Source organism: Falco biarmicus, chromosome 8 (genome assembly GCF_023638135.1).
Source record: "Falco biarmicus isolate bFalBia1 chromosome 8, bFalBia1.pri, whole genome shotgun sequence".
Taxonomy (NCBI): domain Eukaryota; kingdom Metazoa; phylum Chordata; class Aves; order Falconiformes; family Falconidae; genus Falco; species Falco biarmicus.
In genome coordinates this window covers 46433443-47000820 of record NC_079295.1, presented here as the reverse complement: position 1 = coordinate 47000820, position 567378 = coordinate 46433443, and the positions used below count along the sequence as shown (strand labels likewise).

The 567378-nt window shown below is 47.6% G+C and overlaps 13 protein-coding genes, 4 long non-coding RNA genes and 1 other non-coding gene across 52 annotated transcripts; 9 read left to right on the top strand and 9 right to left on the bottom strand.

Annotated features, from left to right (window-relative positions):
- Positions 1 to 2947: 2947 nt before the first annotated feature.
- Positions 2948 to 125836, top strand: CTNNA1 (catenin alpha 1). Of its 2 annotated transcripts, XM_056348510.1 has the most exons (18): positions 2948 to 3096; positions 19231 to 19337; positions 21611 to 21806; positions 28547 to 28713; positions 29490 to 29609; positions 31640 to 31906; positions 34566 to 34769; positions 73381 to 73461; positions 74223 to 74375; positions 91570 to 91662; positions 102985 to 103141; positions 108479 to 108679; positions 109754 to 109905; positions 112745 to 112855; positions 114355 to 114536; positions 115291 to 115396; positions 121916 to 122050; positions 124634 to 125836. In XM_056348510.1, exons 2-18 carry the CDS (start codon positions 19233 to 19235, stop codon positions 124919 to 124921), a joined length of 2718 nt encoding a protein of 905 aa, XP_056204485.1. In that variant the 5' UTR covers positions 2948 to 3096; positions 19231 to 19232; the 3' UTR covers positions 124922 to 125836. The 2 variants fall into 2 exon arrangements, with proteins under 2 accessions (XP_056204485.1, XP_056204486.1); XM_056348511.1 differs by lacking the exons at positions 2948 to 3096; positions 19231 to 19337; positions 21611 to 21806; ... (2 more) ...; positions 31640 to 31906; positions 34566 to 34769 and adding an exon at positions 66264 to 66378.
- LRRTM2 (leucine rich repeat transmembrane neuronal 2) lies at positions 62652 to 65409 on the bottom strand. Of its 2 annotated transcripts, none has more exons than XM_056348512.1 (2): positions 64851 to 65409; positions 62652 to 64515 (listed from the first exon to the last, which is right to left on the bottom strand). In XM_056348512.1, exons 1-2 carry the CDS (start codon positions 64852 to 64854, stop codon positions 62969 to 62971), a joined length of 1551 nt encoding a protein of 516 aa, XP_056204487.1. In that variant the 5' UTR covers positions 64855 to 65409; the 3' UTR covers positions 62652 to 62968. The 2 variants fall into 2 exon arrangements, with proteins under 2 accessions (XP_056204487.1, XP_056204488.1); XM_056348513.1 differs by having other exon boundaries at positions 62652 to 64087; positions 64851 to 65408.
- Positions 66284 to 67412, bottom strand: LOC130153556 (uncharacterized). The gene is made up of 3 exons (XR_008823456.1): positions 67216 to 67412; positions 66718 to 66861; positions 66284 to 66371 (listed from the first exon to the last, which is right to left on the bottom strand). It is a non-coding gene; the product is annotated as an uncharacterized LOC130153556 (long non-coding RNA).
- A 6975-nt stretch (positions 125837 to 132811) lies between the features above and the next one.
- Positions 132812 to 230186, bottom strand: SIL1 (SIL1 nucleotide exchange factor). 8 transcript variants are annotated; one of them, XM_056349283.1, is made up of 12 exons: positions 229996 to 230086; positions 229175 to 229304; positions 225796 to 225964; positions 207415 to 207529; positions 204234 to 204369; positions 177392 to 177512; positions 176049 to 176136; positions 173064 to 173255; positions 168187 to 168308; positions 137758 to 137854; positions 135355 to 135519; positions 132812 to 133276 (listed from the first exon to the last, which is right to left on the bottom strand). In XM_056349283.1, exons 4-12 carry the CDS (start codon positions 207517 to 207519, stop codon positions 132926 to 132928), a joined length of 1377 nt encoding a protein of 458 aa, XP_056205258.1. In that variant the 5' UTR covers positions 207520 to 207529; positions 225796 to 225964; positions 229175 to 229304; positions 229996 to 230086; the 3' UTR covers positions 132812 to 132925. The 8 variants fall into 8 exon arrangements, with proteins under 8 accessions (XP_056205258.1, XP_056205262.1, XP_056205261.1 ...); XM_056349287.1 differs by lacking the exon at positions 229996 to 230086 and adding an exon at positions 210247 to 210346 and having other exon boundaries at positions 229175 to 229689; XM_056349286.1 differs by lacking the exons at positions 229175 to 229304; positions 229996 to 230086 and adding an exon at positions 230125 to 230186.
- A 14497-nt stretch (positions 230187 to 244683) lies between these two features.
- On the top strand, positions 244684 to 246419 carry LOC130154495 (uncharacterized). Its single transcript, XR_008823764.1, has 2 exons — positions 244684 to 244833; positions 245183 to 246419. It is a non-coding gene; the product is annotated as an uncharacterized LOC130154495 (long non-coding RNA).
- LOC130154506 (small nucleolar RNA SNORA74) lies at positions 245714 to 245917 on the top strand. The gene has a single exon (XR_008823769.1). It is a non-coding gene; the product is annotated as a small nucleolar RNA SNORA74 (small nucleolar RNA).
- Positions 246420 to 249598: 3179 nt separating the features above from the next.
- Positions 249599 to 276375, top strand: MATR3 (matrin 3). 10 transcript variants are annotated; one of them, XM_056350628.1, is made up of 17 exons: positions 249762 to 250020; positions 251373 to 251479; positions 252812 to 252879; positions 258018 to 259091; positions 263542 to 263603; positions 264124 to 264165; positions 264440 to 264543; positions 265558 to 265610; positions 266036 to 266161; positions 266790 to 266915; positions 267099 to 267269; positions 268536 to 268667; positions 269789 to 269832; positions 270313 to 270703; positions 272371 to 272764; positions 273366 to 273487; positions 275113 to 276375. In XM_056350628.1, exons 4-17 carry the CDS (start codon positions 258201 to 258203, stop codon positions 275161 to 275163), a joined length of 2709 nt encoding a protein of 902 aa, XP_056206603.1. In that variant the 5' UTR covers positions 249762 to 250020; positions 251373 to 251479; positions 252812 to 252879; positions 258018 to 258200; the 3' UTR covers positions 275164 to 276375. The 10 variants fall into 10 exon arrangements, with proteins under 10 accessions (XP_056206609.1, XP_056206606.1, XP_056206607.1 ...); XM_056350631.1 differs by lacking the exons at positions 249762 to 250020; positions 251373 to 251479; positions 252812 to 252879 and adding an exon at positions 249662 to 249676; XM_056350626.1 differs by lacking the exons at positions 251373 to 251479; positions 252812 to 252879.
- A 3343-nt stretch (positions 276376 to 279718) lies between these two features.
- Positions 279719 to 289271, top strand: PAIP2 (poly(A) binding protein interacting protein 2). Its single transcript, XM_056349489.1, has 4 exons — positions 279719 to 279882; positions 284165 to 284324; positions 286732 to 286911; positions 288176 to 289271. Exons 2-4 carry the CDS (start codon positions 284187 to 284189, stop codon positions 288239 to 288241), a joined length of 384 nt encoding a protein of 127 aa, XP_056205464.1. The 5' UTR covers positions 279719 to 279882; positions 284165 to 284186; the 3' UTR covers positions 288242 to 289271.
- A 1990-nt stretch (positions 289272 to 291261) lies between these two features.
- SLC23A1 (solute carrier family 23 member 1) lies at positions 291262 to 295920 on the bottom strand. Of its 7 annotated transcripts, XM_056350189.1 has the most exons (15): positions 295711 to 295920; positions 295160 to 295226; positions 294847 to 294991; positions 294586 to 294743; positions 294418 to 294506; positions 294270 to 294337; positions 294004 to 294185; positions 293785 to 293905; positions 293517 to 293673; positions 293210 to 293357; positions 292979 to 293084; positions 292772 to 292901; positions 292376 to 292519; positions 292125 to 292220; positions 291262 to 291969 (listed from the first exon to the last, which is right to left on the bottom strand). In XM_056350189.1, the coding sequence occupies exons 1-15, from the start codon at positions 295907 to 295909 to the stop codon at positions 291719 to 291721; spliced, it is 2061 nt and encodes a 686-aa protein (XP_056206164.1). In that variant the 5' UTR covers positions 295910 to 295920; the 3' UTR covers positions 291262 to 291718. The 7 variants fall into 7 exon arrangements, 6 of the variants coding, with proteins under 6 accessions (XP_056206164.1, XP_056206163.1, XP_056206166.1 ...); XM_056350188.1 differs by having other exon boundaries at positions 292772 to 293046; XM_056350191.1 differs by having other exon boundaries at positions 292772 to 293046; positions 294847 to 294948; positions 295160 to 295231; positions 295711 to 295892.
- On the bottom strand, positions 295904 to 297341 carry MZB1 (marginal zone B and B1 cell specific protein). Its single transcript, XM_056350194.1, has 4 exons — positions 297104 to 297341; positions 296747 to 296853; positions 296482 to 296586; positions 295904 to 296383 (listed from the first exon to the last, which is right to left on the bottom strand). The coding sequence occupies exons 1-4, from the start codon at positions 297290 to 297292 to the stop codon at positions 296206 to 296208; spliced, it is 579 nt and encodes a 192-aa protein (XP_056206169.1). The 5' UTR covers positions 297293 to 297341; the 3' UTR covers positions 295904 to 296205.
- A 494-nt stretch (positions 297342 to 297835) lies between these two features.
- On the bottom strand, positions 297836 to 302496 carry PROB1 (proline rich basic protein 1). The gene has a single exon (XM_056350533.1). The coding sequence runs from the start codon at positions 302476 to 302478 to the stop codon at positions 298384 to 298386; it is 4095 nt and encodes a 1364-aa protein (XP_056206508.1). The 5' UTR covers positions 302479 to 302496; the 3' UTR covers positions 297836 to 298383.
- A 5590-nt stretch (positions 302497 to 308086) lies between these two features.
- DNAJC18 (DnaJ heat shock protein family (Hsp40) member C18) lies at positions 308087 to 321954 on the bottom strand. Of its 5 annotated transcripts, XR_008823381.1 has the most exons (8): positions 321797 to 321954; positions 321514 to 321659; positions 320128 to 320313; positions 316916 to 317028; positions 315465 to 315574; positions 313287 to 313459; positions 311869 to 312007; positions 308913 to 309130 (listed from the first exon to the last, which is right to left on the bottom strand). XR_008823381.1 is itself a non-coding variant. In XM_056348217.1 (7 exons), the coding sequence occupies exons 1-7, from the start codon at positions 321832 to 321834 to the stop codon at positions 308416 to 308418; spliced, it is 915 nt and encodes a 304-aa protein (XP_056204192.1). In that variant the 5' UTR covers positions 321835 to 321954; the 3' UTR covers positions 308087 to 308415. The 5 variants fall into 5 exon arrangements, 4 of the variants coding, with proteins under 4 accessions (XP_056204192.1, XP_056204195.1, XP_056204194.1 ...); XM_056348217.1 differs by lacking the exons at positions 308913 to 309130; positions 311869 to 312007 and adding an exon at positions 308087 to 308564; XM_056348220.1 differs by lacking the exons at positions 308913 to 309130; positions 311869 to 312007; positions 321797 to 321954 and adding exons at positions 308087 to 308564; positions 321343 to 321418 and having other exon boundaries at positions 321514 to 321652.
- Positions 321955 to 322086: 132 nt separating this feature from the next.
- Positions 322087 to 349357, top strand: SMIM33 (small integral membrane protein 33). 2 transcript variants are annotated; one of them, XM_056348224.1, is made up of 3 exons: positions 322087 to 323757; positions 345644 to 345847; positions 347282 to 349357. In XM_056348224.1, the coding sequence occupies exons 2-3, from the start codon at positions 345723 to 345725 to the stop codon at positions 347718 to 347720; spliced, it is 564 nt and encodes a 187-aa protein (XP_056204199.1). In that variant the 5' UTR covers positions 322087 to 323757; positions 345644 to 345722; the 3' UTR covers positions 347721 to 349357. The 2 variants fall into 2 exon arrangements, with proteins under 2 accessions (XP_056204199.1, XP_056204200.1); XM_056348225.1 differs by lacking the exons at positions 322087 to 323757; positions 345644 to 345847 and adding an exon at positions 345856 to 346794.
- ECSCR (endothelial cell surface expressed chemotaxis and apoptosis regulator) lies at positions 323751 to 344338 on the bottom strand. Of its 2 annotated transcripts, XM_056348222.1 has the most exons (11): positions 344206 to 344338; positions 333721 to 333762; positions 333123 to 333173; positions 331878 to 331994; positions 331330 to 331377; positions 329421 to 329468; positions 328724 to 328822; positions 327371 to 327469; positions 326735 to 326771; positions 325252 to 325351; positions 323751 to 324716 (listed from the first exon to the last, which is right to left on the bottom strand). In XM_056348222.1, exons 1-11 carry the CDS (start codon positions 344261 to 344263, stop codon positions 324708 to 324710), a joined length of 708 nt encoding a protein of 235 aa, XP_056204197.1. In that variant the 5' UTR covers positions 344264 to 344338; the 3' UTR covers positions 323751 to 324707. The 2 variants fall into 2 exon arrangements, with proteins under 2 accessions (XP_056204197.1, XP_056204196.1); XM_056348221.1 differs by lacking the exon at positions 323751 to 324716 and having other exon boundaries at positions 324725 to 325351.
- A 5551-nt stretch (positions 349358 to 354908) lies between the features above and the next one.
- Positions 354909 to 365070, top strand: PCDH12 (protocadherin 12). 2 transcript variants are annotated; one of them, XM_056347961.1, is made up of 5 exons: positions 354909 to 357100; positions 357665 to 358010; positions 358550 to 358644; positions 359588 to 359739; positions 364238 to 365070. In XM_056347961.1, exons 1-5 carry the CDS (start codon positions 355104 to 355106, stop codon positions 364600 to 364602), a joined length of 2955 nt encoding a protein of 984 aa, XP_056203936.1. In that variant the 5' UTR covers positions 354909 to 355103; the 3' UTR covers positions 364603 to 365070. The 2 variants fall into 2 exon arrangements, with proteins under 2 accessions (XP_056203936.1, XP_056203935.1); XM_056347960.1 differs by having other exon boundaries at positions 354909 to 358010.
- On the bottom strand, positions 362135 to 384780 carry DELE1 (DAP3 binding cell death enhancer 1). Of its 3 annotated transcripts, none has more exons than XM_056347962.1 (12): positions 384645 to 384780; positions 384407 to 384518; positions 384071 to 384191; positions 383569 to 383712; positions 376975 to 377030; positions 375268 to 375361; positions 374420 to 374562; positions 373503 to 373661; positions 372496 to 372588; positions 368902 to 369058; positions 368389 to 368647; positions 362135 to 364614 (listed from the first exon to the last, which is right to left on the bottom strand). In XM_056347962.1, exons 1-11 carry the CDS (start codon positions 384749 to 384751, stop codon positions 368397 to 368399), a joined length of 1437 nt encoding a protein of 478 aa, XP_056203937.1. In that variant the 5' UTR covers positions 384752 to 384780; the 3' UTR covers positions 362135 to 364614; positions 368389 to 368396. The 3 variants fall into 3 exon arrangements, with proteins under 3 accessions (XP_056203937.1, XP_056203939.1, XP_056203938.1); XM_056347963.1 differs by lacking the exon at positions 362135 to 364614 and adding an exon at positions 365211 to 365716; XM_056347964.1 differs by lacking the exon at positions 383569 to 383712.
- A 7761-nt stretch (positions 384781 to 392541) lies between these two features.
- Positions 392542 to 430154, top strand: LOC130153357 (uncharacterized). Of its 2 annotated transcripts, XR_008823344.1 has the most exons (10): positions 392542 to 392682; positions 394967 to 395071; positions 395466 to 395590; positions 399534 to 399632; positions 403722 to 403844; positions 416442 to 416562; positions 417650 to 420020; positions 420687 to 420755; positions 420973 to 426358; positions 427513 to 430154. It is a non-coding gene; the product is annotated as an uncharacterized LOC130153357 (long non-coding RNA). The 2 variants fall into 2 exon arrangements; XR_008823343.1 differs by lacking the exons at positions 392542 to 392682; positions 394967 to 395071; positions 395466 to 395590 and adding an exon at positions 397024 to 397125 and having other exon boundaries at positions 417650 to 426358.
- LOC130153358 (uncharacterized) lies at positions 403852 to 416434 on the top strand. Its single transcript, XR_008823345.1, has 3 exons — positions 403852 to 411979; positions 414820 to 414992; positions 415190 to 416434. It is a non-coding gene; the product is annotated as an uncharacterized LOC130153358 (long non-coding RNA).
- Positions 430155 to 567378: the final 137224 nt, after the last annotated feature.

The window sequence follows — 567378 nt, the reverse complement described above, 5'->3', positions numbered from 1 at the left end:
CATGCATGAGATGATGTTTGTGCCAGACCCTCAGTTTTGTCACTTTGCTACGTCACTGGCTTCACCAGTGCCACCAGTCTTCAGGGGATGCTGCATTTTGGGGTGATCCCCATAGCAAAGCTGACCCAGCTGTGGGGTCCCTACCCTGCTGCTGGCCCCTCACTGGTAGACCAGGGACAGGCACCTCACAGCAGAGGTGACAAGGCTGCACCCTGCAGCTTCTCCTCTGCAGTGAGCACAGCTGGTGGCACAGTACGGCTGTCCTGGAGCTGTCCTCACTGCACAGCATGGCATCAGCTTGCAGATAGCCTCAACCCTCTGGTACTGGGACCTTGAGACTCTTTTATCGTATTTTTAGTTCTTCCTCTTTCAAATGGTCAACTGCTGTCCTTTCAGCTTCTCCTGCAGCAACTTCCACCTGTTGTTGCACCGCTCTACACTTCTGCTACCCTTCCTCATTCCTTTTACTTCCTTCCTTCTCTCATTCCCTCTTAATTCCCCCATTACCATCTCCTGCCCCCAGCAGTCCTTTCTTTGCTCTCCTCACTTCTGTTTCAACACTTGCTTCTCACAAATAACAAAACTAAACTACTCTTTTAAAAACACACAAAGATCAAACACATGTTTTGAAACATGCACAAATGGACACAGGAAGCAACTACTTCATTTCAGCAATGTCACAGGAAAAGAAAATTCAGTTCCAGGTGAAGCATATAATTTGGACCCCACATATGCTGGGACTAGCAGACAGTGTAGTTACACCAGGTGCTATATGAACAAGACCCTTCCTTGCTTGGCATACAAACCTGCCCCAGGATTTAACAGCAAAAGGGCAGCTTTCCAGCTGTGACTACGCCCAAATGGGTGTCTTCAAGTGGCACCACTCAGGGATCGCCCTTGTGCACACATCTGACTAATGTGAATGTGCTGCCAGGAGTGCGCAATCACCAACCACGTTCTGCTCTGACGTGCTAAACCTTGAATTTCCCTAACAGAGACGAGACTGAAAGCATTTGTTTATTTTACATACTTAACAACCTACCTGCAGTATCACTGCGACAACCTCTTGTCGCCTCTCCTCTCCTCTGGCTTTCACCTAGCGAAAAGGGGCAAAAGAAATATTTTAATAAACCCAGGAAAATGGGATTACAAAACCACAAACACTGTTAAAAGGAAGATTTGGGGTCAAGCAGAAAACTTCCAGCTCATTTCAGAAAATGGATTAGAATTCAAGCTGGCGGTACAGCCTGATGCTGTCTTGATGGTATTTACTGGATGGGAAGTGTTAGCTATTGTTCCTGGGTGCTCATCTAAACAACACCCTGCATTTTAGTCTTGTTGACAGAGCCTGCCACCTTGTTCCAGAGAGAGCTGTTAATTAAGAGACAAAGTCCAATCTCAACCTAGCTGGCTCTACTTCTACATAATTTTATTTTTTGTTCGCTGAGTCTTTTAACTTGCTCCACAAACCAACAGAGCTGCCAGCTGATCGACTTTTCCCTCTGCTTTTCAGTGGCACGGTGCAGATGTGTGATTCTCCACAACTCCAGGCCTTCTACCTTTGAGTTTGTAGTTTTAAAAGGTTTGGTTTTTTAAAAAATCTAACATTTTGTCCTGAAAGGATGTGAGATGTGCAGAACTGCCGAATGTGGAAGCCACCACAGGAGGCCAAGACATGATATTAAAAGGAGTAATGAAAGAAAGCAAGCTATTGAAGTGTAAACTCAATTTTACTGAGAGTATGCTACAGATCAGAAATGAGTAGTTTGAATCCTTGGTGCAACTGACACCAAAATATTAATGGTTTGGTACAAGCAGGAAATGCAAAGAGCTTTAAACCCCCTGTTTTCTCTGGGTTTCCAGAGAACAGCCTGTTTGCTAGGGCACTGAAGACCCTATATTGTTTCAATAATGTGTATCTCAGTCAGTATCATAATTATGGGTCTCGCTTTCTTTCTATTAACTTCACTCACCGACAAGGTTGGACTCTTGATCCCTATTTTCTTTCTGGATTGTAAAACAACAGCACTCTGTTTCTTTCCTTGTCTTGGATCCCTTTCTTGGATTAAACCTGCAGAAAGGAAAAATGCAATCGAAACCATTGCAAGACACCGTCTGTCTTCATCCAGGAAGGGCCTGTAGGAGTATGGCAAAACTCGGAAACACGGCTGTACTCGTGCCATTGAACCGGGGCCTGGAGGAAAGCCACTGTCCCGTGCCATGGTGTACCTCTGCCGGGACACTGTCCTGGGGGCCAGCCCAGGGAATCCGCACAGATGCCCATCTCCCCTGGCTAAATGTATTCAATTGGTTTTACAACCCAGTACAAGTGTAAGTTCTGTAAGAGACATCTGTATTAAAAAACACCTCAAAACAGACCATGGAAAATCCCAGTGTGATTTGTCGTAGGATAAAAACGGTCAGCCCCAGACAAGGGCCAGCTGAGGCTCCTCAGAAAGCTCTGGAGCAGTGAGGGCTCCCAGACAGCTGTCCCCAGGCCCCGGGCTGGCCCTGTGGGTGCTGTGCCCCCAGGCCACCCGCCCTGCCGAGGGCTCAGCACGCCGCGCCCTGGGATCGCCCCCCATGCCCGTGTTGTTAGAGGCTTCTGCATGCGAACGAGCCTTTTCCTAAAGGCACCGGCTCCGGAGAAAGTTAAGATGATTAGGCTTTGAAAACCGAACACCAATTCACAAAACGCAAGAGGCACCGAGCTGTATTTTTCCAAACGTCTCCAGCCGCCATGCCGCACCGCCCCGCTCCCCGGCGGGACAGGGCCAGGCTGGGACCTGGCACACCGGCCCTGCCCCAGGACAGGCCGCCCGGCGCGGCCCGGGAGCCCGGGGCCAGGGGAAGCCGCCCCGTTGGCCTGAGGGACGCGGGCCCGGGCGAGCTCCGGCCGCCCCAGCCCTCACCTGCCGGCGGGCGGCGCCGGGAAGGGCGCGGGGGCGGCGCGGCGGGCGGTGCCGGGAAGAGCGGCCGGGCCGGGCCGGGCAGCGCGGGGCGGGGAGGCGCCGGAAGAGCCCATTTCCTCAGCGGGACGGGAGCGGCGCCGGGAGAGACCGAGACAAAGCGGCCGGGGGCCGGACTGAGGCGGCGGTGAGGCGATCCCCTGCGCCCCGGCGGAGTTGCGGGGTGTTCGGACGGGCCCCGCCGCCCCGTCTGTCCCACTTGGAAACTTTTGTGCGGGGCGGCGGGCCGGGCCCGGCCGGGCGGCGGCTCCCCGTGAGGGGCGGCGGGGGCCGGGGCGGGCGGGGAGCGCGGCGGAGCGGGCGGAGGGGAGCGGGCCGCGCCGCCCGTGGGGCGTGGGCCTGGGCCCGGGCCCGGGCCTGGGCCGGCCGCGCTCGGAGGCCGCGCTGGGCCGGGGTGGCGGGGCGCGGCGGGGAGCAGGCCGTGCTGTGGGTTGTGAGCGCCGTGTCCCGGAGGAAAGGCGCCGGGCCAGCCCGTTCCCGGAGAAGTTTCGGTGGCAGCGGGGCTGTGTGGCGAGGCCCCGCCCCGCGCAGCCGGGCACAGCCCGGCGGGGCCGCCCCGGCGCCGCTCTCCGGCGGTGGGCCCGGGCAGGGCGGCTGCGGGCAGGGCTGCCTGGCGGCACGGAGCCGCTTCTGGCCCCGCCGCCCCCTTTCGCCCCCCACCCGAGGGTCTCCCGGCGCGGCTGGACGAGCATCTTCTCTGCCGCCGAGTTGCTGTCCCAGGACACGGAACCCAGCCCCTTGCTGGGAACACCCCCTCGCCTTAGCTTGGCTTGGCCACGATTTTTGACACCCGCCTCTAATCTGCCAGTAGGCAGCGAGGCGGGAGCTGCTTGTTTGCGGACAAGAAGTTTCGTGCCGCATCTTCCAGCCGAAAAGCAGCGAGAGCGTTCGGCCCCCAGCTGGGGCCCGGCCCTGCCCCTGCCCCCCGCCTGGGCTCGCCGTGCCCGCCGCCTTTCAGGGCTTTATTCGTCGCTCGAGCTGGCTCACACACGTGTGAGCATCTTGCTGGCTGAAAGTTTGAGAAGGAGGCGTGTGGCGCACTCCTGTGCAGCGCAGAAGTGATGTGATGGAGGCGCGCTGCCCTGCCCGCCCGTGGGCCGCCGGCCCTGCGCAGCCCTGCCCGGGAGGCCGGTGGCCCTGTGGCGGGGGGCAGCGGTCCCTGGCGGGGCTGCGAGCCCCCGCGGGCCGGGCCTCGCTCCGGCTTTCCAGCCCCGACTGGAGGCATGTCTGGGTTGTCTGTATTGAACTAGTCTGGGAGCTCTTTGCTGCTGCTGCTCCCCTTCCCCCCCCCCCCCCCCCCCCCCCTTTTGTCTTTTGTGTTTTTGAGCTGGGGGTTGTGTGAAAGGTATTCCCGGTGCCTGGGTTGCTCGTTTCCTGCGGTTTTCCTGCGCTGGGAGTGGGGAAGCGGGGGGAGGTGGGAGAGGCTCCGTTGGCTGCACCCCTGTGCCCGTGCGTACCCTCCGTCCTGCCGCCTGCTCAGGCTTCCAGCGCTTCCAAGCCCAGCTGGGGGGGTCAGCTGCCGGGTTGGTCTGTAGGCAGGTTTGTGTTTAAAGGGAGGTGGAAGCCCAGCTTATGTTATGTGCGGCCTTTTAGGCACCCTCTGGTCTGTCTTGGGGCACTAAGGCTGTGTTAAGTGTTTACTAGGACTTGTTTCTCCCTGTCCAATTGAAACTTTTTGTTTGAAAAGGGCGTAATTTTTATGTTGGGTCACTAACCTTTTTATTTACAGACAATCAGTTTTTAAAACATCAGTGAGGTTTTTTTGATGTTTCTCACGAGAAACAGACAAAAGTTTGTTAGGTTTTGTGTTAAGAATGCTTTACCCTAACCCTTTCCATAATAAACAACATGCCTTCAGTCTTTGGTCTTTTTTTCAGCTAGCTCTATTAATAGGCCTCTGCATCGGGGATTAAAAGTTTACACAAGGTGGCAGGGGGGAGCACAGCGGGCAGAGATTAGAAATCCTGCACCCAAACTGATGATTTAAAATACCAGTGTAAATATTTATCACATAATAAATTTTCAAGCTTTGTGAAACATTGGCATTTCTGTGCTGACATGTATAATGGCAGGCATTAATGTGCAGCTTCTTTGTAGGGCTTCCATTGGTCTGATAAAGTTAACTGAAAGATGTAATAGAAAAATAATTTGTGTTTTTTCAGCAGCATGAATATCTTCATTCTGCAGCTGTAAGATTGAGAAACTGATTTGCAAAGGAATCCACATTAGTAGAAATGTTCATGAGCTGGAAATATACTTCAGTGGGACTTCAGCCCTGCCTTGAAATTACATCTACTGTTACTTGATTTCTAAATTACCTTTCTTATGCAGAGAATTAGTTAGGCTTACAAAAATATTTAGCAGCAAAACCAATCTACTCATCATAGGTGGATAGTAAGGCTAGAGTGAGGACCTACATGACTGTGATATTTCTGTTAAAGGGCTCTCTGTACTCAGTTTTACTGGCTTCTCTTGGCTCTGCTGGACAGTAAAGAAAACATGATGAATAGAAGAGGACTGAGTACTATTTTGTTAGGACAGTGCCATATTGAGACTGTCATCCAACATGATGATGAATGCCTGTTGTTTTCTACTATCGTGCCTTAACTGGAAATCACTCAAAACTCTTGTGCTGTGGAACTTCAATGTATGTAACCTTGAGAATGTGGATCCTTTACTACTCTGGGAATTCACCCTTATTTAGTTTTATAACTAATCTGGAATAGCTCCATTCAATGAGTTTATAGCTCATGCGTTGGTTAAACAGCATTGCAGCTTTAGAGAAAGTGCAGATGTTTGATAATTACTACTTTTTAACTCCATGCTATTTTCATCTAGCATATGAGACTTAAAATAGAGTCTACCCGCAAAATTGTATACCAGCACCCTTACTGAAGGAGCTGTGCTGAGAAGACAAGTGTTGAAAGTGACCTGCTGTGCTGCAAGGCAGAACTGGGTGCAGATAGGTGTATTGAAGTAAAGGAGTCGCAGGAGTAATGCAGTCACTGCGACCCCTAAGTGGGATCTCTCTCCTTGAATGACTGAGACTTGTTAGCGTTCCGTCAGGGTGAGAATGGGTGTTATCTCTGGTTTCTGGTATGCAGTAGGATAGTATAGAGTGTTCTGTTGGCAAATCTGATACTTAAATATGATTTGTAATTCCTCCTTGGCTATTGTATTTGAAAAGCCAGCTACCTTTTCACTAAACATGATTACATAGTTTTGTTTGTTAATCCCAGATGTACTACAGAAGACATCTGCTAGTCCTTTGACATGTGTTTATAAATCGTTCTGGTGAATCGGAGCAACCTTTTTTCACTATGCTTTGTAAAGTGAAAGAAATTATTAAATGTGCAGATCTAAACTAACACAGTTTGCAAAGGGAAATTTTCCCTGAATCTATTGGCATTCCATTCTGTTATACTTTCTCTAATGTACAGGACAGCTACTCGATGGATCATTTAGACTCCTGAGAGTCTCTCTTGAAAGGCTTTAAGTTCAGGCATCTGTGGGTGGAAACGGCCAATGTGAGGCTGGCTATAGCTGAAGGGGTAGCAGTTACCAAGGTAGGGAGCGGAACAGTGCTGAGAACCAAGCTGGGTGCCGGTTGGTTCCCCAGTAGATATGTTTTAATACATTGAATGACACAAGGAGCGAGGAGTGTTTATGTACGTTACAGTCTAAGAGCGAGTTAAACTCCTGTAGCGTTTCCAAGGCAGCGAGGGGGCTGAGAGCAGATAAGCTGGGGAACTAGCAGCAGTGTGGGCAGGTAGGATTTCGCTGTTGATAGTATGAGGTACAACTTAAGCTTGTGGTGTGCTTTTTTTTTTTCCCAAACAACGCCCAGTTTTCCTAGCTGTCTGTGCCCTGTTATGGAATAGATCTGCATATGACTGTATGTTTAAGAATTTCTGCGTGGAGCTGATGTTTGGGAGCAGATGAGACATTAGAGGAAGTTAGGGTAGAAGAGGCTGTAAACCCATGGGTGTACGCTGTTCTGGGATAGCCTTTATTAGCTACTTTAAGACACTGAAACTAGTGAGCTTGTGGATAGCTGATGAAGGATCGGGAGAAAAAAATTAGTTTTTTCTTTACCTGGAGATTAACTGAAAGAAAAGAGGAGAGACTGCAGGCTGGACGATTCTGTCATTGCTGTTGTTCAGCATAAGATCAAGAGAATGTTTAGGTAAATTTGCTTCTTTTCAGTTAGCATTAATTCTTATTGACTTGGTATCAGGAGCATGCGGCCTTGATGGCATGTGTGGTTTGGTGTTGCTTCCCCACCCCTCCCCAGTCAACTGCCTTTCCTATTCCCCAAAGGGTTCAGAGAGTTTTCATTCACTGGTTTATTCTGGGTACTTTTATAGGTGGTATCTCTGCAGATCTAAGGCTCTAAGGGGGAGATTCTTCATTCCATATCTTTTTCTAGGTGGTATGAACTCAGCAGAGAAGATCCACTTAAACAAACAGTCTATGCAAGGAATGTAGCTTTACATAGCTGAAAAAGTCAGTTTAATTTTTCATGTAAATGCAGCTGAGCTCTATGCCTATAAAATGGTGTTTAACCTGCGTAACACCAAGCAGGTCAGTATTCATCTTTGCAAAGTGCTTTTGAGATCTTAATCTGAATCTGTAGATGGGTAAATGGTTTTTTAATTGACTAGGATAACGAATTCAGAAACAGCGAAGGACAGAACTGATAGTATGCTGAGAATCAAGAAGGTGGAAGTGGGTGTTCCTCTGTGTGAACACAACAACCAAGATGTACAAGTTGCCTGTTCTTTACCCACTTTCTTGCAATTGTGTCCTTGTAATGTTACTTGTAGAGGAAATTTCCTTTAGTATGACCTAAAGACCTAGTAAGTCTTGTTGCTCACGAACTTGGATAACCAGTGATAGACTGTGGACATGTATGCAAGTGACAAGTATCATAAAACTTCACATACAATTTACCGTAAGGTTCATTTCAGCCAGTACCTGATGTTCAGATGTTTGAGTCTAAACATTTTTAAACTGAAGTTATTTATTCATTTAAAGGATGAGAAGTTGAACGGTGAACTGGAAGTTGTGCACAGGCGTCTTGATGCAATCTGATTACTATAGCTGAGTTCCATCCAGCTTAATGTCCCGTCTCCATGATCCTCATCATGAGGTTTTGGTTGTACTAGTCCCATCAACTTCTTGTTAGCCTTGTCTGAGGCCCTAAATTACAAGCCCTTCACCTGGCCTTGGCCAAGCTGGCTGTTAACAGCAACAGAAGGCGGGAATAAGACAGGAACTCTGAGGTCATTTCCACTCCCCCTGCTTGTCACACTGTTGAGCAGTATCCTCTGTCTCCTTTGATGCCTTTGAGGAGTGATGGGTGCTGCTAGGTGGTGTCTGGTGTTCCCCTCTGATTCTCTGGTCATAATTCCTGACCCTAGCCACCTTTCTTTTTATTGACCCCCACAATCGTTTGGCTTCCCTTCCCTGTATCCTCCCCGCTCTTTTTGCTTGGGTGATGGCAGTGTATAAAGCCATCCCTAAAAGGGGACCCCAAAAACAGGCAAGCAATAAAACCATGAGAAAAGGGCAAATAAGTAGCATTGCTTCTCTGAGGTGCTTTACCAATCTTCTGCAGCGCAGGAGCTTCCTGAGCCAGGGGTTCAAACTCGGGCTGACTTCTGATCCACAAATTTGTCCAGAGGCTCTTGTGGCCGGTACCCAGTGCTGGCAGGAGTACGGCTCGGCTTCTGGTGCTGGTGGGCTTGTCTGCTGGTACAGACTGTCTGTACCTTCGTTGTATTCAATAGGCTCAGTTCAATGACTTAATTTCTTTCACGTTTAGAAACCTTTCTGAGAGTTGAATGGCTTCTTATAAGCTACAAGTGAAATGAAAGATACATGTTTTTTTGAGAGTAAAAAGCAAGAATCTGGTCTGGCTGAATGAAAAGCTCTAGAGCAGTTTAGATTTCTGTACAAAGTATTCCTTTGTAGTTTCTGCCACTTCCACTTTTTGGAAGATGGGTTTAATCGCAAACTACTGCTGTTACAGCTGGACATATTTCCTAGCTAACATTAAACAATGCATCCTGAAAGTTGGAAATGTGGGGGCAAGGCTTTTAGGAAAGTGGGCATGGAACTTTTCCACTGCTGGTGGAGTCCTCAATCATAATACCTTTATTTTGTACTGGTACAGTGAAGAGTGCAACATGATTGTGTGGGTTGGTTTTTTTCCCCCTCTCCTGGGGTTACTGGGGTTAGGGACAGAAAATAACAGTATAAGATGCAGTAAACAGTAGCAGCCTCCCCCACGCCCCAAACGCTAGAATGTTTGTAGCAAACCAGAATAGTGCTGATTAATTGTGCAGGGTTAAAAGCTTATAACCTAAAGAAAATGTTAACTTCCGGTCTATATGCATCAGTATTGTAGCATCAGGTATTTTAAGATGTTTTACTTAGTTTGCAGAATTGGTTAAGACAATTTGATTATGTTTAACAGCATATTATCCTAGGCTAGGGAAAAGTCAATGGTTATCAGTGAAAGAGGTGGTGTTCAGCAGAACCAGAGGCAAAGCACTGGTGCAGAGTCAATTGAATGGGATTTCTTAGCTCATCTGTTTTTTGTTCAGTAGCTTTGTCTTGTTTCCTGTTACTGGGGGTGAGGAGAAGGGGTGGAGGGAGAAAATGTGTCTTTAATCAGATGTATGTTCGTTTCCACTCAGTAAATGGCAGTGTTAAAGTCCTTTCCCCCCCACCCCCAGCAAGACCAGCCAAGCAATGACTCTTTCCTTTCAAACCTTACGGTTCCTTCCTGTTGCTTTTATGAAATTTGGGTGGGTCAGTGACTTTTTTTTTTTTAAACAAAAGTTGCTTTAATTGGTTATCCATATGCTAAGGCAGTGACTGGAAAGGATTGCTGTTGAGGTGGATTGTTACCTCTGATTCTCATGCATCACTGTGCACCCTTAGCACGTTTGTACTTGACAGAAGGAGGTTATGGCTTTGCAGGTAGCTCTGGTAAGCATCCAAAAATTAATTGCACCAGCATGTTTTTATTATTACTTGCTTTGTTCTTCTGGAGAAGCTGCAAAGTTCTTGCCCGTCAGTGCCCTCAGTGTTCTCAGTGTCTGCAGCCTTGTTGACACATTGCAGGGAGAGGAGATGATATGTGTTAGAGCATCCTACCCTACCTATTCTTCCAGATAATTGCAGTCATTTAAAAGATGCTCAACTCATCGAAATAATGCTTGTGCATTGCATTCATGTTCGCTCTTCTTCTGGGGTTTGTTTTTGATTTCCCCCTGCCTTCCCCTTCTTAACTTGCAGCATATGTGGGTGGAGCTGCAAGTCGAGAGTTGTCTGGGGGTGTACAGTGATGGTGCAATTCTTCTTCCAGCAGGGTTAATTTGTTGCTTGTAGGTAAGAGATGTTGCTGAAGGCTGCCATGAGCATAAAGTGAAATTGTAGGCCTTATCACCTGTGGGTTTTGTGACTTTTTTCTTTAAAAAATAATTGCTTTGTAATTTTTAGATAAGACTGACAAGAGTGTTCCTGAATCAAAGTGAAGGACTGAAAAAGGAATTCTAAATGACTTTTCCTAGAAACTTTAGAAAACATTTTACTTTGAAGAATCTTTACATTCATGTTCTGCTTTGTTTCAGAGGGTGCTCTTCTTTTAGTAGCTCTTGCAAATGGAGAAAAGTATGGAAAACTTCTTTCACTCATGTAACACTATGGGTTTTTGTTACGTAGTCTTTAGTTGCTACTATGCTGGGGATGTAGTTGAGAAAGAATGTGGTATTTAGTCTCTTGTTAGTACAAGACTGTCCATTTCCTCCATGTTTAAGCAAATTGTCTCATCAAACCTCTAATTATAGGAGTCTCTCTCTCTCTTTTTTTTTTTTTTCCAAAACATGTATGTCAGCTCAAACTACTCCAGTATGTGTATGCGTCTGACTGTTTTAAAATTGTTAATGAAGGTCTAGATTTAGATGATGTGGTCAGCTAAAAGCGCAGAAGGGTATTGCATAACGTATCAATTTAGGAATGAAAATGTGGTTTGAGTGGGGTCAGATTCTGGTTATTTCTGACTTTGTAGCTTAAATGGCACTTTTTATTGCAGTTTGAGTGCTGAAGAAGATCAGAACAAAAATTCCCAGGTTTTCTTTTCCTTTTATTGCCAGCCATCAGTGTTTTTTTGCAAGCTAAGCAAGAATTAATTTTGCAGCACTGGCAAATTCTTGTGCCAACTGATAAAGTAGGCTAATTTATAAAAAAACTTCCTCTTATTTGAGGATTACTTGTGGCAAAAATTAATTTGTTAAAAGGTTACCCTTTCTTGCATTCATTGCTAACTTAAGGTTGGTAATTGAAATCTGTGCTAGTGTAGTTTGGGATTTGAAGAGCTGTGCTCTGTAGCCACAGCCTAGTTATTTTATCTTCATTGATTCTGTATCCCTGGAGTCTGAAATGCCATACTGTGGTTCTGAGAGTGGCAGTAAGCTGTTCTTTCATTCTCAGTGATTTTAGGAAGCTTCACACAGTTTTCCACTTCAAGGGTGGGAAGAGATACTGTGAGGTTGGAAGGGCTCTCAGTTGAATCAAAGTGGTCCAGCTCTTTGGCACTCTAATATCCCCTCTCCAGGCCAAGTCCCCTTGTTTTGTTTGAAAGTGCTAACTGTTAAGCTGTAGGCTTAAATGTGGGAAATGTGGCTGTGAGAGGGCTGGGGTTTGGGACTTTGAAGTTACCATTGCTGCAGGGATAAGATCATGAAAGATGTTGCTGTTTCCTTAAAATGCAGATGTGTTGCCCTTCTGCATGGCCAGAGTGTCTCAGTCCTGATCCAAAAAGCAGGCAGCTAAAATACAGCAGTTACAAATCTAGTGATGATTTGTTTCTGATTAGTTATCTTTCATGATGTTAGTATTGCAGGTCTTCAGCATAAAATGCACCGTTGTTATTGTGAAGACAGAATTAATGGTTTAATAGTAATAGATTGCCATTCGTGAAATGCTTTTCTCCCTTTCCCAAATATAAAGTTTTGCAGCTAGAATGTTAAAAGTAATCTTAATTACATAGGAGGTTCTTTTAGAAAATGCACGTGTCTTCTAAAGCAGTATCTTGATACCCTGTCAGGTTTTTTTAAGTAGTTGGAATCCTGCTTGAGTTTTGGAAACTGAAAACTGTGCAGAAATAAATTGGATGCTTGTCGGGATGTACTGGGATATCTATCTGGACAATTAAATAGGTATAAGCATGAGTTCGGTTCTTGCATTCTTTTAGGATGTCATTCATGAACTGGAGCTTCGTGTGACTTAAGTCAATCACGAATTGCCTGTGCTTGCTGTGATTTTGCTTGCCATGCACCTCCTTTCTAGCTCCTCTGATGCAAAACAATCCTGGCAAAAATAAAATGATCAGAGCCTAACACTTTACATAACTGAAGGCAAGAGGCTTTTGTTAGCACTGGTGTCTCCAAAAAACAGTTTATTTGTACCTGTGAAATCACTGCTGTGGTCCCAGGAACACCATGATGAAGCCACTTGTGCAGAGCGTGCCTTCCATTCTCTCGGTGATAGTAGACCAGAATGAAGGCGTGATAACCTGTTACAGAGTGCATTCCTGATTTTGGAATGAAAATAAGTTACTTGAATCCACAGTACTATAGCAATTGGGAAGCTGTTCGGTGATGGCACGTACTGCTTTGAAAAGTGTGTTGCATCCTAAAGTGGTGATATGCCCCATGCCTGCTTTCATGTGATGGTGCGTGGCATTGGGTGGGTTGTGCTTCCCAGAGGGGAAAAGTTGACAGGCTGGCTGTGGCATGCTGCTGGCTTCGGTAACAGGGCAGCAGGCAGGAGATAACAGCTGTGTAGAAGAGAAAACAGAGTTATAAACATCATTGATTTTTTGGTAGGGATGTTGTATTAGGTTGCGTCTCAACCCAGTAGCAAGGTCTAAAGATTTGCTAAACAAATGGAGAAGTAGAGAAGCATTTGTTTATTACTGACTGTGTAAGGCTTTCTGATAAGCAGGTTCAGATGCCTCTCTACAGCCCTTTTCCAGTAGAGCAACAGAGAGAAAAACATAAAAGACGGATTATGAAAGCTGGATCTGGAATGGTACTGGTGAGAAATAGGCTTATCTGAACCAGAATTTCTTCTTTTTGCTTGGCTGGTACCTGTAGTCTGTCGAAAAATGTGTAGCCAAGTTGAATATACTCAAATGGCAGAAATGTTCTGATAATCAAAAAACATAGTCAGTGCAACATCTAAGTTTGTATTAATATTTCAGATTGTGAAACTCTGATAGTAAGGATTTCTAGGGAGGTAGTACCTTCATGGCATTTATGGTGGAGGAGAAGATTTGGTAGCTGAACAGATGAAGTTTAAGATTGAAGGCTATGTTAGAAGAGGATGACTCTCTGTTTTCAGTTGCATATACTTGGTGTTAAATACAAACAGCTTAAACCTCCTGTAAATCCTCCTTGAAAAGCATTGCATATCCCAAATGTCCTTGACTAGCTCTTCAGTGCTGAGAGGAGTATTGCTTTATTTGTGGAATCAGACAGAAAAATTCATTGGAAGACACTGAAGGGAAAGAGAAAAGAATGAATTTTTTTTCTGGATGCTCTTAGTTATATGGACAACAGTTTTGAACTGTCAGCGGGGCATGATGAAACCCCTGCATGTAAGCTGGGTTTAATATGAGGTGTGTCTTAACCCTCTTGAAACCAAAAATGTTCAGAAGATTTGTGTTAATGGTGTATGTTAGATACCCCACTCCCAGAGATCTTTATCTACTGTCTTGTTATCTACGTTCAGCAGGGGTAAAGGATCCCTGCTGGTTGTCAGATGGGTTAGGTGCTTAAGTAACAAACCAAACAAATCCAAAAGGATTCCCTTAGGAACGGGGAAACTGGTTCATTTTTTGGCTGGAAGATGAAGCTAGGTCATTGTGTTGTGAATTCCACCATGTTCTGTCCCCATGATTTCAGTCCTGGATTAAGGGCTGTTCTCATTACATTGCACAGAATATCCAAAGACAATCTGAAAGTGTGGTAGAGGACAGGACTATCCTTCAAAATGCCTGTGACTGCTTAAAGAAATGTGAGAGAAAGAAGCTGCAAAATAATGTAATCAAGTACATATTACTGTGCCTGGGCACAATCAGCTGCACAAAATGGGGAACAACTAGGTGTTAGCAGAAAGGGCGTTCAGATGGAGAATGGCCTCCCAAGTATAGGATTTTCTTGTACCGTGTTGGTTTGTTAGGTTTTCTGGGTAGCATAGCGCTTGAATTCAGCAGGTGGGCTATTGTACTTGGCCCAGGTTAGCCCACCGCTGTGCTAGGGAGACCACTGGTTGAATACAGTCTTCCCTAAGAATAAAACAAGAGAGAATGCTGAGTGTAGTCAAAAGCTTTTAAAAAGTAGCCTGTCAGTATAGTTAAAATTTGAAGGCTGATAGAAGATGGCATGTTATAAAATACTCTTCAGGTAGCACAAGGCGGTGGGACTTAAGTTTCAGCGCAGAAGATGGGCAGTTAGATCTTCCGCTGTGTAACCAGAAGAGATTTGCTTTGGTCCAGAGGCTGGGGGGGCTGCAGGATCTCTTGGGACAGATCAAGGTGAAAACACCAGCTCAGTAGTGCCTGAGTACAGCCAGCGCTGCCTTTGGGTGTGCGTGGGAGTGCAGCCTGGAAAAACAGGACCATGAGCACCAGGCCTTTCTGTCATCCTGTTGGTGTGCAGAGCTCGCTGTGAGATAGTGCTCCTTCGTGCTGCTTTTTGAAAAGCCTCGAGTGCCTTCAGGAGCTTCTGCAAAGAAGCTGCGGAGCTGCATTCCTGTGCTTGCCAAAGTTTAGAAAATATTTGCATGCCAGTATTCTGGAAGTAGGTATCTGAAGTAATGCTTAAAACCTTGAACTACCAGTTTTTGAAAACACTACAACCTTCAGTTGTGGCTTTTGGAAAGAGCACTGTATGCATGTTGTCTTCAGTGTGTCCAGGGCAGGCCAGCTCATTGAGCGCGGTGTGTAAATGCGTCCCCAGCAGTTTAACACGCTTCTGCTTGGGTCTGTGCCCTCGCCTCTCCGCAGCAAGGCTGGGACCTGCCCTGGGGCGCAGGAGCTCATCTTGGTGCTGCTGCAGTCCCATCCACTTCCCTGTGCAGTCCCACCTCCTCCTTCAGGGCAGTAAGCTGGCAAGGTGATGCTCACAGTTACCGCCTTAACTCTGAGCATTTGTGCTCCTTCAGGTGGCTCACCGCGCCGGGTGGGTGCCTGTTTGAGGCAGGTTTGTGGTGGAGGAAGGAGCAGTAGGACTGTAGCAACGTTTGCTTGAAGTAGTGTGGATCGGAACGGAAACCTGTTCCTAATTTTAGCTGTTGATGAGATCTTGATTCTTTGCAGAAAGCAGGGGCTGGTTGCCCTGGGATAGCTCTGCTTGCAGAGCTGCTTGTTGGCTGGAGCAGGAGCTCTGAAAGGGGCTTTAAACTCCTGTTCTTCCCCCACCCCTCATGTCCTTGCAAATGCACTAAATCCCTGTAAGATATAATTGCATTATTCTTGAACCATCTACTACGATAATGAGCACCATCATGATCTGTGTAATAACCTGAAGGGTTTACAGTTAGCATGCTGGGCTGTGAGCATGGTTTAAGGTTAGAGCTTCATGTGTCTGAATATTAGGTGTGCTGGGAGAGCATTGCCGCTCTGCAGCGGCCCTGCTTGATGCTCTGTTTTCAGTGACACCTGGTTCAACTCTTATGTGACATCCAACTTCCGGCTGTGTTGCCACTTGAATGGCTTTGCCAGGGATGCCAGGTGACGTAGCCATCTCTCCTCTTGCCACCACCAGTTCCACTCGCAGTGGTATCTGTGATGGCACAGTGAACCAGATGGGGATCTCTGCCCACCCTGCAAAAATGGCTTTCCCTCCAGCCAAATCAGTTCTTCCCCATCTGGTTAATCGCTCAACCGTGGGGAAAGCTGTGCCAGTACAGGGGGGTGTGATGTGAAGACAGGAATGAGTTCCTAGAGGGGTGTGGGAGGATGAACATTGGGTTTTAAGTAGCTTTCTTGCTGCTACAGGCTGGGCAACTGCAACTCCTTGTGCAGTGGTGTCTTTCTATATATTCCAGCACTTGAGATTCAGTGTCACTCACTCTTCCGTTGTGTGGTCTGTGCTCTTTGTCCTTGAAATTCCTGCTTCGAGTGCATACCCTGCTGTCTGTACTGTCCTTGGTGGGCCTGTGGCATGAAGAACCTGTTTCTGTCATCCCAGCTGTCTGAAACCAGTGCTAGATGTTTGTGGTTGGGTCTCTGTTCCAGAGGACATCCTCTTTCTTTATCAGATGTTAAGTTACTGCAGTTGCTCTGGCTCTCAGAGCCAACAATTAACCACTCTGCTACAATATCCTCAGACTTGGTTTACTACCTGTTACGGTATCTGAATTCAATGAGGCAAGAGCTTGAGTAAGGGACATTCCAGAGAATTGGAGGGTTCTTCTGGCAGGAGTGCAGCCCTACTTTAACGTGGCCCAGGCTCCAGTTGTCCTTTTCTCCCCTAAACCCATCCCATTCACACGTGCATTAGAAAGCTATAGCCTGTTCCTGTGTTCTTCACAAGTATTTAATTGAATAAACGTATTTACTGCAATGTACAAATGATATGCAAGTCATTGCTGCCAAACAGTGTATTTGATATCGAGCTATGTTTTTAAGATAAATTTCAATAACTTTAGTAATAAGGAGTTTTATAGACCATTACTTTTGGCCAATTTGTGAACTATCATAGTAACGTGTTTTCAGATGAATTGCCTTCATTATCCTACTAATACAATTAACGTATCTTTTCATAGTTACCTTGTCCTGCACTTTGTTTCTGCAAGAGGCATAACAGCATTAAATACATAGAAAAAGCCTTTACCTAGAAACCTAATGGGCTTTCCAGAGCCCTGGATATGTTTCTCAGAAACCATAAAGACTTTCAGTGTATTTTTCTTGGCCTCTTACGTAGGAAGCGTTCACACTGAGCTAACTGGGAGTGAATAAAACAGTGAAATTCCTTGTTGAGGGCAGGATGTTGCCAGGGGGTGAAGGGCATTTCGCAGCTTGCCCTGTTCGAGTGCCTGGGCCGTGGTGCAAGCCAGTGCAGAGCTGGACCAGTAAAAGAAAAAATGTGATTGGGAGAGAAGGTTAGTGAGTTCACCAGACACAGTGAGAAGGGTCAGAGGTAGAGGGAGGGTGAGCAGGAGGACGTGGCCATCCTCCACCCCGCTGCAGTCTGCTCACTGTGGAGCTGCAGCCTGGCCTGCCTTCTGCTGTGGGAGCTGGGTCCTTTCATCTTCATTGTTAAGCTTTTTGATTTTTAACTGCTCAGAACTATTATAGGTATGTTAGCATGGATCAGTGTCTTCCTAGCTTCTCTCTCTTTTTTTTTTTTTATTTTATTTTTTTTTCCAGCTTTCGGCTTTTTAAGTTTTCTTTTTCTCCAGCAGTGTGGACTTGGAATGTGGGCATAAGTGGAAAGCTGAATGCAGGTTAGGTGAATGTTCCTGCTTTGCACCTTGCAAACTTGCACTTAAGTGTCTGAGAATGTGTAGGCTTTTCAGGGCAAGGATAGGTTTTCCGTAGTGTAGCGAGTACTTAACCTGTTGTACTGTCTGTGCTGTGGGCGAGCCCATGTAATGTCTCGGGGTCAACCTGACACAAAGGTGCTGTTGACTGAAGCTGGGTGCTGCTAAGCCCTGGTTCTGTACGTGTGCTCAGGCTGAGCTTCTCCAGCGCCTGAGAGATTCTGTTCTTCAATGGAAACAAGCAGCCATGTCTGTGCTGTTTCTGCATGTTTAACTGTTGGTGTCGGTATAAAACGGTTGGTTGTTGGTATGTGTCATAAACATTGCTGGTTACCAAAATTAGTATCTTGCCTCCTGCTTCATAAAAATAATGAGACTTTGTGCTTGTCTGGCAGTTTGGGGACATCTGCTGCTGCCAGAGCAATCTGTCTGCTGAGATGCTGTGCAGACAATGCCCTGTCCACAGTAAGATTTAAAAATATTGGCTAATAAGCTTTAAACCAACTTCAGCAGCTTAGGAAAAGGGGTGAAAGGAGACTTTGGAAATGTATTTATCTTCCTGACTTTTTTAAAAACAAAGAGTTACAAATGTGTGTTTATTCTAATCTTGAATTTTGAGGGCAACCCAAAGCCAGGAAAAGCAGGGATTTATTAAAGCTGAAGTGGTATGAACTGGTTTTATGGACCTGTAAATACTTTAAATCTTTAAATAATTTTTTTACTGAAGTTATGGTTCTGATTATTCCTTTGTGCTGTACAGCATCGCAGTGTTAATGTGGTGATCTGTTTTAGTTCATTATTTTTATTGGTTTTTTTTAGACTACTGGTTTCAAAGGCAGAGCTATTTTAGTAGTTTCACTAAACTTTTCCCATAACCATATTTGCCGTTCCGTTGGGATGTTGATATAAATCTGTAACGGGAAGGAACGACTCAGTGACAGCTTTTAACAGGCCTCTTCATGCAAATCTGCTTTTCCCTCCTATGTAAATGTTAAGGGGAAGTGTGGTAGATACATAAGCTGTTAAATATGAACCAGCTGGATTTTCTGGCTTTATAAGGCTTATATTCACTATTTTACCTTTGTACTTCCAAACGGTGAATTGGATGAACGGTAGGTTGAATGAGTTCATTTAGACCCTGACTTCTGGTTAGACAAAGCATTGGGGGTAGTGACTCGTGGTGGAGCTGGGAAGCCTGGCAGCTTTCTGGTGCTGTTGAAGGCAAGGTGTTCCCTTCTGCTTCTCCAAGACCTTGGGCTGGCTCAAAGCTGGTCTGGGAGCACGGGACAGCCGGCCCTGGAGGCAGGCAGCAGAAGTCGGGAAAGGATTATTTGCTTAGCCTCCAGCTTCCAGTGCCCCCATTGCCTGTGGGGTCTTTTTTCATTGCTTGTGAACCACTGATGAGCTGACCAAAATCGCCTGTCTTGTTGCTTTGATAAAGTATTATGGCTTTTAAATAGGTTTTGTTTTTATTTTCTAGCTAAAACGTACAGGTAATATCTGTATATTGGCATAACAAGCCATTTTTTTAAACTATCACCAGTTGAACCAAAACTGGTATTTCTGGAGACAGGTATAACCTTACCTTATGCCAGATGGGCATGTTGTGTGTTTAATAACAGCCTTCATTTTAATTTATTTTTAAAATACAGCATTAATAATAAAAAAGAATGGTATTAATGTAGCTCTTTTCTTCTAGAAATGACTGCTGTTACTGCAGGCAACGTTAACTTCAAATGGGACCCCAAAAGCTTGGAGATAAGAACGCTGGCGGTTGAAAGACTACTTGAACCTCTTGTTACACAGGTAGGGAAAAAAAAAAAAAGGGTGGGGAAGGGGCAAAAGAACCTTCCATAAGGATGATTACCTGTTTTGATGTATTAATTCAATTAAGTGACTTTGAAAGCTTAAATCCCAAAAGTAAAACCGCTACAAAACTAAGGATGGAAAAGAATGTACAAGTGATTTCTTTGTTCAGTTTTATTGTAGGAGTTACTGAGCATGAGTCTAGAAAGACGCTGCTCCTTCAGTGCCTGATAAGACACAGTATTTCAATTAAAGTGCAGAGATGTGTGTTAGTAACTAATGTTGTGTTGTTGCTGTGCTGTTTCTCACCTGTGTTCTGGGTGGCATGCTGCTTATTTGTTGAGTCTTTAAAAAGCTGTGCTATGTATCATATAGAAACTGGTATTTGGGAATGACAGAAGTCCCTTGCAATGAAGCCATTAGCACTTGCCAGAAGTAGGGTCTCATAAATTTGGTTGGTTTTGGTTTGGGTTTTGGTGTGTGTGTTCTTTTCTTTGAGATTACCTGTGTTTAGTGTTCCCTTTGGAAGGAGTTTCAGGTAAATGGTGAAGTGTGTGGTGAGCAATGTTTGCAACCTGTCTAGAACAGCCTTGTGTTGTAAATAGATTGCTGTCCCCTCCTAACAGAGTTTGGCCCAAGGTGTATGCATTTGTTACTGTTTCAGTGTATCTTTTACAAGATACGTGTGCTTTGTTTTAATTGCTGGCTATGCTTTATGCTGACTTTGTGAATAAAAGCTTATTTCTGCATGGTGTGTATTGCCAGTGAAATGCACTGAAGAATGTAGGAAACCTAGAGCAAGTCTTGTAATGTAAGCTACGCCTATTGGGTATTTTGAAGATTCTTGGAAGAGACTTTCTAGGATGTCTGGAAGAGGAGGTGCACTGGAGACAGTTAACTCATCTTTTTTAGCATTTGTTTTGTGCAATATGAAATTTTTAAAATGTCAGCATGAACTGGGCACAACTGCTGCCAAGCACAAACTGCAACGATCAAGCTCTGTTTCCAGTGTTATCATCCCTTTAATCACCAAGCTGCTGTGTGTACCTGCCATTTGTTTCCTCCAGATATTCAGATGGGCAGCTGATACTCTGTTAGATAGCTTTTAGCTGGAGTTACTGGTGGAGTTTTCCCTTAAGGGAAATTGTCCTAATTTGGCAAACTTGTTTATAGGACCTTTTTGTCCAAGTTCAGTGTCTAACTTATTCCTCAAGAAGCACGATAGGCTGTACTGGCAATCCCAAGTTTTGTGAGTGATGTGACTGGCAAAATACAGAGAGGAAAGTAGAGTAAGTTGCCTTGTTGCAACTTGTTCTATTTGTAGTACGTGGTAAACTGAGACTACCCAATACAAATGTTCCCCATTAACTGGCAGCTGTATTCCCAGCTGATGGCTTTCCCTCTCTGAATCAGCTTACTGAGAAGATGGATTCATCTCTGAGGGCCTTTATGTCAGCAGTCCTTGGGCTTTCTAGAGTAGTAATATTTTTAGTATTGTATTTTAATGCCCTTCTGAAGCAGCTTTGTATGCATTTTCCTAGACTTAACAAAAAGAAGAGGGGGATACAAAAGGCAAATGGGAAAGTGTGCGTGGATTTTGACATTTGTCTGCATTTGATTGAAGAAGATGGATCCTGATCCTAAGCTAACGGAGTATTTGGTGGTCATCTGGCTGCTTGTGACGAGCTCCTAGCAGGGTTTTAGTCTAAAACATGAAACTTAGAAATATTTGTTGATTGCAGGAGGATTGTGAGCGTTCAGTTTTGGTTGTTTTGGGGAAATAAAGAGCTTCCATTGGCTGTAGTGCCTTTTTTGACTGAAAAGATACTGTGTTGCTAGATTTCTGTACATAATGGTTTCAACCTTTTTTGGGGTCTTATGCCTGGAGAGCTATTCCAAACTAATTATCCCCAGCTTGGTTTCTTTTTATGTGGTGCCAGATAGCTCTGGCCTGTTACTGAGATTGCAGTTTATCAAAAATACGAATAGATCTCGATTCTTAAAATCAAATTTTCAGGTTTGCTGCTGATAAGAAAAATCTCCAAGCAGTTTAGCTGAATTAATAATGCTCATCTAAGAAATCAAGAAGCATGATAGTGTTTAAGGAGACGTGAAAACCACTTGTTCATGAGTTTAACCTTTGGAGCTGGCAGTAGTGCAAGCATTAGCAATATGCTGTTTAGAAAAAAACCACATGGCCTTGCTGTCAAATTGATAAACTTCTGATTTCTTTCATGTTTTCTGGTTTTTTTCCCCTCCATCTATGCCTTTAGGTGACAACATTGGTTAACACTAGCAACAAAGGACCCTCTAATAAAAAACGAGGGCGTTCTAAAAAGGCCCATGTTTTGGCTGCTTCAGTTGAACAAGCAACAGAGAATTTCCTGGAGAAAGGAGACAAAATTGCAAAAGAGAGCCAGTTCCTTAAGGAGGAGCTGGTAGCAGCTGTGGAAGATGTTCGTAAGCAAGGTAAGAGCTATATATCTGATAGCTTCTAAAATTATGGGTTTTCAGAGTAAGTAGAACTGTTCCCATTTCCCTTTTGCTGTTATTTCAAATGACTCTGTGCCTCTCTGCTTGCATAGATTCTTGGCTTGTCTTGTTGGCTTCTTTGAGGAATGATATGAACTGTGTGGATCTGGAAATCTGATGTCCCAAGTAAAGACTGGGAAGAGGAGAAGGGCTGATTCTATGAAGAGCCCCTCCCCCACTGCCCGTGTTATGGAACTACATCTCAAATATGTCAATAACTTCTTCAATATTTGAATGTATACAAAACAGCATTGTAGGAGGAAGAGCTGAGTGTTGACTTGACAGAGCTGGGTGTCTCAAATATGCAAAATGTAAACTAACAAACAGAATGTGAAGACCTTGACTAAATATTCCAGGCTTCCTCCCCCACATCTAGTGTTGATTTTTATAATTTTCTGTTTTACTTTCTTGGAGAAGACCTGCAAGAAAAGCCTATGGAGCTGGATTACTGTAAAATATGCACTAGTAAATATTGTTGCTCATAAATCATCTATCATTCTTCCAGTCATGAGCCTTTCTATGCTTCAGTGAAACCCAGTCAACTGGTCTTAATGGTGACGGCTGCTGCTGCTGCTGCAAAAAAAGAAAACTCATTAGCATTAATTACTTATTTGTAGCTGAAGTTGCACAGTGATGAAGTATTAGTTGAAAATGGTTCTAAGTTCTGGATGAGCCTGGTTGATGGACCAAAGAAAGATCAATGCAAGAAGGCTGCAATATAAGGGGCTAATTGAATTGGCTTAATTTAACAACAACAAACAACAGCAAAAGAGACCCCTTTGTCTTGAAGCCTTTAATTCCTTGTGCTTGCTTGATTGCTGCTCGGAACTGAGAGTCAGAGCTCATCTGTGAGTACCTTCAAATGCCTCTTAGTAATACTAGTGAGCGAGGGAGCTGTACCCGGTCTGCAGGATTGAGAAGTTCCATTAGCTGAATTTGTAGTTGTGTGTACAGTGGTAAGCTGGTAGGAAGGAGAGACAGATATAAAAGCCTTCAGTATGACCCTTTCACTTGTTTCTTGACCCCTGCTTGATTTTGAGACTACACATAGATTTGATGCCAAAACCTTGCTCTGCTGATCTGTGACAGAGGAGGTGGAGTTCCTAGCGGAGAGGTGCTGGAGTGAAATAACTTCCCACCTTTATGTCATTTCACTTCTTCCTCCCTTTTTACTGTTTGCAGCTTGCATGAAATCTGGTGCATAGAGAGGATCGCGGTATCTGGTTTTTTCTGAAGCTGAGTGGGTGATGATTAGGCTTGAGTGATCTGCCTGAGTACAAGTGGTGCCCACCACTGTTTGTGGGGATGCAGCCGCAGTGTGTCTGGGTTGCTGGGGCAGCACGACTGGGGATAAAAGCCTGTGCCCAGTCGTGGTGCCTGTGTTCAGTCAGGTTTAGCAGAGCAACTTTCTGTAAGGAAATTAAAAACGAAAAAAACCCTTGAGGAAATCGGAAGTAAATGGTGAAAAATGAGGTAGAACAGAGGGAAGGCTTATTGCTGCCAACACCCGGGGACGATTGCAGTTCAGTAGTGCTAAAAACAGCAAGGAGATACAGACTCTCAATGTACATGTTTGTATACAGTCTGTGTGCTTCAGAAGTGTTTCCAGTATGGTGGTAGACCAGTTGAATTCATGAACTGGAAAAATGAGGGAAGTGTAACGCCAAGCCTGTGTGTGTGCTTAGCAAAACTTCCAGCTGTTAGTGCCTTTATCTGCCTTTTGCAATGGAGTTGCAGAAGCAGGGAGGGGGATCTGAGTGACGGTCAGCAGTAGGGTGATCCTCAACTGGCAGCATCCGCATGTCTGATGGCAGCAGTGAGATTATGGATGCGTAGCACAATTTATCTTCAGCAGAAGACAGGAAAATAGAATTAATAATGCCTCTGTTTAGAGCAGGGAGCAGTTTAGTTACCATAATAAAAAAAGATGAATGAATGTAGACAGAGGTTATGAAGATGATTAGGACAATAGATAACTTGTCTCATCAGAGAAAATTAAATTTTTTTTTTTAGCCTAGCAAGAAGATGATTGAGAGGGTACACAGTTTTAGTGAGCATGCTTGTTCATAAAATCCCATTTGTTGGGGGTAAAAACAAAGAAGTGAAAAGAGCTATTTAGAATGAAGGATAGTATGGATACATACTAAATCAATATAAGTGGATCTTCAAAGTCTTCCTGATTTTTTTACAATGGAAGAATAAATTACAACTTGCTTTAAATATTAAACAAGTTCATGAAATATCCTAAAGCAAGATTTCTGGCCTTTTAAAGCTTTGGACTTTTGACTTACTCTAGTGAAACTTCTTCAAATAAAACTTTGGACAGAATAGCGGAGACAAAGCACAGAAGTGTTTTTCGGAATACATCTTGCAGTGGTTGTAGAAAAGACTTAGTACTGCGAAAATGTCTGATGTGAACGTCTTAGATTTCAGCGTTCCTTACAGTGTGTGTTACATTTAATTTCTGACATTGAAGTTTTGCTGGGTAATAGAAGGGGCGATACTGGTCTTGCCCAGTCTTTATTCCCCCCACTATAATTACCTTCTTATGAAGTATGAAGACTGTACGTTGAAATGGTCAGCTCTTCTGGTGCTGTTGGGAGGTGGTTTAGAACTGAAGCGGTTTCTTACCCAGGTGCTTGGCACTGAGGCAGGCTGAAAACTTTGGGGTCAAGAAGGAAATTCCTTTCAGGTCAGGCTGACCAGGCTGTTCCCGTTTCCCTGGAGTACTGATGACCATAGCTCACCGCCTCTGTGTATCTGTATGCTAGGTGAGGATCCAGGGTATCAGCTACGCTCTTACTGCTGTGTTTCTTCCTATGGTAATTGTACATAGAAGACCAAAAATTGAAGTTTGAAATTAAAAAGCTTAAGCCTGTGCATAGGGTTTGAGGCAAGAGAATAGATTTATGGTCTTGTGAATCCTGTGGACTTTGATCATGATTCATGGTTGCAAATGCAGGGGAGTGAACCTGCCAATTCAGCGTGAGGTCTCCCCACCCTGTGTTTCCAAGTGAAGCTTTCTCCAGAACTGAACAGGGAGGCAAACTGTGAAAGGGTAAAACATTGTTTATTGTTTTTTCAACTGTACTTCACACGAGATACATGGCGTAAGGATTTCCAAGGAACAGAAGGAAGCCAGCTGCAGAATAATTTCACGTTGAACACCACATTCTTCTTGGAAAATCCCAACTTTTAAATTCTGTTGTGACCAGTTAGCTTAATTTCTTGGAAGGATGTAAAGAGTTCTCAGTTGTTTTCCTGCAAGAAGCACGTTTGAGGAGTGTACCACTTGTATTAGAAGTAATCTTCCAGTGAAGGACTCGAGATTTTTTTGAAAAGCCATAACCAAAGAGAGCTCTGAGATGGCTCATGGCAAACAGTAGGAATATTGTAAGCAGTATATGGATTTAATTGAAGACAAGATCAACAGAAGCTTTTGTTGTTTTATGTATAGACTCCTACATTTATAGGGCAAAAGGAGATACAGGGCCTTGTCCTTTATGGTAGAAAGCAAGGGCAGCCGGTTGTGATGATCTGGTGGACACTGAAGGTGGCATGAGAGGCAAGATAGGGCTTCAGTATCCAGAAGAGTAGAAACTCTTGATTTCACACTTCAGTGGGGAATAGGGAATCTCTAGGGAACTGTGGTAAGGGTGTTCTGAGCAGGTAGAGAGCTATGGCCTGGTGGCACTCTTTGTATTTGTAATGCTGCTGGCAAAGCAGCCCGGAGACAGGCTTTGTATTGGAAGATGCTGAAGGGTACAAGGTTATTCTAGCTTGGGGGGAAAAAAGCATCGATGCCTCTGTGTGTCCTAGGTCTTCCCTGCCTTGGCTTGCCTGTCTTCTCTACTGCTTTCCCGTTCCTTCAGTGTTCATATCAAGAAAGCCTTCTCTGTCATGGTCATCGTGTACCGTGCTGCTGAGGAGGATTAATAGTGCTGTCTGAATGTGCTGTCAGGCCCTGTGGGCATGGTGGGAATGAGACTAGAAAATGGTAATTTTCTTTTGATGGACTAAAATCTTACTATTTCTGAAATGGGCTTTGTTCCATTAGATTTAATTGAATTCTTAGTGCTTTATTGACAAGATCATAGTATGGCTACTGTTGCCTCTTCTGTTCTCGACTCTGTTTTATTATCTTCCCCTTGTAATATCTAGTGAAAATCTACGGCTATATTGGAAAAACAGATTACTCATATAAGAATTTGTACCAGCTGTATAATCTGAGCCTGTCTGACTCTTCTGCAGTGTATTTCTTTAACTCTTGAAATCCTGCTCTCAAACTTGCTGTGTTACCTATGGTTCAGATTTGAAAATAAGATTATGCTGGATCCAACTTGAACCACTAATGTGCAACATAATGCATTAACTGCATATTTAGGCCAGGGCAGAGTTCCCCTTTGAATCTAGCAAAAAAACCCTACCCCTTGTTGCTTTTTCTTTGTAAAAAAAGTCTGAAAGCCAGCTTGCTTTAATTTGCAAGGAAAAAAAAAATATATATGCAACAACTTTAAATATAATCTTCCTTTAATTCTGGGAAGCTGGTTATTTTTTGACACCCTGACAAGCTGTTTGAAATTCACTAAATCTTTTAAAGTCTCCCTTTAAAGTAAAAAGGAATAGCATTTTATTTCAGGACTGGCTTCTAAGATTGCAATTTAAGAGATGAGTAGAGGATAATTATGGTTTTTAGACTTGCTAGCAGTTTCTGGGCTTCAGATGAAGTGAGTGGCCAACTCTCTTAAGTTATTTTAAATGGAAAATAAAACAACATTCTTCTCTTTTGGGAGTTGGAAATGTGGGAATTTTGCATATAAGTAAATCAAGGAGGAAATATTTGGTAGTGAATTTTGGTTCTGGCATGTATCCTTAAATCCTGATATTGTTCATGGATTTCATACTTGTGGTGGTGATATTAATTTCGCTATTATTAGCTTCTTCCAGAAGGAATAAAGGGTTGTCGGCTATGTAGGGGTTTTATAATCACATGGCTGGTTGCAGTTTCTCAGCATTGGAGATGTCTTTCACCCATCTGGAAGTCTGAGGCTTTTAACACTTGTTAAAATAATGAGTTATGTTTCTCAACAAGTTGAGTAAAGGATAGCTTTTGATTGATATTTATAGGTGGTCTGTACTTGGACAGAAGCTTTCATATGTCGCAGTACTGCAGTAGCATATTTTTTATCTTGAGATGTTGTATTATTTAAGATGATGGAAGGGTGTTACATAGGAGGGAGCATTTGAACAAAATTGAATATTTTGTTGAAGTTGCTTGGACAGGCTGGCAGCTGTGTTTGGGCTGTATTTAGCTATGAAGGTGTGGAGTGCTTGGATGCTAGAAGCTCTTCCAGGGCAAGATATTGATTGCTTAATGGTAAGTATGTGGATGGTTAACCCCAGGCTCTCCAGTTGTAGGTATTCTTGAGTAGTTAAAATAATAGTGTGTATATATATATAAAAGTTGTTAAAATTGAAACATCCCCTATACTGGGGATATGCTGCACTGGTTGCCTAGCTGTGGGAGCAGGCAGGCATGCCAGCGGCAGGATGATGATGCTCCATCATCTTAAGATTTTAGTGCAAATCTTGCTACTTGTTTGGTAGTGGGCATGATGGGAATCACTGTCAGCTTTCACTGGTGAAGCACTATTCATGGTTCTCTTCTTATTGCAGATGTGCTGGTTTTGTCTGGCATCTGGCCATACGGATGCTTTTTCATACAGGTTCGGGAAGCCTCTGACACAGCAGTTGGTTATAGCACAGTTTGTCTGCTTTCTGGCCACCTCCAGCTGCCTGCAAATCTTTGGCCTTGAGTACCTAGCATTTTCTGAACTAAATCCTAGCTGTTCACCAAATGTTTCTGAAATGCAAAGAGATCCAAGAATAATAATGTGGATTCCAAAACTTACTGCTATGTAGGAACCGTGGTACTAGAAGCAAAATGCTGCCTCAGAAAGGGGGGGAGATAGCCCAAATTTACTCCTGTGACTATATGCAGACATTACTTTTGTGCTTTCCAAATGCCTTCTGGAGGAATTTCTCTAGCTGTGTAAAATGCCTTTTGCTTTTCATAGTTAACCAATTGCATTGTTACCATCTGAAACCCAAATTCTTTCCTCCTGCACCAGATGCAGACCCACAGGCTATGAAATGTTGAAGCATTTTACTAAGCGGTGCCTTGCTTTGAATGCAAACCAGGGCATATCCAGCCAGGTCATCGCTCCGAGTTGTTTACAGTCCCATGGGCTGTGGCGTTTCCTTGTGTGTTTACAGTACTTTCTGCTGCTTAGTGCTTAACTCCTACACGCACACAAATCAAAGCTTTTGCTGAAGCTTTGAAAGCATTGTAGTTTGTGAAATAACTGCAGTCCTGCATGTAATAGCGAAGGCATGCTGAATTCGCTTCTCTAGAGGATTCTGGCACGTTAAAACACCTGTACAGTTGGAAGTAAGGACCAAAGCGTTATTTCCCAGCACTTTTTCCCTGCACAAGCCCCTATACCCCGATACCGTGTGATAACCGTATTTAAGGGTAGCTATATGCAATCTTGATTGCGGGCTGTGTTTAAGCAAACACGTTTTGTTTTCGAGACTTAGATTGGCTTGCCCGGGAATCCTTACAGCCCCTTAAGAAATGCTGTGTGATGTTAAAGTCATCTTCTCCCCTTGTGCAGGTGACTTGATGAAGAGCGCTTCAGGAGAGTTTGCAGATGACCCCTGCTCCTCTGTGAAACGAGGAAACATGGTCCGTGCGGCACGTGCCCTCCTTTCTGCTGTTACTCGACTGCTGATTTTGGCTGACATGGCAGATGTCTACAAGCTGCTCGTTCAACTTAAAGTAGTAAGTGTAGTTCTTTCTGCGGTTTCACTTTGCTGTGCCTGGCACACCGGGCATGCTCTGTCAAGTGGGTTGTTTCACACATGTGTGCTGACCCTGGTGTATGCACTGTCAGCAGCTCACTTCTGGAGCAGGGAGGCTTTTAGGGGTTTTCCTGACATGTGCAATGGGTATTTTGTCACTTGTTTTTACACTCGATGTCAGTAGTTTTTGACATTGTGTTGCACTTCATTCTGGACTTCTAGTATTGAAGCTAAATGTGCTATCGTCTGCAACTGCAGGTGATAACCGGCTTTTTCATCTTAAAGAAATAATTTGGCTTTTTTATAACAAGTACTCCCTTGTAGCTACTAGGGATGAGTAGCCTTGGTAGACTAAATAAAATGAATGTGGAGATTTGAGGAAGCCTTTTCTTCCCACAAGCAAAAGTGTGGGTGGGTGGTTTGTTCAGAATCTGAAATGAAATGAGGTTTGATACTGGGCCTGCTTTTGCATCAGGGCTTTGAGGACTCTCCTCATGCCCTTCAATGGCTACTGCCAGGGCCCTGGGCTCCTTCATACTTTTCAAATGTGTGCACTTGGCTGTCTCTAGTAGCTGGTGACTATGAAGCAGTAGCTAAGCCTTGAGTAGTACTAACCTTTGAAGTATCTCTCCCCAGAAGAGAAAAGGGGGGAGAGAAAGATTGCTTTCTCTTGGCTGCTGTGAAGTACGTTCTGAATTACTTCCTCAACTGTGGACTGTATTACCTGGAAAAATATGTGATTATATATTCTTTTAGGTGGAAGAAGGTATCTTGAAACTAAGAAATGCTGGCACAGAGCAGGATTTGGGTATCCAGTACAAAGCCCTCAAACCAGAAGTTGACAAGCTTAACATAATGGCAGCCAAAAGACAACAGGTATAGTGATGTCTTTCTTCTGTACGTTGTTCCTTCTTTTTCTTTTTCAAAATAATAAGGCAGCCCTGCTGCTCTTAGGCAGTACCTGTTGCTGCTAATATATTTTTTTTTACTGTATTTTTATTGCCAAGTACTTTGTACTCAGCTGTGTTTAGGACATTTGAGCTTGCCTGTAAGCAGAAAGTCTGCTCAGCTGTAGTGTAGTGCTTCTGATGGAATTTGTTCTAGTAGCATTTGTTTATGTTAATGCTTTAGTACCTCAATGAAATGCTGCTTCCCAACCCTTGCACTTCCCATTTTGAAGCAGTGCAGGTGTGGGTAAGAGAACTGAGATGTCACTCGGTGCCTGATGCACGCTAGACCACACTGCCTCTGTAGTTCACACGTATGGACTGATGTGTGCGGTTAAACAGGGAGCAAAGCCATGGCTGGGCACAGAATTAAAACCCTTTCCAAGAAAGTGAGTGAGGATACTGATTAGTCTTGCACTGAAATGCCCATTTGAGGAGGGGTTTAAAATCCTGTTTGTTATGTGTATGTTCTGTGTTTGGATAGCTTGTGTTTAAATTATGTGTAAAATTTGTTCTGTTCAACAGCACTGTTGTGACTCATTCTTGTGTAGGTAAGTTTTCAAAAGGAAGCAGGAGTGTGGGCAGTCCCATTTATCAGAAATACCATAGTTTTGTAGAGCATTTTTTGTTTGTTTGTTCTGCTGATAGGTACAAATCAAAACTGCTTACACACCTCCTGACACTGCTTGCTTTTTTTGCATAGATTCTTCTTTGAAAAAACATTGGGTACAGTCTAAAATGGATTGCCAGTTGGTTATGTATCTGAAATCTGATTGCAGTAAATGGAAGTACGGTTGTGATGGCAATGCAATAAATGTTCTTAAACTGCTTTGTGATGGATTGTTTCACGCTATGGGAAGTGGCTATACTAAATCTGTAAATCTGTAAGCCTGCTTGGAGTGCCCTCCCTGCTTAGTGTGTATCTTAAAGGTTGCATATTATCCATTCATTTTGAAGAGTCTGTCAGATATTTTTTTTCCCATTTTTCTCAGTAAGGCAGTCTTAATTTTCATCACTTCTTCATTAGATTTAAGAGGTAACTTGAAATTTACGATGCTGCTAATAACTGTGTTCATTCTTCCTTTTATAAACTTACGGCTTGTGCTGGACTCAGAAGCTTTATCTAATCATACTGCTTCTATTCCATAATGGAGGTGATAGTGCTTTAGAGAATTGTACCAGTGAGTGTTGGGGAAAAGACATATGGACTTGCTCGCTAATCTTAAATTAGTGGTAATTACAGTCATTGGATTAATTTCGTCTCATTGGAAGTGAACAAGAAGTTGAATGAGATGATATACTTGTTCTTCTAAAATTAAGTACCTTAGTCTCTTGAGGAAAGTAAACTCCATCTTCAAGGTGTGATTAAAGAAAACAGTCTGGTTGTGAGTCTAGGAGTTTAAATTAAAGAGGATCTTGCTTCTCATGTGCAAGAGCAGGAAGTATTGCAGAGCAAGCTTCTTGTTAATTTGATAGTTAAAAATTAGCTTGGTCCTTAGTTTATCTAAAAATGTAAGGTATTTCATTTTGAGGATTTAAGTTTCTTTTGTGGTTTTTTTTTTTTTCAGATGTAAACTGGAGGGAGTGGGGAGAAAAATCTGTGCTCACAGCTTCTGTATCTTCCTGAATTACAGGTTTTACCAGCTTCCGAAATGCTAGTCCTGTACTGTGGAGAAGAGCACAAATCCAACCTCAGATTTTTGAATTGCAGAGTTGTGGATTGCCCTACAGTACTTATCTTTATTTTTTTTTTTTTTGTCTTTTATAAAATTGTTGTGTTTTGACATTAATTGAGCCCTTAAGAATAAGGGTACTCAATCAGAAGACAGATTTGAGCATACTAGGCAAAGAACCTGCCTGTCTTTTGAAAATCCCAGCAGCCAATGTATGGATGTTAAGTGTGAGGAATATTCTCAAATGCTTTTTTTTTTTTTTTTTTTTTTTTAATTTTCCTAATAGGAATTGAAAGATGTGGGTCACCGTGATCAAATGGCAGCAGCCAGAGGAATTCTGCAGAAGAACGTTCCCATTCTTTATACGGCGTCCCAGGCCTGTCTGCAGCACCCTGATGTAGCTGCTTACAAAGCTAACAGGGACTTGATCTACAAACAGCTTCAGCAGGCAGTGACGGGCATCTCAAATGCAGCTCAGGCAACTGCATCAGATGATGCTGCCCAGCAGCAGGGTGGAGGTGGAGAGCTGGCTTATGCTCTGAACAACTTTGATGTAAGTTTTGAACCCTTTATGTTAACAAAAAAAAAAAAAAGTAACTTCAGCTTTTGTGTTTGTTCACCTGATTTACTAGCAACAGCTTGGTTTTATTCATATTGCCTGAAAGATCATTTTCTACTGAAATACAGCAAGTCCCTGGTAAAGTAGGCTTTAATTTTTTTAAAAAGTGTTTTTCCGAACTAGGATTGATGGAATATAGAAAGTTACATATGTGGTTCTTGTTGATTGAAGGCTGTCAAGTTAAACTAGCTCTGAAATAGCAGTTAGCCTACTGCTATGTTAGATGTAAGCCCTTGGTTTATTTGAAATTGATTATTTCATAATATATTTATGTAATGCATTCTTGTAGATGACAGAAGTGACTTATTAAAAGTGAATAATGTATTTGGAATTGCCCAAACTGCCTATTGAGAGGAACTTGAAGTGGGAAGCTTAATATGATCTTTGGTTAGGGATGAAGTCATTTCACACTGATGTGTTGTACTGATCTGTCATATTCTTTATCTTGCATTCAGTAAGTTGCTGAGGATAGCCATGCATTTTTACTGAGAACACTTCCCTTTTGAAGCCAGTGTTCTGTGTGTACCACTGATTCAGCCTCTGAATTTTAAACACCTTGGCACTAACTTACCTCTAAAACTTTATTTAATATTGCAAAGCTATCATTCAAAAGGTGTTTAATACATTTTGGTTTTGCCAGATATTGCTCACCTTCTCCTTTTTGCTCTTACCACTCCTGTTCCTCCCCTACTTTCTCTGCCAGGTTTCTTCTACCAGGATAAAGTACTAGTTGAGTTCTCGCGGTGCCCAGTGTGAAGCCTTTCAATGTGATCCCTTAGGTAACAAGAGGATGTCATGGTTGTCTTAATCTTTGTGACTACGATTTCAGCTTCAAATCAGCTTCTCTTGAGTTCCGTTATTTGTATATTCAGCTACATAGACCTTAAGAGCGTGCCCCAGGTCAGCACCCGAGGGATTGCAGGTTTGAGCAGGTATCTGGGAAGGGAAGGCAGGTCCTCTAACAGTACACAGTGTTAAGGACTGACTGGGGTACGCAGGACTGAAGAAACAATTCAGTTCAGGTTCATGGATTGGCTTATCTAGCTCAAACCATTTAATGTGATTTCTGATATATGGCCATATTTTACTATATGAACCCTCTAATATATGGCCGGAGACTTGAGTGCTGCGGTTCACATGGAGCTTTTAAGCTTTTAGTTCCGCTTTGTGAGGCTCTCTAATAGCAGCAGGGCTCATTCAGCAGGCCAGCTTCAATGCATGTTGTGTGCAATAGCTTTGTCGTCTCATTCCTGCCAAAGGAGACTGACAAAACAAATGTGTTCAGGTCTTGGCAGATGTTATCCCTGCACTTCATTTCCTGTTAATGTTTGAGTATTCTTGTGCTCTTGTAATAGAGGTTTTGCACACAAATGCCCCCAAATACTCCAACGTGTTTTACCGTGATGGCAAAATATTAAATGACTACCAGAAGATAACAAGATAATTATTATTTCTGGTTCTGATGGTGCAGTTCTGGAGTTGTAGCATACTACTATTGTATTATTTGAACAGCTGAAAGTTTCAGGAAAAATGAGGAGCATGTTGGAGAACACATGCCATGTTCTAATCCTACTGTGAAGGCTGCGTGGTTACTCTGTAGGGAGACAAAATGTGCTGGCTGGCAGAAGAAGTAGTGGTGGTGACATTGCTGTTGAGGTTAGCTGGCACATGAACTGACTGCGAAAATTTCCATTTCAAAAAATTTGGGGCTTCTTCTTACAGAGTCAGCAATGTCCTCCCCTCCCACCTCCATAGTGGGAAGAAAACCCACCCAAACCCGAAACAAACTATCAAACCTTGAAATAGCTGAATAATTTTTCCTTAATAAATTGCAAACCTGTTTAAATAAATCACCTGAAAGTACTTATAAAGTGATAAATACTACCCTGTGGCTTCCTGGTGAACTTGTAGGGGTGGTGGTGCAGGACCCCTTGTGTCAGTAGTGCTGTTTCAGCCTTAAGTCTCAGTATGAGCTGTGCTTACTAATACTTTGTCAAGATAAACCTGTGATGGTTTTCTGCCATGAAGAAATTGATTTCTGTGCTGTTTGAAACATTCGTGTTGATGTTTCACATTAAGAATTTTTGAAAATGCTGTTGTATTTACCTACATAGCGGTGAAGAGAAGAAAGACTGGATAAATGAGGACAACAGATCACTATGTATGTAGGGCTAATTTTGGATGTTTGTTTTCCTTGTGGTTTCTTTTGTTCATGATGGGATAATTATATCTGACAAGTTAACTAGCGAAGGCCTGTCCAGATTGACATGTAGTTAAGAAGAGTTCTGTATTTTGAACCTTATTTGTGCTGGCACATTTGATTTTTGCCATTCATGTAACAAGGCTTCCTGTGGCCAAGTTTTGTTTAGCTGTCAAAGCAGCACAAGAAATGACTAGCAATGTAATCTGCTGGGGAACCTTTTAGTAATTTTACAAAACTACTCATGAAAATCATCCTTGGTGCCAAAATTGTGTGGTGTTTGCCTTTTATGTGTGATCAGGGGTTTGCTGTAAATGTTTGTTGTCTTGATGACTTAACCAGTACTTTACTGCTTGGTCTGATTACTAATTTCTAAAACTTTTATTTTACTAGAAACAAATTATCGTGGATCCATCGACCTTCAGTGAAGAACGTTTTAGGCCTTCCCTGGAAGAGCGCCTGGAGAGCATCATTAGCGGAGCAGCCCTGATGGCTGATTCATCCTGCACACGTGATGACCGACGGGAACGTATAGTTGCCGAGTGTAATGCAGTGCGACAGGCCTTGCAGGATCTACTTTCAGAATACATGGGGAATGTGAGTATCTTCCGTTCCGTTTTAGGTTGTGTGGTTTTTAACTCAGTGTGATAATCTAAAATGTGGAATTGAAGCTGTGTGTCTTGAAGCTGGTTTGTTCAGTTCCTGAACAGAAATTGAGCAGTAACCAGTAGGCCTGAAAGGTTGGTCAAGAGGCAGGTTCAAATATACCTAAATTGTCAATGATACTTACCTTAAAATTGATCTCTAGTCTTCTTACAGGCAACTATTGTCACCACAGTGTTAACCCTTCAGCACTGTTTTTATTTAATGACTGTTAATACTGGTTTGCATAGAAATTCAACTTGTATGGAAAAAGTAGTGCAACTTCACTTCTGTTGAAGCTCGAGAAGCTTAACTGTCATCTCTTTAACTACAGGCATAGATTCTCAGAGTAGAGTTTCATTACTGTTGCTACTCAGTTTGAGTAGAGGTGATGTATGAACTTAAATATTTAGTAAGAAATCCTGAGAACAGTGTGGTGTAAATATTGGACTCCGAGCATTTCCCCCCCCCCCCCCCCCCCCCCAGTGTTTAGGCATTTAACATCCACACAGTATTTGAAGCCTAAGAATGTTTCTATGGTTGGAGTGTCATGTCATGCGGATAAGATACCCTCAAATGCAGAAGCATGATATAATGCTGGACTTCTCTGCCCTCTGTTGCCTCTGTGTTCTTATCCCAGTGGGTTTTAATCTGAATAGCTCTCACTGTGTTGAGAGGTTAGGTTGGGATATCATAGGATTTAGACCGTATCTAGTCTTTAAACTTAAGTACTGCTGAAGTTGATTTCAGAAATAAAGTTGCAGAAATAGCAACAACTTAAGCAAACCACATGGCTTGTTGCACTGTCACAAGTAAAATTGGCTGAAAAAATCTTAATGGGATGAAGAGAAATCTTTATTTATGCTTTTTGGCGTGTTTAAGGTGAAACTTGGTTCAAATACCTTTTTTCTAGACAGTAGAATTTATTGAGGAGCACTACTGTGGTGGGTACCTTACCTTCAGATTTTTAGGTGAAAACTATGTCAGCGTAGAGTAGAACTGGTCCAAAGGCTGCCATGTGCAGATTAGGGTTGTATAGTTTGGAGAACAGGTGCTGTGTGTGGTAGAGAGTAAGTAAAACAAGGATTTCTGTTTACCAAAGACAAGGACAAAGTAATTGAACAAAACTGAAAGCCAAGCCTTATATAGCCTGTGGGCTGAGCTAGGTACTTCATGTAGTCTGCCTTTAATTGCTTGTGAAAGTAGCTTGTGCTCAGCATTGACATTATATAGAACTTAAAGACAGCAGCTGGGAAGCAAACCGCTAAGTTGTGTCATTTAAAATTCTTTTCAGAGCAGGGTGTTTTATTAGTATGATGCATCTGTAATAATTTCCTGAACGAATGTGCTGCTGGACTAGATGAAGCCCTGTCGGCATGATTCAGAATAAAACATCCACCAAATGCTAATTAAAAATGTGGAAGATGGAAATGCTCGGTCTTGCACATAAGAGTTGGTATAATTTCTCTCACTGGAAGTTGGTCACTACTACCTGTGTAGGGTTGCAGAGCTTTGACTTCCTTTCGCAGAAATGCCTGTCCTCCTCCCTGGCTGTGTACTGTTGCCTCTGATATGCAAGGTAAAGTCATCATGCTGAGATAGAAAGAATGCATTCTCTCTTTTATCTCTCTTAACACATTGTGAAATTAGTGGAGCATACTGAATTTTTTAAAGTCACTGCTATGTTATGATTGTAGACAGTGTAGTTGGGGAAATGAGATTAGAAATTCAGTGAAATGGAGTGGAAAAAGCAATTGATAAATTATGGTGAAAATGTGGGATGGTGTGTAAAAAATCCATACTGTAAACCCCTCAATGATTAAGCTGAAGAATGAATAATAGTTGGGAATCTAAATGGTGAAAAAGGTTTGATACATCTACAGGAAGAGCTGGGGATGTGCTGACTTACAGTAGTGGTAGAGGAAATGTGTATGTATGATGTACCCACGGCTCCAGTATGCAGCCGACTCCTCTTACGCTTTTCTTCAGCCTCCCTTTGAAGAAGGAAATGAATTGGGCATTAAATCTGTTAATTGCACGGCACTTGCAGTGCATCATAAATCCTATGTGAATGCTAGAATAAGAGGTATTTATTGGCTGAGTGTAAAAATTCAGAGAGAAAATTGAATGAGGAACACACTGGAAAGGTTGAAGCACAGGAATGTCTTGAGGCAGATTCCCTTTTAGTTTTAAATGTCTTCTGTTTTAGTGACTTCCTCTAGCTTTTGGGGATTCCTTTCAGATTTCTGGCAATAAAAGCACAATTTTCTTGATAGCGTACAACTTAAAAAGTGTAGTGTTTGGACCCACAGTTTAACTGTTTCTCTGGGCTTGTCCCCAAGGGTCTGAGCCTACAAGCATTACAGGCTGTGTTACAGTGTGTGGCAGGAGTTTCTGTCTGAGTAACAGTTGTCAGTAATAAACTGAATTGTAGGATCGCTTGACCCCTGCTGCATCTGCTGGCGTGGTGATGAAGCCTGTGGTTATGACCCTAGAAGAAATGCAAGATTTGCTTGTTAGTAGTTTGCTACAGAAATTTGTTTCCCTTTTCTTAGATTGGTGTGTGTTTTGCTTCCTTTTCCATCTAGCACAACTGTCTTGCCATTTTCAAGAGTAGTCCAACTTGGTCAGACTAAATCTTGTACATCGGGGCCTGGTATCCTGTCTTGGCAGCGGTCAGTAGTGGATCCTACAAGAGAGGGGACAATAACGAGAGGTGTGTAGCTTTACTTGCCCACAGTATCCCCCAGCTGCCAGCAGTCTGCATTTCAGATACTTCCAGAGCTAGCATTGCTGACTGCATTTCATGGCTCTTGATGGACTTTCCCCCAATTGAATTAATTTCCCCCAACGAATCTGTATTGCTTCTTTCTAAACCCTTATAAATTTACAGCATAATCTTCATTAGCAAGGACTTCTCCTGCTTAAATAGGTGCTGTGTGAAGAAACATCTTTTGCTTTGAAGCAGAACAACCTTCTGCCTGTTTTGTTGGACATTTCTTGCATCTCCTTTAGGAAAAGACGCTGAGCAGGTACTCAGTGCTCCTCCTTTATGCCAGTTACGTTGTTTCAGAGCCATATCATGTAGGAGACATTGGTTTTATCTTCCCTAGAATGAAATGTCCTGTTTTTATTAGGTGCTTGTCATAAACAAGATATGCAACATCACCTTTCAGCGTTGGCTGTGCCTTCACTATCAAACAGCGTGGTGGATTAGGACGGGATTTGTAGAGTGAATTAGGACTGTATGCCTGTGCTTATCTGCATTTTGTGGACACTTGGATCAGCTGATTTTAGTCTGGTCCTGTGGAGTGGGTGCTCGTTGGCATTTGCTGCGGGTAGTGGCTGTCTCCTTGTTTAGATTCACTCAGAGGATCCAGCTCATGTGGCCCAGGAAGGCTCAGAGATGCAAAGTGCAGCGCACAAAGTGGCGGTGACGGGGAGGTGAGTTTCAGAAGTGCAGTTCTAACCTGAGCCGAAATGCTGATGTGGGCACATTCTGCAATCTCGTCTTGCACCTTGTCTGGATTTTCAGATTCCCTTTGGGGAATTCATATTTCCTTTTGGGGGACCAGAAGTGCACCTGCCGTTCAGGATTCAGGCAGTGTCACGGTATGTTCTGGAGGTGTTCTTTAGTCTGTACTGACAGTGTCTAACACTCGATTTGCTTTCTGATAGCTGCTGAGCACTGAGGTGGTACCTCAGTGAAATGGCTACCTGTGGTGGGTTTGCATGGCAAGGTTTTGGTAGTGGGGAGGCTACAGGGTTGGCTTCTGTGAGAAGGTGCTAGAAGCTTTCCCCATGCCTGATGGAGCCAATGCCACTGGCTCCAAGGCAGACCCACTGCTGGTGAAGGCTGAGTTAATCAGCGACGGTGGTAGCACCTCTGTGATAGCATATTAAGAAGGAGGGGGGGTCTGCACCAGTGGGGGAGAGGGATGAGAGTGTGTGAGAGCAACAGCTCTGCAGACAGCCAGGTCCGTGCAGGAGGAGGGGAGGAGGCGCGCCAGGCAGCAGAGTAGAGATTCCCCAGCAGCCCATGGGTAAGACCATGGAGAGGCAGGCTGTCCCCCTCAGCCCATGGAGGTGAACGGTGGAGCAGATCCCCACCCGGAGCCCGGAGAGGGCCCCATGCCAGAGCAGGTGGGAGCCCGAAGTGGGCTGTGACCTGAGGGAGGCCCACGCTAAAACAGGTCTGCTGGCAGGGCTGGTGACCCTGTGGGGGACCCGCGCTGGAGCAGCCTGTGAAGATCTGCAACCCATGGGAAGGACCCATGCTGGAGCAGTTCATGGAGAGCTGACTCCCATGGGAGGGACCCCACGCTGGAGCAGGGGAGGAACGGGGGGAGGAAGGAGCGACGGAAACTGTAGTGCACTGACTGTAACCCCCACTCCCCGTCCCCCTGCGCTGCTTGCGGGGGAGGTAGAGAAACGGGAAATTAAGTGAAGCCCAGGAAGAAGGGAGGAGTAGGGGGATTTTTCTGATTTGAATGGTAATAAATGAAACTAGTTTTTCCCAAGTCAAGTCTGTTTTGCCTGTGACAGTAATTGCTGAGTGATGTCCCTGTCCTTATCTTGACCCATGAGCCTTTTTTTATTTTTTTTCTCTCCCCTGTCCAGTTGAGGAGGGGGGTGATAGAGTGGTTTTGGTGGGCACCAGCATCCAACCAGGGTCAAACCACCTCACTACCATCAAGATTTAGATTCTGAGTCATAGTGGTAGGAGTCTGTTCCTGTGAATGTTAAGTTAGATGGTCTTTTTGCTTGTGCATCACTTACTACTTACGTCCACTGAACTTCAACTGCCATTTTATTACCCAGCCTCTTGGTTTATAAGCCACATTCCTTAAAATGCCAGCTGTTCAGCCCTTAATTGTAGCATCTGATTCTTTAGCTTTTTCCCCTCATCTTCAGCTTCGCCTGGGGAGAGCTGGTTTCCATTATGGCTTTTGCTCACTTCTCACAATTCCAACAGAAAATAGTTTTCCCTTTTAAACTTGCATTGCAGATCCCTCCTGGATTGAAATAGCAAATACAAATGTTTGTATGCATTTGGGTTTTATTACTTGGAGTAAACTTGATTCTTACTGCTAGTGCTGAATGGCAGAGCAAGAATGGGAAGGCCTAAAAAAATTCATTATTTGTTCTGACTGGCATTATGAAAGCGGAGTAGTCCAAGGTCTTGGATCTGAGATCAGCTGTCTGGAATACAATAAATTGACCACATCAGTTGTAGCAGTGTTTGTAATATAAATAATTGCTGGCAAGATCCAGATCTTTGTGTGATCTGTTGCAGTCGGGCATTCTTGGTGTGTGTTTTATTAATTAAATGAAAAAAAAAATAAAATTCAAAGCATATTTGAGTTTAGTTGGACATTGATACCAGACTTAGACAAGGGAAGAGGGCAGAACAAAGCATCTTCTTGAATGGTGTTCAAGATTAAAGGTACACCAATGAAGAAGTTAACAAGAAAGAGAGGATCCCGAGTGCAGCAATATAACGAAACACACAGCTACAGTCTTTTTGTCTAACTCCGTAATCTTGTATGGGTAGATGTTGACCGGTTGCAGTTTGCTCCAAGTAAAAATTGTGAAGCAGAATATTTTTTGACACTACTGCCAGTTTATCCCAGCGATGCGTTTGCCTTAGCAGCTGGTGCGATACCTCTCCCAGTGTACAGAGCAAGTACAATTCTTGTCAGCGTCTCTGCTTTTCTGTACTACTCGGCTCTGCCTCAGATTTATATGTGTAGTTTTCATTGCAGTTACATTATCTAAATGACTTAAAGCAAATGCATAAAAAAGAGCAGTGGGCTGATAGAGCTAAAATATTTCTGCATTTCTGAGAAGCTGATAAGTAGAATGGAGAGGTAAGAAAATGTCTACAGACACATAAATCCACAGACTTTAAGTCGTGACAGGATATGTGCTGTCTGCTGTAACTCTCCATGGGTGGTGTTAGTGCAGAACTTGGGCAGCTTGCCTTGATTTTAGTTCCTGTGTTAAATATGGTAAACGTTAGGAGATAGTGGTTTTTGAGTTTTAGGTTTAGCAGGTTAGAAAGTGCAGGCCATCTGCTGCAAACTTAGCCAGAAGTTTCCAGTCTGCTCTCAGTTTGACTACATTGAACTTGATAACATCAGTTATAGGATTGATGTGTAAGGCTGAAAATAAAAGCTTCCTTAAGCTTTTGACAGTCCATTTTTATTGCTTGATGGAAGTGCCCTGAGGGATGGGGACAGTTCTGCTTCTTTCCATAAACACTGTTTCAGAGCTGTTCAGCAGCAGTGATCAGAGGTGTCCGGTTCTATTTAATATGCACAGAAATGTGCAGAGAGCTCTCATTTTAAGTCTATTCTGTACCCCATCAATTTCTAATGCATATAGCAACCCTTTCATACACACACCAGTAACTCGGACATATAGTAGCATAAACTTTGTCAGAAATTCTAGTTTGGCTAGCGTGGAATACGAACCCAGGGCCCCATTGTGTACAACATGCTCTTGTACAATAAAATCCCTTGTTACTACATTTGGAAACGATAAATCATGTTACATAAAGTAGCTTGACAGGCCCTATTTCAATGGGAATTTTAATGCTTTCATATTAACATTCTGACTGTGTCCTTGACTGTCTGGATTGCATTAGAGGTGCTTGGCAGCAAATGGAGAAAAACCATTGGGGGCTGGTTTTGGAGCAGGCGTTCCAGGCACAGATTACTTCAGCTGATTTCTACCACCGCACACCCCCCTGCCCCCCCTAGTTTCCATCGTCTGTTTGGCCTCAAGTGGTTGAGTACCATAGCTGCCTGTTTTTGGGTGTGGGGTTGTATTTAATGTTATATTTTAATCTAATTTACAGTCATATAGCACAACTTGGAGGTGAGGTGAATGAACCCCAGCTTGCTGCACTATGCTGCCTAGTGAGGGCCCTTGCAAGCTGGCCAGTGTGGTTGGGTGGTGAGGATGTCTGAAGTAGGTCTCAATACTTCTGGTTTTAGACTTGCTGGTCTTGTAACGTATTAGATGCTTGGTTTGCACCCCATTTCTGTGTTTAGTGTGCTTATGGAAACGTACCACTCCAAGTACTGTTTTCCTTCATCTTAATTGCGCTATTTTGCTTTTGTTCCCTAAGCTTCTGTGAGCAACTCTGATGCTTGAAAATGAATGGGCAAGAAAGTGCCCAGCTTATCTCTTCAGTATATTTTGGGAGAAATAATTGTCTTCGGAACTACTAGCAAATACTACTTCTACTCCTGACACACTTATGATTTACAGAATGGAGGTGTGTTCTCATTATGATTTTGGATCAACATTATTAATAGGCACAGCTTTGTATTCCATCAAGGATCCAAGTTTGGAAATGAACAAGTGTGAATCTTCACAGGACTGTAAAATTTATTTACAGCAAGTATCTCTATATTTGAAAGGGCTCTTGCATAGCCCTTTTAATGAAAGCAACTATTTCTGTGGAAATAGATGTGAATTACAATGGCAGACTGATCTGTATTTATGATAAAGATGCTGATAAAAATTCTGCCTTGAGATAATGTACACTTTCTTTTTTAATACTGTTTCTGCCAGTTTAAGATGCTTGGATGCTGACGTGACGGACATGGTTTGAAAGCCTAGATGGATTTTCCTGTCATGGACTTCACTGCTCAGTGAAGAGAGCTATGCTGTTATGCTGAGCACTAATTTCCATAGACATTATCAGTTTGACAAAGATGCTGTTTTTAAAACAAAACATTTCTGAAGTGATACAGTTTTGAAATTTAATGCTTACAGGCTGACATGAAGTATGCTGAATTATTTACTCTGAGTGAAGCCTGATAAAGTTGATGAGAATTTCATACTGCATCAGGCATTTTCAGGCCACAGAAATGAGCTTCCAGGTTGCTTACCCAGCATCATCCTGGTCTGGGATTTAGCATGGGGTACATTTTCAGAAGACATTTTGGAAACTTCTATTTCTTAGGAAGTAATACAAGGGCCTGTAGAAATAAACAGAAGCCAGCTCATGCAAAGCTTTGAGCCTTCTGAGCTTTGGGTTTTAAAGCTCTTCAGAGCTCCCTCATCCCAGCAGTTACTATGAGCTTATCCTGATGCACATGTGGAATTGCTGGTTTAGAGATCCCAAACGCTGCTGAGGTGGGGGTGCTCAGCCTCAGAGGGGAGGGAGGGCAGCACACCTGAGCTGTGGTTGATTGTGGTGGCTGGTGGTAAAGGTCAGCGCAGCCAGCTCTGCTGAGGCTTTCAGTTCACTTACACAAGTGGCACAACTTAAAAGCCCTCAATACTTTTCAGGCCCAAGGCAGTGTTTGTGCTATGCAGTGAAAATGTATTTCTTAAAAAGAAGCATATGGCTGGCTTAATGCCAACTTAAGGAAACCCAACGGAGTCCAATACTCACACCTGAAGTCTAGTTCCAGCACAAGCTTAGCAGTCTGAAACCTTAAATCATTGCTCTTCTCTATCTACTACCTTCAGCTTTTGCTGCTTGTTTGGTGCAAAATTGCTAGTAATAACTCTTAACTTGAATAGATTTGACAGTAGCTGGGACTTAGTTTAGACAGTCTTGTACAGCAGTGCTCAACCTTGCAGGCTTTCCACACTTTTCAGCATTTTTGTTGTAGACTCTTCACATATGTAAAAGAAGGAAGGTTGCTGCCCTCACTTACAATGCTTACTCCGTTTGTGTGTGCAGCAGAATTGCAGTCTAATGCTATCTCTGAACTTGAGAATTGAGGCCTCTGGGTACCTTGTGTGGCAGTGAAGGCTTCCGTCCCACCTGATCCCTTCTTGCCTTCCCCACCCCTTTAGGTCTGTATTGATGAAGCATCTGTATTTCCTTTCTTGTTAGACACATGTCTATCTCCAGTGTTAACACATATCTAGTATCTTACAATGTAATATTAGAACTCCAGACCTTTCTCAATCTGTTGACCAAATCAATTGACCAAATAACATTTAAGATTGGTAGAAGGAAGACCTGAAATAATAAGGTGTGTACCCTTGTTTGCAATGCAGTGGTTGTTATTTGGCAGCGTTTTACTTTAGTTGAGCTGTAAACCATTTTACATAAATACGCTGTAATGCTATGCATGGATCCTACTTTAAAATTCTGTGTTTTGTGGCAATTCATTTGAATTCTACCATTTTGTAGGAAAATATTTGAACTTTATCTGCCTATGTAAAATTAAATACATAATCACTGCTAAGGAAGCTCCATTTGGTGATACTTGAGTACTCCCTGAAAGCCAAAATTGAGTATAGATGGAACAGAGCACATAAGTTTGCACAGTGACTGCTGATCTGTGGATAAACAGTGTTTCAGCCTCCAGCAGGATCATGTTCTCAGTATGCAGAGGTATTGCACAACTGGGCTTTTGAATTTCTCTTGTTGAAGGAAAGGGATGAGGGAATTAGTGTGAAGTTGGAATACTGTAGTTCTTGTGATATAACAGAATACTTGCACCTCAAGTCCTGGACTTCCTTTTTTTTTTTTTTTTTTTTTTTCTTTAGCTGTGATCTAATACAGACCTTGGATTAAGTTCCTATCTTTCTTTCTATTTTGCTTTCCAGTATCTTTTTGCCCCTTTTATAGATCCTGATACAAGCAGTAGAGGTCTTGATGGGTACCCAGAATTTCTATTCTAGATGTGGTTTTAACATCTAGACTGTGCTCTTTGCCGAAGCTGTTTTACCCTGTGTAAGAAAGCTGATGTCCTGGAGCTTTAGACCTACTTTGTCCCAGAAAGTCAACTGAATCAATACAGAATAATTAGCATTTGTGGCTTATCCAAGTAGTGTTAGCCCCCTTGAATGTAAATAGAGGCAGAAGGGTGACTTAATCCTTCTCATGTCTGAGGAAAGGATGAGGGTTAAGCTGTGTCTTGGAAAACTGTTGAAAGAGGAGGAAATTTTGGCTTCCTCCTGGTCTACACAGGAACACATTTCTTCAGCAGGAGGGACAGGAGTTGGAGGCAAATGGGAAGAGGAGAAACAGAGCAGAGACAATTTGTATGTCAGGGTTAAAAATCTTCTGCTCAAAGCTATTTGAAAAGACTTACCGCATGACTTTGGAGACTGTACTCAGAAATTATTCTTGCTGAATTGGCACTCTAAAAGAGTAGTTTCTTTACAATAACAGCAACAAACCTATGGGCTCACAGGCCAAGAGCTGCCTTGCAAAGGTGTGCTAAAAGATGCTTTTTCTTCAGTGCCAATTAAAAAAAGTTTTCCCTGGGCATCAGGCCACAAGGGGGAAAACTAGGGCATTTGCAAAAGTAGCAGTAGTCAGTGAAAAGGCAAAGTCACATGAGCGTGCTTCCACAAATAATTATGCCTTTTGTAAACTGGGTGTATTTTTCGTCAACGTATGTATGTTTCAGACTGAACGCAAATGTTGCGTGATGTGCAGCCATTCATGGATTATTGACTCATGCTGCATATATGTTAACCTCAGACTGTCAAGAAATAATGTTGTTGCCATTCATTGGGTGCTCTACCGCTGCCATATGCGGCCAGAAAAAAACAAACATTGCTTCTCGGCTCAGGATCTTTTCTGTATGCCTGAGGTGCTGTCATCTGTGGTTTACTGAATATGATAACTTGAATTGACATTATCGGTTACTTTGTGAAACCTGCGGAAAGAACTTGGAAAATAAAGCCTGGTAGCTCTTTGGAGGCAGGGGAGGCTTTGCGAAACAAAAGACTCTTGGTTTAGAAACCGTTTCACTTCGTAGGTGCGGTGTCTGAGAGCTAAGTACCTCTACCTAGCGAAGGAAAGGAGGGTGATGGGGGAGTGTGCAGTGGAAAAACTGGGGAGGGCTGAGGTACGGTTCTTGTGGGTGACACGAGTTAGTTTGGGGGCTGCTGACCAGTTGACCAGCTCTGCTGGGCTCAGGTGTCCTTGGTGGGGGGTTCTCTGGCCACTCAGCCCTTTCTGCTTCTTGCCTGCTCCAGACTTTCCTTCTAGCTTGTCTTGCATCTGCTGCGGTCTAGGGAATATATTTTAGTCTCATGTGGACTCCTTTTTTTCTTTTTTTTTAAAAAAAGTACCTTTTATGGCCTTGTCTTCAGTTGATTGAATTTCAGTCCAAGGTTCCCACCTACAAGCGAGGTGGGTACTGTTTTGTTTTGAGTTTTAATATCATGACAGATTAAGATTTGTCCATGCAGTGTGAGGCTGCACATAGGGGCAGTTTGGAGGAGTCAGGGCATTGATTATCTTAAACTAGTCAAGACTTCAAATAATTCTGATACTGTTAAATTTCTTTATGTTGTCTTGGTGTATGAATGTAGTTGCATAATTTTTCTCAAAATTAGAAGAAATGCACACAAATATTAAGGAATACTGGAGACACAGATATCTTCTGTGACTTCAAGACAGCCCTCATCACCTACTTGAGACTTTTTTGAAGTTTCTTTTCTTTCCTGGTATCAGCCTGTGGTCATTTGTGTTGACAGATTTCAGGTTCATTCCAGATATTAATTAGCATCATGGGTTTATGATGCTTTTAAAAAAATCCTGTTTCCCGAGCAGGAAGATAATCCTGGGACTTGTTTGTAGCACACATCATCTGTCCTGTGCCTAGTGTTGGAAGGTCTTGATGGATGTTTCTCCTGTTCAAGCTTCCCAGCAGTTTAATTACAGCTGTGGCTGGCAGTGGTGGCCCAAGTTATATACCTCCATTACACACCATCCCCATGAGTTTTTAACTTAGTACTGTGCATTGCTTTTAGGTATGCATTAGTTTTATTCAAAACAACTAAACCTTAGCAATTAATGCTACTTGTGTAGAGGTTGAGCAGCTGGCCATGTTACATCGCTAAGGTGGTTTCTGTGTCCATGGCTTCAGTTTTATTTTCCTTTTTCAGAGGATTCATCTGTGTGTCTTCCTGCCTCACCTGTCAGCTTCTTGAACTGAATAGGGAAAAATCTGTAACGTGGCTTGCTTACTCTTCTCTGCTATGCCTTTGAATTTCTCCTTTGAGAACTGTCTCTATTGAGTCATTTTGGGGGAAGAAGGTGACATGGGAGCTCTAATGTCAAGTACAAAATAGGACTGCAGCTATATCATTTGATATTGTTCCCCTTAAATGCCAAATTGTGAATTTCCTTAGAGGCAGAATGAGCTTTTGGGCACTTCTCCAGGAGTCAAAGAATCCCAATTCTAGAGGTCACTGGACTGAAAAAAGCCAAGAAAATGAGAAGATAATGCAGAAATAACTGAAACGTTTAAAAAAGAAAGCCGAAAACCCTTCTGTCTTGACCCCTTTGGAGCTAACAGCCTACAAGATGGTCACCTTTCTTCCTATGGGATCTTTTAATTAAGGAGGGCAGTCATTGCAAACTTAAAAGTTTATGTTCTTGTGTTGCCAGAGCTGGTTTGAAACAGGCTTGGTTCTGTTGTAGCTGTGGGCGGGATTGCTGCCCAGTCTTGCCCTGGGTATGGTGGTCTCTTACTGGCCTCCCACTTCTGTTGTCTTACACGGCTTTTCGCATCCCGAAAGGCTGCTTCTGTGTATGCATATGCTGTGGGACTCTACTATGGGAACTGCGACTGAAATGAATGAGGAGATCCTATGAGGAATATGTGTGTAGAGAAAAAGGTAGTAATTAAGCAGCAAATCTTCATGTCCTGATACTCCCCCATACACTATCATGAAGACTTACTCATAGAGAACGTAGAACTGGCTCTTTGGTGACAGGTGCTCAAATCTCCAATTTTCAGTTTTATAGTGCTGTGGAAAAATCTCTTCCCCCCACCCTACCAAAACAAACAAACCCAAAAAGCAAGCAAACAAAAAAATCATGCGTGCTCTCAACTGGAGTATAAGAATTTATATAGTCCTGCTCTTTCAGAAACAAGTACACAGGGAACTTGTATCCCCTGGGAGTATTCCTGGTGTCATTTCCAGCAGATGGATTAATTTATTTTATGTATTTTGTAAACTTGCTCTATGACTTTGGTTATATTACCTACTTCTGGAGCAGTGCCTATGTAAAGGGAAGGGTGCTTTCAGAACTAGACTTCAGTGAAGTATATATTCAGTTAAAGCTTATTTCTTGGTGTAAAACTGAATTTAACCAGCTGGATTTTTCGGATCACTGTCAGCTTAAGTACATGCAATTTCCCTGGTTTTTTTTTTTTCTGCCAGATTGTACAGTTCTGTACATTAATTCTGTTTGTTTTGAATAGCTGCTGCTTTATCATTTATCTAATGCTAATTTAAGTCATATATCTAATGATTTCTTTACAAGTAGAGGCTGATACCATAAAGATGCAAAATACTTCTGCATCCTGTAGCTCTCTGCTTTGCTTTACTTCCTTTTTCTGAACACTTACTGTTGGTGATGCTACCTTCCCGCTCCACCTCAGATGTGCTGACTGTTCCTAAATGGCTTATTTCCTTTGACATTCGTTTTCTTTTGAAGAAGGGCAGCCACTTTGTATGTGTCGGGCTTGTGCTAGAATTTTAAATACTTTAATGCATTTTCATTATCTGCAAGGGTGGCTGGCTAATTAGTTAGCTTAGTAAATAATGGCTTGATAGTGTCTCTGTAAAGGATGACGTTATGCATGCCATGGTTTTAGTGCCTTTTTAATCCTGCACGGTTCCTTGGCGAGTCACTTGCTTTAGGTAAATGGAGGTGTGTGAATGAGGTCGCTGGCTTTCTTCAACCCCAACTGGTAGTGTCAACCTCTCGGGCAGTGAGAGTGTTCTTGTTTGAAGCAATTTTGTCTTCTGTGGAGGCAAGTGAAGTTACCAAGGTGCACCTGTGGGATGGAGAGGAGATACTTCTGCATTTTAGTGCTGGTAAGGCTAGAGGTGCTCCATAGCTAGCCCTTCAACAGATAGTCAGCTTTTGATGCTATTTCCAGTTTTTAATACCTTCTGCTTCCTGTTGAAGGCAACTTCATATCTAGTTTTCTTGTTGCTATAATTGCAGGTTAAGGCTGCTGAATCCCTTCCTACAGGAAATGCATACGGATCCGTCACAAACTAGAGCTATTTGTATTTCTAATAATGAGTAAAGGATACATTAATTCTAGCTTTGAATGTCTTATGACTGTATTGGTAGGATTGTTTTATTATCTGTTTCTGAGCTGTCTTGCCAGGAGTTCGGTGGCTTTATTCCCAGATTTATAATGCATTCTCTTCCTCTTGGAAAGGGCATATGCTGTCTTGGCTCACTCTTTTTTAATTTGAGTTTGCAGGGGTCTGTGTTGTTCCAATTTTAGTTGTTCTATTTCTAAAGCCTTTCACATGCATGTAAAATATGATAAAAACTAAAATATTTGAAGGCTCTTACAATTACAGTGGGTGTAAACTTCAGCCTGCTTTTCATATTTCTGGATATATCTATTAGTTCATGTAATTTGCAAAGGAAAAACTTGAGATATTCTTTAGATAAGGTTACTAATTAACATCAAAATGAAAAATCAAGCCTGTAAAGGCGGCTCCACAGTAGCGGATTACTCACCAGCCCCAGCAGCTGTCTCATGGCTCCTGCAGAAGTGTTTTGTCCCTCTGATTTGGTATTCTGAGACATTCCCCCATCCATCCTGCTACTCCCATCTACCCAGCCACACTGAAAGTGAGATGAATTGACCTGTAGCCAAGCTTAACTAGTTGTCATTCAACAAAATAGCTTGTGAGGAAACAGCTGTAAGTATTGACAAAATATTGTGCTGCCCTCCTTGAGCTCCGTCGTTGTCATTCAGGGGCAGCCTGGATCAGACCTCACCTGGTTGCACAGCAGTTGGGGGTGATGCAGTGTCATCTTCACCTGCACGCTGCATGAAGAAACACTGTAGGCTTGAATTAGAGCTTTTATCAGCAATTACGACCCACCTCTAGGGTCTGTGTAGACCCATGTTACCAGGCTGCGGAGGCTGTTTGTTGCAGGATGGTGCTGTCTTGCTGCTTTTCCATTGCACATTTTCTTCTGCTCTCTGCTGGGTTGGGTGGGAGCCAGGGCTCGGGGCTATGGCCAGGAGGAGCCCTGGCAGCCCTTGTGCCGTGGAGGCACAGCTGGCTACAGAAGAGCAGCCTGTCCCTGGGCTGCTGGAGTCCTGAGCCCCAGCCCTGGCAAGTACCCTGCCTGCTCACGGCGGGGAGGGAAGAGAAGAAGAATACAAGCTTGCAAACTCCTGAAGAAGTAGGATGGCAGACCCACTGCAAAATAACCTCTTTACAGTTGAAGTTGTGTAAAATAGAGCCTAGACACTCTCCTGCCTCCCATCGGTTGACTAGGCATGAGCTGCCATCTGATGGAGGCCTCTGGGGAGGAGGTGTGGGTGGGGACCTGGCAAACTTCACCGCGTGCAAGTTAGAGCCCTTCAGCGTCGTGGTGGCTCTGAGCTCAACTAGAAAACACGTTCAAGGTAACAAGAAGCACAAACCTTTTACCTGAAGTCTTCTGCAAACTATGTTTGCTTTGTTAATGGTGGGTCCAAGTCTGGCTTGTAAGGTCCTAACTTTGCCCCAATATCACGATTTAATGGAAACTATGAAAACTCAGTTCAATAAAATCTCTGTTTTAGCATATGATGTATTGTCACCAGGATTAGTTTCCTTTTGAGTTCTTAAGAAAAAAAAAAAGTCTGTTGTTGCAGGATGATTTCCTGACACCCTGGCACTTTTCTGCCATTACTTTATCTGTATGAATAGATACTTTTGCCTCATAGTAGTGGAAATGTTTTTCAGAGGTATAGAACTTTTGTGCTCTATATCATAAAACCTGTGCTGTTAACTTCTTTAGATGTAAGCCTTAGGAGAACACCAGTAGCTCCATTACCTGGTCGTGGCACAAAAGCAGTACAAAATGCTTGAGAATCTGTTGTTTTCCAGGCCAGACAGACACCTCTCTTCATCTCTTCCCCTCCTCCCCCACATCATAGGTGAAAAGAATAGTAAAAAAAACCCAATTACTTTGTGCTGTTGCACAAAAATACCACTTTCCCCCCCCCAAGGAATAACACATTGATACACTAGACAGTAATCTTAAAGGTTTGGTTTCACCATTGCTTAAAAGAGGACTTTCTCAGTTTGTGTTGCCTGTGAAGGTATTTGAATGAAGTAGCTGGTTACCCCTGCGGCTGGAGCAGAAGGGTTGTGTGGATGCATATATACAAGTTAGTAACTGGGTTCTGCATGGGCTGGGGTTCAAATTTATCATTTCATATGGTGGAGTTTCGATTGTCCTTAAGAAGTGAACTGCTTACAAACCAGCCCCAGCATTTTCCACTGCTTTCGGCATTGCCCTCAAGTGGGAATTCTGGAGCAAGTTACAGGGATTTGGAATGGGTTTTAGCCTGGGGCAGTCCTGAAGATTTTGGTCAGCTGCCATTTAGAGGTAAAAGATGTTATGAAATGCGTAGGAAGAGTAACTTGTATGTTCTCCTGATTTTTCCTTTTTTGTTAGGGAACAGACTCTGCAAGAGTGAAGTTGCAAATTATAGCTATCACATGAGGAAGTAAAGCTTTTGGAAGATTTTTTTTCTGTTAATGAAGAGACTGGAAATATGTTACTAATTTGAAATATCTGTTCCAAAGGCATAGAATGCTTTTGATAACACACTGGTAAAACAGGCCTTTCCTGATTACAACTGCATTACATTTAAAAAAGAAAAAAAAAAAACCCAAACCACTTGTCAAAACAGAAATCGAGCTGTGTAATGGCCTTGGTAGAAGCTGTTTTAAGATTCACAAAGTTGTTCTCTTTTCTGTTTAACATTGGTGTGCGGGTTTTTTTCTTCCTGGCTCAGATCACTGAAACTGTTCATGTTCTTTATCATATTTTTCACCTTGTTTCTGTAAGCAATCTGTATCAAAAATGTGGACTTGTCATTTAGTCCTAATCCTGTCAGTAGCTTAAAACATTTCTCTTGCACAAACAAATGTAGGGAATAGTATATACTATTTATTTAAAAAAACAAAACAACCAACCACCCAGGATAAGCGTTAGTATTGTTTTTAGCATAGTTTACCCAATTGAATCAGTTCATGGCAACTGAGCAATACTTAGACTGGCTGGAGGTTTAGCCCCCAGGAGATACCCAAACTGCAAGACAGATGACCAGCAGCTAGTGATGGGTGAAAAGCTCAGTTAAGTAGTCAGCACACAATGTTAATAGACATAGGTTAGGGTAGGATGATGTGGTCAAAGCCAATGTACTTTTAGTACTAGACTTCTCTGTTATTATGTTAACCAATTAACGTTATCTTCATCTAAGATAATACCTATATCCTTGAAACTGTCTCTGTTGCAGCGAATCTCATCTGCAGAGGCCCAAACCCTTCTTGACACTGATTTTTAGAAGTTTTTCTGCCTTCCATAGGTAAACTTCCCCATTAGTGGTTTCTTTTGAGATATACTTTTGATTTCTAAATACTTCTTTCAGTTAGTACCCCAGGATCACTGGTTGCATACATTTCATATTGTTTCAGGTGGATTTACTGTGTTACATACCTGTTTTGTTTTTTTTAATTCATTGCCTATGTGTGCATAATCGATGTTTTGGAAGAATGGGATGGTTGGGTTGTCTTGTTATTTATGTAACCTCATCTTTTTTTGAGTGGTTTCCTTGTATTTTCATGGTTCCTGGTGGGTATCTGATGGTCAGTTTGTACAGACTAATTTTGGTTCTTGACTGTTACAGCACAGGTTGAACTCCAGCAGAGTCGCAGTTAACAGAATATGCTGCAATGTAGCTAGGTTTGCATAAACATTTGAAATGGTTTTTTAAAGCTGATGATCACTTATTAATTTGCTTGATGAAGATTACTATTTTTGAATAAATGGACACTAAAAGTAGATGTTGAAGTTCCTATCTTGATGATGCAGCTTTACTGTGGCATATTCAAATGATCCAGTGCCCACTAAGAAGCAGCAAGCCGTCTGCAGTCTAGTAGCATCGGCTCATTTGAATGTAGTATAAAACTTTTTCATGTGTCTCTAGATGCTCTCATTGGCATGCTTTGTCAAGTTAATTGTTGTCCATAGACAGTTGTAGATATGAAGGGGTAATATCCCTGAAATTTATCTGTGTGGTGTGCTGGAATCGTTCTCCACTGTCAGTGCTTTCATTTGTCCGCTGTGTTTTATGGTGTTAGTCACGGGCAGGTCCTGGAGTAGTCTTGAGCTGCAGTAGAGGAGGGTGCTGAGCACTTCCACATTCCAGGTCTCTGTGTAATGTTACTGCTTCTGTGCAAGTGCTTTTTGCACGAGAACCTCGCTGTGTGTGGGGCGGTGTTTGCTGTCCTGGTCCCTGCTGGTAAGGGTACATCCCTGCAGCATGGGCAGCATGGGAACAGGAGCTTTGAGTTCATTTCATAAACACTTCTCAGATTTGGAACAAAGTGGTGGTTTTCTCAGAGTTTCAGGTTTCTCAACAAATATCTGTATCACTGACAAATCCAAAACATGGAGTGGAAGAGGCATTGCAACTTGTTCAGCAGTTCCCAGCACTGAAGGTGTTTTGAAGTTGCACACGTGATCTGTAAATACCTGAAATGCCTTAGTCCCGATTTCATTGTTACGTTATGTTACGCTGTGCATATGTGGGTGTTTAACTATTTTAACTATAGGCAGCAGATGTCCCTTATCCAAAGGACTGACTTATTTTAGCTGGTCTGGAGACTTGCTCTCTACTCAGGGTGGCAGAGAGTAATACCTGGCAAAAGCTCATTACACATGGGACATTGCGCATGCTACTTTGTAGTTTCAGTAAAGGATGTATATACGGCTCCTAAAACTGTCACCATAGTCTATAGTAACTTGTCAAAGGTATCTGTTATATTTGTTTTGCTCAAGAGTGTAGTGTCATGTTGAAGAAGTAGTACCTGCCAAAGCTTAACTGTATTTTTTTTTTCTGTAGTTCAATATAATTGTCTAATCTTAGCCTTTTCTGAAGTTTCTGGTGTCTTAGGACTGGATGTTAATTGCAGGCAAAAGGCATCTGTCATGTAGTCAGAGCTCTCCCATTTCTAAGTTTCACAGCTGCCATGGTGCTAATAGGTGTCCCAGAGCTAAACTGCTCATCCATAGAGAATAATAAAACTAGAGATGGCTTTGCCTTCCTGCTCTGTGGCTTTTAAATTTCTGAAAGCTTGAACCCTAAAGATAGACGCTTGATACCTATACAGCTTTCAGCTGTCATTAGGAGTTGCCAAACCTGGCTGCCTGTGCTCTGGGTCTGCCTTGCAGTGGTCTCCTGTTCCCCTGGGTGCCGAGCTTGGTGTTCGTCCGACCTGGAAGCAGTGATACAGCTATCTGCATCTTCAGGGCTATCTGGAAAGATTGAGGAAGAATTCCTTAATGTTTAAATTATTCAACCAGAATTTCAAGCATGGAGTTAATCCTAAGTCTCTGTAGGCCAACAGATGTTGCTGTTCTTTTGGGGATGGCATGCTTCAGGGCTAGACTCAATCAATAAGTAGTTCCACGTCTTTACTGAAGCATGTTGTCTTGTCCTGAGGACAACATAGATGATGCTTTTGCTCTCTAAATGAGAGCTATATGGTTAGACCTGGGGGCTTGCAGGATGGCCTGCTGTGTGGTTTTCCCGACTTAGTAGTTTGCTCCTGGCTCGCACCCCTTGAGAGGTGTGTGCTGAGGGTGTTTGCTGTGCAACTCCCTTCTGGGTCAGGTGAGTCGGATTGGGTAGTTAAAATTTGACTTGGTCCAAGCAGAGATTAACAAGGCTTCTGGAAGTCTCTGCAGTGAGGAGAATGCGTATGTACGTTCCCCTTGTTAGAGATGGAAACTCACTTGTCTGTGTCCCTGTCCCCCTTCCCATGTTCTCACTGCTAGCAGATTGCATCATTATTAGCTTTAGTAAGAGCTTTATTAATTTCACAGGCTTTTTTCTTCTCTGAAAGATTAAAACCTTAAGGTGGTATCAGGGTTGAAGCAGTCTATTTGAGGGCAGAAATTGATAGTCCCAGCTAACAGCACATGGCTTTTGAAGCAGAGGTTCTGGGTACGTGATGGATTATTTAGGAGTTAAAGGGAAGAGAGCAAATGAGAGCAAGAATACTTGCTGTAGGCTGAGCTGGATTCCGCATTAACACTCTTCTCGATATTTTTAGCTCTTTGCAAACATATAAGTAAAACTACTCTTTGCAGTAAGCTTTTGTGCACTATTTTGTACACTTCATAAAGGATATTTCAAGAATTTTTGTAGGTGTACAGTTGAGAGGTATCATGGAAGGACCTTTCTACTTGAAATGCATTTCTTGTATCTAGTGCTGTCTCTAATCTCATGCAGTCTCGCAAAATCGGTTCTACCTATTAAATATGCAGTAAAGCTGTTCTGTTTGGTAGAAGATTGTATGTTTAAACAGCAGAAGTCCTCGTTGCTCCTGCATTTAGAGATAAAAATTCAACTGCAACAACACTACCTTCAGATCAGAACCATGAGAATGGATTTTTCAGATTTATTCTCCTGATTATAATACAGAAAATTAATTGCTTTTGACTGTAAAGAATTAGGACCCATTCATTATTTAAGAACTTTCTTGATGGATGAACCTTTTCCACTTACTTCAAGACTTTTCATGAAATAAGGCTGCTTTTTTAAACTAGTATAAATGCACCTATATCAAGCAAAAATGCACTGCACACTCTTTAGGAGTAAGGATTGGTGGAAAAGAAAACCAGTACTTTCGCTGTGTCTAGTCTGCTTGAGTATTCAACATACCCCTGTTTTCTCCCAGCAGGCTCTACTACTTGTAAGTTACTTGAACAGCATTTAAAATAAATACTCTATTTTTAAAAAGGAAGACTTCCTAGTTTCTTAAAATGTCCTAGTAGCAGAAAATACCACTTTAGTTTTGCTTGTGTGTATACTGGAAGTGTTTTTGTTACATACTGGGGAGAAGAGCTTGTATTTAACCAAAGATATAATCCCCTCTGGTCACCATTCAGCTCCTAGCTGCTGGTTTTTATGCTGCCAGTTCAGAAGGTCTCAAATGATTTTTGTCTATATTTAAGTTTTTGTTCTTGCTCTTTTAGCAGACTAAGAATGAAGAAAAGGTCAAATTTCTTAGACCTTGTTGATTAAAACAGAATCTGCAGAACTAAAATAACATTTTAGTTACCTCTCAGCCCAGAAACATTTGCTGAATGCCCTTAGTAGCCAAATCTCTTTAATCATGCATCACAGAAATAAACATGAAATTTTGTTAATGGGGCAATTGTAGTCTTGTGTTTTGGTTTTTGCTTGCTTGGTTTTGTTTAGTTGTTTTTTTTTGTTTGCTTTTTGTTTTGTAGAATCATAGGATAGTTTGGGGTGGAAAGGACCTTTTAAAGGTCATCTAGTCCAACGCCCCTGCAATAGGGACATCTTCAACTAGATCAGGTAGCTCAGAGCCCTGTCCAACCTGACCCTGAATGTTTCCAGGAATGGGGCATCTGCCACCTCTCTGGGCAACCCGAGCCAGTGTTTCACCACCCTCATTGTAAAAATCTTCCGAAATAACTCCTAGAGCACACTGTTCCTGATGTTGAATATGATGGAGCTTTAATTCATTATAGAACAATTCTTTTCCTAGTGTCTTTGTGGTAATGAAATTGTTGAATAGGTAATGATGACTTCCTAAAGCTTTTTTTTCTTAAGAACAGATTACAGTAAATATTAACATCAGGGTTTTATGGTGGATGAGCACTTGGACTGAATTCTGTCCCTTAGCCTGTGCACTCACCGGAGGAGGGAGTTGGCGCTTTCCCAGATGTGCTGCAGTTTTCAATTTGCTTGTGCAGCCCTCTCTGGTCAGATTCTTGAGTCTCAATTTTTTTTGCAGTTGTCTTAATACATCCTACATTTAAAAGCCAGTTGCTAGGGATGTTGACATTTCCTTGTTACTAATTGGATTTAAAGGTTTTGCATGCCATATTCAGAATACCATTTTTTTTCCTCTTATGTATCTTACCTTTGTGAAAACAACTAGGTTTGCATTTGAGATGCTGTTTATCTTAAAATTAGTCTTCTTGGGGGTTTAAGAAATTAGATTTCTGTGCTTCTTCGAAGTATTAGAAGGAATTGAGAGGCAGTTAGCTGACTGACATTTAAAACCCTTGAGAACTTGTGCCAGACAAACCTTTTGCAAAAAAGTAAATGCAGCTAAGGCTTAGCTACCAAAATTACTTTAGCTGGCAGTTCGGTGCATGTAATCATCTTGGAACATCCCAAAACTTGTTCTTTTGTTCGGCTGTTGTATCAAGGCTTTTGGTTTGTGTCTGTGAACTTGTCACTTCTCTAAATCAGAAATCTTTCTCATGTTATTGAAGCACTGTGGTTTTGAACGGTACGTTCATTGTGGTAGCCCGTATAAAGAACATTTCTTGTACAGGGGATGTATTTCTGACACTTTCTAGATGGCTGTAATTCAGAGATGAAGTGATGTCTTGCTAGTTTGACATATCTATAAAAGGATATGGATTATTTGTCCTTGCTAAATTCTTGGCGAGGTGGTCCTATTGGAAATGCCATGCTCCTGGCTGGCAGCATGACAAGCGTGGTCACGGTGGTCTACCGGGTGACCCAAGGGGGACAGCCAGGGTTAGAGCCAGGTCTTGGCAGCCCTGCAGGCAGCCTCTGGGGGGGTCACACTGGGGCTTGTGCCAGCATGCTGGAGAGGTGATGCTGCCTGTGCTGCTGCTGATGCAGGTACTCAACAGGGGTTCAGTCTCAAGGGCCAAGAGTTTATTTGGCTTTGGTTTGGTTGTCACTCTCTCATCTTGCTTACACAAGACATCTCTTTGACTAGCAAAAACGTGGTTTGGGAAGAACCCATGCAGACCAGGTCATTTACTGTAGCATGACAGAAAGTGCTGTATTTGATGTGGTTATGGCAAATGGGCTGGCAAACCTGACTTGTCTGCTTTGGATAGTGGATGTAGGCTGGCCTTAATGTGTTGTGAAATAATGAGCTTTTGACACCTCTGTTTGAAAAGGGAGGAAGAAAGAGGCAAATCCAGTTTTACAGTATACACAATTTTAATAACAAAAATTTTCTGTACACTGCACTTCATTTTACTCCATTACTTACACCCCCTCCCACCAGAAGTTGGCTCTTTAAACGTAATTTAAATACAATGCATCTAGAACTCCTTTTAATCTCTGGTTGCTAAGCTGGTAGAATAGTTCACTTACTAATGTTTACATTAATAAAAAGAAAAATGGGGTGGGTTTTGTTTGCTTTTTGTTGTTGTTGTGTTTTGTTTTGGTTTTTGGTTTTTTTTTTTTTTTTTTTTTTAACAAAGGAGCAGTTGAAGAATAGCAGGTGTAGCTTTTCAGTGCTTATGCCAGAGGTGCACAGGCTGCATGGTGTTTTGCCCTTAGCACAAGCTTTGCCCCATCTGAGGCTTGATTATAGCCATCAAAGCTTCTGTTACCTTTCCCTAGATACTTCTCAAAAGGTTTTTTATGCAAGATGTGAAATGCTCCATTTCCAGCTGACTCTGAAATGATCTTAAAGCATCTTGCTATTGTGATGGCTTAAAAATCAAAAGCCCAGCACCAGTTTTAGGATATCGGACCCTTTGCAATGGAGAAAAATGTGGGGGAGGGAGGAGCTGCTGCTGTGCAGCTGCCTTTGATTTTTGTTGTTCCTCACTTGTTCCTTTTTTGGGGGAGGAGGAGAAATACTATATCGCTCTCTGAACTTTTAATTTTTATGGAAAACTCTATAAGAAAGATGAAATTCAGCTTTTGGGTAGATTTCATAGGTCTGAACAGATGGATTTTGATAGCTGCGCAGATCACAAAATTAAATCAACTTTATTTTCATTAAAGTAGTATAGAAATTAACTTAGACACATTAAAAAATGAGTCTGTTGCAGATTTCTGGTTTAAAGCCACAGGATATTTCTGATTTTTAATGTTAGCAGTAGGCACTGTCTTCTAAGGGGGGTAATGGGACATAAGCTCAGATGCTTAGATTTGCATGCAGGCTAAGCTTATTGCTGAAAAATCAGATAATTTCTGCTTGGGGGAAAAAGCAAACAAACATTGATACAGCATTATTAATTATATTTCTGTCTGCTAGGAAATGGGAGCTCTGTGCAGAGGAACACTTCAGCTGGAGACTAAACGCTAACCCATTTTACTCTTCATCGAGTAATTTTTAGTTGTGTGCATTTAAATGATGATCTAATGCAGAGCGACTAACGAGAAGGGAACTAAAAGCATAAATTCAGACCCATTCCAGTATGATGACTCAAAAATTGAACTTGTACTGCTGGGTTTGCATTTCACTGACATGAGGGTGGGGACAAGGAAAAGCTGGCTGGAGATCAGGGAGGCTAGAGGAGATCTTTGGATGGGATGAGGATCTCGAGAGAAGTAGAAGAAATTTTCATTTCCAGAAGGCCGTGAGCACTTGCATGAGGCGGTGCCTAGAGGTGGTGAAGCACCTATAATGCCATTTAGTACCTGTAGAAACCGAGGCTGTGCAACAGAGATGGTATTTGGGGAGAGCAAGTTAACAGCCTCTTGTCATCAGCCAGTGCTCATGCTGAAATACAATTAATTTAAACCAAATTGTCATGGTTCTTTTTTCATAAACAAAATAAATCGGAGACTGCTGAGTAATGCACTTATTACAATACCCTCCTTGCCTGGAAGCAGTCACAAGCAATTGAGAATGGAAGACAGTAACTTCACACACACACACACACACACACACACAAAAAAAACCCACGCAGACCAACCACACGAGAAAAAAACTGCAAGAATTAACAGCCTCTGGTTGTGTCCTTGTGTGGAGTGATGGCTTTTCCTGCCATTTGCTGTCCCTCCTAAGGGAATTTAAGTTGACTTCACTGCCAGTGTTTGACATTCTGCGAGTTTTATGATACCTGTTACCCTAAATGTAATGTTTGTGGAATTGCTTTGCTTATGCCTGGAACCTGGCAACAAATGCTTTTGGAAATGGCAGATATAAACCATGGCATTTTGGAGATGGGCTGTGTATTAGTGTGTAGTACAGACTCAAAGGAAAATTGAACGGTGCTGTGCTAGGCTGTGTCTGCTGGCCTCCTGCTTTCCTGTCTGCAAGCCAAAGCAGCACTGGGACCAGTGGAAACTGGGGATGCTGGTGCGGGAGAGACGTTAGGTGCCTGGGTGTGTTTGCTTTGAGAGACACTGGAACGGTGCTGTAATGCTTGGAAGATTGGCGTGAGTGGCTAGGATGGAGAGGAGGATTAAATCCAGCATTGCTGGAACATCTGTCTTTACTCTTCTTGGCATAATTATAAGCTAATAAGGATGAAGTGGGTTTCTGCACAGAGCTGGGGTGTTAGGAAAGCACCTCCTTGGGAGGAACCTCAGCACTTCAGTCAAGCAGCCACTTCTTGTTACCATGTGGAAGACTGACGTGGTACCTTTTGAACTGCCTCACAGCAAGGGGTTCTGGCTGGGTGTGGAGGAGAAAGGTGGAATTCCTTCTTGCAAATGCAGCTGAGGATGTCAGAGTTTCAGTATTGATACCTGATGGTTGATGGTAGTGTAGTCAGACTATTTGGCTGCCAGTGTAATTAACGAGTTCAGTTATAACTTTCTCTGCTGGTACCCTGCAGCTGTACATGAAAACCATTCCAAAAGTGTCTGCTTTCCAGTTCCCCCGGTGCAGACCATCATGTTGGTTAACGCGAGGTAAGGGAAGGTGCACAGTCAGGGGCAGGTCGCTGCTGAGGAAGCGATGCACGCTCACCTGCCCAGAGCAGGGCAAAAGCCTGGATGTCAGGGAAGTGCTGCGAGCACTTACTCATGGTAAGGAATGAAGCAAGTCTTTCTACAAGCAGCTAAATATCCTTGGATACCAATACATTTTTGTACTTATCAGCTTAGGTCTGGCTTTCTGGCTCGTGTGGGATTTCATCAAACAGAATTTTTGCTCTTTGTCCACCTGCCCCACAGGTTTTATCGTATTCAGTTAAAAGCAGTAATTGATTTCCTAGAATAGGTGTAAATCGGCTCACTGTAGTATAAACAGAAGTGTTCAAAGGTGTATCTATAGAAAACCATTAGGCTTCACTGAATCTTTTCCATTAAAGTACAGAGTCACAGGAAGTAAACAAAATATTTGTTTTATAATAAGGGCACTGCATGTAAAAATAAAATGATGCAAATTAATATCTTCAAAACCAGTAATTGAAAAATCTTTATGTAAAATCTTAACAGAAGTCACTTAGCTTGCTGTAATTGCCTTGGACGAATTCATTCCACAATAAAACATCAAACTGTTGTATAATTGCACCCTAAATAGCTCACTAAGTGGTAATACAGATATATAAAAGCAGAGTGAAATAGCTAACAGATTTTTATGCAGTGATTTTTTTTCTGTTTAAAAAGTTTGCAGAATAGTTTAGTACAACACAATTAGCATACTGTAATTACTGATTTGTTCAAGGTATGTCAACACTGTGAGGAATTTCTTCATCGGTGTGTGCTGGTAATTGTTTAACACTGCAGCATTGGACACAACACATTTTTTTTTTTAAGTTATACAGACATGTATATATATATATTTATATTAAAAAAATGTTCCATCCCTCCGGTCCTTTTAGCTTTGGTTAGAATGTTTACAATATTTGAGCAGTTGACTTAAAAATAATGTAATCCTTTGCAGACCCCCCCACCCCCCACCCCCGTGGCATCCGAGTACCACCATCGCTGCATAGTTCTGCAAATATTTACATATAATTTCATAATATAGTATAAATAGCAATATGGTACTTCTGGCTAAAGAAATCAAATTACTCCTTAAGAATGAGGGGTGTGTGTGTATATATTTATAGGTGATTCTTTTAAACAGCGTACTAGTTTAGATTCTGTCCCATGTCAAGTAAGAAATGAAACATTTTTCAGTGAACTATTCTATAAACTAATTACATTATCCAAACTTAACAAGAAGGTGTACGTTGCTTTTTTTAAAAAATGGTAATTACCTTGAATTTTGGAAGAGGAGGACAAATGAGAGCTTATATTACAGGGGCTAATTCTGTCTCCAGAGAAACCAGTGGAGTTAGTGCATGAAAATAGCTTCCAGGCGAGAGGAAGCCTCAGCTGGGGGGAGGCAGCGGGGGGACAAAGAGAGGCTTCTTCCTTCCTTCCTTCCCTCTTCTCCTTAACCTCCCGGCTGATATTTACTTTTAATTAAGAAAAACTTGCATTAAGGTTATTTACACATGAAAAGGTGTTGAAATGCTGTTTGTTCCTAGTCGTAAGTTATTAGTCTGAATTCATGAAAAGCATTGTCAAGTCAAATCAGAGAGCTGATAAGAATTGAATGCGCTTAATATTATAGAATTGATCCCGTCATACTAAGCCTTCCTAAATAAGCTACACTGCCTACTTTGTAAGCACCTGGAGAGTTGTCCTGCGAATTTGTGACTGTCCTGCTAATTTGTGACCGTGTGAACTGCTCCTTTCTGTATCTGTTGTGATCTTTAGCCAGGTCTGTTTAAGCAAGCCAAACTATGAATGTGCAGATAGGAAAATTGTATTTAAACTAAATTCCCTGGTTCCCAATGCACTTTAAATCCCCACCTGGACCTTTGTTGCTCTTTCTGCATTATTATTTTTTTGTTTGTTTGTTTCCCCTCCCCTTTTTTACTGGAATGAAATTACCAGAGGAGGAAGATCTTCCTCCACGGCTGCCTTTAAAGTGAATGGAGCCAGCTGGAGTGTTTGGGATCCTACAGCTGCAGTGGAACAAACGGAGCGTATGTCCCCCCGCAGATCTCTGTGCAGATATCCAGCATCCTTCCCCTCAGACTGTTCTCATTAGAAAAAGTAGAATATGGAGACTCGGGTATAAATGTTTACACACAGTCATATAATTACATAACATGAAACATTTTACATAGTTTGAGGTGAGCATCTCTTTAGACTTTTAAACATTAGGAGTGCAAGTTTAATGTAATCATTGCTTCTTTAACACTGAAAATATTATGGATTTATTTTTTAAAAAAACTTAAAAATACGGCACCACTCCATAAACAATGTTTCCATTAAGTAGCTTGGAAAATTAGGCTTTATGTCAACATTTGTAAAAATTAGAATCTGATGTAGGTCCCCTACAATTTTAAAATAGGTTACTTATCTGATTTAATTTTTGATGGCATGTAGGTATTATACTTCACATTCTTTATATGGCAGCTGCTGACACTTGCACTGTCCGTAGCCATTAATGATGATGAAGGGTCCTTCGTGGGTGGGTTCATATTCGTTATAGGGTCCTTGGTCTGATATATTTGCCATATGCAGCCGTGTTTGGGATCGGAGCTGCCTGTGGTTTTGGATCATTGAGCACTGCCTAATTCTTCGTAATGTGGGAGGGCAGCACTTCCTGGAGATGAACACTATAAAAATGATAAAAAAGAAAGAAAACAATAAAGCCATTGTTCCTGTAATTACCCTCTGAGTGAAGATGGCATTGTTTGGCTCAGGGAAATGTTCTTCGGTGGTAACGACCATGCCTGCCGTAGTTGGAATCTCTTTGTCTCCCATATGGAAATGAGAAGAGCTTATTCTTTTTGTGTACTCGGTAGTTGGAGCTGTGTATGTCGTAGCCACGGGCGTAACAACAGTCGATAAATTCCAGCAAAGCTGAAAACCATACACTGCATCCAGAATGTCCTCTCCCTGGGTGTGGTCGGGGCTATGGCAGAGGATGGAGTGCTCCCACCGACCTTGGAAGCCACTCAACCATGTGGCCAAGGCGCAGATCTTTGGGCTGCATTCCCACAGATTGCCGGAGAGGCCCACGGTGGTGAGGGCTGTCAGGGAACTTAGGATCTTGGAATCCAGAGTGGTGAGCTTGTTGTTATCCATTAGGAGGGTTTTAAGGTTAGGCATAGTTTCAAAGACGGTTAGGTCAATGGCTTTGATCTCGTTTCCAGTCAAATCGAGCTTTTCTAAGGTGCCCCAGGTCCACTCCATCCCACATGTCAAGTTGCTAATTTTGTTCCACTGCAAGAAGAGGGTGTGCAGGCTGCTCAGCCGGAGGAAGTGAGCAAAATTAATCTTTGTCAGCTGGTTGTGCTCTAGGTGAAGCTCCCTCAGCTTGATTAATCCCGCAAATCCATTGCGAGCCAAACTTCGCAAGCGGTTTGTGCTCAAATCCAGGAACTCCAGGCTACGACAGTCCCAGAACAGGCGGACCGGGATGGTCCGCAGAGAGTTGGATCGCAAGTGCAAGGTCTGTAGCTTGCGAAGGCCGTAGAAGAGCTCGGGGTGCAGAGAGGATAACTGATTAAAAGAGAGGTCCAAATTCTGCAGGTTAAGCAGTTGGCTAAAAGTTGTGTTTGGCAAATGAAAGATTTTGTTGGAACTTAAGACTAATTCCTTAAGTTTATACAGTCCTTGAAAAGAATCTTCTCTGACTGTTGCAATTTGATTATGATCTAAGTGAAGCCAAGTAAGTTGACTGAAGCTTGCAAATTGATCCCTTTCAAGTTCAGAAATATAATTGTGCCTCAGTGACAAACCTAGCGAGCCCTTTTCAGTGGTGTTTGGCACTGAGTGAAACCCCTGAGAGTCACAGTAAAAGAGCAGCTTCTCACAGCGACATTTTGGTGGACAAGCCATGCCCAAGGCAGGCAGCATTTTTAAAACCATACTCATTGCATATAGTGCTGCCAGCATACGAGCCCCTAATGGCCACTTGAAATGTAAGCCTGCAGAATATAATTTAGGAAAACAACAAGATAGGATAGCCTTATCAGTACACTTTGAACATCACGATGGAAGATTTCACTGCAGATAACATTGCCATGCATTTCCGACAAGCTAATTCTAAATGCAAGAAACAACTTACTACGAAAAACAGAATACTTGGTTATTACACTTAGGATGAGTCTTTATCTCTATTACGGAGCATTACAGTGTCACAATTGGAAAACATTTTTTTCATAAGGTTCAGTGCAGAAAAATTTGCTTTAGCATCTAACGGCTCCTTTAAAGCATAGCCGGTCATTCATTATACAAGGTATATAGAAACGCAGGAACTTACCCATTCTTTTGAGTACATTGGAGGTTGCATTCAGTCGTAGTTTTAGACTCAACACGGTGAGTCTGTAAAAGGCTCTAATGTAAGATAGCCTTTGAATAATTTACTGGGTTTAGTGTCCTTTGATATTAGTGCAAAATTGAATCCACGATGCTCTCCTGGAATATTCCTTTTGAAATCACTGGCTTGATCTCCTCTGACAGGTCTGCAATTTTTAAATCAACTCTTAAGACAAGTTTTCGTCCTCTGTGGCTGCTCAGCTGTTTAATTGAAGCTCACGTTTTCTTTTTCCGCAGCTGTGGCTTCCTTTAGTCCTAACTTGTTGATGGCAGATGGGTGGCTTATTGCTGAGAGAAGCTCCTGTAGTAGCATGAGTGCATTTACTGAAAAGCTTTTCAGGGAAGCGGTACAAGAATGGATTTGCTTATGCGCTGTGACCACACAGGGCTGTATATAGGCTGACGTCACCTGGTGACATTCCTTTTGTTTGGGTTTTCCAGAAGCTTTGCTGTTTTAAAGCATTGTGGTGCATACTGTGATCGTGTTAAAGACCACTGATGGGGGGGGGGGGGGGGATGGGATGGGGGGGGAAATCAACGGTAGGAGTCCTTCGTCCCCACGATAGGATTAGGAAAGACTTGCACCACCCCGCTCCCCCCTCCTGCATCTGTGCTGGCTGTATTCCGCTGGCATTAAAAGCAGCGCAGAGCTGCGGTTGGAAGTGCCTTAGTGCTGGCTGCTGCCAGTTTTCTGTTAAATATTGCTGCATAAAAGGAACTTTCAGGTGCAGAATGTGCACAGTTTGAATAGAGGGTGCCAGTTAGCACCAGCTTTTCACAGGGGTGAGAGGGCTTTGGCAGCTTAAAGCTATGCCTAACAACTGTGTGTGGCTGTGGTCCCTGCAAAAGTGGTAAAGGGAGAGAGCAGTCATTTGGATGAAGGCGGTGTGTCAGAAGGTACAGCGCCCAGCCAGGGAGCAAAGGACAGGAGCAAATGTTTCAAGCGATGAGAAATTTCTGGAAAAAGCAAAGCTTGCGCTAGGGCACAGGAAAAATTTAATTGGAAGCCAGCTTGACAGCATGCAGTTATGAAACTAGAGAATCTTCCCCCCCCTCCTGCCCCCCAGACGGTGGCTTTTCTGCTTGCTTTTTGCTGGGACTGGAGTGCAGAGGGGATGTTGTGAGGTTGGCATTTACAGTCGGGGCTCGGAGCTCTTTGAGGGCTTCCTTGTGGTCACCGCTTACACTCTGGTGTGTAACCTGCAAAAGGGGGGACACTACTGCCATTAGCATCTCACTGCTGGGCAGGTCCATAACAATTACCCTGTGTGTTTTAGAGTTGCAGAAATCTGCGTTTGCAGAAACCGTGACCCTGCAAAGCTGCCCACGCGGTTACAGCCAGGCCGGTCTTTGGCTGGAGCAGGCACGCACAGTGAGGAGGAGGCAAATATGCTGTCATGGCTGCTTGTTTTAAAGGTTCATTGCCCTTTTATCTGGAGCAAACTCTTCTCCAGGACAGCTGGTTCTGAAAGGTAAATGAACAGACTTGATTTAATTTTTACTTTTTTAGGATTTTTGCATGCATATGCAGGAAGGCCTTCGGCACAGCTGCTCTGGCCTTGACTTGGTGTGGATGGGGGGGGTGCTAGCTTCCTGCTCCAAGCAACTTGGATGAGCTTTTCTATTTTCACCTTAAGATATAAAGCAGTAATGTAGTAGAAGGCACTTGAAAATGTTTGCTCTGTAGTGGTGAGGTATCAGTTAGGACTTCAAGATACGGGATGAGCTGAGAATAACAAGCTTCCCATGCTGATGGAAGAAGTTGATGAATTGTGTCAAAAGAAGGTTTTAAAATAAAAATGACCATTTACCTTTGTCAGTAAGCTTGGGTTCCTTAGAGGTACTTGTTTTTCTGCCTGCTTCTCCCTTTGCTGTCCCATGGCATAATTGTAATGCTGACTGGTACTTCCTCTCTGTGGTGGGCTGTCGCATCCAGAGCACACTGAAGGGAAGCACTAAGTGGGAAGTAAAGGGATAGGAAAGGTGAACTCTGAAAACAAACAAAAAGAAAACTTCAAGCCCACCCAAAAAACCCAAAGCAAAACAAAACACCCCAACCCATTAGGAAAGTAACTATCTCTCACGGTAAAACAATTAGGAAATGCTAGATGAATTTCTCAAGTTGTTCTGCTACTGTAAATATTTTCACATTTGCTCTAGAGTGAAAGAAATACATGCAAAGAAATTACATAAACCTGTTTAAAGAGTTTCTTCATGTTTAATGTTCACTGTACAAGAAGTACAGAAGCTGAAATCCAGCCTTAGCTGTCAGTTGCCAGCTGTCTGATGGATCTACCGTGCCGAGGTACCTGTGGTTGCGCTTCTCATAGCAGCTCATCTGGTGCAAAGTCTTGAATTGTTGATTTGAATTTTAATAACATCTAAACACAGCAACGTAACATTTAAAAACAACATTCCAAAGGGTGTAATTAATAAAATGACAATGGCTATAAGGTCAAATGTTACACCTCTCCTGTGCTACGTCATTTGACTATTACCAGGAGGCTGAAATCGGGTGTCTTTTCAAAACGTTTTGCTTTTTGCATCAGTATCTGTTGGTAGGTTCCTCCCACATTAAGGTTGTGTTATTTGGCACAGAGTTAAGAGTTAATGTTCAAACACGGTAAGTTGCTTCCTTTCTAAAGCTCTCCGTTCTTTGGCCCGTAACCAAACAAGGGCTATTTAGCACCTTGCCAGCAAGTTCCCTGTTTGGGAAACTGTTAACACGAACTTTATGGGCGCTTTTCTTAGCGAAACATGTTTTTATGTGCACTTGTCATGAAATAACAGATATTACTGAAAGCAAATGTCTGATTTTCTTAAGTCTGGAACTCTGCAGTAATATTCACATTGTTCCTTGAGAGCTGCCTGGGGTTCAGGGCGTAATAGGCTGGGAGTAAACCCCAGCTGCTGGCAAAACTGATGCAATTGCCTTTCTCCCAATACTGGAAACCCACTTGCATGACGAGGAAAACCATGTACAAGTGCTATCTGGGGACTTCTGCCAGAACGGGTGCTTTGAAGAAACAGCCTGAATAGTCATGTGCAACATGAAGAGGGAAAATGGCATGTCTGCCCCAGGAATAAGCTTGCTAGGACCAAATAACCCTTTTGGGAGCTTCTCCCTTACCCCATGTCCGGAGAAGCAGCAGCAGCAGCAGCAGAACTGGTTTTCCTGCTAAACCCACGTGCTGGAAAAGTAGAATTGCACCCTTAGGCTAGCGTTGTCATTTAGTTAGGCTGACATCTTGTGGAAGCCTTCCTAGTGTATTAAGAACAACAAATAAGCTAATCTTACTTGATGTAGATGTGGGCTGCAGGACTTTCTGTGCTGTGGGGTTGGAGGATGGCAAGCCCTGGAGTTGCAGGCGAGGACGGGGCACCTGGGATTTGCAGCCCCATGTGTGGCACCGTGCAAACAGACAGCTCACCCTTCTCCCTGAAGAAATGATAGCGTTAATTTTTGCTGGACGTTAACCTGTTGAGGATCGCAGGCCTATTTGCTGCTTTTTTTGCTGAAAGATGGTCTTAGTGCTGCATCGGTAAGTCTGTGAGGCAAAGGAGATGAGCAGACGTGTGGCTGTAGCATTTCTGTGCATGTGTGATCACTTGGATGTGCCACCATGGAGCTGGATTAGCAGTGAGCCTCGAGACACGTCAGGAGAAGGCATGTCCAAGGTGATCGATCCATCATCAACAGATGTGTCCAGCTCTTCAGGCTAGCTGCAGGCTACCTTTGGGCGAGGGTGGTGGGAGGGATGGGGCAGGGCACTGTAGGTTGGGTGTCACTGCCTTCCTAGGAGCGAAAGACACACGTATGCTGTGGCATAGCGTGGTGGCTGTCACCTCCCGTCTGGCAGCTCTCTGAACCTGGCACTGGTCCCACATTTTAATTCCCCTTTGTACCAGGATGAGTGCAGGAGCCAGCCTTGCCCTCTCTGTGGGTGCCGAGGGCAGCGTGGGGCCGGCAGCCTGGCGGTGGGGAGGGGGGGGGTCGGGTGGGAGCAGTGAGGCATGGCAAGCTCTGCGGGAGGGGGAGTGCAGGCATCTTTGTTTTGATGCAAGTCCTTGCTGAACCCTAGGTGATTCCATGCGGCCCTTGTGCTTTGCTGAGCTATGGGCTTGCTGTGGGAGACTTTTCCTGCAGCCCAGCGGTGTGCAGTCCTGCTTCCTCAACCAGCAGACCTGGGATATGAAAGCACTGCTGAAATTCATGTGTGGCATACCTGGCTGCTTACCCTTCCTGGTCTTGACTCAGCAGTACTGTATCTGGCATTTGTTTGCAGCCCTAATGCCATGGTAAGGGAGGGGTGTGGACAGTTAGCCTAACTGCATGTCTACAAAGGATATGTGTCAAGGCAGAAATGAAGCATGTGAGAAACTGAATCTGAGCATTAAATCTCCTGCCTCCCCACGAAGCACGGCTCAGTGGTGGTGCGCTGACATACAACTGCCTTTGCCACTGCTTGCCCAGAGGAAGCTATGCCAAGCATTCATTTTTCACTTGTTAAATCACCATCATTAGCCACGATGCTGCCTGTTGTACAAGCAGCACAGAAGACAATTCACAGATAACCTGAAGCAAACAGTCTTTTTTAGGTGGCACATCTGGCTTACATCTGGGTGCTGATTTGGGGAGCAGGGATGCTGGGCTCTGCAGGGGTTTGTATGCTGTGAGGGCTGGGGCCGGGTAGGAGGAGGCACACTTTCTCTCAGTAGCTCTGTGGTCTGAGCTTAACCTAAACTGATGATGAACCATTGAGACTAACAATGAAAGTTTTTGATATTTGGCTCTAAAAACACACCGTTGAGTAACTCACTGTAATATGTATGCTGTTGATCCTAGTGGCTTTAAGACAACATTCATGCACCACCCCCACCCCCCTGCTCTTGTTACCTTTATAAATCAGTTTGGGTTAGATTTTAACGTCAGTAGCTGCAGGAAAAGCTTGGTTCAGTTTGGGTATTTTTTTGTTTTGTTTTGTTTTAATTTAGATGGCAAGCCTACAAAGGGAATGCTTTGTGACAGAGACGGTGATTCCACTTGCCTCCCTGTATACAAATCCCCTTTCTTTGCTTTAAGCCATCAAAATAAACCCTAGTGGGGATTGCTGTGTGAGCTGGAACAGCAAGGATGCGACAGTGACTGCCTGTATTGCTTTTCAAGCAGAGTAGCAACGGTAGTGGGAAGAGCAGAGATTACGGGGCGGGTGGGGATGAGTAATTTTTAACACCAATTCAAGTCTCTTTGATAAAGATCTGATTTGATTTAAAGTAAATTTGCTTGGTGGCTAAATTTATTGTCCATGATACTGGACACAGCTGTGGTATCATACTGCAAAATGACTGACATGGTCAACATGATCCTATTAAATCTACTGAATCTATTAGCTGCTTACTGACTGCAGAGCTTGTGATTCTCCTAGAAGAGTTTTGTGCTGAATATCTAAAAATCCTATTAGTAATATGAATATTCAGGCTTTGCTATTGTGAGTCTTTCTAATCGCATGGATAAAAGAAGCTGATGGTTGGCGTGTGTTGTGCTGCTGGGTCATTAGTTGGCTTCTCAGTGAGAGTTTACACTACAGACAAGGAACAGTTTTTTAATAGTGAGGGTAGTTGGTTACTGGAACAAATTACCCAGAGGTAGTAAACTGTCACTTGGAGCCGTTAAAACATGATCTATTACTTGAGAGAGAGAGAGACTAGCTCAAATGGGACTTGTTGAGCTGTAGAGTGGAACCGGTGGGTAAAATTCATGGAGCGAGAGGAGTCTGGACAAAGCGACTGTTGTGGTCAAGGGTGATCTTCAAGACTTTTATGTGCCTGGAGGGTTCGTGCAGCCACAGGCTGTACAACTCTTCATGTACTCCAACGACCACTGTCCTACCAGCTGCCTCCACTTGGCCCAATGGGGCATAGTTACTCCCACAGTTCATGTTTTATGTTTCATTTTATGCAAAAAAGGTCAAGAAACGTCATACGGGTAAAACTTGACATCCTTGTCTCTGGGCCAGGACCTTGGTTAGAACTGGCTGTGATGATTTAAGATGTTAATAACAACAGAATCTCTGTAGCCACAGAGGTGCAGGCATCCACCATGTTTGTCCTGTTCAGCCCCACTGCACCAGCACTAACGAAGGAGCTGGATTAGTAGCTATATGCACTAAAATTCTTAAATTACCGCAGCTAAGTTAGCAGGGCATTTTGTGTTGTGACCTTCAGAAGGAAATTCTGTTAATACTTTTGACAAGCTTCTATAGTAGAATTTCTGAATGCCAACAAGGTGGAAACAAACTGGTGCTGCCTTGTTAAAATCTAATGGGTTTAGATTATACAGCTCTTTCTGTGCTAATGTGTGGTGTAGCGTAATAGGAACGGATCAGCAGTATGAAATCAGTGCTGTTAGGCGCTCACGCGTGCGTGCATGCTTTTCAGGGCATTTTACATAGGGCTGGCTGTGGTCTGGTCTCATGAACTGAGTGTCCATTAGTGGAAGCCATCTCCTGGGTTTCCTCTCATCCTAAAGGTGTCTGGCCCTCATGCACCAAGACTGTTCGGGGCTGTGAAGCCAGGGACAGCAAAGTGGAAGCGATGGGTGGACTCGCTTCAAAAGCGTGCTCCTGCTTCGCGCTAAAGTGGTAGTGTAGGGGCACCCAGGGAGAAGTAAAATGGCACTTCCTGGAATAGCTGAATGTTTGACTTTCTACATAATACATGAGTATATATCTTGGATCCAAAGATATTCTTGGGGAAAAAAAAAAAAAGTGTGTGGGATGGGGGTGCCCTGTGTTCAGTGAGGTAGTCACGTTGCAGTAGGTAAACTGGTGTGAAAACATCAGAAAGAGCAAGCGGCTGCAATTGCAGGTTTATCTCTTGGAGCAGGCTTTTTTGTTAGTTGAAGCAGTGCCAACTGGCAGGTTTCAGATTTTGGGGTGCCTTGCCTGCTGCGAGGAGCCAGCTGCCCTCCTTGGGGTGCAGGCAGCACCCACCACCAGCAGCAAACCCGGAGTGGCAGCTTGGAACAAAGCAACCTCAGAGCGAGCTGAACGGGGTCTTCCTAGCCTAACTGTATTTTGGTTTCATATCCACCAAGCATGGATGGGGACAGCAAACTGTTCAATAAATAAGTAGCAGTAATCTCCACTTTATTTAGAGACTTCAGCTTTGATTTTAGAATGTGGAGTGAAGAACAGACTACTGCCAGGTCTGCTGAAGGCTGTGGTGTAGTCGGAACGAGCTCCTGGTTTTAATTTCAGTCACACTTCAGTTATCTTTTGTGATAAGAATCGAATGACTTGATCAGGGAGGTGAAAAATCTTCAATAATTGCTTAAACTACAATGACATTGCAACATCTTAATTTCCCCTCCTCACCCCCAATTTTGTTTAATTTTTATTTCTGCTGTAAAGCGGACTACTTGTTTTAGATTCAGGGCTGCTCATCCAGGTATTTCAAACACGCCTGTCACCTGGAGAATTGATAACTGCCATAGCAGCACTAAAGTGAGGGTGAATGGTTTTTCTTCTCAACAGGGTAATTGTATTGATCGTGGCTTTGAACTTCAGAAATTGTATTGTAGTTGCATAAAGTGTGTTTCAAAACTCTAATATTAAGCTCTATTATACAGAAAAATCTCCCAGCAAAACCAGACCACCACCATTGTTTTATCTGACACTCCCAATTTGATACAAATTAGGGTATTTTTGACCCAGCCCCTGCTTAAAAAGAGAGAAGCTGCCACTGCTTCTTGGCCCCTTGTCCTGTCTTTAACAACAGGGCTAATGCAAAAGTTGCTGGTTTGAACCTTGGCGAAAGCCAGCTCTCGGCAGGTGGGCCTGGATACTTGAAACATTGGATTTCATGTGTGACAAATGTATTATAAGGATTTTACCTTTAAGGTAATTGATTTTTGGCTCAAGAGCAGTCTTTTGCCTTGGGTGTGAAGGCGTGTGGGGGAGCAGTGTTGCATCGGATGCGCAACCCTGTGGGCTGTGTGCACTGCTCGGACCTGCAGATTGAAGGCAGCGTGAGATGTTGGCGTGTGGTCCGCTGGCCTTGGGCGATCCCTGTAGCTGAGCCTGTAGAAGGCTGAGGGTTGATGCAGTGCCAGCTGTCGGGCGTTTGACAGAGACGGCAGAAAAGAGGAATCTAAAATTAGAAGTTGAATGTGGTCTCCAGCTGATCAGGAGTAAAAAAGATTGCTAGATTTATGAAACCATTCGTTTCTCCTGAAAGCAAGCCGAAGAGCGCTAAAGGTAAAACCTTAAGGTGTCAGGTGTTACTGGACTGCTCAAACCAGCCAGAGTTTTATCAAGGAGGTGGAGACTTTACCTCTAGTGTGTGTAATCACTTTAAAAAATATAAATAAATAAAGAAGCTGACAATGTACTTGAAATGAATAATGCTTTTTTTTAAATTTTTTACTTTGAGACCCTGCATATCTGTTTACTTCTTTGTCTCTTGTTTTTCAGGCTGGACGCAAAGAAAGAAGTGATGCACTGAACTCTGCAATTGATAAAATGACCAAGAAGACCAGAGACTTGCGCAGACAAGTAATTAATATATAAAGTTGATACTTGTTGAGACAAATGAGTGCATTTCTGCATGTTTGCCCTCTTGGAGATGTTATCTGTTGATTTGTTTCTAGTGGGCTTGCCTGCATGTGTTTAATAAATTAAAAGCTGGAAACTTCCAGTGCCTGGTTCACAGGGAAGCACGGGGTGGAAATGTAATCCCCCGTTAACTGTGTAATAAAGATGTGGGATTCTTAATCATCCTTGTGGCAAGAGAGATTTAAAAAAAACCCAACTCTCACTTACGGATTTTGAACATAATCAGGTACATTTTATAATTCCGGTGGTATTCATCTCTGAGAGCCTGTTTTCTTTGTATTTGTGTAATATGAATCTCTGGTTGGTTTTTAAAGCAATACATTCCTCTTTTCAACTAAGTGTGACTATGGTTCAAGTTTGTTGAAAAATGTTTTTATTCTAGTAGAAAAATTAAAAAGTTAAATCAGCATGTTGTTTAACCAGCTGAGGGAAAGCAGCAAAGTTATTCATACAAAACCAATATGAGCTGCTAAATCAATATTTGTGGCCAAACTGGTGACTTGCACTTACATAACTAATCCATTTTTTTAAGGAGATTTAATTTAAATTGAAGCAAAAAGTGTATAGACAGGACTTAGTGCAGGGGAAGCCTTGGTCATACAATGGAAAAAAGATCAATGACAAAGTACTTCAAGCTTTACATGTTAATACAGTAAAAGAAAGCCACTGAAAAATAACTCATTCTTTTATTTTTATTTTAGCTCCGCAAAGCTGTTATGGACCATGTCTCAGACTCTTTTCTGGAAACAAATGTTCCACTTTTAGTATTGATTGAAGCTGCCAAGAATGGAAATGAAAAAGAAGTTAAAGAATATGCCCAGGTTTTCCGTGAACATGCCAACAAATTGATTGAGGTAAGATGGTACAACTTAAAATTAAATTATCACTAGTTCAATTAAGGCGAAACTAGGCAAAACACATTTTTCAATTCTCTTGAAACAAATGGCAAGTTCGGTTAAATTTGCTTTTTAAATTTTGTTTGAATGAATTTCAATACATTAAATTTAATACTTAAATAATTAAAAAGGTAAGCTTGTCAAAAAAGCAGCAGCTACTGTTACATAGCCCATGTAGGTTTAGATCTTATGTGAACATACACTGTTATCTTTACTTGATCTGTTAATTGGAGATGGTGATACAGAATAAGGCAGACTATGGCATGACTGTCCTGCTGTATAATTTGGCCTATTGTTTGAAGCCCGGAAGTTTTTGCTTTTCAGTAAAATGCCACTGAATATAAACAGGCCTTTTACGTGAAGACTGTTAGAATGAAAGCCTTCTTGTGTGTGTAAAGAACAAACAATGGACAAACAAAAAACTTGCAATAACAGCAAAACTGTTCCCTGCCACCTTTTTCTAATAAAAACCCAAAGGCTCTCGGACTGGTGTTACTGAAGACTAAAGCTAATCTGTGGGAAGATCAGCTTAAATGGGACTGACCTGTGGTAACTAAAATGCATTAAAGGTCATTAGTCTGCTATTAAAGGTAATCGATTTCACCGGGTAAGTTCATAGCCTGTATTCATGACTACACCTCAGTAACCTTGTCCTCTTGCTATAGTTTTTGCATGAGAGTTTTGTGCTTGTTGATTCTAAATGGCAAGGGACAAACATAGGTGTTGAAGAAATGTGCCACTAGGAATAAACTTCAGAAACCCTCCTGTGTGCTTCATTGTGCTTTGAGGCATCAGCTGGCTCATGTGCTTAAACTTCAGCAGCGACCTGGGAACAGTCAGATACTGGCTGATGTATTTTTGCTCTCTTAGTATCACTGTGTTTGATAATCGAGCCCGTGCGTCTCCTAGGCTCATCGGGAATGCTTTCACACAATTCAACAGATTTAAAATATTGAAGAGTAAGACTTATTGAACATCAGTAAAACTATTTTCTGACTCTTGCTCAGTATATTTTCCTCACTTTTTTCAAAGGCTTAGGGGCTTGGAGTGCAGTGAGCAACTGCCCTGTGGTCTGGGGTGCATCAAGCTAGTCCAGCTCTTCAGAGTGGCTGTCCAAGCAACGAAAAATCTTTAATTCTTTGAAGATACCATTTCTTCACTTTTGCCCTGCTGCATTTCAGCATAAATGCAACCTTCATACAGTTTAAAAGTTATTTTATTCTCAATTTTAAGTAACTAATGTTGTTCAACAAAACAGCAGGCGGAAGGCAGTGCTGCTGTGCCTAGCCTTGGCAGCAGGATACTGCTGTTCCGTGTGCAGTGGTGGGAACGGTGTGAAGCAGGTTTTGTCTAAAGTCTTCTTTCTTCATGTTGCAAGCCCAGTTTTATCTAGAAAATGATTTTTAGGGCTTGTGTATGGGAGAACTTGGCTGGCATAACAATAGCAGTGCCTATTCTGCCATAGTTCTGCCACCTCTTCAGTGCATGCCTGGTGTCCGCACACTGAGTTTGTCGGTGTAATTACAAAGGAATAATTTGTCTGCTTCATCCACGAACTTTCTTCCCACCCTAGCTAGGTGAGCTCTTACTCCCTGCTCCTTCAGAAAACATATGCTGTCTGAAAAGCAGTGGGTGGCTGTCCTCACTGGCATGTAAGAGTGCTTTTTACTGACCTTACCTTGTGTGCAAAATGCCAAGCTGCAAATGCATTTTACAGAACCTCTGTTTAGCCAAACAGCCTTGTCTTTCAAGAAGGACTATTCCCCTGAAAGTATGCATTCAACAGTACTTCTGACTGGCATCAAAAGGTTCTGCTAAAATGATATGCTGCTGCAACAACTTTTGGAAGGCTTGCTTATTGCTTTTGCTGTCTAAAATGTAACTATAGCTATAGAGTAGCATGATCTAGATGGCTCATAAACCTCTTCCATGAATGCAGATGGATTAATATGTACGCTTAGCTTTGACAGAAGGGGAATAGTACTCCTGCAGAGCCCTTGTCTCGAGGGGATGGAGAGCCACTGTGGAGTCATATGCGATGTCTTCCTTCACAGTAAATTTGACAGGTCAGGGTGGGTTGTACTTATAATGTCTCAGTGTGTCTCTGCCAGAATGGAGAAGGATGTTTGCAGGTTCCCATATGATTCTGCTCTTGGGCAGAAAGCTCGACTGCAGGTATCTGGAGAAACAATAAAAGATTGTGTAAGAGCAGAACAGAAGATGTTCCACTTGGTGAGATAAGTGATTGCTTTTGCTTGTTTTCAGGGGAAGATAAGTGTGCTGGGGAGTTTATCCTAACTACCCTCAGAAATACTGCTGAGCGTCTCAAAACATCAAATGTGACAAAACAGCTGCAGTGCAGAATGGAGCTGTGTTGTGTACCACACCGTGATTAACAGGCTCCTGTGTATTAGGTGTAGAAGAGAACGTGTCCTTTCCTTTAATGCTAAGTGATGGGAAGAAGCGTACATGAAAGACCTGCTCTGCACTAGGTAACTTGGAAGATCCCTATTAGAATTAGTGAGAGGTTTTACATCTTAGATTTTAGTACTCCTTTGTCCTGTGACCTGGAGGACTCAGTGCTGCTTTCCTGGTGAACCAGCCACTAGAGGGGACTGCAGTTGAGAGAGATATATATATAGATATATAGATATATATATATATATATGTGTGTGTGTGTGTGTATATACACACACTAAAAACTGTTGCAGGTGTTGGTGAGACAGGAGGAGTGGCAGTGTTGGTTCTGCATGGGGAGTTCTTGACCTGCAGTGCAGAGGTATTTACAGGCCCTCCAAGTAGCTGTAAAGAGATGCAAGATTTGGGTAATTTGGTTTTGAAATGTTCCATTCTTGGCAACAGAGCCCTCTCTGCTTTGTGGTTCCTAAAGTTCAGGCAGCCACTTTTGACCAAAAGGTGCAATAACCACAAAATTATAGTTTGCCTGCTGGGTCTGTATCTTCTAGAGAAACCATACCAAAGCCGTGTCCAAAAGGGCTTCCATCTGATTTGTTTCTTATGTAGCAAAATACTAACCCCCTTATCCTGCCTTTTGTAAACTGAGTAACTGTAAAATACTAAAATGAGACCTGTCTCAGTTGAACAGTATGTTTCAAAGATAGCTTTCAAAATTGCTCTGTACTAGCAGTCCATTAACTAGTTAGCACTCTGCCTGAATTTTGTTAAAGGAGTTTAATTCTGGAATTGAGAAGTTAATTTAAATACCACACACGAGAATAACAGAAGAGGCAGCATTTCAGGAAACAGTGTAAGAAAAAGTGAAATGCATTTGTGAACTACGAAAGTTGTCTTGATTTGCGGATTGTGAAGTACTTACTTGTGTCCGATGGTTTTCACAATGCTGGATGAAGTAGCCTTGGCTCTCCAACCTGTAATTTGCTCTTGAGGAAGGAAAGCTTGCCATCCTTAGATTTAATGTTCCTCCCTAGAAGAAACCAGACTGTCCTGCAACTTGGTGCTCGTTTGTAATGATGTCACTTAGCACCATGCTGACTTCTTGTTCGTGCCAGTCTCTGAAGTGTGCTTCTGCACAACTTGCCTTTGTGCTGCTCCCTGTAGTTATTGCAGTGGCGCTCCTGGCTATTTGCTGAAAAGTGAAAAAGCCGTCAATGTTAAGAAACTTTCGCTGCAGTATTGAATGCTTTAGAAAAATAAAAATGAGGTTTGTCAATTTGTCACTGTTTATACTGCATGGTTTTAATGGAGGAGTTTTTTCAGACCCGAAGAAATTAGGTACTTAAAAGGTAGATAAGCACAGCGTCCAGGTTAAAATCTTCCAGGAGCTGTTGTCTTGCTGAAGAGTATTTTGGGAAGGGCGAGTTTGTAATTCCTTAAAACCAGCAATTAATCTTAACCTTATTCTGGAACCCAGTACCCCTGTGTCAAATGTTTTTTCTGAACTTAAATTTTACTTTTAAGTCTCTTTCTCAGAGAAACTTTGGTAAGACCAGGGAGGTAAAAAAATCTCGATGACGTTTCATAAACATCTTTTTTTTCCCCCAATTGCTTTAATTTATATGAAAATACTGATCTGTGCCTTTTTTTAATGGACTGGGTTGTATCTTGCATATGGAGAGATGATTTTCTCATCTTCAGTGAAAACCCACGAACAGATGCAGACTGCAAATTTATTTGCTTGGAAAGAATCACATTTGGGCACTTGTGACTCCGTAAGCTATCTGTAGCCACTCACGCTGACATTTTTGCCTTCTGTTGCCCTAACTGTCTAGCCCTACGTCCTGAGTAATTCTTCAGACTTCAGTCTAAAAATGCCACTCTCCAAAAGCCCAAAGCCTTGCACATTTGCAACACTTTTATTGCAATTGATCCTGGTTTCCCCATCCTTGCAGCCTAAATATTCTTCAAAGAGTCTTAACAGCTGCAAGTTTTTTACATGTGAAAGGCTTTTAAAAAACCTGAAATGGGTAAAACATAGCTTGGCTTTAAAATAATAGCTAGCTTTTGGACTTCAGACACAGCAAATGCTTTGAAAAAATTGAGGCTTGCCTAGCCCCTGGGCACAGCTAGTTACTTTTGTTATAAAGGTATGCACTTCGTGTTTGTGCATCTCATATATTTATTTAAAACAAAGGATGGATTGAAGTGTCTAGCAGATCTAGAAATATATCTGGTCTCACAAGATTATCCTTTGTGTCTTAGTCACCTGATTTCCAAAGTTTGTATATACAATGTTTATAAAACTAGCCTCTTTGGTGGTGGGAGCGGACTGTCTTTGCTTATTCTTTAAATATTCTTTCTTCATGCTTGCCATCAAAGGTATGTATCAGTACTGAAAGACAGAGGTGATGTATCTTGGCTGAAAAGTGCAGACAAGCATAGCACTTGACACCTAAATCAAATACTGACTTGGAATGTTTTTCTGAACTTTGGGTATATTAATCTCTCAAAACTTGGCATTTTCTGGGCTGGGGTCATTATTAGTCATTACTGTGGTAGCTGTGCACCTATTTTTCCTGCTCAGTAAGCTAATATACTGGGGGGGTGGGGAAATCTGCAAACTCAAGTTTGTCTTTTACTTGCTTTTATTTTTTAAGGTAATTGTGTATTACAAGGGAAATGTCCTTGCACTATGATGTGGAGGAGAGGCAGAGTTAGTCCAACTCGAGACAAATTTCCCATTTTAGGATGGAGAGCAAAATGTCTCTTCCAAATAACAAGAACGTTTTTTGCAATTTGTCTATAGATAACCTTGGCAGCAGTATAAAACAAATGTCTTCACTAAATGACCACTATAGCTCTAATGTGCCTTCTAAAGTCTTGACATTTTTCAAGAACCGATGCACTTTCCTTGTAAGTTCATTTTATTAGTCAACTGATTAATAAATAAATTAAATTCTACTCATAGAAGATGCTTTCCTTGCATTCACAGTCAGTAAAGTAGGAAAGCCTCAGCAGAAGAAGTAGTTCTTCCATTTTCAGACAAAACTGGATGTACAAATTTAATGCATCATACATAAGTAAAGGCAAGTGACCTTTTAATAGGATAACTCTTGTTCTTGTAAGGTTATTTTTTTTTGAGACCAATCTAATGCTACACCAACTTATGTACAAAGGGGTCTGAAGAACACTGGTAGAGATTAAAAATCACGTTAGAAGAGGACAGGGTAATCTTTCCATCCAGATTTCATTGTAAATATACATGGGAGAAGCAAGGTGATCAGTAATCTGACAGCGAAACTGATGGGATAGATGAAGTGATAGAAGATTAATTCAAACCCTTGCATATTTGGACAGCAATTGAGGTGTTTGGGGATGTTCTTGGTCTTCAAACACTTGGGCCAAGGGGGATATGAAGGGTGTAGAAGTTGGAGGTGAATGAGGTTAGGGTTTGGAAAACTATGTTAATGTGCTTTTACCCCACTAGCAACAGCCCTGTATTTACTCTGTTCTTTTTTTCCTTTGGAAACAGATAGAAGCATTTGGGGAAGGGGAAATCTGTAGAAGAGGCTGGGAAGTATAAGCACACTTGATTATGGGTGCTGTTGACATGATGTCTTCAGAAGTAGATTGAAAAAAAACAACAAACCAACAGAGTCCTGGCCTATTTTATTTTCCAGATATTTCTGTCTTAATTCCAAACAGCATTTTTAAGTAGCTTTTTGGGTACAGCTTTTATAGATGTGGCACAAAATGTTTTAATTCTTGTTATATTACTAAAAGCCTCAATGCATGTCTGGATTTTCATCATCTTAGTCATTTGCAATATTGGAATATTAGTCATGTAGTGTCATCAAGGAGTTGACTGAAGTGTATAGTAAGTTCCTCTTACTATTTTATTGCTTTCTTCAAGAGCATAATGTACTTATTACCATTAAACTTGCCATGAACAGTTGTCTGAATCACCAAAACCTGGTTTAAACAACTAATAATAGATACCAAATTGGAAGCCTTTAGTAGGATCATAATGCAGCATGCGCTGAGTGATAAGCAAAATGAGATAGGAAAGAATTATAATTTCATAGAATCATAGCATGATTTGGGTCAGAAGGGACCTTGAAGATACCTAGTTCCAACCCCCCTGCCACGAGCAGGGACACCTACCAGCCCAGGTTGCTCAGAGCCCCAGTCAGTCTGACTTTGAGCACTGGCAGGGATGGGGCACCCACAGCTGCTCTGGGCAGCCAGGGCCAGTGCCTCACTGCCCTCTTAGTGAAGAATTTCTTCCTAATACCTAATCTAAATCTCCTCTCTTTCAGTTTAAAGCCATTCCCCCTTGTCCTGTCACCACAGGCCCTTATAAAAACCCCCTCTCCAGCTTTCCTGTTGGCCCCTTCAGGCTGCTATAAGGTCTCCCTGGAGCCTCCTCTTCTCCAGGCTGAACAACCCCAACTCTCTCAGCCTGTCTTCCTTTCTATTTTGATAAACATAGAGGCTTTTTTGGTTAAGGATAATTATTCAGGTACTGTCCAAATACCACTACTAGAAACGCTTTTATTTTAAAGAAAAACATTTGTGTTGCTAAGAAGCATCTAAGGAATTTGCTTTGAAAGTTTTAGCTTAAGATAAGATCTACATTACATACCAGTGGTGTGATTTCTGTCATGGTAGTTCAGATTGACTTGTGTAACTAATGTGTTTTGTGCTTATAACATTTTATCACTTTAGCTTGTTTGTCTGAGGAAGGAATAGTTCCTGTGCCAATAGTTACATCTGCTGCTACAGCTGCATCGGAGGGGCACGGTGCCCACGTAGCACACTGGTATTCCTTTACCAGCTCTGCTCTGTCAGGTCTATGGAAAGGATAATCTGCCAGTCTGAAATAGAGGTATTCCTGTACTGCTAGCACTTTACTACTGTGGATATGCTTTATGCTATAGATGTGTTAGTTCTCTTCAAACACCTCGTCCCCTTCTTTGACTGGAAAGCTTTCCTGTTGGCAAGAGAGAAGTGCTTTTCCCTTCTGTGTTTGCTGCTTAGTAAATGGAGCCCAGTTTGGTTTGTCATGAGGCACAAACTCCGGGTTTGTCCAACTGTGTGAAAAATTTCCCTTTTTCATGACACCTTGAGAACATGTGGGGTTACACTCTGTTGGAGAAAGACATTTCCTCCTGGAAGGAGCTTGCCAGCGTTGAACTGAGCTTTCGCAGGACAGCTATATCTAGAATGGCACCAGGTGGCTAGGGAGGTAGCTGGAGACAGCTTGTTTAGGTTGAGAGTCAAATGCAAAGCTATGTTCCTTAACCAGTTTTTTAGACACAGATAACGGCTTGAAAGGTGCAAGTTTTGAGATTTGATCCCAAAAGAAAGGTGATTACACAGGAAAATATTAAGCAGTTGCCTCAATATTACGGGGAGCAGAAAGTACACCATATGTTGTCTCTGACCCCCTTCCTTTCGGTCAGTTGCCAGCCTGTTGAAATAAAAAACCCTAAAACCCCTGTTTGACCTTGTCTAAAACTTTTGAATCAAAAATGAAACCATTTTGCTTGCCAGTTTTGTTCAATCTAGCTGAAATTTCCCCTCCATGTGTTTATAACCAGACCTGAAATTAAAAGTTGCAGAGCTCTGGAAATAGCAGTTAGCTCAATTTTAGTCCGTTGTTCCCCTCAGTGCTCTATGTCTGGATTTTTTACTGCATGTAGCTTGTTTTATTTAAAGACTTTTACTATTTTAAGTTAATATATTGGGATTCTGTTGCCCATAACAAACTCTTGCAAGGTACCTTCTGTGGAGCTGCTGCCACTTGCGAGTACTTAAGTCTTACAAAAATCACAGAGTAGTTGTCAGTGTGAGTCCCAGTAACTTGCTCCAGAGTCCCTATGGACCTGAAGTCCTCCTGCCATCTCTCCATGCATTAAAGAAGTGAAACTGTTTTGTGTAATTCATAATTAGTTATGGCTCTGCAAAACTGGTGAGTTTATAAGGTTATGGCTATAATGCAGACTTCTCCCTCATGCAGTACCTATTAAGACTGGACGTTAAAATGTTCACATTTGTCTTGAATATTGAGGGTAGTGTACAAGTGAATTAATAAATGTATGGACTTACTGAATAATAAAAGCCTTTTCTGAAGAGGGATGGAAATTACATAATTGACACATCTCTTCTGAGAGTCCTCAGTTGCTACTTCGTTTTGCCAGAACAGTTGTTTCTGCAGATAAATTAATTTAATGGGCTTTGACCATCATGAAGTGAATCTGGACTGTCTTCTTAATATGGAGAAGGAAGAATTAAATGTGCTGTATTTGAATTTTGTCAGAATATCAGATACACTTTTCTTTAGCAGGTTCTCAAGAGGAAAATGTTGAATGGCTGCCTGTCCATTGTCTTCCCCCCCCCCCCTCCCCCTTTAGAATAGGTGATTTCAAGCTGCTTAAAAGTGGGGATTTGCATTCCCAGAGAAACTGTAAAATGAAAAGCAAAAAATAGAACAAGAAGCTGAAGTTTGGAAGTTTAATCAGAAATTAAAATGCTAGGAACACCTTTGAAAAGCTTTGTTTCCATGTTGTGGAAATTCCCAAAGCATCTGTGTGTATAAATGGATATGGTTTTGTTGTTTTTGCATAAGGGTTTGTGAGCATCAGTTATGAGAGGATACTGGTTAAACTAAAAAGTTTTTTCAATGGTAAGACAGTCTGAAAACTCTTCTGCAATGGTATTTTTATGACTGCAATTTCAAATGAGAGTAGTCAGGCTCTTAGGATTCAATTAGAGTATGTTTGTCTCCTGCATAGCAATATATAATCCTTATTTATAACAATGCTGCATGACAGAGGTAGCTCTGACAATTTTAAATTATGCAACAATAAACACATTACAGAGCCTCTTTGGATTACACCACTGCTGGATGATTGCATCCAGCACCCATTTAGGAGGCCTTTCTGTGTACTTCCTGAAGATGATGTCCTAAAAACATGACCTGTAAACAAGGAGGAAAAACTTGGTGTTGCTTCTCTGAAGTCAGTGCAGGTGTATGAAGCAAAAACTTTTAATACAAACTTTCAGTGTTATCCTTTGAAATCCTTGAAAAAGATTTAATGGGTTAGAGATTATAGTTCCTTTTTTCTCTTGCGTTCTTTGTCTCTTATTGAAAAAGCAATTTTTCAATCCTTTGATAAACAGCTTGATGTAAAGTAACCCCTCTACCTAAACTACGATGTCAGTGCAAAGAGAAAGTTTAACAAGCGCAAAGCCGTAGCAGTATTTCTTGATAATTTTCAACAGTGTAATTTAAGAAGCTTAGCAATGACTCTGAACTTGTGTAGTTGAGGCTGCTATAGTCTTTGAATTGCTGGGAGACATGGCTGCTTAGTCATTATCTGAACAAGTTTCAAGTTTTTTTTAAAAAATAAATTGAAAATGTATTTCAGGTGAAAAAGGTAAAAACTGCCTATTGTCAGAGAAGGCAGTTGTCGGCAACAGCTGACAACACAAACATAGGTTGACAAATTGCCACTAATGAAGGAAAAAAACTGCTTTAGAAATGTCAAGATTTTTTCTTGATTTAAAATTAGTAAATTCTGAAGAAACAAAATAATTGGAATTTGAGATGGAATCACTCTGTGACAGATGGCACAATATTTTTTTTTAATATTGGAACTATACTTTCCTACTAATAACGTATTCCCAATTGACCTTTTGCACTGAATCAGTGCCTTCCTCTAGAAGGAACCAGTTAAGTAATGCCTCCTCCAAAGGCATAAAATCATTCAAGTTGGAAAAGACCTTTAAGATCATAGAGTCCAATCATTATCTTAGCACCGCCAAGTCCATCACTAAGCCATGTCTCTAAGCACCACATCCATATGCCTTTTAAACACCTCCAGGGCTGGTGACTCCACTACCTCCCTGGACAAGCCTGTTCCGGTGCTTGACAACCCTTTCTGTGAAGAAGTTTTTCCTAATATTAAATTTAAACCTCCCTTGGTGCAACTTGAGGCCATTTCTTCTCATCTTACTGCTTGTTACTGGGGTGAGGAATCTGACACCCCCCCCGCCTACAGCCCCTGTCAGGCAGCTGTGGGGAGCGATAAGGTCCCCCCGGAGCCTTCTCCAGACTAACCCCCCCAGTTCCCCCCGCCGCCCCTCCCAGCACTTGTGCCCCAGCCCCTTCCCCAGCCCCGTGCCTGGCTCTGGACACGCTCCAGCCCCTCCATGTCCCTCTGGCCGTGAGGGGCCCAAACCCGAACCCAGGGTTCAAGGGGCCAGCGGGATGTGACTCCATTCCCCACCGCTCTCCGGCCCGGCCGCCCAGCCAGCTTTGACCCCAGCGCAGAGCCCCCCGGGCAGCCATGAGCAGCCGGTGGCTGCAGGAGAGGCTGTGGGAGACGGTGTCAGAGGCTTCACTAAGGCCCAGGACACACCAGCCACAGCCTCTCCCTCGCCCACCAGGCCGGGCAGCTGCTCATAGCAGGAGATCGGGGCTGTCAGGCAGGGCCTGATCCCCTGGGTGTCCTGCACGTGCCGTGTGATGGTGCTCGGGATGATCTGCTCCATCACCTTCCCGGCACCGAGGTCGGGCTGACAGGGCTCTGGTTCCCTGGATCCTCCTTCCTGCCCCTCTTGTAGACGGGCGGCATGGTGTCTCCCCCCAGCCTGCCGGCACCTCCCCAGTCTGCCGGGACTGTTGGTAAATGATGGAAACGGCTTGGCGAGCTCCTCTGCCGGCTCCCTCAGTGCCCCCGGGTAGATCCCACCCGGCCCCACAGACTCGCGCGTGTCCAAGCAGAGCAGCAGGTCACTGGCCGTTTCCTCCTGGCCTGGGGGGGCTTCATTCTGCTCCTCGTCCCTGTCCCCCAGCTCCGGGGCTGGGTGCTGAGGGAAGCTGCTCTTACTGTTAAAGGCTGAGGCAAAGGGATGGCTGAGTACCTCAGCCTTTGTGGCAGTGTTCCTTGCCGTATCCAGTAGAGGGTACAGATTATTCATTCTTGGCCCTCCTTTTGCTTCTGATGTATTTGTAAGAAACATTTTTTGTTATCTTTTACGGCAGTGGCCAGCCTGAGTTCTAGCTGGGCTTTCCCCCCCCAGTCTTCACCCTGCAGACCCTCGTGACACCCTTGCAGCCCTCCCGAGCTGCCTGCCCCTTCTTCCAAAGATCATGAACTCTCCTTTTGTCCCCCAGTTCCAGCCAAAGCTCTCGGTTCATCCAGGCCGTCTGCCCCGCTGCTGGGCTTTCAGCTCATGGGCACAGCCCACTCCTGAGCCTTGAAGTTTCCGTTCTTGAAGAATGTCCAGCCTTCCTGAACACCTTGGCCCCTCAGGACTGTCTCCCAAGGGACTCTGTCCACCAGACACCTAAACAGGCCAAAGTCTGCCCTCAGGGAGGCCAAGGCAGAAGTTCTACTGACCCCCCTCCTTCTCCAAGAAGCAAAAACTTTTACTGTTTTGTGATCCTGGCCTCCAGCCTTCACATCACCCCCAAGTCCTTCTCTGTTCACAAACAACGGGTCCAGTGGGCGTCTTCCCCAGCCAGCTCATTCACCAGCCGTGTTGGGCAGTTCTCTTCCACACACTGCAGGAACCTCCCAGACTGTCCCCTCTCTGCTGTGCTGTATTTCCAGCAGACATCTGGTAAGTTGGGTGCCCCCTGAGAACAAGGGCTAGCGACTGTGAGTCTTCTCCCGGCTGCTTATGGAGTGTTTCATCTGCCTCTTCATCCTCGTTGGGTGGTCTACAACAGACTCCCACCACGCTATCTGCCTTGTTTGCCTTCCCACCAATTCTTACCCATAATCACTCAACCCTGTAGTCACCATCATTAAGCTCTAGGCAATCAAAAGGCTCTCTAAGATACAGGGCTACCCACCGCCTCTCCTTCCTTGTCTATCCCTTCCAAAGAGTTTGTAGCCATCCATTGCAGCCCTCCACTTGTGCGAGTCATCCCACCATGTTTCTGTGATGGCAACCACGTCACAGTTTTCCTGCTGCGCAACGGCTTCCAGCTCCTCCTGTTTGATGCCCATTGTGTGTGCATTGGCATAGATGCACTTTGGTTGGGCTATTGATCCTGCCACCTTTTTGAGGGGAGAAGCCCTAATTCCTACTTGACCATTCTCAGGTGCTTCTGTGGTTTCTGACACATCAATAACCCTTGTGTCTTTGCTGCTGCATGGATCTCCATCCTCTGCCTCTGCTGAGACAGCAGACCAAAGGACACCTTGCTAGCACACCATCCGTCAAACACTGGCATGCTGCTCCTAATCTTATCTCTAGTGGGCCTGGTTTTATCCCTTTTCCCCTTCAAATCTAGTCTAAAGCTCTTTTGGTGAGCTCTGCTAACTCCTGGACAAAGATCGGGTTCTCCCTTTGAGACAGCTGTACCCCATCTGTCACCAGCAGGCCTGACGCTGTGTAGACAGACCCATGAACAAACCCCTCAAAATTCTGCCAATGAGACCAGGCTCAGAGCCACGTACCTGCTTTTCCTGTTTCTTGCCTCATTGTTCCCTGCAACTGGAAGGACGGAGGAGAACATTGCTCGTGCTTCTGATCTCTTAACTAGTTGTCCCAAGGCTCTGAAGTTTGTCGGCTCCCTAAGGGCTTCTTTTATGCACGCGGTGGGCTTGGCCGCTGTTGGTCCTGGCCCTGCCCAACTCCTGCCAGCTGGTGTCGTGCGGGGTTCGGGCTCCCAGACCAGTGGGTCTCTTGCCTCCCCCTGAGGTTCCCCCGGTTTGGGAAACCCCTGTGCACCACACCGGAGCGCTGCCCTGCCAATCCTGCCGGCACCAGAGCCGCTCAAGTCATCTCATCTTGCAGTACTCCGATATCATTGTTCATACCAGTCACATCTGAGTTGCAAAAACTGATCAGCACACAAAACCCACTTTCCCGATGAGTTTGTCCAGATTGAGTTTTACTTGACACCAGTTCATTAGTTCAGTTTATAGAAATGGTTGTGTCTGTGCAGTTCTCGCTAGTGCTCAGTGCATTTGTCACCGGGGGTAAAGTTAATCTCCTTCATCTAAATGTGGGCAGCTGCTTTGGGTCTGTCCTGCCTTTTGGGATACACGAAGCCATCTCTGGGACATGGTTGTATGCTCTGTGAACTAAGAGAGCCTTGATACTGCGGCAGAAGGATGCTTTTAAATTCGGTCTGTCAGTGCTGCAAGAGGTATCTCTGAACCGCGTCAGTCTAGTTTCTCTAGTCCATCTTCATTCCCAATGTATTTTTAACTTTTTTCAAGAGATTGCTCATTATCGCTGATTACATTATTTGCTATTTTTTTGTCTCCTTTGATGCCTGTGCCAGTAGTGCTTATGTAAAGGGACTTGATGATACTGAATGGTAAGAATGAACAAATGCAGCGGGAATTCAATTGCTATTTTGCTGTCAAGCACAAGTGTTCTTTCTAAATCAAGTCTGACCACTTACTGTGTCAGTCAGCTATGTTGTTGGAGCCATGGAGAAACTGTTTCATTTACGTTTGATTTAAGGGGAATTTTTGTTTGCTTGAGGTGCTCTGTTTTATTTGGAAGTTTTAGAGATGTATGATTTCCAAGTGCTCTGCATGCTTTAAAACAAATTTGGCTGTAGTTGATCTTCATCTCAGCTGCAAAAATCCCATGTATTATGTGTACCTGTCAAATAACTGGCCAGCAGTACCCTATCCTCCCTACAGACAGGGAGTTTGAAGTTATTTGTCAAGTATCACACCCGAGTTATTGATGATGGGTTCTTTTCAGGTACTTTTAAAATTAAATTTCTTAAATATACAACCATCCACCTCAGCTGGTACATGCAATTTTAGAATTCATGATGTAGAGCACCTGGTAATTAATGACAGTTTAGAATATCTCATTGTAACATCATTTACAACTTGATTAATTAGTTGATACAGCTCTTCTTAAATTTCAGATTTTAAGAGGTTTTTGAGTGTTTTCCAATAGTTTGACTGAGTCTTCCCATGGGTGCAGTAATGTGTTTCTGTGAATTTACAGCCATGTCTGCCAGTATTCTGAAGTCCTCTCTGCTGCCACCACATCTCTGCTTTGCTCTGACGTTCAACAAATAGTTTACTGGGAAGTTTGTGTGCTAATCTGGCAGAGAAAGTAATCCGCCAAAGCGAATAGCTTTCTTTTGGACAAGCATGCTGAAATGAAGTGTTGAGATTTGGAGACGCAGCAGTAGGACGGGCTGCGGCAGCCAACAGTTGGATTGTCTTAAACTGCCAAAGACCCTCAGTCAGGGAAGCACACACACTTCTTTCATAAAGGTTGGCAGTCCCAGTCGGGCAGTTTCTAAAGAAGAATTGCCATCAGTGAGGTATTCAGAAGAAAAATGACTGTTCAAAAATGACTGTGCAAAAAAGCAAAATTTCATTGTACCATGGTGGGGACACTCAATTATAAACTTCTTTGCCTCTCTGTATTCAGACAGAGCGGGGTTTCTGTGTGCTTGATTCATCACACTTGGCTTGAGAGAGAGCACAACATCTCCAGATATCGGAGAGGCTGATTTTGTAGTGCTTCAATGTCGCTTTTATTCAGCCCCTACTCAATAGAGCTTTGTGTTCTTCTTTCTCCTAGAGATTGTAACTGCTGCTGTGGAGGCAGAAACGATGTGGAAATATGGACCATAAAAAATATTGGCAAACTGGTGTTTCTCAAAAATATAACCCATGCTTAAAACAACAGCAAAATCTTTATTTGACTTTTAAATCATGGCATCTTATTGTCTTTTGATTTTTTTGAGCCTCTAAACAAAAGCGTAATATACTACAGCTTACTGTGAACTAGGAATTTAAGACATGGCAAATCTACAGGGAAAAAAACCCTGTGTTCAAAATAAAATCCCTTTCTGATAGGGCATTACAGAGAGTACAGCTGTTTGGTGGTGCGGTGCAGACAGGAGCTGTGCTGGAGACTAGCAAATGCTGTAACAGAAAGAAGGGAGAAAAGAGCCTTGGCTAGGCTGAGTGCAAGCTGCACAGCCTTGCAACGAGCTGAAGACTTACTGCAACTCCACCTCTTAGTATGTAGGTCTTTTCTACAAAGATTAGTGGAAAAGAAAGTTGAGGAGTGGGACACTACTGTTCCTGAAAGCTGGCAGAGTTTTCTATGTCTTGTTGATGCTGCACAGTCTTTCTCTCAACTTCAGTTTGTTTTCATCCAAATATATGCTGTTGCATCTGTTTACTTGGTTTTTCAGTGTTGGGAACACACCTATCTTCTCAACAGTGCACTGGGTTTTATCCTTTATAACTTGATTTGGAACTGGAGGGAGGAAGAAGCTGTGTGCTTTGCAATGGGAATTTGCTTTTTGGTCCCAAAATTAATAATGGGGTTGGTGAAAACCACAGTTTGAGTATATTGGCATGTGGTTGACAGTTTGTGGGACAGTAATGTATTCTGTGTGGGAACATCTGTCGTAGGGAATGGCTTGGGGAGGGGGAAAGCATGTGATATAGCTGCAGATGCTACTTCAAAATGACTTGTATATGAATGCACAGGATAGTTTAATTAAAGGGACAATGGAATTTCCCCAGCTTATAGAGAAAAGTTGATGGAGAAATCTGGTTCAGTGGTGTTACTGAGCATCTCCTGGCTTGTGATAATGCTTGTACTGAGGGGTTTTGCAGGTTGCTCTGTCTCTGAAAGGACAGTACTGAGTGTTCATCTCAGTTCACTTCGTGCTATTTTTACAGCTTTCTGTGTTCGAATGGCTCAGAATAACATGCTTGTCATTCACCTGTCAACTAAGAAATGTAACTTACTTCAGACTTCCTTCCCCTGAGAGTAGCTCCGATATGAGGAATATCTTCAATTACCAGAAAATTCTGTGCTGTCCCTTTCCTGTGTGCTCTTAAAAGACAGGTGTTTTCAAAAGATCCTCTGTTTCAAGATGACCTAGTTAAGGATGCTTCTGTGCAGCAGGTCAAGGTTTTTGAGTAAAGTTTTTAGCATCACGAGATGCTATTCAAATTCTGGAGAACTGTGGATGCATTTTCAAGATCGCTGTACCAGCGAATGGAGGGCTGGAGGAACACCTGCCTGATACTGCAGGTTTTGAGTAGATAAAAAGCACATCAAGATGTTTAAGCCACATTTAAGCCACATTTAAGCCAATGCATTCAAATACCGGTGTCCTGTTGCAGAGGTGTGCTCTGTGCAACACCGGCAAAGTGTTTTGAGCTTTGCAACACCTGTGCACTGCTTGCATAGGTGAATTGCTTGATGAGCTTCCCAAGTTCTTTTGGGTTGACATGCAGTAGGATATAGGAGTGTTTCAAGCAAAAGGGAGCATCCCTATGCTTATACAAATTGGAACACTTCATCCTCACATGCATGGGAGCTGGATTGTTTTTTTTAATTGTGTGGTTGCTGCTGTTTCACTGGAGTGGGAATGGGCTTTTTAACTGTAACTTCAAGTGCTGCCAGTGATGCTCTGTATGTTTTACTGGAGAGAACTTAACCGAATCAGTGGTAACAATGATCTGTCTGTCCGGTTTGAATAACTATGAATTTCTGATCTGATGTGTTAAGACTTTATGGCTAGAGAAAGAACAGATGTCGTTAGTGGTTTCAAAATTGGTTGGAATTGAATGAAAGTGGACACTTTGTATTTCATGATGGGTTACCCTTCACTGTTGCGGGTGGGCAAGAAATTTCCTACAGAGGGAAGTAAAACCCAGTTCTAACAGTTTTGTTTTGTTTCCTCCCACCTCTGACACAGGTTGCCAACTTGGCCTGTTCCATCTCGAACAATGAAGAAGGTGTGAAATTGGTTCGCATGTCAGCCAGCCAACTTGAAGCTCTGTGTCCCCAGGTAATGAGGAGCCTAAGAAGAAAAGACATACTGTAATAAGCTGGGTAACTGGTCCTGCTTAGAGCATGTTCTGGCCTTTTTGTGGCTGTCTATGGATTTGCTGCAGAACTTGGCTTTTTCCTTAATGCATGTAGAAAAGGAAGTGCAGTGTAGCATCAAGACTTAGAAACTTTAAAATATGTGACAGAGTAATTAGTGATACAAATGGATCTTTTTTACATAATAGCTCTAATTTCATTTGGCCAGGATATTCGAGTAACGTGCAGGAACCTTCAGTGGTTATCTGTGCACATTCATGTTTCAGGAAGATGTCTTGTGAAGATGCTACCACTGCTCCTGTGCAGGCTGTGAGATGAATTATATTATTTTTTGCCGAGTAGAATATAAATATGCCAAAAAATTTTCATGATACTAGGATCAGAGGAAGCTGGCTATGCATGAAGTGTTTGAACCTGGCTGAGACTACCTTTTAGTTAATAACTTTTTAATGGAAACAAGGAAATCATGTATGTGTAAGCACTAGACTATCCTCTTCCATTTTGACAGCCCTGGTTTTTTAATTGTTAATAACTAGATACTTGGATGAACCCCTGAAGACTACAGTGCACTGCCAATTATTGTAATATACATCTTCTAAAGCAACAGGAAATTAAGATCTGAAACATCTAAGCAAGCTGTTGTTGGTGATGGGGAGCTAACGGAAAGTATGTACTCAAAAAAATTGGTCAAATGGCAGTTTATGAAATTAAAGTGTGTCATCTCAGGATTATTTGGAATTCATTCAGGTTTTCCCACATATATATTGGTCCTTTCAAAACCAGTCAAAATGAAGAGAGATACAGGTATGTTCACCTGTACCTGCCTCAGCAGGAGGGGAATTTTAAGGGAACAGGTGAAGATAGCATGGAGAGCAGGACTGGTTTAGGTTTTCTGTTACTTTTAAGTAACAGTGCTATTAAATAGGTGAAGATAGGCATCTAAACATAAAACATTAAATATTATCTAGGAGGTCTTTTGTCATCCAGGGGTGGACTTCTGTGGTTCCCACACCAGCATCAGACCCTGGGTCTGGTGCATCAGCTATATTGGCTGTGAAGTTCTTTGCCTCCCACATCTGGGGCGAGTGGTGTGTATAGCTTGTTAAAACCAAAGGTCAATTTTTACAGTTGGAACAAAGCATGTGGAAAAAGCTTTTAAAAATACACCTTATCTAGTATAAGGGCTTGCTTGTCTCTAAAGTAGCTGACTAGGCTGGATGTGAATTTATTTATTTTTTTTTAGTTCTCTCCAAGAATATGGGTATCTAATGCATGTTGTTCCAAACAAATGCTGATGCTTTTGAAAATAATCATCTTAAGAAAGTGAGGTTTGTTTTTCTTTGAATCTAATGTTTCTGATAGTTGTCCAAGTCTGACGGGGGGTTATTTTCCCCTTTGCATTGCTCAAATTGTGTGTATTTCAGATTCTTCTATCTTTGCTTTTCCAACAACTGCCTCCTAATATAAATATACTCCTTTCTAAAATAAACACCACGATAGTCAACATGAAATAATTAACAAACTGTAGTCACCAAACTGCAGTCACATCTACTGAACTGCAGCCGTTAACCTTAGACTTCAGGGATTAAGGATAATATATTTAACACACATTGGAAGCTTTGATTATCTATAAATGGACAAGGGCTATAACCAATGGATTTTGGCTTTACAAAGGTCACATATCTGAACTTCCAAGCCTGCAGTTCAGATGCTCTTCTGCACAGTCTTGCTTTAATTTCAGGGGCGTCACCAGGAGATTAGTAAATGACACTATAGATGTTCATAGAACTTGAAGGAGTGCTTTTATATTACATTACATGTACTCTGGTTGATTCTTTAATGCTCTAAGAGTATTTAAACATGTTGTGAATCCTGAGAGATAATTAGGGGCACTTACCTAAACTGTTTTACAAATGGCATCTGTGTTTTCTCCTAACAGTACAGAAGTTTCTTTTATGCCAGTCTAAGTGATGCAGCACCCTTCTCAACTGCGTTACTGAATGGTCACCAAACTTCGATTATTCTGTATAATCCCTAATTGCTTCTAGATATAAAGAACAGCCTAGTGGGATTTTATTTCCTTCTTTAGGCAATTATCTGTTTATTTTGCAGTTTATTCCTAATGAGAGTCACAGCTGCTTCTTGAATCCTTTTAGGTGGCTCTGCTGAGCAAACATGTGAATTAGGCATAAAATACAGATCAAACCCAACATTATACGCTTTTTTTCTTGCCTTTTTTTTTTTCCGGCTTTGATGGTATTTTTCCAGGAAGATGCTCAATTTGGAATGAGTCAAGTCAATAAGTAATTACAATAGTGTCTGAAACTCAAGTGGATGTATCAGTATGACAGAGAAATACGATGTATGGAATTTAATTCAAGGTATTGCTGTGGTTGAAAGGACGAAAGTGAAATTTAATGCACTTGAGTCCCAGGTAACCTTAAATAGCTTAGCTGAGTAGAAGCCATTCAGGGAGTAGGGAACTCCTGGTTAAAGAATGATTTCTGCAGAAATCAATCTGTAGAGTTAATTATAAAAGCTGTATCTCAAATAGAGCAGTTACTCAGTCCCTTGCCATAACTAGACTTTTTGAGCTGGCAGCAGAAGTAAGGAACATGCAACACTTCAAGCTGGTTAGGGAAAACTTGGAAGTTTTGTTGGAGTGGACAAGAAGTCAGTCATTGCTGGTGTCACATAGAGGTTCAGATGTTCTCAGGTTTAAAATTTAATTATTTGAGGAAAAAGAAGATGCAGAAAATTTTTCATGTGAAAAGCCTCTACAAAAGCAAGCAATTAAATTTGCTTAGTGTGGCTGTGTTACTGGAAATCAGCTCTTCCTCAAGAGTAACATCATCCTTCCTGTTTGTAAGTCCCTAGCCAATTAACGCAGAAATTATTGTGAAGTTGAAGACTTAATGTGATATTTAGAGCTCCCTTTTGATGGTGCAGAAGGAACTGTTAGGAAGAGCTGTGCATGCTCCATAGTGCGGCTCCATAGCAGGGTGACTTGTGTTGGTCTGGGTTTACAGGGGAGGAATAAGGCAGCATTAGGGGGGTCTCTGCTGCTTTCTTCATAAAGCCTTGACTTACAAGCCTGCCCAGATTCTGTTTTTTGAGGGCACATGCTGCTGAAAGTCTGCACATCAAAGTGAAACAACTTTGTCCAGCATCTCACAGGAGTTACCTGCAGTTCTGCAGCTTCATGCCTTGCTAGGTGGTGGGGAGACAAGCCAGTCTATGGTGGCTTAAGATGAAGGAAAAAAAGTCTTCCATCACTACAGTTGAAATGTTTAAAAAAAAAAAAAAGAATGAAAGCTGAAGATGTCTTTCATAATGAAAATGGAAAAGTACTGCTGTGAAATGCTTGGAATAGTTGCCTGTGCTTCCACTTGCTTTGCAGAGCGCTGGGGGAGGTTTTCTTTGCCTTGCTAAACACAGAGCTTGCCAATGGTAAATTAGCGAGAGATGTTGTTTATCTCGACTCGAAAACCTGGATCCTTACTCGGAACTGTCTTCTGAGTTCTGTTTCCAAGACGTACTTGCTTTGGGAGCTTGCAAAAGCTGTTTTGTAACAGCATTTTGCATTAAAGATGTCTGAGAAGAGAGTTTAACCATAGGAATGTTTCTGATCATACAAGCTGTAGGTGTTTAGAAAGCAACAGTGAAAATGCCCCAGTACAGCTCTTGAAAGGAAAGAGTATTGCTCCAGCCTTTTGATGTGACAGTCTGCTGTCACTTGCAGCTGCTTTTACCAGTCATATGTTGACTTTCTCATTCTTTAAAGCCTCCTGAAGTTATAGACTTCTAACCAAATTGCAGTCAGGCTGAGAGTTTTTTGAAAATAATTGTGGATTAGAATTTCCATCAGGTTGGGTGTTCGCTTCTGCCAGCAAAAGCTGGAGCCCCTTGCCCTTGAGACTGATCATCTTCTGGGAAGCAGGTTGCAGGAGCGGGGTAACCTGCACTTCCTTGGGGAGGGCATGCAGGACCTGCTCTCTCAACTTTAAGGCAGGGCTTGCTCTGAGCCAGGGCTGGTTACCTTCCTCCTCTGCTGCCCAAATCGCTCATCCCTCATGAGAAACATAGGGAGGGCACCGGGCAGCTTCTCTGCCTGTCCTCTCCTTGCTCCCTCTAAATCTACCATAGCACAAACAGCGTGTTTAGTTGCCCCCTGAACAGTAAAGTGAGTGTTGCCTGTCCACTATAATCCAGATAATTCTTGGATTAAATTCATTTTTAAAATAAAAATAAATTGACATAATATTAACATCATATTTAATAATTGCTGTTCCACATCCTTACATTCCAATTTTGAAATGCTTGAAAAGCAATTTGCTGCTTATAGATCTCTGATGAGGCAGGTGGTTACATACGCTGATCACACCTACTGACACAAACAGAAAAAATACCAAAGCATAAGGAAACCCACGTAGAGGTTCCAAATAGCACAAAAACTTAAGGTGCAGCATCATAGAGAAACAAAAAACCCCTCCAATCCCCCCCTCCAAATCAACCAAACCCAAATGTGACCAGCAGACTTTCCTCTTTGAGTTCCCAGTTACTGTCAGCAACCTGGTGGCTGCTGGAGAAGAAGGTAACCTGATTTTTCTTGCGGTAAAGACTTAACATTGAACAAGTGGCCCTTTTTTTCTTCTCTTTGAAAGACTGTCAAATCTTTTGAATGTCCTAACTAGCAGTTCTATCTCCAGACTCTTTAATGACAGGTGCTTGAAGCATTTTATTGGCATTGACTAGAAATACTTGTATTAAAACCTTAACACATGGGTTGCAGCTTTGTGTCATGCAGGCTTGCTGTGAAGAAGAGCCAGCACAGGACGGGAGTGGCCATCAAAGAAACTATTAGAACCTCAAGCAGTTACTGATGCATAAAAAGAAGCAAAGTTAGGAGAAAGGGATTCAGTTCTGTAGAACAAGGTATGTTAGTGTGTAAGGACCCTATGTTTTCTTCAGAGGTGCAGTATTTACTGCGGAGTGCCATAGCAGAAAAGCTTCCAGAAAAGACAGAGTCCCTGAAACCCCCAAAGCTTCAGCACTTGAAGTCAGTGAAATGCAAAATGAGGGAACAAAAATGGGCACCAAAACAAATGGCAGCAAAATTCTTGCAGCTTCTACATTGACTGGTACAATAGTATCAGTCCTCAGCTACAAATGAAAATACTTTTTCCATGTATGGGGAAGTTGATAGGATAATTATCTGTACACAATATGAAAACAGTAAATACTTCGACAGTATGTTGTTATTTAACCCCAGCCAGCAACCAAGCCCCACACAGCCGCTCGCTCGCTCCCCCCACAGCGGGATGGGGGAGAGAATCAGAATAGTAAAAGTGAGAAAACGTGTGGGTTGAGATAAAGACAGCTTAATAGATAAGGCAAAAGCTGTGCGCACAAGCAAAGCAAAATAAGGAGTTTGTTCATGACTCCCCCTCAGCAGGCAGGTGCTCAGCCATCCCCAGGCCAGCAGGGCTCCATCACACGTAGGTCGTAGGTCGCTTGGGAAGACAAATACCATCATTCCATTTCCCCCCATTCCTCCTCCTTCCCCCAGCTTTATATGCTGACCATGATGCCATACGGTGTGGAATAGCCCTTGGGTCAGCTGGGGTCAGCTGTCCCGGCTGCGCCCCCTCCCAGCTCCTGCTGCCCCGCCCCCCCCCCCCCCTCGCTGCTGGGGTGGCTGTGGGGAGCAGAAGCAGCTTTGGCTCTGTGTGAGCGCTGCTCAGCGCTAAGACACCCCTGTGCTAACAGCGCTGTTCCCAGCACAGATCCCGAACACAGCCCCATACTAGCTACTGTGAAGAAAATTAACTCTGCCCCAGCCAAAACCAGCACACAGTAGTGTATGCTGAACTGGAAAAGGTCATGTTATTCCAGTAAAAGTGTGTATTTGTGGGTCATTATAGCACTGTAACAACAAGAGTAAGTATCTCTGCAGAGATGCCTGCGGTCACTCTCTGCGTAACTCGCAAGAAAGGAAAGTGCTCAAAAGTACCTTTTATACATCGGAACAAAGTATTGGAAATCAAAGCAAACTTTTCCTTCTTTTGGTGCATCAGCCTCCGTACACTTGCTGGTCACTGCCATTATAGCTAGCGAAAGTGCAAAAAAATCTTCTGTATGTTTTGCTTCCAGGCATTTCAGCTCATCAGAGTTTGCAGAGTGCTTTTTGCTGTATTGAACTACATAGAGGGTTAGCACACGTAGACATGTGGATGCAAACCTGGGGTTGGATGTAACTGGAAGCGACTGAAATGTCCTGCTTATGAACCTTTTCTTCCACTCAGAACAAAATGCAATTAGGAGTGAGGAAGGAGACGTGAGTAGGGTGAACACTGGAAGTAACTTTGACATCTGGCGTATGTAAAATTAAATTATGAGCAGCTTCTTACAAACTGCCAATAAGCAAGCTATGCTTTCTTTAGTACAGAAAAATACAGGCATTAAAATCCATGTGGGCAAGGAGAGAGTCCTGGCTGGGCTCAGCTGCTGTGGTGGCTTTGGTGGTAAGGTCATGAATCCATTTGTTGACCATTTGAAAAGCTGTGATCTGAGAATCGTATTTTTGCTTCTGCCTTACAGCTAGCCCTCTGTATCACAGGAGCGCTCTGTCAGCAGGAATAAAACAGAGCAAATAAGGGGCAGTGTGTGGTGCAATTACCACTTTTGGCGGGTTGAATAAGAGACTTCTTCCACTCAGCTTTGCACGGAGGTTGCTTTAAAAGGCAAAGCTGAGATCACTGCTTCTGCCCTTGCTCACTCTTGGATCTTCTTTCCAAAGCAAACTTGATCCTGTGGTGTGCTTGACGAGCGCCCTTTCACATACTCCAGAATAAAACTGGTTTTCACATCACAGCTGGGGCTTGGTTTGTGTGTGTCCCTTTTTCCTCTGCCCCTGAGATGATAGCTGATGGATGGCTTCTTGGTTTATTAGCTTTTTTTTTCTTTTTTTTTTTCCTTTTAAACAAATACAAAGTATCCTGGATTTGAAGGCCATGGAGCTACTTTCCAACTCATTACCCAGATGTCATAAGGAAGCTGGTAAATCAAGATCTTTATTTAAAAACAAAAACCAAGTGAGTTATTTAGGAATCACAGATGTTTTGGTTGTAAAGAAAAGTTGTATAGTGAAGAGAGAAGACTGGATGTTTGTTTTTGAAACTGAAAAAAACCTTGTTGTAGCACAGTAGCATCTGAAAACCAATGCTACAGGGAGCAGGGCGAAGTTAAACCAGCTGCAGAAAGAACAGTCTCCTGTGAAGAGCAAAAAGTCCTATCAAAAAGATGGAGACAAAAAATATAAAGTGCTTACAGCCACTGAAATGGAGAGTTACGTGGCTTACAGACGTGTGCACTGAGACTATGTTAAGGTACGACAGGTAGGGTTTGCAATGCAAAATAAGTAGGTGATAGTTTTCTTCCCTCAAGTGATGTTTCTTCCTTGGGCCATGGCAGCCAAATTTTCAAAACTGTTCTTCGTGGGAACACCACCACGTAGGAGAGCTTTCTTCTAGCCTCTGTTGGTCTTTCAGATGGGGTGCTGTAAAGGTGAGGCTGGAAGCCATCATAAATTAAGCCTAAAAAAATTAATTCTGGGTGACCCAGTGGCTTTAATTTGCCCACAAGTATATCTAAGATTAAGGTGTTTTCTGTCCTGGACTAGCTAGCTGTGCTGTTTAAGAGAGCTTCTGGGCAAAGCAGCCACAGTCCTGTAACCCAGGCAGAAGTCACTCCTCAGGGAACCTGGGAGAGTCCTGTCCTGCAAAGGTACAAATATATAAATCCAGTCTGACACCTTTAGTTTCAATAGGGAAAATAAGTGAAAAAAAGCAGCAGCTTCTTCCCATGAAAGATATGAAAAGGAGATTTGAGGTACAGATTGAGACATCAATTGCAAGTCTTTTGAATCCTAAGCCTCTCCGATCTTGGGGCGTGCATTGCCAAGTCCTGGCTGCTGCTGCAGGAAGCTGCGAGGTGGAGGAGAGCAACTCCAAGTAACTCGCTAGAATCATGTTATCGAGCGTTGGGCTGTCTGACTTGAACACTGCAATTGCTACATGAAACAAAGCACCGATAAAAATAGTGTGGTTTCTTGCCATGCTTCATTTCCTTCTGGATAGTCTCAAAATGTCCCTGTTTGATTCTTTTCTTTGTACAACTTCAGTGAGTCATTGTGATCACAGTGCTTTGGCAGCATTTGGAAAAGCTCTGAAATACAGATTATTTCCCTGAAATTGCCAAATGTTTTACATGGAAGCAGCTGCATTTCAGGTAGTCTGGGCATCTTCATGCTATTTTTGAACTCTATATATTTATCTTCATATCTCTTTCTCCTTCCTGTAAGTTACTCATATTTTAAATTAATTTCCCAATGCTTCATGGTTTTTTTGAAAAGCAATAGTGTACTTTAATCAGTCCCTTCTCCCTCCTCCTCCAAGTGTTCATTTTTAGATAATAAAGGAATCATGGTCCTGCTGCATGCACAGACTATTTAAGATCCAGCATCCTTGTCCTTTTCCCATGTCTGTCTAAGCATCTGTTGGCAAATAAATCAGTCACTCTGTACTGGATACCAGGCATCATGTAAGAGAATATTGACTCGAACCGGTAATTTGCAGGGTTTTGTTGGTAATCCCTGGCACATTACCTCAAGCAGACATGTGAGACATGTCCGGGATAACTTGTCCACATAAATGCTGAGCTGTACATAGAGTGACGGGTTTTATCACCCCTGCTAAAACTGAATGTTGTGACCACTTTGCACGTGGAGATGGAGTATGTGCTGCAAAAAGGACTCCTGGGCTGTATCTGCTGTCTTGAATTTCTTCCTGAGCACACACATCCCTGTATGGGTTTCCTAAGCTGTAGTTTTTTGTCTTTAGCTCCACAGTGATAGTTGATAGCCTTCAATTTCCCCACCATGTTGTCCTCATCTCTGGCCCTGCTGGCTGCTTTCCAAATGCAAGACATGTCTGCTTGTAAGGGAGATTGTATAAAACTTGGACATTTTTTTTGAAATATATTTGCCTTGGCCATGTGTTTTTGCTGTTGTAATGTATGCAAGAATTTCCTTTTCTCAGTTGGACAAGCTGCCTGTTAGGAGGATGATGGTGCATCTTGTGCCTCATGCATTTGGATTTGGTGACAACACCCTGTTTGAGTTTCTTGAGCACTTGCAGAGCCCTGTATTTATGACACCTCTTCCATTATGTGTGAAAAGTTGCTTAATGTGGGCATCTGGGGTTGGATTGTGCTGTTGACAAAGATTAATTGTTCAGACAGATGCTACTGTCCAGACATACATCACACAGGTACACAGGCCATATGTTCCATCAGCGTTAATGCTGACCTGTCTCAGTGCTTAAGAGGTTGTTTTCCTATCTGATATTAGCCAAGGCAGCTAGAAGAGAGCAGGAGACAATTGTCCTGACCCATGGTATCACCATCTTCAGTGTCTCAGTAGTTATGGCTACGAGCAGGATAAGATCTAAAAGCAGATTTCTGGAGTGTTGTCTGTTTACCCTTTTTGTGTCCAGGACATTTGTTTTTTGGATTCACCTTCATAATACTTAGGATATATAGATTTTGATTGATAGGTGGATAATTCATTACATCCATCAGACTGGGGCAAGAAATGGTGGTGACTAGACTTCAGAATCAGGGCTCTTGAGCAGAGGACAGGTTTCCCTTTCTAAAACCTCTCTTTAAAAATTTTAAACACCATTTTCTTGAGTGTTGCAAGGCTCTTTTGGGGGCTTTTGGGACTTCAGAACCATGATCTTAGAGGGCATGCCTGCCCAGGTGAGCCGCCCAGGTTCAGTGGCGGGTTTGAGGAAGGGGAAGCAGCAGAGGGTCCCACGCTCTTTGTGAAGGATGGGGTAGCTGTCATTATTGCCAGGGTTCAAAGGTGTGTTTCATCCCTGCAGGTCTCCTAAACAGATTGCCTCTCTTGCCAAATTGTTTCTTGCATTTGTCTGTGTTATCAAACCCGTTGAGCTCGTTTCAATTTGACCGGGACTTGCAGCCTCCACCTCCAGAGGCAGGACAGTAGCATGGAGAGCAGTACAGCATTTCTGTGGATTTTCCTCAGTCACTGCTAATTTCTAGCATTTCTTGAGTGAATCAGCCTCCTTCTCCTGCCTGATTCATTCAGTGCCATCATGATATGTTTGACATCACCATCATTTCCATGTTTAGTGAGTTATATATATTTTTTAAATGCTTTGTGACACTTTTAAATGAAGCAGGTAGAGAAAATAGATTTTGGAAAACCAGGAACATCTGGTGCTTGCATGTTGTGCTCAGCAACTTTGTGGAATTGATATGGTCCTAAAGTAGAGAAGAAAAATTATACATTGAACTTGTAAGTTAATTAACTCTGACTCTCAGGTACTTGAAAACAAGGTTAGGATTGTCATGTCAGTCTGGATGTGGATGGTTTCTCACGCCTGGCGTGTTTCCAGGTCATTCTGCTGGAGCATAGTGCAGCAAAACAGGAGCAGGCTTCTGAGAGATTGCTTTCTTCCCACACCCACAGAGGCTGTTTTGGTCCTTCAGCTGACCAGTTAGTAGATACAACATAAACTTTGTTACCCAGCAGTATGCGTAGCATTTTTTCTACTTGAAAAAAAAAGGATCTGGAGTGAATTACAGTCTTCAGGTTTGAAGAAAATTAGTAGGGGGGTGTTCAGGGGGATCATCAGAGAGTATCCTCTCCTGCTCCATGGCTAATCTGGCTGTTTCACAACCGTAACAGAAATTTTAAGGTATGATAACGATTATTTGCAAGGTACAGAGTAAAGCTTTAAGGAAAAGAAGATAAATACAAACATTATTTTTAATTTTGTATTTGCATATTGTTTCTACTTCAGACTGTGTAAGATTAATCTTTTTTTGACCTTTTTTCTCAGGTTCTGGCAAGTAGCATAGGAAATGCAGCCTCCAGTGTACTAAATGTCATCCTGTCTAAAATACTTAACAACACAACCTGCGCTCAGAAAGCAACACCTTTTTAACATGAGCTGTTAAAGAAAGGTGAAGCTAGCTCTTGTGAATGTTTTCACTTGTAAAAACTAACCATAATAAATGTGGAAGCAGGTATGAGCTGGATGTGAGAGCAACAGGATAAAACACTTCTTTATTTAAACATCAAAATCCTGAAAACTTATTAAACTTGCATTGTTTACTTTTGAGTTCACTGGATAAACACAGGGAAACTAATTGTTTCATTAAGGCTATATTTTAAAAATCCTGAGGTGTTTTATAGGTCATTAATGCTGCACTGGCTCTGGCTGCTAAACCCCAAAGCAAGCTGGCTCAGGAAAACATGGATCTCTTCAAAGAGCAATGGGAGAAGCAAGTCCGTGTGCTGACGGATGCTGTTGATGACATCACTTCCATTGATGACTTCCTGGCTGTATCAGGTAAGGAGGGGGTTGATCTCAGAAATAATTGTTGTTGCAACTGAGCTTATTCCTGGAAACAGGTGGTTTCTACATGTATTCCAGAGTCCTCTCGGGTTTTTGGAAGGGATGGTGTTGGTACACTTTACCTGGTAAGCGTCATCTTCTGCTGAGCAAGGTGTGAACATAGAGCAGGAGATCTTGGCACGAGGAGAAGACACTTTACGTCTCAAGAGTTGTAATTGCTAGCTGAACTACCAACAAATTGCCATCTAGCTACTGTAGACAAACCCCACCAGTAACATTGGGGGAAATAGAATATGTTTATGTTGAAGTTACAAATTAGCAAAAAAGACAATCTCTTAATTCACCATAGACTCTTGATATGTAAATAAAAATGAATAGCAAACCATCATCCTACAAGTTCCTTAAAATAAAACTGTTCATATAGAAAATGTTCTGTGAATATTTTTAACAGCTTTATTGAAGTTTTCGAAAAAGATTAGATCATTATAATAGATTAATAATTCCATTTGGCAAAGTGCTTGCCAAGATAATATTTTTTATCAGCGTCGTTGATAAAGACCCACTATTAGCTGCTGTGACCTAGAAATAAGTGGGCATTTTTATTTTCACATCCTCTAATTCAGCTGTAGTCAGAGGACATGGTGGTATAACCACTTGAATTGTGTCTGCAATAGCATTCACAAATTACTGCTACAAACTGAGGGTCTGATTGTCCTGGTGCAAACAGGCTTGGGCATCTTGAGTGACCTAAAAACTCCTGTTGTAAAGAGATTTCACAGGAAGATGTGTGGAGTGAGAAGTACCAGGTGAACATAGCTAGAAAACGTTGATGAAAAATTTAGGGTCCTGAATTAAAAGACCATTTCCTTTTTTTTTTTTTTATTAAAAGAGAAAAAGGAAAAAAAAAACCCAGAAAGTAGTGTTTATGTGATGAGTCACCTGTATTATTATACATGTTGTATTGTGGTTCCCTGGGTTCTGAATAAAAATTTTCTTTGCAGTGAGTTAGCATAAACTTACTAAGCAATTGAATGTCCTAGTTCTTTGTGTCTGTCTGCATGCTCGCGCTGCAGCAGTAGTTGAAATTGCACAGCTGTGAGGAGCCTATTTCTGGGGAAATATATTTAGAGGGAATTGTGTGCAGAAGTTCATGGCTCCACTTAGAGTTTGCCCACAAGTGTACAAAACATTTTAAAGAGAAAAAGCTGTCAGTTGGTGAAAACAGTCTGGATAAAGCTGCCTTGCTGTATTTCACTTACAGGTGTGGCTCAAAATGGGTCAAGCCACTGGAACAGAATGGGCTGCATCCTTGTGTAGGTCATTCGAGGACATGGGTACTCTGCTTTTGAGGGCACAGGTTATGATGTTGGCCCACTGCTGAGGCGCTCTGAAGAGTTTGAAGGACTTGGCAATAATCAGGGAACGCTTCTTTTCTGGGGCGATAGCAGGCTGACTTGGGAGAGAGTTCACCTTGAGTGTCTGCTTGCCACCCAAAACGATGCCATGGAAGTGCTGTAGTTTGGGCCTACTTCAGATGCTCAAGTGCATTCGGCAGTTACTTGTACGTGCTTCGTTATCGAAGAGATGTTAGAAAAATATTAAAGCAATAAATACTGTTTTAAATATTATTTGTTTGAACATTGATAAATGTTTTCCATATAAATGCCACAACTCCCAATTCGTCTGCTAAAAGTCTAAATGTCTCTTAGGATAAAATCATGACGGGCATGATTTATACCAGGTTCCATTTGGGGTTATTAGGATGTTTGTGGCATTTTGTATCAGTTACTAACTGGGATGTAAGCAGAATTTAAAAGAGTTCATGTGAGTCTATATGTGTGTGTGTATACCTAACCCCCCCCCCACCATTCCTACAACCCATCATGAAGTATATACTTCATTGTTCAGCCTATGCTACAGAATTTTATCAATTATCCACAAGTGAAGGCTTGATGAAAGAGATGTTGGTTTAGATAACAGCAGAATATCATGGAAGAAGGTACTTAAACGCACAGCATTGCAGATAAGCTTGCAGGTTACAGTATTTTATGAAGGACATAGCACAAGAAGCGCCTTTTGAGTTAGGACAACGGTCTGGCTAATTGTCAGGGCGTAGGAGATTTATAGAAGGGGAGTCCTGTGGCCTAGAGATCTTTCCTGTATGCTCCCAACCATGAGTGATTTGCAGCTCAGGGAGCTCCAGCATCAGAGGTGATATCTACTGAACAGTCCTTGACAGATTTTCCTCACTTAAGTTGTGTTGTGTTAGTTGTTCTTTCAACCAGTATAAACCACTGGCATCTCCATCATCCTGTGCAGAATTCACAGCTTAACTGTGCTCTGTGTGAAGAAGCTCCTCGTTTTTGCAGTGTTGTCTGTTTGCTTTGTTGGATGCCCCTAGTTGTAGTAGGAGATGGTGAAAGAGAGTTTTTTCCCTACTCACTTTCTTCATGCTGTAAATGTACAGACTTCTGCCGTACGCTTAGTCAGTCATCTCTTTCTTAACTGCAGAGTCTTTGCCTGTTGCATTATTCCCCGTATCAAAGCTCTTCTGTACCTTCTGTAATTCTTAACCCTCTTGTCAGTACCTTCCCTAAGCACTCTGGGTATGTTTGTGTGCCCACTACCTCTGTTCTTTGGAGCGGTTGCTGATAGCACCATGTAATTGTCAAATTCAGTGTTCTGAAATTACCTGGATCTCCTTTGAAACCCTCAAAAAAATCATTCCATTTGCTGCCTTCTGTTACTCTGCCACTGACAGAGGTTTATGCAAGAGGCTGCCCATCACAATGGAGCTATTTTGTCTTAAGAGCCTCCAGATGAATATTTCTTGGGCCCAATGATTGTCCTTCTTCATTACAAGATGAATACTATTTTTACAAGTGTATGAACACTCCAGTATTTGTTCCATAACCATGTCTACTGACACTGCTGCTCGACCTGGTTCCTCCAGTGTCCCTTGTCAAGACAGGGTCCAGCATGGAAATTGTTCTAAGACCTTCCATAGGGGACACAGCAGAGAAGCAGTTATATTTATGCGTCTGTGGCTTTATCTCCTGACTGTTGCTCTTAGGTTTTGGTCTCCTGCAGCCCCCAGACTCCCTTGCAGACTTCTTGGGATGTTCGGAAAAGGATTTCTTAATCCCTTTAATGGGGAGGTAGGGGGAGGTGGAAGCTGTTTGGTGGGGGTGGATTGAGGATTGACAGTCAGGAGGGACTTTTAATTCTGTTAGCTTTCCACGGTTTTGTGTATTTCATTGTTTGCTCTAAAAATAATTTTCATTGGAAAAATGCCTTTCCTCTTACCTTGTTGCCAAACCATACCATTTTTTCCCTATCGTCATTTCGGTAGGACGAGATGCCTTTGCCATTGCCTTTGTTATATTCTGTGTTATATTCTGTTGCTGTGAGATTTTTCTCCTGCTCAGCAACAGGAGGGTTGTTAGCTTTGATGCAGGACGGCATTGTCACATCCCCGAAGGTGCTGGTGGTGAACCTCTGTGTCAGCATTTCTTGGGCTCTGCCACCCCGGCCTCGGCAGATGGCATTTTGTGCCAGACACTTGTGGTCCATATGCCTGTAGGACAGGTAGCAGTGTGTGTATGTACAAGCACACAGAAGTGTCAAATCTTATTTGTTATCATCCAACGGGAGAGTATAACCAGAGTGGATGCACCTGACAGTCCTGTACTTCCCCAGGGCCCCTTGCAGACTGCCCTGTGGGGGGGTTCTCTTTCCCTGGAAGTGTCTTTCTGGCCACTTCACATCTGCAAAAGACGCTAAATGATCAGCAGGCATTTAAATATTCATCTTCATTTTGTCCATGCCTTTTATTAAAGTTCCTATAATCCAAAGAGGCTTTTAAATGGTCTGTGGCTTAATTTATTCATTAAGGAATTCAAGCAATAAACAGTCTGTGTTTTGGACTGGCGCCGATGCTTTTTCTTTTTACTGTTGTGACTTGCAGGGATGTCTGTCTCTTGCTTTAAATACCGAAACTCTGTGTGCATCTTGCTGCAGCTCTTGTACCTTGGCTGCCTGCTCACTGACTTGTCACATCACTAATGAACCTGCACTTCTCTCTCTTAGGGCCACATTCTGCCCTCAGCTGAACTGGTTCAGGCCGAGTTGCTTCAGAGGTATTTCACAAGTGTATGTTTTGTCCAGGTTGCTTACAGGAGTCTGAAGTATTGCACCTGGCTCTGTTAATTTTATGTAAATTAAGCGTAACATTTCCAGCAGCAGTCCTTTCAGCCAGTTTATACAAATCCTCTATCAGTCAACTCTATGTGCTTCTCATCTCTACAAACTTTTGCAAAATGCCTCTTTTACTACCTGCACAGGGAATAAAAGCCACTTCAGTGGCACGGATTGGCAGTGTAGCATGATTAAGTCAATGGTAAGTAATTCTGGAAACTATTTTAAGTGACAGAGCAGAAATGTTTCCAAGTTGGTTTCTTACCAAGCAGCCCAAATGCTGATATTGGATGGCAGCATCAAAGCAGTAGTACTGATACATTAAAGAGGTCTCTAACAGAGTTTAGAGGACCTTTAGGGTAGCTTTCCCCAAAAGAGGATCCCAACCTCTTTAGGCATCTTTAGAAATCTCTTAGGAGGTGGTTTTAGTCATTTTTGGCTTCTTGGACTTGATAAATGGGCAAAGATATCCCTGTATAAAAAGAGAACATATATTCTGAAAGTAAATTGCAAACAGAGGTCTTGGCTTTATTTTTTGTTTTCTTAAAAGGCAATGAGTACTCCGTCGCTGGAACGCTTTCTGCATAAATCACTGCATATGTTATGTGTCTTAAATTTCAATGGAGGGCTAACAGTTTAATATGCTTTGATGGTATGTGTGTGGTTGTAGGAAAACACTGTGTAGGAAGCTAGAGACGTGCAACAAGTGCCCAGTGCATGAGAGCGTGGAGTGGATGAGGTGTGGTGCTGGGGAACGTGCCTGCCGCCCCACGCAGGGCAGTGATGGGGGAGGGGTTCGCAAGCACGTGGAGTAAGGGCTTTGGCAGGCCAGGGGAGGAATGTGGAAAGAAACAGTTTAAGGGAGAATTCAACTGAACTCAGCTTTTCTGTTGGTAAAACCAAATACAAACGGGCTCAGGAAGCATGGATGCCAGTAGGTGGATGGACTGATATTTTTTTGGACACCCAGTTTGGAAGGGCAGCTGTTTGCTGGTTGTAGCGAGTTTAACAATTAATGCTTCACAGCATCTTGCTGGGGGTTTTATAGAGCAGGTCGCAAACTGAGAAATTGCAATGCTGATGACTGCAACAGAGAAGATATGACCATCTAAATCCTCCTCCTTTTACCACCAGAGAATCATATTTTAGAAGATGTAAACAAATGTGTCATTGCTCTCCAAGAAAAAGATGTTGATGGTTTAGACCGCACAGCTGGTGCAATTCGAGGGCGTGCTGCTAGAGTCATTCATGTTGTCACTTCTGAAATGGATAACTACGAACCTGGGGTCTACACTGAGAAGGTGTTGGAAGCAACGAAGTTACTGTCCAACACAGGTAAGAGTCGGTTACTCCCAAGATCTCTGGATTCATCCTGCTTGCAAGTGCACGGGCAGCCGGATACTAATGTACCCGTGAAATCTATTAAAGACTCCATTTACATACTATAATGAAAATTAGTGGGAGTTATTTGCAGAGCTGTGGCAAAATGAGAAATGTAATTTTGCTGTGTTGACTGGCTTAAAACTCAGCAGTGCGCAAGGTCTCCCTGGATGTGCTTGCTGTCATTGACTGAGCCGTAGAAAGCTAAAACACCAGGGAGTGAGTCCCAAACCGTGAGTCAGGGCTTGAAAGTTATGCTGATTGTCTTGCAGTGCTGTACCAGGCTCTGCAAGTGTTCAAGATCCAGAAAGAAGGTTTCTGCCACATTGGCCCAGTAGAATAAATTTTGGGTAATAATTTAGGGCAAATTTTCTAAAATGTCTTTGTAACTATTAAAGAAACATAGTAGGTTGAAGTCTCCCATGCCTAAACAATTGGGGGTGGTGTCTCCTGTGAACTGGCTGGTAGCATCCATACAGGGTAAGGTTGCCTCACTGAATCCTGTGCCAACCATTAGTTGTTGGTTTTGCTTTAATTACTTTAATGAAGATTCGTGGGTGACACTGAAGGAATTAACAGATTGTAAGTGGTTCTGTGATGTTCTTCCTGGAGTGCAGTGAGTCAATGAAGTACAGCAGTGCAACCTGCCCTCTTCCAGTGCCTCGTTAAACTTGAGTTTCATAGTGGTAGTATTGTATTTTTTCCAAAAAATATGTACATCTGCAGGGAACATTAAACAAATGCTTAATATTTTATCCCATAGTTTCTCACTGCTTCCCCAGGTGTTTTCTCCTTGTCCACTAGAAGGGTGTGATCAACTTCTCATTTCAAGGTAAACAGAAATGGAAGTGGACTAAGGCTGGAGCTATGGTACTGCTGTCCTTCTACAAGTGTTTTGAATTTAAACGGAACCGCTGCACCGCTTCCAGCGATGGTTAACAACCAGGCACACGCATATCTTTTACAGGAGTGTCCAGCAGAAAGTGGCATTGGGTGGGGACTGACTGTTATTTTGTGTTCTTAATTCAGTTATGCCACGCTTTACTGAGCAAGTAGAAGCTGCTGTGGAAGCACTGAGTTCAGACCCTGCCCAGCCAATGGATGAAAATGAATTTATCGATGCTTCGCGACTGGTGTATGATGGAATACGAGATATCAGGAAGGCCGTACTGATGATCCGGGTGAGCATAACTTACTTCAGAGAGCTTTCTGGTTTTCTGCTCGCTTTCCCCCACCTTTATTGAACTGACAGGCATCAGTTTTACTGAGAGCAGGCAGCATAAGACTTTCATTTAGCTCATATTAATGTTCAGAGTCTTAAAAACTGCTAATCACTCTGTGGAGTACTCCAGAAGTACATTTTGATTCAAATTCATTAAACAGATCTGAGCATCAGTGATAGCCAAAGTTGTAATGCTAAATACCCTTCACGCATCTTTTGTAATATGTTAATGCCTTGCTTGTTAATGTGCTAAAATCAGTGACCTTTGATTTAACAACAGTGAGTGGATTCATAACTGTAGATGCTTTTTGAGGGTTTGAGAGCTTAGAGATAAAACCTGATGGCTCTTTATTAAGTACATTTTGAGAATTAATGCTAGTTAGTCAAAAACAGGTTTAGAGGAGTTCAGTCTGTAGTTCCCAGAGCGTGTAATTTCTTAATTGGCTAACCTTGGTAAACAGGGACCAGTTCACAGAGGCTTTGTCTCTTCGGTGCTTGCGTGTTTCAGGTGCGGTGAGTGTGACTTGGAAGTCAGGCAGCGTTAGGTTGGTAGGAGGTGTGCAGGGAAGATGCAAAAGGGCTCCTGCATTTGATTGAAGGGTTGCAGAAAAGAAAGTTCTGGTTGAGGCTGACCTATGGGCATATTTCTTGAATCTTAGCATGGTGAAAATGGGCAGGAGCCAGACACAGCAAAAACAAATGTAGAGGTTTTATTCCTTTTTTTCTTTTTTCCTTGTACTCCTCTGACTCAAATGTAAATGCCTTGCAGAGAAACTGTCTTCATCTTTCAGAATGGTAACCATGGCAGATGCATTTTAGTGATAAGTAAATTAAGGACATACAGCCCCAGAATATCTGTGATTATAGTAACCATTGCAATAGTATCTTCCATGTTTGCTGCTTAAAGCAAAGAGTCAGATGGAAAATCAGAAGAAAAGCTGACAACCACATATGTGCTCTCTGTATAATTTTTTTTCAAACTTAAGCTCAGCATTTATAGACAACCAATGTTAGATGAAGATATCAATGCTTTCCTGCTATGCAGACAAACTAATTTGATTCACCCCCTGCTGAAGTCCTTTTTATTCAGAACATGAAGGCATGACTGCCAATTCCACGTCGTTAGTAATTAGCTGAGCTGGCGATGCCAGGAATCCTGACGTTTCCCCTTGCGCCGCGTCTCTGATGTCAGGGTGCCACGGCTTTATTGCAGCTGCCAGTAGCTAACGGCAGCTCGCTGGTGACACATCGGTGACCTATAAAAGTTAAAATGTTAGTATTTGTTGTCCAGAGGGCTGTAAGGTGTAGAATGTATTTAGGATAAGAGAGCCATGCAAATGGCGATACCAGGCCACCACTTCTCCAGGGCTCTGTCTCAAACTGGACCGCAGGAGTAACCATGCTCGCAGGGGGATGCTGCTAAGCTCAGCTGGGGTAAACGGGCTGAGTCACTTGAAACTTTGTCCAGTGACACTTGTTCTTTACAGGAACCAGAAGGAAAAGTCACTCAAAACACCTAATCTTTCGGTTTTATGCCATGTTTTCAAAATGAAAATTTTACTCTGTCTTTACTGTGGTGAAGTAAAGCTTTATCTCGCACCACGCCCAGAAGACTTTTTGCCCTTGATGACAGGTTGAAAGGCAGAATTACACTTTGTATCCCCCAGGTTGGATGAGATTTGGGATGGGTGAGCAGAGAAGGGGCCTTGAGAATCATCAACAGTTTCTAAAGATGCAGCTGAGCTGTTTTGTTTTGTTTTGTTTTTTAATTTTTAAATATTGATACACTGAGCTACTTCTTAGTATATGTCCTTATGCTGATTTTGTGGATATATTCTGTTCTTCAAAGCATGGAGAAAAGATGGTGGCTGAAATACCCTAGGTCTTGATTGTCAGCATGCTCACCTTTGCTTTTTGGCAACTGTTTTGCATATCCATCTCTATTTTAGCTGTATCACAAGATGTGTCTACTGGAAAACAAGTTTGTAAAATTCAAATCGGAGCAAAGAAATCTGAAGAGCAGTAACTTTATTTGCATCTTATCTGTTAATCACGATTTATTGCATTTATCAGTCAAGTTCTTTGTTGATCCAGCTCTGCAAAATTGTTATGAAGTGCCACTCTAGGCAAAGAAGTAGTATTTTGACAAACATGCTGTTTAAACTTGATAAGCTTTATAAAAAGTTTGCCAGCTATAGACTGGCAGTAGCAAAAATAAATTGTAGGCACACAGGAACTAGGTCAGATGTGTTTAGCCTACAGCATAAAAGCTGGCCCTTACTAGCTAAAAATTTTCAGCTTTTCCTGGGGGATAAGAATAAATTTCGATATATCTTATCTGTTGTTAATTTAGTCGATGCTTTGATTCATAATTGTGCTAAAGACAACGTCTGTGGTTTTGAACCAGGCCTTAAAGCTGTGTGTAATTTTAGCTTCAGAATCTTGAGTGAGGCTTTTACACTTAACCAAGTTGCAAAAATACTGTTCGTTTTGCAAAAACTTTTTTTTCCTGTGTTTCAAATCCTGAGTGCATTAGTGTCCTAACAAATCGCAGATTTTTAGTTACTGGTATGTAATTTTGGTGATCCCTATGGTGTTTAACATGAGCACTCAAGCATGTATAATCACATGTGTTCATACGCTGAATACAGTCCCTTTGTTTGCCTTTTTGTTGAAAACATTGAATAATTTTTACCTTCGCTGATTTCCATTCTCCCTGCTTGAAAAACAGTGTTCTTGGTGATTTTTAGAGCCGTGAAATCTGTTGTTTGACTCTGGCTGAATAACTGTTTCCTCAGACTCCTGAAGAGTTGGATGATTCTGACTTTGAGACCGAGGATTTTGATGTCCGAAGCAGAACAAGTATTCAGACTGAAGATGATCAGCTCATCGCTGGACAAAGTGCAAGGGTAAGGAAGAAATCTAAGTGTTATAAAACTGTGACCTGCCTTCAAGAAACAGTTCAACTTGCTTTGAAAATCCAGGTTGAATATTTTTGGGGTGGTGGTGAAAATGCTGGATCAGAAAACTGGCACTCTTCGTTTCCAGTCTGCTTCTGAAAAGGAGGTTAAATGAAGTGCAGCATGTTGATCTGATGGACGTGAGAGGCGCCTGCGTTTGGGTTTGGATGTTCAGAAAGATCAAAACGCTTTTAATACCAATAAACTACTTTATACTTCGACATGGCAGATGTGGTAGGCAATGCCATTTATTTGGTGAGCCTCTGCAGGGAGATACACAGCAAATCATTCTGTTGTCCTAATGTGATTTTCAACAGGCAAATACTGAGTTTGTGGGCAGGAGTGTTTTCTCCTGCATGTGTTGGTGAGTGTGTTTGGCCGCTGAGCATTTATCAAGACAATGTTGAGAGGAGCTCAAAAATGAATTCATTTAGACTAACCGCATTTCCTATGACTGTTAAAAATGAAAGCATTGATAGGCAATATATAATCGTTAATAGGTGAAAACTTAAAATCAGTACATTGAAGGAAAACCAGGCCTTACCTGTTGTTTTTATTTGACATGTCCCCTTCTGGATCAATAACAATTTACACCCTTGGGAAAGTGCCATGGAAGACTTTTTGTAAAGGTTCTTCTAGCCTGAAACTAAGCAAGGAGTAGCTAGGCCTGATTTATCAAACTCCTGCCACATTGGTTTGGAATTATACTAACTGAGAGTATTTTATATGCTTTCCTTCCTTGTACAAGCACTCTCTCTTCTTGTATCCCTCTCCCTCCTTTTATTTAAATGCAGACATTTCTAATTTACCTTTTAGCACAGCTGCTGCCAGAGCCTTTTCTGTACTGAAGCTCCTTTTCACCTGCTCCTGGAGACATGAATGCTCCCACTATTTATGAAGGCAAGGGCATTAAGTCTCATCCAGGCTGTAAACCTAGTCTAATAGATTTTATTCAGGAGTAAGCACATGCTTTTTATTTTCACTTTTTCCTCAATATGCATGTTTCAAAATAGTACATCTACCTTTTTACAGGAAAGAGACTCATAATATTTATTCTGTGCATTGCAACACTGAAAGATAACCAAATGGAAGTTCCTTTCAAAACCCTTAAATTTTATAGAAAAGTCAATCCCCCACACACCCACCCATGCAGTTTTTCTTTGAGGGAGGGTAATACGTGGCAAACTTGTTTGGATTCTTAACAGTTTTATCATGCAAATGCCTGAATTTCAGGTGTCGATTTGTCTTTCTGCGAACTGTTTCTTAAGAAAGAGCATAAACTTTGATTCAGAATGGAAGGAAATGGTTCTGTAAAGCCTCTGGGTAGAGGATTGCTATTAAAGTTTTATCCCCATCTACGTGACTTAAATTGGTTATTAGTGAAATGTTCCAAAAAGCCTTCTACAAGTGGTGGCATAAGGCGATGTGCAAAAAACTCTCTCTTTCAGGCTATCATGGCTCAGCTCCCTCAAGAGCAAAAAGCTAAGATTGCTGAGCAAGTTGCAAGCTTCCAGGAAGAAAAGAGTAAATTGGATGCTGAAGTATCAAAATGGGATGACAGCGGTAATGATATAATTGTTCTGGCAAAACAAATGTGTATGATTATGATGGAAATGACAGACTTCACCAGGTGAGTCTTTATAATTTGAGCACACAACACCTTCTCTCAGAACTGACTGGGATGCTGATCTTTCAATGAAACGTTTTGCAAGTACTCTTAAGAGTCTTACTTCTTATAATTTCCTTTAAATGTTACCCTATTAAAGCCTGTGTATTAACTTGGGAGATGCATTACTATGCAGTGACTGGATGGTAATAACCGTTTAAATTGATCACAGCAGTTATTGCCTGTCTTTCCTTCTTTCTTTCTTAAGAGTGATTCTTGTCCCAAGGAATATATATATCTATATTTGCTCAGCTCTTTACAACATTAAATTCTATGGGCTTCTCGATATTGCTATACTGCAGAAATAGTTCCTAGCGCACTTATTTGCAAAAGAAGGAGAGGGGTTTTGATGCCTTTTGAAATTCATTTACCGGATTTTATATAACACTATTTTTTAAACTTGATGTTGCATTCCATGAAAATTGCAAATCTGTCTTTTAAAACGTTATCTCTTATCATTAGATTGCTAAAACCAGTAAAATTTAAGATTTTTTTATGCCTAGATTTATTCTAAATATGGGGAGGGGCTGGAAGGGTGAAACTCTCTTGAAAAGGAAGGTGCTGTAATGGCTGCACCTGCCTATTTCTGTGCGACCTTATTCGTGCAGTTTGTGTGAGGAATCACTTCCAGTACTGTATGGAACAGAATGAGAAAAGCAATATATAGTTCGCTTTTCTGGTTTTCTGGTGCTAGAAGGTAAATGGTTCTGTTTTGCAGAGGTAAAGGTCCACTGAAAAATACGTCAGATGTGATTAGTGCAGCCAAGAAGATTGCAGAGGCTGGGTCAAGGATGGACAAGCTGGGACGGACTATTGCTGACCACGTAAGTCACAATTCATTTTCATAAGCCTCCAGCACAAATGAGCAATAGGGGATCTTTTAGTACTGCAGACATGATGAACAGAAGAAAATGTGTTTAGTTTTGAGGTTTCAGGGGGTTTTAACTGATTTTCCAGATCTGCTGCTGGGAAATTCTACCCTTTTCTTTCTAGCTGCTCTCCTGCCACCCTGAGCGGTGTAAGCAGCTGAATACGCCCAGCAGTAGCATTAGCAGCTCCTTGGCTTCAGTCAAGCACCGACCATTTTAAGGTAGCAATATGCCAACACTGCTTCATGTCACGTAGTATCTAGGCCAGTTTCTCTGACAGAACAGGACTGAAACTGAATTCGTGTCACTTCTGTCACGCTCAGAATATACCCAGTGCTTTCCAAAGCAACGATGAGGCTGCGCAGGCAACACCATAATTATTGCATATGGCCTATTGTATAACCTTTAATATTATTTTTGAGGCAGCTTTTTATTATTAACAATTTTCAAATGCCCCATAGACAAACTCTGTTGGTTTTTTTTTTTTGTTGTCTGGTCAGAGCTGATGAAGACTTTGAGCAAGGCACATAGTGACCCGATTTTTTGCAGTGTTGTCCCAGGCTGTTTTAAATGTTGTTGTGCTATATGTCCAAAAGTTTTTGAAAAGAATTCTTCTAGGATTGAACAAGTATGGGCAGCTCACGGGTTTTATGCAATGCATCTGCCTGTCCTGAGCCGCTTCAGAAACTGGGTTGGGCCAAGCAAAAAAGCCTTTGGTCTCGGTCCACACCCAAATTGCAGGGAAACATCAGCATTAGTAATAATATTCTGCCTTCCAGAGAGACCCTGAAATGCAGGTAGGTTAAGTCTGAGATCATGGACTAAACTTGATTTTGTACAGCTGTCACTTGCTTGTAAATCCTCTGAATCTAAATTCATAGTGCAAGGTTTTAAATAAAACGGTGTCACTTTGGAAGTAAATCTTTGTAATGCAGGTCTCTCTTTAAATGTTGCATCCAGAGGATGTTGTCTTCACCCTAATTTATTAATGATGCAGTGAGAAATGATCAATGGGGAGATGAAGTTGAAAAGCGTTTTTTAAAATGGGTCTCCTTGCTGTAGCATTTTGACAGCCATATTTCTGGAGGAACCAGGTGTGCTCCTGCTGTAGGTAAATGAAGCAAGGAGCAGTTTGTGTTATAGATCTCGGGGGATCTTGGACTGAAGGTTTACAATGCTTTTTTTTTTTTTTTTTTTTTTTTAATTCACTTGTTTTATGCAACCTCAATATATGGTTTTCTGCACCAAGGTATTTCAAAATGTAGAAGAAAACTAAATGGCTCCTTTTAGTAGAAGTAATGTCCTTAAAAATGTAAAAGATTAAGCACATGTTTGAAGATAAATATGAGCAGGACTGTACAGTTAGTCATTTTGACAAGAATATAGCTTTTTTTCCCGACTCCATACTCTGCTAATACTTTCAGCTTGCATATTTCATTAGATATGCTTACATACTCTTTAGAAACTTGTTAATGTAGAACTACCTGACAGTTACAGAGGACATACAATGCAACCATTTCAGCGGAGCACTAATGCCTTCCTGTGCCTAATACGGGCTTTTAACAAATGGATGGGTTTTATGTCCTGTTTGCCATGTGACACCGGGTGAATCATGACCCCCTGTGTTAGTGTGTCAGGAACTCCTAACTCCTGCCATCAGGCAGTTTTACAGCACATTTCCTTTGAAACTATAAAAGCTATTATCCAAGGTATTTCACGTCTGTTGAAAAGTGTCTAGCCATCAGCCAGCAGATTTTCCCAAAGGTGTTCCATCTTTCGCTCAGAGCGGCATTCTGCTTGTTTTCGATGGGGGAATGAATACGAAGCAGTTGTGAGCACGACAAAAATGAAAGTTGTTTGCAACAAGATTCTGATTCTCCACGTTATTTTTTTTTCAGTGTTGAAGTACTTACAAAGCAAAAGAAAAATTCTGTTGCTTTTTTTCTTTGATGGTGTTGGGAGGTAGAGGTTATATCAGTGTCTGATCATTAAATCGAAAGGAGCCGGGGGCAAGCTTAGGGGTTGCGCTGTTTGCCATGGAGATGCTCCAGCAGCCTCTTGCTGTCGAGACAGTCACCGCTGCGGAGGTTGGTCCAGGGATGTGCTCCAGGCACGGGCTGGTGGCTGTCCTGGGTAAGAGCTGCTGGCACGCATTGCCACCCGCCCGTCCTGCCGCGGTAACTGCTTCACCTGAATGCCTGCTTGCAGCTTCTCTAACCACACAGCGCCAAGCCCAGCTGTTACATAGGGCTGGTGGGGGCACTTGATTGTGAATTCTTGTTACAACAGTGTTCATACCCTAAACTGGAGATACAGCGGGAGGAAGAGAAGTCTCTGGTTGCTTGCTTACACCTACTAGACAGGTGGGGAGGGGGGCTGTGTGCTTGTCTTAATCAGCACACGCTGCAGGAGAGCTCTTCTGTTTTCCCCTGCCCCTTTTCTTTGCAAAAAGGGAGAAAAAGGTGATTCTGCTGCTCCACAGGCTCAGCTGGGGTGGTAGGAAGTGAATGTGCATGTGTGTTTGCTCTGTCCTGGATGGATCCTGGATTTGACTTGGAGCACCCAGCTTAGCTTTAGCCAACAACCACCAGTGAGGCTGTGGCAGCATCTCATTTTGGGGGGTTTGGGGAGGTGGGGTGTCCCCCAACACCCATTTGTTTCTCTCTGCAGAGCAGCTATCTGCTGTGACTGCATTGTGGAATCCTCCCCAGCTAGCTCTGCAGATGGGTGTTTTTGTGGCTGTTGTAGGTTAATACAATAATGTAATCTTTCTTAATCAGTGTTGAAATTGTTGCCTTTTGGGTTTTTTTGTTTTTACCTGAGTGTTCCCGTGTAGGAAAGGACAGGGCTTATAGAGGCATCTGCAGTGCCTTTTGTTGCTGTTCTTTTTTATCTTGTGTTTTATCTCTATTTAAACATCATCTGTCTTTGAACTTAATTCTCTATTCTGCTCATAGAAATAGCATACACAGTATAGGATGTGGTTTTCCAACTCACATCATATTGATATATTTAACCAAATAATGTTTCCTGTTCCACTCCTTCCCCCACTAACGTTTTGCTGCCTTCTTCAGCCATTGGTAAACATGCGGCAGCTTCTTTCCTTCAGAGTGTCTTTCCTTAAATGGTTTCCATAAACTCACAACCCATAAAGTACCTTGAATTGTTTAGCGGTCCTTCTGACGTGCTGTATTGTGCATTTGTCAACATTCAATTCAATCTGCCTCTGTGCTGCTCGTTTGCTTTGTTAGATGAGCTGTTTGGGAGATGGAGAGCATTTTCCAAAACAGTAATTTCAGCTTTTCATTAGCTCTTTGGCCGATGCTATTTGTGGACTTTCTCTAAAACATCTTGTGCTGCTGACTAATATTGATTAGCTTAAAAAATTAACCTGCAAGCTTTGCTGCTTCATTATTCACAGTTTTCACTTTACTGATGGAAGCAACGTGCCTGCGTAAGAGTTGCAGATACTTCAGGTGTTTCATTACTTTCCTTGGGACTAAGAAGGTGATTTCTGTTAGTTTATGGCCACACTGGGTCAGATGCCCATAAAGCCATCCAGATCTCCGCCGCCTGTGCTACACATCCTGATGTGTTTGTCCCAGCTTGCCAAAATTCCTGTTGTGGTGCATTGTGTGTACGTGCATGTGCTGCCTTCGCTCACAGCTCAGCAGCCTGCCATACAGAGGCATCTCTATACGCAACATATAGTACAGCTGTTTTCTCTCTGCTGTACTGAAATGCCCCGTTGGCTTAGAAAACCCACTTGTTCTGGCCCTGGAAAAAACAAATGTATTTAGTAGCTGCGCTCACCACCCTTTCAGAGCTGAATGTCTGTCATGGCAGATCAGTTACTGTTGTGGGAAGCAAATGCTCCATGTAAATGTGACCTCCGGTTTGCACACCGCTGCTTGTGCGAGGCAGCGATCTGTTCTGGTGAAGTCTCCTTTTGTGCCTTTTATATAAGGGAGAATTCGGTTCTTGCTTCCATCTTGCAGCTAAGGAGAGAAGATCTGCAGTGAGAGTTGGGGCTCAGACTCTGCTGCTGACACCCAGGAGGGGATTTTGACTTTGCCCTGAAAGGAGAGGAGAGGCTGTGTTGCTGTAAGCAAGAAACCTGAGCTTGAGTGAAGCACAAAATAGTAAAATGGTGCCACATTTGAGATTATTCTTCCAGTCATACCATTGTGAATTTTCATTTGATGGTCCCTTGTACAGAGTGAGGGTACTAGATGAAATGGGATTTTGCTGTGAACAGGGGTGTGTGGAGAAGAGCTCTTGCAGACTGTAGATCTCTGAATCTGGTCGGTCAAAAGAGCAAGCAGGTGCTGGGCGAAGAGAAGCAAATGCTGCTTAGAGCAAGGCTCTTCTCTCCTTCTCATGTCTAACGCTGGTGAATCATTGTGGCCACTCATGGCTTCTTTGGGGTTTTGGTGCTTGTCTGGAGGCTTCTCCAGGATGAGCAGCTGGGTGGACACTAACCACAGCCACTAACGCGCTGCCTGGCGGGGAAAAGCGGAGGGTGGTGTGCCCTGCTTGCCTTCAAGCTGGGCTGGGGGGCCAGGGAAAAGCATTTAGATCTTGTATGAGTGTGTGTGCCTATGGGGGGCTGGAAAGCCTGCATGTAATGACCAGGAATTGTGTGCCGAGACCCTGGATGCTGGAGATTTATGAGTTTCTGGATGGGGTGCAGGTGTCTAGGAAGGATGGTGACCACTGCAGGGTCTGCCTTCAGCTCTGTCCCTGGTCAATGCCGGTTGGATTCCTGACCTGCCGGTACTGTGCTAAGAGGTGAAATAATGCTGAGTACAGTGCTGCCTGCCTTAGAGCAGAAAACTTAAGAATCATTGTCAGTCTGATGCTGGTTTTGCCCAGGAGGCCTGGGAATGCTCAGGGGGAAGATAATGCACAAAGTGGCCATTTCGGAGGAGGAGATCGCACGGGAGCGCGCAGTGTGGTACCGCTGGTCATGCTTGCTCTGGGGCTCAGGCCAGGGTTTATGCGAGTGTGTTTGACACAATGCAATGTAAAGCACACGGACATTGAAGACATAGGTGTTCTGTAACGTAACACCCTGCTCTAAACTTCCCGCTTTGGTCGGAAAGGTACACCCGTCAGCATGGTGTCCTCACCGGCGGGCACCAAGCCATGGCCTGCTGGGCTGTCATATCCCCTGCGTCCCTATTGCACTGGCTTCTGCCATCATGAAAATACCCAGACTGGTTGAAAAATCCGTCGTCTTGGGCACTGCTTGCAGCACCGCCAGCAGTGTCTGCAGGTCCGGGCCCGCCTGAGTATTTACCCAGTCGTGAGTTGTGTATTGCCCCGCGCTGGGGTGCAGGCAGCTGTAGGTGCCCCGCTGGTGCTGCACGCACAGGGCAGGAGCGTGCCACGCATGCCCTTGGGTTTATTCAGCAGCAGCGTGAGAGTCTGGTGGGCAGAGTGTTCGTGGGGGCAGTGCGTGCCAGCTGCTTTATTCACTAGCCCTCACACAGCCAAGCGTGCCAGTAGATCTGAGATGGCCTGTTAGTCTTGGGAGAAGCAACGCTGGCCACCGTGCTCACTGCCATTTCTAAAGATGCTGCAGGACTGGCATGGGTAGTAAAAGGCTTCCCATAGCCTTTTTGTCTTATGCTTGCGGATCCCGTTTGGACTGTGGCTGCCCCTCAGCAGGGCTCCTCTTGTTTTGAAATCCAGTGTGAGGCTGGCTCATTAATCATCTCACCACTTGGCTCTGCAAAGCAAGGGATGGCCCTTCGTTTCTGTCCGAGAAAACAGCTTTCTGAACTGCACTGCAGTCTCTGGTACCTACGTAGTCTTTCAATTGCAAAGCTGAAAAAGTTACTTTTATCTTACGGATGAGTGCCTCAGCAAGCACTTAAAAATTTTATTTCATGCCTGGTGAGGAATCTAGTTTCCACACTGCTAAGAGATGGGAGCAGAAGTCAGGAAAATACCTGCTTTGCTGGATATAATTGACTAACTGTTGGGTTTATCACTTCCTAGCTTAAGACTGAGAATTGAGGCTGGATTTGCTAACATCTGCTAGTTCCAACCTGAGATCTTGGATGTAAATTCATTGCTGCCGTGTCCTGTACCATGTGGAGGAAGGACCTTCTATAGTTAACACACCTGCTCTGGAAAAGTTAGGTAGCTGTCGTCCTCCTCCTCCTCTTCCTCTTCCTCACAGGGAGCTCAAGGACAGCCGTGCAGCTAAAAGGAGCCCCAGTGATTTTGTCCAGCAGCTGCCCCTGTGTGCTGATAGCCTGTGTTTATTGCTTCTGTTTTTTTATATGTATTTAGTGATGCCCATGGATTGCTCAGTTGTCTTTAGAAGACCAAAGCTCACCAGAAAGGGGAATGATCTCTGGAGCATATTCACTATTAGAGAATGGAGTTGTCTGGTTTCTCCCTAAATGTTTTCTGTTCCGGTTTTCCTGATGGCAAGGTAAAACTTCACCTTTGTTTTTCCAGTGTCCCGATTCTGCGTGCAAGCAGGACCTCCTGGCCTACCTGCAGCGCATCGCGCTGTATTGCCACCAGCTGAATATCTGCAGCAAAGTGAAGGCTGAAGTTCAAAACCTCGGAGGGGAGCTGGTTGTGTCTGGGGTAGGTTTGAGCTACGACATGTCCAGTTCGTGCAGTTTTTCTTCCAGGGGTAACAATTATTCCAAGCTAAGCTTTTTTACACTAAACGTTTGTATAGAATATAGACAAGAGAATTTCAGAGCATTCAGTCAAAGTTTTAATGTATGCAGAGTTTATAATGCTGCCTGTGCTGCCACGTTGTTCTTGGAGGAAACGCTTACTGTTTGAAAGGGGGAGAACACAGACTTCACTTTTCCTTACTCACTAGTGGGTTTAGGCAGATTCACTTTACCTTTGTGCAACCTACTGTTTTTTCCAGACTGATTTTCACTTTTGGTGAGGTTAAAGCACTTTAAGCAGCATAGCTAAACCTACCGCGTGTCTCTGCACAGCCTTGGAACACGCTGGGATCCTGCGATGCTCCGGAGGTGTCGGTGTTCCAGAATGGCTGTGCCCTGGAGAGCGCAGGGGTTTAGCGGCTGCTCTGGTTGATGGCAGCTGAAAGCTGCCGTAGGCCAGCCAGCCTGCTTCCTTATTCTAGCCATTACTTAGGAAATAATTTTTTCACTGTAGTTCATGAAATGCTTCCTCCCAAGAGGAATCTGTCTGACAGATTTGCAGGGAGGGAAGTGTAGCTAAATTTTTAATTTCTTTGGGCACAGGTATGCTTGATCACTGGTACTTTTGCCCATCTATGTCATGACTGAGGTAGCAGGTTTGAAGAAGGGATGGAAGTGGCTGATAGTCCAGTATTGCTCTCTGAATCCTTAAAAGCAAATGGAAAAAAACTTCCCATCCTCTGCCATTTAGATATTTCAAGTACTTAAACGTATTAGGACATCTTTTTCCTCTGCAGACAAGCTGGAATTGTAGAAGTGCTTCAGGCCAGTAGTAGCTGAGGGAGGTCTGCAGCAACCTGCTGCAAAAGCAGTGGTGGTGGTGGGCCTTTGCAGGGGAGGTGGGCTTCGCCGCTGCACCTCCTGCTGCTGCCCGTCCCACAGGCTCGGATTTCCAGCACAGTGGAGCCGAGTGATGGGATGTAATGAAACACATTGCTGTGCTGCTCTGCTGCATGCCTGGCGTCCTGTTAGCTGGCAGGCTGAAGGCATCGTGCTGTCAAAGGAGTAGATGTGTCATTATGCCATAATATGCACTCCAGGGTTTTACTGCAGTTGTTCGCTGTCTTCAGAATTTACATACCCTTCTGCCATAAATTAGTTATATGAACAGGCTGGCATCTGTAGTCTAGTCTCCTGGTTTTATCTGTTCACGAGTCTGTCCACTGGGGCTAAATATTGCCGGCAGCAGTGTTAAACTTCTATCAGATTATCAAATGAAGACCTCTGCCAGGCCAGGGACTTAACCTGTCTAAAAGTAAAATTCTTCTCGGTGTTCCCCATCCGTACACCAGAGAAATTTTGTGGCAGCAGAGCTATAATCAAGGCAGTAAGAGCTTGCACCCTAAGAAATCTGACAATTCATTTAGAAAAATGCCTCCTTGCTTTCATTGCATTTAACACAATTCTTCCTGCTGTGAAAATCCATGGAAACAGTCAAAGGCAATGGAAGTGCTTTCCAGCATGACGACTGGGGTGAGGAACGCAGGACACTGGTTTGCTGGAGGGCACAGATCTGACCTGCCGTTGTGGTGCTGGAAGCACAGTGTGATGGGAAGGAAGGTCGTAAGAAAAGTGCCGTAAGAAAAGCGACCATCCCCCTGCTCAACTTGGCTGGCTCAGCTTGAGCTGCTAGGCAAGCCACGGCCTCAAGTTTTCCCCAAAACCTTCCTGTAATGTTTGCAATGCGGGAATTTAAGTGTGCAGAGGCAGCTGCGCTCTTGTGTAAGCCGAGCAGAGGTGCTGAAACCCTGCCCCAGACCAAAACCCTGCCCCAGACCAAAACCCTGCCCCAGACCAAAACCCTGCCCCAGACCAAAACCCTGCCCCAGACCATTCGGCGTCCACCAGCCGCAGGTCCCCCTGGGAGCAGGGCACTGGCACCCGGAGAAGTGGGGTCCCAGCTGAGGTGACCTCAGTGGTCATCCCCTCTCTCTTCCACCCTGCCCTGTTTGTGGCTCTTCATCTCTGCCGTGTGCTAAAGCTTCAGCAAAGGCATTTTTTCCCCTCATTTTAATGCTCTTGTAAATCAAGAACCACCTGGGAAAGGGCTCCAGGCCTGTCTGAAGATGCAGTCGCGTTCCTTCCTTTCCAATACAACTTAATATTCTAGGGCGATTTAAATATTTATTATCAGTGATTAAGATATTACTACGGCTTTATTGATTTCATTAGAGAATAAGCTACTGTTAAAGCCTAGTCACAAAAGCAAACAGCAGAATACAAATCTTTTCAGTTGTCATTAATATGGAAAAGGCAGAGATCACGGGCAAACCTCGCGCTTTTAGTTTTGATGGCACAAGCCAGGTTTTTACTCCTTCATGCCCAAAGAAAAATACCACCTCAAATTTGGAACCTCAGATTTCAAAAGAAACCCCAGAAAAATCAAATTTTGAGTGCTTTTACGCCCCAAGACTGTCATTTTTGTGGAATACTGTATTTGTGTGGGTTTTACGGCGTGTAACGCATACACGTTACCGTTTGGCAGGTGGACAGTGCCATGTCTCTTATCCAAGCAGCCAAGAACCTGATGAATGCGGTGGTGCAAACCGTGAAGGCTTCCTACGTGGCATCAACCAAGTACCAGAAGTCCCAGGGGATGGCTTCGCTCAATCTGCCCGCCGTCTCTTGGAAGATGAAGGCTCCAGAGAAGAAACCCCTGGTCAAGAGGGAGAAGCAAGATGAAACCCAAACTAAAATCAAGCGGGCGTCCCAGAAGAAACACGTTAACCCGGTGCAGGCTCTCAGTGAATTCAAGGCAATGGAGAGTATTTAAAGAGAGGTCTTTGCCTTGGTTATTTTTTTCTCTAGCCCACTACTGCTACTTCCAGAACTCTACTTCTAATATTCTAAGGATTTTTCAAAAGTGTACTATTCCTCAAAATGTATTTACTTAATATAATTTTGATAACTTTGTTTAGATTACATGGGGAAATACTCAAATTTATACATCCTATCAATATAGCTTCAGCCTGCGGAAGTGTGTTAATTTAGATTGCTTTTAGATTTCAGGGATGTATTTCTAGCTGAAAATTGTTTTGTATAATCTTGCTTTAAATAAAATATTCTATAACCAAAGAGGATTTTACAGTAACACTAACGGTTAACACTAATAGTTGAATCATGCTATGCAGAGACTGCAGTTTTTCATGGTGATCAAGAGAGGAAAACTAGATTGTTTTACTCAAAAAAAAAATTAATTAAAGTATTGTATGGATTAGTGTATTCCTGCTGTTGGGGCGGAGAGGGAACAAGCTCTGTATGCTCAAAGGATGTGAAAATGCAGCAAGCTGTGTGACCACAGCTGGAAAATATCTGGAAAAACTGTATAGCCTTGCCTGGGCTGGGTTTTGCTGGGGGTCACGGAGGGAGGGGGAGTGTTTGTTGATGCGCTTATTGGTTACGTGATGCTGCTTTTCCTGGGCTGTGCTAGAGCTGTGTGCCTGACGGCTCATTCCCACGCGTGCCCGGCGTACCAGCACCCACAGGTGGCTTTGCCACCGGCCTTTTCGCGGGAGGGGGGAGTTTCACACGCATCTCTGCTGGGGGAGCACCCAGAGTAAATCCAGTAAAACATACAATCATGGAGGCGGCTGATTACTTCTGTATGACACCGGACGGGAATTTTAATGCCTGGTTACAAATTACTAATGTATTTTGCTGCGGGACACTAATAAAGTTGCTTTTACCAGCTGGTGTATTGTGGTGCTGTGAATGGAGCGGGCTCCCAGCCCGCCCCTGCTCCCCCTCCCCGGCATTCAGATGCAAATCAGCTTTGTACTCATTTCTCATAATTGCTCTGCATCCCGCCTTGGGCTTCCAAAGGCACCCAGGAAATAATGTTTGCTCAGGCTGCAATTTAGACTATACATTATTTGTGATAACTATAGCTACAAGGTATAATTTTGCTGTCTTATTTAAATTTTATGAATTTCAGTGTGTTTTACATGTACCAATAAAGTCCAGTATTCAAGAAGAGGCACTTGTGCAGGTCAAAGTTGCGTTCGCTGTTTCTGTAAAGCATCCATTAAAATGGAAAGCAGCCTGTTCTGTAGTTAATGTTTTAAACTGCATCTAAATTTTAGAGCCGAGCCTTGGCAGCATTACGTTATAATTTTATCTTGATCAGCTTATAATTTACTATATCAAGGTTATTGCTGTCATGTTACCAAAATGCTGATCAGAATTAAGCTAAATAGTTCGTGGGATATTTTTGCCAAATATATTATGTTTTCAAGCATTTTAGCCTCTTGAGTACAGATAATAAACAGCTGAATTATCTGCTAGTTTTCATATGCCTTTAACGTCTCAGCAGGCATCTGCTTGGAGGGTAAGCTGACTTGCTCCTTCCACGGACATTCAAGGGTTAACGAAACAGATAAACTAGATCTTGTTTTGTAAATAATAACTGTTTTTATAAGTATGATTTTTTTTCTCTTGATATTAATGTGATTGTCTTAAAGGCTACATTCCCTGGGCTATCCAGTGGCTCTCTTCAAAATACATACATTACTTCCCCCAAAACGCAATCTATTAGGGAGCTTTAAAACACAACCCATATATTAAAATGTACAGAAATATTTATATGCTTTTAAATCAATGCTTTATGTGCTTTTAAATCAATGTTAGTTTATTTTATGCCACAGACTTCGAGCATCAAGTTGGCAGCAAATTAAAATACTGGTTCCACCTGATGAAAGCTGGTTGGAGCACCCAGCTGGGAAGCAGGAGGCCGGAGGGGGAGGCAGCAGGGCGCAGCTCACCCCCCTCTTCCTCACCCGAGGGGTGCCCCTGCTCCGAGAGCTGCGCGGGGCGCATCGAGGTAAACCATTAATGTCTGTCACTGATTTAATTGCTCTGTTTGGGAATGCATCAGCAGTGGCTGGGGGGAAAGCAAATCCCTGCCTCCCCCAGAGCACAGCGGGGATTTCGTGTCGCGAAGCCCCAGTGCAGTGGCTGTGCGGCGGTGAAACGAGTGGTTATTGGTACCTGCGCTGCTGCTGCTCACCGGCTCGAGCCTGCTCTGCGCGCAGGTGCGAGGGACGCTGCCGTGGCGCGAGCTGCTCTGGAGGCTGGGCGAGCTCCGCGTTGCCTCTTCACGAATGGCTCCATGGGTTGAGCTGGTGACCTCGGTTAAGTGGGCAGAGAGCCCTGCTGCGGGGGAGGGGGTGGCAGCGGTGGGCGTCGGGGATGGACGGGGCTTTTTCAGTCCCTGCGCGTGGAAAGGGGCCGGACCCAGGCCCCTGCGAGCGGGTGACTCGGCAGTTGGGTGCCAACACGCTGACCCTGGCGTGTCAGAATTTCAGCCTTAAACCCACGTGGAAGTGGCAGCAGCACTGCAGGCAGCGGCGCTGCACAGCGAGGGGGTCCGGGCGCAAGCGAAACTGTAACTTTATTAGAGAGCCAATTGAAAAGAATTACAGTAATTACTGCCTGATGTAATTAAGCGCTGGGGAAGGGTTTGTGCAGTTGGTCTCTGCTGCGGCGGCTGGAGGGGAATGCTTTCTCCTACCAGGAGGGAGCAAACAGAACCGTGTTGGGTTGTAAAAGCCGCGCGGGTGCCAGGTGGGGAGGGTCTCCAGTGCACTCCGCCATGGGTGCGGCGATCACCTCGCCCCTTCCCTGCGGCTCTGCGCCGCTCTCCAGCTAACGGGAGAAGAAATCACGGGGCTCTGGGCGCTGGGGACGGAGGGGACACACAGCACCTCTGGGCAGTGAGGGGCTGTGGGACCTCCCTGTCCACCGGCGTTCGTGGGCGGGAGCCAGGCACGGCTGCCCCCCATCGCCCCCCGCAACACACCGAAGTATCCGTTGAACAGGGAAGATTTGGGGGTTTGCAGCACCGGGTGAGGCCGTGCCCGAGCCCAGCCGCCCTCTGGCCCGTCCCGGGAGCAGGGACCTGTCTCAGGAAGATGAACCCACAGAGTCTTCTGAGGTGTATTAGTGAAACCACGCCAAGGCCCCAGGAGATTGTCTTATTGTACATTTCAAGTGCTCTTAATTCAGTTCAGCAGTGAATCAAGCCACGTTGAATTTATGCTGCTTTAATTGCGTGTGAAGGCTTCTGTGCCGAGGTTTGATGCTGTTCAACGGCTGCCTTTTCCTCGCCGTGCTCTCCCTTTGCTCGGACCAGCCTCGCCGCTGCCAGGCTGGGAGCCCAGCCCCAGGTGGGCGGTGGGCTGGGGGCTCTCCTGGCTGGCGGGGGGATCCCACTGGGTGGGACGGGATGGGTGCGGAGAGGGGAGCGAACCGCCCTACACTGCACGTTCCAACAGGACGGCAGCAGCAAGCGCGGGTGCTGGGTTCGAAATAAACCGAGGCAGCCAAGCTTCAAATACGCAATTACACAGGAGGGCAGAGCATGGTGGGGGGGGCATGTGGGTTCAAAACCCCCAACAAATGGGTGGGAAAAGGAAAAATCCATTAAGGCACATCAGATGCTCCAGCGCGGAAGGCTCAGGACTCCCCTGTGGTGCAGATTGTGGAGGCTGGCGGGCAGCCCAGGGAAGCACAGCGGTGGTCTCTGTTCTGAGCCCCCTCCCTGCCCGCTGCGCGCCGCGATCTGGGGCTGGGGAGCTCGGGCTGAGCCGGCACAGCCCTCCCGGCGCTGCTGCGGCTGCAAGGGGAAACAACGCTGCTGCTGGCCTGGCCCTGTGCGCCGCCAGCCCAGCCAGGCTGCTGGCAGGGGGACCCGGCTACCTCCAAAATCAAGGATGGAAGCGCCTATCCCAGCCCCTCTGCCCCAGACCCACAGAGGCGCACGGTGCAGCGAACCCTACTTGGGGTCCCCAGCTGCCCCAGGGCCCCTCCAGTCCCTGCTTGCTCCACACAGACTGTGGTCCCGGTGCAGGGGGGCTGCTGGGGGGGCGAAGGTGCTGTGCCACACTGGGAGGCTGCAGGAGTGTGGGGCAGTGGGATGTCAGTGGCCGGAGCGGGATGCACCCGCATCGCCCCGCGCCCCTGCTCCCTGTGCCGCCAGCAGCAGCCCTGGCAGTGCGGCCACACGTGGCAGCCGGGGCACGACGGGCTGGTCCTGGCCCCCATCCTGCCCACGGCCCCCGGGGCAGGCAGTGGGGCTCAGCCCCTCACTACCCCAGGCTGCGGACCAGCAACGCCACTTGGGGACCTGTCACTAGCAGGGACACCAGCCTGGGCCAGCAGGTACGGCGGGGGGAGTCAGCCCAGCGCCCACCTGTGCTTCTCCATCACCCTCCAGGGACAGGCAGGGCAGGGGGGCAGGGCAGGGGGGCAGGGCCGGGGGTAGGCTGCCCCTCTCGGGCTGCAGCCGCCAGGACCGAGCCTTGGCCGTGGCTGCCCGCCGTGCCCTCCGTGCCCTCCGAGGCCCTGTGGCTGCCACTGCCCTGGCTGCGCACCTGTCACCCCACGGGGACAGAGCCCACAGCTGGGGTGCGGGGCCCCACGGAGCCCTGTGCCCATCCCCGTGGTGTCCGGGCTCTGGAGGGAGGAAGGGCTTTGCTCAGGGGGGCTGTGGGGGTACAGCGGGGGGTGGCCCCGCAGCCCGGCCCAGGAGTGGAGTCACCTGCTGCCGCAGGGGGGGGGTCAGAGCCTGCACAAATGTCAAACAGGGTGCTGAGGATTTCCAGGTAATTTGAGGTAATTTGTTGTATTCAACGGCCGAGGGGAGCTGTGCTGGGAGTGGGCAGTGCCTGGCAGCTTCACCCCCTGCCGGGACCCCCCCAGGCACAGGGACCCCAGCCCGGAGGAGACAAGGGCCAGGGGGGAAGAGCGAGGGCTCGGGGCGAGAGCCGAAAGGCCTCCAGCAGCCAGAGCCCCCGCCACGAAGGCCCTGCCAGGGCACCAACCGCCGGCACGGGTAACGAACCAGCAGCGCACTGGGGGGGTTACGGGGCGCAATCCCACCTCCCCCCCAGATGCAACTGCTTCCCCCAACACCTCGCCCAGGGGCACAGGGCTGCAGCAAATGCCAGCGCTGGTGCAGAGGGGTCGGGGGGTCCCACCGGGGGTGTGTGTCAGGGGGGTCCCAGCCCGGAGCCTGGAGCCCTGTGGTGGGGAGGCCGCAGGGCTGGGACACAGCTGCTGGCTGCAAAGGTCGCGGAGCATCAGCCTTGGCCAAGGACCTCAAAAAGCCTTTGCAGACGAGCGACCCCAGCTTCCGAAGGGCTTGGGATACACGTTGCCAGGAGTTACGGCTGCGGGTTTGTCGGGGGTTTTGCTCCCCTTTAATATCATGCAGTTCCTCAGCTGCATCACCGAGTGGGGGCTGGACAGGCAGGGAGCCAGCTGGGTGGCTGCTGCTGGTGGTCTTCTCCCTGCCCAGCCTTAAAGAGGCGTTAGACCTCCCCGACCCTGCTAAATCCAGCTGTGAAACAGTGACAGGGCCAGGGAAATCCCTCTGCTGATACCCCAGCTCTGCTCCCTGGCTGTTGCCATTATAGATTTTTACTTCTTTTTTTAGTCCACAAAGCAAAATCCTGGCAGGACCGGCTGGGAAATGCATCTCAGAAAAAAATAAAAATAAAAAAAATATCATTTCTAATCCCAGAAAAACAGCCTGAACCAAAACTCAGAAAGGACAAAAAAAAAAAAAAAATAATCGATATTTATAATTAGCCCCACTACTTAACAGTGACAACTGACATGCTGTAAACAGTAGCCAGAAATATTTTAGCATCAGGAAAGGCTAACAGCCTTGAAACAGCCTGATCGATCGCCTGCCAGGCTGTGCTGGCTGCAGGGGGTCCCTGTCTGGGGCAGCAGCAGCGGATGGGGGGTGAATCCCAGCCCCTCATAAAGCCCCCGGTCGGGGCTGGGGGACACCAGCCCCCGCGTTCGTTACTCATGTGGTTTCTGCCCCTGTGCAACGCTGGTGCTGCAGCAGCCCCTGGGTCCCATTAAGCTGGTGGCGAGAGCAGCGGTGATTGAAATACCTGTTATTGCTAGAAAGCAAGTCTGAAAGCGAACACAGGAATTACAAATAATCGTCTCGGCAGGGCGCTGGGAGCAGGGCATGCTCGGCCTGATCTGGCGGCAGCGGGGCCAGGGCGGCTGCAGCGGCGCGCTGCGGCCAAAAGCTGGGCATCCCGGTGCTGGGGCGTCCCGGTGCTGGGCTGTCCTGGTGCTGGGCTGTCCTGGTGCTGGGCTATCCCGGTGCTGGGGCATCCCCGTGCTGGGCTGTCCTGGTGCTGGGGCGTCCCCGTTCTGGGCTGTCCTGGTGCTGGGGCGTCCCGGTGCTGGGGCGTCCCAACGCGCACTCTGCCATCGCCTCTCGTGCTGCTGGGCAAAGCCGCAGGGATAAAGCTGCTGCCCCCACAAAAGGCACCTCAAAGAGGGGTCGGCAGGAAAACGGCTTGAACTGCCCAAGCCAGTGGTCGGCACCCGGCTGCCACCACACTCCAGTTCTATCGGGATCCTGCTACAGGAAAATGACCGCTGCAGGGTGGGGGCGAGAAAAGTGTCACCCCCAAGCCGCCGTGCCGTGCTGCTGAGTCTGTTGCAGACCCCAAATCTCTCTCCTCTCCCCTCCCCTCGCCTCTCCCTACAAAACAGTTCAGAACAAGGAGAGGATTTTCACTGCAATTAAACAGACAAAATGACAAAATTCAGTTTCTCGTTTCTATAATCTTCTTTGCTGATGGCGGGGGAGGCAACACTCATCTCCAGGCCAGGGGCTGGGCAGCACTTTGATTTCTTCCTCTCCTGAGAAAGGACAACATGGGGACACAGAGCCAGCTCAACAGGGACAGGGCAGAACATCTTCCCCAACCGCCCATCCAGCACGGGGACCTGCAAGGACACCGCTGGGGGAACAGGGCATGAGCCCGGAGGAAAGGGAAGCAGAAGATGCAACCGAAAGGGCTGTGTGAAGGGAGACGGCCGCCCCGGCAAGGGGAGCCTGCTGGACGTCGGGGACGAACACGCCTTGGCTGGCCACCCCCAACCCCAGAGATCACCCTGGAGGCCATCTCCAAAGACACGAAGGCGGCAAGCAGACAAGCTCAATGGTCTGTTGTAGGGCGAAGTGAGCTTCACCCGCTGGCTACACCCTGTGCTGGAAGGAGCGGTTCCACGGCTGTACCACAACCGGGCTTGGGTACACGTGTGAACCCCCAGCCCCTGGGACGTGGCTGCCCCCGAGCAGGGAGAGCTGCTGGCCCCTGTGCAGGCAGGGTGGCACAGCCAGGCTTCCTGGCGGCGCTCACAGCCACACCGGCTTGACCAGGGACAGTCCTGCTCCGAGGGAAGGCTGGAGACCCCCGGAGAGCCCACCCCTCCAAGCAACATTCCAAGGAAACACCACTCAGCTCTCCTGTACAAGCACAAAGCAATCCGAAGGCAAACGGTGCTGCCTGAGTGCCGAGATGGATTATACAGAAGAAAATAAAAGATCACAGACACCGTGGGTCATCGCCAGGCAAGAACAAAGGCAGATCCGAGCTGCGCGAACAAACGCTCCCCTCCGCGCAGCAGAGGCCAGTCCTGCATCCCTCTGCCCTTCCCACCCCGAATAATCCTGCAGACGGACCGAGAACACGCGTAAGGTACCAGGGTTGGAGGCAATGCCAGCTGGGACTCTACCTCGTTCCCCGTAAGGTATATATCTCTATTTTCCCAGCAGTACCCCATGCAAAAGATCTACCCCAACCACTTGTCTTTTAATAACAAAGCTGTTGTCACACTCGCCCAGTGGTGGCATCTCATTTACTCCCGCAGTTTATTCAGAAATGTGTTCGCACTGGTGCATCGAAACTCACACTGTTACCCTGAATCATCTGGGACTGAACCGCACCTACAGCTCTCTTCATCTTAACTCCTGAATGATGGTATTTACAGAGCCAAGCAGTTCCTTGAAATAGCCATCTTTGTCCCCTTCCCTCTGCTCCTCCGCTGCCAGCTCCTCGTACTCGCTGCGCAGGAGGCTGAGGGTGGTGCTGAGTGCCTGGTCCCCACGGTAGCGGTCCTTGCAGAAGGCCATCAGCACGCTGACCATCTTGAGGACCTTCTCCCGAGTGTCGTGCTCCGGCATGGCCAGCAGGTTGGAAACGACCACGCACCAGTCCTGCTCCACCACCGCCGGGACCAGCTTGACTTGCCTGTACTGCTGGATTTTCTCCTCCGTCTGCTCTCCGTGCTGGGAGTCCTCAAGCAGCATCTGTGGCAAGTGGTGGGACAGGGATTAATGCCCCTAAGAGGCAGCGGCTGCCGCAGGAGAGGAAGCCACACACCCGAACACCTGCCTCGGGAGTGACTTACAACAGAAAACCAAGACAAGGTTTGGTCCCGGTTCCCTGTGTGTCCCTGGTCGCCCACCCTGGAAAACTCCCGGTGCCCGGGGGTTCAGCACCACGTGGCCCTGGAAGCAGAACTTCCAGATGAAGACAGTTCAGCAGAAGACCCTGTAAAGTCTCTGCGTCTGCTGCTTCAGGCTGCTGGGCAGGCTCCCGCAGCACCTAGCACACCTCACTGCCAGCCTTTGCGCTGCTCCTGGGGGACCGATGGAGACCCCCGCCTGCTCCAGCCACGGGCAGACCTGACTCTTCCAGCCCAGCCCAGAAGACCCCAAACACCGCAGCCCTGCCGTCAGGGTGCCCAGAGCAGCACGGTGGGGGCAGGTGGGGCTGCCAGCCCCTCCCAGCCGGAGACCTGCCCCGACAGCGCCGGGGGGAGGCAGGGACACGTCCCACCCCCACGACCCGGGCACCCTTTGGGGCTTGGGTGGCCGAGTGGCTGTGGGTAGCATGAAGTTCCCCAAACAGGCTCCATTGCCCCAGTGGATCCGCCTGGCTTGGCTGGTGGCCCCCTGTAATAATTATTATGTCTTCACTTCCCTAATTACTTTTGCATAGCGCAGGGCTGCTCCCTGGCAGGGAGATGAGGGCTTCTGCTGGGTGGCGAGCAGAAATGCAGCCCTGGGGGAGGAGAGGGCAGGCAGCGTGCCCAGGAGCTGCCACGAGACCCGGCTGACCCTGTCCCCGGGGGCCACCTGCACCCCCGAGGGTGCCCGTAGGATTTTCTGTGACCCATTCACCACCTTGGAAGGGACCCCGGGTGGCCGGCGGCTCGGTCCCATGGATTTACGGGAAGGACCCAGTGGGGACGAGGAGGGACAACGCCAAGGAGACCCCCCCCCTCTCCCAGTGCCCCGAGAGAGCTGCTGGCTAACCCCCTGCCGGCCGCGCAGGACTTGGGGTGAAAAGGAAAGAAGACGGCAAAAGAAGCCACTCGGAGCCCCAGCAACCCCCGCTCCAGCACGGAGAGCTGCCGAGGACAAGGCCAGAGGACGTTCAAGCCAAGCCATGGCCATCAGCCAGCCCAAACCTGCCCCCGGCTCCACCAGCCCTGCGCCCCGCGGGCACCCCGGCTCCCCCATCTCCTCCACGAGGAGCTGGCATTGGTACACGGCATTCCCAGTCCGAAAGACAGGGAAAAACCATTATTTGAACATAAACCTGAGGACGTGCCAGGCCTGCGGCCGGGGAGCGGATGGGGCTGCTGTAAAACCTGCAGCGGGACGGGCAGAAGCGGTGCAGGTGAGATGCCCCCGTGGGCACCCTCCCCCCGCAGGCACGAGGATGGACCGCGGCACGTTGGAGCCAGCACCTGGTGAGGTTTGAGACCCACTAAAATGATTTGCACCTTTACAAAGTCTCCTGGAAAACAGCTGTTTTAAAACGCAGGCATCGCTCCGCGGTGCCTGAAACCCAAGTATTACAGCAGTAATAATCTGCAGGGCAAACTGGCTATAAACTGAGTGAAAGTGGATTTAATTTCCATTCTCTGGAGTAAGAGAAACACACAGACTAAACAGCGAGCGATGGCAAGGAAAGACAGGTTTTAAACTTACATTTACAGTGGTAATCCACGGTATTTGGAAATAAAACACTTAAGGTTGTGGGCCGGGCTCCAGCGAGGGACGGGCAGGCAGGCGAGGGGCAGGGGGCAGCTGGCGGCTGGACGCCAAGCCCAGCTCACCGCAGGCTGCTCCTTGTCTGTGTCCCTGCCGTTCTGTTATTTAAACACCCCCGGGTGGAAACGGTGGCAGCAGTTTAATGAAAAATAAAGGTTTAAGCCCACGCTGGGCTCTCCCAGGCGCTCGTGCCCCGCAGGCTGGGGGAAACTCATCTCGACGGCACAGACCAGCACGGATGCTCGTGCGGCTCCTGTGGTGTGGGGAGGGGGTGGAGGTGGGGAGTGCCTGGCTGGGTCCCGACCCCCCCCCCGGCTCCTCACCTTCTCCACGATGAGGTCGTAGAGGAGCGTGACCACACGGACATGGAGGGTCTCCATCCCCTTCTGCCTGAAGAGGCTCCTGAGGACCTGGAGGCCGCCCAGCTTGAGGAACTGCTGCTGGGCGTAGGGGAAGTGTCTCAGCATGGAGGACAGCGCGAAGAGAGCCTGGCAGGGAGAGAGCTCCATCAGCAACGTGGCTGCAGCCGCCACATTTGGCACAACCTCTCTTCATGGCGCCCACGGGGACAGGAGAAACACTCTCCAGCCCATCTGTGCACAGCTCAAAGCTCTCCTTGCAGAGGGGCATCCCCGGGAGCTCCATTTTCTCCTGAGCCCAGCTCTCCCTGGTGCTGTGAGGCTGCCCAAACTTGGGTGACTTTCACCCGAACTCCAACCCAGACCGTCATGGCGTGTGCTAGAATGACAGCCCCTGCAGCCAGCACCCCAACAGACCCAACGCCACCATTTCTCCATGTGGTTTGCCCCTGCCGGTCCGTGGCACAGAGCCCAGCTACAGGCTAAGGACGAGGTGAAGGAGGGATCCAGCACCGCTCAGCAGAGCCTGATCCCCTTGAGATGATCTGGACACCCGGGGAACGTCCTCTCCCTTGCACCCACGTGGCCAGAGGACAACACCATGATGTTTCCCAGGACACAGCCCCAAAACAGGGCTCTGTCATGGTGCAGCACCACGCACCGCGAGCAAGAGACACCAGCCCACCCGCCCCTGCCTCCTGGGCCTTGAGCGGCACAGGGTTAAAACCAGGAAGCAATGAGGGGCCAGCAGCTGACTCTTACACTCTTACACTCATCTGGTTCTGACACCCGTGGTTTGCAGAGGGGACGGGCTGATGCCGCCCGCAGGCAGTGGGACGGGGATGCTCATCCGGGCGCCCGCCAGCGAGCAGAGCCGGCCCCTCCGCACCGAGGTGGACTGCGCATCCCCGGTCCCCACGGACGGATCGGAGCTGACAGCCACGTCTTCCCCGGTCCCATTTGTTTCTATTTTCCATCTTCTGAGCTGCCGCTGGTGAATCGGAGAATGTTTGTCTCCTGTTTCAACCACAGGCCAAAGGATGGGGGAGGGAAGAGATGCACTTTTGGCCCTGCTGCTGCGCACTGCTGCAAGCACTGGGGCAGAAAACCCACCGGAGCGGGAGCCGTGGGCTGCTGCTCTGTGAGGGAAGGGGCTGGGGCACCAGCCCGTTCTTGGGATCCTGGCTGTAGGAGACTGTATGCAGCACGGGAACTGGAAATTAAAAGCCTCTATCCTGGAAAAAGGGGTTCAGCCCTTGGAGGTTTTTGTAAGGCCACATGTAAATGTGGACAATCCTGAGCTCTTCTCCAGGGGCTACCAGCGGGACGTGTTCAGGCTGGAAAGAACGGTCCCGCACCCAACACCCAGGGGTGCAAGCGATGCTGGTAAAGGCCTCTGCACACCCAGCTATCCCCCCCACCCCAAAACGAGCTCCGGACTGAGCCATGGGCACTCCTGGGAGGAGCTTCTGAGCACGGAGCATCCTGCAGTGCACCTCTCCAGCCAGGACCTCCTCACACCCCCGGCCAAAAGCAAAGGGGCTCCCCAGCCTCTCCCACGCCTCTCCCTCACTGCAGCACTCCTACCATGGACTGGATGAGAACATGTTTGCAGGGGCTAGTTACAACACCGGCAGCACACAGCTGTTTGCGGAACAGCAGGTGCATGGAAGATGAATGAAAGAGCTGGTGGCTTCCTTGCCCTGCCAAACCCCCTCTTGCAGGAGGTCACCGTGTTAAAACAGCGGGGCTGGGCTTTTGGGAGCAGATAGATAATTTTACAGCCCGTAAACAGAGGTGGCATCACATGCTGAAGAGAGGGTAATGAGATCTCATGCTCCAGGGAGTACGGCGAGGAGGGCAGGAGGGAGTCGGTGAGGAAGCCCCCACCCCGATGGACAGCACTGCACATTTGGCTGGGGGCTCTCGGCGCTGCTCGCCTTGCTCCAGAGCAACCGCCAAAGGCAGGACACGGGGCTGGCTCCAGCAATTAGCTCCTTCCAGACGTCAGCTCCCATGTTAGGCTCTGATCGCTACGCCTGCCATGGGGACCCTCACCTTTCCTCCCAGAGCAGCCGCAGCATCGAGTCCTGTCCCCACAGGGCTGGCAGAGCTGCCGCGCGTGCTGCTGCTGGCAGTGGGGGTGAGACCCACGGTGCCGGGGGGCCAGTAGGCACTGGCCAGCTGGGGCTGCTGGGGGTGGTCCAGCACCCAGGGCCACCCTCCCGCACCCCTGGAGAGTAAAACCCACCCAGCATGGGGGGACAGCGTAGCATCCCACACGATGCCAGCGATGTCCCAAAGTGCTCTTACAGCAAGTTCAGCACAAAACCAGCTTTACCCAGTGGTGCATCCCTGCTTGCTCACCTTTTTCTTGACAGCCAGGGGTTGTTCCGTAGCCAGAATAACCAGGAGCTTCTGCAGCGCGCCCCCCTCGATTGCTTCTATCTGCACTTTGGGGTTGCTGCAGGCACAAAGCAAAAGGCAGGTCAGCAACAGTGTGAGGCACGGCAGGGTGGGACAGACCCCAGGTGCCGCAGCAGACACGAACGAGGGTCGATCCATCCCGATCCCAGAGCAACCCCTACCCCAGCTCCCAGCGGCCGCAGCCTGCGGTTACGGAGAAGGCGCGAAGCCCTGCGGGCCACCTCGCACGCAGTGGATGACTGGTGCAACCCCAAATGATGGCAACAGGGCTGGGGAAGGGCACGCAGGGCCACCCGGGCCACCCCGCCACGTGCCCACATCCCACCCATCTCCCCGTGTTTCCCCCACAGCTATCAACCCTCCCGCTTCACACCGCACCTATTCCTGGACAGCCTTTTATATTGCAGTTCCTGCGTTCCCCCTCCCACACTCCTGGCTTGCCGTTAATGTACTGATTTATTTAAATGCTCCTGTGCTCCAGCTCACCTGGAGGAAGGTCCTGCTTGTCCCTAGTACCTCTGAATCACAAATTACGGCTGATCCCACCACCCACACGTCTCTCGCACCGAGCGCTTCTCTCCAAGGACTACAAAATGGCTAAATCCATCCTCCCGTCTCAAGAGCCAGGCTAGAGTTTCAGCTCCGGATGCAAGCAGCTGCCCCAGGTGCAGGCAGGCAAAGACAAGCCGTGCTTGCTGGCTGCACCACTCCCCGGTACCAGCACTTTGCCACCCCACTTCTAGTACATCCTTGAAGGTGGTGTGGAGGTCAGATGCTACAGGGTCCCTCTTCAGCGGGGCTTTCACGGTTGGAGCACAACGTACCAGCTGTCTGCATCCCTGATCCCAGGTTTCTTGCGCTCCAAGGAAGAGCTCCAGCATTTCAGCCTTTGCTCAACTTTGAAGCAGCAACTGCACTGCAGCCAGACAAAGGTCATGGATCCCTGCTACAGCAAAACACCCACGGCTCTTACCGCTACCAGAAAGCTGTTGGAGCAGTCAGTACCGAGCATCATCCAAGAAATAAGAGAGGCAGAGGCAGACAGGGTCATACAAAAACAAAAGCAGAAGACAAATGGACTTGGGCAGGGAGCAGCTTTGAATTAAACCTGTGGCTCCCAGAAATACAGCAGAACACTAAGCTCATCTGCCTCAGCCAAGGTGCCAGCAGCCTCTCCAGCCCGCCCTGCCCATCCAGGCTTTGCTTCTCACACCACAAAGAGTCATCCACAGCTCAGAGGTGGCAGGTGGGGTGTGCAGGTTCCTGACTGCAATTACCAGCTCAATCTCAAGGCAGGAAAAGGAGGTTCCTCATCCACTTGGTACTACCGCCTACTCGTCTCACCTACTTGCATCCTACTGCAGCAGGCACCTAGGCAGAGCCACACGCAGGCACCCTGCTGAGGAGGGGGACACCTATAACCTGCCCAGACAGGACAGGAAGGAGAAAGAACAAACCCAGGAGCTTCGGGATCCTCCTGCAGAAGACATTTTCACAGCACACTCTGCAGACCTCCATGCGCTGCCACTGCAGCAGCCCCAGCAGCCCTGGGAGCAAACCAGCTTCTAGTAGCACCTGGGTCCAGGTGGGACCTGATGCACGTACCAAGACGTGCCAATCCCCCAGCCCCACCATGTGACGCAGCAGCGTCCTCCTGCAGGAGCAGGATGTGCTTTTCCACCTCTACATGGTGGGAAACGGCCCACGTGGCCAACCCCCTCCCCCTGCAGAGCAGCGGTGGCATCCCTGGTGGCCTAGCCTGGGTCTGGCTTTGGAGTCAGGAGTCAACACGGGCAACCAGCCCCAGCCCCAAAACCTTCAGCTGCCCCCAGGCAGCCCCTGGAGCCGGATGCCTACTGCTGCTGCCCTCATCTCCAGCCATACCCCAGTCACACAGGCAGCCACGGCCCCTCCAGCACAGGGACAGTCCTGCAGCCCCGCAGCATCGTGGCACCCATCCAGCCTTAGCGACCCCTCCCAGGGCAAAGATGGGAAGACTACAGCACTGGGATGGAGGACAAACAGCACCCAGAGCACCCAGGGGTTGGCTGGAGACCTGTTTGACATACGCTAGCAGGTGCAAAGGTCCTAAGCATGACCCTCACCTCCAAAGAGCGAGAGATAAGGAATATCTGCCCTACAGAAGTGAACAAATCCTGCATCTCCCATCAGTTCAGATGGATGTATAAGCCAGACATAGCCACGGCTTATGATTAGACTCCTTCGGGAGCCTGGAGACGCAATACGTAGAATGCAGTAAGGAAATGCAGCAGTAAGAAGAAAAACACCTCCCAAGGTCGCAGAAGGTGCCCTCAGCAGTGAGCTGGGCATGGCTGGTGCTCGAGCTGGGATGGCTGAGCATGGCCATGCTCACTAGAACAGCATGAAACCTTCTCCTGCAGAGGCTGCCCAACATGAGCAGAGCCATCAGGGCTGTGATCCAGAGCCCTACGCACCCCCAAGCCCCAGCTAGCTGCTACAGGAGATGCACAGCCAGAGCACTGCTGCTGTGATGACCGCTGCAAACCAGGCAGGAGGGGCATGAAGAAGGTTTCTTCAGCTCTGTTTTTCCAGCTATGACAGCTTTGGTCTCTGGCTTTGTCTGTGTACAGTTGGGTTGGGCTTGTTTCTGCTTCAAGCATTTCTAGGGGAAGGCGCAGCGCAGAGGCTCGGCTGTGCCCAGCGCATCACCAGCCCCACTGTCAGGCACGTTTTCAGCACTGGGGCTCCAGGCCGGTGTGAATGAGAGGTGATGAAATCCCAGCTGCATTTCCAGGCCCCAAGGAAGAGTCAGCAACTGACACTCAGAAAATACAACTTCTGATCTGAAAACTCAACCAAATTTCACAGGCATGTCACTCCGGCCAAGGAAGAGCAGAGTCAGTGCAGAGCAAGCCGGCAGGCAGGCAGGCCCTGCTCCTGGGCATAGCTGCGCCGAGAGGAGACCCCCGTGCTGCAGACCTCAGAGAGCCATTCAAGGAACACATTAAGTCTGGGACATCCAAGCTCTTTTGCCACGTCCATCTGAAATAAATAATAAAAGCTCTTCCAGCAAGGGACGCAAGTTAAAAACTGGTATGCCTTTTAATGCTTGGCTGGTCAGCTGGAGCATTAGATCTAATTAAATCTCTGAACCATGGAGCTTCTGCCAAGGAGCACCTCTAGAGGTTAGGAAGCCTTCCTGGATGGTAGGTGTGCTGCTCTGCTGCATGTCTCTCAATGTTTCTGTTGTTTAACGTCTCTACTATCAATAGTCCAGGCTTCATGCTAACAAAAAAGCTCATTTAAAGGTTTGGAAAACTCAGCAGAGATCTGTACAAATTACACTGCCAAGCCCAGGGAAAAGCAGCCTGAACAAAACAAATATAAGACAGACTGTGGAGCGCTCGCATGGGAAATTCAACCTGTGCTGATCTGCTAATGGATAAGGGGATGGTGGCACAGACAACAAAATTCGCTGAAATGGAACTCTGAGGCCGGGACAGGGATGGAATACAGCCTGCAACGACACCCCGTGATGCTGCAGTGATGGCAGAGATCGGGGCGCACTCAGTGGATGAGATTAACCAGCCTCAAACCCGAGTGAGGAAGAGCCACAGGTCTATGGGGACCCGACACAAGCGCCATGCTCAGGCTCAAGCAGCTTCCCAAGTGAGACCCCCATGTGCTAAACAGCCCCAGTTTGCCCTGGGAAGACCGACCCCCCCTGCGGGGTGACACCACATCCCCTCCAGATGTGGCTCTCACTGCACACCTGAGGTCCTGGGGCCTCCCAGCCATGCTGCCCATGCCTCTTACATCTCTCTCTCACGCTGTTCCTGAGGAGTAGAAAACAAGGCTGAGTCCAGGCTCATCGTGACTGATCCGATCCATGCAAGAAGCTGCCTGGGTGCTGGGCCAGGCAGTTAACAGGCACACTGCTGGTGTTCATGCTGGCCAAGATGCGCTGAGCAGGGGTGAAGAGCTCGGGGAGACCAGCAGGAATCTCTAGTGCCCACAGATGCCCACACCATCATCACCTCCGAGCACTCCTGAGAAAGCTTTGGTCCCTGCAAGGTGGGCTTTGGTCTTCAGCAGAAGTTCCTGAGCTTCTTGAGACATGGGCCATCCATCCCAGATCATGAGGAACCTCTGAACGCTTCTGGGCATGGGCCACCAGACCCTCTTGATAGGGATCCTGGGGATGATACCCTCTTTCCCAGGGCGCAGGGTATGGTCTGTGCTCTGCTCTCCAGTCCCAGCTCAGGCTGATCCTCCCCCCGACTCACGATGTCCTGCTGCCTGCAGACCCCCTTGCTTCTCCCCGCGCCCCTCAGCCAGGCTCCCCCAGGAGTGATGGGGCTGCCATCCATGCCCTCGCAAGCACTCTGCAGCGCTTACGACGCGCCTTTTTGACCACAAGACAAACAACATCCAGGTTTCCCACTGTCACCTCCTTCTGAAGCTCCTGAAGCTGTGACACTGCCGAGCACAGATTTACTGTGCCATTTCATCAGCACGTTTCCCTCTCGGGGGCTGGAGGAGGGTGATTATGCCCTTTGATGGAGAGGGGAAAAAACAAAAGCAGGGGAGGGAAAGCCAAGAGAAAATCTCCATCTAAGCCTGCCTGCTGCAGCTTGCAACGGCAGAAGGAACCACTCCATTTTCTGCCAGTTTATATTTCATTGCGTTGGAGTTACAACTTCCCATAAGGGGCCAGAAATTATTACAGTCAAGGCTTGTTTGCCAGAACACCACAAGCCTCAACAGTGCATGGCGAGAGAAGCAAAAGTAATAAAAACAAGGGCTGAGGCACTGTGATCAGCACTACCGGAGCAAAATTGCAATGAAGCTGCCGCGGCACCCCGGTGCCGGGTAGCAGGTCCTGCCTTGGGTGGGTGGTGAAGGCACCATCAGGCAGAGATGGGACCCAGCACCTTCCACAAGCTGCCAGCTCAAGATGTTTGCATCCTTCTTCCTTTTTTTCTTCCATTAAAGCTCTTTGTGGAAGCAGCAAGACCTTAGGACGGGGATGACAGGACAGGGATGACACCAGAGGACCTGCCAGCACGATGGAGGCTCCTGGAGGAGCCGTGGTCTCACACGCTGGGATCAGAGCCCTCCAGCCTCCCGCGCGGTCCCCACGCACTGCAATCGCCCCACACCGTGCAGGTGGGCTATTAGGGACCCACTGGTGCGACAGCTGCCCCTGCTCCCTGGACACTGTCTTCGGTGTGCCAAGGAGCAGCACCAGCTCGGGGAACGCCGCTGTTGCTCCTGAAAATCCAACATGCGCTTCCCTACCATTTCACCAGCAAATTCATTACACAGAACCAGCTCCCGTTTTGCTGAAGAAGGCATTTTTTAACGAGTACTGTCCGTTAAGCGATACCCTTACCCTGCTCCTCCTAGCGTGACCCTAAGTACATGTGCACAAATTTTGGAGAGACTTTCCAAAGTTTTTCCAGACTGCACACACGAGGGGCGTGGGAAGACTGAAAAGCAGCAACACAGCCCTGAGGCAAGAGTGGCTCTTGAGTTAGGTGGGAACATGCAATATGACAGCAAAATTAGATTTAAATTTAAAAAAAGGAAAAGGAAAGCCAAGTGGTGTGGAGGGACCTGGGGACTGGGAAGCACAGAGCAGGGCAGGCAGGCAAACGCCCTTGTCTCTACTGCTCTGGCAAGGACACACACAGGATATTTATTCCTTGGCCTGCTGCTTGTAGAAACCACACGAGACCCTAGGAAAAAAAAAAAAAGGGTCACCTCCTTACTCTGAGCATCCTGCTGAAGCCAGGCAAAGACCAAGAAGGGGTGCGAATGGGGGAGGGCATTGGAGGGGATGCTCCTGCCTGGCAGAGCAGGGTGCTGAGCACAACGCTTCACCTGCCCCGGCTGCAGCATGTCGCGCGGCACCGGCACACACCTGCTGTGGTGGCTGCCGGTGCTGAGCTGCACCAGCACCCTCCCCAGGGTGCCAGGAGGGACGTGGAGAGCTCATGCTCTGATGAAAGCCCGGTGAGATGGTGAAAAGGCAGGATAATCACCAGGCTAGACAGGACTTAATGGGTCTTTTCTCTCATCAGAACCAGTGGTCTGCGATGCTGCGTGGGAAATCAAAGCCAGGGATCAAAGACTGTAAGTCTGTGAAACAACCTAAAAAATTTAGTGTAGTCTATTTAGCTTGTGCTATAACCTGAGGATCAGAAACAGGCAGCAAGGCAGCATGGCTTACCTTGCCCTTCCCAGTTTTCACTCCAAAATCTGTTAACAAAGAAAACGAGAGTGCACCGATGCTTTGCTCGCAGGAGAGTTAAGTGGCACCGAAACGTGCCTGCAAGGGCACTACAGCTCCAAGCCCTCCTGGCCCCTCGTGCCCCTCAAGCCGTCACACCTGGGTAAGAACGTGAATGGCAATGGAAAAGGTTGTTTTGGTAAGTCCTGCAAACCAGTACAAGCAGGGTCACACGTGAAAAGGCCGACTTTTTCACAGGCCTCTGTATCTGGATTTCTGACAGCTCTTGTAAGTATATGTACGTTAAAATTACTTGACAAATAATAGAGAGAGAGATAAAACTGATGGTTACAACGTCAACGTTTAAAGGCTCGACTGGAATTCAGTAATTCCAGCCTGAGCTAGAGCTGTAAATCTGAGACTCTGAATAAGGGCAGAAGAAAGAGGCGGGATGATCAGCAGCTTGTTAGTACTTGCACGACTGAATTTTAGATTGCAGGTTTAAGAAGAAAAAAAAAAAAGCAAGAAAAAAAAGCATTAAAATAGGCCAAGTGAGAAGTGACACATGGGGAGCGTTCAAAGCACTGGCTATAGCAGGAACTATCCCCATGGAAAATAACTGCGGAGCAGCTGAAGCGGGCCCAGCTGGCTCCAAATCCACTGCTTCCCAGGTACACGCACACCGGATGGCTACATCCCCTTCCAAACTTTGTTCTTAAGAGGAGGACAACTGGGACGACTCAACGCGAACAATTCCGCAGCCCCCTCGCCCTCTGAAACCGCCACGCTGGCTCTGCCGGGACAACAGCAAAGGGGGCTTAAGTGCAGGGTGAACCTCTCACACCGACACGTGCTGAGCACAGAGGCTCCCCATTATCGCCGAGCTATCGGAAAGGACGTTTGCATGCGCAATATGAGATGCGGAGTGTAATAATAAAATAACTCCAACAGGGCTGCCTGCAACCGTTCAGAGCTGGAGGAGGAGGGCGAAGCACAGGCACCCGCAACGCCCCCAGCGAGGTCCGCGTGCGGCAGAACCGGCCCAGAAAGCCTCTTCGCCAAGCACCAGGTCTGAGCTTGGAGTTGATCACAAAGACCTTCAGAGCTACGACTTAAGGAGATTAAAAACCACACAGAAAAATGGAGCCTTAAGTAGCTATGCCGATCAAAATACAGCGAAGAAGAAAGCAGGGGTGAGGGGGTAAAATCTGACAAAAGAAAAACGAGGTTTCAATAGGCAACACAATACAACAATTTCATATGAAAGATGTGAGGCATAAAAGAGATGTTAGATGTTCAAAAGCACAGAATATAGGAGAGATATAAAAAAAAAATCCCTGAGAAGATGAAAATCTCCACTTCAATGCAATGCTGCCTTCTCACTTTCTACCAAGCCAGGCGCTCATCACAGTAGTGGGGGAGCAGCAGCATCCCTGCGAGAGCAACACGTCTCAACGTGACATAATGGATTACCTAGATGCAAGTATGTTTTTTAATGAGCAATTAGGTTATTGAGTATTTGTTGCTAAGAAGAGAACAGAAGCAGAGAATAAGTTAGCGCTGAGTACGTGATTCTGTGATTTTGATGGGCTAATGTGACACTGGGACCCAGGGAGCATGAGTCACCCCAGGGACAGGGAACGGTGTGGCAGGCTGCCTGGGAGAAGCTGGGGGAACCCTGGCTCGCTATCGACCTGCGGCCCTGGCTCTGGCCAGGGAGAACTGAGCTTCTCAGGAGCCTGCAACCTCCCTGCTGAAAGCACGGGGTGTGATACCCCCTCACAGACAACCCCAAGTCCCTGGGGGGGCAGTGGCACCAGGTTTAACTGGGGAAAAGCCTGCTCTCAGACACAGGAGGCAAGCGGGAATTACCCAGCGTGAGTTTCTGGCCCTTTGCAGGCACAATGGCTTCGGGCTGGAGCGCAGAGCGGAGCCACTCGTCACGGCACGGCCGGGGTCAAGAGCCATGGTGAGGGGACCTGCCCCCCCGGAGGCCAGACGGCGCAGGGCTGGGGCGGCTAATGCTTTGGAAGAAGAAAAAAAGCCACCAAAAAACATCAGACAAGCAGCAGTGCTGTAACGTACCATAACAGATGGATAATTAGATTTATACAAAGAGCTGTAAAAGTAAGTAATTAAATAAAAATACAGAATAGTGAATTTACTGCAGCAAGACACCTTGCAGGGGTGCAGAAAGCCCCCGCAGCCAGAGCTGGTGGCCCAGCCGCTGGGGAGCGGGCGGCGCGGCCAGGGCGCTCATCGGAGTCAGCCAAAGCAAGGGATCTCCCGGAGCACCACGGCTGCGCGAGGAGCGATGCACGCCCAGGGACCCTGCCAGGGCGCAGCGAAGCCCCTCTTCATCCTCACCCCTGCGGAGCGCAGCGGCAGAGTGCACACCAGCTCTGAACAATAAAACCTTCGCTGCCATAACAAAATAACTGCGCCAGACTGCGCCGCTGAACGCACACAAACAAAGCAGCGACAGGCTGTATTTCTATCTGAAGGGGAACAGGTCCCATGAAACAGGCTGGAGGTCGCAGACAGTGACAACGCCAGCCCAGGCACGCGTGAGGCTCCTGAGGACACCCCCAAAGCCCCTCTCTTCTCCTGACCCTTGGCTCCGGGCTGTATTCTGGTGCCAGTGCATACATCCCAGCTGCGCCAACCCCCGTGCCGAGGCCAGGGACCAGCCGCTCTGCTTGAGGGGGGCTGCGCACCTCGGTGTCCCACCGACCCAGCCCAGTGGAGGGGTGCAGCTTCCAAGAGCCTCAGATGCCAGCTCAGCTTCCACAAATCAAACACCCACGTTTAATCAAAGACCCATACATTACTTTATGATCAAAAAGCAAAGGGGTTTGGATTCTCGGGGCTACTGCCAGCACGGAGCCGGAGGAGCCTTTCAGAGGAAGGGTACGAAGCGGCGCCACCGAGGCCAGTAGCCCGTCTTCTCCATTCTGCTGGTGAGGGATGCGCCCGGGCAGCCGCTCGTGGTGGGGGTTTGTCAGCCCGCTGTGATTTAAGGGCTGGACGAGGTGACTCATGCCCCATCTGCAGCAATCAAGGGAACCGGGTGAGCTCTCTTCCAGCACAACGTGTTGAATGACTGATCTTTCCAGGTAGGTATGAGCAAGTGCTCCATGGCGCATGGAGAAGGACATCACAGGAACTCCCCCCAGCGCTCAATCACCCAAACCGATGCTTTATTTTGAGGCGTAAATCAACCTTATGCCTGTATGTGCCATGCTTACAAAACACTCCCTATGCATTTCTGAAAGCCTGTTATTTTACCATAGGTCAAATGCATATCAGTGCCTAAGGACGGGGCCTGTCTCACCGGAGGCCGCGTTAATAAACAGCAAGCAATTCTCTACAAGTGCAAGCAGAACTCATTTATTTCCATGCCATTTTAGCCATAGCCCACAAAAATTGTGTTGTATTTCCTTTAAAAAAATCACAACACGGCAAGGAACAAGAACAATATTGCAGGATTAATACCACGTCCCCGAGCTCATCCAGTGTTTTTCATCACAGGGGCTTCAAAGCACCCCTGATTTATAGACAGGGAAACTGAAGCGCTCCCAGGAGCATAAGCAGCCGCTCCAGGGTGCGAGTGTGAGTGCTGGGCTCCCGCCTCCCCGCTCCTCCCCTTCTTCACACTCCTCCTCTCTGCACGCCTCCAGCCTCCTGGCTCCAAAACGGAACTGGCCCAGGATGGGGGCAAACGCAGGAACACCCAAGGCCCCACCGTCCTGTTTGCTGCTGCCGCAAGACCCCCCAGCTGACCCCTCTGCGGCCGTAACCCACAGCGGGGCAGCTCCGCACAGAAGCATCCCCGCGAGGTCTGCCACACCGTGCTGCGCATGATTCAAGGCATGCGGAGTTACTCAAGAATTCCAACAAAACCCATTCACACGCCTTAGGTAACAGGAAATCACGCCTTAGGTAACAGGAAATCACTGCAAAAAGCTGTCGGAGAGCGCGGCAAGAAGAAAGCCTTAGTGCTCCCCGCCAGGCTGCTAACACTGCAGCTTGCGTTCTCCAGCGGCAGCGAGTACCTACATAACACATCCCACTAATAATCTCCAGAGACGGTAAAAGGTGGCCTGAGGCTAAGACCTTCGACCGTTACTCGCTTCATTTGTTTACTTGCTCATTTGAGCTGATTTTTCTTTAAGACGAGTGCTAATAATATTTAAAAAAAAAAAAAGAAAAAGGCAAAAAAGCGCCTTTGCCTGGCGTATCCCTGTTGGGAATGCCAGCGGAGCGCAGGCACTCTCCAGCTCTTCCACGAGACACAAAGCGAAGTGTGAGAACAGGCACTTCACTCCTCTCCCTTCCAGCAGCATCTCTGCAATGCACTGTCCTATTTTAACCCTGCCATCTGTTTCACAACTCCCTGCGTTCCTCCCGTAGCCGAGCAAGGCAGTGCCTTACATCAAGCAAATCTTTCTATCATCTCCCAACCCGTTTCGCTCACGGACGTGCCCTGGAGCACACCGGGGTGCCACACCGAAGGTATTGCTCCTAAACAACCGATCCACCCATCACTTATGAGCCTCATCTCAACCCACCCTGCTTCTCCACTGGCAAGGGAAGATGCTGGATCACAGGGAGAATCACACCCACCGCAATGTCATGCTTTAAACTCCGGCTGTTGAGTCCCACAGGGTTTAACATTGCTATTAGGATCATTTTAGGCAAGAAAAGTAGATTTGTTTCACTGAGTCATGATTCAAAAACGAGACTTTGCTCCATTTACAAAAGCAAATCACCATCTTGCAAATGCCAAGCACAGATTTCAGCTCCAAAAACGAAGCCTGGGGAATGCTTCCAGCCAGAGAGAGAATGGAAAACCTGCATCTGCAAAAGCTGGGAAACCTTTTTTTTATTTATCTGGTTTTGATAAACAGAAAGCATGACCTGTGGAACACCAGCTCCTGCAGAAATCTAATGAACTCATTCTGCATCATGCAACTTAATCACCCATTAATAGAGGGGAGAGCGACAGCAGGAGTGCTGCCACGGGACTAGGGACTGCGATGCTGCAACACAACCCACAGACGATTCAAGCCAGTTCCTGGGTGGGAAGCCCTGGAGGAAAGCTTGCGAGTCACAGAAAGCACCAGCAATTCTTTCTGCTTTCTGATTCATCCCTACTCAAACACCCACATGCCACAGCAGAGGAGGCTGGAACCGCTACATTTAGGATGACATTTAAAAATCAAGGTTGTACTGCTGATGGTCATTAAAAATCCAACAGCATTTTTCAGAAACAAGTGGGTACTCGCAGTAGTGTCCCTGCCAAGTATCAGCACAGCAGTAGTTTTTCTAGCAACTTCAGTTAAAAGATAAAGGAAAATTGCACCCACCTATAATTACTGTTATTACTGTTGTTGTTTTTTAAACATTCGCTATATACCTTTATATTTTCTAAATACAAAATAAGATGGAAACATTTCCCCAAACCTTTCTAAGTGTCAGATTCATCTGGCTCAACATTAAACACCTAAAATTAAGACATCTAGCTCAGCCAAGCTGCCTGGGCTCCCTCAGTAACATGTTCCAGCCCATGGTCTGCGCATCCCTGGAGACCCAGCCACTGCTTCTCTACTTCCACAGGACTTGCCCAGGCTAATCCAGAGAAACAAGCCTACAGTCCCGGGCTTTCAAGTCACTCTGAAAGGGGCTGCATCTATTCTGAAAAGTGTCTGAGGAATTCGTGGTCGCCAGCAGCAAGCAGAAATTATAATTTGCCCCATGGGAGATGGGGCTGCCTTTGACTGCTGTCTGATGTTGGGATGATTTGCCTTTTGGAGGAGTCTCTCTCCTGGCTGGAGATGGAGCCTGGATATTGCCTGAGGTGGATGCTCACGTAGGGAGACTGAAGCTAAGTGATGTGGATCCCACCTTGAGAGACAGGGTGAAGGAAGCACCTACGAACACCTGAATCAAGCTGTCAAGGAGTTAAAATGACCGAGCTAGCTAATAAAATATGGTAATAATGCAATTCATTCATGTGCAAATATATATATATAAGTAACAAAGCTGTGGCAGGTACCACGGCTAAACTGGATGCTCGGAAAGGGCTAGAGCAAGGAGAGGGAGCACTTCCAGAAGGGAACACTTTGCACAAAAGATGCCATATAATACGAATTATGCAAGAAGAAGGGAATTCCAGCAGTGTGTCCTACCTCCCAGACAGATGGAGAGAATGGATACCTTGACAAAGAAAGCTGACATGCAAATTAAGTTTTAATGACCCTGAAGGCAAAAAGAAAAAGCCCTCATCTGCTGCGGTGGAGCAGGGAGCCAACAGACAGACTTAGCCTGGCAATGAAACAGTTAGGGAAAAGCCAGAAAGATCTTGAGATGAACACTGTCTCTGTGATGGAGAGCAGTGATCCGGGCATCAGAGGTGGGCTCTACAAGGCAGGAGATAAAGGATTAATCATTGCCAGGGCAGCAGAAAGCTCCGAGAACTGAGACATGTTGCAGACGATGAGATTCCTGGATTCAGAAACAGCTTGAATACGAAGGGTGAAGGAGGACACGGGGTTCAATTTATTCAACGCTCTGGAACTGCGGAAAGACATACACTACACAAATGTTAGTTGTGATGATCACTTCCCACTGCTAGACTTCGTTAAGAAAGGATGGGAAGGTGACACAACCAGAAGTTCACACATGTGCTGTGAAGGCACAGGAGGAGAGAAGACGTGGCAGTAATTATCGGGACGTAAAACCCCAGTTGGTCGCAGCCTAGTAAACAAATCTGGGCCTGCGCTCACATCTGCCTTGCGCCAAGGAGAGAGGGAAGCTGCTGCCCAGTGGGTCTGCTGAGGGCACAGACCTTGCTGCCAGGTGCTCTGCCTGCCCTGGGGGTGATGGAGTGCTGCATCTGCCCTCAGAAGCGGTAGATGCTTAAGGAAATCACCGCAGGAACCGATGGTCCCGAACTGATGCCTCCGGCCCAGTCGGACACTGGTGAACCCACATGGGAGCGCCCTGCACTGAGCTGGCACAGAGCATCTCCTTGCCAGAGTCCATCAGCTCAGCACACAGCAGCCAGGCTGATTTTGGGCCGTCTGCCCAACGGAGGGTGCCACGGCCTCCAGCTGAGTACACAAACCCTACAAGATGAGAAACTGCCTGCTCGGCGCTGGTGACTAACGACACAAGTGCATCACCCTCCCTCGGCCATCCCCTGGCGTGTGAAGCGCTGGCTCCTTCCCAAGCGGAGCTGCTCTTACCTCCCACAGACAATATCCACTACTGATTTGTGATGATGAGATCAGCATCCACAAACCTCCTGCCTTCCCTCCTTACTCACATCCCTCCCTTCCTGCTCTCCCCAGCAGCAAGGACACCAGCTTGCCACTGGTGCAGGAAGGATCAGTGCAGCTCTTCCTCTTCCCTCGCCGTCTGGGCTGGCTCTTCACCTTACCCCACCGGCACCCCCAGCAGCACCAGCACAGCCAGGCGACGCAGAGTCCAGCTCAACAGGTACCGTGGGTGATGTGACCCACCGAAACAGCGGTCTGGAAACCATCACCCCATGGAGAATCAGCCACCACACTGATCTGCCTCCTCCCCACTCTTCTTCTGCCTATGGTGCAGAAGCAAGAAAAAACGCTCAGTTTGATCTCTGCTGATCAATACGAAATTCAGCAATGGATGGCACCCATCCTTCTCCCCAAGGGGGGCTCACAGGCCGGTAAGAACTGGAGACAAACCAACTGCCATGCTGGGAAATAGGACTTGAACAGGCTTTGTTTAAATCCATCTTGCAGAACCTTCACATTGAGCTCAAATTCTCTCTCTTCCACACGCGTTCCCTGTGAATTCCCCAAACACAGCATGAATCTTCTACAACACTTGCTATGGGATGATTCTGGGCAAGTTCCTGCCCCTCAAATGCTCATCCAAGTTTGTGTCCTTCACGCCGCGCTGTGACAGCACATGCCGCATAATGCTACGGACAACCCGGGTCCACGCATTTATGGCAACGGACCCCGTGCCTCACGGCACAGCTCCGGGCACCCACAGCTGCCTGCGGACACGTTACTCATTCTTAAAAACGGCCTCAAAGCTACTTTGGTTCTGCTTCTGCTTGTAGATCAGGGGCTTACATATGTAATTGGCCTAACCGTAAGAGCAAACAACAGCAGTGGTAGCACAGTGCCAGCAATTATTCATGCCTATAATAAACGCCTGTAAAATTGAAAGCCAGCCTTTAGAAATCTGGCTCCTCACTGCACATATGAAACAACAAAATCTCATTTGCAGGGCTTGGCCAGTGGAGTTTTTCATTTTTGGGGAGAGATTGAGGGGAGTAAGGATTTATTTTTTCTTTTTCATTCTCTAAAAACGCCACTCATGCCTACGTTTAGCTCATGGATTATTCTGGCTACATTTCAGAGCTCTGGAACAAACCCCGTGACAGGCGCGGAGGACAAACCACCCTGCGTACGCAGAGAGCAGGTCTCTGGGAAGGAGCACAGCTGATCCCCGTCCCTCGGCACACAGGGACCAGGGAAGTGTTTACAGCCAGCCCTTCTGCCCTGCCTTCATCCTGAGCCAGCAGCGAGCCTGCGGGTGAGCTGTCATCCCTGGAGGTGACATACAACTGCCGGTCCCACCACTTCCAGGCAAAAAACCACGCGGCGCTATTCCGTGCAAGAGCAGAGATGCTGACCTGGTGTCTTGGGCAGGTCCTGCCAGTCGAGGATGGCACCCGCGCTGATAAATCACTCCGCTGGGTCGAGCCGCGAGCAGCACAGCGCCTCTCTGCCCTCCTCAAGCCACCATGGCTACATCTCCTGCAGCAGGGCCACGTGGCCGCCCAAGGACCCGCCGGGTGAACAGCATGATGAGATCATTTCTGCCACGCACATCTCTCACCCACACCACCAGAGCAACCCCTATAAAACTCTTCCAGCACATTGCTGAAAATCAGTATGGTCTTCCTTGATGGCAAAGACCCCACTGACACAGAAGTTGACCTGCTGGGTGGCCCTCATGAGCCCAGCAGACACCAGCCTGCTGAGATACTATCAATTTTAGCCCTTGGATTGCTTTAACACCTTTCAACCTTGCTAATTGTTAGCGCAGTGAGCAAACAGAGCGAGGACAGAGTGGCTGTCAGGGAGCAGACCTGCAGCCGGAGGTGCTGGAAGGCCCCACGCAGCTGCGGGTGATGGGCAGCACCCCTTCACACAGCAAAGGGGCACGTTGGCCACACCAGGGCTTCCCCTTGGTCCCTGCTGAGTGAGGGACACACTCACCTACACCAGATCCTACACATGCCCGTCCACGCACCCCCCACACCCCCCAGCACCCTGCTGGCCCCGCACCCCTCCAGTGCCACGCCAGCCCTTTGCTCCCTCAGGACATCATCCTCCTCCTCCTCTTCCAGCAGCAACTTGGAGCACGATGGTAGCAGGGGTCTTTGACGTGCTTCGGACCTCCAAGGTTAGGAGGTGTGAGGTACTGACAGGTTTCCCTAACCACGTATCAACCGGTTTACACGCTCCCTTGGCACTTCTGGCTGTTTTTCTCCTGCTGCAAGTAGTGGCTGAGCATGAATGGGAAGAGCTGCGCTCTGTAAGGAGTGCTCTCCCTCTCTCCACTATCCGTGCAAAGCTTCCCTCTTCAGAAATTTCCTGTGACTACCAAGTTTTATTATCTTCTGAAAGAAACTGCATTCAACAGAGTTCAGAAGGGACCTTTTGGCCTAATCCCCACTAGAAAACCTGCCAAACTGATCCTCCTGTCTCACAATTAACAGTGACAGAGACTTCGTGGTACGGGGCGATGCGGTGCTGCTATGACAACAGGAATGGAAACTCGTTAAGGGTCTCATCAAGAGGGATAACAAGCAATCATGGCTCACAGAGAAGGCAGAAATCAATGGGAGCTGTTGGTATCCCAACGTTTTGCTGGACTGGGCCGGGTGCTGGGGGAGCTTGGGAAGGTTGACTGGCATCGTCACCGCACAGTCACCGCCAGCACAGCTTCTGAGGACAGGCAGATTCCTGGGGAGTAGAAATGAATATTCATGAAGGAACTCAGTTTGGGAGAGGAAATGAATCAAGTGTGACAAATGCTGCCTATTAGGAAAAGAGGGTGGCGTCTATTTTTAGTGGAGTTAAGCAAACATTAAGGCTCACTCTCTAAGAACTCCAAATAATACCACTCGCTGGCTCTGCCTCTCCATCGCCAGATAAGAATCTGGCAGCACGTTGCCACCAGCCAAAACTCGCTCGCCTGAACAGAAGTTTTCCGATTTAGCCCCCGTATGTGTTTTATAAAAATAAAAGTTTTAATCTCTAATCTGCATAGGAAGATGTGACGGTTTTCACCAGGATTTATTTCCCCCCCCCTCTCCAGAATCATAAGGCTTGAAGAAACCTTTTTAAGACGGAAGAAAATGCTGCATTCAAATCTCCTAAAAGAGCACTCACGCAGAGCTGTAATCACTTCAGATGCACAGAATTATCAGGAGGAGAAAATTCATCTCACTTAGAATCAAGACCCAATTTGAGGCAGAAAGGAAGAGGCTTGGTTTGCTGTCGTGCCAAGCACTCAGACTTTTCACTGAAGTCAAAGAAGCTACAGCTGCTCCGAGCCATTGAAAATCATGCCCAGAATCTCTAGCGAAACTTGTTTGCAGCGATGGCAGCAGGCTGATAAGGATGTTGACTATTCCAAATAGGCCCACGTTATTTTATATTTTTAGAGATGCTTAGCCTGCCTATTATTATTATTATTAAGCAGAGGTGGAGTATTTACTGCCTTCTTCTCGGGAATCTGTAAAAATGCTGCCTTTCAGCAGGCTCCTTTTCTCTGCTGGTGAACATCAAAGTGTTTCCTTCTACTTTTCAGGCTTAAAAATCATCCAATTAAATAAGACAACGGAGAGAGAAAACATTGCTTAATAAAAAATGCCCACAAAGCGATCGGAGAGGCCTTGATCCCCTAACCGAAGGTGCCCCCGAGCCGGGAGTAAGGCCGGAGCGTTTGGAGAGGTCCTGCCAGGGCTGTGCTAACAGCGAGCACTCAGCAGAGCCCTGGGCAGGAGGAGAGCAGGAGCCAGGGCTGAGGACTCTGCAGCACGCTGCTGCACGCACCCTGCCCGCAGTGCCAAAGCCCCATTTCTCACCCAACTCGGCCGCCTGCATCGCCACGTGGCTTCTGCCACCTGCCCAGCTTCAACCACGGCCTCAGAGGTGGCGTACGCATCAGCAGCTCTGAAATTAGATACGTCAAGTATTTATGAGCGATACCCATCTCCAGCAGCAGTCAGGCCGGGCAAGGACCAACAGCAGCAGACACAGTCTTTCCCAGAGCAGCCAGACCCCGGGAGATCGCACGTGGCTTTGGGATCAGAGGTGGCGTCTGCTCTGAGGCTTCCACCCCAGCCCTTCCCTCCTGACCAAGTGTCCCCGATTCCCCTCAGCTTTCAGGTTATGAGCTCCCCTTTCACTGGGAGAGGAAGATGCCCACCATTAACGAGGCGTGACTCGTTACTGGGTGCACTGGGGCAGCCTGCATCCCCAGCACGCAGGCGTGGCTGGGTGCCCACCGGGAGAGCAGCCAGCACGCAGAGCTCGCCAGACATCACCTCCTTGGTGCTTTACGGTGTCATTTGGTAGCACAGTCAGGCCTGTTGTCCAACGCTGCGTCAGAGAGCACATCTCTGTCCCTCACTGCACTGGCCCTCGGCAACTGTTGCCATGGTTATTATATTTGAGTGCTTTTCATCAAGAAGATGCTGCAACTGCTGAATTGTCTCTTGCAAGAGTTATTTAGGAATAACTAGTTAGTAAGTAGGAATAATGGGTTCAGGCTGCCCACAGAAGCCAGCGATCCCAATTATTTTTGCTTTGATCCTGCCTTCTTTCTGGTCTCTGCCAGGTTCAGGTTTAAAGTGGGGGTTAGAGATAAGCAGAAGAGAAGGAACGCTTCCTGAAGGGAAACGCACTTGGCTGTGCCAGATTAAAGGTCTCCATACAAAGCCTCTGCTTTTCAATCAATTGTAAATAGGCTATAACAAGGCACAGCAATCAACCAGGAAACATATATCCTCACCTGTCGGGTTCAGGGGGAGAAATGAGATCTATTTTCCAGTTCCATCACATTAATTGTTAATCAAGATATTACGGGCACGGCCCAAAATCCATTCATCAGTCCAGGGGAGTAACTGACGTCCCCGGGCTCTCCTCCCACCGGTGCGGGCTCACCCTGCAGCGAGTGCGGGGATCCTGGCAGGCGCCAGCCCACGGCTCCACCGGGGGTGCCGGCACTTCGCATCAAGAGGCGGCTGCGTTTCAGACCCGCTTTCAGCATCACAAAGTGAATGAATAAAGCCTGCTCTGGAAAGCCAAGGCCGTTTTGTTTAGCGCTCATTTAAAGCTCTGAAGAGTGACTGGGTAATGATGGAGCCGGTTTCCCCCCCGCAGATTGGGTCCCACAGCGCAGTCCGTTAGGCTTTTAATGACATAAATGCCTTTTTCTGCTCTGCGTTATCCCTGGCACAGGTTTTGGGTAGGGAGGTACATACCACAGGACCTGAAGAACAGTGCAGCTGAAGGAGAGGCACGTGGAGCCTGCTGCAGCCTGCACACCCACCGGCACCAGCATCTCCCAAATCCCAGCCTGTTACAGCAGAAGGAGCTGCCCAAGGCACCAGGACCCTTCCCATGGGGGGATCCAAAAGAGGGAGGAAGACCTCAGCTTCATGACCAGGAATGAGCCCAGAGGCAAGAAAAATGTATTAGACACAAGCCAAGCAAACATGCCGTGGGGACACCCAGCAGAGCCGCAGCACTGGGTTTTAAAAGGGTAGCGGTAGCAACTGGTAGGGACGCCCGAGTTCCTGCTAGGGGACCGAGGCACCAAAACCGGAGGCAGCAGCCCGTGGCTGAACTCACCTCCCTGTACCAGCGAGGCAGCACGTGGCCAGCAGAGCTGCAGCCCCCTCCCCAGCGCCCCAACAAGCACACCACCACGCCGCTCGGCGACCACCCATGAGCGATGAGCTCTTTCTTGCAAATAGACTGTGGTTTTGAGACAGCCACATGCTAAAGACAAAGAACTGGATTTGGATGATGTGATGCCCAGAGAGATCGTGATTCAACCTTTCCCGAGTTACCAAAAGAGACAGAAGACAACTTCACTTATTCTAGCCAAAATAGCTGGATTTAAAAAAATTAAATTTGTCAGTTCATTAGTGTGTAACATAAGAATGAAAAATGCATTTCTAATTCCTGATCCACTAATCCACTATCCGCTGATCTGCAATCCCCAGAGTGCCCGGGGAAAGAAAAGAAAATCCACAGAAGCCTTATAGTATTTCTCTAAGATTTCCTGGCCAGGCCCTCTGCAGAAAGAGCTCAGACTACAGAGCCTTCCTCCCTTCGCAAAATACACCCCAGCAAACTTGCTGCCATGCTTGGGGGTACCAGGGATAATAAAAAAATCAAATAGCATGTGTCCCACTAAGTTAACAACAGAAGTTTTGTGATGTGCTGGGCATGTGCTTCACGTGTTTGCTCAGCTCCCCATGGATCTGCAGTATCAGCCCATTTGCAGCAGCCCTCCCGCTCATTAGGACAATTTGCAAGGTCCAAGTCAGGTTCTTAACTTGGAAGTGCTGCTACTGCACTGCAGGAAGGGGTGCTGGCACCTGTGAAAAGACTGTCCTGGCTGGACCTAGGAGATCTGTACCTTCATCCCAGCTGATGTGCACCTGAAGACACCGCTCCCCATCCATTTTGCCCCAGGAAGATCAGTTCAACGTACCCCTGCTCTCAGGTGTGCAGGGAGCGCAGACCTGCCAAGCACACTCACAGCCACTCTGCACACCTTAAACCGTGAGCTCCATAGGCAACATCAGCTTCCTAGACCAAATCCTTCCTTATGTTCTTTTAGACCCCTGGGCCTCATTCTGCCGGCTGAGGTGGAGGCATCCACAACCCCCCTTTGGCAAGCGTGCCCCATGTCAGCACCGTCCCGTGCACAGAAGGAAGATCAACCGTAAGCACTGAGCCATGGGGTGGGAAATTGGGCCACCTCCTGGGGCTGCCACCTTCGCACCTCACCACCCACTTTGTGTCCTCTCCAAACAGATGCGCTGGCACAACTCCATAACTGACCTGGTTTTACCTTTCCAAAGCAGTTTTGCATTCACTTGCTGCTCCTCCACAGCTCCACAGCTGCTCAGAACTTGCTGACCATGCAAGCGTGGCCGTAAAGCTGAGCTTTACTGAGCTGTAAAGCCAGTTTGTGCAGGGAGGGCTTGCTCCCAAAACATGATGTAGAGATCTCCTTTCTGCCACATCTTTTCTTCTTCCTTTCCAGGAGATACGTTAGAAATGCTGTAAAGGTTTGCGGCTACAGACTCCAGAAACATCCACTGACGCCAATGCCCGTGCAGATTAACACCACCTGGTATTTCTCCACTACTCCCTTTTGAGGGGCAGGTCCACCCTCCGTGTCCCACCGGCAAGGATGTGAAACCACAGCCCCCAGGGAAATGGCTCAGGTCACACGTGAAGCAGGAGCCCAGAGCAGAGCCTGGATTCACTGCCCTCCCCCAGTGCCACTTCCACACCTCCACATTCCCGTTCCCAAGTTTTTCAGAGCATGCCTCAAAAAATTCCCCTCCTCCCAGCTCTGCTCTCCATCACAGCAGTCACACAAGAGCCATCGTGCACAGCTGCGGGAAGCTCGAGGCCAGAAATAGCAGCTCATTACTGAAGCACGTCATCACACGGCAAGGACCCCGATGTGCCCTGCAACCCCCTCCCCATCACCCCACCCCACTGCCACCGCTGCACCAGCCAGCCCTCCCCAGGCCCTCCCCCAGCAGCAGGTCCCCCCACCCCAAGGGGACAACCCAGGGCTGGCTCTACCAAGTGACACCTGTACTTCTCCACTGCGCTCCTCAGCCTGCGCTCACGGAGATTCATGCTGGCTGAATTGATCTCCAGCTGCTGACAGGGTAGGACCAAGCCCTGACTCCATTCCACTCTCGAAGGTTTCAATTAATCATAAAGCCAATTCCATTTTGGGCTCCATCTGTCTTTATTCCTTCAGGGACTAATAATGCCTCACCGTGTGTTTTCACACACTAGCTGAACTGAAATTAAGACAGATTTCAATATGAAGTGCCTGAGAGGAAAACACATTTTTAAAAAAGAAAATTTCAGAGTTGTTACCATTCTCAGCTTGGAAAAAGATCTTGTTAAGTAAAAGCAGCAGGGTATTAATTTGGAAAACAACTCAGGTGAATTCCTGCTCATTGCCAAGACATGCAAACACACTAAAATCATATTTATGGGCTTTTATGACAGAGTACGTACGGAAATGTAACACAACCTGCTTCCAGAGGCAGGTAAGGAGCAAGCAGAGGGAGATCAGAAACACTCATGTGTGCAGCGCCAACCAAAGGGATTCTGGCAGCAGACACCCTGCCGCACCAGGCACGGACCAGAATCCAGAAACCCTTTCCATCCCTCTCTGCTGGACTAGCAGACACAGATAAAAAAACCCAACAACTCTCGTGGTTCATCAGGTATGGCATGTTTTAGCTGCTTAAGGAAACCTCATCTGGATGTTACCATACCGTCACCACCCCAGGCTTTTTGTTCCTACCTCTGCAAAATCCAGCCACAGGGGCTTCCCAACCAGCCAGGCTGGCATGTCCACTTTAATAAGGCCATTCCTATGTTGATCTGGTGGTTTATACAAAGCAACAGCCCTAATTATCGATCTCAGCAGATGGAGCTAAGGATTAACGACCTGTCCCTCAAAACAGCCACCGCAGGGCTGTGCCCATCATCTCCCAGCTGTCGGTCCAGCAGCACCAATGCATTCGCTCACTCCTCACCCATGCAAAGATGCGGTCCCACCTGGGTGACAGCAGAGACTGGTGCAGGCAGGGATGCTCAAAGCACAGGCCAGCTCCAGGGCGATTAACAGGAGGGAACAGGTACGGCTGGGCAACAGGAGAGAATAACTGAGAGAGTCACAAATGTGGAGAGAAGCAGCGTGACAGGCCATTTGCCATGACCCACATATTGCCTGGGCTCCAGCTAACATCGTCTGACTGCGGGAAGAGTCCTTTCTCTCTCCCACCCCCTACTTTCAGGGCATTCAGAAAAAAAAGGAGAGACAGTCTGGAAAGGATGGCTGCAAGAAATTATACGATGCACTCCGCGTTAAATTCATAAGAGACAAAACCAGAGAGAATCTGTGAGAATGGAAGTGCGCTGGAGGGGCAGCTAGGCACTTCTGATGGAAGCGAAAACTCAATCCTTTGATGGTTGCCTTCTGGAACTGGCTGCAGTACCTTGGAAACTCATTAAATGCAGCAGAAAGGACAAGTGACGTACATCTATTGATGCTCTGAGCAGCAAATTAGTTTTCAAATCTATTCAGGTCTCACACAGTGGCGTCAAGGGGCTAAGACTCGGTGGGAAGCGGCTGCTACAGTGTTTCTCCAACTTGCACGATGACTTCAAGCTGCCTCACGGGGAAGGGGGCTGCCCACTGGTCCAGCTCCCCAGGGGTGTCTCGTGGCCACAGACAGCTGCCATGACCACAGGGCCTGGAGTGCTGCACAGCTTCTCCGACAGCAGAGCCAGTGAGTCATCCCCTTCCAAGATGCCAGGCAGCTCCAAGGGCTCTGGCGGACATCTCCTTGTAAGCAGAAATAAGATCATTTAAAATAAGAGAGATCAAAATCCAGCTCAGAAGAAGACACAGAATGTCAGCACCTGAGGGAAGAGCAAGTAGTCAACAGCGATGATGAGTTTCTTCAGAAAGAGATCATTTCCAGTAAGCCATTGATTTCTGTCCCCCCGGAGCATCACCCCGTTCAGACACCTGGAGAGCTCTGATGGGGCTGAGGCCGGCACCGATCTGCTGGAAGATCCCGGGAACTGTCTTCATGGATGAACAATCAACCATTTCGATGAATCTTAAAGCCATGAATAGCCAGATGAGGAAAAACTTACCAGAACACTGTATCAGGAGAACAGGTAGGCTAGAAGATGCCAACCTGGGAAGAAGGTCCCTTGTTGGGACTTGATCGCTCATCAGTCAGGACAGACAAGGGCCAGTCCTAGATGCCACGGAAGCCCGCAGCTGCTGGCTGGTGTTATTTTGCCTCCTACGCAAGCTCTGAGCCTGGCAGCTCTGCCCGCCTCTCCTCGGCACCAGGGGAAGAGTGGCGGAGCAAGAGGGTCAGCAAGTCAACAGGGCTACAGCCAGAGATGGCCCGGAGGTGCTAGGGCAGCCCCCCAGGACCCCCCCGAACGCCAGGCTCTGCCACCACCGCTCCGACCACAGACCTGGCTGGATGTGCCTCTGCACGCTGGCACCGTACAGCCATCAGCAATTAAACCCAACAGAAGCTGCAATTAGGAAAGGGGCAGGAGGGTGCACGCAGCAGGACCCACAAAGGACGAGACGGGATCTGGAGCCTCCTATACAAGCTCAGACAATAGTCGTAATCGTAATCGCTGGGTCAGTTCTGTCCACCCCAAACCCTGCTGGGAGCAGGTATGTAATTGAGGCTGGATCCTGCATTTCCTGCTCTCATTGTTCATCTTCCTCCCATTCTTTGCTTCTTTGTTCTATTCAATGCACTTTTTCAAACTCCTTTCTGAAACACATTAGCAACGGGCTGTTACAGCCTCCTGTATGCCGTGATTAAAGAGTAGACGCAGATGCCTCCTCTTTGTGGAGCGTTTGGCACCTATTACTTGGAGGGAATGCAGGAGAACGGATGACATGGGAAAGTCACAGCAGGTCATGAAAATAATGTAGGTGGTTAGGCAGGAAAATCTTTGAAGGTTGTGAAGCCATTAGCCGAGAGCACAGGCTGTAGTAAAAAGGATAAACAGAGAACAGAGACGATGAATAAATAGTGGCTGAAGAGACAAGGGAATACACGTCGCGTCCAGTGATGAAACCAGGTCTACACTGAGAAACAGCAAGTTTGGGCTGGTTTTTTATGCAGAATGTGATTAGGTAACCGGTCTGAATGCATGTTTTAAATGGAAACCACCACAATAACCAAAATGCTTTAGCAGAGCGCATTCACTAAACAAGAAGAGACGACCCATGTGTTTTGTATAATGCACAACCCGGCCGCGATGAGGTTCTCCTGCAGGTTGTGTCACCAGACCCTTGCTAAAGAGCAGGTGCTGCCAACTCCACTGGGGCAGCTTCCTGGTGCTCCCGACCCCGCCGCGTCCTCAGGCAGCGCTGGCCCTTCTGCGAGGCTGTGGTTTCAGGGCAGGCCACCTCGGGCAGGGCTAACCACAGGGGACCGGTGGGACGCTGCACAGCTCTGGGAGCGCTCACACCTCTCTGTGAAGGACACACATGGGAGGGACCACCTACAGAGCTGAGGCTGAGCCCCGTGATAACGGAAAAAATGCAACAGTACTCCATGCTGGGGGGGGGGTGGGGGAGGGAACCATGCTGCTGGAGGGTGATGTGAGGCTAAACACACCAAGTTCAGCAATATGCGTCTTCGCTGCTCAACCTCTTTGTCCTCCTCTTTGCACCACCAGCTCAACACAGCCCCCCTGGATGGGGTAACTCACCTCCAGAGTTTCCACATTTTACAGGAGTGACAACATCCTCAGCTGAAAACCAGTCCCACAGGGTGAGGCTGAGATGGCCACCCCACCTTGTCCACTCTTTAGCAATCGCAGCCACCTGAGAAAAACACCCCTGCCACGGGACGAGCACCCAGCCCTGTGCTGCTGCACCCTGCCACCTTCCAGGCACCAGCATTTCAGAAAGCAAAACCAGGAGCAAACTTGGATTCTAGATTTTTCTTGCAGGGTCTGCTCTCCCTGTCTTCCTGAGAGCACAAGGATGGAAGTTTACTGTTTAATTGTTAATTACACTTTCTTGTTAGATTTCAGATGCTGAAAAATGTTTAGGGATTTCTTTTTCTGTGTAATTAACCATGATGAAACAGAGTTTTATACTGCACTGCAGTTTTTGTTAAGGTTATTCATAATGGGGAAAGGCTAAATAGGTTGAGTTCATTATCATTATAGAAAAAAAAACTGAGGTGACCCAATCAAATTAATTTAAAATTAAGTGCAGTGAAGCTGATAACTCCACACAAGTCAGGAGTTCAAATAAAAATAGAAGGGACAATCTACAAAGGAAGAAATTACAAGCGGGCAGGGAGTTGAGCTGGAATTACTGCAATGGGAAGGTGGCAAACACATGGCACTGGCAAACAGGGCCACTGGAAAAAACAGTGAAAAGGCATAAAGAGACTGGCAAAGATTGTAGGATGTAAAAGGAGAAGCTGGAGGAGGAAGGGACGAACATGAAGATGGATTTAAAATAAATGGGTAGGGACAGTGCTTGTTAAGCTAACTAGATTTATTTCTCTGCCCAGAAATTCTTATGTCCTTACAAGACAGTAGCAAAGCAAGGTCTTTAATTTTACTTTTCCTGGGTTTATTGCTTGGGCCTTAGTGTTATTTAACAGCAGTGAGTGTCAACCAGTTCCATTGTGAAGCTGGACTTAATTCAGAATCATTAAATCTGGTGGAAGCTTTTTCCTCCTGACAAGGCATCCTGAAGATGCTGGTGCTTCTCTAACGAAACATGGCAAGCCACGCACCCTAGGAGAACGGGCACGACCGAAACACTGATGGATAGAGCAGGGACAGGGAGACAGCATTCCCCTCTCCCTCCTCCCAGAGAAGATGAGGAAGCATCGTGATGCCCGGCCGGTTTTGGTTCTGCCGAGCGCTACTCAGACACCCCAGCAGGGCACTGCGCAGGGAGGCAACGCAGCCCATCGCTCTGGGCTCTTTTTTTTAGGCTTATCTTGAAAAGCAGACATGTGTTTTATGCCTCTTTTTGCTTTGCCAAAGTGGCAGGAGCTCTAAACAAGCCTCAGAGTCAGGTAACATGAATAATAGTGATCAGATGTTCACGATGCACGTTGGCGTAGTTTAAGGGGTTTTATCTCCTGGGAACTGGTTAAGACAAGCAATACCCTGATGCGAGCCACCTCTAGAAAACTCCTAAGCACTGCTAGATGACGGTGCTTGAGTTACCTGTGATGAGTTCAGTGCCAAGTCTTTACCAAGTCCTGTATCATTTGTTTCATCACTCAGGGCCAGAAGCGGGAGCAGCGAAGATGCTGTTGTTGGAAGAGGCTGTTCTGGGCGCTGCCCACTGGATGTATGGCAAATGTAAGCTCAGACCCTCAGTTTGACATCCCGTCCCCAGCTCCCCAGTTTGAACAGCACATGGGTTCCTAAAGGACTGGCTGAAACGGCACAGATCTGTCAAGGCAGCTGCACAAGCGACTTTCCTCCAGACTCCCTACCTTGGCCATGCTGAAAGCCCATGTTCTGCACTTTCTGCCCTCCCCCCATGAAATACAAATGGCTTCTCTTTGCCTTGGAGGACCCATGGCTTAGCTTCTCTCCATCCTCACCTCTAATTCACCCCTAAGCATACGGGCAGCATTTGGGAAAAAAGCTTCGAGAATGCATTCAACATAAATTATTATTCCCCTTTTAAACGGATTATAAAAATCCTTTTATTACAAAATATTAAAATGTTCAAATTATTGGTGTGGAAAAACGTTTCCTGGAGGTAAAGTTTTTAAAAATTGAGGTTTTAATTACAAGCATAATCCTTTCTGGCTAACATTTCCAGTCTTGTGAAACAACTAGATACAAACTGCACGGAGGCCTGGCTGTGCTACGAACAAAGGAAGATGCTGCCTGTAAATAGCTTAGAGGACATCAGAAGACACTTCTCTCATCAGCAATCTTTTTTAGCTTAATATAGCTCCTCTTTGCATAAAACATTGACATTTTTGCAATGTTTGGACCCAATGGTGCGAATGCTGATTGTCATCCGAAGATACTAGAGTGTACCTTCAAAAATATGCAAGAACATTTTACAGACAGTAGTTTTACTTGCCTTCAAAACACTGTATCTTAATATTTCATACTTATATATATTTAAATGTTAGTACCACCGGCTGAATGCTAACATGCTTTTATGCTAATGCAATCACTGAAAATCCAGATAATGTTGTGTATTGGCATATACGGTTAGTGAATTATGGATACCTAAATGTACAATCCCACATGCCTAGCAACTATTTTTGTTAGTGCATTTAACTTTTATTTGCAATCAGAGCACTTGAGAATTGTTCAAATCAAGTTTACTTTTGCAAACTGCTGAATGGAAAACATTTTGTTAAAGGTTTAAAAACAGTAAGACTGTGATGAGGTTTTAGAGTCGCAATAAGGGCACCGCTCAGAAAACTCTACCAGATGGAACAATGTTTGATCTGGTCACACGCTCGGCGATTAAAACCCAAATGCCTAAAGTGAAGGGCATGTAAGAGAAACAAGAGATTAAATCTTGATTTCTTCCATATCAGGTCACCCTCTTCTATGGCAGAGGCCCACAGAGAGGGGCAGGTGGGTGCCGGGAGGACACCATCCGTGCAGGCAGCACCCTGGCAGCGAGACCCTGGGACCCCTCGCCTCGAGGACCGAACTCCACTGCGCTAAGGCTGCTCTCAGGACCAGCGTAAGCCATATAAATACAGGCGGTATCAGGCAGGAAAAATCCTGAGCTGCCCTGGCTGTGCGCCTTCTCCTCCTACTGCCTTTGCTGACCCAACGCCTCGGCCAGCCACCTGGCCCGTTGGCTCAAGATGCTGATCCATTTGAAAACCCTTTTATCCCAAATCCTATTTCAGCACAGCCAGACCCCTGAGCCGGGTGCCGGACAGACAGTGCGCAGGCAAGACCTGGGTGATGCAGCTGGCTGCACCATGCCTTACCTGCTTCACTGCCTGACCAGAGTTAAGGGCAATGCAAATGTGGGGAAGACCTGGATATCTGTAAGAGCTAAAAAGTCCTGGATGTGACCCAGGCATGTCTGGGACTGCTCGGTGTCCAGTGGTTCTCTCCTGCCTACAGACAATGCCGACTGCCCTCTCCAGGTTCAGCTGTTCCAGGAGTTGATGACCTCCCGGCTGGGCTGAGGAGCTGCTATCATCATGCCCCGACGTTCCTCTGGGAAGGTTTGCCCAGCTTGGAACTGCTGGCCTGAGCCAACCTGGCTGCAGGGACCTGGGAGGCGGCCACAGACCCATTTGGTAAGCAGCAGACCATTGCCTACTGCCCAGGCAGGGCTCAGCATCCACCGCGGGATCTGGTACCAGCCCCAGGCACACAAGGACGGATCAGATCATGCCCCTACAGCCCAGTGAGCTGTGGCACCTCTGGGAATTTCCTGGAAAGTCCTCCCACCTAACTGAGGCCCCTAGGAACACCCACGAGTGAAGGAAATAAACAACAACCCCTCAGAAAAACTCAACATATCAGAAAATGCTTAGCATGAAGTACTCAAAATGCCCCTGGCAGTTTAAATGGAGCATGGAGTAAGCTGAGCAAATGTATGAATAAACAAATTAAGCAGATAGCACAAAGCAGACGAGTTGGCACGTAGGTGTCTATTGAGAAAGTTTAAGCACAGCAAGGGGAAAAAAGCAAACCCAAAACCCAGGCATAATATTCCTCACATTTCGGAACTGAGCTCTCAGACAATACATCATCTAAACCACTCGAAATTACCATCTGTCAGAATGTCCTTTAAAGAAAAAAAGGTCTGAAAGTTTCCAAAGCAGTATTTTAATATTGTCATATCAGAAAAGAAATTGTTTCTGTCCAAAGAAAGGCATTTCAATTAGCTGAGGAATACTATGCAAAAACATTAGTTTTGTGGCCACTGCTACACGCTCATATCACGAGACAATGAATTTCCTGAGTCTTGATCATGTCAGGTTAGCTAAATCAGGGAAGACGCAATTTAATAGCCCCCATCATTTTGCAAGTTACCTGCAAATGCTTCCAGACCCTCTGAATGGTTTTCTCTTTATGGAACGTATAATGAGGAGTCTAGATGCTATTAAAGAACCTAAGGAAATAATTACAATATTGTTTCAAACATTAAGATAGGCCATAATATGAAGAGCGGGTCTGTGTTTCTGATGTGAAGAGTGTATCTTACTGTGATCAGTAAGTCAAGCTGTTTCAGACTATAAACTAGGTCCTCTCCTGGTGTAAATCTGGGTACCTGCTGCTGTCCATGAGGTCACGTTACTTCACACATGCTGAGGACCAACTCCATTGGATACAAGATTGGAAAAGAAATGCAGTTTTGTAGACTATATATTAGACCAAGTGATAAATAATTTATAATGGTAGAGAAGGTGACCGTATCTTTAAGCATAGAAATATGCAGATATAACAGCCCTGACTGTCAATCTTCACTCCACACTTCTGACCCTGATCCATCCAATGCATTTCTAAAGCCTCTGCACCTGCAGATGTGCAACACACACACCACAAAACCCCAAAACCCACAAAACCAAACGGGCCCCAATAACCGCTGGGACCCACAGGGTACCACCTGCAGCACCACACGCTACGCCCCGGCACGAGGCAGACGGGGCTCCTCCAGGCAGCAGCCACCTTCCAATGAACCACCAACACCCTTCAGACCAGTCTCCTCCTGGCTCAGCCTGCCGACCCTGTTCCGAACCCCACGACTAATCGACACCCCTTCGGTGTCAGGTGCACATGTCCGTGGGGCTAACCCCCCTCCAAAGACAACACACAGGAGCTGCTGTATTTCTGAAATGAGCACCTCGCTATCCCAAAGCAGCCAAGGAGGAAGGTGCTCCCTGGGGTGCTCATAACCGCATCACCCCCCAGACCTTCCCCCAGAGAGGGCTGCCAAGGGGAGAAGAGGGGAAGTGGAGTTATTCCCCTTGGACTCTGCAAAAACGAGGAGCCCAGGCAAATCAAGAAACAATCGCAGCTTCCACACCAAATTACTTCTGGCTAAGTCTAACGAGCAGAACAAGGATGCCCTGAGGAGAAGACCAGGGTAAGTGGTGCTGCAAGGAAAGGGCTAGGCAGGGGATAAGGCAATTTGGTGTGTCACAGGACAAAAGAATTTTCCAGTTCCTGCTATTTTAAATCAAGAGAGATGATGAGAAGCACAGAGCCCGTCTGGTCTCCCAAGCGTCACCTTGCCACCCAAGGCGGGACAGAGCTCACCCTGACAGCGCAGCTCCCAGTACGAAGGCAGCGTGCTCCTTCAGCGTGGCCTCGGTGCTGTTCAGCCCATCGATCACCAGCCGGAGCCCACCCATGGAGAGGAAATCCTTGGCGTTGTCCACCTGGGAGAGAGCAGGTCCCCATCAGTATGAGACCCCCAGCGAGATGCTGCTTAACACCTCTTGGAGAACACCTTGCTTCAGGAAGCACAGCACCTCTTCCCTCCTGCTCTGAGTTTTACAAGCAATTAAAAATCAAGAGGGAATGACTATGGCTTGAATTCCGTACAATGCTGCCTGCGAGCAGTGCATGTCCTGGCTGCAGAAGCACTGACAGGGGGCTATTATCACATGCAGAAGGCATTGCTAAAAACCCAAATACTTTGATAAGCTATCAAAACTATTCTCAACACGTATTGCAGTAATTCAGGTAATGCCAAAAACTTGGTAGGTCTAATGATGTAAAAACAACCCAGTTCTTCTCTCTCTCACCTGAGCAAGCCTCTCCTGGGAACCCAGGGAATTGTATGTTTTGCAAATGTAATTAATTAATTGACGCTCTAATTGTAGCACCAGGAGGTAGGGATGTTTAAGAGCCTGTCAGCAGCAGCGGTACATGGGCAGCATCACCTCTGCTCGCAGAGAGGAGCATGGGCGGTCCTGGGCATTCTGCACGAGTACCGTCAACAACCTCACGTGGACATGGAAACAAAAAGCCAGTCATCCTTGCTCGGAAGGGTCAGCCAGGGGCTTCCCCTCGGGGCAGCCTGAGCGATGATTTTTCTAAAGCAGACAATACTGGACTAACTACCAGTAGGGAAAAGTTTAAACATTAGTGGGGATTCATCACTCCACAACTTCAACCAGACTTGGAGCTGACCAGGCACAATCACAGCGGGCATCTGTTCTCGGAGAGGAGGAAAGAAAAGGGCTCCGAGTGGCTCACAAACAACACTTAGAGAAACAGCGCAAAGTGCTTCAAGGACAAAATTTGGTCCAAAGTCAAATCAATGCATTTTGGTTCTCAAGGATTTTTTTTTCCAGTTTAAAAGGGAATCTGATGGACGCTCAGAACTGTGTGTGCAAAAAGATCGCATTTAGAATTTTAACATTTCTCCTCCCTGAAAGACAGGTAGACAACAGCATACATTGGCCAACAGCATACATAAACCCAAGTTACTGGCTGGGCAAACCAACCTCCCCGACTTCAGCCAGCAGACCACGCTGCTGGGGTGGGACAGGACAAGCACCACAAGGCATTCGGGGTACACCGGGCTCGCGCACCATGCTGCAGTGTGAACGCTCCTTTACTCAACAATGACTTCATGCTTAGCGTTATATTTATCTTAACCATGTGCCTTCACCAAAATTGGCCGTTAAATTGGATATTTTAGGTACCCAAGAGAATGAAGAAGCTACTTAGCTTTATGTCCTACAGGTATGTCTTTACCAAAGCAGGACCTGGGGAGCTACAGCTCGTCTCTTCTCCCCAGCGGGACAATACCCACCGCTTGCTGTCCCTCTGCAAAACTGGTGACAGAAAGCCGATCTCTGCAGGGCTGCTGGGGCTGATTCAGGATTTGTAGCAGCTTTTGTATCCTTTCAGATCCTAGTCTTTTAACTGTCCCTATAAACTGGTCCTGCCAGACCTCTTACTTTTCTGCTGGCCCATCTTTGTCTACAAAGAAATCTATGCAGCAACCCAATTTCAGCTGCCAGTGGGTCCTTTTATTGCTCAGCCTCTGTAAAAACTCGGAGGCTGTTTTAACGTCTGGAATTGGACATTGACTTCTGCTCAAGAAGGAATGCATAGACAGGCAGAAGTTTGCATCCAGCATCAGTCGTGGTAAAACCAGCCGTCACTGTAAGCTCAGCCCCAGCATCAGCGAGACACCTCAGCTGCAGAATATAAATTGTGCTGTAAAGCTTATTCTGAAGTTGTTCAGGTTTTTATTAACTGGAGTCTGTTGTGGGAGCTCCTTCCCTCACTCACTAGTTTAAAACCAACAAAATTCCCCAAACTCAACAACGTAAAGGTATTAACCTCTCTGGGGAGTGGAGGATGCTGTGAGGCAGCAGCTCGTGCCTTGTTTCAGTCCACTGAAATCAGGACAGAAGAAAGCCAAAGATCAAAAGAGCTCCTGAGTAACGTACGCAGGCAGCGTGGGAGACGAGAGGGATGGGAGAAGAGCAAACATGACAGCAGTTATTCAGGGAGCAGCTTTCAATCGGAGGAGAAAGAAAATGGGGAGGGAAGGTGGGAGAGAAAATGTTAGAAAATGAGAGCAAGGAAGAGCAGCATGTCAACCGTATGCAACAGAGAGGAAATTAGCAGTGAGAAATGGTGTAGCATGTCAGAGGAGGGGAGAGAGAAAGATAAGGAGAGTAAGTAATTGAGAAAAAGAGCCTGCAACGTATGAGAAGGGGTCTTGGCTCTGCATGCTGCTGTGCAAGCACCATTAATTCTGTTTATAAATGAGTTATGCTCTGGCCTCTTCATATTTGCATTTGGGTTTTATGCATTACAGATAACCTAGCAAGCCAAACCTTCCTGCTCTTTCTCCAAGACGGGCTCCCAAACATGCCAAGTTGAATCCTGACTGATGAGAAGTAAACCAGAGTTGGCAACCAAAAGCTGAGCAAACACAGAGCCCTTCAGCTGACCCTTCAATGGCAGGAGAAAGCACCTCTGCCCCAGCTCAGCACTGGCCACAGTTTCCCCTCTGCTCCCTGGCAGCCAGCTCAGAGGCACGTGCTGCTTCACGTCCCAGAGCTCTGGGATGCTCATGACCACGCCATGGAGCAGAGAGCATCCTTTGCCTTCAGCCCCTACAGGGCATGGCATTTTCCACTTGACAGGGCATTCTGTGCCCTGGACAGAGCAGCAGGACAGCCAGGAGCCAAATAATTATCAAAAGCCATGGCACATTACCATTCAGATGGGGGCTGGGAGAAGAAGGAGCAGCAGACCCATCACCGGCCCCACACGTCGGTGCAGGGTGCCCTGGGCCACCCACCCCTCCGAGGACCCCTGTCCTCCAGCGGCACGGCTGTGGCTCGCCGCAGAGGACTCCCAACAAGTTCAGCCCTTCCAGGGTTATGCGGCACAAGCGTATTTGGCTGCTATTCAGTAATTACATTAAGCCAGTGCTGCTAAAGTCAGTACCAAGCAGAGATAATGCTCTGGACGCATTCAACTGGCTGGAAGAAGAAAGAGGAGGAAAAGCCATGCTGGCTTAGAGACAAGTCATATTTCTTATCAGCTTCCTGCCTGATGAGAAGGTGCTGCCCAGCCATCTGCCCTGACAGCGCAGGCACAGAGCGACATTGTGATCGATGCACAAAGGAGCCCTCTGTACGCCCTGCCAGCCCCCTGCCATTTCCCCCCTGCTGACCCCTTTGATGCTGGATGTGGTTCCCTTTGATGCTCCAGTCCCTGCCCCGGGAGCGGGGACCGCTTCCCACTCCTCTCGCCTTTCTGAAAGGGTTTGCCCCATCCCGGGCTGCAAGCAGGTGGGATTTTATGCTGGAAAAGTCCAGACCGTTAAGCTGGAATCCAAAGCACCCCAGGGTGTTTTGGGCTGCTTTTTAGCATGCTGGCCTGATGCTCTGGCACCCTTAACCAGACAGAATTAGCCCTGAGTATAAATACGAAGCTCTTTGGGTGCCCATTGTTCACACATATTCTCTGAGTCAGACAGATGCCGTCACTGAAACAAAAGCATTGAGAACAAACAGCAAGGAAGCCTCTGCATGCGTATGACAGAGATGTAGTGTGGAAATTCAAGACAAAGAGCCCTGGAAATAACACTTCCATTAGCTTGTGCATGGACTGCCTCTCTCTGCAGCACACTCCTCCAACTACCTTCCCCCAAAATACCACGTTTGGTTTTAAGAAGTGTCATTCCAGTGAAAGGTCTCACACTGGCATCTCCCAAGAGCTGTCCCATCCACTCTCTGAAATGACAAAGTCACTGAGGGTGACAGTGGAAACTCTCCCAGTCCATTCCAGACTTCCCCAGTCGCTGGGGAGGGAGCAGCCCGGCCCTTTGCCACAAGGCAGAGCACAGCCTGATGCCCAGACACGCACCCACGCCGCTGCAGTGTGGGAAGGCACCAAGCACCCGGAGGAGAGCGGTGTGCCCGCAGCCTGCAACCCACAGGAGGTAGAAATGTGCGAGCTGAAAGCAGAGCAAGGGAGATCAGAGGGAGGGGTGGGGAAAGCGTGAGCATAAACCTGAGGAAGCGAGATTTCAGGAAATATATTTAACCTCACACAGAGCCGACTGGCATGGCTCAGCTGAGGCTCAGCAACTTGCCATTTGCCTGAGCCTTCAGTCACGGTCGCCACCAGCCCAGCTGTGAGAGAGGCTCTACACGCCACTTGCTACACACTCCCAGACATAACAGAGGCATTTGGGTGGCTGTTGTCTTCACTGGTACGAAGACGTTCTCTGCAAACTGGTGCAAGGACACCTACCCGCAACCACAGAGGCTTTCCGTGGAAGGAGCAAGAAAATAATTATTTTCTTAGCAGCCACCACTCCACCTACCCAAAAATGGCAGATAAAATCCCATTTCATAACATATAAGCATATAAAAGAAGAAAAAGGAAGGGCAAGAAAAAAAGCCTGAGAACAGACGACAAATCCGGCAACATTAACCCCTAGGAAACTGCCCACTACTGGCACGAGCAATGATTTATTCAAACCTGGATACAAAATAAGCCTGCAATAGCGCCCTGCTGTCTGTTATTATCCCAGGATTATGATAATTAAGCAATATGTATTACCTGATACCAGTAAGAAAAATAAAACCACATTTATGACACCGTATCCCCTGGATTTTACACAGTAGTTACTAATGCATTTCTGTTACCTGGTGAACATAATATTCAAGATCATAAAGTGCCGCTACTTTTTCATTCAGTGTGGAGGCAGAGCTGTTGAATTTGCTGATTAATTTAACCATAATTTCATAATCCGTTTCCATCTTCACATTCAGCTTTTCAAACTCCTCCTTCAGCTGCTCTATGGGCCGGAACTTCTTCCTCACCTCTTCCTCGTGGGCCTTGAAAGAAGGAGGAGGAAACCAGACATGAAGGCAGGTGACACAGACAGCCAAGAAAGACACAGAAAGACACCCCCACCCCAGATTTACATGGGGACCCTGGCTGTCTGTGCAAATGGGTGTACTGCTGTGCATCAGAGACGCAGGGACAGTTCTGAGTGGTCCTGGTGAGAAGCCCACGAACCGAGTTCTCTGTAAGATACCTGCCTCGGGTACCAGCAAGCACCTCCCAAGCCCGTACCTAGGGCTTTTTCTATGTCCTACACACCTTCCAAAACAATGTAAAGCCCAGAGGCAGGCAGCACTGCTGTTCTCTGTTCACCTGCAAGTGGATCTTCTCAAGACCTGACTGCAAACGGCCCTCAGCAGCCCCCCAGTCTCACAGCTGACCCTGCTTGCAGCCAGAGATGGGGCTGGAGTCCTCCAGGGGTCCCATCCAGCCTGAACTGCCCAGTGACCCCATGCCAGTGACATCAAGGAGATCTCGGATGCACACAAAGATGCTTCCATCATCCCGATCACTTAATGCATTTCAGGATGGCCTTCTCCCTCAGGGACACGTATGCACTCTGTTGGGGACAGAAGCTGTCAGAAGTGAAGCGGGAGGACCAGCCATCAGATGGGGACAGCTGAAGCACCACAGGGCTTGGCCAGGAGATAGCTCATCCTGCAGCACAGCTTGTCTCCCTCGTACAAACAGCACCCCTAGGGCCGTGATGAACCAAGAGAGCTGCAGAAAGGTGAGCAGTGAGAAGGAAAAGGCTCTGCCAGAGATCTAAGAGAGCCCCAGAGCCAGCAGGGAGCAATTCTTCAGCATCAGCATTGGTGGCATTGGGACAGGCAGGGACAGAGCCTGCTGTGGCAGAAGATGGAGGAAACAGAGTCCAGATTCAAGATGGGCTGCCCCAAGAGCAGGAGAAGACAAGAAAGCCCCTTTTGAAAGGGATTCTGTTACAAACATTACCGACACACGTTTTTATACAGGAGGAACCCCCAACTAGAGGGTCTGCACATGCAGCACTCCCCCTGCAAGCACCGCCCTGCTCCTCCACGTGTGAACACAAGCCCAGGGCTGGAGCCGTCAGAGAAAAAAATAATTGAGCAATGGAAATGAAAGCTCTGACGATCTAATGGCAGCCGTACAATTGGTGCTAATGACTACTGGCCTAATTACTATAGGTACTACATGGTAACACAGGATGCCATCCGCACCCCAACCACACAGAACTGCTTTTGCAGGAGCGTAGATGCGAGTGCGCTTGGTGTAACTCAGTTTACTTTGACACAGTTACTTCAAGGATGAATTTGCTCCCTGCCGCAGTGATTTTAAATGGAGTACTTTAGGTCCATTAGACGTAGCTGTTCTTAGCCCAGTTCCTGGGACAATACTTATTCTAACAGTTCTTTTTTGAAATACGGCTTATTTCAGATAATAGAGTATCACTAATTTTTGCATTTAAATGACATTCCTTCAAGAAGTCCTGCTCTCAGTAATACTGGCTGCTACGTAAATAATCTTACAGAAAAAGAAATAACACCCTTGTGCCAGATATGAAAAAGAAAAAAAAAAAAAAAAAGCCTTTCTATGACTCCAAGTCTTTAAAGCCTTGATTCCTACCTCAGTTTTCCTTCAACTGAGACAACGTCAAGGCAGCAGAAGCTAGGGGCTAAGAAGATACTGATGAGTGGAAGTGGGAAAAAGGGCTGCCATCCACCTGAGGAGTTGTGTGTCATCCCACCAGTGTCACAGCAGTGGCAGGGGACCAGCTCCAGCCCTGGAGAGGGCTCAGAGTAGCACTTCAGTTTTGTTTTGCTTTGGGTCATGCATTACTTGTAACTAAACAGGAAACCTAGAAATTATATAAGGAAACTTCAACCTGTGCTTCATCACATCCATTTGGGTTTCACTACACAGGGCACAAGTTGGAAACCTAAACCAAGGAGGACAGTGAACAGCAATTCCTTTACCAACACCGTCACGCTGTGATCTAGTCTGCTCGGGGGCCTGCAGGCACCTCTGCGAACCAAGTGGCAGCTGAATAAATAAATACATCTTAACAGCAGATAAAAATACATCCAAACAACAAAAAGGAAATCAACCCACAGGTCCACACAAGTGTGTGCAAGTAGCATCTCTGCATTATTAATTCAGGTCTAATCACACCGGTATCAGAGAACGTAGGGGAGCAGCATCACACTGGAGAGCCTACTGACCATACCTGCTTTGGGTTCCCAGGAGAGATCTCATGGCTTCGCTTGAGTGTTGGCACACCAAGGACAGCAGTAAGAAATTGGGGTCTGCATGGCTCATGAGGACGGTTGTGTGGACACTGTGCCTGGTTTGCTACCTGAGATCTCACTCGAGTAAAGACCAGAAAGCAGCAGCATCTGATGGCTGATCTGGGGCCAAACTGCTGATCCCAGCCCACTGTCCCTCAACAGCCCACGGGATAATTGTTACCAAAAAACCCCGGAACTGAGAATATATGTAAGTACTTAAAAGCAGCTTGCAATACAAGGCCTTTAAGTTTGAAATTATTAACGTGGACCTGAACAGAAGTCTTCCCTTCTCACAGAAAAACAGGATTAGCACAAAAAGGGGTGAGAGTTGCCCAGGGAACCACATCACTAACAGGCTCACAGAGGTATTGTAGGTCCATATTCACCAAAAGGTTAGTCTGCACAGTATTTTCCCCAGCAACTACTTTAACCATCACATTTCTGAGATGCATAACATAGGGTATTCACATCCATGTACTGTACACTTCTTTGGAAACAAGGAACTCCCCTTACCTTCCTTTCTGCCTTCTCACTTTCCTTCAGTTTAGCCAATGCCTTCTTCAGCTCCTGGGATGTGAATGAATTTGAGTCAACATCCACCCTGCCCAGCAACAAAACAAAACATGTCAGAAGCAAACAATTGTATCTCTAATATTTTCACTGTGATACACTAGCAACGGATACTGTCAGGAGGAAAGGACCCAAGAGCACTATGTTTCCATGCACTTCACTTAAAACACACAAAACCCCTCCATGCTCAAGAAGGTATTAGTCCAAGTGCTACGTATTGTGCATGGTTTGCAGACACTTCACCCTGACAGTCAAAAAAGGTTCCGTAATCTGCACACTGACCCAAAATCTCAAGTCGTAACACAATAAAAATAGCCGATTAATTTATACCTCTGAATTTCACATTGCAACACAGAAAAGCAGGAAGTGTTTCAGAGGAAAAATGAAAAAGTGCCACTGTGCCACTAAATCATTGCTAAGGACTTGCAAGCTTTAACATGGAGATTTACAGCTGAAGTTCTGATGATCGTCACACACAAAGTTAGGGCAAGGGTAAACGCAAGCAGAAATTACATGGAAGTGCTAAAAAAAAAATATGTTGTGCTGCTCTTTACACCTATCTCATTGGTTCAGAGAGTGTTTATCTGGGCCACACACACTCTTGCACAGAAAAAAGGAAAGCCAACTGTTGAGGCATCGTGAAGCTAAAGAGCCTCTCCATGCGCTGAACAGGAGTAACTGGGGGAGCGAGGGAAGCAGTGATAAATCCCACACACTTTAGGAAAAGAAAGTTTCCCATAGTAACTAAACCTGTCTTTGTTAGGAGGGTGCCAACGGGAAAGTCAGCACCAGTGAAACTTTTAAAACAACTTTTGAAATGTGGGTGCAGGGAAGGCTGTCTGATCCAAGGAGAACGCCAGCAGTAACTGATGTGTAAATGAATGCTGCGAGCCCGCTGACTGTACAGAGCTAAAAACACTGTATCTGGATCAGGTCAACACAATCAAAGCCCCTCACAACTGCTCCGATGGTTTCAGCTTAGAAAGTAGTTTCAGGCTGATTGCTGCAGATGTTTCAAAGGACTGCTGTCATTCAAAGGCGGCACATTGCAAATTTAGTTTCGGTGTCACGGCATGAGAAGCCATGAAGGTGTCTGAATGTGCACTCAGGGCACTGCTACCGCCATCCCAAAGGGATCACAAAGCACAGGTTCTCAGCACTGCTGAACTCTTAAACCAGCAATTAAGTCTCAGGAAGAACCAGCAAGGAAGTGAACCGGGGAACCCGGCCTCAATAAAAGACATGAACCCCGCAGCCCACCCACCTGATGCTTTGCACCACCATACCTTTTTCTTCTTCTCTCTTCTCTCGTGTCACGTTTTCCATTTTCACTATCTGGGAGCTTGGCTTCTCTGTCTCCCGTCTGCAGATTCAATCGTACGTGTGACCCTGCAGGAACGGCTTGACCTGCAAACCAAGGTCGGGTTATTCCAGAGCACGTGCATTAGCCCAGCTCTGCACGGAGGCAGGAGCTGACAGCACATGCTCCTGCCTACGCCAGGGAGAGAACAGCCTTGTCCCGCAAGGGAACAGCAGCCGGCCAGCCCCTCTGCCCTCCATCAGCAGCCCTCAGACACAAGGGCTGTTCTAACCTCGCAGAAATGCCACCCCAACTCACCGCCCGCCTCTCCGTGCCGCGGCGCAGGAGGGACCCCGAGCCCAGCGCAGCACCGGCTCCCTCCTCCCTGCCGAGGCCACCTGGGGAGCAGTAAAACCCACATCAGGAGCGGATTTGGGGGCTGTTTGGGAAAAGGGGAATCGGATGCTGATGGGGGTAGACAACATAAAATACAGCTGCCCAAGTGAAATCAAAGCGTACAGACAGGTACGCCGGATATGAAGCACACCAAGGCGAGGCTGTGTCGGTTTGGAAATACTCTGTTAAAAAGAATATATGATCACTACTATCTGCCAACAAAAAATACACAGAATACATTAAGGTTTGGTTTTAAATGCAGAAAAGATGGGAAATTCAGAGTGTTTTTTCTTGGTCATAATTCACCACAAACACATCACAATGGGCAGCCACAGCACCGGCATGGAGAGGTGGCAATATCTGGCTGCTGTTTCTCGATGTCACTCCCCCTTCTTTTAATGCAGGAAATCTGCCTGCTTAGGAGAGCAAGGCTGCAGCTGCAGGAATGCAGAGATCTCAGCTGCACACAGACAGACAGACAGACCCCACTGCTCAGGCTACACTATTGATGAGGTCTCCCTATTCAGCCTTTCCTTTATCTGCTTCCTTTTACCTACAAGGATGCCTCAGATAAAACAGCACACCACACAGGAGACAGGTAGCATCTCCCACCAAAGGGAAGTGAAGACAAGGATAATTAATTTGTACAATAAATACACGTACTCAAAGACAAAATGCTCTAGTCTAGGGAACAACCAGATTGATCCCTCCCTCTTCAAGACCAAAGAGGCATTTCACTGATCAAAGGACCTGGTGCTTCCTACATAAGACCAGGATGTTTGTCATAATTCAGACAAAAACATTTCAAAGCCTAAAGCCATCCAGCAGGTATAAGTGCATTTAGAAAGATCAGGAAAATCCATTTGGGAGGATTTCACATTAAAACAGGGTGCATTTCTGATAGCTCCTCTTTCTCTTCACCATCTCCTGTCCCTAGGGAGTTGCATTGGTTGGATATATGAGGGGACAGATGTGATTATCTTCCCCCACCTTAAACTATGCAAGGACAGGCTAGACACGCCACCCCCGCACGTGGCACACTCTCCTCCGACGGCCCCAGACCTCCTCCTGCTCCTTTACTTGTGAATCGCAGCAGCTTTAATCTGTGTGTCTATCTAGAGGAGCATCTTCCCACTCTGAAAAGGTGGGCTTTGCAGGAACTCGCTGTGATAGCTGAGCTGTCCCCGTCACAGCGATGCAGGCAATGCAGCTGGGACACACCGGTCAAAAAGGAGCTTGCAGGATGTCCGCAAAAAGGACCACGCTGCACCACCTCTCCCAATTTCAGGAGACACTGAGGCAGGGGTCAGAAAAAAGCAATAATTATCAAACGGCACTGTGTGCCGAACACAGAGATGCACGAGGATGTCCTCCTCCTCCACCAGCACGAACACCGCTCAGGGGCAAAGGTGAGGGGCAAGCGGGGTCCTTGCCCTCCCAAAGCCAGCGCCTTTCCTCGCCGGGTCACAGGCACCGGGGCAGCCCAGGTTACAGCCACAGCACTCACTGAAGCGACTCCTGAGTTGTCAGACACAGCCAGAAATAAATGTCCCCGTTAGAAGAGTACAGTATATTCCGACTGTCGTGCTCCCGGTTCATCTGGCCACGTTAGTTCACTCGGTTGCCAGCAGAGAGGAACAAGGCTGGTGGGCTTTGCTTGAAAGAAGCATCAAAAGGGAAAGTACGGGAGCAGCCTGCAGAAGGGCTGAGCGGCTCCCGTGTGATCAGCCCTCCCAGTTACTATTTTCAGCAAGCAGTAAACAAACGAAAACATGAACCCCACCATGCACGAGCTCACAAACCCAGCGCAACCAAATTCAGGAGGTTGCCATCAGAGAAGACACAAACCTCTCCTTGTTTCTGTTTCTTCGCGCTTTGCTAAATGAGATGTGACTGAGACCATCCAACCCCAGAGCGAAGTCCCAGCCTCGATGTATTTAAGCGCCTTTTGTTGCTACAGGGATTTCTTCTCGCTATTGCGCACAGCAGCACAGGTTCATGCCGCAGCAGGACAAACATACTGCTTTGTTAAATAAATCAAGACACACAGCTCTCTCTTCGGCAAAAAGATTGGCGTAGTCACTTAAAAATATTCCAGACGTTTGAGACAGGATGAGGTCTTCAGTCTTGTTTAGCTTGGGGTATTTTGAAGTATTATTCATAAAGAGTGTTTGAGGGTGGGTTGACTTGAATAATGTGATTAAAATTGCCGATTCAAATGAGCAAGCTGGAAATCCTGAATTTTAATCATGTTTCACTATGTAGCTTCTAGACACTTCCCTTAAAAACAGCTGATTCTTTTTGATTCCTATAATTTGATACTATTCAACAACTGGGAGCACACACCGGAGCGATACATATGTAAGCAATTACACAGCTTCACGTGCTGTTTAATACAGAATCATACTCTTAATAGCCTTTTTCCTAAAATAATTGGTTTTTCACTTACTGTTTGTATTAAGTTGCATTTGGGAAAAGAAACAATTTAAAAATATAAAAACAAGTTTATATTTAAGCAATTTTTGACTTTTTTTCTCTTTGATACATTAAAACAACAAAAAAAAGATTATGTCTATCCAAGCAGGTATGCATTGCATGTCTGTGCTAGTGAATGAAGCTGAATGGTCTCACTTTCCAGAGATCTCCAAATCCTACAAGTACTAGATCTCATCCTGTCCTACTCCCTTGCTCCCTATAAAGGGAAAGAAGAGTTTCCATTTTTATTAATTCCCCACCCCCAAATCAACTACTAGTAGAAATAGCTGCGAAAACCCCTCCGTGAACCCGCAGAAAAGGCTATAGCTGTCGGAGGAGGAAGCAGCAAACTCCTTCCCCCACAACTGCTTTGTATTATTTACTACTTTAAAAATATCCCCTACGTGGGGTTTTTTAAACCACAACTAAAATTATTTGAATACACGTTACTGCATCAGCTTGGGTTGACGGATCCAAGGGAAAGCCAGGGGGTTTAAGCAGACGACCCAGTGTCCCTGTCAGGGATGCGCCACCCGCCTGCCCTCAGTCCCTCAGCCCTCCACCTCACAGCCAGAATGATAGCATCCACCAGGTGAAATACTCCCAGGGGATAAAAAACCCCTTGCCGCCGCACAAATGACAAGGTATTTATTGGAAATAAATGTCAAAGCAAAACGACAGCATTTATTCTCCGAGCAGGAGACACTGATCCTGTGGCAAGGCGCTGCTGGGACGGCGTTACTGCTGTTCTGGATTAATCCCTTTATCAGCCGCGGAAGCGCCAGGCCAGGCTTTGCTCTCCCACGGGAGCTGGACCACGACCGCTTGGACTCCCACTGCTCCCCGGACAGACCGGCACTGTGCCTGGGCGCTCCACCGCTCCAGCAGCCGCAGCCTAAAAACTCCTGGACTTTTGGAGGTCCTGCAAGTGCATTAGCATTCATCTTATTTGGATGTCTTCTGCCTGTCCTGAAAGTTGCTTAAAGTGATGCCAAGGGAGAATTTAATTTATAGCCCTATTCTTTTAATCTTGGTCAGCCAGATTTTTTCAGACATCCGTTTATTTCTTCTTATAATATATTAGATGGAGTTACAGCACTGGAGTTGGCTTCAAGGCAGCAAGTCACTTGCAGGGGTTCTGCTGACATTTATAAACTGATGCTATTTCTCTCTTGTGTTTTATGTTATCAGCTAAACCTGTCGACTTAAATTATTGCCTTGTAACCAAATCACAGTTATCTGTTATTCTGTTATGTGTATGTTTCTGAAGCTCTATACCTATATCAAGCTTCGCAGAGGTTGAAAACAAGATGATAAATAAATAAACAAATGGAAAACAGAACACACTTCTACCACACTCACAACTAAGGCAAGAATCAGGTGCATTAATATACAGGATAGCTAAAAGCAGAAGGCTGCGGTGCTGAATATACATGACGTAGCAATACCCAAGTAACCTCATCTCTCTTTTTCTAGGCCAACCCAACGACCAACTGTGCTTCCTCACAAAATAAGCAAGGTCTCTTTCTACCCTGTTCCTTCCCAGTACATATCCCCCCTTTAGTGCTGGCCACAAGCGGTTTTGCATTTCTGTGTGGGGACAAGGCTGAGCCCCAAGTCATTACACAGCAACAGGCAGGCATTAAAAATAAACAGGTAAGTTTAACATCATACATAGACATACAAATCCCATATCGAGATGGTGCAGTAACTCACTGTGCTCCTGGCAGCAGCTTCTCCATCCCTTACCCACCCCTTGGACTCTTGAGCCGCCACCCATTGACCTGCTCAGCAAGAGAAGCCCACAAGGGACACGAGGCTCTCCCCATCCAGAAACACCTTCTGGCACCCATTTTCCCCTACGGCAGAAAAATGCCCCCCTGGGAAGGCATCTGCAAGCAGAAAAAAGGGCGATCCTGCTCACCAGACAGATCCCCTGGTTTCTCCCCAAGTGAGTATCCTTATTTGCCATTGCAAAAAAAAAGAAAAACCAAAACCAACAACCAACACCAACCCCCCCAAAACTCCAAACAAATCTATTAAAAACATGAAAACAAGCCACAGTTGTGAGTCAGTAACTGGCTCTGCAGTTCTCAGAAATCACCTCGCTATCACAGCAAGCATCAGGTAACATCTACCTTTCTTTACTCTTTGTTTCTTTTGTCACAGGGGAGTGAGGGGACAGGGACTTTCTCTCTAACACAGGCAACAAAAGAATCTGTGAATCAATACATGAATGTTCCCAGCAAAACAAACCAGCAGTGCTGCAATATTAAAAATAATAAGGCTGTATAAGACCGACAGAGCATCCACAAAAAGTTATCTGATGGCACCATACCTACTCCTTTAATAAAATAATGATTAAAAGAACCCAAAAAACCAAAACAATACATGGAGACAAATCCCAGGAAGCAGTGGAGCTCCACTCTGCCGCATCACAGGCACCACGAGCCACCAGTGCCACAGGTGGCTCAATGGGAGAGGCTGGGGCAACACATGCTGGGGACACACAGGGGGACCCAGCTGCGCTGGCACCTGCTCATGGTGCCACCCTGCCGCGGGTGGGCCTGGGGAGAGACGGGGGTGTCACGCAGCACGGTGCTCCAGCTGCACAAAGATGCTGCCTGTTTCTCAGGCTGAACGCTGGGCTCTGAGGAGCAGGGAGGAGCCAGCCCTGGTCTGAAGGGGCTCAGTGCGTGCTCTGACCCCCAAAGTCACCGCGCAGCGCCGTCGAGCAAGGAAGCAGCAAAGCCTGGCTGCTTTTTTTGGGTTTGGTTGGTTTTTTTAAGGGTGAGTCATATGGCTCCTTGGATTGCTTGTTATTTCAAAACAGAACATTTTTACATACAAAAGGAAGGGAAGATGTGTAGAAGACACAGGTCAGGAAGAGCCGGGTTACTGATGGAGGCGGGAGCCCAGAGCCCGAATTTCATTTTGCCACTTCCCTGCTCACCCATCTACAGCCCCTTGCATTAGTTCACTTTCTGGCACTCACCACTCCTCCCAATTAAGTGCCATCGGAAAAGGTCATTAATATGCTACATACCACCTCTTCCAGATAGCCAGCGGCGAGGTTTAACGGCATCAGGCCTGGAAGCTTCTCCCAGCAGCCACCCCAGCATTGCCCAGCATTTCTCCTGTACCCCGCCAGGGGCAGGGGGGCTCAGGCACCTGCACCCCCATGTCAGGCAGACACTCCTACGACGTGAATCGCTTTACAAAGCCACTTCATGTGATCTCTTTCTTCCATTAGTTCTGTACTTCTCCCGGGAAACCACAGGTGCCTGCTGAGCACAGCTCATCCCGGGAGAAGCACCACCCTGGTCACTGCCCCCGGCTTCTTGGGTCCACACCGTCAGTGGCAGCAGGGGCTCTAATTACCTACTGTAATTACTTATAGAGAAAACCCTTTTATAATCACTCTAGTCTGCCATGTTCCTCAAGCACATGCCTGTCGCATCCACAGGGGATGGGATGCCAGACAAACCCCTGCCGTGACCCCCCACAGCCCTTCGCACCATGCAACCGCTCCTGGGGCAGAGGGGCTGCCTCTGCCTGCTAATGAGAAGTCCTGGCAGCCTCAGGCTGGTTTTATCACCGTTATTTTGTCTTATCATTGCACCCCAATACAAAGATCCTGCTGTGCAAAGGGCTGACAAGGATAAAGAGACGTCCTTCCCTTCCTGGGATTACAAAGGAAAGGATGAGAGAGGAGTTTTATCCTTACGGCGGCATGAGAAACAGCTCAGGCGGCTGCTCAGGAGTGGCCCAGTCCCCAAGCCACAGACACAGCTCTCAGCCCCAGCTCGCACCAGTGTCTTCCAGAGACTCCTGAATGTGATAAATTCTTGAGAGACTGAACGAACAGTTAAAAAAATCTTCAACAAAATCAAGGATGCTTCATGTAAGACAATTCAGTTGGTTAGTTTATCTAACAAATCTTTTATATAATACACCAAGCTATGCTAATAAATATCCTGCAATCCAATCTGTCAAAATGATGTCTAAATACATCTCCAATTCCAATTTTGTTCCATGCTGCAGCAGAGCAGGGACAGGAGCCACCTGAAATGCTTTCAAGCTCGCCAAGTACGAATCTTGTTATTTCAAAACAGAACATTTTTACATGCAAAAGGAAGGGAAGATGTGTAGAAGACACAGGTCAGGAAGAGCCAGGTTACTGATGGAGGCGGGAGCCCAGAGCCCGAATTTCATTTTGCCACTTCCCTGCTCACCCATCTACAGCCCCTTGCGTTAGTTCACTTTCTGGCACTCACCACTCCTCCCAATTAAGTGGTGAGTACAAGTACAATCGCCAAGTTCCCCGTTCCACACCCAGCGCTGCTGCTGGCAGCAAAGCCATCCCTGGGAAAACCCCAAAAACACTGCACTGAGACATCCCAACACAAAGTGCCACCATCCCTGCTCCTGCCCAGGCTCCCCATGTGTCTCAAAGAAGCAGCACTGCTTTCTGCTGGGCTTGAACCCTACCAAACAGGGTACAGAGAAAGGGCCATTTCTATTCCAGTTTCTTATTAAGTAAGAAAGGAGCTACTTACTGGTGCTCGCTGGGTTACTGTTTTCCTATGGCCAGTGCCACAGAGACCGTTGTGTGGACTCGGGGTGCCAAGGGCTCCTCACAACCAGAATTACAGGGAGACACGGGCCTGCAGCCAACCTCGGGAGAACTTTCTTTCTTGCATCCTATTTCTCAATGCCAACTGCTTGCTGGCTGCAGCAATAACCATGCCTTTAAACACCATCCATCAGGCCTACAGCTCAAACATTTGTTTATCTGAAAAGGGTTTTAGAGCCTCTTTTGTCCTAGTGCTCAGAGGTCTTCTCTGTAATTTGTTTCCCTCGGCAGATATAATAAAAACATTTTTTAAATGATGCCAGAATCAAATCCCTCTTTCCACAATCTGATCTGCAGCTAGCAGAGAACAAAGGCTTGCAAGGATGGGGCTTTCCGGTAAGTAATGTTTGGGTAGGCATGTGACAGCATCCGTTACATTTGGACACTCAGCTGGACAACCACTTACGACTGCCAATTTAAACTGATCCAGTGCTCTCCCATGGCACCAGTATTTATGTTCTCTCAATTGATCAGCAAGCGCCAGGGGCCATGAGCCCAGCCATCCAAACCAGCGCACCCCGTGAGCAGCGGGCTCCAGCTCCCGACGCCTCCTGCCAGACCCCTGCTGCCTGCATTCGGCTTCGCCGCTGGCTCTGGCAGCGGGGGCGGAAGGGGAGGGAGAGGCAGGGAAACCCAGCGGTGGCAGGGACCAACCCTGGCTGACACTGCCAGAGCAGGACCATTTAACTCACGCCCACCATCGCTGGCAGCCAAAAAGATTATTCTGCCCACGTAGCGTCGCCTCGTGCAGGGGCATGCACAGAGCCGAGCTAGCTGTGCCTGAAATCCCACCCAGCCTCGACCCTCCCGCAGCGGGACAATCGCCGAGGACGAGGCAGCCGGCTGGCACGGGCAGGGCAGGCACGGACCTCCCGCAAGGTGTCTGCCGCTTTCCGGGATGCTCCGAGACAGTACGCCGTGGGAGCGAGGGCGGATGCTAGCGAGGTGCCTGGGGAGGAAGGCTCTTGGGGAAGGAGCGGCGGGAGGGCTCGGGAGAGGACATATGGTGCCTCTCTGATGGGAGTCGCTGCTGTAGCATCTGCTGATATAGCTTCTGCTGCTGCCAACACAGAAAAGCTTCATATGGCAAAGAGCTCCTCGCAACAAGTGCTTCTGCCCTTCCACCCCACTCTCTGCAAAGGCTTCTCACTCACTTGCACTGCAACAGCAGAGAATACACCAGGAAAAAAAAATAGCACGGAAGGAAGAGGAAGGGTTGCCCTTTCGGAAAATTGGCAAAAACACAACGTTTTCACTTCCTAAGCAAATCCTCATCCCCAGCTTCAAGCCACCCATTTCTTATGCATTGCCACACACCCTTGGTTAGACACGATGTGCGCACTTAGTGATCCAATACAAAGCACGCAATTTATTTTCTTTTCTGATATTGGGCTCAAGTCTGTGAACTGTAGTAGTTTAGAGAGTTTAATCCCACGAAGGTCTGGACAGCAGCAGAAATGCAAAGATCAAAGGTGTCCAGCCACACTGATTATTTCAGCTACCAAATGGCGTGCCAGGCTGCAGGGACACTGCAGCGCCCTTTCTCTCACAATGCCACCAAGTCGACATCCAAGAGAAACGTTAATTACAAAAGCCAGTTTTAATCCTTCTCCAACTCACTAAATTATTTAACCCCAATCCTATGCTACCTCATAATGTCACTGCAACCTATTCAATAACTACCGTCCCAAAGGTGTATTTGTTATACTAGAAAGGCCATCTCGGAAGCTGAAAGCTTATCTACGTTCAGAGAAGACCAAAGCAGAACGCTGGCAGCAAAGGACAAGCTGGATGACCAGGAGAACTGAGAACCTGACAAAAGGAACTGAGGATGATATTTATCCTGCCAAATTTTAAGGCATCTGATACCTTTCTGAGACAGGTACCATTCACTTCTTTACTGTGACAGAAATTAGCACCTCCAGAGCATCACCAAGCACAGCTGCCTTCCACATCTGTCGCTCTCAGAGAGCCTCTCCCTCTCTGCAGTGACTGTTGAGGTGGTCACGACAGATGAAAATCAGGGCAGAGAAAACCACCCCAAAAAACCCAGCAATGCAGAGGCATGGGAAGGACGCAACTGCTCTCTAGGGAGGGACAATCCACCAGGACCAGTGCCAGTGTGAGAACCAGGAGGTCTAAGCTGGCCATGCTTAATCCATGGTTGGAAACAAGAAGCTGATGACTAAGACTGTCCAACAGGAGTAAAAAGGGGCAAAAAAAGGACACAATTTTCAAGAGGAAGCCTAGGAAGCTCAGGAAAGGGTCTTCAGGACCAGGTCTCAGTTCCTGTCTTCAGATTCCGTGTTTATAACTCAATCAAGGCTGAAACTGAAAAGATAAGACACAACAGAGAAAAACCAAACTCCTTTCTCCCAGCTCCAGCTATCACCGGGAGTGTTTCAGGACACGCTGCGCTGCTGGCAAGGCGTGCAGCTTATTGACTCTGACTGCATCACTACTCGACGCGTGTCTGCTGGCTTATCTCTCACTTTCACACCAGCGGCCACAGTAACATCCTGGCACCACTGTTTCCCGAACCCACAGCATCCCCCAGAGCCAAGGGAGCCCAGGTCCACCGACGGTTGGACAACACTTTCCTGGTTCAGCGCTGGAAGGTGCCCGATCTGAACCGCCTGGCTGCGAGACCAGCAGAACGTATTGGAGAAACCCGTCTGCCAGCTACGCTGCCAAGCTATAGTGAGAACGAATTTGAATAATAAAAGCTGGAATAAGAAGATGCCTTGGAGAGAGCACTGGTATAGTGCTTTCCGAAGCTTCAATTTAAAGCCTTGTTTCTAAAGCTAATGCAGTCGTAAGGGACATTAGCCTCATTTTTGTCAAGAGAACTTGTCAACACAGCAGTATTTAAGATAAGACACTAAGGACTCGTTTCATTTTGCAGACAGATCACCAGGAAAGAAAGTAGTTGTGCCACACTTGCTTCACAGGAAAATAAATTTACATTCTCCCTGGGCCTAATCACGGGATGCTGTTTTATAACACCGCCCATGCGAGCAGCCTGATGTTTTATCAGCGTGCACACTGCAGCAGAGATGGGATCCAAATCCACCGTGGGGCTAGTGCGGGACCCCGCAGGGAGGTGCCTGAGGCAGGCCACCGCTGGCGACAGGCACCCAGGGACACGGAGCCTGCCATCTCCCATCCACACACAACAGGCAAAACATCTGGCCCAGCTCCTGAAGGGTCAGGTCCTCCTACCGATAGTGCTCACCAGCTGAGCCACGACCAGTGGACTGTGATTTGAGGGCTAAGGGGAGAAAACCGATGGTAGAAATAGAGAATTGGCTTTGCCTCCTCAGCAGTACGAGCAGGAGATTGAAATGGAACTGGGCTGGCCTGGGTGTTAGAGATGCGCCACGGGCGAGTCAGCGGAAAGGGAAGAAAAGAGGCTATACCCTGCATCATTAGAACGAAAAAAACCAAACCCCAAATCAAACAAAACTACAAAAGCTATATTTGCATGATCCCCCTTCCATCTCACCTTGCTTTAAGAAATCAAAACGTTCCCAGGAGCCCGGGTGCGTAACACTGGCACAGCTTCACACCTGCCCACGTGCCAGCCCCAGAGCTGTGTTTGCAACAAGTCCAACATAACAAGGCTGGTGCCCGGGCCTAAAGGCTACTCCGAGACTTGCAGCTTCCTCAGCAAAAAGCTGAAAATGCCCTTTTATTTGCAGTTGTCACTCAGAAGTAACAGCAGTATAACCTTGTCCCCAGCTTTGGAACAGAACCAGCTTGCAGAGGAAGCACAACCCTGGGCTGCAGGCTCGAGGGCAGGAGGGTGGCTCAGCTCTGCTACGGATTCTGCACTTGCAGAAGAACTAAATCATTACAACGGCCAGAAACGTCCCTCGGGAAGGAAATCCTCTCAAAGATAAATCAATAACTCAGTGTAATTTTAGCATGCAGCCAGAAGAATTTACATTGCCAGGAAGGCTGAGAGCTCTGCCACAGAGACAGAGCCACAGCATCATCAAACGGCCCTGCAGCGGACCCCTACCCAAGACCTCAGGCTCTAGGTATTCACGGCAAAGGCAGGAGCCCAGGCTGTGCCATGCCGGGACCTCTACGGACCCAAAATGAAACGGCAGCAGCAGGAACATGGTAGGACAAAACTCCCTTGAGACAAACCTTCCTGTCCCCGGCTGTCCCAGCTGCCCTCCTCTGCAGCGGAGTGGCGGTTCTCCGCAGGCACGGCAGCACTGCAAACGCTCCCAGACCTTGCAGGGCAAGAGGTGTGTGAGTACAGAGCGCGAGCCAGAACGAGCACAGGAGTACGGGGGAGCGCCACAGCCTTCACCCCCTGCCCAGACTTACAGGGGTTCCACCAGCCAAACCACCCCCAAAAAAGGCAACACAGATATGCGGCAGCACTCAGTGATTAACGAGACTGCAATTTACGTAATTATATTAATGCATAGTACACTTGGACCGATAAGTTCAAGGAAACTAATGACACTTTACAGCACAGTTCAACACTGAGCAGTAACTCTAGCAAAAAGAAAAAAAAAGGCCCCTAATTATTCAGTAGTTGTTCTCCTCCCAGATTCTCAGGGTCAGCCTGGAGGAGAAGGTGGCCTGAATTATATTTTCGTTTCCAGAACATCAACAGAATTGCTAACTAAGTTCCAGCAGCAAGGTCGAAGCCTGCCCACAGTGATGCACGCCATCCCCCTCCTGGCTGCCGGCTCCAGCACACAGAGGCACCACTGCACCCCAGATCTCAGGCTGCCCGTGTCCTCTGCAAACGTGTTCAAAACACCCGCACTCTTGTGCTGCTCCTCCAGAGACACAGGACCAGTGCCTCTGCCATCTTTTTGCTTTGGTGCCCAGCATGGATGGATAAAGTACAACTAATTCTTTAGAAGCTAAAATTGGCCTTCACGAAGCACGAACGGTGTGTTTTACGTGTCAAGGAGTTGACCCTCACTGAAGATAAACTTGACGAGCAAAGACCCCAACCCCCCTGCAGCAATTCACTGTACACCCAGGCCACCTACACGGTGCATATTGTTGCAACCAAAGCACCCAGCAGACGTGGAGCAAAGGGCTTGGAAGGAGCCTGCCTGCAGGCGGGTGTTCAACAGCAATGCCCATACCTGCCTGGAGAGCTCTGCAGCGGGACTGCTCATCACCCCGCTTCACAGAGCTCGAGGCACATGCAAACCCTCCCTACGCAGGCGGCTGCTGTTGCCGCTCTTTCTCCTTTGTGCTTTTAGGACCTGCCACATGCACACAGACGTGCGGTCCCCTGTCCTCCCGCACGCGCCCTTCCCCTGCCGCAGCCCGCCTGCAGTAACTGATGCATTTTGGAGCCTCTGTGCTGGTCACAGCCATGTCACTCCTCACACCCTCCTCCGATCCCAACAAGCTCTCAAACAGATGTGCCCATGCTCCACCAACGCTGATGGGCTCCAAGAGCCTGTAGCTGCAAATCCAGCTTTACAGCAGCTACAGATGCGCTCTATGTTTCCATATTATTTCATCGAGACTTGGACTTTGTGCTTCTGAAATGCCAAGATCTGCTAGCAGAGCTGATCCAAGGGGTGAAGCCACAGCTCGTGCCAGTGCTGCTCCAAAGATGAAGATGCTTTATGACCACCCCAAACAAAACCAGGACAACCTGTTACGTTCCTACAATGCTGAACACAAAGATGCCCAAGAAGTCAGGGCAGAACAACTCTGCCACGACAACACAAAAGAGGAGACCCCACAAGCCCACCACCATGCCTGATACAAAACCAAAATTAAAACCAAAATCAGATGAATGGTCACAAGTTTAGTGTCTCAGGATCGCACCCATGGGCCACGAGCCAGCAAAGCTCTTCTGGTAGCTTCCACGCTCAGAAGCGGCATCCTTCAAGAGGGAACATGCAAAAAGGCAGCTCAGTGATGATGGGTAAGACACACACAAAGTAATCCGTCACATGCCTCTCTGTGTGCACCCAAATGTCCTGCAACACAATTAGAAATCAATAGCAAGACACAGAAACCCTCAACCACACAGCGAAATGTAAAGAACGCTTGTAATATTGATTTTAAAAGTGCTTCAGAGAAGACAGTTGTGAAGGAGTCTGAGAAAGCAAAGCAAAATGCCGGAATTAAAGCCTTTTTTCCTCAAAAAGACATTAATAATGGATTTTCAATGCAAGAAGAAAAACTGAAACCCACACCAGATTCTCCTGGTAATAACAGCTTTCTGCAAAGCCCAACTATTAATGTAGCAGGGACGTCCATCAATCAAGCACAGAGAAAGTACTTTGAGAGCTAAAAAAGGAGCAAGCAAACATCTGCTTTTGGCAACTTAAATTTTGCCCTTAAGCACAAGGAATGTAATAAATTATCAGAAGATTGGGCTTGAACTCATTTTCTTCCATCCTGGAGAGCTAAAGGCTGAGGACAGGGGTAAAGGTACACAAACACACCACCGCTGTGATTTATGCTTGACAAAAATGGAAGAAACAAGGACAGTTTCATTTGTAGACTGAGGAACTCTCGAAAAACACCAGTGTCATTCTCAACACCAACAAGGCAGTGAGCTCCCAACTGCGAATGCGTGGCAACACCTGCAGCGAGGTGACAAGTGAACCATCCTTGCAGCCTGCAGCTTTAGCAACCACCTTTCTGCCGTTACGGGAGTTCTTGTGAACCCTTCTGTACTTTCAGCCAGCCTTAGCCTGTCCAAGGGTGTTCACACACTGGAGCGGTGCCAGGGTGGGGGGACAAGATGTGCAAACTTGCTCCGAGAGTCGCATCCCTCCTCCCTACAGCTCTTTGCGTTGCCGCACGCTGCCCATGGGCGGCTGCGGTGCTTGAGGCAGGGCACCGGTGCCTGCATTTCGCAGTGCTCTCGGCAAGCAGCACTTCACATTTTGGGTCCGTCCATGCAGACGAGCACTGACATGGGTGTTAGCAGCAAACCTGAGAAAAGCTGGATTTACACCAAAAAACCCAGCTGCCAAAGAAAGTAATTGGGGTGTCTTTATGCCTCCAGTATTTCCTCTCTTTTAAAACACAGTAGGTCAAAACAAGTGCTGGAGATAATGAACAGAATTTACTGATTCAACCAGAAGAAGCTGCAGGCATCACTGCAACTAAGTCTTAATAAATTCTGAAGAGTGACACTATAAAATGACATTATGGTAGTCTGTATTTATTGCCTCCCCATGCTTTCTGTATCCAAGGTGCCACGTTACGCTTAATAACAGTTTTTCTCCCCAGCTGCCAGTGTTGCAAATCCTACCTGACGAGCTGCCGGTTGGGGTTAAGCCCCCCAAATACACACATCTTCACCGCTGCAGAGCTTTGCACTCACAAGGGTAAGCGATTAATTGATTAATTAATTGAACCAGCAGTGCCCAGGCGATGCATAGGGGGGTACAGGCTGCCTCCTCACCTCAGGGGTGCTGGCTCACAGGGCTCGCTGCTTTGTCCCAGCTCCACCAGCAGAAGTGATGCAGACAAGGAGCAGCCATTGGTGCAAGGCACCGTTGCGCACCGCCAGGTTTCCGAGCAGAAGCATGCTGAGGACGGGCAAACTTCGCTGCCGCGCCTGGAGCACTGCCAGGCGGCACGGTGGCCTGCGCTGGCTGGGCAGCCCCACCAGCAATGTCCTGCCCGGGCTCACAGCAAGCTCTGTGCAAGGCGTCAGGAGGTCCACACGTAAAACCATGGTGGACCAGAGCTCCTCTGCTTCCTCATGCCAGAACAGAAGGAAACCTCCCTGTTCAGGGTTCCCAGCTCCGCTACCACTGCAACATGTGCTTCGGTGACTCCATATCTGGCCTTTAGACCATGCATACAATCCTTCTCCAGTGTGGTCTTCATCAAGTGTCCTGGTTTACCTGTCTGTGCAGTATTCCTAAGCCTGCAAGAAAATCCCCTTTGCACTCAGGCTGCACACTTGGGCTGTGGATGGATACTTGACAAATATGAAGATGCTGTTGTCCCACTCCTACCTGCATTATCTACGCTACAAAGGACAAAAAAGAAATCATGTGAACCATCTCTCATTTTCAGGAGGAAAAAAAAAAAGTCAACAAAACTCACACATACACAAATCAGCTTATCAAGTATAAGAGAGAGCAAACAGTAAAAATTGCCAGTGTAGGCGGCCTGACCTAATGCGAGAACATTTGTTGGAGTGGATGAAGGAGAGCATATACACTTGCTCCTCATAAAGCAGTCACATTAACACCTCTGACCGACACAGACTGACTTGGAAGAGCTTCGTCTCTTCCTCCTCTCTTGCTTGCCAGCAAGAGCGGGCTCTCCCAACAGGCAGCCAGGTGAGGTACAAGCTCTCCTCTGTCTGCAGCCTCGCTCTGCTCCTCCTTCAGGACATGTCCTTCCCACTTCAGGATGTAATCCACAGGTTTCGAGAGCACCTGAAAAGATCAGTTGGTGGAAAGATGGTAAAATAGGGGTCACAGGAAAAGCCCCCTGGTTTATCTTCCAGCAAAGGCTCTGGTCCCACAGGGTGCCTTCACTCCAGCCTCTGGCTCCTGGTTCCAGTTCGGCTGGCCCCAGCAGCTGGTCTCAGATGTTACTTTCTGCTGCCTCCCTTCAGAGAAGTCTCCAACAACTCTTGCCATGTTTGCTCATTTCAGATTTCAGCTGGTGTTAGCAAGGGGCAACAGTCAGCATCACCGCCACCACGGTCTGCAGCTCTCTGTGAAGCCCACCGTCAGATCTTCCATTTTAAAAAAGGCACTGCCACACAGGTTGGCTGAGGTTGGAAGACACCTCTGGAGACCATCCTGTCCAAGCCCTGCTCAAGCAGGGTCATCTCCAGCAGGTTGCCCAGGACTGTGTCCAGCTGGGTTTTGAGCATCTCCTAGGATGGAGACTGCACAACCTCTCTGGTGGAGCTGACCTGCTCCACCGTTCAATCACTCAACGGTAAACCGAATTTTTCTGTGTTTGAACAGTCTCTTCCATTTCAATTTTCCCTGTCAAGACCCCTCTGCAGGGCAGCAGACGCCACAGGCGCAGCACCCACTCCTCCCAGCTTTACATCATATAGTCTGTAAATACCTTCCCAGTACCTGTACAAGCCTTCACAACTTGCCACCTCCTTCCAGCTGTAGCTAATTGTGATACAGACAGGTCTAATCATTTTTGCATATTATATCAGCTGCAGAACAGAGAGATAACTGTAATTTGCAGCAACCTGGTTAACAGGTTATATGATAGTATAATTAATAGAACAGGTGGGTTTTGTTTCAAATAAGAAAAGCAGCAGATTACATCAAAATGTAAATGCATCTTAAAATACAGTCTCAGTGATAAATTCAAGGTGTTTTCTAAAAACACCACCAGACAGAAACAGAAACGTTTCACTTGGGCTGAGCGACAAATCCTAAAAATAAGACCTGGTCTAGGGTTAAAATGTAAATTGTTGATTTGATCTATTTATTCACACCCTGCAGTGATGGGAGAGACATGCAGCTTAGTGTTTCTCCTTTCACTTTGCAGGATCATAGGCACATTCCTGTTCTCGCCATTGCCACTTGCAAGGTCTTTGCAACCCTGGGAGATCTCCAGCAGAAGAACAGAAGAAATACCAAGTGACAGACTGCATACATTAATTTAGTATTCAGATAACATCCTGTTGCAAGTGAATGACCCAAGCAGAACTTCCTGCAGTCTTAAGGAGCAGGCAGAAAATCAGGAGAGAGGAAAAAGAATCTCTGAAGAAAGGTCTTTTGAATCAGAAATGTTATCCTTAATTAGAATTTCCAACACCACCACACTTACTCCTTCCAAAATGTAAACACATAATAAAAAATTAAACTTGAATATAGTGTTGAGCTCTTGCAATAAATGGGAATTAGTTCTACAAAACATAAAGACAGACCCAAGGAGATTACGTTTCTTTCTCAAGCTTATCCTGGTAAAGCAGAGCTGGAAAAAAAACAACATACATGTATCTCTGTTCAACTCAGAAAGTTCCTGGAGATGCTAAAGGAAGTTGTTTCAATAAAGTGGAGACATTTGTTTCAGTGTGCATTCAAGAACAAATCCAAAACAAGCTTCTAGACCTCAAGAAACATCAAACAGCTTTTTAAAGTCCCAAATTCATTGCAGATTCAAGAATGAACAGAGGGCAGAGGGCAGAGAAAACACGTCACTAAATCAGGATAGCATGATGGATATTCAGAGGTTTCCTCCAGAGAGCAAGGTGCTTTTAAGCCAGAATGGGGGAGGCACAGCACAAGGCTCTGAAAAGGGTTTGTGGAAAAAGATCTGTTGCTAGTGTGAGCCTATAAATAAATATATGGAAAAATTAAAATAAATAAGCAAGCAGCAGCCCCACCTGAGTAAGAACACTAATTTGCAGGCATGGACTGTGAAGGACCAGGATGAAATATTCCTCGCAGGAGCCATTTGACTGTGTGCTGACTGCCTGGAAAAAAAATAAATCTGGCTTTGTGCTCACCCACCTGAAATCAATTTTGTAGAAATTTTAGTAAGCGGGGTCTCAGCCCACAGGGGAGACTGCAGGAAGGAATGGCCAGAGCAAGACCATGGGGAAAAAATACTTTCTTCCTAATTATGAAAAAGGTAACGCTGTGAAACTGTGTTCTAGTGATGTACGTGATCTAGACTGAACACCAATGAATCCTTTCCTAGGTTTAGCTCCTAGAGCCAGGTGTTTTTGTAAAAACTGTCAAACACACCCCAGGGACCAAACCCCAAGGTGCCGGAGCACATGGCCTTAGGTGTGTCGGGGAAAAGGGTTCAGAAATGCTCATTCTGCCCACAGGCTGTACGCACTGGCGTTGTGCAGTTCTGCGTGGGCTCAGCGGCACTTCTACTCTGAGACACGCTCGGTCCAGGCAGGCAGGCTGGATGCAGAGCCAGTGATGCTGAAGGGATGGACATGGAAGGAACTGGAAAGACAGTGCATCCCCTCGGGGATGGGGCGGACCACCTGCCTCCACCATGGCCAACCTCGACCAGCAAACAAGACAAAACACAGGAGAGCCATCTGAATACACATCTGCCTTATATCAGTAGGTCAGCAATTAATTTATGAAATTATGTAGTAAAATTACAAATTTGGGGGGGGGAATACTCAGCTCTGCAGGAAGGCCTGATCTCCAGAGCTACCAGCCTCTCCAAGAGCGTGTGGTCAAACACGTCCCACAGCAAACCCAGCCCTGTGCTCCGGGAGCAGCGCTGCTCTGCTGTCATGCCCAGGAAAGAGTTTCCAAACCAGGAAAATAATTGCTCTTGGAGCCCTCTGTCACCAGGAAGGAGCAGGCCAGCTCCAGAAGGTGACAGGGAGGTGCTGAGCCCTGCTGGCACAAGGAGGCTGACCCTGCAGCTCAGGGGCCATAGCGTGCAGCAGCAGCTGGAGGACTCGCCTCATCTCCAGCATCTGTGATGGTGCTTTGGTGGGAATTCAATGCTTTCCTGGCCGCAGGAGCAACCTCCAGGGTTTCCCAGGGTTGGAGGTCTGACCTGTGGCTAAGCCAGCACACGTTACAATGCCTGGAATGCTTGTCCCACAAAACAAGATCATGCATTTGAGGTGTGAGAGAATTGCTCTGATTATATTAGGTCAAACCTTCAGAACCATTTCAGTGACTCTGGAACCCAAGTCACACTTCTTGAAAAACATTTTCCCATAATATGCAATGCAAATGTTAGAGCCAAGGTCCTGGTATGGCTTGCTTGCTCTGGAAGGAGGAGGAAAGATACTCAGACTGGAAATTCCAGATAACCAAGCCGGATGCACTCCCAAAACGTTTTCCAGGAGGGAAAACATCTTTCTTCCAAAGCAGTGCTACAAGCTTGAAATAAATGCACAGAACATTAGATAAAGACAGAGATAAAAATAGGCCCGTTATTAAATACCTCTTTAATGAGGTTCATCCTTCTAAACAGTCACAGGAAGGTTATTAACATTATAGCAGAAAATATAGCATGCTTACACGTAAAAACCATAGCAAGATATTCCTCATCACCCAGCACACGTTTCAGCATCTCTCAGCAGCTTGCATGCTCACAGCATCCCTGGCTTAGCAGAAAGAAGATAAGAGAAAGGAATGAGAGATATCTTCTCTGGGAAACAGTCTCTCTTCTTTCAAAGCATTTTTCCCCTCCAAACAATGTAAATTTAACCATGTGAATGAATCCCACTACTTATGTCTACTACTACACAGCTGATACACTTATTCCCTTTGCTAATGCTACACCTACATTACAATAACACCAATCAGAGAACCATTAAAGCTAAGTTTGAAAATATTTTGAAAAATGGAGCCTAACTTCCTCCTGCTGCACAAAAAAAGCCACCCGACTCTTAAAACACCTCCATCCCCTGGTTTATAACTGCTCCAAATTAACCCATAAGACACTGCGGAGCATGGAGTCATAAACGCAGTGAGCAGGAGGCACGGTTTGTCTCATGTGAAAATGCATCATTACACCCCTGTTTCAGTTATGCCCAACATCCAAGCCCACGGCTATGTGTTAGAGGAGCTGCAAACTTTTACCTCTGCTCCTCAGAAGCGTAATTAGTTTTTGGCAGTATATGCATCACTGCAGAAGACTTTTATAACCACCTTGTTTAATGAAACCAGTAACACCACAGCCAGTAAGGGACAGCATTCATGCCAGCACACTGAAAACCCACCTCAGCCCCACTCTGCTCCTAAACCTGAGCAAGCTGAGTGATAGATTTAAAGATTTTTCTCACCAACACCAGTGATGCCAGGATACTGGCAGCTCTTGAAATGACAGAAAAAAAGAGAAATTTTATCTGGATTGGGGCAGGGGCAGTGGAACTGCCTCCCAGTTCATTTCACAAATGCTGAACCTGATACCCTCATGGACATGCTGAGAAAACAACGGCTGCAAAACCTCCCAGGTCACAGAGAAGCAGATAGAAAACACAGGGGATAACCCTATGAGCTGGACCGGTACCTGGCCATGCTGAACGTGCCCCACCGAGCAGCACCTTGCCACCCATCCTGCCACCCTGAGCTGTGCTGTGCTGGGGCTGGGCACAGCCACCAACCCCTGCCATTTTGCTTAATTAAAACCTGCAAGTTAAGTGTACTGACACACAGCAGTCTATCTCTGCCCAGTTCCCAGACACGGTTTAGTACCAGGAGCTACATAGTTCTGAGGTCTCATGTTATTAAAATTAAAATATATAGTTACAGATACACACTGCATTTACAACACGCTACAAAACAGATAATCAAAACTGCATTACTACACTTGTCATATTAGAGAAGCAAAGTGTTATTTATAAAGTGGGAGTCTTTTTTTTTATTATTATTATTATTTTAACGTGCATGCTCAGTTACTGGCCTATAAGTTTCTGTTATTTGCTACGGGTTTGCATTCCTTAGCGTGAATGACAATGGCTCCGCAGCTCTGTCCTCTCCTGGAAAAGGTCAGCTTTGTGCCTAAGGACCCAGCTCACTAACGTTCATGATGTTTCACGAGTGTTTCAACTACGCAGGTCCGAGGCTACAACGCTCCCAGCATCACCTACACTGGCATCCCGTCGGGGTGCTGGCGGCAGCTCCCGGCAGCTCCAGCGCTGGGAACGGGCAGCCCACAGCAGCAGCTGGGACGCCAGCCTGCTCCCACGCAGCGCTGCCTTGCCCTTGTCGGCACACTGAAGAGATGGCTTGACAAGGACCAGGTGTGCATCCCCGGCGGGTGCCCTCTGACTCCCCAGCTCAGGGAACCTGTCGGTAAAGAAAATCCAAGCAGATAATGCAGAGCACGGCTGGAGATAGGTAACAGCGCTGCCCTCATCTGCGCAGCTGAGCCGGAGGGACAGACACTCGTACAGACAGTATCTCCACATCCAAAAGCTGGCATCCTTCAAACACTCCCTACTCCAACAGGGCTTTGAGATCCCTCCTGTTGGCACGATGTCCAAGTGTCTCTCGAGCAGTCCCAGTCCTGCCCTCTTACCAACAGGCAGAGAAACACTGTTATCCCTCTTACATGGATCAGGATTAAGGCACAGAAAACGGACACGTCTGCCCTCCAGTGCCCCACACCAGAGCCAGAAGTGGCACTGGGAGCTTCAGCCCTGCCACTTTTGCCAGAGAAGACTTCCAGTGTAAGGACGAATTAGATTCCAGCCAGTGTTAGGGAGACCACACACCCTGTGATACGAAGGTGAGAAGTCGAGGAAAGCCCACGAGGACGGCAAAGCTGAGAGAGCATGAAAGTGCGTGGTAATAAAAAGGAGGACAAGCATGAGATACATTTAAGCTATTAAAAGCCTTGTATGCAAGAGGTCAGATGGGTAACAAGCAGAGCGAGAGCTACTAGCGGCCATAACTCTACCTCCAAGCAGTGAATATTTGCAATTGCTCTCAAGACTGCCTGGGCTCTCCTACCTGCTGTAACCACCCTGCACCTCTCTCTGTTGCTAGCCAGAGAAGATTGTAACAACTACACATTTGAGATTTTTCCCCTCTGCACATCAGTAACAAGTTATTTTATCAAAAAAACTGGAAAAGAAGCATTTCATGCGGCATAAATGAGGTTTTTAAAATCCCATTTGCCTTTCCTCTTCATGCAAATCTGTGCTAATCTGATGAGGCTTCTATTTCCAGGATTACACACGTCAAGTTTTGCAAAAATGAGCATACCCTGGTGGTTTAATGCCGTATTTCACAGCCCTCTCTTGACCGTGCTGACATAAATATTTCAGAAACCTGCACACAGCTGTATGAGTTAGGTCTAGGTCACTGAGAAGCCAATGGTTTGGACAGATTCATTAATTCAGCAAAGCAATTAGCAGGAGCCAGTGCAGCTCAGGACATCCCAGCAAACAGCAGGCAAGACGCGCACTGACAAGGTGTAAGGAAATCCTCGCCAGCCCATCCCCCACATGGGCTGCGGGACAGGCTGGCACAGGACTGTGGAGCCAAAGGGATCCCTCCTGCCATTACCTCCTCCTCCCAGCTTTATAAACCACTTCTTGGCTTACAGCAGTGCTGGCTCATCCACCCACCGAAACCTCGCGGAAAACAAAGACTGGCAATGAAACCGCACCAAGTTATTCCTCATCCTCAGTCCCGCTCTTTCCAAAACCACGGCAAGTCCTTCAAAGCAGCTTCCGAAACAGTCTCCCCAACGTGAACACTTTCTTTGAGGGCTATGCTTCCATACATGTAAAACCTCGTTTGTGCAGCAAATGAGACCTAAAACAAGGATGAACAGCAAAGATAGCTACTGATGGAGAAAGCTGCCTGAGGATCCTTGGAAGCTGCAGCCATGGATATTTAAATGCTAAGTAATGTATCATCAGCTCCCCGCTGAACCTAAGATGGTTTCATCTTCGCAGAAGCAGCAACAACAGCATGCTCACATCAACTTCGCTCTGGCAGTTTGATCAACAGCAGCAGTTCATGGCTTCTTATTCTTTAACTGCAATATAATTAGGCACTTAGGAAAATGACTCTGAACAGTACAAACACTATAGAGTAACTGCAGGTATCAGCACTGAGCTCTGCAAGCCCCAAGTTTAACCACAGATGAAGGTACAGGCCAGCCAAGCTCCTGTAACGCATGCTCTGCCTGGCAGAGCGCTGAGACGTGCTCCCTGAACCTGAGAGAGATCCAATGCTGCAACACTTCCATCACCAGTGCCAGATTCTGCTCTGTTTCTCTGGTCTGCAGGGAGCTGCCCTGGACCAAAGGAAGCCTTTCTGTGCCCCACCGTTGGCTCCTCTCACACGGAAAGCGTGCAGAGTAGACTGTAAATATTTTGATGTTTCAGGCAGATGAGGTTCTCGCTTGGTCCATCTGGATTTGGAAACTGGACACATTACTTCCCAACGTCAAACTGCCAGCTGAGAAACCTGCCAGCGAGTTTCTGCAGGAAAGTGCTGCTGCCCCAGAGGTGGACAGAACCTCTCTGCAGAGGCACTGCACAGCCCAGGCTCCCCACTGTGCTGGTTGCAGCTGAGGAGAGGATTAACTCCCTCTTCCTTTCCCAGCTAAACCCTTGCCCATCACATCCTTTTTCTTAATCCTCACAGCAATAACTTCCCAGAGGAGCCACTTCTGACCATAATGTCAGGTGGAAAATCTGTTGGTCAGTGTTATGACTAGATGGTCAATGCAATCCAACTTTCAATCATCATCAGGAATGCTAAACAAAACAGAAGAAAACAAGGTGCCCCAGATAACAAAAGTAGGTAATTCCCAAGAAATTAAGTATTCATGTGCTTTAGGATGTTGAGTGGTCATTTGGTGATTTGAAGTCACCTGGAAATGTGGAAGAAGTGGTTTTATATACAGAATCCCCAAGAAAACTGCGAATCATCAACACTATCCAATCCTTCCATTCATCTCTGTCATCCCAAAGACTAAGGATCAGCCTTCAGTTGCTGTAACTATCAGGCAAGATCACCTTGAAAAGTGGTAGGGTGTTTCTGTGTGCTGACAGACTCACCTCCACGCACTTGGCAGAGCTTAATGTAAGCAGCAACAAAAGCAAATCACTTCTGCTATGTTTCTCCAGAGAGCTTCCAACTCACAGGGGTACTATCACCTGGTAAAAGGGCATTCAGAAAGGAGAAAGACATCGGAGGAAGCATAACTTCAAAAAATTCCGTGTCTGTGGTGGAACAGTGACCTGACCATGAAAAGTGATCCGACCACGGCTGTGAACATTCAGAGGACACTGCAGTCCCAGTCATTAAAACCCAAGTTTCTACGGATGCCAACCAAGAACAGAATAAGAATCCCTGAAGATGCCTTCATTGTTTCTGCAGATGATACCAAAAAAAAGTAAAATAATAGAGGTGTTAGAAGACCTTCCAAGGCGTGTGCATCCTTTCTGTCCAAACCAGCAATGCCTAACAAAGTGTTAAAGGACTTTGTGAAGTTTCACCAACCTTTCCACGGCCTGTCAGCTTCCCAGCTGGCTGGCAGAAAAGACAACTGATCTCCTTGCTTCCAGATTACAGGTGGCAGAGCTCTTAAGGTAACTGCCTCTCTGTGTTTGCATCCAGCTACCTCCAGCAGCTTGAAGCGTGCTCAAAGTGCAAGAAAGCACTTGATCAAAATCCAGCTCACATTGTAGGCAGCGAGGGAACAACCACACAAAGCAGCATTACATACACAATAACAATTGAATTTGGTGGAGGGATTTGACAGGTTACAGGTTGATGACACTGCTGCAGTCTCAGTGGAAACACAGTTTGATGCAATTAGCAACAGGGAACTATGAAAACAGCAGAGCAAAACTGGAAATACATGTATAAAAGATGAGCAACTGCAGGACTGGACAGAAGCATAGAAATCCTGTGTTGAGCTCAGAGCAGGATCAAGATGAGACAGGAATGCAAAGGGGGGGGAAACACTGAGCTCCCTTCCACTATTCAAAACTGAAGATCCAGATTTTAAAACATTTCCTTCCCCAGGAGAGACCATCCCTGGAAGGTGGCGTGCAGGCATCCTGGAGAGGCAGCCAGCAGGAAGCGAACGACCGCGCACTGCGCTGCGCTTCTCACTGGCCTGCGCTGAGACACGCCAGCCAGGCAAGTTGGGACCCTGCTCGGCTACGAGCAAGCAAAATCACACCAGAAAACATCGGAAGATGCAGAACCACCAGACCAGACACACTGCCAATGCACACACCTCTGCTAAAGGACCAAAAGGCATATCCTTCGTGCAGCCACTTCCCTCGTCCCTCCCCTGCAGGGCCCTGTCAAACCCTCCGGGTCAGAGGCTGCAGGGATGGGCTCAGGGTGGCAGCAAGTGGCCCAGCCTTGCTTCGGGTAACACACATGCTAGAAGTGCGAGTCACAGTCCATGCACGAGATTTTGCTTCAGAGAAATGCACAGGAGACAAAAAGCCAGGCTGGCAGGGGGAGGCCAAGGAAGACTCCTCTTTCTGACATGTCTCTGCTCAAATCGGCACGCACACCTGAAACAAGGATGCGCAGCGGCTAGGCAATGAGGCAGGCCACCATTTAAGCCTTTTTCCAGAGCACCTGAAATTCTTCTCCTCTATGAATGCTGACAAGCTCCCCACTTCCACAGACCCTTTGCTGCACATGCCCATGGTGCAATTGCTACAAAAATAAAGCGGAACAAGACACTTAAGTGATGCAGAAGGTGCTACTGAACAAAACCGGCAACGATGTTTATAATGACTGCAAGTATATACACATTCTGCTTCAGCAAGGGTGGTGGGGATCTGCCAGTCTGAATACTGAGCAGGGACACTACACGCCTTCCATACATAATGGTACAAAAATGGAATACAAGTATATACTGCAGCTTTGTGAAATTTAGGGGCTTTTGTTAGACATTTACGTTATACGAAGATTTACATTTGGAAAAGTTGTTCTGCTATATCTCACAGAAATTCCAAGACAAATGGATCCCATATTTATTCATTCAATGATAATACTGCACACAGGATAAAGCTCTTAAATTCAGGGCTCTTTATAAAAAGTAATTACTACTTAGTTCACCTTTCTTAGGTGGGAAGGTATTACGCCTGCATATACAGGAGGACACCAAAGTACAAATGGATCAAATACCTTGTTCAAGACCCCAGAGGGCAAGCTTACTGATCAACCTAATTGCTGAAATATGTATGCGTACGTGCATCTGCACATGTGTGTTTAAATGGGCTTATCCTCCCCAGAGCCCTTCCCAGTGCACAGGTTTTTTGCAGTGAAGTCAGCCTGCTCAGTTGGTGTTTTCTCACCATACGTGTCCCATAGACGTCTAACAAAAGATACCAACCCAAAAAAAGGGAAGAGATTATTTTTTTTGTGGGATGTATGGATAGGGATAAAAGCTGGATTTCAAACAGCCAAGGAACAGAAAACCCATTGTGAGAGAGCTGCATAGTGTTACATTGATGGTTCTTAATCAGATTGCCACTGTGCAGCATTTCACCAGCCCACAGCGGAGCACAGCAGACCTGGGATACTGCATGCCAACAAACGTTATAAAATCTGTCCCTTGACAAGTGCACAAAGAGAAAAAAGGCTTCTGAGCTAGTGACAGAGACACATCACCACCTGCAATGTGACTGGCAGCCCACTCGGACCTGCTCCAGTGAACTGCAAGCACTTCAGCAACCGCTCCTGTTGCTGGCCGGTTTGGTGATGGTGTCCTGTCCCTGTACTGGGTCACTGAGTCCGTACCTCTTTGTCTGAACACCAGCAAAAGAATACATTGTCATGGGAACAAACAGGTATTTTGAGTTTCTGCCAGGCTGCTGTCAGTGCTGTCAGGTGGGGTTTCAGAGGGATGCTATAATTAGTCATCAGCATGTTACCTGGACGGATGGTTTGCCACTGATGTGTGGGGTAAAACACTTCCAGGTCTTCAGGATCAGCATCGTCTTCTGTTATCGGCTCTTTCCCACTGTCATCTTTTATGTCGCTCTCTTCTATTTTTGTAAGGGCAAACTCCTTTTGGATAGAAGAGATTCAGCTCATTAGCAATTGCATCTGGGTAATTTAGTGTCAGCTGAGAATACAAAATTTTTTCCCTCACCAGCAGATTTTTTTTTTGACATCCGAGATTCTTTCCACATGGTTAAATTTAGATTTAAAGTATATTAAAGGTTAAACATGCATAACTAGCATGACATTCGTGCTGAACAAAGCAACGCAGCTTATTTCCTATTCCAGTGCAGGCTGCAGGTTTTAAACAAGCTTTCGCAGAGCCTCACCTATATTACAGCCAGAACCAGGAGCCCTGACTATTACTAGGGTTGTGTAACGTTCTAAGACCCTGTTTTCCCTTGTTTAAAAATATGTCAAAGTTTTAACTTGTTCAGCTGAAGTCTTCCACACGAGTGGAACGCCTCAAGCGTTGTTGTGGTTTGTTTGTTTGTTTGTTTGTTTTTTTCTCTTAAATGCATTTATTTCAGGCTTGGAGAAGATTTCAGCTAAAATAGTTCAGCTATTTCCAAAATAGGACACAGGGAAAACACACCGAATTGCCCACACAATAAAAACGCAAGCATCCTTTTCTCCACCCATTCCCAGTGTCCTCCAAGTCTTTTAAAACAATGAGGCAGCAATTTAATCACCACCTACTCTGCAAGTGCAGCACACGAATGGCAGAGGTGTGGTAGATCAGCTAGCACGAGTGGTATGACATTATGCAAAGGAAAAAATGAGGATTAAAAGCAGGAAAAAAAAATCCTTGCTGCAAGGGAAACCTCGCTGTTCACTGGAAAGTCTCCCTAAGGAGCTGGTGGGAGTCATGTAAAACTGCAACAGATAAAATTATTGGGAGTGCATAGTAAGTAACGACCTCGTACTATCACACACCAAGCTATTAATGGCTCAGGAAGAAGGTCTTTGCTATTCTGGTTTTCGCAGGAGCAGATAAGCTGGTCTAGGCTAATCATCCAGACAGCTCAGTTTCTGTTGCAGGGAATATTATCAGCTTCTAACATCGCCCAGAACACCACCAGTGAACAATTTCAAATAACCAGCCTATAGGGAAAGATTACTCCTAATTGTTGGCAATTAGAATAAGAGTTACAGCTCACTTCATGAAGCGTTTTGATATTAACCCTTACTACACTTTCACAAGGAAAAAAAAAGTCAGTGAAGAGGTTAACTGGAAATTTTAGGCCATGTTCTGCCTTCACTTCTTCCACTTCTTGGAAAAAATGCATGCATATTTTCTGGAAGAATCTGGGTGCTTTGCATATAAATATCCATTATTCAGGCTAGGAGAGCATTTCTGAGCAAAAGAAATGTCAGCCTGAGCAAAACATGTACAAGTAGCAACAACAGTGGTAACATATGAAGATGTTTGATAAACCTATAAAATGTTTTTATTTTATCTGTCAAAAGGGATTGACATTTCGGAAATGCATGGGAAAACAGAGCTTAGCTCCTCCTTTCGCTTAGTGCATCAGAGACTTGAAATTGTTAAAATTATGACAAATGGTTAAAGCTCAGTAATGATCATAAACATAAAAAGCCAAGTTCTGCAGACGAAAATCAATGTTAACATTTTCTGAGCCAGAACTCAACAGGACTAAAAATAAATGAGTCCGAGCAGTTATTACTTAGCTTATTTACACTGCTATATTATTATCCAAGAGGGACTTAACGATACAGGCTATTGTAAATTTACCAACAGGCCTCAGAATGTCGTATCTGTTGAAACATGTAATGGAGATATCTGATGTTTACCGGCTCTGCTTAAGAGAAGTGCCGTGGTCTAAACATTTGGTAAGAATAAAAAGATGTGACTTGGTTCGTTTAAACGTCACTGCCCCTGCTCGGCCCACGGCTGCTTTGCAATACTCCATTTTCATTAGTATCTCTGACAAAAATGGGCAACAACACACAAACAATTCTTCATTTACGCAGAAATTAGGTAAAATCCTTTTCAGTTTGATTTCATAATTAAAATAGTAGAAAGAAACATGTTTTCTGAAGACCAACGGACATTTCCTTAAAGACAAAAAGCCTCCTCGCTTTATCGGTCTGAAATCAACTGCAATAAGCTGAAAAGCCTCAGCAAGGAAGGGGCGGTCTGTTTGCAATAAAGGAGGGATGTGACCACCGTGGAGCCATCGTAGGGGGAGTGCAGGAGAAGGTGACGGGACAGTTAACCACCCATCGCATTAATCCTGTCTGAAGCTCAGTGTCAGGCTGCCTGCCAGCTCCAGCACGTATCACTGAGTGGCTGTCCCAGTGCTTGTGCTCTTTCTCCAGTCTCCCTCCCTAAAATAAAGACAAATTACTTGATCATTAAATGATTCCAGGTGGGCCCAAGGCACTGGCCTACAGTGCTTATACTGTAACCTGTCCCTTGTATTCGCTCTGGCTAACAGCACAGCTCCCAGACAGCGGCGTCACAGCCAACAGGCCAAGCTGCAATGCAAAGGCAGGAGCTGGTGTCCAGCAACATGGGGTCCAGCGATCCTCTATCGTCCCAGTATTGATGGGGGACCCCCTGTTTTAAGCCACAGCATGAATTAAACTAAAAAACCACCACTCTCTACTGCTTGAGCTTCCTCAAGGAAGCTTTCCAGGTCTACTAATCTAGCAGGACCTGGCACCTGGGGCTCAGCAGCCACATCCAAACCAGGGAAGCTCCGCACACTCGGCAAGCTCAGAGGGGCAGACAGCATCCACAGAATTCCTTCTGCCTCCTGCCACAGGGCCAGCGTGCAGCCACTTTGAATACAAAAAGTGGCACCCAGCAAACGAGAGCTGCCTGAGTTGCACTGTTGCACACCCTCTGGACTGAGCATATTCTGGATTTCCTGGGGTGAGGCAAGCCATGTGAAGGAAGAAGCCCTCTGAAACATCGTTATTGAAGACCCACTGTTGAGGAGAGGCATTTCACCAACCGCTCCACACCCTGCTTAATTGATCCCTCCCACAGAGGGACCAGGTAAGGCTGTCACCCCAGGAGAGACACAGGTGGCTGGACAGCCCTTTGTGACCATGGCTGCTCTGGCTGAGAGGAACACTTACAGGAACTCTGTCGCTTAGGCTTGACCAGGAAAACACCGCAGAAACCACCAAGACCAGCAGGTTGACTTTAGCAGCAGCAGAGAGGAGATGAGCCCAGTGAGACATTGCCACCAGCCTGAAATGCAAAGGAAAACAAAACCAGCAATATTTTAGTCCACGTTTTCACAGGTTTCAGCACCCTTTACACGACATTTTGCAACGCAGCATGGGTTCAGGGGTGTGACACCGCAGGAAACTGAACACCTTGAGGTGTTAGTGCATGGGTCTAATTGGGGGCAGCCAACAGCAAGGGGCCAATTTTACTGCTAATGGAGTTTATGACAAGTAACATAGCTTATATTGACCTCACGCAGGCTTACATGTCTCCTGGAAAATAAGAAGAGACCTGCAAGTCTTGTTTAAAATCACTGCGTTACTGCCATGGACAGGAAAAATAAAAATCAGTGCAATCCTGGGAAGGCTTTTTATGCCTGTGCCTCATTTTAAGTACAGAAGTAGCTGCGTTAGTTCAAATTAAACAAAACTACCATCCGCCAAAGGATCAGGGGTTTATCTAAATCCATATGTAGGTTTTTCTTGAGGAAAACAACATTTTGCAGAGGTCAACAAGGTTTGCTTCGTGGTTTCTACAGCACAAGGCTCTCCCCGCTGCTCAGAACGCCAGCTCACCCAAACTGCGAGCCCAGGAATGGGCTCTGCCCGTGCCTGCAGCGGACCACGAAGCAGCCCCGTGGCACACAGCCCCCCCGACCGACCAGAGACCGCCGACTGAACAAGAGAGGGGGTAAAAGAAGGGTCCTGCTCTTGTGGCTGCCAGTCACCCTGAAACAGAGCTCGTAGCCCCACTGCTACATGTGTAACCACGCTCACACATATGAGCGTCCCCACCGCCTCGCCACACAAGGCTTTAAATCCACCCACAGCGCTCAGCGCGCTGCTTCTCACGCTGGGGTAGGGAACAGAGCAGCCTGCCAGCACACAGGCTGGAGAAGTATTTCCTTTGATTGGCTCTAAATTTACACGCTGCTAAATTAAACTAAATGAGGTCTTTTGGAAGAAGATGGGGCTGATTAGTTCCGTTCAAACACTCCTTCGTTACTCATCCCTCCATCAAGTCTGCTCCTACTCCTATCCAGGTTTAAAAGAATTTCCTCCCATACGTGCAGTCCTAAATATCTTCCTTTCTGTCTTTGTTGTCCATCAGGATGGCCCATCACATCACAGATTTTTTCCTTCCTTGAAGCAACCATCTTCCATTCCACAAAGCAGAAAATATGCTCACAGGCACACCCAGTACCAAGTCCTCCCACCGAAGGACCTCTGCCCGCAAAAGACTTCAGGAACACGGAGGGAGTGGAGTCCTCCCCTTCCACCCCTTTACTGCTATCTTGTCTCCCCACTCTGTTACGTTACTTCTTCCTCTTCCTGCTTGGTTTTTGCTTTAGCCAAGAAAAGAAAATAAAAGGCAAAACACCACATCATGCTGGTCAGTGGCCGACATCTAGGAAAAGGCGGCAGAGCAGGGAGCACAAAGAGAATACACCTAACGCACTTCTGCATCTTCCAAAAACTCCTGACCCAGGCTCTCCCTGAAGAGCAGCCTCTGCCTTAGAGCTCAAATCCAGATCAGCTGGATTTCTGTTCTTCCTGTTAATTGCTTTTGGAGCAGATCTGGACTTCTGACACCCACAGCACCCCTCAGCAATGAGTCCTCCTGCTCAAGTCCCACCACGCATGGAAATTTCACCTTGCATTTCTGGCCTGGTACTTGATATGCTCCTTCAATGTCTCTTCTTTTCTAAAGGGTCAAAGAACCACCTCAAGGACCCACAAGCCCTTCTTAAACTACAACTGGCGTAGCAAAGGTCTCCATTTTCAGAAGACAGGCAAAGACAACCTGTGGCCAAAGCCTCCATCTCTCTTGGGACACCACCAAGCACAACCAGGCTACAACCAACACCCAGGTTCCTGAGCTGGAAAGCCCAGAGCAGAATTCACAGGCTCAAACTCCATCTGCTCCCTGACTACCTACATGCCCTTCTGCCTGATGCCACAGTCAGGACTTCAGTCTCAGACTGACCATGACACACAGTTCCCCTCAGCTCAAGTCAGAACAAACTGCTGCTTTTTACACAGGATACAGGGTTTTGGTTCTTTATTTTAGTTATAAAACAAGCAGCAGCACTGGGATAATGAAAAATAGATGTATCCCTAAAACTTTACCTGCAAGCCTGGAAATAAAAAGAAAAGAAGAAGAAAAAGAAATTCAACAAAGCAGTGGCTGAAAGAAGACGCGCACTCCCATAAAAATAGAGCTCACGTGTACTGAGAAGGCTGGTAGCAAATGACAGTACAGCCTCTTCAAAGCCTACAACCTCATGCCTGCCTGGAAGATGACATCTGCACAACAATTAGCAGTTTGCTTAGGTCCCAGGTAGGCAGGAGGAGCTAACATGTGAAACACGGGGGTTTGAAGCTCCTGGAGAGAAGCCTGCACAGGCTGACATCTCGTTACAAGACAGACGTATGCAGAGGGCATGAGAGGATTTCCAAACCAAGTGTTCTGTGGATACAATGCATTTTTAGAAAAAAACTCTGCAGCTTGCAGAGCAGAAAGGGTAGCAACTGTGACCCTACCTGCATAGGGAGCATGTGCTCTGAGGTAAGGACATCATTTTGGGATCCAGCAGCACCCACGTACAGCAGCAGCTGGTCAGCACCAGAACCACAAACCCCCCTTGTGCAGGGTGAAGTGGGTTTTTTTTCCCCCCAATCACCCTCTTTTGTCAAAGAAAATCAGGTACTTGGAAAAGAGCAAAGGGTCTGACTCACAGAAGCCTCTGTTGCTGGCAGCAGTCCTCCTGTCAGAGCAGGCAATGTTCTCAGCTTTGCAGCGCTGGAGGTTGTGCTCCGAGGCCCCAGAAAACTCCATCTGCACCAGCGGCCACAGAAACAGCAGTGCCGCCATTATGTTCTCTATTAGCAGGGATATTTTTACTGATTTTAGTAGCTATGCATCAGTAAGTGCCACACAGCCCTGTGAACGCAGTTGCCGTAGTCGCAGGTGACAGTTCAAAGCAAGGCAGCGCGAGGAACATATTTCATTAATGCCTTCTGCTGCTGGGAACGCACCACGCTTTCATGTCCTAACTCAAAGCCCATGCTGCGCATACTGTGCCACTCCAATAAATCCATCTGAAGCCTCATCTGAATTCTGATCTGCTGCTCCAGGAGAGCACATGGCCATCCCAGAGAGCTCCCCAGCCCCCTTGCCAGGCTCTGGTTTTACAGCCAACTGGAAGCAGTAACAATAAGCTAATCCTTGTTCTCACCTAGGGATCGACAGAGCAGTGCAGCCTTGCAAAGTTGTCTGCAAATTTACTAGCTCAGGGTGAGTATCTGCCCAGCCACCCTTCATCGAGATGGCTGGTGGTAACAAAAGCACCACCAGCAGGTTGTGTGTCTATAAACACAAGTAACTCACAAAGCTCCGTTTGCTGAGCACAGGGCAGCGCTGGAGAACAATCAAAGACATCGAGGAACACAGCACAAGCACCCCTTCAGCTGTGGCACCAAGACCTCCAAGCACTCACAACCCCTTACGCTGAAGCCAGTTTGATGGGCAATAACAGTCAAGGAAACTGTTTGAAAGATAGATGTGTAAATTGGGATGTCTGATTGAAGAGGTGCACTCAGGACACATACTGCAATCAGTGTCAAGCCAAGATCCCTGTTCAAACACAATGTCGTTTTAATGACGCTGGCATCTATGGCTGAGACTAGCATGACATCCTAAGCGATGTGCAATGCAACAGAGGAAGAGAAGGAAATTTAGCTGACCTGACCTGAAATTTTCTTCCTCTGAGCAATAGGGTCCCTGGGTCTATAATGAGCACCTGGGTTTGCTGGCTTGCTACTGAAGAGCAGAGCAGTGTCAGTCAGATGCCCTGGGAATGTCCTGTGGCTGGGAGTCCCTCCTCCGCTGCCTGCTGCTACACCAACAGGAGAAAGAGGAGGTTTTAATCTGAAATTCAGCCTGTATGTAAGAGAGGAAACAGCTGGTGGGCAAACGGAGGATTACTAGGAGGCCACAGGATACTCTGCCCTTCCCCGTTCATTGCAGTCAGGTCTGCACAACCCTCTGCTTTCAAAGAGATGAGCAGGACCAATATGCAAACACAATCACTTCTTCCCAGAAGCACAGAGACACAAAGGCTCCTGTTAAGTACAAACCAAGCTAAGAGAAGCCAGCCTAGAAATACTCGTGTTTTGGTGGGCACAAGCCCAGGTGACTTAGCAGGTCTCTATCCTGAAGACCTGCCACAGCTCTCCCTGCCCTGACAGTACGTGGACATTGCACCATGGTTTCTGTCATGAAGCACAGGATTCCTTGGATTTCCTCGAGAAACTGGAGCCACAAGAAGACAACTTGCCCATATTAAAAACTCAATGGCTCTCATAAGAGAATGGCACAGGTCCTGTCCTGCCAAACATGTTTACCTGGAGATGGTTACCTGCAGTACGCTTTAATGTGGAGGATCCCGCAGGAAGATGCGAGTCAATGGGCAGGATGCTGCACGAACCAGACTGAGCTACCAAACCTTGCACGATGTGAGCATTCCCTACTGCCTTCAGTAAGAACAGGACTTTTGAGTCTCTGATACAAATTTTCCCCCCTTAAAAGCCATCTTCATCTTCTTTTCATGCTGCTTCTTCCCCAAGACAAGGCCTAGCAATTAATTGCACTTGTCCTAGCTGCAGCGCCCAGATGAACTGCTGTGGTTCTGCATGGCTAATGGACAGGCAGCCGGGAGGCACAGGAACATGCTGCTCCATGCACCCGTCTTGAGCTCCCTCCTGCCAGGCAGGTCCTGATCAGCAACATTTCCAAAAGGATGCAGGAGTGAATTTCCCCCTTCATTAAAGCCAATATTAAAACTACAAAGATTGTGGGAGAGACCTGAATACACTTGACTGATCAAAGAAATGGATTTGAATGAAAACTAATAATAAAACCAGAATAAAATAATAATAATGAACCTATCTATCACCATATGCAAAGCAGGAGAAGAGCCGTGAATGGCAAAACTAAACATAACAAGGAGCTTCCTTCAGGGACTGATGCAATGCTCCCAGTGGAGCCCCAGTTTGTTTGTTCTCGAGCCCCCCAGGACAAACCAGGCAGGAACAGACTTCTCTGGGTACAGACCCTCCACACCAGGCTGGTGCAGGCTCCACACAGCTTTCTTTGAGGTCTGATGTTGCATCCACTTCTGCCATGCTCGGCACACTCCCAGCAGCCCTGCTCCTCCTGTTGTTTTGTTATTGGGAAGGCACGCTCATGCCTCCAGCGAGTATCCCCAGCTCCATGCAGGAGCCCACCACACTAAGAGCCCCCAACCCCTGCCAAAGGGTCCCACACCCCGGCACAAAGCCCCACACTCATGGGTGAAAGACAGGACAGCAAGCACCACTTGTTTGCAAACACCCTCAAGCTACCAACATTTCAGTAGAGAGAGCACAGCTGCAATACAGACCGTCCCATTGATGCCGCTTATGAAATTGCTTAAAATACTTATTCTCCTTGCTTGCTCCTCATCATTTACTCCTACCAGGACTCTGCTCTGGTGTGTTAAAAACACTCCTACACAAGGGAAAAAGTTGTGGGAACACCTTCCCGTATTTGGCTGCCTACAGAGAACCCACACACCAATGAAGCCATGCTTTTAGGTTTACAGGAATAAATCACGGCTCGAGCTCTGCTGGCTAGGTACAGCCTGCCCCCAAGAAGCAGGTCCTGCTCTGACCTGCAGCAGAAGCACCGCTCTGAAATCGGACCAGTGCACAGGGAGAAATTTTGACACAGGGCAGTAGGGATGGGGAGGGAAGAAAAGGGTAACCATGGCAGAAACACCTGCTGGCAGCGCCTGGCATCTACCGTGCAATCATGCAATTTTTATAACCGCCACTAACAAATAATAACAATAAATATTAATAACCCCTACAGGCTACTTTCTTAGCCACCAGCTAACAGCAGCCCCTCTAACACAGCTGAGCTATGATACCACCTAACGTTGGTCTTTCCTACAAGCGCTGCTGGGTGCCGATGCCAGCGAGAGCTGAGCACAGATGTATCGGGCGACAGGGGACAGCGCAGCAGTGCCCAGGCACGGCGTGGGCAGCTCTCGGCACCTGGCAGCTTCGCCGGCACTGTTGTGGCTCTGCGCAGGGGCGAGGAGTGGGCTGTTGTGGGTTGTTCATGGGTAAAGCCAACATCGCCCCTTCTACCCGACCACAGGAACTCCGACCCTGTTGTTTGTATAAACAGCCTTGCACAGTTTAACATTAAACATCGTTTAGTCTATCAATTAGATTTACTTAATGGGTTTCTTCAGAAACCAGCACTCACAGAAAACGGTGCTCTCCAGAGGGCAAGAGCAGAGCTTTACACTTCAGTGGTTTGAAGTCGGAGCAAGGCTGCCGTCACCCTCTCCACCCACTCGTTAGCCGGGATGGCAGAAGGGGCCGCTCTCCACCGTGGCTCAGCAAGAACCCCGATCCCAGGGGCTGCACGGCACGTCCCGGCAGTCTTCAGACCTCCCTGCCGGAGAGCCCTGGGTCCAGGATGGGGGGATGTTCTGCTCCACTCAGGATGCTGTGTACCAAAGCACAGCATGCCTCAGAGATCAGAGGACTGAATTCATCATTTATTATTTATAAAAAAATGCATCTACCTGAATTTCTGGCAGCTGATCTCACAGGGCTCCACGACTGCCTGTACACAACACCCTCGCTCCACAAAGCTTCGGGGCTAGCAAGCACATTCAAGTCCGTACCAGAGCACAGGGGCTGAGTTGCACCAATTTAGGATTTGCCTGGAGATAAGACATGTGCAGGGACCTTCAGGTCAAACTTTCTGAAAGCTGCCACGCTGCCTGACCTCAACCACATGAAACAGCTTTCCCCTTCCTCACCACCTCACACCCCAGCTGAAAACGTCTTTCCTCCTGCCCATACCTACTCCCTTCTCCTGGCTGCAGCTTCCCACACACATACAACTGAGTGGTATTTCCCCCCATGTGTCTATCGTTTCCACCAGCCCCTATCCGCACGCTGACACCCTGGCTCAGGCTAGCCCAGGAATCTGCCAGTGCTCAGCAAATCTCTTTTACCCGCTCCGCTTCCACAAGCTTGGAGAATCCGACAGAAGCGCAGGTGCCCACCACGCCAGCCCAGCCACAGGGCACCCCGACGTCCCGCTGAGCTGGGCCCGCAGAGCCAGAGGTTTAACTGATGTACCCCCAGCCCCTCTGGAAAAAGCTTTTTGTATTTTCCAAGTTCTGGCTGTTCCTCCCGTTGTTTGTCTCCCATCAAATACCAACCTCCTTCCCCTGTCAGGTGCCAGTCTCTTTCTGTATAAAGGGACTCAATTAACAGGTTAAAAAATCATGCAAAATTCAGGCTCGGTCTTAGAGAAATCCAGCGCTGATGTATCAGGCACACAAACGCCCACAGCAGCACCTGCACCACGCCACCTGCCCCAGCGTAAGTACCTATCCCCTATGGCTGTAACTCAGCCTGTCCCCGGCCCAGACCCTCGCTCCCAGCTCCAGCTCAGCCCAGAGGTTTCCCATCAGGATTCCCATCAGGATTCCCATCTCTCCTTTATCACCCATCACCCCCTGCCGCGGCCTTATGGAGCACCTGGCGCAGAGATGCCGTGACACCAGGCAAGCCAAGGGCTCCTCCAGCAGCCCTATTGATCTGCCAGAAACAGTGAGCTGCGACGTTTATGAAAAACACATCTTCTCACCTCTCTGCAGTGCACCAAGCAACACCGACAGCCCTTACCTGACGTGACACCCCACGGGTACAGGTCACAGCAGGGAGCAGCACAGTACACAGGCAGCAATGTGGCTCGCCCACTGCATGCTCCGGCTACGCGGCCAGGCTCAACACGGTGTGGGAGCCCACCAGATTAATTGCACAGGGTGCCTGGCCAGATGCCCAGCTCAGGACCTCACCTGCAAGCGAACTGGTCTCCCCCCACACTTCCAGTTTTGTAACAAGCTCCCAGTTGAAAAGGCCACTGGGATCTGCCTCCTGGGCCAAACCCACCCAGGAGCTGCCAGATCAGCCACCGGCAGCAAAACCCAGAATAAAGCCCCAAAAGGCCAATCCTAAACCCTCTCCTGAAGGGGAATAAGGAGCTCTCTAGGGATGAACATAACCTACTCCAAGCCGGCTCGCTTGGGACCGCTCCTGGCTTTGCCCTGAATCCCTGCGTGAATCCAGACAAGCCATTCCTCATGCTGGGGCTCAGCTGCCACGGTTATAACCAAGGGAATTGCAGGGCTCCTTCCACTAAGGTCTGCAGCGATATCTTGACGTGCCTGGATGAAAGGCATTATCCAAGTTTGTTTATTTTTTTCACTGCATTAGTACTTTTAAAGTGGTCTCAGGGGATGCCTTCCTTAAGCAATTAAATAAGCCCTGGGACAGTAATGAGCACGAGGAGAGAACTGAGAGACTAACAGTACAATCATCCAGAAGCAACTCTCATGATGATTCCCATTCTTCTACCCAGGCATTTCCCACCAAGATTAAAAAGCGAGTCTTGCTCCCTGAGCATAAGAGCCTCCCCAGCCCAAAGCCAAAGCAGAAGCCAGCCAGGAGCAGGCAGCATTCGTTCAGCAGGTTTTGGCCTAAGGAAAGTTAGAACAGCAAAGCGCTCCAAGGGCTGCAAATGCACTGACATGGGAAGCTGAAAGAGAACATCACTCCTTCTCTCTCCTATTCTTCATCATCTGCCACCTTTACTTTGGGGAATGTTGGGGGGGGGTTTGCCTTTTAGAGCTACTTTAGATGTTACTTGTAGCAATGTACAGAAAAAGCAGTTTGAAATGTGACAGTTCAGCATTCTTTTAATTAAAAAAATCCCTCAGGCACCACAGAATTGCTCCAGCCAAGCACAGGCACTGGACAATACACATCTTTCCTCAGGGGAAGATGCAAGCCCAAGTCCTCCAGCAAAGGTGAAGGTTTCACAGACCCCTCTGGAGGCCCAACTGCCATTCTTAGATGGCCCAGAACATCTGCAGGGGCTGTGACCTTCCTGCTGTCGTCCTGCCTCTTGCCTCATCAGCCTCCGCTAAGTAGAGCTTTGATCCCCCGAGTGACTCCCAGTTCAGAAACTTCTTTTCTTTTGCTGCCTAGACATGAAAGATGCTGCGCTGGAGTTCCTTAGCATCTCAGTTTCAGATGGGCAGACTTTGATGCTGCACAGAGCGCCCATCTCTGCAATTCGTCTGGTCTCTTCAAAGAGCGGCAGAGCCACAGCTTGTGATCTGTGCAAAAGAGCGTTTTCCTTGGGGAAGAAAAGTCATGCTGCCGCTGATCACCACCTTGTCATGGCAGAACAAGTTGTTTCGGTGCTTCAAAGAGCTCCTCAACCTTAAATCCTTATGACATGGTGACAAATCAGGGAACCTGCCTCTGCATGTCTCACGAATCCTAGCAGAGGTTATGAAACAGCATTTCCGTGAATGCCTCAGCCACCACGGGACCCTGCACGTGCCACCAGAGTCGCGCTTGAGGGCCGCAGCGTCTGCATGGCTCCTCTCCGCGGGGAAGGCTCCAGCAACCGCTTCGCTACGGACATTTGAACTGCAAGCCTGGGCCACAGAGCTGTGCGCAATGAAGGCTCGTGGAGAGACTCCAAGTATTACACCTTCCAAGCAGTAGGACTGCTCCCGGTCCACAGGTCCCTCCTGAGCTCCACGACTGTGCTCAGAGCCGCGGGGTTCCCTCAGGAGCAGTACCTTGGCTACATCCCACTGCCCCTCAGCCACAGCAAAGGCAGGCTCCAGCAGCCCAGGCTACACCGGGCAAGGAAGAGAAGAGAGATGCAACCAGAAGCAAGTGGGTTTCCTCCACGATTTTCTCTTCCAAGGGATGACGACTGTGTTTGTAACCTCAGTACCTTCCAGTCCAGAAAGACAAGACTCAACTCAGTTTCTCATTTGGACCAACAGCATGAGACCCAGTCATTTAAAAGAAACATCCTTTTGTTAAAGAATACCCCATAAAGAGCCATTTTGTGGACTGGCGTATCTCAGCAGCTGAGCAGCACCAGTACACGAAGGGGCCTTCCTTTGGCAGTCCTGGCTGTGACCGCATCTGCTGCCTCTGTGAACCCCACACAACGCACCCGACCCCTGGGAAGCAGCAGCCAAAGGATACAGTGATTTTCGCTCTCTGTTTCTTGGCCTTTGCTGCACAGCTTTGCAAAGCCAAGGAGAACTCTCCAAATCTCCGTGCCTGCTGTAAAGGCTAACAGTAGGCTGTTAGCCACTCACACTCTTCAAGCTGTGACGGAAGATGGATCTGCAGCACCTTTCTCTCTGCTGCGAGATAGAAAGAACATCTTGAGCAGCTTCCTCTACATCCTGGTGGTGCCACAGCCTCATCTTGCCACATCAGATGGGGAGATGGCAAATCCATCACAGGACTGCCAGGTCACATTTGTATGGAGGGCCTACTTCCATGAAGACCACAGACCTCAGCTGTCCCCTCCTGCAAGCAGATTTTATCACACGATGGACAAACTATTCTGCAGAGCTTCTACATCAGCTGCCATCTAAATAAAGCTGCCACGTGAATCACGGCTGTTTCAATGACAGCCTCCACAGCGACTTCCAGTGACCGCAGACATCACACGTTGAGACAAGTTTTGGCACCAACCCTGGTCCAGGGAGTGAGAAATCTCAGCGCACCCAGAACCAGACTGAGACAGTTGCTCACATGTAGAAGGGTTTGCAGCACCAGCATCAGGCCGCGTATTTTTTCCGAGGCAAGGACCCTGTCATTTATGCATTAAATGGCACATTTATTCTGCTATTCAGGAAGAAATAATAATTACAGTGGCCTCCAGCTCTTTCAGTCTGTACTTAAAGAGCAAAAAAGGACAAAAGCAAACAGTGCTTCCACAAAAATCTCTGAACTGGCTTTTAGTTGCTGGACAAAAGCAGGACAGCTGATGAACCACTTCCCCTATTGTCCTGTCTAATTTATATTTCATAACAACAGCCAGGCACTGCAGGCAAAGCACTTCAGGAGGCAAAGCACCACTCGGGTGGGTGAGCAGATCTGACCTTCAGCCTCCCGCCTTATCACAGTGCTCCAGGTGTGCCATGACTGCCCAGAAACGTGCTGCCTACAGTGCTCTCTTCTTTAATCGTAGAGTAAGGAGCACTGAGCCAGCCTGGGCATCTGGCAAGCTCTATGTGGCTAAGTGCTTTTGGATGGCGCTGAAGGAGCCAGCACACACCCGTGGGTTCATCCACACACACAGCTACAAGATGCTCTCTCACAAACACATTTCCAGCATACATAACTCTCCCTCTAATCAAGCAGTCAGTTCTGTTCTGGTGGAGATTTACAGAGAGGTTTTTTTCTCTCGGAAGCAATAATAGATGGACAGCAAGAAAGAGAAGAAATTAATGAACAAGTAATTATTCCCAAAGTTGCTAACAGGAGTGATTCCTCACCCTGAGACAACTCTGGAAAACAAGACTAAAATGCTTAGGGGACATATTCTCAAAACTGCAGGTAATAGAACAGATAAAATGTATTTACAGTATCTCACAGGGGACATGTACTTTTTATTCTGCTGAGGAATGTAATATTCTACTCCTCATTACAGAGTTAATAGGGTGCCCTAAAAAAAAGTAACTTAACAAAGTGTCTTTAATGGCAACTGGGTCCATTTCCAGAAATGCAGGCTTTTCTCCTCTTCTGCTCCCCAAACCGAAGCACAACGAGCACATAAGCAACTTTAATAATCTATGCAAATGGCACAATTTAACAACGGGCAAAGAGGAGGCTGGAATGGGAGGTGGGCTAAAATAACGCTCCCTCCACTGACACTTTCTAAGAGGAGGAAGAGGAGGGCAGGCTTGCCTTCCCCAACTTCCCCGGTGCACACAAAGCCACGGCTGCCAGCTAACAGACTGCGCCTGAAGTACCTGCCAGCAGAAACAATTTGTCATGTGTCAGATCAAATAAACTCTTATGAGGCCACTGCACTCCCTGAAGCAGACGGCTGCCAAACTCCAAAGGAGAAATCCAAGAAACCTAGCCGGCCCATGTCAGACCCAAGTGCTTACGAAGACCAGCACACTTTTCATTTTTAAAACACATCAGTACAATGCAATCTGTTCCTGTGCAGCACTCCCATGCAAGGCAGCCATCAACAATATCCATTATTAAAAAGAATTTGGTGTTTAAATTATCAGTCTGGGCTGAAGCTCCTCATAGTCCAGAAACTTCATGTTCCTCATGCAGCGGCACAGCATCTCGCTCATCCTGGAGAGGCAGCAAGAAGGCTAATGTTTATCAAAGAGCCCTGGCGTGGTAACACGCCGCGATGGATTATCATCTGCCTGAGCAAGCGCTTCTCCCCTCCCTGCCAGCCTTGCGCTTTCTCACTAAAAAGTGAATTACAGATTACTTTTCTTCTAAATAGTCCTACAGCCTCTTTTCTGGTTCACTCCTGAGCACTGTCGCAGCTTCCCATTCCCTGGGCTTGTGCCATTCCAGCCCCTGTGTTGAGGCCCCTTGTGGGTTCCCTATTTGCCGCATGGTCCTGCAAGAACCATTGAAGCACTGGCCCTGGACTCCCCAGCACTGGCCCTGCTGTGGGGCACGTTGCTCTCTCCCTGTTATCCTGCTGAGCAGAACATGCCCCTAATACTGCTCTGGTCACATCTGCAAGATTTACTCATGCCAGCCAGTACTGTGGGGACCCAAATCTCACCTGCCCCTGCAAAGACCAGGCGCAAGCACCTACTGGTCTGCACAGAGGCCATACCCCTCAGCCCAGGGCTCAGCTGCCAGCTCCAGATGTTCCAGATGCCACTGTGTTTCATCTGGGGCCAACCACCTGAGTCCCACCACAGCCAGGAAAACTGCTCCTTCCCTAGAGGATGAATAATGGCGCCAGAAAACTTTGGCTGCAAGAGACCTGAGGTTCCTGGCCAGGAAGCTTGACCAGCCCACCGAGGAGGTTAGCTTATCCAGAGTGAGAGCAAACAGGAGAAAGGCAGGAGATCCAAAGGAAGGATGAGAAAAGCAGGAGACGTTGCCTCAAGTCACCAAAAAACCAACTGCCTGCCCCAAAATCCAACAACAGAGCCCTGAGTAACACTACACATCAAAAAAAAAAAAAAAAAAAAAAAAAAAAAAAGAGGTGAGAAGAGGTAAAAGCTGGCAGCCTAAAGCAAGGAACAAGGGAAGAAAAAGGCAGCAGGCACAGGACATTCCCCTTGGTATTGGTACTACCAGCACAAACCTCAGCTGTGTGGGTTTTTTTTTCAGAATTTATTTAAAAGAGAATCTGACGCCTCATGACAGGTTACGTTTAGACACTATTTTCTCTGTACCGGACTCCTCTCCAGCCACAGGAACTGGCACCAAGCACAGGACACCATCTTGCCAGTCTTACCTGGACAGGATGGTTGTTGCCTACAAGCACCTCATCCAGCGCAGAAAACGCCATCAGCCGGTACGTGCACCAGGAGAGCTGTAAAGCACTCGCAGCACTGCTTTCCAGCACGGAGCAAAACACAGGCTGTTACCGTAATGCAGTGTTAAACCGAGATCTCATGAAGGAGGAGGTTAGCAGACACAAGTGTCATTTACAGCAATGCTTTTCAGGCACTTGCAGAGACGCCAGTCGAAAGCCAGGTTCCCACAGCCTCTCCCAGGTTTTACACGCCCCAGTTTCCACCCAGCAGCTCTGTGGACAGTGACCCAGGCCAGGTGAGCCAGCGGTGAGGGCCAGCACCAGGCACAGCCAACCCTTGCTCCCAGCCACCCCAGCCCAGGATCCGTTTGCAGGCAGCTTAAGCAGGCAAAGCTGTAGGCATCAATCCAGGACATGGCTTGAACTCGCATCTCTGAACACGAGACAGGGGATCCTCCTCTGAAAAATTTACCTTTTTTTCAGCTCTCTGACTTGGAGAGATCTCAGAGAGAAATCAAAGGGCTGTAGTGCTGCAGGAGTCCAGGGCACCAGCAAATGCTGGTTATGTTTCTAAACAATGGAAAATTTCCCGAACAATAAGAGAGAACAAAACCCACGCTAGCCGCCAGAAACCAGCCAGAACTCAAGGATGCTCCAGCCAGGAATCTCACTCAGCTCCTCAAGCAACGCTCTGCACAAATCCAAACAAAGGAGCCCATTTACATCATCACTGATGAATTTCTTTACCCCTAGAAAACTTGTACAAGTGCCACGCGTGTGAGTGCCATGATGATTTCCAACATCCTCCTGCTGACACTGAACAGACTTTCCAAGGTTTTCTGCAGACACTTTGTACTTGATTACCCCACACTTGCTGGAAGAAAAAGAATGAAATGCACTCAAGGGCCACTTGCTTACTCCTGATTTTGGTACAACAATACAACAACAACATTTTTACATCCCGGCAACTTCCCTGCGCCAGAGCTGGCACACACCACGTCCAGCCACCAGAGACAGGAGCTGCTCACCAAAAGAATGAGCACCTCATACCCAGCCCTTTGGTTTTGTAACCCTGATGAGCCATAATGCATTAAGCAACAGTGCACTATTCGAAACCAAGTCCAGAGCTTGCAGCAGAACTTAGATCACCCAAGGCTCCTGCTGGAAATTTTCCACACTGTAACAGTTTATTTTGTGGGTAGGAAGACATCAAGAAAATTAATTAAGTCAGAGTAAGAAGAAAAAACTCCCCCTAAAGTGAGTAACTGCACTAAAGCAGCGGTCGTGAGCAAGCCAAGTACATTTTAAGGGCTATACATTTTCACTTCCAGAGTCTCAGAAAAGAAAATGGAGTGACTTTGTTCTGTATGCATATTGTCCACCATTTGTTATTGTCTGTCTATTGATGCTTACTTGAAAAACAAAATTTAATTAAACCCTACAGTACTGCACAGCCTGCCTTTGAAATATGCCCGCATTAGTGGATCATTACAGTAAATGAAATACAGCTTCATATTGTATTTTTCAAATAATGTCCTAAAACATTTACAAATTAAATAATACTCTTGCAGGGAAAAATTAAGAGACACAGTGTTTAGCAAGGGCAAAGAGATGTTTACAGATGAAGTCTGAAATCAGACGTGGAGGCAATGAGGCAGAGAGGTGCCAGAGGGCTCTTCTAGACCTTGTCGAGACGGTTCTCCATGTACCAGAAACTAGACAGAGTGTGCCAGTGCCAGGCGAGCAGAAAGGGCAGTGTCCCCAAGCCCCCAAGGATGTCAGCACAAGCTCATCCAGGGTCTGGGGTGCGCCAGCACAGCCTGCCATGCCGGGGAGGTGCCTGCACTCTCTGCGTCCTTTGGGAACCTGGCCAGAGCCATACCAGTCATAGGGAAGTAAATCCTTGCAACAACCAACTCCAAGCAGTGAAGATCTGTACTCCCAGCGGGGTGAGAAAAGGGATGCAGAAAGGTGCTCTTGTGGCAGGATGAGAAATGCAGCACTAACATTTACGGGGAAGAGGAAAACAAAGGGAGCTTTGGTTTCTCAGGGTAAGTAAAAACACAAGCAGGTTAGTGAGTCAATGCTGGTCATAGCAGCAATGCCTGATGCTGAACAAAGCAAAGCAGCATTTTAAAAAGCAAGTGAATATTACATGAGCTTTACAGCTCAGGTTTGAAGAGATCCAAGATTTGTCTTTTCCTTAATAGCATCTGGGGCAATGCCAAATGTTCTTTGACAAATTATTTACTCCGAGAAATCATTTTGCCTAAACAAGTGTAGCCCATTACCACATCCTTCCTCACATCAACTGGAAAAGGCTGTGCTCCGCAGCTCCTACAGCCCCATCTCCATGGTGATGCACCAACAGAGGTACAGACTCCAGCAAGAAGACAAACCTCACCAATGAAAAGGCAGAAGATGGCAGAGCTCTCCACCGGTGTGAGCCCTGGAGAAAGGTGAGCTGCGTGCGCCAAGCAACAGCAGCGCTGGCAGGCAGGGCTTTCACGAGAAGCAGAGCATGCTGGCCTAGGAGCAGGCTGGAAACAAGGAAGAAAACCTTGCAAGGGCACCTCCGGATCTATTTTACAGGAAGACAGTAAGAGATTCACTGCTGCTGCCCATGCCAAGGATCAGCAACTGACAGCCGAATTCCCGTAGGTCCTGCCAAGTTCTCATCAGCATGTGAATCTATTATTTAAAGGAAAAATGTTCAGCCTGGCATATAATCATTGAAAGCTGTCAATGTCCAGCTCATGCAGGGCTTCCTCTGTGGAAAGGATCCTTCCCTGTGAATCAGGGACTCCTCACCAAGTTCACAACTCCTCACCAACGTCACAAAATTAAAACGAACAGCTGCAGCAAGGGGGGATCCATTATGCATCGCCTTATTGGTGCTACAACAATAATGAGCACTGGGACCCCGAGGTATTACACAGCACACAGCAAGCTTGGGCAAAACCCACTGGAGTACAGAAAATGCAGCCCAGGACCCTTCCTAATAGGAAAATATGTTGGTAGAGGGGCATTGGGACCAACATAGCAGAGCTGGCACACAGAGCATCCTTTCTGCACTGGAAGGAGACTTCGCTGAGGCTGTGCGGGTCCAAACTGTCAAAGGCAAAGCAAGCGCAGCACTTGTGCACCAGCCAGGCGGCTGGCTCCTACCTGCTGACATGCCCTCCTCACCTCCCCCACAAAAGCCTCCCTCAGGATCAACAGCTCACGTCCACTCGCCTGCACACCCCCACACCTGCTCTCCCATCAGTGGACAGTGCAAAAGCTGCCAGCGGCACTCATACAGATTTAGGTTGGCTTTGCACTTTCCAGGCTGTGGCAAAGCCCCCCCCGCCCCTCCTTAAAAGCAGCACCACCAGCTTGCATAAAAGATGAAGATTGCTGAGCCTCCTGCAGCCCTTCCCGAGGTGAGAGCAATCTGTGCACACTGTAATCGTCAGGCAGCAGGAGCGCAGTGAAACCGGGGCAGCTAGACTGCAGCGTGAGGTTAAAAATGATTGGGTTTCACATTCACAGGTATTTCAAGAAACATGCTCATCTACAGCTCGCCAGCACTCTTCTCCACCTCTGAACATACCAGGAACAAGGTCTGAACATTTGAAACAGACCAGACTGCTACTCCCAATCTGCAGGAGGAAATAAAGGGAATGGGATATCTGATAAGGAGGAGGGGGAGCAGCCCAGACACCTCTGAAAGTGCCCTGCTTCTGCAGTTCAAGGTTAAACATCTCCTTTGCATTAATGTCTCAGCCTGCCTCTCTCAAAAGCTGCGCCAGGTAATTAGAATAATTATAACTATTATTAGACCATAATATTATTATAGCATTTTTGCTACACTTGACATCTGTTGGCTGATAGATTTTACTGGTACATAAGAAATAATTGTGCATAGATTTCTTCAAAATGAGCACCAACATGGAAGACGTTAAAGCGTTCTGCATTGTAAAAGTTAATTTTATGGAAGCATGCTTGAAATAAAAATTCTAAAATCAACAGTTAAACTTTTAAAAACTCTCATTAAAGAAATTATTTGGGTTTAAAGTAGGCAGCTGTTAAAAAAATGCTGACTTTTCATTCGATACTTAAACACATATACCTGGCTCAGCAGCTTCTTCAGATCAACATAGGCATCTTCTTCCAACCTATTCCAGTGACCCAGAGGTTTCTAAATCATCCCTCCACCTTCCTTTTTGTCTCTGCAGCAGGTGTTTGAATTATTTGGGCAAAGAGCCTGACTATGCAGAGAACTAGTATCATTAGGACTCTTACAACCTGCTCACTGAAAATCCTACAGAATTATCAGCAAACCACATCAAGAATAAAATACAGCTTCTTGCATCCCACAAAGCCCAAAGGGCTTTGCAAACTGGACTGGAGACGCAATCTATCCACCACCAAAATTCAGCTGTAATCCAGAGCTGAGCACAACCTTTCTACCATTATTTACCACAGCGCACAGCTGCCCACAGGGAAGTGAGAAAGAATCCAACAGAAACCACAGGAGTGCTTTAGAGAGGTTGAATATTCTCCCCTGGAACTGAAATTTGGTCTGCCATGGATCAATAAAGGGGAACAAACAGGGCATAGCTCTATCCCATTGATGATGTCCTGGAAGCACAGCCTGAGCAAACAACTGTGGCTGTTAGCAGCCTTGAGAGGGGGAAGAGACCAAAACCACAGAGGAACCCTGTGTTGTCCTTGAATTCAGTAGGGCCCAAATTTTACCCCCCAGTTACACTGATGTGCAAAGAAAGATGGTATAGTGGGTAGAAGTGCACTTCAGAAAAAGAACAACCTCTTAAAGTTCAAAAAGCTGAACACAGCAGCTCAGTACTTACAGAACTCGGGGTGCTTAGAGCTGGTTGTGTGTGGACAGTGACTTTTTCTCCAGTTAAAGGTATTCCAGTTAAAGTTACTCCTCTTCCTTAAGCTTAGTTCCCACTGAGAAGATGACTCGCAGAGCCCTAGTGCAACAAGGGATCCCGCAACCGCTCCCACAGCGACACACTATTCAGGGATAAAAGTGAGTGTAATTAATTTTTTCAGAGCAAGTAATTTTTTTTCCCCCAGAGCAGAGCAACCACACAAGGAACTTTGAATTACTTGAGGAGAAAAATGTATTTTTACTACCGTAGTCACATACAAACAAGTCTAACTTTCACCAAGGACACACCTACGGATAAATAAAGGGGAGCAGGACACTACAGACACAAATTCTCCCATGCACACCCCACTGCTACCAAACCAGAGGCAGCTGGGGAGCTCTCAGTGGAAAGCAGGGCAGGGTGACCAGAGGTTTGCCTCTGAGCAATGCTAGTCCTAGCAAGTGCCAGCAGGAAGCCCCAGTTACATGAGGTTCATGAAAGCTCTTGAAAATCACGCAGGTCCTCAGCAATGGGGCACAAATCCCCTCTCCTGAGATCTGCCCATCACACCTCTGACCAGCATTACACAGGCTCTTCACTCTAACTGTCCGACACGTTCAGGCAAACCAGAGCAACTCAGACTAGACAAGCTCACCTTAACGAGGCACAGTGCTCATTACTAAGAAAAAAAAAAAACCAAACCAAAGCAACCCTCTCATACACACACTTTAGCTATCTATGATTCCCTGTCACAACGGGAGAAAAGCCTCACATATGGGCCCTCGGAGCTCAGTCCAGGTCTGCATCTATTAATCGTTTTCAGTAATGGCCTGAACAATGAAAGAGAAAGTACTTTCCTAAAACCTGAAAGGATGCCCAGCAGTTAAGAGCTGGAAGCACTCTGGAGGTCATGATCAGAATTGATGAACTGAAGAAAAGTCCCCAAAACACCCATGAATCAATAAAAAGAAAAGCAAGGAAAACAATGCAAAGAACTGCACTCAGAAAGAAGCAAAAACAAAGAGCAAGGACCCAAATATAGCACGGGAAAAGCTCTCTGGACAGAAGTAATGCTGAGGAAAACTGGGGGCTAGACTAAAAACGTGATGTGTGTCAGCATTGTGGCACCACAGCTCCAGCTGCAAAGACCTAAACATTGTTCTGTGACTTAGGAATCCCTAATTCTGGGGTAGAAGGCCATGCTCAGTGCTGGGTATCACCCCTAAGAAAGTTGCAGACAAGCTGGAAGGTCTGGGCAACAAGCAGGGCAGTCAGTAGTTTAAAACACACAGCCCCAAACCCATAAGGTTTCTCCGTCCCTGCTCCCGTCCAGGGTCTGGAACCAGCTCTCAGTATTTAACAGCTGCTTACAAGCAGGACAACCACACCTTGGGCTCTCCATTCTGTGAAGACAAGAGACAAAGCGGCCGGCTTATTTTGCTGCAAGGGTGAATTGGACAAGGTATCAGGCTCTCTGAGACCAGCATTTCATCAAGTCCCAGAGGGAACTTGCCCCCATCCAGATCCACGCTAACATCCACTGCTGTCCAGTCTGGAGCTGAGCATCTCTCAACTGGCCCCAGGACAGGGGCATGGACAAGGAGGCTTTTCCAGCCCTGCATTTCATTTTAGCATCCTCCATCTGGCCACTCCTATACCACTACAGCAGTGACATCTTGGAGCTAAATTAACAGCCTTTTCTTCCCCAAAATACAACAGAGCTGCCCACACTGCAACGCAGGACAAGCACAGCCATAACCATTTCAATTCACATTTTCATTACCTTTCATAAACGAAGCTCTTCAGCTTAACTTGCCACCAAGCTAATCTGGCAGTGAAGACAGCCTTCCCACGTGCTGCAGGGTGCTGACCTGGGCTGCCTGTGGGGAAGAGCAAGACTTCGCTCCTCCTCCCTTACCCCCAAACAGCCCCACCAACCTGGGCAATGGGCTGTAGCCCATTAAGTGTCACCACACAGCTGAGCAGGCAAGCCCTCCCTACCCCACACAGAATAATTTGAGACGATGATTACTGAAAGCAATTGAAATCATTGAAACAAGGTGTTTCAAAGCAGGCAAGAGCAGCTGTGCCTGTGCAGCTGATGCCATACACACACAGCTGCAGCAGATCCTGACCTAAAGCTCTGCGAGAAATCCAGCAAGGGGACAAGACCTACAAATCATATGTAAAAGTGGGGCTTAACTTCCAGGAACATTTCCGATTTCCCAGTGATTCAAGGGGACTTTGGGGTTTTTTGTCAGAGCTTTAGGAGCAAGCTGCCTCACAAACCGCAGCCAGAAGAGGTTTGACAAAGCCTTCATTAGCATGTGCCGTCTCCTTTCACAGGGCTGTTTCCCAGAAAATCCTGAGTGTTGTGTCATCTTTCCCTTCAGGTGCTAAGAATATCTCTGTGTTAATAAAAAATAGTAACTAGCTTTATATGGAACTCATCAACAAAGTGCTCAACAAATCTTAATTAAAGCTGATTCACCTACTTCACGAGCACAAGTTAAATGTTATTTCTCAGAGGGGAAAGCTGAGTGGTAAGAGAGCTGAGGTGGGTTATAAAAGCCACAGAGGGAGTCAGTAGCAGACAGGATTAGTACATAGAAAGACTATTATCCCTAAATTTATGCCAATAATCCACCGCCTTACAAATTCTCAGGGTATAGCTGATGTGCTTTCAACCACACCTGCCCAGCTTGACCACATCTGCATTTAAGTAGTCTTCCATTTCCTCGTCAAGAGAAGACAGAGAGAGGGGTTGGGGGTGCTAGAGTTTTTCAGGGTTGTTTTTTATTGCTCAGGCTAAAAAAAGTCTCAACCCTAAAAAAGAAGGTGGCAGTGGTAGCACCAGCACCGGTCTTGTGCTGCTTTAGGGTGCAGGGGCAGCGTTGCAGGTTCAAGGGTTCTTCTGACAACTCACTAGGAATTGCCAGTTTCCAGTTTATTTCTTTAAAAGGATCATATTTGCATCCCTTCAAATCTAGTAAATGTATGCTCATGCACATGGAACTTGCAGACACTGCTCTCACCTCTGTTAGCCACATTTCAACACTAAAGTTCACTTTAAGTGTGTACAGTTCTACATCCAGTATTTTGGATGCTTCCACCATAGAAATGCCTTGGAGGCTGTCGAAAAACACCAACATGATACCAGCTGGTCACTTTAAAGCAGGATTGGGGGAAAGAAAAGACAGGAAAAAAAGAAAGTCCAGCTATTAATAATGCTGCTCCCAGAGCAGAAATTAATTCCAAAGGATCACGCAGAAGAGACACTGCAATAGCATGTTCAGTAAATGACAGGGTGTGCCATCAGCTTCTAGAGCCATGGAGACACGGCGGCACTTACGAGGTTCCCTACCAGGGCCGTACGCCAAGCAGCCTCCTTGCGGCTCTGCCTGTGCAGACTGCACTCCTTCCGCGAGGGAACTACACAGCGTCAGTGAAGTCACACTTTCTGCCTCTGAGCTGTAGCCGTGCTAGGTTAGAACAGAACACTGTAAAATAACTAACTTGCCTCGAAGAAATTGTGTCTACAGAACTTGTTAGGGTAAGCCTAGGCCATCTTGAGAGGTGGGTAGTGTTGATTATTTGTCAAAGATTACTTTCAACGTGAATGTTAGTCAACCACTGAAGTTAAACATTTTAAGGCAATATTCCAAATAATGCTTAAACGCAACATCCCATTTGCTCAGTTTTCACTCCCTGGCTTCGTGCAACGTGTAACTTTGCTAGCTCTCCAGCAAGAAAGCCACAGGCAAGCTTGTACCAAAATAATTAAACCGTTTTAAAATCCACGCCTCGTGTTACCGAGTGTGTACCCGAAGAAAAACCCACGTTAACGGCCCCGAGCCGCCCCCGCGGCACCAGGGAGCTGCCCACCCCACACCAGCCCCGCCGCCTGCCCCGCAGGGCCCGCACGGCCGCTCCGAGCGGCGGCTGTGCCCGAGCCGCGCCCCGGGCCCTGCCCCGCCCCGGCACGGCGCCCGCACCGGGCCCGGACCGCCGGTCCTTCCGGAACAGGCCGCCCCGGGGGCGGCCGCCTCCCCCCCCGCCGTGCCCCCGCCTCAGGACCACTCTGTAGAGGCAGCCCCGGGCCCTACACCCTCAGCGCCCGGGCAAGGCCTCCTCAGGGAGCGCCCGGCGGCGGGCACCCCCCCAACGCCTCACCGCCGGCCGCCCTCGGCCCAGCGGCGGGGACAGGACGCGGGGCAGCGCTGGGCCCCGTCTGCGGCCCGAGGGGTGCCAGGAACGCGGCCCCGGCCCCCGCCCCCGCCCGGCGCGGCCCCCCCCACTCACCGCTCCGCACCGCGCACGCGCCGCTGGCGGCCCGCCCCCCCCCGGCAGGGGCCGGCGCTGAGGCCCCGCCCCCGGCCCGCGCGCGCGCAGCCCTGAGGCGCCGCCGCCGCCGCCGCGCCTGCCTACGGGCCCGTCCGCAGGGGGAGCGGGTAGCGGTCCCGCCGCGGGCTGTGCCGGGCCACGGGCGGGCCCTGGGGCCCCGGGGCAAGGCGGCCGGCTGGCCTGGCAGCCGTCGGGCCCTGTGGTTTCGGGGAAAAGGGTAAAACGGCTTTGCCGAAGAGCCCCGCGCCGCAGCGGGCGGCCTGCGGGCGGCCGGTCCCGTCCCTGGCTGGTCCCGGCGCCCCTCAGGCTCCGCCGGTGGCCCGCGGGCCGTGTAGCCGCCGAGGGAAGGGAGCCCGGGCTCCTGCGCCCCGAGCCGGGGTGGCCAGCTCCGGCCTCCGCCGCGCCGTGCCCTCGCCCGCGCCGTGCGGCGGTGGGGAGGGAGGGGGCGACGCTTGCTCGGTGCGTGCGGGCGCGCCGGTGCCGGCCGCGGTCACACCTGCCCGCCGCTGGCCGCTGCCGTGCCCCCGTATGTGTCACACGCTGTGAGGCAGGCGGTGCAGCCTGAGGTGAACACGGGGGTGTTACCTCACAGCCTGGGTACCTGGCGTCCCCTGGGCCGGGCTGCAGGCGTGAGGAAGCCGGGTGTGAGCCAAGGGGCCCCTTCGGCCTCGTTAGCTCGCAGCACTGTGCTGATTAACATCGGATGCCGAAGCATTTCCCACCTCTCTCCCAGCCAGTGACTGAATGATGGCGTTGCAGAAATTATGGAAAAGCCAGAGCCCCGAGCTATGCAACCCTCCTCCCCGGCAAGGGCTGGGCTGTGGCTGAGGAGCAGCTGGTGCATGAGGATGCCCATGGGCTCCATCACACACCAGGCAGCAGCCAAAACCACCCTGCCAGAATTGAACCTGCAATGCTTAATTATCCAGTGAAGGAGGCTCAGCGACAAGTGACAACTGATGGGCTGGCACGGTGTGAGGGGACCAGCGGGAAGCTGTGTGCCCACCCTGTCCCCTGGGCCAGTCTCGCCTGGGCTCTACTGACCCGTGTGCTATGCTTTTGCTGCTGGCATCCACAACGATCCTGCAGGCAGGAGATTGATTGCAAGCAAATCCCAGCTTTCATTTCCAGTAAATGAAATGTTTTCAGTCTTTTCCAGGTTGGATGTAAACACCTCCAAATCAGAATCTGGAATCAAAACCCACAAAGCCCGTCAGGACTGCTCCACAGATTTATTGAGGTTTATGATTTTTATTGGGGCTTACAATTTTTCAGGCGGCTATGTGATTTCTGGCAAGACATAACTCCTGGTCTTTGAGTACGTGAAAGGGCTGCCCTACTGCTGCCTGTTCCTTCTCCTCCCTTTGGGGCTCTGGGCCCTCTTGGCTCCCAGAGCAGCAGTGCCAGCAGCTCAGGACAGAGCTTACCTACCTGCCTCTGCCCAGACCCTGATGTGGCCTCTCTGGTTTCTGGAGAATTAGGTCTGGATTCTCTCTCTGAATCCAGCTGTTCTGCGCTGTTTCTGCCAGGTGGAACAGCACTAACAGAATGATCAGCCATCTCTCTGAAGCCACCGTGAGTCCCCTTTCAAGCAATAAAATGCCTTCATGCACCAAACCCAGGGCTGGCAGTTGAGCAGGGCTACTTGCAGCCCAAGAGCCAAATGTCAGCTGGGGCGCAGGGAAAGAGGAGTTTTGCCCCGGTTGCAGCCTAACAGCGATGCCAATGCGGCAGGGTGCCCGCGCACCAGCCTCATGACAGCCCCAGGCGGTTTGGGAAGTCTTGCTGAAATGCTTAGTCTATAGTCGAAGAGAGGAGTGCTGCTGCATCCGCAGGCAATACCAGCCTAATCCCGCCGTCTGAAACCACTTGCACATCAAAGAGATTAGAAAACACGCTCTGCATGTATTATCTTTCACATTTTGAGTTCTTCCGTTTGATCTGATGGGGTGGAGGGTTTTTTCCAAAGGTATTGGAGAAGATGGGTGTGAGAGAGTAATTTAGGGCTGGGAGTAATTTTTCATCAGTGTACTTAAAGACAATCACAGCACTAGGAGGGAGGCCTAATTGTGGAGTTGTGTAATTAGTTTTTATGTCACTGCAATTATTCTGTTGGCTACATATAAAGAACATGGCAAAATGCAGCACTTAATTTTAAATCAAGACTTGATTCTCTTTTAGTAGGTAATTGATGTTGATCACATCACTTAGCAGCGACTATAAAATGTGCTATTTAGATTGTAAAAGGATGGAGAAAAGGACTAAGCAGATAGGTAATTGATGGATCGCGGGCTGCATTGGTGGGAGGCAGCCCTAATCCATCAGACTTCAGTTGTCTTTGTTTGTGGCCACTTCTGGGCATCGTTAGTGGCCCAGAGCATTAATAAGCACAGAGCTGCTGATCCCCGCAGCATCACACACTGCAGTAAACGGCTGCTCTGTCCCTGGACAGCAGCATCAACAGATTCATTTGCATTGAATGCAATTGATTCCTTGTGTTTAAATGCCTTCTTTTAAGGGCAAGCTTTGCTCAAAGCAGCTCAGCCTTGAGCATGGGGTGGGATTCAGGGATGATCTCCCTGGGCAGAGCATCCTGCCCAGGCACACGCTGGGTCCTGCCTGCTCCCCCCTCTCAGGCAGAGACCACCAGGCACTGCCGTCCAGCTCCCACAGGCCGCCTGCAAACTCGGAGCCGCTGGCATCCCCAAATACCTGCTACAGGCACCTCAGTCTTCACTTATCAATAGTGCTGCGCTGCTCAAAAGAGGAAATGAGAAAAGCTGAAGATGCAGAAATGGGTTATTCCCTGCGAAACAGTACTGACATCTTCTCGTCAACAGCTTTGCAAGCTTGACACTTAACTAGGGTAAGGGCCTGGATATGTTGAGCCAGTCCTACACCGAAGCAGCAGGGAAGCAGCAGGGAGAACTTGGTTCCCCCTGGGCAGGCTGGTACAAAACTTGTCCTTGCTCAGGACAAGCCCAGATCAATAGCTTGACACCACAGTATGATTCACTGTCACGATAACGTCGATAAACTTTTCCTTGCCTTTGCAACTGCCCTTAGTTAATTGATTTCAATGATTGCTGCTTCCCAGGCAGGAGCTGGAGGAGAGATGTGAAATCACTGCAGGGATGGTGCTGAGGCCACAGGTGACTCTGGGCCATCAGAAGTCCAAATTTCTGTAAGGAAAAGGCACAAGGGTTTGTGCCTGAGACCACTGCATGCTCAGCTGGAACCAGCTGCCCTCCTCAGGACCATCCACCTTCTCTAGCAGCTCAGCCATGACAATGCATCCTGAACTTGGTCAGAAATGTAGTTGCCCGGCTGGTGCTGAATACCCCCAGACACATAACTGGACATTCAATTTAAGTCCAAAAATAAATAACAAGGTGGTGTTGCTGTGAAGCCACACAGCGCTGTGCCTCACCAGTTAACTCTTCGGTTTTGGTGGTTTTTTCAAGTATCTGCAAGTAGTTTGGGTTGGAGGAAGACACAGAGGAAAGCCATAAGATGCTGTTCAATGCAGAGCGAAGCTGACAGGCACTGGGGACCTTCCCGTCCCCACCATGCCAGGGCTCTCCCAGATCACCTTGCCGTGTTCACAGGGCTTCTGCACCAGGCTGCTGCCTTCAGGAGGCTTTGATTGTCTTTTTCCCCCGGGAGGGTGCCAGGACTGTGTGGCATGAATGGTGGTGTTCTCCCAGATAATAAGCAAACTCTACAGGCTGCAGGAGACTCATTAGGTCAAGTTTCCAGGTGGCAGGTCCAGGCTTTCCACTCAATGCTTGCACCAAAATAGATGAATTTGTGGCCACTCAGTCACTAGGAAGACTCTCCTACCAGGATTGTTTCTGAAACACTTCTCCCCTCCAGCCTTTCCTTCCCCTCAACCTTTTCTGTCATGCCATAGCTCCAAAAGATTAAATGAAATTCAGGCTCCAGCGGGTGTAATTGTTTAACAATCTGCAGCTTCGGCGCCGTGCTGCATTGCCTCCCAGCCTGCCCCAGCCAGCCTCGCTGCTGCCAGAGAGCTGGCAGCAGCCACTTTCCACACTGAAATGATGAAACACATCTTTACAACCGAAGAAGTGAGTCATGACCCAGCCTGAGTTCAGAGCAGATGATTTTTGCAGTGCACATGCATCCAGAGAAGACAGAGGTGAACACTGGGCATGAGGTGGGATGGCATCGCAGCTGCAGTGTTACCCCACTTGCTTTTAAAGATGCTTTCTCATCCATTTTATGTGCTGGGACATGGGGGCTTTTGCAGGACCAGGTCTGCCACATCAGCATCAGCCTCTCTGAAGGATCAGATAGATCCTGCTTGCAGCCTCTCATCACCACCAACCCAAATACTATTTCATTTGCCATCCAAAAAAAAGAAAAAAAAAAAAAAAAAAAAAGACAAGATTCATCCATGGGCTCCCTCAAAGGCTCGGGAGCAGTAAGTGGGATGTGATGAGCCAAGGGGCTGTCCCTGCTCACGGAGAGGCTCTGCCAGCGGGGCCAGGGGTGAAGCATGAGGGTTTCCAGGTGAGCTGCTGCCCATGCATGATGGCACAGCTCAGGGTCAGGATCCTGGCAGGTATCAATCCCCGATGACCCTTCTCCCTTTGAAACACATCCACAGGACAGCTCAGCCCTTGTGGGAGCCTGGCAGCTTCACTTGGGGGAGCAAGGGCAGGCTCTCCCTCATTTCAAGAGCCCAGCAATGCCAGATGACTCCAGCATTTCATTACAGGTTATTAACAACATCATTCATCACAGCCAAGTGGTTTGCCACATGCAGGCTTCCCACCGGGCTTCCCTCACTCACTCCCGTTTGATATCAGATTTGGATTAAATTAGATAAGGTGGCAACAGTGATCAATTCAAAGCTGCTTTCCTACAAAGCCATGCACAAATGATTTAGAAGCAGAGGGGAGCATAAAGCCCATAGCAAGAGCAGAGGGACCCAGCAAGTACATAAGCAATGTGAAGGGAACGTCAAGTTTTTAGTGCTGCCAGCTCAGCTGGGACCACAAGGGCAGCAGCATCCCCATGGACCCTTTCTAGAGTCAGTCACCTCTAATGACCTGAGCTGGAGCCTTTCCAGGAGTCCAAGCAGGGGTTTAGGTAAGAATAAAGTCACCAGCATGGGATGCCAGAGGGGGACTATGCAGACAGTGCCAGGGCAGCTCCATCCCCTGCCTCCTCCCCAGGGACACGGGGGCCCTAGGACCAGACTTGCAGTCCACATTATCCCCCGGCAGAGCAGCCCGGCCGAGCCAGTCTCCCTTGGCCTGCAGCCACAGTCCTTCCTAGGGCTGAAGGCTTCAGACCCTTGGGAAGCTCCCGGGAAGCACCCATCTCTGCTGCCTCCCCCGGGAGCCACATCCTGTGCTGCCACCTCCTTTTCACCGCATTTGAAGCATCCCCACGCCACAGCACATGGGGGTTTGGGAGCAAGCACAGGGACGATTAATAAAACACTTCCCATAAGGTGGAAACAAGGAGACCATAAATCTCAGTGGTGCCACGTACTTACAGGAGAGGGGATGGTTATGAGCCATTATTCCCTGCAAAAATGGGCTTTAAATCATCATCCATCACCAAAACCCAGCACTGAATGCTCTGAAGTTGTTTAGCAAAGCCTTTGCAGCTCCTTTCCACCATGGCGCAAGTGACCACGATGCTCATTACCTGGAGATATTTATTGCGCCTCAGCACTCACATTCTGCTGCTGCTGACGATACCTACTGGCATCTGGGAAGAAAACAGCCTGTAAAATACCGACAAGACCTTTTTTTTTTTTAAAGGTCTCAGGTCCATAGCCCGTAATGACCAGGCTGCAGTCTTTGGGAAAACAGCTGGGTCCCACCATGGCAGGGCACAGGGTGCTCTGCAGCAAGGACCCACTGCCCCATCCGCCCCAGCAGCACGGCGGGGGAACAGAAAGCACTGCTGAGCGGCAGCGCAGCACGGTAATTGAAAGTCTTTTTGCTACTGGAAACCCTCAAGGCTGCCAGTCTCTCAGCTGAGCTGCTGCTTACAGACACTTTTTCATTTCTTCTCTGTTTCATCTAAACTTTCGATCGGATTCCTCATCCATCTGAGCTGCAAGGATAAATATAGAAGTAGAGAGGCATTTACAGCCCCTCTCCTGGGCTGGTTTCGTACATAAATAAGCTGTGTTTGCAGCACCCTCCTCTCTGCAGCAGCTGGCCTGGGAGCAGTGGGATCTGCCGAGGACTCGGCAGGGTGAAGCTTTTGGGGAAACTGGGTGACAAAGAACAGTGGGTGCTGCCAGCCATATCCCCAGGTCACCGTGGGGAGAAAACATAAGCAAAAGGGATTGGGCAAGCGAGGGCCCCAGGGATTTCTGTACAGAAGGGAGAGAAAAAGCAACAACTGAAGAGCTGAAAGTGTGGAGCGTGAAGAAAGGCTTTAATTTTCACAAAGTCTCTTAATCCATTAATCACAGGGCAATTTCTATACGGAAACCTCCCTCTTGCTTAATGCCACCTCAAGGTCATCCAAGATGGCAATAACTGTTTGGCACGGGAGCAGGAAGAGCGAGTGGGACAGGCTGCAGCCATGGGCTTGTCTCCAGGGATAAGAGATCAGCCCATAACAGCAACAAGCCAACACAGGGATGAGCAGTGACAAAGAGCACCAGACCCAGCAGCGGGAGAGCCATGGTGGGCAGTGGGGACATTGGTTTCGGCAAGGGAGGATTCCCCGATGCCTGTTGGCTCTCTGAAGGTTGCATGCAAAGGCTAGACAAACCTGCCTGCATGCCCAAAACAGGGCTTTTAGGGGTTTCAAGAGCAGGCTCTAATCCCTTCCCTTCCCCTCCACCACCATGCCCTTCCTCTCTGTTCACACGGCTGTGGCATTCATTCCCTTGCCCCCAAAGAGCTGGCGTGTGTGAAAATCATCCTGGATACAGAGGGAAGCACTAGCAGGACAGCAGGTGAGCCCCCAGCCCCACACCATGGAGTAGAAGGCCCTGGACACCTTTGAGATGCCATCTGGAAGGCTTCGACCTGGGCTCCAGCCCTGAAAAGCCATTGGGGTTCTCTGCAGCACCTTTCTGCTGGGCACTGGGGCCCTCCACCGTGGTCACGAGCCTGGGAACCATCTGGCTAATGGGTGGGGGTTGCTGCAGAGGGATCGAGGCAGAGAACAGAGCTGCTTGGGCCAACAGATTGAGAGCTGCACAGAACAAGCCAACACCCTGGGGGTCCTGAGCTGCTGCCTACAACGAGCATCACCCTGTGCATTACAAGCAAGGGTTCCCCTCTGTCTGACAGGGGTCTGGTTTAAGCAGGATGCTCTTCCTGGCCGCCTTCTTGGCAGGACCATGGACTGATCCATCCCCTGATCCTCACGTAATGCTTTTCTCAGGCTTAACCCATTCTGCTTTAATCCCATGTGCAAGTTTACCAGCAACGCTAGTTTCATCTCCAGACATTGCATCAGGCCAGCTGAGGTCTCCTTCTTTTCCATGATGGTCCTACAGATCTCAGACTTTCCTGTCATCTGGCAGATGAACATAGTATCGACAAATCCAACTGCCTTCCTGAAGCTGTTACCTGCTTTCCCTATGGGAGAAAAATAGGAAAAATTAGCATGCGGCTTCTTCCTTAAGAAATCAATGCAATCTCAACTCACTGTGAAGTTCCCTGACTGCTGCACTGGTAAAAACTAATCCTCAGAGGAGAAAGAGTGGAGGGAAAAAAAAAAAAGGAAGAAAAATTAATTCCAGTGACTAGACAAGTCTAAAATGTTGCAGAGGGCTAAACTCCTGCTAGTGCTGGAGCTTGTTTGGAAGTCCCAGAACAGAGAGGGCTGTGGAGTCCAGCTGTTTATCACCCAGCTAAGAATCAGCTGTAATTGTTAATTCTAATTAAAGCGATTGGGGGGGGGGGGGGGGGGGGGGAATGTAATCAAGAGTTTCCTTTAAAAAAAAAAAAGACATTTCAGCTAAATTAAAAATTTTGTTTTTTAAAAAAGGGGGATAAATGTTGAAAATTTTGAAACAACCCATTTCAGCATTTTCAAGATGAAAAGGGATATATTTTTGTGGTGAAATGCATCATCAATTCAAGTGTGTTTTATCTTACAGTCTGAAGAGCAAAAACGATTTTCAAATCAAAGCAAAAATGATGTTTTTAGGCTTTTTCTTTAAAAGAGCCTATCTGGGGGTTTCTGTCCTAATTAAAAGTGGTTTTTTTCCCTTTTTTTTTTAAATGGAATAAGCTGTTTCTAGTTAGCTCTACTTTAAAATGCTGGGCTGGTGCTTTTCTTGGTGTGGCCACTCATCTCTACTCACCACCTGACCCCAGGATACACAGGTCATTCTTATACCTTCCTGCTCCTGGTGCCAGTACTGCCTAAAATCCCCTTGGGGCTCAAGTCAAGCTTTACAAGACCTCACAGAATTAAACCAGCACCAGATAAATGGCACTCAGTATAGCTGGGTTTTATTGTCATAGTATGATTTGGAGTAGAGCTCCAGAACAGCTTACTTGCGTGCTCAGGTCGCTGCAGTGCAAGCCCACCTCCAGCTCTCCTCTGCGTCCTTAATTGTGTACCTGGCCACTTGTCCCACAGACCTTCCTTGCTGAAAAGGGACGTGGTGGGCCACTGAAAGGAGGAAGATCTGCTTTGGTTAGCCTTGCTGCATAAATAAATTCCTAAGGTGAACCTCCAGTGGTGGTGGGGGGGCTGGGGAGCAAGTTGCAATGCCCCCACTCAGGGGCAGGGCAGCTACTTTACCATTTGTACATTTGCAACTCAGACCCTGCAGCTTGATGCCGTGAGGTCTGCCACAGATCCCAGAGGTGGGCTGTATCCCGGGGGATCCCCCTCCGTAGGGTTAGCAGATGACATTTATCAGGCTGCGAGAGTGGCTTAGGATCTGTTAGATGAAAGGCACTGAGTAACAGGGATTGCAGTTTGCAATCTGTCTTCTTGGTGGGAGCACTGAAAAAGGGAGAGAAATAAAAAGATGGGGGTTGAATAGGAGCTGTAAGGGGAAGGGGATGCCAGGGAGGAAGACTCAGCCAGGGAGGAGCTCAGCAGGAGGACAGGAGGGATGGGAGGGGAAGGGAGCAGAGCTCCAGGGCTCTGCCAGAGACAAAATGGGAAAAGAAACTGCTCTGCAGCAGTTTCAACCGAGAACAGAGGGGAATTGCACAGGCTCCTCATGCTGCCTCAGTACATTTTGAACAACAGAAAGACCTGGGCTCTGGCAGTGAGATGAAACCCAGGCAGGCCTGGGGGGAGGCAGCTGGGGAGAGGGGCTGCAGGCAGGGAGGGGAGGCAGGGCTCTCCCCGCAGCCAGGCCTGGCCAGATGCGGAGTGGCACATCCACCCCTCTGGCAGGCTGGTTTCGGTTTATATAACCTTTTTTGATTGCTCTTTCCTCTGGGCCAAGGGAGGTTGCTCTCTAGCTCCACAGTGAAGGCAACAGCCTGACCAGCATCTTCCCCATGCTGCTCAAAGGGATGCATCCAGCTACAGCCTCAGAGACAGCTCAGCAACAGATCCTGCCCCACTGCCATCCCCGGGGGAAGGCTGGGGAGAGCTGTCAGCCCTGGAAACCACACAGCCACCGATCCGTTAAGACAGACAAATACTAAGCCCTGGTGGCAGGCTGCAGGGCCCTTGGCCAGGGAGGACGATGCAGTTAGATCACAGCTGCTTCTTGCAGGGAGCAACTGGTGGATGAAGCCTGGAGCACCCGCTCACACGCAGGAACAGCAAGCCTCATGTTAACCCAGCCCGATATCTTCATGTCCCAACACAGGCACTGAATACCAGAGCAGGACAGCTTCCTCCCACTGGGACCCAGGAAGGTCCACAGAGGAGCAGGGTTAGCATGGAGATCAACAGGTTTTGTACTTACCCTCTTGCAACAAGGTGATGGGCACAGCAGGAGGAGTCAGCTGCTGCCTAAGGGGAGCCAAGATGACCCCAGCAGAAATATCATCCTCACCAGCAGGCAGAGTCCCACAAGGTCTGAGCACAGCCAGGTGCTGGTTACAGGCAGCCCCAGGTCCAGTTTGCAGTGACCCAGGTCCAGAGCCCACCCAGGAACAAGAGGAGATGAGGCGGGAGGCATAGCTACAACACAGGTTCAAAGTCCATCTAGAAAACAGAGCCAGCTACCATGTATGTCTGAGGGTCCTTCCAGGAGGCAAGGGGTCCATCCGACAGCGGGGCCAGAGGCAGGGCTGGAGCCAGGCGCTCCCGCAGCATCGCTCACCGCAGGAGTGATGGGCTGGGGGTGGTAGGTGAGGCTGGCTGAGGCCACTGAGGGCTGTTGGTCCCCTGGGGCTGATCCAAGCTGCACAGAACCCTCAGCAAACAGCAATGGCCCAGCTGGTGAGCACAGCCATAGCAGCCTGACCTGGGCAAGGCATTGCCTGCTTTGAGGGCAGCAACAAGGGCTGAAGGGGAGCGCAGACCCGTGTGAGCTGAGACTGTGGCTGATGCCCTCCCCTGAGGTGGTGGGGCAGTGTGTGGGGCTGGAGTTTCCTCACCAGTGGGGACGAGCTGAGCTGTGGCCGCTGGCTGTGGGTCTTGCCATGGGTGGGCAGGCAGCTCAGGGCAGGCTGCAGCCCCATGAGGGCAGGGGTAGTGGTGGGGACACAGAGGTGGTAACGTCCTGCACTTTTTGTGCACCTAACTCAAAATAAGCTTTATCAAAAAAAACAAACCGTATTGAAAAGGAGTGGGTTTTTTCTCTGTTATTATTCTAAAGCTGTAAATTATTGAAAGAGTTATCACTGCTCTCCCAAAAAAATCTTGGGCAAACAAAAGACAGCTCTAAATCTGACAGTGCTTTCCAACAAAATGAGCCCAGCATTTCACTCATGATTTGCCCTTGGCTCCCTTTAGCCATGTCTTAAACTACTTCACCGCTTGGTCTGATTCACCGTGTGTCCTCAGGAGCAGAGGAGGCCCTGTAAGAGCCGGAGGTGTTGCAGGTTAAGATTAAAGCGCTCTGCATGCCATTAACTGTCAAGACTACAACTAGCTTAAACCAGTGCAATTAGCTGGTTCGCAGGTTACAGGAATAACGGCTGCAGCTTTTCATTCTGCATGCCGTGTGCTTAAAGCACAGCCTTGGCATTAAAGGGACGTGATTAAAAGCAAGTGTTGGGGGCTGAGACCCGGTGGAGGAGCTCAGCAGGCAGGGTTAAGTCCACAGCTGCTTCTGGGGTTGGACACCCCATGGTCTCGAAAAGATCTCCCAGCACTGGCCGTTCCGGCTCAGCTTTTAAGTCTGCAATGCCATCTTGTGACGATGGCTGCGAAGTGGAAATGACAGGGTCCCCTCTGTTGAGTCAGATGAAGTGTGGCTCTTGTTCTTACAGAAAGCCCAGAAGCACCCCAGTTTAGCAAGTCAGGGGCTACAAGGTTGCTGTTAATTGAAAAGCCCATATGCTTGCTTTGAGAGAGTGCAAATGATTAATTCAGCTAATGTTTCTCTCTATAGCTATGCAGCTGTTCTTCCTCGGTGTGGGGATGCTCACGCAGGCTGTGACATGTGGGCTGCTCCTCCCCAGCACAGCCAGCCCCTGCCTCATCCCAGGAAGCGCCAGGCTTGCTCTGCCCAGGACAGCCACGGCTGTATGTGGGGAGAGAGGCTGGTGCTGAGCGGTGGAGAGTTCAGTGCTTTCCCAGCTAGTGATGAACCTAGTGAAGGACAGCAGCTCCCTGGCTATGCTCCAGTGCAGAACATCCAGGGCTGATGAAAAGCTGCTACGGTGGAGGGACAAGTAATAGCAAACACAAAGAGCACTTCATGATTTTGTTACTGGAGGCCTTACTGCCTGTGACTGACGGCACATGCCCACAGACAGGGATGGATGATAAGCTCTGTTGAGACCTGGAACAGGCTGCCTAACTGACAGCTCCAGTTTGGAAGCTGTATAACTCATTAGTGCAGCATGGGACCCAAATTAGTATGCCTTGCCTCTTATAATAAGATGTTTTCAGCAGGACCAGGGAGATACTTCAAAAGCTTTTTGAATGCCAAATACCAAAACTCAGCAACTCTCGATGCCAGGACCAGCCTCTCACTTTACAGCACAGATTTCCCTGTGTTCCTGCACAGCCTTCCCCTCTAGTAACTGGGTTTGGAGTACTGCTTCATCTCATGTGGCAAGGGGCAAGGGTGTGTGTGCTCAAATGCTAGCACATTATTTGTGAACTCTGGATGAAAGGTGTCACACTAGGTGAAACACAATGGCTCTGCCACGGCCATCAAGCAAAGCCCCTTTCTGACACCGCTTCCTGGTGAATGTGCTGTCTACATCAGCTGCATCCCTTTGAGGGTATAAGAAAAGGCTTCTGAAACAGGCTGAGCCCAGAAGTGCCGTGCCTGCGGCCCGTGCTGCAGCAGCCTGGCCAGAGACTGCTCTGCAGAGCTGAGCACAACACACTGCGACTGGAAACAGGTCCTTCTGCCTGACCTCCCGCCTGCTTCCAGGCCTGGGGACAGGAGATGTGGGCAGCTGCCTGCAGCAATACCCTAGAAGTGCCCACAGCACTGGCTTGACCGTCCGAGAGCTGGTTTCATCTCCTTAGCTGTGTTGGCCTTCCCTCTCTCCCAGGCCATAGCCGATGTCAGCAAACATCACGTCGTTCTTTGATACTGAGACCTCTGCTTGGGCTGTTTGTCTTGGCTTGGTGGAAGCTAAATTGTCCTTTTCTCCTGAAACTGCTGTGCTGCAGGCTGAAGGGACTGGGATGCTTTTTTTCAAGCCAGATTAGAGATTTAAGTTACCACAAAACAAAAGCACAGCCAGCCTCCAGAAGAGCTCCTCTAGTCCAGACACAGCCTCCCTTGAACTCCCTGCATCCCAACACAGCCCTGCAGCTCGTGTTCAAAGCAACTCAACAGGCTCCAGAAGCCTGTTTAACCCCTGCCGAGTAAATGCTGTTACAGAATAAAGGAAGGATCACGTCTGAGAGATTTTGCTCCCATAAATTAGCAGGATGGGTTAAATTAGGACATGAACTACTGTCTGCTGGCACAGTACACCCACTTGAGGAAACTGCACGGAGCTGTAACGCTTACAAAATGCATGCTGCAAGCCTAGGGTGGGTTGTGTCATAGTGTAACCAATGCCCAAAGCTCCTGCAACAGCAAGAGCAATGCTTTACCATTACCCTCAGCTCCAAAATCCGCCTGTACACAGGAACTCGCTACCTGCCCTTCTCCAGCTCCAGCACTGCACTGTTAGTACCGTGATCCTTCTGCGCTCACCAGACTTTTTTGGCTCAGCAGCACTTGTGTCACAGTGACAGTCGCAGAGCAAAGAGATGCTGTGCAAGGTGGAAGAAACTTCTCTAAATCACTGCAAGACAAGTTCTGCGAGAGCCAGCCCTACCTGCCTCAGCCATGGCCACACATGCCACAGCTGTAATGCCCAGCCCCATGGCAAGGCAGCTCTGCTGCCTTAGCTGGGCTCTGATGGAAAGCACTTTTATAACATTACATTAATAGTCTCTCACAGCTGGGGCCTGGAGAAGGTAGCAGTGTTTGCTCCTGCAAGCACTGCATGATGCCATACAAGCTAATATTCAACACCAGTATTTTTTCCACCCCGGAAGAGAGGTGAAGGAAGAGCCACGCCGCTTTCACCGCCATTTCTTATTTTTGACGAGATTACTGAGTTTATTTTTACGCAGCCCGGCCCCGGGGGGGGCTGTGCCGGGTCTGCCGGGGGAGGCCGAGCCAGGCGCCTGGCCCCGAGGCAGGCCGGGCCGGGAGAGGCCAGGCCGGGCGCCGGGCCCCGATGGAGCCCGGGCCGGGGGAGGCCATGGCGGGCCCCGAGGCAGGCCGCGCTGGGCCCCGAGGCAGGCCGGGCCGGGGGAGGCCATGGCGGGCCCCGAGGCAGGCCGCGCTGGGCCCCGAGGCAGGCCGGGCCGGGGGAGGCCATGGCGGGCCCCGAGGCAGGCCGCGCTGGGCCCCGAGGCAGGCCGGGCCGGGGGAGGCCATGGCGGGCCCCGAGGCAGGCCGGGCCGGGGGAGGCCATGGCGGGCCCCGAGGCAGGCCGCGCTGGGCCCCGAGGCAGGCCGGGCCGGGGGAGGCCATGGCGGGCCCCGAGGCAGGCCGCGCTGGGCCCCGAGGCAGGCCGGGCCGGGGGAGGCCATGGCGGGCCCCGAGGCAGGCCGCGCTGGGCCCCGAGGCAGGCCGGGCCGGGGGAGGCCATGGCGGGCCCCGAGGCAGGCCGCGCTGGGCCCCGAGGCAGGCCGGGCCGGGGGAGGCCATGGCGGGCCCCGAGGCAGGCCGCGCTGCGCCCCGAGGCAGGCCGGGCCGGGGGAGGCCATGGCGGGCCCCGAGGCAGGCCGCGCTGGGCCCCGAGGCAGGCCGGGCCGGGGGAGGCCATGGCGGGCCCCGAAGCAGGCCGCGCTGCGCCCCGAGGCAGGCCGGGCCGGGGGAGGCCATGGCGGGCCCCGAGGCAGGCCGCGCTGCGCCCCGAGGCAGGCCAGGCCGGGGGGGAGGCCGGGCTGGGCGCAGGGCCCGCCCTTGGGGAGCGGCCGCGGCGGGCGGGGCGGGGCCTGCGGAAGCACCTGGGCGGCGCGGCGGGGCTCGGCCTCTCTCGGCGCCCGCAGACATGAGGCGCCGCCGTAGCGCGGGGCCGGGCCGGCCACCATGAGGTGAGGGGAAGCGGTGGGTCTCCCGCCGGGGGTCTGTCCGCCGCCGGGACTCTGCAAACGGGAAACACCGAAACGGGGAAATATTCCCCCTTTTTAAAATCTATTAATTGTTATTAATGGTGGGAAGGCGGGCGCGCCTGGCGGCCCGCGTTGGCTGATAACCTCTGAGGCCCTGGGACTGGAGGGTAATTTGTTCAGGCTGTGCCGTTTAGAAGTAATTTCTCAGCCTATTATTCAGTTTGATTTTTTTTTTCCTCTTCCACAAGCCAGTTCCCAGCTGTTCAGCGCTATTAAAACAGATTTAATTAATTGAATATTTGAAGTGATGCTCCTCCAGTGCTCTCTGCAGGGCTTCCAGCCGACGCGCGGCTCAGGCCGGCGCGGGGGGCAGGGAGGCGCTGCCCGCAGGTGAGGGCCCCTCACCCTGGCGTGGTTCGTGACAAACCCCGAGTGTTGCAGGCGGAACCGGCCAAATGAGGCGCCTTCTTGAGCAGGCGGCCGCTCCGCTGGCATGGCCTGATCCTGCGGGGAGGAGGTGCAAAGGGATGAGCTGCACTTGGGCGCAGGCAGAGCCCAGGGGCCTTTCCAGCTACGGGGGTGAGGTCTCTCCAGGAGCCGATGAGGGGAGACAGGCAAAAAGGCTGTTCGTTCTGCCACACTAACTAAAATAAACGGCCTCTGCAGGCCTGTAAATGGGCTGCGGTGCCAGCCTCTGGTGCTCTGGGTGGAAATAATAACCTGGTTTATCTAGCAAAGCACGCAGTGCTGGAAGCCGCTCTCCTGATGCGAGGCGTTAGCAGTGAGGCCTGCAACGCTGGAGGGGCGGATGGGCCTCTGCTTCCTTCTGTCCTTTAAAAACTCAACGTTGAGTTCTGTTTCATCCAGCGGTAGTCAGCTACCCATTGCTGCTCAGTGCCGGGGATAGTGTTATGCTGCTGGGAGAGAAACAGGCTGCCGAGCCGCGCCTGGCACCGCCTGCGCTGTTCTGGTGCTGGATGGTGCCAGGCTTTGGCAGCACGCTGCATGCTCGAGAGTGGAGTAACTCTTTCTCGGTGGAGTTAGTCCTAGATTGGATGCAGACAATGCACAGTCAGAAAATGTAAAAAAAAAAAAAACAAAAAAAAACTCTGTTGCGGATGTACTGTTTAATATTGTCTCCTTTATATAAAAATGAAAGTCAGCTAACTAACTGGTCAGTGTTAAGTGTTGAATTTGGGGTCTTTAGAGATACTCCTGTTAACTGTATGTTTTTTAATTACAGGCAAATGGTTTGCATGTTTCACTGCAGGTGGGGGCTTGCTGGAGTAGCAGTAGTTGTCAGAAGAAATAAGCTGTTGGTGCTGCTTTGAAGATTCCCATTTTAAAGAGATGGAGAAGATAGAAACTTAGAGTCCACAATTTAAAGGCATCTACTAGAGAAGTACTTGCTTTCAGCACCTGGATGTAGTAACTTGAAACACCAAAGGTGGTTGGGGACAAGGTATAACAAGAATTAAATTTACAATTTGTTAACTTAATCCCCTCTCTCTGCTTGTTTAAAATTATATTTTTATGTGACCTATTTATTAAACTTGTTTATATTTAAACTTGCTCGTTTTGGTTTTCATTATGTCATAAGGCTGTCGGGTACAGCAGGATTTGAAAGTCACGTTGAATTCTTATCTGTGGGCGACTGGAGAGGCAGGAGTAAGGCACTGGGTGCCTGGCATGCCTCCAGCCACACACACACACTCTTCCGTGGCCTCTGCTGCCAGGATAGGTTTCTAACAAGGCTTTGTTTCTTCCAGCACTGAAGGAGATCAGATGTTTAGAAGTTTTTCATAAAGGAAAAAAGGTCTGGAGCGTATCTCTGCAGTGTACAGAGCCAGTACAAGTTTGTAAGGTATCCTTCCCGTGCTTTGGTTCCTGGCCTGAAGGAACTTTCTCCTATCCCTTCCCTGGGCCTGGGGGAAAGTGAAGCCTGCAAAAGGTGGTCAAGTTGAAAAGGCTGTGAAATATGTAAAATAGTTTGAAACTGGTGGGGGGCAGAAAGATGGTTTTAGTGCAGACTTTCGGAGAACCCCATGTCTATGAAATAATCCAAACTTGGGAGTTATTTAGGCTAAAACTTACATTTTCAGTTTTTGAAAAACGCTTCAGTGGTCTTCAGTCATTTTACAATTATCCTATCGTAGCTGCTACTGTAGCTGCAGTGCCATCTATACACAAACTCAGAAGAATGGACATGAGACAGCTGCTATCTGCAGGAGCATAACAGGACAATATAATTAGGTTGCTAGTGGCTGGAGCTTATAAATGTGAGGCTTTTCATAAAACGCTAGCACGTGTCAGGTTAGTTCACAAGATACTGACAGTTTATGTCAAGTAGGTGCTTCTCTCATGCAGTTAGTATAAATGAATTCCAGTGCTGAGTTTTTTTCAGGGCTATTTCTAAATGTCCCTGACACTGCTCCTATTAGCCCTTCTGCCATCTGGGTATTGCTGATCTTTGAATATGCATATGGAAATATTTATTGAAGTACTTGACATTATTGGAAAAAAGTTTTTTCTTAGTTGAAGTCTTTGATGCACATGAATATAATTTTATTGTTTCTATATGGACGAGTTCTACCTGCAAAACTAATAAGCAGGTTTCCTGTGAATTTATGCTGTACCCAGCAATCTGTCTGTTCCCCAACACCTGCCTAGGAGGGGAGTCGTGGGTGCCTTACAGCTGGCTGCCCGCTGCCCTCTGAGGGGGCCTGGGCTTCTGCCTGCTGACTGCCAAAAAGCACCCTCACTGTGATGGGTTGCTGCTGCTGCACCAGGTGTTCCTGAAATCGGCAAAAATCGAGGAATATACGCTCTACCATCAGCCACATAAAGCATGCGCTATATGGACAATAAGTACATGCCGACTGGCTTATTTTCTTGAAAAACTGTTTCTGCGATAAAGCTCTACTACATCCATCTCAGGGCTGAACCCAAGACCTGTAGGCCTGGCTGTGCTGTAACAAAAAAGGCAGTAATAGTAAAGGACAGAGAAGGTCTGTTGGCAGCGGTGATTATCCCATCAGAGCTCTTGGGAAAGGCTGCAGAACTCAGCGCATGCCTTACACACCATAAGAGCTCTTCACCCTGTCTCAGGCAGCTGAATGGGTCCCACTTCTTCCCCAAATCCACCAGGCTTTGTGCAGGTACTGAAAAAGAAGAAACACAGGAATGTCACAGAACATTCTCCAGTAATCATCATGAGTACAAGCTCAGAGAACTGGAGTTCTGCATCTTACCACAGCAGCTGTGTTAGCAGGGTAGTGATGGTCAGCACTGTATGGCTCCTTCTGCAGTGCAAATGCAATCAATAAAGTTCAAAACCTTGCCGCCATGTCAGTCCTTGACCGAAGGACAACAAAGCAAATTGAGAGCGCCCACGTGATCCAAGAAGAGCAAAACACTGGCATGGAAAGCAACCCAGGGAAACGGAGCAAGACCTGCTTTTGTACTTGGGAAATGCTAATGTGATTTACAATTCAGTTTATTGACACTGTACGTTTAGCAATTTATATATGACTTTTACTAGGCAAAAGTGCCTGGTTTGCTTTACATTTTGCCAAGACACTTTGCCCTGCTTTTACTGCTCAGCAGTACTGGAGCACAGAAGTATTGTTAGCTTAGATTTATGTGTTTGTTTTTGAACACTTAATTGTTTTTTATCTTGAACTGAATTTCTTGTGTTTGTTCTCTGAGCACTTTCATATTATTTCAACATGTATTTTGTACCAATCCCAGTTTTTTCAAATACCTTCTGTGTTATTGTTTCATTGTGCTCTCCAGACACATATAGAGAAGAAAAATCAGCTTGTGATGCATTCAAAGGGCAGATTTTTCCTTTCCCCTGGAAACTGAATTCAGCTACACACCCTCACCTTTGTAAAGCTGCTGAACACAGCAGCTTCCCAGATGATGGAGAGACCCGTTCTTTCGCCAAAAAAATAAATTAGAAAGAGAGAGATTGACTATGAAAGATTTTCAAATCATAAATAGTATTTGCCCGACTGTACGAGTGCTACTTTGGTCACAAAACCAGGCCGCGCAGGGAGCGCGCAGGGAAGGTGAACTTCCCCCGTACGGCGCAAGGTGGCAGTGCTGGCTCGGATGAAAGGGAAAGCCTTGCGCAGAGGCTGCAGGGGTGTTTTACCAGAATCTTCTAATGACCGTAGTAGTCATCGAGAGCCCATTGTCTTAAATATTTGAGATGGTAACGTCTTCGTTCTGCTGAGAGCAGTGCTTAGGCTTGAGCTGGCAGAGCATAACCGCCCTGTTCGCCAGGGCCCGGCCTGAGGAGCTCCAGGGCTGAGCGCCTGCCCTGTTACAGCACTGACAACGCTCGGGGGTTGGAAGGGCCAAGTGGCAGTAAGAAATCCTTATTACCTCGGCCAAATACAGGCCGAAGCGCTTAGCTAGCGTTATCTGTCCCTCTGTTTCCAGTCATGGAAAGCAAGGGAGGCAGCAGCCCTGAGGAGAGCCCTGTCTGAGGAGGGTTCCTCTTTGCCGGGGCTGGGGGACACGTTTCTTTCTCGCCTAGGGTCCACAGTGCACCGTCCCCGTCGCGCCGGCTGCCACCCCGCGGCCCTCCGGGCGTGGCGGGCGAGGGCGGGAAGCGCCGAGAAGGCCGAGGGCAGCCGCGAACCCAGAGGCCCGGGCACCCCCTCAGCGCCGGCCGAGAGGCGGGGCCAGGCGAGTGATGCCCCGCCCCGCCCCCGAGCGCCTTCCCATACGCCCCCGCGGGAGCGCGCGGACAATGAGCGGGGGCCGAGCAGCGGGCCGGCGCGGCGCGGCGCGGTGGGGCTCTCGCGAGATCAGGGTGAGCGGCTTCCCCCCCCCCCTCTCGCGAGAACTGGGTCGGCGGCGCCTCCCTCTCCGCCCCCCCGCCGGGCCACATCCACACACGGAGGGCGGGGCGGGGGCCGTCGCCACCGGGCGGAGCGGCGCGGAGCGGAGGCGCGGAGCGGAGTCGAGCCGAGCGGCCGCCGGGCACGTGAGCAGGCGGGCTGCGGGCGGGCGTGCTCTCGCGAGTGCGGCGAGACGTGCGCGGGGTTCGCGCAGCCGCCTCCCTCCGTCCCTCCCTTCCTCTCTCCCTCCCTCCCCCGCCGCTGGTGCGACAGCGAACGGGCGGCGCCGCCGCGCTCCCTTCCCGCCGGCCCGCAGGTAGGAGCGGCGCTGTGGCCGCCCCCGGCCCGCCGCCATGTTGGGAATCGGCGCGGGCGGCCGCCGCTCCGCGGGGAGGGGGGGAAGCGGCCGTTAGGAACGGCCGCGGGGGGGAGCGGGCTGGGCGCGCATGCGGGAGCGGCCAGCCCGGGCAGGCCGGTGCCGCGGCCCCGCCACTGCCCCCGGGCCGCCCGCAGCGCCCGCCGGCGCCCCCGCGCGCTGCCTGGCGGTACTGCGGGCCGGCCGCGCGGCCTCCGGCGGGCCCGAACAAAGCGCGGCCCGGCCCGGGCCCGCGGCGCCCCTTGCCGGCAGGGCGGGCTCTCGGCGGCGGCCCCCTGCCCTGGCCGCCCCCCCCCCCCCCGGGCCGGCGGGAGGGCTTCACATCGGTCGCTCGGGAAAACGTGTTCCCGGGGTGGACCCGGCTGCATCGGCGCTTCGCCCTCGGCTGGAGCTCGGGCCCAGCGCCCCGGTAGCGCGGCCGGGCCTGCCGCCTCCCCACGGCGTGTGGCCTCCCCCACGGGGAGGGCCGTCACTCTCCAGAACTGCTGGGTTTGATGTTTATCTGGCGTTAAGAATTAATGAATCGAGCATTAAGAATACTGACAGTGGAAGCATCCGTTTGACTCTTCTTTCTACTCAGTTTCACTTTCATACAGTTTAAGCTGCGGTTATAAATCATGCCGCAGGGTTATTAATTTTTTCTCCTCCTGTGGTGGATTAATAACGTTCTCCGCTTTAAAAAGCGCATATTTTGTTTCCTGAGTCAAAGTAATGAGATACAAATTTCACCTGTGGTGAAAATAAGCAAAAGTTAAAAAGAATTTTCTGGGAACCTGAAGAACCACTTTGTTCTGATAACGAAGCATTTATGCTATAGAAAGAAAGCTGAAAAATCCCTCCTAAATGTACGGCTCTTTTCCTTTCGACGAACCATACCTTTGGGAAAAAAGTACCTGATACTGTTTTAAATCGTTGCACGGTCTGTATCCTTTTTATTCAGCCCTAAATTCTCAAGTGTTTTCGAACTGTCAGTGGTGTAGGTGGTCCTGACTTCCAGCAGAGCAGCTCCTGCTGAGAACGCGGCTCTCGGCCGGTCTGTGGTTTTCCTGCCTCAGAAGAGGAACGGGGAGCGTTTTCTGATACTTCTTTATAAAGAATCTCTTGATGCAGTGGTTTAATCTTCCTGAATTTGGAAACACGTTTAATACATTGAAAACTTTAGCATATTAGAGTCTTACGTTAGTTTTTCAAAATGCAGTGAATCATATATTAACATTTTAATGTGTTACCGAGAAATTGGTGAATATCTGTCTTGAATTTTACCAAAAACCTCACAAAATTGTTTATTACAGAACTACACGGAATAATTAAATTTGAGTGAGGATACTGGCACTTGAGACTTGTACATCTGAGTGTTAAGTGGCAACCCAATATCCCATTGTTTTACATTGGGCACTAGGTAAGGAGATGATCAAAATTCTGTAATTTGTCATTCAGATTTCACTTCCTAATGATTCCTCTGACGTTTGCAGTGTCACAAGCCTTCTTTCAGTGTTTTAGAGAAGCTATCCAAAATTACTGTGTATTGGAAACTGAAGTTTTCAGTGTTATGCACATATCTAGGTGTTATGTACATCCCCACACTAAGTGATGGGAAGAATAACAAAGAGAAAATCCTAAATGAATCTTTAAAATGTGAATATCTATGTTCCTGAAGGTAAAAACAAAAAACCAATTAAGGGGGAGGGGAGAAGAGTCAGTCTGTAAGGCTCTAAACTAAATTAAGTATCCGTGGTATTACAATCCATACAACTGAAGTATGATTGCCACCTGGTTTATTCAGGAATACACTTAAATAAAAATGTTCTTTTGGTGGGAATTAAAGTAAATAATTGTCTACTGCCCTTCTCTGACTTGCACACATCTCTGCTGAGAGTTTTGGTGAATGTGAGGATATTTTGTAGTTAATACTTGACAGTGTTCTGGGTAGCTCAGCAGATGTGAGAGAGAAGCTGTTGTAAGCAAAGCTGCGAAGAAATTAACAAATAAACTGAATGGAAATAATTTATCAGTGTATTTTTGTACCCTCCATGCTATTTGCACTCTTCCTTGTTGCTCTGTCAACAAGTTGTGAAAACAAAAGTGAATACCTCTCAGTATTTCTGAGTGAACTTAGTTTGCGAGTGTGTAAGTACCATATTGTGTGGTCATAACTTAAACAAGAGGGGTTTTATTTTGAGCAGTGAAACAGTCAAACAGTCCCTTGATTCTTCTCTGCAGCTAGAATACATCTCCGCAACCTCATGCAAGATTTCAGCTGGGAAAGAATGCAATTTCATCCCAGCCCTGGAAATGCCTGTAGGCAGGCTTAAATTCACTGATTAGTCAGAAGGCTTTTTAATCACCTACCAGATAAGAATACAAAAGTGTTCTGGTTTTGTTTTTAAAAAAAGTAGAATTGGTTCTCTGTTGCTGTAATTAATTCTGATTTGGTCTGGCTTTGGATCGTTTTGTGTGACCTGATATTTTTTTTTTTTTAATAATTATGGTATATTCTGTGGGTTTTGTCAAAGTTTTTGTGCCTGTGTGGCTTTTCATCTCCACAACTGATGTGAATGAATAGTGATTATCTCCTCGGTTTGCCAAGTGCATGAACATACCATCGTTATTACCAGTGCTTCCAGTCTGAGATCCTACATCATTCTGCAGTGACTTCTGTTGAACCAAGTCTTAATGTCTTCATGGAGCTTTTCATAGGTGTTGGAACTTCTGTACATCCGTTTTATTGTAGAGTTGGAGCTCTGAAAGTTGCAGAGTGGACGTAGAAGTAGTAGGAAGGAGCGCGTGGAAGCCATAGAGGTAATTGTGTGTTTATGGAGTGGTCAGTAGATGTGACAGCAATTTTTCAGCATGTCCCTGACTGGTTCTGTTTTCTCTTTCTAAAAATACACATTTTTTGCCTCTCTTACTCTTTCTGTACTACTCTTGGACCCTTTTTTCATTCATGTTGTTTCTGTAAAGGAGTAAAAGCACTGTTTTCCATGCACTTCTTACAGAAAGGGTGCTTGAATTTTAATAAATTCTGTAATGAGCAGAGGTAGGAAATGAGCTTTTTTTTGAATGCTCTTTTTGCAATGCTCTTTTCTGCATTCAGATGTTGAAATCTGTAAGTTATTTTAAGATTCTTAATTGCTATTCATTTTAATTTCCCATTTTATAAATGTTTTTCATATGTAATACTTTTCTGTTCTAAAGCAATCGTCTGTTACAGTAACTTCAGATCTTAGATTGTGTGCTCCTCTGATCAAGCAAGTCGCTGAGATGAAGCTGAACATAATCCTAACAAGTGAGACTCTTCCAGTTGTTCTGCCTGAAACAGGTCGTCTAATCTATGCACACAGAAAAAGTGCATGCATCCGGTGTGCCAGGTGCTGCTTAATTATTGAGGTCATGGCCTTTGAAGATAGTTGAACAAGAGGAATTGTTTTCTTGCAGGCAAAACAGCGACATTAAATAGCCACTCTGAACACTGGTACCTGAAATGGGTGATGATCTGTGTTTTCTCTGTCTAGGGCTGCTAAACAATTCCTCCTTTGCCTTTGGAAAGACAATGGCCTGTTCTCTATTGTCCAAGCCACAATTAATCCCATAGATTTCAGATTCATTAGACTTGGTCTTTCAGGGCCTAGATAACATCTGCTTCCAATTTCCTTGTGAGTTCTTGTTTTTACTACCATTAATTCTCAGAGCAACGTGGGGAGCTGTCTTGTCTGAATTTGTCACTTGGACTTCCAGATCTCTTCCGTCGGTAACTTTTTGCCATAATGTTGGAGAGTTTTGCTGAGAAGCATGCAAATTCTTCCATAGCAGAATAGATTGCTTCAAAAGGGACTGCTGCACCTGGTGTAACGCATAAAGGAGGAGAAGAAAAATCCATGGGTTTTTATACAAACGGTTGTGGATGTGAAACTTCTTCAAGACTTTTTTCCCCAAAGCGTGTACGGTCTTCCAGAGTGGTGTGGTGTGTTACAAACTGAGGGGTGTGGTTTTTTTCAGCTTGCAGATTATTTCATATTTTTACCAAAATTGAGTTTATTTGATTAAATTCCACGTGTTTTGAGTCAATCTGGTTGTGAAGTGAAAGTGAAACTGACTAGAAAGTGAAAACAGTTATTTTTTAATTGCTGAGAATTTTCTATAAATAGTGGAAGAAGAACGAGTAAAAGATGAGTTGTTCTAAAAGCAAGATTAATATTAAAGCTACAATATGTATGCACAGATTAAAAACAACTGAGTGGTAGAAGGAATAGGGAGCTAGGGAATTATTTTCGACCTACTGGTATTCCATAAAAGGTGGTAATCTAAAGCTACCGTGTTCAGCATGATCAATGTATCCCAAGAATTCACTGAATTAAATATTAATTTTGTTCCTGAAAACAGTTTTATGTGGAGCAAGAGTCCTGTAACCTTTATTGAAAATCAGTTTTACATGAAAATCAGCTGCATTTTGGCCTTTATTTGGTAGCAGTGTATTCTGTAGGATTCAAATTTCTTATTTTTGTTGTCTGCCTTTACAGAAAACTCTTTTGCAACTTGATAGATATAAAACGTGGGTTTTTCATTGTCCACATTTGTCTGGAAATCTAGTAACATTTTGACTTTCAACTTTTTTCAAGATTGCTTTATATTATATATTTTCAAATCTTAATATGGCCAAATTTCTGTCCACAGATCTTAAAAATGTGTATCTGAAAGCCTGTTCCCAGTAAAGCCGAAATGACATGAAGAACAATTAGCATAACACTTTCAACTCTGCTAAATCATGTCTGGATCTTTAGACAGCTTTGTTCAGTCATACTCATCTTGTTGCTGTGACTCAGTTGATGGCACACCCGCTTAAAAGCTGGCATTGGTCTGTGGGAACCTGTCTCTATCAGATACTGACATGAAATCTTTCAGAAGTGATCAACACATGAAATGCTGTCTTAGAATCACATATTAAACCTGACCATGTGGAAGTTAAACATTCTTTGGTGGGATTTTTAGACCTCTTCCCCTGCCCTTATTTTGTTGTCTTCATCTGATCTTAAAGAATTGGGATGGTTAGGAGTAGAGTACAGCAACTGCAAGATGACAGTGATAAACAGTGTCAGTGATAAATGATATTTTTTTTAGCATAACTTGGAAACTTAGTTTTTGTAAGTACTTCACTCAAATACCTAATTAGGTGTAGGGCAGTTTACTGGCTAGCGCACCAACTGCCAATGTTATGGTCTGTCTTCATCATACAATTGTCTTACTGTTCCACTTCATGCTTTTTCATAGATTGTTCCTCTTTGTTTCTTTGTCTCGGTTCCTCCCCCCCCCCCCCCCCCCCCATCTTTTCTGTTTTTATTTTTCCCTTTGCTGCTTTCTTCTGTGGGTGTTTGCAGCAGCACAGTGTAGTTATGTAAAACCTCCATGTGTATGTGGGGTCAAAGCATGGCATGTAATCGGGTTCTCTGCAGCCCAGGTCTGTGCCAGACTGGGATGTGATGGGTTTTGTTCTCTGCTAATCTCTCCTGAGCAGTGGACAGTGAAGTCCCAATTGCAAATTGTGACTGGGATTAGTGAGCATCTGTTCAAAGAGAAAGGGTGTTTTTGAAAAGTGGAGAACTTTCCTGATTTAGTGAAAACTAATAGTGCAGGTCCTTGCATTAGCAGCAGGACCCACCGTGGCTTTCCTGACCACACGGCTGACTGCTGAATCACTGTCAGGGTCAGGCTTGTAAAGCCCTCTGGAATACCTGATTTTATGATGAACGTAGTAAGTTCAGTTCTGTAAGTGTGTGAATGAACTACAAGGAAATCTATATGTAAAGATTGAAAGAGTAAGGGTTACCTTGTAAAATTGTCATAAAGTACTTTGATGATTACTGAATGTATGTAAGATAAAACACAATACCCAGGTGAATATTTTTTTCTCTCGTGTTTGAACTCTAAAGAGTCTTCATTTTTACAATGTAATTCTTAAATGCTTTCTATTAGGTGTTCTCTGGTGTGGTCAGCTTGTCCTGGATATCTCACTTAAAATTTGCTTCATCTGCTCTCCCTGTATTCCTGTTTTATTGTTTTCTTCTGAAGCTTTTTGCAGTGCTTTTCTGTCTTCTGCCTCAGATACTTTTAAACTTAATTCCATCGCCATGTTTCTTGATCTCTAACTCTTAACCAAATGTTACACAATTAAGCTTACTTCAAGTGACTGCAATGTATGTGGATTTTAAAAGCATAGCTGAAATATAAGTTTAGATACACTGATAATGGGATACGTAGCAAGATGGATAAAGCAGTTGCTTTTCAAAGATGGAGTTGTGTGGGTTTTGTGTACTTTATATATCTCGCATAAAATCCATTCTTGTTCTACATAAATGCGTATTTTTTTTAACATGCTGCTACTGAGAAAGAAAATGCAAGTGTTTTTCAACTTAAAGTAGAAAAAACTTTGCGCTGTTGAAATAGGGCCCTGGATTGGGAAGGCAGCTGGGACAGAGACATGCTCATAACCTTGACCTTTTTTCTTCTGTTTCCAGTACAAGAGAAACTGCCTTCTGCAGAACTGGTCTCTTCAAGGAATAATCCTTGCTTTAATTTTGTGCTTTCCATTCCTCTCTAAGTGTACCTGTTCTCTTAGAAACTGATTTGGAGCTATGCAATTTGTGCCTGTTTCTTTTTCAAGTGATTGTGTTTCATGTGCATCTGAGCGGCAGTGCTGGAGAAGCAAAACTGCTCTGCAGAGATTTGAAAGGGCTTTACCTCATCGGGGACCCAAGAACAACATATTCCGGGTGGAATTTTTTCATGTGTGCTGAATTGCTTTACATTTTGTGTACTTAAGCCAAGGCTGAAAGAGTATGGGGAGAAGCATTACAGTTTATTTCTGCTCTGCACTTAAAAAAAAAAAGTCTTGTGAAGTATATCCATTACACCATAAAATACACTGTGGATATTGATAATACAGTTTAGTTAAAACTGCCCAAATATTTAGTATTTTTAGTGGGATCCAAGGGCAGATACCTCTCTCATGACTATTGTTTCAGGATCTTTAACTACCACATGTGGTCATGGTTATCAGAGTGTTGGGCCTGAAGGAAGGCAGCAGTATGCTGGTAAGAGACAGACACCGGTGTCCTGCAGGGCTGGCTGGGGGCGTCGTGCCATCTCCTGACTCACCTAGTATCTCTTTCTGCAGGAGCAGGGTTTTCCTTAGCTCTCCCATCCCAGTACAAAGCCTGATGCTTGTGGTCTGAGAGTACAGGCTGATGTCACAGCTGCAATGTAACACGAAAGAATCACTTTCTAAGTGCTATTATCGGTATAACTGCAATTTGAGCAAGAGGTCTTGTTTACTTCCTGCAAAATTTAAAACTTATTTTCCTTGTTCACATCTGTCTTCACATCAGTAATTTGAATTTTACTGCATAAAGATTAAATATTATGTTTGGTCTTATTTACCAGATCTTAACAGCGGAAACTTTTTGCCCAAACTTCAGTTACTTTTAACTTCCTCTCGTCCTGTTCTGTGGTGGTATAGGTTTCGTTTTCAAATATGTATTATATGCCAAAGTCATCTTGGATTCTATGAGCTTAATTTTTTTGTGGTCTTCTCATAGACACAGTACAGTAATATAGGCTATAAACAAAACCATTAACCAGAGATCAAGGCTTATGTGCTAGTAAACTTTAGATGCTTTCAGACATCCCAAACTTCTGAAATTCACTTGTCTTCAGTATGAAAGTAGCTTTTTGTAGAAGAGGAGTAGTATGTATAGGAAACACTGCTGTATTTTTATCTGAAATAATATACGTAGGTTCTGGGTACCTCTTGAACCTGTTAAGTTATGTAATAAAAGCCTTGTAAGATTGAGATCTTTAATGTTTTTTAGATCAACATGATGCATAAGTTTAAAACTGCATCTGTTTAAAGGGATTTATGACTAAACCTGCTTGTTTTTCTACAGAATTGTCTGGTGTTTCTCAGCTTGAAGAAGATCTGCAGTCATTATTGATCCTCTTTCTTGGCGTTACCATTTTTGAAGTGAAGTTTGCCTAGCTTTCTAGTGTGAGCTCTCTTTTCAGCCATCTTTAAAAAAAAAAAAAAGGAAATTTTTTGATCCATAAAGTAGACGAGCTATAGTTCTACAATGTCCAAGTCATTCCAGCAGTCATCTCTGAGTAGGGATTCACAAGGTCATGGGCGTGACCTCTCTGCAGGAATAGGCCTTCTTGCTGCTGCTACCCAGTCTTTAAATATGCCAGCATCTCTTGGAAGGATGAACCAGGGTACTGCACGCCTTGCTAGCTTAATGAATCTTGGAATGAGTTCTTCATTGAACCAACAAGGATCTCATAGTGCACTGTCTTCTGGTAGTACCTCTTCCCATAATTTGCAGTCTATATTTAACATTGGAAGTAGAGGTCCGCTCCCTTTGTCTTCTCAGCACCGTGGAGATGCAGACCAGGCCACTAACATTTTGGCCAGCTTTGGTCTGTCTGCTAGAGACTTAGATGAACTGAGTCGCTATCCCGAGGACAAGATCACTCCTGAAAACTTGCCTCAGATCCTTCTACAACTTAAAAGGAGGAGAGCTGAAGAAGGTTATGGTAGAGATGGCAGATCATCCACACGGGAACCACCATACAGAGTACCTAGGGATGATTGGGAAGAAAAAAGGCATTTTAGAAGAGATAGCTTTGATGATCGTGGTCCTAGTCTCAACCCAGTGGTTGACTATGACCATGGAAGTCGTTCTCAAGAATCTGGTTATTATGACAGAATGGATTATGAAGATGACAGATTAAGAGATGGAGAAAGGTGTAGGGATGAATCTTTTTATGGTGAGACTTCGCATAACTATCATAAATTTGACAGTGAGTATGACAGAATGGGTCGTGGTCCTGGTCCTGAGAGATCTCTCTTTGAGAAAAAGAGAGGTGCTCCTCCAAATAGCAATATTGAAGACTTCCATGGATTCTTACCGAAGGGTTATCCCCATCTGTGCTCTATATGTGATATGCCAGTTCATTCTAATAAGGTGAGTTATGCACCAGATACTTCTGTTTTCCTTTACGTTGTAGTATCTGTTCTGTTTTTACCTATTTCTTTAATTATTTCTATAGCCTGGTTGCTTTTGAAATGATCTGAAAGTTGGTTTGAGAGTGAAAAAGGCACTTGGTTTATTTACAAGGTAATTGTTAACAAACGTTGTAAACCAGGGCTTTACATTAATGTGTTTTGTTTGCCCAGATTGCTTAGCTTCAAGTCAAAACAGCTATCATCTACTGGGATATCTTATTTATATTTTACATCTACATGTTCTCTTAACCACAAACATCTGGCATTCAAGCAGTTTTTGGGTGGGTTTTTTTATTGTTGGTTTGGGGTTTTTTTGCAGTGTATCTACTGTGCTATTCAGGAAGCTAGTTTCAGCTCTCCTCCACATCTGTCTTGATTGCTGATTTATATGTAGTTAAGATGCGTTCTTGCAGAGTTCTGCTTTTTCCCTGTCCAAAGGGAAAGAGTTAATGTAGAGCCCTGGAACTTATTTGCAAAAGTAAAAACCACGTTTTAGATTAGCTCATTCTTGCCTTTTTAATTTCACTTTAACACTCTATCTCATACTATGGCTGAAATTTGTCGTCATTTTTCTCCCTTTTCACAACTTTCTTAGACACTTCAGACTCACTTTTTATTGTCACATGTTGCATCTATCCCTGTAGACTCTCTGAGCAATCAGTCTGCTGTTGCAGTATCCTGCTCTGTGTTCCTAGTAGTAGTGTTCTTTACTTGGCTCACAAGTAGAGTGGATCTTCGGGTATATTTAGTATGCTGAGACTTCCCTCTTAGTTTATTCGTGAGTAGTTCAACTCTCTGCAAAGGTAGCAGGTTACTCAAAATGGCCTGTTTTATTCAGACGTTATTTTCAGAGCCTTCTCACCTTCAGCTTGTCCAATTTTACTCATCTTGCTGATTTTCAGTATACTAGGCAATTTAATTGGCTAATACAGTGGCCCTCTTGTCACAATTAGTGGCTGATTAGCTTGAAGGCCTTCAATTGAAAATAGAATACATGCTGTTACTATAAAATTGATACAATGTGGAATTGCTGTTACTAACCATTTATTTACAGTTACCTCTCAAAAAGTGCTGCTTCTGTACATCTGTAATCTTTTTGAAATGAGAATTAATCTGTACCTGCAAGGAAATGATCAAACCAGCTTTAGAGCGCACACTGTGTAACTCCAGCTGATCTGACAGTTTATGAACTTGTGTTGCTTTAATTACTTTTATATTTTAAAAAATCACAGTAATCCAGGTTTCTTGTCTCCTGTATTTGACGTGTATTTTCATAAAAGGTTTAAAGTGCTAACAGTTTAGATGCCATGCTCAGTTCTGTAAAAGGACTTCATTTGGTTAGATTGAAAACATAAACTTCTGAGGCCCTTGAAGATGGCAACCAATAATCCTGTAAGTAGGGTTCTTTTTAGCACTTTATTTTAAAGCCTTGTGGTTCTTAGTTTGCTTTGGTATGCAGATCTGTTGAAAGGATATCCAGCATGAAGTATCTTTCCAGGTATGAGAAATACCAAATTCTTATGACAGCATAATTTAAGTAGCTGACTTCTTTGGTAAGGTGTGAAACATCTGGTTTTTTAGGAATATGCTTTGACTTTAACTCTAGTACACCACAAAGTATTTGAGATTGGATCATCTGTTTCTTATGACCCAAGTTTGGGCTTTGTTTCTAATTTCAGAATCATGTTACAGCAAGAATTTTTCTCTTTCTCTCCTTTTTTCCTCTGCTTTGCATATCTAACAGTTACAGAAAGTCTTGTTTTGTCTCCCACAAAATTGAATCAAGTAGATTGTAACTTTTAAAGTAATCTGATCTGAACCAAAATTTATGGAAAGCAGAAAGGGAATGCTTTTCTTAGCTGGGACAATGTAAACTTTCCACTGCAGTATCAAAATATCACTTTTCCCACCTCCAAATAAAAATATCATAGAAAATTTTCTTGACGTGTATAATACAGAAATGTATATTTTAAGCCCAAGCAAGTGGTAAAACACCCTTAGAGTAATGTAAACTGGCAGACTAGTCCTCTTTTTATTTTACTGGTATTATTAATAGCTTCTTTATGTTGATATATGTATTTAAGACCAAGTTTGTTTTCTGTCTAATTGTGAAGTAAATTGTGCCCCAGGTTTTTTTAGGCAATTTGTCAATCCTGATGCCTTTATCAAGGAGTGAGGTGTTAGATGTGGAGGGATTGTTTTCCCTGCTGAAGAAAAAGGCTGATGCAACATGAGCAGATGAATTTGGAGGTTAAACATTTGAAATGGTGGTACATCTCTAAGGAAAAATATGGCTGTGTCCCTAATAAAGGGCTGTCTAAAATTAGGTGCTTAAGTTTGGCCTAATTTTTTGAAGAACAGCGTGTCCTCTTGCTTGCATCAATTGAGACAAAAGGTAATCTGAGTTTTAAGGAACTCAGTTTGGATTCTCTCTGCTTTGGGTGTTCATGTTAATTTTAGCGCCTGTAAATACCTAGTTCTCTGAAACCTCAGAGGAGTGATGCTTCAGACTGGACAGAGGCAGGGAGTAGAGGGAAGTCCAGATTAAAAATTGCACTTTATAAAAAAGCTCCTGAAAACTTTCCTGGGGTGGGGGGGGTCCTAAGTTATATGTCAGGTCTCCTTTTTTAAAAAGCATTTGAAGTGTAGTACGAATTAAATCTCCCAAACTTTGGCTCTAATTTGCAGATAACTTTTACTTCAGGTTATGATATTTTACATTACATCTTAAGACATCTTCAAAGCATGCTATATCTAGCAGAACCAGCCACCAAGGCTTTACAGATAGTGCACCCAAATTTAGAGGGTTTTTTAGTGTTTGAAGGACTGCTTTCTGTTGTATAGTACAAAAACTTGTTAGCAAGTTTTAAACTGAAGAAATTTTGGGTTTATGTATTGATGTTTCATAGGTAGGTTTGCTTTGGGTTTTTGGTGGGGTTTTTTCATCGTAATTGCCAGCTTATTTATCAGTAGTTGCAGAGCCTACCTCTTGTGCAGTTAACAAGAAGTGGTGCCCTCACTTTACTTTATCTTTACTTTATCTTCTTGATAAAATGAATGAAGGTTTCATCTTGCTCCACATTATATTTTGTGTATCATGGAGTAATACTTCAGTGTAGCTTAACAACAGTAATTTATGGGGCACTTTAAATCCAGGTTTTTGTCCTTTGTAGAAAGTGTAAAGTAGGCATTTAGCATATGGAAACACTACAGTAAGCCTCAGGAGTGTCTCATTGTGTCCAGAAGAATGGCTATAGTGTGGTGGAAACTAATAATCAGGAAAGATGAGAGATTAGGAAAAAACCATTTGTGGGTGCTGAGCAGAAATACACATGTAAGAAGAGACACACAAAACAGTTGGCCAGTGCAGTGTATGTGTTCACAGTTGAAAATGTAGTCAGTAAGAGAAAACCTTCAGGTGTTAAAACTGCTCCCCAAAGATCTAGAATTACTCTCCTTCACTTCTCTGTGAACCTAAAGCTAACTCGCCCTGTGTGTCTCTGCTGATCCCTTTGCTTACTGAAGAGCAGCAGAGTGGAAATTAGACTGGTTCGCAGATGTGCCGCAGAAGTTCTGTCACTTTACAAATGTGAATGTAGCACCAACTAGTTCTGTTACTTGTGAGAATGTGGAGATTGTACGCTCTACTTCAATAAAGGAGGAGTCCCCATGCTTCTCCTCTTAAAGTAACTCTCTCCCCTCATAATCAAAATAGTCTACAGAGAAAAAGTAGAAAACCCTCATTCCTTCCTGGTGCTGAAGTCAGAACCAGAAGGTGTTTTACTTGGCTGGTTTGGTTTAATTACATTGTTCCTCCTTTGTACCATCTTGATTTAGATCTCGTTATTTTCTTGATTATTCCCCTCAAACAGTCATATATTTTTATATTTTACCTGTATACTTGTAGTTTGTCCTAGCTACGCACTTTCATTTCTTTCAGTCTTTCCTTTCTGAATTCCTTGCAATTTCTTGGCTTCTTTATGGTTCTAAAAACTTGAATGGTTAGTTCACGTTGATCTTTAAAAGTCTGAGGAACGAAGCAGAGAGAGTGGAGGAAATTCTCAAATCACTGAAGACACAATAACTTTGCATCCAGTTCTAGAAGTTGAAATCGCAGTAATGTGCGTGCATGCTGTAGCAGCTATCCCTGGTACGCTTTGCACCTCTGAGGCAGGATCGGCCCGTAGAGGCAAGGCATTTTTCATCAGATGCTTTTTTTACCCAGGTTAGCAGTTGAGGTAGGCCCAATTTCAGTGTGTCTTGAAAGCACTACAAAAAGAGATTTCGTTATCGATGTATCTTCGATACCTCAGCTTAGAAGAGAAGATACTGCACTATACAACAGTATTTTGTTAAAAAATGGCTTGCCATGTGTGGCTGTTAACTTTTAATTATTTACTTTGCTGCAGGAGTGGAACCATCATATCAATGGAGCGACTCACAGCCGACGTTGTCAGCTGCTGCTTGAAATGTATGAATTTGAAGTAAACATTCTTGTGGCATGAGGGCATGTACAACTAAATGGTTAATTATGTTGCACAAAGCAGGTTTGGAAGACATGCTGTGCCTTGTGGGGAATAGAAACAACTAAAAAGAGCACCTTCAGGACAAAAAAGGGATCTTGGTTCCTAACTTCTGAATCCTGCTGATCTATACGTAACGTTTTAAAGAGAGGATCTTGAACGGTTGAGAATCTGTTGTATTCACTTACACTATACACATTATTGTTGTAGGACAAACTGTGTGCAGTTTGTATTGGAAATTGGCAGGCATGTTACGGATTAGTGTCAGAAGCTTATTTTAAGGACAGCACTTCTATTCTGTCCGTAGGTACTGTTCATGCCTCTTGTAGTGGTCCTGTAGTGGGCAGTGGTACTATGCGTTTTACCTGTGTTAACATACAGAGGTATCACTGATTGTATGAAAATTATTACGTACGTAGAGGATATTGTGTTTTTCTTAATTTCTTTTTTTGTTGTTGTTCTTTTAAGATATCCAGAATGGAATCCTGATAGCGATTCAGGACATGGAATGTAAGTAGTAATGAATTTTAAAGTATTCATAACTTTATTTGAAGCAGAGGATGTTCTTAACTTTTTACGTGAAACAACACACCTCTTCAGATAGATACCGCCCTTTGTTTTCTACTAGCTGAAGAGCAGCAGTAAAAGTAGCAAAAGTTGACTTCTCCTTTGATGCTCTGCAGGGGTTTTTTAGGGGTTTTGAGAATGAAAACTTCAGATTTTTGGTTTATAATTTTGCACTGGTTTTGGTCTAAAACTAAGGCATGTTTTCCCTTCTTTCTAGGGGTGATCCCTTTATGTTGCAGCAGTCCACAAATCCTGCACCAGGAATTCTGGGACCACCGCCACCTCCATTCCACCTTGGAGGACCTCCTGTTGGGCCAAGAGGTAACATCAACAGGCACCTACTTTTGCAAAACTTAAGTTCTTGATTATTTTTTTTAATCTTGTTTCAATGTTACCAGTGGTTTAGAACAACAAAACATTCACTTTTCTGACCAGTGGAACTGAAACTTTTTTTTTTCCTGTCTAAAATTTTTTTATCTGTCTTCTCATTAGTCACATGTTGGTAGGGTTTTTCTGGTGAAACTTGCAGGAATTCAGTGTCTGAAGTGGTTTCCCACCGCCCCCACTTAATTCCAAATGAATTTGACAAGTAGATTTGAATAGCAACTGAGAAATGGGAAGTAGATGATGCAAGCCTCCTCTTCCCAGTAAGGCAGGCTAAGAATCAGGTTCTTGCCCGAAATGGTTACTTCCTACTTTTTAAGTAGTTCAAGTGACAAAAAGAGCAAAACTAATTAATTTACCTAGACATCCTGACATCCTGAAGTATTTCAGATACTTCAAAGGAATTTTTAGCTGATGCATTCTTACTTATTTCATTAAAACAGTACTGTTAATTTTTCAAAACATCTCAAACTTGACTTTGAGCCAAACTATCTGAAAGGCTTTTTTCAGGTGTTTCCTAGTAAGATGGGCATTATGATAGAATTGGTGATTTTTTTAGAACCAAAACTAGGGAGTCTTTTTCTACACCTAAAACCACAATTGTAAAAAGTATATCTTAGTTAAGGAGATCTCACATCTTGTGATATATTTACTATAAAAAATTGTACTCTAAACCAGGAGAGATTTTCAGTGGGCTTTACGTATTCTCTGCTATTTCTGCACAGCAGTAAATGCAGCTTTTTCTGATGTTAAACTGAAACTGAATGATCAGGAAGGAGGACCTAAAGTTACAAAAGCTCTGAAATAAATGAACAGCCTTTTCAGATTAATGAAATAGTTTGTAAAAATTGATGTCATTCTGGTTTAGGATTACAAGAACTTGTGAAAAGACATGTTAATACCGTTCTTAAGGGTTGACCTAAGCTTGGTCTTTCTTTTAATTTCTTAAAGGAGCTGGAAATGGAAATATGCAGGGACCGAGACACATGCAAAAGGGCAGAGTGGTTAGTATTAAAAACTTGTCTTTTTTTTTTAAACAATTTTATGTTGTGTGGTTGGTTTTTTGTTTTCATAAGCTTTTTCTTGAATGAATAGATTGTGAATACTGAAGCTTTGGAATAAGATTGGGGTTTCATTGTGCCAAGTACTCTACAAAATCTTTGTTCCAAAACTGTACAGACCCTATTTAAACTTGTGGTGAAACTGTGACATGGACATACAGAAAGGCACTTTGGCATGGCAGGCATTTTCCTCTGAAAATCCCTGGAGGTTCTGTGCCTTTCCCGTATGCATCTTGTTTTGATTACTACTGAAGATTTAAAATTTTTTTAAAAAATTATACAAGTAGAGCAGAGCCTTGACAGACTTTTTAAGGTTAGCTGATAGACATTTTCTTTCACGTTCCGTTATCTTGCTCTGCCTTCAATAGGAGACAAGCAGGGTTGTTCACATCATGGATTTCCAGAGGGGAAAGAACTTGAGATACCAGCTGCTTCAGCTTGTTGAACCGTTTGGAATAATTACAAATCACCTGATTCTAAACAAAATCAATGAGGTAAGATTAGGCCCTCTAGTACTGCTGTTGGCACTGCTTGGTGTCTTCTAGTATGTTTATGCTTATTGTCTAAGCTTAACTTTTGTAAAAGGACTTACTCTGTTACCAAGCAAGATGACAGATGTATCACTAAGGTCGTGTGTGTGAAAGGAGGAGTGACTAGTACGTGTCTTTCCAGGAATGCTGTAGTACTGCATTTCAACTTAAATACTGTTAAAAAATCCTTCTTGGTGGTGGTTCACAGCTTTCTCAAAAATACTCTATGCTTGCAAATTCTGTTCTTGCTCTAATTTTCTCTGAAAACGTAGTTGGTCTTAGTTTATATGACACAGTGTTGTAATGTGAAGCATGGAAAAAGCCAGTATCATAGAAAAAAGCAGGAAGCAATTGAATGTTCTGAATCCAAATCTAAGTGGAATGTAAACAAACCAAACAGTTCTATTTGTGTACCTAAATAAAGTATGTGAAATTAATGCCGAGCTTTGCAGGTCAGTTAATGTTGTAACCAAAAAGCAGGTTTTGTATTTCATGCACCTGTTTTTACAGGAAAGAAAGGAATAGCTTGAGTTTTTAAACAAAAATACTAACTTTTGAAGGAGTAGCACTTAATTTGTTTTTATGATTTCAGGCATTTATTGAAATGTCGACCACTGAAGATGCCCAGGCTGCAGTAGAATACTATTCAACAACACCTGCGCTGGTGTTTGGTAAACCAGTCAGAGTCCACTTGTCACAGAAATACAAAAGAATAAAGGTAAAACACTTCTTTTTCTAAAATTGCCTGATTTTAATCTGGAGCAGTCAGTGTTAGAAGCCCATTACATTTAAGTTATTCTTAATTTATGTGCTTCTCGGCTGGATCAACTTAATCAAGGGACAGTTACACATTTATATTTTATGTGTGTACTTTAAAAAATTTCATTCCCTCTAATTTTAGAAACCCGAGGGTAAACCGGACCAAAAAACTGAGCCGCCAAAACCAGAGCTCGGTCGTGTGATTCACCTCAGCAATTTACCTCACTCGGGATACTCTGACAACGCAGTACTCAAACTGGCTGAACCATATGGAAAAATTAAGAACTACATACTCATGAGAATGAAAAGCCAGGTAACTGATGATAGGAACATGTATGTGTGAAGATTTGAAGCTAGGGTTTTTAACTGAGATGAAGTGATGTGGTTTTAATTGGTGCATTTGTAGACTTTCTGCTTTGTCATAGATACAGAAATTATTAGGGGTCTATGTAGGTGGCATTTTTCTGTCTAGCTTACTGTGAAATGTTACTGTCATGTGAGCTGCTTTAAAAAAAAAAAAGCCTCAGCTGTGAAGAAGGTATATTTAGCATTGAGGCTTCATTTTTGTTATGCAAATCTCTAGGAGTCTTGGAACTTTTTTTAAGGCTGAAAAAAATTACCTGTGAAACATTAACAAATATATTCCACTATTACATGAGGGTTTTTGTTTACCCTTCATTTTTCATTCTTAAAAATGGACAAAAGCAGCAGTTTTGCTGTGGCTGTCTTAACAAAGAAGTTGGAAAATAGTACATTGTATGTGAATAGCAGAATGCTTTGTGCATGTATATGGTTCCTATAAATACATAAGTGTGTGTTTAGTTCTTTTTTTTTTTTTTAGCTTTGCTGTCCCAGCTTGCTGCTCCCATGAGTTAAAAAGGAAATTCCAGTGTTTCTTCAAAGAGACAATTGTCTGAATCCCCTAATGCCATACTTGTGGAGTGAAAGATTGCTAGAATCTATTGTATGACCCCTAGGAAGTCCTCCCTGACCTTACTTCACTAGAAGAATAAAATCCCTTGCTGTCTGAATTGGATGCAGGAATGCCCTTCTTCAGTCTGCCAATGCTAGTTTAGCACAGCTGTGTTTTTAAAAGCTTGTTCAGCAAACTTAGGCTTGTTTTCTTGGAGGAATGCCTCACAAAGCAGGGCTTAGAGACCAGCAGTTGCTGTGTTTCTGTTTCGGGCTACTGTTGAAAAGTAAGATGCACTGGGGTAGTTTCTTAGCTACCCTGGAATTCCCAGATAATTAAGCTTCAAATAAATGAGTTTCATTGTCCAGATGCTTTTTATTTGGAATCATATTTTACTTTATGGTGACATTTGTTTTGCAGATTTTTCTAATACCTGTTTAATCTCAGAACTTTCTATGGGACTATTACTGGATTGAAAAGCTCAGGTGTATAGAGCACTTTGGTAAATTTTAAACTGTACAGCTATTTTGGACAGGAGGGATATAGCTAAATCCCACAATTTTGTTTCGGCATTTGGAGATGTTGTGTTTTAATAAGTTAAATAGCTTTGGCTGCAAAAGTGTTGTGTATTTTGTAGTTCTTTTTAACAGGTGTTAATATTTTCAGGCATTCATTGAGATGGAGACCAGAGAAGATGCTTTAGCTATGGTTGAGCATTGTGCCAACAAAGCGCTTTGGTTCCAAGGCAGATGTGTGAAAGTGGATTTATCTGAAAAATACAAGAAACTGGTGTTAAGGGTAAGTAGTGTGTTTAGTTTGTTAGTTGTAGTTGAAGGTGTAAAGTGAAGTAAAAGACAGTTATCACTTATGGAGAATTCAGAGCTGCTTGTATAATGGAATTTGCTTTAGTTTTTTCTGGCCACTTAAGTGCAATTACTTAGCCTTAGTGTGGTGTTATGAGGCCTAGAACAAAGTGAAAGGATTTTCCTTCCAGACTCCTTTTTAAACTATGCAGTATTAATAACAGAATGAGTTTCTTGTGTTGGATGCCATCCAAAACCTTTTTTGTTTAGCACCAGAAAGCTTTTTGATCCCTGTTGTGGACACTAACTCCAACTACCTAGATAGTCTAACGATTTAATTTTGGAGAATAAGCTTTGTCAAAACTTAAGATGTAACTGCACCTCTGCCTGTGCAGTTCATGTCAAGGAGGGAAGGGTTAGCTGATGAGTTTGGGTTTTTTACATAACACCAGGCTAATACTTCTGCAATTATAAGACTTTTTCTCCATCGGACTAGGACGGTAGGTAGAAAAGCAGGACAAATCTGAACTGTCCAGCTGTCTCATAAAAATATAAGCTTTCTGTTGTGGAGTACGAAGAGATCTGTATCGCACATGATTATGCACCAAAAATGAACCCTTTGTGGCACATGCAAATACTTAACGGACTCATTGAACAGTTTTCCATGTTAACTGCCATACAAGTGGAATTTCATATTCAGTTAAATCATAAATGTTGTGAGTCTGCTAAAGCTTTACATGTAGCCCACTGCTAATAGTAAGGAAGAGCACAGACAAAGACTGATTTGTGCCACTGCCTGCACAGCGCTGTATCGATTCGTAAGCAAAAGAGGAATTGTGTATAATTATTCTGGAGCAGGATGTTCCATTTGTTTTGTATTGAATAACTGATGGTTACTGTGAATAAAGACGTGGGATTTCTAGGCTGGTAAGGTCCTGGCTAACATAATAGCAGTTTATTAATTGGTGGGTAGGTGGGCATGGTGAAAGAGTACCTGTGGATTAACATAATTGGAAGCGCTTGGCTAAATTGTGCTGCCTTGTCTGAATTAATGCTGCAACAGTTGTATAAATAATACTCTACTGGGAATTACAAATTTCTTTCATTCTATTTTAGATTCCAAACAAAGGAGTTGAACTGCTGAAAAAGGATAAAACTAGGTAATGTCCTATTGCTAAAGCATAATGTTGTTTAAAGGAAATATGACAACACCGTATCCAGAGTATAGAAATTATGCAAAAGTAGTCAGGCAAGCTTTGAGATCAAAGTGGTGTTTGTTGTGCCCTGAGATTAACTGTTTCTAATATGCTGCCTACCCTCTTCCTCTAATGGTGGCGCTTTCACAGCCTCTTCAGGCTCCTCAGGAAATCTTTTCCAGTCCTTAAGTAGCTGTGCCTTCCTGCAGTTCAAACCCACAAGCAGTTGTCCTACCTTGTAAGGACAGTTCCTCCTTGCAGCAGCTTTTTGCATATTAGAAGAATGGTATCCTTCGAGGTTCCCCTCACCCTTCCGTTTCCTGAACTAAAACACCATCTTTTTCAGGCTTGTCTAGAAAAATATAACCTACCTCTTTTTTTCTTTTTTTAGTAATTTCTGGGCTCTGTTCAGGTTGACAAGCAAGTATTCTTTTTTCTTAACAGAAAGAGAACATATTCTCCAGACAGCAAAGATTCTCCAAGTGATAAGAAGTCTAAAACAGATGCTACTCAGAAACCTGAAAGTGGCAGTGTAGAAGATAAGGTGAAAGAGGAGAAACAAGATGATGCTGCTGAGCCATCGGGCACTAAAAGTAGTGAACAGGCAGACCAAGATGAGCCGAGTTTACTCCTTGAATCTGAAGATGAGCTGCTAGTGGATGAGGAGGAAGCAGCAGCACTGTTAGAAAGTGGCAGCTCAGCAGGAGATGATGCAGATGTTGCCAATTTAGCTGATGTAACTACTGAAGAAAAAAAGGACACAGCTGATGATGTGACCGTAAAAACTGAGGGGAATGTTGTGGCCAATCCAGCAACAAAGAAAAAGCTTAAAAAGGTAATCTATAGCAAGGTACCTGAGTGTGGAAAACCCTGTCTATCTTAAATAGCACACCACAGTACATTCTATTTCAGATCTTTTTCTGTGGGTCTTTAAAACACATGCATGGCACACCTGTCTGAAGAGAAACAGGTGTTAAAGCTCCTGTGAAGAAAATGGAAGATCCCATTGGATGTAGCTTGCAGATGGAATCAGTTATAAATCGCTGTTTCTGTTTTGACAGAAACTGTTAACTTGTGGGCTTCTACCCATGTTGCTTCCTGGGGTTTTTCTTGCCTTTCTCTTCACCCCTTTTTTGACTAATACTAAGCAGCCAGGAGCTATTTTCTCCTGAGCAGTCTCTGGTGAGACTGGCTGTAGTTACTCTTCCGAGCACAGAGCAGAACAGGACACTCAAACTGATTTGGGACTTGAGGTTAATGTAGACTTGGACAAAATTGTATGTACCTCTACACTTTGTGCTTAGTCAGAAAGGTAGGCAAGTCCATATGTGGTTAGCAGAGGCCCGTTTTCAGTGGAGGGGGGAAAAATAGTTTCAGGATGCCTTCAGTCAGAGGGTACTTGCTTTGAATTCCATTTTTCTCACCAGATGGTCCCACACTCATGATTTTTTTTTTTATGTTCTGCCAGCTGCTTTTTTCAATTGTGTTGAGTTATATGGAGTAGCATGCTTAGTACCTTTGTTGATTTGGCATGTTGTTTTGCAAAAAAGTAAGGTATGTTCCTTGTTCTTAATGAATGAAGCATGCATGGTTTTCAGTTTGGCGGAATCTTTCCATCAGGAAGCTAGTTACACTAGCAGTATTAATTCCAACACCATGTAACAGCAGTGATGTGATTATTTCTTATTGTGTGGGTATCTGTTATAAACTGCCTCAAAATCCAGACTTGCTTCCTTGAAGACCTACATTCTTAGAGCACAGATACAAAGCTAATGCTGTTGCAGTACTGCTCACGATTGCTGTTAAGCATGTGGAATACTGATGTCTCCATATCTGCAGGAATGTTTAAAAAAAAAAATTGGAATTCAGACATAATGAAGCTGGATGTTAAGAGACTTCCAGAGCTTTGGTGGTTGGTGGGTTTTGGGTTTTGGGTTTTTTGTTTTTGTTTGGAAGCTCCAAGCTTTCCACTGGTTGAAAAAGAGGTCTTAATTTTAATTTTTTATGAACTGTCATACTATTAGTGAGCACAGATTTGTTCTGGTAAGGTTTTACCTTTTATGCAGGCATGAATTTGAGGATCTTGTAGGACTGTCTCAAATAGAAACAAAACTTGTGCATTCCAAAATGACTTCCACTTGAAATTAAAATACTCGTGTTAAAAGGACTTTCACAGTAAGAATTGAACAAAAAAGATACTGAAATTCAAGTTGAAGATCACATGTTGCTATGATAGAACAGTGGACCCTCATGATGCAAAAAAAAAAAAATAATATTCTGAAATTGAACACTTGGTTGTGGGACAGTGGAGTACATTTAAAAAGAGCTTGTTACACTTCTGCATGCTTGAGTAACATTTTGAATGAGTGAGGTAGGTCTTGAAGGAAGAATTTGAGCATTTTTCCAGGGAATTTGGAGAAGATATTTCTCTGCTGAAATTTAAGACAGTTTGAGGGAAACATTTAAGAATAAGCTGACATAAGGAAAACGTTTTCTCAACAGCGATACGTGGGTGGCTTTCCACGGAGCATGGAAGGTTTTGTCACTCTAGATGAGGTTGGTGATGAAGAAGACTCGGATCATCAAAAACTCCGCAAGTCAGGTTTGGCAGTAAAATCTGCTGGCAAAAATGACGATAGTTTGGCAGAAATCAAGGTAGACAAGATTGAGGAGCCAGAGCAGGAAAATGAAACGATAGAAAATGGAACCAAAACCGAAGATAATTCGAAAGCTGAAACTGTTGAGGCTTCTGATACAGCAACAGCACAGGATACTGAGAAGAATGCCCATGAAAATACAGACACCCAGGATGAACAGGAAACAAAGAATGTCCAAGAGAAATCTCTTGTTCCAGATGAATTTAGGATTGGGCCATACCAGCCAAATGTTCCTGTTGGTAAGGCTTTTTCTGTTTCTTTGCAAAATATGTCTGTGCATTGAAGTAGCATTTCTCATTTCATTTGACTTTTTATTTCTGGCAACACATGGCCTCTGAGCCTTTCATTCTAGTGCTTTCTACTCTTCCCCTTCTTCACTCCTCCCCTAACCCTAGTATTTTCTTTCTTTTTTCCCTTATTTTCATACAGTTCTTCATAACACTTTCCTTAGGCAGAAATTAAATTGGAAGAGGTGTATTTTAGCAATATAAATTCAACTAATAGCACAAATCACAATAGTGGTAATAGTTTAGATTCATACTAAATACTCAGAACTTAGAAACTGATCACAGAACATTGTTAGTTCTTTTGAAGGAACTAATAAAATGGACCCTTAATCTGAAAGGTTGATTTTAAACTTAAAAAAAAAAAAAGCCTGCACATATTTAATTATTACTAGGCCCTGGCTTGACTAAACTAAAACAAGGACTTTTAAAGATAAAGCAGCTTTTAATGTAAAGTGAATTATGGTTTTAAGATTTAGCTGAAATGACATATGACATTAAAAGAAATGATGTAGAGTAGATCTCTTAGTTTATTTTGTGGTGTTTACTTCTCTAGGTGTGAATTATGTGGTACCCAAAACAGGGTTTTATTGCAAATTGTGTTCCCTGTTCTACACAAATGAAGATGTTGCAAAAAAGACCCATTGCAGCAGCCTTCCTCATTATCAAAAGTTGAAGGTAAGGCAAAAACTTGTTCATTTTAAATGGCGTGATTATTTCCTGGGGAATAGATCTGAATGAGACTGGATTAAAGAAAAAAAAAAAAAGCTTTCAGGCAGTGGAAATTGGCTTACTCTATAACTTCTAACTCAAGCTAGACCTCTCAGAGGTCTCTAATTCAAGCTAGACCTTTCTTCATCTTGTGAAAATAATACACAGGATACACAGTTTAAAGATGGGCTCCAGCACTTTTTTGTAAATTTGGATTAAAGATGGCATTCCAATTGGAGTAAAGGCCAGGCTTAGAACTAGTGGCACAGAGTAAATACAGATGACTTAAATCCCTTTCAGTTGGCCCTTTAAGAATGGGCCTAAACTGAAATCTATATATATTTTTAAAAAAATATCCGTATTTGCAACTTCTGATTTTGTGAGCATGTTTTACAATTTCTAATTGGATTAGGTATCACATGATTGCATGGCATGAATCATAATGCTGCTGCTGTATCTTTGTGTACTGTGAGCTGCTTTTTTAAATACCACCTCTGAGAAAGGGAAATCCTAAATGAAATTCTAATAATAATGCAGTGTTCACATAAATTGATTTCATATCAGTTGATTATTGAGCTGAAAACAACGCCCGGGGGTTTCATAGAAAAGAAGGGTGGCATCTCAGACTCCGAATGTTTGCTTTCTCCCTTAATAATAGGGAACCCTAAACAAATAGAATGCCCTGGAAGGCAGATGGCACAAATAAATATCGCAAAGCAAACAACACTACAAGGAGTAGATCAGAAAATCAATTACCATGCAGAACCTTTTAGAAAGAAAAAACCCACCTCATCCATCACCCATAGCTTTTTTTTTTTGCTTTTTTTTTTCCATTGAGGTACCTGACTATGGGACTTTAAAGACTTGATGTGAAAGGGGAAGTGGGGGAAATAATCCAAATTTATTAACTTTTATCATCACTTAAATGAAGCATGATTTGCTTTTTCCATGGCACAAATGACTAGTGAGCTGCTCTTGAATGACTTTGTAACATTGGTATTTTAGAACGGGGTAAGGAAGGGGGGGAAACACAGGTTTTGTTTCACAATGTCAAGGCAGTTCTCTAGCAGGGAGCCTCATTCTCTTTGAGAGCAGTAAGAGCAGATAAATAGATGAATTGATACGGCTACCAAATGTCATCGAAGTGACAATAAATTCCTCAAGCTTGCAAAATAACCCTTCTCTAGGGAGGGGAGATGTTTTGTCCCTGGCTTCATAGATTGCAAATTCCAACCAGGTAAGTGGCACAATTGCTGTCACAAGCCCGTGACGAAATTGAAAATAATTCTCTTGGCTTGCCAGCCTGTTAGGGAAGCATTAACAGCAGGGCCAGGTCAGTGTTTGCAGAGGCTGCCATGCAGCGTTTGCTGGTGGCGAGCTGTATGTTTGGTGGCGTAGCAATAGTGCGGTGCTTCAGAGGAGCTCCACTTCACTTCAGGCTGCAGAGAAGTGCCAGTCCTGTTTGTTGTGACCATTGCGAATAATATTTGCAGATTTTATAACTTGAAAAGGATATTTGTTTCTATTGTTGATGTTGTGACTATAACAAACTCTTTAAATATATGCAAAATATGATTGCTTTCTTTTAACAGAAAATTCTGGATAAAATGGCAGAAGACCACAGGCAAAAGAAAGAAGCTTAAAAGGAAGGAAGGATGTAAGGAAACCAGTGGCTTTGTTTTTAATGTTAATCTTTTTTAAAAGCAGTACAAGTAGTAGATGGAAATACTGTATTCTTTTTTGGTTTAGTGAAATACAGTAGGCATTATAGGTCTGTTCATGTGTTAAATGTTGTAGCAAAAATACGCAGTTAAGTTAATGACAAAAATTTGTTCTTAATGTGAGAATAGCAACAAGTTTTCATTTTGACACTTCAAGCTATTAAAGAAAAGTATCTTGCACCCTTGTGGAAAGCTCATCTATGGGAAGAAAGCCTCATTTAAGTGAAATTTACTACTTTCAAGCTTCAGAAATTCTTTCAGTTCCATTCTCAATAAAAAATAAAAAGTAACACTGTTTTTTTTATTTTATCTAGAACATTCCATATTTCAGTCTGAGCCTAGCAGGTATTAATTTTGAGTGTAAGGCTGTCATTGCATTTCATTTTTGAAAAGTCTTTAAATGTAAGTTGCTTTTTTAAATGTTGAATTGCAGTTTCTTTTAATGTCATTGCTGTTACATAGCAAATAGAAAAATCAGTGATTAGTCAGCTTTACAACTTCGTGATTTTTTTTTTTCTAAGCTCTTGATAGACTTTCCTATTCAGCTATTCCGTGTATTTTTAGTGAAAAGTAAATGCCCATACTTCTCTGACCAGTATTATTTCTTGAGCTCTTCCTGCTTTTACTTGAATCTTGTAGCTGTCGTACATCTCTAGTATATTCGGAAGAAGCATTTGAGTCCTGAAATGTAAAAAAGGTACCTTTATATTCTTCACATGTAATTTTTTCATACCTGCTTTTTAAAACAGTTTTTGTTAAAATCTGGTTTCATCAAGAATCTTTAGAACTGTGCTCTTAATGTACCTGCACATGTGATATGTGAACAGGAATTTGCATGTGTAACCTGTGTTTATCTGTAGTTTTTGTTATTTACTGCTTATTTGTGAATTCAGGTTACTAAAGTGATTTACCAATAAACAAGGCTAGGCAACAGTAATCTGTTATAGATGTTTGGCATGTTAACCAATGTGTCTACTGCACTCTTTACTCCTGTGTTCATGATACCACACTGAAATGCTAGCTCTCTTTTTAAAATTTGCATGTCTTAACACCTGTGATTTAGCAGCTTACTGCATAACTTTTCTTTCTCTTTCCTTTGTTTCCAAACAAATTAAAATATCACTTGTTAAAACACCGGTAGGCATATTCTGCTGACAGTTTTATTTCTTGAGTTTTACAGTATTTTTATCAAAGTTGAAGTTCAAGCCACATCACGTTTATGTGGATAAAAATGACTAGGGACAATTCTTCCAAGCACACTCTGTTGGCCAACAGGGAGGCTGCAGTGCCAAGAAGCATTTCCAAATGAATCTTCGTGAATTTACTGAAGCAAATACATCTAGCAGACACAGAATGGTGTTTTGTGGAAGTAAAGTTGTAACTGCTACATCCTCACAAAAAGGGGAGGTGTTCAGTCCCTTTTGTGCAAGAATTAAGTATGACTTCAAACATCTATTGTGATGGTAGCAGTTTCTCTGGGGACTCTGTATAGAGCAGTGAAATGCAGATAAGCAGCTAATGGTGCAGATTTTATTTAAATAGCATATCCAAATTATAAAACCTTACCCATGCAGTGACTCATTTTTGCACTTTTACAAAGATAAGTTACAGCTTTCTACATGACACACATTAGTATGCAAAATTGTTTGTGTTTGTATGAAATTGATTAAATATAAGGCAGTGATATGGTCTTAAAACTACAGCTTTCCAAGGCCCCTGAAAGAAAGTGCAAACAACAGCAGCCCTGCAGTCAGTTCTATTTTGGCTAAGTCACAAGGATGTACTTGAACTCCCACTTGCTTTATGATGACATTTGTCATTCCTCTGTCTCAAAGGCTTGCTTAGTTCATCAGCCAAACAGAGGACTTGACTTCAAAGCTTCAGTGTCTGGCAGTCATCCCCTTCTCTCTAAAGATGGTAGATAAGAATTTATTTTGAAGGTCTCCAACTTCCCCAAGCATTTTAAGGTTTTTTACAACATGCAGTTAAGATTAATGTATTGAGATACTACAGCTGTGTATGTTTTATTTTTGAAGTACCCTTTCCTTAGCTGTTGTGCGGTTTAGTGATCTTTAATCTGGTGTCCTCAGCCTGTTCTAAATGCTAACCTGCGTGACTACTGGGGATTAAACTGTAGGAGGATGTTACATCATGTTTAGTGTCTACACATAAAGAATTCCCAGGCAGAAAGTAACTGTGGCTTAGTTTGACTTCAAAGTCAGAATATCCCTTGCTCCCATGGAGTCTTTCTGCCATCAGTGGTTGTTAGGTGCCTAATGCTTTCAAAACCCTGATAAAGCTGTATGTCTGCATATGTGCAGCGTGATGCTTTTATACATCAGAAAGTAAGTCAAATCTCAACTGCTTCTGCAAAATGTCTTCTGTTCACATGCAAAGGACAGGGAGAGAATAGATGCCTTACGTTAATTTCTGATGAAGGCCTTGGAGTAGCTTGATCTTGAGGACAGGTGCCAGGAACACGCTTTGGTGGCAGATCGCTCTGTGGTCTTGCCACAAGCTGCTTGCTTTTCAGAAATAATTGTAGCTGCACTGTAAAGGGGTGAGGGGAAAACACACAGAGAGCATGAGACTAGAGTGTAGAATATTAGGCTCTGCAATTTATGATGCTAGCTTTTGTATGTTATTTTCAACTTCAAGAGTACTCTAGGGGCTGTTGCCTCTGCTGTGTGTGTAGTTCAGCAGAGGTGCAGCAAGGCCCTGGGCTTGCTGAGCAATGCAGGAAATAAATAGAGATGCTTCTATTATAAATGAGGAAACCACATGTTATGCTGGATTTATTAAAACAGAGTTGCAGATATTTGTGGAAATAAAGAGTAGTATGGGCATAGTAGTTTTGATATTTATTTTTTTTAAAGGATGATCCTTGCAGAAGTGTTTTAAAGTTTGTACTTGGCTTGTAGGTAAGCATTTAGCGAGCATTTGACAGGCCAGAGAAAGCTTATAGGCCCTGGAAACAAGTTAGTAGTGGTGACCAATAAAATCAGTATAAACAGCTTGAGCAAGGGATTATCAGTCCCCAGAAAACCTGAGAAAAAAAAATCTGAGAAAACCCAGACTCTATAGTTGGCTATCCCTTACTAAAATTTATGAGGAAGGAAGGAAGGAAGGAAAGGGCTGAGTAGGGATATGTTAATGAAATCGTTATCCTTGGCTAGCCCCTTTCCTGCTTACAAGGCAGCCTACGGGAGCGCTTGGGTAGGGAGTGCTTGGGTAGCGCAGACTTCCCAGCCTAACAGGTGGTGTAACCGAAGAGCTAAGCTGAGCGAGGTGGTCTGTATGCTGCTAGCTCACTAACTTCTTGGGTCTGAAAAAACGTGCTTGCATTTGGTAACTACTAACGGATTTCAGAGTTATCCGAGGTTGCCAATTTCTGCTTAACTTAGACCTCAGTAACACATTTCTGGGCAGAAACATTTTTCTGCTGTAGGTTTCCCAGCTTGCTCTTGTGACAGTTTTCCTGCTTTTTGTGATGATTAGCTTACAAGTCCATCATGTGGAGGGATGGCTTTGCAACATTGCGTTTTGACTCCACATCAAGTCAGACTATTCATCAGTGGCTTGAATGGAACAAAGGGCTTTTAAGCTCTTGTGCTATCTAGTTCCTTTGCTTGCTAAGGGACAATGAAGATCAGAGACTGGAAAAGCTTGTACCAAGGCAGCGTGTTTGAGAGGATGGGTAAACACAGCATGGCGCTCTGATCATTGCCGAAACCTCTGTGCTGGTTGCAGCAGGTAGTGTCTGAAGGAGAGATACTTCCACCTTAAAGAAAAAGGGGGCGGGGTGAGATCCAAAGGAGAGAATAAGAAATTGGTTTTTCAACCTATTTTGTAAATAGGGTTGAAGTCTGGGTCCAAGGAAAGTGGTATCCTTTACCCCCGGCAATACAGAGCCTTAAAGATGCGTGGGTCTGGCGCAGAAACACCCGTTATGTAAACACGCGTGTGTTTCCAGAACGTGCAGAATTTGCTTGCCCCTGAGGCGGGCTGGCAAAGGCCGGGGCAGCCCTCGGGGCGCAGCGGGGAAGGCCTTCCCGTATGCGCCCAGGGACTCTTCCCTCCCCGCGCTGCGCTGCCTGCCATGCCCGGCGCGGCGACCCGCGCTACTGCCGCTGCAAGCGGGGCAGGCTCGCCCTGCCGGCGAGAGGCTGCCTGGGGGCTGCCTCTTCATCAGCACGACTGGCCGCTCGGGCCGCCGCCGGGCCCGGAGGCCATCCCGCCCGGCGCCACAAGATGGAGGCTCGTCCTGCCGCGTCGGGACTACCCTTCCCGGCGTGCCCCGCGCCACCGCGCGAAATGGCAGCCAGGCCCCGGGGCGGGACTACAGCTCCCGGCATGCTGCGCGGTCGGCGCAGAGACTACAGCTCCCGGCATGCGGCGCGCCGCTCCCTGCCAGGGCCGCCTGCCGCGCGCGCCGGGCCGCTGCTTCCGGGGGAGGAGGGGGCGGCGCCGTGAGGTCACGCAGGTAGCGGAAGTGATTTCACGTCCGGCGGGCTGCGGTGCTGGGAGGGGAGCGGGGCGGCGGGCGCGGAGCGGAGCCGGGAGCGAGCGGGGGACGAGGCGGCGGTGGCGGAGTAGCTGGGAGCCGGCGTGCGCACCCGCGGCCCTTCCCTCTGCGCGCAGGTGAGGCGGCGCGGGAGGGAGGGGGGCGCGCAGCCCCGGACCGCCGCCGCCTCCGCCGCGGGGGGAGCGGGGGGAGCCGCCCCCTCCCCTGAGGTGCGGCCGGGCGACGCGGCCCCTTCCTTCCTCCCCGTGGTGGCGGGGCCGCCCCGTGGCGCCGTCTTTATTGTCTCCGGCTCCATCCGGGTCCTGAGGGGGGGGCGCTCCGGCGGCGCGGGGCCTGACGGGACGGAGCCCCTGCCGCGGGGGCGGCCCTTGCGGGCGAACAAAGCGGGCGGGGGGGCGGCCCCTGCGCCGTGAGAGCCGCGGGAGGCCCTCGGGCCCCGGCGGGGGCAGCGGGCAGGGACCGGGGCTGGGGCCGCCCGCGCCGGGAGGCGGGGGGCCGCGGTGCCGGGGTGGGTGTTTGGGCTCGAGGGTGCGCGGCCGCCGCCTGAGCGCGGTGCGGCCTGCCCGGGCTGGGCACCTGTGCTCAGTGCCCGCTGCAGCGGGCGGGCGGCGGCGCTCGCTGTGGGTGAAAACATCGGCGCCGAGAATGGCCCGTGGGGGGGCGGCCCCCCGGTCCCCGGGAGGACTCGTTAGCCGCCGGGCCTGCCCGGCTCCCGGCGGGGCTGCGGGGGCGCTCCGCACGGTACAACCGGCTGTGCCTCTGCGGCGGGTGCTGGCACACCGTGTGGGTCGACTGCTCCCAGTGAGCTCCGGTGCGCTGCTTTGAAGTGTTTATATCAGATGGTGTTGGCGTGCCTCGTGAATTCGATTAAGAAATCTGTTTATCATAGGGAGTACGAGCAGTTTACTTGATAACTACCACTTGCTAATCTAATTAGATAACAAGAAACCTGGTCAGTGCTCCTGACTCACAAGAGTAATCACTAGTTAATAAACAAATAATACAGTCTTCTGCAGAAGTTCAAAGTACTCCCTGCTGCCCTGAAACAGCTTGGCTTCAACTTCAGCTGCTATTCAAATCCTAACCTGCTACTTGCTGTTCTGTGTTGCTTTTGGGTGCTTGAAACAAATGTCTTTTTTTTGTTGTTGTTGTTTTTTGTTTGCCCCCCCCCCCCCCCCCCCGTGTGTGTGTTTGGGGTTTTTTTAATCAAGGGTAAGGACCTGAGGTTTGCTACATGGAGTTAGGCCCACTGACCTTATCTTCTAGAGTAGGTGGTAGATAATCTTCTTTTGTGATTGGGGTTTAAATGCAAGATATTCAATCACAAAGCTTTGAATTTTAATCATGATTTGTCTAGGGCTCTTCATCGCTATAAACACAGGAAAATTCACAGAAACAGGTAAATTAATGGATCTTCATGATGTTCTGCATGTTCCACACTTCATACGGAAAACACTTTGAGGTAACTGAAAGTCCTGTTGTTACAGGATTTTTAATTTCTGACTTCATTCCTAAGATGAAAATCTGATTACTTTTTTTGTTAGTGTCTTCCCTTATGCACTTACACTGTTCTTCCTGCATCACCCCCACTCCCTGCAAAAATCCTAGAGTAATTGAGGGATGGATCTCCAGTCATATCACTATGGCAGAATTCTCCATATTGTCTGTTCCTTAGCACTATTGTATTTCCTGTTCTAGTTTAAGGAGCTTTGAGATCCTCTGCTTGCCACCTACTGCCAGATGGCAAATGTATTATTTTTATTCGTGACAGTAGTATAGCCTGTCTCTGTGGCTTGTTTTCTACAGCAGCCGCCTTAGATTGTGACTTTTTGCAAGACTAAAGTGGCATTTGGCTCTAGCTCATGACTAAAAAGCCTGTATCTAATACTAGTGAAACAAGACTAATCTTGTCTTTGCAAATGAGCACAGAAAGCCAACTGGCTTGTATCTTGAAATGGTGAAATGGAAAAAAAATGTTGCTTTTATTTATTTGTTTTATTACAAGTTGCAGAAAATGAAATTACAAGGAGTCCTATGAGTAAGGGACTGGCCTGGGGCTTCCTAACTGTTCATGCAGGATAAGCATTTGTTGACTTGTTTTCCTGTGGGAAAACATTAGCAGACTTGGGGCTCCAACAGATAAACTGCAGTTACTCAGGGTGAGCCTCGGATCTTTCTTGAAGATAATCATCCACATCGTCCTTGGGCAGTAATGGAAAAAGTTGTTTTGGTCCAAACACAAAACACTGAACTTCTTTCCTCTGCTTCCTAAAGCAAACAGCTTGTGTTCTACAGGAAGGCTTGAGAAACTGGAAAACTAGTCCCGTGATTCAACAAATTAACCTTTCAAGCTTTTACACAAACAAGGAGGGGTTGGTTTTTTTAATTATTTTACCTTTATAGACTTGCCTGAGTGCAGTCATCTTTGTACAGAAGCTGCCTAGAATTTGTCCTAAGTACCTTAAACCACTGAAGCAGTTACTTGGCTGTAGTATAAATTGTTGGTGTGCAGAAAGCCCAGTAGAACACAGGTACCAAGAAATTGGGCTTTTTAGGCTCTGAGGTATTTTATTTCTTTTAGTCCATCCTGTTTAGCTTGTGAACTGCTGAAGTTGCTTAAAGCAATTTCAAGCTTGAATTGGGGTGTTAAATGCAATGTCTCTTCCTGTTTTATGTTAAATGCTGCCAGTAATCCTGTGCAAGTTTGTTTTGAAAGAACATCAAAAAGAACCTGTTTTCTCTTGCTAGAATACCCGGGTTCTGGTCTCATTTGTTGTACTTCCTAGGGAGCTAAAGTGACTTCCGCACTTGGGTTTGCCTTTGATTTAAAAACCTTGAATAGAGCAAGCCAGGCAAGTTCCTTTTTCTTTTGTGCTTTTCTTAATTGATTATTTGGATGCACCAGGTTTTTGACCTGGTATTACTGAGAATACATTTGGAACCAAAACTTACATTAATTCCATACATAATAGAACAACAGAAATACAAAGAGAAAACTTGACCTGCACCGTGATAAGCCCTTGTACTCTAATAACAATGGAGGCTGTATTTTGATATGCTCTTCTCTGAATAAGTAATTTTTTGATATGCAGACAACAAGCTAAACCAGTGATTTGAGAATAAAATAAAAATATTTTCACTCACTGCTGCATCATTTCATTGTGAATTTTTAGCACTAGAAAAACATTCAAGTTGGATTTTTTTTGAGCACGTTGTCACATGCTTTATATACAATTAAAAAAAAAACAAACCAAAACCACTGCCAGTATTAGTATCTAAAAATACAGTTTTTCCAGTATTGATAACTGTACTTAAGCATGGTACAGGGAAAACAGCGTTGTCTTGTTTAGAACATCGCATTTTCAGTTAGAGCCTAGTGTGAGCAGTGGGGTCTCTGAACTCAAGAGTTCCAAGCTTCACACAGGCTTGTGAGCCTGACAGAAAGGCTGCAATACCATTCTTATGGCAAGGACCTAACAGACCACGTTCAGGCTTTGTCCTGCTTTTGTTGTGGTTAGGTGGAGCAAAACATGGTTGCCAGCTGTACCTTCACGCCTTGAGTTCGGGACGCTGCAATAGCACATATCGTGGACACGCAGAGGTGTTGAGTGCTCTCCAGGCATGACTCAGTCCGTATTAATGAAGTGTGATGAGAGGCGAGCACGTACTCTGCCAGTGCCTTATGACGTTGTCTTTACCTGAAGCTTCCTAATCAGTGGGCTTTTGCTAATGAGATATCTGTAATAACTGTCGTGCCAGCTTGGCTCTGTGAGGCGTCTGTGCATAATGGTTTCTGCCTTGCTTGCAAAGGTTTCCCAGTGGTGAAATGGCCGTGACGATTGGTTCATGCGAGCACCGTAGAACATCCCATAACTGAATTTGAGTAGGCTAGAAGTCACACCCAAGTTTATCCTACCATGGATATCCTTGGAAATTCCCCTGAAGTTTTGTCCGCTGCCTCTGAAACAGTATGTACGCTGGGCATTTCATTTCCAGGGGAGTTTGTTGAAACTCAGGTGGGAGCTTTAAAAGTATTTTGGAAAATAAATTTTCCTTTTGTTTCTTGAAAGTTACCTTAAATAATTTCCTACTGGCAAATGTGCATGCTTTCTGGGGGTTTTTCTGTCACTTTTTGTTGGCCTTGGTGCTTGGCATTCGCTGATTTGGTGAGTTCTGATTTGGGAAATTAATTTGTTACTCAAACGTGCGTATAATGGAAACAGCATTTCTGGTACTCTCTTTACTTGTTGCGATCAGCAGAGCTTCTCTGCTGCAGTCACGGTAAGGCTACCTGGAGCCTTCACACGCAGGTGCAGCCTTCCCTTGGGCCGGGCTTATGCAGAAGCAGGGTGATGAGCAAATCTGCGCACCTTTAATTACTGCATTTCTTAATTGCAGACTTCACATCAAAGACGCAGCCATGAAAGATCCAAGTCGCAGCAGTACTAGCCCAAGCATCATCAGTGAAGATGTGATTATAAATGGTCATTCTCATGAAGATGACAATCCCTTTGCAGAATACATGTGGATGGAGAATGAAGAGGAATTTAACAGGCAGGCAAGTAATTTCGCTCTGTACATGTGTGCTTTACCATTTTCTAGCTGAAGGGAGAGGTGCTGTGGCTTAGCAGCTGGGGTACAAGACTGGCAATCCTTTAGAGATGGAGTTTTTAGATAGACCTGCTAGAATAATTCTGGGGAATAGGCAGATCTCTTGTTTCTCTGGTAATAAATACCTATGTTCTGTGATCTTGGTGGAAAATACGGGAAGTGCAGCATGTTCTAATGCACCATTAATTCCCGACTTCTGCAGGAAGGAGGGAAAAGAAAAAACCCCACGCAACAGTTGACAGACTTTATGTGGCAGTTGGGAAGGGCCAGGTCTTGCTGGGCTACTGAGCTGTGGAGGTTTTACATGTGCAAACATGCTGGCTGTTGTCGTTCTGTGCTGGGTGCAGCCAGGTGCATACCTCCCTCGTCAACAGGGCTGCTGTTCCCCAGCGAGTTGGTGGACATAGCTTTTGGGTGACGGTCCTGCTTGTTGCTTAATACTTGAGTGTCTTACAGCTGGCCTTCGCAATCAGGTTGGGAGGAAGCCTTAACTTCATCTTTCACCTTGCATCTGGCCACAGTTTTCTCTCCTGTGGAGGCTGGGAACAGCCTGCCTCTTTCCACTGCCCCTTTCTTAATCAAAACTTGATCTTTGTACTCAAGTAGGTGCTTTCTCTCAGCTCCAGCACAGTATGGCTGTGCTGAAGTCTGAGCTGCTGAAACAGGATATGTCTGCTGCTCTCTCTTTAGGGTGCCAGCAGGGCCCCAAGCTAATCTGAAATTCAGGTTGCTCACAAAATAGAAATTCTCTTGTGCCTATGCCAGGATGGCATGCCTCAGTGTTGTTTTCTGTTTTGTGGGTTTTCCCTCCTGGGGACTGTACTCTAGTTAGCATATGGCATGTGTAGTTCTCGGGGAAGGAGCTGAGAGTTGTACTGTGAATAAACTATTTTTCAGGTACGGACTCCACGTTCAGAGAAGAGGAAAGGTGGGAGCGTGAGGGGAGAACAGTCTTGTTCAGGCAGGCAAACACCATGTGGCAGCCTGGTCACCTGCTGCTGCAGGCACATCTCTGTGGGAACCTGAGCAAGTTAAACTTGGGCTGGAAAACACAGAGGCAATATTAATTTCAAGACATTTGGGGAAGCAAATGTTATTTAGTACTTCCGGAGCTGCCATTGGAGGCATCTGTAGGTGTGCCACCATGTAATAAAAAGCCTGGAGCAGGGCAACCCCCACTGTAATACTAGCTTGTGGCTGCGTGCCCACGGCTGCCTCTTACCCACACGCAGGACAGAGACGGTGCTTTACAAGGATTGATTGGAGACTGCCATTCTTGCTGGCGTGCTTTACTGGAGAAATCACTAAGTCAGTGTTTCATGTGGGGTTTGAATTGTCTGGACAGTGAGAGTATATGGTGATGAGTCCCTGTTCCCCGAAGCTGTGCATCCCGAGCACCAAGTGAGCTGGTGAGTGTGTTTGCCCTGAGCACAGGGGACCTAGATTTCATGGGAAACTCTGGCATTAACTTTTTTGATTTGCTTTTTGTGGTATGTAACTGAATTTCCACTGTCGGATCAAGTGTGTGTTTTGATTTAGAGTGAAGGATAGATAGGAAAACTTGTTTGAGCTTCCAATGAGTGAACTTTTAAATCTGTCCTGAATCATTTTTCCACTCCTTATGTCTGGCACGTCATTCACACCAGCTTCTATTTCCCTGCTTTCCACGCTTAAGTACTGCGATGCAGGACATGGAAAACTTGTCAGGATGAACTCCCTCCAAAGCTTGTTTACTGAACAACCAAGCAAAACTTTCCTTTAGTCTGCAGTGTGTGTCAGTTCTGCATCCGTTGATTTGTCTTGCTTATAGTACAGCGGGTCAGCATTCTTAACAACTGCTGAGATCGTGTTGTGTTCCTTGGGTGAGCAGCCCAGGAGATGCTGCTTGTTCCCTGTTCCAAGTGACAGTCGGTGGTTATTTTCTTCTCAGGAGTCTTGCAGGACGCTTTTCTGGGGACTGTGCCTGGCTGCACGTGTTGTCCCTGGTTCCCTTCCTCATATTTGGAGAGAGTTCAGTCCAGACTAGTTGGTACAACTGAAATGTTCACTTGGAACCAACATTTTCCTTCTCCTTGAGCTCGTAACAAGCTGCAAACAACAGCCAGGGCTATGGGGTTTTCCTGCCATTCCCTTTTAACTGCAGCCCAAGTTCCTGGGCTTTTCTATATTAAAAAAAAATAATAAAAATCAAAGTTGATTGCCTTCCTGCAGCACATGCGTGGTGTTCTGCAAGAAGTCTTGCCGCATAGCTAGAAAGAAGGTCAGCTAGGTGCACAAATCACAAATCTTGGAATGAAGACACAAACTCTCAGTAAGTTTGTTAGTTAATGAAGCAGTTCCTTCTCGTTGTTTAGATCGAAGAGGAGTTGTGGGAAGAAGAATTTATTGAGCGCTGTTTCCAGGAGATGCTGGAAGAAGAGGAGGAGCACGAATGGTTTATTCCAGCCCGTGATCTCCCACAAACAATGGATCAAATCCAGGACCAGTTCAATGACCTTGTTATCAGTGACAGCTCATCACTGGAAGATCTGGTGGTAAATTCAGTTTCTCATCATATTTCTAAGGCTTGACATCTCTCTTTGTCCAGGGCTGATTTTTGTTGCTGGTGATGGCAAGAGAATAATACCCTTTACATGTAGGCCAGAGACTCTTAAACCATGCCAGGTGGTGAGGGGGAAAGGTGAAACGGTTGGGTAAGGGATGTTTCCTCAAGTGACGTGACCTGTCCAGTGGTTTTCTTTGTAACCACGCGGTGCCTTTCCTAGCCCATGGCGAGTAAATTCACGTGGCTTTGGGTGTGCATGGTATGTTATGAAAGAAAGGCAGCAAGCAAAGCTCGCTGACCCTGTGAGGTGCCATTCACTGACAGGGCTGCAAAAGTTTCATTTGGCATCTGTCAGCACTTCACGTGTCGGGGAGGTACGAGGTCTGTTCCAAGGTCTGCTTTGGGTGGCGCGAACCATAGCAGGCAGATTGCTGTAGAAATCCTAAGGAGGGGGAGAGCAGCTAAACTGTGGTGGTTTGCCTCTTCCTTGCCCTTGTTACTTCTGTCTGGAGCTTAACTAAAAGGAAAGGACAATGTGTACATATTTTTCCCTAACAAAATACGAAGCTACTGATAACAGAGTACAGAAAACATGCCGCTGTGTTGCACTGCTGCTGTGAAATTCAGATGCAAACCCCTACTTTTCCAAGCTTAAGTTCTAGACTCAGTTAAGAACCCAAAAGCCTAATCCTCCATCTCTATGGTAAAGAGCTCATTTTGAAGATGCTGGCTGCCCACTAGAACTGCAGGGCATTTGTAGCTTGCCAGGTGGGAGGACAGGGTGGTCACAGACATAGAAATGTAAAAAATCAATACAGGGCTCATACATCAAATTTCCAGAAGCAGCTTAAGTTCCTGGAACAAGTCTCCTCTTGCTTAAGTAAGCAAGATCTAAAAACCTCATGACACATTTTAACAGCTCAACTTCAGAAACCGCTATTTCAGCACTAAGCGAAGTTGCTGCATTTGATGCATGCCTGTGGTTTTCTTGTTCCTTGTTCCCTGACCCCTCGTCTGACGCATCCAGGTGGTGCTGAGGAGGGATGGATAATTCAGGTACTCGCACAAAGGCGTAGGCTTTTCTGGTGATCATAGAGACTTGTGGTATATACAAAAACCCTTTTACATGCCTGACTGTTCCTCTGAATCTGTAAAGTGTTCCTAACGCTCTGTCTGCCTAGGACTGTGTTCAGCTTGAAAATGGGAGGTTAAAATAACGATTCAACTAGACTTTCTGTTTTTCCCTTCCTCAGGTCAAGAGTAATCTGAATCCAAACGCAAAGGAGTTTGTTCCTGGGGTGAAGTACTTAAATATTTGAGTAGACTGGGCCCTCTCTTGGTGGATGTAGCACAATTTCCACACTGTGAAGCCAGTATTAGAAGATTTAATTGTAAAAGCTCTCTCTTCTTGTCACTGTGTTACACTTATGCATTGCCAAAGTTTTGTTAGTCTTGCATGCTCAATAAAAGTGCTGAGACTGTTATTAAGTAAATCTGTCAAAAGTTTAATGGAAACATAATTGGGCCCTGGCTCTCTGCAAAGGCGGCAGTGAGGTAAGAAGCACCAGTCAAGTTGAGACAAAGTACCACGTCTATAAAACCTTCTGCAGACTCTGTCTTTTTAAATAGGACTTGGAATTTGCTATGGGTGGTCTGTTTTTAACTAAAGATGTGTCAATTGGTGCGAGTTTGCACCTGATAATGCCTTAACTTGAAAATGAAAGCAAGGTTATCTGATTGTTATGCAAATTAGCTAACTTTCCTTTTGAAATATCAGTATTGTTACTAATCTTAATTTTTCCCCTTAAAAAAAAAATCATGCTTCTTTTAAGCAGCATGAGCATTAACAGAAAAGTTACAGACCTGTACAGAGTCGTAGATTTCAGCTACTGAACTAACATCCAAGCGATTGGAAGGACGAAATTCCCTGTACTTTGCCGTATGTTATCATGTTAGAAACGTTTCGCTTCCCAATTATGTTCAAGGAGATGTGAGTTTCATCACAATTTCTTCCAAGAACCCAGATACATACATAGCACTGCCTATGTAACTTTTAGCGTACAACTTTATTATAGCTGGATTTAACCAAGAAAACCCTAGCATTAGTGATTTGAGTGGTGCTTTTCCCTTGCTTTGTTTAATCATCACTACACAATAGTCTACAGCACAACAACTTTTTTTTTTTTTTTCTTTTAATAAAGCTAGAACAGTTTTGGCTTCTTAAACTTCATATTTGGGTAGGTTAAGCTGCCATACGTGTTCAGTGTGAATAGTGTTTAAGTTGAAAATATTGTAAAAAAATTATATTTTTTCAAAAATATTTAAAAAAATAAATAATAGTAGAACTGACGTGGTGGCTGTCTCATGAATATGCATCTCACATGGAAACTCGCTTGGCAGCGCACAGAGGGAAGGGATGACATTATGGGTATGGTGCCTGTAGGGTTGTTGGTAACACGATAGCCCAAATACTCGTCTGAGGCTGGACTCTTGACTGCTCTTTTATTTCTTTCCTCCCGCTTCATGTGCTTGCCTGGGCATATTTTCCTTCGTTCTCACCACTGCTAATCCCAGTTCAGCTCTGCTGCTGCTGGCAGCACGGGCAGTCCTAGTTAACAGCTGATGGCACTATATAAAGCCTGCTGCAGGGGCTTTGGCGCGGGCGCTGTTGGAGCTGGGGTGCTCGGTCCTGTAAACCCCAGAGCTGCAGGAGGCCGGGGGGGAGTTGTGGCCGCAGTAGCGGCCCCCAGCAGTCCTCGGGTACTGGTCTGATCCACCCCTGCTTCAGAACTGCCCAGCCTCGCTGTTACAGTCCTTTCGTTTCGTTTTGTTTTTTAAAGCTCAGATTAAACCAGGTGGAAACACTGCAGAAATTGGGCAGTACGGGAGGAGTGAGGTGAAGCCCGTACGCAGGTGTTGCCCTACAGCACAACCACATCGCTGCGTCAGTCTCGCTCCAGATGAAAGAACCCAGCTTGGAGGAATTCAGTCAGACCAACTCGTTTTGCTGTTGCTCTGCAAAATGTTAATCACATTTATCCCAGGCTCCTCACCGAGCACTGCTTCCCCTCTCCGAGCCAGAGATCTGGCCTTCCTGGAAACGGCAGAACTCCCGGTGTTTGCACTGACTTGGAGACAGTTTAGAGCTGAGCACCTAAAGCCAGAAGGTCAGGAAATCGCACACCACCGTGCCCTGGTTTATTTTTAGCTGGAGTGGGAGTTTCACTGGAGAACCCCCGCGCGGCTGGCAGCAGTTGCTGCTCGGTGAGCGTCGTCCCGGCATCTCGGCTCGGGGTGGGTGGCAACAACGCTGCTGCCAGGACCCAGCTCGAGGAGCGCCCAGCCTTGCCGTGGGTTGGTTTCTCCGCTTTGGTTTTTTTCCCTGCTCTACCCCAGCCAGCCGTGTAACACCAGGAGGTTTGCTGGGGCCGTGAACTTCCCAACAGCCTGTGCTGGGGGGGAGCTGCGTTCTCCATCGCAGCCCCTGCCCAGCTGGTCGGGGGTTGCAGCTGGAACAGAGGTGATAGCTAGCGCACCCATGTTTTGGCTGTCGCTGAGCGATGCTTGTATGGTGTCAGGGTGTTCTCTTCCCCTTGCTCTGGTCCCGGGGGGTGGGCTGCAGGGGGGTGAGAAGCAGGGAGGGCACGCAGCTGGCCGAGCGGTGCTGCACGCGTGTGACGTCAGGCTGGGCAACAAAACTGGGGCAGCAGCAGCAGCAGAGAGGGGACTCGTCCACTGCTGACAGCCCGCCTGGGCATCGCTGTGCTTGTAGGGGGCGGTGAGTGTTTACATCACTTGGGGTTTTTTTTCCCCTTCTTCACTTACTAAACTGTCCTTGTCTCAACCCGTGGGTTTTCTCACTTCTCTTCCTGCTCGGGCTGGGGACCAAGCGCGTGGCTGTGCCACCACAGCGGTGTGGACAGACTGTGACGGGGTCATGCAGCACTGGCTTCAACTTCCCATTTTGTGCTAAATCCAAGCCCAGAAACGTGTTTGATGCCACGGGCCCTTTGCAGCGAGGCCATGTGCTGCCATCTGTGCCTGCTGCTGCAAACCGACCGGCTGCATGAGGCGGCGCTCCACCGCGGCGGCCGGGACGAAGCCGTCCCTCCAGCGCTCCCCGGAGCGGGTTTGCCAAGGGCTGGTGCTGACCCAGTCCTCCCGTGGCCCCGGCGCTCGGGCTGGAGCCCACGGAACACGGCTGCTAGGGCTGGGTGAAATCCAGCGTGTCCCTGCGTCGGGCAGCCTGGGAGGGAGTCCGGAAAGCTGCAGAAGCCTTTGCAATGCAGAAGGGACAAGGGAACAGTGTGGGACGCGGCAAAGACACCGGTAGGGCAAGTGGGCTTGAATTTTTTATTATTTTTAATGTATGCTCTTAAAACGGGCATCCTAATGCTGCTCTGGATACTGCACCCCACGCAGAGCCCGCTGCAGCTGCGGCGGAGCCCTGCTGAAGCCGAGGACGCAGCGTGAAAATCCGTGGCTCCGGGTGAGAGTTGGTGGCTCCGGGGGCTCTGGCTGGTGCTGGTGGTGCCTAACAAGCTTCAGCAAGCGCCCGAGTCTCAGCCAGCTAAAGCTCGAGGTGGAGCAATGATGCTGGGGGGGGCAGTCCCCAGGCCGGTACCCTGGGAGCTCAGGCTGTCCCTGAAAGGCAGCTTTGAGTTTCCCTAACCCTGCGTTGGAGACGAGCACCAGCAGCCTCGGCTTTGGCCTTGGCGGGTGCTAACGAGCCCCGACAGCACCCATGGCAGCTCGGCTCGGCTTCTGCGGCGCCGGGGCACGAGCCCTCCCTTTGCTCAGACCTTTGTGCACACCGAGAGCCCATCTGCAGCGTCCTGCGCATCCGCGGCTGCCACGGTGCTGCCGCCCCTCGCCCGGGCCTTAAACCCAGTGAACACTGGGCAGATGGGCACGTGCTTCAGCCACCGGCTCCTCCTCACCGCGCTCATCCCGAAGGGGAAGTCGTAGCTCTTCAGGCTGGCACTCCCCGCGCTGTCCGAGTGCGCGCCCGCCTTCCACTGCACCAGCCCTCGCTCCTCCTGCGTCCCTGCGGCAGCCGGCACCGCGTCAGCCAGACCCCAGCCCCTGCCCGCCCGCAGCCAGACCCCCCTCGCCCTGCGATCCCCTCTCGCAGCTCTACACCAAAGAGAACCTGCCTCCACCCGCGCCGCTTCCTCCCCCTGTCCCCTGTGCTTTAGTTACCCGGGATGGTGTTGTCCAGGACGAAGGCAATGATCCCCCCGACGAACATCTCCGTCGTTAGCAGCACCGTCAGTATCTGGTCCAGCTCGGGGACACCTGCGAGAGCGTGGGGACTGAGTCGGGGCGTGCTGCGATAAGCCAGATTTGCTTTAATTAGTCAGTGCTTACCCGGGGTGAGGAAGCACCTTCAAGATCTGCCCTCCTCGCTCCCTAAACACCCAAAATCGGGGCTTTTTGTGGCAGGCAGGTACCTGTGTTAATGGCCTTGGGGTGGGAATCCAGGTAGTTTGGCAGCGTCAGCCCAAAAAACATAGCGAAGCCCAGCACGAAGAGGTTGCGGGAGGAATTCATGTCGACGAACTGCAGGTTGGAGAGGCCGACGGCCGTGATCATGCCTGCCAGCAGAGACGGCAGCTGCGTTGCAGGCAGGCAGGGATGCCTGCGCTGCTGCTGCTGGCTGGGAGCTGAGGTCAGGGGGGGCTGCCCGCAAAGGCAGCGGCAGTGTCCAAATGCAACCGCGGTTCAACCCAAAACCTCAAAGCCCGCCCGGCATCCCTTGGGCTTGCCAGCCCCAAAACTCCAGGGAAGCAGCCCGGGGCTGATGCTACCAGCGCTCTGGGTTTGAGGGGCAGCTGCGGCCAGGTTACCGAATAAGGTGCAGAACATCCCTCCAAGGACGGGGTCAGGCAGGGATGCGAACAGCGCCGTGAACTTGCCGATGGTCCCCAACACGAGCATGATCCCAGCCCCGTACTGTATCACCCTCCTGCTCCCCACCTGCATGGAGAGACTGGCAGTGGGTGACAGCGCCCATGCCCCCCGGCCCAGCCAGGACCCCTCCCTGGCCCCAGTACCTTCGTGATGCCGAGGACACCGATGTTGGGGCTGGAGGAGGTGGAGCCGTTGCCAGTTCCCAGCAGCCCTGCAATGATGCAGGAGATGCCCTCGGTGAAAATGCCCCTGGGGAAAAACGCAAACAACGGGCTGGTGGTCCCTGCCGCTGCTCTTCTGCAGCATCCCAGCCCAGTCCCCAGGGATGCTATGGTGCCAGCAGGGTACTGGGAGGGGGGGCCAGCCGGCTGTACCTGTTAATGGCATGCACGGGAGGCGCGGGGGCTCCCGCCAGCCGGGCGCAGGAGTAGTAGTCCCCGATGGACTCGATGATGCCCGCCAGCGTGGCACTGAACATGCCCAGCACGGCTGCCGAGGTCACCGTAGGCAGACCCCACTGGCCTGCCCAGGGAGCAGAGTGGGGTGTCAAGGCCAGGGACACCCCAGGATCTGCCCCCCGGGTGCTCCCCCGCCCCGGTGATGCTGTGCCAGGTCCCCACGTCCCCCAGGGCGAAGGGGTATCAGGGGGACCTACGCGCCGTGGGGCTGCCTGGCACTCACAGGGGTAGGGGACCCGAAACCAGGGTGCCACAGACAGGATCTCTCCCCGGGCGTCTGTCCTGGCCTTGTAGCCATACGCCTCGGGCTGGCTGGGGAATACACCGGTGCACGTCAGCACGTAGCAGAGCAGCCACACCACCATGATGGCCAGGATGATCTGCAGGGGCAGAGACCAGCTATGCACCCTGCATCACTTGCAAACCCGTGCATGGAAAAAGGCAGGATTTTGGGATGCCCCGGGGCCCGGCGGCTCTCATCCAGCCCTTACTGGGAACATCTTGAAGATCTGGATGCGGAGCAGGATGAAGCCGCTGCCCCGCCGGTAGCCGGGCAGGCAGATGGTGACGTGCCGCAGGTACTGGGCAAACAGGACGATCAGGAAGATGGTCCTGGGGGGAGAGAGACATGAGGTCCCTCATGCTCCTGGCATCCTCCTGGCTCCATGGGGTCACCCCTACCTCCCCATCCCCCCATGCCCATGCCATACAGTGTGGCAATGCCCCAGTGGGAGCCGGCCCTCTCGCCGGCTGCCTGGAAGACGGAGAGCCCGATGAGGGAGACGGTGGGGGTGACGGTCAGCGGCCCGATGTAGCTGAGCAGCGCCCCAGGGAGCCCCAGCAGCCCGATGACCACCTCCACCAGGCTGGACACCACGATGGCCCCCTGGATCTGCAGGGCAAGGAGAGTGGGCAGAGGCGGTCCGTGCCCTGCCAAGGATTTCGGGTTCCCGGGCTGGGGGGCACTGGGACGTACCTCTCGCATGCGGGGCTGCCAGATGTGGGAGGTGTTGAGCGGCAGTGCCCAGTTGCCGTAGATCTGCTCTGGGGATGAAGGGGGGGTGAAGTGGTCCCGGGTGGGGGTGGAGCAGCTGGACATCCCCCCGTACCCCACCCGCCCTCACCTTCAGGCGGGCATCGCCACTTCTCCAGGGCCAGGATAGACTTGGCAGGGACAAGGAAGGCCAGCGCGCTCGCCTGGAAGAGGGGCAGCCTGGGGGGGGATGAGAGGGGATGCCTGCGCCTGCAGCCCAGGGGTGGGCAGGGGGTCCCTGCTGGGGCCACGGCTCTACCTGATGCCCACGGTGGTCTGGATGAGGGTGGTGATGCCGACGCAGGTGAAGATGGTGCCGATGAGGTAGCTGACGGTGAGCTGGTCCTTGCCCACGCACAGGCTCTCAGCCAGCAGGAAGGGGACGGCGATGGTGCCGCTGAAGCAGGTCAGGTAGTGCTGGGGGGCAAGGGGGGTCTCAGTGGGGCTGGTGTGCCCCATGCCACAGGGAGCGAGGGCTTGGGCTCTGATGATGGGGTGGTACCCCCCTTCCAGGCTGTACCTGGAAGCCGAGCAGGATGCAGAGGTACCAAGGGGGCACGTCCTCAATCCTGTAGAGCATGTCCACCTCTGGCCGGGGGGGCCTGGTGCCCACCCCAGGGTCCTGGTGTGTGGGGGCACAGCTCAGCTCCGGCTCACCCTGGGGGCTGGGGACAGGGGGGACACCCCACACTGTCCCCACAGACTGCTCCACGGGACCCTCTGCACCCTCAGGGATGGGGAGGGGTCCCAGCTGGCTGGTCTCCATCCAACGATGCGTTACAGAAGGCTTTGGGGTGGGTGCCGTGCTGCTGCGGGAGCGCCCCGGTACTCACCCTGCCCGCCGCAGGCAGCTCCTTCCCAGGGGGGTGCGGGGGCCCGGCGGGGGCGAGAGCCAAGTTCCTGTTCTGGCAGCAAGGGCGAGGCAGGGGCAGGGTCAGTGTTGTCCTGGGTGTCCCATGGGAACGGGGCTGGGCTCTGCCCCAGGGACACGAGGGCCACCGGGCCACAGCTCAGCAGGTGCAGCCGGTCCACCCCACCTGGCACCTCTCTGACCCCCGAGAGGGGTCTGGGCTCCAAAACCCACCGCTCCCTGCATGTCGGTTCATCCCCAGGGGAGAGCGGAGGGGGGTCACCACCGGCCCCAGGGTGCCAGGACCACCCTGCAGGTGCCAGGAAAGACGGCACGGCCAGTTCCAGCCACAGCATCCCAGTATGCCCCCTTGGTCCCGGCTTCACCGCAGTCCCCAAGCTCACCCCATCCTTTGCCAGCCCCGGCTGGGCAGCACGGCCCCGAGCTGGCCACCAGCGGGGGCAGCACCCTGGTCACCCCCCCACTGCCCGGGGATACAGCCCAGGAGGGCGCGGGGCCGGGGGCCGCATTCACCTGGGGCTGAGCCAGGTCTCCCGAGCAGGTCCCCATCCTCCGGCGATGTGGCCCCGGCGGCGATGTCACTGCACGGGGGTTTTATGGCCGTGGGAAGGACTTTAGTCGCCACCGGGGCCGTGGCGCGGGCGCAAGCTGGAGGGCGGCCATTGGCTGCCGGTTGTGAAACCGGGGAGCTACCTCGGGACGGATCATCCATTAACTCCTTTAATTAGGGCTGGCACCGCCGCTGGGGCCGGGGCGCTCCCGCCGCGAGCCCCGCGTTGGTAAAAGATTAGAGCCGGCGGGTTACAGAGTAATTCCCGGCTGGCGGGGGGCGGCCGTGCTGCCGCCACCACCACCCCGGCGCGGCTGGGCTGGGCGTCCAGGGGCGGTCGCGGTGCCGGTGATGGGCGACACCGGGACGGTGCCCACCTCCCGGCTCGTGTCGGCTGGCGCTGGGGACGAAGTCGGCTCCGAAGGTCGCCGGGGCATTAAGCATTAACCGCAGCGGGGCTACAGCTCGTTCTGCAGCGCCTTGGGGGGTGCCGGCACCCCGGCCTTGCCGCCGGCACAGGCGCCCTTGTCCCCGTGGCACAGCAGCTCGCGCAGCGCGGCCGGGCCCCGCCGGTGCGCCCCGTAGATCTGCGCCTCTCCCCGCTCACCCACGTGGCTGTGGCACATCTTGGACAGCCTGCAAGGAGCCGCTGCGGGTCACGCGGCATCCCCCGGCCGTGGCGGCGAGGGGACAGTGCCCGGCACCCCCCCGGCATTGCCAACCCCCCGAGTTACCTGCCCGGCCAGGGCCCCCCCATCACCATCACGGTCATGGGCTCCTGTCCCGGCAGCCCCGGCCCCGCCAGCCGCTTCTTCCCATCCAGCTCCTGCACCCCGTAGCTGTGGGGAGAGGCAAGGGTTGGTGAGACGCCGGTCCGTGGGGACGCCCCATCCTGGGGGACACCCCCACCCCTGGGGACACCCCATCCCTGGGGACGCCTCAGTCCCTAGGGACGGCCCAGCCCCAGGGACGCCCCAGCACCGGGGATGCCCCGCTCACCTGTCCCAGCCCTGCGAGCAGCTCCTCTCCAGCACCTCCGTGTAGTCAGACTCGCTCAGCACCTTCCTGCCCACCTTCCCCTCCGCCCTGCGCAGCTGCTCCTCGATCTGGGGTGCAAAAGGGCAGAAACTGGCTGGTGAGGGTGGCAGCCCCCCCCGACCATGTTCCCAGGCAGGGACAGGGGCTGCACCCCCTTCCTTGCAGCTGTGGCAGCTGAATCACTTCAGCACAGGGTGGTGGATCCATGAGTAGCTGCAAGGGAGCTCGCTGGCCCCAAAGGGCTTTTTTGGGGTGCCGGTGGGGGGCAGCCATCAGCTCCCACTCCCAGTTTTGGGGCGCCATCTCCCCAGTGCTCACCTGGAAGGCGATGGCGTAGCAAGCGTCGCAGCGCAGGGATTCGGGCATGTGGGGTGAGAGCCGCTCCTCGGGGCTGAGCTGGGGCGCGGGCATGGAGCGGGACGCGGTGGCCGGGGGGCCCTCGCACCTCTCAGACCCCGTTACCACCAGCAGGCTCAGGGCCAGCCACGCCGCCAGTGCCAGCAGCATCCTGCCACGATGCCGAAAGTGCCGGGGCGGAGGCGTGGGGCAGCTATAAACCCCCAGGGCTGCGAGCGGGTGCTGATGCGTGGCTGACGATGCACCTGCATCCGGCTGACATGGCCCTGGCCACCCCCGGCGTGACACCGGATGGGGTGTCCCTGGGGAGGGGGGGGGCATGGCAGCGTGGGGACGCCCCCGACTGAGTGCCCCCTCTCCAGAACGTTTTTGGTGTAATTCGGTCCTGTAACACCCGACGACCCCCTCCTGCATGACACAGCCCCTCCCTGGGATGGTGTGGGCCTACCCGGGCTGGGGCGGGGGGCGGGGGGCTGGGGCTCAGGGCTGGGGGCTCAGGGCTGGGATCTGGGGTTCAGGGCTGGGATCTGGGGCTCAAGGCTGGGATTTGGGGCTCAGGGCTGGGGGCTCAGGGCTGGGGGCTCAGGGCTGAGGTTTGGAGCTCAGGGCTGGGGTCTGGGGTTCAAGGATTGGGATTCAGGGCTCGCTGACAACTGCAGAGCCTCCTTCTGCTCCCAGGGAACGGGATTCATCCGATGGACGCTCCAGGACAGACAGATGGGCTGCAAGTGCCTCAGCCCCTCTGACCCCCCACAGGGGCTGCAGGAGCCCCTCACACCCCCTTTACAGACTACACAAACACAGGCTGAATACGCAGGTTTTAATGCTGGCTCAGCATTTTTATTACTATTTTAGGGAGTCCGTGCTGCAGCCGTGCCTGCTGGGGGGGCTGATGGTAGCCAGGCCATCACCCCCTGTGCCCACCAGCCCCGGTCACCCTTGGGATGGGACCGGCAGTACGGGGGGAAGTGGAGGCCGCGCATCTGGTCCCTTTGCTTGCCGGGGGATGTGGCTTCAGGCCCCCCCAGTGCTGCCAGGTGCTCACACTGGAAAATATCTTTTTCTCCCCATTCCCATGAGGAGCCAGTGATGTCCAGCCACTGCCCCTCACCCCTCGGCGCTTCACCAGCTCGGCCGGGGCTGGGGACCCCTCCCGTGCTGGGGGTGATGCTGACTTTGGGGTGAAAGCCCAGCCATCGGGAAAGGACATGCTATGCAAGTCTGTCCTCAGCCAGGGGCCGTCACATCTGGAGCAGCGGTCCCTTCTCAGGGCTGGCGTGGGCAGGGGGCGGGCCGGGGCTGGCCCGCATCCCCGTGGGGATGTAATACAGGCTCTCCAGGTACCCACAGTCGGGACCTCCGGCAGCGGGTGGCCCTTCGCTCTTGGAGGCAGAGCTGACGGTCCCAGAGGAGCTGGGGTTGTCAGCAGCTGGCAGGTCAGGGCGCACCGGAGAGGGGGCAGAGGGCGGTGGGGGTGCCGGCAGCCCCGAGAAGCCACTGTAAGGCATGTAGGGTGGGCCATAGACCCCCGGGGCCATGACCAGTGGGTTGAAAGGAGCCTGGTAGAGCCCAGTGTGTGAGGCCACCGGTGGGATGAGCACCTCCAGGTACTGCCCGGTCTCAGGGTCGTAGAGTGTTTTCAGCTGGGGCTGCTGCGGTGGCTCCATGTAGTAGCATTTCCCACTGTCAGGATCGACGAGCATCCTCCGGTGTGTGGGCAGGTGGGGGACAAAGGGCCTGGTGGGGCTTGGCGTGGTCTTACTGCTCGGCAAGGTACCATCGGTCCTCCTTAGGACCTGGGGAGCATCCTCAGGGCGAGGCTGGGGCTGGGCTGGGGGCAGCAGCACTGGGCGCTTGGCGGCGGCTGGGCCCTCGGGGGGCTGAGGCAGGGGGGGCTCAGGGATAGGTTTGCTCCAGGGCACTTCCCCACCAGTCAGGGGACACACACCGGTCCCCAGTGGAGCGATGGCTGGGATGGGGACCAAAGGGGATCCAAGGGATGAGTGGACTGTGTTGGAGACTGATGGGTGCCCAAGGGAACCAGGGACCGGGTTGGGGGCCAAAGGGGACCCAAAGGATGAGCTGGCTGGGCTGGGGACCAAGGGGGTGCCAAGTGATGAGTTGGCCAGACTATGGACCAAAGGGGACCCAAAGGATGCGTTGGCTGAGTTAGGGACCAAGGGGGTCCCAAAGGATGTGCCACACAAGTTGGGCACCAGGGGGGTCCCAAAGGATGCACTGGCTGGGTAGGGGATAAAGGAGGTCCCAAATGACTTGTTGGTGGGCTTGGAGACCAAGGGAGTCCCAAATGATGTGCTGGCCAGGCTGGAGGCCGATGGGTAGCCATAGGATGAGTTGGTCATGTTGGGGACCATGGGTGTCCCAAAGGATGCGCTGGCTGGCTTGGAGACCAAAGGGGTCCCAGAGGCTGTGCTAGCTGGGTTGGGGACTGTGGGGGTCCCAAAGGATGCATTGGCCAGGCTGGGGACTGCAGGGGTCCCGAAGGACGTGCTGGCCAGGCTGGGGACTGGGGGCAGCTTTGGCATTGGAGAGGGTTTGGGGGCTTTCACAGGAATTGCTAAGTAGTTGGAGTTCTCCGCCGGGGCAGCAGGAAGGTATGGCTCGGTGGGTGCCGGCCACTTTGGTGAGTGCTCCCAGACCTCCCCCTGCTCCGGCAGCCGGCCAGGGGGACCCTCGGTGCCCTCCCTGGCTTGAAATGGGGCGGTGGGGCCGGTGTCACCAGCAGAGCTGCCGCTCCCTGTTGGCACCAGCTGGCTGCCTGGCTGCTTCTGCCTCTGCTCGCTCACGGGCAGCTCTGGCGTGCTTCTTGCTGCTGGTTTCACAGGCTGTGGGCGTGCACTGCTGGCTGGGGGTCCAGCTTGGGGGTCCCCGCTGTCGCTGCTGCCGTGCTGCTGCACCGTTGACTCAAGCCCCTTGGCAGTGAGGAGCCCTCCGGTGCCACCGTGGCTGCATCCCTCCTCTCCCTCCTTGGGACTCGGCGGTGGTGGCGGAAAGAGAATGGTCTTCTCTGCCCACAGCACCGCACTGCTCTGGGCCGGGGACCCCTCCCCAGCCGCCACCGGGGACCGCCGGCCCACCAGGACATGGAGGTGGGTCTCCATGTGTGGCACCCCCTCGGCCACCATTGCCCGTGGTGGCACCCTGAGCTCGCTGCGCTCCCGGCGCGGGGGGGATGCTGGTGGCCCCTCTGTGGTGGCCGCCCCCCTCCGCGTGGCCTGGACCCTCGTGATGTGGACAGGGGAGCCCTGGGTGGGCACGGGCCCGCTGCCCGTGAGCTTTGCAGGGTCGTCGGCACATGGTGGGGCTGGCTCTGGGCTGGCAGCTGCCAGCGCCTCCTTGTCCCCTGGCTCCGTCGCTGGCTCCCGGCGGCAGACTGAGGTGCAGTGGATGACAAGTGGGGTGGCCGGCGGTGGGTCCCCGGTGCTCGCCGGTGCTGTGGTGCCACGGGATGCGCCGGCAGTCCCGAAGCGCAGGTTGTAGCTGCTCTTCACCAGCTTGCGCACGTCCCGGGGCTGCGGGATGCGCCCCTTCCCCTTCCCCTTCTCATCTGGCTTGGGGGGGGCAGCCGGTGGGCACCCCTGGGCTGGGGGACTGGGGCTGGGCGGCTGTGGGGGCACCACTGGCAGCTTCTCCTCCTGCCGGCTCCGCGGCACCAGCCTCACCTCCTGCGCCTGGGAGGTGAAGAGGCGGTGTGGTGGCGTGGCAGGGAGCGCTGGGCTGTCGCCCTTGAAGGGGAGGGCTTGGGGGTGGCTGGGGAGGATGGCTCGCTGCTTCAGGCTGGGCCACGGCTTTGGCGCTTTCTCAAATCTGGGGGCGATGTCCAGCACCTTCCCCACCCCAGGGTGGGCTTCGAACAAGGCGCGCGCTCGCCGGTAGCGGATCCTCTCCGACGTCGGTTCCTCGGTGGTACCAGGCAGCCAGTGGCCCTCCAGCACCTCCTGGTACTTCATCCTCTCGTTGAGCTCATTGAAGGTCGTCTTCAGCTTGCAGACGCTATCCCTCGTCGCCTCACTCAGCACCACCCCCTTGGTGGGGTGGGTGGTGGTGGTGACATCCCTCAGGGCCACCGCGGCCGCCGGCACCCTGCCACCCCGCAGGTCCTCAGCCGAGAAGCTGCAGTCTGAGCGGGAGAGTGAGCTGGACTTGCCCTCCAGACCGTCCCCCAGCAGGTCGGTGCCGGTGGAGGACAGCCCCGAGGAGGTCGAGCTGCCCCACAGCCCCTTCTGCTCCATCTTGATCCTCTGCTCATACTGCATCTTCTTGGCGAGGACGTTTTTCACCAGACAAGAGGCTGCCCTGGTCTTGCTGGTGTCGGCATCCAGGGAGGCTGTCTTCACGAACTGCTTGTAGTTGAGCCTGAAGTCCTCACCGACAGCCCTGCCCTTGCTGGGGGGCTCCTTCCTGGCAGGGGGTAGGGGCTGGGGGGCTGAACCGTCCCCCCGGGGGCCAAAACCCGTCTCCTTCCTCTCCTTCCTCTTCAGCAGGATCTGGCGCTTCGGGACGGTCCTCTTCTTGCCGTGGCCCTTCCTGGCCTCCCCGCTCTCCAGCTCCACATCCACGCACTCAAACTGCTCCTTCCCCAGTAAGCCCAGCAGCTCCCCATCCGTGCTGGCAGGGAAGGGCCAGCCTGCCCGGCCAGGGAGGGCGGCCACCGTGCCCCGGGGCTCACTGCCAGCCACCGGCCACCGCCGCGGTCGCCCGCCGTCCTCTGACAGCGAGTTAGAGAGGCTGGAGGAGGTGTGGGAGCTGCACATGTCCAGGCGAGCTCCAGGGAGACCCGAGAGGCTGTGGAAAGCCCTGGCCGTCAGTGCTCGTACCTCGCCGTCCACCTCATCCGAATCACTGGGCGCCCCGCTGAGCATCCCCAGCTCCGGGGCTGGCGTGGTGACAGGCTGCCGGTCCCCACCGCGGGGACCCATCCTGCCCCCCTGCCCCGGCACTGGGCTATTCTTAGCAGCGCTGGACAGCTGAGCCTGCCGCGGGCGGGCGCTGGGGCCGGGTGGTGGGGGGACGGTGGGGGGCCCCGCCAGAGCCCAGTGCCCTGCGGCAGCCCGGGGGGGCATCCCCTCCTCTTCCAGAAACTCCAGGCAGTCCTTGAAGGTCTCTGTCCCCTCTGAGCACAGGGCAGAGTGGTAGGAGGAGACGGAGGAGCCCGACATGCTCTTGGCGAGGTCATCACGGGGGAGGCCGGGGAGGTGGCCCTCCTCCTCCGACAGGGACCGCCGGCCATCCCCACCAGTGCAGGGACCCTCGCCATCCATGCTGGGCAGCTCGGCGTGGGACAGCAGGATGGGGTCCCTCTTCCTGCGGGGCATCCTGGCAGGGGTGGCCCCTGGGGGTGCCAGCCGGTGCCAGGGCACCCTCCTCGGTGCTGGGGACGCTCCGCCGGGGACGCTGGCTCGACCTTCTGGCTTCTCCTCGCCGGCTGGACCCAGCAGCAGCACAGAGCAGCCCCTCGATCACATGGACATCAGCGAGCGCCAGCCTGGGGGCGGCGATGCCAAGCGCATTGCAAGGATGCCACCGCCGCCCCCGGCTTTAGGGGGCTGCAGGGGGGCTGCCAGCACCATCCCCTGCCCCTTCACCCTGCACTGCTGCTCCCCAAACCCGCAGGTGAGGCGCCAGCGCATCCCCACACCCCACAAGGGTACCCGGGCGCGTGCCCCCCGCTGCAGTGTGCTGGGCTTGCCTGGAGCTGGGGGACCCCCAGGCCCCTCTGGGGATGTCCCCTCCCCAGCGCAGTAGGCACGGCTGGGGTCCCAGGCTCTGCTCCATCCCCACCACAGCTCCTTTCCCGGAACCTCTGCCTGCCTTGCCACAGGGATGGCGTGTCCTCATCCTGGGGGCTGCCCCAAAACCCACCTTATCCCCCGTCACTAATCGCAAGCAACCAGGAGCAAACCGAAGGTCTCAAATCAAACAGGCACTGAGCGCTCCGGGGCTCACAAGAGCCGAACGACGGACAGCCAGTATTGGCCTTTCTTGGGGAAACCTACAGGAGCAGCTGGGGTGCCCTGGATGGCACTGGGGTCTCTGCGGCTTCTTGGCCCCGGCTGCTGCCAGCGGAGCTCAGTTCCAGCTTTCAGGGGGATTTTTGCAGAGAAGCAGTGGTGGCAGGTGCTCCTGGCGCTGCCAGCCCCGGTGCAACCTGATGCCCGAGTCCTCTGGGTTCATGCAGGGACTAAATTTAAACCTTGGCAAGAAGGAGGAGAGGAAAGCTTCCCTGATAGCCGGCACGGCGCTTAACCCTTCCCTGCTGAGCAGGGCTGTGCTTGCAGGTGGCATTCATGCCCACAGGAGCAGAGACCCGCCCTGGGCAGCGCTGGCCGGCACGGTGTCCTGCACGGTGTCCTTGTGCGAGACTCTGCACACGTGGGATTTCAAGTCCCCAAATCCCTACAGCCCAGCGCTGCAGGGAGCCAGTGGGATGTGGCTGCCAGCGCTGCCCGGATGGCATGCTGCCCCCCAAACCCTTGGGCTACTGCTCGTGTGCCGCAACCACCCTACGGTCCCCACGCGAAGGGGGGTCCAGCCCTCAGCCGGGGGTTGGCCGGGAGCATCCCTGAGCCCCGTGCCCAGCTCCGGGCAGCAGGGGCTTGCGGCAGGGCCGCCCGGCGGGCACCTGCTGAGTCACTGCTGGCTCCAGCCCCAGCACAGCGCGGCTGGCTGCACTGCGGGGCCGTGCCCACAGCCCCCACCTGCTGCTGGATTTGCAGTGCCGGGGGGAGGTGGGGGTGTACAGACCCACAGCAGGGCAGGGGGGTGCAGTGCCCTCAGGCTGGACCGACCCCTCGGTCCCTGGCTGGTCTGGATCCCAGAGAGCTGCTGTTTCATTCCCTCCCTCCGCTGACAGCTGTGCCCAGCATCCCAGTCAGCCCAGCATCCCAGTGCCACTGCTACTTGGTGGGAAAGGGAGGGTGGCCCAGCCTGGGGTCACCGGCGTCCTGCCGAGCCTCCCTGGGTGCCTTGCCACTGCCTTCAGGGTACCACTGCTGGGGGCGAGGAGGAAGGGTGGAACAGGGGGACATGGGCTGCAGGAGCTGGCAACGCTCTGGGTAAGGTAAAATAACCCGGGGGGGATCGCGGCAGCTCTCCCTGGGCACAGAGGGAAATGTCCTTGTGCTACTGCCTGCAGGTCCCGCTGTCCTGGCAGCACGTGTGAGGCAGATTTGGGGCAACGACTTGTCCAACCACTCCGAACCTTCCCCGTGCCTCCTTTGCAGCCCTCACACTAGGCACAATTCTTGCTGCTGCTGCATCTTTCACTCCGACACCTAGGTCCTGCCTAAAGCGAGATGGTCAGTCACCCGCTGCGACAGGCGGTGCGGCAGAACCGGAGGCTGCCAGGGTAGCTGGAAAGTCCCGCCGCACACCCCACCGCTCATCCGCTGCCCTGGCACCTGCTCGCAGTGCTGTGGGAGGTGGGATGCTCCGGTACAGCCCCTGCTCCCTAGGGCCAGCCCTATGGAAAAGCATGGCCAGGTTGCGGCGAGGACTGCTGGCTTGGCTGGTTTCGAAACCAGCACCGCTGAGGCTGCCAGGACCAACCTGTCTGGGTGTGCTGGTGAAGCAGAGGGAAGGGGCTGGGCAGCCCCCTCTCACCGCCCCGGCTGCAGCCCCAGGCTGCCAGCAACGCCAGGCTGCGGTGCCTGCATCTCCTCCTGCTCCTGGGGTCTGTCCCCTCTCCGTGTGGCTCGTGATTTCTGATCAGTACATAGAGCAGGGCGTAGCAGAGGGCCCCGGGGTCGTCCTACCAACTGAAATACAACCATTTTAAGTTAAGGAGCTGTAAACTTCCAGCACCCAAAGCACTTTGGGGTGTGCGCAGGAGCAGCCTGTTAGGCACAAGCATGTTACTGAACAACAGGCTGAGCCAGGCTCGCTCATTAAATACTGATTTACTTTTATGTTTAAGCCAGCATGATACTGCCTGTAGACTTACCGTGGCATTTGCTTATTAACCTGCTTTTTGTGCCAGCTCTGCGCACTTGCCTCTCGGCGCTGGCAGGCTTGGGAGAGGCGGTGAGGAGGGAGATGAGGGCTGCCACGGCAGGACCTGCCTCTCCCACGCTCTTTTCGCAACTCCAGAGGAGCAGGACACACCGGCCCGGCGGGGCAGGGACCCGTGATGCTGCCGCCGGCGTTCGGGGGGGTCCGGGCACCCACCGCACGGCAGCAGCCCTGGCAAAGCTCGGGCACTTCAGTGCCGGGTGCCTGAGCCTGGGGCTCGGCTGGCCCAGCCGCGGGGTGGCCTGTGCGAGGGGCCTGGCACGGCCACCGCCGAACTGGGAACCCAAACCGTGTGGCCTGGCTGTGGGGAGCAGGGGGTGCCCGGGCAGGGATAGCCGGGCAGGGGGTGCCTCAGCCGGGGACGCCCGAGCCCGGGGTGCCCGGGCAGCGATGCCTGAGCCGGGGGTGCCCGGGCAGGGATGCCCGAGCCGGGGGTGCCCGGGCAGGGATGCCTGAGCCGGGGGTGCCCAGGCAGGGATGCCCGAGCCGGGGGTGCCCGGGCAGGGATGCCCGAGCCGGGGGTGCCCGGGCAGGGATGCCCGAGCCGGCGGCACGGTTGCCCACTGCTGGGGCCTACAGGCTCCGGGCTGCCGAGATGGCGGCTGCAGCCAGAGCTCCCGGGCCCCGGCACGCCGGCCTCACGGCGGGGCCTGACCGAACGGGCCGGGCCTCGCAGCCTCCCCCCGCCCCGGGAGGAGCGCCCCGTCCTCGGCCACGGCGCGGCGGGGGATGCGGCAGCTCCGGGCCCCGCCATCTCCCGCAGCCCCGGCAAATGGCGGCCCGGCCCCGCTCCCCAGCAGCGCGTGTTCCCCTCCCCCCCCCCCCCCGCGGTTTTAAAGGGGCCGCACCCGGTGCTCGCGGCAGCCCGGGGAGGTCTCAGCCCCGCCGGGACCCCCGGCCCGCCGCCCCCGCCCGGAACAAACGCCCAGGCAGCACAAGCGGTTCTTGGTGCAAAGTCAGGCTTTTACCACGGTACGTACAGGCACAGAAACGTCAAGTCTTTCATTTAAAAAAATCCCATAATTTTTTATATACACACGCCCCCACCCCCCCCACCCCCCCATGTGCAAGACCTCGGCATTCCCCAAGCCGCAGGGGCACCCCGGGCACCGCGCCAAGGCAGCCAGGCCCGCTCCAGGAACAAACGCCTTGCTCTGCCTTTAGAGACCCAAGAAATAATTACAAATCCAGCCCGTGCCAGCCGGGAACCTTCGCTCAGCGGCAGCGACGCACCTCAGGTGCCACTGGCAGCTGGCTTCCCAGCTTCCCCTTCCTGATCGACTGGGATGCCCGTGCCCTGCAAAACGCTGTTTTCGTGTTTGCCACCAACGCCACCTCGGAGCCCGCCGCCCTCGCCGCGCACACCGCGCCGCCATCCCTCACGCCCTTGACCGGGACCATGGACAAAGAACATTATCGCTTCTCAAAATCGTTTTACCTTCCAGTCTCATCTTCTGCTTCATCCTGGCCTCTTTCCTAGTTGCAGAGAAGACTCTTAAAATTATTGCGCTTCTCACAGGAGGTCTTGCGCCTCCATAAAGCGCTTTGAGATCTTTGGATGAAAGGTGTGATCTACTTTAAGTGCAAAATACTAGGTATGAATTCAAGCTCCGTACAGGACATTTCAGGTCCAGTGAAGTCGCCACATTTGGCCTCCCCCTCTGATTCGCTTTACAGCCACGGGAGTCAAACAGGAATGACAGGGAAGATACCAAACCTGGAACAGAGTCCAGTCACTTTAATATATTTCAACTATATTCTACAAACTATTTTATAAAAAGCAACATTAAAAGAACTTTGTTTTTTGTACACAAACTATGTGCTCAAAACTGGGAAATACCAGAATTAAGGCTGCCTGTCCTACCACAGCCATATTGCCAGTCCAGAATATTCAAACATGTTTGCCCTTACAGCCTCACGCTAAAGACGTTTCAAAACCCCCCACCCCAAACGCCTTTCCCCCCCTGCACTCTTCCCGGCCCGAGCGGCTGACAAACTGCTCAAGCTCCCCAAGCGCTCCTACAAAGTTCCCAATGGGGAACATTGTTAACATGAAAATGCAATTTTAAGTAGTCACCGCATTGTTTTTTAACACACCACCATTTCAGAGCAGCACCAGTGCTGCAGTTGCATGGTCTCATGACGTGTGGGACGCGCATGTCTCATCCGCCGCAGCACCAAGTCTCCAAACCCAAGACATACACCCCCTCTCTGGTGCAGACCACCAGAAAAGCTTTTCTTCCTGCAGCTCCCAGCTTTGTTTGCTGCTCAACCTCCCACTGCTGCGACGGATGGGATAGGGACACCAAGGGGACACTTCCTGGCACCCACGGTCCCAGTTCCCTGCTGGAGGAACAGCCGCCTCGTGCTCCCTGCCAATACAACACCCCCAGCACCTGGGCAGAGCAACCGCACATGACCGCACCGTAACGCCCAGGCACAGGGAGGCTCGCAGCCCCAGCTTTAAGGCAATTTTAATTCTGGCCTTTCTCAAACTTCTGAGCTTTGTGCTCCCTCGGTTTAAGCCAAGGCCATCTGTGGCATCCTGTGCTACTCACTGCAGGTTTTAGGAAGGAGGGCCGCACCAGAGACTTGTTCAGTTTTAATAGACACGTACTTCCATGTCAGAAAGGCAAGCACTGCCTCTGCTGCAGCTACGCCAAGTCTCGGCACCAGGGAGGGAGGGAAGAAGCCTGTACCTCCAGCGCACTGCTCCCTGTCCTCTGTAAGCACAGTTCATTCCACATGCAGTACACACCTGCAGCACCCCACCGGAGAAACTGCCTCAGGAGGTTAACGATGCTCAACTGGAGTAACACTCTGTTCTCTGCTGCTTACGAGCGTACCCCGTCCTCAACCTGCCTTTAAATACCTAGTTTCATAAAGGAGGATCAAGAAAAAACAGGACACTACTACATGGATCTTTTTCTTTGCAATACTAATCTCTACAGTGAAACATTCATAACTGCTCAACAGAGTAAAAATATGCTACATCAAAACCGTACCAGAAAAAGCAGGACCCCTGTAACAGCTGAAGGGTTTGCAGATAAAAATCAGAAGTAAACAGCCAGCTTAGAAATATGCCACTGAAAATATATGAGAAAATAAATACAGTTGTCCTTTCTCTACAGTTTGGCAGACACAGGAATTGGTGCAATTCACAGACACTCTTCTTGTTCGACGTTGGTGCTGGCATCTCAGCGCGTTGTCTCACCACGAACAGAACGGGCACAGCCCTCCAGTCAGACCAGCACGGGGTGCAGTCCCTCTGACAGCAGGGAGAGCTGGGAGCTGCTCAAGTGCTCACCTGAAGCAGGTACTCGACTCTTCCGAATTAGGCATTGCCTATTACACTCCAACAGGAAACAGCTGCCTTTCTCCTTACAGACCACTGTAGAAGCAAGGACATCCGCTTGGTATCGTATGAGAAGGCTAGCGCACTTAGTACCGAGAACTACGCTATTCATATGACCGAGTGAACCGCAGGTCCATATAAAATACAGAAAGCAAAGACATTTGTCTGCTCTCCTGGGAAGTATACACTGTTTGGATGGCAGACTAACTACCAATGAAGACAGGTTCCAAACTAATAGCATTTCCCAGTGAATTAATTTACGAAGTGCCACTGGTCCTTGGAACCAAACGTAGTGTACAGTATATATTACAGCAAACACCAGCTCTACAGCTTGTGTTGGCCCATCTCTGCACTATATGCAGAAGGACTCACATATTCAGACTCTTTACAATAGGCTCCTTCCCTTTTTATACAAAGGAAAATAAAAACATAAGTTAAAACAGCAATAAATAAGACTACAGAACGTGTGTGTCCTGGTCAGCCCCCTTTGTGCATTCCAATCAGACTGGAGAGCTTCTCACAGTGCTCAAGTTTCAGTGATTCTGCTTTCTGTTTTAACCGCTCATCTCTGTATAGCTTGGCCAAATTTGACAAATCAGACTCTGAAAGACGAAAAAAATATATATTAGCATGAAGCCATGAGCCTACTTCAAGTAACTGTTTCTTAGTGCTTTGTTATCCTCGTGGCATGATTATTTTTAATTCACCTTGTTTCAGTGAAACCGGACATGTTAACAACTTTCTTTAAAGAGAGGCCATCAGGTTTAGCCAGGCTAGCTACTTCAGAATTTAAGTATTTGCTATAATAACGCTCTCTACTAGTGCACTAATGCAATAACCAAAAGAAAAAATAAGACCGATTATTACTGTCTACAAAGAAAACACAAACTACAGAAGTACAGCTTAGAAGTCACGTAAGATTTAAAATTATGTTAATGAACTACAGAATAGGTAATTACTTTAAAAACCATGTATGTAGTTAAACTAACTGTGCATAAAAAGGGGTATGTTATACTGATAGGATACCATTTGGTCTGCTACACAGCGCCTGTCTTAGGTGATACCGCTACTTACACCTGAGTTCAATCTCATTGTGCATTGATCCTTTCCGAGGTATCACTGGGTGCAGACTGGTGGAGCAGGGTGACTGACACCTATCAGCGGCATTTAAGTGACAAGCCAGAAGAAAGGAGAGCCTCAGGACACACTGTGGGGCTGTGTCTGCCGTCTGCAGCCTAATAAGCTAAGCAGGAACTACAAGACATACACCCCTGCCCACTTAACTGAGAAACAATTCTTTTGGCAGATCTGTCCTGCATGGGCCCAGAGCAGGTCCCAAACAGCTGCCCAGAGCAGCCCATCCAAACATGTAGCTCTAATTGTTTTTTTGATATTGCACTTCTCAGAATTCAAACTCTGTCTGGCAAGAGGTTTGCCCAGAAGGCATTATAAATTCTTTTTTTTTTTTCCTTCTGATTGATTACAGGAAGGTGAACAGCTAGCTGAGGGACTTGTCTGAAAGGCCTCTGTGCCCTTTCATTGACAATACAATCTTGAATGTACATTGCATATTTTCCCCCTTCTCCTCAAAAGCAACATAAAACTGAAATAATCCCATTGTTTAAATTATTACACCCCCTACACTCCCCACCCCTGAGAATTTTCTTTTGCTGATTAGCTAAGGAAGTCTTAATATAGCTTTCTCCCTGAAGAATAATTTAGATCCAGGATTAGATGCACCTAAGAGAATGGCAGTAATGTGTTTCTGAAAAGGTCAAAATTTCCCCAAGCACAGGCTACCTGATGACACTCAATTTTTCAAAGAGCTTTTATGCACCTTACAAGCCTCTCATGTTACAAAATTATTCAAAGTGGAAAGAACTTCAATAGGTCCTTTCATGCCCTACATTCTATGTCCCTGTCCCATGGAAATTTAAGGCCATTTACTCTCCACCTATTTATTGAAAAGCTTTAAAAACTGACAGGCATGAACATTATATTTCAGATCAGGAATAAATTTTCAGGTTTTATAACTCAAGTAGTGCTGGGCACACAGCCTTGACAAGCCTTCCACAAGAGCAGACTCAGGTAATTGTCTCTGCATCCAGAATCCCTGGAATTCTGCAGTGAAGAATCTTAGTATACACTTAGCCAACTGGGCAAAACTATTCACTGCAGATGCTTGTGCTTTCACAGCATTCATTCTGTTACACTTGTTTCTTGTGTTTTTCAATCTTTATGAGTTGTTTATTTGAACTTTTTCTCTTTAAGGAAGTCTTAAAATACTGAATTCCAACTACATATCCTTATTCTCTGTTTTCGGTTGCCTCTGTAATTTTCTGCAACTCGAAGCTCTTTGCAGTCTTGCTTTAGAATTGTGCTATCACAGCTGAACTATCTCCTGTAAAAACCTGGTACGCACTTTTTGTACTTAGCTTTAGCAAAGATTCAGAAGACTGAAAACCACAGCACACACAACTTCTACACACTGTTCTGTCCTGAAGGGAGGCACACCTCCCGCCGCAGCAGTACCGAAGTTATTGGCTGAACAAGATACTGATACACCAGTTACTTTTGAAGTTTTCATTAAGGTAGTTGGATACCAAGTAACACTTTTTAAGTCATAAAATCAAGGACTTTAAAAATCAAACTGTTCCTATATAACTAATCTATGACCATTTTGCTGGTACTGAAGAGAAATGTGCATTCAGTAAACAAAACACACTTACTATTAATAGATAGTCAACGGACAAAAAAGAAGTTGACCTTATGAAGCTAAACACTTAAACAAGAATGAATGGACGAAAGCTATGAAGCAACAGCTGCCTTAACAACTGTCTCAGTATCTCCAGAGAACTTTTCCCCAACACTCCATCTTGTAGTCACAGTTTATTTTTATAAACTTGGCTGTACTAAAGTTAGCACTGTCTCAGCTGTGCTCATTACCTGTTCACTGGCCTAGATGGTAATCATTCTGAATATTTTTTTTTTTTTAAATTACATTGGTGTCCTCAGGATACTTGCTCATTGTGGACGTTATGAATATATTTGCAGATGTGTGACTAACAGTCTGTAAGTGTAAAAAGCTCCAGAGGAGCACTGTTTTGTAGGCATTATTTGGCATTCAATCCTGGATCACCTCCCCCCCTCTGACTACCAGGCCATCTCAGACTTGCGAGCCCTGTTGCCAATTTTGAGGCTCAAGGTCTATGTGAAAGAGACAATATGGCAACTTTCAGTTGCACAAGCTCAATTCAAAGGATTTTTCTGTAAGGAATATATTCTATCCCTACAGCAAGCCTACACATGAAGCCAACATGCATGGTTATTAACATCATACCTAGAAGCTGCTACTGCCAGCCACAGATGCTCAAAGATCACAAGTCAAGCACTCCAAAAACTAAAGGACTACTTCAGATTTTTATGGTCTTATATTGCAGCTTCTTCTCTAACTTCAGAGCGTACATCTGTATATTTCTCTTTAAAAGCAAGATCGGTAACTTCTATATAAAGCAAACCAAAAGAGTCTCTGGAAAACAAAACCCTTCCCCATCAAAATCCTGTAAATAGTTTGGAATCAGCAACACTATTGTTACCTTTAGCATAGAATTAAGCAAGTCTTATTTAGACAAAGTGTATGCTTCCATAATGATGCAATTGGTAAAGAAACTGTAAACAAGTGCAAAGTCACTTCTTAGTAGGCTGCTGAGGGCTGTTTTACACAGAGCAATTCAGAAAGCCCTACTCATATGTAAAAGCAGCTTGCCTGCTACTATTAAACATTTACACAGAAACAACTTCTTCCAGTTTCCTTTATGCACAGCAGTGGTCTGTGTTTACTCATTTGAAGGTGATGAGTTCTTTAGCTGAAAAAAAATCAGCCACAACATTCCAACTTCAGCTAGTCCTTGTAATTTGATTTCTGTTATTTTGTACAGTTCTGAAAAAAGCGGGGATGGACTTGCTCCATTTTCAATTAACTAGCTTAGCAGTAATTAACAAGTAATACAACATGGGGTTAAAATACATGCCTTTATACGTGCCACTGATTGACTTAGGACTAATGTCAGAAAAAATATTTTGAATGCTCACATTTTTGTGTTCTCCCTTTCTGCATTCAATTCTCATTTTCAAAAGACAATCCTGACTATGGTGAAAAACATGATCTCAAACTCATCTAAAGATAGAAAATGCAAATAAGCATACAGAACAAGCACAGAAGCCTGCTCTTTGAAAACTGATACCAACAACACAGCCCACTGAAAAATTACCACAAGCCCCTGAGCAGGCTATGGCTCCCCTTCTGATGAAGTTTTGAAGAAAAATTTAGATAATCTTCTTGTGGAACCAGCTGAAGCAAAACCGACTCTGGTCCAGCAAAGGAAATGTGGAGTAGGTGATGTCTCAAGATCTCTTCTAGCCCTAACAGTCTGCCAGAACTAGATAAATATGGTGGACTGTATGTTTAAAACATCATTACTAGGAGTTATTCAAGGATAAAAACTGAGTGGAAAAAAAGCTCTCAAATGGTGAAATCTACTTTCCACTTGTCTCTCAGAATCACCTAAAATGAATTTTGACAGACCGTCAAGAATAGCAAATTCAGTGTTAAAAGCAGTTGTGAGAAATACCAGTGCAAGGTTTGAGATGGCATAAGCATCGGAAAACGAAGCTAAAAATGGCAGTGCTTTGTGAAGCATAGCCATCACACAACTACTGACGGGTTGTAGGCACACACTTGTAACAAAAATAACTTACTTTGCTGTTTCTCCTTCCAGCAGCTGGTCTGAATATAGTCTATGTAATCTTTTTCAACGGTTTTCTCTAGCTCCTGAAGTTCTGCTCCTTGATAATTCTTTTCAAAGTTTTTATCAACATAGTAAGGCACCTGCAAGTTCTCTGTTTCTCTACTAATAACATGGCCTATGGAGCTGTGAAAACATCATGGAGAAAACAATTTTTTAGCAGTTCAAATATAAAGAAAACAAGAGATGTTTCTCCACATCAGCGTTTTCAAAGCACAGCGTTTACAATTTCTTTAGTTACTTTCTGCAGGACTATAGCTCCCTCAACCATCCAGCAAGGAAATTACAAGTCTTACAGGATTCAGGCTGCCTGCTAAAACCCACAGAAAATATTTGGAGATATTTACGAAGAACTGACTCCCAACTGACACTGTTTTTTCCAAATACTGTGTTTGCTCTCAACAGCTCAGTCAAGACACAAACAAATTTTAGCTGTGAACAGAAGCTCCACACATTTTCTTCTGTTTGCTGGTAATTTCTGGCAAGCTAGGTCCAGAAATCCATGGGAACTGATAACAAACGCAGAGACTATAGGAAAGGCATATGGCCCTAGTATTGCTTAGGGCACGATGCAATTGGATCTGGATTCTCCCAGTTTCTGGATTCTTTAGCGGAAATAAAAATCAGCAGGGCAGATTCTAGTTACACTTTCCTTTAGCTTACTGATGATTATAAAACCTTAAGTGGGGCATGGAATATCCTAAAGAATATCCTGCAGGTAGAATTAGCCACTCTGACACAGCCACTGGATTAAACTACACTCTTATACTGAATTTCCTTATTTGAGCAAAGATATCCAGGCATTTTTTCAAATCACTGCCCAGAGAAAGGCTGGCAGCCAAAACACAAAGGTTACACTCTACTCAGTGGAATCCAGTTTATCTATTCTATTTCCTGGACTCCTCTTAGCCTTCTCTCTCGCTATGTCTCAGAGGTGTATGGTCTCTTCATGTAAACAGTTTCTTTTGGTGTTTAGGCTGTTATTGTTTTTTAAGGATACGATTTAGAGAAACAGCATAACTGTGTACAAGGCTCAGGCCTAACTATCTCAAATCAACAGGAGAAGGGGAGGTAGTGAAGAAAAGCAGGAGAGATTAGCTGCTCTGGGGGCAGTGTGAGAGGTTTCATGTGAGACTGGCAGATAGCAGAAATGCTCTCTGGAAAAAAAAACAAAACCACAACCCAGGCAAAAAACAACCACCCTCCTGTTCTTATGCTAGGTCTACACACTGACATCTCGTGGTAAAAAAAGATAAAGGGTGTTGGGCTACCACGACAGTGGACAGGGTATGGGCCTAAACCTAAGTAGTTTTACTCCTAGAAGGGAGTAAAAGGAGTGTTTGGAGCACTCTGCTGTCTGCAGCATGCTCTCCAAAACCTGCTGACTCGCACTCCTAATTCAGCAAGAGCCAGTGAAGGTGACCGACCAGAGAGCTTTCCAACCAGAGAGCTTCCCCCCTCTCAACACTGGATGCTGAGAGGAGCCAGTGGGTTCTCCTCTGCCCCACAAACTCAGGTTACAGCAGGTCGGGTGGTGTTCCTTCTGCTTCCAGACCTGTGGAGTTCAGTTTGGCCTCTGAAACCCCCAGGTTCCTGCTTCTTTACAAATGTCAAAAACAGGGGATTTCAAGGCTGTAATGATTTTTTGAAGCCTGATAATTCATCCAGTGGAATTCAGGCTCCAAAGCAGATTTGGATTTACACTGCAAACCGCAGGCTTTGTTTACTAATTGCTTTACACAGGAATCTCAGTGGTGGTCCACAGATCCGTGGGGGCTGGGCAGATCAGAGGCTGATCAGCACTGCAGCTAAGCTACTCCCCCATTTCTGCTACTGTATCACTGTGCAAAAACTTTTCATAGCAGTTGAGAAAGCTTTCTGGCTCAGTGCCTCTCTTTGCTCAACACAGAGTACAATAAAGCTCACCACAGTTAACTTCATAGATACTGCTTAGGAGAACTTATCCGTAGAGACTGTTGGTATTGCCTTATTTACAAATTGATAACGCTTTCTAGAAAGAGCAGAACAGAACACTAACACGCATTTTTCAATTAACTTATTATTATTACTTCTATCTACCTCCTTATCGCAAACACCGAAGACCAAAAAAACGTGTTTTTAAATGACTTACGATTTGTAGAATAGGCTGTAGGGTGGGTTTGTGGCCATCAGCTGAGTTATAACTGACACTATTATTATTATGAAAACTGGCATCAACTGAATAAATGCAGAATATGAATTCTGAAAAGAACATAGATAATTAGTAGTCAATAAAAGATATAGATGGAAAAAGATACATCTGTTCACAGAAACTAGGCTACCTATCATTGATCAACAATGTATTAAGTGTGAACTAAAAGAAAAAAAGTAATTACTTCTGAATTTTGAGAGGGATGACATTTTAATTTTAAAATAACTTTTATTAAAAAAATCTCAGTAACCTCTTTGAAGCCATTTTTCTTCAATTAGATTTTCATGACATTTCTTCCATCTACAGCTTCCTTCATCAGGCGATAGATGCCTACAGCACTGTACTTGTCAGTGACCAGCTCACAATCCAAACCGGGGGAACACACTGCAATTCCCCTTTGTGCCTATGGCTTTTCATGCATTTTCTGAAGTTTGTTAAATGCATTCTAAAAATCTCACTCTCTGTTCAAGCACTGGATAACATGGCTGAAAAGTAAAGGGTTAAGAGACATACATAGCATAGCTTGGGACAGGATGCAGGCACTTGGTTTTTTGTTTGAATGCATTTAGTAGAACAAAAGGGTGGGGAAAATATAGAGAAAGCAGATCTTTACTTCTGCTCTTTGTTTCATTTCTAAAGTGCCTTTTCTAATCAGGAACAAAATACAATAGGCTGCTATTTAGGCTTTGTCCTCTGCCCTGGGATAGCAACCAGGATACCTGACATAATAGTAGGTGGATTCCCTGTCCTAGCTTAGCTGTCTTAGGCTGTATTAAGTGTTTTTTTTCCGAGCCTGATTGACTATAAGGGACTCACAGGGATACACTGATCTTCCTTGGAGAGTCATCTCCTTAGGTTAACAGACTGCCTCTGGAGGAAGATTTTTCCACGGCAGGTGGCACGCCTCTATGTGTGCTGGCAACAAATGACACCTTGTGTCTCATCTGGAGATTTCAGGTGGTAGGAATGTATCCCAGGCTGGAGGAAGCCTCTGCAGCACCTGGGCAGAAAGTGTGCGCTCATCTACTGAAGGATTAAATATGCCAGATAGACAAGCCAGTACTTCCGTATCCATCATCAGTCCACATCTGGACTAATTGTTGTTGGATTACTAAACCACTAGAGCTCGCAAAAAGCAAGCAACAGCAAAACACTCAGCGACAGAAACTCCAGGGCCTGTAATCTGTAATCCTATCAATATAATCTATTTTTAAAGTAGTGATTAATAAAAGACAATCTAATTACTTTTCAAAGCATCCATTTTGGCTGCAGCACTTGAGGATAAACACTGAGCATTTCAGCATGGGAAGGTCTGTCCTGGCTTCAGACACGTAAGTGGACCCTCACTCTGCTGAAATATTTAAGCCCACAAAATCCCTCCTCCTGGCTACCTGTGGCCTGTTCTCTTCCTCCTCTTGTTCATGTGTCCACACTCTTTCATTTCGGTGCCTCCGTGGATAATAGTGCGCATCTCTGGCTACATTTGAGAACATATGGATATTTCCTGTTAAAAGAAACCAAGAGAGAGTAGATTCTCATCCAGTTGCTGGCATTGGCCTGTATTACTCAGAATTTCTAGCTCATTACCTGGGCTTATACTCCATGGCCTGAATTACAGTTGTGGACCTCAGATTAAAAAGTGCAAACACACCTCAGATTTAAGTGTCACCAGAGTATGTCATTCCAAAGAAGTGTACCAGAGAAATTGTAAAGTTTGCCTGAGGTCCATTTTAATTTAAACCAAACTGCAGAAACATGCTATAATTTTTACTCTTGTATCTCATATTTTAATGTTGGTTTTGTCACATGAACTTGCAAGCCCATAGCTTGTGTTACATCCCCAGGCTCCAAGCAGGAAAATTAATTTGGTTCACCAGACTCAGGCCACAAATTATGGCTTTCCATAATTACCAGGCATGGTCTTCCACAGTCATTTCTACTTCCTCTTCCTTCAAGCTGTTAACAGTTTCACTTAACGATTTTATAAGAAGGAAAGAGATTTAAAAAATAGCCTTTTGAGTAAAAAAGGAGTACAATTCAGGACTTCCTTTCTTACACACTGAATGTAGTTGATCTATTTTTTAAAATTCTAAAATGAGGAAAGAATTGCATATGCTGTTTCAATTTGAAGTCTGAACTCTGATTTTATCATCATATTTTAATAATAGGTATGCTCTCCTCTTGAAATTCAGAATGTCTTTTTACTAGAGAATTGAAATTTATGGCCTTATAATGACAACAGAAACGCAAATCTATTTTTAAGCCCTGGGAAAGATGTTGCATTATTTTATACCCTGAATTTCCCAAAGAATTCCAAAAGAAACTTGGGGGGAAATGACCTTTGCTATTGTGTAAAATATGTTTCATTGCTTGTTCAAAGATTTTTCTGAGGGTCTAGGTATGTTTGCAGTCAGAGCTTCAACAGAGCGCCAAACCAGGCTGCCTTGAGGAAAGGAAGTTTCTCTCTTGAAAATGAAAGTTTGTTTTTATTGTTCAACACTGCTCAGACTATATTTTATCAAGCTGTGAAAAAACAGACAAAGTGTGGGAAGAGAAGAATGGCTTTTGCAGGGCACCTAGAAAAGTCTTCCCAAATCTTAGGTTTCTCAAAGAATTTCTGCCAGCAGTTTCTTTCCTTCCATGTGCATTTATTTTTTTATGAGAAGAAAGTTCAATTTGTGGCCTCTACCCCTCATAACTGCAACACCATGCCATGTGGAGCATCTCCTTCTAGACTTACAACATTTAACATTTTTAACTTACAGTATTTTTCCACTGAATATCCATAGAGGAAAAATGCACAGTAAAAACAAAGCCGCAAACCTGCCCACAAAAGCTGTACTAATGAGTTTACCCTAACACCAGCATTCCTTATTCAGACTTCCAGAAAACCTGGTGATAGCAAGGTGTCACAAAACAAAAACCAGCACAACACTGCAGCTTAGCACAAACTCCAGCTCACACACCTGAGTCCTACTTCACATTATGACAGTTTAAAAAATGTTCTCTTCATAGTGACTATCTGGACACCCTCGTACTAGCAATTCTCTTGATAAGTAGAAACTGTGTGGACTTCGCCTGTTTGGAAAACTACTTAACTGATTTTCCATGGTTTAAAATTGACTTTTAGATTAGGAAAACGTACCTAAATTTAGACTTAAACATTTTTTTTGTGAGGAAACTATTGTTTACTACCAGCATCTATTACTATGAAATTATCTTGGTCTTCTTACTCTTTGCCACTTTGATAAAAATTCCCATTTATTTCTTCACGTCACTATCTGTTAAACCTGCCATGCCCCGTACCCAAATTCCTCCTGTAGCTCCTACATTTCTTGTCCTCAACTCCAAGCGTCCCTGTCACACGCAGCTACAAAGCAGTCAAGTTCCATGAGGGCAATGTTTCAGTGGTGGCCAAGGCACAAGGCACACACAGGTGCAATTTCCTGCAAAATCAGAAAGAGAAAACTTGCAAACTCAGTGTGGAATTATGCTCACTTTGCACATCTACCAATCAAATGTTGAAAAAAATTTGAGGTGCCCTTACTGCAAGATGCTACCACACATACTAAGGTTATGAGGAGCTTGTAAGTAATTACCTGCACCTATGGCTTTACGCTGTAGTAATTGGTGTTGCTTTATACCATGCCTTGGAGGTCAAAAAGTTTGCAAGAGTGCTAAAGCCATTTGTTAGAAGACCGCTGAGCTCATCATACCTTTCAGATTAACTTTTAATCCAAACCTGTATTCCACTGATATTGCAGTATCTATTTTTACTCCAATCACAAAAGCCGAGGCCAGACTGAGACACGCATGGACCTACTACAGGTACAGATCTAATGTTCCGTTACTGGATATTCCATATCCAGTAACAGCCAGCCTCTCCTGGTGGGCATCACTTTCTAAGCTCAGAAGTTTTAATTTCTTTACAGTATGCAAGCCGCTGCAAGCCAAATGAACACCTGATTTCCTAGTTATAAGAGCACTGAGACCACAGTGCCAGGAGCTGCTGCCATGCTGTACTGGAAGGCAGGAAGGTGTTTCAAGTACAACGCATCAGAAAAGGTGCCTCTGATTCCTTCCGATTCACACCGTATTTTACCTCCCGTGCCATTGCTGGCTTCAGACAACAGAGGAAATAAAAGCAACAACAAAAAGAAGGGTGGTCAGCTGTAGCTGGTATTAAAACGTTGCCTACCCAAGAACCAAACAGCCTAAGCCCCTGCCAGACTGAAATGCTCTTACCCCTAACTAGTACTGTCAGAAATTTTCAAGGGCTGGGAGGATTCGAACTTGCCTGAGCAGCAACAACCATTATTGCACTAGTAATCCCCTTTTCTTGGGCAATTCCTGGATGGCAAGGCCAGTCTTTGACAACATTTTTTGGGGAATGGAGTTGCTAAAATCTGAAGTTTAAACAGTGCATTAAGGGAGCTATTCCAGGCATAAAAAGCTAGAAACCAGAGAAGAGTAAATCCAAAAGGGTTTTTGTTCTTTTCAGATGTATAATCCACTCCCTGAGCTGTGCCAAGAAAAGCCGAACTTGCTTTACGGTCTAGTGTCAGTTCATTGCAATTCAAAAGCACTGCAGACGGATACTGACCTGTAGGGAAATGCCCACCAAAAAACACATTGAATATTTCTTCTGGTGTAATGTCTGCTTCAAATTCTGTGTAGTAATTATAGTGCCTGGCCTGGCCAGTGCTGACATAGTCTTGGTCACTTCCAAATTCATCGTATCGTAATCTTTTTTCAGGATTGCTCAGAACTGCAAAAGCATTGCCTATTGCTGGAGAGTGAATTAAAAGAAGTGTTACACAGGTATATCACGTGGTATTTCCACATCTCAGACTTTTACAAGCAGAGTAGCAAAAAAGCCCAAACAGCCACATGAAATTTGTGCTTGACCAACGGCTAAAATACTTTTGAATGAACTACCTTTGTAAAAAAAGTGTTACAATACTGGCATTCCTTCTGATGGAGCCTATTTCTTGCTATCACTTATACCAGGAGAAAACCAAAAGTGTTAGAAGTACATGGAGAGAGTTGACATATTTGTAAACCTGAGGTGAAAGAGTCCATTTCAGTCAAAAGACTGAGAATGTAATGTTTTACCAGATCAAACTAAGCACTGATATAGAAGCACACCTCCACATACCAGTTAATACAGTTAATACCAGTTAATACAAGGTTAATAACTGCAGAGATTAATTAAAATGCAGAACCATATTCTATGTTTTGCTGTCAGCAGAGATGCCTGTGAAGCTGTACAGCATATCTATTTCACCCCTTACGTCAAACCACCCAAAAGTATGTTTGGTTCATCTTCTTCCTTGATCTTTGACAGCACGTGTCTGTAAACAAGCTCAAACAGAAACAGAAGATTAACACAAAAAAATAAATAAAAGCCTTCCAAAACCTCCTTATTTTAATAGATTGTGAATTAGCATCTTACTTTCCTCACGCTGCCTTGCAGTGCTGTTGCAGACAGCTGCAACACTGCATGGAAAAGGCAAAAGATGTAAGAGTTCAGATGATAACGTTAGAGGACAGAGATAGAGGTTTAGATTGCAACATTACTGAAAAGTCCAGACACAAAACGCTGGCCTCAAATATGCTTGCGTATCTGTAAATATATATATAAATTTATGACACTGAGGAGATATTGGTTACACAACAGCACATTCTCCTACACGGCCAGTATTACTTCCAAGCACTGTTCTGAACCCTTAGCAGTATCTAGGAATGAGATCTGGGATATGCTCCCCTTTGCTGCTAAGGGAAGTCTATATTTTGAAAATTAAAAGGCAAATCTTACCAAGCAGCTGCAGGATTTTGTGGAGATGCACACAGCTGTCCATAAAAACGACAAGCTATGCGGACCTGCATGATACCTTTATAGAAGGCACAAAATTGTACATCTGAGACAGTCTGTTCTCGTTTTCACCCTGCTTTCTGACTCTGGAGACCGGGCCAGCCCCCACCTCACCTTTAAAAGCCTCGGTTGCTCCGGGAGCGCGGTTCTTGTCGGGGTGGAATTTCAGGGCCAGTTTGCGGTAGGCTTTCTTCAGGTCCTCCTCGCTGGCGTCCCTCTCCACCCCCAGAATTTCATAGTAGTTCCGGCAGCGCTTTATTCTGGAAGCACACACCGGGTTACCTTCCCCGGCCTACCCCCGCCGGCCCCCACCACAGACCCGCCGCCCCTCCCCGAACCCACCGCCGCCGCTCCCTCAGACGCTCCCCGGCCCGCCGGACCCCCACGCCGCGCTCACCGCCGCACACCGTCCAGCTGCTCAGCCGTGTAGGTCATGGCGGCCGCGGCGGGCCCCGGGGCAGCCCACCGGCCCCTCACACCCCGCCGCCCCGGCCCGCCCGCGCCGCCATGTTGTGCGCGGAGGCGGCGGCCGCGCGGGGGCCCCTGGGCGCGGGAGCCCCGCCCCTCGCGGCGGGGGGACTGCAGTACCCAGCAGGCACCGCGCGGGGCGGGGCTTCAGCGCGGATCAGGGCGCGGTGTGGTGACGTCACGGCGCGGTTAGGTGGTGTCATGGCAGTGCCGTTGGGCGGCGGGTGCGGGCAGGTGGCGGGGCTTGGTCTTCTGCGGAGGTGGCTCGGGTGGGCCGGGGCTCACCTGCCGGACCCCCTGCCGCGGTGCGGCTTAGGCCGGGCCCAGCCAGCCGCCTTGGGGAATGGCATCACCGTGGGCTCCTCCCTGGCCGTGGGGCACGTTGCTGGGCCGTGGTGGTGAGGAGGGGACGGCCTCCTACGCGCTGCCTCGCCGAAGATTGGTTGGAAACCCTTTGAGGCCTTGTCCCACAGCCTGTGTGCACGGCTGGCGCCACTGCTTGCTTCCCCTCATGCCACAGCCAGTTAACTTGGGCTCCTGAGCTGTGGGAGGTGGGCTCATGGTGTGAAAGAGTTGGTGTTTTCCACCAGCATTCTTTGTGGGAGCACAACAGGTGCGAGAATGCCTCTCCTTTCACATGAGCAGCAGCAACTGGGGGTTACGGGTCTTTTCATTCAGTCGTTATTTTGAACAAGGTCAAAGCGGGGACTCTGCTTTTGGGCACAGATTGATTTTACAATGGAGCAAGTTCAGGTTGTTTGTCAAGACCCTCAAGAGTCTATGGGAGGAAGGAGGTTGAAGGAAAAGTAAAACAGCAGCAAGATTCCACGGGGCAGTCCTCACAGGTCTAGAGAGATTTGTCTCCTTGTCAGCAGGAGGGGAGGTCTGTTAAAGGTTGACACTGAAGCATCTGGTATCACAGGTGCTCACCAGCTGCCTTTGTTGTGTCTTTCTGGGACTAAAGCTAAAAACCTACTTGTGATGCGTCATGCACCAAATCACAGGTCTCTGGGATCTGGAGCTGTCTGGATGCAGCTAGGTGGGAATCACCAGGGATCTTGTGCTTAAGCAAATTCACCAGTCAAGTGGGGACTGGCCGAGTGGAGTGATGTCATTTTACTTTTCAGGAATTGTACCAGAAAAGCTTCATTTATTAAAAAATAGCTTATCAAACTGCCTGGTGCATATGCTAAAGTGTGTTGGATCTTAGCAGGAGTTGTGAAAACGTTGCATTTATTTTGCTGAATGCTTTATTGCCAGCTGCAAAGCACAGTTACCTCTAGCACTGCACATTCCAGTAAACATCTCTTATCCATCCTATAAAATTAAATCAGGCTAAATTATTATGCTTCATTGAACTGTGCAGGGGAATGTGTGCAGCAATACCTGTTTTGAGTGCTTGGCTAGATCTTTTTTTTTCCCTAACTTCACAGTTAACCTTCAGCGCTGATGGATGTTGATGCTCACGTTAGGAGAAGGCAGTATCTAAGTGTACAGCTGCTGGGTGGACGAGGTGCTCTGGAGGTCTGTGTTGACTGTGGAGCTGGGGAAGCTTGCAAGCAGGAGTCATGGTGAAGATGGGCAGAGGCAGAGTTAGTGCTTCAGTACATTAGGCTGATGAATAAGGCAGCTGAGACCTCCAGAAATACCCAACAGGGCATCATTTCTCTTACGGTCATGTGGAGGCTGGGTATTGACGTCTCCATCATCCTCGGTTGCTCGGCTTAGGATAAGTATTCTGCTGTAGTCAGGCAGTGACTGGCAGCTGGGCCTGAGCCGGCTTTCGTTGTGAACCAGCTGACTCCCAACGTGAGCTGTTGCACTGTGGAGCCTCATGGAGGACCCTTATCGTGGCGTCTTGGTCGTGCACTGGTGGTTCTTGGTGCTGAGGTAAGGTGGGTGCTCTGGCTGATCTGTGGAAGGGGATGCTGCTTTTCTGGTCTGTCAGGAAGCTCTGGGAAAGCTGTGGTATGGAAGGTGGAAGCTCTTCCAGCAAACTCAGGCTACCATATTTCAGGTGCTGAAGTAGCTCGGCATTTTGCTTGTGGCCACTCCTTTTTACACTCGGATAAAACCCTGTTTATGCAGAGACCTTGTTCTTTACACTTAAGATAAGTCTTCTTTGAGCATGTTGGGCCTGTGGGAAGATAGAAATCTGCCTGCCTGAAGCTCAGTTATTAATAATAAAGTATTTAAGATGGCAGTTTGCATTTCAGCAGCACCTTTAATTCATGGCTCTCCAAATGCTTTACAGACATTGATTAACGTAGCCTCACAACAACCCTGTGAGGTAGGTGTATATGATCATCCCCACCGCTGTGGGGACAATGAGAGCACCAAGGATAAGGGGCTTGGAGCAATTGTGCTGGGATCTGATCTAGCACTTGGCTGTTTAAGTCCCATTAGGCCTTCAGCTTCAGGTCATGCTTTTCTAATGCACAGGTTTGACTCGATGTGGGGCTATATTGATTAACGAGCCTGTGACTGCCTGGCACAGACTATAAAGGCCATTAATTTAAGGCAGCAGTTTATTAGCAAAGTGGATGGTGCCTTGGTGCTTCTTGCTGCAGGAATAGTCTGAGTGTTTGAAGGCCTATCAAAAGCAGAGTTACATATCAGCCATTGCGCATGGCAGGCTGCAACTGGAGAAAGCCCTTAGACCCCAGGTGGGGAAGCTATGTGGGATGCTACTGTAAATGTATTGATCAGAAAGGACATAATAATTTATATATAAAGTCCACCCTTGCTCTTTCCTCAAAGGAAAAAAAAACAAACCAAAAAGAACTTAGAAAGTCACTGCTGGTTGTCATGTGTCAGCTTCAAGCTCTGGGCCCTTGGCTTCATAGCACCTGCAAAAAGAACAAAACTTGCATCAGCAGCCTGTCTGGGCTAGCAAAAGAAGTTGGGCAATGTGTCCTCTCAAACTCAATCCCAGCTTTAAAACAACTGAAAATGATGCAAATTACTTATGTGGGATGCATCTGAGAGTATTGATGGGAATGTGCTTCAACATTGCCTGTGGAACGGGAGTGGGTAAGCTTGGACTAGAGGGTGAGACCTTGATTTCTCAAAGGGTAGCTTATTTACCTTTCATTTAATGAGAAGCCACTCTAGCTTTGCTGGCTCGCCCTAGGTGATGGCATCTACAAACGTGAGCCATACTTGACACCTTGAGTTCAGGCAGCTTGGATAAATCTGAGATGGGCACCTAAAGTTCTCACCAGGCTTACTGGAACCCAGTTTGGACCTTCAGGAGTTTGATGGCAGGTTTTTTATCTTTCCGAAGAATAAAAGAGCCAAGAAATACCTCAAAAGCTTGCTCTTATCCAGCAAGAGAAATAATCCCCAGCTAACTCTCTAAAAAGCAAGGCTTAAAAGGGAAACCTTTTCTGATGGTGGGTAACTCATGCTGTTGTTCATGTTGATGTTCTTCATGGAGATCAGAGTGATGCTATTATCCTTCTGGCTTGGGCCTGCCGAGCAGCTGTCAAGAAGAGAAGGCAGTATTAAATTCTCTGGAAAATGAAAGGGGGACGTTTCTTTGCACACAACTGGAGGCAAACAGGCAAGGCCGAGCCTGGCTGGTACATGGGACTGGACTTGACTTGCACTGCCCATTCATCTGCTGTCCTGATTCAGGCCCATCCTTGCTGCCGCGGTTTCCCATCGCCTGCCTGAACAGAGGTTCAGAGATCTCTGGGGAGACAAGCAGTGTGTTCAGACAAATTTGGGTGGGGGGCTGGTTTGCCTGTCAGAAAGCACCATTGTCACCTGTGTCAGGACTTGTAGGCAGAATCAAGGAGCAGTTTGGATCTGGTTCTCAGTGACTGAATTCCTTTCTAGCCCTGCAGCTGTTACCAGAACTGGAACAAAAGGAAACATTACTGTGTCACTCTGTCCTATGCCCTTAAGATTTTGTTGTACAAACGGAACACTGGGTATTTTTATGTCTGATGCTGCTGATCACGTATTGCCATTGTCTCTTAAGAGTGAGCGTTACAAGTGTTAGGAAGGTGGGATTCCCCTTTCTCCCTACCCTGAGGGCTGGAGTATTTGTTTAGTGCCTGGAGACTGGGTGTCATTGGGGATTAGGGTGCCTCGGGGGCACAGTCCTCTGCTCTTACAAGTTCTGCCTAATTGACCTCAGGTCACTTAGATCACAATCATTAAGAATGTTTGGGAACCGTTGATGTTGATGCAAATTTGGCACCTAAATACTTAGGGACTTTGCTCCCTGTGTCCCTTGCCTCTTGCCAAAGCAGGGTTTATTATTTTGGTAGGAAACTATCAGTTGGAAATGTAAGAGCAACATGTTTTGGTCGCCTCCTGCTCTTGTTTCCTGCTGCTTTCCCACGTACAGCCTCTCTTCTTGGGTAGCAGTGCTGGACCATTGGGTTCAGATGGACCATCCTCCACTTGATGCTTCTCTTCCAAAGATTTCTGGATTGGGGCTTCCTTATCCTGCTTTTGCTAGGGAACAGTAAGGGGTGTCTTGGAAGATATTTTTGGGGACCTGATCTCATTTCACTGAGGCTGCTTTGAGACCCAGAAAACCAAGTTTAGACCTCAAGTCTGTATCTAGGCAAAGACAGATAAACAAAATGCTTTTGGAAGATGATGAGTTTTTGCAGATAACAGTGCAGCTTTGAAAAGAGGCCCCTAAATATTGAACTTCTACCTTTAACTGCATCAGGCAGAGGATGAGGTGCCATCAAAGCTGATTTTGGTTTTTTTAATCTGTTTCAAAGATGTCTTGAAATGCTTCCTTCCACCTGAAATAACCAAACCAGACTCTTCTCCTTGTTAAAATTAGTTCTGGAATAAAATAGTACTTTCAATAGGATGTGAATAGTGTGAGCAGCCTTACCTCTCTGATACCATGGAGGTTCCTGGTTTGTGTTTGTCTGGAGGGAGAAAAGCAGTTGGTGATGTACAGGTGAGAAAACATCACAGCTAAGCAATAAAATAAGTCGGCTGTCTTCAGAACTGTGTTGTACAGGGTTATAAATGAAATCCAAATGAGATTAGAGACACCACAGGGGATACTTGAGAGTCGATTAGAGAAAATTCTTCAACTAATGTGACATACAGGCAGAACTGAATGCTTTGCTGCCTGTTTAGTCACTAGCATCCTTTGGTCTTTTGGCAGTTACCTGTCTTGCTGTATAGCAGCCTTTCCCTGTAGTGGGCACTGCTTAGTGGGAAATGGGATTCCTAGGGAAAATGAGTGTCAAACTTTTGCTGGAAGAACTGCCCACCTCTGGAAATCTGCACATTTAGCTGTAGCAAACTTGAGACTGTTTCCTTGTGCAGATGGGTCTGGGCTGGGGCTCTGAAGAGGTGGTCACACTACATTCCTAACTGCTGAATCTGCATTCCAGTTTGCCTTCAAAACCTCCCCACTGTGTAAGCTTTTTGAAAGCATCTTTTAGGAATTGCCAAATCCACGTAGAAAATGATGACATTTTGAGTAGGGAACGACAAGATCATCCCAGGAAAATACCTTCTGAGTCCTTTGAGCGGTTACACTTGAACCTCAGGCTGACCACGCTGACCAGAATGATCACAACCACTATCAGGATAACTATGAAGCTGATGACACCTGGGGACGAAGAAAAGAACTGTCTGCAAGGGATATAACAATGTGCCTGTCCTTGGCTTCTGGGGTAGCGGAGAGACTTTGTCATCAAAACTTAGGTAGGAAATCAATAAAATGAGCATGGTACGTAATAGGCAGAGAAGAAAATAGTCACTGGAGTGAATGGCTTTATCGTCTTGTGTTTTAGCTTTAAGGGCTTCTGAGGAGTACTTGATTGGTAAGGCAGTGCCAGGAGGGCAGAAGTCTGCTGATTACACTGGGGATTGATTGAAGTCTACATGTCCCTAGTACAGTTGGTAAATCTTGTTCTAAAGGTGTATAAAATCAGATAAATACGTAACGTAACAGGGAGAGACAAGCTAAAGACTGTGAGTGATATTATCTGTCTCATAAACCAGTGGCCAAGTGCAGGTTTGGTTCAGGCCTCGATAAATCAAACTATTCTTTGCACAGGAATTTTGTCCTGTTAAGACTGCTTCAGGACTTCTCATGGCTGCCCTTGGAGGATATAAGCAAGTGATACTTAGGAAGTTAGCTCCTGACTTTTTAAAATGCTTCTGAAATAACACTTCTTCCCATAGCGTGATAGAAATGAGCTGTTTGGGTTTTTTGCTCATCCTCATGGAGGAGGGGGACAGTATAGCCCAAGGCAGAGTGGGTCTCTTAAATCTACCCTGTGCCTGTCTTCAAATCTGTGGCCAGGTTAAGGCATGGCACCTCTTGCTTCATCTTTCCACAGTCTCAAGGATGCAGAGGACTTGGCTGCCTCCTGCCAGGCAGGGTGCAAGCATCCAGAGGAAAGCTGTAAGGCAGGGTGGGAATGCAGTCCCAACAGGTTTGCAGGAAAAAAATTACCTAAACTTCCAGGCAGGTAGTGTATTTATTCTAGACCCTGTCACAGAAATCAAGGCATAGCATGGGATGATCTGTGCCCTGGTCTTGTCCTAATGTGGAGCTGGGGCAAACGCTGGTGCTGGGAGCAAGATGCCAAGCTCAGGTGTAGCCATGATGGACTTTCAGATTGTCCTCTGTATACGGGGCATGGCTGGGAGTATTTATTAGGTGCTTTATTGCCTGCTGGTGACAAGTCTCTTTCTCAAGGGTTTCCCCTTGCACTCTGGAAACTCCAGAATCAGGCAGGCTGAAGAAGAAAACTGGAGCCATCTCCAGGGAAGCATCTTTGAAGCCGGGTGTCCAAAAGAGCATGGCCTGCTGAAACAGAGCCCCCTCCTCTTGCCAGGCTGCACAAGACCTTACCAAAAGCTGCCACCGTCAGTGGTGATTTATCATCCGTTGGAGTGGGCGCAGGCAAGTAGTCGGAGGAGTTCGGTGTTGAGGTGACTGACTTTGAGGTGCCTACAAGAGCAGGAAAAGGCAGCTTTATAGAAAAGTCTTTCCTCCAAGGTTGGGAAGAAGATTCCTAACAATGCTCGAGGACCTAACATGCCCTTGCACTTTTTTGAAGAGAATGATGTTGGATCCTGGCCAGCCCCGTCAATGTTAACAGCAAACTGACCACTACCTGCGTGGGAATCAGGTTGCCTTGGTGTGGCCCCTTTTTACTGACAAACTGAGAACATCCACAGGGATTTCTGCTGGGACCCTAGTGAGGAAGCTGAGCGTGGTGGGTGGAGGACTGATCTGGCAGTGTGTTTGAGGCGGGAGTTTGTCCCATCTCCCTCTTTTTGCAACCTTTTGCCACAGTGGCACCTTTCCTGCTGTGACTCACACCCACTGTTCCCAGGCTCAACACGTTACCCCCAAAGTGCTGCTTATGTGGAGTTTTACAGGCTTTTCAAGGTCTAGATGGGATGGCCAGCATCCCCCGGGTACTTTCTGGCCATTCACTATGCTGCCTTGAAGATAGCAGTGTGATGGCCTTGCTATTGGTTGTGTAAAGGGCTATAAAATACCTAGCAGTAATTGCCTCTCTGCAAGAGAAAGCAAAAGGCACCTTGAGTTGCTGATGTTGTGGTACTCTCACTTCTCTTGGGCTCTTGACCTGCACAGAGAAATACAGAATGTGAGTCTTGTCCTTGAGTGTCATCTAATCATCAAGAATTAATGGGCATGCTGGAGAGGAGAATGGATTTACAGTAATGCTGATGGTATCTGGAAAAAACACGGAATTCGTACTTGGGCTAAAACCTTCCCACCAAACGTACTTTGTACTATTTTCCATGTCCAAATAGAAACTCAGGGACCCAACATTCAAATGCCCTTATATGAACTCCTCAGGTTCTGCAGTCCCAGGTGCAGTTTTTTGGCAGATACAGCAATTGAATACTGGAAGAGTGAACTGGGAAGGTTATAGATTTGCTCATAAATGTTGAGACTTAAAAAATATTCTGTTTAGGGGAAGGAATTCTGCAGAATATGGGTGTGAATTGACTGTTCAGCTTGTCCTTGGAATTGGAATAGGTGCATGTGCTGTCCTGGGTTATCTGTAAGTAATTAAGCTAGTTTGAGTTGGGCTAACTTGTACACCATATGTAGTCTAGCTGTGGCAGCATAGAGGTTTGCCTGAGCAAAGACTCCAGTTCTCAGTGGGATAAACTGACTTAAATGAAGCTGTTTCGTTTGTGACAGCTGCTTTAAAGCTAGCCTTTGTATTTCACCGGTACAGAGGAAAAAAAATCCTTTGCTTCGTCCTGGATGTGTGTTGAACAGCCAGATTATCTGCACTGATCTTAATGAGTAGCTATAGGCCCTGCCAGGAGACTAAAAATGATACTTTAGAGTTTCAGAAGATCATTTGTAGGTTAAGTAGGATCTTCTTTCCTCCTTTTCCATCCCCACCTTCCAAATAGCAGTGTTGGCCAAAAGTATGTGCTGCTTGGAGAAATGAGAAACAGCTTCTGGCACCCTACACTGGGGCGCAGGGCATGCAGCTGAAACCAGGGTTTCTGTCCTGCAGAAAATATCTCTGTTTTGGAATTTAATTTTGCCAAAAGTCAGAAGAAAAAGGGGAAATGGTGTGAAAAAGGGAAAAGGTATGAAATAACAGATCTTAACTGGTTCAGAAACCATATGGAGCACAACAGTCCTGAGAAGCAGGGACTACTGCTGTACAGTTTTTTCACCAGTCATTAAACCCTTTGTTTCGTTCTGAAATTGTTCTAGCCATGGGCGGTGGGCAGAAGCTGTGGTTTGCTGAGCTTGGCATGGATACTCTGTCCCTGGGAAATGTTGGGTCTTGCACAACAGGAGACCTCGCTTTTGGAAGCATCAGCAACATTTCTATAGTCAAAGATGTATGGAGCTTTTCAGATATAAAGCAGGGTTATAATTAATAGCAGTCTGCTCTGATGCAAAGGGCTCTTGGCTTAGCTGGGCACAGGCATGCTGGTTGGACATCTGTGCAGGCAGAGCTGACCACGGGTTTTTAACCTTGCTTGTGTTAGAGAAGATCTGAGAGGTACTTGGAGAGGCAGGGTGGTTCCTGTCTTGACCGTTGCAGATTTTTTGAGGCTGAGTCTTTAATGGGGAATCAGCTCAGCTGTCAGATTTCAGTCTTCCCACTCTCTTGGATACAGCCTTTGTTCTGCGAAAACGCTTACTGAATTCTCTAATTTTTGCTTACAGGCGGGGTTAAGCAAACTGTCAAAAGCAAATTATTTTTTTAAAAAGGGATGTTAAAAGGGCTACCTTTTCTTAAACATAGATCAGTCTTTTGACTGTTCAAGTGCACCCCTGTGTTTTATCACTGCTTACAAGGATACCAGGCATGATTTTGGGTGTTACTGATGGCTCAACCCCAAGATAAAGACTAGTGCTTATATAACATGCACCATGTGAACTGAAGAAGCTAATTGCCATGAAATTATCTAAACTTACTGTTACTCTATAAAAGGACAGAGTACCTTGAGGTGGTGAAGCTGCTGTGCTTCTGCTTCCACTAGACTTTTCATCTGAAAAGAAAACATGGGAAAGGAGAATTAACTCTTGAAGCTGCTACTAATTCTGCTATGGAGAGCAGTTGGGTTTCCATGGGGTAAAAACCTGTTTACGTGAGACTTCCCCTCCAAACAAATATCAAGGTGTCCAGGTAACGAGCTGTGTGGTCAATTTAGAGAGTGAACATGGGAGGGGAGCTTGGGAGGGGTCTGCTGGGGTGCGTGTAGCTGCTCCACAAAATGTTACCTGGTAAAGCATGATGTGGCTTTTCTGGTATGGGCTTGCTTGCAGCTGCGACATCTAGGTCGTGGTTGTGTCCAGCTCTGTGCTTTTGGGGAGCTGGAACGAGCTGCTCTTTTAGCAAAGACTCAAAGAAATTCAAAAGTTGCTGCTACTGGGTGAGCAGAATAGCATGGATTAGCCCAGTCTTCCTGATGCTTCCAATTTTGCGTGGATAAGAAAGGATGCACAAGCAGGTCCTGCCTGAGCAAAAATTTTAGTTTTCCATACGTACCTCGCGCAGTCAACGCTAGCAGTGTTGTGGTCATGGGGGAGGTCTGGGCTGTAGTAGTTTGACCCACAGAAGAGCTGAGATTCAAGTCAGTTGGTGGTGTTGATTTTACTGAAGGCTCTGTGGAGGAAGCATAGCGTTACCTCCGGGAGCTCTGCTCACCCCAAGCTCTGCTTAGAAACAGCTTGGAGGAGGGCATCTGGAGATCTGTCTCCAGAGATCCAAGCGGGCTACCATTTGGAGTTGGAGAGATCCCTTCTTGTGTATTTTCAGACTGAAACATGGAACCCAGCTAACACCTCCCTACGCCCATTTCCAGGGCTTCTGTGTGACCACATAGATGTCGCAGTGTCCTGAAGCTGGTTTCAGCAGAGGGAGGAGTACAGAAAAAAGAATAAAGGGAGCTCCTCAGAGGTTCATACTACTTCTAAATATTTTTCTGTCCTTATGACTAATTGCTGTTCCCATTAAAGTAGGTAACCAAGCAAAATTCCCAACATGAATAGCTGAATTAGAGCTAAGGCAGTGTTCAGCCCCTGTGCTGCCACAAACATTGCCGTTTAGGACAAGCCTCTTCATGCTTCCCTTTTCCTCTTGGAGAAGTGTTGACCTGTTGTATGGGAGGTGCTGAGGGTGTGCAAAACACTGGAAGTTTTTAGTTTAAAAAAAAAAAAGCACTTGCTTGGTCAGGCTTGTCAAGAGAGCACTATTGAACAGCAAGTGTAATGCAGGGAAGCCCTTACAACAGTGATTTCTTTGCTGTTACTTCCATCGTGACACCAGGAGCCAAGGGCAGACCTGGCATGTGGGGCACTGTGCTTGCACGTGCTGCACACACCCGGCGGTCCTTGCACGAAGAACTGCTGGGCAGAGCGGGTGATCGCAGGCAGGAGGATACAGCAACGTGGACACTGCTCAGCCCAGTTCCTGGCCTGGGCTCGGGGCAGTCGCATCCTTTATGTGCACAAGAATCAAAATGCAGGGTTTGCCCTCGGATGTGAGCTGCTGGCCTTGCTTCTCCCTGTTTGATTTAGTGGTTTATCCCTGCTCTTTGATCCCTCTGGGGTGAGCTGACTGGATCAGAAGCCCTTGTGCCACAAAATTTCCTTCTTCCCCACCACTGTTCTCATCTAACCTGCTGTCTCACAGCCCCTTCTATTGCTGGTGGCCCAGCTGGGCTGGAGGTCAGTCCAGTTAAGAGCCAGGACGCCCCTGAGCTGCACTCTTAGGTCTCCAGATGAGCATTACCTGAGGGATGGTTCTTTACTTCAGGGCTGTGTGGTGTTGATTGGGATTGACCTGTAACACAAGCAGAGAGACAGAGGTGACATCTCCTCCACATGCTCCTTGGTGGGTTCGCCACTGGGGTGGGTTGAAGCATGGGCCAAAAAGGGGCCATTGTAGCCAACGCAGCTGAAAGGGTGACACGGGCAAGAGATGCTAAGGAGAGGGTTTGTCACTGGCTATAGGAACCTGTGTGCAGATGGACCTTGGCTCTGAGGATCCGTGGAGGAGAGCATGCTAACTGCTGGGAAATGGGGAGCAAAGATGAGGCAGGATCCCTCTGCTTTCACTGTGCTTCCTGGAACGCTGCATTGCTCTCTTCCAGACAAAAAGGGGGAGCCAGGCAAGGTCATCCTCTGGGGCACAATGGCCTCCATGGTCCCTGGAGATCTGGGGGTGAAGGATGTTAGATGGGGTAGACAGAGGTGGCCAGCACAGGGTCCTGGGTGAAGGCGCTTCAGCAGATGGGAGTTTTGAATCTGGGTCCCATTTGCAGCCCCACATAAGCAAGTGCATTCACATCCAAATAGACATGCAAAGCAAATCACAACCCAGGAGGTACCTGTTACAGCATGGACAGAGGAGTCTGTGGAGGCGGTAGTACCTGAAACGAAAGAGTAAGAGCGTCAGCGGTGCTCATCTGTGACTGTCACTAATGCATTGGTGATGTTGCTGGCTGTGTGGTTTGGGTTTTCTTCATCTTCTGTAGGCATGGCATTGAAATACATGATTTCCACAAAGTAAAGAAGTAATAGCAAATACTGAGTGCAAAACTATCAGGTTCTGAGTAAATTAGCACTGGAGTTTATTCAGCAGGATAAATGCCTTCCTCCCAGGTGGAGGTGAGCCCTTCAGGGAGCAGTCGTCTGTTACAGGGAAAATGCAAGGCTGTATACATAGCATCATAGAATCATTGGAGATGGCCTTTGAGATCATCCAGTCCAATGATCAGGGGGGTCATTCCCTCTCCGTGGCTGTTTGCCTCCAGCTTGGTCGGCCGAGAAAGGCTGTGTGAGCTGTGTTCGGGAGCTGTTTAAATAGTTGACGTGCATTTGAACACTTTGTTCCCTTGAGACCTTAATGAATGGGTGGATGAAGTTTGTAAAGGCTTCCACGAGCTGGTGGGACTGTTTTCCTCCCTGTGTCCTACGTCTGTTCCTTCTATCCTGTGTGTTTACATCCTGGGAAGCTGGCTGAAGCCTGTGGCTGTGTACATCTGGACACGGCAAGAGGGCTGCAGCCTAGGGACGGACTCAGAGTTGCCTTCCCTGGTCGTGGTGGAGAGTTCTGTAGGTCCACGCCAGGCTTTGCTCTCCCAGGGTTGTAGGTGTTGCGCTGAGTCCCTAGTTTCTCAACTGAAAGGTGTTTTTGTTTGGGATTTCTGACAGAGTATCCCTGCACCGATCTCCCATGTTGCCTACTCTCAGGATCCCTGGTGTTTGTCTTTAAGCCCCAGCTCCTGGAGTCCTGTGATTAGATGAGATGTCAATTAAAAATGCTGCCATTTAAAATAGGGAAAAGTGTTTCCCATACTTGGAGGCAAGAACTGGAAAATGTAAAGGCACTTTAAATGCTCAAAACAAACCCAGCTGGCTTAATTTTGAAAAGGTGACTTTGAGTCTGTTGGTTTTGAAATGCACATCCTAACTGATATTTTTAAATGATTATTGCTGTGATCCTGGTGCTGCCTGTAGTTAAGATTAATGCAAGAAACTCTATTACAGCTACAGAAACCAGCTGAATCTGGTCCCACCGGTGATTCATCTCACCAGAGTCCCACGAGAGCTGAAAGTTTTGGAGAAAAAGGGACAGCAGTAAAGGTTGAATCGTTGCAGCTCGCTGTGCCTGTGTGATGCCGCCGAGCTCCATGGCAGCTGTGTCCTGAGGAGCTGCAGTGCCTTTGCACTTGCCGTGCCCTGTGGGATGGCAGGAGGGGAGCTCCAGCAGCACAGCACCAGCCAGAGAGAGCACAGCAGGGCTTGTGCGCCCATTTACAGCCAGGATCTGTCCTTCCTGTGTGTGAGGTTCATCTCACCTGCTCCCTTCTCACATCTCCCATAAGACAGCTCACTTCAGGCTCTTTCTCACTAAAGAGAGGACCAGGCACTTCTAAAACCTTGTTGCTCTGACCTATTTCACAGCTCTACCTTACTACCTTACCTATTTCAGATTTCTACCTTACTCGAGCTGTGGCTAGAGGAACCACAGCCTGCAACGTCCCATTTCTTGCCAGGAGTCGTAGAAGTGATGTAGGTGATGAACTTAGTGGTGGGTACCTATGCTGTAGGTGTCTGAAAGAGGTCAGATGAATGCCCTGACAGTGGTGGGTATCTGCAGTGAAGTCTTTAGCATCCTCATTTAGCTTCATTAGTGAATGTGGGCTATCAGGGCTTGGCTCAGAGCTTACCCCTGGGAACCGTCTGGGTGTAGTGAGCTCCTGATTGATCTCATTTTTCTCAATTTAACTGCGTTGGAGCCATAATTGTTTTTTTGTCTGAGGCTTTAGACAATGATCCCAGCCAAACAGGAACCAAAACAGTGTGCAAACCACACTGAATACGTAATAAGGCATGGTCTCTTTCCAGATAGGATTTGGCTTTGAAAATCAGACCTGACTCTTCAGATCTTTTCTATGCTTTTCTCTCCTAGCTTACTGGCAGCAGGCTGGTGAAACTATCTTGTTTGGTCCATGAAAGAGGAGACATGATCAGATCTTTAATTACATACAGAGGAAGGGACTAATTGGTTTTCTAAATCCATTGGAACAGGACCAGAAAACAAGGACTTTTAACTGCAACAAAGCAAAGGGAGGCTGGGCAAGAGGAAACTGCCTCGACATAAGGATAGTGGGTTGCTAGGAGTGATTGTGTAGGAGAATTATGGGATATCCTTCTCTGCAGGTTTTGAAGAGCAGGTTAAATGAGCATCAGTCTAGTAACATAGACAGGAGTATGGACAGGTGTAGCATCACTTACTAAATCCACTAATATAATGGAAAAAAAGATCTTTTGGGTACACAGTTGCCCTTCTTAAAGAGGTAAAATGCCTGTTTTGAGGAAGGGGGATGCACCCCTTTGAAGCCCTGTCACCTGGGCTGCTGTGGGGTGCTACCTGCTCCCCAGCGGCCCAGCTGACTCTGTGGAGAACGTGCAGCGACTTGGGCTGTTTCCATCAGTACCCAGTTTGCCAAGTTTTCTGTCACTGGGTTTCCTCTTCTGAACAGCTTTACAATACAGTTTCTGGACATTGGTTTGCAAATGCTTTAAGATACTCCATACATTCAGCACAAAAAAATAATGGGCTGAGATCATCACAGGGGCCAGTATCCTCTAGCAGCTGCCAAACTCAAACAGCTCCTCTTTATCCAAAATTCCCTTGCAGAAGCCATTGTCTTGTTTTCCCATGGGAAGAAAAGCTGCTTATAACACATTTTCTTGTTGAAATTATCACAGGTGCTTTTTAGTGTACATGGCACATTGAAAGCATCAAGAATTGCTGAAGAAAGAGCTATTGTCTAAACTTAGCCTTTGTGGAATGAAAAGGGGAATAAAGGTGCTGAGCTGGCTGTTTATTCCACCATTTTTGGTGCAGCTGAGAAGAAATCAGAGAGCTTGAACAGAGCCTCTGGGGATGGGAGGAAGCTGAGGGTGAAGGAGGTGACATTTCCCTGTCCCGCCATCCCTGATGGGACCATCCTGTGGGCTACTCCGGCATCCCTGGCACTAGGGTAAGAGGAAGAGGATGCTACTTAACGCTTTCTTCTGCCACAGCTCAGCGCTTTGCTGAAGGTCACACCAGAGTATGGGCTCACAGGAGTTCTCTGTTTGCAAAAACTAAACCTTGGGGTTATTGTAAATAAGAACAATGAGCAGATTTTCCAGTGCTCAGCTTCTGGAGTTCACCTGGCCAGGTAGGTGCTTGCCCCCGTCTGCCATGTTTGAGCTTTGCTGTGGAGAAGTGACCGGTCTTGCTGTGAAGAGGCCGAGGGATGGAGGTCCCCTTTTGGCACTTCACTCGGGAATAAATGGCCCTGGCTCCTCTAAACACAACTGCGTGTTACTTCAAAGCAGAGCAAGCGTGGCTCTGACTCCTGCTCACTGCTGCTTGTTATGCCTTTCCTGCCAACTCAAATAATCAAAAGTCCTGTTATATTAGGTGTTTTCTTTCGGTGAAGGTGCTGAGCATCCTGGTTGAATCACCTCGGGGGGGGACTGACGTGTGCGAAGCAGGAAGAGACCCTGGTCCCACCGCGGGGCTGGGCAGCAGGGTGGGTACGAACAAAACAGTGCCACGCGCCCCAGCTCCCTGCAGACGTCCCCGGGGGACTCTCGTGCAAACCGTGCTGGAAACTGTTTCCTCCCGGTGCCGCCGCCAGCTCGGCCGTGCTCCCCTCTGTGAAGGGCCCTGGCTAACAATAATAATCGGGACGCAGCCAGCACAGCTGTAATTGCAATAAACATCAAAGCCATTCAAATGACTTGCCATTGAGCATAAGCACTGCCAAGTATTTGTTACGTGTTTGGGTGCAAGTGATTTATAGCTGGATTGTGCAGTTCTAGGTGGAGATGGGGAGCTTGCTGAGGGATTTACAATGGGAAATAGAGCTTTCTACTCTTGCTGTAATGGGAAACCCCTAATTACCCACCAGAGTCACATTGCTGCAGAGGAGCGCATCGGAGCTGCAGGTGCATTTAATCTCTGACCCAGCACTAGCTGCGTTTCGGTTAATTTTTCTAGAGGATGAGCAGGGGAATTTTGTTTTTCTGTTACTTGCGATAGTTGTTCTGTGAGTGTTAGACTGGGAGCAGAGGGGTCTCGCCATGGAGCCTTCTCTCACGGCAGCTGAGATGTTCCCAGAGCCAGCAGTTCATCCCACTTGCTCCTCAGCACAAAAAGAGGATGATGTAAACCAAAAGAAAGGTGAATTTTAGATGTTTCTGCTTTGGTATTATTTTTGGCAATCATAGGCATTTAAAGAGCGATTTCTTCAGCTGCTGACCAAAGAGAGGCACTGAATTTATTAAGATTTAAAAAACTCAGTCTTTGTCAGAGCCTCCGTATATAGCAGCATCGGCCAGCTGTTGGAAACGCTTCATCGGGGTTTAGATCAGGCACAAGAAGGGCTCGTGCTGTGCAGCCTGTATTCATAGAGGGATGGAGTCACTGGGGAGCATCTCTGACACTAGTATGAAGGCACAGGGACTGGGACGGGTCCTGTCCACACAGAACGGGTGATGGAGAGGGACCGTCTATCCCTGATGATGTGTAACCCTGGACTTGCTGGACTCTTCTCCTTCCCTGGCAGTTTTGGGGGGAGGTGTGGTGATGTCCTGCCTGCCCCTGGGTGGCACGTTGCATGACAGGGAGCTGCAGAGCCCCTGTGGCATTGTGCAGCCTGGCTGTGCCAGCCTTGGCGTCACCCGCTGCTTGCAGGTTGCATAAACAGATGCTTTAGAAAAGAAACCTAGCAACCTAAAATTAGACTTTTCAATTCATATATTGGCACTTCTGTCAAACGACCCATGACAAAAATATACCGACCGCTTAATGCAAGTGCAGCTGTTTCCTGGGTGAAACAGCAGCTGTTGAAGCAGCGGAGAGCAACACCCCCCAATTCTTGGGAGTTTCACAGGGGAAAAAAATGCTGTATTAGGAAACCCGGAAAGCAGAGAGCTCTGCAAAAGCCTAGGCCTCGTTTTATTAAGTGCCTAAAAAAGCGCTGCTGCCTTGAGGGTCTCACAGCAGAACAGGTAAGGTGGAGATGTGGAGGAGAGAGAGAAATGTTGTTATGCAGGCTGGGTAACTGGCAGCCCGGATCAGGTCCCAGATCCACAGTGGTATTTAAGCATCTAATTCCCAAGTGATATGGGGGGGTTGGCAGCTCACTGCCAAGTGGTTCTGAATTGTAATGACTCGGCCAAAGTGTTGTGGAAAGTTTAGAGAGCCAGGAATTAAACCCGGATCTCATAAGCAATTAAAATTAATCTTTGCCTTCCTCTGCCTCTCCTCAAGGGCTGTACCCAGGCCTGGGCATCCTCTCTGAGCATCATGCTCCGTGCTCCTCTCTGGTGCGCTGTGCTGGAAGCAGATCTTAGAGGAAGTCAATTAAAAACCACCTGAATGTAGAAAACAAGCCAGGAGACAAACAATGTGGGGAAACCACATGCACGGAGCAGGCTCTGCCACATCACCCTGCGTGCTGACGTCTGGTTTTTGCACAAGTGGTTGTTTCTGGAGGAGGGAGGTGGCATGGCTTTTCTGCTGGCTGCACCACCACTGCTCCATGGTGTTTGGGGAGTAAACACTTGCTCCACCATGCTGCTGCACTGTCACCCTCCCAGCTGCTTGCTAGTTCCAGTTTCCTCTGTGACCTGCTTGTTTTAGAGCTCTGTGTTTGCTCCCGGTCTTTGTGCTAGTGCTAATGTGTGTCCTGCCCTTCTCCTGGCTATGCTGCTCCTAGGGTTTGGTGCTGGATCCGGGATTTTGGAGGAGGAAATCACTCCATGCACGGTTCAAATGAAAGATGGGGAGACCGCTTGTTCAGGCTTGGTGGGAGCCAGAGCCCAGCATGTGCTTTTTGCCTACCTGTGTTTTTTAAAAAAATAATATTATTCATCAGCAGATCTCAGAGCACTTTGCAGAAGAGAGGGGCAGTGTTAGCTTTGCTTTCTTTTCTGTGGATGGGGAAACTGAGGTGCAGAGGAGAAGCGTCACGGGCTGCAGGCTGGTTCGGCAGTGCTGCTTGATGCGGCTGCCAGCCAAGGTGCTGCCGTACACAGGCCACCTCGCAGGCAGTCCTCATCAGTTTGCATGATTTTGTTCCAAATGTTCTGTGCTCCAGCTGCTGCAGGAGATCACCTGCTGTATTTGTTTGTGTGCTGCACCTCCGGACAGGCATCTGCAGAGCTCTGTGACAGCACATGCGTTACCATCCCCTGCAGCAGCACAGCCAAGGTGGTGGATCATGGCAGGTGCCCACCAGGCCTGTCTTGCTTCCACCGAGTTCATGTCGGTTCTTTGCTACCGTTTCCAAGTTTATTCACAAATTCGTTCTTCTTTCAAGTAATTCTAAGATTCCCCAGGTTTATTTGGATGTTGCTGGTAGCAGCCAGGCTGTGCACAAAAATGTGTTTGTGAACCACCATGCAGGAGCGTGATCTGCTGGGATCGGTTCAGCTCCCACCTAGTGACTCAGGAGGCAAGGTGTGTAGGGGGTTGGTGGCAAAGGGCTTTCTCATAATTCCTGTTCTTGCCATTTTCTTTTCTTAAGTTTCCTGGCTTAACACCAGGGAGCAGCGGAAGGAGGTCCCTGGATGCAGGCATTTCAGCACGGCAGTGCTGGAGGCACCGTGCAGCTGCTGCCTGAAGTGCTGAGTCTTGCAGAAGTGGCAGCTAAAGGGCAGGTGAAGCATCTTGGCCTGACAGGCTTCATCTGAGTCCAGATTTTTGGTGAGTGACCCTGGTGACACCGCCTAGGTTTTATTCCCAGATTTCAAAGCACTATATGGAAGAGGTTGGTTTATTATCCCTGTTTCATATCTGGGGGCACCGGGAGCATTACGTGTCTGGGATAAGTGGCAGACACAAAGCCTAGGGGTCCTGTGTCTCCATCTGGTGCATTGTTAGCGGTGACATGTTTCTCCCTCATTTATAATTACACTAATTTCAGTGTGATTCCAAGAATTGTAGCAACTCCAGAGTCACCTCTAGCTGAAGTATGAGAGGAGCTTATTGTATCGTACGTCTGGAGCTGCTCGCCCAGCGCTGTGCTGCCCTCGGGAGCATGTGGAGTCTGCAGCTGTGCCTGGTGATGGTGGGAAAGGTGGGGGAGACCCACCTTGACTCCTGTCTCTTGCCCAGAACTGGTGGTGGCTGTCCCCAGTGCCAGAAGGGTTTGCCTGGCTTGCTCTGGAGCGTAAACGGACATGCTCCACACTTCCATGGACCCACACTGCTGCCACAAACAGCTCCATGTGAGCTTTCTCTGCCTGCTCTTTGTGCAGGGTGGCAAGCCCAAGCCACCAGCTTCGCTTCTGTACTACAAAGTCCCTGTCCCATTCCTGTGCTTCAGACCAGCAAAACCTTGATCTCAGGGAATGGGGTCCCAAGCCGGTGTGTTCTTACCAGCACGGGGTAAGAAGATTCTCCCTAATCTCTGAAATCCAACTGGTAGTAAGGCAGTGGCATTCACTGCGTCCTGGTGTTTCATCAGGTGTGCAGCAAGTTTCACGAGCTACCGGCATTAGGGCAAAGTCTCCTTGAAACGTTTTTATCTCCAAACAGCACCGCAACCAGGGATACTAGAGGGGAATTTTCTGCTGTGCTGGGATGATTCAGCTGAAAGGTAAAACCAGCACCCCCTTGCCCTTAAGTCTACAAAAAAGACCAAATGGGAGGTTCCTCCTTGTTGTGTTGGTTGGGTCATGCTGAGTGGGTTCCTCTGGGAAGGGGAGTAATGAGACCTTCTAGCCGAGGCTTGGCATGGTGCCGTGTGCTGGTGCTACACAAGAAACAGATCCATCTCCCTTTCCCAACCTTGGGCTTAAGCCTGTGCCTTGGCTTTCCCAGCAGGAGCGTTGCCGGCATTAGGTTACCAGCACCGTCCCCTCCAAGGACACCTGTTGTTGACTCACCTATTGTAAATGGGACATAATTCCTGGAAACCGTCTCTGGCTACTTCAGTCAGATTTGCAGAGTCATCTGTGGGGTTTCGTGTTACTAGAAGGGAGCAGTTTGTTTTGTGAACAAACATTTCTCCTCCCTCCCTCCTTCACCGGGTTCACCAGGTCAGGGGTGTGCTGGCCTCCCCTTGGTCCAAGGAATCAGCTTTAGGATGCAGTGGATGCCCTGGTTTAGGGATGCAAGTACCGTATCTGGAAGGTCTCCTGGTAGCTGAATGTCTATCCTCTAGCTGCACCCCATGTCTTTGATTTTATTGAAAATATTTATCACCATGCATACTTGTTTTTGACATACCATGCTCCTCTTGGCATCATCCATCCACTGGCTGTGGTGTAGGTAGGAGAGCAGTGGATGGAGTGACTGACAGTGGAAAAATCCTGCTGGGTTCTCATTGACTTTGACCAGGAATTTTTCAGTGGAAATCTTTTGTCTGGAAAATGCCGGCCCATTGTAATGGAAACGGTTCATGGGAAGAGGTTTGTTTGGACAAATTTTCTGTTAAGTGTTTCTGGGGGAGGAAAAACAGGCTGGAAATGTTCCAAACCTTCCCACTTCAGCAATTTCAAAATAACAGTATTTGAACCTCCCTTTAGAAATAACTGAGAGCTTAGGAGTTTAAATTAAGAAATAATAAATTCATTAATAAAGTAATGAACTTACACAAAGTAAAATAATGAGGGGGGCGGGAAAGGCCTTGAGGAAACAGGCAGGTATAGTTTCCAGCCAAAGCAAATTCTGTCTCTCCTGCAAGGTTACCTCCATCTCCTCGAGTGCAGGGGGACCTCTGAGCATTTCTGTCTTGTTCAAGAGCCCCTAATTCCCTTCCCCAGCTGCCTGTGTGTCAGGGAGCCAGTGGCATCGCTGATCCTGTCTCTGCCCCTTCGCTAAGCCAGCTGCTTTGCCTCGCGCAGAAGCTTTTCCCTCCGGGTGCTGCACCACCTTAGTGACTTTGCTCTAAAATTTAAAAAGCCATTTCAGAACTGTCGGATCAATGCAAAACGGTGAGACAACGCACAGTGACGGGGGGGGAGGCTGGTGGTTTTGGGTGAAGCCAGAGAGAGATGCAACTGCAGCACCAGCTGATGCACAGCGAGCATCGGCAGTAGGTCCTGGCCCTGCGGGGTCTGGCACCAGCTGCCAGGCACACCTAGGGAGAGTGGTCTCACAACATGGTTTTAGGCAGACTGCAGGGGACAAAGTGGCGCACTGAGGAGTGGAGGTGGCATCCCTTCCCCCTGATGCTGCAGCTGCCGGGTCCGCCTGGGAGGCGAAGCTGTGGGGGCATGGCGGCCGGTGGTCCTGCAGGAGGCAGGGGGCTGGGCACGTCCAGCCAAGCCAGAGGAGGTGCCTGACAGCCTCTGTGCTGCTCCTCTCCCACGCAAACCATACTGAGTAGTTTTAAGTGAAAACCAACGTTCTGGGCAGCATTAAGGAGTGTCGCAGTGTGGCCTCGTTGCCCTTTGGCTGGTAGCCAGCCCAGTGCACCCCCCTGCCGAAGCCGCAGTGTTGCCCTCTGATGAAGAGAGACATTTTCCAATCCATGTGCTCTTACTTCTCAGAATTAAACAGCTACTAAATGAATTGGTTTCCATATTCTCTGCCTTTTCAAAAATCCCATTATTACCAGCAGTGTCTGTAACCCACAGGCAACTTCTATGGTTTAATGATAAAAGCCTTGGGGTGGAGACACCTTATTTTTAGGTGGTTGTCTATTGGAATTGGCAATGATGTTGCAGTCTATATTCCTTTGAATGCAGTTCAACTCCTAGGTACCACAGCTGCCAGAAATGTAAGAGGTGCCTGACGATGCAGGAAAAAACAACCTGTCACCCTTCAGAGCAGGAAACTGGTTCCTTCATCCCACACCACGGCTCACGCGGGAAAGAGAAGCTCAAGCAGAATTATCACAAAGGAGCACAAGTATTACAATAAGGGCGAGGCGTGTTCTACATGAGTCTTGCATGTGGTCTTTGTATTTATATTGATGAGTGGAAAATTCAAATCAGTCAAGGAACAAGCATTTCTGAGGAAAATAATGTACACTTAAGTGTTCTACCTTTACTCTTACTTGACAGAAGTCACTTACTACAAAATGCCTCAGCATCTCAGATCTCATTCCTTTTTTAAATCAAGAAACAAGTTCTTCTATTCCAGTGGTGCCAAATAAACCCCGTAAGCCTGGTACAGCCACATTTTTCCCAGCAACCTGACTCCTGAATTTAAAGGCTGAGCTTCCCCATGACAGCTACTACATGTTCCAACCTCTGGCCAGTTCCCCTTGGTGCCCGCCGTGACGCTGAGCTCCCCAAATCCACCTGTCCAGCACCGCTTCCCCCCTCCCCAGAGTGCAAGCGGAGCATCTCACCTTGGAACAGCACGCAGCCGAACAGCCAGAGGAGCGGATGGACGGATGGAGCCAGCATCTTCTCGGTGGCTTGTGGCTCTGCAGCCTCGCTAAGGCTCTGTCCATCCCGGGAGGGACAAGAGGGTGAGGAGCGATTTGCATGCCTGGTCTGACTCTCACAGAGTTTCCTGTTAAAGAATAGAAGGAAACGGGCTGAATCCACAGGGGAACTGTGTTTTTTAGCCCATTATGGTTGGAGAGGATGTGAGACATCGCTTACCGACGGCAAAGGAAACCTCGCCATCAGTTTGTTGGGGGATTCGGCTCTCATAGCAGTGGAGAGCAGCATCACAGCAGGCCTGCCCGGCTCTGGGCCACAGTAGCTTCTTTATGGTGCTTGAGTATTTTGGGAGATGCTTTGTTTGTCATGAGGATGTGCACCCCAGGTCCAATCTACTCTGCACATCAGCCGTGAGAGCTGCAGGCTGCGTTGGCCCTTCCTGGGCTAAGAGCTGCTGGAGGAGCCAGTCCTCCCTCCCCACCTGAGAGGGGATTTCTTAACATCTCCAGGAGGAATCTGGAAATATTTGTTCCTTGTGGGGCCGGGGTAACTCAAGAGCTGGTGCTACCCCATGCCCTGTGCTCCCCTGTGCAGCTCAAGCATGTCTGGGCACCAGGACTTGCTGGTTTGGGGATGCTGGGTTTGGGGATGCTGGGTTTGGGATGCTGTTTTTCAGGTAGCAGCAACATCTTTCCCTGCAGGGGACACAGCACGTGGCAGGCTTTGGCTTACCCTAACCCAAGTTCCTCAACAAGGGGAGGGAATGGAAAACTGGGACGGTGCTGCCCCTGTTCCAGCCCAAGGGGTTCAGGGCATTTGGTTTCTTGGCACTGATCTTGTGATGCACTTGTCTACATATTGTCTGTCTGTCTGTGTGTCTGTCTGTCCACTGCTGGCATAGTTCCAGCTTCAGAGGAAACAAGTTGCTCTGTTTTGGATGTGAATGAGTGTTGGGGGGAGGAGAAGGTTCTTAGGGTCCTCACCTGGGAAAGGCTCCTGTGTCCACCCATCTGGAAGGTCCATGCAGGTGCTCAGGATGCAAATCCACAGGATTGTGTCTCCTGGCTCGAAGGGCTGGTCCAGCCCCCTCCTGCAGCCCCCTGGGAAGCTGCAGAGCTTCAGAGGAGGGCAATGGAGCTGCTCCGCTGCATGGAGCACATCGAGGGGTGTCTTATGCTGCTGGCAAGGTCCTTGCTTTCCATGGCCGGGAGATGGACGCAGGAACAGAGGGAGAGATCCCCTGTGCAGCTCTGTGCATTTCAGTGGGTCCCTTCAAACGCTTCCCAAAACCCCAAGCAAATCATCAGGCCAAAAGCCGGCAGCATCCCACAGCAGCCTTTGCTGTTACAAAACCTCTGTTAGCAGCCTCCCCCATCGTTTTTCCTCTCTCTTGCACAGATGTGATGCTCAGAGATTATGCTGTAGATTAAGGTTTTACTGAATCCTGAAATGAGTGCAAATTCCCAGAAGCTCTAACATGCAGCCAGATCTCTTCTGGTCACTCGGCTTGATGGTAGAAGAGGCATTTCCCACTCCGTCCTCCCCATGTGCAGGAAAGACAGCCCAAATATTCACCCCAGCTCATCTGCTGAGAGCCTCCAGGTAAGAACAGTGTTGTTTTGGGACGGAAAGCTGGGGAGACGTGTTCTGTAATGGCTAAAACTGTAAAGGATCCATCTTTTCTGCTCTGAGATGTGCTCAGGGTCACTCTGGTGGCAGAGGGTCTGACCGTGCAGCATCCCCAGACCGGGGGTACCTGCCTGCATGCAGGGTACGTGCTGCCAGAGTGGGGGACATCCCTCCAGCCTTGCTCGCATGGCCATCGTGCAAGGGGAGATGCACGAGCACTGACCTGGTGCTGGCTCCTGCCTGCCACCCCGCGCGGGTCCCAGGGTCCAGAGCTTCGCTGTGGGCTCGCGCTGCTGCTGGCCATGGCAATGCTGGTGAACGGTTCTTCCGCAGCAGTGGGACCCCCCATCAGAGAAAATCACCCCTGGGGCTGCATCATCTCCTGGGGCAAGGGTCCTTCCAGCCTGGAGCGTTGTGTGGATACACTTTGCTGGGCTGTGCAAGGAGCTCACATGCAGAAGGGTGATTTTTAGCACCGGTTTCTTAACCGCGTTAAATTTTAACACCAAGTTGGTGGAAGGCGGGAGGTTTCCTGCAGCTCAGCGGCCAGGGGTTGCAGCTGAAGGGGAGTGGGTAGGTGCTTTCTCCCTAAACAAAAGGGTGCTTGTCTTGCAACAGGCGAGAGGAGGGATTTTTCCGGCAAGGGTGCGTGGCAGCGAGGGAGGGGGCGGTGGTGCTGATGTGGCACTCAGCTAGGTAAGGGAGCACCTCTCCTGCCTGCGGGATGAGCAAGTGCTTCCTCCTCTGCCCTGGGGAATCCCGGGGGGGTGTGGGACCCAGACGTGACGTGGCAGCCTCTGAAGTGAGTCTGGCTGCACCTACACTGAAGAACCATCCCAGAGGTTTTTCTGCTGGTCCTGCTGCCAGCTCCCCAGCCTCGACGCTGGAGGTGATGACTCTCATGCAGCAGGGACGCTAAGGTACCCCTGCGGGGCTGGGGAGGGCTCTCCCTCCCTCCGCTCCCCCCCGCCACCCCTGCTCCCACCCGTGCCGGCTCCCACAGGATTTTGTGGCTGTGGCAGGGATGCCTCGCAGAGTGTTCTGGTGGGGTTTGGTCTCCCAGGGAGGTCCCTGTGGGGTTTGGTCTTGGATTGGCACCGTGGGGCTGGGAGCGGAGGGTGGAGGGCTCCCCACCAGGGAACAAGGTGTAGTGGGGAGGGGAGAGCCCCATGGTGAAGGTGTCCGGGACAAGGGAACATAGGGCATCACCTCCCTCGCTCAATGTGTCTGGGGCACCGTCCTACAATCCCAGATAAAACCACCAAAATTTACCCTGTCCCGCAAGCCCGAAGGAGCTTATGGGATCATCCCATTCCCTGGCCACTGCAGGTGCAGGCAGGAGATAAGAACATCGGATGACCTCTGCTCAGCAGTCACCCCTTTCCACCCTGTCTTCCTCTGTCCCAGGTCAGCCTGCTCAGCCATGAACACGTCCTCACCCAGCAGCCAGCTGAGACAGCCTGAGCCCCAGGATGCAGCTGCCTTCACCCCCATCTCCATTGTCAGGAGCGTGACGAAGAAATCGGACGCCCTGCCCATGATCTCAGTGATCGTCGTCATCTTCGTCCTCTTGGCTGTCTTCATCATCATTGCGGTGCACTATGGCCCTCACCTCCGCACCGTCCAGATCACCCTCTACCACGAGCCCATGCCGCAGGACCTGGACAACGGGGTACACCTCATGGACTGGAAGAAGCTGGGCTCCCAGAGGAAGCTGCCTGCCCAGCCCTGCCAGCAGGAGCTGGCCAGCGTGGATGTGGCCGGTGTGAGCTGCCAGTGCTCCTGCAAGCATCACCTTCCCTGCAGGAGCTCTGAGCCCAATGTCATCGAGGTCACATACCTGTGACAAGGCTGTGGTCCACCTGGGCAGGACTCAAGGGACCATGTCCCGCTGGAAAAATAGTGACTGGGATGTTAGCTTAGCCTAAGACTCACCAGTTCCTGCATGCGGAGGTTGTGGCTCCCCAGGATTATGCCTCTCACCAGGTATGCTCAGCCAGGAGGTTGAGTGTCACTGTGGTGACCCATCATCAACCCCCAAAAGTCCAGCTGGGGGGTGTGCCACTGTCCCCAGGCAAGGGCTGGGTCCCCAGCCCAGGTGCTGGGGCTGGGCCAGCCTACGTGGGACAGCATTAGCATCTCTTCTGTTTTTTCTCGCCCTGGTTTTACCTGTCCCATGTTGTCTGGGAGCAGCCAGGAGAGCTGTCTTGGTCCTTGCCCCAGCTGGGGGGCTCTGTGCCTGTGCTCACCCTTGGCAGGAGCTGGAAATTACAGCTGGACTTGCTTTTCAGGTCAAAGATGTTTCCACATGCACAGTGTCCTCATTATGCTGTTTACATGGCACAGAAAAGCCTCCAGCCGCTCTTTCCTCCATGCCACTACCCCTTTTCCTCCGTCAGAGGGCTGAAACGCTGTCCTCCCTCCTGCCAGCCCTGGCAGCAGGCTCAGCCCGTCCCAGCAAACAGCCAGAGGAGAGGAGGCAGCACCTGGACCCATGCTGGTGTTCCAGTGGTGGAGCCAGGAGCAGAGGATAATGTGTCCGATCCCCCAGTGGAGGTGGGCGAGAGAAGAGAGGCAACACGGTGGTCAAGAGAGGTGATAACAGCACATCAGTTTGTATGTTGGCTGAACATCTCGAGGTGTTGGCACCGGTGGAGATGGGCATGGATCTCTGGGCAGAGCCTGCAGCACCTCTGTGCACAATAGTGGGGATGGGGAGACCTGAGGTCATTTTCACTGTGGCCATCTTCATTGTCCCCGTTGCTGGCTACCGTTCCTGTGCCAAGGGAGGCTCTGCTCGGGGACCCGGGGACTCAGGAGGTTTCAGCATTGGAAGCAGCAGGGCATGTCCCAGCTGGGGAGGGAGCGATGGTGGGGTTAGTGTAGCCAGCTGTGGTGGGATGGGTATTGATATGGCTCGGTCACCCTGGGAAGAAACTCGTTGAGATGGCACAGAGGGAGCAGAGGGAGAGGTGAAATGTCCTGAGCCCCATAAGGCTCCTGGTGGCAGCAGACTGTGGTGACCTGTTCAGCCCTGGGAGTCTTTGTGCTGCTGGAGGAGTGCCTCCAGCATCTCTTTGGGCAAGAAATTGGTCTCTGTTTCTCCTCACTTGGCCCTTCTTCAGTGTGTGGGCTCGGAGGACTGTCCCTGGGGAGCGAGCGCAGCCTCTGGGATCACCCTCAGGGATTTATTCTGCTGAAGAGTTCCAGAAGTCAAAATACGTCTCCTGCCTCTCCCCACCCTGGGACAGAACGGCCAGGTCCGTGTCCGTCCTGAGCCGCATCCCCAGCACGGGTCCCTCTGTGCGCTGACAGACAAGAAACGGGTTCTTTTACCTGTTCCTCCAGGTGCTGGAGGTATTTCAGACAGGGCAGATGCTCCAGCATCCTTCCTCTCACTTATCTCCAGCTTCTTTTTCTCACTTACTTTAAAGATATGTAGTGGTTGGACTTGCTGAAAAATTTTGGTCTTTACAATAAACATAATTTATATTACTTTTTTTGGGAGTTGTTTTCTGTTTCGATTTTTCTCCCTTTTGTTTTCCAGAGGTGACGCATTATCAGCTTTCCCACACCTGTGTTAGAGGAGATCGGGTCTGTCATTTCAACTGAAAAATTACAGAGAGTCCCGTCTCCCTTTGCAGGTCAACACAGGGCTTATTTTTTAATTTATACACCCCTAATTAGCAAGCAGAAGAGCTGACCACCTGCCAGGGATGTCTCTTTAAGCAACGGCTGTAGGGTGCCAGTCCGGGGGTCACCCATGCCAAGGGTGAGGGCTCTGTCCAGGAGCCTGAGCCCCCCCAGCACCCAGCCCAAGATGTGAGTTGGGCACCCAGGGTGGTGGCACCGCCACCTGGGGACACGGGCTGCGCACTGGGACGGGGTCACCCGCTCGGGTGGGCTGGCAGTGCTGTCACCCACCTTGGTGGCTGTGTCGTGTCAGATCGGGGAGCAGCTTGGTTCAAGGCAGTCTTTAATCTGAGAAGCAGGAGCTTTCGTGGCAGCTCCCACTGAAGGACAACCGCAGCAGGGAAACATCATGTTTGCAAAGAAAAGATTAAAAACATCTAAATATTAATAAAGAGAAAGATAAAATGGGTAATTATTACTAGAACTCATTGATTTGCAGCCGCTGGGGACTCGTAAAGGTCTGATTTGTGTTACAGCATGCTGTGGCCTAGATCTATCACTTACACGGCAGCGGAGCGGGGAGCCCCGCGCTGCAAAGCGCTTGGTGATGTTCAGGTAGCTCAGGCTGTCAACCCAAACCCCAGTAACGCTGGTGGGGAGCGGGGTCCTGCTCCCCCGGCCGGGTCCTGCGCCCCGAGCCCCCAGCCCGGGAGGTGCCAGCAGCCCCGGCACCATACGGCCCTCTCTGAAAGATCTACTGTTGAAGTTACGTTACGGCCTTGGGGATTTTTGCCATGTATTTCATTTGCAAACAGATATTGAGATATAACCTTTTGAAATACAGGGAAAAAAATTACTGTAAGATTCATAATGGCAAACTAGATCATATAAAGCAGCGATGCTCTTTTGCCAGCTTCCTCCTCCGGCAGGACACCAAGGGTTGCATCTCAGCTCCGCTTCTCATTGCTTCCTCCTGCACAATAAAATGTCCTTTTTATAGATTCTCCTCCTTTATATTTGGCCAGCTCTACCGCTACCCGCTTACAGGATTGCTCTTTGTAGCACAAATCTTTGTAAAATACATCAGGGTTCGCCAGTGGCAGAGGCTGCGGGTGCAAATTATTGTAACGATATCACTCTCTATTCAAACGCAGAACTTGTTCCAATTTATTTCACTTAGAACTTTCTTCCCTTCCTTAACAGTAACCTTTGTATGCGCCCAGAGCAGCAGGAACTCCCCTTATCGCCCCCCCCCCCCCGCACCGGGGAGCCCCGGGGCGCAGGGCAGGAGCGGGCGGAGGCACCGGGGCAGGGGAGCGCCCCGCTCGGCGGGGGGGGGGGTGGGGGGGCGCTGGGGGCGGGGGGCTCCGCTCGGGGCTGCCCGGGGGGTGCGGGGCTGGGGGAGGGGGCCGGAGCATCGGCAGGGGCTGGGGGGGAGGGGCAGCACGGCCATCACCGCCCGCGGAGCTGGCAGCCAGCTCAGCCCACCCTGGGCCTCTGCTGGGGAGGGGGGGGGGGGGCGGGGACCCTTGGGGGGGAAGGGGGGGGAGGGGGGGTTGTTGCTTGCCGAGGGCCTGGGGGCTCCCTGCGCCTCGTTGCCCGGGACGGGGGGAGCCCGGGGGCTGCGGCAGAGCCGAGCGTGGAGCAGCAGTGGGCTCTGCTGGCGGAGGGAGCAGCTGCAGGCGGGGGGGGTGGGGGTGGGGGGAGCCCGCAGCGAGGGGAGCCCCTCTGCGGGGGATGCCCTCTCCGTGGGAGCCCCTCTGCGGGGGGATGCCCCTGGCTCGGGCTCCCCGGTGCGAGGGGGTCGTTGCTGGCGGGGGGGGGGGGGGCTGGAAGCGGGTACAGGGAGGTCTTCGCTGCGATGCAGGATGAGGTGCTGAGCAGCCCGGCCCAGAGGGGACCTGGCGGGTGGGGGGCCGGACCTGGCGGCGTGTGGAGGTCGCTCGCGGTCAGCATCACCGTCTGGTTTGATGGAGATGAGCCACGGGCCCCTGAGCGAAGGTCCATCCGCCTCCTGCAGGTCTGTGCGCTCGCCGGTCGGGGTGAGAGGGGGAACAACGTCCTTCCCCCCGGGCAGAGCCCCCCAGGAGCCTCCCCAGCCCCCGCAGGCAGCTGCGGCCCGGGCAGGTCCTGGGCTGCCTTGTGCACCTGCACCCAGCGCCCCAGACAGCAAACGCACAGGGACGGATTGAGAAAACCCTTTTTCCTGCTGAAAAGGGAGCGATGCTTCTAGAGAAGCGAATCCTGTCTTTGAAGGGCTGAAAACTGGGACAGTTGAGAGGAAAAAGCTGCGCTGCCCGGTGAGGCACCAGCCCGTGAACAGCAGCCGTATTCCACTTGCTCCATCCAGACTCGCAGCCATCCTGCTGCTGGGGCTGGTGCTCCGAGGCGCGGAGCTGAGCCTGGCAGAGCGCCCCGGCAGAGCCCCGAGCACCCGAATGAGGCCCAAGCCTGGTACGTCTTTAGCCGTGCTCGTTTTGAACTCTTCTCCCTTGGATGTTGTTTTTCATTATTGGATTTGGAAGAAGTTTTTCTTCCCTTCTCCTTTTGCTGGCACTGGCGATGTGCAGTGCAGCGTGTGGTTCCCAGCTCAGGCCAAGCCAGCCCAAACCGGCAAACCCGGCGTGCAGATCCCCCCTGTGCCTCGGCACCCGAAGTAATGGCCGGGCTGCTCTGCCGTGTGATGGATGGTGAGCGTGTGGTGCCTCGAGTGCAGCTCTGCACCCCGGGAGCTTCGGGTGTCCCTGTGTCCGTGCTCTGGAGCCGGGAGACCAGCTGGGCGTCAGAGGAGATGGATTTCACACCAGCACGTTGCATTTACATCTGCTGCGGGCACTAATCGCATCACACAGAAGCTGAAGACTACTGCTGCAATAACTGGATAGAACTGATGCTCTTCCCGAGCTTTAAATGAAGGTCTGAGGTGCAGCCAGCTCCTAGGGGGGAGATTTTATGTTCATAGACACATTGTCTATGGAGGTCTTGAAGAACCTGCACGTTGGAAACCTGCCTGTGCGTGAGCAGGAGACCTGTGCTGCTTCTAGCACCAGATCCCATTTTACTGTCGATGCTTCTGGCAAGTCTTAGCTCAACTCCATCTTTCTTTTCTATTTTCTTTGTCAGCATTACTTTGTCCATCTTCCCCCAAGACGCAGCCGCATGGTTTGCAGCTCAGCAATGCTTTTGCAGCATTCTGCAGCCACCTTCCCTGCAAACTGCCGATGGCCTGATGGCCTGGGGTCACAGGTCTGGTCTACAGGGATTTATTCCTGAAGCATCGTAATAATTAATGCATTAGCTCCTCCAGCTCCTTGTCTCCTGGGCAGTCTAGATCTGCCACCGGTGCTGGTATCTGTACAGCTGGAATGGGGACAGGACGGCCTGGGGGGGGTGGGGGTGGCAACAGTGCTCGGAGGGGGGTCATCGCCCTCATCTTGGTGACTGTGACTTCTCATCCCAGCGCCGGGACTGTCACATCAGCCCCTCCCTGTGGTGGCTGAGAAAACTGGTGCCCAACCCCCCATCTGCCTCCCTGCCTTTGGGGAGGAAAAGGAGCCGTTTGGGGCTGCAGCAGCCTAAGGGGCATTGTCCCCCCAGCTGGGGGGGGGGGGGGGGCTCCACCAAGCAGGGTCCAGCACACGTGGGCGCAGCGCTGGGGGGGAACAGGCCTCCCATTACACCAGTGGTGGGTTAAACATGGGGCACGTGGTGAGGCTGGCTTGTTCTGCAGGTGGCTTGGGAGGTGGCGGGGAGAAGGAGAGGTCCTGCAGGGCTCTTTGGGGAACCCCCCAGTTCTCAGGTGTAATATTTATTTCCTTTCCTTGGTGATATTTCAGTGTGGTTCTTCTGTTCCTCTCCATCCCTGAAAGGGAAGGCATAAAAAAAGGGAGGTGGAAGGATGAGACTCCCCCCAGAAGGAAGTAACCTCCACCCCCCACCCCCCAAAAGCAGGGCACGGGCTGGGAGACATCCGCTTCTCCATCCGCAGCTCTGCGGGCAGCAGCAAGCGCCGGAGCATCCCTCTGGGAGAGCCAGTGTGCTGGCTTTGCTCAGCTGAGGAGGAAACGAAAGCACAAAGCAGGGAAATGACTTGGCAAAGGTCACCTGGCGCTGGGACTGAGCCCAGGGATAGCAGCACCAGGTCTGCCACGGCTGAGCTGTGCTGCTCCATCCCCCCGGTGTGCTGAGCGGTGGCACTGACCCGGCTGGTCGGCACTGGGGTGGGCTTGCTGGCGCTGTTCATTGTGGCATTAAAATTTACCATAATAAAGTGAAGAAAGCTGTGAGAGGAGCAAGGAGGGATGGGAATAGGATGGGGTGCCCATCAAGGCTGGAAAAGCAGGACAAGGGCAAGATGGGCATTGGTGGGATACCAGTAGCTGCCTGGTAGACATGGGGGGCAGAACAAAGATGATGTGGCTGGTGGGGCTCAAACCATGCCACGAGGATGCTCTTGCTCTCCGTAACGGCCAAGGAAGCTTCTGCACTGACCTTCCTGGTCCCGAATGCCTTCCAGACCCAAAGTGCAGCCCAGGCTGGGGTACCTGGGCTCTGCAGGCAGCCCGCTGCCCGCTCCCGTGCTTTCTTAGGAGGAACACATGGAACAGCTTGGCCAGGGAGCGGGGTACGGCTGCACAGGCTGTCCCAGCGTGGGGGCTCGGGGTGAGATTCTGAAATAAGGTAAAGAAGGGATTTGGTGGTGCTGAATCAGCGCTGGGTGAGGAGTGAGGCTGGGGAAATCAAAGCGGAGCCAAGCTGGAGACAGAGCATGTGCCAAGCCGGGGGGGCTGGCCAGGCCAGACGGATGCAGGGGATGGGGAGAGGCCTGACAGGACGCAGGTCACATCTGCCAGCGCCTCCTTTCTTCCCCTGTGCCCACCTGCCTGTGTTTGATGTGGCAACGCTCCCAGTGATTCATTAGCTCATTTTGGTGTGTCCAGGTGAAAATGAAGCCGTGACATAATCAAAAGCCATATGTAGAAAAAGGTGACATGGGCATGTTGCCATCAAAACTGACAGCAAGGAGCAGGGATTGTGTGCTGGATTTAGGCAAAATGAAGTCAGTAATCTACCAGCATGGGGAACGAGCCTCTGGGTTAATGCAAGAGCTGAAGTCCATCATCACCGGTCCCTGCAGATGTCTTCCCGAGGCACACAGGAGGCTTTGCAGATGGGTTAGGGTCTGCCTGCAGGACCTCTGTAAAATACGTTTTACAGGTGACAGCAGGCGGAGGTGGTGGTCCCTGCTGGTTGGGAACAGAGGGCACTTTCACACCCCTCTCCCAGCTGGGAAGCCGCGCTGCCCCACGAGCCCCCACCCCGCTTTGTACCAGCCCGGTCCTCCCTTTTCCTGTAGGTGGGGTTTCCATAGGAAACACGCTGGTCCACCTCCTGGCCTGGCTGCTGCTCCCCGGCTGAGGCAGTGGTGGTGACAGTCCCTTCTGCTCCGGGCTGAGTTTTTCAGCCTGGGGAACAACTGGCTCTCCTGGCTGTCCCCTGATGATGGCAGCGTGGGGGACAGCCGCCAGACTCACGCAGGATTTTTTCTCCTTTCCAACCGGTGGCTGGCACCCACAGGACCTGGAGATGGGAGAGGATGCCAAGGATGTGCAGTCGCCGTAGGGACCGTTTGGGTATGCGGCGGCAGGCGGGCAAGCCCACAGCAGCGGGCCGGGGCAGTGGGGTGCTGGGCTTTGCCAGCATCATGCTGCTGCTGAGCCGCTCCGCTCTCCATCTCCCAGCCTTGTGGTGGTACCTCTTCCTCTCCGCCGATGCCCAGGAGGTGGCCACGTTCACGGTGCAGTACCGGGTGTTTGAAGAAGTGCCACTGGGAACGGTGATAGGGACGCTGGCTGAGCACTTTGAGGAGGGCGAGAGTGGCGAGACAGTGGATACCTTCCAGCTGATGGAGACCCCCGGGAGGTTCCCACTGCACGTGGGGAGCAGGGATGGGGTGCTCAGCACGGCTGGGCGGGTGGACAGGGAGCAGCTGTGCCGGCACAGTGATCCCTGCTGGGTCTCGTTCGATGTGCTGGCCAACCAAAACCTGGCTCTGATTCATGTGGCTGTGCAAGTGCTGGACATCAATGACAATGCGCCACAGTTCCCCACGCCCGAGCTGGAGCTGGAGATGTCAGAGAGCGCATCCCTGCGGACGCGGATCCCACTGGATCGAGCCCTGGATGCTGATGCTGGCCCCAATGCCCACTGCTCCTACACCCTCTCCCCCAGTGAGCATTTTTCTCTGGAGGTTGTCTCCAGCTCTGATGGGACAAGGCATGCAGAGCTCATTGTCGTTAAAGAAGTGGACCGGGAGCTGCACTCCTCCTTCGACCTTGTGCTGACGGCTGCTGATCATGGGGAGCCACCAAAATCAGGTACCGCTTTAATTAAAGTAATTGTTCTCGACTCCAATGATAATAGCCCCGTCTTTGCAGAGAGCTCTTTGACGGTCGAGGTTCGGGAGGATGCTCTGCCCGGGACCCTCCTTGTGACGGTCACAGCCACTGACCCCGACCAGGGTCCCAACGGGGAGATCGAGTACAGCCTGAGCAGGCATGCACCCCTGGAAGTGCTAAACGCTTTCGGCATCAACGCCCGCACGGGCAGCATCTTCCTGAAGCACCCACTGGACTACGAGGAAACCCATGCCTACGAGCTGGATGTGCAAGCCCGGGACCTGGGTGCAAACCCCATTCCGGCACACTGCAAGATCCTGGTCAAAGTCCTGGATGTCAATGACAACGCTCCTGATGTCCATGTCACCTGGGCCGCGCGGGCGCCTGTGCTCTCGGAAGCGCTCCCCAAAGACAGCTTCGTGGCTCTGGTGACGGCCAGCGACCCTGATTCGGGAAGCAATGGGCAAGTGCATTGCTCCCTCAGTCAAGGGTACGAGCACTTCAGGCTGAAGAGGACCAACAGCCACAGCTACATGCTGATGACCAACACCACGCTGGACAGGGAGCTGCGTGCCGAGTACAACCTGACGTTGGTGGTGCGGGACCAGGGTGACCACTCCTTGGCCGTGCTGAAGCACCTCACCATCTGCATCAGCGATGTCAATGACAATGCCCCCTCCTTCGAGAAGGCTGCCTATGAGGTTGCTGTTGCTGAGAACAGTGAAGCACCTGCCTTCTTGCTCACGGTCTGTGCCACTGACCCTGACCTGGATTTCAACGGGAAAATTACGTACAGCATCCCGGACTCCTCTGCTTTGGGTCTGGTCTCAATTGACCCCACCACTGGGGATGTTTTTGCCCTCCAAGCTTTTGATTATGAGCAGGAGAGGAGTCTGGAGTTCCTGGTGACCGCTGAGGATGGTGGGCATCCCCGGCTGGCATCCAACGTCTCCATCAGGCTGGCTGTGCTCGACCGCAATGATAACGCACCTGTCATCACCACGCCAGCGCTGGTGGGAGGCACAGCTGTGCTGTCCGTCCTGGTCAATGCAGAGACGGGGTGCTTCTGGGTGGTCCCTGGGAATGGGAGCACCCAAGGGACTGCAGCAGTGACCAATGTGTCATGTACCAGCACTCCCTTCCTCTTCACCATCGCGGCCAGGGATGTCGACTCTGGTATCAATGGGGCTCTCCGGTATGATCTGGTGGGTGGGGATGATGCTGGGCTCTTCATCCTGGACCCTTTCCTGGGGCAGGTCTTCCTCAATGCCAGCAACGCCAGCAGCCTTGCTGGCAGCGAGCAGGAGCTGGTGGTCCGGGTGAGTGACAAGGGGGACATCCCCCTGCACAGCCTGGCTCGGGTCCACTTAGTTTTCCGGCATCAGGGGGCATTCTCCAAAATCTCAGCCCAGGATCCCAGCTGGCTGAGCCCGTACCTGGTAGTCTTTATCTGCCTGGCTGCTGTCCTGGGCGGGTGCCTTCTCCTTTTGGCTTTAACCCTGTCCTTGCGTAAGAAGGAGAAGAAGGACGGCATGGCATACAACTGCAGGGAGGCAGAGGATGCCCGCAGGCAGCAGCAGCTCAAGAAGCCGCACAGGCAGATCCAGAAGACCGACATCCACCTCGTCCCGCTGCTCCGGGGCCGGCCCCAGGAGGCTGAGCTCCCCCGTCCCTGCCAGGAGGATCTGCCCGGCACAGCTGCCCCTGTGCCGGGGGGTTCCCCACAGCCTCCCCTCCACCTCACCCCCACTCTCTACAGGACCCTGAGAAATCAGAGGACCCAAAAAGACTCAGATGAGCAGCAGGGGACCTTCAACCTGCCCATCCTGCAGCGTCGACCATGCCAACCCCACAGACAGAAAAATCCGTCGAAAGATGCTGTGAGTCCCCCAGATGCACCACCGCACTGCAAGAGCTTGGTGAAGCCACTGCAGGGGCCCGCGGGACAGCCCCCACTGCCACCCAGCAAGCCCGTGGGTGCTGGGGGACCTGGGCAGCCACAGCCCCACCAGCACATCCTCAGGAGCCTGGTCCGGTTGTCACTGGTGGCACTGGCGGAGCAGAGCCCCACTGGGGAGTTTGCGATGGAGTCGCCCCCGGTGCAGGTAGGGGCTGCCCTGTGCGTTGCTGAAGGTGTGCACCCCTTCCCCTCCCCCCAGCCCCCCAGCCCCCCAGCCCCCCAGCCCCTGCCCCAAATCCTTCCTTGCCCAGGTCTTGCACACTCTGGGGCGGTGGGAATGTGCAACCTGATGGTCTTTGGTTTTCTCTTCTCCCAGCCCTGGGCAGAGGTGCCCCAGCAGCAGGGGCTGGGTAGGACCAGTGGCCACCCCACCACGGGCAGGGTCTCCTCACACCCACCAGGACACCCCAGGAGCTGGGGTGGAGGATGGCTGTTTCAGGGAGAAGGGGACAACCCTGTGCCCGCTTCCCCCGGGAGGGAATGGCCGGCAGAGACCGCGCAGGGGAGGCACGGGGGCCAGGTGGGCTGCCCAGCCGCTTGTTTTTCCCCCTGCATGGGGATGCTGGGCCATCTGCGGGAGGAGGAAACGCTATAAAAAGGCCGGGGGGCTCGGAGGGGACGTCCTGGCAGGAAGCAGCTTGAGTGGCGATCGTCGGGGCTCAACAGGCTTTTCCTGCCTTACAGCAAATCTCCCAGCTGCTCTCCCTGCTGCACCAGGGCCAGTTCCAGCCCAAAACAAACCACAGGGGAAACAAATACACGGCCAAGAACGGCAGCAGGTAAGGCTGGCTCTCAGCCCTCCCTTCCCCACGCCCCGTGTCCCTGTGTCTCTCCTGCCCCTGCCAGCCCCACTGGCCCTAAGAGCCTCCAAGGGCAGGAGACACCAGGGCAGCACACAAGGCAAAAACCTTGTCCCCAGTTTTGCTGACCTGAGACTGGGGATGTAGGTCCTCCCTTCAGGGGATGGATGTGCTCCTCTAGTCCTGGCTCCCCGTTGGTATCCACCTCCCTCCTAGGGCTGCTCTTTGCCTCCTCCCTGGGGCGAGGTCACCTGAGCTCCTCCATGGCCACGGACCATCTGCCTGCCCTCACCAGGGGAACACCAGTGTGTTCAAGTGCGATGGAGAGGTGCACTCATGAGCACAGAGGGTCCCAGCTTTGGAGGCAGCAGCACAAGGATGAGTTTTCTCTTGTCTCTGGGTACTTTCTTAGAGATGCTGTTGCCTGGTGACAAGTTTGGGGCATCTGTCCCTGTGCCAGGAGGCTGGTGAGGGAGGTGCTGCTAGCAGGGATGGGAAGGACTGAGAGATCCCAACTGTGTGCTGATGGTGTTCCCAGAGACAAACTTTATGGTCTTTATGGTGTTGGTGTCTCTGGGTGAATGCTCCTGAGGATGCCAGGGCTTCACCACCGCCTTGCCATGTCCCCCTGTCCTCACCTGCCCAGGTCATGGGCAGACAAAGCTTTCACCACCTTTCTCATCATCATTTCAATCTGCTGTTTAAAAAAACCCAAACCACCAAGTAAAGCCAAAACTCATTAATTGGCGGGGACTGAAATGATTATGCCATTGGTACTGTAAATGATGCACGGAGAGGATGCCCACACCCCACCTCTGGGCCATTTTGTGGGGGATAAAGACAACCACCTTCCCAGTAATCGGTGGCGCGGCGTTGTGCTGAGAGCTGAAGTGTGACTCGAGTGCTTTGGTCCCTGCGGCAGGGCCGCGGGGCTGGACACCGACTGCCTGAGCACGAAGGACAGCGGGCACGGCGAGAGCGAGGCAGAGGACCGCGATTCCGAGAGTGGGTTTGAACTCTCCGTGCAGCAGCTGGTGGGAGAGGAGCTGGAGACCCTCCTGGAGCCGCAGGCAGGTGAGGTGCCCATGCGACTAGGAGCACACTGGGGCTGGTGGGGGGGCTCCAACAGCGGGATCTCCTCAAATGACACACTAACCCCACTTCAGAAGATAAACCTGGCTGGCTGCAGCGAGCCGTGGCACACCGGCTCCTAGGGGGGGCTCTGACAGTGGCAGGTGCCGGGACAGCATGTATGGAGCATCCTATGCTTTTGGTACCAGGCAGTTTTACAGCAAAGGGTCTTGCTGAGCTTTGCGTTGGACTTCTTCACGTTTAGTGGCTCTCGGTAGCTCCTTCCTCCCACGGATGTATCTGCTGTTGTTTAGCTGATTTGTGAGGTCGGCCTCTGTCACTGCGGAGGGGTGCAGTCCAGTTCAACCATGTGCTGTGCTGACCCGAGACCCTTCATTTCATGGTCTCCTAGTTCATGCAGAGTGGGAAAGGGGAAGAGTTGTCCTTGTCAAGTCCCTGGAGATGTTATACACCCTTTGAGCACCATCAAACTCTTGTTTCCTACCAGGCTGAACCAGTCCAGTCTCCTCTCCTGTGACCAACCTGTTACTAATTTTAGTGTATCTTTATTGAGATGTGGTGACCAGAAATGTGTGCAGTGTTTAGGGTACATCTACACCAATGGTCTAAGGTCTTCTGGTTTGTTCTTCATTCCTGTTCTGCCCAAGCTCCATGCTGAGCTCTGTTGCTGTTCATGGTGACTCCCAAATCCCTCCTCTGCGTGATGGGGGTGTCATCAATACGTGACATGTCACCCCCCATGACAGTTATTCAACAGCTGGTGACTCAGAAATCCACCAGCCACTTTTTGCTCATGGCACTCAGTATTATCAGCAACTCTCCGCTTTTATGTTGTTGGGTGCTTTAGTGGAGTCAACACCAATGCCATCCACTTCTCCATGTCATTTATCACTATGTTGAATGGATACTCTGGGACTCCACTAATGACTTCCCTTTGTGGGGGAGATTATTCAGTCCTACCCTCGCTTCTCAAATATCTATTAGTCCCTAACAGAACCTGGCTGCTAATTCAGGGACAGCTCAGGTCCCCTGCGAGCCTGGCTGGTGCTCTTCTGCAAGCTCAGGTGTCCTCTGTCAGCCAGGACTCTTCACCCCTTCCAAAGATGCCAACAAATTTGCAAAACGCAATTCCCCACCCTGCAAATGCAATATCAGTTCTTGTCTGAATGGCAGGCACTCTGCTATTGGCTGAGTCTCGCTTACAATGATTTCTACGAATCTGCCTGCACCAGATTCACCTTCATGCACTTAAAAACTTATGTCACAATTTCTACCTTCCCTTCCTCTGATACCATATTCATTTGCAGCAGTAGTTAATGAACAGCAGCTAATAAACCAAGCAATTTCATATCCGAGTTCCTCTAGCACTCTGGGGTGAATACCATCTGGGCCTGACATTTCCTACATGTTCCTTTTATTGATTTGTTCTAAAAATCTCTTCTACTGGTATTTCAATTTGAAAGAGTTGGGCTGACTCACGTCCTGTAGCAGAAATTTCATTGTGGAGCCTCTGTGCTCCTCCACAGCAAGAGGAACTCATTTAGGTTTGCTGCTGGGGTTGTTTTAATTCCAGAGTTGAGCATTTGCTGTGCTCTTACTTAGAGGGAGAACCACACTGCCTCTCTCCGTTTGCCTTCCTGCCCTTTTATGCTAGTAAGGAGCAAACAAAGGAAACGAGCTACAAGATTCCTCAGATTTAAAGCTCCCGCAGCCAAAAGCAGGGAGCAGACAGGCTGCCCAGCTCCATCCCATGGGTATACTGACATGCGCTGGCCCCAGTAAAGGGACTGGTGGCCCTGCTCAGCATGTCCATCCAGATCCAGTCCTGCCCAGACAGGCAGCATCCTAGAAAATCTGTGCTCTGGTGAGACATATCCATGAAGTGCCATCTCCCATGTTTCTTGGATTTGATAGGACACCCCCCCCACACCTTTTGCCAAATTACTGGAATTTCACAGTGACCACCAGTGGTGCGTGCTGAGGCTACGCTAGTGTGGTGCACTGGACATGGCAAAAGTGGCTGCCCTGTTTCAGTGGTGAAAAACCTTCACCACGAGCCCGGACCTTCCCAAAAAGGCAAAGGAGCGCAGACAAGGGAGCTGCTGGACTCCTTCCTTCTCTCCCAAACACAAACAGAGAAGCCGACCTGCATCCTGAGCGAGGAAGGAAGCGCTGCTTGCGTTCAGGAGTACCCTGACAGCTGGCTGAGGCTGGCTGGGCCTTTGTGCTGCTCGCAGCGGGGGCACTGCGCCGCTCATCTGTCCCAGCCAGTGCTCGGGTTGTTTATGCTGTGAGCATCGAGCTGTGGGCTGAACGCTCAGCACCGTCTATTAACACCTCTCTCTCAGCAGTGAAACGGCGTGCTCGCAGCAGCAGATGAGAGATATAACTTTATTGATTATAAAAACGACCCCACTCCCGAAACACCATTAAAATAATGCAGTAAAGAGTTATTAGTCAAATTAAACATACCTAATTACAAGGTTTCATGGTCACAGGGCCATCAGCCCACTGAGTGTTGGCTCTCCCCACAGCGAGCAGGCTACTGTGGTGCCCTGCTCCAGAGCTGAAGCATCAAAATATTCAGAGAATGCAGCAGCAGCTTCCTGCAGACTGAGGAGAAGAGAAATGTGGATGTTTTAGAGCAAAAACATGAGACTTCAGCACGCTTGGGAGATCTCTTAAGGAACAGTCACTGCGACTGAAAAAATGTTGAGACTGCAGAAAGAAATCCTGGAAGTTAAGCAACACAAAAGTATTCTGGGGCTTCAGCTCAAACAGAAATCTTAAGTGATGTGTCTGCCCTTCTCTACTCACCAGGTTTGAACCCCGGCTCTCATCCCCATCCCACCCCAGAACACAGCTGTTTTTCAGAGAAAAAGGATTAATTACTTAGCTGGCTGAGGAAGGAGACTCGTCTCAGTGACTGACTAGCCACAGACTGAGGACCATGCGTCCCAGGCTCTGGCAGGGTATTGATTTATCTTCTGGAAGCAGCACAATAAGTGCATTAGAATGGGGACCCTCCTTTCACAGGTCACTTTGTAAGTCAGAGCCACATAATTATTACACCACCACCAGCTCTTGCCATCTGACTGGGACTGTTGTGTTTTGTTACCAGACACCAGTTAATTGTTTTGCTGCTCTCTGACTCAAAACGTTTCGCCAACCTGATGGTCGCTTTGAACCTCCCAGCGGTTCTGGGTTATGCTTTGGAAATGGAGTGATGTGGGGCTGGAAGGCAGCGTCTGTGCACCACATCACGGAGTCTTGTTTACCAACTGCAAAGCTCTACCTTAAAAAACAAAAACCCTCGTTTCCTTTCCTGCCGTCTGATGAGGATGCTATTCCAGGCTCACCCTGCTATGGGGTCCTTCCTTTAATTTTTAGTATATGTTTATTCATGGACAGTTATAATCACTTCTTTTGCCAAAACTATTTTAAGCATGAAGATTTCCTTTGTCGGTGCTTATCTCATCAAAATAACGACAGGTTGCAGTCAGAACCCCAGTGAGCATTTGCTTCCTTAGGTGAAGCAACCCCTACCTCTCAGGGTGTCCATCACATAAGCCTGGACTCACTCCTGTTTTCATCTCAGAAGTTTTCTCTGCACTTCTGTCTTTCAGAGCCTCTTTCCTATGGATGGGTAATCAGATTTGTATGTAATACCCTTAATCAGATCTCACCAGACCTAGTAACAATACCACGAATATATCTTCATGCCGACAGGGAATACCTTGACCAACATATTGTATGATTTCATTTGCCCATTTCAGGGAAGAATCACATCACTGGCACACTAACGAGCCCGCAGCAACACCCACACCAGGCTCCCACTGCTCCTCATCTGTTTCCAACTGATGAACAACTACTTTATAGCTCAATTTTTTGTTACTAGTCTTCAACCACCCAGCTGCGCATTTTATAACCCAGAATTTCATTCTACTTCTGTTATTATTGTTTTTACAATAACCCCTTTCTTTTTGGTCTCAATATGCCTGCTTACAGCAAATTCCCACCCTAGAGCGACCCTTAAGGGAAGTCCACTAGTGACCTTCTTTCTGTCCAATACTTCCCCCTTGAAAGCTTTCCATTGTCATCTCTCCTTTAGCCAGTCCTAAACCCTCACTTTCTAGGGCTTTGCTAACAGTTTAGTGAAGTGCCACTTGAGGCTGCAACAAATGAGAAAGCAAAGTGATCCTAATGGTTATTACATTTAAAAAATCCCCCACAAACAAACCCAAAAAGCACAGTAGTTTTAAACCACTTCTAGTTTGGTTGATTTTTTTAAGCTTCTGGTTTGAAAAATGCTGCTGGTAGCTTATCTCTAGACCTGTTTACAATCGGTCCTCTCATAGCTGATTTCAGGAAGCCTCCTCGTTTCTCAGCATTTTTAAAAAATTCTTCTTTTTCTCTTTTCTCCTGTGGTCTCCTCTACTCCAGGTCTCACCAACAGTTCTTTTGTTTTCATTCCCTCCAGAGCTGGCCCTCAAGAGGCTGACGGCTGCTGACCCAGCATGGGTGGCTCGGCTCTCCTTGCCACTCACCAGTAATTACAAGGACAACGTCTTCTCCCCTGACTCTCCGCATTCACCTCAGGATGAGGAAGCTGCAAGGCAGGAGAAACCAAGGACCTTTGAGACCTTTGGCAAAGGTGCTGGGGCTGACTCAAACGCTGCTGGGACAAGACTGGCCAGCACTTTCCTTTCAGAAATGAGCACCCTCTTTGAAATGATTTTGTCCCAGAAGGTCCAAGTCCACAATGAAACAGGCTCGGGGCTTCTGCGGCAGCTATCGGCACACGGGAAGAGCCTTGGACTGGAAGACAGCGCTCCTGTTCTGTAGGCAGCTTGGCAGCTGTGATAAGGAGATAAGAGTCAGACAGAGCTTCCTTCTGCATTCGGGGTGCACACATGTGCTTTAACAGGGTCATTGTATTATCCTTATCCAGGCTGATCACACAGGCACATTTCTTCCTTTGCCTCATGCCATCAAATTTCTCCATCACTGATTTCACCTTGTTTAATTCCCTTCTACCTGCCTGTTCTTGCCTACCTAGCTTTCCTCTTCTTCCACCTTACTATCACACTCAAGCCACACAGCAGCAAAGGGCCCTTTTCTCCCAGGGCAGGCTGATTGAGGGGATGGGGGTTGTTAGATTAACCACAAGCACAACACAGTCAGCTACATCCACACGATCATAGTGCACCACAGACGATAAAATATTGCAGTCATGGACTTTGCAATGTGCCGCAGAGTTGGGCTCCAGGATCTCAGTTCTTATTTAAATAAAATTGTTTTTTTCTAACACTACCATCTCTGGAACAAGGTGCAGTATAGCTGATGTAATGATGTGTCGTCTGCAGAAAGCCTGAAATGGCAACTCACAAAGGAGACACCTGCCTGTTGTCTCCCACTGATACAGCTGGTGGGGTTCTACCACTACGAATGTGGCATTTTGTAAAACTCCCCAAAATCAGCACTAGCATCTCTCCTACGGCTGCATTAGGTGCCCACAATATCTTTCTCCACACTCTCTTTTGAGGCCATTGGATTTTGGAGCATAGTCCTTGCCCAGAAGCAGACAACAGATGGCTGGAGCCTGCCAAAGGTAACCTGGGAAAAGGGAAGCGTAAAAACACTGTTTTGCAATATTCAGCCAGAAGCTTCAACCATATTATGTTTTTTTACTTTGATCTGCATGTATGTGAGCTATAAGACAGTTTTAGGATAATAGCATGTGTAGGGAAACAAAGACACAGATATTAGTAACAAAGGAAGAAGCACACAGGTGGTGTTAACCAAGGGGATTTGCACTCACAGAGAACGGATAAGACAACAGTGGCATAAGCATCTGGAGTGCATCTGTAGGCTTACGCAGCAGTGCACGGATGGCAGGTAAGTGCTTCTGGATCGTGCACACATAGGACTCTTCTGTACCATAATTTGTGTCTTCCAACTGTGATACAAAACACCAGAACAAATTTGGGGCATGTGGCAAAGTGGCTGTACAGGTGAGAGAGAGTCGGGCTGTGGGAATGAGGGTAAGCCATCACCTCCGCTGCCAGCAGCGCACGATGTCATTGCTTGCTACAGTGACTACAAAAGCGAGGCTGAGAAGCGACTGCCAGCCCCTCCTCTGCTTGCCTTATCTTCACCATCTTTACATTAAAAATACTGCACTGACTTCACCACAGATACCACCGTTCACAACACAGGTTTCTCCAAAGCTTATCTGCTCCTGGTGGGGCTGCCGCATCAGGTGACTTTTGGGTGATATTTTTGGCTTTCATTTTGCTGTTAAGTTGAAAAAGAACAGGCAGCACAACCCAGCAGATATGATCCTGGAGCATCCCGAGTGTCCTACCTGCGCTCCTTTTCCATACACCTAGAAGTGACAGTGCCCTGCTTTTAGCGTGTACACACACAAACCACAGCAGCATACAATTATACAGATAATTTAAAGCAGAGTAAATGGGAAAGTTATCCCTTTTTGCTGCTCTTGGGACCAAATGACAAAAGCAACAGAGTAAGATTTCCCAGGTAGACTCTTCAATATCCAAAATATCCATTGTTGAATTTGGAGCTTCCAAAGAGCTTTACAGATGACCCCACCTCTGGCAATAAATGACACTGATGGGTTTGCCTGAGCTTGCTTATGCTGCTGCGCTGCTAACAGAAATATCTTGCTGTTTTGTTTCACAAACAAAACAGGCTCTTGCACCAAAACAATGACAATGAGCCAAATTCTAACTGAGTTGCAGCTGTGCTAACCACGAGGGAGGCATATCTATGACTGTGAGGAGATGCAGCCTTATGAGATTCCTCTGCATCTTGGGAACACACAGAGGACAAATACACAGCAAAACCTCACATCTTCCTCTGGAAATTTGCTTTGATGTGCCTGTCAAAGGACAATCTTTACACAAAAATACATTATAATAAGCAGCTTAAAAAGGAGACACATTCTTCTCTCTTGGTTCAACTTCCTGATTCTGCAAACTGCTTTCAGCCCCCCCAACACCTACCCCGTCCTGTCCTGACCAATGCGTAAGCATGCTGTGGATTATCACAGAATAGGAAATCCACCCGAGGAATTTCCTGCTACATGTATCCTGCTTGATAAAGGAAATGGTCTAAGAAAGTTCGGTCTGAGCAGAAAGAGAGACCAGAGTAAGAAGAACAATCAGATGTGTTGAGCTCTGGCTGTGCCCCTCCCTTGCTAAATGGAGACCACAGCAAGTTCAGGATGGGGCCATTGCCTTTGTTTTTCAGAGTCTGATCCACACAAAGCACCAGAGCACCATGGCTACAGGAAGCTGGGCAGTTTGTACAGATGCCCTTGAACCAGTTTAAACTGGTGTGGACAAATGTCTTTTTCCGGATTCAGCTGCCCCAGTGGAAGAAATTATCATACCAGCTGCTTGCCGCTGTCTGCCTGACAGTGGTTACTGCCCGCTGGGAGCATCCCTTATCCACTTCAGCGAAAATGAGCTGGCGTGCTTAGCAAACATGTACAATATAAATTTTGAAGCAAACCTTGCTCATCGTGACTCAAAGGGGTGTACCCATGGGAGCAGCTCGCTGCCAGAGCCGGAGGAAAAATAACTGGGGGCCGAAGGACACTGACAATGGTGCGGGATGGCTGAGGACAGCCATTACTCTCACTAGTACAGGTGGATCCATAAGCAATAGCCCACAAAAAAACTGTGCCCTAATAACCACAATTCACTGTCTTGCTTGCACAGGTTTGAAGGCAGATTAAACTGCCACAACAGCCAGGCAGAGACAAGCTGGTAGCAGAGCTGCTGGGGGAACAGCTAACCTTGAAGTGAGATCAAATTGCCTCAGAGGTGCAGACCAGGCCCATCACAGAGTTACCTGCCTGTCGCAGCACTCTCCAAACCAGCCAGCTGCAACAAGGTCTTTTACCATCTCATACCAACATACTCTTCATGCCAGTCCCTCTGCTGCCTTCTCCTCAGCCAGGGCATGCAGTATCTCTCTTCTCTCTGCTTCTTCCTCCTCCCTCTTCCTTGGCTGCCCAATCACTTCCCAGAACCACCCACAGCTGCACCTTGTCTACATCAGCCAACCCACCGCCCCTGAAGCCAGCCCACAGCTGTATGTTATCAATATTAATTAACCCAGCTTCATTCCTCTACAATTCCCCCTTTTTTTTCCTTTTTAACATTTCATACCTCATGTGTTTACCAATCATTACAAACTTTTTACAAATAAACTTTTCATATAGTCCTCTATAATTCCTCTACACCTGCCAACATCACTATATGGTGGCTTGCAAACCTCACTGGGGGACCATGTGCAAGATGTGCAGGGCTACTGAAATTATAGCCCCAAATCATATCACCGTGGCATGGTGGGAGTCCATACGTAGCTCTGTACAGAAATTAAGGAGCATACGAAACATCCCTGTATTGGAAGGTAGAGGGCTGGATGACACAGTGGCATAGGAGGTATCACAAGGTTTATTCTCAAAACCCTGCTATTTAAAAATGGCTCCTGTTCCATTAACAGAAAGCTTTTTCTTTCCACTCACTGCCAGCCCGTTTCCACCTCCACACAGACTAAGAAGAGCTGCCATCCCTTCTGCCTGCTTGTTTCACTTACCGACTGCTTTAGTAACAGCAGTGGTGGGGCTGCAAGCACTGCAGTTCCAGTGGCATTGCCCTGTTTCCGAGGGCATGTCTCCATCCTGCACCGCCGAGCACCATCATGTGGAGCCCGTCTGCGCTCCAGGAGTGGGGCAGGGCAGATTGTCTTGGCTGGGTGGCGTGGAGGCCTGCAGGCATACACTTAACAGCCCAGAAACAGGGGCTAGAGGAAGAAGTTCTCATTCCAGAAGAGAATGGAGGCTTTGTTCGCACATCTGAAAGTACATTAAAACAAGGTATTAATGACACATCATACGACGGGAACAGCTTCTCCACTTCAGCTCAACTGGAAATAGCTGGTAAGAAGTGGAAGAACTGAAAAGGACAAGTGCTCCCCTTCCCTGCAGTAAAAACGACTCCTTTTGCCATGGCCCTGTGTTACCCTTCCTCTGGCAATGTGGGCCCCACTTTTATGGGGTCACTACTCTGTGCAGTCCCTCACACCCTCTTCCCCCACTGCCCACGGTACCTTCCACCTCCTCTTCTAACACTTGCAGTCTCTCCCAAGCGCTCCTGTTCCCTGCAGCAGCTGACTGTCGGTAGTGGCTCATTGCTTCTGCCAGGTTCTGCTGCACTCCGAGGCCCTTCTCATAGCAAACGCCCACGTGATACCTGCTTTGGGCATCCTAGCCACAGGAGAAAGCACAGCAATGAGCCCCACATGATGGAGAAGTGATGGCAGCATATGAAAGGAGAACAGAGAGTCTTTAACACCTTCTTTAAAGTTTAATGCTCTGTCTTTGGTCCCTCCCTTTAAAGTTTACTCCTCTATCCCTCAGACCTTCAGTAATTTAATCCCTTTCTCTGAGCACTTAGTGAAGCAGAATTTCTTACCAGCTCCTTCCTATTCCTTTCCAATTAAATTTGCTGATTTCCCTTCAACACCCAGGGCTGTGTCACAGGCACAAAAGAACAGCTGTCTCCACAGAGCATCTCGATTGTCTCAGGGGTCAGAGCTAAGAGGATTTGGGCAGCCTTGGCTGCACCCACATCCTGATCACACCCAAACTCTGCGCACGCCCTGTGGACTGCCCTATTACAGTTCACGCAGAAAGACTTGTAAAAACATAACAAACTCCACAGAGGTATTTGCTGCCAAGGGTGGAAGATTCCCCTTGGCAGCATCGGGCCTTCAACACAACAGTGCACCACTGTCTTGCTCAGCCCCGCCTAACTATATTCCAGAAGGAATCTCAACCAGCAGAAACGAAGTCAAGCAAAGAAGCACTTAAACTACTCAAATGTAACTGATGAGAATGAACTACAATGTAGAGGATGTCACTGTAGATGGGTCAGCGAAGCCAAATCCAAACCCGTCATATGTTTACATGTCGGCTGGGCACTTTATATTTGCAATCCAATGGGAGGGAGGAAAAGGGTCTCAGACAGTAAGAAAGCAAGATGATGGTCCCGAAGACATTGAAAAGCCCACATGGGTTAGTATTCACACAGACTTTTTCCAGCAAAAAAGCCAGTGACATAAAGAGTAAGACTGCCAGAAACGTGATCTAGACAAGGCTTTGCAAAAAAAAAAAAAAAGAAAAGAAGAAAAAATAAAGAAAGAAAAAAGAAAGAAAATAAAGGAAAAAAGTAAGTAGCAAGTTTTAATAAAGCCATGAGAAAGGAACATATTGCAAGTGTTTCTGTCTGGGATGTAGTTGGTAGAGGAAAGTGAAGAACTCAGTGAGTGGGTGCTTTCGAAAATGTTGCAAGTCTCAGTTTATGACAGCAATAAACTTCTGTAGAGAGGAGATAAACATGTAGAAGGATTGGCACTTCAGATGTGACAAGAGACAGGGTTAAATTAGAAGTATTCCACTAGCTGTCTCTCATATGACGAACACCTCAAAGACAAGACCACAAGGAGAAAAGATCCCCAAATTCACATGTTATAAGTGACTACAATATGCTTTGAAACCTGAAGGTCAGACTCAGCTCACCAACAACACTCTTTAATATGTTTTTTATATTCTATGGTTGCATGCATGAAATAAAGGAGGATAAAAAGCGGTAACCGAAGTAGAATGCAGTTCTCTGAAGCATCATTATGTTTGCAAGAACACTTGTCAGAGTTCCCCCTCAGCTCTAGCACAGAGCAACAACCTGAGAGACAAATACTGAACCCATGACTTCTTGGGCCTTTTCCCCTTTTTTGGAGCTGTAGCTAAATGGTGCCATCCTTGCTTCACCCATATCCACTATTCTTTTAACCAACTAAACATAAATTCAAACTCCAGGGTAATGGGAAATGCACGTACTCATGGAGCCCTTCTCCCAGCAGAACGCGTGGGGTTCCATCCCAGGGCGCCTACGCACAAGCCTGCCACCAAAGATGAGGCTGTGGCTCCACAGCCAGCATCCAGCGGGAAGCAGAGGTAGGGAACGATTAGGTTCTGAGGACTGTCATGGCTGTGACCAAAACATGCCAAACACTGATCGAGTCAGGGGTGCCCCTGGGACCTGCAGTTACCTGACAGATTTTCTGTTGTTAAGGGCTTACCAGGCATTCTGTAAATGACAATCATCGATTTAATTAGATAATTCATTGTTATATTGTGCAGTATATGCATCGGACATCAGGCTGGAAGAAAGGAGTCAATGATGCAGCTTATGAGAGATCTTTAGCAGATTTGGAATTAAATACTGTATCGTGATGTCTGAGCTGCTGTGGCTAGTCAGGTCTAGTCCCACCAGTGATCTGACAGTGCTTGCATTCTTAAGTGGGTGAAAACTGATATGGCAAAGTTTGCAAGTGATGTAATGTCATTCAGAGTGATCAAATTAATAATAAAGAATTAACCAGAGAAGATCTCAGGGCAACACAATTACAGAGTCAACTTCGTGTTGACAAATGCCAAGTAGCACTTATAGAAAGAAATTTGTGTGTCACTGTGATAGTTCCCTGAAACCACCAAATCACTGCTCGGTGGCAGGCAAAAGGGCAAACGATATTAGGAATTATTGGAAAGAAATACAGAACAAAGCAGAGGATCTCGTTATGTCAGATCCCTGGCATACCTCCATCCTGAGTCAAGTTTCAGTCTAAGCATCTTAAAATGGTCAAAGGAGAATTAGAAAAACAGAGGGAAGACTGACAAGCAAAATGGAACAGCTTAACTATATGGAGAGACTAACTAAACCAGCATTCTGCAGCCTGCAAAAGAAATGACTCAGAGGACAAACTAAAGGGTGACAGAATCAGAAGTATTAGCCAGAAGAAGAGGGAATAGCTATTCATTATTTTCCATTACACAAAAGCTGTGGGAACTGAAGTTAAAATGAACAAGTTCTTCAGAAAAAACTGGCTATTACAATGCAGTGCAAGCTGAAAACAAGTGAACAATGTCACAGTGCTGTAAAGAAACAGAACTGTGGGATGCAGAAACCTGGCTGCAAGACATGGGATGTCATACTGCTACTCCTCTAAGTGCTGGTAAGGGTTTAGGAGCAGTGCTATGCCAAGATTGTGGCACTGCCCTTCAAAATAATAAGCCTGGGTCACTTGAAGAAAGTGCAAGCAAGGAAATTGTTGGGGATTGAGACAACATGATGTGTGAAGAGCAACTGCGACGACAGAGGAAGGCTGAATTCAAGTATTTACGTATGTTAAAGGTCCCTGCAAAGAACCAGAAACAGTCTTTTCATCCTCTCTATAGAAAGCAAGAAATAATGGGCCAGTTTTGAAGAACAGATTTGAGATAGACACAACAAAGTTCTCAACATGGAAGTAGTGAAAGAGGGTGTAGATGTAGGTGTATAGTGACTGAAGAGGGTGTAGTGCTCCATAATGGGAAACCTGTAAAATTATGTAAGATGAAGATAAGTACTGGTGCCGTAAGAACTACTCCAACCCAACAGAGCTGTTTCTACATTCATGTTTTGCAGGGTCTGTGCACCAGGGCCTGTTTCCTCTCCAAGATGCACCAAGGCTCCACTCTGCTTTCAGACTGTGTGGTAAAACCCTACACTTACTCCCATTTCCAAGAAGCCTTGATATCTGCTACCTGTAACCTGCAATGATCCTAAATTGAGAACAATCAGAGCTTGCAAAGGGATTACTTACGCCATTCTTCGCTGCCAGCAGCAGGTACTTCAGACCTCTCTTCTCCTTAGGTTGCAGCCCCCGCATGTAGAACACTCCAAGATAAGCCTGGGCCTGCCAAAACCCACATGGTACAAATCAGCCAGGATTTTCCCTCTTAATTACTCCTATTCTTTTACTGATTCTGCAAGTTGCTCAGATGCTGGGGTTACTGCGGCAAGACGAGTGTGCTAAGTACCCTGCTTGCTGTAGAGCCTGCTGAGAGAATGGGGGGGCTGTCCTAGAAAAAATCAGTCTGACATGGTAAACATGAAAAATCACATTTGATCTACAGAAGTCCACTATATGTGCAGTGAAGACCACCATACTAACACTCTAAGACCCAGAACATCGTTTCAAACTGCACTGTGGAAGTCAGAGTCAGAGAGTGGCTCCTACTTGTGAGCTGTCCGTAAGACACAGCAGATGCACTTCCTGGAACAGCGTGCTACATGAGATACAGTCACTGCCAGAACGACTGGTATTCGCAACACAAGATGGCACATGCCTAAATGCATCTCCTAAAGAGTGGGAAAGGAGGGCAGGGTACACAGATACTTGCGGATGAATCATCTTGAAAAGTCACAGATACAGAATGAGGATCTATTCTTACTTCAAGCACCTCATGGAAGTTCCTCCACCAATGTGACCTGTACTGTCAGAACTGAGGTGGAACACAGAGCTGCATTTTCAACTGTAGGTCAGTTTTCTTAAGCCAATGGTCTAACCTAGGCACCTAATCTAAGAGCCACATTAAAAAGCCCAACAGGAAAACAGACAACCAACACTGCTGGCACAGTGGGTACCTAGCTACCTCCCATGTGCAGGCAGAGCTGTCTCCCATACACCATCAGGAGTATAAATAAGTTGGAAGAATTTTGCTTCCAGTCCCACGCATGCTGCTTTCTAGGACGTCTTGTGGTTCAAATCCTTTAGACAGGGTTCTCTGCTGGCCCTCTCCTATGAACTCCCATGCTGTGGACACTAACCTCTGTAATCCCGGCCGTTGCAGCCTGCTCCAGGAAAGTCACTGCCTTCTGATGCCCGCCCCACTCATCTTCAGGTCTGTGGCATAAGAGGTATCTAGCGTAGCGGTACTGTGCCATGGGGTGACAGCTGCTGGCGGCACGGTAGTAATAAAAAGCTGCCTGGAAAAAGAGAAACACACTTGCGTGATTCAGGTAATATTTGCCCTCAAACATGGCATGACTCCCCTCTGGCCAGGATAAGCTTAACCTCTCTTGTCTAGATCTATCATAAGCTGCACATGCTTACCCCAGCAGCTCTCCCACACCTCTTCAGCAGAAGAACAGAGATTAACTGAGACAAGTGGACTGCAACTACACAAGAGCCCTCTAACCACCCTGCCTTCTCTAGTCAAAACTCCCCATGCTGAAGGGAGCAGCACTAGATCAACAATACCACAGCTCACCCTGTGCCAATGGGGATCTGCACAATTACTGGAACAAGCCACCTTTGCAGATCTTTCTGGCTACAGAAGGTGCTGCCTATGGCCAACACACACTAGGTGGCAGGCTGTAGTTAAGGTACCCAGACTGGATGGCTCGAGATGTAAAGAAGCTCTCGGATGTGCAGCGGTGTTTTAAATACAGTAACATGACAGGTTTCTCCTTGGTACTCTCCTGGGTGCTAGCAGCACAGACTGTGTACCTACGAGAAGACCTCAGAAGCTATGACAAAGGGGATTTCAGGAGCACATCTCTGAGGGGATCTATGACACTGAAGCCAGCACTGCAAACCCACAGTTTATATTATTTCCAGCATTTTCTAACAAGACTTCAGAGACTGTCACACCCATGCAGAAGGAGAAAAGCGCCTGTGCACCCAACATAACCCACCCTCCTGGTCTGTGCCGCACACATACAACTCCACAAGCCGTGGATACCTTTTCCAAGTCTTTTTCCGTGCCTCTGCCATGCTCGTAACACAGACCCACATTGAACTGGGCTTTGCTGTAACCTCGATCTGCTGCCAGTTTGAAGCAGGTATAGGCTATCCTGTAATGGCCCGCTCTCATACTTTCAATCCCTGAGGAGAACACAATGTAAAAACATGGGAAAAGAAAATGGACAGAATGCAGCCTCAAATGAAGCAACCTCCCCCACAGCTACCAGGCCTTCCTTGGCCCATGCCAGGCGCTCTGGTCCACTTCCAGCTGGCTCACCAACCCTCACTCCACAGGACCAAAGTTTCCATAGCAAAGATGGCAACGCTGCCTTTTAGGAATTTTTCTAGTCTCATTGCAAAGGATCACGGGCTAACGTATGGTTCACACAGAAGTGGCTCACATTTTTAGTACTGCAACTAGTGGTGTATACAGGGAAGGGACCTTTTTCTTAGATCATTGCATCTTCAGCTCTTCTTAGTGCTGCAATTCTGCAATTGCTTTTTCAGCTCGCCCGGAAGACCAAAATCTCAGATAATAAAAAAAGGATACAAGGATATGACAACTTGTGTTGCAAAAAAGAGAGATGGCTTCATTTCCAACTACAGATGTCAGGACAACAGTGCAGGCTTCACCCAAGCCTGGATTTAAATATGCTGATATAAATCAGGTGGCAGGATGGGACAAAGGGCAATAAATCTCTCAAAGCACAGTTGAAATTGCTGAAAGGAGGCTTCAGCTTGGGTATATGCCATCTCTGCCTTCACACAAGACCTGCAATGATTTGGAGGTCCTCCAAAAAGAGAAATGTGTGGTTTAAGGACAAAACAAATCCAAGTTCACATTACCGAGGATATTCAATGCAATGGAAATGTCGATCCGGAAAATCTGCTGCAACTGGAAAGCAGCTTCCTCTAAAGGCCCTCGCTGAGCTGGGTCACCCTAAGGAGTTAAAGAAGAAAGCTTTTAAGACAGCAAAAATATACAAACATTACAGGAGATTCTTTCTTGGAAACCAAGCAATGAGACACATTTATACTGTACTATAGTTATCAAGAGGATGATGTAATCTGGTGTCATGTATCCACAAAAAAATCTCCCTGTTCTACACAGCCATCTAGTCAGGGAAGCTGTATGGACATTGCTCGCCCCCGCTGTGGCCAGGGAGCTTGGCGTAGCCTCTCTGACATCATCAGACCTTTCAGAATGTAGCAAATATCTGATACTACTCCTAACTCTCCCCTTCAAAAGTAATGCTAGCCCTTGTTCACTCTCCTGCATCATGTCAACAGCACAAATAGTCTCTGCCAAACACGCACTGACATATTTGTATATGCTTTACACAATTCAAGCTAAGCCCACGCTGTCAGATTACTGAACACTGCACTCTCCTAATAAAATCCTGCACCGCAGAGACAATGTCTTTTCTTTCTTAGTAATGAACAGCATTTTTTACATTACCACAGCTCTGGGAGGTGGGAGGAGGATTAGCCCGGCCTGAAGCTTTACCTTCCCAGCTTGCGAACAAATTTTGTGCCATCGAGTGGCAGCAGTGCACACTGCACAGGAGCTGAGATGCCTCTGCACTGGGGGAAGTCACGCAGCAAAAATGCCCCTTGTCACCCAGCAGCTCTGCTGCTCAGCCAGCACTCAGAGCTGCTCACAAGAGGGCAAGGCATGGACCAATGCCCCTCTTCTCCCAAGAGCCTCCTGAGGCTTGCTCCACGACTTATGAACGAGCTAGACTCTTCCTACGGCCCTGCAGAAACGGCACCTCCCAGGATGGGAAGCTCGATACTCACCCCCTCAGCAGATCAAGCAAATGCCTTTCTGGTGGGGGAGCATGACACTGCCATGTCAAAGTGAGGAATCCACTCTGTTAAATACTGAATTTACCTTCGCTCTGTTCACTGTGTCCTTGAGCAACTGCTCAGCTGACTGATTTTTAAAATGGGGAATTGTCTGCACCTAAGACTGAATTGCAAGGAATTAGCAGGTTTAATCACAACAAGAACAATAATATAATTTATAGCCTTGTGACTCTCAAGCTGATGTACTCTCTTCAAGCCCAAAGTGTCTTCCTCTCTCTAACAGACAAGAGCAGGTTCTGATTTGCGGCTTTAGGAGTGACACCACCTTCTTCAGTCATGGGTTGTCTGGTAAAAACCAAAATAGCAACAGCATGTAATCACCTAGTGAAAGATTGCACCAAAATGCAAATACCTAAGAACAGACTGGTGCTACTGGAGAGGTGGTTTTTTGTTGGTGGTTTGTTTTTTGGTTGTCCCCCCCCATTTTCTTTTAGTGCTTCTCTACTAGCACCCCTGTCACATGGACACCTTAAAGGACAGGGATATCAGTTTGTAATTCCTGGAACTTTGTTCTGGCTAAAGCACACCACATTTCTCTTCCTCCTGGCCCCTAACTGTGCAGGTTGGAAAACAGTCTTGCGTGTGAGTGGATTGCTCAGGCTGTGCTTGGGGTCACACTGAGACGTCTTCTTGTAGGGAAAGGGCCTCAGGTGCAGACAGAGGGTGCAAAAGATTGAATTGTACCTTTGTGCTGTGGAAGACTGGCCGCAAGCTTGAGCTCTCAGGGATCTGGAACTCCCCTACATTAAAGAAAACCAACCGAACACAAAAAGCAGAGTTAAGCAATGCTATATCTTTACCTCTTCCTCCTCTTCCCATCCTTTCTATCCCATGCTCTTTCCTAGAGGACTGATCACCCACTCAGTCAGGGACATTAAGAACAGAAGGAACACTGACCAGTCTGACCTTTGTTCAAAAGCAACCAAGTGCCACGTGAGTACAGTCCTGTAATCTGCAGCTGGCTAATCCGCCTCCTCCAGAATGGCCCCCAGTCTCGATCTGAAGACACCAAAAGGTAGAGAATCTCCCACTTCTTCTGAAGTTTGTTCCAGCAACTTGTAATCGCTGCTTTAAACCTCTGCTTCATTTCAGATTAAAATACAACTGGTTTCTGCTTCCAGACACTGGCTCTTCTAGCTTTTTTTCTTCTCTACTAAAAAGCCCATCCTCCATTTGAAAGTCCTGATAGGACTAATCAGCCCCTCTTGATTCATGTCTGTGATTCTAAACAGACTGCTGTTCACATCTTTCAACTGAAGTACTTTTCTGCCTGAGTTGATTAATTGTATGACTTTTTGCCACTATCCCTGAATTTTCAACATTGTTATTGAAGTGTGGATCCCCTCACCAGTATCACAGGAAGAGTAAAATTGCCTCCTTACTTGAATTCACAACTGCCTAGTTTGCACGTACCAGAACCGTGCTCCAATTCCCACTGCCCAGGGCATCACACTGAGATCTCACGCTTAGGCACTTGCCTCCCTAGCTCCTTTTCCAGGTAATTTCTTTCCAGGGTACAGTTCTGCTTCTGCAAGGGGGTGATCAGATGTGATACTCTGGCTGCACTGGATGCAGGCTTTAGTTATCGCCCCAATATGACCCACTTGCTCATCACTGCCCTCTTAGATATGCTGGCACAACCACGTGTTCAGCCACTACCTGGCAAGTTTCAATTGGAATTATCTAACGAAAACACCTACAGCAAAATCTATGCCACAGAATTGTGCTGGAAGTGATTACACAGGCATTTATGTCAGCTACTCTAAGAGGATAGTGACCTCCAGCAAAGGGGATGAACAGGCGAGGGCTGACTGAGGCCAATTATTTTTAACCTGAATCACCGTAAGCAGCTGGATCCCACTGGGCACCTAACACCAGGTGCTGAAGCCTGGATCACTTCAAGCCAGTGCTGCTAACACAAGAAGTAGCTGTGCCCTCCCCATGTCTCCCTCACCCCCTCCCAAACAGTGTGGCTGTAGAGCAGGGAGCTAATAGCAGGAAAAAAATTCAGTCCTTTCGGGGGCCCGATTCCCCAGCTCCTGGCACTATATGGCTACACACATACTCATGCTGGCCCAGCGGCAGAAACAAGCGTGCAACAGGCAGGACTGCTTCTTGCGGTGCCTGCACTGTCTCACAATGCACATGAAGCCATGGCCTATGTTCCAGCTGCAGCCTCATTATTCCCAGATAAACAATTCCCCCCTGGCTGTACTGAAATGTGTTTTATCTGAACAAGCCCCACTCACCCAACAAGCAAGATCGCTATGGCAAACATGATTTCTATTCATCATTCCACCAAAAGTAATATAAGCTGTGAATTTATTAGTTATGCTTTACATTTATTTTCAGATCAGGCATAAAATTATCTGATCTTTCTCACTGTAAGGCTCTCTCTTGTTCAGGTATCTCCTCATGATGTAATTAGGTTTTTTGCCATACATACAACAGCAAATCCCATGAAAAAAACCTGACCGTATTAAAAATTCTCCCAGCTACTTGTTTAAACAACAGTAGTACGTTCACGCTTTCAAGAATCTTCACATTTTGCATAGACATCTACTCCCGAGTCAGAGATTCATAATTTACTCAGAAAACATGCTGTAATTTAGACAAACCATTACCCCATGAAAAATAAACAGAAACCAATTCAGCCTGCAGAACGACAGCCCCTCTACCACTGGAAATCCCTCCTTACTTAAATCCCAGTAATCTCCCCAGATTAGAGTTACCATTCCTGGAGAGCATAAGGTCATTTGGAAGAAAACGCAGGCACCAACAGAGCCTGATATCCAGTCCCATCTCCTGAAGGATGAGATAAATGATTTCTCTCGGAACTCACCTTTGAAGCTGGGCAAGACTCAAATCAAAACTCTTCATGAATATCATGATCTTTGAGACTCGCCCGTTTCAGGCACACAATCTAAACACAACACTTAGGCTCCCTCAGCACTAAACAGAGAAATGAAAGCATCCCTTGGTGGCAAAGAATGCCATCCTGCTTCAGCAGAATGAAAGAACCAGCTCAGATAATCTTCAGCCTATTGCTAATTAATACAAGTTCATGCCAACTGTTTATTTCTTATTTCCCAAAGAATGGTCAAGCTTCAGCAGAACTTCATAGGAAATAGGCTCTGAACAAATTTGTTGCTATATGGCACATACAGAACCATGTTCAATTATTCTTACGGTTGTATGTTTAAAGCACACAGAGGCTGGCAACACCACAGTTGGAATTTTCTGTGCAACTTTATTTCTACTTCTTCAAACATACGCTACGATGTAATATGACTATGCATCCTTTTTGCCATGCAATCTTGCAGCTTTCAGTGTACTGGATGCCCAATGCTCACATATTCAGCAGCTAATAAATATTTTGTATTTCCCCACTGTTCATCCTGTACTAATCAAATGTTGCTCAAAGCTAGCTCCAAATGAGGAATTAATAATCTTCTCATAGACAGTCTAGATTGCTCATCCCAAAACATCCAAACGCTTCACAAGAATGAATTCACAACAAGAGCTGGACAAAATCCAGGATTTCTGCCTCATGGAAAATTTTAGTGTTTCCAATTGGTTTCATTGTGCTTTGAAATGAAAACACACTGTTAAAATGTCCGTAATCTCAGAATTGAAATAACGAATTTTACAGTTCTGCCAGGGGTAAAATACAACTCCCCAGGGCAGCATTCAGCTGCTATAACACTGAGACTGGCTGTAATCACCTGCTCATTCACTATATGCCTTTAACTTTTGGCAAAAAAACCTTTGAATGAGGCATGAATTGCATGAAAAAAAATTGGACGCAATCATGCAGCTGAGGACTTACTGATAGTAATATGCAGAATGCTATTTAAAACAACTTCTAAATGATTTTCCTTAAGTTTTCTTTTTAAACACACAGAAAGTAACAGATTCTAGCATACTGTGGTATGTTAAAACTGGAATGGCTCATCTGCAAAGTCGGGATGTTTGGAGCCATCACAAAGATCTTTGCCACTTGAAGTAACAAAGTAGTTGACAGCAATAGCAATTTGTCACTGTACACATAGACCAGCACAAGCAATTCTGGAAATTAACTGAAACACTGAAAGAAAGGGTGAGGACATGGAATTCTCTCTAGAAGGTCCTTTGCCATTGCTGGAAACAACGACCTAGAGAAGTGAAGGTACATTCTGCTCCACTCCCGAGTTCTGGAGGTCTGTTCCCTAACGGCAAGACTCTGCTACCAGATCGCCCCGCGTCATCTGCCAGGCGCCTGTCCTTTCCTTCCTTCTGGTCTCCCCAGCTCCTTGCAATATGCATTCTGATTTAGACAGCCTCATTCTCTTTTGGTAGCTAAACACCAGAAAAGAAAAGAAAAGAAAAAACCCTAAACCTTAGGCAGCTTTTTCTGCAGAAAGCAAAACATACTCTGAGAGAAAGGCAACACCAAGGCATCACCAAGCTTCACTTTAAAACTTTCCATGGAAAGAATCACAGGACTTCTCACACTACAAAACTATGCACTTTTTTAGACTTTTCAGTGAAAATTACTGAATCTCTTCACCCTGAATTTTCTCAATAAATTCCCATAAAATGAATGCACAGCATAATGTGAGAATGTAACCTGAGGACTTCTGTATTAAGCAAAATCAAATTATTTCTGACATACATTATCTCTGACAACTGACTGATGCTTGGGCAGAAAGGGTAAGGAACAGGGATTATAAAGTCACACTTTTCCTGGCAGAACTTTCCAGCAATCAGCTGTTCTGTGATCTTCTAAGCAGGAGGTTTTGGCTGGACCAATTAAGTCTACACAAATGTGTAATTTTACCTAATCACTTCTTGGCACCCATTTATACTTCTGGCCTGTAGCAGAGTTCTACAATTTACCTGTGCACTGGCCAAACAGGTACCGTCTTTTGCCTTTTTTTCAAACTTGCTACCTGATCGTTTCTGTGCTGCCTATTAATATGTATATTATGAAAAATATTGTCCCTATTCACCTTCCCTCAACACTTTTAATTTCACAGAGCACGAGCACACCCTCTACTGCTTCTTTTTTACGCTGAAGAGTCAGTCTCTATTTATATGTAATTGTCTCCTTTTCTATGTCATTTTTGTTACTGTCTTTAAGGCAGAGCGTCTTTTCCTTCAGTGTTCAAGATGTGGCTGCATCATAAGACTTACACAAACCTACGATATTGTCTTGTCCTCGGTTCCTTCCTTTACAATAATTAACATTTAATTGGCCTCACTGCTGCTGAGCACTGACTTAACCTTATCAAAAACATATCCACAGTGACTTTAAATGTTCCCTCTGCAATATAATTATTAATTTGATGCTCTTTGTTCTGTATGTGTATTTACAGCCATGCTCCCCTGCGTATAGTAATTTAACCTACCTTGGGATTACCTTGGTTTTAATTCCTGTGCAATCTTTTGCTGTGACTTTCAGATTTGACTGTCCTGAATAATTTTGTACCACTTGCTTCTTCTGCCACCTCACTCGTCACCTCTTTTTTCCAAATCACCACTGACCATGCTGAACAGAACACATTTCAACAAAGGACTTACAGAGGAATCCACCAGTAACGTCTCTCCATTGTGAAAACTATTTCTTGTACTTTAAGGAGCTACTAGCCTAAGAGTACCCCCTCCAACTTCCCTCACATCAGTTTTACTTCTCCAGATAGCTTTGGTTTAGGTCCTGGCTGAAAGGTTTTCAGAAAGCTAAAAGCTGGACGATCTTGCTCCACATGCCTGTTGATTTCTCCAAAGAACTCTTAATAGATTTACAACTCTCTTAAGTCTCTGCAATGTAGCAAGCTGGCCTGAGAAATGGCTTCCTAAATCCTTCTAAGAGCTTTGATTCCTTGATACAGTACAGTCATCCAAGTATCTAACATCTCTAGTCTGTAACACCGTTTCTATCAGAATTACCTTTTCTGCAGTTCTGTGGCTCAAACCACTCGCCCTTTTCAAAACCCAGTGTCCAATTTGTCAGTGTTCTGGTCATACAGCAGATTTGAGCACTGGATTACATATCATCATTAGAGGCTCAGCAATTCATAGCTTCTGAAGAACATCTGAACAAAGAGCATGTGGCCTTAGTGACTTGTCACTGTTCAATTTATCAGTTTGCCTAAAAGCTTTTCCTGTTGACTCTCAGTAGGAAACTGTTTGTCAGACACAGACACACATTAACTCCTGAACATTCCACTGTGCCAACTGAAGGCATCACTGTCTCTACTTATTCCCCACCACTTCTCCCAGAGGTCCATGTCCAGTAATGTGCCAGCAAGGCACTGTGTTTGAGTGCTTCTTAATACGCTCCAGGCAAAAGCAGATGGGTTAAACAGTCTAATTGGCAGTTTAGGTAAATTAACCTGGCTGTTTTCCTGGAGCTAATTAGGAGACATGGAAACAAAATGCTCCATTTGCCAACTGATGGGAATGGTAACCTCTGGCAGGTGATGGGTTTGATAAGCAGTGATGGGCAGTAGCTTCCATCAGCACAGAAGAGAGGCAAGAACGGGGAACCCCTCTGACCTTTTCTGTAGCACCTTACATTATCTAGCCAACATCTGTGGGCTGACTTTTTAAGGTGTCTTTTCCAAGCCATGAGCACATGTTGTTCTACCCGCTTCTAACAATTTTCTTGAAGACATTATTAGTGTTTATACATCTAGTGAGTAGCCCTGATGCAGGCTTCATCTGATCTTCCTTGATATGACTTTAAGTTTAATATGTAGGGCATACTTTCCTGGTTAGACTTCAAATTTTTTTGAGTATATCTTTCTATTTTTATAAAACTAATTTTAATAAGGATGTCTTTGATACCTCCTTCTACACTCTTATCTACAGCACAAGCGCTCAGAAATACATTTTCGTCTTCCAGGAAGAAAATAATTCCTTTAGTTTCACACCATGTACACAAGTCTCCCAGATCAATGGTGCAGTATTCTCCTGAATCCTTCTAGCTGCAAACATCTGTCCACAATAAAAAACCCAGAAACTGGATGCTGTAATCAGGTCGCTAAGGCATACCTGTACTGGTAAAGCTGATGTCACCTGCAGTTACAGCACAGGCTCCTCCCTGCCTTCCGATTTTTTCCTCCTGTCTCTGGACTCCTGGTTCATCTCTCTGAAGTTCTGTCTTTCCACTCTAGCCTCTCTTCTCAAGTGTCAATAAATGGCTATACGCTTGGCTTCTAGCTTTGCCCTAGGGAAACTCAAGACTCAGAAGTCCTTCTGCCACAAGTATCCTGCCCTGCAGCACATTGTACGTACCTAGTTCTGCCCAGGGCTGGCTCTCTCCCTGCCCTGAGGGGATGCCCGAGGATGAATTCTCTGGTATGACCTCTGGACTTGCTTTCCGCAGGAAGCAGGACCCCAGCTGCTCACTGGGGCAGCTGGTTGAGGCTTCAGTCACCACTGTAATATAGAGCATAAAAGCAGTGTCTGCTTTAGGAGACAACACCAGACTGTATAGCTGCCTGGTATCCTTCTCTGCTCTGACCACAAAGTCAAGCAGAGGGGAAGTTCACGGACCAGAGTCCAGACAGGTAAGGTAAGGGCATGCGGGATGTGAAGTGGGACTGCATCAGATCAGTAAGAAACAGTGAGATTCCCTTGACAGATACCAGCCCTCAGTCTCCCTGGAAAGCTTGAAAGCTGGTTGTCAGCTTCCCACAACAGCTCTCTTCCAGCGTTAGTTAACATATCGTGAGGCAGAAATCCTGTCTGACAGCCGGGCCCTCCCACCACCCCTTCTCAAGCCAGAGCTGCTAACCTGTCTGCTGAGAGGGCAGCGGAGAAAGCCAGGCAGACCTGTGCTCTCTCCTGGCGTCCGGCAGCGATCTCAGCCACGAGATCTGTCTGAGCAGCTGCAGGAGCAGCGCACCGAGCGCTCCCTGAGGAAAAGCAGAGATAAGTCACGGGAAACAGCCCCACTCCCTCCTTCCCTCCCGTCTCCAGGTGGCAGCTTGCCCACAGCTCTGTTTCGGGTCCCCCTCCCACCACAGCTCCCCAGCCTGAGGGCTCCCGCTGCCCCCATCGCCCTTCACACCCCCAGGGCCCTCTGGTGACACCCCGGCCAGGGCCACCGGCCTTGCCTGCCGCTCCTCACCCAGGTGACTGCCTCCAGCACGGAGTAGCGGGGCACCAGGTCGGGCAGGGGCTGCTGCCTTCCTCCTCGCTCCCGGCCATCCCGGGGCCGTCCATCCTGACAGCCGGGCGCTCTGAAACCACCAGAAAACACCAACACCGTGAGGCCAGACGCCAGCCCTCTGCGCCCTTCCCCCCAGGGCCCTGAGGGCCGCGGCACCCCCTGCTCCAGCCGCAGGCCGGCCCCGGGCCGCACTCACCGCTCGGGGCTGGGGCCGCGGCCGTCGGGGGGCCCGGCAGCGCAGGCGGGGCGGGCGGGGGGCGGCCAGCAGCGGCTCAGGCCGCGGCCCAGCAGCAGCCGCCACATCCCGCCCGCGGGACCATAGAGAGGGCGCGTTGCCGAGCGACGGCGGTCTGGACCATAGAGAGGACGGAGCGGCTGAAGGGGTCGGCTGGTCCCGGCGGGCCTCCCGCGGGACGGCGGCGGCGGCCCCCGCACCGGGCTGCGGGGAGAACGGAGCTCGTCCGGGCAAAGCGCCGAGGAGCGGTTTCAAGCGACCCGAGCCCAGCAGGCGGGCAGGGCTAGAGCGCCGCCATACCACAGAGAGGAGCTAGAGCGGCGGGCGGCCCGCCCTCCGGCGGAGCGCGGGAACGGCGCGGCGGGCGCCGGACCTGGGCCGCGCCGTGGGGCTGGGGCAGGCCCAGGCCTGGAGGGGCCCGTGTAGGCCCCGGGGTCCCCTTGTGGGTCGGGGTCCCGTGTAGTGCCAGGGCTGTTCCGTGACGGCCCGCGGAGTCACTTGTAGGTCTGGGTGGCCGGGGGAGGATCCCTGAGGATCCCCTGTAGCTCGGGGAGATGAATCTCCCTCAGAGAGCACGGGGGGGCCGGCCGGGTGTGCTGCAGGGCCGCGGTTTGTGTGAGGGGTCGATGAGTCCCGGGGGTGAGGACTTGGCCTGTAGGGCCCAAGTTAGTAGTGGGGAGCAAGCCTGAGATTGCCTAATAAACCCAATAAAGGGTGCCTTGGCCTGCGCCAGCGTGCCTGCAGGGTAGATGGGCCTTTGGGCGTGCTGCAGTCGAACTGGGGAGAAACTGCGCACTGCAAAATACTTTTCTTAGAACAAGAAAGTAATTTCAGGTGTGATCAGGAACTCAGTTAATCTGCCTGTAATCAGTGATGTGATTAATTATATCTGGGAAATATGTATAAATGCAAAATATTTGTGAATGGAAATGTGTTAAAAAAATGCATTAAGATGTGGTTGCGGTTTGGGCCGTGTATGAACCTGCATTCACCTTTTGTCGGCAGTCAGCCTGATCTGTGACTGACGGTGCTCACAGAGGCCTGCCTTGGCTTCCATCTGCTGTGTGTCTGTGTGTTTATTTCAACGGTGTTGCAACAGGAGATGGCAGAGTTCCCAACCGAGAGTGTGGCAAGCCAGTGTGAGAGAAAAATACGCTTTATGTTCTCCTTACATTAGTGGTTTCCCTCAGAAGTATGAATATTGCCACCCCTGCATTCGTTCCAGCTCAACAGTGTACTGCCTTGTTTATTTCTTTGTTCCATAGGCACAGAAATTCTTGGTCAATCTGGCAGTTTGTTTCTCTTTCCAGAATATAGTGTTCTCCTTACTGGTAATTCCAGTTATGAACTTGTAGTTCTTGTTCAGTATATCTGTGTTTTATGCTTGGCTGGCTGCAAGTTTAGTTTCAAGTGTGGCTTTCTAGGAGATATGTAATCGCTCCCTTTCATCAGCCTAAACGCTAGCTTTAAACTACGAAATTTCTTTTGGTTTTCCTTAGCTGCTTTTTTTTTTTTTTTTTTTTTTTTTTTTTTATTGTCTCATGGGACACAAATCCTTTATCCTTTTCACCCCAGATTTGGCTTAATACCTTAATTACAAAGTCATTTAGTTGTCTGTTTTAGTAAATGTGTCTGTAATTGTCTCACGTTAGTAGACTGGTATTTGCTAAGCTACTACAGTTTGTTTGGGGATGAAAATTACATGCAAAATAGAAATACCAGCATCTTCACTGTATAATCTTACCTTAATTTTCTCACTCATGAAGTTGGTATCAGTAATTAATGCTCCAAAAACTTAAACTGCATTTGTTGGTTTTGGTTCATCCAAGATCTTCTCAGCTAATGACTGTACTTTTAATGCTGTTAGTCCTATTTTGCTTTCAAGTCCCCAGCCATTTGGTGTGTGATACTGTCTTTTTTGCAACTGGCAAGTCTATTGCAGAGCTAATCTGTTTTGATTCATATCGTGGGGATGCCACAGGAGTTGAACAGTGTCCATTGCGAGTTGCTGTGCTTTTGTGTCTTTTACTCTGGAGAAGGAAAATAGCTGAATGAAGATGAGATGAGGGGGGGATTCTGAGTGATGAGGAAGGGGACTGATTAGAGCAAGACAAAGCTGAGATAGCAAAGAGCAGAGACGTAGGCTGTCGTGGAGTAACATGGCTGAAGGAGTAAATGTTGTAGAGAGAAATGACTCAGGCTGTGCAGGCAGGACAGAGCGTTCTGTGTGAGGGCTACTGCTTGTGTCTTTCCAGCTCAGCTAGTTTGCATTCCTTGCAGCCAGAGGGTGGAGAGGATATTGAGAAGAAAGAGGTGATAAGCCATGAGGAAATGCTGCCGGTGTGGAGTGTCTTGCTATGTCTTTTCTGACTGTTGATGGTGGGATTCTGTTCTATGCATCCAAGGGTGCTCGGGGAAGTGGCCAATGTTATTGCAAGGCCACTTTGAAAGGCCACAGTAATCAGGAGAGAGTTCTGGTGACTGAAAAAGGGCAAACATCATATGCTTGTTCAAGAAGGATAAGAAGAAGGACTGGGCAACTCTGACACACTCTATTTAGCCTGGGTCTCTGGAAGATGATGGTACACCTTCTTCTGGAAACTTGAAGCATGTGAAGGACAGGAAGGTGATTGGGAACAGCCAGCATGGATTTGAGAAGGGCAATCATGCTGAACCAACCAGATTGCTTTCTGTGATGAGACTGGCTCAGGGAACAAGGAGAGAGAAGTGGGTGGTGTTTGCCTTGACTTTAGCAAGGCCTTTGACATGGTCTCTCATAGTATCATCTTACCAAACTGGTGAGGTGATTGGGTAAATGGACTATAAATTGGGTGGAAAATTGCTTGGATTGTTGGGCTCAGATGATGGTGATCAGTGGGCTAGCACACAGCGTGTACAAGAAGGGGCTGAGAAAACTGTGTTTGTTATCACACAACAATTTTAGAAAGATAAATACTTTGCTCCTCAGGGAAATAAATGCTGTGCTCCTTAAGAAAAATATATTTATTTTGGTGAAAAGAGCAAACCAGACTGGTTGTAGAAAGCAAGTTAAAAACAAATATTGAAGTTCCAGGAGGTTATATACATTCTGAAGTCTTTCCAAAACCTTACAATTTGAAAGCACTCTTTTTTTCACTGGTTTAACCACTCATTAATTCCAGCCCCCCTTGAAGTCCAGACAAAATCAACATATCTCCAAGTTCTTGATTATTTCTCTGAGACACATTTGCCACTGGAACTTAATTCCTTGGGTGCTGGAGCTGTTTCTTCTTGTCTCATAGTGGTATTCTAGAAACATGTTTTCACCTGCATTTTTCTTTTTCAGTCTTGAGCAAAGTAACTTTAGTGGAACATGTAAGCTTTCATACACAGTAGGTTTTTCTAAAGCCAGAAATTTATGGCTAAGAAAACCCACCACAGGACTTTGACCAAGTGTGCTTGAAACATTGTAATTACAGATGATCTAGTTTCACAGCTCACAGACAAAGAAAATGTGTTTGTTTTACTTTATTAGATTTCTTATAATGTGTTCATACAAAACCAAATGTGCATGTACACAGTCTGTCAATACTGCCAACTGCAATTTATTAAGTTTTATACATTTTTTCTCTGGGTCACTGTATTGTTAAACAGACATAGAATGCAAGATCAATGCTAAAGATGGGAAGGCTAAATTTCAGAGCAAAAAAATCTCATTTTTCCCTTAAAAGTTTACAAGGGGCATTTTTGAGGAAGTCTTAATTAGTCATAGGCTGAAAACCTCTCTTAATACAGTTGTATTTTTCTAACAGAATAAGAAAAAAGAAGGTATTTGGGCATAAGCTGCAGCTCATGCTGCCACTTTACTCTTCCCGGACTGCTGCAAAGCCCCTCAGTCAGTCATTGTAATCCAGAGCCGGAACTTGGAGCAGGTTTTGAGGATATATCTTGTTGCTTTGTGATGAACTCTGAGGCCCTGGGAAAAATCTCTTGGTGTTGACAGCCCCTGACAGTAAATGTCACATGAATTCGGAGGGAACTCAGAGCCTTCTGGTGACTGCTATGAGAAGAGACATGGTGACAGAAAACCTGATTGATGAGCCATGCCACAAGTAGAGGGAGCGCTGTGTGGTGATTGCCTATAATTGAACGGTCCACGGAAGTTATTTCTGGGTTTCCTATGAATGGTGACATACACTCCAGAAGGGTTTTCACAGGGGAGGCCTGCAGATTTTAATCCTGGTACTCGGCAACTCCCTGTTAATGCAGCATTAACAGACTTTAAAATTTAACGGGCTGTTTTAGCTTCAGTGAAACAAACGACAACAGGAGATGGTCAGTCATGCAATTACCTTTAGAAGCATTCCTTTGTCAGCTTTTGCGGCCTCTTTTTAGTGCTTTCTCTTTGCAGCTCGGCTCTGTGATCTGACAACCCGGAGATGTTGATTATAAAGGTTCTTCCCGATTCTGACAGTGCGTTCCTCTGACATGGGCTTGTCGCAGCCATGTTGAGCACAGCGGTGATGCTCCTGGCATTAAACAGGAATGTGAGACGTTGTAGCCCACTCACCCAGTAAAGCATCTGCTTGCACTGACCAATTAAATTGGCTTCTCTCTCATTAAAACCCTTGTGCAGACTCTGGTATGTCACAGATCTTTAAAATCTCCATTATGAATTCCACTTTCTTCTGGGTATTTTTAGCTTCTACTTGAAGAAATGATTATTGTCTCTTGCACTTAAACATATCAATTTTGTCTTCACAGACATCTCCTCTGGGCCATACTCAAAGACCCGAGCTGACTTGAACTGCTGAATCCCTAGGGAAGATTTCAACAGAGCTGTAAGCACTTGGACATTAGAACCGTGCAAGAAGGAAGAGGGAGAGAAATCCAAGCCCTCCCCCTTTCCCTTTGGTAAGTCAGGAGCACATCCCTTACAGATTTAGTTGGTTGTGCCAATTTAATGTGATTTCTTCTGAGGGCCAGGAACCACTCAAGGAAGGCTGACAGGTTTTATCAACAGAATGGAAACTGAAGTGATAGGGTGAGAGTTATTGACCTGATAACTAACAAACAGAAAACTTCAGTGTCCCTCAAGCTAAATATTGCACTCAGCAGGTAAGTAAAAGATGGCAACAGCTGTGGTCTTGTCACTGAGTGAGCGTGTGTTTTAGTGCAGAGGAGCAGGAGGTGAACTGTGAAAACAAACACATTCAGTTTGCTACAGACTATTTCCCTCTATTACTTTTAATGAGAACTAAACTCCAAAATGTACAATGGGACAATAATATTTTAGATAGAAGGAACTCTTTGTACGGGTCCTAAATTCTAGACACCCGGTTGCAATTAAAATGATTGCTTGCATATTATTAATAACTCATTAGTAGTTCAAGGCTGATATCAGGTATGGGACCAATTGGTACTAGCCACTGCACAACTGAATGAAAAGTAGAGCTGTCCTTGAAGGAGCTGAGTTAACAACCTGAACCCACAATGCTCAAAGGAGTTTGAAAAATGAGAGAAATGTAAAAATGTGAGAGGAGCTGTGTTAAAATGCATCACCATAGAGGCTGGCAAGCAACATGGCTAGATCGCCATAGTCAGATATTAGTAAATGCTGCCTAAGTGGTTTTTAATTTATTTTAAATCTGAAATTGTAGGGGGTGGGGGCAGATGGGCTGGGAAGTGGAGACCTCTAATGATTGATGATTTAGAAGTAATGGCACAAAAAATACTGCAAGTACAGCCGTTGTTGTTCCTCCTTTTTCCTCTTATATTTTTTTCCTGAAGATATGCTGGGATTCTGTATGAAACCCAGCTGTCACAATTCTCACACATCCCTTGACGTTCTTGTCTGACAGAATATGAAGGCTTCAGCAGCTGAACAAAAAGGCGTGCGACAGAGCTCTTGTATGATGTCCACCTCCCCTTTCTGGCATCTGGCCTGAACAGTACAATTGGGAAAGTCAAATGGCAAGTGATCACTTCCTATTCAACTTCTGCATGCTAACTTTGTTTCTCACATGGAAGCAGTTTTGTACTTACCATGTTTGTCATTCTGCCATGTATCTTTTCTTTTTCCTGTTACAGTTTCTTTTTTTTTTTTTTTTTTTTTTTTCAGGTGAGTGTACTTGGTATTGCAGAAGCAGATGCTCCATGAATTTATACAGTGGTGATGTCATACTTTTCTTTCCTAAGAATTCTGAAATTTTGATTTTCTTTTTTTGACTACTCTTGAGCAATGAGGTGATATGTTCATAGAACTAGCTATTATAACATCAAGATGTGTTTCCTAAATTGTGTAAACTAGTTCAGAGCCTATCACTCTGTGTGTGAAGTTAGCATTGCTTTTCGTGGATATCCAGATCATAGTTGTCAGGGCTGAAATTTATCTTCTGCTTTATCATAAGGCTTTCTCAGTGCCATGAGATCTTTAAGTTTTTGAAGTAAATATTATCCTAATTAATCTAGTTTTTACCAGAAACCTTCACTGTTCCACTTCCAGATAATTTCTGAACACATTGAACACCATGGACTTTAATCCCCGTGGGACTCCACTGATGATCATCTTCTACTGTGAAAACTCATCCTTTAGTCTAATCTTCTTTTTCCAATATTAAACTATTATGTAACTCTGTGAGGTCCCTACCTCTAGTCACTGTCTGTTTAGTTCATTTAAGAGCCTTTGATGGGACCTTCAACGTCTGAAGTTTCTGGAAGCTTGGGGTGAGTTGGAAGTACAGGAAAAATTTCTCAGCTAGATCTCTGTTATTTACATGCTTTTGACTCCTTCAAAGAATTCCAGCAGATTTAGGAGGCTCAGATTTCTTTCACATAAGTCATGTTTACTTTTTTTTAATGTGTTATTTTTATTCATGCATTCACTAATTCTGTTCTTTACTAGAGCTTCAGCCAATATGGCCAGTATGGACACTGGACTTAGTGATTTGTGGGTTCTTGAATCACCAAGTGGATTTATTTTTAAAAACTGATTTTTTACTAGTTACCTTTCAGTCCTTTGGTAATCACAGCAATTTTCAACAAAAGGTTACATACTAAGGGTATTAGCTCAGATGATTCATACTTAATATTCTGTAAAAATCTTGTATGAATATCATCAGTGCCCAATGGTAAGTTGTTACTCATTTTGTCCGGTTTGTAATCTATGTTTAACAACTATAAATTCAAGACAAGCCTTCTGTGAATGCCTTATAAGCAAGATACTGGTTTCAGAGTTACTCTGAGATTCTCCAGGTGAACAGAGATTTTTAAAAAAAGAGCTTGGGATTTTTTGCAATGGCATTATCTTTTTTGAGTGCTTCTTTCATACCTGTATAGCTCACTGGCTCTTGCAAGCTTCTTGCTCTTGATGTGTTCAAGAAGGATTTATTACATTTTTTTTTATTTCTTTAGCAAACTGCTTCTAAACTCTTTCTTCAGTCTATGTTATTGTGCTTTTACATTTAGTCTGCCAGAATTTATGTTCTTTTTAGTTTTCCTTTTTCAGACACAACTTCAGCTTTTTGCAGGTTACCTTTTAACTTCCAACAGCCTCCCTGATCCTGCTATTTTATGATGCTAGCTTTTTGTTTTTCTCTCAAGTCTTTTTTGACAGGTTATATGCATTTGCTTTGAGCCTCCAATATAGAATCCTAAAATAGTCTACCTGCCATCTGAAAACATTTTACCTTCTGGCTGGCACTCTGAGCGTTTTTTTAACAAATTTCCTCATTTTTAAATTCCCTTTCTTTGGAATCAAGCACAACCACTGCATTTGCCAACATTTCTTCATTTCAGAGTATACAGTCATGAATCAGATAAAAGGATTAAGGGTTTTGGCCTAACCCAGTCTCTAGGAAGCCTGGAAATATCAGCCATTAAAATTTCACTAATGTTAATTTCACTAATGTCATTAACTGAGAAACAGGGAAGGAAGTGGCTTGCCATAGCTGGAGGTGGTGGAAGCTTTTGTCCTGGAACATCAGTTTCTCTCTCCAAGCTACAACAGACAAAATGACAGGTAATTGGGAAAAAAGAGCAATCTGGGCTGATTTGTTGCCACATCACTAAAGTTTGATACTAACTAGCTTGAGTGTTTTTGGGCAGAGCCCATCTCCGCTGTGCTGGTGGGAACCAGAGTGAGACAGCAGTGTCATGTTGACAGGGTCCGGTTCTCACATTGGTGGACACAGGACTGATCCAGTATACCAAGAAGTCTGGAAGGACAGTGTATGAATGCAAGTAGTTCCTCACTGTGATAATGCTAGAGAATCAACAGCTTAGACTACCTCATGACTTCAGTTTGCATATAACAAAATCTTGGATAAGGTCTCACCAAAAAAGGACTAAGTCTGTGGCTAATAGAGGCTGGTATGGTAGCTGATTCTTTTTGGGTCTCTCCAGTTACAGACAGCTCCAAAGCTGCTCTGAAACCGGTGGGGATAAGCAGTCCTTGCCAAGCAGGTGCTGTGCTTCAGCGTGCCACTAAAGCTTGCTTACCAGTGAAAAACATTTGCTCTGGGGTTGAAAAGCATTACCACTCAGCTACTGCAAAGTGCGTTTAAAGCCAGGGTGAACCAAACAACACTGGTTACAGTGCAACTGCTGACTAGCATTGACTGCTTAGCAACAGTGAGAGTGATATGGATACAGATGAATTGACTGTTTTCTGAGCAAGCTGGGTAGGAACAGAAGTAATTAGCTGCTAGCTGATGAAAAGGCATGCTTAATTATTAGTATAATTATAGATATAATAGACCAGGAATTATTCAGTAAAAGTAAGAAAGCCAATACGTTACAAAGGAGGTAATCAGAATGGAAGAGAAAATGACAGCACTGTGAACTCTTGAGAAGAAATGTAAAGAATTAAGATGATAAATCTGGAACCTTTGGGTTTCCACTCTGACATATCTACTCAATTTAACAGTGGTGTAAGGGTATACAGAGGTAACAAGGTCTGTGGCTTGTATTATTTCTGGTTTTATATAATGTTGATTTAACTGATTGTATGCCACTGAAATTGAGCTGTATTTTCATAAATCTTGGAACTGCACAACTTAACAAGGATCTTTGTCCTTCTTCCAGCAGTGCTACAGTACAGCCATTAATTTGATGGGTCCTGTGGGGAGCTGAGCTATAGCTGGCTCTGATTGATATTGGTAATTGATTATGGTTATTTGATAAGGCACCACTGCTTTTGCTTGGCACCCTGAGAAGTAGTTGTGACTAAGAAGTGATCATGTTATGCAGCTGCCCTGCCTGGCCACTGCATCTTAAACTGTTTTCCATGTTCACTGAGGAGATGGCTGGAGATAACAGGCTAAACGTGCAGTGACATTAGAAATACGTCATAACCAGAGACATTAGAAATATGTCATTAGTATAGGATGTATAATCAATGAAATGGGTAATCTGGGGAAGATTTTGAGTACATCTCTTCAGATATTAAAATGGGCATGGGTAGTGCTGGTCTTGCTTTTGTGCCAGGGATTGGACTGGATGCTGATGACAGCAGCAGTGATCTGGTGTCCTCTATAAGAATCTGGAACTGAGAGGCTCAAGATGTATGCAGTTTTTTCTAAAATTATAGTGGTTTCTAAAATTGTGGCAGTGGAATGGGAGACTGGCACCAGCAGCTGTAATCTAGGCTCTTTGAGTCTGAGGGTAGTGGTGCCAAATTATTGCAAACCCTTTTGCCCATTGCACTGGTTAGAAAGGAAAATCAAGATAAAAAGATTTTATTGAATTACTATTTGAGGACTAATTATTAAAATGGCTTTTGATTAATGAGTTGTGAGTCAAGCTGGTTTGGCAAATAGCATTTTGATAAGGTATTTGTAAGACAGATAGTCTTAAGATGGTAAGATGAACGTAAAACACTAACCTTAATGATGATGTTAATGCAGAAATGATGTAAATGTGCATGAGCAATTACTGTGTGAAGTCACTGGGGTACATCAGGATAAATTGAGTACAGACAAACGCTAATCAGCATGAGCTGAGCACAGAATCACTGAAAAGTGAAGCTGGAAGAAATATCATCTGATCACTTTGTCCATCTCCTTCCACAATAGAATTGAATCTGCTTATGACATTCTTGGCATGTGCAGAACTGTTGTTTCTTTTCCATTTTGTGGTAGACTCTTATTTGCTACAGGACGATTACTGCACCGATCCTGATTCTGTCAGGACTGTTACCATATCTCTCCATGGTCTTCTCTCTTTGAGCACCTCCTGTTCTCAGTCTTTTGATTCAGGTCATGTTTTCCAGATCTCTAACCATTATTGTTATTCTTGTTGCTTAGCCTGTCAGCCTTTCTTGAGGAGCGGTACCCAAGACTGGATGTGCCTCTGCACTGAGGCATTACTAATACTGAGTACTGTGAAAGGACCTGCAAGATGTCTTGCAAGTAATTCTTCTGTTAATATATCTGTGTAGTGTTTTCTCTTGCTTAGGACAATAACCTTTGTTCAGCTTGTGATCTATCAGAACCTTCAGATATTTTTTTTTCCAGACTGCTTTCTACCCAGCTGATGTCTGTTCTGTATTTGTGCACTTTACTGCTGCCTAAGTTAAAACATTACATTTTTACAATTGACTTCAATATTTGTAGACAACTTGTCCAAGTTGTCAAAAGTTTTTAATACTGCTATCCCCCATGTATTTGTAGCCACTCTTCACAGATTTAATCTTGGCAGATTTAATAAACACACAGTCCATTCCCTCTTCCAGGCTATCAATAAAATATTGAATGGAACTTATGAACAGCTGAGTAACCATTCAATTTGTCCTTTACATTTCAGTGAACCATTGGAAACTACTCTCAGAGTGCAGATTCCAACCAGATTTGTGTCATGACTTCAGCCAGGGCATTCTTGCACTCATGAATCTCTTGTGGGACAATGTCAGGAGCCTCAGTGACATTGAGGTATGTGGTATCTGCTGCTTCTTCCTTATCCACAAAGTCTCATCCATCGGAGAGTGAAATTAGGTTGAGTCAGCTTGTTTTCTTCATGAGGAATTCATGTTGACAAGTACTCATCTCCTTATTAGTTTCTATGTGCTTAGAAATCATTCAGATTATTCTGGTGTTTTTCTTTTCCTGGGAGTTACATCTTTTGGTATCTTAGTTAGTCTATTTGACTTGTCGATGACTGCTAGTGGTCCTGGTTGTTTGAACGTGTGAGAACTTCGTGGACAGTTGTGAAGGCAAAAGATACAAACCCTCACCAAAAGAAACTCTGGGCCAAATGTGAAATTCCTGTGATAAAGCACAGAGACACAAAAGGTTCTTAAGAGAGCGATGGAAGGAATGTTTTAACAAAAATAAGTTATTTCAGTCTGAGAAATTATGGTGTAAACAGCTTAAATTAAAAAAGAGATTTCAGGATAGCTTGGAAGATTTCTGAAAAGTTTGAACTACGAGTCTGAACAGTCTTGTAGAAATATGGTCAGGGTCATGTAAAATAAAAAGTGGAAAACCATAATTTTGGCCTGCACTGACTTCTTTGCCTATAATAGATTGGTAGTGAACATCTAAGAAAATAGAAATAGAGATTAGACTAAATTTCATAACCTTTTAACCCAGAAAGCCTGGATCCCCTCAGCAAAGTGTTTTCTGAACTCTAATATATGCTCACTGTTGACACGGGCTTATTCATAGAACTGAATGACCTTTGCACAGCTCAACAAGAAGTGCATGTGTGATAAGTTTTAGTATCTCCTGTTCAGTACACCCACGTGACTGTAAGTTTGATCTTACCAAAAGAAGGTATTATACTTCTGCTGGAGTGTTTGATACCGTGTGTATAGGAAGTGTATATATATTCATATGAACACTCCAGTATATGAACCAAGGAAGAAAATATGCACTGCATTGGTATGAGTGACTGGCTGGTTTTCAGAAACTTTGGTTTTGCCTGAATTCAGAATTGTAACGGGCAGAAAGATGCCACCCAACAAACTCTTAATCTGTGCTGTGCATTAACAAGCCTTTGGGTCAGCACCATTTCTGCTGTGCATTTTGTTATATAGAATTATCATCATGGTCATGCCTTGAACTGTTTGGAAGCGGGAACTGCTGGCAGAAGAGGGAAATCAGAAGTGTCATCAGACTCCCAAAATAAAGGCAGATGTATTCGATGTTGGCTGCAGGAATTTTGAAGTGTGAGCAGGCGCCCTGTTATGACCCTTCTTTTGTCTGTTTTTTCACCATCTTCTGCAATATAGATCCCTTCTTCTTCCTGGTCTTTTATGCTTAAGGAGCTGTAGAAGTACTCTAGAAATCATTTGTGTACGGAAAAATGTTTTTGCTTTCTGGTATCTTTGGGTTTACATGTACCCTCTACAGACAGGTCCTCTACTGCAGGGTCAGAAATGTGCTTGGTGATGAAGCAGAGACGCACGTGGGTGTACTGAGGACAGGGGTGCAAGGCAATACAGTACAGATTTTATAATACAGAGGTGAGTCATTTCCTAATAGTGAGGACTTTTGAGTATTAACTTTAGCTGACTTCCACTACAAGGCAGCTGTTAATGTATTGCTATGAATTGGTTTGGAAAAAAAAAAGATTAAAATTGCATAAGTAGATAAATTTTGAAGAGACAGAAATAATAATGACATTAAAATTGGCTGAAAGAACTGAGCTGCAGTAACAATGGAACATTTTAAAAATAAATGGGTAGCTAGGAAAGGGTGTATGGAGACATGCTGTTTGGAGATCACACAGGCACCTAAGCTTGACAGTTTCAGCGACTGTGTGAAATAGAGAAACACAGCCAAGCCCCCGCTCTCTCCCAGCATATTATACTTCACAGCAATCAGGTTTAGTAACACGTTGCTGAGAAAAAGACTCCCACTATTTAGTATTCATTATAGATGGAATTTTTCAGATTGCAGCACAGCAGTGTAAATAAGCCAAACTGGAGGATGAGTGGAGAACAGCATTTCTCCACGCTCTGGTTTATTTCTTGTTGATATTCACTAGCTACACAAACCTATGGTAGCACCAATTTTAGGAAGGGAAAGTAACTCGAACCACCACCATTTTCCAGTGTTCTTGCAGGAAGCCAACACAACAGGAGGCAAAACACAATTCCTGCAGTAGGACAGGCATGTGGCTCCCTTGTGAGGCTGAAACATCTGGTAGATTTGTTTCTGGGAGTCGTCGTGGATCTGCAGGCCTGCCTGGGTTCTGCCAGCTGCCTGCTTTATATTCCATTTATATTGCATTTTGTAAACCTTGTTTGCATGAGGAGGGAGCCTGTCCAGAGGGACAGGGGAGCTGCTGTGCTGGGACACCTACATCTGTGAGCAAAAAGCAGCCTGGACAGGCCAGTATCCGAAGAGGTACCCTAAATACCCTGAAGCTGACAAACTGCTGTTATGTCCAAGTGTGACACCAGCCAGTGACAGCACCCAGAGAGCTTGCAGAGAGAGGTGCATGGCCGACGCTGCATCTCATGGGAGCTGGCTCCTCCTTTTTTGGTGTGAGATTGTTTCTTCCAGGTGAGCTGGATGCCAGCCACCCAGAAAAGCAACACAGCTTTTCCATCATCCATGAATCATTAATTCCTGTAAGCCACAAGGGTACTGAGCACTACAGCAGAGGTGGGAGCTGTGGTATAGGGAAGCGCACACAGGCTTTCACCCCAGGCTCCCTGTAGCCTCCCCAGAGCCTGCCTAGCAGAAGAGAGATCCAGCATGCTGAAGAAAGGCCATGTATGACAGCTCTGCTCCATACATACCGCCTGTGTGAATGCAGAGAGCCTGTACTCCGAACGAGGGAGTTCACATCATTCTGCTGACACAGGTGCATTCCTGCTTTTGAATGTGCATACTCCTTTGGGAGTTGCTTCCCCACATTCCCTACCTGTCTTTTACCTGGCCCTGATACAACCTTCTCGCAGACCCTGTTGAAACTTGGTGCTAGAGGTTCCTCTGCCTGCCTCACCCAGCATCCAGGTCCCTGCTCCCTGCAGTGCCATGGCCGAATCTTCCCCATCCTTCCCCTTCCAGCTGGAGGTGTTAGATGTCCTCTTTCCTCCAAAGCCTTCCTTCTTTGAAAACACCTTGGTGGATACCTGCCTTTATTTTCAGAGGGATTCACGACAGAGTATCTTAGGAGTATTTGATTTCCCCCCACAAGTACCTCACAGTAATACCTAACTTAAAAATGGGACCTATTCAATAGTGTGGGAGCTTCTTAAAAGGAAATTAAAAGTAGCTGCTATAAGGATGCAGAAGATGAGAAACTAGATAGAAACACCCTATCTGAAGCTCAGAGCAATATATCACTCAGTGAAATAATTCTGCAAGGAACCAAAAAGGCAATATTCTAACAGCAGAGTAGAGACTATTTAAAATCAGGGATTTCTCAGCAAATAAAGAAACTATTAAAAAAAAAAAAAAGGAAAAAAGCATTAACTGTGAAGCTACATCTGTAGGGCAGGCAAGGGAAAATTTTAAGGTGCTGACTCACTAAAGGAATAATAAAAATACTAGTAAAAATATTTTCAGAACTGCCGGGGTCAGGTACTTTTCCAGAAGTTTGGTCAACAAATGACAAGTCTGTAAAAGGATCACTAAGAAAGGAAAACTGCTTTGAAAAGTAAACTGAAGATTTGTGTTGGTGCTTATTATGGTTGAGGTAGGTTGTTCTCCCATGAGAGCCAAACTTATGGGGACAAGTGTAAGGAACTGTCTCAAAATAAATGACAATAAAATGCATTTTAGGACTAATTGATAAGATGAAGAGTCAGAGATTGCCAAGACCATATGGTAATCACTCAAGAGCTCTGGAGGAAAACAAATATGCAATTATAGAGCTACTACAGTGTGTAACCTGTCACTTAAATCACTCTCCCTGCAGGAGGGATGGAAGATGGTAAATGTGACAACAATCTCTGAGAAGGTCCCCAGGAGCGGAGTGGAGAACTGCAGACTGTCACACTGGAGTCTGTACTGAGATGTGAGTAGAAATTGATGAAATGGATAAACCCTAACATATTAGGAAAAGTTTTTCTAGTGAGAAACCACATTTCACAAATATTTTAGAGCCCTTGAAAGGGTCCTGAAGATGCAACTTAAGGTGACCTAGTCATAACAACATAAGAAATGCTCCAATGGGTCAGACCAATGGTCCATCTGCCTGCATTGTCCACCAATTGTTGCTGTGACTAAGTTTTTACAAGTCTCACTTGTATCTCCCTTGTCACCTTCTCTCTGAACTAGGAAGCCCCTTTAGTGTCTCTTCCAAAGCAACAACTAGAAATCAGTTTCATCTGCTTGATGGCTCTTTACAAAACTTGTAATTGAGCTGTAAAATCACTTGCCATAGGATATTATGGATGCTCAAAGTTTACTTATGCTCTAGGGGTAACAGGCAGAGTTAATGGAGAGAAGTTAAAGCATAACCTGTTAAACAGTAAACCCAAGGATTGTGACTCAAAAAGTCCCAAGACACATATTATTGGAAAACAGAGTGATATTCCAAGAAAGCGCTGTTGCATGCCTGGTATGTTCTTAAACTCCTTCCTCCTCTGTATTGAAAACCAGATGCTGCAGTAGAGGAACCTTCGATCTGACCCAGTGCAGCTTTTCTTGTGCTTCGTTATGTTCTGTCAAAAGAAAATGAAACATAGATATGAATGTAAACACTTCTGATGGTAACAGTGAACGCTGAACTCATCTCCCCACTATACAAGCAAACAATGAATTTTTATTTGAATGCTAATGAAGATCTTACCACGATGCTGTTAGGTCTCATCTAGCAATATAAAGAGAAAAGCTACATGTTGGAAATAAAGAAAGGACCTTTATAAAGGGATGAAAATGTATTGCAAATATTAATGTTATTAACCATTCACAGGTCAAAAATATACTTGAAGCTACTGATGTAATTTGAAGTAGGTAAACAAGTGTTAAGAAGAAATTTTTCTTACAATTAGTGCATCTGTTATGATCTGAAAAGGAGAAATTTGTATTTCTTGTATCCCTTTAACTCCAAATGATCCAGGGTTTGTAATCAAAAAGCATATCTTTCTACAGCCATCTAATCTGTTCTGGATCTCTTTTGGTTTTTGCATCAGAGCTGAGGCAAGCTTCTTTTACAAATTTGTGCTGCAGTCTACTAAAAGAGCTGTTCCTTGCCAGGAGAATATTACATACAGTTCTGAGAAAAATGAACAGAGTCAGCTTGTTTGAGAGCTAACTGATGCTTACTCACAACACTGATAAGCCTGACATTTACTGAGAAGTGCCACAATTCTCAGTCCAATGAAAAATCCCAAGAGGATGTTTTTTTCAATGACGTTTCATGTTCTATTGACTCAGGATAATCTGGAGTTTTCTAAAGTATTTTACTAAAAAAAAAAATAATTAAATGTGGAGCCCAACTCCTCCGCTTGAGTTACCTGGGGATGTACTAGCCTTCCTTGGCGCGTCTGTTAATGGTTGTGGTATGTTTAATGATGCTGTACAAGTTGTCAACGTCTTCTGTGTCATATTTCATTCCTGTAGTGTATTAAAAGCACTTATGCAAGAGTTCTTGGTGCCTTGATTGCAATTACAAAAATTATACTTGGAATAATGCCACTTAGCACCTCCACAGAGAAGCCAAAGCTTGTAGTGAAATACCTGTTTGTGATACTAGGAGTGTTCTGGCTGTTAGAGCAGTGTTTGCATGTTGGTCTGTGCTTTGTCTTTCTGTAGCATCCACTGTATCTGGCCTTGCAGGATTCTTCTGGAATAGGCCCTGCCTGAAAAAGGCTCTCAGAAGGCTTTTGAATGTTCAAGTAGATTATGTCAAGCAGTTCCCTTTTGATCATTATTATAAAGATATGTTCAAATAATTCTGAAATATTAGTGATGCAAAATTTTCATTACAGACACTGTGATAATTAGCTCCTACCATATCATACTCCTTATCTCGGAATTCCATTATTCCACTTTTAATTATCATTTTGACCAACTTTCAATGTACAAAGCTGTTTCTCTGGCTCATCTTATATCCTTTTAAAGTAGAGAAGAAACTGAAATAATGGCTAAGAATTTTCTGTCAAAATTGTTTTTCAGGGGAAAAAAAAATCTTGTTTATCAAAACTTGAACTTTTCACAGGAACATATGTTCCAGATGTCAGGAGTTGCAAAATCCATCACTTCAGGTGGTAGTTTGTTCCCAAATTTAATCATCACTGCTGTTAAAAAATGTGGGTTTCATTTCTGGTTTGAATCACTTTCATTTTTCAGCCCTTAGTCTTTCTTCTGTCTCTGCTAGATTAAAAAACGTTGGTTGATATTTTCCCCTTGTGAAAGTATTTATCGAATCGCCCCACAATTGAGCTGTTTAAGTTTCCCAGTTACATGTTCTTCTCTCCTCATATACTTTTTATGGCTCTTTTCTGCCCCCAATCTAATCTTTCAACAGCTTTAAATGTGAACATCAGAATTAGATATACTAGTGGTTTCAATGATGCTGTACCCAGAGGTTGAACGGATTCCTTATTTCTAATCACTTCTCTCGTTTTATCACGCTTTTACCTTGAGCATTTGTGGTGAGCTCCTAGCCCATTAAGACCTCCTAAGTCATAACCATTGCACTCCGAGATAGAGTTTTCTGTTCTGTCAGAGCAGCCCATATTCTCTGTTGGTTCATTGACTGCCTCTTCTTGAACTTACTTCTCGTGTACCTTGCATAATATTAAGTAGAGAGCAGCCTCTCTTCTTGGATGTTCAGGATCTAACAGTTCTGAAAAGCAGCCATACTCTGTTTCTATAAATTGGTTTTCTAACCTTTTTTTTCCCTTTGTTCCATTATATCGATTTATTTATGAATAATAGAGGTCCCCGTGTTTAGTATTTCACCTCTCAACACTAAGCACTCAGTCTTCTTTCTCTGGTGACTGATGGGATAACTCTACTCATATATTAACATTCTTACTGTCAGACAGTTTCAGTGTATAGTCTTTTCCAGTAAGAATTTTAGTCTGACTAGATTCCTTAAAACATTTTCTTTGATAGAAAAAAAATTCTTTTACTTTTATACTCTATTTTCCATAATTCACGGCCACATACTGTTGTATACCGTTGATTTTGTCACTGGGATTTACTATTTTCTGCTGTGTCAAGACCTGAATTTATTACCTGTGTTTTACTTCATCTAGCTTTTTTTTTTAATTAAAAAAATAATATTGTTTTTATATACTTGCAACTATAGTTCTTAATCTGGGGGCACCTTTGCTTGGCTTCTTAGTCCAATGTCATTTTGATATAATAAAATTTCACCTACAAACTGTTTCTATCCCTGTACTAAGCTTTTTCTCTGAACTAGCTGGATATGCAGAATATTTTTGTTTTACCAACGCTTAGCAATCTGTTTGCCTTAGCTCATGACAGATTTCCCCTAGCTCCCACTTAATTAAATACATCATATATATTTTCCTTGTGAAAAGTCTGATTTCACTTTTGACTTTTGATGGAGACCATCACCTCCGGATAGCATCTTCTTCCCCTCTGCCTAATTGGAGTTGTGTGTATAACTGGAAGGATTTCAGAGGAACTGTCAACAGTACCCTGGGGCTACATCTTCTAGCCAGCAGTCTGACTTTGCCTTCCAGGATCTTTCAATTGCATTTCCCTTTAAAATTTGTGACGTGCAGTAGGACCTCATGCTCCTCCCTAGCACTTTCTAGCATCCACCTAGGTGTCTCATAAAAGACTCCTTCATATTTTGCCTATAAGTCAGCAAATCTGTCATCACATGTGTGGCTGCTGGTATGCTCCTGGTATTTAAATTCCTATCAGCCCAGTAGACAAGAAGTTCTCAACTGAAAATGTATTTTCAGATATAGCCTTCCTGGAGTTGTCAGCTTGCCTTTCCTCAGCTGGAAGGCAGCTTCCTGCTATGTTAATACTATGCTGTGCTAAACTATCCATTGTGAGAGGGGACTGAGCCTCCTGGAAGGCGAGAGGAGAGCAAGCGGTTGCAGCCTGGCCTAGTCCCTCATGTCCTTTTACACTGTTTTTATGCCTTAGATTTGTTCTCTCTTTGTTTCTCCAGATTAGAAGCTCTGGCCTCAAACTGCTCTGGGTATGTGCTCTGAGAGCCGTGTGGGCAATGAAGACAGTAGCTGAAGCAATTACTGAAGCATTAGTGACTACCCTGGAAGCTCTTGGAAGGCAGGTAAGATCACTGAGCACTATAGAAAGGCAAACACAGTTTACTTTTTCGAAAAAGAGAAATCAGGGAATTAGAGACTGCTGTTCCCTGAAACAAGTCTAAAAAAATATTACATGATCAATTTAAAGCAAATAGAAGATAAAAAGAAAAAAAAAGACATAGATTTACTAAGAATTAATCATGCAACCTTAAGTCTAATTTCCTTCTTTGAGAAAAGAATGTCTAGTAGATGAAGAGGAGGCAGCAGATGGGACATATTTTGCTTTAGGAAAGCTTTTGAAACTGTTCCACATGATTCTTTCAGAAGCAGACTAAAGAAATATGGTCTATATCAGTGTGCCCAGTATTTCTGGCTGGGTGAGACACTTACCTTGTTTCTGTATAAGGGAGAGACCATATGGTGCAGCCCTTCCTCTAATGCATAACTGTATTGTGCAAGTGTAGAAAAGCCAGTGCTTTCTGGGGCAATGAGATTTATTGCGTATGTGCAGGCAGATTCACATACTGCCGTGATCAGAGGCACTAAGTGGACTCCCAGCAAAGCTGGCCTGCAGTGTGCTCAAAATAGCCCATCCAGCGGGCAGCCCTCCCTGTTGACTCTGGTCTGGATGCATAAGAGAGTGAGGGAGACCACAGCCAAATTCGTTGTCCTGGCAGGCCCTGTGCAGTTCATAGCTTGAGATTCATCATTTGGAAGGGATGTGATATTACTGTAATGGGGGTGGCAATGGTGCACTGTCAGACTGGGAGGTTATTTTGACCAGAGTCCTGCTGGCATATGTTCTGGGCCCAGTTCTGTTCAGTTTTTTAATTAACGACCTATATGATTTAACAAAGAACTCCCTCATAAAATTTGTGGATAAACCAAGATGCACTTTGAAGGTCAGGATCAGACTTCTCATGATCTTGAGAGACTGGAGAAAGTGATCCAGAAATCAACAGTGTGAAATAAAAAGAAACAAGTGCTGTGTGCCACATTTATGAAAGAGGAAACAAATAGCAAAATATAAAAAAAAGGTATAACTGCCTGAGGCATGCCAGGAAAAGATGTGGGAATTAGAGAAAATAAAATATTAAACATGAGTGAGCAATCACAAACTTCTCATACTGGGAGGTGTTAATGAAATGTATTATTAAAACATGGGAGGAATTCTCATTTTTTGCAGTGCTGTTGAGGCCTTTGCTGGACTTCTGTGTCCACACTTTGTGCTAGAGGGAGCTGGTGTTGTGAATCATGTGGGTACCGGCCACAGAGGAATGAGTAGGAAAGAAATTTTGAAAGTGGAATCACAGTGTTATAAATTGTCACAGTATCAGACAAGCACATTCTTAGTCGTTGGTGAGGCAGTTTTTACAAGAGAGATAAGCTATATAAATCAATGTGAAACTAGATTGCAAACTAGGTTTTAACATTCAAAAGCAATGAGGTATTTTTATAGTTGACAGTTGTGGAAACTCACCAAATAAGCAACAGCACATGGTTCAAGATCACAACTCCTTTTCAAGAGAAATAAGAAAATTCTTGTAACTTAGAAAAATTGAAGGAATGAAATGAATAACGTTGAGGAAGGAAATAGCAAAGAATGGTCTCAGCAATTAAAAGTCCCAGCTAAGCAGGCCACATGAAAAATGGGCAACTAGATCAATAAAAAATGTAGAAATATATCTATACAAATGCTGCAACTCTGAAGCCTAAAAGAGGTGAACTAGACTGTCTGATTTTAAAGGAAGTTATTGACATAATAAATGCCTCAGAAACTTGGCAGAAGGGTAGGAAACTGTAATAATAGGGAACAAATTACAGAGGAAGGCTGGAAAGGGGTACATTAGTGGTGAAGCAGTGGAGAGTATGAGGAATTGTCCCTAAATGAAGTTTCAGCAGAGGACATTTTGGAACAAATCAATAAAAAGAACAGTAAGAAAGCACCAAGATAAGATGATACTCAATCAAGAGTTCTGAAAGACCTCAAACACTAGATTAAGAGAAAGCTAAATGTAGCATGAAAAGTGTCATTTAAGTTGACCACACTGCAAGAAGGATGGAAAGTGGCAAATGTGTCTTCAGCCTTGAGCAAAAGGACTCCAGGACAAATGTGGAAAACCACCGATCAGTAAATCTCACTTCCAAACTGAATAAGTGGGTAAAAACTACAATAATAAAGAAGAGAACTAGTAGACAATTTCATAAATGTGATTTATTTGGAAAAAGTCATTACAGTTCTTGCAGAAGGAAACCGTGTCTCATAAATCTGTTTGAACTCTTTGAAGATGTCAACAAGCTTGTAGGTAAGGCTGATCTAGTTGATAAAGTGTGTACGGACTTCCAAACAAATGTCAGTAAGTCTTTCTGCAAAAACTCTTAAAGTAGTTGAGCTGAGATAATAAGATGTCCTCTCGTAAGTAAATAAGATGGAAACAAAATGGGATGAAAAGTGGGAGAAAAGATCAGTTTTTCCAGTGAAAGGAACTCTGCAGCTTAGTCTTGCAACTATTTGATTTAGGACCTGTGGTTTTCAGTATCTTAGAAGTGATTTGAAAAGAGGGGTGAATATTGCTGTGACAAGGTTTGTGGATGACACACAATTAGCTCAAATAGTGAAATCTGACCCTGAGAAGAGAGGCGGATGGTTCTCATGGCAGTGAGTGACTCTGTCAGAAATAGCACTTGGAAGTCAATGCTAGTAATTGCAAAGTAGTTCGTTTGGGAATATACATGTTCAATTATATATTATACGTATTCAATTACAGATTGAACTTTACATTATTATCACTTAGAAATAGAGTTGCTGTAGGATAACTCTCTGAAGCATTAATGCAGTGGCCACAGCAATAAAAAATTCAAACTAAATGAGAAATTTTTAGAAAAGGAAAAAAGGAAAAGAAAAACATAATTACGTGATTATGTCACTGTATAAATGTTTGGCAAACCCACGTATTGATTAATATGTGCAGTTCTGTTCATCCTGTCTTCATAAAGAATATAATAGAACTAAAAAGGATGGGTGGGAGTTACAGAGCTCAGAGATTTAAACACCTAAATTTAGATTTCTACCTGTAGGTGTCAATCTATGAGGTAGATATCTAAACTCAAACACTGAATCAAAGCATTTTAATCTGGATTCCACCCACAGAAAGTGGATGAGGATAGAATGGTTTTCATATCAGGACAGAGAAAATATTCAGGCATGGGACAGAGATATTGAGATCTCCTAGCTAGCTAGGAAACAGTGAAGAGTGTGTGGCTATTCATTTTAAGAACAGGAGAAGTTAAGGATACCCCATGAAATTATGAGGCATCAGGTCTAAACCAGGAAGTCACACATTCTCATATAACTTATTACTAAATTGTAGAACTTATTGCCAGAGGCTGTTAAGTAGGTCAAAAGTATAAATGAATTAAGAATTTCTGGAAGGCTGATGGGAAGTTAGTGTCCTGCCAAACAGAATTACGAAGGCTCATTCAGCTGTCAAAAGCCAGGCAGAGGTACATGGGAAGGACTCAGAGGCAGCTAAGTAGGACAATAAAGGCACTTTCTAGGCCAGAACAGAGACCATGGTGAGAAACTGGCATGCACCACACTGATAGCTTCTCTTAGTCAGTGGGACACCACAAAGAGAGAACCACAGGTGAGATCTCGGGAGCAGAAAGTGTGGTACGCTGCAGTGTAGACTTTGGGGGAAGGAAGAGGGAAAGGCAGGGAGAGAAATCCTGAGCAGAAATTTTAGAAAGTGAGGGAGACTGATTATAGCCATAAAACAATAGCCGTTAGCATAGGTGTTTTCCAGAAAATGGAAGCAAGAAGCAGTGTTTGTAGGTCATGATTTTCAGCACCTCAGAGCTGCCTGAATGAAGAAAATCCTAGAACCCACTAGCAGTACAGATGTTCTCAGGGCTTGCAGCTGGTTACACTTCTGCCTGGGGCTTGAAATGTAGGTACTAGAATTCACTTGCTAAATCTAGTCTTTACTAGAGCAATGCTGTAGTGGTTTTCAAAGACTTAAATTGCTAACAACCACATTCACCCAACTTACCTCTCTCTGACCAAACTCCCTGGGTTTCACTGACCAGCAATATTTCAGTCATTGCTGAAGCTGCAGATGAGATCCTGAGTGCAATCAACAGTGACCCGTAGTCAGTTTGGATGGATTGTCTCTGAGGAGTAGCTAACCAGGTACGCAGGGCTGTGGACAGTAAGGCTGGAGAACATCTCCAGGTCTTTGATGTGGGAGAGAACCAAATTATGAATGTGGCTACCACGGTAGGCAAGTTTAGTATAAAGTTGGGTATAGTGGTCCCAAACTTCCCTTTTTCAATCCTGTTTTCATTTTCCATTTTGTTTGGATATATTTTCATCATTCATTTTGACCTTGTTTCTGTTTTGCGTTACTCTACTAGCTGTCCCCAGGGTATTTCCGCCTGGCACTTAAATGTTTGCAGGTATTTTCTGTCTGCTTAGGCAGCCATGAATTTGGCTCCACAGACCTCAGAAGGACTCGGAGTACTCTGGAAAGCAGTATTGCTCATCCGCAGGGTGCAAACTCAGGGAATGATGATTTAATTAGATTGGTAGCACTACTTAAAAGCAAAATTGAAATCTAATGCAGCCGTCTTTAAAATACACTTCAGTATTACATAAGAAGCCCATAATAACATCAGAAGTGGAAACCTTTAAATGAGGGTAAATTTGATGCCAACTATTATATCCTTTATTGTAAAGCATGCTGAGCTGCAACATGGTAAAATCCATTAGTGCTTTGGGGATTTTTTTTTTTTTTCTTTCTGAAGTCGGGAACTATTCATTACCTCAAAGTCAAACTTACTGTAAGAATGTGCAAGTTCTGGTGGGAGTTGCTCCTGCTGATTGAGGAAGTATCATCCTCTCCTAGAACAACCCAAGGGCCTGAGCCACATGTCTGTGAGCCTGGTAGAAAAACACTGCAGCCTCCTGTTCCTACATGAAATTCCTGCTTTATTAAGCATCTCAACCAAAGACCACGATTACAAGTGCATTTCTTCCAGTGCCAGTATGACACTTAAGCAGTCTGCACCCCCTTCTGTCCCCACTTCCTTTTGATCATGATGAGGCTGCCCAGGAACCTGGGACAGAGAATGGGACTGCCTAAAAAATAATTTTCCTAATCAGTGCTATTCTTACCTGGGATCCACCTTGATCCACTTTTGTATGTGGCCCCAACACAGCTGTCCTGTCACAACTGTGGGGCTGTCGCAGGAGCTTCTTATACTGGCACAGCCTCTGAAAGGAAAAGATTTGTAGTTACACACAAAAAAAGAGAGTGCTGTGCGTAATCTCAGAGCTTTGGTATGCATATGTATGTTCTTCAGTCTCTGGGTAGGGATGATCTGCTTTACATGAGTACTTGTCACCATAGCAGGACTTTGAGCTTACTGCCTGATGCTCCGTTTGAATTCTGTGACCACAGGACTGTTCCCAGCATTTCTTACTTTCTCTGACCTAGAAAATATTTACTTATTTTTTATAAATCAGAACTGCTGTCCCTGGAAAAATTTAATAAGGTATTTTGGTGCCTGTCAGAGAGTTGCCAATGGAAATCAGGGTCAAAATGGTAGCATGGTTCTGGACTTAATTAGGTAGCCTGCTTTTTTTTGGAGAAGTTATTTTAAAGATTTGGACACTAGGGAATTTTCTGCATTGAGTTAAGAAGAAAACAGCTTTAAATTTTGTTTCTCCATTTCCTAGAAAATGAGTTTTCTGCACGGTTTCGGATTGTTCAGCCAAATGCCTCTGTCTTTTCATGATATGTTTCACAACATATTTGTTACATCCAGACATAGAATGTTAGAATTAATCAAAACTGAAATATTTATGGAGAAAGCCATTTCATGTCCATCTCTGTCATGAGACTGGCTGCTCTGATAGGGATTAGAGGTTGCTACACTAATGACTTAGACTTTTGTCTCATTGCCAGAGCAGTTTCCCAATTTAGAACCTTTTCTTCTGATTAATATTTGTATTCCTCCCACAATTCCCCTTCTTATAGGAACTCGTACTGGGAATTATTCCAGACCTACATAATGTCTCTGAAATCTTTTTATCCCTCTGTTTGCTGATCAGTGGAAAGGATTTTAATGCCAGGTTAGGTAATCGAGATAAATCCTAACTTCATCTAACTTTATCCCTCGACCATGTCTTGGATATTCTAGAAACATTTTTTGTGATCCATAAATAAATTCACATAGGATTTTGATAAATCTTTTTTTTTGCTCTTCTTTTTTCAGTGAAGCCTCATTACATTAAATGGGAGATCAAACAGAGTGTATTACAACTTCCACTATGAACTAGTTTGTTTAATGCAACACCTTTTTGGGGATTGAAAACATCAGTAAGTTCCAAAGACAAAGTTTTGTGCACAGTATTATCCTGAAGCAGTAATGGCTTCTGGTACCTGAGAATGCTTTCTAGCCCCATTCAGTTGTTTGAAATAGCTTACACAGTGGTGCAAAGTATACAGTGATTTAATACACTTCACTTCTAACTGCAACTTGTTACAAAGAAGAGGGAGTCAAACTTATTTAAAGTAGGTCTCTCGCTGGCACTTGAAGCCAGCAAAGGCGTGGATGGCTCTGTGGCTTGGGAGAGGTAGGGCTCCTGGCTCAGAGCCACATCACAGCACTACTCCATGAGCTTCTGCATGCCTGTTTGGGACATTCATGGCCACAAGCCAGCCACTTCTCATGCACAGTCACTGGGAAAAGTACATACCTAAGGAAAAGCTTCACAAAAAACTACATCCTTGTTAGAAAATGATCTGACCTTGCATGTGGGCAGTAACAGGGAGCAGAACTCGAGCCCATCTCTATCCTTTTTTGCTTGACTTCCTTAACTCCAGCAGAAGGTTTCAAGCTAACCCAGAAGTCAAAGTTTTCTTACCAAAATTTTGGTCTGAGGGACTGCCGAGTGACAACTTTGTACCTCAGAGCTGTCAGGTTAAATGAGCCTGGGAAAGGTGGTGGCTGCAGTTTGTTAGGAGAACTGGACTCCCTGTTACCCTTGACCATCCTAATTATAGACAGGATGGAAAAAAACCCTCCCTTGCTTTGACCCGGAGTTGCTCTTTCCTCTGATGGTTCATTGATTCCCTTTGCTTCCCTTCTCATTTAATAGATTTTTATAAGTTGGGCATTTACAGATCTGCTGCTATTAACATTCAATGTTAGTGGACCCGAGAGCTTCTCTGCCAACTATGCTGGAGCTTCTGAGCCTGCTGATTTAAAAATGTTCATTGCTGATAGATTCTAACATCTCTCTCAGTTACTAATAGACTGGAAAGTATTTTATCATCCTCAAGCAATGAAAGCAAATCATCCTTCTTTCCAAATACCGAATAAAAGTCTGTTTGAACACTTCTGCATTTTCTGCATAATCCTTCACAATTCTTCTGTCTGCACTGAGCAGTGACCCCGTACTGTTGCTAGGATTTCTTTTGCAAACACAACTTTCTTGCGTTAAGCTCTGTCAGCCATGGATTTTATTCTGAGGTTTCTTTGTTTCGTGCTTCTGTTCATGTAGGTCAGGAGTTTTCCTGGCTATTGATTTACAACTAGTTACATGTAGTACTAATGTTTGACATTTCTGCCTTTGTTTTTCTTTGCTGATATCAGTACCAAAATTTAACCACACGAGTCAATTGTTTTAAGATTTCATGTTGAGTGTCTGACTCAGTCTGATATTTTTCACATTTTTGAAAGTGTCAGGTAAAACGGTAAAAGGATTAGGAAAAAGGTACCGTTTTCCCAATGTTTTAAATATGTACATATACCTTTATAATATATGTTTAATGTTGAATAGATATATATAAATAAAACCCCCAATAGCAATGCCATATAGTCCATTTTTGACAAGCTAGAGTCTTAGTATTAGAATTAAGGGCTTGAAATTTAGGAAAGGAATAACCCCGCTGAAAGATGTGCATTTTTTCTTTTCCTTTGAAATCTGACGTGTCCTGCCAGAGTCTCTCACCATGTCAGTCTGTGTCTGTTCAGCGGAGACTTGCCAGTGTTCAGCTGTGTATTCCACTGAGACCTTGTCCAACAACAGGCACCACTCCCAGCTTCAGGCATGAGCAAGATTTTACTGCAGTGCACAGCAGAGGAGCTGGTACGTGCCATCAGACCTCAGAAGCAAGGCGGGTGGGAGGACTTAGAAGGTAAACAGCTGTAAGGTGGGAAGGGAGGCAAAAATAGCTGGACAGGCACAGGTGAGGCCAGGGAAAGTCTGCAGGATAGAGGTGGAAAGATAGGTGCTCACTCAGGTGTGTTGCCCATTAAGAATGTGGAATGGAGCCCAGCACTACAGAGTGCCTCCTGTGCAGGTCTGGCAGCAAATATATGAAACCACGAGCATAATGTGTGCATTCAGACTCACTCTACTTAAAGTCTTTATAAAGGATGACAACATCATACTGTTATCAGTAACCTCATTATTTGTAGATACTAGGCCACAGGAGGGGATGAGGATACCAGAATGCTGTCTGCTTCAGCAGCAGTATCTGGGGAAGAGCTCAGTCGATGCAGGGCTACCTGTGCTGCCTCCATCTGGACAGGCATCCTGATACATCATCAGCAGGGCTGGAAGGCAAGCAGTAGAAGAGGGCTTACAGTTTATGGTATGAGGTTCAGGTGGCAAATCTGCCCTCTCTTTCAAAAGCCATTCATGCTCCCCAGACTCTCAGATACCTTGTGCTTCATCACCATATATCGAAGATCCTCATTCCTTTATCAAAGCGGGTATCTTTTGTTCATGCCAGCCTCCTCACACCACTGTGCTGTCCCTGGATGGAGTATATGGGCAGGTAAACATGCAGAATATGTGTATGTAGAGATACATGCATGCAGCTACTTCTACGTGGGCTAAGAAAGCCCGGCCGTAGTGTTGTATCCTCTTGTGCTTGCTCTGAACTGTAAATTTTGGTGACCACAGACTGACATTAACTGACAATCCAGAAAATTATCCAGCAAAAGAATATGTATTTATCCTATGCTGTAAGGGTTTTCTGTAGCACCTACTACAGGTCACAAGATGTGAGCAGGTAGAGTCCATGGCCCTTTCATTTGTCTGAGTAGGATGGTTTTTGTGTTCTTTGTACCTTAAAGCCCAGTGGCTTTCTTTTCTCATAACTACAGTTACAGCACTTTCAATCTGAAGGGCTTTTCCTTAGTGAACCTTTCTCTTGTGCTCACACCATTGTATCTCTTCATTTTCATTATTAGCAGATGGAGCATGAGTCCCAGTTCTTTCATTCCATCCTTCCTGCCAATAGATCTCTGGTGCCTAGGCATATTTTGTGGATACTTAATCTTGCACTACTTTTCTTCCAGAGATTTTGATTAATTTTATCCATGTACATAAAATTATTTTCTGAGTGACACTTCCCATTAAAAAAATTATGTTGAAAGTTAGGTTTACTGACCTGATTCCAATGAAAACATTTCATGCTCCTTTTTTTTCAAATTTGAACTTCATTATTATTTTTCTGTAATCCACTTTTAATTGTAAGTACCCGTTTCTGCTAGTTCACGCAGCACCAAATGACACAAGGTTGCTCTGGAGTGCTCCAGTGAGTGTCTTCTGGGGAATATTGAAATTCCATGGAAACAACATGAGAACCATTATCTGAAACAGCCTCTTCAGGCAAACCATATGGGGTGAAATATTCTGCACTGCTTCGATAATCCGAGCACAGATATGTTCACTGGTAACTCTGCAGTAAGCATCTGTCATTTGCTTTGTCTGTGCAGTATTAATGAGCCATTTCAATAGACAGCAGGTTTCGACTATATTTGCTGCATATTCATGTTGCTTCCTTCAAGTTGTTTCAAAACTCTTTCCACTAGATTAACTAGAAAGTTTCAGTTATTGAGTCAAGTGCTAGGGTACTGAAGATATGGACCATCCTGTCCTTTCCAGTCTTGGCTGAAGAGTCGGGCTAGCGTTTGGAAGAGAGATGGTGTACTAGGCACGCTGCCTTTGCCGAGCCTTGCTTTAGCGGGGAGGCTGAGCTGCTGCTTCTAGCACTGTGTGCTGGGGCTAATTCTTTCTATGCATGTAAAACCTCCTTACTGTTTTCTGGTTCATCTGTCTTTTAGGGGTTGTGGTTGTTAGCAAGCAACGGAGCCTTAAGACACCTTTTGCAGGTGGGCACACATTATATGGTGGAGGAGTGAGAATATGCAAATCACAGAACAGGGGCTACAGTGGGAAGAGCTGTATGTTTTGACTAGGCTGATTTGTGCTGTGCCTGTAAGCATCTCTCTGTGATGCTGTTGTGGTATGGTCAGGGGAGCTGAAACACTCCAGACATTGGTCTCGGTACCTACAAAGCCTCCCCATGCATGAGTACGGCATTTTCCATGGGGCATAAAAATTAAGAAAAATTCAGAGAAATTCATACACAAGTTCTGAAAACCATAATGCACACAGAAGCCTCTTGTGGGGGGAGAGGGTGGTGGGCACTGAAAGCTGAAGGGCTCTGGTTACTACTGAAAGCCACACAGAATGCTTCAGGGGGCACCAGAAGTCACTTGAAATTCAAGAAATACTCAAATTACTCCCTTTTTTTCTCTTTGTGAGTGTTCAGAAACACACTCCTTCCTTAATTTTAGTGCCTGGTCCTGATAGCTACATGGAGCTTAACCCGGACAGCAACCTAAAAAAAATTGTAAATACATCTGTAAGGTTACTTACAGGTCTTTCTACAGAAAGACACACCACAAATCTTGAACTAACCACTTCCCAAGCAAGGGAACTTGCATATTTAAAGAGAACCACGAGGATAATTAAAAGAGACCAGAGGTTGTCAGCACCAAACTAGATTGGCTAAGGTGCTTGTAGATGTGGAGGGGGTGGGGAAAGAGAGGTTTTTCATTTCAGCTCTTTTTTAATGCTACATCCATTTTACCAAAAAAGAGTAGAAAGTGAGCACATGTTTTATCCAGCAGGAAGGGTCCGGCAGTGCTGTGGTTGAGGGGAGGTGAAGGACAGCAGCCGAGGGCTGGAAGCAGCAGCCACATCCTCAAGCTGAGTTTGTTGCTATGATTGTGCCAGGGCTGTGGAGGAGGAGCCGAGCTGGCTGAGTGCTGCTGTGCCTCTGGAACTGGTGGAAGAGCTGGAGGTGAGGGGTGGTTTTCCTTCTCTTTTGCGAGCAATCTTCTGAAGGGAAAGAGCACAGACTAACGAATAGCACAGATGTCTGTAAGTCTGTCCTGGACCCTTTCAAGTCCTTGTATTTCTTTTTATATGTTGTTAGAAGGAAGTTTTATTGTATTGCCTTTTCTTCTTTGTAAAAAACCCGAACTGGTAACATTGCAGCATCTCACCTCTGAGGCCTTGCTGGCTGGCTCCTTTTCTCACACCAATTGATGCCCTACTTTGAGTTCCCTCTGCCCTTCCGGAGCGCGTACATCAGGCCATGCTGGTCCTTTTCCTTCTGTCTCTGGGAACAGCACTAATGGAAGTATCTCCCCTTGGACCTGGAGCAGGTTCTCTGTTCTCAGGGGCAGATGTCCCTCTGCTTTGGCACAGGCTCTTTGCCAGGGCTGCTGGGAGGGAGAGCAGCCACAAGGGCTTTTGCATCCTGGTCTGTGGTGTGAGGCACACTCCCTGGCTGAGGCTTTTTGGTCCCCTCACCTTTTTCTCCAGGACTTGTGTCCAGGTGCTGTGGAGTGCCTGGTCTCTGCAGCATGCTTCAAACGTGGTAGTACAGTGTGGGGGCTGTAGTGTCAGGGTTTCAGAGGTGCTGCAAGGAGGTTACTGGTGTGTTACTCTTCCCAGCTTGACTCAGGAGATGGGGAGTTTCATTCCTCTGTGTGATTGCTTGGTCCTCTATTGGAGTCTGTGGGTGTTTTTGGGTTGCAGGGGTATGTGGCAGAGGGGAGGGTAGATGAGACCAGGAGTGCTTGTACCAGGAGTGTCAGTGTCTTCTCCAAAAAGAGCCATTGGTCTGGTTCCTGGGATGGGAATGGAGCTACCACGGGCAGCATTGCACTGGAGTGGGAGAGCTGGTTGCTGGGGCTGAGCTCTGCAGCACTCTACAGCTCTGCCTGTCCCCTGCACTGGTGTGCAAAGACCCCACAGAGGGTGGCTGAAAGGGGCCATCTGTGGGCGTGAGGGTCCTTATAGGTGAGGGGGGATCCCTGTGTGAGGGCTGAGATGTGCTGCTGCTTTTGGCCCCTGCACAAGTGCCCCCTCCTGCCCTGAGTGTGGCTTCTGGAGGAAGAGGAGAGGTAAAGTGTGTACCTGCTCCTGTCATGGTGTGGGGATGATTTGTGGTCCCTCTGCATATCCCCCATTGGTCTGTGGGGCAGGGGGCATGGTGGGCAGGCAGCTTTGCACAAGGCACAAGAGACGTACCAGCAGATGGGACATGGTGCATGCTGCTCCCTGTCAGGCAGGGCATTTTGGGAAGCTGCTTGGATTTTGGGCTGTTCCTCAGCAGTGAGCCAGTTCCCAAACAGCATTTGTTAGGTTGGAGTTTGCAGGGCAGGAGACTGCTCTGGGACCTGGGGAGTTGGAGAGACCTGTGTTGGTCTCATTTAATCACAAAGAGCTTTTCTTTTGGCAGAGATGATGCTGTTCTACTGCAGTGAAGCATCAGAAGTCCCTGGCTGTCAGCACAGCCCTGTCAGTACGGGGAACAGGGGAGGATGTGGGCACAGGAGATGTCGGATGAATGCCCCAAAGTGGTAAGTGATCAAAGCTAGATCCCAAGGAGGCTTTGGGGGCCTGTGTACCCTATTCCTCGTGGGTCAGTTGTGCCCAGAAGGTGGGGGCAAGGGGGACCTGGAGGGCATCCCTTGCTGCTAGCCAGAGGTGTGGCGATCCCAGGCACTTCTGCAAGGTCCCGCATGACTGAGGAGGTGGGCTGTTTTCAGGTCTCTGCAGTGAAAGTGCAGATTGCTGCACTGCAGAGGCAGGAGCTGGACTGTGATCTCACCATGGGAAAGGCTGATGTGGGCCAAACAAGTAGGAGCACAGTTAAATCGGAGCTGGAGACTTTGTTTCTCAGTCACTGAGAGGAGCACCCAGGAGGCCTGGTGCCTCACAGGGGTGTGAGGGCTGCAGGAGCGCTGCCCTCCAGGCGATCAGCTGCTCAGCTGAGGCTGTTTGGAGTGGGTGGTAGCTGGCTTCTGGACTGAGATTGTCTTTGTGGTGCTGGGGTTGCCTGTGGGCCTGTCTTGTAGGGCTGGCTGGGACTAAAGGTAGCAGCTGGCTTGGCCTTGCCTTGTAAGATGCTCTTCGTTGTAGATAAAAGCCTTTCTGATCATTCTAGTTCTTGTGGCTGGCAAGTATTTTATGAATGGCAAAGGCTGTCATTGTGGGTCAGCCCTTTGGGAAGTCTTTCTCATCTGTCTACCCTAGGAGCGGGTTGGCAAACCATCTTCCTTTTCTAAATGTGCTGGCAGGAACAAGCACCTCTGTGCTTGAACTACAACCCACTCAAGGTGGCAGTTGTGTTCCTGTGGCTGTCCTGTGCTTTTGGTTGAGCTTTGGGAGAGATTTTGCCTTGCCCAGCTGTGGCTGAAGCTCTAGCACCTGCTGTGTGTGGAGAAGTGAAGCCCTGTGCTTGGCTGGGAGCTGCTGGAGCAAGGGAGCATAAATCCAACGTGCACATCTGCACACCTGCCCCTGCTTGGGTGAAAACAGGGGTTTGAGTCCTACTATTTATAGAGGAAAAACATCTAGAGTTTCTGTTCCTGCTGTTTCTCTGTTTTCCTAGATGCTTATTGCTAAAAATAACTGCTATTTCACCTCTTGCCCACACTCCACCAGCTGCTTGGGGCCACCATTTTATGCTTCAGATTAAGCTGCAAAGAGCAAGTGACCTTTTTTCCCAGAGAGCCTGAAAGAGCAGGAATCGGATTTTGCCTTCACTTACCCCTTAAGGAGCTGCCAGAGGAGGAAAGGGCTGTATCTGCCAGTTCCCTGCAGCCCTTGCCGGGGAGCCGCACCACAGTGTGAAGGAAGCGCTGAGCAGGAATCAGGCATGCTGGCATCATGCTGGGTTAGTTTCCTCTTGGAAATGAAAAGTGGAGCAAGCCACAACTGAGACAAGGTGACTTTCAGTTTATTCAATGCATTGTTTACTTAATGCATGGTAACAGATCTCTGGAGCAGACTTTGCCCTGCTCCTCATCCTCAACTTATCCCACAGCTCCTACATCAGAAAAAGCTTGTTGCTGGGCTGGTGGAGCTAAAAGGGGGCAGCCAACAGCCATGGCTGTGTTGCTTCAGCAGCTCCTATTTCTTAGTAGGATGTAAGTGCCAGAAGGGGCTGTTTCTCTGCCTTCACAGATGCTCCCTTCAGCCCAGCTTGCTCTTTACTCCGTTTCAGCAAACACAGCTCTGGCTGGTGAAGTCCTTGTTCCAGCATGTTTCGTAAATATTGCCATTAAATGGAGGGTAGAAAGCGTTTAATTCAGGGGGAGGATAGTTGGACACCTGCAAAGACAAGTGCACCCCAAACTTAACTGGAAGTTGAACAGTGATCACTGCAGAGACTGAGCTGTGCGAGGGCAGAAAACCCAAGTGGCTTTTTTGTGCCCACATTGTTCACACAAGCTGGGGAGCAAAGTCTGGCAACATTGACCACACAGTTGGGCCTTGCCCACCTCTGCACTTAAGTCTCATCTTGTTACTCTTTAAAAGAAGTCTCTAAAAATACTTCCTTTATAAGGAAGCCTTTTAGAGAAGTCTCTAAAAGATGTCCTTTACTAGGATAATGAGATGAGGTATAAGTGCAGAGGTGGGAGGGGGCAGGCTGCACCAGAGAAGTTGCCTGAGAGGGGCAAGACCCATCCAGAGCGTCCAAGGCAGGGACTGACAGTGGCTGCAAGACCTCACTCTGCAGCTCAAATGAGTTGTTTGAAGATAAAAATGCTGCCCAGGGTTTCTTTCCCCCAATCCAGTCTCTGCAGTGATTGCTGTTCTTAAGAGCCCTGGCTGCTGGAGCAGAGTGCATGAACAGACCTGACCTGTGTCCCAAAAGGGAATCCCTGTGCAACTTTTGGGGTTGTTTGCAGTTAGTACAGAAACTGGCTAGTGCAGCATGGCTCACAGGCAGGACACTGCTCTGCTGAGGGAGCTGGCACCAGGACAGAACCGCCAAGGCTGTGTCCGTCTGGGGTGCTGCTACCAGCTCATGCAGCTGAGGTCAAAACATGTCTCTTCTTCCTACCCAATAAGTCTGTTCAGGCTGAATCACCACTTTGCTGTTGAGAAAAGCTCAAATATAAAACTGCATGAACTTACTTGTGTCTCCTACTACCTAGACATCCCAAAGAGGCAGCTGCTTCTTTACCTACCTCCTCAGGGACAGGCAGCCAGTACCTACTGGGAATGCCAGCCAGGCAGGATCACAGAAGCTTCTTCCCCAGGTAGGGGCACTGGAGAGGGGGCTGCTCATCCTGTCTCTGGAGAGAAGGTAGGGCTGTGTGCATGTCAAGGCTGTCTGAATGTATTTCTGCTATCTCTTGCCCAGTGCAGGATGTGCTACAAAGGAAACAAAAGTGCTTCATTCCCCTCATACTGCCTCTCTTCCTTGGGCACCCAGCCCTTGCTCCAGACTGCTCTCGGAACTGAAGCAAGGAGTTTGCTGGGAAAATGAGATGTGAGGGGCACCAGCTTCTTCCCAGCAACCTTTCCCTGCTAATAACTTCAGGGAAACCAAAACAGTAAGAATAACCTGGCTTTGGCTGCTAAAAACCAGGTAAAGCAAAGAAGTGAAAAGCTATGATGGAGATCAGGGAGATCCTTCCCCTCCTCCTTTGCTCTTGCACACAAACAATGGCTGCCTTGGGTTCCAGTCCTGCAAGGAACCTGCCCTGGCTGGGGAAGGCAGCCCCAGAAAGCAGCATAAGGAAGTTTTATTTATTTGTTCTTTGCTTACCACTTTCTCTGACCTCCAGTGCTGGCTCTGCAGTGAAAGCAGGACCTGTACCAGGCAGGATGTAGGCTCCAGGAGGTCACAGCAGAAAGGGCCACGTCCACAGGAGATGCCTGGACCCACTGGCCACACAGCCCTGACATCTGAGATGAGTTTTAACACAGCTTTAAATGGTGTGATTCACATTGCTGATGCAATCTTCTCTTGCTGCAGAACAAAACCCTTTGCACCAGAGCAGCCTCATGTGCCATCCCTGGGGTGAGTCCTGGTTCCCCTCCCCTCCCCTGGAGCAGGTCCAGCTCTCATCCTGCCCTTCTTTTCAGACCAGCTCATTGTTGAATAGCTTAAAAAGAGGTGTCCTTGTGTCCCGTCCCCACGCAGGTGGTTGTGAGACCATGGGTCCTGCCTTTGCCTCACTGCTGTGTGGTGGGACCGATACTCCTTGGGGCCCACAGTGTACCCAGAAGGTTCCTGAGGGCACCAAAGCACACAGATTTTCAGGGGCAGTGGGCACCAAAAAACAGATTGAAAGCTCTGGGGCACCCTAAAAGGCACCCCAAGGGTCTTGAGGGCACTGGAAAAGAAACAGAGGGGCTCCAGGAGTACCCCAAACCACCCTGAGCGGCACTGTTGGAGGACAAGGACAGAGCAGCACTGGTTTCCCTCTCGCCTCTCCAGCTAGCTAGGGAATCACAAAAGCAAGCCAAGTGGTCGAGGGAAACAGCATGGGGGCAGAGGGATTCAGACCACTGAAAAGTAGATGGAGGAATTCAAGGGGCCACAGCGGCACCGGAAACAATATACAGGGATATGGGAAGGCACCATAAAAGAACACAGGAGCCTCTAGGGACACTGGAGGGGGCATCAAGACCAAATTAATTGCATATGTAAGAGACCTGGGGTTTTTTTGGTTTTTTTTTTTAGCAGAAAGAGTCCTATATCTGTCCTTTTGCCTCCATTCCTGGCATCCAGGTTTTTCAGATGCATTTCACGGTGCGTAAGCATCCCGGGAGAATTTCCTTATTGTTCATGCTACGGAAGAGAAACGCTCCCATTTCCACTTGGATCTTACAATGCCTTGTCAGTGACAAAACATTCCCAAATCCTCTCATTTATCAAATGGCCAATCCTGTTAACAGCTTAAGAAACATAATTACCTGCAATCTCTTCTGCTATTCATTTTATGCCTACACTTCCCTCTCTCTGGCAGCTTACCAGCAGGCAAGTCAAGAGCTGAAGCACGGCTGCAGCCACAGAGTGCTTCAGCAATGCAATTTCCTCTAATCACTTACATGATGATTGCAGGAGTTTTGCCTCCCTGTTTGTAGCAGCATGAAGCAGGTGAGTGAGGAAGGCACATGGCCAAAAGCATTGGCTAGCTCAGCACCAGTTGTGTGTAGGTTTCCAAGCATGGCCACATTTTAAGTGCTGTTCTACCCGAAGGGTGGGAACATTGTTGATTAACATCTGCTTTTAGGGCACCAGAAATCACAGCCAGACTTACTTTCCTGGGAGATACATTTGTGCAGGTGGGCTCTGAGAGAAGCAGCAAGAGGTGCTGGTGCAGCCTTGGGTGCTGGAAATGGCTGTGAAAGCTTCATCAGCAAGAAGGCAGGGCCTGAAACATCCATGAGCTGGTGGAGGAATGGGGAAATCAGGATCAGCTGGAGACGGTGTGAGCTCCTGATTATTGCATTGCTAAAAGAGGCTGATTTTATCTTATTTCACAGTGCATCTACAACCTGTGAGAGTCTTCACAATGGCTCATTTGGATCAAATCTCAGGGAGGATTTAAAGAGCAATGTTTGCAGGCTGGAGATACGCTGGCTTCCTAAATACTGGTTACACATGGGACAGCTTGATCTGAAGAGAAACCCCTCGGAACACCATGGCTTCCCCTAGAGCTAGGGAACTAGAATATTCCCAGGTCTGTCCTACCCGTGCTGGCTGCTGAGGAAGTTGCCTTTTGTGCCTTAAAATCTTGTACTAGCTTGACATTATCATTGTGCATTTAACTGGTCGAGACATGCTTCTGTCTGCACTCTCCATTTAGACCTGCCTTCAGTTTGGAAGGATTTTTCTTATGCCTACTCTACTCTTCTCTTCAATTGTACCAGCTCTTTTGGATCCTTAGTGTTCTGGACAAATGATACACATTTCTTCTGACACTTCCATGTGTTATTTTTAAACAGTTTTTTGTGCTGCTTGCCAACATTTTATCCTTACAGTTCTTTGAATTTTGTATGAAAAACCCCTATGAACAAACTGTATACAAATCAGAAGATCTTTTTTTAAAGTCAGACATCATCTTAAGGGATTTGGGGTTTTATGATCCTGCTAAGATACTGAATTCAAGTACATTTTGGTCACTATTATAGAATAGCCCTTTCTTAATAGCAGTTTGAACCTCAAATGCTGAATTTGGCCAGAACTGCCTAAAGAACTGCTTTTTCCCATTGGAAATAGTTTAATTCAGTTCTCAAAATTCAGTTACTAAATTTTGGTATGGCCCAAATGCCACCCAGGCCCAGGTGCCAAAGAGCTTGGGTGGCTCTGGGCCTCCTGCCTGGAGTCACGTGCTGCTTAGGAACAGCAAGGAGTCAGGTAAGAAACTATCAGAGTCCTGAGGAGGGACTGCAGCAAGCTGGCTTCTTGTGTTTAACAGGATATAATATATACGTAGGGAAATTAAGAACTGCAAATGAATAAATTGTACCTAAAGAAAGTGAAAACTGCCCCAATTTAAAAAAAAAAAAAAAAGTAGGACAGCTGTGCTTTTATACAAGAACTTGTTCTTTCTTTTATGACGTTTATTTCAAGTCATGCAAACCCTTCAGAGCAGCTCTAATGCCCAGTGGAGTTCTCCAACCTAAATGACTTGTCGTCAGTGTAAGAAACAAAGATAATATAATTTGAATACTGGATGCAACAATGTAAGCTGCTCTAGAGGCTGATTCTCCTTGCTCCAAGTGGGAATGATGGTTCCGAACACAGTCACCGGAATAGACTGGGAAGCAGACATCTCATTTGTGAAGAAATGGCCAAAATCTCAGCTTCCCCCCCTCTCATTTGTTTCTTCCTGGAAAGAAAAAAACAAAACAGTTGCATAAAGGCACTGCTATTTCAAAGCAAATTTTAAAACATTTCTGATTTGCAAGTGGCATTTCAGCATTTTCATGAGAATAAAATGCTACTATGGTGCTGTGTTTAAATATTTCATTCCAGCTCCCTGAACAAACTTAAAATCTTATTATAAGTCGTTTTGACATAAAAGTGTGCTTCTCTGTGGTGCCCGTAGCTTAGACATCTCCAGCTTCAAGCGCAGCTGCAGGAGCCCTCCCTGCTCAGGGCTGATCAAAGAAAAACCACGCTGCCACCCCGGAGCCGCTGCTTGTCCTCAGCACCCAGCCCAGGAGAATAAACACATCCTGAACGTCCCGAGTGCTTCTTCCCTAGGGGTGATGCAGTCTACGCAAAATACACGTTGCTGTTGTAACCCTGCTGTGAAAAGGTTGAGTGAGTTTAGCAAACAAAAATAACTTGCCTTCAAATTGTGCTGAAACAAAACATCAGCCAGCACTGGCTGCTCAATTAAACAGTTTGTCGTGCAGCCTTTGGAGAGGAAAATGCCTAAAAAAAGGATTTCAGGGTACATACATACTGTGTGGAAAGAATGTTTCATGAGGATTTTTTCAAACCTCCCTGCAATTCCCATGCACTGCCATTCCTTGCCATGCAACATGTGTGTTGCCCTCAAATTTGGATATGGCTGCGTGCGACTGTGCTGTGACAACTGCCAGGATGTACGTGGGGCCACAGAGGGTGTATGTGTACATTTAGTTATTTGGGTGGGTAGTCCCGATGTGGGAGCAAGGAGCCATTTTTTCCCTCCTAGAGGCTTGAGCACATCTCTTTTGGGAGATGCTGGCTCTCCTCTTCCTCAGCGTGGGCATTTAATCCCCCCGATACCCATGGTCACCCTGCTGGTGGGAGGGGTCCTGCTTTACCTGTCAGTGCTGGCTTTCTGCTGTGAGCACTCCACTGTTGCGTCCCACTGTTGCAACTGAAATGGTGATGTTGGCCGTGCACTGGGGCTCCCAGCTCCTCGTGTTTATTGCCTTGCTCCTCGTGGTTATGTGCAATGCTGGTTTTGTTGGGGCTGAGATCTCAATACCACAATGGTGGCAGCTCTCCCAGGGTCTCTAAGGACCTGTTTTGGGATTCCTAGCATCCTGACTCCATTGCCTGACCGCAGAAGCCCACGCCTGTGGTTGGTGAGATGCTTACGTATTTCTTCTGGTGTCTCTGCCCTTGATAACACCCTGGTCTGTGGGGCGGGTATAAGGCTCAGCCTGCAGAAGCCGAAGTCATGGCGGTGGGTGTCTCGGGGCAGGACACATGCTGGGACACGTAGAGGAGGATGGGGTTACTTGCTGTCTCACATACGGCGCCACCCGCCAGCCTTACAGAGCCTGTATGAACACTGTGTGTTTTGCATCTCCACCATTCTTGCTGAGTAGCTTTGATGGTTCTTGATGCATGAGTGAGGCCCCATCCAGCGCACGGGGAGGGTACAAGCAAGTGGAAATCGGGGCTTATGTTTGCCACTGATAAATGTATTAGTCTTCATAGCAGAATTTAAACTACAACCCCTTTTCAGGCACCTCAGCACTCCGTTATTTTGCAGGCCTTGTAAGAGAATGTGATTTTGCCTTTTAACTGGAGTGTATCTTATGCTAAGCAGTGAGATTAAGCGTAGGGATCCAAAAGAAGTTGCTGAATGGCAGAATTGCCTTTATAAATAACATTAATAATTTATCCGATGCAGGGTTTTTTTGGGTAAATGAAATACCTGCCTCTGTATAAAGCCCACTGAATAGGAACACATCTCCGCTTTTACGAGGCTTGGATTAAAGAAGGGAAACGCTAAGGGGCTTATCTTCGCTTCAATTTGCAGCCCTTCCGGCTAATGGCAAACTCATTTAAGAAGCTCCTGTGTTTGTGCCAGCTCTGCCTTTATTCTCGGTGCTGGAGCTCGGCTGCATTCCTCACCACAGCACGGGAGAGAGCAGGGAGGAAGCAGTTTGTTTTCTTGACCTCGGATTACCAGACAAAAGCTAGCAAGAATAATTTTCCTTGGAGTCCTCCCTATTGTGGGTTGCTCAAAGCGGCTGCACAGCGGCTGTGGGGAAGCTGGCGGTTTGGGGACCCCGTGTGTGAAAGAGGATGGGGCTGGTGGCTGAACGGGGATGCGTTGAAAGAGCATCTGTCATCTTTCTTTTGGGATGCCTGCATCCTCCTGCATGGACAGTTGTGAAATGGCAAAATTCATCCTCCGCAAAGCCCACGAGCTGTCACTTCTCAGCTCTTCTTTTATGCTGGTAAAAATCAATTGCTTCAAAGTTCACTGAAGGTGAAGGCAACATTTGCTTTCCATTCAGAGCTAAGCGGGCCATCTTCGAGAGCAAATGCTCTCAAAAGGGAGAATAGCAAAAATCAGCAGAAAAATTCTCTGAATAATTTGGACTAGGAAAGGAAAAAGCAATTTGCTCCCAGTCATTCCACAGACAAAAGTATGAATAAAAAAATCATGAGCTATTTACCCTGCCTGGACTGTTTGCATGAGTTTTATGCTATTCCAGTTTTGCTTCACCAACCCCCAAAGACCTTATCACTGGATCCTCAAAGGCACTTAAAGCAAGCATGCTTTTTTTCTCCCTTTTTTTTTTTTTTTTTTTCCATGCTGGATCAGCAGGGACCAAAAGCAGAGGAAACAATAGGGGTCCTAAATCTGAACCATGCTGATGCTGGCATGTGCATTGACCTGGATCAGAGACCCAGACTCTGGCCGGCCAACTCTACCAACATAGAAATTTTATCCAAAATAGTATTACAAGCTTGGGTGCTTTGCATTCAGATAGTGAGGCTGTGGCAAAGGCACGGCGGGTATTTACAATCTACTAGAAAAACCTGATACATGTTGTTAGCTATTCTGTTGTAAAAGCAGTTTACGTTACCCACATCTGTTGGTTTAGGTGGCCCAGCCAGACGGCTGGTGCTGCTCGAAGTGCCAAAGACCACGGTGCTGCAATGAGGAGAGGAAAGAGAAAGGTGGATGAAGACCTCGTAAGCTTTATTAAAACCCACCAAAAACGTCAGGAGATTTGGGGATTACGCTGTGTAATTACATTACCTTAAGAAACAAAGTTTAGTGAAAATTTCCTGTTTTGTGTTGCCAGCACTTTTCAGCCATTAGTAACACATAACTTCTCATTGTCTTTTCCCGAGGCACAGATGGGCTAATTTTCAGCTACCTGATAATTACACATTGTTTGAAACTGTATCAAAAGCTTCTGTTCCTGCATTCTTCCAGTAGCTGTTCTTACAGTTCACAAAGTCCCTTGGTTGGGGCTTGCAAAGGTCCCCATCCATCGGTCCGTCTGTCCGTCTGGAGGGCCAGGTGCAGAGCAGCAAAACCTCCACCTTCACCCACAGGTGTTGCAGGCTGCTTGTACGGATTTGCACCATTCCCAACCCGGGTGGATTGCCTGAAGCTCCATCAAAAGCATCGTCTCGGCTCAATGCCAGGATCTGAGGTTAATATGGGATAATGCTGCATCAAACTGTTTCTACGTGTGTGGGTGCTGATGTCACAGGGAAATTAAGGATGAACCAAAACGAGGTACTGGAAATCAGTATAATAAAGGTTGAGTCTCAGTTTTCCTTGGGCCAGGAGCTGTCCTTGGGCAAAGCTGCGGGCTGCCAGATTGGAGAAAGGCACCCATCAGCCGTATGGAGAGGAAGGTTGACAGCCCCTCCTCTGGAGCCACAGTAGATGCTGGAGAAGCCTCCTTGTCCCTCGATCCCTCCTCCTCGGGAGTGGTTATGCTGCCAGTTGAGCTCTGACTGGTTTTAGAGGGTGGTTTCTCAGCTTGTTCGAGGCTGTCCAGGGGGGAAATGCAAAAGGCCTCACTCATGTGTTTTCTGCTTCCCCATCATCAAGTATGCCGGTTGCCTTATCAAAGAATGAAATTAAATTGAGTTGACATGACTGGTTCTTGACAAACCCATGTTCTTTGATTTTATTCATCATTTTACATCTTACAAGTTGCTCATTTAAGGCTTTCTTCCAGCCTCTTTCAGGGAATTGAGATTAAGATGATTATTCAGTTTGGTTTTTTTTTTTGTTTTGGTTCTTTTTTTAAGTACCCTCTTTAAAGTGAGGTCCTTCTCTCATCTCCAGGGACCTCTGTGCCTTCATAAATTTTGAAGATAACCACTTGGCATTCAATGTTCTTGGGTGCATTTCATCAGGTCCTCACATTTTGAATACATTTGACATATCCAAATGGCTTTAAACTTCTTTCCTTATGCTGGCCTTCTCCACAGTTCCCTTCAGAGCCTGTTCTGTTAAGTTTCATTCACAATTAACCATTTTATAAAGACTGAAACAAGGGAGATGGGGCAAATTTCTGCTTTGAACGCTTAGTCTGTTTTCCTTCCCCAGACATGTACACCCCTACACATCTTGCTGTTCTCATTTTACATCTAATTTATTTGCAGACCCTTGCTGGTTGCCTCCGAAACCTTGTGTGCACAGACTTTGCTGCTCTCAGGCTGTGAACCTGTATTATGCCTCTGTTTTCCCCCCAGGCACATGCCCGTTTTGACTTCCCATACAATTTCTTTCCAGCTTCCAGACCCTGCTGCTGCCATAATGCCATCTAATTATGCTTATCTGCTTTCACAGGGGAGCAGTTTGCTGTTGTGCACCATCTTTGGTCTCTTCTGGGAACTGCCAGTTCTCATACGTTTCCTCGCCACATATTTCCATCCAAGAGAGCTTCTCCACCGCTTCCCTGATCTCTGCCAGATGCTTGTTATTTTGTTACTTCTATTCTTCCGTCTTGCTGTGCTGGTGGGAAGAGGCACTCAGGTAATACATAGCTTCTATTCCCAAATCTCTTGGGGTGCAAGTTAAGGACTAGCCTGATAAGGCTGCAAAACTGAAGGGGGGGGTGGGAATCACTGAAAGCTCCTAAACCACTCCTGGCAGTGGTCCCAGGTGGAACTGCCTGAGTGTTGCGGTGGAGGGGCCGTTGCTTGGGCAAAAAGATCCAAATTGGCCAGTTGGTCCATGTTGGGCAGTATGTGGGAGGGGGGCTCTGCAGCAGGACCCCCCAGACCCTGGCATCTCCCAGAGCCATTTCTGATGTCCTGTGTGCACATGGGGCTGGGATGAAAAAGCAGCTCTGCTCATGCCTCGGTTCTCCAGGCGACATTCGTATCCTCGGCTCAGGAGAGCCAAAGCATTGCCCACCTCCCTAGCCTGGTTGCCAGCGCTGGGCTGGAGGCTCGGTGCAGTGGCACTGGTCACCTGCCTGATGGTCACCAGGCTGGCCCGAGTATCTTCTCGTTTCTCCTGTGGCCATTTGGAGACGAGTGCTGCTGGGAAGGCGGCTCCTGCAAGGAGGAGTTTGAGGTGCCCTTGGGGGCATTTCACATTCAGATCCTCAACGTTTCTGAGTGCAGTTTTGTTTCGAGTTTTACAAATGCTCTTCTGCTTGCTTGCTTGCCTCAAGTAATGAAGCAGCGAGATAAAAGACAAGGCCACAGAAGGTTGTTAAAAAATTACTTGCAAATTAATGTGAGGACAAGGTGTATGAGTTAATATCGTATAAAGACCCTTGAAATCGGTATACATGTGTGCACCCTCCGAGCACTGACATTCGCAGGCAGAACTACACTGGTAAACCGAGCCCAAGGGGCTTGATTAACAGGAAATGTTCAGAATGCCAATTAGAGCAAAGTTTACCGAACAAATTGTTTGCACTTGTACCCTAGAACCATCATGAATTTTAATTCAGCATGGATTTATGTGGCTGAAACAATAATTAAAGATACATGAACGCCTCACGTTCACGGGACTCCCCCACAGCTGCGCTGTAGTTTTAGGTGGGGAAGGGAGCGAAGAGCCCCTTTGGGCAGGGTCTGCTCTCACTTGGGAGGTGCAGGAGGCTTTTCCCCATGGAGATAGAAGCAGGTTCCCAAGTACTGAGCTCACCGATTTGTCTTTGATTTCTTTTTTCTTTTTCTTTTCTTCTTCATTTATGTAATCTGAGCAAGAATGATCCATGGGATGTTTTCCTCAATAAATAATGGCTTGTCTTTTCCTGCCTGCCGCTTCTGGTGGCTCTGAAATGTTAAATCATCTCCTTGGATATCCCAAGGCTGGAGCCTGGCCCTGTGCTCTGCCTGCAGCCCTGGAGGGGACACAGGGATCCCCTCTTTCCTTATTCCTGCTCCTGCTCTGCCAGTCCCAGGTTTGGCCATGGGGGAAGAGCCCTGTATGCCACCGTAATGCCAGGAGCAGCTTTGCTGGAGGAGAAAGTGGTGCTACTGTACAGCATCGGGGAAAAGTCACAATTGAGCAGTGCGATGTATATGTATGCCTTCATTTGAATTCTTCTCTCCCTCTCCTTGTGCTGGTAAATAAGTTACACGTATTTTTAGAAGAAGTTATTTTCTGTCACTGCACTTTTAAATATCAAGCTCCTGGAGAGAAGTCTTCAGATAGTTTAAGGTCAGTCAGGCTTCAAGGAAGAAGTACGGAGGTGGGGAATAAAAGCGGCTGTTGGGCTGTGGTCCAGGCTAAACCCAGGCTGTGGGCTAAAGGATGGGCCAGCACGAGCATCCCGCACAGACGCAGCAGCCAGGGGGCCAGGGCATTGCTCTCCCTGTACTTCAGCAGTTTCCCTCTGTTATGGAATAGCTAAAAAGCTTTGACAAAAAAAGCCAGTGGCTGAAAATTATCTGGCCTGTTAGCTCAGGAATACTGATGAATAATGCATACATCCAAAGGTCAGTTTACAAATGATTAATTAACCTTAAGAGAGGTTATCTTCTTTGGCGACATCCGTTGTCCTAAATGGCTTAATCATGTCTGCACAGGATAATGTGTTTGAAACAATTCCTTGGGAAATCGAGGGATCATGGAGCAAGTGCTGGACCCCTGTGTGGGTCATGGTAGAGACGGGCCAGCAGCAGGCACGGGGACTGCAACAGGTCTCCAGGCTTTGCTGTGCTGTGCGTGGTGTAAGGCAGGCTCAAACATCACTTACTGGAGCCCGGTGCCTGCTCACGTGCATGCTGAGCTGTGTCTGGGAGGGTGCAGAAATTGCACCTTTGCTGGGGTAAACAGTTCGGGCACCTGCTTCCCCGCTTTGACATAGGAGCACCGCTCTCTTGCCAGAGAGCTGCTCCGGGTGCCTCCCGCTGCGACTAATGGCAGCTGCACTCAGTGGGCAAACCGGCCGTTAGTCCAAGGGCTTTTTGCATTTGTTATCAGTGATTTGTTACGTGCATCTATTAATAAAGTGCTCCTAAAAAGCACTTCCGCTGTCTGGAGTAATTTCTGGCTGATACCTGGATGCCTGCAGCGAGCAGCGTCTCTGCTAAAAGCTTGCTCATCTTCAGCAGGGACCTGCGCAGCTGCTGCTGTGGGGACCTGCCGTGGTCCCCAACTCCGGGGAGAGCTTAACCCTGTTTGCCCCCAGTTCAGGCTTCAAGAGAGCCCCCAGCACCAGGCAGGGTCACTTACGATGATCATATTTTAGTTCTAAAATAAATGGGTTTGGTTTGGTTTGGAAGAGGCAGGTCTGGCTGGAGGCTGGCCCCCATCGATACCTCTCACGGGACAGATGTCAGCGCGTGGAAGCCTTGTCTACATCAGAAAGTTGCTGTTCCTCCAGCTCCTTCTTCCTTCTACACATCCCTTCCCCTCCCAGGCTGTCTTCCTGTAGGAAGAACAATTTTCCCTACACTGGGTGCAGCTAAGTTGGTTTCTTACCTTTTTTTTTTAATCCATAAAGTCACAAAAGCAGCACGCATTCACACCTGAGCACCCCATGCCTTGGAATGCCTGACATTTCTGAAGTGTTTCAGCTCAACTTCAGCGTTTCGGAGTGCAGAAGAATCACTCTCCATGGGGAAAGAGAGAATCTGGGGGGAAAAAATCAAAAATACACGTCCTAAGCAGCTGGTTTTCACTTTGTCCGGCACAGCCAAACCCCAGAAGGGCAGAGGGTGTCTGAAGTACAGCTCTGGGGGGGTGTGAAGCCCTAAACTGGGTTCAGTGACCCATCCAAACACCTGCTGGCCTGGGTGCTGAGGGTCCCCATGCTCATGGGTGCAACTCAGAAATGATGGGGAGCCCTTGCAAATCTTGGTGTCATCGTCACTAAGCTGGTGAACCACCAAGTTTTTCCCACCTGTCTGCTCATCTCCCACATTCCTGGCTGCCACATCTGTGCAATATCACTCCTGACCTGCTGGGAACGGGAGCAGTGGGGCGATGGAGACCATCAGGGTGACACCAGAGAAGCAGCACCTACCGTGACTGCTCTGCTTGGTGCTTCTACAGCTCAGGCATCTCCTGGGGCTACAGCTTTAATACATGTATTTATGAATTTTTATGGATTTTTTCAGAAGCATGAAAATGATTTACAACATTTCATATTACATTTTTTTAATCCTTTAAAATTAAAACAAATCTTTTTCCTGCTTTGCCCAAATTTAAGGCATCTCTTTTGTTTAGCTCTTGCAGAAAAAAATGGATGGAAGAAACTCCTAAAATCCCCAACCACTGGAAACAAAATTAGTATTTTTCCAAGTTAAGTACTGTAACAGAGCAAACATACATGTTTAATTTGAAAATGTTGATTCCAAATGGATTTTTCTTTAAAAAAAAACTTCCCCCAAGCAAGTCAATATTTGTAATCAAATTGAAATTTCCTCTGGGAATTATTTATTTTCATGAGGTCTAATTTTTGCAAGGGAAATTTTTTACACAGGAAGGTTCTAAGTCGCTTTAAACCAGCTTTAGGAATCTGGGCCATGGGAGGCGGCCAGAAGATCCCACTCCGGCTGCAGCTCACTTGCCTTTGATGAGGGTGATCTGATGAAAGAGTTGAAACTGACTCTTTGCTCTTTGAAGAAGGTAAAGAGTGAGCAGAAAGGAAGGGGAGGAATTGGAGAGGAGGCGGCATTCAACACCAGTTCCAGCCTGGTTCCCCCTCAATGTTTCTTGACAAGGCAGCAGATGGCACAGGCTCCAGCTCTGGCAACGTGCTGACATGAAAGTGAGACCTCCGAGTTGGCTACTTTGGCTTCCCACCCAGCCGGGGGACATGTGGCACTCTGGGGAGGTGGGGAGTTCCCCTACCCCTCTCTGACATCTGCTGAGGGATGAGATGAATTGTGCCATTGACCTTCATCTGCCTCGAAGAGGAACTGATGGTGGCAGGTCCATGCCCACCACAGCCCGATGAAGCCCACCTGCGCTGCCTGACTTGCCGTGGATTTTCTGGTGGAGCAGAAGCGTGCCTCAGGGTACTGCAGCCCCTCCACGGGTAACCCAGCGCGGCCCCCAGGAGGAACAGGCACCTTGTACTGCTGCTGTTAGTGCATCAGCAGAGCTCCAAACCAGTTCTCCAAACCTCAAGAGAAGAGGACACCAGGGTCTTCCAGCACCTAGAGGGAAGCCCTTCAAAGATGATGATTTTCTTGCAGAATTCCTGTCCATTTTAGAGCAACAGTTGGGGTTAATGATGTGTGTAATTTACATTATTATGCCTTTTATTTTTGTATTATGATAAATCACCTACCTTCATGTTTCTTTTTATTATGATGTGCTGGGAAGACAATATAGTGGTAGGAAAACAACATTATAGTGCTGCACTGTCAGTCTCAAACACAGAACCAGCACACCCATGCTACAAACACTCACAGATGCACAGCACCGTGTCAGATTATTAGCTCCAAGGCAACTGCCAACATGCAGTTTTATTAGAAATGAAAACAAGGTAATTCAAGATTTATTTTCTAAGAAAGTGCCAGGAGGCAGGAGCCAACCCCCAGCATCTCCCATAAAACACCCTGCACATGGTAACTTGCTCCTCCTCAGCCTCTGCCCGTGGACTGGGGCTTTTTGGGTGACCTCTTCAAAAGGAGGAGAATTTCCCTCCTTGTCCCCATACTGGGCCCTAAAGGGAGCAATGGAGATTGACTGAAGGGCTTCACTGCACCCAGGGGACATGCCGCACCCCGCGCTGCTGTGGGCCCAGGCATGGCTCCTAGGGGATCTGGGAACTCCTAATCACACATCCTTGATATTACATACCCTGGAATTACATACCCTGAGATTACATATGACATACGCTAATTATTTTCCTACTCAAAGTACTCATTACTTTCAGAATATTGCTGCCTTAGCCCCTTTTCTAATGGATTGGGGTGAACTGATCACCAGATAAAACTCCTTATTAACAGTTATCTACCATGCCCCGAGGTTGTTGCTCTGCCCAAAACCAGTCCGTGCCTAGGCACTGATACAGGCACATGCTGTGGTCAGAGAACGGCCACACTGGAAACATTTAGGAACTGGGAGGAAAATTATCAGAATAATTAAAGTGATTAATTTAGAGTTGTTGAAGACCATTTTAAAAGATGCCCTAAACGTGTTCCAAAAAGCCATGCTGATTAAAAAGACAACGAAAAAAATGCACCTTGGTTAGATGAGAGGTGAAAGAAGGAATAAAACCAAATAAAATAACCTATATAATAAATGGGATAAGAGCAAGCTGACAGCACCGATCATCAGTCGGAAAGCCAGAGATGCAAACAGTGCCTGACAGTAACCTGCGTGGTGAAAGCGGCCCTAATGGAGATGGAGAGGCGGTTTCCCAGCCCGGGTGTTGGCTGTCCCACAAAGAGGGAGCGCGGCAGGGCAGCTCCAGAGCAGTTTGTGTCACGGATCTGGAATGGAGGCTTGCTGTCATGTTCTGGACAATGCTGAACTGTTTCTGAAACATGCCTGCCTCCCCCCCCCCGCCCCAGATACATACTTTTAAAAACAATCTGAAAAGCAAAGCTTGGAAACCTGACTCTTCAAATAAAGATCCAGAAACACTTCTGTTCTCAGCTTCTGATCAATCTTTTTTTAGCTCTGCTGTCACTCTTAAGGACATAGAGGGAAGGTCTGGTAGGGCTTGTGTGTCCTCCAGAGGACTGACGTAGCTGGAGGACCCGGAATCTGATGCATTCAGCTTGCTCAGGTTGGACTTACTGCCCACAGACCATTGGTTTGGAACAAGCCTGGCATTTCCCGGGGTAGGAAACACGCCATGCATGTGCAGGACTGTAGTGGGTGCTGGAAGGCATCCGCACACCGATGCTGAAAACTCCTAACCCCAATCCCTCCTCCAGGCGCCCGGCAGCTTTGGCACCACACGGGCACAGATCAGCCCAGTGTGGCAGCAGTGGTGGGACAGATTGCTGCCCAGGGGTCTGCTCACAGAGAGGTTTTCCTGCTTGGTTCAAATCGTTCTGCTCCATCTGAGGCTTGGATGGAGGTTTGCCAGCCTGGAAAGCAGAGATGCTAGAAAAGACCTGATGTCAGACCTCAGAGGTGGGGGCTCGCGCAGTTCTGTTGGCCAGCCTTGGGACCGAGTGGTGGGAAGGGTCCCCCTGCCATACACCCAAGCACCTGGGAAGCCTTTGGCTGCCGCTGGCATTGGCACACAAACTGAGAAGACATTTACTTCCAGGAGCAGACGCAAACATAGGGAACTGCCAATTGGCCAAAATCAAATAAAACATGACCTCTGATGAACTGGAGCCTTAATACTTTCAAACAACCCTGCACTCAATATTGGCAATGTAATAGTTTACCTTTGAGACATGAGGGCTGAAGGAGAAAGGAAACCTGAAGCTCCCGGAGATGTTTCATTACCATCATTTCTATTATTGATAACAAGGCAGCAAACCCCCACAAGGTCCCTCAGCCGGGCTCTAGGCAGCCTGCCTGTACCTTTTCCCCAAGGGAAAAGCACAGACCCTGGGAGCTGAGTTTTATTAGAGCACCCGAACCTCTCGGAGTACAGAAAATTCAGAATAGAAATGCTCTCCCCTGGCAGGAAGGTCCTTTCTCTCAGATTTGTTCTCAAACCTGCAACCCCCCAGCCACTCCCCGGGTAACCACTCGCCCACGCAGCCTCGCCAGCCCCCAGGGAAAGCCCCTTTCTTGCCTTTAAGTAGGGCAGACACCCCCAGGGAACAAACCCTATGTTAGAAATAACAGGAACTCTTTAGGGGGGGTGTGTGTGTAAATCATCTGAGTTTGATTATAACCATAAAGAAAGAAATGGAAGTTTATCAGCAATACACACCGCCTCCCAGCCAAGCAAATACCCCAGACCACGGTCCTGTCCAGAAGCAGCATAAATTTCTCAGCAACTTAAGGCTTTGGTGCCTGGATCACCCCAAGCTCTTTGGAACCAGTTTGAAGCACAGGCAAATCCATTAAAAAAATGATTTATTTTATTTCTCTATAGCAGTTTTTAACTTTAGTCCCTTTTCTCTTAAACTTTGGCTACAATAAGTTCACCCTTTGCCTTTCTTTTTTCCCAGCAAGGTGTTTCATACATTTTTAAGACATATCCCTCTTGTTACCCTCAAATCACCAGGGTGGACGATCCAGCTCCTGGTATGGGTCTATAAACCCCTTTCTGCCTCTACCCCAGGACAAAACAGGGTGCTGCCAGCAGTTACCCTGTGCCACGAGGTTTATCCAGAGCCATTGTAGAGGCTGCAGTTCCTCATCCCACTTCCACAACCTGCGATCTCCTTCACTCGGGTACTTCAAAACCCAGCATGGTCACACGAACGGGAAGCACGGCTAGAGGCAGTTTGGGCTTCTCATTTCCCAAAAATTTGAAGGCAGGGGGACCAACAGCCTATGACAGTCACCCCTGCCATACCCCTTACAAACCTTTCAGTAACTCACTTTTCAAGGCATTTAGGCGTTTGTAACTTGCCGCTCAAGAGGAATGGGGACACTGTATAGGCTGGGCACAGCAGTAGCGTACAGGGAGCCGTATGCTCTGCCAGGAGAAAAGCAGATGAAGATTAGCAGAGGGACTGACCCCAGGCAGACATATCTGGGGCCATGGCCGAAGCTGCCACAGACATGGGTCCTGCTCCCACAGCTGCAAACCACAGCTCAGCACAGCCCTTCTTATCCCCAGCAATGCCCTTACTGCTGTGAGTGGAAGGAGATGAAATTCATGCACAGCCCATCCTTTGTGCATAGGGTACCTCAGGTTTTATCCCAGCTACAGGGGAGGATCACGCCTCTCCTTGTCTCATGAAAAAACCCTACTTTGCACCCTTGTAGCAGCAGCAGCACCACTGCTGCACCAGCACTGGTATGCAAGGTATCCACCCCCAGGCATCCCCAAACAGCCACCATATCCCAAAACATATAGCCAGGACGGGTGAAAATGAGTGTCCCTCCTGTGATTTGGCCCTCTGACTGCAATAAAACCATCTGATGACCAAGAATCCTTTTCTGCATGGTATGTCAGTCAGTAAAGTAGCCAGTCAGGCAGGGCCAGGGGGTGGTTTGGGATGTGGCAGCACAGTACATTTTTCCCCAGCCACCAAGGTGGTCGGGGAAGTCCTTCAACCCCTTCGCTGCTTCTCTGGCAGCACATGTCTGTGGCTGCAGGTCTGGACTGGGAACTGCATCCCTGGCACAGCTGGAGTTAATGTTGACTTTTGAAAGCAGGAAGAAGGATTGTGTTCATATATATGTACATATAAAAATATGTATTTTTAAATCCAGGAAATTCTCGTCACCCCCCTGGGGTTCAGCTCCCAGCTGCTACCGCAGCCGGGTTGGGTGCGTTGCAGGATGCAGTGCAGGGAGAGGGGCTGGGAACGCAGCAGCACTGGGGCTCACAGCCAAGAGAAACTCTCTGCAGCAGCGCCCTGTGTGCCGAGTGATTCACAGGGACAGGTTTTCACAACCTCAGGCTCCCTGAGCCCGCATCCAGCCCACAAGCCACCCCGAGCACAGCAGGGATGACACCCGTGTGCCCACAGCTGGTCCCTCACAGCCAGCCCTGCCGCTGACAGCCACACTGGTGCCCAGCCTGGGCACCTCACTGGGGAAGCCCTTGCATGCATCCAGTGCCACGGAGCCACAGCAAGACCTGCCCTGGCGTGGCTGCTTGGCCATACAGCCAAGGGCTGCTGTCACAAAGGGACTCTATAAACCCACCGGCCAGAGGTGCCCTCTCCCCCGGGCACGGGGGACTAGGCAGGTCCTTGCTTGCTTTTCCTGTGCTGGTTTTAGCTGAGCAGCTGGAAGGAGCCGGCCAGGAGCCACCCAACAGCACTGCAGGAGTCATGCAGCAGGATTTAAACACCCCAGAGCTGGAGGGTTGCATGTTCTGCACCCACCCCTCCCACTTACCTTAGCATCCTGCTATCCTCAGTGAGCTGAGCAGCTCTCCAGTGTCGGAGAAGGGGAACAGCTGATGGCACCTCCCCAGACCCCAGACCCGTCTCTGTGCCCACCAGGAGGGCAGCAACACCACGGTGCCTCCAACTGCCCCTTGCCAGCAAGCCCTGGCTCCTGCAGCCCCCTCAAACCTAGATGCGTGGAAAAATCTGCAAGATGACAGAGAGCTCTCTTATTCCTGCCATAATTAGTCCCTTTGGAATTCAATTAACAAGCTCCCCGCTGCAGCTATCAAGCCATCATCAGTTAGGCAAACAGGCGTACAAGCCAGGCCAGGTTCTTGAGAGTACAATATAAATATTTCAGCATGTCCAAGGGGAGCCTGTCCTTCCACACCAGCTGCAACTTCAAAATGTTGCCCTGCTAGTGGGGATATAGGAGCTTTACTGATGGCCAGAAGCACCCGTGTGTCCCCTGCTCACCCTTCCCAGCTGGAGAGCATCTACCCTGCCCAAGCAGTGCCTGGGAAAAGCATCATCCCTGGTATGACCACAGCATCACGGGGCTGGCCCTGGCCTGGCAGGGCTGGTGCCACGCAAGGTGTGAACGCGCTGTCAGCTCTGCTGTCACTGTGTGCTAGCGTGGTGCTAGGCACGTAGGCAGGCATCGAGCGATGTGAGTGGTGTTGCCCTGCCTGTCTCCAGGGTGTGCGACTGGGCTGAGATACACACTGGTGACAGTGAGTAGCAACTGTCACTGCAGGGCCTAGATAACTTCTTATTTTTATGGTTTTCTGCCTTTTTCTATGAGTTTAGCCAGGCTGGAAATGGAGAAGCTGATGCTTTCTGAGCTGTTCTTCTGGGCTTCTGGAAGCGGGGAGAGGAAAGCTCAATTCAGCCCACTTATTTTCAAATACCAGTGGAGTAGGGTTTGAAATAGGGCTTTAGCTGGGGGAAGACTTAATGCACGTTTCCCTCCAGGGGCAAGTTTAGGGCTAGGGAAGTGGGATGCTCAGTATCTGGAAGGACTGTGGGCACAGCCTTGCCTGTGCCTGCTAGAAAAGCCCCAGGACGTGACACCCCGTGCTGCAGCTGGCCAGGGACCGGGGCCTCGCACAAAGGTCTGTGAACCTCCTCTGCACCACCAGACGTACCTCCCTGCCTTCAGAACTTCTTCCATGTCATAGTTTGCAAGGAAAAGCTGCAAAAATGAATGACTCTTCTTATAGACACCAAAGGTCATCCTGAGAGATCAATTCAACCAGCGCCTACTGCAGACGGTCTGCTCCTTGGGGACCAGAGGAGGGCACGCAGCGCTGTGCGGGTCCTTATCACACATCCAGCTGGGGCCGTCTCAACAACTCCCCAGCCAGGCTTGTGCGAAGAGCAGCAGCCCCTCACCGCTCCCCCGGCCCTGCCGCTGCCGGAGCCTGGCAGCCCTGCCCATGCACCGGGGCGAGCAGGAGGTACAGCCGCAGCGCGACTCTGGGGCTGCAGCCCAGGGTGTGGGTGACAAAATGCCCCGCTCTGGCCTTCAGTGCAGGAAACCGCATTCGCCTGCTATGAATGATATTTCAACTCGGCAAACCCTATTCAAAATGAAACCCATCATGGCAAAGAAAGAAAAAAACCCTCTAATGTTTGTACTGCATCAAGATGAATGATGTCACATGTCCGGTCTGCCTTGGAAAGTGCCGAATTGCCAAAAGATGGTGAATTTCTTTGATGTTAAGTGAGAGGGACAGAAGGAAGATGCTACGACCTAGAGAAACTTTTCAGATAACGCTTCTGTTCATGCAATTTTTTCTTTGAGGAGCATCCTCTGCTTTGGTTTGAAGGTGCCCTTATAACACTGGGGACCTGATAACAGTGCTGGTGACCACTTGAGGTTGATGCATGGATGATAACACCCTATCCAGGTTTTGGGCAGGTCTCCTGGCCTGGCAGCATGTGCTGAAGCTCTGGCTTCAGCATGTGCATCCCTGCTCCGATCTCTCCATCATGCGCTCAGGGTGAACTTGCGGCTGGGCAGGGCTGGGGTGACCTGCTGCCTCAGGGCAGATGGAGCCAGGAGCCTGCTGGCTCTATGTGACCTGCCTTACCGACTGTCACCTGGCCCTGGCCACAGCGGGAGCAGAGCACGCTGTGTTCCTGGCTTACAGCTCCCCACAGTGCCCTCGATGCCTTTGCCCTGGGGAATTTTGATGTTCCTCCAGCTGTTCCCACCGTCACAGGGTGTTACAAGCCAGGACACTGCTGTGCAAAGCCCTGCTGAAATGCAGGACAGCTGGCAGTGCAAAAGCTGGCAACAACACCGGTTCCAGGGTGTGGAAGCCAGCGTAGCCCAGCGGGTGTTCATCCCTTCCGTGGAAGTGCCAGGGTCCTTCCAGGCCAGCTCGCTGCCCCGTTAGACAACGCTTAAATGAGGTGTGCTGCTGCTCGTAGCTTGGCTCCAACTAGTGATGTTGGGAGCGATCCTGGGGAGGTCGGGGCTCCCTTGGGCAGAAATGAAGCAGCAGCAAAACGCTGCTTCCCACCCAAATAACCATTCTAACGGGGCCAAGTCCTGCCAGCGATTTAGCGTCCCTTTCCTATAGCAAGCCTTTCCTATGGCCAGGTGAGAGACATGGTGTGCTAGACGGGAGGACAAGATCAAGGGAGCTATTTCTTGAAGATGCTCTTTTAGACCCCAAATCACGTGGGTTTGGCTTTCGTTTGCTCCTGTTTTGCAGTAGAGGTGGAATGTGTTGTTTCCCTGGTTAAACATCAGTTCACTTGTATTGTTTCAAAATTTCTAATAATATTAGGATCACAGTGACCCTGCAACTATTTTGCTGATATTCCAGTTGACTTGTGGTGATTTAACTGGGGGCCAACCCCCAAACATACACAATACCCCTTAATCTGACAAATGATGAATCAAACCTCCCACGTCAACTCCTACCTGCTGCGAGCCAACAAACTAAAATGTCTCAAAACTTCTTCCAGGATAACAAGGACAATAAACTTCTGCGTCAAAGACAACCCCCAGGCTTGCGAGATGCTTTTGGGAAAGCATTTTTTTTCCACAGCTTATAAAAAAATATTGCATGTTTGATGTTGAGGGGAAAACAAAGGAGGGTAGTTCATAGCATAGACCCAGCTGAAGCATCCGGGGGGGCAGGGGTGTACGGAGGGGGGAGAAGCCCTGAGGGACCGTGGCACACCTGAGCTGCTGTCACAGGGGCTGGCGATGCCCTGTAGCCCCATTTTTCACTCTCAATACCACCACGACACCAGCTTTATTCTGCCATTCTTTTAAAATATTTAGTGATTTTCTCCACAAATTTAGAAACAAGTTGGCTGATCTTGCAGATGAAAACTAGTTTAAAAATTAATTGAAAGCTTTTAAAAATTAATAATTATTTCAGTTAATTAAGGCTGCAGCTTAACATTTTTTAAACTGTTAACAATTTGGTAGCTGCTACACAGTCACCATTGGAATAGAAAAGGACGGGGACCGAGAGCGGGCAGTATGTCGTCTTCATCCTTTCACAGAGCAGGTTTTTGGGCTCTTCTGCATCGTCTGCATTGTTATTGATGGCATTACTGCACCTATCAAAATAGGGATCTATAACATTGTAATTTTGCTAGAATTTCTTTTATTCCAGATAATTTAAAATGCTTTCTTGTTGTCCGTAACACATTTGTATATGGATTTTTTTTTCTAATGGATACTTTTACTGTTCATATCCATTGTTCTTTATTTCATAGCATCAGATTTTTAATCACAACTATTATCTTCTTCCCTTTCCTGATCTGTTACTTATTATCTGTATCTCGGCTCGCTCTTCTTGCTTCCTTTTTTCCCCAGGATTTGTTGTGATCTTTTCTTTGTGATCTTCATAAATACGCCTGTCAAGAAGGAACCGAAACAAAAGGCATTTATTTCTCTGAGAATCTGAGAATTTTCTGTTTTCCAATGAATCAGTGGAGAGAGCTATAAAAAATTGCTGTGTGTATGAGAATTGGCTGGCAGGTTTTGCTAAGGGCTTCTGCCTAGTTACTGCATCTGAATGGGATGGTTAGTGCCTGGGACCTCTCTGGCCAGTGCAGAGCCCATCGGCAGGAGCTGCTGCGCACCCTGGCCTGGCCTCAGCACCAAGAATCACCTTATTTTCCTAGATCATGATCTACAGTGGTTATAAATTCATATATCTAAAATATATGTTATCATGCAGAGGTGGATACAGAACAAGTTGCCCCCGGGTCTCCCTGCCCAGAGCATCCCACGCAGCAGGCTGTGGCTGGAATGCTGTGGAGCGTGCAGAAGAGGGGGATAAAATTAGAGTGTGCATTTTTTAATGTCCCATGGACCAGAAGGACCCACCAGAAACTTCTCTCTGGTGCTGTGCAAGCCCGGCTGCTCATATTTGCTCCGCCGTGCCAGCAGCCCATCTTTGCCATCACCAGCTGCAGCATGTGCCGCGGCTGCTCCCTGTGCTGGAGGGCTGCTCTCATCTGCCGTTTGATTTGTTTACATTGATTTTAGAATAATGACTTTTCACAAAATAAATTTCGATTGAGAAAATAAATTATTTTCTCATTTGGGCGCAGGCAGGCAGCCACTGTGCCGGGTGCACGCTCCCCAGCCCTGCCGGCGTTGATTCCCCATTATAAGCACATCATCAGCGGGGCTCGGGCAGTGCGAGAATTTCCATTCAAATGCGAAGTATTCAAAACTTTATGTATTTCACTTTTCATGCAGAAAATCTGCCTATTTCTACTCAGCACAACAGGAACTTCTGTTGGGTTGTTTAACCTTGAATAAAAGACGGTTTAACCATTTTCAGGACAGTAGAGTAAAAAAATCACACTGCTGCCGTTATGCACGACTGCTCCGTGGCCGATGGTTTAAACGTGAATGTGGCAGAACTGCATTCCATAAGCAAAATATCTATTTTTTTTTTTTTCAGTGCTGCAGTGGAAATGCACTTTGAGTCCTGCTTCATTTTAGAAATGTGCTTTGAAGCTGTGACCTGTTGTTTTCTTTCTCCTGCCTGTGTTTCATGACCTGCCAGCCTTCAGCTGGCACCAAGCACAACTCCACAAAGGATCCGATGGGGAGCTGCCGTGGCCCCTCGTCCCAGAGGTACCACCTTCCTCCGTGGGTGTGGTTATACCGATGCTCACCTGCTCGTAGGACTGGAGCTTTCCTGGAGCGTGAGATGAATTTTAAAAATCATCTTGCTCAAAGGCTGTTCAAGAAATTAAACCATCATTCTGGTTCTCTCCTTACAGTAATGGAAGGCGAATGTGATGTACAGTGGGGGTTCCCCTCACAAAAGCGGCTGGATGTGCTCTATGGTGAGGAAGATCCTATGTTTCAACGTGAAATCCTGTGTCCTGTATAAAGGCAGGCTCTCAGCTTCCAGTCTGGACTAGAAATGCAGAAACATGTGTATGGAGTCCCACCTCATCCTCCTCTGACCTCACATTAGAGCTTGGCCCGGGTCACCCATTTCAAGAGTTTCCTGATGGGCTCCTACGAGAAGCTTAAAAACCAGAAATAAGATCAAGAAGAGGAAACCACCCCCCGGGGGCGTGTTGTAAGGCCGACGGTGCCAAAACCATCTCGCTGTAGCTCCCAGCAGCTGCTCTCCCTGGGGTCGTTCAGTTACCCTGCAGCCCATCCAGACCTTACAAATAACACCCTGTGGGGAAGAAGTTCAGTTATGCAGGATATGAAAAAAGCATTTTCTTCTGGCGTGTTTCAAATGTCCTGATCCGTAGGTTGATACCCCTAGGTTTTGTGCTGCAGGGAAGCGTGAATAATCTCTCCCGTGCCGCTCCTCACCGCCCAGCCCATCACTCACACTTCTCCGGGATGAAGAGTCTCCGTCCGTGTAATCTCTCCACCTGCAGAGCCGTTCCCCAGCGCTTATCTTTCCCATCTCTCTCTTCACCTTTTTCTAGTTTCTAGGGGTTTTTTTCTGTCTTTTTTTTTATTTCCCCTCCAGTGGAGGGAACACATTTGTAAACAGTATTTAAGTAGCAGGTGACTTATTGATCTGTGCAATGACAAATTGATCTCTTCTGTTTTGTTTAACGCTTTTTCCCTAAAAATTTCCACACTCAATTTACTTTTTAGGCTATCACAGATCACTGAGGTGATGTTTTTATAACACTACCTGCAAGGTGGGTATGCAAGGGAAAAGTTATCTTTCCTGAGCAGTAATAGCTCGTTCAAGGCTTATGACAGGCCCAAGCACAAACATGCTGTTTCAGCCATGTACATGATTTTGCACATCTTGCTGCTGAATTTCACTTGTTTTGCTGCCCAGTTGCTCAGTATTGAGAGATCTTGCCATAGCTTTTCACCACCAACCCTGAATATTGAAATATTGCCAGGAATTTCACCCCCTCAGTATTTTCCTTTTCTTCTCCACCACAGGTCCCTCAGTACCTCTCTTGGCACTTTTATTCCAGTGCAAAATCTGCCAATTTATTCCTAATTTGCCTTTCATACTCTTAAGCAGCTATTAAACAGAGGCGGACTTTCTCTTTTACACTACAGCGGCTTAATTTCTTTAAGTACTCTGATGGAGACAATTTTCCAGAGCTTTTGCCCAATGCACCTCCAGCTCTGCAAGCTCACCAGGGCTCACGGTGCAGGTCTTCCTTCTGCACAGCCTGCACCGACTCTTCCCCACTATTCCGTATTTATCCTCATGCTCACTGGCACCTTTGTTATGTGTGTCCGACTGCCCGCCCAGCACAGAGGTCAGCTGGGCAGCCCCCTGGGTTGCTGCTGGGACCCTTTTTTAATATCATTGCATTTACCACCTTTGGCTCCTTTGGCACCACCGTTATTTTAAACGGTCCCTTGCTACATGGCTATTTCATACTAGACCTCCCTCGGGCTCTGGGGTGAATGCTCTCTGCTCTTTGATACTCTTGATTTCCCCAGTTTGCTCCCCAGCCTCTTTCAGCAACACTGATTTTGGGATGGGTCTTCTGTGGTGGGAAGAGCCCCAGGGGGCTCCACAGTTGCTGAGGGGTTTGAGAAAAAAGGTCTACTATTAGATTTTTACACCTTAGGAAGCTGCTCATAAAAAAAGGGTTCACCTCCTTTGTTGTATTTATACGCTTAATTTGTCATCTCTCACTTTTTTTATTTATTTTCCCCATTTGAACATGACTTCTGCTTTTTGAAGGATACTGTTTTACTTCTGATGGGGTCCTTTAGTCGGTTCTTTAATGAGAAGAGCTAATTTTGTGCCTTTTTAGAGCTTCTTTCGATAATTGTATAGACTTGCTCTCATCATCTAATAGAAGATCTTTAAACAATGTCTGTGTCCCCTGGAAAAATTTTACTCTTTTGGTGGCTGCTTTTAATTTCTTTTTAACAAGCCTCTCCACTTTTATGTGGATAGCCTTTTTGAAATTAAGTCACAATGAACTTTTTCAGCTTTATTTTTAAATTCCTACAGTGTTACTGAGTTTAAGTATATTGCAGACATTTTTGTGGAGGGACTCTTCAATAATAACATTTTAAATTAGCCCTGTGGCCTGCTCAGGATTAAATCTAGTGTTGCTTCTCCTAGCTGTCCCAAGGAAGATTTATCTTCTGTGTTGTCTCCAGGCATCTGTCCATTTCTCTATATGAATATTTGAAGCCCCCACAGCATTGGGCTGGTTTGCACCCCCTCGGCCCCCCCCATCTTACTGATGGCTATTATGGCTAAGAGTCATCTGGTTGGGTTGGTAAGGATGTCACATCAACCTTTTGTATTGGCATTGTATTTAAACCCACAGGGGGTCTGTTATTTTCTGACATTTATTGTTCACTGATATTCTGCACTACTTAATATCCAGCCCACTTGTGCCAGTGCTTTCGCTCCCGCTCTGACGTGCCTGTTATGCCAACGCTTTCACAGTTTGGGGTCTGTGGGCACCATGAAGGTCACCCTGTCCCGCTGATTTTCACATGGGTTGGGATAAAACTTCAGTAGTGCCCCACATTGACCTTAACTGGGTGACAGGGTCATCCAAGATACCCCTTTCCTAAACTAAAGCTCTGGGAGAGTTGCCAAGTTCAGTTGGAACTGCTGTTCTTTAAGCTGGGCATGTCCATGATCCTACCACTTTACCTGGAATTATACGCGATGCCAAATAAATCTGAGAATACAAAATAAAATGTTTCACTCTGGCGACGGAAAGGTTATATTGCTAATTACAAAGTTTAAAAGACGGTTGCTACACCTCCTCCCCGCCCCGCCCCAAACCTCACAGATCTTCCCAAGCCAGCAAGCTGCTTCGACATCTGTGGTGCTTCACCTCAGCTCCTGAGGATGTGCCCCGACCCTGAGTGCAGGGGACCCCCCAGGCTGGCCTGTGTTGAAGACCTCTCCCCCAGCGTGCCCTGGGCCATGGCCCAGTTATCCGGCCCTTCTGTCTCATCCCAAGTGGCAGGATGTGTGCCTGGCTGTGTCCTGCACAGCTTTCTCCCCAAGGCATCTGCCTCTGGAAGATTCAGACCATCTCCCATGGTTGTTAAGCCAACCCCATCACTTTCTTTCCAGGCCCTCCTGTCTCCTCAGCCCCACAGCTGAGTACGCAGCCACCCTGGTCCCTGTCCCACCATCCCTCCTCCCGTCACACACTGGTCACCTAGGTGTGAAGGTCCTCCTGACCACCAGTTCTGTCCCTTCCAACCGATCCTTGTGCAGCCTGGGAGCTCCGGGGGGCAGACGCATGCCGATCCCCCTGCTCCTGGCACATGCAGTGCAGATAAGCCCAGGGATGGTCATACCTGCCTGTTTTCCTGACTCCCCTGCCTGGCATTTCCAAGAGGAATCTCTCCCTCCCCTAGTCTGCAGTGGATGGGAGCTGGGGGAAGGTGGCAGGGAGTTAGTTAAACCATCTGATGCTTTCCCTCCACCCCCAGCTGGTACCAAGACCCCTGCTGATACTCAGTGCAGCGAAGCTTCCCACCAGCACAAGCACCAGTCTCTGGTTCAGTTACACCCTGGCTTTTCAGACAGCAGCACCGCAAAGTGAAACATGGAAACAGAGGGATCCCTGAGCATCTTTGTCTTTGGACTGTTTCCTTGAAACACGTAAAACAGGAATGGGGAAGCAGGGCAGGAAGATGGGGAAACAGAAGGGGATGCGGGGGGCAGACATTGTTCCTGTTGCCAGCCCCATCGATCCTGGTAGCCCGCAGCCCCCGACAGTGAGCCCAGCTGTTCGGAGTGAGCCCAGGTGCACAGGCATGGACCCAGAGAGCAGCTCCCATGGATGAACCATGCAGAGCTGCTCCTACAGCCACCATCCCATCACACAGAGGGGATCTGAGAGGACCAGGCAGTACCCCAGTCTCTCCTGAAACAGCAGCTATGGGCTACCTAGATGCTCCGAGGTGGTTTCACCTCTTTTTAAAATGCCTGTGAAGTTGTCTTGGTGGTAGCCCAGGTCTCTCCTCTCCTCCAGCCATGGGTCTTGGGGCTGGGACCTCTTTTGTGACAAGCTGAATGTGCATGCTACTCCTCCCCTGCAGCCCCGACCATCTGAGCTGTGACATGTCCTGTTGGGTCTCCCCACATCGCCCCTGTGAGCTGGGGCTGGGGCTGAGCACAGCAGAGGAGCAACGGCTCCAGGGCTTCATCCCAGTGGGTGGCTTGAGAGCCTGAGCCTGGTTTTGGGCTGGACCCTCTCACCAGGCTGACTTTGTATTTTCTGTCTGGAATAACACTTATTTCAACAAGTGAGACAACATTAACAAGCAGTGAAAAACTTCAGGTCGTGCCTGAGTAGAAAAGGTGATTTAAAATTGTCCAAACATGTTTTTGACATTTTTCTAAATTAAAAACCAGCCCCTTCCTCCCTACTTCTCAGTTCACAAAATTTAAACCAGGGCTGCCATTTTAAGGGAATATTTAAAAAACCAAAACAAAATGCAACTTTGTAAAGATGTTAAGTGTTTTTCAGGTTTCTTTCTGGTTTGCAACTTGCCATCATACTCCATGACCAGAATATTGTCTGCAAAGGTGGCTACAGCCCCTCACATCCCACCTACTGCAGAGGAGCCGGGAGTGTGTGACAAGAGGAGGGAAGGTTGTAAAAATCCAGGTACCTTTCCCTCTCCCATGTTTTAGACTGAAAGCACGATTATTTCCAATCTTGTCATTTCCTCTGAGCTTTTTATCACAGCTAAGAACTGCCAGGAACATTCAACAGGGGAGGAGAGGAAGAAAGGGAAACCCAGCAGCCGCAACTGGGTAGCACAGGCAGCAGGCGCTTCCCCGAGCACAGCCGGCAGGATCCGCCGTCTACCCTGGCTAAGTCTGCCTGAAAACATTTGTAAAGCAAGTCTGCCTCCATTAAGTCAGTGGGGAAAGCCTTGTTCATGCCAAAAAAATTTGTCCCGGCAAGCTCTGAAGTAGATACACTTAGTTTTACGTTGAAAAGCAGCGCTGGCGGGGCTGGCTCTGCTTCTATCATGGGAACAGCGAGCCGTCACGGGGAGCGGAGCGGCTGCACAGGCTCTGCTGGTTCCTCGTGTTTTCCACTTGGTTTATGTGATCTTTTAGCAAACGGGTAGCAAGCCACACCACCCCGTTTCTAAAAAACCCCAAACCCCTGCAAATTCCCAACATCACCCCTCAATAAATCCAGGCTTACAAGCTTCCTTCCAGGTGAGCGTGGACAACATTTCCCAGGCATTTCAATTTTCTCTTTTAAAATACACAGCCTGCTTATTCATTCACAGCTGTCACAGTTTCATTCCTTCCCTGTTCGTGCCTTAAGCATCACTTCTCTTTGCATCTCGAGCCTCAAATGCCGCCAAACGCAGCTCCCGTTGGACAGCATACCTGGTTGTTGCTGTGCAGTGACGCGCTTGTCTCATTGTACAGCTACAGCCGCATGTTTGCTTGTCTCCGTGCAGTCTCCTCCCGGAGGCTCCGGAGGATTCTGTTTGCGCTGCACAGGCTCAGACCCTGGGCTTTAGGGATAAGCCAGATTTTCTTCTGATTAAAGACTTCAGAAAGATTAAAGATACACAGCCAGGGCCCAAGTCAAAGCTGCAAAGCAAAGATCATTCTGCAACTTCTCAGTTTGCAATTTGATTTGGTTTTTTTCCCAGTCTGTTCTCCTGCATTTTTAAACATGCAAATCGGGGAAGAGTCATCTGCCTGCTTGAGAACAGGACTCGAAATGGAGCGCCCAAGTCTGGTCAGTCCCTATTCCCAAGGGTTGTCCTCCCACCCCAGGATTTGGGCACAGCCAGCCCAGCTCTGATGCTGGATGGGTCTCGCACTCCTACACAGCCCCAGGCTCCTGCCCCAGTCTGGCTTTGTTCTGATCTGCCCTGCTTCCTCTCCTCCTCCCATTCCCAGCACTTGTCTCCATCCCACACATACAAACCTCCCCACACTCCTCCACGTCCTCCTCCTTAGCCTGAATCCCTAGCCCTCTATCTCCCCCAGAAGAATGATTTTCCCGGAGGCCGCAGGCAAAATGTGCTCTTCTCATGGACCAGAAGTAGTGACACAGCTGGGCTGGTTGGACAAGAGGCCAAGGGCAGGGGACACATCCACGGTCTCCAAAGCCACATGTGTAGCGGGGGAACACAGAGTGGTACCCGTGGGAGCCAGGGACGTCTCTGCAGCATAGCCTCTCAGTTCCAGGGACCAAAGCCTTGCACTGAGCCCTGGCACCCATCTGAACTGGGCTGGCAGACCCTCCCTCTCCTCCATCTCGCTTGTGCCCACTGAGCACAGGATCATTGAGTAGCATATCCCAAGAACATGGCCAGTGTCATCATCCCCAAAGAGGGTTCTCCAGAAAGGAATAATAAAGGATGGCCTCAGGAGAACTTTTGCAGTGCCGATTTCTGTTTCTCCCACCAAACACACCCATCAAGCCACCTTGGCATCAAGCAGCCGATGCCCCTGTCCTGCCTGAGTCCCTATGTGGGACAGTCTAAGCATCCTCCTCTGCTTGCTTTGTGCCACTATATGGTGTTGCCCAAGCAGCCAGGAGCCATGTGAGCAACATCAGCCTGTTCTGAGCTGTAAAAGGACAAGCAAAGAGTGGTCCAGGCAGGCATCCATCTCTGCTCCCTGCTTTGGGACCTGAGTGCAGGAGAGGTACCTGTGGGAGCTCCTGAGGCACTGTGTGGTCATGGATCATCCTGCCCTGATGCCACTGGGCTTGTCTGCTGGTCCCAAGGAGTAGAGCAGGTACCTAGAGCCTTAAGAAAGATCTACCCAGTTTCCTCTGTGTAGAGATCATTCCCAAAAGGCCTTTAGGGCAAAAAGGGACAGTTTTGTTTGACTGTGTTCGGGATACTTCCTTCTCTTCTGAAATTAAGATAGGTCAAAGTGACCAAATCAAAGTAGAAGTAAAAAGAGATACGAAGAGGAGTGAAAAAGGGTTTATGAACAGTTTCCCCACCCACCACATCCTTGCCAGCTGGTCCTTCCTCCCAGACCAGCTTCAGCTGACAATAACTTGCAGTGCTGCTGGCCCTGGGCTGTTTGCCCCTCCATCACCCCCCCCCCCCCCCCCCCCCCCCCCCCCCGGCTCCCCTCCACAGCCTCTGGGCACAGGCTGCCGATTCCCAGCTCTACGCTTGGCTTTTCCTCTCCGCTTCCCGCACCCGGGAGGCTGGTTCAGGTCTGGGCTGCCTCCTCCCGAGGGAAGGAGCAAGGCATGCCGGCTCCCTTCAGAGGCATCTGCCCAGCCCCAGCACTTCTTAGAGAAACCTGACACACACACACACCAAGAGCACACGCAGATCAAACAGATGCTGTCTGTCACAGAGCTTAAAGCCTAATTATAGAAGATTACAGAAACTATTTATAAATATTTATATCCATTTAAATATATTTATAAACATATCAGGATTGGATAAAAGGGTATATTGTTATCCTAGCTTAAGACATAACCAAGTATCATTTATACAATGCTCACACAGTAGTCATATATTTGTATTAAGCTTCTTTTTGACTAACATGGACAGCAGCTGTTAACATTTGAATTGCTGTTAATTCAAAGTAGGTTGGCACCGATGAGCTGAGGAGAAGGGGTGGGTAGATGCTGGGAAGTCTGGAGGTAACAGAACAAGTAGAAAACTCTTGCTCTTCTTAGGCAGAAGCCCTCCTGATTCACCAAGAGGGATACTGGAAATACATAGGTAGGTTATGTATCTCCTTCCATCGTTAATCTGGCAATTTATTGTGGCAGCATGCTGCCTGCCCTCCCCCATCATTCACTTGCATGCACCTGGGACAGTGGGTGTCTCCCACAGCACAGCTCCCTGGTGCTGCTCATCTTGCTCAGGTCCTTTACATGTGCAGCAGCACTCAGCAAGTGTAACACCTAAATCACCATTTTGTGGTTGCCCAGCTTCACAACTCACTGCTTTTGCAGCTCACTTTGGATGCTACGGAGCACCATCCTCCCCCAGGCACCTCCGGATGCACGGCAGAGCTGTACTTCTCACTGTGCGGCAGCTTCGTTTCTTCTGATGATTAGGAAAGGCTCCAGCAAAGGCATTTGGAAAGTCACCTGTTATTTCTTCCTTTCTTTTAATTTGGCTTCCTAAAGGAAACAACACATGTGCTATGCAGTGTCTGCCAAGCATTTTGAGCTGACGGGGCAGTCGAAGCCACAGCTGAGAGGGGCAGAGGTCCCCAGATCGACACACTTCTGGGAGTCGTGTGAAAGGCAGATGAACCTTTGTGCTCACTGAAAGCACAGTGGGGAAGACTCAAGCCTTGCCTGTGGGATTTGGCAGCAGCTCACTGTGCCCAGGAAGATGTGGGCTGGTGGGCCACCAGCCTGCAGTGGCCCCCAGACCAGCTGGCAGGAGGCTCTGGATGGATGCGGGCATGCTGGAGGGCACTGAGGGGGAGGGATGGTGCGGGGGGAGCACTGGGGTGGTGGGCAGTGGTGGCAGAGAAGATAAGCTTGGGAAGCACTGGAGGAAAGGCAGCTTGGAGCAGCAGCAGGCAGTGCAGCAAGTTGCTCACCATGCGAGCTGCTCCCATAGCCAGACCTCGGGGCTCCCGTGGCCAGTCCCCGTGCAGGGGAGGCTTCACGTGGGCTGTGCCAGGTGCTGAGCAGAGGTGATGCTGCCTGCTCATCCCTGCCCTTGGCCTCCATCACAGGCATGTTGTGGTGGTGTGGGCAAGCCAGCCTGGCCCTTGCCTCCTTCCAAGAGCTTTTTTTTTTTTCCTTCCCAGGAGAAGACAAAGCAGGAAGCTCGCTTCGTGCTCCTGGCAGGGTGGTTTTGAGCAGGACAATCCCTTTGGTCAGGCATCAAATACCAGCATGTGAGCCATCTGCTTTTTCGACTAAAACACCCAGAGAAAAGCTGCTGGATTGGAAAAAGGATATTAATCTGAAAAGCGTACAACAAAGCAACTGCAGGGTGTTTCCCCCCCAAGCCAGAGCTAGCGAGGGAAAGCTGATTACCATGACACACAGGAGCCCTGATCTAATATTCCACTTCAAGATTTGCAAATAATGTGCCCATTAACATTCATTAGCTCTTTAAATAATACCTGCCAGACCTTCCAGGCAAGGAGGAAAGGCCCCTGCGCCCAGAAATCAATCACATAACAGCCTCTAATTGTGCATTTTCCACGTCTACACAAAGTTTCAATAAAAACAAGCCGGGACAGAACAGCAAAGCTGAAGCTGTCATCGCTGTGTACAGAGCTGCAGAGACACCCTTTCCACTCCCGGCTGCAGCACGAAGATCTTTGCTAATTAGCAGGCTTCTCTCCGACAGCTCGCCCGAGTTCAACGGGTGCTGGGGGAGGCTCTCTGCAGGAATGTGTCAAACCAGCCTTTCACCACCCAAAATAGCTTCTGTCCTCTGGCTCATCAGGGCAGCCTGCAGAGATAAGCGCCATGGAAAGAAAGAGGCTGGTGTCATGCCCATCATGGCTCTCGCTTGAGCTTTGGGAGTCCCACGTTAATACCCAGATATGGAAAGGTTTAAGGGGGCTTCCTGCAGCCCCGGCTGAAGTAATACCCTAAGAGAGGTAGAAAGCTAATGGTTTGCTATCAAGGGATGGCCATGGAGCTGTGATCCTACCTACGACCTCATTGCTCTCTATCAACTCAACTTTCTGCCCTCCCAGCCCTCCCTTCAGAAAGGGCAGATCCTCTGCTGAAGGCAAAGGGGGCTCAGGGCACGGGGCCACACCACGCTGGTCACATTGATCTTGGATACCCAAAAGGACTAGCACCTTCCCAACACCTTTAATAAATCAAGTTTCTTAGCCATTACCTGCGACACTGCTGCACTGAAAACTGACCCAGCCAAGAATATCTGTGTTCAGACTCTGCAGGGGGACCTTGTCCTTTCACCACCATGGCCATGTCCCAGGTGGACCAGAGGGATAAAAGTTAGAGGGTCCACCACCATGAACACGGAGGTCGTGGGTGCTGGTAAAACCACAGTGCTAGTTTTTATTCTTGGGCTGTGCTTGTGTTGTGCAGAGGACTTCCAAACCAGAAGCATGGGGACGCGTCCTTGCAGAATTCCGTGTTATGGGAATTATGGACTGAAGATCCCTGGGGGTCATAAGGCAGGTCAGCCAAGGTTTGCCACTGGAAGAAGGCTTTATGTGAAGCTTTACATTGCTATATGTAAATATATATATACACACACATATATATATGTAAATATATATAATACATACATTGCTAGCTGTAGAGAAGCAATGCCACTATCACCACCTTCTCAGCTGATTTATACTGATGGACACAGTTCATCTTGTCACCTACCTGACTACCAGCATGATCAGGCTCCCTCTTCTCTACAGCTCCAGCATTGATTTGAGTCTGTGCTGAGCTGTTTGGACACACTAAATCTAAAAGAAATCAACCTGACAAAGAGTGAATAGCTTCTTGGCAAGATAAAAGGTATGGTCTAACCCTTGTGCACAGCAGTTCTGATCAAAACAGCGAGCAGGATCAGCACTGAGGTAGACACAACAGCTTTCTGAGTTAGTCACCATCAACCAACTTCAGCACACTGAATCACCGTGCTGGCACTCAGCAAGCAACTGTGAGTTGCTGTAAAGCTCAAATTAGCTGTCCATACAAGCACATTCTGGATCTTGTCTGGTGTATTTTCATGTTGGTTTTTTTTTGTTTGTTTTTTTTTTTTTTTTAAAAAAAAGCTACATCACCAGGTAAGTAGGACCCTTTGCACAAGGCCACAAGCAAGCCCAGAGGCATTGGGGTCTGTAGCACATCTTCATGTTCATTGGAAAATGGCTCTGTGTTGTCACAGATGTTACAGTCAAAGCAAAAACACTGCTTGGGAAAGGTACATTTTCCTTAAGAAAAAACAGTGTGTCAGGGGGACAGCTGTTTATAGTTGCATTTAATCAGCCCCAAATGAGTTTGAGTAGTTAATAGGCAACCTAAAGCAATTTGTCTGGTCTAACTAGGCAGGTCAAGGAAGGGCAACAGAAGTAGTGATAGGTACTGCAAAGGGTCTGCATGTCTGCAGGATTAGCAAAAACTCTACTCCCCAAACAAGAATTTTCTTGAGCAAAGAGAGGACTGAAGAAATTCCTTCAAAGTGTGAAGGTGAAATACAAAGAGAAATGGGAAACAAACACTTTTCTTAATGTGCAGATGATAACATGCAATGGAGAAGAGCTCAGGAGAAAGAAATAGTTTTGCTTAAGTACCTCTGTAGATACTGCAAAGAAATGCAAGAGCAAAATGACTTTATGAGCATACTTAAAGGGCAGTGAGCTGATGAAGAGAAATACAGAATTAATGTTCTCTCCTGGATTTCATCACAAATTTACCATGCAAGATTTTGCCAGATTGCTCCACATGCCTGGAAAAAAAAGTAAAAAAAAAGGGAATTTCCAGTTGCAGAGTGGAGCAGTGGATGTTACCATCACACTGTGACATGCAGAACAGGTGGTCACCAGCACTGCTCATGTAGAAAAAGATCATCTTCAGAGCAGTTTTTCCCAACCCTAGTGTCAGCTCTGCTCCCTTTGAGCCTAGGTCCCCCCAGGTTATCAGGTAGCAATTCTTACCTCAGACCTGCTCTACATTATTGCTTTAAGTGCCACTAATCCCCCCTGCTATCTCTCACCAGCTCCCATCTAATTTGTCCTACCAGCTACCACAAACTTATTTAATCTAAAGCTCTTGTAAAAAGAAAAAAAATAATCTGTTTTATGCTATGTACTCTCCATTCCCTCATCCAAGACCTGTGTGAACATGGATAAAATCACTATTTAGTAGTGCTGGTCAAGCCCTGCTGCTTGTTCAGAAACCTTGCTTCCAGCCTGTTTGGATCAGCTATTAAAAGTTTGTATGAAACTTGTGAACGTGTTCTTATAGTACGCGAAGGAAGAATTAAAGTGTCTGGCTCACAGAAGCAGCTGGTATCAGTCCTGCCCCTGGGGACTGAGCGCAGTATGGAGAGGGATTCATCCAGCGAGATGCCGGGGTCTCCATCGGAGCGGTCTCCTGCGCTCCTGGTATGCCCGATGGAGCCAAATGTGCTGGGGGCAACAACCCAGCTCTTTCTAAAGCAGGGGGCATAGAGGGGTTTGGTGGGGGTCCCTGGGTGCACCCACCTCTTTCAGCAGCCGAGGGGACCAGGTCACCGTCATCACGAGGTGAGCCGCTGCCCAAGGCTTGCCCATCCTGCAGGCACTTCCCGGGTAAACGGGACACCCCCCCACAACACTAGGGCAAGGCAAGTCACCAGGGCAGATACTGGCTTAAGACAGCCCTACAGTGTCTCTCTAGGTGGGGGAAAAGCTCAGCCTGGATATGTTTCAGGAAGGTTAAATTTATCCTAGAACAAGCATTTGAGTAGTTTGTAGCTTCCCCCCCCCACACACAGTTTTTTGTCCCCTCTGTTCCTTTTGCAGTACCTTGAATCACCAGCCTCTAATTATTGCCTGCAGTTATAAACCTGCACTTCTCCCTGGAAGAAGTCCATTATTTTTTACCTAAAATTCAGGGCAGTTAGCAGATGCTTGGGTGGTGCGAACACTTGCAATATTTTATTAAAACAAGCTCTCACCCCTCTGCTTTGAAGTAGCTGCTAACGCTGCTTTCTGTAGCACTTCTCAGGCTTCTTGAAAGTTTTTGTGATCCCAAGCAGACAGCAGCCCTTAGTCTGAAGGACAGACTGTCATTTAATGGACCTTTCTAGCACTAAAATCAGGGAGTCAATGACAATTTCTATGTGGTGCATAGCCATAGCTAAACTCTCCTGCAGCCATTTAAAGCAGGAGTGGAAGAACGGAGACATGAGGGAGCCCGTTCAGATCTCACAAATACCAGTTCAGTTTGCCCCACGGAGCATCTAACAACACTGGAAACTCAAGGCCCAGAGGCAGAAAAACTTCAGACAAAAGCCAGTTCCCACAGTGTCCTTATACCTTTAAAATCCCACAACCTATCACACTTAAAAACTAGAACAGGGACGGGATTAGGCTATCCGCAGCAAATCACCTGATATAACTTCAGTATTAAAAATCTTTGGGCTACAGCTGCCCATAAATAAAAAGTTATTGTAAAAAAGTTATTTTGAAACCAAAAGCCATAATGATGGCTTTCCTTGATTAAATCCTTATAGCGTCTGAAGAGCCCTACTCCTGTCCAAAGCTTCATTTTTGACAAAAGAGTGTTTTGATAGAAAAAATATCTTTGAAAAGCTACCTGGCTGTAATAGTCGATAACTCAAAACTGCAGGAAGATAAAATGTTTATATTAATTTCTCTAATATATATATAACCTATTAAAAATAAGAAATATAATACTTTGATTCGGTCTAACATTATAGCAATATTAACATAAGGAACAATATCCAAGGCAACATTGGATATTCATGAAACAGTAAAAGGGTTTGTTCACGGCACTGAGTTTCCCATTAACCATCACCGGTACTGTCGCAGCTGGGATGGCCAAATACAATCTTTGCAACATGATTTTTGCTACACAGGGCCTGGGAACATCTGCTGGCTTTGCGCTTGAAGAGCGAGGTGACAAGCCTTGCTGGGCTCACCCTGGCCCCTGCGCTGGTTTGAGCTCATTTTGGCTGCAATCGCCACTGATCAGTGGCAGCTGCCTGACCTGTCACAGCTTAGCTCTGCAAACGCTACGGGAGGATGCAGCAAACCTCAGCGGTAATTGCGTAACAACCAACCCTCTGCGCTGAGGTGGGGGCTTCTGTGCAACTTGCAGACTTTAGCAGCAGCAAGAAAGCAGGCTGCATTGAGGGGAGGTGTAAGGGTAACCCCAGGCACCCTGGGGAACAGCACGTGCAGCCACCCTGAGCTCATCCTGCTGAAAGGCTTGAGATGCTGTCGACCCAGTTGACACCCCAACCCGTTTTCTGCTCCAGGAGGACCAGTGCCACCAGGCTTAGGAACCACAGAAGGGTGAGCGTAGCTTGAGACAAACACCAGCAGGGTTTTTATGATTGTATTATTAATGACGCTTTTCCATATTAATTCAGAGTGTTAGTATCATTGTAACAGGGATAATAACTGTTATATTTTGATTAGACTGTTAAGGCTGTAATTAGACACACACTAGATCTTTAGCTCCGCAGAGGTTGCTCCTGTTTTACCCATAATGACAATCTGGGTCTAAGAGGCAGGTGAGGCAGGGCAAAGGGGCAACAGGGCAGACATAGCTCCTGGCTCCCCACCAGCGGGGACAGCCCTGCGAGCAGGGAGAGAATCGTCGGGGGACCTTGTTATGCCTTTGAAATGGGGATCTCCAGCCAGTGCAATGCCTGAACAGGCTAGAGAAGGGGGTGTGAGGAGGGCTCAGGGTGGCCTCCCAGTCAGTGGGTCATCGAGCCTGCACCTTGCACAAATCACTATTGGTCAGTGCCCCAATTAACAGACATCCCAGGATAACTTGTAGCTGTACAATTAATTAGAGGTCAGAGATGGCTAGAGCTGTCTTACCCAAGCTGGTAGGACATGTCTCCTTTTATATTCCCAGAAACACCAAGCAGCCAAAATACAGAACATGCTTTGTTCTGTTTCTGGGAAGGGCCAAGAGAAGGCTTGCTCCAGGTGAGCATCTCCTAGTTTTTACTCATCTGATAACTGATCAGCAAGTGCCAGCTTTGTCAAGAAGAGGCATCACAGGCATTGCCCATAGGGGACTGAACAAGGCCCGATGTGCTGGGCTCTGCACCCCTCTCCCTGGAGCACAAAGCATCCCCAGGAAGGCTGGGGGCGGGGAGCAGCGAGGGGGAGCAGCCAGTAATTTACCAGGTAATGCCTCAAATTGCATCCAAGACAAGCATCCCATTAACTTTATGTCTCTGAAATCCTATTTAGGGAACTGGCTCATAAGATGTGGAGTAACAACAATGTGACTTTCATATCACTTTGAGAGAAAAGTACTTGAATGCACTCTTAGTTTATCTTGAGAAACCAGTCATTGCAACTGTGAGACGGAGAACTCGCTTTCATGCTGGTTCCAATTGATAAGCCCCAAACCGAGCCTGATAGTTGTGTCTTGTTTACCCAAGTGACAAGATGACTCTTTGTGTCCAACTACTTCTCTGGAAGCACACACCTTAGTTAAAGCCTTGCAAGGGACTTCAGGTTTAATACTCTCCCCGATTCACAAGGAGAGGAGCTGCTACTGCGCGGGAGCAATGCCGATGCTAAGAACAACCTGCTAACATGAAGCCTGGCAGCAATCACATCCTCAGTTTGCTGGGTTTTATCTGTTAATAGCTGTTGCCTGCTCAGCGCACGTTGTGTTCTCAGTGGCAAAAACCTGCTTTCACAGAGAGCTGCTGCCTGTCTCGACACCGCAGTCACGCTGCAAACAAGCTGCACCACGGCCACGTGGCCAAGAAGTCCTGGCCCCTGGCAGGTTATCCCACCAGGACCCTGAGCCAGGAGGAAAGCCCTGGAGAGAGGCAACCCTCCTCAGTCCCGTCTGCCCACCCTGATTTTAGGTGCTTTATTAAGCACTGCTTGCAAGGCTGCTGCTGAGGAGCTCATCCAGGGAGTAACAGACCGGCTGGAGGGAGAGGATGCGTTTGGCCCCCCAGGCAAGGGTGGCTTTTGCCCTGTGCCCCACTCAGTGCTTGGGCGACGATGGGGTTATGTCAGGAAGGGTGGGGGGAGGGGAAGGGGGATTCTCTGGCTGCCGTCTGAGAGCACGCTGCAGCTGCTGGGTCTTGTCCGGAGCGTTACTTTACGTGTGTTTTGCAGGACTTGCAGCTTAGCCCCCACTGAGGGGAAACCGTGGCTTTAAGGGCACTGCGAGGGGAGCTGCTGCACAGCCCCGAGCCCCAGCACGCCTGGTCCCACTGCCAGCACAAGCCTCACATGGGACAGCGTGTGCCGGCACCCACCTCTCCTGCAGACCACAATAAACCCACACCACGCTGGGGAGGGCTCTGCACTCTTCCAGAAGTCACCTGCCCCCCCCCAGCAGGTTGCGGATAGAGCTTACTCTGGTAACACAGTGGTAGGATGACTTGGATTAACTGATTTAATTCACTGTGCTTCATCTGCTTTAACAGCTAAAGTTATCATTTTACATGTTGCAAGCATGATCAGGTGGCCTGCGTTTCATTCACTGTAACTTCTTATTTTCTTTGTGAATTCCATTTTGTCTAATAAAGAGCTTTAATTTACTCTAATTTCCATATTGTACTGTAGCTAAAGAACAGAGATAAAGAGAACTACAAGAAACTTTGAATAGATAATTGCTTAATTAAAACAACTTTATTGATATGTGGTTTATAACATATTGTTCTCACAGAAGCAACAATATGGTGAACTGCTCTGGATAGGTAATTCCAAGTTCCAGCTGCCTTTCATGAGTGTATACTATAAAAGGGCTGGTAATTATGAAATTCAGATAATTAGGCTTCCTTTCTCAAAGATTTTTAACTGCTTTGTATCAAATCCTTATCCAGTCTTGTTCCCCTATCTGCTAAAGACAGTTCATAGTTGTCATGGGAATTTACCCAACCGCACACCCACCCACTCACCTGGTTCTGTCACCAGAACCTGCGTGAAGCATCTCAGGTGGAGAAGATATTTCCCCTCCCTGGAAGCAGTCTGGATCCGGTGGGTTACCATGAAGGGAGGGCAAAGCACTGCTGTGCCCGCTCCAGGCAGAAGGTGCTGGAGAGGACAGGATGGGTGCTACCAGAGTTGGGCTGGCAGAGCTGGGAACCCACTAGCCAAGCGGTGTCAGAGCCCACAGCAAGAGACAGGGATCAAAGAGCCAGGCCTGGGAGACACTGGAAAGGGAAGATCTCCTGGGATGAGAAGGGCTGTGCAGAGCTTGCTGCCCTGAAACCAATGAATCACTTGCCTAAACCCAGTCTGGAGGCAAGGATCTGCCTGCATAGACATCTGAGCATGGGAAGAGCTGTTCATAAGCCTTTTAAGTGTTTCCTTCTGTATTATCAGCTTACTTTCAATCGCTTTCATTGTATTTTCTGTCTAATGTTTTGGTTGGGTCACCTTTGGGCCCTAGCAATGGGGTGGAGGTCTGGGCAGATACAGCTCTGGACAATTCAGGGTCTGTGGCCAGGCAGGCTGGAGTGGGCAGAAGTGCTCCCGTTGGCTGAGGCTGTCTATATAGCAGTTCCTTTGGGTCACTTTTCTAAGCCTTTGGCTGTGACCTCCTAAAAGATTTGGTCTGAGAGGTGCTGAGAACATCTCTCTCACTTGGTTTCAGCAAGCAAAATACAGCCCATATAGGAAGGGTGTGTCTGAGCTGGAGATTAAGGCACTGAAATATAGCTTTCTGATGTGTCTGTGTGCTTTGTGAATCCTGCTGTGGTCATTTAACAACAGTTCAGACATGTAGCTCTCATGTAGATACCTGCAGTTATGTCCTAAATTTAAATTGAAGCCCACCTGCAATGGAAGAGTGGGTGGGACTGCACATCTCCATCCAGATAGCAAGCCTAGGCATTAGACAAGTGCTCACTGGAAGGAGCAAAATAGGATCATAAAGCTCCACTCAAAACAAACAGGAAAAAAGAAATTACAGGGAACTCTGGTTTAGTTCAGTTCCAGGTGATTTAAGTAATTGGAAAATCATAGTTGTGAAACAACTCTTTGCAGAGCATCATAATCAGCCACACAACTCAGCAGGGTCTAAGTGCAGCAGAGTAGCTTTAAAGACCCCTTGAGGAATGTGCTTTTCTGGGGGAGACATGTCATTTTGAGATGGCATCTCCAGGAACAGCAGTTCTTCAGAACAGCATAAAGTCTTTGGGACCATAAGGATGCAGTGATTCATGTAATACTTATTAAGAGACTTTAACCAGCTTGCTGACAGGCACTGTCATTCCAAGGTCTAGCTGCTGCAAGCATTCAAACCGTAAATGTGCAACTTTTCCGTGGTGCAAAGAAAACTGAGGACATGAAAGACCATCACCTCCAGCCTGGGAGGCCTGGCTTAGGAAAGCACTGTGGACTTCGAGGAGGGAGGCGACTGCTCACATGACTGAAGCCAAGTGCGTGCCGCACGCCACACAAGTGGCACCTACATAAGGGCTGTGTCTTCCCGAGTAATATATTCACATCACGCATACTCCCCTTCACATTATTAAGTTTGACTCAGTGCTTTGAATTCTGCTTTGAGCAATCCATAATCTCCAACCAAATAATCATAAAGGCCCTGCTGGCCTTAAAACATATGTCTCTGACAATAGCAATAAACCCATTTATTACTATTGTGACCACTGAAGAAAAGTCCATGCGATGTGAGCATCACATCATCCAGATTTACTTGTAAAGCAAGCCATACCCAGCATTTACTAAATGGATGAGATAAAAATATTACTCTTAAGATCCACTGATCATGTATGTGGGCTTTTAAATATCAGAGACAGTTACCACTATACAGAGTGGGAGAGGAAAAAGGACATAAAATAAGATTAAGACAGAAGGATATAAGCTACCATAAAAGTAACTCAATAAACAAGGCACTGAGCTCACGTCTGTACATCCAGAAGCATCCCAGCGCTATAAACCCAGGGATACATTAGGATCAAGTCAAAAAGCTCAAGGAAAGGAAAATGTTTAAGTAGACACAGGTTTTGGCAAAATGCCCCAGACAGTATAATACGGACCAGGGCACCTACTTCGAAGCTTTGGGACTAGCAAGTGTCTGCTATCTCTCGTGCTCACTAGAGCAAAGCAGCTACTGCCCCAGAGGTTCTCAAGCAATAAATGTATTGACAGAATAACGATAACGTGTTTGCAGTAGAAAACTGCCTATATTCAGGCAGTGTCATGCTATAACTCTGCAGCCGTAACAGGCAGTCTCAGAAATAGGAAGAGAAACAATTTTGGAGAGATTTTCAGCTTTTAAAGAGAATTAACCAAAGTGGAAATCACTAGCAATACATGCACTAAAATAGAATTGCACAAAAAAATAGAGGAACAGTATGGCCTCTGCTGGGGTATCTACATACTTAAGAACACAAATGTCTACAGGACCAAACAAGCTTTATGGCCTTAGCTTCTCTCCACTGATACATAAAAATCAAGAGACTTGCAGAAATAGAGTTAATTCACCATTGCATATGCAGAGAGAATAGCTATAATAAAAATGAATGTGCTCCTTGGCTAGTATTTATTTTTCAAATGTTCCCACTAAAATCCTGGGTACAATAGTAGCAGAAGTGCAAAAGGACATTTCAGACTTTTATGGGTAAAAAAAGTAAATCATAAGAGAAGGAGAGCAGAGGAAATGAAAGAGATGGCATTCCCCTGTGTAAAAGAATATATGATCAAGGCTAGACTAAGAAAGCTTTTCTGGTGTTACAGATTATAACATCAGTTTTAGGAGCTTCCCCCCTTCTTATCTTTGGCACTCACGATACGCCTGCAGCTGGAACAGGCTCTTGTGGATGCTCTCAGAGCAGTGGGTGTCAGTTGTTGTTAGTTGTCTGGCAGTACCCAGATCCCATCTTTCCCCCCTCAACCCACTGATCCCTCACTTCATGGAGAAGATGAACACACTGACATACAAAAATATTTTGAATCCTAAAACTGGGGATAGTTCTGACAAACAGAACAACATACCAGACTCCGTACTTAAAAAGATATCTATTTATTGACTAGGAAATAGCTTTTCCTATATATGATTTCCTTTGCTTGCTTCCTTCCATAAAAAAGTTTATTCTGCCTAAAATACTTCCTGTGAGCTTATCAAGGGTAATAATATTGATGTGATATAATGTGAGTGGGTCTGATATGCTTCAGGCCCCACCTATTGCTGCCAGGGGCGGAGGGAAACAGCTCAGATTTTAAAAGGAAGAGATGGGGAGCCTCTGGCACCAGCAGAAATGGAGCACAGAAGGGAGGTTACAGCCACATTTACAGCAGTGTGTTTGGGATGTTAAGAGTGACTCTTCAGCATCAAAGCTGTCCTACTTCCAGAGTCTTATCGTATTTGCTGAAGCACAATTCAGGGAAAAGGACTTCAGCACAAATCACATTCCACTGGAAGACTTGGTAATAAATAAATTACATCCCACTTCTAGAAACAATTTCCCATGATCAATAATGAATTAAAAAAAGAGTCAGGGCCAAAGAAGTGTTGTGACAGCATGACACATAAGTGAGTGACAGCAAGGATTTTGCTTCAGTAGCGAAATCAGTGCCTGATAAAACATCACGTTTCCCTGGGACTCAAAAGGTATGGCAAATCGGGAAGCAAAACTCAACACCCCCAACAAGGGCCGTGCAGCACAGCCCAAAGGGATCAGGTTTTGAATAAAATGTTGTCTCCTGGGCTCAGAGTTGCTACACTGCGCAGACAGGACATTGCATTGGCACATGGGTGCCAGGATGGGTTCATTTTGACCAGAGGAACGTGGACCTCAGCTGCTGGGCCAGCCAGGATCACCAGCCGCGAGCCTGCAGCTCCACGCGCTCGGGTGCTGCCAGGACATGCGTGTTGTGGGCTGTCACCGGACGTCTGGTTTAGAGCTGGACATGGCAGCCTTCACATCATCTTCACAGATAAAAACAAAATCACAGAAGCAAACATTTTTTTTGTGACCACAGTTTACAGTTTTAGTGACTCAGCTACAAGCTGAAGAATAAAGTGCAAATCCACCCAGACGAGTATTTACTTAAAAGCCTTGTAAGGACCCATTTCACATCACTGAGAGCACTGCACACTGACGGAGAAAAACAACAAATTTGAAAAAAACAAACCACAAAGGAAAGGACTATAATTGGGAACCATCTCAAGAATAGTTGACATGATGCCAAAACCCCACAATCTCCCAACTTACAAAGAAGCTGTGTTGCTTTAACAGCATCCCTGGCAACTCCTGCGGCAGAGCAGGCTCAGCACGTGGAGGACTTGGGAGAAGGGCACATGCCCATCAGCTATCACCCCCAGTTTGCAACCATGGGACAGTTTCAGCTTCTATCCCAGCTGATAAACGGAGTCCTGATCAAAATCTGAAAATTGAACTGTCTGAGTTCACAGCGAGCTTTACTTTCCCACTCACAAGTGGTGAGTCAGACAGCTCTGCCGATCAGCACTGTGCTGAAGATCAAGAAGGAAAAGAAAATGGGATGATGAACAGGCAGCAGCCATCTGTGTCTCTCCCAAACCGCAGCAATAAGCTTTTCAGGTCCCTCTTGGTTTCTTGGTAAAATCCACCATGACACCCGCCAGGCCATCCTGCCTCCCTCGCAGAACATGGGGGCTGCTGGGCATCAGTGCAGCTCCCACCGGCGTGGGCTGCCCCAGGCCCCCTCCACGGCTGCTCCCGTCTGCCTAGCACCCCTGCAGGGCTGGCAGCACCCCAGCCCATGCCGCCTCACCCCCCACAGCTCCGTACATCCCGCCCCAGCCCTCCTCCTCCAGACAGGAGGCTGAGAAATTGTCACTTGTGGTATGGAGGGCTGGGTGTACATTTCTTGGTGTATCTGCACAGGGGATGCAGGGAGATTTATTTTGCATGCCATGCCTAGGCTATATATAACCCTGTGGTCCCAGGGATCGGGACAAATTTCTATTTCTGCCACTTGATGCGTTAACTTGGGTTTTGGGTTTGCTTGTTTCTTTTGCAGCACCAGCAGGCAGCCACAGGTAAAGGTGGGTTTGGCATGGAAAGATGCATCTTGCTCCCAGGCCCAGGATTAACTTGGTCACCAGGTTTGGGATCAAGGAGGTATTCCCTAAATCAGGGATCATAGGGATGCCTTTATTTTTCACCTTCTGTGAGATGGCATTATCAGAGGCCACCTGGCAGTTTTTATTGGGCGAACACCCCGGTGCTGCAGGAGCCCACCACACTGACAGCATTCCACAGTCTCTCCTGCTTTCTACCTTGGACACATTGTTTTTTGTAGTATTTGGTATTTTAGTCTTGGAGTTAAGTACATTAAAGTATATTGGAGGATTATCTGTGGCTTTTGAAGCTCCAGGATGTTCCTCTGAACCCCTGGATTTAATTTCTATTTTGGAGTTGCCTGAGCTCGCAGCAGCCCCATGCAGTCCCCATCCTCCTGTTTCACCAGCCACACACCACCACGCACGACTGAGAGATGTACCCGAGAAAATCACTCCAATGGTTACCCTTGGTGATTTATAACCGTTTACCAGGAACACTCAGAAAAGCCTGCTGAGTGGCCAAAATAATCTATTATAATAATGTTTTATTCTCAATTAATTATTAGCTATATCTTTTACCAGCTGTCCTGCTATTTTATGTAGGAACAGTGTTCAGCAAAATAACTTCAGCAATTTCATTCTGTTCTTTGTTTTGGCCCAGTGTTTCCCTCTCCCCATCCTCTGAAGCTTTCTCAGTATTTCCCATTATCACAGTACGTATTATTAACCCACAAGTTCCCCAGGAGTTTCTCAAAAACACTTGGAAGCCCATTGCACAGCATCTCTAATTTAAATGCATTTGACTCAATATTGCAATTTAATAACCACCAATAGTTACAGTTTAGAATGAAAAATATCTCATTAGCTCTGTAAACTTGCAAAACGCTGTCCTTTTTTTTTTTTTTTTTAATTACCAAGCAGAAATATTTTTGGAACATATTTGACTTTTCAGTAACACTACCCTCAGTTTTATCATGCCCACTTAGTAGCAGGCCTTATACCAGCATTTGATTCCTTTTAATAACTAACATCAGATTCCTTTTAGTCCTAACACATTTTTATTTTCTTCTTTTGTTCCTTACTTCCATAACCACATACTTTCTAATAATATAGCCGTTCAGCTTAAGAGGCAAAATCTAGGTAACTGGTGTTAGATTAATTATTCTCTCTTCCCTTCTTTATATATGTGCATGCATATAGGTCTGCACTAACAGCCACGGCCTGTCACCTGCACTTAAAGAAACATCCTTACCCATAACATTTAACAATATTATGCATCTATATCATTCATACGCGTTTACTGTCAAGACACAGGCAGCCATCCAGCTGCCAACCTTATCAATATAAACAGAGAAATTGGAAAGGAGCAGCTAGCGATTTCAGGGTAGATGCTGACTCACAGACCAAGCTGTTAGTCCTTTTTGACAGGACAAGGACTGGGCTTTTGCACTACTCTAACATGCAAAACAATTTGTATTTTTATATTCTGCACAGCAGAATCATGGATCTTTGGTATGTAACCGAACATGCAAGAGGAGCCTCTCTAGGAACAAGCAAGTTCCTTTGTGTTTTCCTTCACCGTCAGTTTTGCTCAGCACTGATGCTCTCAGGGGAAAGCAATGCTGTGTTTCCCCACCCAGGTCCCCCTCTCCTCAAAGGCCATGCCCACTCCTTCCCCAGCAAAAATGAGAGGAACCGCTTGTGCCCCCTGTTGCAATGTGGGGCCTGGATTAACACAAGGCTGGCCCTCACCCATCCCCATCCCCCCACCAGCCTTTTGCAGCATTGCCCTGGCACAGCCCTCCCAACCCTGCTCACAGGGGTGGCTTTGGATTACCGAGGGAGGACATGCTGTGAGCAGGGGTTCTCCCTGAGCCAGAGGAAAGGGATGCTCCCAGACCAAGCAGTTCACAGGGGCAAGGACAGCTTTGAAAGGCTGCAGATGTGTCACAGCTGAGGGCACTCAAGGTGTCAGCCTCATCAGCTCCTCCCTGGCATGTGGGTTCCACCACAGCCACCTGGTTCAGCTCTGGATCTGCCGGTCCTGGTGCAGGCAAATGCCTGTGGTATCTGTCCTGCCCCAAGCCACCGAGTCTGCCCGCCCCTGTGGTGGTCCCAACATGCAGGGGAAGGTAGAGCCTGTCTGCAGGGGGAGGTGGGGGCTGCCGCCACCTTGCTGGAGAAGGCAGGTGGGAGTGAAGCAGATGGGTTTGCACAAAGCTGTGCCTCTGGGCCTCAGAAAAGCAAGAGCATCTTCTGGGATGCATAAGAGTTTCTCTGCGTTCGTCCAAGCACGTTGAGGCATTGATTTCATAAATGCTGACTGTATCTGGATGAGCTCCCCCATGATGCTCTCCATCCTGTCCATCGGCATTACTCTCCCTTGCCTGAGTCCTGCAGGCAGAGGGGCCCAGCGCAGGGAGCCATCCCGCCGGTTGGAAAGAGATAGAGGCAGGAGCAGAGATGCTTGGGGATGGGCCAGGCAGTAGCCACGTAGGCTGTGAGAGCCATTCTGGAGGTTTGGCCAGAGCTGAGAGCTGCTTTCCCCCTTCCTGGTGCCTCCCCCTCAGCTCTCTCTCTGCACTCTCTTCCCTGCCCTCCGGTTCTATGGCTATAATCAAATCATAACTTTTATTAAATTCGAGATTACTTTTTAATGGAATCAATTTCTTGCGTGGTGCTTTTCCCTTCTGCCCCACGGCTCAGCCACGCTCTGCACTTTTGTGGTTTTACTCTGGCTTTTATCTCTGCTGCTGCCCTAATGCTGAATGCTGGCTGTGGAGGTGAGCACCCGCGACCCTGTCCTGCCTGCTGGACAAGATGCAGTGTTTGCTGTGTGGGCTCTGCCAACACTCATCCCTTTGCCCAGTGGTGCTGGAGCAGACATCCCTGCTGAGGAGCCCTGCAGGGACAGCAGGATTTGTCCCACCTTGCAGCTGGCATCGTGGATGGCGTTAGCACCTCTGGGTTCAGGAAATTTCCCCCTGAGGGAAGGGAGCCCTCACTTTTCCCCTTGGCTTTGTTGCTGCATTGGAAACCCTGTGCTAGACCCAGTTGCTCTGAAGCCCCTGAAGCTCAGGCAGGCTGAAGACACCTGACAGGGACTCCCATCCTCTTCGTCATCCCCTGCTGGAAGTCAGAAATTCAACCCAACCCGCTCATGGTGCCTGGCCAGGCCATGTGAGGATGCCTGCTCCAGGACAGCCCCACGGGCAGGTGCTCTCCACATTATCGCGTGGACCGCGTGGATGCCACCAAGCACAGCAGCCTAGCCTTCATGGTTTTTCAGTTTCCTAATAACTGTATTGCCCAAAATGGCTTTAACTTTGTCATTTTATTTAATTTTCTACTTCTCTTCCCCACCTCCCCTTCTGCTTATTCTTCTCTCTTTCTTCCTGCAACACCCACAGATTGTATTATATCCTCTGACGCAGGAAGGCCCATTCTGCTTTCACTTGTAACCATATAATGACAACAAGAAAAATAACAGTGACAATTTTTATTTGGTGCTCCTCCTGCTGATGTTCTTGAAAAAGAATTTAAGATCCTAACTTCAGATCTCACATATGAATATTCTGGGTCTTGCAGCTTTCCTGGTTAGAAACCGTATTTTTGTATTTCCTATTTAGGAACAACAGGCCAGGCTGCCTCCTTGTTGTTTCAAGACCTGGCTCTAGGCTAGGAATCCTTCTCACAAAAACTTTCACCTGGTTTGAAATACCTGAGTTTTGAAAAGATGGATTTTGTTCTGGTCTGAAGGAACGTGGAGCTTGGGCTCACGGGCTTTATGCTGTCTATTATGTAGTTCCACCGATTTTCTTTGGGAATTTAAATTTAATTCTTCCAAAGCAAATAAAGATGCATTATCTGGAATGGCTTCTTCAGACTAAGCTTAGCGGCAGATACTGAGCACAGCAATGTGCAGACGTGCCCTGAGGCTGTATTAGCCCCAGCGTTGCCTAGCCTGCACCCAACACATAGCAATCAGGGTGTATCATGGGGTACAGACCGCACTGGTGATTAATTATTTCAGACGACGACCTAAAAATCCTCTAACCCAACCTTTTGCTTCCCCCAGCCTGTTTGATCTTTGTGTCAGATCATGAGCATTCTAAATATTTGTCCTGAACACAATGCCTGCCTCTGTTCGTACCACCGTGTGCCTATTCTTCTCCTGGGGAAGTAAAGCTGAGACCTACTGTTTGATTCGATTCTTCGGTAAGAGACAATATCAGCTTCTTCCTCCAAGTCTGGCACTCTCTTTAAGTTTAAGCAAGAGCATAAGAGTCCACCTATTGATTTGGGCTGGGGTGTGTCTGCTCTCGCTGTGTCCCCGAATGCAGTAAAATATCTTCCTGGCTGAGCATCCTTGTGGCTAGAAGCAGGTACTCCATAATTAGCACATCTTTGTAAGAGTTCACAGCATTTAACTACTTCCAAAACAGTATCAAATGCCTCTTTTCATTTAGAATTTGAAAGAGATTTATATTGTTCTTTGCATCCTTCCTAAGATGGGAATCCAGAGCTCTTTCTCCAAACCAGAGAAATATCTCATGCCGTGAGAACAGGATGAGAAGCTCTAAGTCTGTAGTTATTCAGGTAACTTTCTTCTTTCTCCTTCTTTCAAAGTCTTATTTTATTTTTCTGCCAAGTCCATTCTGTGTGTATCTGTGCCTATGAACAAAAGGATGTTATTCTTTGAGATTCATTTGAAATGCTCTTCCATGGTCATTTATGAAAGCATAAAAATAGATTCAGTCCTGAAGCATGAGACACATCACCAAAAGCTATATTTATGAATAGATATTTGTGTGTGTTTGTGTGTGTGTCTCTCTGTGTGTAGTCTTTTAAGGACTACGTTCCCTTTTTTGGCTATGCATGTGGGGTTTATTCCTGCAAAAGGCAAAGTTTTTTCCAGTCTCACACAAATCACCAGAACTGAGGGAACTGCAGTTCTGCCGTAAATCTGCCTGTAATTAATAAATCATCTAAAGAGCAGAGAGTAACAGGTCCACTTTGAGGTCCAACAGGAGACTTCCAAGTATAGAAGCCTTTAAAAAAAAAAATTAAAAAATAAATGTCCATTTTCATGTGTTATCAGCTGCTGTATTCCTGTTTCTAGAATCTATGAGGAAGCTCAAGTTTTGTAGGTTTAGCAGGTGGGAGTGGGAGCTGGGTATGGCTCCAGTTTCACTGGGCTGGGGGATGGACACGTCCCCTTCCCTGAGCACGGAAAAGATGGTTTTGGTGGGGTTACCACGGCTTTCTCCATGCTCTGTCAGAGCAGGCAGGCCAGTGAAAGCAGCATTTCAAACACTGACTTTCTGGCTGTTTTTTAAGCCTCAGGTTGCAATAATTAATTAGCTCTCTTTCTGTCACACTCCTCAATCAAGCACATAAACATCAGCTGCTTCTATCCAGTTTTATTAAGTAAAATTTGATGAGAAGATCATTTCCCACAAAGCCAACGTCATCATCATATGGATCCACCCTGGTGACCTGTGCAACCTTTTCAGCTGCCCTCGCCTTGTCCTGACATATCATGTCTACTTCCCTGCCACTGTCTGGCTGACCATAACCTTCCTGCCCTGCACCTGGGCCCGTTCCGAAGTACACACCTTGTTATGCAAGGCTTTGGGGCTACTTGTCCCTGCTGTCGTCTTTCTGGGGCTGATGACTCCTGTTTCCAGCTGTGCTTATCACCGTGTGCCCCTGACTTGCTCCCACTTGTCCTGGAACCTCACTGGCACAGTGGTCCCAGCTCCTTCCAGCTTGGGATGTGCTTGGGAAGGTGGTGGGCACCCTTCTGCACCCTCGCTGCTGTCCCAAGGCACACAGTGACCTGCTGAATGTCTCACCAAGCAGCTTCTGGGCTGCTTATTTCCCATTGAATGAAGGATACAAATGCTGTCCCTTAGTCTCCAAGGGAGGCATGTTTTTCAGTGACACTTTCAGGAGGACAGCCTGTCCTTCCTCTAAAGCCATCATAGCGTAACACCCCAATCTGCAGGCAAACATTATGCAAATGTCCCTTTTGCAGCCATAGTCAGAAATGTGTCTTTTCTTGTGCTTCATTAGGACGTTGGCATAAAATGTCATTGCAGCCTCTGAGATTTGCATCCTTTGCATCAAAAAGCCAAGGTTGTTTCCCAGTTTACAGCTGTTTTCATTTCTGTGGGTTTTAGAAGCCTGGTTTTGCTCCTTGCTGCTCAGTGAAGGACCCCACCGGTGGCCCGGATCTCCACATGTAGGTATTTACCAGGCTAGTCTGTCTCCTTCCCAAAGGTCCATAAGCTATCCATACCTCCAGTGAAGTTGCGTCTGGAAGAGAAGAGAGGAAAAATAATTACAAAGTTTGAATGGAGTCAGCCCCAGGTTGATCCTGGGTACTGCACCATCCTCAGGCCAGCCCTTTTTTCCACAGGGTGGTCCCAGTTCACTTCTCCTTAGCTGGGCTGGGCTCTGCTCGTGGGTTGCTCCAGGACTCAAAGGTCCTGGAGATCAAAGGGATGAGAATGATGTTCCCAGCATCTCTCAACCTGCTCAGGAGAGACCAAAGCCACTGGGAAAGCATTCATCTATTTCAAACATAAATGCACATAGTACACTCCATGTAGCAATAAACCCCTAAAGTTTTCTTAAAAACGAAGCTTCCCTGCCAAAAGTCCTTGAATTTGTGTCTAATGACCCTCATATCCTGCTGTGTATGCTATTTTCCATGGGTGTTCACAGGATGTGGATTTTTATGTGGCTTTCCCAGTTGTTCATTGCTTACAGACATGCTGTTACGTGGTGTTTCTGATGTTCTGTGACCATTGCCATTTTCTGTCTGGATTTTCTAGAGCTCTGCTCCCACCCTACCTGCTGTTGAACTATTTCTCCCAGTCTGCCCAGTCCAGACCAGCCACAGCCGTCTGTGTGTGTCCCCATACTGCTCTGCTCTTTACTGTGCTGGTCACCCTCTAGCTCCAGCTCATGAGATCTCTTCCCTGAACCTTCACCCAACCCATCACCAAGCAGCAGGGTGAGGACTTCCAGCATTTTCTGGCGTGGAGGGTCTCCCTTGGAAGGAGCATGGCACCTCTCATCCTATTTTACTCTCTTTGTGTGTAATTCCCTCCCATTCTAGTACAGGGAAGAAGAAGAGCAACAACAATAAATTGACTTTTCAGGGGCTTGTAAGAAGAAGCTGCTGCTTCATCTTCCTGTGCCTGAAAACCTCTCTTCTCTACTCACTGTGTGAATCTTACAACACACTGTGGTAGGGCAGCTGACCCCGAGACCCAGGATGTCCCCAGCACACCCATGCCCAGCCGCGCGCTTGTGCTGCTCGGACTGAAGGGCCATGCTTGGGCCGGAAAGCCTCACCATGTGCTCCCAGGGCGCTGGAACGGGTGTTGCAGAACAGATCTGACCATGGGTTGACTTGCGTGTTCTGTGTATCTTTTCCATCCCCTGATGTAATGCACCTGTAACACCATTTCCCTGAAATGTGAAAAGCGGAGGAAACACATAACTAGATACAGTGCCTATACAGCAATATATAAGTAAGTGTAAGCACTACTTATAGGAAGCACTGGAGGAGTACTAAAAGTGAGTTGTTTGGTTTGACAGAGTACAATGCATACCTGACTTCATTACTCTGTTGGAATACATACTGCTCGAAGGTATTTTGATAATTATTTGTGTCACTGATTTATTTATTTATTTATTGTCACTTTAAACAACACTAGGTGTGCTACATATTTTGTAGAGATACTTGCAATGTGGTATTTGTGTAGGAACCTGCAATGGTTTTCCAGTTGTTTGTGAAGTGAAAATAGTCATAAGAACCCAGTCTTTTTATAATCCTGAAAATGAACATTGGTAATTACTGTTGTACTGAGAAGTATCTTAACACATTCCTGCAAACTCCGCTGAAAACACACAGAGGAAATTTCACCCTTAAAAATATTTTGCAAAAAATAATAAATGAACTTCAACACACTAAATCATTTTTTTTGCATCCTTGGCAGCAAATGCCTTACTCAAATTTCTATTAAGCTCTGGAAAGCTGTTTTGTGTCAAGAAAGAAAAAGTCAGCCCCTTGGATTTTCTTTAACAGATGCTAGCCTTTTAATGAAAAGCCCAGATAGTAGCAAGCCCTCACTAAACTAGTGGTTTTCAAATGGCTCCTTCTGTACTAATTTGGTAATTAAAAATCTGGAAATAAACCCAACCCCAAACCCTAAAACCAGATATAGGCCAAAAACTGAGCTGAAAATAGTATCCCCAGCCCACAGGTGTTCCACAGCCAGCTTGCCCAGGAGGTCACTGAGCCGTGTCCCAGCAGTGACTTCCCTATGGCTCCAGCTTGCAAAGCAATTTCCAGGGTGGACTGCAACAGAGGCTGTGGGATGGCTATGGGAATTAGCAGTATCATCTCAAGCTTCCCTGCCCACAGTCCTGGATCAGCAGAGGATGTTGGTGCAGGGAATTAGGGCTAATGCAGTTTCTGAACCAAAGCCACACGTCAGCAGCAGGATTGCATTGCCCAGGTGTTGAGACAATGAAGAGGCAGTGTGGGATGCACCTGAAGCTGCCGTCTATGTCTGCACCTATTATTTAAAAATACCCATTATTTTCTTTTGTATTTTGGCTAGTGGAAGCTATTTCTTTTAAGCAGGATGGAACAGGAGGGGATGCATTGGCCAGCAGCGCCAGGCTGTGTGTGTACATATGTAATGTGTTTGTGTGTGCACATGTGTGTGCATGTGTGTTTGCACATGCATGTGTGTGTGAGCATGCTAGGAAAGCACCAAAAGCCTTTGATACTCGGGTTTGTCAACCACAGCGGGACACAGGAACCTGGTGGGATCCAAGTGCAAAGCTCCCAAAGTCTATGGGAGGCGACAGATAGGTCCCCCGGGAGCCATGAGGGCACTGCCCAGCAGCTGGCCTCTGACCATCACTCATGGCTGGGATACCACTGCTGGGGTGCTGGCACCCCCAGATTTACTGCTCCTGCTGCTCTGAATGCTTTGACTGGGAGAGGGCAGGCAGCGAGAGCCTTCCCCTCCATCAGCTCCCATGCGCACCCAGGCTGGTGCACCATGGGGTGGCAGGGTCCATGCCAGCACGGTGGCAGTGGGTCTGACTCCTCCAGCTGTGGTGCTCCAGGGCTGGAGGGCACGCTGGTATTGCCTGTCAGGGAGATTGGTGGGATCTGAGCTGCCAAACTTCCCAAGTCATTTACAAAGCGCTGTTTGCCCACCCCTGCTCGGCGGTGATGAATGGAGTTATTACATCTGTACAATCTTATCCTGCCCCCCAGCAAAACTCAGTGGTGAATTGAATGGTGCTGGGGAAGGCTAGTGAAGCAAACGGAGCAGTGATCACATTTGTCTTTCAGGGAGAGGAAGAATTGAGGGCTGCAATAAGTAGCATTAAATAGCCAAGCGTGCTGGATCACAGCTCTGCAGCTCCCTGCCTGCCGTGGTCATCCAGCGGGTTTCCATTGCCTTCCCATCAGCCTGGGCATCCTGGTGACTGGGATCGGCTGCTGGGGCTCTTCTCCCATCTTCTCTCACATCTTTTGTGCATCTCAGGTGGGAGGATTGGCTTGGGTGTTCCTGGTCTGCGATGGCATTATCTCACCTCACAGGAGGGACTCCCTCCTGGTTGGGTTGACCAGCGGACACTGTTCACAGGCTCTTTTCTCTCTCTACTCCACCACTTTCCTCTTTGGCAGGAAAGACAAGGTGTATGAGCACCTGGTCGAAATGACCTTTCCTGCATGCAGACTATAGCACTCAGTCACATGCTGAGCAGATGGGGCTAATTAATGAGTATGATTTAGTTAATACTAATAAAGCACTTGGAAACTATGAATCATCACTTGCTGAACCCTTACACCTAGTGTTGCCTCTGCAGCTGTAGCCAGGATGGAAATTTCTGGGGCAGAGGACTCACTCCCAGTTAATAAGAGGTTGCAAGTCTAAGAAGGGCTTACAGAAAGTGGTCTAAGCGCCCCAGTCATGGTGCATGAGCTTCTGTGCTCCTCCAGCATCCCTATGGATGGACTCCATGGGGTGGGGGTGGGGGTGGCAATACGGGTGGTGTGCAGGTCAGGGTTGTGTGTTTATGGACAGAGGAATGTTTATCAGGTGTGATTTGTTTGTCGGAGGAGCAATCAGCCAGCAGCATCGATCCCCCTGTAGATGCGCGCACCACTGTGCATCTGCGTGCCGTGCTGTGGATGCCGAGTACTGGTGCATGCTGGTGTCGAGATGATAATAAAGTGGGTGGGCAGAGTTCCGTCAGCGTGGGACTGTTTTTGGGGAGGGAGGATGGGTGCTAGAGGGTATACTGGATAGGAACGCGACACTCTCAGTGGAAAGCACAAGTGCTCTGCATGCATCTTACCCCGCAGGCACCCTGAGGATCCGCGGGCTTGCTCAGGGGTATGGCTGCTCGCACAGCACCCCCGCCGAGGCGCACCCGCGCCAGGGCCAGCGGGGAGCAGAGTGGCGGCAGAGGGCTGGGGTGATTTGTGGCTCCCGAGGGCTGCGTTTGGGGGGCTGCGCCTCCTCCCCCCCGCGCGGGCTGTGGGAACCGCTGGCCTCCCCGGGCTGTGGAGGCGGTGAGCGGCGGCAGCCTGGGCCCCACGCGGGGTCACGGGTCAGTGCGATGCTCCACGGAGCAGTGCTCGCTGCTCGGCTCTGCCAGATCCCGACGGAGGGCGAGTGTGGGAAGAACTGCTGGGAAAGTCACAGCCGAGTCCCCCGTAGCCCCCCGAGAATAGCAGAAGGGGTTTTAACTCTGTGCATGCTGCATGAGGCTGGGACCAGCGGTGCAGGACGTGCGGCTGCGCCTGCCCTGACCCGCCCAGGGGACACTGAGCACCCCCTGGCCCACAGGAGCATCCTCCCAGCGATGCCACCAGCACCGGCTTTGTCCGCTCATTAAAACCTTTGAGCGATGGGATGGCAAGTCCCGGAGGGGGGGTGGAACAGGCCCTCGCTATTGCGTTGAGGTAGGATCAGAGTCTGGAAAATGAACAAGGCAGTTTCTCATCATGTAAAACCACCACAGGCCCTTGTTCCTCTCCCAGCAGTGCAGAGGCAGCACAGACTGACAGCCCTGCCAAGGCACCGTCACAGATTTCCTATGCAGTATTAGAGGAACAGGGAGAGATCTCAGAGAATTTGCTTTAAAAATGGTCACGTTGGCATTTGCTTCTTGCTGAACATTTCTTCTTTTCAAAGAACCATACATTTTCACAGGAAAAAGGAGAGTAAGGAGCAGACTGTCCCAGGTATCAGGCTGATGCTTTTGTCCTGAGCAATTTTCATCTTAAGAATAAAAGAACTGCATAAAAGAAAATACTGCTGAGCACACTCAGTTTGCAATTTTCCAGCCTTTAAAGGCTGGTCCCATCACTTTCCTCCCATTGCGGCTTGTTCTCTGGCCCCTGAGGACACTGTTTCCTTGCCAGATACTAATTTTCAAACCTCAGCTCTTTCAGCCTGTTCCAATAAACATCACAAGAATGTTTCTAAATAAGGAATGTGCATTTTTTTTGTTCTCTTTAAGCCTTAAGAAGGAGGGAAAGATTTTGCAAAATGTTAAAAAGAGTATTGGGCAGTGAGGCACTGTTTGTCCAGGTGGTGGAGGTTTGGAGAACTAATGAGGGGTTAAACCTAGTGAAGCTGGGTAGGTGACCCTGGCCAGCTGGAAAGGCTAGGACTGCTGCCCTGGTAGTGGGGGTGAAATCAGAGGGCTGCCCCTGGTGTGTGGGCACCAGTCGTGAGTACTGTGCCCCTCTGTACCCGCTTTGGCTGGCTCTTTGCAAGGATGGACATGCGATGGGATGCTGATGCTTGGCTCTGAACATGTACATCATCATCAGATTGTTTCAGGCAGTCTAAAGTTGTGTCTCTTGTCCTTTCCTTCATTTCATTTCAACATCCCTGGTAAATCACGACTGAGCCAGCAATGGCTTCAGACACTGGGAGCAGCGATCCTCTGCGGCTGCGTAAAGAGTGCGGGCTGCTTCTGCTAAGCTGCCAGACTTATTAGTGATTGTTTTAATTAAGTGGAAGCTTATAAATGGCTCTGCAAACAAGGAAGCTACTGGAAAGCTCATTGCTTCCCAGCTGCACTGTGCTGGGCACTTCTGGGTTTGCTGGGGTGACCGTCTGTGGTGTCGCTGGCAGTGGCTGTGATGGCTGGGGGAAGCCCTGCTCCATCGGTCACAGCTCCATGGCTCTAGAACGGCCCACCAGCAATCTGGGGAGCAGCATGGGTGCTGTGGTAGCTCCACGGGTGAGAAAACTGCTGAAAAGATCCACTAAATAGTTCAATGTGCAACCCAAAAAGAAAATAGAAAAAACCAAACGACCAACCTTGAGCAGAAGATGCTTCGAGAGCTAGTCCTTTACCTTCTCACTTGGAAGGTTGAGAGGTGAGTTGGTTGCAATGTGTAAAGACCCTGATGTCTGCAAGTCAAACGCAAATTAATTGTACAAGATCGATGCTTTTCTGGGTCATGTGCTTTAGCCAGGTATACATTACCGGCTTGTTTCCAGGACGTGGAAATTCAGGTTTTGCTATCTGATCTGATTAGATTTCCTGGCTTACAGCCTGTCCCCTGAATCCCTAGAAATGATGGGAAGGGAGAAGTGCTAATCTATAGATAACCCTGCAAGGAGAGTTACAATACCAGCCAAATTTTGTGTAATGCCACATGTAACACAGCAAATGATTGAGTGTGCTCGCATACCTAATGAATGTGCAGGTACCCACAGGCTGTCTTAACAAAATAATATGAATTCAATGCAAAAATGAAGAAGAGAGATGTAGGCATTTTGATCATTAATAGATCTACCTGTTCCAGCATATTCCAGAGCCTGGAAAACATTTTTGCTCCTGACTTCCCCATCACAACACCGATACTCATTTAACTTACTTGAGTTTGGTTTTTTTTTTCCCCTGGTGATCCTCTATTAGCAATTTCAGTTCAGCCAGTGCTTGCCACGCACAGAGGCGTCCCTTTAGCTCCCTTTCCTGGAAGCAATTTCTTAGAATTTTTGTGAAATCCATCTGCATGGATCCCAGCACATACAAATCCAATGACACTATTATAATCAGCCTTAAAAGCTGCAGCAGCCCGCTACCGTTTAAGCTAATAGCTCCCAGCAGGCAAAGGTTGTTATCCTTTATGGACCAGCCCTCTGGGGAGCCACATGGAACAGCTTGTAACAACGGGTTATGCATTTGAAAGTTGCCAAACTTTACTTACTCCCTCACAGGGCCCTGGGATTTGGTAATTTTTAAAATTATTTTCATTTTTTTTCTTCTCTAGTTGCACAGCAAAGGTTTCTGAGCCTTGGTGAGCTTGTATGATATGGAGTGTTCACTTAGTAATTGCTTTCTCAAATTCCCTGGATTGCTGGTAGTCACCTGTGTGTGCATCTGGAAGGGTGTGTGTGTGCTGAAAAAGCACCAGATCTTTGATATATTTTTTTTCAGGCAACAAGCAGAGGAGTGAACCCGAGGGACCATCGGCCTGAGAAATACCAGCAAGTCCTGGGGATAAACACGTGGGCCTCCAGCTGGGGAGGTCGGAGGCAAAATCATTGGGAAATGCCAAAGGTTTGCTAACATGTTTGCAAATAGAGGTGCTTTTCTTTTAAAGAGCTGATATTTATTAGGCATGCCAGTAGAATAAAAACAAGCACAGATGGAGAATAAATCTTCCTGAACAGCCAGTGCAGTACTCCTTGATCATCCAATAAACATCATATTTTAGCACCTTTAGTCCTTCCCAGGCAGCTCTGTACCTGTTACGAGAGGGGCTCACTGGAGATAAGGTTAGTTGCTAGCTCCTGTTCAGCCACTGCCTTTTCCATTTGCTTTTAATTTTTTCAGGCTGCCTTTCTGACAGTGAGATTTTTCCACATCAGCCTAGGCAAGCTAGTGACTAGTAGAGATATTTTGAACGAAAGGGAATATTTCTTTATATCATCAGAAGTCCATGAATACCTTGGAAACTGTCAGAAACAGGTATTTTATGAAACATTTATTGCATGCAACATGCCAAATGCAAAAGCTGATTGGTGCAGCAATGGTGGCATGTTTAAAACTAATGGATTCAAATGTGGTTGCTCATTTGTGGAGCCCTGAGCCCAGCTGGGCACATCACTTGGGCAGCTCAGGTGGAGATGCCTTTCCACGTTGCCTTGTATGTCCTGGACTCCCAGAAGCTGCTCTTGAACTACCTCTGAAGAAAAGCTCTGGTAGCTATGGCTGTCAGCCCAAAGAGTTTACACGATCTGCCGAGGATCTGAAATCTGGCTGTGGCTCAGTCTGTAAGCCCAGCTGTTGAAACCCAGATTTACCCCAGCTCTTTCCAGAGCTGAGGGGGAAAAGGAAAGGAAAATGGGATATTTTAACGAAAATCCTTCCTGACTACAGACTAATGCAAGGCAGAGAAGAAGAAATCTAAGCATTTCACCTCTAAAAAACAAGCCTTGAAGCCATGGATTTGTTGGTGGTTGGTTTTATTGATGGGAGCACACAAGGAACCCTGCAAAGTAACCAAGCTCCATCAGAAGCCAAAGAAGTATCAGAAAACCTGTCCCCTTCACTGAACAAGCTTGTCTGCTTTCACATCCCCCCCCTGCTCTGCATCTGTGTTGGAAAGTAAGTGCTGGCCATGCAGCAGATGCTCCTGTCATCCACCTGAATGCTCAAAGGGTCTCCTTCTCAAGGACCTAAAGGAGCAGAGGGCTCTGGGCTCAGCTGCTCACAGTGGCGAGAGTATTGGTGCTGAGCTGCCTGGGTGCCTGAGATGGACACCTTTGGGTCCATGGCAGTCAAGGGCAGAACCCCTTGCATCCACCCTTATTCAAGCAGAGATTTGTGTGTCTGAGACAGAACGCACCTCCAAGCTTGTATATTCCTGCTGAGCTCAGACACTTAAGTGGCTTCAGATGCAGCCTTGGAAAGAAGGGGTTAACTAACCCTGCTTCGGAGGACAGAGGTGGGTGGTAATAGTGAGATCTCCAAGCGCTGGAAGCAGATTGCTCTGGTGGGGTTGGCGTGCAGCTGCACTGGCCCCCACCGCTGCTCCAGGAGCCGCTGGTCTCCGGAGAGGATGGCTGGTCCCTGCGCGCTTGTTCCCTTGCTCCCAGGTGAATGGCTGTCGCTTAACAAGGATTAGAGCTCTTGAAGCCATTTGACAGAAAAAGCACAGCATTTAAAAAACCCCAGAACAATACGTAGGTTGCAAATTGATCACCAGCAAGGTGGGACACATTCCAATTAGGGTGTTTTGCAAAGCTTTAATGCAGCCCCTGTGTGCATGCACCACACCGCAGCCTCTGCTTATAAACACGTACTGCTTCTGTAAGACACAGCCTGACCCTGTGCTGGGATGAATGGCATACACTTAACGAACCATTTCTCAATATCTCGCTTTAGCTTTATTGTTTGGTATGGTCCCTTGTCTTATATGCTGCTCACTATACAAATCTTCTGGGGACAGAATTATTCATCTCCTTGGCCTAGATAACATTAATGGGACGCAAACTAATGGACTGATTTTTCACAACACTCTCTGAGATGAATGGGCTCCTTAATCCTCATTTTATCAGTGAAGAGTTGAAGCATAGAGCATTTAAGGTCCAAAGATTCCTTTCTATACAGTTGTGCAATCTGAGGCTCTGAGGACCTGCTTTAGGTGATGCTTAGTATTCGATGGACGGATTATTTAGCGTTAGATGAGCTAATTCCCTGCCTTGCAGGAGCAGCTGTGGGATGTGAGATCTCCAGGCGTGCAGCCAGAGCACCTCAGAAGAGCCCGCAGATGGTGCCACTGGCTTCTCTCTGAACTCTGGACATCACTGCCACCTTCCCCACCAACAGCCAGGCAGGAGCCCACCCCTGAGATCAGGAGGGGATGGAAGAGCAGAATACTCCCTAATTATTGACTGCAATTGCTGCTGGTTGCTTCTTGTGACCCTCTGCCCCAGGAACCACATACAGGGATTGCACCAACCTCAACAACGGATCTCAGCTGCTCAGTGAAAGAGATCTAGCTGTGGAGCTGTGTTTGTCATAGACATGGGAAATGTTCATCATAGGAAGAGGAGGACAGCACTGGCAGCTTCTTACACCATGGCACAGATTTTGTTGCATGGCGATCAGGGGCCTGCTTGCTCCTGAAAGGAGGTAGATACAGATCTACAAACATTACCGTGTTGGGTGGTGTTAAACAGTCAGTGTATGAATTTCCCACAGGGACCAGTGAGCTTTTGGCATGTGATGAGGCTATACACTCCTCTAAGAGCAGCTGGCTGCCCACTGTGTGCCCTGGCAGATATCACTCCAAAAAACCAATGGTGATCTACAGGATGCTGGACACAGTCCCTTATCTGGAGATCCCTGTGGCAGTGAGAACTCTCCTCAGGGTCCTTTTCCCCTAAAAGCCCTTATTGAGGTACTGTTACTCACCTGGTCCTAGTGCCTCTTCTCCACCTGACTCAACACATTGGTCACCTGCACCTTGCCATCTGTCTGCCCCCAGGGCTGGCCCTTTTTGCCCCCTAATTTCCACTCCCAAAGTCCTGGCTCCAAACCTCTATGGGCCTTAGTTTTCTAAGGCCAGAGGCTCCTCTTCTGCATATGCACACATGCTTTCTCTTTCCATCTCACCCAGTTCTGGCTTTCAGTCTGCTAAACCACAGGTGAACTTTCCTTTTGCCATCAGCTGCTCTTCCTCGCAGCTGCAGTCACAGGCAAGCAGTGTCAGAGACTCCAAGAGATGAATTAGAACAGGATAAAATGTTCATCTCCTCTATGTACATCACAGCTCCCTGAATTAGCCTCGAGGCGCGGAAGTATTTTCAAAACAGCCAGCACTTCAGTCCTCCTGCTTCAGCTCTTCTCAAAACACATTTCCCCCTCTTCTCTGCAACCAGCCTGTACACACACAGACCTATTTCTTCACTGGTGTCTTGTCATATCATGCTCTACCAACCAACTGTATTCACTTCTGTGCCCACATAAACTCTCTTTATTTTCACGAGATACCCTTTGTTCTTGGATGCTCTGGGAAGGGAAATAGTGCATAATGCTTGTATCTGTTACACTATGCTTTGCATCTCACCCTTCTTTCCCTTGTTCCTAACATCTTCCTTTTTGTCCCTAGTCTGCGAGCTGACCTCGTGTCTTCACTGAGCTGTCTTCCAGGATCCTAGAAAGTTTTTTCCTCCCTCCCTGGGAGATAACAACTAATTCAATGCCCATCCATGCATGCAAAAATTTAAATAATAAATCATCTCTCCCTGCCAGCGAACACCCATGCACATGAATGCAAAGCCCCACTTCTTTCTGGCAAAGTGGGGCTCTGTCTTGGCCTGAGACAGCCTTACTGTTACTTCTGTGAAATTACTGGGAACTGTGGGTGCATCCCACCTGCCTGCACAGGCCCCCCCCCCCCCCCTCCCTGCCTGGTTTGGCTCCACTCAGAAGGAAACAATTGCTTTGGGATGCTCAGAATGAGAGGGACAGGGAGAAGGGAAGCACAGAGGAGCTGATCGAGGGTGAAGGCTGAAGGGAAGGCACCACGAAGAAATGGGAGTACAGAACAAATTGTGGGGTGCGGGCAACTAAAAGAGTTGGCGTGTGACCCACGTGCACAAAGCTAGTGTGCTAAATTCTCTTCTTCAGCAATGTAAAAGGTTTTTATCCTTTAACTAACACAGTGGCGAGAGGTTTATTCAAGTAGAAAATTTTTAATTGCATTCTCTTGTAGTCAAATATTAATGGAAGGACCTTGTACAAATAAAAGTGAATAATGCAACAGCTTAGCTGACAACATTGTTTCACATTCATTGCAGATTGTGAACCTTCATTAAAATGGATTATTTTTGCTTTAGAGATTTAACCAGCAACATGACTTTCCCCTCTCACTGGCCCTGTTATGCCTGAGCCCACAGAGAGCTCGGTCCAAGGAGGAGCTTACAAAATTAATTCCAAAATAAGAAGCTGAAACTTCCAGGACGTGAATTCCTCTCATCCCCTCGGCTCAGAGGAGAGCTCGGTGTGGAAATCATTAGGCAATGGGTTTAAGCAGACCCCTATAGTGGAGGAGGGCTCAGAGTAGATGGCCACTGCAATGTGCTTGGGAAGTGCAGGAAAGAATACGGGCAGTGACCTGTTGTAAAGAAAGCTGAACTTTCCCCAGCACCAAGGGGTCCAGAGGGTGACCTTCATTTAGGTCAACAGCTCTACCAGTTGGGTAGATTGGCTGGTCCTTCTGATCCAGCCAGACCAGCATGGCCAGGGGGAAGACATCTGGGTGGCTCAGCCTGGTGCAGAGCAACCAGCAAAAGGAACTTTGAAGAGAGGGACGGGTTGGAGCTGGTGTCAAGCCACATGCCCCTACCTGGTGAATGGGGATGGTGAGCGCAAGGAGGCCAGCCACAGGCACTGGGGCAGTGATGTGTTTGCCACGCCAGACACCTCAGCTTGTCTCAGGGCCCTGAGCAGGGTCGCACAGGGACATGCTGATGCTCCCTTGCAGATGCCCTGTCTGCAGCTCCAGGATGCTGTCGGCCACCCTCTGCCCTGCTTCTAGGTGCCTGAAAGCACCCTTAAAGCTGGATCGTCAGCACTGTGTCCTGTTCCCCTGCCATGACAAGGCTCTGCCCCACTTCCAACTCTCCAGACTGCCTTACTGTGATTGCCTGAAGCTTCGGTGTCTCCATGTATGCAACAGCCATGCTCCTCACACAGCCTTGGGTCCCAGACCCAAGCCCAGCCACACTGCTCCGTGGCTGTCACCGCTGAATGAGCCCAGGCAGCTCCAACAAGGAGCCCAAACCCCACCTGCAGGAGAGGATCCATGAACCACAGCAGCTGTTCAAAACCACATCAGCATTTTGGTCCAAGCGAAGTAGCAGCCTCACATGGGAAGCACGGAGCAGGAGTGCAGCTCAGGTGCCCCAGAGCATCACTTTTGTACTGCAAAACGCGCAGGCTAACCCACGGGGATGTGACACAGGTGCTCAGGTGGCCATGCAGTTACAGTCACTGCTTTTCAGTGTTTGTGGTCACAAATAAGCTCAAGTTAATTTTCCAAAAAATTTCACACCACTATCTGCATACTGCCTGGATGGCAAGTTAAAGCTGTTTTGGAGCATTTCCTGCAAATCTCTCCAGCTGCGTGTTTTCATTCTGTCTAACCCAGGATTAATTGGGTTTGTGGTTGCGGCTATGAGAAAGCTCTGGTGTCCTCCACTACAGTTTTACTCTTAAGTTTCTTCGCAACTTTAATTCCTCGCTTACATTCTGAGCAGCAATTCCTTGTTATTTTTAGTCCTAAAACAGTACAATCATAGAGAAAACAAGACACCTACGGAAGTTGCCCCTGTGCAAAATTATGAATGATTCAAAAGTGCTGTTGCAATTGCCAGCCTCTCCTTTCCTAAAAAGCTTTGTAATATTACCAGTATGGGGTTGGTTTGCTCCAGAGCCATGCAAAGCACCTGAGAGAAATTAGTTGTTGAGCCCTGAATTTATCAGTGAATCAGAAAGAAAAACACTGACTATGGGGTATAATAAGAAAAACCCACCCTACACCCCACACTCCGCTTCCAAAGGGCTCTCCTATGCTCCTGCCTCAGTCCCATCCCCCACCCCCCCCCACCCCCCCCACCCCCGGCATTGCTCTGGGGCTTGGGAAAGCAGAAACGTTTGCATCAAGGGAGCCCAGTATCTTCTGATGCTCAGGCTAGCAACTTTAAAGGATTGGATCCATGAAATTGCTGCTGGTGGCTCATAACACAGGTGTTCAGCTTCCTGCGTGCATCTAAGCCAGTGCGAGGCCACTCGCTGTGGCTGTCGCAAGGAGGAGCCTCTGAAGAGCTGTTTGGTGGCTGGGGGATTTATATTTGTACAATGGCCTCACTGTAGAGTTAGATGAGCTACTGACATGGCAGTACTTATAGTCTATAAAACAGCAATTATGCTTGTTATTAGATCATCCCATTTACAGCCTGAATCCTTTGCCTATGGTGCATGCAAAGCAAAGCAGTGACTCTCCCGAATGCTGGGCTAATCTGTACTAATCCATTATGTAAATCACCAGGACAACAACCAGAGACAAATGTTAAATGTCTTAGAAGCACCCGGCCTTCCTTAACGAAATTTGACCCACAAAATTTATGGTTTGGTCTGCAGATTGCTGGGAGGACTGTGTGTGGGAAGAACATCTGCACTTTACAATTCGTAGCTGTGGTTTGAACCCCTGGGGCACCTCTTAATCTCAGCCTTTTCACGGGGCTGTTGCTGAACTGGTCCCTGTACGTACAGCAAAGTGCCTGAACTCTTTGAAGCAGGACCCTTGTCCCCAAACAAGGTCATTTTGACACAGCCGTGGTCACCTTGGGGCCACGCTTTATACATTGAGTCCTCCCAAAATGTGATCTTTGTGACCAAGACCTTGGGGAAATCTCAGGGAGAACAAAACTTGACTAGTGCTGTTGCAGATCATGAGAGACTGTGTGTATTTTTCTTACTTAAAGCCACTCATGACATCTCTGGGTAGCAGCAGCAAGTGGAGGCTAGTGGGAGCAGTAGCAAGTGGAGAGATAACTATGGGAAGACACTCTCTTCTCTGCCATGAGGTCTGGCCATGATCCATGCAGATCTGGGGTGTCCTTTGGTTTTATGACTTGCTCTCCCGTTACAGCAGGGAGAAACAAAGCCACAAGGGGATGCCAGATAGATTCTCATCTCTGCCTGGATTTCTGCTCCTCAGGAGAGAATCTGGGCTGTGGCAATGAATATTTTAAAATGTGGGTCTTAGGAATCTCAATGGCAACATGTTTTAGCAGCACGCTTCAAAGCAAATACAGATATGGCTGTGTGTCTGTGCTCTTAACTGTCTATCGGCATTTCCAAGCTCTGCTAGCAGAGCTGCTAGACTTTGCATGATCTGCAAGATATAGATGGGCTCTTCCTCCCCCCAACCATCTTTTTATTCAAATAAACCTTAGGATAATTACATGCAAAAATCCTATGCTACTGCAATGTTGATATTGCACATTTAGAAATCATTGCAGAGGGGATGCATGTAGGCAGAGCCATAAGGACAGTGGCAGCTGGCTGCCAGGCTGGCACGTAGCGATTCTGCGCCAGTCACAGTGGAGCCTCAACGGGTCCAGACGCTTCCCACAGTCTCTCACTTTGCTTGAACACCAAATTTGCCTCCATGTTTGAGGTACCCGCATGTGCTTAGCCCCTCCACGCATCTCAGAGGAGAGGCATCTGCGAGTGGCTCAGCGGCAGCGCTGGGAGTTATTTTAAGTGAACCCATATGACTTTGCTCTGGAGCAGATGAGAAGTGCTCAGGCAGCCAGCAGCAGGGGCTGGGATGCTGCTCGGGACTGAGCCACGCGCATGGTGTGGTCCAGCCCTGGTGTCTGGGTATGCTGGCAGCCTCCGAGCCAAGTTACAGGGCTGGCCAGCCCTCACCTGCCTTCAGGTGGGCTGTCCCTTGACTTTGCAGGAGCCTGATAAAAAAGCCTTCAGCAGCTGTGACATTTGCATGGAGGCAGACAAACAACAGATCATGCCTCCTGAAGCTGTAGCTGGAGACCAGGGCATCTCTTACAGCTCCAGACCCACTTGTGAGAGAACCTGCACGCATCACTGGACCATGGCTGGCTGTCAGGAGAGCCCAGACCCCTGGCTCACAGCGGGGACACTGACATTTAGGTGCCTGTAAGCACCCATCACAGGCTGGGAACCAGCAGTGGTAAGGACACCATCCTCACCCTGCACATCCCTCTGCAGCCCAGAGCACCCGTGGCTGAGTGGATGCTTATTTATGCTCTTGTGGGTGCCACATGGAAGGAGGCAGGCGGCAAGCTCACCTGCAGCCCCACTGCCGGCTCCATGCAGGGTGTTTGGGAGCAATACAGCCTGGGTGAACTTTGATGGGAAGCAGGGGAAGGATGTGATGGATTCAAGAGAAGAGCCCCAGGAGGTAGGCTGGGGGAGGAGGGAGAGCAATGTGCAAAAACACAGAATATTTTCATAGGGAAAAGTGGCTCCGCTATTCACACCACTCATCAAAAAGCAACGGAGATGTAGGAAACCTGCTGTGCCACAGAAGTGGTAATGGGCCAGCCTCCAGTCCCTACCTTCGGCTCTCCCGCTGGGCTGGGGCTGCTTCCCTTCTGCACAGCCAAGGGGCTGTTGCTGTCATCATATCTGGGTTTGATTTCACCAGTAAAAGTAACGTCTATGCCAGACAGGGCTTCTGTGTTTATTTTCTTCTTATCACCTTGGCCAAATTTTCACATAGTTCTCTCTCTCTGAAAAAAAAAAAAAGGGGGGGGGGGGACCGAAACATGATGCTAGAGGGTTTATAGTTTTGCACAAAACAGGTTTTCTTAAAAATACTCACAAAGCAAACAAGCAACCTAGAAGTCAGTTTTAAAATCTGTACACGGTTTCTTGCAGAACCCTGCAATTTTGTGCTCAAACAATTTTTTTTTTGAAAAATGAAGCCTGTAACTTTTCTTTCCTCACAAAAGAAAGAGAAGATCCAAAGGAAATTGTGACGAATTACCCTCTAAAATTCCTGCAAAACAGCATTTGCCATTTGGTGACCGGTTCTGTAGTATCTTCCACCAGGAAAATAGGCAGATTTTCCCAGGACATCTGCACGGACTCAGCTTGGCACATGCGGCTGACCCGGGCTGTCCTGCCGGTGGGTGACACAGCCACTGGGCAGCCCCAAGGTGGCACTGGGCAGCCCCAAGGTGCATTCAGACCTGGGCAGCTGCCCACGCGGCTGCGCTGGCATCGCCTCCACTCCCACCCCTTCCCTGGGATTTTTCCTGCGGTACTACCTTTGTTGCCTTGCTTGTGCCTTAATCAAAAGCATCACTTTGAAAAAAACAAACAACACAATAACCAAACAAAGGCTACCTGGAGTGTTTTAATAGCAAAATGAATGCAGGTGTGATATTTTGGGTATTTTGAAGGCTTCCTCTTCCACAGATAACCCACAAGTAGGGGAACAGGAATAACCAGAAGGTAAGACAGGCTGTGGGGTATATGGTTCCCACTGCAATAAGCGGAGCTGGCAGGTGCCTGTCGTTTCGTCCCTTTTCCCTAAGCCCGCTCCCTGCGGGGCAGGAACCTGCACTATTTGCACTATTATTTCAGCGCCCACAGCATCACTGCCAGGTGCAGGCTGGAAGCCCAGCTGTGCCATCCTGCCCATCCCCACAGCACCCTGCCCTTCTCTGCACCCCTCTCAACAGCTGTTCCCAGAGGCAGGATGGCACTTTATAGCTCCTTGTTCTGTGGTAATCTCTCAGCTTACAGCCCAGCTACACGGATGGAGAAAGCACACTGCAAAGGTGCATGTGGAAGGTAAGCTCTAGATTTGGGGGGATCAGACACTTACGGGACGAAGAGTGGGACAAACACGGGGGAAACCGAGAAAGGGGATGTGGGGGTGGATTTGCCAGGCATGGGGGCGGTGTGGCAGCCAGCCAGGAGCTCACACCTGCTGCTCCAAGGCTCCTGCAGCAGCCTCTGGGTATCTGCACAGAGCAAGGTCCCTGGTGGGAGCCCAGGCTGCGGACGTACGCTGTCTTCGTGCCTTTAAGTAACACCTGCTGATGCTGAACAACTGAATATGGGTTTGATCAATGCTTGAAAAAGCGTGTGTGCACACATATATGATTATTATGATACTTTGCAGCTGTTCTGGGCTGATTGTAAGAGTTTCATCGTTCCTGCTTGTGACTTTAAGAAAGTCCTGCCTGTGGTTACATATTTGTTGCTGTTCAATTAGCTATAAGGAGATAAGACAGGTATCACTAACGTTTAAGCGGAGTAGAAGAAAACAGCAATTTGCATAAATTAATTAAGAGACTGACCTCGTTCCCCAGTACTCCTCAGAGAGCAAGCGGAAAAAACCCCAGTTTATTAAGTCAATGCTTAGTTTGACACCTGAATCAAGCTTTACCCAAATCAAATGACAAAACTAATCCACAGCAAAATGCAACATAAGTCCCTTCACTTCAGTCATTTATTTTTTAAGCTATCCCAGCGATTTATTTTTAAACATATCAGTACGTTATGTTCCATGACATTTCACATCTACAAAAACACCATATGTATTGGCAAGTGATTACTCATTGAAAGTGCCATATCATGGATGCAAGTATATCTGGCAGCCTGGGTTTTCCCCACCTCTTTTGGGTCTATGCCCTTATTGTTTCATGGACACTTTCTTATCGGGAAAATTGGCCGAGTGTCTATTTTATCCCATGCTAAAGGTATATTTGAATTTTCTGTGGGCATTGTGAGACCACACCTTAGTTCCGTGAGCCGTGGAGGGTGGTGGGCACGGTCTACTAAAATTCAGAGCTGCACTTTGTTGCTGGAGAGGTGACTGGAAAGTGATGCCACCCCACCTGGCCCCAACATGCAAACAGCAGGTCCTCTCCCACCTGCGCCATACCCTGCATGTACTTTCCGTAGCAGCATTACAGCTACTCTACCGAGTACAGCTTCACCGCATCAATGGCTTTAGTGCGGCTTGAAGACATTATTCACTGTAACTTAGCGATTATTTCAGAGCCATCCCTCGATGCTCACAACCCACAGGCAGTAACTTTAATATCAGAGCTGCAAACCTCCACCGCTAGCTGTCTCATGGCCGAGCTGACAAGAGCAAATTGGCCAGGTTGTAGTGACACAGAAAGCAAGTGGCTTTGTTACTAGCGGGGGCTGCCTAGCTGTGCATGGGATCACCAGAGCTGGGCTAGGTTTCTTCTGCATCGAGGTCTTCCTCTTCAGGAAGCTCCTGTGATCTATTTTCTCTCTGCAAATCATTTATCCAACTAAGTCCCTAAGCAAATTATTTCAAAGATGAATCTCCAAATGGCCGTGGAATTGGCCCCCACAGCGGGAAGTGCCTGAGCAAGAAGCGTTCTCACATGTTGCACACCTTTGACACCTTCCCATTTATATTGCTGGCCCAGCTGTTGAAAGGGGATAGCAGAAAGCAGAAGCAAGGCACTGTTTAGCAGATCGTCATGAATAATAGACAGTACAAAAAAATGAATCCAGGTGCTTGAAGACAGAGTATAAACCATAATTAAAACCTACCAGTGCTGCTATGACAGATGGTACAATACATACCCTGAAAATTGTCCATGAACATTCATTTAATATCTGAGAACAGTAACTGCCAGCAGGCTGTGGTGCTATTACTGGATTACCACTTTGTCGGCGACACGCAGGAAAAAATTCTCTGGGTTGCCTTATGATTCCCAAAAAACCCACAGAGCATCATGTAATCTGACATGAGAAAGACCAAGTTCATCACAGATATACTGATGTGGATGCAAATAGAATACCCAAGGCAACATATTTTGCAAAGATATTATAAGTTAGCATGCAAGCATGTCTGGAAAAATCACAATAAGGTGTTTTGGTTTGTGGTAGGAACATGTTCTGGTATTTTGAAGTGGGATTTGCAGTCCTGGAGCAGGACAGCGTGTTCTGCAGCACTGACATGAAAAGGTTGCTTAACCTGTTCCTCATTTCAGCTTTAAAAAGGCAGCACAAGAATAACTTCTGCACGTCCATCATTCTGCCTTTGTGCGGGCTACAGCAGGAACTGAATTCTGCTTGCCTGCTAATATTGCTTCTGCTTTCAGAATTAATTTTCTGGTGCATATTTCTCCTTCTCCATTTCTGCTACCCTGCTTACACATTTTATGTTATTTTTCCTGGCTTGGGTGAGTCAGAGCAGCTCTGTAGCTTGTGGGTAGCAATGCCGAGGGTTGGACCATCCCCAGGGAGCACCTGGGCTTTGCTTCAATGGCAGACGGAGAAGCCTCTTGCGCGGGGCCAGTTCTGCAGAGCAGTGCTCTGCAAATGTTCCTGCTATTTGTAATCAGCCATGATTGTCACACTTTGATATTTGTTCTTTATAAGCACTCCTGCAGAGCTTGCCAACAGGAATGTTTTCTACACAAAGATGCAGCAGCATGTGTTTTAGACATGAATTTTGAACTTATGAGTATTCACGCTGGAAACCTGAGGAGTCTGATGTGATTAAGAAGCAGATCCACATCACACGGCTTGTTTGCAGTCAAAACAGTTCCAGTTCTGAATTATGAAAATCATTTAGCCTAAGCGTGGTCGGCCAGCATCTCCTGGCAGAGGTACATGTCCCATACCCAGATTCACCTCGGCATTAATTTATTCACCAAACAGGGCCAGCTGAGCAGGCAGTGCAATGCACCGAGCAGAAAGTTATTCAGCACGGTGAGGTGAGGTTAATAAAACCCCAGGCTGAGGATCACAGCTCTGTAGGGTGCTGTGCCTGGAGGAAATGCTAGGAAAGGCCCAATGAGGTGGTGGTGGCTACCCATAATCATGTTTGGTTTTAAAAGTAGGATGGAGATTTCTTGCCATAGTCCACCCTGGCAGCTCTCATCCAATCTCCCTGACCAGCCCTGGACCCCAGCTGACCCTCCTCAGAGCTTCTCTCGGCTTGTCTTGGCTGTGCTACAGCGAAGGCACCATTAGCTCTGAACACCTGGGTGTGGAAGCCCTTAAACCAGAAAAGACTACACCATGCTGTGAATAAACGATGGAGAGAAAGAGAAGCAATATTCAGCAGCACAGTGCTGGTTGAGCCAACACAGAAAATGACCCCACCGTCCCAGCACTGTACAGGCAGGAGAAGAAGTGTAGTGTCTCTCCTGGTCACTTTGATCAGCTGGCAACATCTAGGCATTTCAGCAGAGGAAGGTGTCCTGAAGAAGACAATACCCAGTTAATAACTGGAAGAAGCATCAACCAAGAGGACTAAGGAGCTCCTCTGTTCCCAGTGCCCTTCACCGGGCAGTGCACGTGGTCCCACAACCTGCGCGATGCCCCTGCAGGGGTTTGCTCTGCAGTTTTTCCAGGCAGTGCTGCCGAGAGGACACATGGCGGTTCTTGCAAGTACTACTGAAAATGATCCAGGCGAAATAGTGACTAGGAGATGGGGCCAGTACCTTTGTGTCTGTAACTTAAAATGGGGTGACTAACCATGGGAGAACCTTGATGCCAGCTAAAGCCATTGGAGGTGCCTAGGAAGTGCCCGGTCAGCGAGGCTGGCGTGTGCTCCGTGACCCCGAAGGATCCAGGTTATGGCTGAGCAGTGGTTCCCTGAATCGGCAGCTTTCTGGCACCATGGGCCAGAGCCTGGACAGGATCCCTGGGTGCTTCAGCAATGCTAACACAAGTTCCAGTGCCTGGTATCCAAAATCTCTGTAGGTTGAATTGTCCCAGGTGCTGTTTTTTCTGTTTGTTCCCTGTGTTTAGGTGCCTGCAGGCTGTTTGTCCTGTCCGCTGCTGTGCGGTGCTTGCAGCTCAGTGACAACTCTGGCACAGGGTGCTTTGGAGCAGGAGCGGGGGTGATGGGTTGCCAGGGGAAGCATGTCTGTGCTGAGCCCCCATTCCCCCTGCATGAACACATGGGGACAGGAGCGAGGAATTAATCCGGACTCCTACCAGTGAGCAATAGTTTAGGAAGATGCTCCATTTTGCTTGTTGCAGATCACAGCCCCTGGCTGAGACACAGCTGATATACAGGTGCTGCTTCTGCACCCCATTTCACTCCAAGGCACAGGTGGAAAAGGGTGAAATAAGAGCGCTGTCACAGCCAAACCCCCGGCTCAGCTCGGTGCTGGTGCTTAGCAGCTGTAGCAATGGGTTTGAGGACCCGCTGACTCCCACCTGCACATCCCTGGCATCAAGCCGAAGGATCCTAACTTGGCCACGGTATCTGGCCACCCTTAGTACATGTCAAGTGTCCAGCCACGTGGGAGACATCACCAGGCACGTGGGGCTTGTCACCATGTCAGCATGTGGGATGCTGGGGCCATCTTCATAGTTTTCTGTCTCATCATTCTTATGTTGGTCACAACAAATGAGGGGCTCCTTAGACCCTGCCCATGAGTCCTTACATCCTCTCCAGCCCCAGACCAACCACAGAGGGAGCTCAGAGCATCCCAGCCGTGTAAGGGCTGCTGCAGCTGGTGAGCTGGCTGTGCCTCCGCCGACACAAACCATCCACCTCTTCATGCACATCCCCCTCTACATCAGTCTACTGCTCGCTCATGAGCTTTGGAAATGCTGAGATGGACACAGATGACAAACCATGGGCTGTCATGCAGTTATTTCCCTTCTCCTGACTACTCAACAAATGCTGCCTTCTGTTGTCTACCACCCATGCAGGACATGTGAAGCTCCAGAGACCTAAGCTGATGCACTCATCTCATCTGCTCAGCTGCAGTAGCTAGAAGACAGATTGACTGTACACAGAGCTGGAGAGACAGTCTTGGAAACAGCATCACAGATTCTCAGCCAGCTTAAGTCTGTATTTCAGCCTCTGGAAATACCTATAGGAAGGAAAATGTGTGGGAAAACCTCACAGAGTTGCCGTGTTTGACTGCTGGCACATCCTTCTAACTATTTTCTTCACTGCTCTTCTAAAGCAAAGCTCCTGTCCAGGATCAATGCTGCTTTCTGCTGAAACTGCTCAGACACGGGATGCATTCCATGCTTTCACTTGGTCTGAGGACCCCAGCGACTCCTGTGTCACTGACCCAGAGCTCCCAGTGGGGATCTGAAGGTACGTCTGGCTCTGCACTGGTGTCGGCCAAGCCTGTGTGCTGCTTTCTGGGCCAGATGACCCAGGAGTAAGCAGTGCACATGCAAAGGCTGTAGGACAGCCTGGCTCCTTGCAGGCGGCAGCAGAGCCAGCTGTGGGCCGATGGTCCGGCTCGGATGCCAGCCCCTGCAGGAGTCATCTCAGGTAGGATCAGACAGTGCACATCTTTTGTTCAAGTTCAAGTTCAAGACCAATGGGGTCAGTGCTGTCTCTGATATAGCAAATGCACAGGCAAGGCTGCGAGAACGGGTATGACAACAGCTTGCCACAGTCTGTTTTCCCCAGCTTAGAGGTGAAGTGGTAGCTAGTTGTTCAGAAACCCATTTATTGAAGAACAAACTGATTGCAGAACAGCTTGCGCTGACCTGAACTCACAGAGAAGCTTTCTACCGTGCCGTGGTTTTGTGGCTCCCCCCCAGACTCTGCATTAGGAAAGCAAGGTCAGCCTGGCATCTTTTCTGTGCAGAGGGAGCAGGCAGAAGACATTTCCTTCAGTTTAATCATGGCCCTGGCTATTCGGACTTCTGCGTGTCCAAATATGACAGAGACATTGAGGAAGCCACCCAGACTGGAGCGGAGCTGGATGAAACACATCTCAGCATCATCACAAGCAAAAGCCTCGTCCTACTCCAGGAACAGTCGCAGTCGCTGTGTAGGAGGTACCAGTTGCCGAGAAACCACCTCCTCACCATGTAGTCTGCAAATGAGAGTTATTCAGAGATACTTTACCTAATGGTCTTCATCGTACAAGTGAATACCTACTAGAAAAAATGACTGTACTGGATACAAAGCTTCTGGCTACCCTTACTGTTACTTGTTTCCCTGCTAAAGGAGCTCTACAGCTGGAGCTGTGCAATCAAACCCAATTTTTCCTTCTCCATCTTGCTTTTCATCCTTCTTCAAATTAGTGGAGTGGCTGTGTGATTTCAGTGGAGTTGCCCAGAGGAAAAGGCAACCCGTTCTTCCCCATTAGTTTTGCAGTGTGTAGGAGCCAGCCCTGGAGTGAGGTATCACCTTGGCTTCCCCCCAGCTGGGACTAGGGGAACGTATGGAGAGGGTAAAGCTGAAGTTTTGTTCTCCACACACTAATACTTCATTTTGCATGCTCCTTCACAAAGGCAACAAGGCAAAACAAATGAGCCTTGATAGCCTTACCCAAATGAGTTATCATCTTGGCAGTTTATCCCCTGTTCCCCTTCATGGGTAGCTGCTTCCCTCAGAGGGAGGGATGAGAAGTCTTGATTCATGCAGGCAGGCAATGCTAGATGAAACATCAGATCATGGTGACAGGACTTCCCTGGCCGCCTCTCCCACAACCTCCCACAGCCATATCTTGCTCCACGAGGGAAAACTGCTTGGATGCCGTGCCAAGACACCCATTTAGTCACAGCACTGAGGTGGATCTACCCAGACATTTTCCCTTCTCTAAAGTGAGGTAAAAGGACATTTGAACGACTAAATCTGGCTTTTGGAGAACTACAAAAATTAACTGTTTCAATGGAAAAGGTCCAAAATGACTGGGCCAGACAGACTAGAAATTAAATAGGGTTTGCATATAACCACTCCCTGCCCACAGATGGGTTAATTGTTCCAGCTAACACTGCCCAGTCCCTTCCCTGTGCCCGGTGTTCACAGACCAGAAATGCAGCTCTGGTCTGCTCCAAACTCTTTCCAGCTGCGCTCCCTGCTCTGGCAGTGTCCTGCCACAGGCTGTATCCTGAAAACACCTTTCCCTGAGCAGACCTGCTCCGTTCCCTGGGACAGACATGCTCTCCCTCCTCCCTGCACGCTCAGCCAGACCAGCTCTCTGGAGGCACGCGGGATGCTCAGGCAGACACTGCTACCCAAGTCTAGATGGCACGAGGAAGCTGCCGCTGGTGCGAAGCCTCTGGTTTGCACCCTACGGGGACTGGCCCCGTTCAGATGTGATTGGAGCTGAAGGGAAGGTGGAAGCATTGCAGAAAGATTAAGCAGCTAAATCTGGTTAGCTGGTTACGCGGTGATGGCTGGCAATCCTGTAACTCTGCCAGGATCATGGCAGAAGCTTTAGGGTAATATAAGACAGGGGCTGTGAGCAGCATATCATGTCTTAGTGTGCCTTTTGTAGGGGCTGCTCTTGTCCTGCTTAGGGTGGGAGAGAGGGTGAGTGTCTCCTGCCTCGAGTTTAGAACTCTACACAGAAAACTCTTTGTGGATCTATAGACACCCACACCTCAGACACACCAGCTTTGCAGCCTCAGCCTAGGACTGGGTGTGCTGGTGAAGTCAGAGAGCTAGCATGCTGCTGCTGTGTGCTCGTGGGGCGCCTGTGTGTCAGGCACCGGTGGGAGTGGGCAGCCTCTCTGCAGGAAGGTGAGCGTGTGAGGACCAAGCATCTCATCCTGCTGTGCAGGCAGAGGGGCCAAGGGGGTAGCCTGGCCCTGCCGATTTGCCTGCAGCCTGGTAAAGCCTCCAAGAGCACAAACAGGAACAGAGCCGTACAGGTCCTGGGGGCTATGAAACACTTCTGACTGCAACATAGAGTGAATCCTGGGTTGAAAATCTGAATGTGGATTGAAAACCAGAATTGAAGCCTGTCTTTGGGGCTGAGCAGGCTTTGCAGATACCAATGCCCAGGTTATAACATCCATCCATCCATCCATCCATCCATCCATCCATCCATCCATCCATCCATCCATCCATCCATCTACCCACCCACCCGTCCATCTCACCCCCTGACCTTTCTCCTCTTTCTGCTGTTTCTCCTCTCTCTCTCTTTCCCTCCTTTACGAATTTTTCTCCTCTCCTCCCCTCTCCACCTTTCTCTTCCCCAGCCTGGGCTGCAGCAGTAGTGGCAGAAGTGAGGTGGAATCAGCCGCCCGAATCGTGGAGCAGCAGGGAGCTGACACATCAATCACAGCTCTGCTGTTGGAATTAATGAGAGCGCCACAGGTTCAGGCTGTCACTCACTACCCTCACTTTGCTGCTTCCATATGGCTGCCAGCCGACAGCCTCACGCTTCCCAATCTCTGCCAATTACAGCCTCAGCACTCCAACCTCCTCCTATTAGGCTCACAGCTTCATTATTCTAATTAAGCTAAACAAGCTGAGCCCTCCCTTTCTCACTGTTGATGCGTGTCCCCTGCATGCATCAGAGCTACACTGCAGCAAAGCCCCTCATTGGGGCACCTTTGGAGAAAAAAGGCAGCTAGGGAGCACGGGAGCATCGGGATGTCTTCTCTCCCCACCACTTCTCTGGTCCTCATCCCTTTAGCTGGGCAGCAGGGGGAAATGCCCCGTTTGGCAGCAAGTCTCAAAGGGGTCCTTTCTTGTCAGAGCAATTGCAGGCAAGGCTGGCTGATCTCAGCCAGCCTGGTCTCCAAAACTAATTAGTCATGGGATCATTCAAAGCTAGATTGCATTTTCACCTTTTTTTTGTTGTTTGTTGGGTTTTTTTTAGGTATGCCTTCTGCTGCAAAAACATGGGCGGTGGCGCCATGTGGGCAGGAGCCCACTGGGAAGGAAGGAAAGTTGCCTCTGCTGGCCAGCTGAAGGAAGCCATGGTTGGGAGGGGTTTGCACTCCCCCGGGGCACGGCCACGCCACTGTACCCTAGGTAACCCCCCCAGTTTTGCTCTGCCTCCCATGGCCCTCGTGCTGGCTGGTAGTGACTTGATGCTCTGGGCAACAAGTGGTCACGACTCCAGAGGAGGGTTGGAGCAGCAACCTCAGCCATTGCTGGGGAGGTGGAGCAGAGCACACTGTGCTGATAGCCAAGGTGTTCTATAACAGCTGGGGGGGTTCTCTGCCATTAAGTTGTGTTGCTTGACACAGAATGAGTGGGTTAACCTGTCTTTCTGCTGGCAGGGATGATGGGCTGCAGGGAGCACAGGCAGCCCCCCCAGAAACAGGGGGGACACGGGTCCTTGCACTATGGCACAAGATTCCACTCCTTCACCAGCATCTGCTCCTCCACGCCTGGGCTGCACTGGCACACACAGACATCCCCAGGATTGTCTGAGCCCAAAATGAGGACAGTTGGGTCTGCTGGGGATGACGTACAGGATGCTCCACACAGCCCATGGGTGTAATCGGCCATAAGCACTCCCAGATGGCCGACCTGGCTAAGTTGGGGTAGCAACAGGACTTCATAGGTCTCACCCCAACTGTGCTGGGGCTCTTGCTACTGCAGAGATGTTGTCAGTCCCAGCCCTGGCTGCATTGCCCACCTGGCCTGGAGCCGTCTTTGGTTTCAGGCACATGCAGTGGCAAGAAGCTGGTCCCTGCTGGGATGGGAAGGGTTCCTCTGCAGATGTCTCACTGATGCTGCAGACCCTCTCTCCTGCAGCTGGCACTTAGGATTTGCTGACCTTTGAATCCCTTAAATCGGTTGCTCTCAGCGTTACTCTGACAAGCGCAGCCAAGAGATGCAGCCGCTGGGTGGGTGCCAGCACCGAGCCTGGGCTCCAGCCGAGGCAGGGAAATGCCTCGTGCGGCTCGTGCTCGGGGTGGAGAAACAGCAGTGATATTCCTCCATCCCTCCTCCCCCTCCGTGCTGCGTGACACCGAGCAGCGTTCAGAAAACCCTTTGTAAACAAGGCAATGCTGTCTGCCCTAAGATAGAGTTTACTTTTTTTTTTTTTACAAATTTTGATCTACATTTTTCAAAAAGCTTTGTCTCTAATTTTATTTCCTATTTTCTAAACAACTCTGATTTTTTTCAAACTTCCCCAGTGTCTCTTCTCCCACCAAGCCAGAAGTAGAAGCAGGAGCCTTCCCAGGCAAACTGGGGATGGTGTGTGCCACCAAAATCCACTAAAATTCTGACAGGGCACAGGGTGCTGAGACGGGACCTGACACCCACAGCTGTGGCAGAGCCGGTGACCCTGTGGTGGTCCTGCTGCCTCTGCCCGCCTGGCAGGTAGAGGGGGGCGTAAACAGCAGAGACATGTTGGCTATGACACTGTTAGCATTTTCCCAATGAGTTATTACCAGGTTAAAGGGTTGTGATAGTGCCAATATCCAAAGCTGGGTTATTGTGTTATTAATGTGTGGCTGTCGCTGGCTATTAGCACTGTGATCAATCCCCGGTGACAAGGGCTGCTTAGCCTGTCACACTTTGTTTTATCTTCCATTCTTAGACTTTTACTAACTCACAAATTGCTAATCCAATCTCCTATAACCCAGTTAGGGGAGGACATTGTCTCTGTGCTGCTCAGAGAGGGGAGCTGGGGCCCAGGGAGCAGATGTGCTGGTGGCAGGGTAGGCACGCGTCTCTCAGGGGTGAGAAACTGGCTAAATCAGTTACATGAAGCCCAGGAGAACATCTTGCCTTAGCCTTTGGTACTGACTTACCTCTAGGTCATGTCCATGTCCTGGTCACCCCATGATGACCTGTGGGTGTCATCCCCATCTCCACATCGCCCACCCCAGTGCTATGAAGACAGCACTGCCATCTGCCCAAATGCCTCCATCAGGCATCTCAGAAGCCTCAAGAGCTTTGGCACATCCACCCTGGAGCCTTCAATGGGCAGAAATTACCTTAAAACTTCAGTCCTAGAGATGAGTCTGCACTTTGGAGCAACCCATTAGAAAGAATTGGCAGCTTGTCTTTGACCTCAAGCTTGTTTCATCGCCCGTTTCTTGGAAATGCAGCATTTCTCTTAGTCCATTTCTGATCACTGACTACTGCAATACCTTCTCGTCAGAGAACTCCAGGCAAGCTGAGAAGGAGCATTTGTGCTCTAACTACCATTCATGGAGACCATGCTGCCTGAATACTGAGGCCACCAACTGCCCAGAAGACCTGCTCAGAATGCACCACAGCCCACAGTCTTTCTCTTGAGGTAGAGATCTGAGGAATTTGGATTATAAAATGAGTTTCTCTCTCTTTCTGTCCATGGCAGTAGGTGATGGTAGAAAGAAGACTGAGAAAGCTGGTGGAGATGCTCTATTCGGGATACTTGGGGTTGTGTAGGGAGTGTGAGACAGGACTGGTGTGGATGGTCTGGGGGTAAATGCACAGCCTAAGTGTGGGGGCTGGTGCGGGGTGTCCAGGAGTGGAGGATGGGATTGCTGAGGCTGGAATAAAGCTGTTGAAATAATGCCCTGCATGGTGCACCCCGTGCAGACAGGAGCCTGGGGTGTTTCCCAAAACCCCTGTTCCCAGATGCTGGAATGTGTGTCGCTCCTGCACACACTCTTCGGGCTGGCGAATTTTGCTGCAGTTGCTACACACGTACTGAGAAACTGCTTTTTGCTTCCTGGCCAAGACAGTTTTGTAACATCTCTGCATGCAGCAACTGTTTCTCTGCTATGGGTGGACTGAATTCGTATGTGCACAGCCTGAAAGTCTGCAACAGTGCCCTGAGGCTTGCAAAAGGCATCCTATCAATAAATGATAATGATTCCTGAGCGAGAAAGCCGACTAGCTAGTTCACGAGTCCCAGATGCTCCAAGTGCACGAGGGAGAGCTCCCAGGGAACAGGCAGGGGAAGGATCCGGCCATGCTGAGCACTGGGGCTCCAGTGTTCAGCTCAGGTCTGGCAGCTGGTGTCTCAGTGGGCAGGGAAACAACGGGAGGAAGGCATTTCCTACAAGGCATGACCTCCCTCTGTGCAAACAGAGGTATTTGACGTAGCACTGAATTCTGCCAGGAGGGCAGGAGGATGCTGTGTTGAGATCTAATCCATGGTGAGCTCGTCGGCAGGACCAGGGACACTCGTGGCCTTTTCTCTCGTACCTCCAGGCCACTCCACAGACCATGAGTCCTATTTTTAGGTTTTCATATCTCTACAAGAATTTATGAAATAGCTTCAGCAGTTACCAGAGACAGGCCAGGACTTCCCACCCATTGCAAGAGCTGGGTAAGTGCCTGGGTACCGGGACGCATTCCTGGAGCCCTGCAGCATTTCATAAACTTCGCTGTGTTGGAGATTTGTTCTGTTGGAGAATTGTTCTTTGTGCTGTCTTTGTGTGTCGACATACAATATGCAAGCACCATACCATGCTAAATATATTCCAGCCAGTTATTAGGAAACAGATAGCACCACAAAAGCACTAGAAGCCCATTCAGGCTGGTTAGATAGCACCAGCAGGAGAAACAGGACAGCACGCATCTCAGTATAACATGCATTAGGAAAACAAAATAACAGACACATATAAATTAAACTCCCCGAGTGATACGTAGTCAAAACGGTTATAAATTCTGCACTTGCATTATGTAAAAGTCACACATGGAGAAGAAGGTGCAAATGCCATTGCAACTCATAAAAACAAAGCTTAGTGACAAAAAGCCCTGGGCTTTCTCTGTGGGAACGGGAAAAAATGACCCTGTTGGGGGAGATTCACAAGGCTGGTCTGACTCAGTGTGAACAAGGTGTCGGTTTAGATGTGGCTTCATCCTGCTCAGGGATGGAGCATTGTCCTCTGTCCTTGTAGCTGGAGATTCCAGCCATTACTCATGTTAGAGAAAGATGATAGCCAACATTCACTTGTGCTGGGCTCTGCAAGAAAGCACCATTAATAACCCAACTAGTGAGTACCCTTCCCTGCAAAATTCTGTTTGCAAAGACTAAGAGTGTCTGACAAAAAAAAAAAAAAAAGTGTGACACTTCCCACCATGTTGTGGATCACCTGTGCCCTGGAGACCTTCCTTTCCCTGGGGAGCTGGTGCCACTTGTGCTAAGGGAAGGATGAGCGCACCTGGAGCTGTGCCTAGTGCTGGGAGGGGATAATAGAAGGTCTTTTTTCTCCCCTAGATTCTGCAAGGTCTATTTAGGAAAACAGCTTATATGTCAGCCCGGGTGTCACATTGGGTGTGACAGGGCCAGCACCGTGCTTCAGTCAACAAACAGGGCTAAGCATAGTTCAAGCACTCTGTGTTCCTACGAGCTTTTAGATCAGCTTAAACTGTTTAAGCAGCTGCACTGCAGTTTAAGATTAAGCTGGTCTTTTGAGCAATCTAAGCAGTTTAAAATACTCTAAAGGCTTAACATTATAGCCAGTTTAAGTTGCTGTAGGGGCTTAAAGCAGTGATGTGCAGCCAGTATCTTAACAGGGTTTTCCACAAAATGTGTCTTTATAGCCTGTGATAAGCCCTATGGATCAGGGTGTGTGTGTTTGCATAGGGCATGCTCATCTGCCTGCCTCGCAGGCGTTTCTTCCTGACCTTGCTCGTCACTGCTCAAATGTGTGTTCCTGCCTCTTCACTTGGGCCACTGTGTCTGTACCAGTTGGAGAACGCTCTTGTTTTATCTTCCAGCATCCTCTTCCTCTCCCAGACACACCAGATGCACCAGAAGGACTTGCTTCTTCAAACTCACAATCAAGGAAAAGGGAGAAACCAGCTCTGTTTGACACGCTCCGGAAGCCCTGGCCCTTTGTCTTAATGAGGCATCCAGACTTGGTGAAGGAAGAAGAGACCTCCTGCATGCACAGTGCCCGATGCAGCCTGAGCCCAGCTGGGGTCAAACAGGGGACTCCAGACCAGCCTAGCAGAAGGGACATCTCTCTGAGAGCCTGGTTTTGTGGGGCCTTTAAAATAGGAGCCGTTGGCATGCCATAAGGCTGCCCTTCAAGGACCACAGAAGCTAAAGGCGGCTTATGCTGCTTTAACTCTGCCTTATGACATGTTACAGTCTTAAGGCATTTAAGTCCTTATGTGTCACCAAGGGTTTAAGTCTTACACAGCTTTAAAAGTGGCTTAAACGCTCTCTCACCTTTCATGTGGGACACGGCATTCCCTGCACAAGTTAGAGGGATGGCAGTGCATTGCTCGCACAGCAAGGGCTTTGCTCCAGCAGTGCCACCTGGGATGGTCCCCTCAGTGCAAGCTTTGGGGTCTCACTCCTGTGACCATACCATTCCCACCTTGGCTACTGGCATAGAGCTTTGCAGTACTGGCAGCATGGGAGCAAAATGGCACTTCCAGCTCCTCAAAGCCTTTTACCAAAGGGCAACACTGAGCTTTGAGCTTGAAGTCCCTTTTAAGAGATGAGGATGGTGGTCTCACTTGGGGGATCTACACCTCACTGCCTCTGGTGATGGAGAATATCACTTGAGGTTTTCTGGATCAAATGCAACCCCAGGGGTTCCTCTACCCCATACCTGGCAGGACCAGTGCTGGGCTAAGCCCATGTTGCTGACAATAACCTGTCCCTAACGCTTTTCGGGTGGTAGGAAGTTTCCCCACAAGGACATCTGCTGTGCAGGTGCAAGTTTGGTTTATGTGATGCTGTGCTTGGTACTGTCTGTACTCAGACGGGAGAGAAATAACCCTCAGAAGGTTTTTAGCAAGTGTTTCTAACTTCTAGTGGGATGGATGCATCCCATCTATGGGGAAGGGGCTCTAGAGCTCAGGAGCCCACCATCACTTCGTTGTATTCTGCATCCTTCCACTTGAGGCTGGTGCTGCTGGCTGCAGAAGAGTATTGCTCCAGACTCGGTGGGTGATGTTTGTGTGACCTGCCTGTCACCATACAGCAGCAAACTCTGTGGCTGTCTAGGATCCTAAAACTGCCCAGGCAGACAGAGAGATGCTTCCAGAGCGCATTCCCTCTGCTGCACTGGAGGTGTTGAAGGCAAGCCTGGCAAAATTGGTCTCTGAAGTCCTCTAAATCTCACCTTTGATAATGGAGACAGCCCAGATGACTCTGATCTCTGCAGATGAGCATGGGCCTCTGTGCTTGCTTTCCTACCCAGCAGATGGTCAGATGAAGCAGGTTTCCTGTGTCCTGTCCCATCTGCACCCCAAACAGTGAGCCAGAAGCTGAGCTTGAATGGCCCCTCCCTGGACTGTGTCCAACCTGCGTTACTCAGCATTCTCTTCAGAAGGCAAAATCACCCCGAAAGCAGTCGGTCATGGCTGTAGAAACCCAGCGCTGGGGGAGGTTTCACCCACCGTTCGGTCTCGCTTCAGGTCACAACAGGAGCTGTGGGGATGCACAGACAGAGCAAGCTCCAAGGGCAAGCTGGGAGCCAACGCCAACGTCACGCTCTGGGCTCTGCACGGTCTCGCTGGACATCGGAGGTGACAGGTGTCAGCTTTGATACAGCCGCCGGTGAGCTGATCCCCAGCCATGCGAGCTCAGGAGGTAGCACATCTGCTGGGCCAGGGCAGGAGCGAGGGTGTCAGCAGCCAGGCTGGCTGATCTACCTGCAGCTCAGGGACTTCTTGCACTCCACAATGTCTGCTGCAATTTTTCTTTCATTGATGTACAGCCCTCCTCAGACCCTCCTAAGGTGCTACGTTAATGCTGGGAGGCTGCACCAGGGTGCAGTGTCTTGTAAAGATGGATTAACGAACTGATAACATCGTGCACACTAAGATCTCCAGGCTTAGACATCTTCAAGTAGCCTGAGGAGCAGTGGGACCCAAGAAATCCCTTTTGTTTAGGCAATGTATATTGCTTCCCATGGACTCAAGTTGTGCCAGGGGAGGTTTAGATTGGATATTGCGAAAAATTTCTTCACTGAAAGGTGGTCAAACACTGGAACAGGCTGCCCAGGGAGATGGTGGAATCACCATCCCTGGAGGTGTTGAAAAAATGTATAGATGTGCTTAGGGACATGGTTTAGTGAGTACTTGGCAGTGATGGGTTAACGGTTGGACTTGATGATCTTAAAGGTCCTTTCCAACCTAAATGATGATTCTATGACCGCTGAGGCTGCTTGGAAGAGGCTGATGATATGAGGGTTGCTCACTGGTTTGATGTCTCCCCTCTTAAAAAGTCAAATAAGAAGTTCAGGCTAAGATGCAAATTCACTGCTTAATGAGTCTGGGTCCAAAGCTTGGGGGGTGCCTCCATCAGACAGCCCCCACAATTTCCACCTCAGGAAGGATCATTCCTTCAGCAGTGGGGGTCAGAGCACACCAAGTCTCATCTCCTGTATTTAGCATAACCGAGTCAAGGCTATAGCTGTCACACCCTTGGCCCCGGTTACTGGTGTTTTGCACAGATTACATCTGTGCCAGTTTGGCAAGCTCAGAAGAATGGCTGCCAGCACTCCCGCACGCCTCTGTGTCAAGCCCCTTCCAGCAATTGTGCTTCGCTCCTCTTGGCTGAACCACGCACCGCCAGGGCTCGTGCACGAGCTGGATTTATGGTACAGCAGACAGGGCTGTTACTGCTGCTCCACCCTCGGGGACTCTGAGGACAGATGCTCGTGTTGGGAGCTGCCCCACACTGATGAAGCAGTGGAGCCCAGAGGAGTGCCTGTGCACTGGGACACCATCAGACATTCTCTGCCTGGTTTTGTGGCCTTCCCAGAGTATCCGTGTCTACCCTTGGCACATCCACCTGATGCTTTCAGACGATGACATTCATGTACCAACTTTCCAGCCACCGTAGGGAGCATTTGTGTTTGCAAATGAAGTGCCCATGCATCTCTCCGGCACCTGTCTGAGTACAGGTTAGCCGTTGCACAGGTTCCTTCATCTTGTACAGTTCTGAACGCTGTAGAAGGTGCAACATTTTTATAAATACAAGAGGCCTGCTCATCTTTCTGTTTTTTTCAAAGGCAGTGGGCCAGTTTGTTAATTTTGCATTCCTGTGCCCTTACTACCAAAGAAGAAGCCATCAAAGTATAAAAAGTGTAGCGTAAAACAAAATTGCTTAAAATGCATTCCCACCCCCCCACCCCCCCTTTTTAGATGAGATCACAGAAACTGGGGCTTGCAAATTCGCACCTGGCAAAAGGGTTTTTTACTATTGGAGCAGGTGAGGGAGCGGACGTCTGACAAATGCCATGTCGTATTTTTTCTACACTTCTATTTATCCTGCGTATGGAATTTGAGCAAGGAGCTCTTGACCCAGGCAGTCCAGCTGTGCTATCACACAGTCCTGAGCAGAATAGCTGAGTCAGGTCCAGATTGGTTAGAGTTGGCTTTAAATTAATTGAACTGTGATGTGCATACCCACGATACATGGAGGACTTCATACTCTCTCACATATTTTGCATTTTTCATGCTGGGATTCTGCTGTCGATGTCACTATCCAAACAGCTATGCTTGAAAGTGCCCATAATGTAAAAAATTCTTTGTTATCTAAATAAAAGGCTGCATTTCAGGTTAAAAAGTGTGTCTAATAACCATCATTTTCCCTTCACTTTGCAAATTTGGCCAGTTGAAATGAGCAGCTTTTGTGCCTTGAGCAGTGGCAGAGGCTGCACAGGAACATTAGGAGCCCCTGGCTTGCTCAAAATTTCTGCCGAGAAGATTGCTCATTCAGGTGCCTCAGTGTGGATGGAGCTTGGGCTCCTGTGATTTTAATTCTTGTACTTTTAGTGGGTCCAGCTGCACCTGGTGGATTTTTCGGACAGGAGACTGCTTTTCATTACGCACATGAGTAGTGGTGTTTCTCAGCAGGACCTGGCCACCTATGTACCATTTGCACCTCTGAAAACTCCCTTGGTGGGGCAGTGGAGTGTCTCTGACAGCATGGCAGCAAACCTTACTTAACAAAGAGACTTTATTTGTATTTGAATTCTTTAAACCATCTCTCCTGTTCGTTAGGTTAACACCAGTTTAAACTTAATCCTCAAGACAGGATTCACCAAGCTGAGTTTCCACAGCTGGAAAGGTTTACTCTGTAGTTGTAAAGGCAGAAATACACACAGGCATGTGTGTAAATGCAGAATTTTTGCATCTCTAAGGGAAATCTCTTTCCTGGGCACCCCAGCATCTGGTGTTTGCCTCCAGACCAGAGACGCAGCTCCAGCTCCTGTATCCTCTTCCTCAGAGATGATTTGCACAAACATGGTACATTTTCCAGGTGAAAGCTGCCTGTTACTCTGTTCGCTGCTGCACTTGCTGTTAGCTGTAAACAGATGAAGTGCAGCAGTCAGCTGTGTTTTCTTCCTGTTTACAAGAAGCTTTGCTCCCAAAGCTTTTCACTTTCTCGTGCACCTACCCAGCCATCACCCCTGTGCCTACAGTCACAGGCTTCCCGTGACCCCCTGTGCTGGACAAAAGAGCCCTTGTCAGAAAGAGGATGCTGCTTGGATGTATAGTCACTCTAATGATGCCTTAGCCACCAACTGTGGTTCAGCCTCACCCTCAGCAGAGAAGGTCCCCATGCAGCCATACTCCACCTCCCAGGTGCTCCCTGACCCAGTGGGAGGTGATTTTCTGGGTTCCCTATCTATTCATTGCACTGCCTCCTTTCAGCACTCACCCTGAGGACAGGCAAGGCCAAGAGCTGTAAAATACTGGTTTAACCCATCCCTATTTGTTTTGTGGTGCTGAAGCTTTGTGCTGATCCCACCTGTAGAGCTAAAAATTGTGCTGAGGAGCTCAGGGGTGCAGGATGTGACCAGGCAGGTGCAGCTTGTGCCTGCAGCCAAATGCAGCACAGACCATCCCAGGGGGGTGCCTTGCATGATGGGGACCTGATCATTGCAGAGCAGCACTTGTGGCAAAGAGACACAGATGAAGAAAAGGGCTTGCAGAAGGAGGCACCTGCCTGCTTAGATGGGTATTGAACATGCATTGGGGTACACCCAGCAGCCCTGTTTCCCCCAAATCTCTGCTTTCTCCAACCCCTGCCACTGGGCTCATCCCTTTGGAAACCCAAGGACAGGGAGAGCTGATATGTCCCAGCATGTTGGTCTGGTTATGGGGATGATATATGACATATAGCCAGGAGGAACACCTTGGACTGACTGTAGGTGTCTCCCAGACCCATATGCTTGGTCCAGCTATATCCCACAGGTGAGCAGCAGCATTATGTGTCTGGCTCTGCTAAGACGAGGACAGCAGGTGAAGGATGCTGCCACTCTGTATGCTTTGACTTCTCAAATGCTCACTGGCCCTTGCACACTCAGATGGATATTTTCATGCCTTGGCTGTGGGTGTGAGGCTTCTCCATATCCCTGCAGGGCACCCACCACCCCACTCTCAGAGACAGGTTAGTGTTCAGCTAGAAAACGCAGAAATGATGAAGTGTGAAAAAGCCGAGTGCAAGTCCACCTCTTTCTGATGGTGCCCTGTGTTATGCTTGTGGTATTGGCAGCCTTTCCCCACTGATGTTGAAAGGAATATCTATTACATTATTTTTAACATAAGCACATGTGCTTGAGCACCCTATGGCTGGCTGGAACAGAGGCATGACTGCAACCCCCCTGACCTCCCCACAAATGTATGTAGATGTAGAGCCACGTACCCTGCAGGGTATGCGGGAGTGAGGGGGTGCACACACACAGAGGTTCATGCCCAGCTGTGCCCCTGCATGCACACGTATGTATTTGCATGCACACCTGCATGCATGTGCACAAGCAACATACACATGCACAAAAATATGCACACACAGATATACATGCACACATGAGCACACATGCACATGTACATATGCACACACGTGTGCATGCACACACATGTGCAGATGTGCACCCACAGGCTCCCCCACAGCAGTTCTGCTCCCATTTGCCCCTGGCTCCCATAACAACCCTTCCACATGCCAACAGCCGCTGACTCCCCAAGTGCGTGGTCCCTCCCAGACTCCTCCGGGAGGAAATCCACCTCCCTCCACCCAGCACCTGGGCCACTGGGTCGCCCTTCCCAACCTGGCCATGGTGTCAGGCCCCACTGCTTGCCCAGCCTGCGCCAGCCTTGGCATGAGCCGAGCTTTGCTGTGCTGCTGGCCCAACGCTGGGTTTTCTCACCATCTCTGCTGCCCTGGGATGCAGTTGCCATGGCAATGCATGCGCCGAGGGTCTGTACCACCCAGTGGCTGGAGGAAAATGCTCCCTATCTCCTTCCCCACCTGTGATGGACAATGCTGTGCATCCCTGGCTGAAGGAGAAGCCCACAGGGTTTTGCACCACTGCAACATCTTGCACTTTGATCACTCAGCTATTTCACGTTTGGACTCTGGCCTGCTGCAAATTAGGCTGCAAATCTGAGACTGCAGAGCAAAACTGCAGGGTGATCTAAGAATGGTCCTTTCTGCTTCCCAGAAATGTTTTTGAGATATTGTCTCACAACGCTGCAAAAAAGACCCTGTGCAAGTTGTGCGATAAAAGTGTTTCTGAACCCATTATGTAATTGCTCTCTGTCATTAAGAGGGATCAAAGTTAGCCTGAACCATTTGGAAATGTGTCTGGAGACATAGCCCATAAGCTCTGTCTCATAACAGACATTTAATAGTTAGGTGATTAATAGGAAAGTGCTTCCTCCTTCAAATATCAATATTAACTTGAACTTTGCCTTAAGTAGGCTTGAGCCTATATTTGAAAAAGTATATTGGTTAATGTGTTAAATAAAAATCAGTCATTTCATACTGTATCTTTCTGCTATAATCTTTTCCTTTGACTCCTTTTCATTTTGGTCCCTCAAGTAATGATTCAAGACCATTTTTCTGCACACGAATATACAAAGGAAACTGTAAGTCACCTGCAGCCTGCGAAGCTGAATATCCAATTCTTCAGGCAGCAAAGCAAACAGTGGGCTAAGAGCGGATAGACTGAAGTAGTTTGACATGAATGATTAACAGAGCTGGCTCATCAACAAATACATGTGGGTCAAAATGAAGACTGCAAATATTTCGTAAGAAGAGAAAGGGCTAAATGAATTGAATAAAGTGTTTGCTGTGACTTGCTTGGCTGCCTGTAACTAGAAGGCTGCATTTCTATAACCCAATGTGCCTTTTTTGTTTCCTTTTCCTTTCAGCAAAACTGCCAACTTCCCGAGGATCCTAGCTGTGTGTTGCTGGTTGCTTGGTGTGATATTTCTCTCTGTACAAATGGGCTGTTATTAATGAACAGCCAAAACTGAAGGAAAAAAAATGGAGCCGAGTTTATCTGCATAGCTAAATAGCTGCTTTTAATTTGCCATAAGTGTACCAGTCACTCGGTTTATTTGTAAGAACAAACTTCAAGACCCTTGCTCTCCAGTGCAAGCTGTGGCCAAGAAAAAGAGATGCTGCAGCGGAGAATCAGGGTGAAACACAGCAAATGGAGATTTAAAAAAAGTTTTTTCTGTTTCAAGCAAATTACTGAGGTGGGTAAAATGAATCCCCTCTGCATCTGCCCTGGCTCCGGAGGGGTGGCTGCAGGGCTGCGTTCAGGTCCCGGTGGCTGTGGCATGCAGCGGCGGATGGCTGGCACCGCAGGGCTTTTGGCACCCTGAGGGGCCGGGGTGGCTGGCAGCAGTTTGCAGGAAAACAGGCATTGCATTTCCAGAATACAGGCTGCAGGGGATAAACACTGCATTCCTTGTTCCCAGGAAGCCCCTGCTGATGGAGGACAGGACGGGTCAGGCAGCCTCTCAGGAGCATTTTAGGAGATTATCCAGGCTGCCAAACTATACATCAGCTTAATTCAGGAAGGAAATGGGGTGCTCCGCTTTAACAATCTGAGTGGAAAGAAGAAGATAATGTCATTCCACTTCCCTGGATGCTTGCACAGCAAAGCAAGGAGTAGTACAGCCAAGGCAGGCACACCCTGGGGCATGCCCCCACTGCTGCACCTGGGCGTTTCGAATATCTCCAAGGATGGAGACATCACAACCTTTTGGGGCAACCTGTGAACTTCAAGTGTTCAAGGACCCTTGCAATAAAAAAAGGTCTTCTTACGTTCAGACACAATTTCCAGTATTTCAGTTTGTGCCTGTTGCCTCTTGGCCTGTCACTGGGCACCACTGCAAACATTTACTGAACTCTGTGAGGCTCCCATCAGCCCGTTTCTCCAACCTGTGGAGGTCCCTCTGAAGGCTAGCACACCCATTGGGTGCATCAATCACTCCTCTCAGTTTTGTATGTGCAAATTTGTTGGGGGTGCATGTTTTCCATCTTCCAGGCAGATGCACTTGGCCCCGTCACCCAGCTCCAACACACCTGACTTTGAGCAGGCAGGCAGCAGGATGCCACAGTGAGAGGCAGGGCTGAGACTCAGGTTCTCCTGGAGGGGGTCAAAGCACCTCACTGTCTGAGCTGGACCAAGCAGGAGGTGAGAAATGATTTCCCGACTCTGAGAGGAAAGAGACTGCCTCATTTCCATGGAGCACACCCTAAAGATGAGGAACAGGCAGCTCCTGCTTGCACCCGCTGCAGTTATTTCTCCCAGCCATGAAAGCAACAGTTCACATCCTCAGGAGACAGTGAACATACTGCAGTTTCTCTGCCTGCACAGCTACAGCATGACTTCAGAGGTGGGGGCCTGATGGGGCAGGAGCTGCTGTGGTCCCTTTCAAAGAATGTACGATGTTTATCCAAGTTTACTGGATTAAAGAACACAAGGAGCAGCTGCCTTAACCCTGAAGCTGCTGAGCATCGGGCAGCCTGGCATGTGCAAGGGCTGTGTTTCCAGCAGGTCCAGGGCATTCTGGGACAAAACCAGACAGTCTGGGTTTAAACCAGTCTAGTGACAACCTTACTGGGCATGTGGGATCCCCAGAGCATGAGAAATCACATGGCTGAAATGCAAAGGCAGAAGATGCAAATTTGTTGCCAGAGGAGCATGAGGTGGCAGTCAAATGGATGACTTCCATTCATGGAGAAGAAACTCAGCAGGTCTGGGTACCTCTCCTTGGGCAGGGCTCAGCACACATAATGTCTGGGTTCAGCCCTCGTATCTCTCAAGGGGCCCAACTCTGCCAGAGCTGGTCCTGGGGCAGGACCTGACCTCATCATGCAAACGGTCCTGGATGGATGCAGGAGGGTACAGGAGTCTGGAGACCTTCCGCAGAAAGGGACTTTTGTACCCAGGATGTGTCAAAATGTGGCAGATGAATCTTCCCAGCCTGGCCTGGAGTCCAGCCTTTGCATCTAGGGGGGGCACAAAAACCGTCTGGAGAAAGAGAGGAATGTGCCCTGGGTGCTGTTTGTCTGGCACATTGCTACTGAATGCGTGAGCGCAGTAATTGAACCATGTCAATAATACACCAACAGAGCATTTCCACCAGAAAATGGCATTTAAATGGCGTTTTGTTGTAATAAAGAATTTCCATGGGAATACATTGATTTCAAGGAAATTTAATTTTGAAAAAAAAAGAAGACATTTTGTAAGCTTTGAAAGCTCAAGCACCTCTATTGCAGCAAATACATTATTTGTTACTCCACAATTGACTTTATTTCTCAGCTTATTCAACATCATGTAGTTATGTAATTTGATTGAAGTAGTTAGCTAATATTCAGACTTGACTTTTGGCAGCTATTTCCAATATGGAGGGAACTTGCAAGAGAGCCAGGTATTTCTGGAGGCATTCATTTCATATGCAAAAACATTGTTGTAAATGACCCTTTCCTTGAGATGAGCACTGGTGCAGCAGGACATACTGATGCCACCAGACTTCCCCAAGCCTCTTTCCCCAGCCAATATGCGGCCCAAAATCTCAGTCTTTGCTTGCTCTGAACATAAGGCTGGAAAGTGTTGCTTTGGCCACCCTTGGCTTTCTGATGATTGCTTCAGATTATTTCCATTGTGCCTGCTCCCCTCAGCCAGGCAGGCCCATAGACCTCGCTAACAAAGCAACATCTCTTCAGCTCTTTCATGCGCATAGCTCAGCTCTTAATTAGTCTTACACATGGCCTGTGCTTTGGGCAATAGCTCCCGTTGGTTGCATAAGAGAAACAAATTCTTTCCCTGCTCACTTTGACTGAAGGATGGCAGCAATGCCCAGCCTTTGCAGTGCTCTCCCAGACCACTTTTGGAGCCAGAGGGTCCTTGTGCCCCTGCGCACTCTGGTTTGCAGCTTCCAACCTGCTCCCAGCTGCCTGCAGGGATGGAGCAAGCCTTTCTCCTCCTTCAGCAAAACCAGCCTGATACAAGCACAGCTGGAAGAACAAAGTGCACAACCACTGTCCTCCTGGGCACTCACCTGCATTTTTCAGGACGATATAAGTAAGCGACAGCTGTGCATAAACACATTAGCAAGGTGTTTGGTCCATCCAAAGTAAAGACAGGCCAGCGCAATTCTGAAAGTCTCATCTGAGGAAAGCAGACAAAGACTCCAGCTTTTAAACTGCCTGAGTCCCGCTAGACCATGAGAAAGGGCAGCCAACATATCTTGGTCATCAGGATTAGAATAAGGGGATTACTGCACCTGCTAAAGTCTCTCTGAACTTCAAAGGCTCATGGCACATCATATTTTTAAATGTGTCCCAGAGTAATTAAGCAAAGCAACTTTAAAAGAAAGGCATTTTGTCAGTCTGAGGAGCTCCCTTGGGGGCTTCCTTGCTGTGGAGAAGGATAGCCTGATTACGGTAGGAAGACAGGCATTTTACAAGCTCCTCACCACCGCCGCATCCTAGCTGCAATGCTGTCTGCCAGGGCCAGGCTCTGGGTCCTGGAAAACCTCCCGCAGCAGCCGATCAACCCAGCGTTCTTGATAGCAGAGTTAGGCTCCTGCAGCAGCTCAGTGCCTCCTCCTGCAAAGGGCCTTATCGCAGCTCTCCAGCCGCCGCGGCAGCATGGGGGGCAAGGAAGGGGGCCAGGATTCACGCAGGGCTGTCAGGGTGATGGATGGATGCTGCTGGAGCACAGCCCTGCTGAGTCTTGCATACACCTGCCATGTGCTTCTGCGTGGAGCAAATGGCTACGTGCAGCATTGCTCTGCTGAAAGGGGAAGGAGCGGTCACTTGCTACGGACACGTCACAAGCACCTGTTGAAAACCCCTGAGGTCAGGATGGGCTCCCCATCACTTGCGATCCTGTACCTGATGCTGGGCCAGGACAGGTGGCACTGTCAGGATCCCCACAACCTGCTGCCCAGCAAGACTCCCCAGGCCTCTCCAGTCTAGCACTGAGTTTCAGTCCTAGGCTGAGAAAATAGCTTTTCTGGATGGTTTCTGATTTTGAGCCTGGATTCATCGTTGCATCAGGTAGAAGCAGCATCCTGCTGAGCTTTATGTGACTCACTGTGCCACCCACTTCTTGAGGAAAGGGAATGTTAGGTCTTTAACAAGCCAGCCGAGCACTTGAAATTGCTTGTGGAGTATTGATTGGTGTCCAGACTGCAGGGAGAAGGGATTTTCAGTCATTATCTGGAAGATGTCAGGGCTGTGAGACTGATCTTAAAACTGAACAAAAATAGAAATTATTCCTCCTGTTTTGTTTGGGTTTTTTATTTCCTTTACATCGAATTCTTGGTTAACATTTACAGGAGTCAAATCTGGATGCTGCTACAGAAGGGGAGGTACAAAAAATCAGAGCAGCAGCACTACACTGAGACCACACGGCCAGAGAAAGGGCTGGGAAGCAGAAAGATCAGTAAAATTTTTTTATCCCATGTGATCCAAATGACTTGTATGGGTGCAATGAGATAAGGGGTTCTTCTTCTGACTCTAGACCCAGTAAGAGCAGACTGGTGCAACTGGTACCCCAGGGAGCCAGCAATCCCTCCTTTCCTCCCTCCCACAGGAATGAGTCACAGAGAGCTCGTGTCCAGCTCCCCAGCCTCTTGCAGCTCCTACCCGACCGCTCAGCTCACTCCAATTAGGCAAGAAAAATGTGTGGAAATGAAAGAAGCCGTGTGCAATTTCCAGCAGCTGTTAACTCCTTTGCTCTGTTCCCAAGATGGTTGAATTTGAATCGATCTGGCTGTGAAGCCCACGCTAAAGTCTGCACATCATTGCTTAATGCTTTACACAACGTTTTGGCCAAACCCCAGAGGCCAAGGACCACTGCCCATGTGAGTGATGGGGGGGATCGTCAGGGTCAGAGGAGGGAGGTGGGACCTTGGGCATGGTAGTTCATGGACAAGTGTCCCAGGAGGAAACATTTCCAGCTCCTGTTGGCAGAGGTGAGCATTTCCAACCAAGCATTTCCACCTCTGCCTGGTCATTCTACTTGAAACATACCACTTTTCCAAAACCTGTTTCTGATTTCTGCCAGCCACCTGCTCAGATATTGAGTGGTGGCTGGCATTTTATCTCAGAGGTTATGTTTTGTGTGACTAAGCAAAGAAACAGGGACATGGGGGTCTTGTCAGAGGTCCCTGGTCTTCAGGAGACCCCCAAATTGGCCACGAGTAACAGGAAATTTCCAATCCCATAGCCAGCAGCTTTTGAGATGCCCGCGTTTCCCTACAAACTGAATTAGGAAGCTTAGGCAGAGGCAAACAGCTTCCCCCTGCCTCCAACCCTCTCCCCCCACAGCCATCCTGCAGGGTTTCGGGGTCCCCCCAGCTCTGATCCAGCTCTGTGGCTGCTGCCTGTATCACCTGGCTCAGCCACCGAGGCTGTTAGCAGCGATGGGTTGCAGGTGCCCCTGAGGCCCCAGAGCAGCTTTGCTGCTGCAGTTCCTGTTTGTTCACAGCATCCTCAGGACGTCTGATCTCTCTGAAGCCCCTCGAGTCCTGGCCTGCAGGTCCCACACCTCAGCTTGTGCTGCTCAACATTTCTTTCCGAATACTCAGTTCACCACCCTGCCGGAGCAGCTCGTGGCTGACCCTCATGGCTCTTCACACACCTCCCTGAGCCTCCATCTCAATGTGCCATTTCCCCAAAGCATCATGGGCTGCTCCAGGAGGCAACGTGATTTCTATTTATCAGCGCTGCCACGCAGATTTGTTGCTCACGCCTTGGGGCAGGCAGATTTCAAGCCTCGCCTGCACTGCAGTTCAGAGACCTGCCTGCACGGAAGAAACACAGCCTTGATGGTCCTGGCATTTCTGCAGCACCCAAGCTCTCTTCCCGAGGGGCAGCCAGGCATTTCAGCTCTTCACCAGCCAGGAGAGGCTCCCTGGGATGTATGGAGAGCTGGGGAACCTGCTGGAGGCAGGCTGTGTGTGCCCTCCATCCCTGAGCCACACTGCTCATCACCCTGCCAGGGTAGCCTTCAGTGTAATATCAATAAGTATTTACTATCAAAAAAATAAATACAGTATAAAAGTACCAATTCCTCCTCTGCACGTGTGTACACACCAACTCACACTCACCCACACGATCGATCTCTGTTTAATTAAATACTGGCAATGACTGTCACGTGGGGGCAATTCTGCTGACTTGGGCACTTTGGGATTTTTATGCATCTATTTCTGCTTTGCTTTTCCATTAACTTATTTTTCCCTTTGTAATAAGGGGTTGTCAGTGTAATTTATACAGCAGTGCAGGAAGCACGGGCAGCCCGGGGAGCCATTCACAGCTTGCCAGGGATAAACACAATTACACATTTTTAAATGTCAGACTTCAGGAGAAGAAATGAAAAAGGTAAACTATATAAATCTCAGAGAGAGAGCTGCGCTCTCTTTGAAGAGCAGCTTCCCAGCCAAGCTGCCATGCCCACACATCCATGGCACAGGCATGTCCTTCTGTATCTCTGGGATGCAGAGACACAAAGGAATGGCCACAAGAAATACATAGAAAGTGACAGTAGCACTTGTGTTTCCCATGTTGCTGTAGAGCACTTAAAAAAAAAGGGAAAAAAAACCACCTGAAAAGCCATCATGCCCTGGTATGTGTTCCCACAACCTGTCCCCTCCTCAGCCACTGCAGACCAGCTTGCGCAGGGGAGAGCCCGTGCTGCTCCCTACTCATTTCATAGTCAGCTGCTTTGATCTCATATGTGATTAAAAAAGGATAGTTTAGATGGATTAAATGAGAGCCACTTACATAATCTGTTTAAAATTCCAGCAGCACACATTCAAAGAAGAGGGGAAGGAGAACAGCCACCATCTCCCACTTGTTTTGCGAGCTAGGTGGGAGCTCCACTGCTCCTTCCCTACTCCTGGTGGGCTTGGGGCAGGACAGGAAACCACCCACAGGTAACAGCAACCTTCTTTCACCAGCTGTAACGGGTGCCTGATAGAAAAAGAGAAGAAAGCTGGGGGTGGAGAGGGAAGGCTTATAATGTCCAGGCCCTGCTGATGAGCAGCTGTCTGAACTCTATAAAAGCTGATGGTACAGTGAGGGGTCTGGTGGTGTAGGAGGATGTGTGGTGGTCCGGTCTGGTCCGGTCTGGTCCCAGGTGGTTGTAAGTCTGGGGCAGGATGTAGTAGGGTCTTTTTATCTGGTTTCTCTTAGGCTTGTAGCTAGGAGGAAGGACGGACTGACTGAGCTACTTACAAGCAAAAGAATGGGATTGAAAGTCTTTGGAGAGTTCTTGCAGGGGTAGGAAATAAACTGGAGTTTGTTGTCACCTGTCTGCTAGGTGAAGGGATCTAGTCCTACTTTTATGGAATCTTGGATGATTTAGGCTATAGAGGAAGGCAGTACAGCTGGTGGGCTTCTAGGGTGCTAGAAAGATGTTATTTGATCATACATGCACTTTTCCTGCTGGACTGGGAGGATGCTGCAGCAGAACAAGGTATGGAGGTGGAAAGAGAGCACCTTTTGGTACAGGGAGAGGGAGGGAACCTTGTGCAGTCAGCTGGATGGCTTGCTTCAGCACCTGAATGGCACTGCTAATGGAAAGCCACCAAAACAGGCATGACCACTGCTGAATTAGTGATGGGTGGTTATGGGAGTGAGGGACTGGTGGAGGAAGGTAGGAGATCAGATTTGGGGCTGGTAGTGATAACTGGTAAAGTCAGTGCATGCTGGACCTGGAGCAGGCAGGCATCAGTGTGAGAAGGAGCTCAGCCTCTGCAGGAGTGTGTTAATGACCTTGGACCCCACAGGCAGATGCTTACTGCTGTGGCAAACATGGAGCAGCCATTTAGCTGGCAGCTGTAAGATGGATGTGTGTGATGGGAGTGCTGAGGATGGGTAATAGTGTAGAGAGATGGGATCCAAGGTCCCTTCTATAAGGGAACACTGTAGGGAATGAGGTGAAGTTCTTTGCAGAAGGGAGGAGGTGCTGTGCAGTGGGCTCAGAGGCATGGTGCTGTACAGAAGTGTTTACAGCAGAAAGCTGGTCTGGAGAATAGACTACATGGCAAATTAATAGGTGAGGTGGCCTTTCAGCCTTTCCAGAGGATGTGAAACCTTTTTTATAGGAATGTTGCTAGGAGTATCAAAAAGGGTGAACTTGTATCTATCTGAACTTGAAGGACAGTGGTGTGATAAACTGTATTGACGTCAAGAGCATAAAGGCCTGATCTGTAACCTGGCTTTGGAAAATGGGATGCCAAGGGCATTTCAGCTGTTGCTTTTACATCCCTGTAATATTCATCTGGGCTGCAATTTCGAGAGCAGTGTTTCTCCACTAAGGCCATGCTAATGAGTTGCTCAGAGCCTGCATGGCATCCAAGTGTTTCAAAGTGTAAGGGCCATGAAGGAATAAACAGGGCATCTCCCACACTAGCTGTTTGTAAACCATTAGTTTGATGGCTTCATGCAAGGGTGGGAAGATGAAATAGGACTACAGCAATATTACAGAGTGGACTCATCTTATTTACGAAGTGATAAAAGGCTTAACACAGCTTCTGATGTAGTCAAACTTCGATCTAAATGCTAGTTATGCACAGGATGGCTCATGCTTAGGCAATGCCGGCTGTGAATGATGCCCGGCCCATTGCAGGTGTTACTAAGAAACTGCACTGGGGGTGAGAGAACATTGTCTTCATGGAGGGTGGCAACAGGGCTCTCCAGGGAGTGGAAGAATTTTTCTGAGGTGCCAATAAGTGTGAGGCAAGACCTGAAGGGATGTGGCTTCTTACAGAAGAATTACAATGATTTTTCCTGTAAGAGGCTGGTATGATAACCAGGCTCTGGTGCAGATTTTAAAAATAGTGTCCACAGGTGGTGGCATGGGAAGTCTAGCTCTTCTTGTGCCAGGTGGACTATTTACAAGCCTTGATAATGACCTAGTAGATGTTTAGCTTCCTTTCAGGGTAGCAGAAGGTTTAAGGTGTTGCATAGCAGTGGGAATTTGGCTGGGGATGAGGCTGATGAAAGAGACTTCTACCATCAGACAGCACAAAAGTCCTCCCTAGAGAGGCCTTGAGGCTCACAGGCAGGGAGGGCTGGTAGGGACAATTTTCCCCACTGCCTAAAGACCAGCAGTGTGTTATATAGACGAGCTTGTCAGCTGGGGGATGAGTGGCATCCATGGCTGCATTCAGCTGCCTGGTCACTGCTTGGTCATGCCTGACTGGCTTTCAAAGCATGAAAGCTAGATCACATCTACTAGGAGAGCATCTACATCTGATGCCCTTTACTGGTGGTGTTTGAGTGCAGGTGAAAGTGGAGGTCCTCTCTGCTTGGTAGCCTCAGGGAAGGCACAGTAATATTGATACAGTGTTTTTGATCACATTAGGGTGTTTTGACGTAGCTGAGAACTGAGAAGTAGCCACAGGAGGGGCACACTGTGGGCAAGGGAAACTGCTTCACCAGTCTGGTGATGGTGAGATGGAAGATGTCATGGAGCCCAGTGCAGTGACTTGGCTGCTTTTGACCCTGATGGTTCTCTGCCCATGCTAATGGGGTCCCATGCCCCCAGCTCTGAGACCGAGCCCAGGAAAAGGGAGTAGTTACCCCTCCAAAGCAAGGGAAGCTGCCAAGGTGGGATTTACCTACAGCTGGATCTAGGCAGTGAAAAATATAGGTGTGAGGGAGTACCAGTTGCTGTTGAAGGTTGATATACAGAAAGCAAGGGCCCTTCTGGAGGGTATGCTGCCCATTGATCAGAGGTGGCTGAGGTGGTTGTGGAGGATGACTTGGGATGGAGGCTGGTGTGTCTCCATAGGATGGCTCAATTACATATGCCTAATGGAGAGCCTCGTATGGTGGATCAGACCAACTTTCAGAGATGAAGGATGTGAGTGGTGGCAGACTGGGTTCATGGAGCCCACAGATAAGAAGGGAGATATTTGAATGGGATTTGGGGATGCCTGGGGTCCCTGAAAACTAAACAGAAGAGCTACAGACTGGAGTAAACTGCTGTGGGTTCTTCCCACTCTTTTACTGTTGCAAATGCTCTTTGCTTCTAACATAACCTGGTGGTGTCCCTTGAGGTTAAAAACATGGAACATACAAGAACAGCACAAGATATTTATTTTTTTAATCATAGCTGAGAGAAACGGTATAAGGAGTGCAATCTGGGACAGTGGCTCTTAGAGGAGACTGAGATGGCCATCACTGAGAATAAAAAAAGAAATGATTTATCATTTGGCCATTCAGTGTTGCCTGAACAACCAGCTATGCGCTCCTGAACACCTCTCCAGGTACAAGCATCTCTTGAGATGGATGCTTTTCATGAGTCTGCTGTTCACCCTGTGAACATGAGTCTGCTGTTCTTCCTTCAGAGAACTCCCCAGTCATTAAATCTAGGACCCTGCTAGCAAAGAAGCAAGTGATGCAGGATCACAGAAAAGAGCAGAGTATCACTAATGAACAAAGCAGCGACTACGACCAGAGAAAACAAAATGCTGGTCCCAGACAGCTGAGGTTTTTAGACAAAGAGTTTACTTGAGTAGGAAGCAAGGATTCTGTTTACAGAGCTAATGCAAGGATGAAAGGGAGAAAATGAAACTAGAGCTTTTATGGGATTGCTTGAGGAAAAAAGACAAGAAAACAATGCTGGCAGAAATAGTTTGAAACACAAACAGCTGGTACTACAGTCATCATAGCTGGACATAAAGCAAATGAGACTGCAGAGATGTTTGGAATTGGGTTTTCTGTTTGAAAACTCTGGCGTCTATGTAAACACAGAAGGCTTCACAGTCACTTGGTCTATCCGTTGGACTTCAGCTGCAATAAGCAAAGCTGCAGCTAGCCTGAAAAAAAACCTCTGAAAAGCAAGATCGGCTGAGCTGTCCAGGGAAGGACTGAAAACACCATCACCCAGCCCAGGCAGGTGTATGTACCCCGGGCAGTGGGACAGGGGCTGGAAATACAGGTTATCCACTGGGTGCAGGCGTAGGAGCAAGCTCATAAAGCAAATGAGCACACAGCTTGTTTGGTGGAACAGCGTGACCTGGGAAGGGAAAACCTTGAGTCCTGTTAGGTCAGCAGCCACAGCCAGTGGAGGGGCTGTAGTGAAGCTCCCTGAGATGCAGTGTGCTGTGCAATGCTGCAGCTGGCTTTCTGAGGGTCAGACACTGACCTCACCCAGGTGAAACCTCAGCACTGCTGAGTCCCTTTGAGGGTGCTGTCAATTTGGGCTTGCTAGATGGTTTCACTGTACTGGGTGCTTTATTTGTCTCTTTTACCAGTAGCATGGCAAAAAGCACTATTGTTCAAGTGACTGGCCATTGGCTTGGGCTGACAGTAAGCAAAACTAGTCTGCCATCTCCTTTAGGCCTAAGGAAACCGTCAGTTACTCCAAGAAAGATATTCCTCCATTTAGCTCCTCTGTAGCTGTCAAACACATTTAACTTTCTGTGTTTTGTCATCTGGAATGCTAAAAAAACTGAATTGCATCCTGGTTGTTGGGTGCTTCCCCTCTTCCAGCTCCTGTGCTTCAGCTAAAATGATGGAAGACATAGTTCTGTTTAAAAGGTGCTTGTTGTTCCGTGACTGACATGGCTCCAGAGTCATGAGCAGCAATATTAGACTGAGGAAAGTAATCAATAGTTGAGATCATACCAAGATACATTCTGAGTTCAACAGGCAAGTGCAGCCTATCCTTTTGGAGCCTTAGAGATTTCATTGCTGATCTCCACCAGGAGAAGTGGGGAATAACTTTTTCTAAAAATCATTGTGAGAGCAACTTGGACCTCGCTACCTAAAACCAACAAATGCCTCTGCTTTGATCAGGGAAGGCCTTTGTGTGCTTAAACACTCTGCACCTCTGAAGAGAGGCAAAGGAGTTATGTCTGGAGATTCCCTTCAGGTCTTTTATTGAAATGTTACATGTACATAAGACTGATCTCTGCCCCAGAGGCCTTCAGATGTCCTCTAGAAGCTGTGCCTGCTTGTGTACCTGCCAGAATGATTGACTTCTCAGGGCAAGCACTCCATCCTCGTGTCCTACTGCTTGTCTCTGTGATGTGTGCTGCACTTGCTTGGCTGCTTCCTTGTGGTGCTTTCCAGGGGTTTATGGCAGCTTCACCTTTGAACCTGAAGTTAATGGGCATGGCTCTGCAGCTCCAGCTGTTCTTGGCACGCTGAGTCCCTGTGTCTCAACGGTCTTTTGTATTCTTTCAAATGCCTGGTCCTGGATTTGAATGCTTGCACTGACTGTCATGGTTGCTGGCAGACTTGGGAGCTGTCTGAAGCTGAGTAGCTTTCCCTGTCTGTTTCATGCATGTCCTTTTCCCTTCATGGCCACCAGGTTCTCAAGGTCTGCTGGAAGTCAACAGATGTTTGCTGAAATGGACTTCAGATCCTGCTTGTACTTCCATTATTCAGCATTTGCTTAGGAGGTAGTATAACCTAGGCATCATAGAGAATCTTTCACTTATCCCATTGGATAGTGTAATTTTAATTAAAAAAAATCATAAATCCTTTTCAGACTTATTTTGGGCTCTAATCCTGTCCCTCAATATGTATGTAGCTCCTCCTGGCATTTTTTAAAAGCCAGTTTAATAAGCATCCTCTACAGGGCAGCATCCAGGTCACTAATGAAAAATTGAATAATATTAGACAGATGTGCTTTGGAAAAGCCTTCCTGATGTGTTTCATTCTGACAATGACACATTCATAGCTCCTCTGTACCAAGTTTCCAGCAAGTTTTGCACTAGTGTTATACTAAATTCTTCCCTCATGTTTCTTTCACATGTTTATATTGGTTAGCAAGAGTTTATTGAAAGGTGGGCAAAACCCAGACTGAAATTGTATCATCTGCTGGCACTGCTTGCCTCACTGCTTTTAACAGATGTGGTAATCAGTAAAAATGAGATACAAAGACTTAAGTGTGGAAAAAGTCCATAGTAGACTCTTTTGCCTGAACAGCATCTGCATCAAACTTAAAAATGAGTATAACTTTGAGAAGAGAATTCTTACAGAATGCCTCATTTTATTTGACCAAGAAATCTCAGGAGACCTCTCCTAAGAAGCCTTCAAATATCTGTACTGGGCATTTACTAGTTATACATTCTCTCAGCTATCACACCAAAGTAATTTTCTTTTCTCCAAATTTCATCTTAATGGTGGTTTATAGCATATGTTCACAGTGTTATTCATTAGCTCTGGGTAAATAAACCGAAAAATGAGGGGGGGAAAAAACCTACAATAAATATGAACAGCAAAAGCCTGGTTCAAGAAAGAGTTGAAGAGAAGTGAAGCTGGAGATTATTTTTTTTTCCACTTTGGCCATTAGTGTGTTGTTTGGAAATCACTCAGCCATTCTTGTTTACTTTTACTGACAGGAATTATGTGATTACAGCACATTACTATCCCCATTTATGTCAGAAAGGCTAGATGGAGGACACTTAGGTGAGGATTATGATCAGAAAGCTGACTGTACTTTTGAAAGATAAGAGGATGCCTGAGCATGGTGCACTGCAGCAAGAGGGTCATCACACGTGCACCCCTGTTCCTGGGCTGCCCACACAACAGCATGCTCCCTTTCTGAAAGCATCTCAGAAACTGAGACAACTGAAGAGTCGCGGAGGTGTCTGCGAGGAGTCCCTGGTCAAACCGACTGCTTAGAGCAGTCATGCTCATGCCAGGTCATGGTTGTCCAGCCAAGACCTGGAAACCTCTGGAGGGAGTTCCCACTGCCCCTGTGGGGGGCCATCCCCGGAGGCCCCCAGCTTCCCACGGGATGGGCTTGTCTGAGCTCCAGCCTGAGCCTCCAGTGCCGCTGTGCCCAGCCATGGTGATGTCTGGCCTGAGCATGAAGTGCTTCCATCTTCCTGCCTGTCCTTTAGGTAGGTGGGGGCTTCAACTAGATCACCCCTGAGCCAACTCATGGCCGGACTAGCCTGCCTCCCTCGCCGTTCCTCACAGCCACAGACCCCAATCACCTTGACAGTCTCGGCTGGCTTACCTCTGCTTTTCCCACCTCGCTTCTGAACTTGGGGGCCCAAAACTGGATGTGCAACTGAGGTGTGGCCACCTCAGCACTGAGCAGAGGGAATGGTGACTTCTTGCAGTCTGCTGGCCTTGTTCAGCGCAGCGCAGCCTGGGGTGAGGTTTGCATTATTCAAGGTGAGCATGTGCCGGAGGCTCGTTTGCTCCGGCAGCCCAGCAGTTCCCAGCCCGGACTGATGCCAGGTGTGATGGTGACCCACATGCCTAATTTTGCACTTCTTGAACTCTGTGGAGTTTCTGTTGGCCCCGTCCTCAAGGTCCCTCTGAACTGGAGCTGTACCGTTTGCTGTGTCAATCATCCTTTCTAATTTAGTACTGTCCACAAATTTGCTGAGGGTGCACTCTGTCTCATCACCCAGGTAGCTGATGAAGATATTGAACAATATCAGCCCCAGTATTGACCCCTGAGGCACTCTGCTTATTACTGGCTGCCAACCAGATGTTGAGCCATTGATTACCATGCTTTGAGCCTAGCGGCCCAGCCAATTTTCAAGCCATCTAATAGTCCTTTCATGCAGCCTGTACTTCCTCGGCTTCCAAATGAGAATGCTGAGGGAGACAGCGTCAAAAGCTTGATCAACCTGGCTATGTTGAATTAAGGCCAAGTCTGAGGTTATTAACTGAAACAGCAGACATGCCTACACAACCAAATGAAGGAGTGATTGCAGTGTCTGCTGCTGTAACCATGCTGGCTCTAGGGCACGGTAACAATAGCATTAACATGGGTATTAGCTCCTGCTAACAAGCAGAGCCAAAGCTCCTGAGGAATTGCACTTACAAGTGCTGCTTTCTAGCAGAAACTGAAGTCCACCCTCCTGCATCTTTGCTGCTCCTATTGCCTATGCTGGCTTGGTGGAGCAAGGATGGGCAAGCTTGCACACGCAGCAACAGTGTTTGCTTTTGCTGTGTAATCACACCTAATAATTTTGTGCTGACAGAGCTGACTTCTCAGGGGCACAAAGAAGCAATTAAAAACTGTATTTGAAATCATTATATGAAGACAAACCTTGCACCTAATGCTGCTGTGAAGCCCTTCGATGGGTGAGCAAATAACTGGGGAGATGAAGAATTTAGATGGGAAAGTGAGGCCTTTTGGTATTTAACTACTTGTTTGTGTTTTGTGAGTTCACATACATTATGGATGCTGTGTCCTCCTATTCAGATGGACTAATGCTGCCAGATATATTATAAAGACTTATGGTGATAAACAAAGGAGAAAACATTTAATTGACCCAAAATGACTATTGTTATTGGTGTCAAATATATGAGAACAAAGCTGGTCAACTTGAATCACAGATCCCCAGCTGGTAGGGACATTTTACTAAAGACCTGAGACAGCTGCGCAGTGCAATTTCTCTCACTAATGATTCTTAAATTAAGAAATTAACCCCCTTCCACAAGCATTTGGATTGCTTTGAAGTGGGAGACAGTAACAAAAATTGGACCAGAGTCTGTGGTAATGACAACCATGGATGCTGCCAGCAATACTTACAATTTTTGAGCCCCAGTGCTTGTAGAGATAAGGCACTCTAGACTGCCTGATATGGCCCTTGGAAGGGAGGGGACAGTCCCCAAAGGCACTGGTGAGCCCTATAGTACTTGTGTGCTGCAACATGTTCCTGGCATGACGCTCTGGTCCAGGGGTTATGCCTTGTATTAGCACTGAGCTTAAAGTAACTCTCTTTTCAATAGTGTCCGACCATCTTCTGCCATCAGTCCAACCACATCTCTGCATTGCTGGAACACCTCAGTGTGCAAATCCCAGCTGGATCTGCTGGTGGAGCTGGCAGACACAGCACAGGCCTTTACCAGCTGCAGGATTTTACACTGACTTTATGGCACCCGTGTCCAGCACGGAGCGCCACAGCCAAAGGAGACCTGACCAGCCTGTAACCTGTCAGGATTTTTTTGTCAAGCCATCAAAAAGTCTTAAGCGAATTTGGACTGATAGAGTGAGTTCATGTCAGATCAGTTGTCTGTATCATAAAGCTGCAGCGCATTTCAGCTGGTATTAGGAGCCCTGACGCTGGGTTTACTACGTTGTCAAATGGTGACCTTGCCAAGCTGTTTGCAATGCGCAGACTGCTGCAGATGAACGAAGCTTCTGCTAGGGAAGCATCAAAAGAGCAGCAGGGCTTGGATGCAGTCGCTTGGCAGATGAAAGGCCCCGTGCAGCCATGCATCTATTCCCTCTCACATTAAAAATTCATGTGGTGCACTGGGAGGTGTGGTAGGCGTGAAGGGATTTCTTCAGCTCTCTCCTGAGTAAGTCTGTTCCTCGTGGCTCCATGGGCTAAGTGGAACTGAGCTTTGGGCAGACTTGATCACTGAACCCTGTGATTCAAATAATTGCTACTAGTCATGTCACAGTCTCATTGAGTGTGTCACTGCCTTTGATTTGACTACCTTTGAATGTGAGCTCAGGATCAGTGAGGTCAAGATGTTGCAATATGACAGAAAACTTCAAAGCTCTTGGGGAATCTGTAGATGTTGATGGGTCTTGGACTGTGTCCTTAGACTGCCTATAAAAATGCTTGGTTTTTTTACCATTTCATCTTCATGTTCTTTCTAAAGGCGTTCTGAAATGGGTGATGCCTGGAGATATTTTCTTTAGCTTTTGCTGGATGTTCGTTCCCCATCAAGAAGAAATGTCTGATGTGTTTATTTTAGTGTGTGTGATCTTCTAATAGGTTGCTTTTATCCCTTTGATAAAAGTCATTGACTTTCCTTAGAGTTCACGCTCCTTCCTCCCATTCTTCTGCAAAATCTTTGTTTCTACCTTCTGCAGCGATCTGCAGATTGGCATAAATTCTCTCCTTCATGCCTTTACCAAGAATTCTCACTTATTCACCAATTTTAACAGTTCTGTAGTACTTTGAGAGATTCAGAAAGAGCACAAGTTCCCTAAACACAAAACCTTTGATATTTCCAGCCATTTCCTCATTTCTATCTAGGTCAGCACCTGTTTGGGGCATAATGCTCAGTGCACGGTGGTCTGCGTTTCTAGTCACCCCACGCAACTGTTTCAGTTCTCCCAGAGTCCAGGACATTACCTGCTGTGTCAGACGTGAGATGCCAAAACATATTAATTACCTTCAACAAGCTTACACAGAGCTTTGATTTCATAAATGTACAGAGCTTCTTCTTTTCTGTGATTTATTCTTTAAAATCATAGTAGTTAGTGTGCCTTATGCTAAGTAAGTTTTCAGTTATCTTCGGAGGCTTAGATCTACCCTTCACACTAGTACTGAGATTGAACTGTTGCCACTGAATAATGCCCACCGAGGCACCTTTCGGTAATTCATATTGCATGCAGGTATAATTTGAAACACTGAAAGGCACTGACTATTTTACTTTCATTTTCACTAGGGACTACTGGCTTACAGCCTCTCCCTGCAAACATGCCTCTGCCCCACATTACGTGAGCTTTCATCAGGTGCAACACTGAAGTCAAGCTGATTAGTTCTCTGAAAGTAGCTAACAAAAATATTGGAGGATGGGTTACTCAGAGATGCCTGGCAAATGGTAATAGTGGCTCCACTATGTACTCAGAGGCTTCTTTTCCACATGATCCTGATAAACTTGTAAGTGGGGGTGTTTGGTGCTTTGCATCCTTGTGGCTTTTTGCATCTGGGAGCCCAGGGTGGATCTGAAGTCCCCTTTGTAGACTGCTGAAACCAGAATTCTCAAGTGTTTTCTTAGACTTGGAAAACTTCTTACGCTGCTTGCCCATTAGCAGAGTGCTTCTTGCTGCATCTGCAGACTGTTCTTGCGGGAGATGCTCCTACAGAGGTCTTGGATTTTCCTGTGTCTGCAGGACCTGCCACCAGACACACCTGCGTCACCTGCGCCACAATTCCCTTGGAAGCTTTCTGCCTTTCTGCCCCTTTACTTTCCTAAGGGTCATTCCACCTGCTTCTGAAGTTATACTTCGATTTTCCTGTTCCTGAGAGTTTTTTTCATCATCTTTCAGGTTATACACCACTATTGTTGAGCTAGACCATGCAACCACAGGCTTTTCTTCAAAACTTCAATCATCTCCTCAGCCTGGAGAGGTGAGCCCGTTTTGATTGACTGAGGCTTCTCTTGACGTAGCTCACTTCAGTCAGCAATGCTTTGCCTGCCTATATTTTGATCTTTTTTTTTTTTTTTTAATTATGGATAGGAATGTTATGTTGTCTTAAATCCTTGCTGACTGCTTAAAATTCTCCCACATCTTCGGAGTGTTTAATTATTCCCCTTCAGGAACGGGTTTAAGTTGACTGACTTCCTTTAAGGCTGTGATTTCACATGTAATGGCAGTACTGCTTAAATTATTATAGGCTGGCTCCCTCCCTCATGCAGCTGACTGACCTGGGAAAAGCAACACTTCAAAACCAACCTTTTCTCCTCCAGCTGGGTCTAATCCGATGGGCTCCCTTGCCCGGGTTGCTCTTCAGCACACAGAAGCAGCAGGGCAGGGGCACGAAGCATTCTCCAGCAGGGGAGGTGCAAGTTTATGGTGGCGTAAGGCGTGGGTGGTATTTTGGTCTTAGTTTTGTCTCAAGCTCCCTTCACCGGGGGGGATTGCTGATGTTCATTAGCAGCTAATTGGTGCTGGCGAGCTGTGACTTTTACCCCACAGTTTCGCAGTTACTCTGACGGCAGCAGCTGATGCTTAATTGCTAAGTCTGAGTGAAGCTGTGGGTTCACAGAGATTGCCCGAGTTCTGTTATCTGCCTTTGCTTGACAATTACACGTAGTTTTGATTAGTAAAATTTTGATGGGTTTTACTGTTGTGTTTCTTTGATGTTTTGAGAAAGCTTTAGCTGCGCTGCTGAGCTGCTCCTGTAAAGCATGCCAGTGTTATTTAGGCACGGGGAAATGGAAACTGCATCTGGGCCAGCGCTGCTGGGAGAGGCCGTTAGAAAACCAGATTTTTGTTCCCAATGATCACCATCTGAGGCAGAAATTATGGCTGACATCTTTCACCCAAGAACTGATTTTAATTTGTTGGTTTGCCTGATGGAATCAAATTTGACAGTAAAATGGTACACTTTTGACTTCCTGCTCTATTTGCACGTGTATCTTTGTGGGTAAATATGGAAATTAAAGTGAGGTCGTTGCTGCCTGCCTGCTAGCCAGCATAGCTCAAATGGGAGGAGCAGACTCGTGGTTTTCCGTGGTCCATTTTAACCTGGTAGCTCTCCCTGTCCCAGTGCCTGAGACACTATTCAGCCATTTTAACAGACCCAAAACTGTTGTGCAAGGATCCAGCAACTTGAATCCAGGAGCTCTGGCCATGGAAAATGTATGGGGTTTAGGACATTCTGAGGTTGGCAAATTCAACATCTTGTGACCTTACACCTCACCTTATTTTCTAGCCTGGAACAAGCCCAGGTGTTAACTCTGCCTGCTTCACCTCTGGGTCCAAGCACTCTTGTTTAAGTAATTGCAGTAAAGGAGCCGAAGTCTTAGCTGAGGTCTGGCTGAATCACCTCTTTCTCAAAGTGGCCCTGGAGTGGGAAACCCAGCGTGTCAGCTGGTTATTGCTTCTCATGCCAAGCAGGACCCTATCGGCTGGGATGCTGTGTGCATGGTTCTTCCCCCAAGCAGACGTGTGCCTGGCGTAGGACAGAAGAGCACATCAGATCCTGCAGAACTAAAGTCGTGTGAAATGTCTCCAGGTAAGAGGGATGTGGTTGGTCCCTCCTTCCTGCTCATCACAGTCCCCTTTCCCTCTCTCCTATGGTGACAGCCTGTTTGGGCACTTGTCTCTTGTCTGGGGGGACTCTGCAAGCCCCCCAGCCCGGGGCCGAGGGCAGCAGTGCTGCGGAGGCACAGCTTACCCGGCGGTGCAGTGCCGCTCTGTTTTCATCTCAGTTCCTTGCCTGGTACTTTCCAGCATTTCAATTTTTTTTTTTCCTGACTGTGCACAGAACTGATATTTTCAGAGCTTACTATCACAACACCAGACCATAATGGTCCCCAGCAGTGATGGTTGCCTACAGACTGCTGGTAGGTGGAAAGTTCAACTCCCTGCATGTGTTGCCTTCCCCTTGATATTTCTGGTTATTATGTGTTATTTCTTAGATTTACAGCATTTACCCAGAAGCTTTGTGTCTCTTCTCTGCATCCTGTTCAAAGAGGAAGCTTTCGTTTAAATATTTGCCTTTCACATATAACTATTGTCACCTTCCATCCTACCCTCTAGGTGATGAATGCTGAGGTCCTGTGACTTCATCTCGCTCTTCTCCACCTCCTGGCTTTTTACCCACTGTCTTTTCAAGTGCCACTTGCTGTGGCTTGTGATTTGGGTGAAATTTGTCCCCCAGCTTCTGAATCGCCTGTCCTTGTCATAACTGATGCTGTGGATCCCTGGCACTATGCTCTCCTCGTGTTGGTGTGGGGCAGATGTCTGCTCTGCCTTGCCTCAGCACCCAGCCCGCTGGCTACTCCGCAGGGCTGGACATTTTGCTGGATGCCCTGGCTGAGCCTCCCATGCCCCATGATGCCAGACTCCCCTGGAGCACCTGGGGCGAGACACTTCCCTGGCCAAACAGATGCAGATGGGATGGCAGGAGCTGTTGGCCTCAGAGCCCACAGTGATGTACAGGTTGGATTTTTGTGCCTGTTTTTTTTTTTAATAACAAATTCTCTGGTTGCTGCATTACACAAAACATCATGACTTTTTTTCCCCTGCTCTCCCAGCACCTTTGTGCGTGGCCAGAACTTAGGTGTGCAGTTTCTCTCCTGCCAACTTTCATAAGGTAAGCCTTGAGACCAGCTCAGCCCAGCTTCTTAAATCTAACGCTTTGCTTTATTTTGTGTTAAATTTGTGAACTCCAACAGCCAGGCACTAAACTTCTTGAACTACAGAAGGGATTTTTTTATAATTGTGACTTCTTTTTTTTTTCCACAACTTGCAAGTTCCATAAGCTTCTCGCTACACCGTTTATGGCCAAAACCGTTACAAAACTGGCTAAGCTAAGACCTGAGAGAAGTCTGAATTCTCTTAAGTGGATGCTGCTTGAGATTTGCAAAGTTCAAAGGATCCAACTTGAAAGTGTCCTACAAGATGCAGTTGCACTACAAGGTAGACTATGACATTTTAGAGAAAAACAGTAAATGAGATGGAAGGCTTTCTTATCGGCAGCTCTGGCTGGAGCCAGATGTCTGCTTCCCTCGCTGCACTCCCCATCGCTGCTCTCCTTGCTTTGGAAAGAAGTTCTGACTTGCTCTTCATTTCATGCCCATGGCTGTCTTGCTTTATAGAAACCTGTCTGATTCCTCCCCATGCTCCTACTATCCCATAATGTGTTTCCGACAGCGTGATTGCCCAGGGGACTTCATATACACTAAATAATCGGGGAGAAAATGGGGACAGGAAAGTCAATGCTCCTGCTGCTTTCCAGATCCAGATCAGGTGCAGAGCTGGGGTTCATCTGCCTGTGCCCCAGCATGGGAGAAGGACATGGGGAACCGAAGGTGTGCTCAGGATATGTCCTCAAGCAAGGGTTGAGGAAAACAATTTTTAAAAGAAAACAAACCTCAGCGTTTTCTTGACCTTGATTTTTGCCCTTGAAGGTATTCCACCACCAGTCAGCCTGTGATACTTGGTTGTCAAAAATTGTCCTGGTCCTAGGGCAGGCATGCACATCCAAACTTTTGGACAGGAATCTGGTACTTGATGCAGAGAGGAGGCACACCAGCATGCTCCCAGAGCAGCTCCTCCACCTTCCTCAGGCCTGGACCAGACCTGTAAGGAGGAAATTCAGCAAGCTAGGAAAGGAAGAATAGCATTGCTGAGACAGGTTGGATTCCCCTCTCCCTCCTGGGGCAGAGGGGATTATTTGGTGAATACATCAATAAGCCCTTTCCCCAGCTGCCAGCAACTTCCACTGGCAACCAGTTTGCTTAAGGGCTAACCTGGCAGAAAATCCCAAAGATGTGAACGCTCATGAATACCGGTAAGATCTTCAGCCTGAGGAAATAATGTGTTCCCTTTCCAGCTGAGGCTGAGGAATCTAATTGCACTGTTCTTCCTAATTGAAATGAAAAATGCTGCCATATCAACCTATTGAAAATATTGCAAGCTTATGTCTTATTAATTTACTGTGGGAACTGTACCCTGAAATGTGAATAGAATTCTGAATAAGATTGTTTGAGGTAATTTACAGGTTTTGATTTGAAGTATTTTACCTTTTTGTTTAAATTTGTTGTTGCTGGGCAGGATGACAGTTTGAAGATGATACCTCATTTTAGATTTTACAGATCCTGTAAGTGTGAAAATGAATGAAACCTGAAAGTGTAACGTTGCATATTATTCAATTACTATCTTTCAGCTGGGTCCAGAAAGCTTCTGTAATGCTAAATCTGGGGTGGAGAAGCAGGAGGTAGCACAGAGACTCAGAGGAACCACAGAGCAAAACTCTAGCAAGGAAACTACTGACCCTGCAAAGGATAGAGTTTCTTGAGCATTAAATGGGGTAAACCCCAGGGCCCAGTCTGGGGTCTGCAAAGTAAATGCAGTTTCCATTGGCTTCAGCGTGCGTTTGGCCCTCGGGCTTGCTGCCGGGGAAAAGCCTGGTGGATTCAAGCACATTTTTCTCCATACATAGCAAAGCAGCAGCCTGACCGACTCGTCAGAAGGTGGCCTTGCTTTCCATCAGGGTAGGAAATGCATGGAGTCAGCCTCCTGGTTGTGGAGGAGGTTGACTCCTGCTGGTGCTGGAGGCTGTGGTTGCCCCCAGGGAGGTGCTCTCAGAGGGGAGGCTGGTTCGTGGCTTCTTACTTCAAGGTGCAAACTTGCATTTCAGAATGCGTGTGCCACCCTCTTGGTGTTTCTCCAGGGGCTGGTGAGGAAGTATGTTGGTGCTGGGTGCATCTCCTGGGCTTGCAGAGCAGACTGCTTCCCCTGGTCCCGCACCCATCACAGCCCACCTTTGCTGCTGGAGGGACCCTCGCTACGCAGACATGGAGCCTCAGAGACACCAAGGAGAGCAGGAGATGTGCAGAGTGGTGTGGTTCAGGTTTCAGGGGATGGAAGGGTGGTTGTTTGTTTTAATGATTTTTATTTTTTTTCTCCCCCCGAAGTGCGACTCTATTTTTTGTTCAAAATAATACTTTGCCCTAAGGAGGCTGTTTGTCACCGGGTATCCCGATGCTTCTCCCCGAGGAACCAGAACTGTAGGCAGTGGAGATGAATCAGGTCTGCCAGGATAATTGTGGCAGATAAGAGAGAATTGAAGCCTCCAGCCAAGTCTGAGAGAAGACTGCTGAGGGAAGAGAGGCTAGCTCACAGCGCTGGGAGATATGGCATGCAGCCAGCCTGGAGAGCAAGAACCAGCCTGCCCAGCCTGAATCAGGGAGGCTCTTTCCACATGCCAGCCACGCACACACCTCCGCTGACAGCACTTGCTTTCCAGTGACAGGGCAGAGAGGAAGAAAATGAGAGCTGGCTGGAACATGGGCTCCATAGCGAGAGCTCAGAAACAGCATGAAAACCATCAGGAACGTGAGAGGGGAGGGAAAAACATTACCTATAGCTCCCAGTGTGACTGAGTAGGTCTTTGTGCCTCTAATAGTTTCTCCATCAATCTGCCAGAGCTGTGCTTCGCCGCGCAGAGCCGCCTCAGCTGGGTGGCTATTGCTGGGTCACCTTTTGCAAAGGATTTGTGTCAACGTAAGCTGTGGTTATAGGGTCACAGTGGAAGTGCAGAAAGCAGCGGTGTGTTGCTGAGGTTTTTTCTTTTCCTAGCATTAACTCTCAGTTGCAGATTGCCATACCATCGCTGGAGAGATGCGGTCTTTTAGGCCGGTTATTGTGGTAAAACTTCACGAATGTGGGGATCTGCTGCTTTTTGTCTAGGCTAAGGGAAGGATGTGCTGCTGTTGCCTTTTGCGTTGTGCAGCAGATGCCTGGCTGAGCACCAGGCAGGAGCTGCCCCAGGTTTTGGACTCGCACAACCCCTTTCTTTGCTGCTTTATAGCCTGGCACACCAGCCCATTTGTGCTGATCGGTCAGTTACGATGATTGGCTTTGAAATTGCCTCCCTGATGCCCAGCAGGTATGAGAGGCTCTGTGTGCAGACCCTCCCCAGCAGGGAGCAGGGGCATGCTCCCCAGCCCCCTGCACTCCCCTGGCTAGATGTGACGCTTTGTCACTCTGCATGCGCTTTGTGCTGCATCTTCATGTCTCTGCCTTCAGTGCTGGCTGGTCGCACGGCAGCGTGGCTCGGTGCAGCCCGTGGCTCCATCCGCGCTCCCCGCCAGGCAGCCCTGCCTGACCGCTGTGCCTCTCGGGCTGCTGAAAGCGTTTGCACTCGGTCAGCACCCTTGGGTGCAATGCTGTGCACCCGATATTACTGCCGCAGCGGCTGCCACATGGCGCGGGGAGGTGGAGGGGGCTGTTTCCCACTGTGATGGAGGGCCCTGTTTCCTTGCCTTACCCACTTCTCCCTGGGGGCAGGGGAAGCATGAGGATTGCAAGGTACCTCAAAGAGGACCTGGGTGACCTGAGGTTTAAGCAAAGATCACACACTCACAAAATAACAAAAAAAAAAATTATTAGGGAAGCTCTAGCACTGTTTTCCTTCATCTTTCACCTAGATACAGATTGTCTTTGTGCATTAAGAGAAGGAAGACACAGTAAAGGTATTCTGTGCATTCCCCCCTCAGACGGCTGACCTGCAGCCCCTTCTCTGGTGATGCTTTCTAATGCAAAGTTTTCCTGAGAGCAAAGTCCTGCTGGGGCATGAAGTGTAAACCCAGAAAACATGAGCCGCAAGCCTGAGGCTGCAGAAGGAGGGGGGCAGCTGGGTGAAGTGCTGTGCTGCTGTGCAAGGTCCTGGGATCCGGCTGATCCCATCAGCTGAAGGATGGAGGGAATGTGAGATGCAGGGGGATTGTTGGCAGCAGACTGGGGTGTAGCAGGTGCCTGGAAGAAGGGGTGGTGGGTGCGGGGGGGGATATGGTTGGATGTGGGCAGAGGCGGTGGTGCTGGCAGCTGGAGCTGCTTCCCGACAGGATACTGGATTTTGCAGCACTCTCAGCTATTTCCCAGTGCCCTTCTGTGCTCTTGCCACCTGGCTCTGATACACAGCAGATGTGGTACAACCCCTTTACAGCTGTTTGCTTAAGACCTGCTCATCACTGCTGTGCTACTCTCCCTGCCCCTGCCACTTCGCCACTGCAAAATAGTTCTCTCAGCAGCGATGTGTGCCCGTCTCCTCAGCTGTGTGGATTTGCTAATAGCTTCTGATGCTTTCCAGGCAAGAAAAACTGCTCCAAGGAAGCCTGGCTCTGCTGCCGGTGCCTTGCTGTTGCTTCAGATGACAAACGATGGGGTCTGGTGATGGAGTGATGCAAGGCAGAAAATGTTAATCCCAGGGTGAGCATCCAAGACAAAGCCATCGTGCTCAGAGACCTGATGCCAGCCCACTGCAAAGAGGAAAAACACCGAAACCCTGTGAGCACCCGAGGAGAAAGCTCAAGAGCAGGTTGCCCAGCCTACATCTATGTCTAGGGGAGGATGGAGACATCAAGCAAGGTGTACCCAGTGGGCAAGAACAGGCTATGGGACACGCTTATGAGATAACTGGGAGATTAAAGAGCACTCTGGTGTGGATGCAGTGCTTGGCCCAGCATGCAGTTAACCCATCCACATCTTTAAAGCAAATTTAAACCAGCAGCGTGTCCCTACTCTGCGTAAACAATTAGCATCACATGGCTGTGGTGATTTTCATCTGGCACCTGCAACCCAAAGCCAATTTAGCATGAAAATGCTCAGTGTGTAAACACAATGAGAATAGCCTCTTAGCTCCTGGGCCCTCCGTCCTTGGTGTGACATTCAGTATTTACAGAGGTTGGGGTTTTTTGCATCGCAGCAGGGAACCATACAGATTTCTCTGAAATCAAAGCATGATGACTCTTTTGATGCCCAAAATGACCTCTTCCGCTCGGCTAATATTGGACAAATATTGACTTGTGGCTACTATGAGCCCGTTCCTTCACTGATGAACGCTCAAGGCCACTTGGATAAACAAATGATTTCTCATGAATATTCTTATTTTAACGCATCCCCAGAATAATAATATGTCCTGTATACATTCTTATTATGCTTTTTCTTCTGTTGACAGTTGGAGGTGACATTGTGTGGCACTTTGTTAGCACAGAAAAGAGTGTCCCATTGTGGAGGGTCACTTGTCCAGGGCAGAGTTCAGCCGTACAATTCTTGGTCTCTGCTTGACCGCGAACAATAGGAAAAAAACATCAGAATTACTACTCTTGCATGAGGGAAGGGACGAGCATCCAGCACAGTCCTATCCATGCATTGTTTACTCTGACTGCTAGATCCTTAAGCTAATGCTTATACCAGTGGCCCCAGCCCAGGTGCTGCAGGTGATTAGCACCTGGGCTGCTCCCCCAGATACACTCTCCCGTTTGTGAGGATGGCTGCTTCTTGCTCAGCCGTAACATCTCCCCAGCCCCAGGAGCCCCGCTACAGCTTGCTGCCTGTGCCCCCCTTGCCAGGGACCAAGGAGTGGCTGTCACACGTGACCATGATGCAGCAGTCCCGCTTCTCCTGCTGAAATGGGACATACCAGGAGCTCTCTACCAGGAGAGGTGACAAGGGAGAAGATGGGAAGACAGTGTCCTGGTTTCCAGACATTGCTCCTTGAGCTGCAACCCTAAGACAGTCTTGGCGTACTCACACCTTGGGTTAAGACAGACCTTACCAGTTTCATTCACTAATCCCAGCAGCAAGGCTTCCTGATGCCCGTTTCTGCTTCCCGCTGTTGAACCGACGATGCAGCTCATGGCTGGCCATCTTTGGGGTAAATGGCTCCCCTTAATGCAAGGTTACTAAGTACCTGGGAACATCTGCTCCTCCTGATGATGGCAGGACCATTATCTTCATCTTCCTGCAATCAGTTACTTTGCTTCAAAGTGGCTGGAAACATCAGCATCCTGCGTTGGCATTGCTTTACGGGCACTTCGCATTGATATGAATGGCTCCACAATGGTGAACTGATACGTAGGTGATGCTGTTAAAATTATTTATCATAAGCTAGTAAGCAGAGCTACCGGAGAATGAAGTCTTCTAGAATAGCTCTCCGCATGAACATTCAGGTCCAGAATAAAGAGCTGCTTAATTCTGGAATAATTAGGCTAAGTATTTTCAATGACTCCTTTCTCAAATTCTGTGAAATATCTAAAAATTGTGCTTGTCCCTGTCACCCCGATGAGATCACACTGTTTCACAAAATTTGGAGGAGATGAAGTTACTGACTCCCCCAGGCAGCCTGCTTATTTTTTAATCCATTTACAGTGTTTTGATTCCATGGTGATAAGGCCTTTATAAATGCTAATTGATAAATGAGATAGAGTTTATATTGGCTCATACAGGGCAGAAATAGTCAAATGCATACAAAATTGCTATTATTTAAGAACTTGACAAGACTTTCTATTCTGAAGTCGACGCAGTGAATAAACTTGGGGAAAATACGTCCTTTGTCGTGTCATCAGCAAATGCTGTGAGCATCTGGGCTCACAGGCTCACACCAGCCTGGCAAGGGTGGGCGGCTGGGAAACTGCTGAGGAATTGAGGAACAGCTGTCAGATATCTCAGGGTTAGTATGGACAGTGTCACACCCTTTAATCTTCCCTTCTCCTTCCTTTCCTCCATTCCCTGCAAGGACCAGCCCAGCAGCCACCCAGGCACTAGCCTGGGAAGAGGAGAAAGTCTGGTTCAACTCAGCGTAGGGACAAGCTGCCTTTGAGGGTGTCTGGGGCTTTGGCTTCAGTCACTGAAAGGTGCTTTGTTTACTGCAGAAAGGCAAACATGATTCTGGGAGTTTTAAATGATTTTTACTTCTCTGCTGGTTTGTGTTTTGTTTTGTTGTTTCTTTTTTTCTTTAAACGTATTGCCTGCTTTAACTCCTGCTAAGTTCTTAGGCACCCTAGAAGTAAGCCAGCCTGCCCACGAGAGGTGTGCGCTTCTCCCGAAGGAAATGGATGGCTTCTATTGCTGGCTCACTGGGAACCATGTTTATAGTCAGAAAAATATGCAAAATTTATAGACTACTGCCGGCTTGCTTGGTGCTTCAGTGGAAGAGCCTGCAAACTTTATGAAACAAATTTGCAAAATGAAAAAACTTCTCCTCTGTCATACTTGGAGGCTCTGGCTCCGTGTTTCCAGGTTTTGATGGTCTTTTCTTCAGATTCCTCCAGCCAGCAGCACCAACCAGAAACTGCAATCAACCTGAGGAGAGTGATTACTGTGACCTGGGATGGATGGCGTTGCAGAGCCCCAGCACTGCACGGGTGATCCCATCACTGGAGCCCCAGCCCCTGGGAAGCACCAGCATTGGTACCCCAGGGAGCCGAGCAACCTGCAGAGCCTTTATAAGGCTTCCTTCCTTTTCTTTTTATGGTCTAGCCAACCCTAGCTGTCTCTTAAGCCCATGTGAACAAAGACTCTCTGATGCCAGAGCATGTCAGCAGAAGTATACATCAGTCCATTTTTTCCTATCTGCAGGGAATGCAGAGCGCTCTGCCTTGTTTTCTCTCTCGTTCTGGTCCTGCACCAGGCAACAGACATTGGTAATTAATTGCCTTGGTCGCTTTTTAGCTGCAGTCTCTTGTTGGAGCCACAGCATAAAAAATAAAAGTTAAATTCATGTCTTAGTCCCGCCATACAATCCCCTTTCTCTGCAAGATACGGTCTGAGCACAACGTGCATAGCAGCCTCTAGACGTCAGGCTGGGGAGCCAGAATGGCGCTGCTGCTATTTTTGCCAAATGCTGACATTAGTCACACTAAAAAGGAAAATCTACCTCTCACCTGACTGTAAAACCTAGCAGGGTGCTCGGCACCCAGAGCCGACTCAGCACCCACAGAAGGGTGCTCCCTGCCTTTGCCTAGAGGTACCAGGGGTCCGACCACAGCACAGCCAACGTGGACCAGGGTGTCCACAGTAAAAATAGCCCCTTTCCTGGTCAGTGGGGCTGTGGCTGCACTTCCCAATGCTCCGCTTGCCCCACTGAGGAAAGGGAGTGATGGCAGCCCCACGCCAAGGACACAGCATTGCCTGCAGGGCCATGCGGAGCAGTGGCATGGGAACAGCACACCGGGGGTCAATGCTGGGACTGACAGGCAGATGGACAGGAGACCTTATACTTCCAGAAATGAAGGGTGAAAATTCTGGTTTCACCTCCCAGTGAGTCCCTGAAGATTTAGTCTGTGGTGAAGTGTGTTGCAGACATTTTATACGTAACTGTAAGCACGGTAATAAAGCATGTTATATGAGTTACAAGACATGGTAATAAACAACCTCTGGTGATCTATCAGTCTAAAAGACCCCATCAGGATTTATTAAAACTTCTGTTAATAATTTATACTTGCCTTTCTGTACCTAAAAGCCTGTGAGCAGGAATCTTGGAACAAAAAGCCAGCACAAAAAGCCACATCTGGAAGACTGTTTATTACAAGTCCTGTAGTCACGAGCAGCAAAGATACACATGGATTTTAGAGGGCATGAGTTTGCTGCAGAGTTTTCTGCAGTGCCCGTATCGGTCAGGAGGGAGAAGCAGCCACGGTCAGCATGCGGGGAGCATATCGATGCACATCCACCGCAACTGCAGCCCACCTCCTGCCTGCAGACGTGAGGTCCCCAAACACCTGCTGATGCTCCAGTGGCTGCATTAGGAGAAGCAGAACTGGTCATCTTCACCTTGTTTGTTTATAGAAATTGCGAAAATTGCCGTTGTTAATAGGGTCTGTGGAAGAGCCACATGCAGCCGTTATCCAGGCTTACTGCAATTGACTGAAGTTGTCCAAAAATCACTAAGACAAAGAAAATCTCCCTCTGCCATTAATCCTCTTGTAGTCTAGACAAGATCTCGCAAAGTGTATTCCCATGACTGTGCGGCTCTGCACTGTCACTCAGAGACTGAGTAATTGTAAACAGCCCATCAAATTCCAGATTATACCCCCTCTGCCGTTTTCAGAGACCTTTATGCTGTTTCCATTGCTGAAACTAGAGACACACCAGGAGAAAAAAAAAAATCAGCTGGGGAGAGATTTGGGCCTGAAGTCCTTCCAGTGGCCCATGAAAGGTGTGGTTTGAAGTGCCCAGGCTATGAATGGGATACTGATGCAGCTACCAAGAAACTTCTTTGTGGCAGCTGCTGAAATGGGCTGTCAAAGTCTGACAAAGGCTGCTCAGACCAAGCGAGTGCACTTTCTCAGCAGAAAGTGCCAGACTGTATGTCTTGCCTGGAAAGTGGGCATCAGGTAGATGCACAGTCAACGTGGTACAAGAACACTCACCAGCAAAGAGACACTGAAACTCAAGTTGAAGGCAGTGATAAAACAAAGCCTTATACTTTTGAAGGGCCTGAAAATACAGTGGAATATTACTCAGGAAATCAATGTTAACCTGGCAAAGGAAATACCAAATGCCCTTTCTGGCTGGAGTTTTGGTCATGATATAACTGAAGGTCTTCCAGAAACCTTAAATTAGAAAATATTTGTTTGGAGGAACAGATGATATCCAAAGCAAATATTAGAGGAAAATCAGACCCTCCACTGATTTTCTTTCTTGCCGTCCCAGGTGGAGAGCAGCAGGCATTGCCAATATTGATTTAGCAGGAAGGACCTCACATGCACTTGAGGGTTTGCTTGGCAAAGGCTTTTTTCCTCTGATTTTGACATAATATGCACTGAAGTACAATCTGCATTAGGTAGAGGTCTAGCAGCTTCCCTTCACTCCTACACTGGCAAAAGCTGATTTTTGCAAGTATCTGTTGATAACCAGAGCTGATGGCTTGTAGGTGAAAACAGATGCTGTTCTGCGATACCCATGGGATCTGTCTCTGCCCATGGCATTGCATGAAGGCTAAATCCCATCACAAATGCCACAGAAAGTTTCCTTCTTCCCCAGGGCTGCTGGGTATGGAAGTTCATTGAATGAGCAGCTGCACCCCACTGCACGGTGGTGGTGCAACCTTTGTGGTCGTGGTAAGTCCCACCACGATATGGGAGACTGCAAGAACATGCCTGCCATTGTTTATGTAGGTCTTGTTCTGAACAGGGGACCCTTACTCCATCACTCAGCCCAGGGCTGCCACCATGAAGGGCACATTGGTGGGTCTGAATCCAGCAATGGCACGAGGAGTGAGGACACCTCCTGCAGCCACTGCAGACCAGGTAGAGCTGGATGCAGGGCTGTTGGCATCCCTCCTTGGTTCAGTCTGCATGGATGTGCCAGCCACATTGGAGGGAGTGTGCTGCTTCTTACAGGGAGTGCAGCCAGTGCCTCCTTGGGATGAAGGGCTCTGTAATGTCTTCCCAAGTGCCCAGGCACCTCCATCACCATTGGAGCAGAGAAAGGGTGATCTCTGCCTGATGGAGAGGACCAGATTTGCAGCCAAAGCCCCTCAGAAACTCAGCCTTTGAGCTCTTAAGATCCTTATCCCAAACAACGTTGCAATAGCTACTGCCCTGTCAAGAAACTCAATCTCTGCTTGTGAGACCTCCCTACTTTTCTTTTCCCTTCCCCATGGGAACCACCTTCTTCCCTGGGGTGACTGGGCTGTTGCATCTGGCCAGATGTGCAGGTGTGTTCTGTTGCTATATAGTTCATACCTGCCCCCCGTACATCTGAGTACTTCCTCAGCATGGTGGTACATTGCAAATCTGCATTAGGAGCATGGCATTAGCACTGCAGCTCTGTGGGAAGTGTGAGTGCTCCAATTCCCCCAGCGATTAGTGGGTGACAGCTCTGATAAATCAACTGTTTTATCATAAACATGTGCACTCAGCATTAACTCTACATGTGCCCAGCTCTGGGTGAAGAGATTATTACTCACCAGGAAAGAGACAGCCTGCAACAGGGAGATCCTCAGCAAATCCTTCTGACGAGCTGCCACGTCCTCGCCCTGGCTCATGCACATGCACACACGTGTGTGCCTGGCCACATGACGACACCGACACCTGACCACATGATGACACACCCACATAAAGAGAAGAGAGGCACACCCATGTGGTCTTTGTGGGATGCATCCATGCAATACACAGAGTGATGCCTGGGCAAGGGACAAATCCCAGCTCTTCCCTGCTGCATTTCCAATTGTGTGGTCCTCAGAGCTGCTGTGTTGCTTGCCAGGCTCCTGATCAGCCACCTGAGAGGGCAGCAAGCACTCAGCATCCCCAACACAGATCCTTCTGCATGTGTGTGCTTGGTGCCTTCTTCATGCCACCATCCCCAGCAGTGGTCGGCATGATTTTCTTCTGTAAGGCAGGGTGGCCAGTGTGCAAAGCCCTTCGTGGTTTCCAACCTATCTCTCTGCCTGCACCCAGCTTGTAGGACTGACTGTCAACCAGCTTTTTTCAGAGCTGCAGCTGCACACTGAGCCTTGAAAAATAGGAAAAACCCAATCCCTTGCAGCTGGGAGCAAAGCTGAGGACAGGGAGCAAGCACTGGCCTTTACCTGCTTTGCTTCTCTGTGTTAGGACATGATGAGTTGGGACACACACCCATGCAGAGCAAGAGGGCTGCTGGTGGGCCATTGGTGAAGCAAGCTTTGGTGGTCCCAGAGCTGCCTCACCCTGAGCTGCCATTGCTGATGGGGATGCTTCCACATGTCAGCACTGGGTTTGCAGAGCAGAGCTTTGCTGCAGCCTGGACAGTCTGGGATACTCAATCCAGCCTTGGGTCAGGAACAAAAAGTGCTGGAGAAAGGGGTGCCAAAGGCATTGGGGTGCCACGGAGCCTGCACCCAAACAGGAGCCTTGGATAACAGATGTCAGGATCCACAGTACCCATATACCAGGTACCCAGGGACCTGCCTCAAGGCTGAGGGCCACCGCGAGCATCTCCCCTGACCTCCCTGCACACAGCCTCCTGTGTCTGCAGGGGCGGGGGGGGGGGGGGGGGACGACCACTGCCACACCATGGCGGGGAACCAACGTGGCAGCCCAGGGACCCGTAAATCACCACGTCTCTCTGTGTATTGTGGCAACTCCTCATTTAGTGTATGTATGTATTTGTGTATTCCTTCTGACATTTTTATTATTATGAGATAGTTCCCCTGAAGGGGGATGAATAATGAAAAAGCAGCCTTTGGATGTAGGAAAGTAGGGAGGCAGAGAGTAACTGCTCTGCCTAAGGACAACGTGCTGCAGTACATGACCCCTTCCCACACACTGCTGTCCCCAGTGCTGGCTCCCGATGTCTCCCTTGCCCAGGGTGAGCATGATATCCACCCTCCCCTCCTTCCACAAAATGCCAGAACATCACAACTGCCCCTTGCCTGCCATGCCTCCAGCGATCTCTCCTCCTGCCTCCAGACCCTGCTGCCAGAGCTCTTCCAGAAAGGTGCTCATGGGTGTTCGGTCTCCTCTGCTGACACTCCTGCCTGAGCACCTGATGCTGTGCTAAGGACATGGAGTGCAGCAAGGGAACTGCTTTGCAGGTTGCCACTGGTGATCTTTGCCAAAGGGTGTTTCTGAAGGCTAGGAGTGGAGGTGTGATGTGACATCCCACCAAGGTATCCTGTGTGGATTGCAGGAAAACCTTGGAAAACAGCAAGCACATGAGAGCAGCGTAGCTGTGCTCATGCTCAGGGCTAGGGTGGGCTCCGTTGTGGGCAGATGCAGGGTTGTAGGGGGAGTGGGGGGAGTAACTGGCCCCCACCAGCTGCTCTTAGGGGAATCTCCCCTGGGGTACTGTGGATGGCAGCACTGATGCCACAGGCTGGGTTTGAAGATCAGAAAAAATCAACATTATCCGTTTCCGTGGCAACCCTGCCACAGAGCTGGAAGCAAGCACCATGGCCCCCATCACTGCAGACGTGTGGGAAGGCATGGGCAGGTGATGGTTTCTAGACAAAATTATGTCCCCTTCACTACACAGCATTGGGTGAGATTTTGGAGACCTGTGGGCTGGAGCCAGATCTGCAGAGGAGGGGATGTGGGGCTGAAGCCACCCACCCCAGCCCATCCCAGCCCACCCCAGCCCACCCCAGCCCAGCCCAGCCCAGCCCAGCCCAACCCAGCCCATCTGCCAAACCCATGGACCACATCCCTCTGCAGGACAGGATGCTGCTTTTTTTTACAGGGGTCCTCTTTCTCCACCATGCATCCCACTTGCAGGGGGATTTAAAGCCTGTGGACCTTCCTGGGTAGCTGGGATGGATGGAGGGGTGTGCTGCAAAATCCTGTGGCCACAGAGATCAATAGCACAACATAAAGTCATTTATATCACTATAAAGGGAGCATACAGACTAGAATTAGTTACACTAAAATGTCTGTCGCGGAGTATTAATTGGGTTACTAAATATGTCACTGTGAATGTATTTTATAGCCAGCATAAATTTCAGTATTAATAAGGAACGTTTCTGTTCCTCTCTGTGGCTGCCCATCACGGCGTGAGCTCTGCTGGCACAGGGCTCCCCTGGCCCAGCGTGCGCGGGGCACCTGGCAGGTGATGCTGCTGCAGCCATATCTCTGGTGAGCCTGCACTGTGCTGATGAAAACACCCCGCAGGGAGCAGAGGCACAGCTCAGCCCCAGGGACAGGAATAGTGGCAGGTCAGAATCTGGCCCTCTCCCTCATAGGGATGGGGGAAGAAGGTCTCAGGGTGATAAGCCAGGTCCCCTTTGCAGGGGAAAGTGAGGATGCAAAAGGCACCTGGAGGGGTTTTGGGGTTTCCTCATGGGACTCTGCTGCCGTGCAGTAAGGTGCACAGCACAGAATGCTGTGCAGTGCCTGCACATCGGGTATGTCAATACAATGGGACTGGGCAGGGGTTGTGGTCCTCGAGCATCTTGTCTGGGCTCTGGACTGCTGGGCTGAGCCCTACAGGGATGGTGGCTGGAAGTTCAAGTACCACCAAAGATGCAGCCACCTGTTCAAATCCAGATACACAAGCACGGGGTGCAGTTCTGGACCTCATGCAGTTGCTTTGCGCTGTCCATCCCGTTTCAGCACTGCTGCCCCTTTCCTTGTACGTCTGCTGCTATCAAATGCTTTTTTAAATAGAGAAAATAATCTTTCTGGTTGCTTCAAATTATTTTTGGTTCTCGCAGTGAAAAAGGGGGTGGGGGTTGGGGGGGTGGGCACGGTGGGCGATGTAAGCCTTCCCAGAAATGTGAGCTCCTGCCTTCGTGCTGCCCAAGGGGCCCCTGCCAGCACTTGCACTGGCAGTTGGAGACTTGTCATCTGTAAGTCACCCTGCCCCTGGCTGTTGTGGAGTGGTCACAGAAGGGAAGCAATCCTGGTTTTACATGAAATATTTAACTGTATCTAAGTTACAGCTGGCATACATCCACTGCAAACAAATATCCGTGGAAGATCTGAACTGTCAGTAAATGCCTATGAAATGCCTATGAAAATAAGGGAGAAAAACACAGCTTTCAACATTAAAAATATCACTGCAACTTGCTACTTTTAGTTTGAAGAGTCTCTAAGGGCAAGTCTTTGACCCTGCAGCCCTGTTGCTCAGAGCCATTTTGGACAAGCACATATTGAAAGGGCAGTTATTGAATTGGTGACGCTTGATTTTGATTTTTTTTTTTTTGATGAGGCAAACGAAGACAGAAGCAAACAGACATGAGGAAAGAAAAGGGCACAGAGAAAAAGGTAAAAATATCATTTCCCTTATACTTTGGCTTAGTTGCTGAAAAATGTCAAGCCTACAACCTGCTCTTGTTTCAGATTTGAGAGGAAAGCTTTGGCAGAGGGCTGGCAGCAGCCAGTGAGTTTACCATGGGATCCAAGCCAGACACTTCTCAGGGAGGCAAATGAGATGACAGGAAGAAGCACAGAAGATGATAATTTGGGGATGAAGAGGTGCACACAACATGGAGCTGGCAGTGGGGACTCCAGGTTCACAACGCTTACCTTGTGTCAAGTTGGTCGCCCCAGTACAGAAGGGGATGTCACTGGGACACCAGTCTCAACCCAGGGGCTGGATTGTTCCCCGTTCAGAATTCCCTGCTCTTGAGCCATGTGCATGTCTATATAGAGGATTCCTCCTTCTTTTGCTTCAATACTAGTGACTCACACAGAGCTTGAGAAGAGAAAAAAAAAAAGTCTTCCTAAACATTGTTATTTTGGGTTCATGAAAAACAGATTGCTCACTAGGTAACAAGAGAACAACTTGCCAGACACATGTAGAGGTCACGATGACTGTGATTCATCTTACTAATCCAGCAGGTATCTAGAGCCATTTTAAATGTCTTTATGCTTGGCAGTGATTCACATCAACTGCTCCCAAGCACCTTTCCAAAAATGCAAGATTTCTTCACTTCGCTGTGATTGTAAGAGCTGCTCACACAAGGTAAGGAGAAAGCAGTCAAGCACTTGCCAGATAACCATGTGCCTCACCTGGAGACAAGTGGATTCAGACAAATCTGCACTTAATATGTGCACTCAAATAGCAAACTATGAACACATTGCCTCCCTGTACATGTGCGTGCTGCAGAGCTCCGTGATGGATCTCCTGTTTGCGTCTGAGTGTATATCTTCCAGCTTCATCATCTCTGCAGCCTTCATGCTTAGCTGGACCAGAAGCATCTCCAGGAGGCTTCTCCAGGAGTCACCCCTGGAATGAGACCCCAGGAGAGCAGCAAAGCTTCTTCACCTGCTCTGACCACACACCTGCAGGTCTTCACCTTGGGAGTGGTGGCAGGATATTGGGAGAAAGCAGGATAGGTGCTCAGAGGGTCTGTGGGAACCTGCAGCTGGATGAGCATAGGATAAAATGAGATCCTCCAGAGGGGGACTGATGCGCTATTTAAATCTGGGGACTTCATATTCAGAGTGCAGCCAGTGGGAGTGGTTAGATGGGGCATGGGTGGGAGATCAGTCGGTGCGGGGGCTACAGAGCAGGGAGAGAGTGAAGCCAGGCAGGTGCGATTATGTAGGTTGCTTGGAGAGGTGGAGAAAAGAACATCATATTCCCTTCCATGTCATACGTGGTGCTTCAAGGAGTGGAGGAACAGGAGAAGGCCACCCAGACACGATCAGTTTCCTTGGCATCACCAACACGTCCCACTCCCACATCACAGGTTATTGCCTCAGTGTAGCAGCAGTGTGGGACCTTCTTCAGGACCATGCTCTCCCACCATTTCCCCAGTGTGCAGGGGAGATTGAGGGGTGCAGGGTAATTTCATTCACTTCTTCACATGGGTAGAGGGGGACTGCGCCCTCCCATCCTCCCCTCTCCAGCAGATGATAAAGAGATCCTTCCACATGAAGGTCCATCAGAAGATCAGCTGCTGAAAATAGAGGTCAGATAGGGTCTTGCTAGGCAGGGTATTCTGCAGCTGAAAGGTGTATGGAAGAGCAGGAAAAGGGAGGTGGCTGGCAGCATTAAATGCACTTCTCCATGCCTGCCCAGGGAAAGGCATGTAGGTGTTCTGGTAAAGTCTTGCAGAGCTGCACTGTGCCAGCCAAGCCTCTGCCATCTCAGTAGGCTGAAATTTAGTCATCTGTATTGTCAAGACAGTGTTTGGGATAGATCTGACCTAAGTAGGGACATCCCATTTTAGTCAGAGAAATCACACCCTCTCTGCTATTTTATTATGAAGGAAACCAATACAGGTTAAATCCACAGGAAAAAATGAACCAGTCTTTTCAAACTGTCTTTATCTGGAAATGCATGGGTCCCATTTCCATTTGTATTCCAGGGAAGAGATCTTCAGCCTGAGCTTTAATGTCAACACATTGAATTAAAGGGTTTTTCATTAGTTACAAGGAAGGTGAAAATCATCTTGTGCTGAAATGTGATTTGTAGCAGTAAGCTGCAGGGAGATGATTGTGCCGTCTTACGCAACAGGTTTCTGCTCTTCCCCCACGAGTGTAAACAGGCAGGTTCTGGCACAGGAGGTGGAGAGCTCAAGCCAGGACTTGCTTGAGCAGATGCAGCAGACAGGAGGGTTTTGAGGTCTCTGTCGTTGCCAGGCTCTGCCCCATTCCCCCAAAATGGGGTGTGAGAGTGGTCCATGTACTTGGGTTCGGAGCTTTGCTATGTCCTGAGACTGAGGACCAGATGCTTTAACATGGCTTTGGAGCTGGGAAGCAGTTGGATAGCAGGATAGCATCCCAGGGCTAGGAACCACGGCTAGCTGGGTCCAGGGTATGTTGCTCATCATGTATCCCACACCGTGGACATGGAGTGGCAAAGGGTTGAGAAGAGGAGATGTGTGACCACAGGCAGTTGCTTTTTGTTGTTTTTCATGGACAGGGCTTTGAAAAGCACAGCCAGCCAAAGTGGATTTAGGCAATCAGGATCAGCCAAGATGCAGCTGAGGTTCAAGGACCAGTGTGCACCTGGAGGTTTTCTTCCCCCGCTGCAGCAGAGGCAGCATGGAAACTGGGAGGAAGCGCAGCTTGGGCTGAGGGTGCAGGGATGTGTGCGTGCATTCATTCACAAGCAAAACCATGTATATGCAACTGCATACACTCTATTTACACAATTTTACTAGGGTGTTTTTATTTTTTATTAGACTATAAAACAAGAATAAGTGATCAGAAACAAAAGAATTTAGTTATCATCTGCCAAAAACAAGACAGAGAGAGAAGCATTGCAATAAATTGCACAGTCCATAAAAAATTCCAGCATGTTAACAAAGGTGCTGCAGAGCAGACAACAGGTAATGATAAAACTGAATAAGATTACTAAAGAAAAAAATTATTTTAAAATACTGAGATATTTTCAGTTGAGAAACGTTGCTAATCTACAGTTTAGCTGGCTGGATGAAATAATACCCGCGTTAAGGTGAGGAAAAGCAGAAGCATGTCTGAATTTGGCAACAAATCCTACCCAGGTCACATTTAGGAAGCAGGAGTACACCAAGGCCTTTCCTTTCCATCAGATCGCTCTGCATTTTTACCATACCCTCTGAATAGGCAGCTGACACCTCGTCCGGCCCAATTAAGGTGACACACTAAATCTCTGCAAATAGGCTGCCTGCTGCAGTCCGTCTCCACAATCCCAGCCTACCGAGTAATAAGTTCCTTCTTTTTTTTCCGACACAGGCTATGAACCCGCAACTATACGCCAGAGACACAAATTCTCAAAGCCTGAATGCAAAACTCTGTAGGCTGCTCGGCTTAGCTCTTTGTTAACAAAACCCAGATGAAAACTCTTTCAGATTGTCCCTTTTATCCATTTTTGTAGCCAATATGAGATGCGGAGGCTGACGTAGAAACAATGTGCTAGTTAGAGGATTCAGAGAGCATTGACCAAGTCATTTTAGTTAATCAATTACCCATTCCATGGTTCTAATAGCTCTTTAGATCTCATTTTGCTTAGCAAAACTGCGAACTCGAGTGCTCAACTATACAATTTATTAATGAAAATCCGCTTTATAGTGATTTTGAAAATTATAGAATGGAAAATAAAGATGATTAACAGTGCCTGCAAAGATTCAACAAATGTATATAAGGTTTTAGAACTTCATTGTGAATCAGTAAATCTAATCGATGAATAAATGTTATATCAGAATTAATATTAACATAGTGGTAACTTATTCTAATTATTGCATAACCTATTTTGGAGGGGTAATTTTTATTTCAGCATGAGCTGTTGGTCTTTAATCTTTCATTAATTTCATTCATAGCCTTTTATTAATTTGCCAATCAAGCTTTATATTTGAATTAAAAGCTCTGGGACTTGGACGCGTCAAGTCAACCAAACGATTTCAAAATCAGGATTTAGGAATTTAGACAGTTACTTAATTACTGCAAATGATAAGTTCATTCACAGCTGCCTATTCCTCATCATGATACTCACGGTCACACACTTCTCATCAGTTTTGCTCCTGCAGCCTTCAGTTGCACCAGAAAGAAAGGTCTTGTAAAAAAAAAAAAAGAGGGAGAATATGGACCATAAAATAAAGGACTGGTTTGCATTGCACGTGTTCTGCAAGTCACATCAACTCTGTAGAGCAGCTCTAGTCAGTGCAGTTCCTAATTATCAAGGTAAATCTTTGCCAGTTTGCCTTTCAGATACACGGGGGGCAGGTGGAGCCTCTCACGATGTGGCTGCAGCGCCTGCTGAACCATCTCGCCTGGCTTTTTCGTCTATTGTTGCCCATCACCAGCACTTGTGCACCTTCCATGGGCTGATCACAGCCATCCACGGGATGACGGCAGGACACGCACCTGGGCAGCTCGCGGGTGCCAGCCACTGTGATGCTGCCTTTCTGCACCGAGGGCTTCTTCTCTGCATGCCAACCCAGACACAGCCATATTTCTCATATTTATAAGTACAAGGCAGCGTTAAGACTGCGTGGGGGACAAGGAGGAGGAAGATAGAGTTATCACACCACGCAGGAACGCGTATGGGCATAGCTGGGTCACTCCTATCTGCATTCGGGGGTTTCAAGCCCATGCATCTTTGTAATGTGCTACTTGTAATGCTACTATCTAGCGACCTTAATGCCCAGCTACTGCCTTGTGGATATGAATATCATGAATATCAAAGTTACTGCGGTGTTTACATTGAGTTAGAAAATTGATCCCATCCCACCCACAGGCACTTGCTTGTTTTTCAAGGTACATATCCTTCTTATTAGTAATTTATAGGCAGCATTTGATGTTGTAGACAGGGTGGGGCAAGGAACAACGGCAGGAATTGCTGTCAGCATGGTAACATGCATACATAACTGGGGGACCTTAAGATGCTGTTACCTGGTCAACTCACACCATGTAGGACCAAAATGATTCCTTTCCTCTTAGTGCAGCCTTCTCTTTCTTGCATTGGCTGTAGTGATCACACAGAATCAAAACAACCTGCTGCTCAAGCTGTGAACTATCATCATAAAAACATATTTCATTTTCTGTTGAAGGCCAGCTGTGAAACAGCACCCTTAAATCTGGGCAACCTCCTGTCTCAGGTGCCTTTCTCACTTGTAAGTGAGAGAGCAAATGGTCTCTTTGGAATAGAAGACATCTTGAGCAGGAGCAAGGGCCACTGACACGGCAGAGTTGGAGGTACAGGAGTCTAACAGTGAGCAAACCTTGCTGAGACTCTGCCCACCCTAGCAGGGCTGCAAGCTCCCATGTAGCTCCCATACAACCCATGCAGTTCAGCCCGGTGCCATCCAGCAAGGGAAACACTTCACCAAGACCAAAGCCACTCAGCATATAGCCACATGCTGCAACGATTCCTTGAGAGGCAGGGAGCCCAGGGGAGTGTCAGGGACTTGGGGTGGAGAGGAGTGAGCGCAGAGGTGGGGCTGAAAGGAACTGGACAGCCTCAAATTTCCCTCTGTAAATGACGAGTTCAGCACAGGACTTTGAGAAGCCCATGTACTTTCTCTGTCCAGGGTCTGCTGAGCACCAGCTTGGATACCAGTTCAACAGGGCTTTGGCCTCCATCTAAACCACATCAGTCCCTTATCTCCCAAGCTGGTAGCTTCCAGGAGAAGGAGCAATGGGAGATACTGCTCTGGAGTGACACTGACCTTTTAGCATCCTGCATGCCTGTGATGGGCTTCTGCCCTGAGTCAAGACAAATTGAAGCTTCAAAATTCCCCTTCTTTTGCAAAGACAGGGCTCCCAGTCCCATGAGATGAAGGTGCAGTCATGACCAGTTTGCAGGTGCCTCTGCTCTGCATATGTGGAGCCAGTGCTGTGGCACTCTCCTGCTTTCATCTTTGGGGTGTAAGTGTTGCAGTTCTGGCAGTAGCCTGAGGGCAAATTGTTCTGAAAAGTTTGAGCAAAGCAGGTTCAACTGCTTCAAAGTAGGAAGTGGATGACAAAAATACATAATTGCCTTCTTAAGAAAATAAAAAGCAACTTTTTTTGGCAGATTGGCAAGTATACACTTCCTACACACTTTCCCTTCTACCCAAAACATGATTCCAGCCTTGTTTTTATTTCAGGAACTGTGAATTATGAAAGGGCTCTCCCCTCCCTCTTCCTCTGCCTTTTTCTCTCGCGTTCCAACTCTTTTTCTCCCTCCCCATTCCTAACCAGTATTATGATCATTTATAACCTTCACATGCAGACCTTGCTCTAATTTACTTTATACACACGTTGCAGGGCCCGCAGGACAAGGATTGGTTTGCTGCTGCTGTGGCTTTATGAATAAATCCTTTTACAAAACGAAATCCCCCTGCAGAGCCACAGCTGGGTGTTATGTTTTACTAAATCCCTGTGCCCCTTGTCCTGTGCTTTTCCAGGTGAGAGGTGCTTGTACGTGCCCGGAGCCAAAAGCAAGCTGCCACATCCCCTCACCAGTTCCCCAGCCCATGGGATGCCCCTTCGCCTGGCTCTGCACACACGCCGGGGCACCTGCTGTCACCCATACCCACTGGCTGCCGCACACCGGGGACCTCTGTGGCTCTGCGGTGGATCAGACTGCTCACCCTTGCATGGGTGATTACAAATCCTCTTCTTCCCGAGAGGGGAAATGCTGGCAGTGAGGCTGTGCTTCCTGTCAGCTGCCACTTGGCCTTTGTAGTCATCCAGAGTTTCGTCGGTTAAGCCTGCTCTGAGGAAGACGCAGTCCTTGGCGGGAGCTGCAGCCTTACACAAACACCAGCCATCGTGACACACCAAGTCCGGCCCATGCCCACAGCGGGAGGCTGTCCTGCCTTGCACCCACTGGTCCCCATGGGGTCGCTTACAAGTGCAGGCAGCATCATCGCTCTCTCTCCTTGCCCAGCCTCGATCCTCACCGCCCCACCAACACAAAGGGCAGCCCCAGGAGCTCTAAGGCTGCGTGAAGAAGCCCCCTCTCCCCAGGGGCAATGCCCGAGGGCACACCTCAGCCCATGAGGCAGGGGAGGGAGGCGGGAGGGTTTTGTGGGGTGTTGCAGAGCACCCATCGTTTGGAGGTAGAGCTGTGGGAGGGAGACGCAAAGCCATGTGTGGAGCAACGTATATACAGGTAAAGGCTGATCCTGATCAGCTGCACTCCTTGGCTGCATCTGCTGCAGTCTATGCCAATGCACTGGCAAGGCTGAGCACCAACATAAAGGACCGGGATGATGGAGATAAGTGTCCCTTGGAGCTTCTAGCACCAGGGGAGGTGAGAAGAAAAGGATTAGGCAGTCTCCACTATGTAAAAGGCTCTTGACACCCCAACCCTCCTCCCATTATGTGCCCCACACATGACTGACACTGCAAAGCCCCAGCTAGACTGGCTCAAAAGTGAGTTGAGAGATGCAGGCAGTGTGGGAAGTGCTGAGAGCTTCTTGCGGTTCTCCCTTGGGATCCTGGGACTGGGCAGGAGGCATTGCCTAAACACCAAGCACGGAGACCAGTAATGCACCTGGGCACAATGGGTGAAATGCCATGGGGACATCAGCCACACATCCCCACCTCCAGGCATGCCGGGGAGTGCTTGTGTTCTGCACATCCCCTGTGGCCTTTTGCAAGGTGAAAACTAATGTGTCTTTCCTGCCATGCCCAAGAAAATATCAGAGAACTGCCCCAAAGCAAATCCTTCCAGGATGAATAGCACAAGCAGGAAAACAGTTGTCCACTTAACTCTTCCTTGCAGGAGGAGGACAGGCAGTGGACCAGGTTTTAATCTCCCTCCCTTACCTCTGCCCTATCACTAACCTGCAGGGGAGGGTCTCTCACTTGGCTCTTGTCCCCTTTGTCCACTCTCAGGTGCCTTAGGCTGCTGAGGTGCAGGGAACCTTGCTCCAAAAAGCAACCGATGGCATCTGCTGAGCATGTAAGGCCCTGCCAGGTAGCATGCTGGCTGTCATCCTGCCTCACCATTCACCCACTGGGAGCCCTGCGGGTGCTCACTGGGCAGCGGCTGTGCTCAGAGACCACAGCCCTGGGCTGTGGGGGGCTGGGGGCCCAGGGCAGGAACCCCAGCTGTGCCGAAGGCTGTGGCAGCTGCTGCCGGTCCCAGATGACAGGAGAGTTTATAGCACTTGTCATAGGTGACCTGCAGACAGTAAGATGGGATGCAGCTCTGAAGGAGCCTATGGAGAAACAGCATGAGTGTGACCAGCCTGAGCTGGGCAGGGATTTCCAGCATGCTGGTGCAGAGCATGTGGCGCTCAGCACCGTGCTGAGCTCCTGCCTGCACCCCTTGCTCTGGAGCTGTTTCCACCTCTGCTACAACCAACACCGTGCCATGGCTGTCACAGTAGCTGTCTCTGTGTGCCTTGTCCATGGCTCCAGCCCCTCAAGACATTTGAGGTCCTAGCAGAAAGAAAGGTCATCAGAGACCATGCATGGTCTCTGTGTCTCCCCAGGTGATGAGAGGGGCCCAGGCCTTGCAGAGGAAGTTGTGGTGCTGGAATTCAGCAAGGAGCCTTTTGGAGACCAAGGACCACCTCCCTAGGGTGGTCCTTTGCTAGTGATCAGTCTTCCCAGGCTTCCTGTCCCTGCACCAGAGCTATGTGTGCGTTTAACGTCAGCAAGGATCCAGGGAGCAGGGATGGGATTGCGGGTGGCTGTGCTCCCTGCTTAGTCCCCTCCAGAAGCAGGGCCCTGCTAGTCACTCTCCCGTCAGTATGACGAGGCAGAAATACCTCCCTGTGCAGGACTGGGCTGCTCTTGGTGAATAAATCCCCTTCCTAAAAACTGAGACCATCCACATGCACCCAACCCAGCCCTGCAAGCTCTTGGTGCAGAGAGCTTCCCAGGCCCACAACCCATCCATCTCCTGGCACGCTCATCTCCGCAGTGCCTCTGGCAGAGCGGTAAGCTCCTGAATATTTTATGTGGTTATTAGTCGACAACATAATCTATCTGAGGGGAAGTCAGAACTGCTGACCGAGGTGTATGGCACAGCAGCAGGGAATGCTGACTCCCGCAGCACCCTGCCCCGTCCTTGTAGCATCACCTGGCACGGTGCAGGCGCTACCTGCTGTCGTGGGCTGGTGGCTTGCCCTCGCATGTGCTGCATGCCCATGGCCAACTGTGGGCACATGCTGCACTTACAGGCAGCCAGACCAAATGCCTCCCTGTTTGAAGGGCTCGTGTATACATCCCTTCCCCAGCTAATTTGTCACATATGGTGCAGGCATGAGTCCATGTGTCTTGGCGCAGGGGCATATGCTCTGTACGTGGCAGTACCATGATTAGTAACACATTAGCCACACATATGCCGGTGATGCACACAAGTACGATGCCTATACCAGTAAGCACAAACACAAATGTGAGCATGCAGAAACTATGCACCCAGGCCTCACCTTCATGTGCAATCCATCCAAGTTCTGTGAGCCTGCAGCCATCTGCACCCTGGCTGTGAGCAAGCACTCACATGCATGGTGGGGGATTGCCAGCCTGCATTTTGCAGGATGTAAAATTCAATACTCGTTGCACCAGAAGGAATGTCTCCAGGTGCAAAAGACTGCAGAGCTCAGGAATGTGCAAGGGCAATGCTGTGCAGTGTTCGCTGTGCAAGCAGCCTGGGAAAGTGGTCTGTAGACCAGCAGGATGGCACAGAGGTTGCACACACGTTCACTGCACATGCTTGTGTTGCAGAGCTGCACTGGGCCAGGGAGAAGCAACAGCATCACATGGGGAAGGGCTGCAAAGAGGAAGCCAGGCCAGCTCTCCAGCACGCCTACCATCCAAGGGAGATGATTTCTGTTGCAAACAGGTAGCAGTTGTGGAAGATCTAAGACCACGATGAAAGTTTGGCCATGAATATAACATTGGGGAGGCTGGAAGGAAAATACCTGAGGAACTTTGCCTTTTCAAATATTGGTCCCCAGCGAGTGACTTAAAATGAACTCTCAGCTTATGGTATAAACCAGGCTGCTGCTGAACTTCTTGTTCCCACTCCCGCCCTGGTGCTGGCACTGGTGTTTGTGCAGGGAGTTGGGTCATGATTTTTTGCTTTTTTTCCCAGCCACGTCAGTTTCCCAGCCTAGTTTCTTGTATGGCCACAAATTCACCTGCTTCAGGCGGAGGGCCCTGCTGGGGATGGCAGATGGGTAGCAGCAGCACCCAGTAGCTCATCAAAACCAGGAGCCAGGCTGAGGTGGGAGAGGCAGGATGGGTTAGCAGTCTGGGGGGCTGCAGTGATCCCTCCCGGTCAGCTGCAAGTGCTTGTAGAGGCAGACAGAGCTGCTGGAGCGGGGCACAGCTCTCGCCTGCCTGTGGGGAAGCAGAGGCACTTGGCAGTGCTGCCAAGCCCGGGATGCTGCAGAGCATCCCAGCTGAGGCCCAGCCTGTTCTGCTGCTGCTGCTGCTGCTGAGCCACCCGGCAATGCCGAGGAAGACTATGCCGAGCGGGTTCATCTTTATGTAAATCACATTCACTTCAGCTGGCTTCCAGGATAATCAGTATTAAAGGGAAACTATTTTCTAGTTCATTAGAGGAAAGCTGCGTCCCTGCGGCTGCTGCTGTCGGCACCTCCTTCTCCTTCCAGGAGAAATGATCTCCGCGAGCACCGAACACGGAGACATTCACACTCCAAATGTCAAGTGGGGGAAGGGGGAGAAGAAAGGTCTGTGGCTTCAAGGGCAGCCCTTCCTCCTCCATCTTCCAGGAAGGTTTGAGTGAACTGTGGTCCTTCCCTTTGTCTCCTCCCCACCAGCCCTCACCCCCATCGGCCCGGGGTCCTTCCCTCCATTCCTTGCTATGGTACCACCCTGGTCCTGATGTGCTCTTGTTCTCATCTTGTCCCTGGGCTCCCTGCTGCTTGGTAGCATCCCTGAGAGCCTGGGCTTCCCCATGCACAAGCACATTGATGGTTGTGTCAATGCCTCTGCCAGAGCCTCTTCCCCTTACCAGGATGCTCTGAAGTTACCCCAGGGCTGGGGCTGTTCTCCTCCCCACCTCCTAGAAAAAAAGCAGATCCTTTTTGTGTGGATCACGCCTTTCTCTGATCCTCCATGGTGCAGTGATCTGTCTAGTGGTTTCTTTACCCCATTTCTTTCTTGGGTTTTCCTTGGTCACAACATACCTGTGCCCATCTCATACCTTCTTTCTTTCTCACTCTCTCCCCATTTCTTCCCTGTGGTTTAGTCCTGTCTCCATTGTATCTGAGTAAAAAGGCTGCTTTGCCATCTCACCAGCCTGGCCATGTGCTTATGGCCAGAAGTACCCTCACAGACTCAGCAGGCAGTGGTGTTTTGAGGTTTGTAGAGGATGTCCCCTTGCTGATAGACCTTAGTGTTGAGGTCTATCCCACCACTCCAGAACAAGGCTCTGTGTTTGCCTGAAACAATGAGCTGTCAAACTCATAGAGCTCAGTATTAATCCAGCTCCCAAGAAACACCAAGACAATGCTAGAAGTGATGCTGGCCTGACAATCCAAGGAGCAAAGCTTTTTACTTGCCAGGTCTTGGGGAAACTGTCTTCAGCCCTGACCAGGCAGGCTGCCCCCCAGGCACTGGGTGCTGCTGGTGCCTGGGCTCTCTGCTAGGCTCCTTCCTTTGGAAATAATTCACTCTGGCTCCCAGAAAGCCTTCCCTGTACAGAAAAAGGACATGAAATGACAGGGCCTTGGTATTGCCCATGTCCTTTGGGATTTCGGAAAGAGCCGGGGTATCTTTCCACTCACCCATGACAGCTGAGAGTGACTGGTGGAGTGGACTGCCAGCAGGCTCCAGAGGTATTCACCCTGGAGGTGGTGAGACAGGTTGATTTGGGGCTAAAAATGGATCATAGAGATCATCCAGACCAATTTCCAGCAGAGGATGGTAAAAGACCCTCACCCAAGTAAGCCTTCAGATCAGCACCTTCTTGGCAAACAGCTCACCCATCCACCACGGAAAGAGGCCAAGACCACACGAGGATGCATGGAGAGCCCCCATACGAGGGGACACCCAGCTCCCTCTGCCTTTGAGTGACTGTCCTGGTTTCAGCTGGGGTGGACTTGTTTTTCTTCTTAGTAGCTGGTGCAGCGCTGTGTTTTGGATTTGGTGCAATAACAATGTTGATAGCACACTGATGTTTTTAGTTGTTGCTGGGTAATGTTTATACTAAGTCGAGGATTTTTCAGTTTCTCAGGCCCTGCCAGCAGAGAGGGCTGGGGGCGGGCAGAAGAAGCTGGGAGGGGGCAAAGCTGGCCAAGGGGATATTCCATAGCATAGAACCTCATGCTCAGTATATAAACTGGGGGGAGCTGGCCGGGGCTGGCCGATCACTGCTTGGGGACTGGTTGGGCATCACTCAATGGGTGGTGAGCAGTCATGTTCTGCATCACTTGTTTTCTCTCCCTTCCCTTTGGAATTTTTTCCTCTCCCCTTCTTCCTCCTTTTCATTATATTTTTTATTTCATTGTTCTTATTATTATTTTTGCTTCAGTTTTTTTCCTCCTATTTTATTTTATTTTAATTATTAAATTGTTCTTATCTCAACCATCAGGTTTTGCATTCCTTTCTGTTTCTCCTCTCCATCCCTCTTGGCAGGGTGTTGGTGGGGTAGGCTAGTGAGTGAGCAGCTGTGGATCATGTGGTCCTTGCTTTCTGGCTGGGGTTAAACCACCGCAGTGACCCCTGAACTGGGATTGCCATGAACAGGGACAACACACATAGGAGCTCCTGGCAGGGCAGTGAAACAGGGCTGGAATCCTTTCTCTAAAGGTTTTGCTGGGGTGGGTGCTGCGGATTCAATCAGAAGAGAAGGGGCTGTGCTGTCACTGGGTGCCAGGTGGGGACAGGGTTTGCCTGCACAGTGCAGGGTGCAGAGAAGTGGCAGTGCTACACACCTCCAGGGTGATGATGCTGGATTTCCTAAGGCCAATAGCACCAGCACTGCGTGCACAGGCCCAGACACAGCCCCCAGCACTCTGGAAGATGGCTGGGCTTTGCCCCCTCTCCTGCCTGCAGATCTGGGGAGTGGCCGTGGTGTGCTGGCCCTGCAGCTGCAACACACACCTCTGTCTGTCCACCTGCATGGCCCCATGCTCCCAAAGCATCCTCAGGCACACCTCTGTGCCAGACACCCTGCAGTGGGTCCTTCCGCCCCCAGCTTGTGCCTCCTCTCCTTCCCGGCCCCTCACCCTCGATGAAGTCAGACCTGGGTGACTCAGACATCACGCTGGCCTGCATCAGCGTCCAAGCTCATCAGCAGCAGACAGGGCAGTGACAGGAGGACGCTAATGCAGAATTATTAGTGGCCTCTATGAGGAAGGCTTCAATGCATATCCATTAGAGGCAGATGCCCTGACAGTGGCTTCTGCCTCATGCAGGGGAAGGGCAGGGACACCCTAAAGGCACTGAAGGATTTGGTGTCCTGCTTGTGGGGTCCTGGTGAGGAAAGGCAAGGAGCCTGTGCTGGGGCATGGAGCAGAGGAGCAAGCTGGGTGCAAGCGGTTCGTGCTCGTCAGACAGTACTGACTGCATGCATCAGACATGGCTTTTCCTTCCTTGCTCTGCAAGAAGGGGTCCTGGAGATGTTGTTCCCAGGAAGATGGAGCTCCAGCAGGATAATGGTAAAAGTGAGATTGGAAAGAACTGAAGTGAGTGTCCTGACAGGAAAGACAACAATTTTGGGGAAAGAAGTGCAAAAAAAACCCACCCTTGGCAGCTCCTTCCTGCTGGAAGGAGGCATGCTAATGGACCAAGCATGCTAATGCGCTGGCCGGTCCCTCACACAGGGCCAGAGAGCCAGTGTGAACTCTCCAGCCTTGCAGAAGGATGCCAAGTCTTGGCCTTTCAGAGCTGTTCTCTTCTCTGGCTCGTAGCTGTGGCTGGGGGATTGCTTTGCAGAGAGGCCAAGACTGACAGATGATCCCCTAATCAGCTGTATAAGCAGAGCCCAAGGTCTCTGTTCCCACCTCCACCAGCTAATTGCTTTTGTTACCAGCCCAGTGGGGCAGAACCAGTTTTTGTGCTCTGGTGCTCTTTTTAAGCATTCACACTGTGTTTCCCAGATAGGCTGTGCAGATGTTGATGAGCTCTGATGAGCTGTTTACCCATCCTCCCAGGCACCAGGCCTGATCTCTCCGCACACGGCAGAAGGCAGCTTGGAGAATGTTCCTGTGCAAGGTGGCGAGCCTCTTTGCATTTATACCCTTTGCTCATGCTCTCATGAAGAAAACCTACTGTCAGTCAAGAAGAAAGGTTTTCTTTTAGGCTGCTCCCATCCTCAGACAAAGCCCAAAGGTGTTTTGGGACCTGTGATCTCGGGCAGGGGTGGTGTGTGTGGGGAAAGACAGGACAAGCCTGCTGCAGTCTGAGCTCATGGATCAAGCTGGTGTGACACTGCTGATGCTGGCAATGTGGCTGTCACCTGCAGACTAGTTGTCTAGATTGCCTGTGAATGATTGGGGAAACAAAACTGCCTCTGGGGTGGGATTCTTCTGACCTACCCCGGTTGCTACTACAGCAGGAAACAAAAATGTTCTGGTCCATGTGGGATGCTCAGCCACACCTGGTTTGTGAGCCATGCCTGCATCCATGGTCCTCGCCAAAGGAGGACTGAGGTCTGCTCCAGGGAAGCATGCACAGCATGGCAGCTCCTCAGCTCCCCGCCTTCACCCGTCATCCACCAGCAACCAGCAGTTGCTTTGGTGACATGCAGCATGGTCCAGGCATGAGAAAGCTGCAGCAGCATCTCCTTTTTGAGCAATGGAGGGGCAGCAAGGAGCAGAGGAACAGAGTGAGTCCAGTGGCAATCTGGCCTGGAGGAGCAGATGTTTGTGCAAATGAAGCCAGGATAAATTCAAAATTACCTCGGTATGGGTAATAGAGTGAAATGGGTTTTCCTTCAGACACCCTAGGGAAGAAATGAGAATTTCTGGGAGCTGTTTTGCAGCCAGCATGTTGGAGGTTCAGCCTGCAAGGCCTGGCGGGTGGGCGACAGCGTGCAGGCCTCCCGCTGCGCATGGCCTTGGGACACGGGCACAGCAGGCAGCCTGGGGACAGCTTTAGCAGCGCGGGATTATTATACGCCAAATGGGTCCAGAAGTAAAGAGTAAACTTGGAAGATGGGAAGAAGGGGCAGTCTGAAGCCACCTCAGCAATCAGAGCTGACATTCCCTGCAAATGTGATAAACAGCTGGAGGAGATTGAAAACAGGGGTCAGCCAAGAGAAGCTAAAAAGCAACCTCTGTGCTGGCAATAGTGGGGCTTGAAGTACTTGATGGTTTAACACCCTTTAGTTAACTCAGGAAGAGCAGAATAATCTTGAAGTCCTATTGAAGAAATCTGAGGAGTGCTACACTCGACATGAAAATGATGCATATGAGAGAGAGCTTCTTAACTGGAGCATATGAAACAAGGTGAAACCATAAAGGAATTTGCAGCTCATCAGGGTCTGAAGAGCCAATTTTGCAATTATGGTTGCTGAAGCTTGGATAAGAAACTGAAATCTGATTGTCATTTGAAAAAAAATTCAGACAGAGATGACAGGAAGGACTTTGGTTAACCCTCTACAAAGCAATTAGAGCTTGCTATTCCAAGAAAGCCACTCAGTCTGGCCTGAAGGTTATAGATGACTCGCATGGCTTTGGCACGTTGGGCATGGCAAGGAATCCAAAGTGGCACAAAAGGGATGGTGAGACAGAAACACATGCAGAGCTGATGCTGGAGACCAGCAGGAATACCACGCAGCGATGCACAAGGCAGGACCGTGCCTGGAATACAGAAAAGGTACAAGACCTCAGTACATTTCCTTGCTTGGCAAATGTTTGCCTGCACCAGGAGACAGCACCTAGCCCTGTCAGCCTGGAAAGAGGAGGTGACAGCAGTACATGAGTTCACAGTAATTTGTAGGAGTGAAGGACAGCGCTGCTGCAGATGATGACACCATCCATCTGACGGCACAGAGGATAATAAATACATGTACGTTGGATCCTGATGCTCAAACGAGTATGGTGCCAAGGTTAAGGTTATCTGTAAGCAACAGGCAGCTCTCCAGCCCACCCAAACCTCTGTCTAGTGGCACACAGCAGCACACATCTACTTTCTCCCTCCATGACTGTCCTTTTGGATCAGCCAGAGCCATGCCCTCTGCTATGAGAGAGGCTGCTGCAAAGCCCTCTGCTCTGCCCTTGAGTGATGCCTGCCCAGCAATCTCCAATACAGCTTAATTTGATAATAAGCCTGAGCCAGTTTAAATACTTCAATCATGCCACCTCTTAATCATCTTCTCTCAGAACAAAATAATCCCACTTGCGTTAATCTCTTCTCCTGTGGAAATCCTGTCACTCCTTTATTGTCTAAATGACTTTACACTGCGCGCTCTCCAACACAAAAATATCTGCCTTCACATAAATTGACAAAAACAGGACATTACTCCCAGTGTGGTCTAAGTAGCTTCATGGCACTGTGTCTGTAACCACACTGAGCATCTTGTGAAGGGTCAACACCTCTACTGCATCCACAAAAGCATGTGGATCCAGGGCAATACTAATTTATACAGTTGTCTGTGTGAATGCCTTCACTGATACTCGCCCCTGGACCAGTGCAAGGCCATCTCCTGTCTCACCTGCATCCTCAGTGTCCAACACATACGGGCAGGCTGTGGCATTGGGGGGATGTGGATGGTTGCAAATAATTTAGGAAGCTGTTGGGTTTTTTGTCTGGAGATGCTGGGGATGCAGACATGCAGGGTTTCGACCAGAGAGAACAGTCTGACTGAGGAGACCAGCAGCATCCGCCTGAGAGGACAGGACATCGCAGGTGTAAAGAGCGAGAGGACTTCAAAGGGTGCTGCAGAGGGCAGTAAAATCACATGCTGCACAGAAATCTCCCCATGAGGGACCAGCAAGTTCCAGTCCTTCCCTCTCTGACCCATGAAATGCTCTGTACAGCCAATACTGCCACTTGGATAGCAGCTGTCAGGAGAAATTGAGGCAGAAGATTTCAAATCAAGGCATCTGCAGAAGATTGTCAGGATGTCCTGGCTGCACTTAAAAATGTCTGGCTGCAACTGTGACAGCCAGAAATGTAATTACAAATTAAAAAAACAAATCAGGATGAGATTTTTACACATTCACTTTGTCACCAGGAAGCAGGGCTTGAGAAGGAGCAGCAAAATTCACCAAAAATTCATGAAAGCTGACATAAGTGGTGTTCCACCAAGATCTGGAAAAGGTTTTTGCCTGGAGAAGGGCTAGAGGTGAGTCCCTCCGTAGGAAATCTGTTACTTTAAGCTTGTACCAAATTTGAAGAACTAAAATATTCCCCCCGCCCCACCCCCCAATCTTTGGTTTTTAGGAAATGTTGAAAGGTAGTAAGAATGCTGTCAGATGTTTTACTCTGACACAAACAATAAACAGAGAAAGGCAGCTGCTGGCTGGTTGTGCATCGCAATTCCTTGTGCCTAAATGAAGCAAATAAAGTGTGTCCATATGTAACGCAATTTGCAGAGGCACTAAAGAAAAAGATGCTGATATTTAGGTGTGAAATATTGTCTTCAACAGCATGAGGCTGTGATTGAGAAGCACTCAGGCCCCGGGACCCATGGTGCAGCTGATGTCTGCCATCATAACAACCTGCGTGGGGTGGACAGTTCTTTTCCCCAGCCACTGTCTTGTAGTTACCATTATCAGACAGGTTTTTGTTCCGCCAGTGCAATGAGGCCAAACTTGAGCTCAAATAATGAATAGGTACTTTTTAGTTGAGTTCATTGATTTGGGAGAGACAGCATTTCATAGCTCTGATTGATCTCTTGAATAACCATAGGCACTGCAAGCTGGGCAGAGATGCTTTGATTCCCTGTCTGCTCTGAGATTTTCCCAACACACTGAAGTGTGACAGCATTGTGTACACTGGCTCAGATCACATCGCAGGTGCCTCAGCTGGCTTCATACAGACCCTCAAGAGTCATGGAGTTGAAACCATCCATTTACCATGTTAAATACGTGACCTCAGCAAGGTGGATGTACAGCTGGGTTTTTCTGTTAGGGTAAGGGACGGGTGTCCCTGGGTACCACCACCGTGAGTGATGTATTCCCATTCTTCTGGCCAAGGGGCTCTCCAGCAAGTATACTTTCTGAATGAGTGGAGTTCAATTAAAATATCACGTGGATAATAGCCCAATCCTAATGATGATGGGGTTGTCAGACCTGGGCAACTCCGTATTAGCAAAGCCTGGAGGACTCCAGGAGGGAGCAGTGATGCAGGGTGATTCTGGCAGGGGGTGAGGCTGTCTGGCAGGCTGTCAGGAGGCAGGAAAAGGATTTCTCCTCTCTGCAGAGGGCTGGTGGCTCCTGGCTTCTGTCCTGCTGGGCTACCAGTGCTGTTGGCCACATTGGCTGAGTATGCTTCCCCAACCACTGTGCAGTGCCCGGCAAAGGGATTGATGCGAGGGCAGAATGTCCTCCATTGCTGTTTTCATCTATTTATTTTTCTTCTTTAAAATAAATATTTGATAACTTTTCTGGGATTAAGCCCTCTGATCGGGGTCCTGATGATTTATTTATACACACACTTATTCTGCTGCAGCACTCCACTGCAGGAGACAGAGACATCCTGATGGACGAGGCACCAGCACAATCACAGATGTCTCATCTGGGTGCACTGGTGCCACAGCCAGCAGCTCCCACACCATCCCTGCACTGCCAAGTTACCTCAGCTCTTACACCTGCAGCTTTTAAGGAGACAAGAAAAGCAGGTGCAAGCGGCTGGGCAAGGGGTGATGGGGCAATTGCTGCTCCAGTGCCTGAGGAGATGCATCTTGTGGGAGTCCTTGATTTCCAAATCTCTGCTTTCAGTAGCAAGGAGTGAAAGGAAACCCAGAGAGAGAAATTGTTTAAAAAAGGAGTGGAAGGTAGAAGGAGGAAAATTATGTTCATTTGCTAAGGAGATAGGACACACTGAAGACAGATACTTCAAGTACACTGTGCTCAGAGAGGGTGACCTGCACTTTTGCCTCCTGCAGTCCAGATGACCGACAGGTACTGGTTTTGAAAAGCTGCCTTGTCAGGCTGGTTGGGATTCATTGCCGGGTATCTGACTGTGGGATGTCTCGAAAGGTTGAGTCCTCATTCAGAGTTGATTTAGGTCACTGTGCTATGCTGTGGAATGAACACAGCTGTGGCCCTCTCTTTTGAGTCAAAGGAGACTCATCCGTATGCACAGGCCACTCAAGGACTCCTAGGCAAGATTATAAAGGCAGGTACTGGAGCCCTGACAAATGTTAAGGTTGTTGGGATCAGACGTGGAGAGAAGTCCTCTGATTGCAGCCAGGGCAGAGCCACACAAAAGGCTGTGCTAGCGACGAAGATTAGGAAGGGCAAACAAATTTTCATGAAGTGCAGCATTACCTACTGGAAAGAGCCATTTCAGGAAATGTCAGTTTCCCATACATGTAAGGATTGTAAATTAGGACTGTACCGCGTCTGAAAAAAACCCTGTGCTACCTGACCCGTGAGACATGGGCTGGATGTAAAGTCCTTTGGTTAAGCTGCCTGGTCGATGCCCCGCAGGCAGGCAGGCAGGAGGAAGACAGTGATCCCTCTGCCCTCAGCGTCTCTCAACTGATGAAACTACAGCGTGCTGCTGGTTAACACCTCTCTGCTCAGCGGTGGTTATGCATGGACACAGCAGCAGTGCCTCTCTGTCGGACCCTCTGCTTCCCAGCGCCCCAGCCAGCAACCGCTGCCCCGCTGCCCCTGAGCTGGGTCAGGGCTTTGCTTTCCCCTACGGCTCCATGCATGGCAGAGCTGAGCCTGGCTGCTCCCACCCACCTTTGGCAGTGAGATCCAGGGGTCTGGAGTCCTGGTAATGTTGCATTTTGGGTGGGAGCACCCTCATGCCACGGTACCGCAGCTGGTCAGGTGCAAAAGGATGGGGAGGACCTCCCAGCTCAGCTCCCACCATGCTGCAGCTCAGCTCACAACATTGCAGGCAGCACCCAGGGGCTCCTGCTCCTCACTGCAGCGGGGTGACAGGGCTGTTTCTGCCCACCCCAGGCGCACCATTCACCCCTTCGCACCCACCGGGAAGAGCCCCATGTGCAGCAGCATGGGGCCAAGCTGGTTCGTCTGGGCTGGTTCACCCTCGGCATCCCATCGGGGGTGGGGGGGGGTGCTGCCGGCTCAGCAGTGCTGGTGCTGAAGCAGCAGACGGTGCTGGCTCTTCCACCCTTCGCCCCACTCCCTTCCCTCCTGGCTGACGTGAGAGCACTCTCTGGGGGCCTGTGTTCATTTATTCCTCTCATTTGTGATTCAGCCTCTGTGCGAGAGCATGGGGAAGCTTTACCGATGCTCTGAGCCGAATAACGAGCTCTCGGTGTTTTGTTCGGTGCTGGCAGGTAGGCGGCAGGGCCTTGGAGGGTCCTTGCAAAAAGCAGCGCCCTGGGTGCACCAAAGCTTTGTAGCAGCTCCACTGGGCTTTTGGGTTCAAATGAAGCTATTTTCACTCCTTCAATTCAGCACAGACAGGAGAGTGGCTCTGCGAAGCCCCAGTGATGGGCAAGTATGCCCACTCTCCTGTGGCTGCTGACCCCCAAAATCTGGCTGAGCTCCTGCTCTGGCCTGGAGGATGCTTTTCCCCCAACCTGGGTTCAAGGTGGCATTTTTATCTGATGGGTTTGGGTGGTGTGGGACATGCTGGATACAATGGCAGGGCACCAGCATGCATTGAAAGAGAACATCAACACAGGCAAATATTTTTCCTGAGATGGGGAGAGGTGAGTGCGATGCAGGAGCATCTCTGCACAGGTAGATGCCAGCTGGGCGAGCAGTGTCTGTCAGGGAAGGGGGGAGCATCCCTCCGGGATGGCCAGCAGCAGCTGCCCAGCCCTCAAGCACAACAAGCAGGAGAGGAAAGGTAGCTTGAGGGTGGCTCTGATCACGTGCCCTCGAGGGAACTAATTTATCCTGAATTTCCACCTTTTGTTCGATTTGTGAATACACCCTGATTTCTTTGGTGTGCGAATGTGTTTGGCTGATACTTTGGATGAACACATTTCAGCCTCCCCCCCACGTTCCCTGCCTGCTCCCTTCCAGCACACGGTATTTGCTATTCATGCCCTCTCATAGGACGCCTTTCACAGTGATTTTTGAGAGGGGAAGGATGACTAATGCATGCCAAGCAGTAGGTGACACATTTGAAGACCAGTTTCTGACCTATAATCCTTGATGATAAAGCAGATGAAATATTTGGGATGACAAACCTCTTTATGCCAACGTTGTATTCCTCTGGCTCCTGAAATTGTCAGTCAAAAAACCAAGGTGGTCTCACAACCAACAACTAAGAAAACTGCGCTGAAAGTCTGCTTTGGGGCTTTTTTTGAGCTTGGGAAGGAGTTTTCAGAGGCAGACAGTCTAACAAGGGGTTAACGGCATGGCTGTAACAGAAAATACTGCTGTATGCTGGAGTATGTACGAGGGACACATCTGACTCTTTAGAGCTAATGATAAAAAAAAATAATATGAGTGAAATAGCCCTTGCCTTTGTGCCAGATTGCCTTTGTGTTGTACATAGCGGCTGCAGAAAGTGGCTACATAACAACGTTATTGCCCTGTTGTAACTTTTAGCCTCTTATTACTTTAGTTGTGTGATCACATGGGGTTTTCTCATGGCGATGTCTGAAAGGATATATAGGGAGGCTCTTTCTGCAGCTCTGGGTAGCAGCAAATTTCTATTGTCCTCAATTGGACACATACCCGTGAAGAACAGATTTCATCCTACCCAAAAGTACAACACTTACTTTTTGAATACAGAACAGGCTTCTGACCTTGTACAATAAGTGTGGCTTATGATTAATGTTGGTTAATGGCACATCCACTAACAAATCTAGCATTATGTATGGGTTATTTCCCGTGTCTCATGCCCTCGCTGGAGAATAATACAGATGCTTCAAAGTTCCTGTAATATGAACTCTCTAAAATTGTACTGGAATTTAAGTTAGAAATGAAATAAAATAAGAAATGGTCATTTTCTTTGGCTGGTCTTCATTACTGAACATTTTTTTGTCGGCTGAAACCGAGGGATCTGTTATTATTGGGCCACATCCATAAAGAGCTGCACTTTCAGAAAATGACTGATGTTGATGTCATTAAGGGGACTGTTGCAAGCGAAGCCCTCTAGTGAAAATGTTCTCCCCAACAGGTACTGTTAAAGCAGTGGAGCCAGGAGAGTTCCCAAGTTTTTAGGGGCGGGGGGCAGGGGGGCTTGAGGAGGGTCTTGGGTAGAGAAGACGAATGACTTGAAATGGTGAGGTCCTGCATTCTCTGCCTTACACTGCCCTGCTCCCAGGAAGGTCTGTAAAGCTCCTGCCTTCTGAGGCTGCCTGGTGGCTTTGGCCAGCCCGCTCCGGCTGCTTGAAGGGTGAAGTATCACCGCAAGGAAAAGAATCTCAAAAGAGCTGGCACATCTGTTAAAACAATTGTATCCTAATCTGAAACCAGAGAATAAATAATCAATTAGTTATATTTCAATTGAATTTTATAATCGATTATTGCATGGTATGGCTGCAATTTGTGTGTTTGGGTAACGACAACATATGTCCTTAATATTTTTAATTTAAATTATTACTGAAATGCACTTTCAGATCTGACTGTACTTTAACATGTTTCTATATAGTATTTTTTTCCTCAGAAAAACTGTTCTCATAATCATCAGCACCATCACCATTTTTGCAATTAGAAACTCTTTTAGACAGGGGAGATAATTTTCCAGAGGAGTGGGTGCCCCACAGGAATAAGCCAGGACAGTACATATCTGCTACTTCAGTGTACATAATGATAACTAGAATACATTCACAAAACATTTGTGAGACATTTCAGTTTACGTTAAAAAACCTGTAAGAATTA

Coding starts and splice junctions, on each gene's coding strand:
- SMIM33 (XM_056348224.1), top strand. CDS start 345,723: ATGCAGCCAGATCTCTTCTGGTCACTCGGCTTGATGGTAGAAGAGGCA. Junction 345,848..347,281: donor CATCTGCTGAGAGCCTCCAG/GTAAGAACAGTG, acceptor CCTCTGTCCCAG/GTCAGCCTGCTCAGCCATGA.
- SLC23A1 (XM_056350188.1), bottom strand. CDS start 295,909: ATGGATGATCCGTCCCGAGGTAGCTCCCCGGTTTCACAACCGGCAGCC. Junction 293,906..294,003: donor CACTGGGGCATTGCCACACT/GTATGGCATGGG, acceptor CTCTCCCCCCAG/GACCATCTTCCTGATCGTCC. Junction 292,520..292,771: donor GATGTTCTGCACCTTATTCG/GTAACCTGGCCG, acceptor CTCTGCTGGCAG/GCATGATCACGGCCGTCGGC.
- MZB1 (XM_056350194.1), bottom strand. CDS start 297,292: ATGCTGCTGGCACTGGCGGCGTGGCTGGCCCTGAGCCTGCTGGTGGTA. Junction 296,587..296,746: donor TGCTCGCAGGGCTGGGACAG/GTGAGCGGGGCA, acceptor CTCTCCCCACAG/CTACGGGGTGCAGGAGCTGG. Junction 296,384..296,481: donor GGGGGGCCCTGGCCGGGCAG/GTAACTCGGGGG, acceptor GGCTCCTTGCAG/GCTGTCCAAGATGTGCCACA.
- ECSCR (XM_056348221.1), bottom strand. CDS start 344,263: ATGCTGGCTCCATCCGTCCATCCGCTCCTCTGGCTGTTCGGCTGCGTG. Junction 331,378..331,877: donor GCTAGCGTTGACTGCGCGAG/GTACGTATGGAA, acceptor TTTTCTTTTCAG/ATGAAAAGTCTAGTGGAAGC. Junction 328,823..329,420: donor CACAACATCAGCAACTCAAG/GTGCCTTTTGCT, acceptor CTGCTCTTGTAG/GCACCTCAAAGTCAGTCACC.
- PCDH12 (XM_056347960.1), top strand. CDS start 355,104: ATGCCAAGGATGTGCAGTCGCCGTAGGGACCGTTTGGGTATGCGGCGG. Junction 358,645..359,587: donor ACGGCCAAGAACGGCAGCAG/GTAAGGCTGGCT, acceptor TCCCTGCGGCAG/GGCCGCGGGGCTGGACACCG. Junction 359,740..364,237: donor CCTCCTGGAGCCGCAGGCAG/GTGAGGTGCCCA, acceptor CATTCCCTCCAG/AGCTGGCCCTCAAGAGGCTG.
- CTNNA1 (XM_056348510.1), top strand. CDS start 19,233: ATGACTGCTGTTACTGCAGGCAACGTTAACTTCAAATGGGACCCCAAA. Junction 73,462..74,222: donor CCAGAGACTTGCGCAGACAA/GTAATTAATATA, acceptor TTTTTATTTTAG/CTCCGCAAAGCTGTTATGGA. Junction 108,680..109,753: donor GAAGTTACTGTCCAACACAG/GTAAGAGTCGGT, acceptor TTCTTAATTCAG/TTATGCCACGCTTTACTGAG.
- DELE1 (XM_056347962.1), bottom strand. CDS start 384,751: ATGTGGCGGCTGCTGCTGGGCCGCGGCCTGAGCCGCTGCTGGCCGCCC. Junction 373,662..374,419: donor CGGAAAAAGACTTGGAAAAG/GTATCCACGGCT, acceptor CTCTTTTTCCAG/GCAGCTTTTTATTACTACCG. Junction 372,589..373,502: donor CAACGGCCGGGATTACAGAG/GTTAGTGTCCAC, acceptor GGGTTTTGGCAG/GCCCAGGCTTATCTTGGAGT.
- PAIP2 (XM_056349489.1), top strand. CDS start 284,187: ATGAAAGATCCAAGTCGCAGCAGTACTAGCCCAAGCATCATCAGTGAA. Junction 284,325..286,731: donor AAGAGGAATTTAACAGGCAG/GCAAGTAATTTC, acceptor CTCGTTGTTTAG/ATCGAAGAGGAGTTGTGGGA. Junction 286,912..288,175: donor CATCACTGGAAGATCTGGTG/GTAAATTCAGTT, acceptor TCCCTTCCTCAG/GTCAAGAGTAATCTGAATCC.
- MATR3 (XM_056350631.1), top strand. CDS start 258,201: ATGTCCAAGTCATTCCAGCAGTCATCTCTGAGTAGGGATTCACAAGGT. Junction 265,611..266,035: donor ACATGCAAAAGGGCAGAGTG/GTTAGTATTAAA, acceptor TGCCTTCAATAG/GAGACAAGCAGGGTTGTTCA. Junction 267,270..268,535: donor TCATGAGAATGAAAAGCCAG/GTAACTGATGAT, acceptor TAATATTTTCAG/GCATTCATTGAGATGGAGAC.
- SIL1 (XM_056349286.1), bottom strand. CDS start 207,519: ATGTCTCACTGGGCTCATCTCCTCTCTGCTGCTGCTAAAGTCAACCTG. Junction 176,137..177,391: donor GAAGAGAGAAGAAGAAAAAG/GTATGGTGGTGC, acceptor GTTGCTGGGCAG/GGTGGATGTTGACTCAAATT. Junction 168,309..173,063: donor TTGAATATTATGTTCACCAG/GTAACAGAAATG, acceptor GCTCTCTCCCAG/GTGGACAACGCCAAGGATTT.
- PROB1 (XM_056350533.1), bottom strand. CDS start 302,478: ATGCCCCGCAGGAAGAGGGACCCCATCCTGCTGTCCCACGCCGAGCTG.
- DNAJC18 (XM_056348217.1), bottom strand. CDS start 321,834: ATGACCTACACGGCTGAGCAGCTGGACGGTGTGCGGCG. Junction 320,314..321,513: donor AGCAACCGAGGCTTTTAAAG/GTGAGGTGGGGG, acceptor TTCACTCTCCAG/CAATAGGCAATGCTTTTGCA. Junction 313,460..315,464: donor TACAGCCTATTCTACAAATC/GTAAGTCATTTA, acceptor ATGTTTTCACAG/CTCCATAGGCCATGTTATTA.